Source organism: Tiliqua scincoides, chromosome 7, assembly GCF_035046505.1.
Source record: "Tiliqua scincoides isolate rTilSci1 chromosome 7, rTilSci1.hap2, whole genome shotgun sequence".
Lineage (NCBI taxonomy): Eukaryota > Metazoa > Chordata > Lepidosauria > Squamata > Scincidae > Tiliqua > Tiliqua scincoides.
Window position 1 is genome coordinate 27,199,209 of NC_089827.1, and position 455,834 is coordinate 27,655,042.

The window sequence follows — 455,834 nt, forward strand, 5'->3', positions numbered from 1 at the left end:
TGGATTTTTCCTCCAGAAACTTGTCCAATTCCCTTTTAAAGGCCTCTAGGCTAGACGCCATCACCACATCCTGTGGCAAGGAGTTCCACAGACCGACCACACGCTGAGTAAAGAAAAATTTTCTTTTGTCTGTCCTAACCCGCCCAACACTCAATTTTAGTGGATGTCCCCTGGTTCTGGTATTATGTGAGAGTGTAAAGAGCATCTCCCTATCCACTCTGTCCATCCCCTGCATAATTTTGTATGTCTCAATCATGTCCCCCCTCAGGCGTCTCTTTTCTAGGCTGAAGAGGCCCAAACGCCGTAGCCTTTTCTCATAAGGAAGGTGCCTAGCCCCGTAATCATCTTAGTCGCTCTCTTTCGCACCTTTTCCATTTCCACTATGTCTTTTTTGAGATGTGGCGAACAGAGCTGGACACAATACTCCAGGTGTGGCCTTACCATAGATTTGTACAACGGCATTATAATACTAGCCGTTTTGTTCTCAATACCCTTCCTAATGATCCCAAGCCTTCTTCACTGCCGCCGCACATTGGGTCGACACTTTCATCGACCTGTCCACCACCACCCCAAGATCTCTCTCCTGATCTGTCACAGACAGCTCAGAACCCATCAGCCTATATCTAAAGTTTTGATTTTTTGACCCAATGTGCATGACTTTACACTTACTGACATTGAAGCGCATCTGCCATTTTACTGCCCATTCTGCCAGTCTGGAGAGATCCTTCTGCAGCTCCTCACAATCACTTCTGGTCTTCACCACTCAGAAAAGTTTGGTGTCGTCTGCAAACTTAGCCACTTCACTGCTCAACCCTGTCTCCAGGTCATTTATGAAGAGGTTGAAAAGCACCGGTCCCAGGACAGATCCTTGGGGCACACCGCTTTTCACCTCTCTCCAGTGTGAAAATTGACACCCACTCTCTGCTTCCTGGCCTCCAACCAGTTCTCAATCCATGAGAGGACCTGTCCTTTAATTCCCTGACTGTGGAGTTTTTTCAGTAGCCTTTGGTGAGGGACTGTGTCAAACACCTTCTGAAAGTCCAGATATATAATGTCCATGGGTTCTCCCGCATCCACATGCCTGTTGACCTTTTCAAAGAATTCTATAAGGTTCATGAGGCAAGACTTACCCTTACAGAAGCCATGCTGACTCTCCCTCAGCAAGGCCTGTTCGTCTATGTGTTTTGAGATCCTATCTTTGATGAGGCATTCCACCATCTTACCCGGTATGGATGTTAGGCTGACCGGCCTATAGTTTCCCGGGTCCCCCCTCTTTCCCTTTTTAAAAATAGGCGTGACATTTGCTATCCTCCAATCTTCTGGCACCATGGCCGTTTTGAGGGACAAGTTGCATAACTTAGTCAAGAGGTCTGCAACTTCATTCTTCAATTCCTTAATAACTCTTGGGTGGATGCCATCAGGGCCTGGTGACTTATTGATCTTTAATTTATCAATGAGGTCTGAAACATCTTCTCTTTTAACCTCTATCTGACTTAACTCCTCGGTCAGGTGGGGCCGTTCGGGCAGCGGTATCTGCCCGAGGTCTTCTGCAGTGAAGACAGATGCAAAGAACTCATTTAATTTCTCTGCCATCTCTAAGTCTCCTTTTATTTCCCCTTTCCCTCCCTCACCATCCAGAGGGCCTACCGCTTCTCTGGCGGGTTTCCTGCTTCTAACATATTTGAAGAAGCTTTTATGATTCCCCTTAATGTTGCTGGCCATGCATTCCTCATAGTCTTGCTTGGCCTCCAGTATCACCTTCTTGCATTTCTTTTGCCACAGTTTATGTTTCTTTTTATTCTCCTCATTAGGGCAAGACTTCCATTTACGGAAGGAAGCTTCCTTGCCCTTCACAGCCTCTCTAACTTGGCTGGTTAGCCATGCGGGCACCCTCCTGGATTTAGTGGAACCCTTCTTTCTTTGCGGTATACACCTCTGCTGGGCCTCTATTACTGTTGTTTTAAGCAGCCTCCATGCACTCTGGAGAGATTGGACTCTTTTTACCCTCCCTTTCAACCTCCTTCTAACCAGCCTCCTCATTTGAGGGAAGTCCGCCCGTCGGAAGTAAAGGGTTTTTGTTAGAGATTTGCCTGGTATTCTTCCCCCAACGTGCATGTCAAAACGGATCGCAGCATGATCACTGTTCCCCAATGGCTCAGTAACGTTTACATCTCTAACCAGGTCCTGCGTACCGCACAATATTAAATCCAGAGTCATCTGTCCTCTGGTGGGCTCCGTGACTAGCTGATCTAAGCCACAGTCATTTAGCACGTCAAGAAATCCGGTTTCCTTATCGTGACCAGAACACAAATTGACCCAGTCAATATGAGGATAATTGAAGTCCCCCATGATTACAACCCTGTCCCTCCTTGTCACCTCCCTGATCTGTTTCCTCATTTCAAGGTCCCCATCCGATTTCTGGTCTGGAGGACAATAGCACGCCCCCAGTATTACATCGCTGCACAAGCCTGGTAATTTAACCCACAGAGATTCTACGGTGGAGTCGGACCCACCTTCAATCTCTACTTTGCTGGATTCTATCCCTTCCTTAACATAAACGGCCACCCCACCTCCAACACGCCCCTGCCTGTCCCTCCTGTAGAGTTTATAGCCCGGGAATGCGGTATCCCACTGATTCTCCGCATTCCACCAGGTTTCCGTTATGCCCACTATGTCAATGTTTTCCCTTGTCACCAGACATTCCAGTTCTCCCACCTTTGCTCGTAGACTTCGGGCATTCGCATAAAAGCATTTGTACACAGAATGCCCCAGGATGCGCTGCTTATTCGCTCCTTTGTCCCCGCATCCTCTCATTGTGCCAAACCGTCTATCACATCCCATCACACTACCTTTCCCAATTTCTTCTCCTACTCTGCCTTTGTCTTGTTGTTCTCTAACCTCCCCATCCTCATCCCATAGGGATGAGGAGTCCTGAACCGGATGCCCCTCGGCTCCTGTTGGCCTTCTCCCAGGGATCAGTTTAAAAGCTGCTCTGCCACCTTTTTAATGTTATGCGCCAGCAGTCTGGTTCCATTCTGGTTCAAGTGGAGCCCGTCCCTCTTGTACAGGCCCCGCTTGTCCCAAAAAGTTCCCCAGTGCCTAACGAATGTAAACCCCTCCTCCCTACACCACCGTCTCATCCACGCATTGAGACCCCTGATCTCCGCCTGCCTAGCTGGCCCTGCGCATGGAACAGGTAGCACTTCAGAGAACGCTAGTTCATTCTTAGCTGCCTTGAGTCCCCCTCAGTGTGGGAGAAAGGTGGGATATAATTCTGCAAATAAATAAACAAACCCTGCTCTGACACACTTGTGCAACATCTAAAAGACAAAGGAAGTATGCTCCTTGCTTCAGTGCTATTGCTTTTATTCATATGCAAAGGCAATCAAGCAATTAATAAACTGAAACTCATATGATTAATCAGCTAAGATTTCTGTAATCATGCAACAGCCCTGGTTAGGATTTATCTCCAGAGCAGGGGTGCCCAAACCCCGACCCGGGGGCCACTTGTGGCCTCGGGGGCTCCCAATCCAGCCCTAGGGGAGCCCTCAGTCTCCACTGAGCCTCTGGCCCTCTGAAGACTTGCTGGACCCCGTGCTGGCCCAATGCAACTGCTCTCAGCTTGAGGATGACTGTTCAACCTCTCACCTGAGCTGTGGGACTAGGGCTCCCTCCATTACTTGCTGTTTCATGTCTGTGATACAGCAGTGGCAGCAAAGGAAAGGCTAGCCTTGCTTTGTGCAAGGCCTTTTATAGGCCTTGAGCTACTACTGCAAGATCTTCATTCATTCATATGTTTCATCTCTAATAAATTAATTTATGTAAATTTATTCAAATTTTAAATGTAAATTAATTCTTTTTTCCTCCCCCCCCCCGACACTGTCAGAGAGATGATGTGGCCCTCCTGCCAAAATGTTTGGACACCTCTGCTCTAGAGGATCTGGCACAGTGTTTCAGCAATGGGTGGTATTCAAAGTTTGATTCCCATCATTTTATTTATATATTGTGCTTCTTACTATTCCAAATATCTACTGTATAGATAATTTTAACATTACATACCCTGAGTGGTATCCAGAGCATAGTTCTGGTGCAATGCCACCCTTTGCAAGTTACTTTCTTCACCTGTTTCTACTGAAGCCTGCTAAGCCCTGGGGGATCTTCAGCAATTGCTTGAGATGCGTGCAGGTCGCTGTAGGAGGAGGGCTTCTCCTCATGATTTCTGGATATTCCCCCAACTCTGTGCCAAATCCCATAGAGTTGCCAAAGGTCATCCTACAGAAATGCTTATTGGGGGTTCAGGGATCTTCAGTAGGAAGAAGATGAGGAAGGTGCCTTGCAGTTGTACACAGTGTGCCAATACCAGGCTTTCAATGATCCCCCAAGGTATAGAACATTAACATTGTATTTGTATATTTAGCATGGTAAGAAGCCCAAAATACAAATAAAACAATGGAAATAAAGCATTCATTGATGCTGTCATAAGTCACTATATTTTAAAAACTTTTTTTCTGGCAGTAATCCAGCATCTTTTAATGGCTGTTAAATGCTAGGAAAATTTTCATCTGCTACATTCCTGCCTGTCAAGGGTCTGGTTATAAGGAAAATAAAAAAAAAATTAAAAAGTCCAGCAACCTTAGTGCATTATGATGAATGTTATCAAATGTGTTGCTGCTGAAGAATTAAACATACTTTTTTTAACAGTTGTAGATAACCATAATATAGAAAATAAAATATCTGCCAATAGAAAAAGTACAATGCCACATTTCTTGCAATTCAGCATTGCCATTTATGACCACATGCCTCATGTAATTATTTTCACAAATGAAGCAGAGGGCAAATAAATACATCTTGACTGCATTCCCATAGATTATATTAGCAAACTGTTTGCATGACAAATTTTGATTAAAATTGCTTCATCTGAATACCAAATCAGGGTTTTCACTTTGATTAAACCATGAACTTCTCATGCATTTAGATAGCATTCTTGCATTTGCATTTCAAAAAAGCACATGTATATTCTTGTGGTAAATTTTAATACTGGATAACTCAGATTTCCAATCTGACAGAAAAATGAAATACAGTACAATGTTTGTATTAGAGTTGCCAAGTGACCAGAAAAAGCCTGCTTCTGTGCCTTTAATAACAGCATGATCTTCTAAAGTCAGTATATGAAGCTTTTCAGCGCACAGCAGTAGCCATTCTAACCTTCAATTATCTGCAGATCAAACCAGTTGTGAAAGGCATAGGAGCAGGGGTGAATAAAAAAAGTTGGCAGCTTGCAGAAGTATGAGGAGGGAGTGTAGCTCATTGCAAGAGCATCTACTCTGCATGTAGAAGGTTCAAAGTTAAATCCTTGGCATGTTCAGGGCAGGGTAGAGAAATTTTCTGTTAGAAACCATGGAGAACTGCTGTTGAGAATACTGAGTTAGATGGAGCAAGGGTCTGACCCAGCATAAGGTAGCTTCTTATGTAATAGATTATTTTAAAATTTCAATTACAGTTATTTTCTAAAATAGAGTTGAATATGTTCCAGATCAGATTTTTCAACCAGTGATACGCGTAGCACTGGAGGTATGTAAGGTGTTGTCCAGTGATATGCAAAGGGCAGCAGCAGTCCTTGGGGCCATGATATTACTTCCTGATTTGGTGAAGTAGTGACCACTTTGAGGAAAGCTGAGAAGCAGTTGCTATGCATTGTTCTGCAGCTCTCCAAGTTTTGCAGTCACTGTGCCCTATTCTTGCAAGTGCTCTCATAAGAACAGGGAGCAGCGACTGCTTCTCGGAGCAAAGAAGTGACAGCTCCAAGCTTTGCAAACCCGGAAGTGATGTCATGGCCCCAGATAGTTTAGGTATTGGTGGTCCTTAACATAATTACAATAGAAGTGTATATCAGAAGAATCATTGTTGGCAACCTTCAGTCTTGAAAGACTATGGTATCGCGCTCTGAATGGTGGTTCTGGAACAGCGTCTAGTGTGGCTGAAAAGGCCGATTCGGGAGTGACAATCCCTTCCACACTGGGAGCAAGTGCAGTCTGTCCCTGGTCTGTCTCCCTGGCTATGGGCCTTCCTTCTTTGCCTCTTTGCCTCAGACTGTTGGCCAAGTGTCTCTTCAAACTGGGAAAGGCCATGCTGCACAGCCTGCCTCCAAGCGGGCCGCTCAGAGGCCAGGGTTTCCCAAGAAACAGATTGAAAAATGCTGTTCCAGAACATAATGCTAACTAAAGATGAAGCAATATTATCCTCTGTAACAGTATGCTTACAATTGAATCCTAGGCAGGCTGTGCAGCATGGCCTCTCCCAGTTTGAAAAGACACTTGGCCAATAGACCTAGGCAAAGAAGGAAGGCCCATAGCCAGGGAGACAGACCAGGAACAGACTACACTTGCTCCCAGTGTGGAAGGGATTGTCACTCCTGAATCGGTCTTTTCAGTCACACTAGACACTGTTTCAGAACCACCATTCAGAATGCGATACCATAGTCTTCCGAGACTGAAGGTTGCCAACACAAATGTCTATTGAGAAGCAATCCCCATTGAGTTTAATGGGACTTACTAGGGAGTAAGTGTGCATAGGATTGCAGCCTTATTTAAGCACCTATTCTATCATGAAACAAAACGGATACACTAATGGCTACATTAATTCTGTAGTTTTCAATGGTAAAGAGGTATTTTTCCCAGTATCACATCTTTAAGATATTTTCCATTTCTGCATGGTCTGAACAAAATGCCTCAAGTATTTCCACCTTAAGGTATGCAAGGCTAGGTCTGGTCATGACTTGGATGGCATGGATACTGCTTTTAATGGAATCCTGCATAACAGCTCTCAAGTTCCTTATTAGAAAGTTGAAATACAAGTGAAATAACACAAGAACAAGAATTAAAGAACAAGAATTTATTTTATTTTATTTAAATAATAAAACCCATTATTCTACCTTTTTTGTATCTATTTTTAAAGTTTGATCATTTGTAATTGTACTTGATATAAAAATAGAATATTAATATCACTTGTTAAAAAAATCTAAATTATTCATGCTGCAATTATTGTTCATTTGTAGGTAGATGTGTATGGCTAAGAGAAGCAAAGAGAATTTTTCAGCGGAAATCAGGGGTGCATTCACTAGGCTGGATTCAAAGGTGCCCCTTGGCTGGATACCCAAAGATGCATGTGGAATGTGTCTTTCACTTATGAAAATGCTGTTTTACATAATACACTAAAATACCCATTATTATTAAATACCCATTATTATAAAATACCCATTATTATTAAATACCTGCAAGAAATAGACGACGCACGCAAAACAGCTGTCATCGACATGGAGCTGAGCAGACTGCAGATGGACATCGTCGCCCTTCAAGAGACTAGGCTGCCAGATTCCGGATCTGTCAAGGAGAGAAATTTCTCATTTTTCTGGCAGGGAAAACCACCAAACGAAACCAGGGAACATGGCGTTGGCTTTGCGGTCAGAAATACCCTGCTGAAATCCATCATCCCACCTACTGTGGGAAGTGAAAGAATTTTGTCCCTGCAGCTCCAGTCATCAGCAGGACCTATCACTCTCATCAGTGCTTATGCACTGACTCTGTCGTCTCCAGCAGAAGCCAAAGACAAATTCTATGATGACCTGGCCACCACTGTCAAGAAAATCCCTGTAAAAGAGCCATTGTTCATCCTCGGCGATTTCAATGCTAGAGTTGGTGCTGATAACAGTTCATGGCCCACTTGCTTAGGTCAGTTTGGCACTGGGAGGATGAACGAAAATGGCCAACGCCTGCTAGAGTTTTGCTGTCATCACGGTCTCTGTGTCAGCAACACATTCTTCAACACAAAGCCCCAACATAGAGTCTCTTGGAGACATCCAAGATCAAAGCACTGGCACCAGCTCGACCTGATCCTCACCAGACGCTCCAGCCTTCCCAGCATCAAGATCACACGCAGTTATCATGGTGCTGCCTGCGACACTGACCACTCCCTGGTGTGCAGCAGAGTGAAACTGCAAACAAAGCGACTGTATCACACGAAAAAGGAAGGAAGACCTCGCATTGATACCAGCAAGACCCGGGATCAGAGAAAAGTGGAGGAATTTGCACAAGCGCTTGAGGAATCTCTTCCAGGCCCGGCCGACGCAAACGCATCCAGCAGATGGGAACATTTCAAGAATACCGTTTACAACACCGCCTTGTCCATATTCGGCAAGAAGACCAACAAGGCGGCAGACTGGTTTGAAGCCCACTCTGAGGAGTTGACACCAGTCATTGAGGAAAAGAGGAGAGCTCAAGCAGCATACAAGGTCTGTCCCAGTGAGCGCAACCTGCAGGTCCTCCGAACTGCTCGCAGCAAAGTCCAACAGACTGCCAGGAGATGTGCTAACGACTACTGGCTCCAGCTCTGTTCCGAGATACAGATAGCAGCTGACACGGGCAACATCAAGGGGATGTATGATGGTATCAAGCAGGCCCTAGGTCCAACACAGAAGAAAATTGCCCCTCTGAAGTCTGCCACAGGCGAGGTCATCCAGGATCGGGCGCAGCAGATGGAACGCTGGGTGCAGCACTACTCTGAGCTATATTCCAGAGAAAATGTAGTCACCGAAGAAGCACTGAACAACATTGAGTGCCTGCCTGTGCTGGAAGAGCTTGACAGTGAACCAACCCTAGAAGAACTTCACGTGGCCCTGAACTCCCTTGCCTTTGGCAAGGCACCTGGAAAAGACAGCATCCCTGCTGAAGTCCTAAAATGCTGCAAAGAGATCATCATCACTGAGCTGCATGAAATCCTCTCTCTCTGCTGGAGAGAAGGTGGAGTACCTCAAGACATGAGGGATGCAAACATCATCACGCTGTACAAGAACAAAGGTGACAGGGGTGACTGCAACAACTACCGCGGCATCTCTCTCCTTAGCGTTGTAGGAAAGCTGTTTGCCCGAGTTGTACTAAAGAGGCTCCAGGTACTTGCAGAGAGCGTCTATCCAGAATCGCAGTGTGGATTCCGAGCCAACAGGTCCACCACTGATATGGTATTCTCCCTTAGACAACTGCAGGAGAAATGCAGGGAACAACGACAGCCACTCTTTATAGCCTTCATAGATCTCACAAAGGCTTTCGACCTGGTCAGCAGAGACGGCCTCTTCAAGATTCTCCCCAAGATTGGATGTCCACCCAGGCTCCTCAGCATCATCAGATCCTTCCACAAGGACATGAAGGGCACTGTTGTCTTCGATGGCTCCACATCAGACCCTTTTGACATCCGAAGCGGAGTGAAGCAGGGCTGTGTTCTTGCACCAACCTTGTTTGGGATTTTCTTCGCTGTCCTGCTGAAGCAGGCCTTTGGAACTGCAACAGAAGGCATCTATCTCCGGACCAGATCAGACGGAAAGCTCTTCAACCTCTCCAGACTGAGAGCAAAATCCAAAGTCCAGCTGAAATGTCTGCGTGACTTCCTCTTTGCCGACGATGCAGCTGTCACTACCCACTCTGCCAAAGATCTCCAGCAGCTCATGGATCGTTTTAGCAAGGCCTGCCAAGATTTTGGACTGACAATCAGCCTGAAGAAAACACAGGTCATGGTTCAGGATGTGGACTCACCTCCCTGCATTACAATCTCTGAGCATGAACTGGAGGTTGTCCATGACTTTGTGTACCTTGGCTCAACGATCTCCGACACTCATTCTCTCGATGCCGAGCTAAACAGGCGCATCGGTAAAGCAGCTACCACGTTTTCCAGACTCACAAAGAGAGTCTGGTCCAACAAGAAGCTGACGGAACATACCAAGATCCAGGTCTACAGAGCTTGCGTCCTGAGTACACTTCTGTACTGCAGCGAGTCATGGACTCTTCGCCCACAACAGGAGAGGAAACTGAGTGCTTTCCACATGCGCTGCCTCCGACGCATCCTCGGCATCACCTGGCAGGACAAAGTTCCAAACAACACAGTCCTGGAACGTGCTGGAATCCCTAGCATGTATTCACTGCTGAAACAGAGACGCCTGCGTTGGCTTGGTCATGTCGTGAGAATGGATGATGGCCGGATCCCAAAGGATCTCCTCTATGGAGAACTCGTGCAAGGAAAGCGCCCTACAGGTAGACCACAGCTGCGATACAAGGACATCTGCAAGAGGGATCTGAAGGCCTTAGGGATGGACCTCAACAAGTGGGAAACCCTGGCCTCTGAGCGGCCCGCTTGGAGGCAGGCTGTGCAGCATGGCCTTTCCCAGTTTGAAGAGACACTTTGCCAACAGTCTGAGGCTAAGAGGCAAAGAAGGAAGGCCCATAGCCAGGGAGACAGACCAGGGACAGACTGCACTTGCTCCCGGTGTGGAAGGGATTGTCACTCCCGGATTGGCCTTTTCAGCCACACTAGACGCTGTGCCAGAACCACCTTTCAGAGCGCGATACCATAGTCTTTCGAGACTGAAGGTTGCCAATACAAAAAATAAAACCTAAGTCAAAGGCAGACCACAGTGGCCCATATCTTGTTGATATTTCATCTTGCTTACTGTAACATGCTCTACATGGAGCTGCCCCTGAAGACTGTCCAGATATGGCAATTACTGCAAAATGAGGCATCTCATGTGGTTATTGGGACTAAGTAGTTCAATTCCACCTGCTATATTGGCTACCAGTTGTTTTCAGGTCCAATTCAAGGTGTTGATATTAACCTTTAAGGGCCCAATCCTGAATTCCCATGGCACTGAGCTCCAGCGTCAGTATTTTGTCGCATATGTGCTGTAAAGCACATCCACAGCACCCAGCAAGGAAGGGAAGCTGGGGCAGCACCAGTCATTTAATAGTTATTCCATAAATGCAAGCTACTTATGCTGAGCCTTAAACAAATATTGAACAATATGCATTGAACAGTGCAGTGGGCCATCGCTTAGGGTAGCAGTTCTCAAACTTTTAGCACTGGGACCCACTTTTTAGAATGATAATCTGCCAGGACCCACCAGAAGTGATGTCATGATCTGAAGTGACATCATCAAGCAGGAAAATTTTTCACAATCCTAAACTGCAATCCTACCCACACTTACCCAGGAATAAGTCCCCTTTACTAGCATTGTTAAAAGCAAATATACAATAGCCTGTTAAAAGTTTAGATGTGTAACATTTCCCCAAATGCAGTCACATCCCATGGTAGCATGAAGTCTACTGTATTAAAAATAAAATATTGAAATGAATGGGGACCCAACTGAAATTGGCTCACAACTCACCTAGTGGGCCCCAACCCACAATTTGAGAAACATTGGCTTAGGGTGTCTGCTGTATCACAGCATGCATGTTTACTTTGAAGGAAGTCCCACTGAATTAAAGACAAACTCCCCAGTAAGTTTGCATAGTTATTTAATTTCACCTTTCTCATTGAATATTATGCAGCAAACCTGCCCCCAGCAGGGTTGACTTAAGGTCATTAAAATAAACTCTGCATAGAGTCAGAATGTTAGTTCAGACAACTTTCATGGTTTCATTAGCACAGGATTTTAAAATATTAATTAGCATATTTAAAATTAGCACAGGATTTTAAAATATTAATTTAACAGTTAATTACCTGGTCCCTCTTCAACGAAGCATGGCATCATTTCCAGTGGCTGCTGCTGGTGTCTCTTCTGTGTGTGTGTGTGTGTGTGTGTGTGTGTGTGTGTGTGTGTGTGTATAAAGATCGTGAGCCTTTGGGTATTGGAGGAATCTCTTAAACTTAGTTTCCTCCGTTAGGGGGGGAGCAGAGTCGCTTCAGCAGCAGAACCCCCCCTTTGCTAGGAATCAACCCCAGGGAGCCTCCCACACCCAGCTGACTGCTAGTCAAGAAAAAACACAAACAACATTGGCTGGTTGAAGTTGCAAGAACAGATTCATTTACTCACGATTCAATGGTATTACGGTTACAGCATCTGATTTAGGAATCAGAGGTACACTGACTTAGATAACAAAGCCCTATAGCTGCCTCGTCCTGCATGCCATGTGGTCAAGATGGCAGCGCCAGCAGATCCCTGCTGCATGCCATCTTGTCTGCTCAGTTGTGGTGAGGAAGAGGTAAGAGGGGAGGAGGAGAGCGTGCTCAGGAGTTATATAGTTGTCTGGGTCACGCCCCTCCCACATAGGTCATTAGAAGTAGACAGGTAGATTGCAAAGAACACTGGGCTATGGCTTAACCCTTTTTAGGACAGTCTCCTGCCACCCCTTGAGAGCATACGGAGTTGCATCAATTCCAACACCCCTTCTCAACTCCGGATGCTCAAGTCCAGTGAATTCATACTTTCTCGTAGACTCTGGAACTTTTCTTTTGTCAGCAGCTTGGTCAGGATATCTGCTGTCATTTCTTGGGTTGGACAGTAGTCCATCCTGACAAGTCCTTTCTTTATCATGTCACGCACAAAGTGGTTTCTAATGTCAATGTGTTTAGTGCGTGCATTGTGGCTTTCTGAGTGTGCCAACCTGATACAACTCTGGTTGTCCTCAAACATCTGGATTGGCCTTGGTTCTTCTATACCCAAATCATCCAACAATTTGCAAAGCCACATTACCTCTCTGCATGTCTCTGATGCAGACACATACTCTGCTTCTGTAGAGGAAAGAGCAACAGAGGTTTGTTTTCTGCTTGCCCAACTGATTGCTCCACCTCCATACAGAGCCAAATGTCCACTGGTTGATTTCCGATCAGTTCTATCTTCTCCCCAATCTGAGTCACTGTAGACCACTAACCTGGGTCTCTCACTGGCTGGCAACTTCAATTTGAAGTTTTGGGTGCCTTTCAGGTACCTTGCAACCCTTTTTACTCCAAGCCAGTCCCATTTTGTGGGAGAATTGTTTTTCCATCACAGAATCCCAGTGGCAGTTGCAATGTCTGGCCTAGTTGTGTTTGCAAGATAAAGCAATTTGCCCACTGCTTCTCTGTACTGTGTGTTGTTAGGGAGAGGTTCACTTTCATCTGTTTGTTTTAGAAAGTTGGTCTCCATCGGTGTAGCTACTGGGTGTGCGTCTTTGAGTCCTAGTGACTCCAACAAGTCCAGAATTTTTGTTCTCTGGCTGAGGAGAAAATTTCCATCCTGTTCTCTCTCCACATGCATACCCAAATAATGAGTCACCTTTCCCAGTTCCTTGATTTCCACTTCTTTGTTTAAGTGGTTGACTAATTTTTTGTAGTCTTGTCCTCTCTCATAGAAACACAGCAAGTCATACACATAAACCAATACATAAGTCCATTTTCCATCTTTTTGTCTTGTGTACAGGCACTGATCTGCTGCACCTTGTGTGAAGTTTAGTTGTGTCAACATGTGGTGCAGATTTTCATTCCAGGCCTTGGCTGATTGTTTTAAGCCATACAGCCCCTTCTGAAGCTTGCATACCAAATGTGCCTTCTTGCTATCTATGAAACCAGGTGGCTGTTTCATGTACAGCTCCTCCTTAATTTCTCCATGAAGGAAAGCAGTCTTTACATCCAAATGTTGGACAGACAATTTTCTGGATGCAGCTATGCTCAGAAGCAGTCTTATGGTAGTGTGCTTCACCACAGGAGCAAAAACCTCGTCAAAGTCTTCTCCATATTTCTGGGAGAAGCCTTTGGCTACGAGCCTTGCTTTGTAGCGCTCTATCTGTCCTTGTGCATTTGTCTTGGCCTTGAAGACCCATTTGCACCCTATCGCCTTTTTGTTTGGCGGTAGCTTAGTAAGTGTCCATGTTTTGTTCTTGTGTAATGCACTTATTTCTTCTTGTGCAGCCTTTTCCCACTTACTTGAATCATGCGCGGGCATCGCTTCTACCTCTTCCCAGGACTCTGGTTCGCGTTGTGACAACGACCCTGCGAGGTAGGTCAGCCCAAATCGTGGAGGTGGAACGCCTTTGTTCTCTCGAGATGAACGTCTGGGTTCTGCTGGTACTTGGTCTGTGTCTGCAGCAACTTCTGGCTCCAGCAGTTCCTCTCCTTCATCAGCCTCCTCTTCTGCGTCGGTCTCCTCTTCTGCTGCACTCACCTCAGACTCTGGTGGTGAGGGTCCTGGTATGCTGCTGTGACAAACTGGCACATACGTGAGCTCCTCATTTGTCTGAGATTGATCATTAATAAATCTCTTGCTTCTATCAGCTTTCTCATTTTCTGCAAAGTACAGACCATGCCTGGTGGTCACCTTTCCGGTGTGCATGTCCATAACTTTGTAACCCTTCATTCCAGGAGCATATCCTATGAAGATACCTTCTTCCGCTCTTAGGTCTAGTTTGGACCTCTTCTCCTTTGGAACGAAAGCATATACCTTGCATCCAAACACGCGAAGATGACTCATGTCTGGTGCTCTGCCATGCCACAGCTCAAAAGGGGTTTTGTCGCTTACGACACCCTTTGTAGGTAGTCTGTTCTGCAGATAGTTGGCAGTGATTATCGCCTCACTCCAAAAATTTGTAGGCAGACCTGCATCTGTTAGCATGCATCTGGCCATCTCTAACAGACTCCGATTTTTGTGTTCTGCGACGGCATTTTGCTGTGGTGTGTATGGCACTGATAACCTGTGTTTAATTCCCTGGCTCTCTAGTATTGACTTTGTGTGTCGTGAGGTGTACTCACCACCGTTGTCAGTCTGCAGTGCGCCAGGATTTCTCTCAAACTTGTTCTTTACCATTGCCAGGTATTTGCTCAGCATGTCGGGAACTTCACCTTTCTCTTTCAGCAGATAAATCACTGTATATCTAGAGAAATCATCTACAAACGTTAGTATATATTTATAGTTCCCTAGTGAGGGACTTGGCATTGGACCTACCAGATCACTGTGTATGATTTCCAGAACCCTGGTGCTGCGTTGTCCAGTCCTCTTTGGAAAGGATGGACTGACTGCTTTGCCTTTGATACAGCACACAGACCTCTCTGGATGGTTCTCACAGTGCTTCACCTGTATCCCTCTTGCCAGGTCCTTGTTCTGCAAGTCCAGGACTGCTGCTGTGTCCCTGTGTCCTAGCCTGCGGTGCCAGTCTTTGTTGCAATTTTTCTTGGCACTCCTTAGTTGTGCTTCCTCGTTGCACAAATCTAAGACATAGACTCCATTCCTTTCAAAACCTTGAGCTATTAAAAGGTCTTCCGTCTTATGTCACAGCCCCCTTCTGTGAAAACAACTGTGCATCCTCCTTTGACCAACTTTGATACACTCAGCATGTTTCCACTTATCTCTGGGGAGTACTTAACATCTTTTATGGTAAAGTTGTTGATTGAATCATCTGCTACACATTTCAATTTCACTGTCCCCTTTCCTTGGATCTGGACCTTCTTACCGTCAGCTATGGTAATCTGACCATCTTCGTCTGTGTCCATTTCCTGAAAGAAACTTTGGATGGAACAGGTATGAAATGAGCATCCTGAATCAACAATCCACTCCTTATTTTCCACCTTTTCTCTGAGGCAGTGATTGAAATTGCTCTCATGGTTTGAGCCTTTTCTTGAAGGTTTGTGGGCGGGATTACCATTTTTCTTTTGCCTCTCTTTGCAACCCTTTCCTTTGTCTTGGGTGGAGCTCAGGTGATGCTCCCTCCTCCCTGGTTCTTTTGAGATGCAAAATTTTGCCATGTGACCTTCCTCCTGGCAGACAAAGCAGCAGATGGGTCTTTTGTGTGACTTATACTCTGCTTTGTAACCTGAGCCACCTGCAAGTTCCTCTTGCCTGAAGGGTTCACAATATGACCTCAGCTCTTGGAGTATTACCTTATACTCCCTTCTCTCTCTTCCAAACACAGATGATGCAAAGCTCCCAAAAATTGATTCATCAAGACATCCTACAAGGTATGCCACCTTCTGGTCTTCCGAAAAAACTAAATTTGTGAGTGCTAGGTCACTGAAAAGCTCAGTCAGTTTACTGCAATACTTATCACAGTCCTCTCTCCTCTCCAACTTGAGGCGACACAATTCAGTGATCAATCTGAACTGATCCTTCACACCCATCTTTGCATAGGTATCAGTCCGTATTGTCATCATCTCCTTTGCAGTCTTAGCCTCCCCACATAGGGCAACTGGAGATCAGTTAAGGATCTGAGAATGAGGCATTTTGCTTTGCCACCTTCTCTGTTCCATGCCGCAAATGCAGATTCTCCACTAGTTGGATGCTCTGTCTCTAGTGGATGCTCTGTCATGCATTTGAATTTCTGCCAAAATTCTGCAATGCCAATTATGGAAGCTCTTGGGGTTCAGCCTGGCCGTTGGTTGGCCAGCTAAGGCCCCTACTTCTGTTCCTTCTGCCATTGTTTTCCAAGCAAGTTCAGCCTTCTAGATTGGGTGGGGAGAGTTCCCAAAAATCAAAAATATCCTTTCAAGGTATCTGGGCTTCCCAATGCACAACCCACCTAGGTTTCCTGGTACCTGGTCTCTGGGTCCCTTAGTGCAAGGTCCCTGGGTTTCTCAGTGCACGGTCACTGGGCCCATAACCTGTTGGAGGAATCTCTTAAATCTAGTTTCCTCCGTTAGGGGGGGAGCAGAGTCACTTCAGCAGCAGAACCCCCCTTTGCTGGGAATCAACCCCAGGGAGCCTCCCACAGCCGGCTGACTGCTAGTCAAGAAAAAACACAAACAACATTGGCTGGTTGAAGTTGCAAGAACAGATTCATTTACTCATGATTCAATGGTAGTACGGTTACAGCATCTGATTTAGGAATCAGAGGTACACTGACTTAGATAACAAGGCCCTATAGCTGCCTCGTCCTGCATGCCATGTGGTCAAGATGGCAGCGCCAGCAGATCCCTGCTGCATGCCATCTTGTCTGCTCAGTTGTGGTGAGGAAGAGGTAAGAGGGGAGGAGGAGAGCATGCTCAGGAGTTATATAGTTGTCTGGGTCACGCCCCTCCCACATAGGTCATTAGAAGTGGACAGGTAGATTGCAAAGGACACTGGGCTATGGCTTAACCTTTTTTAGGACAGTCTCCTGCCACCCCTTGAGAGCATACGGAGTTGCACCAATTCCAACATTGGGGACAGGGACCAATTTATTGATTTAGGGCCAAATCCTATCCAATTTTCCAGTGCCGGTGCCGCCGTGCCAATGGGGAGGCATCCTTTGGTGGAGAGGCAATCATGAAGGCTTCCTCCAGATAAGAGAGTGTTTGTTTTCTTTCCTCAGGGTTGCATTGCAACTGCACTGGCAAGTTGGATAAGATTGGGCCCTTACTCTACGATGTAAACTGCTTTCTGAACTACTCTTGTTGAAAAGCAATACATAAATATTCTTAATAACTATAAAATATTTGCAGGTGTAGGTGGAAACTGACAAGAATGATTACTTTGGTCTTAGGACAAGCCTTATGACAAAAACTGTAATTCCTATCAATATCAATCATATCAATGGAACTTACTTCCAAGTAAGATTGCATACCTAAGGCTATCCCATACATACATCTAGGAGTAAGTCTTATTGAACACTGAATAAGTCCCATTGAAATAAATGAAAACTTATGAGTAACCATCGTTAAGCTCTGGCTATATATTTCAACCATATGCTATATACATAAAAATGAATTAACTTTAGAGCCAACTTGAGTTGCTTTTTTCTTTTGTTGAAAAACTGCCTTTTAGCAGTTGTGCAACAGGCATCAATTCAACTAGTGAAGCTCTCCCCATTTCTGACATGGAGGTATAAAAACCTTCACCTGTTGAATGGTTCATATTTCTTTTCAAGATGCAGGTAAGCTGCCAGACAATGAGATAGCAGTTCTAGGCCCAAGACAGCCTCTTTGAACCCCACAAGGACTGCCATTATTTTTTTCACAGTGAACCTTCCTGTCTGTTGAACTTCCACTTGTTCTGTAGCTATTAAGCAGTAGTTTATTGATAAGTGAAATGTCAAAAACAGAGAAACAGAGGAGCCCTAGTAGGAAAAAAGTGGCAGCCCAACAGCACAAGCCCCTGCTTCTGGGGCTTACTTGCAGGTAAGCATGCACAGGATGCAACCTTCAGGTTGCAATCATTTGCACGCTTTCCTGAAAGCAAGCCCTGCCTGTTGAGAAAAGAGGAATTTTATTCCAAGTGAACAAGCACATTATTGGATTGCTTATAAGATTCAATATTTTTATTCCATCTTTGTGGATTAACACCACAATCCGATGCATGTCTACTCAGAGGTAAGTCCCACTGTGTTCAATGGGTCTTACTCCCAGGTTAGTGTACAGGCTTGTATCCCAAGGGCCCAATCCTCTCCAATCTTCCAGCGCGGGTGCAGCCCCAAGAGAAGGGAAGGAAGGTTTCCACACGTCAGCAGGCCCCCTGCGACCGCTGCCCCAACACAAGATGCAGCGCATGCCCCCGGGCACCGGGAGATGGAGAAGGCTTGGGCCCTGACAGCTTGGCGAAGAGCGCTGGGGGAAAGGGGAGGAGAAGGCAGCCAATTGCAGCCACCCAGGCGGCGCCTGGCACTTGTTGCTTCCTGCCTGCCTGCCTGCCTGCCTGCCAGCGCGGGCGCTGCGCTCAGCTCCCTCCGCAGGAGGCGCGCTCAGTGGGCGGACCACTTCGCCTGCGCTTCCTAGGCCTGCCTCCGCCTTGAGCTGCTGAGTCTGCGGCCGCCCGCGCAGGTGCTGCGCCCCCTCCCCGCAAAGTAGGCAGGGAAGCGGGCGGGGGTGCTGGGAGGGACTCTGCAGGCACGGCCAGCTCTGCTGCTGCTGCTGCTGCGGCTCTTCCTCGGGCAAAGCGTCGCTCGGCTGGCCGTGGCTCGGGCTCTGGGCTTGGAGAGGCACCTGTGCGCCCCCAAGCAGACTGGGCGCTCTCCCGCGTCGGCTCAGCTGCACCCGAGCTCCGGCTTCTCCAAGTCTTTCAGGGAGAAGCGGAAACGCCGCTGCGGTTCTCTGGAGCAGCTGGGGCGTCTCACCTGGCTCCAAAGAGAGCCCTGAGGGAGGCAGGCAGCAGCCCTCGCAGGTGTATTCGAACGGGGGGGGGAGCCTCTGCTGAATCCAGAGCTGGCAGGCCTGCCAAAATGGGACTGTAAAATAATTCCATGAGACTTTGCATATCTCATGAGACTTTTACACACACACACACCCGGGACTTGCAGTGGGTGGGGAGGCAAGTGAGGCAGAGCTTCCCGCCTGGAGTCCTTTGTCAAGTGCCACCACCCTGAGGGGTGGGCAGCACATGGGTTATGTGTGCTTGCCCACCTCACAAGGTGGCAGCACTTTTCAAAGGGCTCCAGCAGGGAGGCTCTCTGGTGGTGCTTTTCGAAGGACTCCAGTGGGGAAGCTCTGCCTCACCACCCTCAGCAGTCCCTGCACCTACAGGGCTATAGTGGCTATAGTGGAGAACGAGGATTTTCCTCTGACCCTTTACTGTGAAGTCAAGGGTATCTTGTGGTTTAAAGAAGGCTTGAGCCTCTGTTCCTTGTAAACTACCCTGGAGTACATGGGTGAAACCCAGACTAACTCAGTGTGGCCAGTAGAGTGTGAGGGCCCAATCCTATCCAATTTTGCAGCACCACTACAGCTGCAATATAGTCCCAAGGCAAGGGAACAAACATTCCTTTATCTTGAAGAAGCCTCTGTGACTGCCTCCCCACTCCAGGATGCAGTGTTTGCTCCTTTGGCATGGCTGCATTGGTCCTGGAAAGTTGAGTAGGATTGGGCCCTGAGTTAGAGCTCCAGATTCAAATATCTCTGGTCATGAACTCACTATAGGTGACTCTACAATTTGGGGATACTGCCTACCTACTGTACAAGATTGTTGAAATAATTGTGAAACCTTTTTGAACACTTGAAAGTTAAAGTATAGTAAATATAGTGTTATGTTTTGGATGGATATATGTAAAATCAATACTAAGAGAAAAGGATACTGATAGTGCAGTCCTTTGCAGGCTTACCCAGAAGTAAGCACCACTGTGTTCAGTAGAGTTTATTCTCAGGTCAGTGTGCATAGGATAGCACTCTGTGTGTGTATAAATTGTTATACTATCTGAATAGCAGGTTTCTTTTCTTTTTCATGATGGAACCCCTTTGGATCTCTCTCTTGCATGTGAATTTTATCATGGGAAGCAAAAAAGAGACTACCTAGGGATTATGCTCAAGTTACAGCATAGGGAAATCTTAAAAATGGTATGCATTATGCAGAAGTCTATCATAAACATGGAAAAAACCTTGAGCTAGCACTAGCAGTGCTGTAATGATTAAAATGTTGTGTCCAGGATTAAGCATGCTTGGAAGTTGTTAGTGTAGCATCATTAGAGTACTTGATGTTTTATAAAGTAACTTTAGAAGAACTCAGGTTCTAGTTTTGAGAAATGCATCATCAATTTAAATAAAGGGGAGGAGAAAAGATGAGGGCAAAGGATGAATGAAAATGGAGCCTCGCAGACTTTGTTCTAGTTCTGCTTCCTGATTTTGAGTGTGTGAAAGCTAGTTCAATCACATGGTAGGCTGAAGGCCCCCCAAAAGGTTAAGAAACACTGGTTTAGAGGTTGGACAGGTGGCAAGGAGATTTTTTCTGTGCCCCAGTTGCAAAATTCCCTCCCCAAGCAAAATGTTTGTTTTTTAGATACCAGACAAAGTCTGTCCTGCTTGCTTAAGCTTTTAGCGCTAATTAATATAAATTGGCTGCAACTGTTCTTATCAGTATTAGTGGTTGCTCTTTGTTTACACTGTTACATGTTTTTAATCTGCTGTTAATTGTTGCTGTTTTACTTTGTTTTAAACTAAGCTGCCTTGAAAGTTTTGTAGTAGAAAAATGGATACAAATCTTATCAATAATCTGAAAAGGAGCTGAAGCTGACTGTCACGGATGTGCCAGAGATCAGGAGTGTGATGAGGAAAGGCTAAGGTTGGTCTTGGTGGCTTCTGGTTATCCTGTGGTGAAGGAAATGCAGTCTAGACATGTTTGAAAGCATGTGACTCTTTCTTACTACGTGAGGGAGTCTAGCCTGGCACTGATGATGGCTTTGGGGGTGTGTGAACTCAGTTTCAACCCTGGCTAGACTGGATATATTGAATGTAGGATTCCTCAGAGGTAGGTGTGTGTGTGTGTGTGTGTGTGATTGTTTTTAGGAGTCAATGGTTATATCAATGTTTCTCAAACTGTGGGTCAGTACCCACTAGGTGGGTTGAAAGCCAATTTCAGGTCCCCATTCATTTCAATATTTTATTTTTAATATATTAGACTTGATGCTACCATGGTATGTTACTGCATTTGGGAAAATTTCACACATCTGTACTTTGAACAAGCTGCTATGTATATGCTTTTAACAATGATAGTCAATGGGATTTACTCCTGCGTAAGTGTGGGTAGGATTGCAGCCTAGGATTGTGAAAAATTTTCTTGCTTAATGATGTCACATCTGACTGTGACATCACTTCCGGTGGGTTCTGACAGATTCTCATTCTAAAAAGTGGGTCCCAGTGCTAAATGTGTGAGAATCACTGGGTTATATACTTAGGTTTACACAGCAAGTTGTAAGGTTTTCTCAGTTTTGGATAATTAGCTTCTTACTTGATGGGTTGTGTATTTGAAAACTAAAATTGTATTCTAAAACATTTTGGGTGTAGCATTGGGGTTGGTGCTTGTCCCTTTGATTTCACTGTAACTTACAGTGCAATCCTATGCATGTCTACTCAGAAGTAAGTTCCATTGTGTTCAGTTGGGCTTACACCCAGGAAAGTGTGTATAGGATTGCAGCCTTAAGCATGTACTTCATTCTCTTTGGATTGTATTCCCTGAGAGTACTTGCATTTAGTTTTTAAGAGGAGCAATATTTGGAACAGATCAAGGACTTGAAGGGTCAGCTAGCTTTGCCAACGAATTCTTGTACTAGCCCAGCATTTCTCAAACTGTGGTGTCTGATCCACAAAGTAGGTTGCAAGCCAATTTCAGGTGGGTCACATATCGTCTAGTTCAGCTACCATTGAAAATACAGAACTGAAAATACAGGGGACAGGGCTGCTGGGCAGGGTGGGTTCTCAGTGGGAGAAAGGCATGGTCTTGCCCTGAATAGTTGGGCAGATGGGACGCTGGAAAGGGGGAAGACTGTGTGGTTGGAGAAGGATCCAAATCTGCATTCTACTTTGACTTCCAAGCTGGAAAGTTTGAATTCTGAGCTATGCAAAATAACAGCATGAGTACACTGTGTAATGGGACCTTTGGCTGATTGCAGTTTAGGTTTGAAGCCTAAACTGATGATATCCCATCCAGCCATTACATCACTTTCAGGTTAATGACATCACATTCTCATTCTAAAATGTGGGTCCAAGTGCTAAAAAGTTTGAGAACTACTGTGCAACTGAGCCAAAATATGGTTGAAGGACTTCTGAACTCAGTCTCCCTTGTAGGAAAGGTTTTTAACAGTGTCTTTTCTGTAGGCATGCTAGCTGTTTGGTACCGTTGGCTTTGTTACAGTAGTGACTTGGATTGCCTAAAGAGAGAACCAGAGGGGCCTCTGTTGTTGGAGAGATGGGATTAAGAGTCCTCCTGTGTCAACTTGTGTAAAGTTGCTGAGGTGCCTAATCATGGGAGTATAGGGAGCTCCTTGGGACAGGGGAGTATGATAATAGGAAGCTGCCCTAGACCATTTGTCTCCCAAGCTCAGAGTTGTATATGATTGACTGCAGCAATCCAGGTTTTCATTCATTTTTCTCTGCTGTACCTGGAGGTGTTATAAGTTAAATCTGGAACGCCTCTGCATGCAAAGCACATGCTCTAGTACTGAGCTACAGCAAGATTTCTAATGGGAGGTTTCTAGCCCCTGCACCTTTCCTCCAGGCACTACACTGTTTCTTCAGTCTTTATACACCGTAGCCAAAGTTCTTGTTCAGTTCCAAACACTTTATATGTTTATAATGTTACAGGTTGAGGTTTTCTTGTGTTGTTACATGCACATTATGTTTCCAAATCCTGCCATTTGGAGGAATGCAGTGTGTGTTGGGGAGGATTGAAAGCTTGAATTACTTAAACCGAAGCTTTCGTTAACTATTCAGTAGAGCTGGGTTAAGAGCACACTTGTGTGTGTTCCATTTAGATTCTGGTGTTACTGCTATTGAAAAATATTAAATATTATTCCTTTGAACAGGAATAGTTCTAAAAATGTATTTAAGTTTTCACATCTACTTTGGTGTTTTTAAAAGACACCTATGTTCAGGTTTTGGGTTTAATAAAATTCCATTAATCCATTAATTACCATTTTGGGTAAAATTAAATTCCAAAATAAAAATATACAGGTTTAATAAAATTCCATTAATCATCTTCCTTTGCACAGGTCAATCTGCTAAAAAATTATATGGTTGACCACCCTATTTTTAAGAATGTAATAGTGCATTGAATTTGTTAAATAATGGAAAAATTCTGTTTTTTTTTAAAAACAAACACTGCATTGAAGGAAAAATAAAGTTCTGAAATGCTTCATTTTTTGTAATCCCTTGAACTCTGCCTCATTTTTCTACAGTTACTTAAACTCCAGTTCCTGGAAATGTCTTTACACAAGAATAGTCTTAGCCAAAGGAACTGTCGCCTGGCCTGACCAGAATGTTAGATTGTATAGGGCAGGGGTGTCAAACGCATTTCATACAGAGGGCCAAATAACATTCATGATGCTTGCTGAGGGCCGAAAGTGATGTCATTAGGCAGGAAGTGATTTCATTAAACAGGTCATGACCAAAAATAATCACTTTTTCTTACTTGGGAACTCATCAGCTTCAAATGACAGATGAGAAAATATATGTATATATGTATATATGAAAATATATGTATGAAAATATATGGTCTCATATCTTGACCATATTCAAGATATGGGAGAGCTCAACTTTCAAGTGGGCTGCCCTTTCAGCAGTAACACCTCAGCATGGCTCAGCAGCTGAGAGCCTGAGGGCCAGATTAAAAGCTTCCGCGAGCCGCATCCGGCCCCCAGGCCTTATGTTTGACACCCTTGGTATAGGGCATGGATAATGCTTTCTTGTAATGCAGCCATGTAAGCTTGAAGCTTAGGAGACTTCAGATGCTATAGAATATAGATGCATGTATTACCCTTTTTCATTAAACATATGGCTGTTGCAAGCAATCATTGCTGCCTGACAGTATACCTTAGATTTAAATATGTATCCAAGTACGAGCTATACATTAACTAAGCCCTTAATAGTGATATAAAGACATTTTGTAATCTAGCAGTATGCACTGCAGTGTTCTTGTAAATATATGTAGAATTTTGCAATAACATGTCCAAAGTTTATTTTGGGTGGAGATTTATTCCTACAAAATGAGGGTCTCGGCAGCCCAATCCTATCCTTCCTGGAGCCCAGAGGAACAGTGGAGCCAAATAGCGACTGCTGTATCCTACAGACACTGGGAAGTCACTGGAGGTCTCTTTGGGGAAAGGGGACTTTCGTCCCTTCCCCCAAGGAAAGCCCTAGTCCCAAAATGGGGCTTTTCAAATCTGCACCAGCTATTTTGCCAGCACAAACTTGAGAACCTCTGTGTCAGGCTTTTCAGCCTGCAGTATAGGATAGGATCCCGTGGAGGCCTCCACCTCTTCCCCCCCCCCACCAGGCCAGTTTCTCCCCCTGCCCTCTTCCAGCCCTGGAATGCATCCCCCCCCCAAAAGCCCCAAATGCCACCAGCCAGTGCTTGTACCTTTCTCCAGGTGGCAACCCTCCATCAAGCGCTGGGCCCAGGTGCTCCCTACTCCAAGGATGCTGTAAACATGCTTTATGGAATGTTTATGAGATCTAGCTCTGGAGCTCAGCGCCAGCACTAGGGCCCAATAGGATTGGGCCCTCAATGTCACTCAGAGTGCAAGCCAATGCTTGTCTGCTCAGAAGTCTCATTGATTCAATGGAATTTATCCCTTAAAAAGTGTATTTAGGTTTACAACCTCACTCTCTAACACTTATCAGTTATGGGAATACAGGGGTGCCCCCATATCCGTGGGAGTTCCATTTTGGAACTCCCTGTCATTAGGTAAAACTGGGGATAAGGGCAAATGTCCCCCCCACCCTCCGGAGGTGAGGGAAGCTCTGCTCCCCTAGCCTGCAGAAGGTTGTCTGAGCCCAGCATAGGCTACATCCATCTGTCTGCAACCTCTGCTGGGCTCAGACTGAGCCTTAGAGGCAAAAGCACGTGACTTCTGGTTTTTTCTGAAAAACCAGAAGTGACATTTTTAATGCCTTACAAGGCATTGGGAGCCCAAGGAAGCGCTGTAGAGCTCCCCTCATCTCCGGAGGGGATGTGTGCAGGGGGAAGGCTGCAGATCTGATCTGCAGATAAGTAAGTCTGTGGATATGGGAGCTCACCGTACTATTTCCAGGAATATGTTGTTTTTCTCATGTGACAAGCTCTATTGTATTGTTATGTGTCTCTGTGTTTTTCAGAGTAATCTTTGTGTGAATTTATATGTTTTAGGTTTTTCTGTAGAAATTTTTCAATAAATATCTCCTGTCAGAACTGGTTAATAAGAAACTATAAATCTTCAATTCTGATGAACACTTCAGTGTAATCTTTTGTAGTGATGGAAACTGTTTTGAAATCCCTGAATGCATATGCTGTATGTGGAAAAATTATATCAGTTTTTTATATAGTTCTAGAAATTAAGTTATCAGTTTCTTAGATTCTTGTCAGGTAATTCTCACAGTGTTGCCTCTGGAACACTTGTGTGAGTAACTAAGATATTTTCCCATGTGCTTATACTCTCTTCAGACAGTGATCTCATTTGGTGCAAAAGTTTTTCAGTACTGATATGATTATATGCTTGAACATTAAAGATGTCTTTCTGGGGCAACAGTGAAATAACAATTTAATTCTTCATATAAGCATGATGGCAATTGAGTCAGATTGAATGCGTATGTCTCGTATCCTAGGAAATTCTGCTTCACAATCTCAAACTATGGTAGATGGACAGCACTGTAAACTTAGAGCATGATTCGCAACTGTAAAATGCAATCAGTTTGAAGTAATGTGGCTTCTACATGTGAACTCTGGAAGTGTTGGTTGTTTTTAGATCAAGGTGGATTTTACATAGGAGATTTTCTTCTAGCTTTATGAAAAATAAGCATCCAATAGGTGCTGCCAGTTTGAACAGTGGAAATGTGAAGGGTGTGGCTGCTGAACCCTTTGCCTGCCTGCCATTTGTCTCATCAAAATTTCCTCCCTTGAGTTTTTTTTCTCCATGGGGAAAAAAAGCTTATAGCAGTGGTTCCCAATCTGTGCGCCATGGCACCTAGAAGCACTGCAGCACACTCGCAGGAGTGCAGTGTGGCCTCTTCTTCCCGGCTCACTGGGCTGAGGTCTCATGCAGTTTTTGTGAGCCCAGTGGTGCCACTGCAACAGGGTGCCACAGACAAAGGGTGCTGTGGCAGCAGTAAGTTTAGGAACCACTTGTTTACAGGAACCCCATATCTGTCCACTGATGTCCATGGAAGTAACTGTGGAGGCTATTTTGCATAAACAAATAGCAGGAAAATTAGTGGTTAAGCAACCCTCCTCTTCCCTTTTCCTTTTGTGATTGCAGCCTCCTCTGGGTGCTTCTTATTTTAATAAAAAGTCAAGGGACTGCTGGCACATTTCTTCACCAGTGTAACATCAACTTTATAGTTGTTTTGCAATGCAGATGTGCCCATATTGCTCAGAAATAACCTAGTGATTCTCTTGGACCCAATGTTTTTAAGACATTTTCCTTTTCTTTCTTTTTTTTAGGTTTGGCTCTGGTCTCCCTCATCCATTTCCTGGTTTATTTTAGGTAAATTGTGTGAGATGCACTTTCAGATATTTTGTGAGCAACACAGAGAAGCAGTCCTAAAGATACCTACCAGTCTAATCATGAGGAATAGTCTTCTCTCCTTTAAATATTTATTCAGTTATTGCTCCAAATATATTGAGGGCAGCACATGAACCAGCTGAAAGTCCACTCACACAATTTGGCAGCCCAGTTGTTGAATATTGCATTATGATACTGGAACTGAGAGTGCTAAACATGAATCCTATTGCTTGTGCTTGATAGATTTTGCCAGTGGCTTGTGCAAATGAGCGCACTCACTAAATGTGAATGCAGGCATTATCAGTAGCAGTGAGATTTTGACCATAACCCAGCAGTGCTCTGGTTGCAAGGGTGGGGAGGAAATAGAGCAAGTGATATACAGTATGTGAACCAAAGCACAAAATCAGCTGTTATGAGAACCAGTAATCTAGATAGGAATTGCCTGGATAGGCTGGAGTGGGATGATTCTGTCTTAGTTGTTGAATGCAGCATATTGCATAACTTGTAGCAGCTGCAAGAGATTCTTAGCAGCATAGCAAAATAGGATCCAGCTGTCTGACTTCTTAAAGCACTTCAGTCACAGTCTTTAGACACACAATTATATACTTGCTTTATTTTCCACAAAACACTTGTGGAAAATAAGTGTTCCAAGGCATAAGTGTTCCAAGGCATCCAAGGCATACAAAGGTCATGCTTAGTGAGAAGTGGAAAGTGTTAAGAACTCTCAGTTACAGGTGTTGCTGCTAGTTTGGCCTGTAGCAAAGTGGAAAACATGTCTGGAAGCCTGCTCAGTGGACTCCATGAAATTTCACTGCCACGTGGTCCTTTATTTTATTCTCCTTTGGGAGTGATTCTTGTGGAATTTTCTGTCAAAGAAGGAGTTCTTTGAAAGTGGTGAATCGTTTCTAGCACAAAGATTTTCCCTTTTCCCTGTGGAGACTGTTAGCATCAAAGCTGAACTGTGACATTTTGACCTTGGTAGAAGTAGGTATAAACTGATCTGAGTGTGAGAGGTGGCTAGGTTTTTCTTAACGGCAGGCTTTTTAAAGCAAAACTTATGATTTAAGTGGTATTTCAAAATAACATAGTTAAAACTAATAGTGTGAATATCTGAGAGAACAGAGAAATGTCTAGGAGAACATGCTGTTGGGAAGCCTTAAAATATGTGCCTCTTTTCACTTCCTTGTCTGTGTTTTATCTGCTCTCATCCTTGGAATCTCAGGGTTTTCTGAAGTATTTACTATACTTTTTTATTTTTGAAATTTGTATCCTGCTTACATGACTCCGTTGTGCCCTCTGGTTGCTTGGTAATGATCACCCTAAACATGTGGATTGTGGATGACAGGCTGTCTGATTCAGAGTGCCTGTCAGTTGAAAAACAATTTATGTAAATGTAACATTTGTTTTCTGCAAAGGCTCTGGATCCGTCTCAATCAATATCCTTGTATATAAGTTCTCTATGCTATAATCTAACACTTATATCCTCCTGGGAATTTTGAACCTCATTCTGGCAGAACTAATTCTCTCTCTCTCTCTTCCCCCCCCCCCCCAATTTCCTTCTCCTAGAAGAATAGTCATTGGACATGTTGGTTCATTTAAGTAATTTGTTATGCCTTAATTCCCATTTTATTAATACCAATATATCCTAATGGAGCTCAATTCATTTGTTTAAGTTGAGTCCCTTAGATTATTTGCCTTATGCCCAAATTACATTTTGTATAATTTGTTCAAATGTAGTAACTTGTTTGCATTAGCAAGTTACTAGCTCAGCAAATGTTTCTCAGACTTTCAGAGCTCATCTCTTCTCTTTCTAAATTTATTCTACTTTCTGGTTCTCCCAACCAAGCACCAGTAAACCTGGTTTACAAATGTACATTCAGAAACTCTTGCACATGAATAACATTCAGCCTGCTTTTATTTGAGGATTTGTGCTTGGGGCAAATCCAGTTGGATCATTAGAGATAAATAGAACAGAACACTTCTGACCCCTCTTAAAAATGTATGCTGGAAAATTCATGTATGCCATTGTTACAAAGTAGCTTCCCAACAGAATGGGATGATGTGACATAAGAGGAGCCTTCAGTTCCACAAATCCAGTGTGGATGAATGAGAACTGTCTGCAAAGGGGTGTTCAACACAACTGAGGCTTGGCTGTTAATAAAAGGAATGTTCTACCTGCCTCAGGATTCTCTCTTTCCCTGGAATTTAACTCCCCATTCTTAAGAGCTTAAGAGCCCCACAGCTTGTGAATCACTGAGCTAAGCAATAGCAGGGTATTGCCAAATGTGATGCCCTCGCTCATGTATTTTTTAGTGAATTGATTTTCTAAAATATTCCTCTCAGCAACTTTTAGGGCGTGTCTTTTTCCATATGTTTCAAAAATGTGTTCCTCTTTTTTGTTGTTGCCGTTACGGTAAACACACATTTGACTGTTCTAACAGGAAGAACGTTGGCTATATTAAAAAAATACAATCGTGTTTATTATCAAGTGGGTTAAACTTCCTTCCTGGTTACTAGAACACTTCCTTCGCATCTGCTTATGAAGGCAAGCAGAAAAGCAGAACAGCTTACTTGACCAATTCAACTCCTCATGTTGTGAATGGTTGTCATTTTCTAATTAGTTCTAAAAACTAGACAAATGAGTCTTCTCCAGCAGCTCAGTTTCTTCTCTGCAATCAGGTAAAATTTTCTTAAATTTTGAATCCTTTTTAAAAAAATTGGTGTTGTGTCTCGGTTCTTTTTAGAAAACTAAAATTACTGCCTGATAACTTATGTCATTCCAGTGTGGTTTTACTGACTTCACTTCTTGTTTCTAGAGTTGTCTGGTAGTAGACAATGAAAAGAGATTGCCAATAAGTGGCTTTTTATATTAAAAGTTTGTTCTGGAAAAATTCTGGTGCTAAGCAACATAGAACATCCTAGTTAAGGGAAAACTAAACCAGAAATTATCTGTGTGTCTTAACTTTCATTTCATCTGACAGAATGCAATTGAAACTATGAAAAGGTGTTTAATGTTTTCTTAGCATCTCTGAGATAAGATGAAAGAATACTGTTGCCCTAGACAAATGAGGGAAAGCCCTTCATACCTTGCTTGTGAGTTTCTGGGGTCATCCGGCTAGCTGCTATAAGAAACGACACTTTTAATTTTTTTAAAAATAGATACTCTATGCAGTGCAGTGTTTGCAAAGATGTTTTACTGCTCCTCTTCATAACACTGATGTTACTTATCTGCTAACTCATAGGATGGTAAATAATCAATATGTTCCTTTCTTTAGCCATCTTACTAACATTTCGTGTAGGGCTGGAAAAGTATTTCCAGTTTCCAGGCTTTGACATCAGTGTTGTAGAAGTTAGAACCACATTTCTAGATGCCTAGGTAGCCAAGGCCTAGGATTTTTCTAAGTTTTTCTTAGAGTAACAGGTATGCTAACAAAGAAAATGCTTTTCATATGAATTGCTTTTGACATTTATTAATAAATTCTATAGTGTTTTTTGAGTGTCCCAAGTACTTTTATATAAGACCAAAATTGAGGCAGGGTGAAAAGCTGCTGAGTTTCAAATAAAATGATTTCAAGGTACCCGATGAGATCCTGTTCCTAAAGCTAAGCAGGTGGATACCTGGAAGAAAGACTGAATAAATGCACCATGCATACCAGTGCAATGCTGGAAGGTGTGTGTTATAAAGGTAAACTGTAAAATAGAAAGCTTTTGCTAAACTAAGTTGAAGCCTATCTTACCTGGAAGTATAGGTTCACAGATCTAGCAGTCTAGGCACAGTAGTCTGTATATATGGAAAAAGTTTAATGTTCTAGTGATGGCCTTTTCTGGACAATTGTCTGCATATAGAAGTATATTTTTCTCTGAATAAATACATATTCTTTTCAGGTAATTTGCTGATGGTGCAAAGTATTTTCAGTACAAATGCTTTCAAATTCCTTTGGCTTTAATGGAAGAAGTGCTTACCTTTGACTGGCACATGCCTCATATCATCAAAATTATGTTTATATAGATGGTTGCTTTTGAGGGAAATTTACCAGAAATATGATTATGGATAGATTAAAAATGGATCAAAATCTTTCCTGTATTTTAGTAGATTTTCTGTGGCATGGAGTTGGAAAGCAGTGATCAACCTGTTGTTATGAGAGACGACAACAAACGGAGGAGGAGGAGGATGAAGCCGCACTGTACATCAAGCAGTCTGTCTTCAACAGAACAAATATCCATTGAGTTTATTCTGCCTACAAGCAGCATGTTACTAGACATAGCCAGCAACTGTACCGTAGAACAAATGAAAGCACAAATTTGGATGCGAGCAATAGAGAGGAACCAGACCTCAGATTTCTATCACACATTCACCCCAGATCAATTTATTCTTCAGTACCAAAAGAAAGGACAGTGGTATGAAATATATGACAAGCATCAAATCATACAGACTCTTGACTGTATATTGTATTGGAAAGTCTTACAAAAGAAGGTGGGCAAAATTCATGTGGTCCAAAAGCAAAAACCCACCCAGGAAGTTGAGGAGTTTCAAAAGCAACTAAATTATTTGATTGGCTATGATGTCACTGATGTAAGTAATGTACATGATGATGAGCTGGAGTTTGCTCGTCGCAGGCTAGTCACTCCACGAACAATTGAAGTATCCTGCAGAGATCCAAAATTATATTCAATGCATCCTTGGACTACATCCAAGCCACTACCAGCATATTTGCTTAATAGAATTGTCAATAATAATATTTTTATCAATATCCATAGGGGTACAACAAGCCAAAAGATTAAAGTATCTATTGATGACACTCCAGAGCTAATTCTTCAGAGCTTTTTCACAAAAATGGCTAAGAAAAAGTCTTTGATGAATATTCCTGAAGATCACAATGAACTCGACTTTGTTCTTAGGATGAGTGGCAGAGATGAGTACATTGTAGGAGAGACACCTATCAAAAATTTCCACTGGATAAGACAGTGCCTTAAGAATGGTGATGAGATTCACCTGGTCCTAGACAAACCACCTGACCCAAACCAAGATGAAGTTCAGAAAGAGGAGTGGCCGTTGGTGGATGATTGCACTGGAGTTTCAGGATATCATGAACAGCTGACTATAGATGGCAAGGACCATGAGAGAGTGTTCACTATATCGCTGTGGGATTGCAACAGGAAATTCAGGGTCAAGATAATTGGCATAGATATCCCTGCACTACCAAGAAACACAGACCTGACTGTATTTGTTGAGGCTAATATTCAGCATGGTCAGCAGCTCCTTTCGCAAAAAAGAACGACTGCTAAACCATTTACTGAAGAAGTTTTATGGAATACTTGGCTTGAATTTGACATCAAGATTAAAGATTTGCCTAAAGGGGCATTACTGACTCTGCAGGTATATTGTGGCAAAGCACCAGCATCTGCAAAGGTCAGTGCCCAGTCACGTGATTCTCCCAATGCTGATTCTAAATGCAAAACCCAACTTCTTTATTATGTAAATATTTTGTTAATAGATCACCGATCTCTGCTACGAACTGGTGACTATGTGCTTCATATGTGGAAAATTCCAGGCAAGGGTGAAGAGCAGGGAAGCATAAATGCTGATAAGCTTACATCAGCCACAAATCCAGATAAAGAAAATTCAATGGCTGTTTCGATTGTACTGGACAAATACTGCCACCCAATAGCCTTGCCTAAACATAGGATATCCTCTGATCCACACGGGGACAGGGCTAGAGCAGAAATGCCCAACCAACTGCGCAAACAACTTGAAGAAATCATAGCTACTGACCTGCTTAATCAACTTACTCCTGAAGACAAAGAATTATTATGGCACTTTCGATATGAAAGTATAAAGCACCCAAAGGCATACCCTAAGCTGCTTAGCTCAGTGAAATGGGGACAACAAGAACTAGTAGCTGAAACTTACCAATTGTTAGCTAAAAGAGATGCATGGGACCATAGCACTTTGGATGTTGGGTTAACAATGCAACTTCTAGACTGTAACTTTTCAGATGAAAATGTGCGGGCAATTGCGGTACAAAAACTGGAAGGATTAGAAGATGATGATGTTCTTCATTATCTCTTGCAACTAGTTCAGGTAAGATGGATTTGCATTCCTGACCATTTGATGTTGGCATATTTATGAAATATGCTAAAGTGTTGTTTTTTTTGCTCTTTTGGAGCAGATCACAGGTGCCATGAAATTGATTTCAACTTGTAATGCCATTAGAATGATATCAACAATGCTATTCACGTGTTAAGAGCAACCATTTTCAACCACTGTGCCGTGGCACACTGGTGTGCCACAAATGGTCCCCAGATATGCCGCGGGAATTTGGGAGAGGATCATTTATTAATAGGGCCACTCGGGGATGTGAGCCCCCCATTGACAGCACAGTGTGCCTTGTCAGTTGTCAAAATTGTACGTTGACCATTTTAGTGCCTTGCCAGTGTGCTGTGAGATGTAAAAGGTAGAAAATCACTATGTTAGAGGTTGGGGTGCACATGCCTGCCTGATTCCCTACCACTTGAAGACTGGCAGCTGAATGTGTGAATCAAGTCTATCAAAAAGTATTGCATTGTGATGTATGGACCATTCATACATGTGAGCTGTCATGGTGTTGCAATCATTGGTTAATGAATATGCATGTGTGAATCAACCCTGTGTCCAAGGGTATTACCAAAGGACCTCCACCCATTACACCGGACAACACACAGTTTACCTCTGAAATCTGTTGATTGACTCTAGTTTAGGAGATATGCAATACATAGCATACATTGGTGGTGGGAAAGAAGTGGTCTGTGGAGCTGTCTGTTGTGGATCTCTCACAGAGCATAGGCAATTTTTCATTTTCATTGTCATATTCGTGTCCAGCACCTCAAAATTTATGAGAAATTACTAATTTAATTGTGGAGGCATGACCTATAAAAATTTGTTGTCCTGTGTTGGACATCCTGAGTGATAGGATGACATTCTCACTTGCCAGTGTGCTTTCTCATGGCCATATTTTACCATATTGTATTAATATTCCTGAGGTTGTCATTTAAAGAAATATTGCTACTAGCCTGTGTTTAAAGTAGCCTGAAATCAATGTAGAACTTATTCAAAGAACTTATGGTTGAACTCCCATGCCTTTCAGCAATAATGTGCTGGATTTCAGCATAACAGTTGCGGGTTTTTTTTTCAATTTTTGGGTGTATCAAACTTTCACCTGTTTAAATTTTTTGTTTTAATGTAGCCAGTAAATGTAGTCTGGCCCTGCCAGAAACAAAAATGGCAGCAATCATCTGTGCTCTGGAAGGCTTTGTAGAATAAATGGATTTTGAAGCGGGAAATAGGGTTTGTCATATCTAAAGTGATCTTGTAGAAGTGACCCAAAGTGGTAAGGTTACAACTACTGCATGGGAAAGCAGAGTGTTTTTCAGAATGCGGCAACTTGCTGTTGTGGTGAGTGCTCCTTTACCAAGGGCATTTTATGAACCTATAGACAGAAGTAATTTAAAAAGAACCTTTAAAAAAGTCATGCAAATTTGCTTGTAATTGGGTTTTCAGAGATGGCAAGCTAGGTTGAACAAGTAACTCTTTATTATAAGTTATAAACTGTGGAAGGAAGAGAATGACAATGCCATGAAAGAGAAGATGTATTTGCAGTTGCTTCAGAATAATGTGGTATAAAATGGATATTGTAACTTTGATATTCAAGTGAAATAGCTGACTTGAAAGGAAGTGATGCTAAAGTGTCTGAATTTGACAAGAACTGTGCTTCTTACAAAATTCCTTCCAACATTTTTCTCTGGCAGGCTAATCATTGCTACTCTTGGTGTAGTAGTTTTGAAAATAAGCCTATGAATACTACTCATCCACATCTCACTAGTATTCTTGCTTACCAGGACCTGTCTAACTAAAAAGGCAACATCAGCAGCTGCCTAGGGCATCAGAATTGATGGGGCACTTGGGTACTCCTCAACACGGTTGTCCCTGTACAAGCCAGCTTCCAGAATGGGAGATGGTTATCTCCCCAATTTTTCCCAGTTGCAGTTTTTCACTCTCTATTTTAGCGACCTGCAAATAAGAACACCCTTGAACAGAGAGCATGGTCTCTCCCCTTTGATGTTAAAGTTATTTTTAATTAAAGATAGAGAAGTTCAGAGATGGGAAGTCCAGCATTATGCATTTCCTGTTCTTTCTGTAAAATCATTACACTTAAAAACCATTCTGATAGGAGGAGGAAGCAGGATGATAAATGCATTAAATTCATGTGATGGTTAAAGTAGGGATCCATTCTCCGTTCTGGGTGCCTTACAGCCCAGCAGTGGTGGGCCTGGGGAGACAGGGGGGTCAGAAACCCAAGTGTCAGGCCCATTGGCCTAGCAGGGGCGGCACTACTATGCTTGCTGCACTGCCTCCGCCTGCCTTCCAGAGCTTTCTGGGGGCAGGTGAAGCCCCACACAGTGTTTGGGACTGCTCAGAAACCCTTCTGAGGCTTCCGATGTGGTCTTAAGTAGTACTTCTGGGAAACAGGAAGTACAGTTTAAGATCATGTTGGAAGCCTCAGAATGCTTTCTGAGTGGTCCCAAATACTGCGTGAGGCTCCATGTGGCTAGCTAAGTATCTAGGTAGGGGGCGGTGTAATGTGAGGGCAGTGTTGCGAACTGGTGCCACAGGGGCCAGGTCCGTAACTGCAGCCCAATTGTATGCACATCTGCTGAGAAGTCTCATTACAGTTAATGGGGCTTACTCCCAGATAAGTGTGGATATGATTGCAGCCTTAGGGCCCAATCCTATTCCATTTTCCAGTGCTGGTGCAGTTGTGCCAGTGAGGTGTGTGCTGCATCCTGTAATGGAGGGGAAGTCACTGAGGCCTTCTTAAGGTATGGGAACATGTGTACCCTTTCCATGGGGCTGCATTGTGGTTACACCAGAGCTGGAAAATTTGATAGAATTGGGCTCTTAATTATCTTGTCTAAAAAACAGAACAGTGGAGAAATCCAGAACATCCATACATGACTCAGCTGTACAGGCCTGTGAGGAATGTTCTGTAAATTGTACAAAATCAAGGAATATGTTCCCAGATAATTTCAACTCAAGTATTGCATGCTGTTTGGTTTAGTCAAGCCTAAAATCTGTTTTCCTTAGTATTTTCTGTTTCATAGACTGCACAGAAATTTCAGATTATGGAAAAGCTTAAGAAAAACCTCTTACTTTTGTTATCTGTTCTTCAGGCTGTGAAATTTGAGCCCTATCATGACAGTGCATTAGCCAGATTTCTTCTACGACGAGCTTTAAAGGTAAGGAAAGGTGTAAAGGTAATTTTTTTTGTAATTAGATGAAATTTGCAAATGTTGCCAAAATCAAGCCAGTCTATCAAGAAGATGTCCTAAGTATTTTATATCTATATATTTTTCCTCTACCTCTAGAACAAAAGAATTGGGCACTTCTTGTTTTGGTTTCTGAGAAGTGAGATTGCACAGTCCATGCATTATCAGCAAAGATTCGCTGTGATCCTAGAAGCTTATCTTAGAGGTTGTGGAAAGCTGATGCTGCAAGATTTTATGAAGCAGGTTCAAGTAACTGAACTATTGCATAAAGTGACAATGGATATAAAGTCAGTTTCTGGTGAAAGGTGTGATGTCACTCCTCAAGGTATGTGCCATTTTTATAAACATAGGGCTTGTTTGTATATACAGTGGTGCCTCGCAAGACGGAATTAATTCGTTCCGCGAGTCGTTTCGTATTGCGAAATTTTCGTCTTGCGAATCGCGATTTAAAACAAACCAAAAAAAAAGGCAAAAAATTCATCTTGCGAAGCACGGCCATAGAAAAATTCGTCTTGCGAGTCACCAAAAAAATCACAAAACGCTTTCGTCTTGCGAGTTTTTTGTTGTGTGAGGCATTCGTCTTGCGAGTCATCACCGTATCTTAGCTTCTGCAGTGTGCAAAAGGCATACTACTAAATGTATGGTAACTTTCAGCCATTGATAGGGCAGTTGCAGGATGAAAATGGTCAGTTGAAAATAGATTGAAGAAGCAGTACTATACAGGTTGAGTCTCGTTATTCACGAGGATTTTGTTCCCAGAAGACATGTGGATGGCAAAAATCACATTAACGCAAATCCATTTAAAAAACAATGTCCCTTTGCTAGGAGATTTAAAAACAGCCTTGCTGACCTTTGTAATGTAAGACAGAGTCATTAGGCAGACAGTCCATCAATCATACCTGTATTTGCATTCTTTAAAAAATTCCAGAAATATTAATTTTTCACACTTAACATGACGCAGAGATTATTGGTGCAAATGTGGAAGGATGCATCCATTCCCAAATGTAATTGATGGTTTGAGGAGATGTCTGTGCTTGCTATTTGCAGGAGAGTCATGTACAACCATAGAATAAAGCAATACTTCCTCACTAGGACAAAATAGGTCCTTATTTTGATCCAAAATGTATCTTATTTCTGGAGACCTAATATCGTATGTCACCTGCCAAGGAAATATATAAATAAAAATAAACACTGGACTATTGGCCAATTCCTTCAGGTTTACCACTTCTGTTAATTGCAGTGTGCATTTTCTAGGCTTCCCCTCCTTCACCCTTCCTTCTGTGGATTACAATTTGTTCATTGTTTTGTTAATGTTTTTACAATTCAGTGAAATATCAGTGCAATATCGGTAAAACATTTGACACCAGTATGAGATGTATGAGCATTCGTTTGGAAGCCAAAAATGGCTTCCAAGAGTTTGTATTCATTGAGAGAGAAGAACTGCTTCTCCCACTAGTGTGTTCTTGCATACGTATTTTGAGCTTCCATATGTTCTCTGCCTCTCTTCTGTAGTTGCAGTTTTAGTGGCTGTAGTGGTAAACATCTGCTACTGGAATGACTGAATTCTGACTGCTGCAGGATCTTCTACCCTGAAACTCCACTCACCAACCCCTGTATGCAAACATGTGTGCATACCTTGTACTGCCCCATAGTTTGAAAAGTTTCATGTACATGTGACTTGTGGGACCATCAGGACAGTTAGGATGCAGTTGGCAGAGGAGGTAAATCAAGCAAAGGTACTACTATGTGCCTAAGAAGCACAGCAGAAATGCTTGGTTAAAGCCGAGCATCTCATCATGGATGGCTTCAGAAAACAGAATATAATTTATGCATAAGTATTTGTGATTTTTGTGATTTCAGTTCTGCCAAATCCAATAAATATCATGAGCCACTTTTAATTTAAATCCTCCTGTTTTGAGATGTAGCTGAGAGTGCAGCTTAGTTTTTCAAACTGGATGGCATATTAATATTTTGGCTGCTTACTGTGGCAGCCTTCAGCCTAGATCAGGGGTTTCCAGACTTTTGGTGGGAGGGCCGCATCTTTTCTTTCACAGTGTGTTGGGGGCCAGGGAAAAAAGAATTAATTTACATTTCAAATTTGAATAGTTTTACATAAATGAATATATTAGAAATGGAACTTATATGAATGAATGAAGGCCTTGCAATAGCTCAAGGCCTATAAAAGTCCTTGCACAAAGCAAGGCTGGCCTTTCCTTCCCTGCCGTTGCTACATCACAGATGTGAAACAGCTCACGCAAGAGGTCAAACATTCGCACTCAGAGCAGTTGCGTTGGGCCAGCGCAGGTTCCAGCAAGTCTCAGAAGGGCCAAAGGCTCATTGGAGACCAGGGGCTCTCTGCGCGGCAGATTGGGAGTCCCCAAGGGCCACAAATGGCCCCTGGGCCAGGGTTTGGGCACCCCTGGCCTAGATCATGCTTTCATTAAAGGTGTTATTAATTATTGCTTAAAACTGGACTCTAGTTCTTAAGAAAGTGAAAAGAAGTTTGAGAAATGTGCTGCTTCCCTTTCTGCATATATGAATTTAAACTTTGACCAAAGGCAATAGTGGGACAAACAGGTTGACTTTTTCTGAAACAACAGAAAAACCTGCCAATCTTGTTTACTGGAGGAGAAAGTGGGCTGAGTACACTCACCAGGAGCTGAAACTCTACCTTCAGATCACTCCTGTTTGCCTCCTAATAGTTTCTTCTTTTGAATCTAATTTTTTTTTTACCAATTTTCAGTTATTGCACAGCTCAAGCAGAAACTTGAGAAACTACAGGACGGTAAGCTTCCTGAATGCTTTAGAGTGCCATATGATCCTGGACTGGAAGCAGGAGCACTTGTGGTAAGTATACTTGTTACTTTCTAGTTTCTTTTTCAAATATGTGTTACTGCAGTCTAGAGGATTTTTTAAATTTGCATTTTCCTCTGACCCTAAACTGAACCTCTTTGAGTTTAAAAAGTTTTGGGGGGATTCTGGTGGTGCAAGAGTGGCTTTAAAAGGAAGCTGTGGAAAAATAATACCTTAGTGATAGATTTTCTTCAAGTGTCTCCCACATCAAAGCCCAGATTGTCTCTTTAAAATGCAAGACAGCTAAGAAGACAGATAGATACACACACTCTCTCTCTCTCCCTCTCTCTCAGAGTGAGTCATGAATATCCTAGCTTCTTTTTCTTGAAAGAGTCAAGATGCAAGTTATGCTAAATATGTAACATGGCCTGGTGAAGGGTGTGTGTGTGTGTGTGTGTGTGTGTGTGTGTTTTAAGATAGTAGTTGGGGGGGGGAACTACTACATAGAGCAGAACCACAGTTGGGGGCTTTAGATATTTGCTGCTGCTGCGTTCCACTCTCAGCCCACCCATGATACAAGCTAAGACATTGTCATTGGATGACATTTTGGGGGAAGTTATGCCCACTGCCTTCTTCCAGTATGCCACCAACCAGTCTAGCCCCCTTACCTCACTTCCTCTACAGAGGCCATTTAAGCAGAGTGGGAAATGTGGAGCACACTGAGAACACTCCCAGCATGTCCCCTGCTTTGGTCAAAGGGTTCACATAGAGGTAGATGGCAGGGAAGGGGCTAGATTACAGCTTTCCAAGGATTGGTATACAGTGATCCTGCCCTTTTCCTTCCTGCACTTAAACAAAGCACAAAGTATGGAACACACTGGGAACAGTCTTAAGTGCACTCTGCATTCCCTGCTTTGTTTGAAGCCCTGTGGATTTGAAGAAAGCACAGCAACAGCAGCAGGGAGGGTGACACTTTAGGAGTGCCTTAGGCAGCCTGACAGCTTCAGCCAACTCAGGTATCTTCAATCCCCATCACATCCCTCTTGTCCCTATCTTGTCCCTCAAATTCCTCCCCTATTTTAAGGGGAGGGAAGCATTCATGAAATTTTCATGGCAGCTTTTTTCACTTCAAAGTGGCAGAAGAAGTCCTATAGCCCCTATCCCCTACCATCATTCTGTTTTACAACCCACCCTAGGCCACAATTTTAAAAGTCAGTACCATTCACTGAGTCACATTACATGTTTAGCTTAATATGAGATTTGTGCTAAGACTTTGAGAGAAATTTAGTAAGTCTTGATTTTTGATAGAAGGAAGACAGGTTGACAAGACAGGAAAATTGGATATAAAGCACCATAATGTGTAGTCTCCAGGCTTGCTGAAACCATGATGCTGTAAGTTCATTAGCTGCCCATCACTAGATGGTAGCTGTCATCCTAGCTATTGAAGGATGAACCAGCATGAAAACAGTAGAGTGCAACATAATGGTTGCACTCAAAGAGAAAATTCTTCAGTCTTTGGTGCAATATGCCCTAGTTGCTATTGCACCAAACAATTGTTGTGTCATTTTCCTCCCACCCTAATTTTGAGGTATTTCTCTAAGTTTTGCTTATTTTCTCTATATCAGTGGTACTCAAACTTTTCCGGCCCATGACTCCCTTGACCCCCGTGGCTGTTGGCCATGACTCCCCATCATGTTCCTGAGGGCTGGAAGTGACATCATTAAACAGGAAGTGGCCAGAAATATTAACTATATTAATATTAATCATATATTAATTAAATGCAGATCTTAAAAATATATTATTAATACACAGCAATATACATGCTTTATAAATGATCAGCTGCTGATCACTGTTGGAGACAGGATGCTGGAGTAGGTAGATTTTGTCTGGTCCAGGAGGACTCAATTTTTTAACTTTGTAAGCGTGCCAATAGAATTGTTTTATCAAATGAACTTTGTGAACAACCAGTCTGACCAACATTACACACACACACACCCCTGTGGACCCCAATTCAACCAGTCATTTCTCCCATTATCCTTGGATAGGATTGAACCCTTTATTAATTAAATTAAATTAAATTTTTCCAGCAGCTGGTGAGGAAAACAAAAATAGACCATGAAAATATATCAGAGCTGATAAGGGTTTGGTTAGGAGGCTGATTTGTCTCCTATACTAGGAGATGCACAGCTCAATCCTATGTATGTCTACTCAGAAGCAAGTCCCATGAGAGTCAATGGGGCTTACTCCCAGGAAAGTGTGGATAGGATTGGGCTGGCAATCACTTCATCAATGGCTGATAAGTATTCCCTTCAAATAGCAAGATTCATCACTTTAAAAATACAACCTTTCCTCTTCTGTCAAACAAGATTAACAAATCACTTTAAAAACTGTTCCCTTTTTCTGCTCTTGGCCAAGTAAAGTGTGTGCTTTTCTCTCCCCCCCCCCTTGCTAACTGCATGGAAACAACTTTAAGAGCCCTGGTCACTGGTAAAATAGGAAACGTTTTATTTGGGGAGGGGGAGGAAAGTGGGAAGGTTTGGAAATGGAAGGGGGGGAGTGGAAGAGGGAGGGGGTTGAAAAGAGAGATTTCACTTTGATGAGAAGCGAACCCAGGCTGAGAACTAGGAACCAACCGGACAAGGATCAAAGAGGGTTTCTTTCTGATGGTCAGCAAGGGCAAGGACTGCAAACTAAGCATACTCAGTATTTGCCAGCTGGAGGGTTGGAGTCGAAGAGCTTTGGAAACAACATGCAGCGAACACAGAAGGCGGCAGCCTCAGAGAGGAGAGACAAGAGGGCAGGCAGCAGCAGCCACTCTCGCAGTCCCTCTCAGAGGGAGCTGCTGAGCAACCCCCATTTCTTCTACTTTAAAAAAAAGCGCAGAAGACGGAGGGGCTCGTATTCCGCCCAGGAACGGTGGTGTGACTGTATCGCTGCAAGAGGACATCCTGCGCCTTCCCTGTGCGTTCCTGGTGCCTCCCTAGGGAGCTGTCTCTCACAGTTTGAATAACACTGCTCTATATGCATGTTTACTTAGAAATAAAACCCATTATGTTCAGTGTGGCTTACTTCCAGGTAAATTTGCATAGGATTGCACAGTGACAGCACAATCCTAAAATCAACTTGAGCCGGAACAGGCATCCCCTCAGCTCAGAGTGTCATAGACATGCTGAAATGCACGTTTGCAACAACTTGTGAGCCAGCAGCCCCAGCCCAATGGTCTGCAGCACCCTGCCAGTGCCACATCCTGTCCCTGTGCCAGCTGGTTACCTGGGTAGCATGGGGGGGGTAGAAGAGTGTGGCAGGAGGGTGTTTTAGAGGTGGGGAGGAGTATTTATGGGCAGGGAAGGGCGGCAGGGAAGGGCAGGGAAGGGGGAGGATTAGACTTGGGAGGAGATAGGATTGACGGAAGCCTCACCTGCCATATCCTAATCCTCTTCCCAGGCCTGGAAGCCCTATACAGGGCTTTTCAGATTTGCACCAGCTAAATAGCTGGTATGGATCCAAGAAGCCTCATAAGGGAGCTGGGTCTCAACATGGAGTAAGGGGAAATATTTCCCTCAAGGAGACTTCCAGCCGTCTTTTGGGCTGCGTTGAAAGCAGTGAAGACCATGCGGCCTGGCTGTGCCAGCACAGTTTAGGATTGGTCTGTGAGTTGCTGATGGGAATGAACTGCAACCTCCAAAGTTGGGCAAGTAAGACATAAATTCAAACAGTCTTCAGTTTTTATAAATAGCAGCTTAGGGATCAATATTCAGATTGAAACTGCAGCATCAAGGCAGGTGGAGTTAGAACCATTGTTGTGCTCCGATGATGAAAATCCCCCCCATAGCTGCTGTTTGTTTGTAGTGGGTGGAAAGGACAGGATTCCTTAAATATGTCTTTCACCAGAGACAATTTTAACTTGATTCACTTTGAGAGTAGATGCATGACCTTAAAAGATGTCAAAAGATGACCTTAAGACTGTTTTGGCTGTAAGAAATACATTCATTATCTCTTACAGATAGAGAAGTGTAAAGTAATGGCATCTAAGAAAAAACCACTTTGGCTAGAATTTAAATGTGCAGATCCTACATCCCTGACCAACGAAACCATTGGTATTATATTCAAACATGGAGATGACCTGCGGCAGGACATGCTTATTCTACAGGTATTGTCAGTCTGACAGGCTGTTGAAAACTAAGTTGATCCCTAGATTGTTTGCCTTTGTTTCAAAATGAAAAATATACATAAGTGTATGAGCTACTTAAGGTAAACACCACACAAAAGTGGTAGAACAGCATGGTATTTCTGACCAGGGTTAGTATCTTAATGATTATCTGTGTAAAAATTGCTGTTTGCTTAAGTGTTTGACTTAATTTTCTGGTAACTAGGGGCACAATACTAACCAGGTCTGCTCAGAAATAAGTTATATTGTGTTCAATTGGACTTACTCCCTGGAAAGTGAGGTTAGGATTGCAGCCTAAATTTCATACCAGTGTTTCCAAATTTTTTCACAGAGGTGGGTGGGTGTATATGTATGTTTAAACTGAAGGCAGACCTTCAGTGGCACTCAAAAAGCCAACTATATTTTTTCCAATATACTCCCAGAACAATTGGAATGAATTCTTTCTGGCTATCCTCATTAATTCCCAACATCCCATCATTCCCTAGGAGAACATGCTTTATGGGCACTGGTGATACTTCTGTGAAAATTTTCTGCAGCCTTCCTTGTTCATCTTTTTGGGCTTTATTATTACTTGTAAATAGTGTCTTTTTAGATCAGGGATGTCAAACATAAAGCCCACAGGCCAGATGCAGCCCACAGAAGCTCTATCTGGTTCACAGGCTCTCCCAGCACCACCATTAGCTGCTCTCAGCTGCTGAGCTATGTTGAGGTGTCACTGGGAAGGGAAGCCCACATGTTAATTGGGGTCTCCCATATCTTGAAAATATAATCAAGATTTGTGTAGTTTCTCTTTTCTCTTCTTTCATTTGCAGTGAATAAGTTCTTAACTGAAAGAAGTGCTTATTTCTAGTCATGACCTACTTAATGACATCACTTTTGGCCCACAGCAGGCACCATGAATGCTATTCAGCCCAGTGTATGAAACAAGTTTGACACCCCTGTCCTAGGTCTCTTTTTGAAAGCCTCATAAACCTAGGTGGGCCCTGATAGTGTTGTTTTTAAAAGTGGGTCCCAGTGCAAAAAAAGCTAGGGAACCACTGATTTACAGTATTGTCTTAATTTTTAAGGTATACTTTAGCCCTTCTTATGGCACGTTAGAGGCTGCATTTTAGATATAAGAATTGACAGAAGAGATATTTCCAGCACACTGCTAGCATGCTTTCAGCACAGTTATTTTAAAAATAGCAATATGGTGCCCCACCCTGAAATCAATTGTATAGAGCAGTAGTTCTCACACTTTGAGCACCGGGACACACTTTTTAGAATGAGAATCTGTCAGGAACCACCAGAATAACCACACGTGACCTATCAAGTGGAAAAATTTTTTAACAATCCTAGGCTGCAGTCCTACCCACACTTACCCAGGAGTAAGTCCCATTTACAATCATGGTTAAAAGCATATACATAGTAGCCTATTAAAAAATACAGTTCTGTAACATTTCCCCAAATGCAGTCACATATGGTAGTATCAAGTCTAATATATTAAAAATAAAATATTGAAATGAATGGGGACCCACCTTAAATTGGTTTGCGACCCACCTGGTGGGTCCCAACCCACCGATTGAGAAACACAGGAGAGGTCACCATACACTCTGGAGGCCATCGTGTTTTTGAGAGGTTCCTCAATTAGTTCTAATAAAAATAGGTGGAAGTGATGTAACATGGTAGCAGCCGTCTTCTCTAGCTCCAAGCTAGCTTGGAGAGATTCTAGACTGGCTAGCCCAATGGAGCCTAAAAAATGAACATGACCCAAGCATGCTAGTAGATTTAAAAAGAAAACTCTCTAGTGCTTGTAGCACTAGAAGATAAAGTACACAGCCATAGTGTCTATCGGCACACATTTTGGGAACCTTTGTCATACATAATGATGGTTTACAAGTGTGAAAGCTACAGTATGTATACATTTGCCATTTAGGTTGTTTTTTAAAATTCTGCTGCACATTTTATCAAGAAATGCAGTTATGGTTGCTTGTTCTTTCAGGTTTATTTGACAAAATGGATATAACATGTTTGATTACAAGTTGTTCTTTTTCTTTTAAAGACACCCAAGTAGTTATGATAAAGTACTTATGTGTTTTTGTTTTGTTTTCCTAGATACTTAGAATAATGGAGTCAATCTGGGAAGAAGAATCCTTAGATTTATGTCTGTTGCCATATGGCTGTATTTCTACAGGAAATAAAATAGGTATTGCATTTAAGACAACCAGTTTCAAAGCATTACCATGCTAGCAAGAACTTGTTCTGTTGTGTTTTGTTCTGTTTTGCACCAGTCTTACTAGATTGCCCCTTTCACCAGAAATGACATTCCAGGCAAAGAAATATGAATGAAGGAAATGACATAGGACAAAACTTTTCAATACTCTTATCAACTCATGTCAGTTTTTTTGTTACTGTGTATGTATGTATACATGAGACATTTTTATCTGTGAACTAGCACTACTTTAATCTGAGACAGATAGCTGCTTTGCACATCATCCTACACGGAAGAACTTCTGTAAAGAAAATGTAGTAAGTTGTACATGTAGTGCATCTCAGTAAATCCACTTTCCAATTAGTAAATTCTAATCAAACTTGAATTCCATATTTGAGAAACTATTTTAGTTGGACCATTTTTGGTGCTTCCTGATCACAGCAGGCATTTGAACCAATTTCAGTTACCATGAAGAAATGCAGTTCATTCCTCAGCAAGTGCCTATGTTCCTTTTGCTATTGAGATGTGTACATATTGTAGTTGTACAAATTACAGACACACACTGGCTATTGCTCGTGATATATGACCGCTATAACAGTGGCCTCCAAAGTGGAGACCTCTGCACACTGGCAAAGGCTTCCCCAGCGTGGACGGCACTTTCCATTCCACTGGAGACCTTCTGCAAAGCACTTCCATGCACCCTCATTCCTTGCCACGCCCATCCACTTCTGCCCAGAAATCCAGGCACAAAGTCTTCTGGGACTTCAGAAGCCAGCTGGATGCAGTAAGGAATGGGGACATATGGAGGCACTTTGCGGAGGCTCTTCGTGGAGGCTCCACCTTTCTTGCAGGGGAGGGCTTTGAACAGGCACCAGATCCGACCCTCGGGCTGGAGTCTAGAGAGCCCTGATCTATAACATACACCCCCAGGGCTAGCCAAGACCTAATTGGGTGGCATGCCGGATGCTACCCCTGTTGCCTGATGTGCCAGCCTCTGCTCCTCCCACTTCAGTGTTCTAATTCAGCACTCTCCTCCTATCTATCCCTCTTTTTTTTTCTAATCCAGAATAGGAGGAGGAATAACAGTGGAGGCAAGTAGGTGGACACAGATGGGTGCCTCAAGACCAGTCTGTAGCCTGGTACAACCACCAGTTGCTCTCATGGATGGGCCAACTCTGTATTCCCCTCACACAAAATTTGGCTTTGTCCTATTTTGGGAACTTGGGGTAGAGGTACATTTTCTCACAATTTTAGAGGTTAAGCTCACACAGCTATAACACACTAGGCGTTCACATGTAATTTTTAAAGATTGTAATAAAAACGTTTCACGAATATCAAGGGGAGCATAAGAAAGAAGCAGCAACGTCCCACTATTGTGTGGATTTTTCCTCTTTACATTTTAGCTGTATACCTCTTCAGTGCCGTAAGCATTGCATGTGTACTACATACTTACACTTGAATTAGGCTAACTCTGCTTTAACTCTGAGAAAAAATCCAGGAAGCTTGTTTAGGTTGTCTTGGGGAAGCATTTAGCTAAAACACATTCAGGACTGAATAAAAATGAAAGCTGGAAAAGTGGATTATATTATGTCCCTAGCACAAACCTAGAGACTGGAGGTTGATGTAGATGACCCAGGACTGGATATCTATGGGACCTATGTAGACAAGACATTAATCTCTAAAATGGAGGGTGATGGTGGCACAGAAGGTCTTTAAGGGAATACATTCCATGTTTCAAATGATAGTCCTTTTTAATTGCAATTTGTCATTTTTTAATCATGTTTTGAGGTATTAATACAGGTCAAATGGTACTCTATCAGAATATTACCATGTCATCTTTTTATAGGAATGATTGAAATTGTAAAAGATGCTACAACAATTGCCAAAATCCAGCAAAGTACAGTTGGCAACACGGGGGCATTTAAGGATGAAGTACTGAACCAGTGGCTAAGGGAGAGGTGTGTTATTGAAGAAAAGGTAAGCATTCTTTTTGTTTGTTGTTGTGCCATTGGGGCTATGACACTTTTCACAGAATAAGAGGATGTGTCCCTGCCCTGAAAGGTATTTTGCTGTAGGAAATTTATTTGTTAATGCTGTGTTCTGTGTCCGTCAACTGTTTGCCAAGGAAATAAACACTTTCTACTAATTAACTGCACATTAGATAACAATTTGCAAATTAATATGAGTTATTGCCTCTTTTAAAACATAGATCTTCTTGATTTCCAAATTAAATCATATATGGGCCAGTCAGGGTTTAGTGGATGTTGATCCAGGGCAGTAGTGTCTAGAGTTTAGCGTTCACTTCCTTCCCCTCTCTTCCTTGTTTGGACACACAAATTAAATGGGCTATGTCAGAATGCCAGATGCAGAGGAGGGCACCAGGACGCAGGTTGTGCCTGTTGTCTTGTGTGCTCCGTGGGGCATTTGGTGAGCTGCTGTGAGATACAGGAACCTGGACTAGATGGGCCTATGGTCTGATCCAGTGGGGCTGTTCTTATGTTCTTACCAGGGAAAGATCTTGTTAGTTTGACTCTGCTGCCATCAGCCCAGGCAATCAGGCTAGCCAGAGGAATTCCCTGGGGAGAACCCCCCTCCTAAAACCATACTGAACTTCAGGGGTCTCTATTAAAACCACTCTCACCAGTAGCACCTCCAAAGTGAGGAAACATGACAATCCACTGATTTTTTTCCCCCCTTGCCAGGAACTAGACGGAGTAAAAATATAAAAGATTTTATTAAAAGTTTAATAAAAGAAATGGGAGAAAACAAAATTAAATGAACAAGAACAAAAGTAAGAAGCATTGACTTTGGGCAAAAAAGGGGGGGTTGAGTCAACCTGTAAACCTGCAGACCAGTGAAAATAATACAAATGGCCAGAAGATGGCAGTAAGGTAGTGCAGAATCTCACACCTGTGCTTTAACTCAAGCTGCTGTCTGCAAAGCTTGAATGAATTTATGAGGCACAAACTAAAATCAACATAAAATCTTACAGGGTTTGGCTAATACTGCATCCTATATAACTGGATGCTGGCATCATCAGTCTCCCCTTGCATACCCCAAAGGTACACCTGGTGACGCCCCCTAGCAAGAGCATCTTGCCAGAGCCCTTGATGTCTGGAGGAGGAGGAGATAAGAAAGAGACTTCTATCTGCTTGGGAGTTAGCATTCAGCTGTAATGACCCTGCTGTCTGATTGGAGAAATACCTGTCACCTGACCACTTTAGTCATTCTTCTGAAATCAGTTGAGCTAGTTCTGCTGGTCTCAATTTGCATTTTAGCAGCTATTTAGCAGCTTTTACAGTTTGCATGCCAGCTCTGAAGGAAAGTGACTGGGACTACTGAGTTGTAAGCTAACTCTCACATGAAAAAATAGGTAAAATATACACAGAAATATACATAAAATATAGACATTTTATGACAGGTCCCTGCAATGGCTGCTATTTAGCTTTAAAAATCAATAGCACAGGGTCAAACCACACATTTCCTATAATGTAGTTGAGTCCTAAGAAGAAGGCATGGCCAATCCCAGCTCCTTGATGAGTTTCCCCACAGAGTACATGCATTTGCAAATACATACCTGTCTCATTCACACATTGCATATTTAAGATGTATTCTGAAACACTACATGTATGCAGTAAGAAAATATTTTATAAAGCTGTCTGTGCAGGTGGAGTGTTAGTTATTGTAGCTCAGCATTTTCTAATCTGGCTTGCGGTGGCTCTCTGGGATCTTACAATTCATGTTTGTCTGGTTAGGAACCAGAGCATGGACAAAAGTCAAAGATAGATGAATGTCAATCTTCTTCCACCCCACCTTTGTAAATAAAGGTTGTTGTTTAAGGATTGCTTGTGCAATTTAAAAAAATTGGTTAATTGCATTCAAGGTTACTTCTGGATATAGATGAACAGAATTGGAACTCGTGTCTCACTTTTCTTTTTTCCTCTGAATCCCACCTTTATAAGTGAGTTATTAAGACTGTGCTTTGGGAGCTTTTCAGAGGAGTGGGTTCTCAGGGCTCCTGCTGTTTCCTGATGCACAGAAGCAAGACCCTCCTCCTTCACATGCTGCAGATTGATTGACAGCAGAGACAGCTAGACCTTTAAGAAGTGCTTCCACACTCCAACCTTTTTCTTAGTCTCAGCTAACTGCTGGCCAGATGGCAGAGCCACCTGGCTAGATGTGTGCTGGGCTGCAAGAGTGATGCTGGGCTTGCTATCCAGCTTATAAATTGAAAGTAATACATTGAAATAGTCGAAAAAGCAAAGCAGTGAAAGTCAGGGTTCTCTTGTTGTCAAACTGTAGGTGCTAGAAATTGATCCTGGCGCCTTCTGCATCCACCATTGCGCTTTAGGTCTTCCAACTAAGCAGGAAAAAATGAAATAATTTAGAATATTTGAATACAATACTACCTTTCCTATGCTCAGAGTGGTTAATATATGAACATGTGAAACAATATACAATCATAATTGTTGCAAATGTTAACAAACTGTTATGTTGTAATGCACTCTGCTTCATTCATGTCAATACATTTAGAACTGGTTTGATTTTGACTAAATGTCTGACTTTTTTATTATTACATTACTGTATTTGAATTAGTTTCAGGCAGCTGTGGAAAGATTTGTATACTCTTGTGCGGGTTACTGTGTGGCAACATTTGTACTTGGCATAGGAGACAGGCATAATGACAACATTATGATCACAGAGTCAGGTGAGAGTATTGATTTTTATACCAGTATGAGAGAAATTTCAGTTTAAATGTGGGCTAAAGCATATATTGCAGGAGTGGCCAAACCACGGCTTGCAAGCCACATGATGCTTTTCGACATGTAATATACAGCTCATGGAAATATGTTGGCTGAGTTCCTTTTTTCATCACAATTTATGTAAAAGGTAAATTAAAAAATTTCAAATTTTGTAATTTTCTGGTTATAAACTGAGGGTCCCTGGATTAAAACATGTTTCTTGTTCATTGTGAGTAAATATATTTAAGAATTTGAATGCAGCTTAAATGTTGCAGCTCTCAAACATCTCTCGTGGTTCTCAAGCAACTGAAGCTTATCATATGCGGCTCTTACATCAAGCGAGTTTGGCCACTCCTCTATTCAGTTGCTGTTTAATATGAATGATTTTTAATTGTGTTCCTGGAATTCCTTTTTCAAATTCTGCTACTTAAATAGTATCATCACAGTAGAGAAGGGGGTGACTGAACTTGAAGTTGTTGGTGGAATATAATTCTTGGTAAAAAATTTTATATTCTATTCCATATTACATTGCCCTACAGTTTTGCAGAATACCTTATTTCATTCATTTCCATGATGCTGCTTTACCTTCTTGGGAAAAATTGTTGTTGTTGTTCTTGGTCAATAAAATTACAGGCTGCCAGAACAAAATCTTGGCAAGTGTTTTACTGTATGTTTGACCTGCCTAATGAAAGGAACAGTTTATGAACCTTATTGTTTTTAGATACTGTTCTCTCCAGAAAGTGTTGGAAGGTAGTTGGAAGGTAGAAGGTTTGTTGGGATAAAGTAATAATAAAATAACTTGTGCAAAGGAAAACATTAAGTGTATTTGTGTGCTACTCATAGCAGGGATGCTAGCTGATCACCATAAAATATTATATCCTCAGCCTAAACATCCTTTAGTTAAAGAGAGGAGAGAACAGCAAAGTACTACAATCAGAGTATTGGGGGGGGGATTGATAAAACTAGTGAGCTAGTTGCATGAAAATATTAGGTAAATGAGGAAGCAGAAGGCTTGAAGAGGACTGATTTGTTTTTGAAGAGTCATACTGGAAATGTTACAAATGATGCCTAGGTCAAAAAAGGTCATATAGAATCACACAAAATTGATGCAACTGCGGGTAATTCTTAATGATCCGTAAGCAATAATAATTGGTTTTTTTTCTCCCTAAGGTAATCTCTTTCATATTGACTTTGGCCATATTCTTGGAAATTACAAAAGCTTCCTTGGAATTAATAAGGAGAGAGTTCCTTTTGTATTGACACCAGACTTTCTTTTTGTCATGGGTACCTCTGGAAAGAAAACAAGTCAGCGCTTCCAACATTTTCAGGTACAGAAGCTTCAAGCGTAGTCTGAGAGTGAGGTGGAAATGCTCTTGCCTTTATACATAAACAGTTAACCATGCATGTTACTATAATATAATAAAACATATTTTAACATAATAAAAAAGCTGAAGAAAAGTCCTACTTGGAGATTTACAATCTGATAGACACAAGATACAAAGAAAGGGAGGAGGTTTTGTCACGAACACAGAATTTCAAGGTTCCCTGCTCCCTTTCTCCAGCACATCTCCCCTGACTTCTTAAAATATGACGAACAGACTATGCCCCTGCAGCAAGGCTACTCTTTATCCCAAGTGCTTGGTGGGGTTGAGATATTGCACAACTGACACTGAGACCTGACTAGCACTATTGTAGAGCTTCTTTATAAATCAAATTTTGACATAGACAAATACAAAGGTATGCAAGCAACACAGGCTTGTACTAGGGAGCTGGGCTGCCCTCTGCTTCTCTATTCATGGTATATGTGAAGGGGTTTCTAAGTACTAGGAATAAAGTTGAATAGGAATGTGTGTGCTGGTATCTGAAATAGTTTTACATTTCTGTATTCTTGGAGACTCTTGACTGCTTCTGAAACTTTAAGAGATTCTTCCCTCCCCTCATCAGTTGTAGCAATTAAACATTTAAACATTTAGTTGTATGTTCCTCTTGGATTCATTTTGGTGGTTAGGGCTTTATGGAAATTTATCAGGAGAAGAGAAATTTATCAATGAGAAGATCACAAATGGAGGTTTGTGAAGGCTAGTTGGGAAGGCTAGTTGCCTCATGCGGATACAGGTGAGTACTGGATGCACACATTCAGAAGCTTGGCCAGCAGTACTCTGCAGTATACTTCTTGAAGAAATCAAGAATCTTCTTTTATTTGCTGGACTTCCTTGTCAGAGAAAATTAACAGTAGAAGTTGTTCTATGATGTCAGGAAGACTGAAAACCACAGATCCAACTAGCCCATTGCATTATTATTTGCATCTTTGCACAAAATAATCATTTATGAATCTCTTGCAACAAAGTTCCACACAAGAACATTGTGCAACAGTACACATTTTGCATCCTCAGAGGTGCAACAGAGCTTTTTACGTCTGCTTTGGATTCTGTATCACTTAGGGTGCAATCCTACCCTGTGCTGGAACAGGCAAGCCAAGAGGCTTGCACTGTATCCAGCGCAGGATAGGGACCTAAGGCAGCTCAGCCAAAGGCAAGAGGAAATGTTTCCCCTTATGCCCTGGCCCCAATGCCAACGCAAGGCTCATGGAGTAAGCCGCCACAGAGACTGGATTCAGCCTCCATGTGTCAGTGCACCTCCTTGTGCCGATATGGCTTACTCCTGAGAAGGTGCAAACATGCTTTACGGAATGTTTGTGACCCTCCTGGGCTGGCGCAAGGGACTTGCGCAGGCCCAACTCATTCTCAGGATTGTGTCCTTATTTATTTAAAAGATTTCTATACCACTTTTCCAGTGCTCAAAGTGGTGTACAGCAATTAAAATACAATATAAAATACAATTAATAAAAACATTTAAATGAAACTAATAAAAACAAAACAATACTGGTGCAGTTAAAAGATGTAAAAACATCAATAACATAAAAGCAGCAAACAACGACCTATCTATAGACTCTTCTTTCCCCAGTACTTCATTGTTCAAGTTCTGTGCAGCTAGGTGAAGGATAGGTTTTTGGTAGTACATATATGTGATGCCTACAATGGTCATTAGTGTGGAGAAGCACTTCTTGCATCAGTGAATGTCACGTTTTACCATACACATTGTGACCAAAGCTGTAAAAAGACAATATAAAATCAACCTGAAATTGGATCTAAATGAATTTTTTGTCCTTCCACTTCATAGTCTTTAGTTAAATCACCTTTTTGTTCCATAGGATATATGTGTGAAGGCTTACCTTGCTCTTCGAAATCACACAAACCTTCTCATCATCCTGTTCTCCATGATGCTTATGACTGGAATGCCTCAGCTGACCAGCAAAGAGGATATTGAATACATCCGTGATGCCTTAACTGTTGGCAAACATGAAGATGATGCTAAAAGATATTTTCTGGATCAGATTGAAGTTTGTAGAGATAAAGGCTGGACTGTACAATTCAATTGGTTTCTACATCTTGTGCTAGGAATCAAACAAGGAGTAGAAAAGCATTCTGCCTAACGTGTACAGACAATTGGCAAGCAGCCTGCTTCCACTTGTAATGTCTTTGTCTTTGAATATTGAAAGTTTTAAAGACTTTCAATAGCTGTTCCTCTGCCAAAAATGCTACTTTTCTTAGAAAATGTTATTTTTGGAGTTACAGGTGCTTCAAAGCAGCAATTTTAAAATAGAAGTTTTGTTGAGGTTTGCCATAGATGTTATTAGTTAAACTAAGATGCAGTTAGAGCAAGTTACTGAAAATGAAAGGAAGTCAGACTCAGACCTTCAAAATAATTTTAAAAATAAAATGTTCTCTTTCTCATTCAAATTAATTAATTTCAAGGCTTTCAATAGTAGATTGTACCCACTTCTGAATGACACTCCTAACTATATTATTTCTTTGTTTTATAGTACAGTAAAAGCTTTAACCAGCATCTGTGGGAATTGGGGGTTGCAGGTTAACCAAATATGCCTGTTAAAGTTTCTATGGACACCAACCCATTGCATACTGGACAGGGGTCCCTCTATGTGCCACTCTACTCTCCTTCCTCATGAGAGCCCTCTAGGATTCTGGCCTTCCTAAGCAGAGCCCTCCTGAGGAAGGAAGTGGAAAATTTCAGTTCCTAGAGGGCCTTTGTGAGGAAGGAAAGAAGGCAGAGTGACATGGCTGAAGAAGCCCTGTCTGGTAAACAAAGGAGAAGACTGACAGGCAGGTGGGAGGGTGACTTATGAAGAGCTGTCTCTGTCAGGGGTGCAAGTTAACCAAAGCAACCAGGTTGCTGGTTAAGCAAACGTTTACTGTACTAACAACATGAATTTTTCTACTCTGATTATTTAAGGATAGGAAGTTGGTGGATGGCATTTTGTCATTCAAAGTCAAGGAAGTATTTATTACCAGAATTAGTATGACACAGAAGCTGAAAGTAGTTCATGAGTCAGCCTGGAAGCCAAAGTATCACAGTCCGTAGACCTCTCAATGGTCAACCGCTTATAGCATTTATTCAGGTAATCTCTTTGGGGAACGAAGATGGAGGAGTGGAGTGCAGGAACCAGTTTGAACCTGGAAAAGAAAACATTAACTGAGGTTAATATAAATGTAACTGGCTCATAAAATTTCAGGCTGGTCATTTACTGAACTTGTGCTAAGGAATAAGCAGCAGTTATTTCATGGGTTACTATGACCAAACCTCAGGCTACTTCATTTTTATTATCTTAGTACCCCAGAGAAATGAACTACTGTGCTTTCTTTCTCCTAAGTTTAATCCTTAGCAGTGTCTACTAGATTTAAGAGTTTCATGCTATTTCTCCTGAAACTGCTTCTAAGAATGAATATCATTTTTAATGGTCCAGAGACATTATTATACTAATTGATATAGTAATCCAGTGAAGTTTTACCAGGTCCTTAAAAGCTTTAAAATTGTGGTACTTGTTCTCTAGAAGACCATCTAAGAATTCTTCCTTTTGCCAAATGCTTGACAAACGAAATGGTTATGTCTGCAGTGCAGTTTTTAAGTCTTCAAATATAAACTGGTTTCGGTCTATAGAAATGTCTTGGGTTTGCCCAAAAACTTGCATGATCTCAGTATAACTTTGACTACACAGCAGGTCCTTCTTTGCCACATCAAACAGCATTTTCCTTTCTTGTGAGTTTCAGAACCAATTTGCTATGCAGTTTGGGGACTAATGTTTGTGAAATCAAAATCTGGGTATCCAGATCTAATCCCACTGAATCTGAGAATAAAGGGTACATTTGAATGATAGTTGGAGTTTGTGGCTATTGTTTTGGAATGGGACATTACTTAGTATTTACTTCACCATGATTAAATAGGAGCTGAAGAAATAATATATTCAAGGTAAATACTGGTGTATAAACCTTTTCTCTAGAAGGATACTGGGAATTTATAATGAATTGTATAAATATAAAATGACAGTAACTTTGTTGATAGTATCAATTTTGTCTGTGACTTGAATTGTTATAAATATATTTTTGCCAAAGCAAATACATCCTGAACATTTGTTTCCATGTGAAATGTAACACACCAGTTCATTAATATATCACACAGTGTGTACAGGAAATATATTAATATATTGCTTAGGTTTTTCTGTTTCCATGAGTGACTTAACATCCAGACTCAAATTGTAACAAAGCCACTTAGGTCTACTCTGTAACTCTTCCGCCTGAGAACAGTTAGTTATTTCTTTGTCTAAATTGTTGCCCTGTGTGTAGGAATTATAACGTATCAAATATACATTGGAAAGGCTAGAGTTATTAAAAGTTAGACCTAACAGGAAAATATTTTCTAACCCTGCTTCTTGCATACATATTAAAGTGCAGACTGTATTATAATTTTTTGTACTGTACCTATAACCTTAAGATTTTAAAATTAATCTTAATTTTCAAATGAATTATTAAATTGTATATAATGAAATAAATGCCTATATTTCTCAGTGGTTATAATTTTTTTCTAAAACTCTATGATTATGAAAAGATGCCATTACAGGATGACCAAACTGAAGATGGTAGATTTACTATATCCCCTTGCAAATCAAGTGTTCATGGAGAAGTGAAATTACATAATGATGATCTAGATCAGGGGTGCCCAAATCCCGGCCCTGGGGCCACATGCGGCCCTTGAGGCCTCTCAATGCAGCCCTCAGGGAGCCCCCAGTCTCCAATGAGCCTCTGGCCCTCCAGAAATTTGTTGGAGCCCACACTGGCCCAATGCAACTGCTCTCAGCGTGAGGGCAACTGTTTGATGTTTCGTGTGAGCTGTGGGATGAGAGCTTCCTCCACTACTTGCTGTTTCACATCTGTGATGCAGCAGCAAAGGAAAGGCCTTTTATAGGCCTTGAGCTATTGCAAAACCTTCATTCATTCATATAAGTTCATCTTTAATATATTTATTTTGTAAACTTATGTAAATTTATTCAAATTCTAAATGTAAATTAATTCTTTTCCCCCCGACCCCCAACTTGGTGTCAGAGAGCTGATGTGGCCCTCCTGCCAAAAAGTTTGAACACCCCTAATCTAGATCTATGCCGTCTCTTCTTCAAAGTCTAATAATTTTCCATGAGTGTTACCTGAGTATTGAGAACAAACATAACATGCATTTGGTATACAAAAAATGCATTATGTGTTACATAAATTGACTAGAACAGTGGTTCCCAAACTGGTGGGTCACAACCCACCAGGGGAACTGGAAGCAGGGCCCTGCTCCAATGGCAGTGACAGCGCTGCAGGGATCACAGTGCTGTCGCTTCCAAGGGGTTTTTTTATTTACCGGGGGGGGGGCAGCGCTGGCCTCCTGCAAGGTCCTGAAGGCTTGCAGCCCCCTCTGATCTCCTCTGCAACTGCAAACTGTAGGAGTTTGGGAACCACTGGGCTAGAATATTCAACTAACGTGTTCTGTATCAACCATACTAACATATATGGTGCAATAAGGACACAATCCTTATGTACCCTTGGGCTAGCGCAAGTCCCAGGATTGTCACAAGGCACATTTGTACTGACATGGGAGGGAGGCCTGTGCAAAGATGCACACTAGCCTACCTGTGCCAAGGTGGGCTCTAGGACTGGTAAGTTTGTGCCAGCCTTTTAAGGCCAGTGCAGGGGTCTAGGGGAGCATGGGGAGGAGGCTTTGGTCCCATGGGTGGGTGGGCAAGGAGCAATGAGGCAGGGCCAGGATCTGGCAATTTTGCTGGATCCTAGCCCCATTCCTGGGCAGCCCAGGGTCACTCCAACCTGCTCAGATTTGCACCACCTCTTTAGGGGTACAGATCTAAGTATGTCTGCTGCTACAGTGCAACATGGGGTAAGGGGAATGATTTCCCCTTGCCTCGAGCCAAGCCACAGCCAGCCCCAAACTTGTGCTTGATACAGTGCAGGCCCACCAGCCTGCCTGTTCCAGTGCAAGTTAGGATTGCACTGCCCATGGCACAAAACTGAAAGAATCAGTGTTTGAGAAATGCGGATTTAGTGCATTTTCATACAAAGTGTGCTTCTAGGAGCCCTGGGCCTCCCTGCAACCCCTTTAGGGACTCTGTGAGCACACAATAAGTGGCTGCTGCCATCTGCTTGGCAGTGGGCCACTCCGTGTGTGCTGGTGGAGCTCCCTAAGACTCAGTTTGGGAGTTTAAAGAGGTCAAGATATAAAAAAAGTTTGAGAGCCATTGCTCAAAATAATCCAAAGTGCTATAGAACTACAATAGTGTAAAGAGGTTCCTGAGTTTTTATTCCCCCTTCCTGAGGTTACTTGCATTGCTTAGTAAAAGTTGAACTTTGCCGGACTCAAATGTCCTTGATTTGCACAAACTACTGTTAATTTATTCATCTTCTTCTAGTCTGAATAAGAAACTATACAGCTCTACCCCCTGATCTGTGAGAAGTATTTCTATACTGCTTTACAGTATTTCTATACAGCCTTTCTCACTGACTCTCACAATGAGTGAGAGTCTTACAGACCCAAAGTGGTTCACGTAGGCAGGCTGTCACCAAACCCAATTTTTACAAATGCAGTTTTTACAATTAACATTCTATGAGAAACTCATAGAATTCTTGACTTCCAGATGTTTTCCTTCCTGTGTGTTCCCCCACTTCCTCTGACTCTGTGAATTCTGTCCAAGCACCATTAAAATCAGTAAGACAAGTTACAAAGCTAACTTAAGCACTACAGTAGTCCCCCTGTATCTGTGGAAGATATGTTCCTACTGCCACAGTGGATACTCAAAACCATGGATAACAGTAAATCCTATATTTACTGTGGCACTGCAAAGCATTCTAGGGGGCAATGCTAACAAGAAGTGGTACAAGAAGTGGTTCACAAATCCCTCCATTGTGCAAATAATTTTTGTGTCTGTCTGCAGCCCTCCTGTCACTGTCTCCTTTGTCCCTTAATCTCCTATGCTGTCTGCTTCCTATTAAAGCTGTGTTGTTTACAGTCCTCCAGTTCCCTTCCTCTTAACACTTCCTGCTAGCATTGTACAGAGTGAATACTCAGTGGGTCAGGGCTACAATCACTGTAGTGCTAACAGGAGGTGGACAGCACAGGAGACAGTAAGACACAGGAGGCAGTAACAGGAGAGCTGCAGAGACATCATTCGCATGATGGTGGGATTTGTGAACTACAGTTAAGTGAAACTGCAGATATGGGGAGCTGCTGTATTGAATGGAATTTAGGGTTAACTTTGGGCTGAACTCTTGGATTAAAAAAAACAAACCTTATTCTTAGGAAGTAAAATTAAATAGCAAGCACCACATGTGTAATTGCATGTGATTGGTCTCTCCTGCATGTTTTGCATCTTACATGCACTATCACGGGCACCACAAAGAATCCAGTTGCATGCAATTGTAGCTACTCAGGAAAGAGGCTTTGACTAGCATTAAAGTGAAAGCATCTAACATATCCAAATGATTGTTTGGAATGGTTTAAGACAGAGCATGTGGCAAAGTTGGGGGACAGCCAACAATGTGAGCAACTCTGTTGCAGAACTACAAAAATAAGCATTGACATGAGCAAGAGGAGGTAATTGGTGCAGTGGGTCCTTGGTATCCATGGGCTTAAATAAATTTTAAATATAAAATTTAAATAAATACATTAGAAAGTCTCAGAAAACCTAAGCCCTTCAGATGGCCCAAAAATATCACATCTGGCTTTTCAGGAAAACCAGGAAGTGATGTTTGTAGGCCTTTAGAAGGCATTCTGAGGGGAGGCACATGACCTCCCTGGCCCTCAGAACACCCTCCAGACTCAACTGGAGCACAGCTCTGGTCATATTCAGTTGAGTGGGTCAGAGGCTTGCAGGGAACCAGAGGCTTGTTGCAGACCGCATGGAGACTTGTTGCAGGCCTCATCTGGCCCCTGGGCTGGGGTTTGAAGACCCCTGGTGTAGACTTCCTCATGAGAAAGCTGCTTGAACCATTCACTAACGAGCCTCTGCTGTATCTGTGAAACTAGATGTGATAGGGCAAGACTCATGCCATTTTTGGATTCAGCACCCCAAATTACCCAAGAATAGGTCTAAAGTTTAACACAGTAAAATGTGAGTTGGCCTCTGTAAGTGCTAAGTATCACTATTTATTTCCTTATATGGCTACTCTGTAGCTGTCAAGTTGTTAGAGAATAATGAAGATGAAAGCAAAAATGGGCCATTTCTGTCCTTGCTTTTAAATGGCAAATCTAAGCACCCACTAAAACCAGCATTTTTAGTATATCCAACAGCAATAAAAAGATTTTCTACCATGGAAAAGGGTTCAGAGTGTGGTATTCAAACTTGGAAAATTGCTTCTTTGTGAAAGAAAAAAAAACAACCATCCTGACCTCAGGAAGGAAGACATGTTATTTTTAACAGTGTCTGACTGTTTAAAGTGTTTGTGGAACTGACACTATGTCTCTTGGAAAGCTAAGAAAACTGAGAGAAAGATCACCTGAGGAAAACAAAAGAAGAGACAGCCTGGAACTGGCATGTTTTTGATAACACAAAAGAACATCTCACTGCGGGACAATGTGGCATCTCTATAGTCATCGCAAAGCAGACACTGAGGTGATTTATATCCCAAACCACCAAAAAACAAATGTTGCCAGGGCAGTACTGAGGATAAATTTCCCAACTCATCTTTGCTCTTATGTTATACAATATATGAAGTGCTTTGGAAAATTTGTCTCTGCAGCTAATTGAGTGCAACTGGGAACTGTCAACTGTTATATGCTGGTCTAACCCAGGACCAGGTTGTTGAAGGCTATGGGCAAAGACTTGCACTGGAGCCTTCCAGTTTACTGGCAACAAACAATGGGGAGCAGAGGGGTGGCTTACTGCTTCTGCCTCTCCACTAAGAATGAAAGGGGATCTGCAGCAGTTGACCAGTTGTTGCGGGGAGGGAGTTCAGGGGATTGACCTGGCTGGCTAGGCACCCTGATGGCCATGGGCCCTTCTGTTGGCATATTGTGGAAGACTATTGTATCTCAAGGAGTTAGTGGTGTACCACATACCCCTTTTGATCCTTTTAGACCTTTTAGGGATTAAAATCCAGATGTAATAACCTGCTGGAGTATATTCTCATTAATCTGTAGAAATTGTTGAAGAGCACAGTTTATCTCTCAATAGGTGCATCTTCAAAGCTGTGTTTAGTGTTCCCAGGCAAGGACTGGGCAGCTGGAAGTGTCTGCTCCTGCTTATCTCATCTTGGAAAGCATCGGGCACCATTTCAACACCAGACACCTAGGGATGGGAAGCATGATGCTTCAAAAGCTAAATGAATATGCTTTTAAAATTATAAACATCATTAACTGTAGACACATAATTAACAGTAGGCATGTAACCTTAAGGCAGTGGTTTTCAAACTCTCATGGAGGGTTTGAGCCACTATAAGTGCTTGCAGGCGCAGGGGGGGGGATGTAGCGGGGGCGGGGGGAAGGCAGCGGCGCGATCCCCAGGGCTGCAGGGGCTTGGGTGCACTTACCCAAGCCTCCTGCAGCCTTCCTGGGGTGCGGGGAGCCTGGCGCAACCTTCAGCAGGGCTCCCCACAGCAGTGAAAGTAAAAGCAGAATGATGGCGCTCCACTTCCACTTTAGCAGAGGCAGGGCGCGATCACTCCGCTTTTACTTTCACTGCTGCTGGGAGCCCTGCTGAAGGTTGCGCCAGGCTCCCCGCACCCCAGGAAGGCTGCAGGAGGCTTGGGTAACTGCACCCAAGCCCCTGCAGCCCCTTGAGCGGCACAATCCTGGGGATCATGCTGCTGCCTCCTCCCTGCTTCCAGGCTGCCCCTGTCCCTCAAGGGGGCAGAGGCTAGAGCCCACAGGCTGGGGCATCACGACGCCCCAGTTTGAAAAGCCCTGCCTTAAGGTATTTAACCTACCATGATCTTTATCAGGTAGACAACTCAGTATAAGCCTAAACTGCAAGACAGGAGGTATATACCCTATCACTGGCATACAAATTGAGGGCTGAGGGGGCCAAGGACCTGGAATGCCAAGCTGCAGGAAGGGTGACAGAGGCCATCTCCCAATTTTTAAAATCTTGGCATTTTTGAATATTATCATCATGTTATCATTTGATGTGTCATTTCATGCAGAATGCAGTGAAACAAACCACAGTGAAATATCTCTATTCTATCGAAACATATAGCCAAAAAACCAGAAAAGGAAAACACAACTGCCTTATGTAACAAAAAGTGAATTACACTGGGAATCCTGTAACAAAAGTTACACTGTAACAAAAATAGATTACACTGTGATTACCACTGGGTATAAATAGCTTGTTGCAAGCATTTCAGAAAACCAAATATATTCTTCATAAATGAAGTATGTTTTGCCTTTCTTCTGTATTACAATAGAGCACAGGCCCACTGCTTATCTTGGTAGGCATTCCTTCCCTGTTTTGTTTTGCATTATAATCTTTAATGTTCCCTACATGTGTGAAACCTATTATATATAGGTTCAATAAAAGAAAATGTTCACTGTCTGCACTTCTTCTCTGGCCATTATTATTATTCCTATTCTTTCATATTATTCATATTATTTCATATCATGACTATTACTGAAAATAATTTTGTCATGGGGAGGGTACCAAAAATTTATGGGCCCTGGATGCCAAATGACCTTCATACACCACTGCACCCTATTGGCCATTAGAGTGCATCTGTTACTGGAGAGGAGTCAGGAAGTGTTCAGGGGGTGTCTCAGGGCAACAGAAGTGGTGTAGGCATTGCGCACCTTGTTTGTACTCTACTGATGGCTTGCTTTGATAACATTAAGTTACTTGTATCTTGCTTGAATGAATAGTCCTTCACCCAATGACATGTTCATTGCTTTTGTATCCAAAAAGAACCATTGCCCCTGTGGCAAAAAAGATACCTAAACAATGCCCAACCTGACTGCCCCAGCCTGCTCAGCAAAATGGTATTCTAATAGTAACTAACAGGGGAGTCTTTAAACCCATGTAAACATAAAGGCTGCCCTAGTGTTTTCATTTTTGCTATTGACTCTGCGCCTGGGCTGTTTCTCCAGGTTCGGCCCACTTGTGAACTCAGTGTGGTGGTCAGCTCCAGCAGCTGATCAGTGGGGAGGCCATTAACTTTTGCCTACTTACCATTACTGCTCCACCTCTTCTCATTTCAGATATTGGAAGAGTGAGACAGGAAGTGTGGAGTAGAGTCAGCAGTGAACCTCCCCAGCCCCGCGCTCAGCGCAAAGGTCCACAATGGCATCTCCCTGTGGACTATTGCTGCCCCTTCCTGCACAGAAATCCACCCCCCCCACTCACCTGAGGCTCTCAGAGCCTTGCAAAACCCAGGAACACATCAGATAAACCTCTGTGAGGTTCCCCAAAGCTATAAACTGTGCTTCTGGGAAACCGGAAGTACAGTTTCTGCCCCCATTGGGAGCCTCAGAGAGGCTTCTGCAGGGTCCTGGTGCCTCGCACCTGGGGCTTTTGCCCCATCGGACCTTATGGTAGGTCCACAACTGAGGAGAGTCTCCAGTGAACTAGCCCACCACTATCTTAGCCTCCTAGCTTTTCTTGCTGGTATGTTAATATATAGCAATACCTTGCATCTTCTTCTGGTTAAGGACCAGAGCATGGAGGAAAGTAAAAAATGGATGAATGTCAAAGCATGGCCTTATTTTGCCTGCAAATTTATTTTGGCCCACAAAAATGTAAATTACTATATAATGTGTGCCTGTGTATATATATGTGCATGTGTAGGTGTAACAAATGTGTGCAAAACCTAAATAAACAGAAATTAAAGAAAAATAAACATAAGGACATACGAACATTGATGAACATGTTGGAAGGATAGATGAAATTGTACGAAAGAGGAAAGTATGTGGACAAAAAATGTGGTTATAATTGAAAATGGTTGAAAAAGCAAAGTGATGGAAGTCAAGTGGATGAAATTCATGGTATTGCTGTACTGTATCTATATATAGCAATATACAGCAATAAATGCTTAAGCCCGACTCAATGACTCATCAATGGATCTCTATTTCCCATCAAGCTAGAAAGTTGGAATTTGGCACATTTCTTGCTTATGGATCACTACTACATTGTGAGACAAACTGTGTTTTATGTAGAAGGTGGTAAAAATGCGCAAATGGAGCTTACATTGCCCTGACTCACTGACTCATCAATCTATCTCCAGTTTCATGTTCACTAACCATGCCAAATTTCAGGTTGCTAGCTGATTCATAAGGATCACTAATAAAACTACATTGTGAAACAGATTGTCAGCCGCATCTTATTGAGGCTCTATGACAAGGGATCACAGTATCTGTGGTTGTAAGTCCCAGGCTGGCATCATAAAAGCCACTTCACTGTTGTGTGCTATGGGACCACCAGCAAAAATGGCTGGAGGTCTTGTGCGTGCTTCAACATTAAGCTGAAAACAACTGCAGAGTATGAGATGTTTTCTGGCTTTCAAGATTTCTGGTCTTCCTTTGGAAAGCTAAATTCTGGGGAAGACTGTAAGCTGTCACGGTGACAGTTATGTTTGTTTTCATAAATATTCCTCTGGGAAGCACAGAAGTGTATGCATTCTCGTGTTGAAATAAACTGGCTTTAATAATTTTATCTCTCCAAGGCAAAGACATAGAAACATACCTTAGAGCGCAATCCCTATGCGTGCCTACTCAGTAGTAAATCCCATTGTATTCAATGTGACTTACTGCCAGGTAATAGTGTACATGTTTTCAGCCTTACATCGCTTATAATCTTCAGAAGGAAGATTAGAGACTTCTCAAAAAATACTCCCATTACACTATTTGAATTAAGCCTGCGGTAGCAGGCTAGTGTGTCAGGCCAATGTACTGAAGGCTGTGATTTCTGGTGTCTCTGCTGCTGAAGGAGAGAGAGAGAGGCTGTAACTTTAAGGCTGTCACATGGAAGTGGGCAAGACTTTGTCTCTGTTGCACCAGATAGTAGAACTAGATCGAATGGGCATAAACTGCAGAAGGGGAGATTTCAACTGAAAATCAGGAATTTCTGAACAGTAAATTTGATTTGGTAATGGAGCCGATTACTAAGGGAATTTCACTAATTGGTGTCACCCAGTGCAGGGCAGGGGGAGGATGGTAAAAGAATGGGCAGGGCAAGGGAGGGCAGTGACAGACAGAAAAGTCTTTGGAGCTCAGTTCTACTGGGTTTCCCAATGTGGAGCCTAGGTCTACCTTCTAGGTAGACATGGCCTCCTGGTTGGAGTTGGCCTTTTTGTCAGCCAGTGACAGAGAAGGCTCCAGAGCTCAGGTCTACCAGGCTTCCCAATGCAGACCCCAGTAGACCTGGCACTCAAAGTCAGCCCTGCCAGGAAATTTCAAGCTCCCCTCCTTTGGTGTCATCATGCCCTGAGGATGTCACCCAGTGTGCACCTTTCCACCTCCTCCTAGTGATGCCACTGTTCTCCTTCACTGGACATCTTTAAGTACAGGTTCAACAGGCATCTTTTGGAGATGCTCTAAAGAGGACTTTCTTGCTTCAAGCAGGGGGTTGAACTAGATGGTGTTGAGCCCTTCTAACTCTATGATTCTATGATTCTATGTACATATCCCACAAACCGAACACACTTTACCTTTGACTCCTGTGTTTGGTTACTTGTTTGGGCTTCTTCTTGTGTTTTGTTTGTGTTTGTTTATACTGATAGTTATACTGCTTTTAAATAGTTTTAATAACTTAGCTACTCTGAATGCATCTTTCAGAGGGGAAAGACATAAATGTTTTAAATAAACAAATGAACACAATGCTGCTGCATCAGTTTTGATTGGTGCCCGGTGGTTTGACTATGTGATGCCACACTGCCATTATATCAGGTACACTGGCTCTCAGTCTGTTTCTAGGTACAGTTTGAAGTGCTAGTTGTTACATTCAAAGCCCTTACATGGTTTAAGACCAGGATTCCTGAAGGACCATTTCCCTATATATGCAGTGGACGATCCCCTGAGATTAAATGTGTAGTGCTTGTATTCTGTCATCTGTGGAAGTTTGGTGGGAGAGGGCCTTCTCTGTGATGGCACCCTGAATGAGGAACTCCCTCTCTTTAGAGATCAGGATGGCTCTCTGCACTCTCACAGCAGCTGAAAATCCATTTATGTATTCTTTCTTCTCTCTAGTGCTTAATTTCTTTGTAAGGCTTTCATGAGGTTGGTTTGATCGTGCTGACTGCTGCTCTTATTTTTACACTGCTTTTATGATCTTGTTACAATTTAAGTTGATCACTATTTTTGTTGTTATTTTACTTATCTTCAAACTACCCATTGGAAGGGGAAAGGCAGAGTAAAATATTTAAAATAAAGAAATACTATTCAAGCATATAGTTAGAATTTTAGACACTTGGAATATTCAGACAGAAAGAAAATAATTTTTTTTTTTTTTAAGAAACAAAATCAGACTCAGTTAACTCATTAGAAGATCAAGTGTGCCACTGGTCCACTAAATATCCCACAGTAAACATCTGTAACCATTGAAAAGAAGGCCCATCTCTGGAAACACTTGATGGACATGTACTAGGAAATCATTGGTGCAAGGAATGGCACCAATGGGAGCTTCTCTCCCAAAGCAAGTAGCAACCATAAGGTTCATTCCAGATCAGGAACACAGTAGGGGCAAAGGGTTAAAAACACTCCCACTGAGGATTTGATCAAGATTCAGGCTCCATAACTAGCAAGACAATTGCAGCACAATCCTATACATGTTTACTTAGAAGTACATCCCACTATATTCAATGGGACCTACTCCCAGGTCAAGGTGCAAAGGATTGCAGCCTCAATGTAACATGTAGTCTGGCATGCAGTGTGCATCCCTACGCATTTCCCCTTCAAACATTTCCTTGTTTTACCAGAGCACACACTGTGGTTCAGTGTCTACATCTGTTATCTAAGGTGTGACTTGGTCCTGCAATTCTACCACATGAAGAAAGGTCTTCTTTGACTCTTGGAGCTGGTCTAGGGAGAGGGAAAAAGAAACAAAAACAACTTTGCACCATCACAGCCATTTCCCCAGCATGTCAGCACCACAGTGTCAAGACTAAAAATAGCTCACATTGGCATGCCAGCTGGAGCTTCTTATATGAGAAAAGAAAGTAATGTGCCCTTCATGGAAGCGATGGGTGCTACATTCAGGCAACAAGCCAGAAAATATCCACAGCACAATATGTATTCCAGTAACAGTAAATGAGTTTGTAGTTGACGTTTGCTAGAGAATATAATTGCAAGACAGGCATTGATAAGATCATACACATTTTAGCCTGAACGAAGTGCCACCTGTTGGTTTGTCATGTTCTCTTTTTGGGGGGGAGGGGTTTGAAAAAGAAAAATAATCACAAGTCTTGTGGCACTTTGAAGACTGTTTTTCCTTCTGATTCTTGGTGTCTCCCTCCTTTCCACATCTTTGTTCTGCCTCTTTTCTCACCCCCTTTCTCTTACCTGCCTCTGCGAGTCCAATCCTGTGCGTACCTACTTAGAAGTAAGTCTCATTATAGTCAAAGGGACTAACTCCCAGGAGTGGATAGGATAGCAGTCTGTGTCTCATATGTCATAACTGCCTCTGGTCACCACAGCTACATACTCTAGGGATTTTCCATAGAAATATTAGAGGAATAATCCTTAGGTCCTGCAATTGAAGGAATGTTCAAAGCTCTAACAAATCTAGGAGCAGATCTGAGTCCAATCCTGGGCTCAGAGCACTGGCTCACTCCCGGCGTGCACTGTCGCAAATATGCCATAAGGCACATTTGTGAGGCTTACCGCTGGGCGAGCACCGGTGGTAGCCCAGCACCTCCTGGCGCTGGGCTAGTGCTGGGCGGGTGCCCAAGCACCACCACTTGGTGGTCGCATGGACCGCCGAGCCGTGGAAAGGTAAACGGAGGCGTGGGGTGAGGCAGGGAGGAGGCATGATGGGGAGGCGGGGGGCATGCTGGGGGGAAGGAGCGGGGAGGGAGGGAGGCGGGACTGGTGGAGCTCTGCTCCACAGATCCTGAGCATTCGTGTGGGGCTCACCACCCGACACAAAAGCTTTCACCTCACTGTCAATCTTTTGGTCAGCAGTGAATCATATAGCCCCATTGCAGGGCTACTTCCCTTCTCCCAAGGTGCCGCCTGTGGCTGCCTGAGGTATGCAGGATGTGGCAGCAGCCGTTTGGTGCCGCCAAAGCTACGTGCCCCGGGAGCTCAGGATTGGGCTGTAAGAATAGATGGAGTGCAAGCATCCATCAGATGAACCCCATATCCAGCTAGTTTCCATGTGACAGAAAGACTGAACTTTCATCACCTGGTGGTTGAAAAATGACATCAAAACAAAACTTGTTTGTATGCACAACTGTATCAATTTGTTCTCAGTAAAACATAGAAAAGTCATATTACTCTCTGCTACATCAGATTTCCTTTCATATAATAGGGACTGGATATCCTGGTCTTGGCAGTTTATCATTTGAATAGAATTAACTCAAGATGAGCAATGTTGGGAATAAGGGACAGGCATTAGAAAAGAAAGTTCTGATAAATTCACAGAATGGGTGGGCATTTCCCATAAAGCTGCATAAAAATAGATCATGCTGGAAACAACACTAAGATCATCTGGTCTTGATGTATTCAATATAGCTCGTCCTGTTTACATTCCACTACACAAAGGTTAAAGTTAGAATTTGAAGAAAGCAGTGTGATTTTTAAACTTGTGTATATAAAACCCCTTTTCTTTGAAAATGATGAAAGCAGCTTAATGACAATGACCACAATCTTATTCTCCATGCATGCATGGCAGGACGCAAAGGCTCTATACAAGGAGGCTGGGAAATACTGTGTTCTTGGGAACAGAACAAAGAGTGAAAATTAATAGGGAGGTGTGAAGAAAGAGGGATGTGGGCAAAATGGGGCAACACCTAGCAGTAGGCAGCAACCTCTTCACCTCTTGCTTTTTTTACTGGTTGGACTTGGGTTATTGGGAAATTGGGATGCTTCCTACTGCCACCACCAAAGCAAAGAAGCCTAGACAGAAGAAGGTCCAAATTCCTTGGGGAATTTCTCTCCCACACTAACAGAGAACTCCAAAACCTGGAAGCCTCCTCTTTAGAAAGTAAAAAGGGCAGAGTGTGAGGGTTTGAGAAGTGGCAACCGATCCCCTCCAGAATGGACATGGTCCAGGCAGGTTAATCAGTAAAAAATATAATGAGATCATTAACAGGCTAAGGAACAAAGTCATGGGCTTTTGTTTTTGTTTTGCAAAGGATAAAAAAGACACATATCAAAAAGAAAACAAAACTGACAAGGGAGGATTGTTGGCAAAAGTTGGTAAGGAGACTAAAATGCAAACGGCCAATTCAATAAATTTCCAACCCAATCCTATGTGCCTGTTATGCTGGCAAAACATATGCAGGATTGTTGTGGTAAAGCAGTCCGAAATAGCATAAGAAGACAATTGGGAGCAACTGCAGGATAAGAGTGAATACACTGTACAAAAGCCATTGCAACATTGCCCTATCTTTTATTTTCAGATCCTAAAATACTGAACCAATTGAAGAAAACCTCTTCGGATTATCCTCCGTGCTTTATGCAGTGTAGGCTTTCGGAGTGGGTGGGGGAGGAACCCAGGAGGGAGGTGGGACTGGTGGAGCTCTGCTCCATTGGATCCTATCCTCCCTGTTGGGCTAAAAAGCCCAACACAGAGGTTCTCTAGTCTGCATTGGCAAAATAGCTGGCACAAACATGAGAAGACCCACTGAAGGGCTTTGAGACCTCCAGCTGCTTCCTGGTTCCCATGGGATATAGTGGTCACTGTTTTGGCACGGCTGTACCTCCAGGCACCCAGAAACATAGGACTGGGCTGCCTGTTGGTTGGTACATTTTTCACGCCCCACATTCAACTCACTGTAGTTACTTTTTTGTTCAAGAAGTAGAGAGTTGAGAAGAGGCATGCAAATCCCTTTTAAATATGCTTTCATTCTCCATTAGCCATTTGAAGGAGAAAAACATTTTTCCTGGCTTTATCTGAACAGGGCTAGATCAAAATATCTCATCTGACCACAAGCAGCATGTCCTAGACAGAGGCTCTTGCAACATAGCTGCTATGTATACGAACTCCACCAGACACCTAAAATTAGCAGCTTGTTTCTTTCAAGTTCCAACTAGTGCTTCACTTCTGCTTAAACTTGCACCCCATTACATTACATCCATCACACCCCTTTCTCTCAGTATGACAGGATGAGGGCCTATTTGGCTTCTGGTTGTGTTATCAACCAACAAGACAAATACTGTCCTGTAGGCCCACCCAGCCGCTCTGCCTTTAACAGCAGCCTGATCAGGATGATCAGATGTTCTCTTTTTCTAGGACACATCTTCTTTCTTAGCCTAGTGTCCTGGAAAAGAACTTAAATGTTGTCCTTTCCCTGTAGGCAGGCAGTGCATAGCCTTCTTATAATTAATAAATTATATGTAATATAGTTTTACATTTAATAATTAGTAATATAGCATTTACATTAACTATATGAAATCCATATACATGTAATGGGAATGTGCAAGATCCATCAAGGAGATAGGGTGTGGTGTCAACAGTGGCCCCTTGCTTTGGCAGGCAAACATGGGGTTAACACCAGGACCTTAGATTACAGTAACTGTGCTGCACAGCTGTAGCCACTAGAGGCAACAAGGTCCTCAGGGTTAAAAGCAGCACCTGCACAAAGGAAAAGGATGTGGGTAGTAGTAGGAAAGCCTAGAGGAAGGAATGAATGGAACTGATGGATTAATGGACTGAGGAACGAATGGCTGATGGACTTACTGACTAAAGGACAGATGATTAAATAGACTTTGGAGACTGCTGGAGACACTGGAGATTGATGTGTGGCTGCCACGCCCAAGACCTGATGAGGACTGAGGTGTTGCTGTAGTGGTTGGAGAAACTGCTGAAAGGGAAGGGGAGGGGAGGAAGGAGGACCTCTGCAGGTTGGTGGGGTCCAGCAGTGCTGCAGGTCAGAATTAGAGCTATTGTTGAGGAACACATGGGAGCTAATTGGCTGAAAGTGGGCATTGGTTCTCTAGGCAGAGCTTGGCCTGGGAATTTGGCAAACAATACATGAGTGTTTTTAGCTTTTATTTTGTCATGTCCTACACTTCTCTTGGGTGTCCTACCTTTTGGGGTGCCTGGTCCTCTTTTGTGGTTATGACATCTGGTCACCCTGAGCCTGATTTGCCTACAGTTTAATAAAGTAATAATGTGCATTATTGACTTGACCTCCAAAGCCAGGTGGGAGCCCCGGTGTGCTCAGCCATAGATCTGGGACCCAAGGCCAGACAGGTGCCCAGGTCTACCCACCCAGCAAACCTTGGCCAAGGAGGCCATCAAGTTCAACCTGGAGCCCAGGTCTACCCGCCTGGTTGACCTGGGCTCTGGAGTTGGTAGGCCCTTCCCCCCCAAACACAAACACTGGATCTGCCACTGGTTGGCAAAGGGGCGCAGTGATCCAGTGGAGAAGGGAGTAGCTCTGCCTAGAGAGGGGGATGTGTGTGCACAAGAAGGTACTGCAAGAAGAGGTGCTGGGGCCGAAGGTCTCCCACCCAATGCTAGGCCTGTTTACTCAGAAGTCAGTCCCGTTAGAGTCAGTGGGGCTTCCTCCCAGGAAAGTGTGGCCAGGAGCGCAGCCTGGCAGGCCAGCCCTGTGCGTGCCTCCTCGGGAGTCCGTGGGGCTTCCTCCTGCCAGGCGCCTCCGGCGGCGGCGGTTGCCATGGCTCCTCCGTCACACGCGCGCGAGGCTTCCCCGCGCCGGGGGCGGGCGGGCGGGCGGGAGCGGGACGGGCTCGCGCTCTGCTTGCGCGGGGAGCGGCTGCGCCGCGCTCCTTTGTCTGCCCGCAGCGTCCCCGCGCGGGACCCGCGCCCCGGCATGAGCATCCCCGTCCCCGAGGGGCTGACGGAGCTTCTGCAGGGCTTCACCGTGGAGGTGCTGCGCAGCCAGCCGGGGGACCTGCTGGACTTCGCCCTCCAGTACTTCGGGCGCCTCAAGGCGGAGGCGGGAGCCGGCGCGGGGGCCCCGCTGCAGGAGGGGGGCGGCGGCCGCCCGCACCAGCGCTGCCCCAATGCCGCCGCGCCCGGCCCCGCCAGGGGGGGCCGCCTGCAGCTCGGCAGGGCCCCCTCCGAGAGCAGGGGGGTCAACTTCGCCGAGGAGCCCATGCAGACCGACTCCGAGAGCGGGGAGGGCGAGGAAGAGGACGAGTTCACGGGTAAGCCCCGCACCCCCCGCCCCTGGTGGAGAAGATGCCCTCCTTGGCCCCCTTTGCCAGGGCGAGGAGGGGCAGGGCTGGCCCTGGGCTGCCAGCACACGCCCTTCACCTCCTGGGGGGGCCGGAATCACCCTGGCACTGGGATGCCACTGCCCTCTTCAGCGGGGCACCTGCGATGCCTGCAGGGCAAGGGAGACCAGGAAAGGAGAGTCATCTGCCCATTTGGGGGGTTCATGTCTCCAAAGCCATGTGGCCCTGTCAAGACTAGCAATGTCCGTGGCATCATTTTCTTGGTCAGGTGCATGCCAGGAAAAGCTGCTGACTATTGACAGCTCTGTGGATGTCATAAAGACACAGGAGCCCTGTTTGGGGGGGGGGGAGTTGGTGATGGTATCAGGGAGGTCTTTGTACTCCTTAATTTCTAGAACTGCATGGTCACCATCATACATTTGGTATCATCCAGCAGTGAGGGCTTCACAATTATGGAGCGCAAGTAGGGCTGCCAGTTTTTGGACCTTGTCTGCACATAATCGTGATGAATGTGTGTAATTCCATGCCATGGCAAACTTCACCTTTCTGCCGTCAAGTGGCTCCTGTTCAACGCACAGGAGCAGGCTTGGGTAGTTTCCTTCTGGCCAGTTGGCAATCCCAGGAACCAGCACTCGGACATGCCTAGGACACTGCCTGCAAAATTCAGAAAGGGAAACATTATATATACGTCTCCACCATTCACATCTTTTGGAAACAAATTTATTTTTCTTATGAATGAAGCTGTCAGCAGATGTGTTGCCACACCAATGATAATTCTGAATACAAGTGCTAAGAGCCAGATAAAATTACTTAAGGGGCTGGTGGTTGTACCCTGCTATCTGATCATCCTTGGAATACTATAAGAAACCAGAAGGTACCAAGGAGTGGGAGAGCAGACCCTTTAATGCCCTCTTGAACAGGGCAATTCATGAGTAAATGTTCCTTGACAATGAAGAATCCACAATCCTCCTTTTTTCTCACGTTTGGAGTGGAGCTACATTTTAAGCTGTTCACATGCTGTGCAGTGTGCTGAAGGCTGACTCTAGAAGCTGGAAAGGCATAAAGTATTCCTCTGCGGTGGGCCCTCAACCTCTAGCATTGGCTCTTTGCTTGAAGGAAGGAGCTGTTGGATGGGCTTTTCCCTTCTGTTGTGGTGTGTTGCTAACCTTTCCTGCTACTCTCCCACCCAAACTGACAGGCCAATTAGTTGCATGATATAACAATGGAAGGAAAAAGATCCCAACCAGCCAAGATGGCTCAGTTTTTGAATGGAAAGGAACAGCTTTATATCAGTCCTCACTTTTAAGGTGGAGAAGGGTTTAACAGTACACCACAACTCAGCCATGGTCTGTCTGAAATAATAACTTTCTCTGTGTGTGGTCAAAAGTACCTTTCCCTCAATGACTTGCATTCTGCCAACGAATGTTGGATTTAGAACAAGACCGTCACAATATTTGGCATATCTTCTCATTTTTTGGAATTAAGATGCTGTGATCCATTACAGTTACAGGAATCATGGTTTTTAACACAGAGGTGGTTTCCACATGAGCAGGTTCAAGTTGGAGCCATGAACTCACGCAAGATTGCTGCTCTGTTTTCCATGAATTAGAAAAAGAGCACATAGTGACCCTGGTACCATTAAGCAAAAAGTCATGATCTTGCACACATTTGCAACTGTTGTCATTACTGGTTCAATTAAGTTAGAACACTTACAAACATGTGAGCATTTATTTGTGAAATGAGCTAGCAGTTGACTGTGGGAACCAATTCTTATGGATGTGTTATACATCACACCATGGCAAACCCAGAGTTGACCTCAAAAGTATTATGTAGCCAGGGCTTACCTACTGAGCATGAGTGTTCTGTGCCATAATCATGCTTTTGCATTTACAGTAGACTTTACATTTTTAAGTTAACACATAAAGCAACTTCCATTAGATGTGTCTGTTGTGGTTCCTGCAGCACAACTCTGATATCTTAAGGCATCTCAAAACCTTCATCCCACTCTGGGGAAGGGAGCACGGCCCATGGTGACGAGCCCAGTGGACCTTGATAGTTGCTTCAGGTGCCTCCATCACCATGGCCTCCCAGTATGAACTTGCTTTCTTGTAAGACGAACTCACTATGCGATATTTAGACAGAGGGAGGGAGGGAGGCACCAGTGATGATGGAAGGTTACCCCAGAGGGTGGAAGAAAATCTTGGAACTGAAAGGGTAGAGAAGGACAATGTCTGCCTTGCATGAGCTTAGGCAACTTGAGTTAGGAATATGGGATAACAAACAATGCTCCTTAAAAACATATACCGTATTGTATGAAGCTGTACTCTTTTGAAATAACGTAGCGCTTCTTAGAACCTTGCAAACTGATGGTTGAAGTAGGATGGGCTTGTTGGATTTCCTGTAACTTTCCTTGTGGTTTGTGCTCCTTAAAGCAAAAAGGCCTGGTTTACATAGTTAGCAAAATGAGGTGGTGGAATGGGCTGCATTACTTTAGACTGCACAGGAGGGAATCAACATTTTTGGTGGTTTTTCTGTGTCAGAAAAACAAAAACACAACTTCTTGCAAAAAGAAAACTAGTACAACGGAGAGATATGGGCTGAAAGAATGTTTGTACAAGTCAGAAAGGTAGCAGATCATGGAAGGGAGTTTTGTTTTTGTTTTTTACATGGAAAAGCATTCAAGATATTTTACAATGTCTGCCAAAGGTGGTGCTGTCCAGTCTACCAACTCAGGATGTGTAGTACAATCCTAAGCATATCTCCCTGGAAATAAACCTCATTGAGGTCAATAGGACATGTGTCCTGGCAAGTACATATAGGATTGCCACATTAGTCACCTTATTCTGCTCCTAAGGGCCAATCTGCACATTCTGCTCCTAAGGCACAATCTGCACAGTGAATGTGCAGCACTGGCATAACAGTGCCAATGGGATGTATGCTGCATCCTGCAGTTGGGTGGCACTCACGGAGGCCTCCTCAAAGTAAGGGAATGTTTGTTCCCTTACCTCGAAGCTGCATTGCCCTTATGTTGGCGCTGGAAAGTGGGTTAGGATTTCGCCCTTAAGGTGGTAAGATTCTGAACTGGACATACTGCAGGTGAGGGATTTTTAAAATACTTTCAACAGAAAAGCTTCCTGATTGCTGTAAACTACCACAGTTGTAAAATCTTTCTTTCTGATAGTTTACTTGGAGAGAGTTCTTTCAAGTGGCTTTGTATTACAAAACTGTGAACCCCCAGGTGCAGTCTGAAGTGGTACAGGCCAGAATTCTACTGCCTACTGTTTCCCTATAATGTGTAGTACAGATCTAAAAGAAAGAGATACTATAGCACAAAGGGAGTGCAGGTGCCCTGCTTTACTTGGAAAGTTTGCAGTGATAGCAAATTAGAAAGCATTGCATCTCCCAGTTCTTTGCAGCCTTTTTCCCAGCACCTTTGGTGGGGTTAGAGGGTATTGCATATCTGATATTTTGGCTGCAGCGGACATGGCAAATACCATCAATCCATCAGGCAGGGCTGTGCCAGAATGGCCCAGTCTCTCTCTACAACTTGGAGCCGGAGAAGAGATTGGAGGATCTTCCTTGTAGTTGAGTTGTACTCTCCAAGAATCTTTGCAACTGCAGGGATAGTCCCATTGCCAACTCCAAGCTGAAGAAAGTATGGCACTCCTCTTATTGCCCTTGCCAGAGGGTAACAGAATGCTTATCATGATAAGGGGAAAACTGGCATTTAGTATCTAAACAGTCCCCAGGAAAATGTCACTTTTTAAACCTCAGTACAAAAAATACTTGAGTGTAAGTGGCAAAATAAATACTGTATTTGACTGTGAATTGCATGTGTACATTTAAAAGCCAGATTTTCCTTCAGCAAGCACAGAAACTCTGCCCCTTCCTGATCAGTATTTCTGTATTTACTAAGGGAAGCATAAACCTGTACATGGGAGGAAGTTGGTTGTCTTGGGTATGGACAGTTAGAATTTTGGGTTGGGATCATGTCAGTGTTGCAAACAAGTCTTCTGTAGAAGGACTGGCCTTTAGGAGAAGGACAATGATGATTTATAACAATAGCTGTGATTCTTCAAGGGTAGGACAGTACATATCAAAAAGGAAGAACCTCTAAAATGTGCATTCATATTTTTCTAATCCTCTCCAGTGGTTCAGAACAGGTGAAAAACGGTGTTTTCCCAAACTCTTTGAAATGGGAGACTCCCTAAATTTGGTATTTTCTGGCTCCCATGTGCTTTTATCTGTTTTATCTATGGGTGAGTATGCATACATCCTTCCTTAAGCCTGAGTGATGGGCCAGGGAAGCATTTCATTGCAGTCCCCTTTTAAAAACTAGCATTGCAAGTAAACATTCAGAGCCTGTCCTTAGTGGTCTTTTTGTATCCTTCTACTCTTGATAGGGTTGGTGTGTGTTTGTTTGTATAGACATTATTAACTGTGTTTCTCCTGAAAGCTGACACTCAAAGTGGTATTCAAAAACACATCTATCCTGGAGAACTACCTTCTGGAGGTTGTGTACCTAACTGCCTTTGTTTCACATCTAGCTTTTAAAGTGCCAGTAGGTCTTTTAAGGCTAGAAAGGAGAATGTGGACTTGCCTTGGGCCACAGGCAACACAAATGGCTAATTGCAAATCTGAGTTAAATTGTGCCTTTAAAAATTTTGTCATAAGAATAAAATGACTTTCTGACAGCTACTGCCATCTGGTAAGGCAAGTGCTTTATCTCATTATTTTTTCAATTAGTATGTTGCAGCTGATGGTAACATGGGGTGTGCAATCAATGAAATGTGTAGGTCTTGATTGGATAGTGCAGATGTACACAGCAGCTTTGAACTTTCCTGAAGACTGTTATATCATCTGTAAGGAATTTGAGTGGGGGGGAACACCCCAAAAGTAGAGGTGTACTTGCAAGCTGAGAGTGAGAAAGATAATGGGAGTGTAATAAAATACCTACATTCTTTGATTCTGAACATTATGGCTGTCAGACTTGAGACTTACAGTAATGTTAAGAAGTCAGTTGATTTAACTGTTGGTAAGTGAAACCCTGTCACATTGTATTTGTGATGGTGGATTTTATTGCATTTATATGCTAATTTCTTATCGTAGGTGGTTAGGAGAGAGCTATCTAAGAATTGCAAGTGGGTAGCACTGAATTCATATTTTAAATGACCTAATTTTTTTAAGGGAACAGCTGTTATGCATTTCTTTGTGTTTCAACATTTTGTTTCTTAAGAACAAATTACTTTTGAGATAATTTTGTTTCTCTATGAATTTACAGTGTTGCATATAAATTTCCAATAAGGAACAAGTGAATTTGTTAAGAATCGCAGGAGTGTGCATGTCTGTGAATGTCTTTGGAACTCAGTCAAATTCCCCTTATTTGTTTTAAGGAGGGTATTATAGAAACTTTCCTGGGTTTGTGACTGATCTGAGCTTGTAGTTTGTGGACAGTGTATATCAAAATAGTGCTCTGATGTTTGTACGTACATATATTTATTTTATTGGACAATAATGGAAGAATACAAATAGTCATGAATGGAGCCTTGGCTATTTATTTATACACACACACATGCACACTTATTCAGTGATTTGCTAGGTGAAATATAGAAAATTTATTCTGACATCTATGCATTTAAAAGAACTGTCTAAAGAATGTAGGATTGTTTTGTATCTTTAAGATCTAACTTCTATTGTTGGATATTTGTGACCCCTTTCTAGCTTCTTAATGCACAATTGTATACATTATTTGTTTGCATGTAAGAAATATCTTGTTCTTTATATTGAGTTTCAGAAATAGCAGTATTGGATTCTCTTCCCTTACTTTTAAAATGGCTGGCTATGGATGAGAAAAGAGTATATGATATCTAGTTGTACAGTTTATGCATTCTTTTTATGCCTTTATAGAATGTGAAGTCAATAATTCAGTGAAAGACACTACTTGATTAGCATTATAGTGAGATAAAAAAATTAAAACTAGGACCTCTAATGTGAAAGATGTGTGAATTTTCTAGGAAACCACAGTTTTATATCAAAAAATGGTTCCAAAATTAAATTGTTGGTGGTTGTACATTAAACTGAATGTTTCTTTTGATTGGGTACATATACCCCCATCCAGCAAGGAAGCCCCATGAACATAAGTATCCTTTTACGTATGTAGCTGATGCTGATATGAGACTGGATGTACATCCCCAGCCACATCACAAAGTCTCATTAAAATGGCTGGGTGAATCTTGTGAAAGTAATGTACATCCTCATTCAGGGCTACCAGTTGTTACCTGTGATTAGTTGCCTACAACTAGAATTGGTCTGGGGCCATGGTTTTCTGTGATCTGCTTCTTCTGGAAAACTGCATTCTTGAAGCTTAAACATATTGGAGCAAGGGGCTTTCACAATTTATGCTTGACATTGCCTTTTGATTGCATTGCCTTGTTATTAACATCAGAATCTATTACATAAAAATACGACATGGATGTTCAGGGCTGGAAAAATCTCAGTGACATGATTCTTAGACACCTTTTAAAAATGTTGGAATTCAAGATGTTTCTTAGAGGTGGTTCAGTAAAATGCCAAACAATGGTTGGGTGCTGTGTGAATGAGTCTGGCTGGATTCTAGGGATAAGCATGATCAAACCCTGGTTTCCAATGCTAGCTGCAAGCTTAAACCATTGTTTGATACTTTGGAGATAATGGAGTTCACCTCAAATCCAGAAAGGAATGATGGAATCCTCATGCATGGGGAGAGGGAATACACAAACCCAAAAGTCTGGCCAAGGATAAATAATGCCAGGTCATGATTTCACATTATATCAACCACTCCTTTGGGATTTTCAGAATGCTGTTGTCACTTTCAGTTTGGTTAGAACTGAAACTTTTCTTCTGAAAGGGCTCCTATATGTTTTAAGAACTATGTTACTGATAGAAATGCAATAGTGTGGCTTTTTCTGTTGAGGCTTCCCGTGCTTGGAAAGATCTTGCCTCTTGAATTCATGTCCATTATTCATCTGTAAAGGTACAGAACCTCTTTTGGGAAAAAATGGCTGCCCTGCAGTTTGTACTGCTGTCTAAATAAGCCAGGTAGAGACCCTAAAAAGGCTTCTGAACCTGTAAGAACTGCACAGAAGGCAAAACTCTTAGCAGTGTTTCTCAAACTGTGGGTCAGGACCCACTAGGTGGGTCGTGAGACAATTTCATGTGGGTCCCCATTCATTTCAATATTTTATTTTTAGTGTATTAGACTTGATGCTACCGTGTTATGTGACTGCATCTGGGGAAATGTTACAGATCTGTACCTTTAACAGGTTATTATGCATATGCTTTTAACAACAATAGTCAGTAGGACTTACTCCTGGGTAAGTGTGCATAGAATTGCAGCCTAGGATTGTTAAAAATTTTCCTGCTTGTTGATGTCACTTCCGGTCATAATTTCTAGTGGGTCCTGATAGATTCTCATTCTAAAAAGTGGGTCCTGGTGCTAAATGTGTGAGAACCACCGCTTCACAGTGTTGCAGTCTGCATGGGAGGTGGGCAATGCATTCTGGGGCGACATTGAGTAAAGGGAGGAGTCTTGGTGTGACCAGGGAGAGGCTGCAGGCTGCTCGGAAGTCTTCCTGCAGCCCTAAAAACAGCAGTGCTGTGCTACAGTAGGCAGCACACCTACCTATTTTTGACTGTTTTATTTATTTTTCCCCATGTTTTTAAAGTGTGTCCCCGGTATTTACAGATTTGCGGTATCCATGGGGGGGTTCGCAATGGAACCCCTGCGGATACTGGGGTACTCCTGTACCACCTGGGCAGCCTAATCTTAACCTGTCCTGGAGCAGACAAGCTAGCAGGGCTGGGTTTCAGTGTAATTTGGAGAAAGGGGAATTCTTGGCGCTATTCAGATCTGTGTCACCTAAACTGGTGATGCCAGTCTACTCAAGAGGGGGTTAGGATCTGACCAAAGTGCCAGATCCTGGTCCTGCCCCCCTGCGGGGCCTGGTCCTCCCACTTGTCCACCCACAGCCTGCCCTCTCCCTGCTCCAGAACACCCCTGAAATGTCCTCCCCTGCCCTCCCCTGCCCTCCCCAAACTCCGACGCTAGTGGCCCGCAGCCAGCACAAAATCAGCTTGGGTCAAGATGTGGGGGCCAGATTTGACCTCTGGAGGCCAGCACACCTCCATGTGCCAGCCTGCCAACTCTCCCCATGGCGCAGAAGTGCCTTATGGCACTTTTGCAACACCTAGAGGCAGGCGCAAGAGACTTGTGCCAGTCTTCCTTACTTTTCGGATTGTGCTCTTAGTCTTTTCTTTGAAAAACTATTGAGGGAAACAGTGAAAATGCATCTTTTGTAAATATGATGGATAAGCTTAAGCAATTTTCTTCTGAGTGTTGCATCATATATTGTCATTCCTTAATTCCTTCAGTGTTTTACAGTAAGTGATGAGCAGAGTATAAGGCAGTGACGTTAACTGAACTTACTGTTAGAGGTGGGTATATATGAAATTGTGTTTTTCTTGCATCTTTCTGTGCATCTAGAAAGGATTTTGCAAGACCCAGACAAAAGGGTAATGGTGCAGCTCTTACTGTCTCTATTATTCAAGGCAAGGAACTTGTTACAAGATAAATGTCAGATTGTGTTTTGACCACAGTTTAGAATATGCCTTAACTGATTTGCCATTTTTATTATTTAATCTTTTAATTATTTACTCCATTTTGTGTGTTGTCACATTAAATAAATTCCTCATTTCGGAAGCGAAAGTTTTGAAAGATCTTTGGTACACACAATGCATAAAATGTGGAACGTTTTCAATTCATAATCTTGGGTTTTTGTGCATGTCACTGAAGCACTGGTCTGTTTGGATCTTTTTAGACCGATTTTTCTGTATATTAAATTTTCACCTGAACTGTATTGATCAGATTTAAATGCAAAGCTTTGGGTCTGTTCAAGGCACTTTTAGGTTATTGTTCATCTCTGCAGTACAAGTTTGGATGTGATTTGACCTCAGTGAAGTACTTCAGAGATCTGTTGATTTCAGTGGGAGAGTTAAACATCTCTCCTAAAATACGCATGATTGGAAAGTGCTTATTTGTAGATTGCTCCATTTTTCTAAGCAATACCGGAGGAGGGGTCCTTTGTTTGAACTCAGAAAATGCAAGGTTCATTTGTCAGGAATAATTTTCTCTGTGGTTAGGTACCAACAATAGCTTTTCAGAAACTTGGAGGAGGCATTTTGGAGATTTTTTTGCTCATGGTGTGCAAGCTCATTTTTCTGCTCAGGGTCTCAAGGCAGTTGTGTGGGTGTTCATACCACTTCAAGATGGATCCTGGAAAATGCAAAGCTAGCTTTTAGAAGCACAGTACTTGTTGTGGTAGATGTGTGTGTGCTTTTGATGTGTCTTGCAATGTCTGGCATTGTGGACTTGAACTGGGAGATGTGCAAGACAGGCATTGATTCCCTGCTAGTGGCATCACAAGGGTATATGTCACCTGATGTGGGAGGCCAGTGTGTCACCTCCATGGTGGGCCACCTCCCATGCAGTGGGTGGGGCAGCAACCTGAGTGGTGGGATTGGTGATGTACCGTCACTCTGTCCCTACTGGTTTTTTGCCTATACCTTTGGATGGAACACAGATATTTTAACAAGGTTTGTTTCATTGCATTCTGCTTGAAATTACACATTGATTGTTATATAGGATGATGGTATTATTCCTAAAAATTGGCCACTAGTGGTGTCACCCTCCAGAGATGTCACCTTAGTAACACTTTATTGGTTCCATGCAGTGTCAAAATAACATCTCATTGACTCTTTGAACAATCGGTCTGATTGATTTGTTTTAAATTAAGGAAGTGTACTTTTTAGGGCACAATCCTAACCCCTTATGTCAGTGCTTTCCAGCACTGGCATAGTGGTGCCAATCGGACATGTGCTGCATCCTGCAGTTGAGTGTCCCTCACGGAGGCTTCCTCAAAGTAAGGGAATGTTTGTTCCCTTTCCTTAGAGCTGCATTGCCCTTACGTCAGTGCTGGAATGCAACTGACATAAGGGGTTAGGATTGTGCCCTTAGTTACATAAGACGGTTGCATTTTTGTTTTCTGTTTTTTGTTGGCCATAATGTTTGATAGAATTAAGGTATTTCACTCAAGTTTTTTTTCATTGCATTCTGCTGTAAATTGCACATTGAATGATATGACATGATGGTATTATTCCTACAAACCGCAATTTTAGCAGTTTTGGTTACTGGTGGTGTCACTCCCCCTTTGTACATCACCTGGTATGGTCTGCACCCCCTGCACCCCCTAGCGATGCCACTGTTCCCTGCTTCTTGAACCCCCTAGGGCTGCAGTCACAGAAGAGAATACTGTTGCCACAGTACAGCATTCTTCTCGCCTACAAATCAGGTGACACCAAAAGCCAATGCTGTACACTCACTGCTATTAATCTTCCAGAATTGCTGCTTTCCCTCAGTCTGAACTACTGTTTGCTGATGGAGGCCTTTTACATTGGCCCCCTAGATTTACTGACTGTATGCTTACCTCATAAGCAGCAATTGCAGGTAACACACCTTTGCATCTTCTCTCAGATGCCTCAAGTTATTTCATGAAATAAATTTTTTATTTGCAGTTTTGGGCCCCCTCACATACACTGCAGTGAATATATCCTGATATTTGTGCCCATCTGTCCTGAAACAGTACTCTCAGTAATGACATTGACTTGAGACTTGAAGGTCAAGACTTGATACTTGGAGTTAGGGAATCAAGCCCATAACCCCAAGTCTCAAGTCAAATCTCAAGTCCTTGCTCAAATTCTCGAGTCTCAAGTCTCTGAGCCAAATTTAACATTAAAGAGGGAAGTGGTGGTGGGGTGTGTGTGGGGGAGTTGTAAACACTCCCCCCCATGGCAGGTTTTTCTGAGTGCCTGCTCCCTGCTGCCCAGCTGATTGGTGGTGGTCAAAGTACCACAAGCATCCTGGAGCCTCCAGCAGCAGCACAATCACACAGGCAAGGTAGGCAGGCATTTTTTGCCTTGCTTGGTTGATTGTGCTCTCTTCTGGATTGCCCAAGAGATATTGTGGCGCTACAAAGAGCAGAAAAAAAGGAAGAACACACGCACATAGTGATTCGGATATGAAAATGGCTTCAAGTCTTGAGTCAAATTGTGAGTCACTGAGTCTCAATTCCAAGTTGAGTTCAACTCAATGATTGACCAGACTTTAGTCTTTGGGAGCAAGTCACAGGACCTGAGTCTATATCACTGCAGTTGTATATAGCAGATCTGAATTGGGGCTAGTGCCATTGTAGTAGTATGAGTAAAACTATCTCCACTGTTCTGAAAAATACATTGCCTGTTTGGGACTGTGTATGGACTTAATTTTTCCCTGAACATATTTAATATCAATCATTGCATAAGGGAAGGAGCAAAGCTCATTAACAGAGTGTGTGGTTTCATTTAGAAATTCAGAGTTTGGCATCTTCTGTTTAAAAGGATCTTGAGAAACAGGGCTAGCAAGGTATTCTGTCAGGGACCTTGGGGAGCTACTGCCAATCGGCGTAAACAGTAGTGGGCTAGATGGAGCTGTGGTTTGTCTTGATATGTAAGGCAGTTTCATTTGTTCATACATTTTAGAAAAATAACTGTATCCTCATTTTGTAACCTGTTTTTGTTATTCTGTCATAAGATGTCAAGGAGAGATGCAGGAACTACCTAGAATTTGTAAATCCTAGTTGTTTAAATGAGTTTAATAAGCTCCTTTGTAGTTTAAAACTGAAGTCCTGCTTTGTAACAACTTTGCATATTTTATTTTACTAGAATTAGTTTCTCTTTGCCAGAATAAACGTAATACTCTGTCAGTGATCAAAGCAGTAGCCTAGTTATATTTGTGACTGATTTACTTTATGGAAGAAGTTTTAAACTATCACAGTGGTGTGTCAACTTTATGTTGTGTTAGGTGGCATTGCTCTGAAATTTTCTCCAATTCTAACATCATCTGTTGCAAGAAGAAAAATGCATCTGCATTAGTTAAACTATTTTACTCTATCTCAGGCTTGTATTTTAGACTATAACCTGATACATACTTACTTGGGAGTAAGTTCTATTGAACTCAGTGAGGTGGACTTCTGAGTAGACATACAAAGATGGGTTTCTCACAGTGCAATCCTATCATGAGTTGGAAAACCACTGATAATTACATTATTCATAATATCATTTACTTTAAATTTGTCTGAAAAGAGATGCTGAGCAATGACCGGTCACTATCATCTTATTAATAAATAAAATTTGCCATTTTTCAGCAAAAGTTCCTTATGGTAATTTATATAGCTAAAAAATGAAAAAATGACCCTTGTTCCAAAGAGCAGTGGCATTCCTGGGGGTCCCTGCACCCGGGGCAACCCCCCGAATTCCACTCCCCCACCCCGTTTCCCCCCTTCTCCGCCCCCGCGCACGTGACCCAGAAGTAATTGAGGTGACGTCATCATCACTGCAATTACTTCCGTGAAGCTGCCTCCTCCATTCCACCTTTGAAAACAAGGGAGCCAGAGGGGGCTCGTGCCACTCCGCCCCTGAGGGATGCCCTCAGAGGCGGAGCAGGGGCACCTAGGAGCGCTCCTGGGGGACAGCCAGATGCTCCTCCTTTATAGGAGAAGACAAGATGGGCACCCCAGAGCATAAGTGCCTCTCTAGGGCGCCTGTCTCCTATCCTCCTATAAAGGAGGAGGGGAGGGGAGGGGTGGCTCAGTCGGTGCCCAGGCGCTGATGGAGAGGCAGCAAGCTGCCTCTCCGCAGGGCTCCTGGGCGCTCCTCCTGGTGGGGGTGGGGGTGGGGGTGGGGGTGGGGTCAGGCTCTGAGGTGCCCCTGGAGGGTCGGCGCCCAGGGTATTTGCCCCGCTTGCCCCCCCAGGTACACTTGTGCCAAAGAGTCTCAATCCTTCTTAAAGGGGAAAAAAATATACAAGGAAAAGATCAGCAAAACAGGCCCTGGAAAGCATAGTTGGGGTGGATAGAAGGAATTGTTCTCTCCCTTCTCTGTATAAGAGAAGCACCTTTTTAAAAGGTGCCTCTTTGCCCAGTTAGCAGGGGTGACTCGATACACTTACAACCCAATCCCAACCAACTTTCCAGTACTAATGCAACCGTAATGCAACCACAATTGACTCTGAAGTCAATAGAGAGCGGTTGCTTTTCACCAGTGGCCAAACCCCTGATGAAACTTAACATTTTGTCCCCCTCCTGGATTGCCAGAACTGGTCAGCATTTTGGTTCTGGCTGCTACTAATTTGCCTTTTTGGTTTATCATCTATTTTTGTTATACCACTGCTACTATCAGTTCCATGAAATAATTTTTCAAAATAAAAAAATTAGATTCTTAGATTTTACGAAGAACCCAGGGATATGCAGACATGCCTGGAAGGCTCTGTACTGTCCACTCTGACTTGGACTGAATTATTTAAATTGTAAGTAACAAGGCAGAATACAATTCCTCAGCTGTCATTGGTAATGCAATATCTAAATTATTTCACAATTTTTTCACTGCTAAATAATCCTGAGGGTATTGCTTATCAGACAACTAATAAGAACAGCCCCACTGGATCAGGCCATAGGCCCATCTAGTTCAGCTTCCTGTATCTCACAGTGGCCCACCAGATGCCCCAGGGAGCACACCAGATAACAAGAGACCTGCATCCTGGTGCCCTCCCTTGCATCTGGCATTCTGACATAACCCATTTCTAAAATCAGGAGGTTGCACATACACATCATGTCTTGTAACCCATAGTGGGTTACGTAACCCATAATTACCCATAACCCGTAATGAGAGAATCAAATTATGTATTTTCCTTTTTAAACAAGGAAAAGGAAATAAATGAATAATGAAGGTTCCAGTCTAATTAGAGTCCATATTGAGTCCCTGTGGGAATGGCAAGCCACCACCATCTTACCCCTCCCCCACAGGTATGGCCACTGACCAATCACCTGGGAGCCAGATGTGTCCCCTCAGAGTCATGGCATGGGGGAGTTCATCCTGGCTGCCTTCTAGCCAGGCTGACTGAGTTGCCTCCCTGACAAAGCCTCTGGCCAGGAAACCTTCTCAGCTCCTGTCAGGAGCCAGCAAGCCTGCTCATCACAGGCCTGGGCTTCTATCTGCGTAGTTGGCCTCATCACGCTCCATAAACTGTTCCACTCCCCAAGCAAGGACCTTTCTCATTTTGGACTGTTGTACCTGTAGCCCAGCCTCATTTCCTGTGCTCAGGAGGTGTCATGCTTCCAAGAAGCGATGGAATGCAGCTGGCTGATTCACCAGGGGAGTTGGTTTTTGGTAAATCAGGGGCTGGACAGTCCCAAAGAACCCAGGAGAGCAAGTTAGTTGTGACCATCTTAATCCCCACTAAGTTCAAATGGATGTGAGCACAACTTCTGGGTGGGGACCTGATTATCCTGCCTGCCTGTTGCTTAGAGAAGGAATAAAGGGCGACCTGGCAAAGGTGGACCCCCACGAGGTATGTAGATGAACTCCAAGACTCTGGAAATCTGGAAAGACTCATTCTAATCCCAATTGGTATTAGTAGTAAGTTGAGAAATTCTGTTCAAACAAGAAATCCTATGAATTTGGGAGTCTTGTGATTCAGTGTGATGCAATGGATAAAGTGAAGTTCACTAGATGACCTTGAACCAAGTCACTATCTCTTTGTCTAACTTTTTTCTCATGATTCTCGGACTTGAGGGTAGTTTTTGTGATATACCACCAATCCAGTTACTCAATATGGTGCACTTTAAATGGATGCCAGAATGTAAGATGCAAAGAAGGGCATCAGGATGCAGGCTTCTTGTTATTTTGTGTGCTCCCTGGGGCATTTGGTGGGCCACTGTGAGATACAGGAAGCTGGACTAGATGGTCCTAGGGCCTGATCCAGTGGGGCTGTTCTTATGTTGGTCAGCAAGGGGCCACAGATTTTGTTGTTAAGAATATTTATACACTGCTTTTCAACAAAAAAATTCAAAAAGTCCTTGACTTACTAGCTAAGCATTGATCTATCCACAACTTCCTCTTCTTCGAACACACAGTCTTCAAAACTGCCTCCCAGCCCCCCCCCCCGAACATGCTTTACACACACACTCTCTCTCTCTCTTTTTAAAGATTGGCATGATGTGCTTTGGCCTAAAGATAGCAAAGTGGAATGGAAGTCTCAACTCTTCAGTCATGTTGATTTAATGAAAGCTTGTAATGGTGAGCAATAACCACTGTGAGCTATTAGTATAGTAGGCCCTCAGTATCTGTGGGGGATCTGTTCTTGGACCCTCCCCTCATGGATACTGATTTCCATGGATGCAGAAGGCCCTAAAAGATATGACCAGAAGTGTCTTCCTGTCATGTCCAGGCAGCGTTCTGAGATCCCCAAAGGCACTTCTGGTTTTTGCTGAAAATCAGAAGTGCTTTTTGGAGGTCTTCTGAGACCCAGGAAGGCTGTGCATGGCCTCCCTGCACCTTAGAATATCTCCTATATGCAATCGGAAGACCCTTGAAGCCCTTCTGTCACTGGGTCAGCACCCACTTTGTGTCAAATTTGTGGGCCCTGAACTCCAGAATGAAAAGGGTGGACTGTATTCTAATGGCTTGCAAATGGATGTCTTTGATATTAACAATTGTAAGTAAGGGTTTTTCTTGGAATTCGAAGTGTAAAAATGTCTGCCTCAGAAGCAAAGCTTTGGGGAAAAGCCATAGTGACTTATGGGCCAGTTCTGCACACAGGAAATTGCATTTTTATAAAAGGCTGTTGGAAGCTGTGAAGGTACCAGCTCTGGAAAATGCATTTAAAATGCCATATGGTAAGATGACAAATAACAAAGCACTGTCAGTCATTTATGAAACTTGGTGAAGACTCAGTGCATCATCCTTCAGTTTGGAGGATTATTGAGATTAAAGAACATTGGGGTGAACATGTGATTACCAATTGTCATTCAGTGAGGACTTAATGTTTTTGAGTTAATGAAAAGTTCCAAGTGTACCTCTTGCTATTCTGTGTAAAATATTTATCTCATTTCAGGATTCTGGGCATTAACCAAAACACAAATAGGCAGGTTAAATTTTAATTTATGTTAATAGTTGTACAAACTGAGTGGGAAAAGCAGAGTTTCCCTGAGGGAAAAGGGGATGCTTAGAGTTGTACTATTATTAACCTTTTATCAGGCAATAGTGACACATCTGATGTAAGTGAGGAAAAAAATGGAGATGAAAATATAATAATGAGGGTTTGTTTTTTTTTTAAAACTGCTTTGTTCATTAAGCAGATGCAACTCTAACTGCCGCTACTTGCCCCATTGTGTTCTGCCAGGACAGTCCTTCTTAGCAAGGTATCTTTTCCAGTGGCTGTTGCTGGTGTCTCATTGGTATTATTTCTTTTAAAGATTGTGAATCCTTTGGGGGCAGGGAACAATTCCTTGATTTTTTAAACTATGTAAATCACTTTGTGACCTACTCTTGTGAAAAGCGGTATATAATTCTTAATAATAAGTTATGCAACAGCATCAAGTCAATTTAGGAGGTTTATACACACACTCCCACAATGTTGAGTATGCATATGTTCTGTAGCTCCTTGGATTTCTGACTGAACAAGAGGAAAAGCTTCAGATATCCTTTCTCTCCAATTATTAAACTCTTCAAATGCACAAAGAAAATCTTGTTGTGGTTTTCTTATGTTTAAAAACCTATTTGCCCCCACCACCCAAAAAAACTGACTTGCCTTCAAGATATAGGAATGTTGATATGGAGACTTGGGCAGTTTCAGATATGTGTTATTAGCACTCTAGAGTTTACTTTGTGTATGCATCCTTTTTCTATAACGAGTTCATGTCCAAATTATGTGTTTCTGGTTATTTCTAATAGCACCTCTAAAGATAATAGACACTAAAACAAGAGGCTGCAAACCTATAAAGAATTGTGGACTTTGATGCAGTACAAGCACTTCTTAAGGAGGACTGAATTTTCAAAGATGCAGCTTAATAAATTAGCTATATGTTGATGTACACTGTGGCTTCCAGTTGTGTGCTCAGTCAAGCATTACCCTGTTGTCTTCAGTATGAGATGCTGAATGTACAAAATTTTGAAAAACTGACCCTTTTCATTTAAATGCTGCTTGGGTGCACAGACCTTAAGAAAAACATGACATATTCATAGGTACAGAATACTTTTGATGACGCAAGTCAGTCTCCCTAGCAACGAAACAATAGCTGAGCACATTCTCTCTGAAAGGGTGAGTGTACATGTGCCTGAAAAATACAGTTATGAATTCTGTTAAGTAGAAATTCTTGCACTACTCAATTCTCAATTGTCAACTACTCAGATCTCAATTGTATTCATGTTTCTCTTGCACTTGAGCATGTTCATAAGTAAGGTACAGAACCCAAGAAAAATCACAACACAGGTTCAGCTCTAATGTCTTGAAACTGTAGCCTGTACAGTTTGTGAGCTGTGAAGTTTCCACAATCCTCTCTTGGACAATCTCTCTGCTGTCACTGTTGTTATAACTCATTCATCTCTGAATGTTTAATGAATTCAGATTCTCCAGTGTGCATCCTGAACTCTCCATCCATATGGGCTTCCGTGTTTGCTTCAGTGGAGCAGGCCAGTGTGTAGCAATGGGGGAGGGGGGGTAGGTGGTCCACACTGGTTACCAGCCACAGTAGGCTGCTAAGTGGTGCCAGCTATGTTACTGGCCATGCTAGCCTGAGACATGCTGTGGCCTGGCCAAAGAGCAGTAGGCAGGAAAACCAGAGACAATACACACACTCACCTGGCACACCATGGCCAGCTTCTCTGCCCTCCAACAGTGAGGTGTCAAAGGATTGCTGCTGAACCTGGACGCAGATGATAGGGGTTGGGGGGAAGGGCAATTAAAGACGAACTGGAAATGGGCAGGATTGAACAAGTACACAAAATGGAGGAGGAAGTGTTTGGAAACGCGGTAGGCCTTTCTGATAAGTATAGGTACAGTACATTTAGGTACAGTACAGTACATTTGAACAGTACATTTAGGTACAGAAGTAATTTAGTACAGTTCAGTATGGAGGGTGATGGAGCTCCACAGGGGTGTGTGAATCTGGATCAGCAGATAACTGAAAGCCTGGATACCGGATCCATGAACATGGGGGTATGCCTGTACCTGACACGAAAAGCCCGCCTAGCATTGTAAATGGCTGGTTTCCAGCATCCATTAATGCAAACATCCTCCATACTCCCTTTTAGAACTCCGGAGGGGGGGGGGAAGCAGGCGGCTAGGAGGTGAGATGGACCCATGCAACAGTCAGAAATAAGACATGCAATTTGCTGGTCAATTTCCTTTCCAGCAGCAAAAGCTGGGCAACCTGAAACTGACATGATGATGTCATCTTGTACCACCACATTTCTGGTTGTCAGGCTTTCATCCTGGGTTGCTACCACTCCCAGCAACACTACTAGAGCAGCAAATCTGCATGTGTGAAGGAATGTATTTGCAAATTAGCTCTTTTCTAAAGCTGACGAAGCCCACTTGCACAGAAAGTTCACCTAGGCCTTGGTGGGCAGATTTGAGACTTTTGAGGGACAAGAAAAACATTCAGACCACTGTAGCAGAGTGGGCAGAAGGCTTGGAAGTGACTTTACGTCACTGTCAGAGCTACCAGTATCTTCAAAGTGACCTTCTTCCCTCTTTCACCTTAGAGCACACTTAGATTGGTATGACTGTGTTAGATTCATTTGGATGAACTTAGACCAGTGTTTCTCAAACTGTGGGTCGTGACCCACCTGGTGGTTTGCAAGACAATTTCAGGTGGGTCCCGAAGCACCTAGCTCAGCCACCATTGATAATACAGAGCTAAAAATACAGGATACAGAGCTGCTGGGCAGAGCAGGGCAGGTTCTCAGTGGGAGAGGGGCAATGTGCTTTGCCCTGAATGGGTGGGATGCTGGAAAGAGGGGAGGACTGTGTGGTTGGAGAAGGATCCAAGTCTCCATTCTGCTTTGAGTTCTGAGCTGGAACATTTGAATGCAACCTATGCAAAATAACAGCACAAGCATGCTGTGTAATGGGACCTTTGGGTGATTGCAGCTTAGGTTTGAAGACGAGCAGCCCAATCCTGAGCTGCCTGGGGCACCCAGGCTCGGAGGCACAGAGAAGGGCTGCCACTGGATCCTGCACCTCCTGAGCTACCGCAGGAGGTGCCTTGGGACTTTCGTCCCCTTTTCCTGGGTAAGGTAAGCAGCCCCGCAGTGGGGCTACTCACTTTACCTCTGACCAAAAGGTCGGCAGTAAGGTAAAGGCACTCGTGTAGGGTGCGTAGCCCTATGTGAGTGTCATGGATCCTGCGGTGCGGAGCTCTGTGAACCCACCTCCCATCCCTCCCCCAGGCACACCTCCAGCCTGCCCCCTCCCTGTGTCACACCTCCCCATGACGCCTCCTCCCCGCCCTCTCACTGCCCCCTGCTGGCCCCCCCTCCCCGGAACGCCTCCTCCCTGTCCCTGCCTACCGTTCCGCAGCTCGGCAGTCCAGGAGACCACCAAGCCGCGGAAGCTGGGCTACCGCCCCACACTAGCCCAGCACCAGCTGGCACTGGGCTAGCACTGGTGGGAGCCCGGCGGTAAGACTGGCAAACATGCCTTACAGAGCCGTGCTGCCAAGCACAGGATTGGGCCCTAAATTGATGATGTCACTTCCTGCCATGACATCACTTCTGGTGGGTCCTGACAGGTCATCATTCTAACAGGTGGATCCTGGTGCTAAAAAGTTTGAGAACCACTGCCCTAGACAACCAACATTTCAACTTCAGCTCTCTCCCCATTTTAGAAATGGGATCATAGTGATGTAACGCATTGGGTTTTTGTAAGAAGAACCTGAGAGATATTCTAAAACTCAATTTCTATTGTGGAGTCATCCAGTGCTGTAGCATGGTTGAAGGCAAGTAGGACTGAACCTAAGCCAGTCATAGTAGTGAGAGTCCCAAGTAAGCCATATTGAGAGTCCAATCCTATCCTTCCCCCCTCCCCACCAATGTAGCTGCACTGAAAACTAGTATGGTGTATCCAGTTAAGAATTTGGGAGGCTTTGGAGGGGAAAGAGGAATTATTCCCCTTACCCCTCTGTAAGCCTCCCACTCCACAATGCGTCTCCTCAGACTTGTGCCAGTTCTATAGCAGGCACAGGTCCAAGGAGACAAAAGGTGTGGGAAGGTTTATAAAATGGAATAGGATCCAGTGTGTGCCATCTCTGCTGGATCCACCCCCTTCTGCAGCCTTCCACACGCTGCCCCCACCACTGCCTTACCTTCCTTGGTGGGTGAGGCAGGTTCCTCTTGCAGGAGCACGCCAAAAATTGCCACCTTCAGAGCACTGTATGCTCTGCTGGTGGCCATCTTGCAACAGTGGAAGTGCCTGGATAGGACTGGGCTGTGTGTCTTCTAAAAGGAAGACTGTTATATTAGTAAACACTTCTAGGTAATATGTATAATGTATTAGAATGTTTGTGCATTATGTTTGTGAGTAGGAGGAAGGTGGAGTAGCTCAATTTCTTCGTACAGAAGGCAAACAAGACCTTTTAATCACCAGTAAAGTAACTTTGGACACAACCAACTTTCCAGCACTGGCATAGCCGTGCCATTGGGCATGTGCTACATCATGCAGTTGAGGGGCAGTCACGGAGGCCTCCTCAAGATAAGTGTGTGTTCCCTTACCTTGGATTCACATTGCCTGTACCTCAGTGCTGGAAAATTTGTCAGGACTGTGCCCTTCATAAAATAGATCTGTAATTTCTTTCCCCTGTGTTCGTATCTGTTAAATAGAGGCATGTGAAATTTCTTTGAAAGTTCGCATGTCTATGCAAAACACCAGCAGCAGGCAGTACAAAGGCCACTGACCATTGTGCAATGGACCAACTGCTACTAGTTGTTGGGATTCTTGCAAAGAAAACTGGACTAATTGTATCTAGTTAGATCCAGAGGCCAGATCTTATTCTTCAGCAAGAGTACTTACTTGGGAATCACTTTACACACTTAACTACAATGAGGTGTTGAATATAAAATCTTGTGTTAAAAATTTTAAATGCATTGGTGGGCCATGGTGACTCTAGTGAAAAACCACACAAGTGAAGTTAGTCCACCCCTTAAATACACCATCCTATGCTCTTACCTCATTCCCTCTCATCCTGCTATTCCCCTTGGCTGCTCCTCCTTTACAGCTTTCTGTGTCATTTTATCTATTAACCTCCAACCAGTTCTTTTTTCCTTCTGCCCTTCATGCATGCATTAAATCAGTGGTTCTCAAACTGGTGGGTCACCAATTCATGTAAAGACCCCTGGTCCCTTTAAGGGGTGGGGGAAGGGGTGAGGGCAGTGACACGATCCCCAGGATCATGCCAGTAAGGGGGGGGGGACAAGGGGGAGTGCTTTCACTTACTTTCAGTCACTACGGGCTGCTGCAGGCTTCAGGAGGTGTGGGGAGCCCTGCACAGCCCTCTCAAAACCAGAAGTACTTTGTGATTGCATTGTTTGAAGATTCTAAGCCTTGGGAAGCCCTGCAGAGGGCTGCACAGGGCTCCCTGCACCTCCTGGAGCCTGCAGCAGCCCACAGTGAGTAATAATAAGTGAAAGCACTCCCCCTCATCCCCCCTTAGCAACGCAATCCTGGAGATAGCGTCACTGCTCTTGCCTCTCTCCCGCAAAGACTTACTTAGGGAGTAAAGCTCCCTAAAAGTTTGAGAACCACTGCTTTAGACTGACACTACTAAGAAGTGTTTGCTTCACTACTTGGGAAAGGCACCATTACTGATAGTCTTCAAAAAAGGCTGATGGACTTCCTTGTGAGTAAACATGCTAGTGGGAAAGGCACCCAGTCTGCTAGAAGTGGCTCCACTTGGGAGCCAAGACAAGTCTCCTTTTTCTTGGATTATGCAAATATAGCTCTGTTGATTGTTCCCTATTATCAGGGAATGAGGTGAAACTAAATACAGTATACTCAAGAGCTGATGCCTTTTACTGAATTTTGAGGGAAACTTTTCTTGTGTATCCTTAATGAGAGAGAGAGGGCAGCTGGCTTACAATCCATCAATCCTCCTCTCTCCAGGCGACCCCTCCCTTCCCTCTGAGCACATGAAAGAAAGGTGATCACTTTGCATTGGTGAAGGGAGGGGCTGAGTGAAGCCCCTTTGTAAGGGCTTGAAGGAGGGCTGATAGATGGATTATCTTCTTAATAACTCTTATCTTACATCACAAAGGTCAGCAAGGCTGTTTTTAAATCATAGGAGGAAAGAGACTTTGTTTTTTTAATTGATTTGCTATAGTGCAAAGTATAGTTTTTCGCCATCCATGTGAGTGCTTGGAATGGAACCCACACGAATAATGTACACCTGTACAACCTTTCCTCCTGTGATTTAAAAACAGCCTTGCTGTCCTTTGTAATGTACACAGAGTCAGTTTCTCTCCAGGAGCTTTACTAGGAGGCAGCAATCAATGAGAGGGGAAAGAATGGAGGTGATAATCGCTGCCATTTGGCCTTCTTTCACTAAGGGGGAAGGGAGGAGTGAAGCCTGCACAGAGAATGATCAATAGATTGTCAGCCAGCAGCCCTCTCTGGCATTAAATGTCTTTCCTTTAATTTAAAGGGCCCTTCTCATCAGCTTTGAGATAGAAAAATCTGTGGATACTTAGGTTATACCTGTAATTACTTGTATGACTGTCTCTCTGCAACAGTAAAAAGCAGTTTTTTAAACTGTGATTTTAAAGGGGTGCATTTTTCCCCTTCTCCAGGGATCAGCACATTCCTTCTCATTTGCAGGGGCCATTTGTATTGAGTCAAATCCATGTAAAACAAGGCTGGACCTGTATAGCTGTATACTGTATATCAGTGGTTCTCATACATTTAGCACCAGGACCTACTTTTTAGAATGAGAATCTGTCAAGACCCACCAGAAGTGACATCATCAAGCAGGGAAATTTTTAAGATTCCTAGGTTGCAATCTTACCCACACTTACCCAGGAGTCCTATTTATTATCATTTTTATCATTGTATCATTGTTAAAAGAATATACATAGTAGCTTGTTAAAAGTACGGGTCTGTAACATTTCCCCAAATACAGTCACATACCATGGTAGCATCCAGTCTAATATATTAAAAATAAAAAATTGAAATGAATGGGGACCCACCTGAAATTGGCTCGCGACCCCCCTAGAGGGTCCCGACCCACAGTTTGAGAAACACTGCTGTATATGCTTATGAATTTGGAACTTGCTATTAAAGAGCAAAGAGGGAAAGATGAGTTCAGAATTGAACTAGTGTTGGAGCCCAATTCTACCGAGCTTTCCAGTGCTGACGCAGTCCCAAGGTAGGGGAACAAACAGTGCCTTATCTTGAGAAGGCCTCCATGATTGCCCCCCTCCATGATTGCCCCGCCACTGCGGGATGCAACAGACAACCTGTTGGCACAGTTCTTTCCTGCATTTTTGCTAATTTTCACCTTTTGAGGGGGAAGGAGAAACGTTTTGAGAAAATTACTCCCATCCTAACTCGCTATTTTTGCATCCCTTGGTGGTGTTTTGTTTGACTTGTGGTGGCTTTTTTGTTTTTCTCAAACCTTTTAATCCCCCTTGGAGCATTTGGGGAAAACCAAAATAAGCACCACAATTTTGACAACTTCATGTGCTTCTTATGTTCCCATCTCTCCAGTGAAATCACCCCAAGGAGAAAAAGCCACTTCATGTTTAGGCACCAAATAGATGAAAAATTTGGGTGATCAGGGTTGGATCAGCACTAAATTGAACTGCATTGTGGGTGAAGTATAGTGTCAAATGTTGAAAACTTAAAAACTGAAGCAAGACAGTTTGTGCTTTGTTAAAAATTAGGTGGTTAACATATGGATAGTGCAAACTAGTGAGTTAAATACAAAGTGCTTAATTCAGTAATGTAAATTGATATTCAGGCAAGCATCTTAATTATTTCATATGAAATTAGTCCTATGCATTGGACCAGGGCTGGCCAAACTGCAAAACAATCCAAGCAGTGCTTGGGGTAGTAACAGTTCAATCCTATTCCCTGCCACATTATAGCATGGAGCATGCAATGCATGCTATTGGGGGTTTGGTGGTGATTGGACAGCCTGCAGGAGGTAAGTAAAGTTTCTGCTGCCAGGCCCACCCCTTCCTGCCCTTGACATATCCCTAATTCCTGCCCCTCCCTGCCCTGATACTGTCTGGGGTGCTTGGTGGGGGGATCTGCTACTGCGGTTGCCTTGTGGCAGTGGCAGATGGTCCTAGGTGTCATTGCAGGGTTTTTTATGCCAGAAGGATACTCATCCTGCTGGCATAAAAGGCCAATGGGATTGGGCTATAAGATATTTAGGGACACCAATTTAGGCACAGCCTGTAGAAGTACTGTTCATATCCCTTCAAATGTCACAAAAGAGCTAGCAAAATACTTGCAGCCAGCACCAACCCCTGTACCATCCAGTAGTCTTACATGATTCTTAATGCTGTGTGAGGCTGAGCTTCCTTGTGCTCCCTTCCTTGCATGCTGCTTGTTAAGAATCCTTCCCCAGGAAGTAAATAATTTTCTCTCAAATTATAACGGAGGTGTCAGCAACTATAGGCACCAAGGTTGAATACATCCTCCGAAAGAGTTATCAGTTGGTGTGTCCAAAAGCTATCTAAAGGAGATAGAATGGATGGAGGGAGATGTGGATGCAGCAATATAATTTGCCAGTGTTCCACTTTAAGGGCCCTGATTCATCACCCTGATTCATCAAGAAGAAGATTCTGCTTCTTATAATATTCTCCTTGTGAAACTAGCTGTTAAGGAGAAGAATTAGGGGGAAAAAAACAATCTATTTGTTGACCGGGTTTCTCAAACAATCAGCAACTTTATATTTTCTTGCTTCTGAGATGTCAGATTTATTTCTCCTCTCCACTCCCATTTAAAGCTTGTCTGTCTATATGATTACTTTTTCTGGACTGTTTCTGATATTGTTCGACTAGTTGGAAGCTGCTGGTCTTCTGGATTAATATTGTGTTAGTGTTACAAAATTTTTATCTTTCATGATGTTGGGAATGACCTTGTTTAGAAACTCAAGCCCTGACTGCAAAGATGGTTTGATATTCATGCATATTCCCTTGTGGCCATCCCTGTCTTTGTCTTGTACTGCAAGGAGCCATCATGGTTTCTTACAGGCAGGGCAGAAAGCAGCTCCCTGTGGACCAAAATATTTCCCGTTTGTCACAGTGCATTCTGTTTTCAGACAGACTGTCAGCAAATGTATTGGCTGGAATCTGTTAAGCAGAGAAGATGAACACTCCAGTTGAAAGGAATTTTTTATTGTATATGTAACTTCTTAGAAATTTCAGAGTAGATTTGAAGATGATTAGGAAATAATGCGTATGGCAGTCATTTATACATACTAATTTTGCAACAGTTGTATAGTGTTGATTAATCTTATTCTTGCTTTAAAATCATATGGTAGTCATGCTATTGGCCTTGGTTATACTTTTTAATTTAACAATCTGCTTTTATGACAACTATAACTGAAAAACTGGGATGTATTTTGTGAATTGGGATTCAAAAAGGGCTCTGATAGTAAACATTTACTATTTGATAGTAAAATTTTATCAGTATAGGTAGTAAATATTATTTTATGATAGCAAAAATTTCTTATATAGTTTAAAATGTTCTTTTCTCATCCTTTTCCCAATATAGATTTGCAACTCTGTTAGGTATAAACAAGTGTTGTGAGAGTAATTAATTAGTAAAATTGTACTTAAAAAATTAACTGATCACCTGACTAAAGTGCAGAATACTGGATGTCCAGTTGCTTTCCTTTCATGCAGGGTATTGTCTGACAGCCAGGAAATTGGTGACAGAGGTGTGAACAGTTCAGGATGTTTATCTATAGGGGAAACTTCCTGAGGAGTAGGCTCTGCTGGCCTCAGGTATCCAAAAAGAGGAACTAAGGTTGAGGGCGTAAGAGGAATCATTCCCCTTTTCCTCTTTTGGTAGGTCAGGGAGAGAACAAAGAAAAAGCTGCAGGCTGGCAGTATTCTGAGTAAGTACAGAGAGAAAAAACCAAGGAAGGGGGAATGTGTTTACAAGCCAAGGCCAAAGGCAAGCAATACAAGAGACTTACTCAGCCAAGCACAAATACGCACAGGATCCAGCCAGTCCAAAGACTAAAAGACCCGGAAAGCAAGGAGTTGGGAATAAGCAGTGATGTGGCCAAGTGTGGATGACACTAGACTTTTCCAGGTAGTGAAATCTATAATGGATTGTGAAGAGATTAAGAAGGATCCCTCCATCCAAACTGAAAGATTGGGTGGCAAAATGGCAGGTGTGCTTCAATGTAAGTAAAAGTAAAGTGATGCTCATTGGGGCAAGAAATAATAATTTCATTCTGAGCTGTATGTGAAGAATTAGGAGAAAGATTTGGAGGTACTGGTGAACAGCACAATGAAGGTGTTGATGCAGTGTTCAGCAGTTATGAAGAAGTCAAATTCCATGTGCAGGATAATTAAGAAAAGAGATTGAGAATAAAATGGCTTCTACTATTATGCCATTGCTCAAATAAATGGTAAAGCCATATCTGGAATATTGTGTCCAGTTCTGGTGGCCACCTCTCAAAAAGGATATAGTGCAACTGGAAAAGGTGCAGAAGAGAGTGACCAAAAGGGTTAGTGCGCCGGGGCACGTCCCTTATATAGCATTTGCGGCTTGTCCATCTAAAAAGAAGGTGCCTGGAGGACACTTGATTGAGACATATATATTATGCAGGGAGTGGATAGAGTGAATAGAGGGAAGCTCTTTTCCCTCTTGTACAACACAAGAACCAGGGGACACCCATTAAAATTGAGTGGCAGAAGAGTTAGAGCAGACTGAAGAAACAATCTTTTTCCCAGCAAGTAATTAATCTGTGAAACACCTTGCCACAGGATGTGATGATGGAACCTGGCCTAGTTATCTATAAAGGGGACTAAACAGATTTATGGAGTAACACATGTCACTTGTGTTGTGTGCTCCCAGAGGCATCTGGTCGGCCATTAGATACAAGAAACAGAACTAGATAGGCTTTTGGCCTGATCCAGCAAGACTCATCTTACGTTCTTATGAGTAGTGTAAATATCATTATAAATAGGGGCAATTCCTTTCTGTAGTGAGCTGGCTATTTCCAAGTCCCTGTTGTCAAGAGGGCTTATTTTCTTAATGTAGTTTTATAACTTGCTGATGTAGTTATGTTTCCAGCACACATTTTTTTTGGACAAAGTCATCTTTTTAACACCTAGTGGTCAAATAACGCCATGGTGCCTTTGAACTATTGATTTCCTTGAAGGGCTAATTTACTCTGCTTTTTGAAATGATGGGATTGTAGGTGAATAAGGGGCTATATAAGACCTTTTGGTGTAGTCATTTGTGCTTTTATTTCTGGAAAGCTCTGTATGGTTAGTGTAATTTATAAGTGCCTAAATTTACTTAGTGGAGCTACCCTTATCAGAAGGTTCATCCTTTGATCTCCTGATTTAAGCAAGTCTCTGGGAACTGCAAAATCCCCTCTATGTTATTTTGAAGAGGCACAACTCTGAAGGCACTAGGGGGAACTTGGGACATATGTTAAAAGATAGACATTGAACAAGGGCTATGTTGCTCCAAGAACGTTGTAGGTGGTACAATTCAGCAGAAAGCAGGACTTTTTATTATACCATTGCCTTATAAAAATGGGACCTTGGAATCATAGTTTGCCTTTCTGGGACCTGCAAGGGGGCATGCTGTTGGGCTGACTGGTGATTACTGGCTGTCATGTTTGGGACTCTGATCCAGAATCTGGAATGTTTGTGATACTTTAATTAGCTAGTGTTTTTATTTGATTGCTAGAAGGAAAATGCTTACCCATATAAACTCTGTACTTACTATTCTGGCCATTGTTTGCCCCTTACTAGTTACATGAATTTTATTGCTTTTTAAATAAAATCTATTTTAATCTTGTTTGTTGCGTGTTTACTTGAATGGGGGGAAAGAGCTTTTTGCCTAAGCCAGTCCTTGAACTACTCAACCATATTATTCAATTGGAAGGCGCAAGGGGAGAGAGGTGGGGCCTGTATGCACTTTTCACATATCCTACTCCATTAACTCTGTGGGTTTGAAAGGGAACCCTTTGGAGGGAATCCTTGGGGGTTGTAAGGGAGAGGTGGATAGCACTACAGGTCCAGCCTTGTTATACATGGAATTTTTATACATGGATTTGACTCAACAGGAATGGCCACTGCAAATGAGAAGGAATGTGCTGATCCCTGGAGAAGGGGAAAATGCATCCCTTTAAAATCAGTTTAAAAAACTGAACAGTCCTTTAACAATAGCCTCCTTAATGAGAGAGAGAGAGAGAGAGAGAGAGAGAGGGCAACAGGCTAACAATCCATCAATCCTCCTCTCTCCAGGCGACCCCTCCCTTCCCCTGAGCACATGAAAGAAAGGCGATCTCTTTGCATTGGTGAAGGGAGGGACTGAGTGAAGCCCCTTTGTAAGTGCTTGGAGGAGGATTGATTGATGGATTGTCTGCTTAATGACTCTTATCTTACATCACAAAGGTCAGCAAAGCTGTTTTTAAATCAGAGTTTTAAATCAAATCAAAAATTAAAGCAAAGAAACTTTGTTTTTTAAATTGATTTGCTATAGTGTGTTTTTTTGCCATCCATGTGAGTGTTTGGAAGGGAACCCACACGAATAATGAGGTTCAACCTGTACTGATTTCTGGCCCTGTTAAAAATCTTTTTTCCCTTTGGTGGGCTAGTTGGCATCTTTTTCCAGTGTGCACTGGCTTGCCTGGTTTGGAGGGAGATAATGTGGTTTGGAGTTGTGGTTGATTGGAAGTGCACAGAAAGCTTTTGTTGTGTGTTTGCAGCTGAAGTGGATGTGGAGACAATCTCCCTGCGGGTAACTAGGAATGGCAACCCCACTCATCTTCCCTTTACACCTATTGATCCTAATGTTAGATTTTTCATATTAATTCATATTCAACAACTGCATGCTGGAGTTTGCTTTTAAAACTTTGATGTTGAATTATGACAATTTCTAGTCAGGTCCATCCCTTATAATTTTAAAGTTGGAGAACTGAAGCTCATAATATTTTGTGGCTTGAGACTTGATGACTTGGGTGGTGTTTAAAATAAGATTTTCCCATTCTAATCTTTTCCTGATTCGAATGGCCTTCCACTTGCTGTAGAAAGTGACTTAGGGCTCAGTCATAAACAACTTTCCAGCACTAATGCAGGCATATCAACAAATGTGTGATGGAAGAGTAGTCACTGAGGCCTCCTCCAGGTAAGAGAATGTTTGCTCCCTTACCTCGGGGCTGCATCAGCACTGGAATGTTTGTTAGGATTTGGCCCTCAATCTGATTGAGGGGGTGAAGGGAGTCCGAGTCCTAGGACAAGCCTTAGTATGCCAGGGAGGGAATCAGGAGCAGGGCCGGCAACCCTTCATAAGACACGAGCAGGCCAGGGATGGGGTTCAGTGGTTGTGAGGTTATGTAGACATGGATTTCAGCCATGTTTGGGTTGCCCAGAAGTGACTGGCTGTTTGAAGCTACCATTAGCATGAAGAGCAGGGTAAGACTTTCTCTTTTTTTTTTGTATTTGTCCTGATTCCTGTTAACTGCTCAGACTTGGTGTATTTTGCGAAATGATATGTAGATACCTTTACATTCAGTACAAGGGCATTTTCAGTTTTTGCTGATTAGTTTTTGCAAAGCAATTGCTCTCTCTGGTCATTTCTTCCAGTCCCTGGAAATGAAACATCTATGCACAAAGGGAATGCTGCAGTGTGGTTGCAGCTGTCTGTGCCCTTGCTTCAGCCCTCGAGGAGCTTAAAGAAGTAGCATGGCCAGCGTGATAATATGGGACTCTTCCTACCCTGAGGTCTTTGTGTTCTCTCAACCCTCAGCCTGTGTTGGCAGGCACATGGCTGATTGCACGCCCAAGCTAAAGTGTATGCAGTTCCAAGTATGAAAATAACATCATTCATGTGCTCGTTGCATAGACAAAGAACAAGCAAGGGAGCTTTGGAAGCTGGGAAATGGTTAAGGAGCCAAGAGAGAGGAGAGGACATAGTGGGGTTCTGTGAGAGTGATGCTGAATCTGACTTGAGTGCTGGCCATCAGGAATTTAAGCGGCTGCCGTCTCTTGTAAGAAGTGGTGTCTTGAGACATTTTGTTTGCTATGTATGATTCTAAAATTAGAGGGAAATTTGTGTAAGCAAAACTGGGTCCCTTTAGGGAGAAGGGCGGGATATAAATAAAGTTTATTATTATTATTATTCTCAGGATAACATTATGAACTTGGTTCACAGATTCAAAATGTTATATATTCTTTTATAAAGCTTTGAAAATGGTCTAATATCTTTTTTCCCCCGTTTTTCTTAGCTCCTGTGATCAACCGGTTCACTAGACGGGCATCAGGTCAGTTTTCTGGATTTGCATATTTTTATTGGCTGTGATTATTGAATATATATTTTTTTTACTTTAGTGTGTTAGTATTCAGATGGATCTAAAGGTATCCTTACTCCAGGGCAGGGGTGGGCAATCATTTTTGCAGGAGGGCCACATCATCTCTGACATTGTGTCAGGGGCTGGGGAAAAAATTAATTTACATTTCAAATTTGAATAAATTTACATAAATGAATACATTAGAGATGGAACTAATATGAACGAATTTTACTGAGCTTATTTATAATACACATGAGAACTATAATACAGGCATGTAAAATCACGTGAGAACTATGAACTGTTTGCCGCACACCTCTTGCACAGTGAAAACGTACAAACCAAGCCAGAATATGAAGGCACACCAAGAAACAAGGATGGACTTTAATCTTTCTGTTCATTCAAATCATGTTCTTAAATACATGCCAGAAACAGAAACTTTAAGGTGTCTCATATGACTAAAGACCGAATAGTAGATTTAAATCTCCTCCCCTGTGAATTTTGAGCCAGGCATTTTCTGCAACCCACCATAGTTACTTTCTCTCTAGCAATTCAAATAGTAAAGGATTCTGTTTTGATGTAACAGTTCAGATTTTGTGAGGCACATTGAAGGCCAAGAGCAACATGGCACAGTTCTTTGCAACAGAGTTAGTAAAATATCTTTCTTTGATCCAGCAAGCTGTGTTGATGGGTAGCTTTTACTGCCAACAGCACGACCCCTTTTTAAGCGGAATATAATGAATGTAGGGGGAGTAACATGGCAGTGGCAGACTCAGCCCCTAAGCATATTTATTATAATGCTTGAGAGAGTTTGGATGTTGTAATGAATGTGCATGAGGCGGAGACTGCCTCATACATACATTGGACCCAGTTTGAACATATATGGGAACTGAGGTGAAATTGACTAGAATAAAAGCAACACTGTCAGTTTTCCAAGGATGAAGGACTGAGAGCTACACTCTAAAATTCATGTATCTCCTAAAATTGGGCAGATGTCGATACAGTTGATTTGGTCCTATGCACAGAAACTTCATCATAGAGGTGGTAAAAAATCTTTACATTTAGAAAAGTATGATTTCAGATTCACCTCAGATTATCTGTTTCTGCCTTTAAAACGAGCTTTAAGGTTGCAGCAGATACAACATCAGTAATGTTTCTACTGTTTTGGGGTGTTCTTTTTTTTCCTTGTGTTAGAGGCATGTTTAAGAATGACTTGCTTTTTCTTGGCAGATCTACCAATTAAATAGCCAGAGGTTAATTGCAGAAGCACCTGCTGACAATAATGTGGGCTGTTAATTATTTAGCAGCTATTGCAGCCATCATGCTGTGACTATTAACATTTTTTTATTCCACATACCGGTAGTCATAATTGGCCATAGCAGCTGTGATGGCACATTTTCACTCAAATTCTGTCCACTGCAAATCTTCATCTTTCACCGTGGGTGCTCCCCTTTCACCAACTGTTGCCAACCCCACCTTTTCCCAAAGTGGGATCTAAATTCAGGGAATTAAGAAAGCTAGTTTGGGCTTCAGTGGGAGGAAATGCAGATAGGGAAGCATTAAAAATAAACACTGATACATTGTATTTCAGCCTTCTGATTCAGATTCAGGAACCTTTTATTGGCTTAAAAATCAACATAAAAACATAAAACAATACACTTAAACCTAACCTAAAACAGCCCCATAAATCAAGCCAATACATCGTCCTTACCTCCTCAAAATTAAATAAAGAAATTTCACCACCTGGTGTGTACATTCTCCATCTTTTCCTAATAGCAAATGATGTAGCACAAGGTCCTCTGTGATACACCTGCAAATGTCTAGCTCTTTCCAAAGGCTGGCTCAGAATTTTCATGTACAAATATCAATTTCAGAAATAAAACCTTGTAGAATAAATGATGTTTGCTGATTAGTTGTGGCTTGATGCCATGTTCAAAAAATGCCACAGACTGGTACAGACTTAATGTTTCCAGTCAATTATCATGGTTAAGAGATTGGGGCATGAAGAAGCGTTCTTCTTCCCTGCCCTACTGACAATTTTGTTGTGCTTTGGAGAAAACAGCATTCAGTTATCTAGGAAAAGGATCCTGAAATTGGAGGAAAAGAATCATCTACTGTCTGAAAATGGAATGAGGGTTGGGTGGTGGGCATTACATATATTTAACTACTTGTGTCTACTAATCTGACTTCTTTTGATTCTCTGCCTACTGCATCACCTCAAATTAACCTCCAACTTTACCAATATAAAACCTACCACTATTTCTCTCTCTCTCTCTGTCTACCTTGTTCTGTGCCTGATATAAGGATTTATGTAATTTACTTAGCTCTGAGAGAGAACTGACCAGAATAAATGGAGATCCTGTCTAGCACCTAGTGGGCTAATCAAAATGAGTCTACTTCATTTCTCTTATACCATCTTTAATTTAGAAACAGCAGATTTGGGAGCCTGTTTTACACCATGTTCAACCATTTCCCCATCCCATTTCTCTCCTATTTTTGCTTAACATCCAGGCTGATGAAAAGATTCTGTGCCTTTTTTGATTGGTTCTAATAAAAGCTACTACTAGGCTGTGGCTGTTTAAAATGAACATACTCTTTGAACATAGCCTTATTCAAAAAGCAACTTTTTATTTGTTTGGACATAGAGTTTTGAGCATACTATATGATGCTATTACCCTGCTAGGGCTTGGGTTCATTTCAGTGATAAAATTTTTGCTCCATGTACACACACACAAAAAAGCTGTTGGTCAGAGGTATGGACCTGTTTGTGACTAGGAGGGTGATTGGGTACCGTCCTCGTAACCACATTTGGTTCAGATGCGTGGTTTATTGGCTATATTTTAAATTCATAAGCCATGAAATTATAAATTATTCCTTTGTAATAGAGTGTCAGTTGGGGTGGAATTCTAAGCAATGAAGTTCTGTTCTGACTAAAGAATAAATATTTTTAAAGTTCAATTTTGCTAAAAAAAATTAAAAATAGCCCACATTTTCAGAATTCTAGATAGTTAAATTTATCTATAATTTTATGAGAAGAAACTGGATGTGATAGCAGCATTCTACACATATTATGTTGAAATGCTTGAAAAAGATTCTTTCTTTCTTTCTTTCGGAAAAAAAATGACCTCTCTGTATAAACGTAAACATATTGTTGCTGCTGGGATATTATTTCAGTACACTGTGTAATTACATTTCCATTTAATCTACTTTTCTTGCAACCAGCACTAGGAAAATGCATTCTGCCTTAGGAAAGAAATTAGGTATATCAAAGCTATAAAAACTAATCAAGAATATTGGGAAGAAAATTAAAAATAATTTCGCTCAGTATCACCTTCATCTCTGTGTATATGTCCTGTGTGGATTTAGTGGTTATAGTACTTGCTTACTATAATAGCAGTTTTTTCTTGGAAAGTTATTATCAAAATCTTTGATAAGAATAAAGAGGAAAAGAATAGTTCCAGGACCAAAAAGCATTTATACTCTTAAAAATAAGACTTGAGGGAGGCACCAATGATTGGCTACTGGAAGAGACACTGTGTTGTTGTGAACAGGGACAGTTAAATACTTTGTAAGAGAGCTGCCACATTTTACACCTTGATGCATTAATTTGAAAGGTCAGACTTAATAAATTTCTAGATAAATGATACTATGATCAAAACTTGGCACCTGCTTTTAATAAATATCCTATCCTAAAATTGCTCAGTCCACCCACTGTGGCATCTGAACCACAGGAAGGAATGCAGGAGACATATTTCGCCTTAATCTGGAATGTGAGTGTGGATTTGGGCTTCTCCACTCAGCATTTTCACCCACTTGTTCCCAACCTCCAGTTTCAATCCCACAGATTTCATCTCCTTTTCCATTGCAGCATCAAATCTGAAGAGCTATTGGCCTTCCTATGTACTTTTTTCTAGACTCAACACATTTTACAAATGTGCCACACAAGTCCAAAGTAGAAGAATACGCCTCTCTGGGGTGTTCTGTAGCAGAGGCAGGTAGACTTTAGGCTTCTGCGAGTTACTTTTTAAATTTCCCATAGCCTTCGGAGCTTCCAGTACAAAATAGCAGATTAATTTAGAGAGGTGGAACATATTGCAAAATGGTGGCTGATGAATTGGAGACAGTTGCAAAATGGCAGCTTATACACTAATTTTATATTTTGGGTACTTTTTACACAGACTCCATTGTGCAATCTGCTCAATATATGAAACTGGGCCAGGATTTGAACCTGAATGTCAGGGAGGACACAAGGGAAAAAAGTTACACCACCAAGGCCTGGGTGGGGAGGAGGGCAAGGGCAGGCAAGCAGAAAGTTAAAGATTGACTTTGGATCAGTGGTTCCCAACCTGGAGTATGTGTACCCCCAAGCGTACTTGCTAGGACCTTTAGGGGTACTTGAAAAAGAATTGAATAATGGTGGAAAACGGCATTAGAATGTTTTTCAGGGCTACTATAAGAGGTACAATTTATGGAGATAGGCTGCCAAGGTATACATAAGTGGAAAAAATGTTGGGAACCACTGGTTTAGATCATTATTGTCAGAGCTACTATTAGTACCTCCAGCATGATCTTCTACCTCAGGGGCAAACTCATTTTCTACAGCAGGCCAAATAGTATTCATTGCAACTGCTGAGGGAAGGGAGTGATGTCATTAAGCAGGTGATGACCAGAAATAAGCAGTTTTCTCATGTAGCAACTCATTAGCTGCAAATGACATAAGAGAAAATATGCAAACCTTGGTCATATTTTCAAGATGTGCTAGAACCTAATTATCATGTGGGCCACTGATTTAGCAGCAATAGTTTTGCCAAGGTGTCACTTCACACCTCCGCATCTAAGAGGTGCTCTGCAAAGTAATATGTTGATAGAAGCAGCACTGTTGAAAGAGTGGCCCTCATGTAAGTTGTTCTCTCCCAGTGTTCCCCTTTCAGCAGTCCTGCTTCTGCCAACACGTCACTTTGCAGATCAGCTGCTGAGAGTAGCTGATGGTGGTGTGGGGAGAGCCAAATTATCACACAGGCCAGCCAAAGAGCTTCTGCAAGCCACATCTAGCCTGTGGGCCTTATGTTTGACATCTCTGTTCTGTCTGCTCCTGCTTACAGTATGATTGGTCTTCGAATGTTTTTACCTTTAAGGTTCTCTAGGTTGTGTCACAGCATAAGTATAAACAGCAAAGGCTTTTATTTAATCAGATCAATTTGTATAAATTGATATTTTTAGTTCAAATGTGAAATTTGAGACTGAATTATTGCCTACTATTAATTCCTCATAAAAATGCTAGTTTAATCATTTGGTATCTCTGTCTTAGATACCTAATTGCCTTTCGAAGTAGCTGATGCAATTCAAATGAGTTACATGTGAGTCAAGTCAGTTCATGTGCCTTTGCAAAGGGAGAACTTGTCAAGATCAATTAGCAGGTTGGTTTGTTGAGTTCTGTGTCAACTGTGAAGCCTAGAAAGGTTTTTGGATGTACTTTGGTTTTTATCTGCCTTGTATTAAACCACGCAGGAAGGGAGAAATCCCTTTTGTTTTTCTCCACATTTTCTAATGGCGAAGAGTGAAATCTGTCCAGCAGGAGGCTTTTCTCTCTCACTTTTTTTTTTCTAGTGGAAAATTAGAAACCTAATTAAACAGGATGAGCACCAGCAGCTTTTGAGGAAAAGCTTCAAAATCAAAACAAACATGAAATGGAAGCCAACATTTCTAACATGACAAAAATGGTTACTATTTTTCCCTCATCAGTATTTGGTTTATAAGTGTATTTCAGCAATGTGTTGTTTGAATCCACTGTTCAGGTACTAGTAGTTATATAACTACATGCACTTTTGTGTGCCTTGGTATAATTGCATTTTCTGTTAACCTCGGACCAATAAGCTTCTTTGTAAAACTTCAAGACTGTGTGCTCCCATAACAATTGACACTGAACTTGTTAATTACTGGCCATCTTGAGCATCAGCTATTGACATAGGAATGTGTTTAACCACTAACCTGTGACATATGAGAGAATTTAGTTATTTTCCTCCAGACTACCTGTAAGTACATCTGTTGTAGTTAATGCTGGACTATACAGAAGTAGAACAGTTGCATTTTAAGTGGAAGGTTCCAGATTCAGTTCCTGTCATCTCATGTTAAAGGGATCTTGGATAACAGAACTGAAAAAGACCTCTGCTAAGGTTCTTGATGAACTGCTGGATAGTACAGGATAGATGGGGCCAGTGTCTGACTTGATATGTGACGGATATGTTGGCCCCTGTCCTAATTTAGTATCAAACTATTTCTGGAATTGTTTTTCCATTAGTAGAAATAAGAGGATTTGAAAAGAACATATCTTACAATATGAAGAATTTAAATCAAAGTGTTGCTGATATACTAGAGACATTAGTAAGGAGCAGTTGATGTTCAGCTTAAGGAAGGATGCTTTAAGATGACGTAAGCAGACCTTTAAATTATGCAAACAGCCTTTCATATGGAACTCATCCCTTAGGAACCTGAAGATGATACATGCTTTGGTGGCATGAACTAAAAGTGCTTGCTTCTCACAGCAAACTATTCTCCATCTTTGGAGAAGGCAGATTTTCTCCTGACATGAGGGCTTGGCAAAACAGCAGCAAATTTTCTCATTGTCAAACTGCTTCCATCGAAGTAAACGTAATTACAGTGCCAGATATTTATAACAAATAAGCATGTCAAACTGGGAATATCTCCAGTGGAAATGAATGGGAGCCTCAAAAAGCATATCAGCTGTGCCTTTGTACAACTCCCATTCTATTCAAAAAGCTTGTACAGGGAAGCAGAAATATGCAGTGTTGCTGCCTGCTCTTGATCAATGAGAGCTGGTGTAGTATAGGTGCTCAGTGATTGAGCTGCAAATCAGAACTGCCCTTACTTGAATCTCACCTCTGCCATGAACTCACCAGGTGACCTGAGGCATGCTACTCCCTCTCAGCATCAGCTACAATATAAGGATGTGATGAATGCCCTAGTTTCCCATATTTTTTTGCATTTTTTCCCTTATTTTTGGACCTTGCCCTTATTTTTGGATCTAGCAGCTTCTGTGCTAGTTCAGCAGCCTAAAAGCTGCAGTAGCCTTTGATTGAAAGTGCCATTCCCAAACAGCTATGTGTTAGATGTATACTGGGATCCTCCTTCATGGCTGAAGTAGCCAAGCCTCCTTTTGGGCCTACTGATTGGGGAGCCAAACCTGTCCTTCGATATCAGTGGTACTCCTTGTGATTATAACAGATTAACTGAAACCGTAGAAGCCGGATCCACAGATACCGGGGTATGCCTGTGTTATTTAATGGGGTTGTATTGGTAATGACTGAGGATGCATCTACTGACACTGTACCACCTATATCACCTATCTAGGACCTTTTAAAAACAATTTTGAATTTTGAATAAAAACACATAACACTGATTTCTGCACTTCTAACTTCTGAAAAACATCAAAATCTTCAAAAAAAATAAACCATGTTCTCCCACCTCTACTTATGAGTTAAGGGTTGTGAGACTAGGTAGTCATGTTTTTGGACAAGCAATATTTAAGTATTGCATAAATACTAAGCAATACTAAGTATACTTTAAGTACTAAGTATACTTTAAGTAAAATCTACTAAGTATATTTTAAAATATGTTTTATCAAACAGAAACCAAGACACTGATATGTATGTTATACACTACATGGAAAATTAGCAGATGCTTCACATTTAGAGTAAGAAACCTACTGAATCACTAACATGATACAGAATAAAGAACAATCATTAGAATACCTTCTAATTTCCCCATCTGTATTTAATATTGTACAAATGATGAAATGCTTATTGACTCGATTTCTGTTCTTGTATTTGTAGTCTAATGAAACTTCTGATTATGTGAGTGATCTCATGCAATATTTATTGAGCATTGAAATTATCTTAATTTTTCATTCCACTGAAAAGATGAGCTACAGTATGAATAACATTATCTTTTCTGTGACATTAAAGCCATTTATTTCCATCTTGATTAGCTTCTTAACTCTAATCTTATTTCCACTTGCTTCTGCAGTATAGGGCTTATTGTATTACACTGATTGATGTAGTTCCTTCTAAATTTCACCTTGCATGAAACATGACTGCTAAAGGCACTATGTATATATTTGCACTCAGTTGTGCCTCTCTTTGGTTGATAATATAAATTTTAATGTTTACATTTTCCTGTGTTTTTCATTTTTATAGCAGTTGGATGCAAACAGTATTTCCAAAGAGTAATGTATTTAAATATCTTTTTATGTGTATGGGGTGTGTCATTGGTTGTTTGCTTAGTGCTATTTACAAGACTGACCTCAAATAAGTAATATCCCCTGGGGACACTAAAATAGCCGAGAGCCAAAGCTGCAGCCTTTTAAAGTGGAATAACTGGTAGCTCTGCTTTAGCCCAAGTGCTGTGTGTCTCTCAGATAGTACTCCAAGGAGTCTGCAAGATGCTATTCTGGATCATGTTTTCTGTGACTTGTTAGACAAGAGTGTTTACTTTGGATTCATAGCTGAGCATGTACTTGCAAGTTTTGCTTTGGAAATGCCAGATCCTCCTCCTCAAATTTTGGGGTGAAATGGTCATGGCTACTTAACTTGTGGGGGCATTCTGAAGATTAATAAAATGAATAGTTGTGTATGTGCAGAGTGACCAGATATCCTCTTTTTCCCAGAGATGTCCTCCTTTTAAACCTCATGACTCGGTGTCTGGGAAAATGGCTTAAATGTCCTCCATTGTCTATGTGCACACAGTGAAACGGTCAGTCACTCAGGCAAGGCAGAAAGGAGGCAAGGCAGAAAGGAGTCCCAGTTTTCCAGGCTTGTTCCTATGTGTTGTTCTAGCCCTTCCCCTCTGGCTCATCTGCATGATGGTGGAGCTGGGGAGAGGCACAGATGTGCAGCAAAAGAGGCAGCCAGGCGGGGGAGGCAGCAAGGAGACTCAAACCTGTTGCACCTTTGTTTTCTTCCATGTGGCAGCAGGGCCGCCAACTGGGAATGAGACAAGGCCATGGAACCAAATGTTTATGCTGTGTTATGGGTGTTTGTAGCTAAATTAGTTTAAAACAAATTATTAGTTTATATGTTTAAGAAATAGGGAAAAGTGTTTATATGTTTAGCATGCTCACAAACACATTAGTTTAGCAGCTTAATGAGAAAATGATGCTTAAAACATATGAAACGCACTAAATTTGTCTGAAGAAGCCTGTCTGCAAATTGAAAGCTGGCTGTTAAATTAGTCTCAAGGAATGTTTCTGGGCAAACTGCCAAGGCATCAGATAAGGTTCAAAACAAATGAACACTTCATGAAAAAGGGAGTGCCAATGTTTGCATGCATTCTTCAATATTTTAATAGTTGTTGCTTAAGAGTGTAAATTAATGTTAGTAGCAATATATGGTAGTTTAAAGTGAATTTTAGCTGTTAGAATAGTTTGATCAAAGCATAAAATACACAGAAAGGTGAAAAAGCTATTTAAAAAGGCTTAAAGCCACAAGTCTGAAAATGTAACCTTGAAAGGCAGATGTCTGGCAAAAGTTAATTAAAAGAGTCTAACAGGGAGACACTGGAATGTGGTATAAAGTTACTCCTCACAGATAAGACTCTTATCTTAGGCAAAAGCATTCCTAACTCTGTATCTCCTCATTAGACTCAAGGTCCTGCCTGACACTTTTAATTGGAACTAGGGAGTGACAACTCAAAGAGAGATTTACGAGAGAACGAACAGGGAGTAGCCAGGTAGCAGGATGCACTTGTAACAATTAATTGGGAAGAGTTATATCTCTTGGCACCAAGAAGCGAGAAAACTAATGGTTATACACAGGTTAGAAACAAACATTTTAATGAGGAAAACTAGCAACATTAGATAGAAAGGCCTTGGCAAGGACAGTTTATCTGCTGCTAATTAAAATAGCATTTTCTGACAGAGATACAGACACCTGCAGAAACTAGCTAGACAGGAACAGATAAGCAGGAACATTCCTAAGGAAGTCCCCTAATTAAGCCAAAACATCATAAGAGCCTCTGTTTGAGCCTCTAAGCTGACAGAAGGAGCTGGATTTAGTTAAAATGAATGAGAAAGGTCTCTTAAAATCTTTTTTACAACAAGAGGTTAGTTTGTCTTGTATTAAATATATGTTTATGCCCAGTGCTTTTTTTTGTTAAAAAAAAGAAAGAAAGAAATGTGCAGGAACTCACAACTTGTTAATCTTTTATTTATTTATTTATTCATTCATTCATTCATTCATTTATTTTTAAGCTGAACTTTGAGGAGTTTTGCAGCCTCAACTGGCCCCCCTTTTGGCAACTGGCAACCAACCTTTATATTTTGCAGCCATGGAGCACCTCCCCTCCTAAAAAAAATAAAAAAAATTCTTCCTCATAGGGATTTGAACCCCTAGCCTCTGGCTCCACAGACCAGCACTTTAACAATTGAGCCATAGGAACTCTTAGACTCAAAGTGTTTGGAACTAATACTTGATGTGCTGATGGCCACCAGCTGGGCTCAAGACCTTATATATTAGTTCTGAGCACTTTGACTACAGGCTTTCATATAGCCCAATGGAGAGAGTGCTTTGCTGTGGAGCAGGAGGTCAGAGGTTCGAATCCTTCCCTAGCCTGCAGTTTAAAAAAAAAAGGTGGAGCACTGGTCAGAGCTGGGTGTGCCAAAAAAAAATAAATAAAAAGGTGGAGCATGAGGTTAGAGGTTCGAATCCCTCCCTCAGTGAAAGGGGGGAAAAAAAGGTGCCGGAACGCCGTTCAGGTTACAAAAAAAGCCCTGTTTATGCCACTATACATCACAGTAAAGGTCACATATAGAGAATCACACATGAAATAGAGGAAAGACCAAAAGGCTTAGTTTAAACAGAGGCTGGCAGAAAGCCCACAGTGTTTGATAGGACCAGACAGAAAGGAATGTTAGAGAGATAGCACTAGTAGCTCTACCAAGGTCAAACCAGTAAAGAGTAGCAAGAAATAAGAACAAAGACATAACAAAGGCCAATAAATGAGTAAACAGTGCCACCTAGTGGTTGTTGAAATCTTTAAATTCTGTATGTCTCAATGTATGTTTTCGCCTTTTTAGAACTTGTAATTTGAAACCAACCAATCAAATGCTTGTAAAGTTATTTGTGGCCAATCCTGAGAAAGCCCCCATCTATGATGTCACACACCAGCCAATGAGAAGTGTAAGACTCCTCAAACAAAGGGGCCAGAATCAAATATAAGTGGGAGGCTCACACTGGAAAATTACTTTCTCTGAGAGCTCTGAGAGTTCCCACATGGCTCTCTTCACTTTGGACAGGAGTCCCTGAGAAACCTGTTGCTGGCAACGAAATAAAGCTTGCAGACAATCACCACTCTTGCCTACTGAGTTTGCTTTTGAACTTTGCTTTTGACCTTGCAACAGGACCAGCACTTACTTCTCCATCCTGGGTGGGCAGGATGGAGGAGCTACTCAATTTCACCAGGAGAAGCACTGCACAGGAAGGGGAGTTGTTTTGCCAGATTCCTGGTCCAAGCTTCATGTAGAGAACTTATGCCCACTCTAAGCTAATTCGTTCCCCTGGCTCAAACCCCAGCATGCTGTAGCAGTGTATGAAACTACTATTGACCCCCCGGAGCTAACCAGTACGTGGCTTGCCTATGGGGCCCCAGGGTCCCTCCTTCTTGCTCTCCAGCAGCTCAACTCCACCAGAAGAAACACTGCACAGGAAGGGGAGTTGTACTGGATACAGCAGCACTCCCTCAGCTCCCCCACTATCCAGCAGTGTCTGGCCATCCCTGTTCCAGCAATCCTCAGCAGTCAGTCTGTCCACTCGCCCATCAGTCAGTCAACAGTTCTGTCTGTCTATCAGTTAACAGGTCTTCTTCCTCCAAGCGTCTTCCTGCTCCCTCAGTCTCTCCAAGGTTTCCTCCTTCTACTACCCACACCCTTTTCCTTTCTCCAGGTGCTGCTTTTATCCCTGAGGGCTTTGTTGCCTCTGCAGCTGTGCAGCACACTCATTGCAGTCTAAGGCCCTGGTGTTTAACGCCATGCTTCTCAGACCTGCCAGGGCAAGGGGCCATTGTTGACACCTCACCCTATCTCCTTGTGGGATCTTGCACATCTCCATTACAGGCGTGTGGGGAGTGAGGTGGGACAGAGGGTGGAGGCACAATCTTGAATTGTTTTTTTTTCTTTTTTCTTTTTGGAGGGTAGGGAGAATTATTGCTCAAAGAGAAAATTTCTGCCTTTGTCCTTAGCTTGGAGATCTGGGCTCATCAGTTGTCAGCTGAGAGAGGAAGGGTGGAGGGATGGGCAAACAAGGATCCAAGGAATGAAAAGGAAGCAGAGAAGGCTGCCTGGTTGCATGGAGTCAGCGTCAGTGTTATGGGCGAGGTGGTTGCGCATAGATTGTGCTGGTTTGGTTTGCAAAAAAGGAAGGGCAGAAGGAGAATTTGCCTTGGCTTTCTTGTCTCCAGGAAGGACTGGAGAAGGCAGGGAGGCCCTTTTTTGCAAGTATGTTTCCTAATCCTGAGGATGAATGCAAACATGGGAGGCGAATCCGCATTATCCAAATTGCAATCTTGTCACAAGTAGAGGTCTGGGGTACAGGAAGATCAGGTGGCAACAGGTTACTTAAGAGAGTGAGCCAAGTCTCATTTTTCAAGAGAAAACCACAACCAGATAGGATTAGCTACCTCACAGGGTTGTTGTGAAGACAACAAGACGTAGAGGGAGAAATGAACCATGCAAGCCTGATCCCCTTGGAGACAACTCCAAGGCAACTTTCCTTTTAGGAAGGAGCGGGACACAGTAGTCAGGAAAAGGTGGGGAGCTGCTGTGGAAAAGGTGGGGTGCAATCTGTGGGAGCTGCCGTGAATTGGGGGGACACCCCAGTTTAGAATCCTCTTTCTTGAGCTCACAGGCTGATGTGCTGAGCCAGTCACAGTGTCTCAGGCTGCTGATTCACAGGGCTGTTGTGAAGACAGGGGGAAAAGCCATACAAGTATAAAAATAAAAATTAATGTACATCCGTGTTCTTCATATGTAATGTAATATTGTTTTAAATTTAACAATAAGTAATATAGTGTTAAAATAACCACATGAAATAAATAAAATGTCCTACATTTTTCTTGGATGTCCTACATTTTGGGGTGCCTTTTCCTCTTTTGTGGTTATGATATCTTGTCACCCTGTGTATATGGGACCTGGGAAGGCACTAGATTAATTGTAGCCCTAGAAGTAATGAATGTGTAGATAAGAGGACAAATTGGGGTATTCTTCAAGGCATTCATTCTCCTGTCTTCCTTCCATATACCCTGCCTAAGAAGGGCTAAAGTTAGATAAATAAATGTATGAATTTCCACTTGTAAAATACATAGTCCAGCATATGCTCAAGGATTTTTATTACCAGAAATGTATCATTTTCTATAGCAAGTTACTTACTCTTGACTCAACAGTTATCCTAATTTAGTGGTTTGCAGCTACAAAATATTTATTTGTTGATGGGGAAACTGGCAGAACTTTTCTGTGATTATATATTTGTAGTCAGCTACCAGATGTGAGATATAAGCAAAGGATGACAGTTCTGACTGAGAACTTTAACCAAGTCAAAACAGAGTTCAGAGGAATGTGGTTTGGTGTAGCTTTCAAAATGGTGGTGTTGCCATTATTTGATAAGCTAATAATTGGTCAGAAGAAGCAATTATAATTTAAAGGGATGGGTGCAGCATCCACTTCACTGCTTAATCAGACCAATCAATTTCTCTTTTGATTGAAGAGGTTCCCTGAGTGATCAGGCAACAGATTTCTTTTAAAAAAACAAAACTGAGTCATTTAAAATAGAAACACCAAGTTTCTGAAGGAAAAGTCCATTATGGGTTACAAGCCATGATGTGTATGTGCAACCTCCTGATTTTAGAAATGGGCTATGTCAGAATGCCAGATGCAAGGGAGGACACCAGGATGAGGTCTCTTGTTATCTGGTGTGCTCCCTGGGGCATTTGGTGGGCTGCTGTGAGATACAGGAAGCTGGACTAAATGGGCCTATGACCTGATCCAGTGGGGCTGTTCTTACGTTCTTATCAAAACTGTGAATGATGGATGTAATGCTATAATATAAGGTGTTCTCTTGCTTGTAAAAGGAATGTCATTTTCAAAATCGTACCTGCTGCAACATGTGCGAGTTTTAACTAAAGATATGTGCTTTTTTTCTTCTCAATTATTTTCATGAAATTTGTGCAGATGTAGTTGATTGATTAATTAAAACAATTCTGTTAATTTCTTGAGAATTTCTGTTAATTTCTTCTTAAGTTAAAAAATGGTACTGTTTAGTGGTGAAGTACTTTGTAGACATTTTGTGAAGGAATCTCTTCCTTTTCATTTATTACTAGTAATAAAAAGGAGGAACCCTCTTTCTTCCCTCTCAAAATAACAAAATGATTCAACATAACTTGAGACTGGTTAATCATTACTTACTGGAGTTGAATTTCAGCTTAGAACAAGTCTCAGACATGTGCCCCTCACCTGAATGATGAGAAGGCAGTGGTGATAAAATGTTATGCCTAGTTGTTTTGTTATGACTAAGGAATATGAAGAAGGAAAAAGGAAATACTTGCTACAAAAGATCAATCTCAGGAAGCTTTTCAAAGATACATTCTGCAAGTTACTGGATAGTGTCACGATTCTTACATGGGCTTGTCCTTTTGTGCTCACACACAGAGAGAGGAACCAGCTGCGGAAAGTGGGACAGGAATGTTTATACTAGTGACATCCTAACTGCTAAAAAATTGCAGTATTCTTGTTGATGAGAGGCGCACACTCCCGTTGGAAATTAGAGGTTTTCTTGGAAAACCATCGTCTTCCTTAATTAAACCTAACTTTATAAATGTCAGTTCTTCAGGGTAAACTGGTAGAACTAGTTTAACATGTCTGAAAACTTGACTTGGTACATACGCAAAGTGTTTTGGAGATGAAAGCAAGAATGCATTTTCAGCGTCACACACCAGTAGTGGCCAGTACTGTGAGTGCAAGGACAGGAGGCCAAATAGAGCTTGCTAAACACAGCAAGCCAAGTGTATAGGACAGCCCTGTTTTGCTGTCCTATAGACTTCCCCACCAAGTGAAAGTTCTCTATTTAGCTGCCTCCACTAAAGCAATTCTGTACCGTGGATAACCTTTGCATATGAGTAATGGCCCAATCTTATAGAGTCAGCTGCGACATTGTAACGCTAGTTACAACATCGCAGAGGTCCTATGGCACTGCAAAGAGTGAACCACTGGTAGCCATCCAGAATGGCAACAGCAGCGGTGGCCTGCACCTGGCTCTTCAGGGAAGCACAGGAAAGCTGGTGGGGTGGGCGGAATGGGATGGGTGAGTGGGTAGAATGATGCCTGTGGGGGCAGAAGGGAGATTGTCCTGGCATGTGCACCCTTTGCCAGAATGCTGTTCCCTTCCTTGCCTCCCAACACACCCTCTTTTTCTCCTCAGACTTGCACCCCACACCATAGCACAGCCATGGCTGCTTGCTATGGCAGGGAAATTGATAGAATTGGGCTGTCAGTCACTGACCAAACAGACTGAGATTTGGGTAAGAAAATGAGAAATGCCCAGCTTAATCCTGACTAGACCAGTTTTTCATTTGAGCCAGACTTCAAGCAAAAGTAGCATTTATACTTGATTCAGCTTTCCAGTTCAGCATCTTCCTTTTTCTTTTCCCTGCCACAGTTCTCTCTGGCTCTTTCCTTTCAAACTTAACAAGCTTCTTCCTGTTCTGGCTTCACCCAACAGATATAAGAAACCACTGATTCTTCTTGTTGGATTTTTCTCAATCAAATGGCCAATTTTAAGTTTCATTTCTCTAAAGTGGTACATTAAGCTTATCTTTCCCCCAAAGACTTTCCTTAACCTTTCTGCCCAGAATATGCAGTAAACTCTTGATTTAATGATTAATGTGAGAAGGAGTGCCTGATGCTGCCCAAACAAACTTCAATTAAATCCAAATGCATTTATAATGATGCACACACATGTTCATAAAACATATGACTTGTTTTTAATGAAGCAGGCAACATCTATTATTTCTAAAGGCAGTTAAATGGAGGCCTGTTAAATCCACCCACTGTATATATTGACAGTAATATAGGTAATATAGGTATGTGTCACTTTAACAACATGGATACGTTTTGAGGCATTTGTCATTTGGTGGTTTCATCCTTGTGCAAACATTCTTAGTGCACAGCACCATCTAATGTTGTTATGTGACATATATCTGTATATACAGGGTTCACTGTATACATTTTTTCAGGCAACAATTTGGAAACACAGCACATAACATAAGCCAAATAAAAATAGAGGAAGTAAACCATCCCTTTGACTCTAAGTAAACTTTTTTAAAAGGGTGTGAGTGACTATGTGGTTGTTCAGCCATGCTTCCCACACATGCCCCATTTTCTGCCACATTATGACTGTGCAGTTCTGCTCAAGAATCAAGGAAGTGTCTTTTTCAATCAAACCGTCTATCTAGTTTTGTACAGTGACCCACAAATGCTGCTAGAGAGACCCATGAGAGGGTGTGATGGTAATAGGCATCACCATCTCCAGGATACAACTCATTAGAAATGTACTGGCTCAGAACCTGAAGGTTCTATTTGGCATAATTGCCATTGATATACTCTTTCAGCCTAGAATTTTGTTTAATCTTTTTTTTTAATTCATCATTGAGACCAGAGGGAAAATTTCATTCACAATGAATTTCTTCTGATTTTTTGATCTAAAAATAACATTGGGGTGAAGGTGGGAGCTGTGTACCTAGCGTTTTATTTAGACTGAAGTATCCTTGCCTCTCTAGCCACAGCAAAGGAGAAAACTTGCATTGTCAGAGAATCACCAGCATAGAACATATCTGAGTTTTGCAAGAATCCTAGTAATTGGTAGGAGTTGCAGAAATTGGCCCAAGTTTCACTGGTGGCCTGCAATCTATCCTTCATCCACCTTGGGCATGGAGTAATAGCAATTTTTCATTTTGAATTGTTGACCCAGGAAAAGTAAAAACAACCTCAGCATTGTTTACATAGATTTTCTGAAACTTAGCATCCAGACAGAGGAATCTCAGGGGGCTGTAGAATGCTGCAGTGCTAAAAGTCTTTCAGATCGTTTGATGTTTCATTTCAAGAATGCTTTTTTGCATTGTTCTCTTTATGGCATGTTTACTGCATCCTATTCTTTCTACTAGAAGTCAATGTAGGGTTTCTGTGAAAAATATTTAGATGTTTCAATGTGGTGCTGAAACTAGCAGACAGTGGTAGAGCTAGGTCATTTGACACCTGGGGCCCATAAAGTTTAGTCACCCCTCCATATTACAAAATTAATTTGACAGGGGTTTGAGCACCCACCAGGATGGGGAGCAAAGTCAGACACCAGTCAGAATGGGAACCCAGGTCTACCCGGCAGATAGATCTGGACTCAAGTCCAGACAAGAGCCCAGGTCTACATGGCAGGTAGATCTGGGCTCCAAATCCAGATGGGAGCTAGGTCTACCTGCCTAGAAGAGGGTTCCAGAGGGTGATCGGAATGGGAGCCCAAGTCTTCCCAGCAGGTGGATCTGGGCTCCAAGTCTGGGTGGGAGCCCAGGTCTACCCACCTGGAAGACGTGGTTCCAGAGGCAGTTGGGACAGGAGCCCAGGTCTACTCAGCTGGTAGATCTGGGCTCCAAGTCTAGACAGGAGGTCTACCTCTCTGGAGAGATGGCTCCAGAGGGCAGTCGGAATGAGAGCCCAGGTCTACCTTGCAGGTAGCTCTGGGCTTCAAGTCCAGACAGGCAACAAACCTTGGCCACAGATGCCAAAGTTCAACCAGGAGCCCAGTCTACCTCCCTGGTTGACTTGGACTCTGGAGTTAAAGTGCTCATTCCCCCCCCCAACACAAACACTGGATCCACCCTTGGTGTGTGTCCCCCCCGGGTGTCACCTTGTTAACACCTTATTAGTTCCATGTTGTGTCATAATAACATTGCATTGGCTCTTTGAATGATCAGTCTCATTGGTCCATTCTGAGTTAAGGAAATTGTTCTTTTTGTTACATAAGACATTGCATTTTTGTTTTCTGGTTTTTTGGTCATACCTTTTGATAGAAAAGAGATATTTCACTCTGGTTTGTTTCATTGCACTCTGCTGGAATTTACACATCGAATAGTGTATAACATGATGGTGTTATTCCTAACAACCACGATTTTGGTCACTAGTGGTGTCACCCGCCCATAGGGTGGCACCCAGGGTGAACCGCCCCCCCTCTAGCTACGCCATTGCTAGTAGGGAAAAGGGCATCACATATTAGGCCATATTAACAGAAATTCCATGTATGGAATTTAGGAAGTTGTAGAATAACTTTGCTTCGTAGTGTTTGAAGTATTTGCATAACATTTGCAAATAATAAGTGAATAAAATCATTTAGGCTGAACACACTCTTTTGTGGGACTAAGCCCCATTAAATACAGTTGGAATTACTTCTGAGTAAACTTGCATAGGATTATGCTGTTAGACTGAGTACAGGTGTGTCCCTGTATCCCTGGGGATTGCGTTCTGGAACCCTTTGCTTAAGTGAAACTGTGGATATAAGCAAATGCCTCCCCCCCCCCACGGTCTCCTCCGGATGGTCTTCTGAGCCAATGTCACTGGCAAACAGTGCTTCTCTCTTCACTGTTGGCCCACTGCCAAGGTACTTCCATGGGAGACCTGATTTGTTTGAGTCAAACGAGATATGTAGAATCTAGAAGTCACACCATGTTTAGAAAGAGTCAAGTTGCTGAGCAAGTCCAAATGGGGAAATTTTAAAAAAAGGGAAACCTGTACTTGATAAAGCCTTTTCTCTTTTTACAGATGATATGGAGATTAATTAATTTTTTTCAAATATTTGTACAGGTTGAGACTAATTATTCGCTTGGGTTCTGTTCCAAGCACTCACGTGGATAAAAAAAACGCACTATAGCAAATCAATTTAAAAAACAGTTTATTTGCTCCAGTGATTGAAAAACAGCCTTGCTGACCTTTTGACTCTAAGATGAGAGTCATTAAGAAGACGATCCATCAGCACTTCACTCAGCCCCTCCCTTTACCAATGCAAAATGATCCCTGTGCTGGGGGAAGGGAGGGTGCTGGGAGAGAGTAGGAGAGAGAAGGACTGAAGGATTGAAGCCTGCTGCCCTCTCTCTCTCTCATTAAGGAGGCTGTTGTTAAAGGACTGCTCAGTTTTTAAAACTGATTTTAGAGGGATGCATTTTTTCCCTTCTCTAGGGATCAGCACATTCTTTCTCATTTGCAGGGGCCATTTGTGTTGAGTCATATCCGTGTATAAAAAATCCGTGTATAAATAGGCTGGACCTGTATCCTGTTTTTAGAACAGTTCAGATCATCAATTGTATCCTAAATTTGTATCATGCCTGAGGTAGCTAGTCATGACTAGATCCCAATGAAATGAATGGGACTTAGTATTGACTAAGGCTATTATCTTGTACATATTTACCTGATATTAAGTTCCACTGAAATCAGTGAAACTTAGCTCTGAGCAACTATGCATAGGACTACTGTGTACACTATAAGGCTGCAATCCTACACACTTTCCTGGGAGTAAGCCCCACTGATATAATGGGACTTCTGAGTAGACATGCATAGGATTGCACTGTAAGTCTGGGATGCAATCTATTATAAAACAGTCTTGACTTTTACCATTTGCCTGGTTGGCACTGGTGACCAGACCACTGATTCATGTGTGGGCAAGTGGGTTGTGGCAGAGTGAATCCCAGTGAATTTTTTCCATGCACCTCTTTTGGGAGGCAAACTTTATCAGGGCTTCAAGTGGTAGACTCCTGCCTATCCTGCCTACCATTTTTTCTCCTACATCAAAAGGTGCCAGGAAGGTGATTCACACCACAAAGTCATGTCTTTGCACAGTGCTAAAGGGGAAAAAAATGGTGACCAGCAGAAGCCAAACTTGGAGAATGCTATCAGCATTTTAAGCTCAAGGCATAGCAGAAGTGCAGTGTGTTGGGGAGGGCAAAGCTTTTCTGCCACCATCCCCAAGAGCAAGAATCCCCCAGCAGGCAAGCAAGAACTTTTGTGAGCGGGTAGATGCGGAGGACTTAATGACAAGGGCTATTATAATAGACAGTAAAGTAAGACTATCCTAAAGAAACATAATTCCAAATTAATCTAGAATAAGAATACTCACAGTAAATTGCCATTTGAAAACCAATTCCTATTTTCATTGTTTTTAGTGTGTGCAGAAGCTTATAATCCTGATGAAGAAGAGGATGACACTGAAACAAGGGTATGTTGACAGTAGATGAAATATATATTTTGTACTAAAATGTGTTTGATAATAAAAATGTTAATTATAAGGATATTTTTAATGGGTGGAGTCCACAACGACACTCATGGGCGACGTTTTAGTGGCAGGGTGCTCAGCAGCATTGCCCAACATCTAGTGGAATTTTACAGCTTGTGCAAGGACTGGTGCTATGAATCTGTGAAGAGGTAATAATCATGTGGCATACCTTCTGCTATGGTAACCAAGACCTACTTGGTTACTTCTGTTCTATTCTCCACAATGTCCTTATTTTCTCACAAGAGTATTTCTCATAACAGAAGACATCTCTGGAAGCCACTCTATATGTTTTATAACATATAAATAAAAGCACTTTAAAAAAATAAAATAACTTTTATTGTAACTTCACTTTAATAGCAATGGAAAATTTATTTTAAGTGTTTTCTTCCCTCATGATCTGTGCTAGATCTCTGTAATGTGAGATTTAAAATGCTGAAGTTCTCAGTTATTATATAGCCTCTTAAGAAAACTTTGAGAAGTTTCAGAGTTGGAGAAAAATGGATAATTAGTATAATGTTCAAATTGATGATAAATGATAGATAGAAGCACAGTTTCAAAATATGATGGGAAGCTTAAAATTTTTGGTTGTTGGAAAGATATGGAAAATCAGACATGGGGAGGCCCTCACATTGTCAAAGAATGTGACTCTGGTTACATTTATAGATGGATTGGTTAACTGGAACAGTCAGTGGACCAAGCAAGAATAATTGAGCTTTTTAGACTTAAATCAAAATATCAAACATTTGATGGGATACAGCTTCATTAAACTATATGATAATGGGTTGAAATATGAAGAGTTTTGGGGGGAGAAATGAACTTAACTTTCCATATTTTATCTTGACTGCCGTATTTTATCTGATCTCTGTCTTTTCTGACATGCTGAGAAAGCCTAAACATCTCAGCTTGTTGTGCAGCGAAAGATATGTTATAGATGGGTACTCCTTTTAAAATGTAACTTTCATAATAGTACCTTTGTACACCATGTTCATAAGACAGCTGAAGGAACATTGGTTGTTAGTGAGTTAAATATTGGACTCCTTCCATAACTAGAGTAACTGAAAAGTGTTAATTTGACCGAAATTGATAACTCATCTTGTGTAGATTGTAAAACTATATAGGTTGTAGTTTTTATAAAAGAATGGCCTGCAACTAGGTGTGCCATTGTGTCCTTACTAACCTCCCCCATAGCTTTTTTAGCATCAGTATATGTATAACTAACTGAGACTGAAAGATCTAAGATGTTTACTGCCTTGTTTGAGTTAAGGTCTGTAAGGAACACACAGATTGTTTCTGGCAGCTGCTTTTTCCAACCAAAGGGGACTACGACCCACCCTGAACAAACCAATTTGATTTATAATAAAGCCTGTATTTTCTAGCGGAGGTGTCTTCAAAGATGTGGTGCACATATGCTCAGATAGGTGCTCAGATATGCTCAGATAAGACTATTGATGGAGCACTGAATGTGCAAGAGAGGAAGTCATGTGCTGCTTTTTCTTTTCACAAGGCACATGAAAACAATACAGTAGTACTGATATGAAATACCCATGGAATCTTATTACTTCTGTTTCTTGCAAGTGAAATGGATCAATTTTTTTCCAGACATTGATTAAAATGGAGACATTTAGGATCAAATAAAATTGCTTCAGAAGCTAGAACAAGTACATAGCCACTGTTAACCTAACGCTAAAGCATTTCTTTTATCCAGTAGCATAGCTAGAGGGGGCAAAATGGTAAGTACTGCAAGCCCCACAATGCACCATATAAGTGGCCCCCTCCCACTGGCTTTCGAAGCCATTCCAGGCAGTGATGGCAATGCACAGGGGCTCACCAAACCAAATGGTATCTCCTGCACCTTGCCTTTGTTGCCCGCAATGACTCTGACAGCTAATGGGAGGGGCTGTTTACACGGCGCACTGTGGCACCTGCAGTATTTACCATTCCCCCCAGCTACGTTACTACTTTTATTTACTATGGACAGGCAGCAGTGGAGAGCCAACTGGTAGTTGTTGGTGGATTTGACTTACAGCTATCAGCAAACATTTCACCACCAATATTGTGTGTAACACTTTATTATTATTCCTCTCTGGACTCAACTTTGCTGCACTTATTTTCCCTAAAGAACAAACACAAAGATTTGAACCAGTTCAGAATGAGAAGTGGGTTGTTGGGTGTCATCTGCAGATATTTATTATATAATTTAAAAATGAGTATACAATGCTTTTACAGTTCAGGATACTATACTTTCAAAATTCTGCCCTCCCAAATTTTTCTCCTGGGATTGGTGGTTCAGAATTATATGGCCATATTTGTGGAGTGAACCTGATGCAAGCTACTGTTTTTCTTCTTTTGATTTCTAGACTTTGTTCAGACAGTGTACATGCACAGTTGTAAAAACTGGCTGCAGTTTTTAGTTTGTCTCTTTTTTCCTTATAGGTTACTGATTCACAAGAGTGGATGTACACTCTTATTTGTATGATGCAAGCATGATATGATTGCATCAAGATTCTTTTTGCATAGTGTTTTAATTAATGCACATAAACACTTCTGCATATGGATAACTTGTGGGCCCGAGACATGACGACAGCACAAACTGAAATCTGTGGTGAAATGCAAATGTGTCAATTCCAAATTTCTAAATTTTAAATTTAAACTGAAAATTAGTTGGAGTGGAACATGGGATAAAGCCACCCCAAGGAACAATGACAATCACAAGGTTATCCCTATTTACAATATTCAGGTGCAGAATACTGTGAGAGACTTGTAATAACCATTTCTGATAGGATAATGACAAAGTAACACAGTTGGTTCATCTTGCTGTAATGTAAGCTAGGATGGCACCAAACAGATCAAGATGATTTTTTGTGACAGGCTGGTGCCAAGTCAACCAATTGGATAATGTGTAAAACTTCTCAGCTGTGTTAAATTAGATGGCCCTTTTGAATATGGCCTTTCTTCAAAAACTTTGTACAAAAACTTTCCTAAGAAAAGGGAAACGATAACAGTACAATTATAAATGGCAATGATTTCTTCCAGGTTATTCATCCCAAAACAGATGATCAAAGAAATAGACTACAAGAAGCTTGCAAAGACATTCTTCTATTTAAGAACCTAGATCCGGTAAGAGGTGTTTTTTTACAACCTGGAGTAGCTAGCAGTGATAACAAATGAATGAGTTATCTTCTACAGCAGGGATGTCCAAACCTTTTGGTAGGAGGGCCACATCATTTCTCTGACACTGTGATGGAGGCCAGGAAAAGAAAGGAATGAATTTACAGTTAAAATTTGAATAAATTTACATAAATGAATATATTATATTATATTCCTTGCCCCTGCTAATTGGGTAAGAGGCACTTTTTCAAGTGGGTGCTCCTTTTTTTTAGCAGGGGGAGAATAACTGGCCCATCTCACCCCAGCAGTGTCTGTTCTAGTGGCTGTCTGCTGGTATTCTTTTGCATTTTTTTAGATTGTGAGCCCTTTTGGGACAGGGAGCCATTTAGTTATTTGATTTTTCTCTGTAAACTGCTTTGTGAACTTTTAGTTGAAAAGCGGTATATAAATACTGTTAATAATAATAATAATAATAATAATAGAGATGGAACTTATGTGAGTGAATGAAGGTCCTGAAATAGCTCAGGGTCTATAAAAGGCCTTGCATAAAGTAAGACCAGCATTTCCTTCGCTGCTGCCGCTGCCTCACAGGCGTGAAGCAGCAGGTAGTGGAGGTAGCCCTTGTCCCACAGTTCATGCGAGAGAACGAACAGTCGCCTTCATGCTGAGAGCAGTTGCGTCAGGCCAGTGAGGGCTCTAGCAAGTCTCTGGAGGGCCAGAGCCTTATTGGAGACTGGGGGCTCTCTGAGGGCTGGATTGGGAGTCCCCAAAGGCCTCAATTGGCATCCCTGTTCTAGAGCAGTAGTTCTCAAATGTTTAGCACTGGGACCACTTTTTAGAATGAGAATCTGTCGGAACCCACCAGAAGTGATGTCATGACCAGAAGTGACATCATTAAGCAGGGAAATTTTTAACAATCCTAGGCTGCAATCCTACACTTATGTAGGAGTAAGTCCTACTTGCTATCCTTGTTAAAAGCCTATACATGGTAGCCTGTTAAAAGTACAGAACTGTGTCACATTTCCCCAGATGCAGTCACATACCATGAGAGCATCAAGTCTAATAGATTAAAAGGGAAATGCACATTGGAATGAATGGGCACCCACCTAAAATGGACTCACAGCCCACCTGTGTTGAGGCATCAGGTGAATGCTGAGCTCACTCCCACTGCCTAAGGTCGGTCTGCCTGGAACAGTTCCCAGGGAGTGTGTGTGTGTAGCAGTTGCAGCTGCAAAGCCTGAGCCATCAAGGAGGAGCAGACAGCAGTGTCCTTTTAAACTTATATTTACAAGTAGATAGCATTCAAAAGAAAAAGAACAGCATGGGTTCCAACGCAGGGAACCAGAGTTAGCCTACCCTCGCAAAGTGTGGAGCATATTGACAGAGTACTCTGCCTCCAACAATCCCCCCCCCCCATTGGGCCAGTGGTGGCTGCTTGTTTTTATTCCACTGCTGGCCAATGGGTGCCTGTGTGAGGATAGGCTTGGGCTGATTAGCCACACCCAATTCCAGCTGGATGTGTAGTCATTCAGCACACCTGCTGAGTGGCTTTAGCTGCCTCTGCTGGGGCCTGTCTTTGATAGGCCTTCTGTGGCAAAACCAAACCAGGATTCTCCTGCAAGAACTCCCTTCAAGGAGATAGGGCACATCCCTTGACAACCTGGTGGGTCCTGACCCACAGTTTGAGAAACACTTTGTCTAGAAACAATTTCCAGAGAAATTCTGCTGTTAAGGATCATTACTGGGGGACTTGTTTCTTTAACATACCCATGCATACGATGCACAAGTCCTAGTGAAAGTCTGTATCAGTATCAAAATAACAGATAGTGTTGTGTGCATCAAACAGTGTCAGCATTGTTCAAATCAAAAATATTCAGCTTGATATATTTGTTTTCAAAAGCTTACATTTGAAAGCTTAAGTGAGGTATGTAGGGTTCATGTGTTATATAGATTTTATTGAATGTAAAACATTTTAGCAGAATGTTGATTTGTGAGTTTGTAGCTCTGTTCTTAGAGTTCATGTCATTTCTGAATCTGTTCTTAATTTGCATTTATTAACTCACTGAGCATATGTGCCATAATCCAACTAGGAGTCAAATGTGTGTGGAAGGAGACTTCTGTAGGTGTATCCTTAGCTGGATAAGAACTGTATGTGCAGATAGATACAAGGTAGAGTCCTTGCTCTCCCAGGGAGAAACATCTCCCATAATTAAATGCCTTTTAGCAGGAACTGAGGGAATCAGACCATGCTTTCAAGACCACCAGATCTTGGCTGTGTATCACCACTGCTCCAAACACATTGAGGGTCCAATCCTATCCAACTTGCCAGCTCTGATGCAGCCATGCCAACAGGGCATGTACTGCATCCTGTGGCAGGGGGACAGTCATGGAAGTCTTCTTAAAGTAGGGGAACACCTGATCCCTTACCCGCAGGGCTGCATTGTGGCTACATCAGTGCTGGACAGTTGGATAGGATTAGCTCTCAGTGACATTGTATAGCAGTATATTTAACTTAAAGCTCTGTTATTCTACAATAACATCTTGCTTGGAGAGCTATGCACAAATTGGGGCTTCAAATTAGTGTGTGTGTGATTGTTTGCTGCTGTTTTTATATAGTGCTGTGCAGCAATTTGAAGCATATGTGGAGATGAATTCTTGATGATTACTTCATTACAACATTCTGAAGGTAAATTACCTTCTTTCATCAACTCCAGAAAGAAGCAAACAATGCTGATTTGTTTTCTTGGAAAGCAAGCAAATGGTGACTTCCGGATTACCCAGAAGAACCACTTTGCTTCAGCATGCAGTCTTATTTGCATAATATGGAAACAAAAGCATCATCTATTCTGAAATGAGCTAAAGGCTTTTGTGGCAGCAGCACTGATGATGAAGCCTTTGGCACTTATAGGTTGTAGTGTTGCAATGTGTACAAAATATCTGAGTGTTGGGAGAATAAAACTGTTAACATATAATGTTTGCAGATGGTCTGCAAAAACCAGAGAAGAAACTGAAAGATAGTTTGGCTGTAGTAAACTCTCACACTGACTAAGAAACCGAAGGAGTCATGAGGGTGAGCTCTGAATGCCAAATGGGAAGAGACATCCCCTCCCCAAGAGTTAAGCAGCAACAGGGTGGTTGGAAGCAACCCAACTCAAGTCAGCTGAGGATTAACTGGAGGAAAGCATAGGTGTAACAGAGAGTTTTGAAAGAAGGGCAATAAGGGGCATGTTCACATAAGGCCTAAAAGACAAACTGCATAGTGTTTGGAAGGAAAGAGGGCTGTGAAAGGGAAAGAGGAGAATTAAAAGTTGCTAAGCAGTGAAGTGTGCTGGGTAGAAGTGAGGGTGGTGGGACAAAGCAAGACTTTCAGTCATAGAATAAAAAGGAAGAACTTGAGTAAACAATGGACGATAGATAACATGGAGTTGAAGAAAGGGGACAAAATGTTAACACTTGGAACAAATGTATTATGGGCAAGAACAGGAAGGACTGTGAGCCATTGGCAGGAGTGGAGTGGAGGGGCCAAAAAGTCAAAGGGGTGAAGAAGTCCAGGTCCATCACTTGAGAGGGCTCCTGCGCTTTTAAGGGTACCTAGAATGGACAAATCTGCTTAACACAGCATTTCCTATTGCCTGTAGCACTATGATGTAAACAGCTATACCTTGTGACATTTTCCCTTTTATGCAACTTTGGAGAGTGCCAGGGTATTCTCAGAGTCTGCACTTAGGAGCCGTTTAATTTTCAGGGTCAAAGTTACTCAGAGTTCAGGGTCGAAGTTGGGATGGATGCCATACCTGGAACAACACAACATAGCATTCCAATTTCATGAATACATGAGAACAGAAAAACTTGTTCATGCTGAAAAATGGATACCTATAGCTATTGATTGGACTTTGTTCTGTTCGTGAAATTCCCTGACTAGACTTCCAGAATGTGGAGCTAGATGGACCAATTATTTGATCTAACATTGCTGTTCTTCCTACTTAATTCCAAATTCTGAACCATTCCAGTGAATAATTAAATATGAATTTATTACAGGAAAGAGATTATTAAATATTTTATCATATGTGCCTTATTACAAGGGCACTACTTCGTATGTTACAGGGCCACCAAGTTCCTTCCATCGGTAGTGGAAATGAGACACATGCTCCTCAACACTCTCTCTTGTAATGTGTGTCAAAAGTTGTGTGTGGTGTGCACTGTGCATATGATCAATTTTCAGCCATGTTCTCATTAAAGGGGGGGTGCTAATAGGAGCAATGTATATATGTTTGATATGTACATAAAATTGCGCATCAGCTGTTATGTCATGTATTATAGGAAGGATGCAATGCTGCTACTTTGGCAGTGGGAATGAAGCTCTGACTCTGTGTGTGTGCACGCCACATTCACCTCTGCTTATGACTTTGTTTCCCAGCCATTGTTTAGCGTATCTTAACCACTTCCCTCCTAATCCGCTGAAGTGATTTGTATGTAGTGGTTCTAGTAGTGGCAGTATTATAGATGCGTTCTATTTCTGACAGCCCAATCCTGTTGAAATTTTCCTGCATCAATGCAGTGGGGCCAGTACAGCTTGCATTGTTTCTCATGGGGGAATTTTGTAGTTTGGAGGTCTTCTCTGTTTGTCCCCTTACCACAGAGAAAGTCCCATCTATGACAATGGGTCTACTCAGACCTACACCTATTAAATTGTTGGCGCAAGTCTGAGTGATTCTGTTTCAGCCCAGATCCATGGCCCGGGAAGGGGGATCAGATATGGTGCATGCCAGCACTGCTGATCCTGGACCCAATCCTCCCCGCTCCATCAGAAAAAAAGCTATAGTAAACCAGTTACACAATAACTTTTGCCTTTTGTCAAAAAGCTTTTGTGATGGTGTTAGTCTTCAAACTGAGTGAGGGGAATGGACATACTTTTCAGTTGGCATAAATAAATAATGCAAATTAGGTTTGATGGTTTAATAGATTTAATGAACACTGAAAGCTTTGAAAAGCATTACTATTGGAGCATCAGAAAGCCCAACCATCAATACCACTTCTCAGAATGTGTTGTAATTTGAACTGTATTGAAATAAAATAGGGATAACTAGTGGAATGAACCATGATAGACATTTTTCATTTTTTCAGGTTTTAAATTGTTGAAATAATCTTTCAGTCATTTATTGTCATTGGTGATTCTTTTCAGGGAATATAACTTGAGTACCGTATGTCAGAAAGAGTGGGCCTAGAAATGTTTAAAAAATATAGACCCAGCCTAGTTCCCCTTCCCCAATTGGCACTTGCACAATACTTTGTGGAAGAGAATATTTCAAGTGCATTTTCATAATGCAAATGAAAGATTAAGATATACAACACTCATGGTTAAAATCTCTGGGTATACCGGCCATCAAATTCCAAAACAACTAATGTTGTTTGATGTATTAAAAATATTTTGTCTTACAATTGCTGTAGACATCATCAAGCATCCAAAGGTAAAACTCCACCATTCCAAGGCGTGTCAACTTCCTGTTCTCTATTTCACAGCAAAGGTTTTACCAGAGCCAATTGAATTAATTAGAGGCATCCAATACAAATGGAACCATTCTAATGTAAGAGGCACTTAAACTTCCTTTAAGTTAATTCCTACTTTCAAAATTACTAAAAACTTCCTTTTATACATCCAGTCATGGTGAAAGATAGTATGATAATCAGTTTCTTTGAGGACATGAGACTTTATCTTCTGGATAGCAGACCTAATCCAGAGCACTCCAAAATTGGTATCCAAATTCAGAGATAAGATTTCCTCCTTTTTATTCATATTATCCCTCTGCTTAAATATCTCAATTGCTTCCATTGGCATTCTTTGGAAATAATGTGACACATTTCTCAATAATGGAGTCCAACTTCACATTATGTCCTGTTTTTTCCGCATGCTCTCCAATGGCTGACTTATCTATCTGCTTTAACCTTACATTTCTCTGATGTTCTTTGATCTGGGTAGCTACTGAACTTTTTGTAGACATATAAGATTTGTAGATAGATAAAATATGTAGTTAAATAAGGTTACCCAGAAGATAAAGTCTCATGTAATCAAAGAAATTTGTTATCGTACTATCTTTCAACATGACTGGATATGTAAAAGGAAATTTTTAGTAATTTTGAAACTAATCATTAACTTAAAGGAAGTTGTCACTTTAAGTGCCTCTTGCAAGTACATTAGGATGAAGTCCCATGTGTGATGCCTTCAATTGGGTTTGGTAAGATCTTTGCTGTGAAACAGAGAACAGGAAGTTGACAAGCTTTGGAATGGGGGAGTTTTGCCTTTGGATGCCTGATGATGTCTACAGTGGTTATAAGATGAAATGTTGTTTTTAGTTCATCAAACAAAATTAGTGGTTTTGGAATTTTATGGCCGGTATACCCAGAGATTTTAAGCATGAGTGCTGTTTCCTCCAGCTATGATAATTTTAGGACCTATGTATACAACACTGTTAACCATGGTTTAATAGATAGGAACAGACTACATGCTCCTTTTCTAGAATGAACATCCTTCCCCCCCAGTATTAACCACTGATGTACCACATTAAAACTACAAGTTTGCAAACCAATATGAACATTAGCTATGGTTTGTGCCACCTCAGATGTCATGCTACTTCGTGTAGTAGTTATTTATTTTGAATATTTGTACGCTGCTTTTCATAACTTCATTTCATGTATTTTGCCAATGCTGACAAGAAGAATGGAGGGGGGATTTTTACCTAGGAGGGAAATGAATCTTGTTAAATATGCATACAGTGAACCTAAGAGTCCTTTGTTTCTATTTTGTATGCCCAGGCTGCATTTGCACATGGCTGGTTTTATGTGCAGGTTGAAAGCTTAAAAAGGAGTAAAGTCTCAAAATTATTGAAAGACAGACTATGCCCAGTGCGTATTGCCTTCTTCAGGGCAAGAAGATCTTTCTTCACTTGCTGGAGTAGTTGTCTTTTTCTTTTTTGCTTTCCAGTCTACTTTGAAGTTGCTCTCCCCTTTTCTGTTCAGAATAGGACAGCCACCAAAGGTCAACCTGATTTCCAAAAAGCCCAAACAACAGCCATGTGAATCAGTCCTAAGTCATTTTCACTTAACAGTAACATTACAGAGTTAGATCCTCTTTGTTTATATTCTTGATGCAACAGGAGCAGATGTCTCAGGTATTAGATGCCATGTTTGAAAAGCTGGTGGAAGGAGGAGAGCATGTCATTGATCAAGGTGATGATGGTGACAACTTCTATGTAATTGATCGGTAAGTTATTTTATTATGTTTGTGCTGTTAAATAAAGACCCATTTGTTTTGAAAGGTTGTATCTAGTTTAATGGGTTGACCCACTCCTGTAACTCCAGATATTATTCAGAGAGCCTGAGTTTTCTATTGAACATCTTCCAGACAGGCAGTATTGATAGATGTTGGAAAGCGTAAGATGGTGTCTGGTGCAAGCTCTCCCTCTTGTAAACTGGAGGAAAGAGGGGATAATTGAGAGGGCTTGCATCAGAAGCATAATCTGCTCAGATCAGAGCTGGATTCTGTAGGGATTTGGGGCATATGTGAGGAATTTGGAATCTCTTCTTCCTGTTTAGGATTTCACTAGTTGTTCTGACATACATGTACCATATGAGCACACTTGTCAGAGGGCCAGGATTAGCTGCAATACTGTGTTGAATCTGCGCTTGGTAGCAAACTTGTTACCATTTGTTGAGGGGCGGTGTGGTTTTGTGTTTGGTCTTTGGGTCTGATTGTGTGGAATGCATTTTTGATGAAAGTGACGTACAAATTTGTTTCATTTTAACCTTTTAAAAGATTACCGTTCTAGAGATTACCATTTCTGAATGGTGGCTTGTACAATCTATGATCACTTTGTGTATTTTACAGAGGAACGTATGATATATATGTGAAGTGTGATGGTGTTGGAAGGTGTGTTGGCACCTATGACAACCGTGGGAGCTTTGGTGAATTGGCTTTAATGTACAATACGCCCAGGGCAGCTACAATCATTGCTACCTCGCCTGGTGCTGTTTGGGGCTTGGTGAGTAAAATAGAAAGTATCATTTTATGAGTGCCCAGATGAACTACAATCAACCAGGGTACTCAAGTTCCATTAAACCCAGCGGGGGTCTTGCTGTATCCATTAGGAAAAATTTTATCCAGTGACTGTGGCCAGAGAACATTGAATGGATCTGTAGGTTGTTTTATATGGCTTACTTCAGATTTAAAATACATCCTTAAGATAAAATTGGTTAGTATGTACTGTTGTTTTACAACCAGCATTCCTGATTAATAATTTGAAAGTACACCAATTTTCCATCTAGGAAAGTGTTGTATAAATTATCATTTTAACTCTCCATAAATTTTATACACTCTGCTTTTTTAATAACTTCATTTTTTATTTTACAGGACAGAGTAACATTTCGAAGGATCATTGTAAAAAACAATGCCAAAAAGAGAAGAATGTATGAGAATTTTATTGAGTCATTGCCCTTCCTTAAATCTTTAGAAGTAAGCGTGATTATTTTATTACTTAATTTTAATTGTGGTTTTTCTTCTCTTTAATTGAAACTTTATTCCCTAAACTCATTCTTGTGCAGTATTCTAAAAATCTGCCAGTTTATCCCCTGCAGCTGGTAAAGTTTGCTTGAAACTGTTAAATATAGTACTGTATTATAAGCAAGTGTTGATCAGAGGACAGTTGTCCAGTACTTCATGAATTAGATCATTTTTAGTTTTTCACTTTCACGGTCTTCAGGATGCTTTGCTAAGTTGAATGAGTTGTTGTTTAATTGTAAAATAGATTTTTTTGGGTATAGTCCCATTGGTGTATTCAAAATTGAATAAATTTCTCATATACACAAGGAGTATATACGTCCTTTGCAGATTTCAGTTCAAATGTACAAAAGAATAGCTCATAACACCAAAATAATTTTGTTTCCTTTATTTATTTTGCCTGCTGCATACAAATTCTGATTTATCAAATATTAAGAACATAAGAAAAGCCCTGCCAGTTCAGACCAAAGTCCAGCATTTTGTTTCCCACAGTGGCCCATCAGTTGGTCCTGGGAAGTACACAAACAGGATAAAAAGGCATATTTCCTTCCCATTGTTGTTCCCCTCACTTGATATTCAAAGGTATATTACTCTGAAAATGAATCCAGATCAAGCAGGATCTTGCAGTTACTATAACAATTGTTTCTGCATCTACACCAGTCACTGTAGTGCAGATCATTATGTTTGCGGCTGTGTGAATATGTGCTGCAACCAGTTCTGCAGCTTGCAATTCTAATAGGACTCTGGAGCAAAGCCATTCATATGGTATTTTGGAACCAATTAATTATCTGCCAGCTGTACTCATTGCTGCAGATGGAAGGGGAAAGCAATGGTTTCACTGAACTTTTCCAAATGAGTGCCATGTAACAGGCTATTGCAGGATGCAGTTGCTTTGTCCCTGAAATTGGAACGCAAAAGTTGATATCTTTTCTTCCCAAATATAGTAGAAAGCATCCAACTCATCTCTTTCAATGATAAGGCAGGTGCAGCATCTCTTTTATATAAGAGAAATTTAGTTTTCTACAGCAGGTAAGATATTGGTCCTCTAAAAAGGAACTGAAGGCCAAATCCTATCCAGCTTTCCAGTGCTGATGCAGCTGCAGTGCAGCCTTGAGATAAGGGGGAACAAATGTTCCCTTACCTTGTGGAGGCCTCCGTGACTGTCCCCTGCCACTGCAGGATGCAACATATGCCCTGTTGGCATGGCTGCATCAGCACTGGAAAGTTGGATAGGATTGGGCCCTGAGTGCATGAAGAATAGGATGTTACATTGTATAGCAGGGGTGTCCAAACATTTTGGCAGGAGGGCCACATCATCTCTCTGACACTGTGGTGGGGGCCGGGGGGAAAAAGGATTCATTTCAAATTTGAATAAATTTACATAAATGAATATATTAGAGATAGAACTTATATGAATGAATGAAGGTCTTGCAGTAGCTCAAGGCCTATAAAAGACCTTGCACAAAGCAAGGCCAGTCTTTCCTTCGCTGCCAGTGCTGCATCACAGACATGAAACAGCAAGTAGTGGAGGTTGCCCTCATCCCACAGCTCAGGTGAGAGGTCGAACAGTCGTCCTCACGCTGAGAGCAGTTGCATCTGGCTAGCACAGGCTCCAGCATGTCTCCGGAGGGCCAGAGGCTCATTGGAGACTGGGGGCTCCCTGAGGGCTGGATTGGGAGTCCTTGAGGGCCGCAAGTGGCCCCAGGGCTGGGGTTGGGGCACCTATAGTATAACAACTATAATATTACATAGGATAACACAGTTTTCATCTGTGAAGTATGTTTGTGTAATCTGTCTTTTCATTACAGCTTTCTGAACGGTTGAAAGTTGTAGATGTGATAGGCACCAAAATATACAAAGATGGAGAACAAATCATTGCTCAGGTATGCCACTCATATTTGGTTTGGTTATTCTGTTAGTGAAATTGCTTTAACTGCTATCAATTTGTTCTTAAAATCATCCCAGATAGACCATTTAGTAGAGAAACATCTGCGTATATAAGAAAGGGGATAGTCAAGTCAAGTTAACCTTTATTAGGCATAAACATTAGGTAGGTGAAGACTCTGTAAGAAAGGGGATAGATGTATAATATAAAAGGTGGTTTGCATTGAAAACAGAAATTCCCAAAGAGATATACATAAGATTATTTGAATGCCAAGAAGTAAATAAGTTATTGGTGGTGGGTGGGTTGCACTTTACTGTGCACAACTCTGTGATGAATGACCTGCAATTTTTCTATTATGTATTTTTTTGAAACCAGAAGATGAAGTCTCCATCTCTTTGTGTGTCCCCAGATGGAGAACATATACAAGCCAACAGTGCTAATATGTTAGGCAATGACTTATGCAGAGTTCCTACAAGCCTCTCTATATTGCTCCAAGCCACCCATATCATACCACATGAATTAGGTCCCTCCTATGGACAACTTTTTAGCAGGCTCTTTCACTTTTTAGTAGGGCTCTGCTTAGTAGCATGATTTTCTTTTTCTTGTCTTTTCTCATATCTTGTTAACAGCTTAATTCTGAGGGCTTTGAGTGCTGGCAGAACGCATGTGTCACCAGTGCTGGCTGCTGAAAAGCAGTCGTAAAGTGCCATTCAGCAGTGCACTGAGTAGTACACTGCTGGGGGCAACAGTGGGAAGGCCAGAGACTTCTCTTGCACATCACCAGAGCGCTAGCTGCCCACTGAGGTAGGTAAGATGGCAGCAGGGGTACAGGGAGGCTGGAGCAGAGTGCAGGGGCAGGAGGGGGTAAAAGTGGGTGGGGAGGGTAAGGAAAATGGGGGGATTCTGCAGGATGGAGTAGAAACATGCTGGATCCGTCCCCCTCTGACAGGAGCCTCCGTGCTCTTTCTCCCCTCAGACGTGCACTAGTGAAATTTCTAGTGCAGATCTAAGGAGACCCTTTGTGGGGCAGAAGGCTTATGGTGGGGAAATGGGATTTAATCCCCTTTCCCTTCCAAAGCCTCTTAATCTGCCCCCCCCCAGCTAGATACAGCACACCAATTTTTGGTGTGGGCGGTGGGTGGAAAGATTGGGGTGTAATTTTTATGGCTATTGTAAGAGTTACTTTCTGTAGCTGCAACAGCTGCTCTGTGTCATCACTGTTGCCCTTGGAAAAGCAGTCTTTGTTCTCAACAGGATGAGTAAAGTAAACTATCTTTTTCTTGGCATAGTCCTTGAGAATGGTTAGCAAACAAATGTGTAGAGATGGTCCCGTTGGTTTTCATTATGTGCCTGTTTAATTTTGTATAGCACCTGAGAAAATCGTAGATGGTTTATTTCCACCATTTTTCAGAGAGAACATTGTGAAGAGGAACCTTCCGGAATAGTTTTCAGATAGCTGAGGTTCTGGCAACCTGCTTTGTTTCTTCCTTCCTCCCCTTGCCCCCCCCCCCCACTCTAGCTGCTTCTACTTCCAAGTTGATGTTTAAAGACTGACAATGAAATAACAACTGAATTCCATAGTATGCGTTCAGAATGATGTACGGGAACAGACCCAGCAAGCAAGTTGTGAATTATTCTTGCTTTGATTATGCTGGATGTGGGAGCTGCTCAGTTATTCATCCAAAAGAAAAGGATAGTTTCAAACTGTTGAAGTGATCAATCTTTTGGTTTTAAATGGCTTATATGCTATTTTGTTAACAATAGAAACAATATATTCATGTTTTGCTATGTTTCTTGCTATTAACAGGGAGATATGGCTGACTGTTTCTTTATTGTTGAATCTGGAGAAGTGAAAATTACAATGAAAAGAAAGGTACAAAATCTGTTAAACACTGCAAGATCTTGAAGGTTTTCAGATATTTTGCATGGGAAAGAGGATGTATGCAACATTTTCTTACTGCAGCATGCTGAAAAGTAGTCTGGTTGTAAACTACTGACAGTAAATGTCTGAATTTGTTCTTTCTTACCTTCCTGACATTTTAGGATAAACAGGATCTTGAAGAAAATGAAGCGGTTGAAATAGCCCGGTACACTAGAGGGCAGTATTTTGGTGAACTTGCTCTTGTAACGAACAAACCTCGAGCTGCCTCTGCATATGCACTTGGCACAGTCAAGTGTCTAGGTAGTGTTTAATTATATTTTGACATTATCTTTGGTTAATAAAGAGAATGGTCCAATTTCTTTCAGTAGGCACATACACTATTGTATGTTCCCATGTACCGTACAGTTAAACTACATGCCATTAGTAGGATTCTATTCAAACATGCTAGAACTTACTGTGCCTACTATTGTGATACTTGATGATATCAGAAGTATTACTTTATTGACAGTGTGATGAACCCGGAGCAATTACATCTTCTCTCAATTGGTCAAAAGTGGTTTTGTTATCAAGTATGGACTATATGATTACAGTGTCCAGATCACATTATTTCAGCCATTTTCAAATTTTTCCCTCCATGACCCACTTTGTTGGTGGCACTGCGCCCCAGAATGCATTCTGGCTTCCAGGTCATGCCAACCCCCAACCCAGAAACTACAAGGCATTCTGGGGAGTGTGGCCAATGAAATTACTCCCCTCTTGCACCGGTACTGGTTCCGTTGGACCAATCCTGCTCCTGGGGCAGCACTTGACTAAGGCAGCAGTAGAAGCATAGGGAGGAGAGGTATTTGGTCAGTGCTGATGTTAATGCCTATGGGTTGTAATGTAATGTAATGTAATGCCTATGTAATGCCTATGCCGATGGGTTCCATGGCAGTTCAGTGCAGCGAGCCCCCCCCCAGCAGCAGCAGCATGAGGGGCACCAACAGCAGCTGCATGGCAGAGCATGCCTTGGGCTCCCCAGCACTGGCGGTGCTTCCTTGGGTAGGACTGTGGACAGCAGTGGACAGCACTGTGAACTACAAATCCGCTGCCCTTGTGTCACTTCTGTCCAGCAGCAATATTTGAAAGGGAGCAGCCCACCAACCCCTAAGCCACACTTCCACCCTGACTTGTTACTGCCGTTTACCTCCATTTCTGTCAAGAGCAAACCTTTCTCTCCCCACTTACTTCTAATTAGCTAGGAATGTAATCATGTTAAAAGGCTACAGTTTTAAAAGCACTTTCCTAGGAGCCATGTTGCACCTCAGTTTACCTTGCAGCTTCCAGTTAGCACCCCATAATGCCTTGCGGCGCCATCCAGTGGCCACCGACCCACCAAAAATTGCAGCCCACTTGTGGTTCACGACCCACATTTTGTTTGTTTGAAAACCTTGCTTATAAACCTTCACTTCAACACTTCCAATGAATCCAAATATAGATTTATCATATGGTAGAGCTGCAGCTAAAATTATCTGAGATTTTCAAAGTATATGTTTTTATTTAATCATTCATTTTGTTGAACACATCTTATGTTGAATACATAATGACAAAATATTCAAACTAAAGTGACAGAAATGTAAAAGAATCAGTTTAGCAGTAAGACTTTCTCCCTATTTAAAAAAATGCTATACAGTTAACACCTATATTTTTCGTAGCATCTATGCTTCTTTTTAATCCTGAAAGCTTTGGGAATTATGGTTGGGATCCAAAGTTCTTTGTGTTAAAATGCTTTTAAACATGCATCGAGATCTTGGGTTTTCATTCTGGTGTGGTGCTCCAGAGGTTTAGAGGAGAAGGCTGGAAAATCCTGGCTGGTGCAAGGAAGATCCACCTGCGGCTGATCAGATTCTCTCTGTTCTTGTGTTGATTAAATAAAATATGAGTCTTGTTGATGATACTATTTGGCACAATAAATGTTGGATTTTTTTCTTCCTACTTGAATAGCTTTAATATGCACTGTTACTCTTTTATTTTTCTTTTAGTTATGGATGTACAGGCATTTGAAAGGCTTTTGGGCCCATGTATGGAAATTATGAAAAGGAACATTGCAAACTATGAAGAACAGCTGGTTGCTCTGTTCGGAACCAACATGGACATTTCTGATCCCAGTGCATGAAGTAAAGTACAAACCACAAGATCTGTTACGAGAAATAGCACAGTAGTGGTTAGTCCACTGAAAATGTGTCTATCTTCCTGTAGATGCTAAGCATTTTTCTGTGATTTTTACAGGAGACTTGAGTTTCTTTTAATCTTTGTTTTTCCCAATTTTGGTTTGCCTTCTGTACACATTAGTTCAGATGTTCCAATAAATAGAGTCGGGACATTGTATCATTGGCCCTGCCTTGTAGAAGCATTGAGCCACCACCAAAATCACCTCAAATTTTCGGCAACAGTCCTAAAAATCACTCCCATAAGTCTTATTTGAATTCATTGAGAACTGTAGAACCTTTGGCACCATTCAAAGTTAGGTCTTTTATCATACAGGTCTTTTTTTAAGTTCCATTTTAAACAAGTTGTAATTTCCAATCTAAGCAGTGTGCGCACATGCATGTGTCCTTTTAAAAAGTTTTCTTCTCTTGACCACAGGTCTTTGTACTGCACAAAAGGAACTGTACTTATGTGTACATAAGTAAAGTTCTTTTGTACTTTGGGAGTAGCCTCTTTCATAGCATGTGGCAGGGCTTGCTTTCAGAAAGAGACTCTGCTTTACCCGAATCTCCTGCTATACAACCCTTTGGATTGCCTGCAAGTTGATTAAAACGCATTCCTGCTTGATAAATAGTGAGTGGTTTCTGTAATATATCAGAGGATGTAAAGAGGAATCGGTTGATGTCCGTGGGATATTTGCCTTGACATTAATAAAGTCAGGGCTTAGTCTGTATTGTCAAATAAATGTAGTATATCAAAAATGTTGTGCACCTATGTTCACAAATATCTAGTAAAGAATGCTACACAGCACATACTTGGTTTGGGGACTGTTTAAACTGGCACTATTTAAGGTGGCATTCATAGAAGTAGCAGTCTAAAAAGCCCTCCCAATAATAAAACAAGGCCTTGTGTTCTTGGTAAACTTTATGGACTATCTAAGCTTAACAGTCTTGATTTTGTTTTTAAAGTCAACTTTATTTTATATGATGCATCAAATTCTATTTAAATCTCAATGAAAAGTATTATTTATCAATTTACAAAATGTGGAAGGTGTATACATTATGTAGTAAGATACAGGGATTTTTTTGTTAGGAGTTTTTTGTCTTATTTTATATGTATTATGGTTTCTTAGGCTTATGCCAGGTTTGCTGGTTTGAGGAGAATAAAGGGGAAAAATTAACTTTGATTTAAAGAAATGTAACTTTGAAAAGGCTATTACCACATTCTACTTATGTATAATTTGCATAGGTGTGGTCTCCAGAGCTGCCTTTGTGCTAATATGGTCTTCGATAGCAGCTTCTTAGATTGATCCACCAACCAGAAGTCAAAATTGTTTAGATTTGGGATGTCCACCATAACATGATTTTTCTATTCAGTGTTTTTTAAATGCTTGGTTTATCTTCTGTTTTTAATAGTTTTTCCCTAGTTCAATCAACTTGGACATCCTAATCCTGAAACTGGCTTTAGCTGTAGTGGCACAAGTGATTATCTGTGCCTCTTTAGTTAAAGCTAGATCTGCCATGCAGCCCTGCACTTGCATGTCTTGCCATTGGTAACTAGTGTTAACTAGATGCACTGTCTTCCAGTGGACCAGAAGGAACTTAGGAACTCTACAGTAGAGCCATTGAGAGTGTATGGAAAGGGTTAAGGGGCAGAGGTTGAAGACCCATAAATCTGCATAGAGGTCACTACATCTGATATTCGTTTTTGAATGTACTACCAAAAATTTCCTAGTGTCTAAAAATAATGTAGAAAGCAAGCACTGCTTTTAACAGACAGTGTAGTCTTCCTTAGGAAAAATTCTGTTAATACAGGTGTCAGTATTGGTTTTGGTCTTTTAAAGACTACAGACTCTTGCGTCAAAATAAAATGTTACCATTTCAGCAGAGTGACGTTGTTGCTTCTGCCATCTTAGGGCCCAATCCTATCCAGTTTTCTAATGCTGGTGCAATCGTGCCAGTTGGGTGTGCACTGCATCCTGTTGTGGTGGGGCAGTGCTGGAAAGTTGGATAGGATTGGACCGTTAGAATGTAGAGAGAGCATTAAATTAACAATGTATATGTACATTAGTACAATGATATATCAAGCAATGATTGGTACTAGTAAATTTATAAAATTACATTAGAAAGTTATTATACGGCAAGTATAATATTATTAGTGTTATATAATTTATATCATGCACTATGATATAAAGGATCATGTGTCAACATTTTTATGTAATCTTCCTGATAAGTTCCTTTTGTTCCTTGATTGAAAAAGTGATTGTCCTGGATTTGAGAGAAATGTCAAGTAGCAGGCTCCATGGCTTGGGTCCAAAGAACTATGCAACTAACTTCATATGCTAAAGGAAGCTTTGGATTTGTGTTTCTTGAACAGCAGCCATCCCTATCATGCAGTAAACCTCCTTAGGGAATAAAGGAGCTCTAAAAAATAGTTTTAAACAGTGCTTGGGGTGGGAGAGGGAGTTCTGCCCTTCAATGAAAAGTCAGAAATCCCACTGGGAATGCCCCAGTTATTAGATAACCCTGAAGTAGTTCTTTGGATCCCAATCCACAACTTTTGTGATGTTCACTAATTACAGTTAAATATTATGTATTAGTACGGTGTTGTTTAGAAAAGATGTTATCACATTTGACAGAGACTTCCAATCCAAGTCAACACAAACTTCACTCTCAGTGTTTTGTATTTAAAACATCCTTACGCGCGTGCACACACAGTACTATTTGATGCTTTACATTTTCACCTTTATGAACCAATACAAGTAGATTATGCACTGTTAACCTTTCTGTATAATTGCTCCACTGATTGTAATAAATGTTAGGGCTGCAAAGTTCATATACACACTGCCAATAAGCATAAGCTTATTGACTTTAAAATTGCTTCTGCTGATGAGAGATTTGGAGAACCAAACTGCCAGGCTCTTACTTGGGTCTTTCCATAACCTGACTTTATCACTTAGCACAAATGAGAGCAATCTGCAAGTGAGAGATGTTTCTGTGAAAAGAAACCAAGAAACCTCTTGGTAGTATACCAAGAGGGAAAAAGTTCACTACACCTAGCACCTATGAATTAATATTTTTGTGCAATGTGTGTAATGTCTAATAGATTATCAACAGAGTGAGTTTTGATAGAATTGCTAGGTGTAACCCAGAGAGGCAGGCAGTGGACTCAAGGTGGCACCAGACTCCAAGTGTCTCTTTCCTACAACTTGCTTAACAGGTGATCTATGCTGTCATAGCTGAGGGAATGCCACAGTTGCAATTTGGATGGGCAGCCATCCTTTCGACTGCTAATTACCCGTATTAGATTTAAAATGTGAATAGTTGCTTGAGTTGGGAATCCAGAGTAGTTTAGCTTACTGAAGATGCCTGTATGTTGAGATGTAGATAGCCAAAGTGTGGCACAGTGCAGTGAAGCTCTGTGGCAATCCTGGATCGGAGCAGGATAGTCTGTGGGCCTTATTCAGATATAAGAATCAAACCTGCACTTGTTTGCCAATTTGCATGTTTCACACCTTTTCATTCTTTCCTGTAGCAGACAGTATTAGACTTCAACCAGGGAAGTCTAGGTTCAATTCCTAGCTCTGCCCTGAAGCTATGCTGCTTCATGAGAGCACTTTTGATAAATAAAATACATATAAGAAAATGAGTAGGGAGAAGCATCTTGTCTTGAGGGACATCCTGGTTTTGTATGGAGAAATATTGCATCTAGTTTTATTTTCCATTTTCTATTTCCTGCAGGCTTTCGCATGTGAAAAAGAACACTTTCTTGTTTTTCAATCAGATTCCTTTCCCCATATACCTAAAGGCATATGTGATCTCTGTGTTTGGGCAATAGGATTGCACATCTTCCCTGATTGTGCTGCCAACACTCCTTTTGTCAGTTTGCATCCGCGCATTGCATATAGTGTTGTGGAATCTACACCAATAGAACCAATCTGCTTCACTTTATCCCACAGACTCTGTGGGCATAGATCACAGATGTGTGCATTTGCCTTATCTTGTGACCCCCCACAAGAAAGCATGTGTTTAAAATCCATTGAAATGTGTGGGTGTGTAATAGTGTGTGTGAACTGAACACACTTCCAGGTACATGTGACTGGAGTGCAGAATTTAAATAATCCAAATGATGGATATAGATTTGAGTGAATGGACCATAGCTCAGCAGTGCTGTGCATGCTTTGCAGGCATAAAGTTCAGTCCTTGGAATCTCAGGTAGAAGAGCTGTGAACTTGGACTTGGACTCCTGCTGGAATAGGCAGTATGAGTTCAGTGGTCTAGCTTGGTAGGCAGCTAGATGTGTGACTGCTCTAGAACTGTGCCATTTCTCTTCAGATAAATTTAACTAAAGCCCAAATAAATACATCTTCCAACAGCATTGCACCATCTTCCCATTTGAGTTTGCTTTAGTGCAGGGGTGTCCAAAGTTTTTGGCAGGAGGGCCACATCATCTCTCTGACACTGTGTCAGGGGCCAGGGGGAAAAAAAAGAATTAATTTACATTTAAAATTTGAATAAGTTTTGATTTAAAGTTTGAATAAGTTTACATAAATGAATATATTAAAGATGAACTTAGGTCTTAGATGAATGAAGGTCTTGCAATAGCTCAAGGCCTATAAAAGGCCTTTCACAAAGCAAAGCTGGCCTTTCCTTTGCTGCCACTACTGCATCACAGACATGAAACAACAAGCAGTGGAGGGAGCCCTCACCCACAGCTCACGCAAGATGCCCTCATACGGAGAGCAGTTGTGTCAGGCCAGTGTGGGCTCCAACAAATCTCCAGAGGGCCAGAGGCTCATTGGAGACTGGGGGCTCCCTGTGGGCCACATTGAGAGGCAAATGGTCCCAGGGCCAGGGTTTGGGCACCCCTGCTTTAGTGGCTTGAATTAAATTAGTATTGGGGGAAGAGGGAGTGCAAGCAAGTGCTGTATTTTAAATTTCAGGGGCTTTAGTTTTTTCAATACTTTTTTTTTAACTTTTCCATGTTTTGTTCTAAAAGTATTGTAGCCTGCCCTGAACCTTTTAGATAGAGCGGAATTTTAAAAATAAACATTCCTTGTTTTGTTTCTCCTGAAGATGTGTGTGCCACTCCCCTTTCTGAATGTTAATGTTCTGTCTTTTTACTGATGCCTCTTTTTTATGGTACCTATAAATTGTGAAAATTTGCAATGTACAAAATTAATAAATAATTTTGAATATAGAATATTGGCCTTGACTCTGGATTGTGTTGTCTCAGTTCAGACATTTCATAGGTTTACCAACAGCACTTGTGAAACTTGAAGCAGAATAAGATATTGTTTCCTGTGAAATGTGTTTTTATAAACACATGATTTTAATTTCTAGATGAGTAAGTCTCTAGCTCTCCCTCTGCTGGACATGATTGCATACAGTACAAACCTTAGAATCTGTATCTTCTCATCTGAATGGAGGAGGAAGGGTTTTGGAGAATGTAAGGGCCACTGACGGCTTCTCTGGCCCTCATAATGCCTTTTAAAGGCATAAAAACATCACTTCCAGTTTTGCCAAAAAATTGGAAGTGATTTTTTTTCTTCTAGCACTCATTCTTAGTCCCTCAGAGGCTGCAGGCAGACGCACGTGGCCTCTACAAGGCTCAGAAGAGCCTCTGGAGGAGGTGCGGGGCCCGCATCTGTGACTCTTTAGCTCTCCTATGGAGGTTTCAGAGTTGGTGGGGCCATCCTGTATATCCATGGTTTCCGGTATCTGCAAGGGAGGGGTTCCAGAACGGAATGCCCTCAGATACCAGTGGCAGCCCTGTTTTCTGAAAAGTCAAAGTTGGAGCACTTATGAGCAGTTTAATATGTGAAATGCTTGATCATAGTGGGCCACCAGAAGCTTCACTTCCTGCTCACTTGAAGCAGGATGGACTTAGGGCCCAATCCTATCCAACTTTCCAAAACTGATGCAGCCATGACAACAGGGCATCTGCTGCGTCCAGTGCTTGGGGGGGGGGCAACTGTGGAGGTCTCCTCAAGGTAAGGGAATGTTTGTGGGGCTACATTGGTGCTGGACAGTTGGATAGGATTGGGTCCCAAGATCCTTACCACTCAAAAAAGTTCTGCTTGCCAGCATTGTGCAGTTGCAGTGATGGTGTGGTAAGATACCTTGACTGCCATCATCGTTGCAGAGTAAGCCTTAAAATGTGTTGTAGCCTATGCGTGGTCAGATTTGTTATGAGTCTCATTTCATTTATGTTCAAGCTGTTGACCAATTACTTGGAATACCAAGGTTCTTTCGGTCCAGGATGCTTTGAAAATTATCGTGTTGCTAGGCCAAATCATATTCCCATTCCCCAGGAAGATAAGGTTTTTGGCTAAACCAGACACACCGACAAAAACTTCCCTCAGAGCTATTGGGGAAACCAGATCCATTCATCTTCAGTGGTGGACCATTTCAATAGGCCTCTCACCCTTGCGGAGATCCTGAGCAACTGTTGTTCCAAAACTTGCCAGATAACGATCCATGACAAAAGAGTAAAGACTAGCTTCCCCTACCAACAGACTAGCATCTTCCCATCCAGTACAAAACACCAGATCAAATGTATGTCCTGATGAATATGTTGAGCCTGATGTGATTCAAGACAGGCCCATGGTTGTCATGGAGGCCTTGAAATCCTGGACTGTACCTATCAAGGTAATCTCAGCATGAATGTTAGATGATTTGATCCCAAATCTTGGGTCTTGGGATCTCCAAGACCATGTTAGGGACACTTTCACCAGCTCAGGCAGGGAGACAGTTGAAGACAGCAGGTGGATAGTAAGAACCTCTATCCTTTCCTAACATCCCGCTGGTTGGATGTGAGACCAGGAAGATGAGAGTTGCTCTTGATAAATATTTTCATTGCCTATTGTTACTTTCCTTGCCTTGATTTCTACCTTATTACTATTTAGAGGTGTTTTTTTATGTGGCTAAATTAGACTGAAATTTGAAGATGAAAGAAGACAGAAGGATTATTACTGAAGAGAGAGCCCTATTAGTTGTAAGCATGGTGTCTTTTGCCACATGAACTGATGGAAGAATTCCCAATTAGCAGAAAGGGCAGCAGCAAATCTAGCCCGGGGTACAATTTACTTCTGATTCAGAAGAAGGCAAGGATAATACTTTTGAATTAATTGTGAATGGACAGAAAACGGCTATGACAGAGCTATCATCTTGGGAGAGTGATTCAGTGCTTTCCAGGGATGGGTGGTGGGTGGCGAGGCAAGTGAGGCAGAGTCTCCCCCCTGTAGTCACTTGAAAAGCACCACTGCTGTGTGAGGTGCCCAAGTGTTGTGAGTTGCTGTGTGTGTGTTGGGATGTGCAGTGGGTGGGCAGGTGAGGAACCCAAGCACCCACAACCCACTACAGTGCGTGTTGGTTGTGGGTGCCTCACATGGCGGCTGCGCTTTTCAAAGGACTCTGGTGGGAAGGCTCTGCCTCCCCACTCACTGCATGTCACTGGGGCCATCTGCCAGAGGGAGCCCTCCTTGCCCTCCCACAACACTCTTACTACAGCCATCCTCCTTAAAGAGCCTGCGGATGGCGCACATACACGTGTCCCTAACGCTGTTGTTTACCATCGACAGAGGGTCTTATGGGAACTGTGGTCCACCAGAGCCCTCTTTCGTTAGTTTACAGAAACAAGAGAAACAACAACTCCCACAACCCTCTGCGGCGCGGGAGGCGGGCCAACTCGCACCTAAAGCCCCGCCTTCACCTTGATAGGCAGACCTTCTCGCCCAATCAACTGCACGAAGAACATCAAAACAAGTTTGCTTTCTACGGCGGAGGCGTGAGGGGCATCAAAGCTGCCCAATGAAAAGGAAGAGTCGCGTGACGGGCGTTGGCGTCAGCCACTCAAAGGCCGAGTTCGATGGGACGTGGGTGGTGCTTCCAAGAAAGAGGGAAATGAGGGCGGAGGGGGAAAAACACTGAAGGGAGTCTTGTAATGGCGACGGGTTTGGTAAGCAGCTCAGAAGTTTTCGAGCGGAGCCTGGGAGTTGGCGGAGTGTTGGGAATGACTGGTTGGGCCCCCGCGCAGGGACCGTTGGGAGCGCAGGGAGGGGCCCTGCTTCTCTGGCTTCACCTCAGGGAACTGCGAAGAGGGGGCTTGCGGCTCCACCGGTCGCCCTGCTCAGGTGTGGTGCGGGGAGGGCTGCTTGGCGGTGGGGGAGGGGGAAGAGCGGACCAAGCCTCGCGCCCTGACCGTTGTTCCCCCTCCCCCCGCCTCAGCAGCGGGGCAACAGCCCCTCCCCCACCTCCTTCCCCGCTTGTTACGCACTTCTGAATGAATGGGCCCTTGGGCGCATGCGCCGTGGCCCGAGAGCAGAAGTTTATAAACAAGGGCCTTCACCAGGCGCGGGCCCACGTGACCGAGAAGGAGCAGGGAGGGGGAGTGGGTCGGTTTGGCAGCACCGCCAGGAGTCTTCGCTCCCTCCTCCCTCTCTCCTCCTGCACGAGAGGAACCAATCAGCGTGCTGTTTCGCGCCACGTGACTTATCCAACCGCCTTCCTCCCTCGCGAGGCGCGTGACAGGCAGTTGGCAGCCTGCGCGTGGGGGGGGGAGGATTGTGCGCGAGGCCTGAGGGGAGGGGGGAGCTGCTGCTGCTCCTCCAGAGGGAGGGGCAGGAGAGGCCTGGCTGGTGGCTGAGCTTCCTTCCAAGTGGGAAGTGTCAGTGAAGGTGCAGCAGCACTGTGGTGTTTCAGGGTGTTGTGTCACTGCCTATAAGCAGGTTATTTCTGTGACTACACCCTGGCTTCTTGACATACTTATGAGGGAGGTGCGGTGGGTGGGGAGGCAGGTGAGGCAGAGCCTCCCCACTGGAGCCCTTCAAGTGGCAGCACTTGTCGAAGGGCTCCAATGGGGAGGCTCTGCCTCACCTGCCTCCCCACCCACCGCACCTCCCTCATACATATGCCCATCTTCTGCAATGGGGGCCATGTTTTCCAAGTAGGCACTTGTGCCCCTCCCCTTTTATGATTCTGTGGTACTGTACATACCTTTTACATCTGGTTCACACACCCTCCAAAGCCTATCTAAAGGACTCCAATTTAAGACCCGAACCCTTTTCTATAGGATTGTAGCCTAAGTGTCTTTTTTTTTTTAAGTTAAATAGTTAACAAGTAATTCATTCTTCTGCTGAAGGTTTTCAAGATGAGTAGAAATGCCACCTGCCTACTTTTAAAACACTGGTTCCCAGCCTGTTGGTTTGTGGACCGCAACAGATCAGTGAGACCCTGAGAAATGGTCAGCAAGGTCTCAGAAAATTTTTTTTGCTTTTGATCACTTATGTAGTCTCGCATGGACCACCAAAGAGGGCAGAGAACAGACCCCCCACAGCCACAGAGCACAATCCTAACCAACTTTCCAGCACTGGCATGGTTGTGCCAGTGGGGCATGCGCTGCATCCTGCAGTTGGGGGGCAGTCATGGAGGTCTCCTCAAGGTAAGGGAATGTTTGTTCCCTTACCTTGGAGTTGCATTGCCCTTATGTCAGTGCTTGAAAGTTGGTTAGGATCGTGGCCACAGTCACCTCACATCAGCTGTGACTGTGGGCAGACCATTCTCCGTTTTCTCCAACAGTCTGTGAAGGAGCACTTGGGAGATGGACCACCAGAGAAGGTGGAGACCACTCTCCCCTGACACAGCCACATGTGGTCCACAAAAAGTGATTCCAATTTTTGCCTCAGTGGTCTGTGGGCTCATAGGGAACCACTGTTTTAAAAGGACTTGCATGGGAACTTAAGGAGTATGAAAAGAGTACTAGGACAGTAATATATGTAAGAGAAAAGACTCTTGAGATTCCTACAAGCATGTCTTGTATGTAGAGGTGGGAGAAAATGGTGATAACGAAATAAAAACTCATAACACTGCTTTTTGTACTTCTCACTCTTGTAAAACAAAAAACCCAAAATCTGCAAAAAAAAATGTTTTTATTTATTATTTAGTGGGGAGTGCATGGATAATGACTGTGGCTGCATCTGCTGTCACTATACCAGCTATATCACCTACCAAGTAAATTTTTAAAGCTAATATAATTTTTAATTGTAAATTTAATTATAAGGTAAATAAGGTTGAAAAGCAGTATATAAATACTGTTATTATTTATTAAATTTTGAAAAAACACACAATGCCACTTTCTATACTTCTAATTCTTGGAAAGCACTGAAATCTGTGAAAAAAATAAAACTGTTTTCTCCCACCTATACTTATATGCATCTTTTTAAAACAGACCAGCAGGTATATACTGACATACCTAAAGGCAGGAGCTGGCATGTTTTTTTCTTGTGGTGTGAGTGCCACTTCCTCCCACCTTGACTTTGTAATCTGGCCTCCACTTTGAACTGTTGGTTTTGCCACCCTGCATGCATCAGGTTTGTCTTAAAAAAAATTGTAAACACCAATTGCATTCTCATGTGCTTTGAAGGCCAAATGACACCTTTATTTTTAAAAGACCCAATCAACTTTTAAGTTGCAAAACTGTTTTGGGTAGAAGTGGGGTTGTGATCAACAGTGTCATCAGTCAATCAGTACCAGGTACCATCAGCAGCTTACATAAACCGTTTTCTTTGAGTTTGGCCTCAGGTATGTCTGACAGTAGCATGTTGTGTGTGCTTCTAGAATGCAGTAAGTTTTCTTTGTTTATTTTAAAGCAAATCTGGATATTGCTTTTCTAATACTGTGACTTATCACAATCAGTAGAAAGAAAGTGCCATAGGTGAAACAAGAAGAAAGAAGGTAGAACTCCTTGCCATACGATGTTTTGATAGCATTTGGCCTAATGTCTTTATGGAGGAAAAGTCCATCACAGGTTAGAAGCAATGATTATTATATGCAACCTTGGGGTTTTATAGGTAGCCTATCTCAGACTGCCAGATGCAAGCAAGTGGCAACTTGATATAGTTATCTTGTTGTCTTGAGTACTCCTTGAGGCATCATCTGGTGGGATACAGATGCTGCTATGAGCTACAGGAAGCCGAGCTAGATGGGCCTTTGGCCTGTTCCAGCAGGGCTTATGTTTATAACTACTGAATTGCTTGGGCAATCCCTGTATAATGTGGCCATTCACAGTCTGCCTCCAGGACAGACATGCAAGAAGGGTATGACATCTCAGAGCCCAACTTTGTTTTGTGTTTTCCTCTTCATCTGTGGATTCTGGACCCATGGATTTCACTCACAGCAGGTTCCGAACCTGCAGCTGAGGACCCTCTGAGAACTTACCAGACGCAACCAAAACCAAATTCCTGTTATGCCTGGGATGCTTTCTGAGACCCATAGAGGCCATGCACAGCTTCTACGGGCCTCAGAATGGTTCCAGACGTGAGTGGAACGAGGTTCTGGTCATGTTCAGAGGCCCTGTTGGTCCACAACCTGTAGATTTAATTACCTGTCAGTTTTGGTGTCTGCAGGTGATCCGGGAATGGATCCCCCACAGAGGCAGAGGTTAGACGTGTATATGTTGTTTTTAAAAAGCATTGTTGTTTTTGTTCTTCGCACTTGAAATGGAAGTCTATGCTAGGAAGTACTTGGAGTCTTTTAAAACATCCTAAGCTTTCTTATTCAGCATTTGAATTTGTTTGGTTTTTAAGAACTGGTTGTCTGATTGGGTGTTTTTTTAATATAGTATAGCCTCTTTAGTGAATAGTTCAAGCAGCTTCTTCATGAGGAAGCCATGGTGTAGGCTTCCTCATGAGGAAGCTGCTTGAACTAGTCACTAAAGAGGCTATGCTGTGTCTCCAAAACTAGACATGATAGGGCAAAATGGGTGCCATTTTTGGAATCAGCACCCCAAATATACCCAGGAATTGGTGTTTAAGGAAGCAAAATGTGTGTTGGCCTATGTAATTGGAAACCATTAATGGACTTACTGTTCACCGAGGGCTAAATAACCTATGGATTTGATGAGTAGATAGGGGAGTTAATTTTATGTTTCTCATTTTTTTCTTGTGTGAATTTTTAGTTTGGACTGTTTAAGATCTGATAATTAATTTTTTTGGTATGATTTTGTTGTAGAATACAGAAATGTAGTTCGATATAAAGGAATAAATAATCTATGGATTTGAGGAGTAGATAGGGGGTTTAACTTTTATGTTTTTCTTTTTTTGTGTTGAAAATGTATTTTTTAATAAGTGTAGATTGTTTAAGTAACAATTTTTTTCTTAACAACTGTAATTTTTTTGTATGATTTTATAGTAGAACAAAGAAATGTAGTTTGAGATTTCCGCATTTGCCACACAACCTGTAATGTCTTTATTTTTAAATTTTTTTCTGTTTGTATTTATTTTTAATATAATCAAATAAAAACACAGATTTGTAAAAAACAAGATATTAAGGAGCTATAGCCCTTGTGACTGCAGAGAAAAACCTTTAAATGAAAAAGCAAAACAAAAGATGAAATGTAGTATTTTGAGGAAAGTAATTATATTATAAATGCTTTTCAAACTAGACATTGTTTTATCAAATAAACATTTGTCCATGTCAGTTTTCCCAACACTTTTGATATTGAGCATACCTGCCAAAAATAATATACCTGTTTTCTGAGGAATTTACAGATTAGAAGATGGTTGGTAAATTTATGTGTTGTCAAAGGGCCATCAAAGGTACCACCTTGGTGGGAAGGTAATGGCGGCTCTGTGCGCTTAGGCATTTAGGGCCCAATCCTATCTATTTTTCCAGGGCCAGTGCAGCTATACCAATGGAGCGTGTGCTGCATCCTGCGGTGGGGGGACAGTCACAGAGGCCCCCTCAAGGTATGGGAACATTTGTTCCCTTACCTCTGGGCTGCATTGCGGTTGCACCAGAGCTGGAAAGTTGGATAGGATTGGGCTCTTAGTCATGCTGGCCACATGACTACAGAAATTGTCTATGGACAACACCGGCTCTTCAGCTTAGAAACGGAGATGAGCTAGAGTCAGAAACGACTAGGCTTAACGCCAGGGTAAACCCTTACCTCTGTATAACTGCATATGTTAGACCAGTGGTTCCCAAAGTCCTACTCGGACTTTGGGACCACCGTAAGTCTTTGCAGGGATGGGGGGAATGGCAGCAACGCAATCCCCAGGATTGCACTACTACTGGGACAGAAGTGTTTTTTTAACTAACCTAAGTAAGCGCTGGCCTCTGAGGGGTGGAAGGAGCCTTGCGGATGCCTCCACAGGGTTCCCCAAGCCTCTAAAAAACTAAAAATTGTGATAGGAAGCTATTTCCGGTTTTGCGATTGCAAACTGGAAGTGGTTTCTGATCACAATTTTTAGCTTTTACAGTCTTAGGGAGACCTGTGGAGGTGTCTGTGGGGCTCCCCGCACCCCACCCTGTAGGCCGGCACTTGTTTGTTAAGTAAAAGAATTCCTTCTGTCCCTGACAGTGGTGCGAATTTGGTGATCGCGTCACTGTCATCCTGCTGCTCCTTAAGGGGCCAGGAATGTGAGGTTTTCTGGGTGGGTAGGTCATGACCAAATGCAAATGTGTTATACCAAATGCAAAAGAGAAATATAACATAAAAATTGCTTTTTACAAAATGGATTTTTTAATAAAAAGAGGTGAGCTTGTGGGCAAATTTTTACCATACCTTTTAAAAAATTGGATACTGTCGTTAAAGCCAGATAAAATGTTGTGGGGATTGGATTTGTGCTGCGGGCTCTCTGGTTGGCCCTCCCTTGTCTTAAAAGACAACTTGTTGAAGAATGTTGAGATAAGAATTTAAGGTATTAATCTGTTCTGTAACAAACTGTTCATCAAATGTCGACATTTCCATATGGTTCATTCCGCAACCATGTTGCGAATTCAGGATACATGGTTTTGTACATTGGAGAATGGGGATTGTCTTCTGTCTTGTTATTAATGTGTGCTATGTCACAGACCAGATGCTTAGCTTTAAACATACAGTACTTATTGAGAGCAACAAGGTAGTCACTTTAGTTCACTGTTAAATGGAAGGCTAGCAAATGGAATTATATCAGTAAAGATGTTTCTTAGGCTGTAAGATGCAGCAACTTTTCAAAATAACAATTTTAGGGAATACAGGTTTGACTACAAAAGTGTTCTTCTGCATGTGGAAGGTGTTTTCTGTTCATATTACTTTTAACCTGGTGCAAGTATTCAATAAGAAAAGTGAAACTAAAACAGAGGTGCAGAAGAATCATGAAAACTGCAACTGAGCCTGCCCAATTCTGTGTTCTTTGCAGGCTGTTGTGCAAGCATTTGTGTAACAGCTTTAGTGGCCCTGTTTCTTCTGCTCACATTTTTTTTTGCTCTAATGAGAATATCCATTTTACTGTAAACAAACAAATCAGGTATATGGGGTGTTACGGTCAATAAGCAGATATACACAAACAGAGGTATAGATATACAATGTGTGTGCGTTATCAAAACACATGTGCTTATTGAGGATAATCATGCATCTGATTCAGGGCCCAATCCTATGCTTCCCGGCACCCAGGGCTGCAGCGGCACCAAAAGGGCTACCACTGCATCCAATAGGGCTGGGAATCAGCACGGGTCTACTTGGGGTAAACTCCAGGCAGTCCTGTAGAAACCCCAGGCAGCCCTGATGGGTCTCCTCGGATCTGCACCCGCTCTTGAGCAGGTGAAGATTTGAGGAGACCCATGTTGAGACTGGGAGGGGGTCAAGATATGGTGGTAGGCCTGCTGCTGTCTCCTCCACCGTCTCTGCCCCCCTCCTGCCCCACTCCCTTCCCTTCCCTTCTCCTTGCCCTCCCTCACCCCAGAATATCTCCCTCCATACCCCATCTTACCTCTCTGCCACTTGGTGCTTCACACAGAGTACTAGGTGGCGAACTGCTGGCCTCCGACCGGTGCCTGCCCAGTGTGGGCTCATGCCGGGCTAGCTCTGACGCTGGGCCAGCACTAAGTCCTGCGTGTCTTATGGCATCTTTGTAACAGTGTGTGCCAGTGGTGAGCTGTGCACACTGTTCTGAATTGGGCTGTGAGTGGTCTTTAATTCTCCAAAGATTTTGCTGCTGTTTGTCTTTAAAGTTTTTTAAAGCTGTTTGTCTTTAAGGTACCACAACTTTTTGTTGTTTTTGTTGCAATAAACCAACAAAACTACCTCCCTGGAAATAAATATCTTTTACTTTAAAAAAAGAAGTACTTGGGATAACTGATTTTCAGCATGGTTGTATAAAGAACCATATTGAATCTGCTTCTTTTGATGAATGCATCCTAAGCAATATACTTATACTAGATGTTGAATGCACGTTTTGAAGATATTTTAAATTGGTACATTTGGGTGAGGAGTTGGTAGTGGTAAATATTGGTAACTAGGGTCACATAGTTGTTTCTGAAGCTAAGTGTATTAGTTGATATAATCTTTTTTTCCCTTCAAGTCAGATAATTTGAAGCACCCTACAATGGTCTGGGAGGTGAAGACTAATCAGATGCCTCATGCAGTACAGAAACTCCTGTTAGTGGTGGATAAGAGACCTTCAGGGATGAATGAATCATTGGAATTACTAAAGTGTAATGAAAACCTCCCAGCCTCTCCTGGATATGCATCTTGTGATGAGCACATGGAGCTTGGTATGTCATTTATTTGTACCATTCGAGGAAATTCTTATAGAAGTCAGTGGGTACTACATGAATGATTTGGTATCTACGTAAGGAGTTAGGACAGTGCTTCCCATTCCTTGGCGCCCTGCAATGCCCTAGGGTGTGCTCCAAATGAAGCATGTGGCTCCCAGAATTGACTGGCGAGAGCGTCATCATCAGTTATTTCTGGGTTCAGATACTATGTGGAATGCTACAAACGGGTAAGAGGGTCTGAGCGGGCAGGCAGGCCTTTCCCAGCCAGTGAAAACAGTGTGTAGGTGCTCAGGTTCTCAGCTCACTGGGCGGAGCCTCCTACCTTTGTTTGTAGTATCCCATGCAGTCTCACTGCCAGTCGGCTGGTGGCCTGTGACATCCTAGGGCAGTGGTTCTCACACGGGACCCACTTTTTAGAATGAGAATCTGTCAAGACCCACTGGAAGTGACATCATCAATCAGGAAAATTTTTAACAATCCTAGGCTGCAATCCTACCCACACTTACCCTGGAGTAAATCCCATTGACTATCATTGTTAAAAGAATATACACAGTAGCTTGTTAAAAGTATAGGTCTGTAACATTCCTCCAAATATAGTCACATACCATGGGAGCATCAAGTCGGATATATTAAAAATAAAATATTGAAATGAAGAACCCACCTGAAATGGGCTTGCGATCAACCTAGTGAGTCCCAACCCATACTTTGAGAAACACTGCCCTAGGGTGTTGTGATACACAGTTTGGGAAACCCTGAATTAGGGACTCAGGGCCCAATCCTATGGAATGCATGCCAGCTCATTGCCGATGCGCACTGTCACAAATGTGCTATAAGGCACGTTTGCGGGCATTACGGACCCATTGTGGGCCCAGCAGAAGCCCATGCTGGGACAGTGGCTGACAATCCACTGATAGGCGCGCTTGTGCAAGGCACCAGGTGGCGGAGAGGTAAGTCAGGTGTGGGGGGAGAAGGTGTTCCTGGGTGGGCGGGGGAGGGAATGGGGCTGAAGGGGGCAGGTATGGCAGAGCTGAGCTCTGCTGAATCCAGAGACCTGTGTTGGGCCTCGCAGGACCTTCTTGATTTTGCGCTGGCTGAAGAGTTGCCGCAGACTCAAGTAGCCCCATTGTGGGGCTACTTACTTCCCTTACTCAGTGTCCCCTTCTCCCAAGGAGCTGCATAGTGACAAATGTCCCCTTCTCCCAAGGAGCTGCATAGTGTGCACAGGATACTGTGGCAGCCATTTTTGGTGCTGCAGCAACCCCGCACATCAGGCAGCTCAGGATTGGGCTGTCAATCTGTCCAAAGACCAAGCAAGGATTCAGAGACATTCTTAGCAGGACTGGCCCCATCCTATTGATTTTGTATTGATTTTTTTTTTTTGTTCTATGCTGGTCTGTGACCATAATAAAGATTTGATTGTATTGATTGATTGAGAACTGGCCCCATTCATGATGCAAATGATGTGGCTTCCATCAAGTGGAGGGGGCCAGCAAACTTGGGGTGCCCTTCATTCCAAGCCTGCTGTTGCCTCCCTCCAGCATCCATCCACTTTTGTGCTATTTTGTTGCTCAGTCCCTTTAAACTTAACAAGGAGGAAAAGAGCAAGGGGAAGGGAAGCATCCACTTACCTCATTCCTACCTTCTAGCCCCTTTAAATAAAACAGCATGTGTAGGACATGCTGAGAGGTTCCAGCATGACCCACACCTCCATTTTGTTGAAAATTATCAGGCAGGAAAGAGCAAGGGAAGTGAATGTGTCTTCCTCTTCTTTTTGGGGGGTGGGGGGTGGGGGGGTGAAGGCACTGGTACTGGTATCGGTATCGGTATCCGCAGTGGCAGCATCAGGTGGTGGATGCAGTTGTGCCATCTCTCACATTAGGTTCATTCAAAGGAGCTTATGGAAAATTTTGAGTTTATTTTTTTGAATATCTTACCCCCATATTGCAAACATTTTTGGAAAAGCCCCTTCAGTTTCCCATTGGATAAACCTCCTTTGGCATCATTTAACTAGTCTTGTTTTTCTTTGGGTTATAGTTCTCCTTTCAATAATAGTGACCTGTGCAGACAACTGTATAACAGTATATAGTATATAATTTCCATGTTTTTGAGGGAAATGTTTCGGAAGCATCTGTTGCAGTTAAGTGAAGATGGATTGCTCTGTGAGGAGGAAGTAGTGCACAAATTTTGTTTTGTGCCTCTGATATTGCGGGCCAATAAAAGATTTACCTAAACAATTTCAGGTAATTATCATGAACTTACCCAGATGGTGACAAAGAGATGATCCTTGTCCTGTAAGGGTATAAGGCCAAAATTGACAAGGAATGTTAACATCTTGGGAAAATTACATACTGAAAAGATTGCATCATTTTGATGTAATCAAATATGGAATAATAATCAAATATGGAACATTTAAGCAACTATTTTGCTTATTGGGTTCCTTCAGACATATTCCAAATTGTTTGCTGTAGAATCTGCATTCTGTGAGACAGACATGGCATGGGCTCATATGCCAATTCCCTCCTCTGTTTCTACTGATGTGGCTTCTAACACTGTGGACCCACATGGGAGGAGCCTATGGTGAGGTTCCTAACTATGTCAGCCTTTGCCTTCCTGTAAATGGAGCTGATGCCCATGTAGCCATGAAGCCAATAGCCATGGGCTCTTCCCACCCATTTCAGGGCTTCTCGTGTTTCTCAGTAGTGTGGGAAGTAGTAGTACTACAGTTACTCCCATCCTGCTAATGTAATGTAAGAAGGGGCCTTTGATGTCCCTGCAAAGAGGTAGGAAAGGACCATAAAGAGTCGATATTTGAATTTTTTTCAAGGAGGTGCAAATAGTCAAGGATAGAGAACTTAAAGTAGGTTATATGCTTTGTGTTGTGCAAAAATGTATCTGACTTCTTGTATACTTTTCACAGATGATCTTCCTGAGCTGCAGGCTGTTCACACTGATTCTACTCCACCTGCACTTTTCCAGCTGAGTGCAGATGTCTCACATCAGGAATACTCAAGGCCTTCGTGGAACCAGCATACCTCAAGCAACAGTTCAGAAAGTGCTTATACTTGTGAGAATGGAGTGAATTGGTTGACAGAACTGGCGAACATTGCTACTAGTCCACAGAGTCCTCTTATGCAGTGCTCTTTTTATAACAGGTAGGCTATCATTCTGCAGTTGTTTCCATTCTAGAACTTGCAGCATTGTTCTGAAGAGCTCTGTTTTGCATTGAAGACTGAGAAATGATCTGCTTTTTCTTTTGATGATGATCCCTTTCCTGCATAACTGTTGGGTGCATGGGTGGTTGTCTAAAGCTGGTGCACATGCAGCTGTTCTAAACTGTACCAGGGATAATGTGAACAAGTTATTCTCTAATCACAAACAGCTTAGGTAATGTTTTATTTATGGTGCTGGAATGAGAGTTAGAAAAGGAACAACGGTATTGAATACCGTTTGCCGTGCAGATTGGTTTGAGAGACCCTTTTAAAAACAAACAATTGATTTATGGTTATTTAGATTATTTTCTATTTTCAGTGAAGAAATTGGCATAAATGTACAAGTGCTTGTTTAGAAACCTAGACATATGAATAATTTTTTCCTAATGTTTTTAAATAATTTTATTTAAAACATTCTTATTTATAAATTCCTTGGAGGTCCGTACTTGATATGGCTAGCCTCCTTTTCTTAAATTTTTATTTTCTGAGCCTAGTTATTTCAGAGTTACTGTTTTTAAAGTTTTCTCTTGATGAGTATCATTGAACTTATCACTCATCAGTTTCTTCAGTTTATTGTTTTAATTAAATTTGTTTTGCTATTTTTTCTTGTACATTGCTTTCAGTGTTTTTTACAAGATTTGTGTAAATGATTTATACCCTGCTTTTCCCTCCAAATAAATGAAGCACTCAAGATGGTGTACAAAATAGAGATTGTAAAAACCATCAAAAATAGTGCAGTTAAAAATTTAAACAATGTACAACTGCAAAACCCCAAAACAAGTAATTGAGATGGGAAGGCCAGGTGGACAAAGAAAGTCTTCAGACCTCGCCAGAATGCTAACAGGAAGGCGTACTTCTTAATCCCACTGTTCCATAATATAGATGCTACCACAAAGAAGACCCTGCTTTTCAATGTTGTCAGTGTGGCCTCATTGCCCAATCCTGAGCTGCCAGGAGCACGGGGCTGCTGCGGCACTGAAAATGGCTGCCATGGCATCCTGAGTGCAACCGGGCAGCTGCTGGTGGCTCCACAGGGGAAAGGGACTTTACTCTGGAGCTGCCGCAGAATCAAAGAGTTCCATGTTGGGCCCCACAGGACAACATGGAGCTCAGGATCTGGTGGAGTTAAGCTTCACTGGTCCCACCCTCCTCCTGCCCCATTCCCTCCCACAGCACACCTCCTCCCTGCACTCTCCCTGTCCTCCCCCACCTCCCCCTGCCCTGGAATGCCTCCTCCCTGCCTCTCCCCATGCCCCCACCTATCTCTCTGCCACCCAGCAGCTCAGTCGACCGCCAAGCTGCGGAGCAATGACTTTCCACTGGCGCCAGCTCTGGCACTGGGCCAGCGTTAAGCCCTGAAGACATGTCTTACAGCATGTTTTCAACAGTGCGTGCCGGCGGTAAGCCAGCGCACAAAGCTTAGGATTAGGATCTCGGATATCCTTGCCTTGAGCCATACAGGGCTTTTAAAGGTCAAAAACAGCATCTTAAAGATAGAAAAAGAAACTCAAAATGCATTATTTTAGGAATACTAGAGTACCAACTGTTCCAGTAGAAGAGTTTCTAGGGCAAAAATAATTTTATAACATTAGTTTAATTATTTGCTGAGTTCACTTCTTTTCTAGCAATACTTTTTGTAAAAGAGAGGAGAGGCAATGTAGCTATGGCAGAGATCTGTTAAGGACAGAAGGAGTGAAAAATTGAGTAAAGCATTTGCTAATAAATGCAAATCACTGTACAGAAGCATTAGCAGCACCAATTTTCTATTATCAAAATTTGCTGCCTTAAACTAAGGGAGAAGAAAACCCAGAATGTTTTAAGATCTGTGAATCTGTTAATAATAATAAACATTTATATAACACTGAGTGTGCAAAGTGGTTCACATGTAATGATCTTGATTTAATCCTTAAAATAACTATAAGGCAGGGCTTTTCAAAAGTGGGGCGTCGTGATGCCCCAGCCTGCGGACCCTGGCCCCTGCCCCCTTAAGGGGCGGGGGCAGCCTGGAGGCAGGGAGGAGGCTGCAGGGGCTTGGGCAAGTGTACCCAAGCCCCTGCAGCCCCCCTGAGCAGTGCGATCCTGGGGATTGTGCCGCTGCCTTCCCCCACCCCTGCTGCTTCCCCCCTCCCGCCCACGCAAGAACTTAGTGGCTCTCACTGCCATAAGGTAAATAAGTATTATTATCTTCATATAGCAGCTGGGAGCTGAGGATGAGGGAGTGATTTGGTCAAGGCTGCATAGTTTCCATTCAAAAGATAGTATGCACGACTATTTTAATTAACTTAGGGCGCAATCCAGACTTGCCTGTAAAGCACATTTGCGCCTCCTCAGGAGCAAGCTGCACCAACGCACAGAAGCTGCATCTAGCTTCTGTGGCGGCTTGTGGGGTGAGCCTTGTGTCAGCCGAGCTCAGCCTACACAAGGCTCTGGGGAGGCAGGGAGGAGGCTGGAGGAAGGAGTTCTGGGGCAGGGGAAGGGGAGGCAGAGGGCAGTCCTGGGGGTGGGTGGGCGGGGAATGGGAGGCGGGGCTGGAATCCGGCTCTTATGCTGGATACTAGTCCCCATACACAAGCAGTGCAGAGCAGCTTTAAGCTGCTCTGCTCTCCTTGGACTTGTGCCACTCCTGAGGCAGTGGCTGCAGTGGCTTGCCCAGTTTCCCCTTACCTTCAGCTGAGCCACTTTGGAGTTGTATCTTATGCTTGCTTGCCTGTTCCAGTGCAGGATTGGACTTCACTGTTAGAGTTACCAGCGAACTCAGTACACCTTTGAGGTCTCCTTTCCCTTTGACTTTGTACTGGTATCTTCCCCTTCTTTTTTCCTCTGACCAAAACGTACTTATATACTTCTTAAAACAATCTTTCTTAGATCATCTCCTGTTCACCTAATAGCTACAAGCAAAAGTTTACATTCCTATGCACGCCCTCCTCCAGGATTGTCTCAGAGTGATTCTGGTTTTTCCAAGCATCACATTGAAACACCAGTCAGACACGAAAGGGTAAGTTATATTTATTGGACTAAATGAAGACCAGAGAAAAATGCTTTAGAAGCAGAAATAAGCTTTTCTTCTTAAGCTGCTCATTTAGTTACTTGTACAGCAATGATAGCAATCTATGCAGAGTTGTATATACTGTGTCTGTACAAACCCGTATGTACAGAGTTTAGGTTCAAAGAGAGGTTTGGAATGAACTAGAAAAGTCCAAGCTTTGCAAATTCTTTTATGCTTGGTTTAAAAGCAGGTAGATTATAGAAAAGAGAAGCTGTGGAGGACTGCCAGCTAATAGAAGATTTGCACTCTCAATCCAAGGCAAATAAAAACACACACTGTGAGGATTTGGATAAGAGCTTGAACTTTTCCTGGGATCTCTCCCTGCCCCCTTGTGTTATTAATACTTGTAGAACTGTTGCCTGTCATTTTTTCCATTTGCCTTGGTTGTGTTCCTGGTGTCAGTGGGACAGAATTTAGTCCTGAAGGTTTGGATTGTGAGTGAAGGAAGCAGCACAGGAATACTTCCTTAGAACTGGTGACTATGAAGTGTCAACCAAAAGATGGCAAAGCTAAGAATACTAAATGCTTCAAAACAATACTTAATGGAGAAGAACTTGGGAGTAGTTAGGTCAAGACAGGGAACTCTAGGAAATCTCCTGTAAGCATTTGTATGATGATCTGTAGAAATATTCCTGTTTAAAAACCTTCATATGGTTTGTTTTCTCAATAGACAAATAGTGAATCAGAGTCTGGCATTTTCTGTATGTCATCACTGTCGGATGATGATGATCTAGGATGGTGCCATTCTTGGCCTCCAACTGTTTGGCACTGTTTCCTTAAAGGTAAAATACCGTATGTTATGTGGCAAGGTTTAATAATTAAGTTTGTCTTTTTTAATGACATTACTTTTTTTTTTTTAATTAGGCACACGTTTATGCTTTCACAAAGGACGTAATAAAGAATGGGAAGATGTTGAAGATTTTGCAAGGTCCACAGGCTCTGAAAATGAAGTGGATTCATTGGGTACTCACAAAGTAAGCTTTGTGCTTTTGAAACTCATTTGCATTGTAGATTAGTGTTTCTCAACCAGCAGTACTTAAGGTGGTGTCTGGTACACAGTACCCCCAGAGCCTTGCTGGATGGCAGTGAGACTAGCAGTGCAACACTACAAGCAGCAGAAGGAGACTTGACTCAGCAGGTAGAGCTCCAGAGTGCTTTTAGTGCACTTAGAAAAGCCTGACCTGAGCCTCTTACCAGTGTGTAATGCATTGCATCTGGCCTCCCAACCTGGAAGTAACTGGCAATGACATTATTGCCAGTTACTACTTGTGGTACTTCCAATAGATGGACCGTGTGAAATGATACAGTGGGGGACAAACGTTGAAAAATGCTAACATAGACCATGGGTGGCCAACTTTTCAGCTTTAGGGCTCCTGGACCTTTAGCAAATGTGTAGAGGATGGAATTACAGCAGGTGCAGCTTGTCATCTGTGAGAAGACAAGCTGCACCTGCTGAAATTCCCCCTTCTTAAAGGTCCAGGAGCCCTAAAGATGAAATGTTGGCCACCCCTGCCATAGACTGTAACCGTGATACTTGTTGGTTGTTGCTCAATTAATTTGTGAAGGTCAAATTCTTGAATAGGTATGGCATTTTCTCAAATTCCTGTTAAACAGAGATTGATAAAATGTAGTCCATGAATGTGGTCTGTTTTTGATACAGTTGAAAGGGAGGGGTTAATTTTGGTGGAGGATCTGGATTCCCACATTCATTTTGACCTGGGAAGTCACATAGATTACTGTGGTTCTCAATTCTCATGCCTTAAGCATCGGAGGGAGAGACAGTAGGGGGAAGCACTTGCACACAATGACGATAGTATTTTCCCTGTTGAAAAAAGGCAATGAGACCAAGGATGGTGTTGTGGTAGCACAAGTAGTGGAGAGAGTAAGGGGTAGGCTGGTGAGCCTTGCTACTTGATTGCTAACCCAGGGACAGTGGCTACTTGTGCAAGACAAGTGGCAACTTTGCACAACTACATTTCCAAAGAGAAAATTCCATCTTCTGAAGCATTGCTTCATATATAGTAAGTTTAGGTTGCAGCACATCCTGCTTCTTATGAGTAAAGCTAACAACTGAAAGTGGACAGACTTTCCACTGGATGGCTGAGCCATGAGGTTTTTGCTGGGAATAGAAAGTGGCTGCCCCCCCCCCCATTAATTACCCTCTCCTCCTTGTACTTAGGTGAGGGTGTCTCCAGTCTCCATAGGTTCACTTGTTTCTTCTAAACTAAATTAAAACTCACCTATTTGACAGGGATATGGTTCTGATGGTTTGAAGCTGATATCACATGAAGAAAGTATTTCATTTGGCGAGTCAGTACTAAAATTGACTTTTGATCCTGGCACAGTAGCAGATGGTTTGCTTACTGTGGAATGCAGATTAGATCACCCTTTCTATGTTAAAAATAAAGGTAAGAAACATTTTTATCATCAATGTAATGATGAGTATAATAATAATGCATGATGAGAAATTGAAGCATCACCATACAGTATATGCTAGTGATTTATAAGCAATAGCCTCTTATTGACATAAACCTCCATAATTTTTATAGCCCCCTTATCTCTGTATGTTCATTTGTGTGTATATGTGTGTTTTTGTGTTTCAAAGCTTTATCACAAAGTGATTTGCAGTTGGAGACAGCATCCTTCTAAATTATTGCTGCTATTATTATTTTAATAGTATTTCTTAAGATCCTCATAGACCTGGTACAACTGCATGAAATAAATTCTGATATGATTACATTACTGGTGTTTATAGTGTATGGAGACATAAACTTTATCTAATCCACTGGTTCCCAACCTGTCGTACAGAGACCACAGGTGGTCTGCAAGACCCTGAGAAGTGGTCTGCGAAGTCTCAGGAAAAAAAATTGCTTTTGATCACTTCCATCATTTCACTGAGTGAGCAGTCCCCCATGGACCACCAGAGAGGGAAGAGATCAGATCGCCTGCAGGTGCAGCTGGCAGCAAAAGCAGCAAACCACAAATCTTCTCTATAAATAAATCTCTAATACATCTTTTCAAATTATAAATCTTTTCTAATCCCCGAACCCGTGGTGTGGGTGAACCTGGAGCCCCCGGAGGTGAAGGAAGCTGTGCTCCCCTTGCCTCTGGAGGCTCTTCTGAAGCCCACAGAGGCCATAAGCATCCGCCCATAGCCTCTGCGGACTTTGGAATGAAGCCCAGAATTGTCTGAAGGTGACTTAACCGGAAGTCGCCTTTAAATGAGTCTGGGCTTCATTCGGAAATGAATGTAACCATATAATCTGTGGGAGGTCCTCCCCCCCCCCCACTGTCCATAGTCCTGATTTGGTTAAAATTAATAGTGCTTAATCCCATTGAAATTAGTGGAGTTTGTCACTATAGACTTGTTCCATTGATTTCAGTGAAACTTTAGCTCAGCTAACTTTACCTGGATTGGGGCAATGTTGTTTCGAAGTGAGGTACAGACAAAGCCTTCAATTCTTAACTGTGCAATATTTTTCTCACAACAGTCCTGCTGGTGGAGCGCCCATTCCTTTGATATTAGAGCAGGGGTCTCCAAACTTTTTGGCCAGAGGGCCGCATCAAATATCTAGCACGGTGTAGAGGGCCAGAAAAAAAATTTAAATATAAAATTTAAATAAATAAATTAGAGATGGAACTTAGATGAGTGAATAAATGAATGAATGGGCTCATTCATTCAACCTTTCTGGCCCTTAGAACACCCTCCAGATGCAACCAGAGCACAGCTCCAATCATGTTCGGCCAAGTGGGCCAGAGGCTTTCAGGGGACAAGAGGCTCGCCGTGGGCCACATCTGGCCCCCAGGCTGGGGTTTGGAGACCCCTGTATTAGAGTATGGGTTTTCTAAAGAGCTTAAAAATGAGAGAGAAACATTTGCTCATGTCACTGTTTTTATCTCTTATTTTGCGAGGGGAAAAAAACATTGAGCTTAACTTTTCACTTCCTTCTCCTTCCCTATAGGCAAGGTCCCTTGGGTTTTTTCCCATTTCATTTTCATTTCTAGTGGTAAAGCAAAGTATTATTAAAAATGCTAATCTTGATTTAGGTAAAATCTGTTTCAGATTCATTTTTGGGAAACTTTTTGTCTGATGTCATGGATTTAAGAATTGTCTGTTTTGTTACAGACCATCTGAACAGCTGGACTATCAAATGTAATTCTGTTTTAATAATGCAGGTTGGTCATCTTTTTATCCAAGCCTGACTGTGGTTCAGCATGGCATTCCATGTTGTGAAATGCATATTGATGATGTTTGTCTACCTCCTGGACACCCTGATGCCATTAATTTTGATGATTCAGGTGTTTTTGATACTTTCAAAAGGTAACTTTCTTTTTTCTTGACCAGCGTATTGTGTATAAAAAGCCTAGGAGTTGAAGAAATGGTTATGGAATATTGAAAACAATGTATGAGAAAATCTTGGACTATAATTTGAATTATGTGGTACAATTAAAGGATCAATGCACAGCCTAAATAATTGCAAAACTCCAAAAGTGAATGGCAAATTTCAAGTGGCCTTTTGCTCATTCCTTCTTGCTTTTCTTAAATATTTCTATTCATCGCTGGTTCCTTTTTAAATTGGGAGTGTTCAAGTTCATTTTAAAAAGGGGGTGCAGTCAGGATTTTTGTGGGTTTCTGTTTCTAATAATGTCTGAGTGTTGAGCAAGCAGCAGAGGCATTTGATAGCAATCCCAAACAACTGAAATGAATGATTTATATGTGCTTTAAAAAATCATTTAAGAATAAGGATATGTTGGATGAGTTTTTAAAGCATTTTTGTTAACTTCTTGCTAACATTAGATTAGTCTCTTCAAGTGTTCAGGCTACCTGCCTGCATGTACTGCTATAAGTTTGCATGTTTATAGCATTCAGTATAAGAAGAAGCTTCTTCTCTCTGCACCAGTGGTAAGAACCGAAATGAAGTTAATAGCCATGGGGTGGGTGTGTGTGTGTGAGTATAAAACTGCAAATAACTGGATCAGTGGATTTGGGGGACATATGTAGTTTAGCCATTTAGCCATTCATTGTTGACTAAATATAACTTTATCTGAAGTATCAATAGAAAAGTATAGAAGTAGTAAACTACTTCTACTAAGAGATGGAAGACTACCAGCTTCAAGTTGAGTAAATTAAACCTTAACATTAAATGTCATTTGACTGAAAAGTCCTTCTTTTGTCTCTGTAACAGCAAGACCTTGTTCTTTTTGTACAAGCTTAAAAGCAGCCAAGGCTAACTATAAAGGCAACATTAAAAAAAATGTTCTGCTATCTATATTATATAAATGCGACATTGAAACATTATTAGACTTTCCAATGAAAGGAGAGTCAGGCCTGGTACCTCTTACTTACTTTTCTTGGTTTCCTATTTGGTAGTAAGAATATTTCCAAACATAATTTGCCCATAGCTCAAAAATGAAATGTTACTTCAGAGACAGAACATAATTATTCTTTTCTGACTTCTTGAAATTGTGCATCGTTATGCTCTAACCACATAAGCCTTGGGTTCATAAAATGAATCCTTTGTGATAATTATCCTGTTGTTATCAGGGAAGTCTTGTTTTTTTACCCAGCAGGCAAATACTACTGATTTCCTCATTCTGTCATGAGTGCAGATTTCAGCAATGAGTTCTGAGGGAGCGAGAAGCTATCCATAAAACTGACAGATTCTTTATCTACTCATATTACTGCTATCTGGAAGAAGGGAAAAAAACCAGATGAGAGATCAAGAATAGTCAGTAGTACACATGAGGTCTTGTGACCACATAATGATGACAGCTTGGTCAATTATTAGCAGACAGTCTCAATACTAAACAGATTTGAATGTAGTATGAGAGGGATATCATTTTAATTCTGTCATACTGAAAGTTATAAATGGAGGTCCTGGATTTTATCTGAGAATAAACCTAGACTTGAAAAGCAAGTTCTTTAGTTTTCTCAACTGACTTTTTCATTTCAGTTATGATTTTACACCAATGGATTCCTCTGCAGTCTACGTGCTAAGTAGTATGGCTCGTCAACGCCGTGCTTCTTTATCCTGTGGAAGATCAGGAAGCCAAGACTTTGAAAGATCAGAATGCAGTACAAACTGTGGACCTGCTTCGTCATCACAGATTTCATCCAATTCTTTGTATAATAAAGCTGGCAAAAGCCACAGCTCAGGGACTGCAAGTACTGTGAGTGCCATTTCTCCCAACAAATGCAAAAGACCAATGAATGCCTTCATGCTTTTTGCCAAAAAGTACCGAGTAGAATATACTCAGATGTATCCAGGAAAAGATAACAGGTAACAATATTTATACTTCTAATTTGATTTTATATTTGAAATGAAATTCTATTCTTAAGATTGTGTGCCCTTATGTTTACAAAAACAGAAAAAGAAACAAACAAGAAGTCCCGATGGGTTAACTATAAACTGTCTTTGGAAATGATTCAGGAGGGCAAACCGATTAACTCCTATGTTCTCAAACTGGGGTGTTGCCATGCCCCAGCCAGGAAGGCCTTGTCTCTGCCCCTTTATAAAGCGTGGGGTGATGGCAATGATGCGATTGCCACGATTGTGCTGCTGCTGGGGATAAAAGAGGTTTTTTAAAAGTCCCCATTAGCAGTGTTGATCCTATGGGGTGGGGGTGGGGGGTTTACGGGGAGCCTGCGGATCCCTCTGCTGGGCTCACCGTGCCTCAGAACAACTAAAAATAACTATCGCAACCCACTTCCAGTTTGTTATCACAAAACCAGAAGTGGGTTATGATAGCTATTTTTAGTAGTTCTGAGGCATGGTGAGCCGAGCAGGAGTCTGCAGCCCCTGGCAGGTCAGCACTGCTAATGGTGAGTTTCTGTTTTTAAAAAAACACCTCTTTTATCCTTGGCAACAGTGTGATCATGGCAATAATGTCACTGCCTTTGTCCTCCCCCACAAGCATGCAGCCCAGCTCCCAAACTCCTGAAGAGTTTGGGAAATGCAGGATTAAGTGATTGTACTTTAACGTTAACTGCATTTTCTGTAGATGGAATTGGATGCTGGAAAGAGCAAAGTACATGTCACCGTTATGTGTCTTCTGGTTTGTTAATTTCTAGTTATGTTATGCCTAGTTATGTTATGCCTAGTCAGTTACACATTTTATTGTTATAAAAGCCTTTTAAAGATGTGTTGTGCACTTCTAGTTTAGGAGGACACGTTTTAAATGTAGGCAAAGGGAGCTGCACATGAAAAATTGTGTTTTCAATTAGAAGTAATGTGCTAATAAAGAGACTTTTTCAAGCACATCACCAAATACTTTCAGAGTAACTTCCAAGTATAGCCTCAGTTGTTTTCTTACCTGCATACATCGCGAAGCATCAGCTATCCAGTGGGAGGCTCTATGGTACAAACTCTACTAATGTGAATGGGAATTGCACAGTAGTGCTATATACTTGATGCTGGAGTACTTTCTGGTGGATTATGCTCAAATACTGTATATGTATATGCATAAGGCTTCTATTACACCTGTTGAGTCTATTACGCCTTGAGTTCCTTTGGGGAGAAAGGCGGGGTAAAAATAAAGTTATTATTATTATTTTTATTATTACACTTGGTTCCTTTATTAGTGAACTCTTTTGTCTATTCTGTAATCTATCCATCAGAATGAGACAACTGCTTGTAGATATAGAGTATGTCTGCTAATATCAATATTGCTGGGGTGAGTCATACACTATATATATGAAAATCAAGAAAATTTGAATATACTTCAGTAAAAGCTTGCTTAACTGGTAGTTAACTGGCATGCTCAGTTAACTCCTGTCTTGAGATAGTGAGCAGAGATGCCAATTAACAAAGCTGCCTCTCCTTGTGGGAGTACCCTTTCTTGTTTACCAGACAGGGCTTACCTCTGTAATTCTGCTCTACCCTCATTTCTTCCTCACAAGGGCCGTCTCGGAATAGGGACTTTCCATTTCCTTTCTCAAAAGGACCTGCTTGGAAAGTAGAGAGCTCATTCCTACAGGGCCCTCATGAGAAAGAAATGAGGGCAGAGCAGAACTGTAGAGTTGAGTTTTGTCTGGTAATTAAGGGAGAGCTTTATTAACTGTCATGTCTGGTTAATTGGTAACTGCCACTTCTCCCATGGAGCCAGTTGAACAAAACTTTTACGGTATGTAAATACTTTCATTGTTTTTCATGATTAAAACTTTATCTGTTAGATTGTAATAAATACATCTGCTACTCTGTTTAAGATTCTTTTGAGACAAGGAGATTAGTGACTGAGATTTTGGTGGGTTGTTTAATTTTGGAGAAATAGTGATAATGCTGCTGTTATAGCATTTTTGTCTTTGACTATAAGAGGGGTGAAATAGCATGTGTGTTATTATTGCTAATTACTTTGGGTTGCATTCAACAGGAACCCTTTGCCTAGAGTAGCGATCTCCAAACCATGGCCCATGGCACGCTGGGATTACCATTCTGGGCATGATACGGCGGTGGCGAGGCCTTACCTTCTGCCCCGCAGCCGCCGGGGAGCCACTGCCATGCCTGGAACAGTAATCCAACATGCCATATCCAACCCACAGGCTGGAGTTTGGAGGACAATGATGGCCTGTCACACAAGTTCATCCAGCCCATGCAGAGCTCAGCTCCTAACAATTTGCCACATGTTAAACAGAGGCCCATAATCTAGACCAGCAGTTTCTGTTCAGAGTTCAGAAAAAGGTACCCCCATGTTGTGCAGCGCTTTCTGTTTCGCACAGGGCAGCCGCTTACACCGTCCGACGCCACAGCAAGTTCTGTGCCCTGATTTCTGGGCAGATGTGGTTGCTGTTGTGAGTTTCTGAACAGATCAGCTAGAAAGATAAAATGCTGTAGCCTTATAAGGTGTTAAAAATGTTACTTATGGTTTTTCATAAAATTAGAAATTGTGCTTTTTTTGTCCTAAGAGTCAGTCTGAGCCCAGCAGAGGCCGCAGGCAAATAGGCTCAGAAGACCCTCCAGAGGTGAGGGGAGCTGGTTAGTTCCCCTTACCTCTGGGGGATGACCCGATCTATGGATCAGCAGATATGGGGACCTCCCTGTATTACCAAACCATCAAGCGTGGAACAAATTCCATGCTGCAGGTATCCCAGTATCATTAATGGGGGCTCTGTGCCTGTACGTATTATGAAAGCTTAACTGTTCACACTTGAACAGAAGCCTACATTTGTGGTGTCCTTCTCCAGTATTTCCTTGTGGTATATTATCAAAAGTATCTACAAGTCTATGTCTTGAACATGGCATTATATACATGTGGCTAAGCACACACTACACTCTGAATTTCTAAAATCTATAACTTCCAATATGGCCAAAGTTGCATCTTATAGGGCTGTTGTCAGGATAAATACATATAAAGCATTCTGTAGTGTGAAAAGTGTTACAGATAAGGTGAACAAGTGAACAATGATAAGGTTCTGAACTTTCGTAGGTGCTGAGCTGAAACTTATTCTCTAATTCCATTTGGTGCTAGGGATGTAAATCCTTATGGATTTCATGTGTATATCATAGGTATTAATTTAACCAGGCATTGGAAGTTAAATAAATTAAGGTACAGTGATGAGAAGTTGAATGTTTGGTTGTAGCCATCATCCATAGAATTTATTAATTTAGAATAGTAAGTTTATGATTAAGGCAATTTCCTCTAGTTGTGAAGCTACATCTGTTTGACAAACCCTGCTATAGTTTCTTTCAAAAATGTTGGGGTGGGAAAGCACTGTTCCTCTTTTTTTAATGTGATAAAATATCTGGAGCTGTGCAGTTTTAAATACACAAATCTGCAGTATTTTACAGTTATTGGTCTAGCCAGAATGCCATAGAACACTAAATGACACCTAGCTTGGAAGGAGCAATATCAATGGCCACATGAATGCTTTCTCAAATCTAATTTTTGTCATGTTGTGTCATCATGAGCAAATGTTCCACAAATCCTATTGGATTCGCGCACTGAATGCTGTTTCTGAATATTTCCTCTACAGAGCCATCAGTGTGATACTTGGTGACAGGTGGAAGAAAATGAAAAATGAAGAAAGACGGATGTACACATTAGAAGCCAAGGCCTTGGCTGAAGAACAAAAACGTTTAAATCCAGACTGCTGGAAACGGAAACGGACAAATTCAGTATGTTTTCCTCTTTATACACATCTTCACAGTTGGAACTCATGCAGAATGCTTAATGAAATAAATTATTAAAGCTAGGCAAGGACATAAGCTCCATTTGTTTGCCTTGAAATCTAAACTATGGACTTGGGTTTAAGAAAAGCATCCTCACTTTTCATAACCTTTAGGATAACATGTATCCTAATTCAGTCTCATGTGAACAGAAGGCATTTTTATTGGTGCAAAGGGGGCAGTTTTGTCCATTCTGCAGCTTCCTTGAGCCCATCAGCTAGGCTGTTTGGAACCTCCTTGACATTCTGGAGTGGATTTTTCAGAAGGTCGTGGTGCTGTTTATTGTCAGTTGTTTGATATGGGCTGGTAAAGAAGGACTGTCCAGATTTCCTAAACTACCTTTGACACTATTGGGTATCAGTCTGATGACCATGCATTTTGCTGAATCCCCACTGCATCCATCCTGTTATCAATGGATGCGATCATTGCATTTTTTTTTCTTAAGAGGCTGGAGCTGACATCAGAAAAAAATTATCAGCAGTAGGTGGAGCTATGCACCAGTTGAAGTCAAGAGAATTTTGGCTTGACTTAAGATTACTGCTGTAAGTTCACAGAAATCAGTGAACAGGGTTGTATCTTCTACATGCTGGGCAGTTTTGAAACCACTTTAAAACAAGAAAAGTAAGTGCTTCCCTCTTACTGTGCGAGAATAGTTCTCATCGTATGAACCAGCTGCTTTAGAGTGTCAATTGCAGGGAGCTCAGCAGGCACATTCTCTGCACACAAGTCATTCAGAGCAATATATTGCCACTTTGGCAGCAATCATGTAATAACTATTTGTTGTAGTTGTGGGGAAGCAGATCCTTATGTGGTAATTTAGTTGCACATACAGGTTGAGCCATCTCTCACTTTCAGTCTCTGAGTTTCTATCTGTCTCTTATTTACAGGGTTCACAGTGAAATTAAATCGTAATTCTTCTACAAGAACATGGTGGAAGAAAACTTGATCCAAGGTTTCATCATTAATTGTGAAGGTGTGACCATAACATACCAGCAGCATTGAGTCATTAGGAACGAGGATTTGCTTATTACATTAAAGCAGTGCTTCCTAAAGTCCTGCTCAGACTTTGGGACTGCAGTAAGTCTTTGAGGGGGCAGGGGGGATGACAGTGATGTGACCCCCAGGATCACATTGGGGTCAGAGGGGATTGTTTTTACTCACAATAACAAGCGCTGTCAATCCAGATGTGCGGGAAGCCCTGTGGATGCCTCCACAGAGCCCTCCAAGCCTGTAAACAGTGAAAAAGTGCAATTGAAAACCACTTCCAGGTTGCAATCACAAAACCAGAAGTGGGCACCCTAGGATGTCAGTGCTTGCTAATGTAAAAACAACCCCCCTCTGGCTCCAGCAGCATGCGATCCTGGGGATTGTGTCACTGCCCATCCTGCCCCGCCCCTTAAGGGGCAAGAGAGGAGTGCTTCCCTGGCTGGTTGCGACTCACCAGTTTGGGAACCAAGGCATTAGCTCATTAAGCGAGCTAAAAGCTATCAACATTTTAAACCAAATGGCCTTATTTTTCTTCCAAACTACATATATGTCTATCAGGTGTAATAGGCTTGAAAATGGATAACCTGTGGTGCTAAAAAAATAGTAGGAAGAAGAGGAGCTTTGTATAAATGTTTATTTTTTAAAAAATGCACAAAAAGGGGAATTTTAAAATATGTAACATCTGTTTATACATTGATTCTTATTGCTGATTAATATGTATTGCACAAACTATGTAATTAACTACAAATCTGGGAGCTGGGATTTTCTGACGTAATATATGAATTTCTAGCTTGCCCAGTGCCAACAAGTTAACAGAATGTGTGGCTAAGTGGATAGCATAGTGCATACGATATGTAGCAAGGCTGTTGTCTGTTTGGGAAGGCGTCACATATACTATTTGGTGTAATCTCTTCCCAGTGGAAATAAACTTGCAGAACTGCCAGGGCTGCAGATAATGGCCTAGGATTAAATTCATTAGTAGCATTGCATTATCCCAAAAGAATGGTGCTGCTGTGGTGTCACCATTTGATTCTTAAGTTTGTTTTTTGTCTCCTAAGCTGCATATTATTAAGATTTTATTTTGCCATAAGACATTTTATGGTGGGGACAAACTTTGCACTTACTGTAGGTGCAACATTTGCACTTTACTTTTTTCCCTCCAACTATCAAAAAGTAGAGCAGATATGTTAGATTTATAGTTACTTTTGCTGTGAACATTTACAACATAGCTTTTAATGCTACTAAATAGTGTGTTTCTGTTTCAGAATCACAATAAATTTCAGCACCTGACATGTCTATGTCTACATGATGTTGCTCCTATGATTTTGCACACTATATTCATGTATTATTTCAAATAAATTTGTAAAACATATTGTGGCATATTTTATGAACATAAAATTATTGGACAAATTGAGTCTTATGTATGTTCCTTTCACCAGAAGGGACACTTGGAAGGAAGAATCAAGTAAAGGTATAGATATTTTTTATTAAATAGATATCTAATTAAAATTTAATGAGTTCAGGAACAGAACATTGTATGTAACTTCTTATTTACATGTACACTGAAATCGCATGAAAGAATATAAATCACTTTAAAGCTTTTAGGATTGATGGTGAAATGCAAGTGTGCATTATTGCAAGCACAAAACTATTTTTCATTGTGGTTAACAGATGTATTTACCTGTAAATTCAAAGTTTGCTTTCAAATTCAAAACTGACTTTAGAAACTTTCTTAGACTTTAAGAAAATGGTTTTTAAAGATCTCTTTTACTTGTACTAAGACAAAACATATCATGACATTTTTTCATTATATAGAGAAAGCTGAAAAATACACAGAACATTTGATTTAAGAGTGAAAATCTTGTAACTAGAGGTAGATTTTTCTGGCAAAAAATGAAAAAGATACTACTTACGTTAATTTAAAAATATTACCCTACCCAGTGCTACTGCATGTGTCATAAGATTCCCAATGTTATATCTTCCAAAAGACATTTCACTGAAGAGTAGACATGGCTTTCTGCAGTAGTTGCACCATTATGGGGTAGACAGCAGCAAATTCCTTTCCTTCTCTGCTTCTTACAGCTTGAACATAAGCTTCTACTGCACCTCTGATTCAAGAAAAAAAATGAGATTCAAAAACTTTTTATTGTGAAATGAGCTTGTAATATACAGAAGTAACCATCTCCTTAATGGTTGACCTCACTTACCTGATCAAAGGCATCCACCAATATTATTATGAAGTGTTTTATACCTGGTTTTGCTTCAGTTAATCACTCTGCTGTACTTCAGCAAGTTTTAAACTTAAATGTATTAAAGCTAATGCTGAACTGAAACAGATATCACCACTTTTCATAGACCCATCTTTCCCTCTGCACAAAGAAGCCCCCTCCCCTTTGCTAAGTTTTTCATACCTCTTTCCAAAAGAGGGGTGAGGGAAATGCATTCCCATTGGTGAGACAACTAGTCTGATGCTTTGTCAGCTACATCCAGTTGTGCATAGCTGGAGCACAATCACAATGCATATCTAAGAAACATTCTGCTGCAACTTGTTACATAAGCTTTGGATGACTAGAGCTGAATCAAAGCAAAAGTCCTGTTGCATAGTGCTAGTGAGGAATGAAGAACCCAGCACAAGGTAGAGAGCAGTGTGAGGGCTTTGTTTAGCCTCAGTGATGCCAAACCTCACTGACAGTGTGGTATTGCTATGCCATCACATAATTATATTATCTTTAATTGGGAGGAAACAAAGTACCAAATGTCACCAAAGCAACAGTACGCCAGACCTGCAAATACAGGTCCAGCCTTTATACACTGATTTTTTTTTATACACGGATTTGACTCAACACGAATGGCCACTGCAAATGAGAAGGAATATGATGATCCCTGGAGAAGGGGAAAAATGCATCCCTTTAAAATCAGTTTAAAAAACTGAACAGTCCTTTAACAATGGCCTCCTTAATGAGAGAGAAAGAGGGCAGCAGGCTTCAATCCATCAATCCTTATCTCTCCAGCGGACTCCTCCCTTCCCCCTGAGCAGTGGAAGAAAGGTGATCACTTTGCATTGGTGAAGGGAGGGGCTGAGTAAAGTCCCTTTCAAAGCACTTGGAGGAGGACTGATTGATGGATGGTCTTCTTACATCACAAAGGTCAGCAAGGCTGTTTTTAAATAGCCAAAGAAACTGGTCTTTAAATTGATTTGCTATAGTGTGTTTTTTGCCATCCACATGAGTTCTGGGAACGGAACCCACATGAATAATGAGGCTCAACCTGTACCACCAAATAAAATACTGGAAATACCTCTAAAATAATGGGTGCATGTGGATGTGCATACGTGTGTTTTAACAGACTTTTCAGACTCCATAAGCTTACTTTTTGCATTGAAAAGTCAGTGGTGCTGAATTAATTCTTTCACAAGCATACCACAGCCTCCAGTTCATACCAGTGTGATCAAAGCAAAATTGCCCCATATTATCTGCCTCTTAAACTTTAAGTAGTTTCAGCTATTAGTCTTTAGAATAGCTAACCACTTCATTCGTAAGTGCCTGTACAGGATCATGCAGAACAACTTACCAGAAACACAACTTCAAGAGCCTATAATAAAATTCAACATAGCATTTCAGCAGAGACCTATTTTAGCCCAGTACACCTATTTTAGTGTCATAAAAGCACTCACATGAGAGAGCTTCTGTATGGATTTTACAGATAATTTTCTTTCTACTTTTTTTTCTTATGGAAATGGATACACACATAGCAGTCAGTGGCATTCTCTATTCTTTTGCATGAACATTCTTTAGCAATGCACAGTTCCTGTAATGTCTGACACAGCAGCCTCACTGAGCTCATTTAACTGAGTACAGTGGCACCGGTTCCCAACCAGTGGTCTGTTGGACCACAGGTGGTCCACAAGAACCTGAAAAGTAGTCTGAGGTCTCACCAAACAAAAAGATCAGCCTTCAGTAATTTTAGTAAGTACTTCTGATCAGAGGCGGTGTGACACCCCATGTCGCCATCAACCCCATAGCATGTCCCTGGCCCTTCAGGGCTGTACTTGTGTGCCAATCACTTCTGGGGCTGTCATATGAGCTCCAGCGCAATGGGTCGCTGGTGCAGCACAGAAGAACCAGCTGGCAGCTGCAGGAGCGCAAGTCCTGCTGCATACTCCTTTGCCAGCTTGCTGAGAGAGGCAAGAGACATGTGCTTCTGCAGCTGCTGACCATCTCTTCACCAGGCAGTGCAGTGCAGTCGCAATGCCCCAGTCTGAAAAACCTCTGGTGTATAGAATTGCAGACACTGTGTCAGAAACATAAAAGTTGAATACAAACAGTTCAATATCCTTTCCCTTATCTTATCATGCAGTCTTTACCTGCTGACACTGAACATCCTGCTTAAATAAATTACTTTCTTAAGTAACTTTTACTTCCTTTAAGCACCTATAGGGTTTTCCTCCCCCCCAACATTACTTAAGCATGACAGCGACATTTAAAAAGTCACCCTTAGCTTAGGTATTACCTTTGTACTCTGATTGCCAGCAGCTGTACAAGGATTCAAAGAAGAACTCTTTCCCCAAACTTTGCTACCCAAGATCCTTTAACTAGAGGTGCCAATGATTGAACTGGGACTACCTACATGCAAACACTGCTCTCTCAACTAAGCTACAGCCCCTGTCCCAAAACTTATCTGTGTATGTGTCAGGCAAAGAGGCACTGGTTGTGGTATTCTCTTATATCTAGCAGGGGAAGAGAAACTGTCCCTCTTCACCCCAGTGTGGCGTCTTTTCCAGTAGCTGTTGCTGGTATCTCTTCTCTACTTTTTTAAAACTGAAAGCCTTTGGGGACAGGGAACCATTTATTGATTTTACTGTGTAAACTACTTGGTGAACTACTCTTGTTGAAAAGCGGTATATAGGTATTCATCATCATCATCACCACCACCACAGCACCATTAACATGTATTACAGTCTAACAATGCATTAATGAAATATTAGAGTGTCAGGCAATGACTGGCTCTTACTCAGATTCATTTACAAATCTAATCCAATCTGGGATATTAACTTCTCTCATTTGCAAACACCAGGCCACCAGCCCTACGAAGGAATATTTAAGTAAGGGCCCGCTAAAGCAGCCAGAAGGCCATTAGAATCTGCATCTGCAGCCAATACACTACTTCAAGAGGCAGTAAAGGCAGGACTGTAATTCCCTACAGCAATATTAAGAAAAATATTGGACAGTACAGAAAAAAGGCACAGTTCTCTTAAAAATATTTCACCAATGGTAACTTTTCAGCAAGCACTACATGTCAACAATGATTTGCTTGTCTCTGCTTCTAACATTAAACGGCTTACCATGGAATCTTTTCTAGCTCTCCTATTTAGCAGAGCACAGCTAGCCTTAGGCACAGAGAGCTCAAGGAAACAAGTAAAAAAGCAATGTCCTACTTGGATACATTGGGCTATAAGCAAAGTTTGTTTCAGTGTAACAAAGTGTGTCAGCCAAACAATCTGCTAATGTGATATCTGTTGGGTGTCTAATCAAAAATAGGGTGGGAACAGAGTTACCAGTGAAGGTTGGTCTCACTAGGGACAGTCCAAGGCTTTCGGATGTATGAGGCAGCATATCAAATACTGCCCCCCTCACCCAATGAGGTGAGGGAGGGAAAGGGGAGATAAAAGGAGACTTAGAGATGGCAGAGAAATTAAATGAGTTCTTTGCATCTGTCTTCACGGCAGAAGACCTCGGGCAGATACCGCTGCCCGAACGGCCCCTCCTAACCGAGGAGTTAAGTCAGATAGAGGTTAAAAGAGAAGATGTTTCAGACCTCATTGATAAATTAAAGATCAATAAGTCACCGGGCCCTGATGGCATCCACCCAAGGGTTATTAAGGAATTGAAGAATGAAGTTGCAGATCTCTTGACTAAGGTATGCAACTTGTCCCTCAAAACGGCCACGGTGCCAGAAGATTGGAGGATAGCAAATGTCACGCCTATTTTTAAAAAGGGAAAGAGGGGGGACCCGGGAAACTATAGGCCGGTCAGCCTAACATCCATACCGGGTAAGATGGTGGAATGCCTCATCAAAGATAGGATCTCAAAACACATAGACGAACAGGCCTTGCTGAGGGAGAGTCAGCATGGCTTCTGTAAGGGTAAGTCTTGCCTCACGAACCTTCTAGAATTCTTTGAAAAGGTCAACAGGCATGTGGATGCGGGAGAACCCGTGGACATTATATATCTGGACTTTCAGAAGGCGTTTGACACGGTCCCTCACCAAAGGCTACTGAAAAAACTCCACAGTCAGGGAATTAGAGGACAGGTCCTCTCGTGGACTGAGAACTGGTTGGAGGCCAGGAAGCAGAGAGTGGGTGTCAATGGGCAATTTTCACAATGGAGAGAGGTGAAAAGCGGTGTGCCCCAAGGATCTGTCCTGGGACCGGTGCTTTTCAACCTCTTCATAAATGACCTGGAGACAGGGTTGAGCAGTGAAGTGGCTAAGTCTGCAGACGACACCAAACTTTTCCGAGTGGTGAAGACCAGAAGTGATTGTGAGGAGCTCCAGAAGGATCTCTCCAGACTGGCAGAATGGGCAGCAAAATGGCAGATGCGCTTCAATGTCAGTAAGTGTAAATTCATGCACATTGGGGCAAAAAATCAAAACTTTAGATATAGGCTGATGGGTTCTGAGCTGTCTGTGACAGATCAGGAGAGAGATCTTGGGGTGGTGGTGGACAGGTCGATGAAAGTGTCGACCCAATGTGCAGCGGCAGTGAAGAAGGCCAATTCTATGCTTGGGATCATTAGGAAGGGTATTGAGAACAAAATGGCTAGTATTATAATGCCGTTGTACAAATCAATGGTAAGGCCACACCTGGAGTATTGTGTCCAGTTCTGGTCGCCGCATCTCAAAAAAGACATAGTGGAAATGGAAAAGGTGCAAAAGAGAGCGACTAAGATGATTACGGGGCTGGGGCACCTTCCTTATGAGGAAAGGCTACGGCGTTTGGGCCTCTTCAGCCTAGAAAAGAGACGCTTGAGGGGGGACATGATTGAGACATACAAAATTATGCAGGGAATGGACAGAGTGGATAGGAAGATGCTCTTTACACTCTCACATAATACCAGAACCAGGGGACATCCACTAAAATTGAGTGTTGGGCGGGTTAGGACAGACAAAAGAAAATATTTCTTTACTCAGCGTGTGGTCGGTCTGTGGAACTCCTTGCCACAGGATGTGGTGCTGGCGTCTAGCCTAGACGCCTTTAAAAGGGGATTGGACGAGTTTCTGGAGGAAAAATCCATTATGGGGTACAAGCCATGATGTGTATGCGCAACCTCCTGATTTTAGAAATGGGTTAAGTCAGAATGCCAGATGTAGGGGAGGGCACCAGGATGAGGTCTCTTGTTATCTGGTGTGCTCCCTGGGGCATTTGGTGGGCCGCTGTGAGATACAGGAAGCTGGACTAGATGGGCCTATGGCCTGATCCAGTGGGGCTGTTCTTATGTTCTTATGTTAATGATGTGCCAGCCTCTATTCCTGCCGGTCTCCAATGTTCTAGCTTAATATTTAGAACTCCAATGTTCTAGCTTAGTTGCCCACCAAATGCCCCAGGAAGCACACCAGATAACAAGAGACCTGCATCCTGGTGCCCTCCCTTGCATCTGACATAGTGCATTTCTAAAATCAGGAGGTTGCACATACACATCATGTCTTGTAACTCGTAATGGACTTTTCTTCCAGAAATTTATCCAATCCCTTTTTAAAGACATCAAGGTCAGTTGCCATCACCACATCCTGTGGCAAGGAGTTCCACAGGCCAATCACATGCTGAGTAAAGAAATATTTTCCTTTGTCTGTCCTAACTCTCCCAACACTCAATTTTAGTGGATGTCCCCTGCTTCTGGTGATATGTGAGAGTGTAGAGAGATGGATGACAGAACCAGAACAAATAGGCAGAGATGGGTGCCCCCCACCAATCTTCTGCTTAAGGTAACTGCTTCATTTGACCTTATGGATGGCCTGGCCTTGCTCTCACTCTCATATGCCCCTAATTTGTTCCTTTGTCACAGGCCTGGATCATAATACTAACATTTACTATTTAAATTACTCCTTTTACTATATTTTCACAAATCATGAAACTAACTAACTAACTAACTAACTAACTAACTAACTAACTAACTAACTAACTAACTAACTAAGGGCCCGATCTGATCCAATTTTCTAGCCCTGGTGCAACTACAATGCAGCCCGATGCTAAGGGAACAAATGTTCCCATACCTTAAGGGGGCCTCTGTGACTGCTGGCCTCTGTGACAAGATGCACTGCATGCCCCATTAGCACAGTTGCACCAGCACTGGAAACTTGGATAGAATTGGGCCCTTAACTAACTAACTAACTAACTAACTAGCTAGCTAGCTAGCTAGCTAATCAGCCAGCCAGCCAGCTAGCTGACCATCTCTTCACCAGGCAGTGCTAGCTAACTAACTAACTGCGCAATCCTAACCAATTTTCCAGCTCTGACATAGCTGTGCCAATGTGGCGTGCACTGCATCTTGCAGTGGGGAAGCAGTCAAAGGGGCCTCCTCAAGGTAAGGGCATGCTTGTTACCTTACCTTGGGGCTGCATTGCGGCTAGGCCAGTGTTGAAAAGTTGGTTAGGATTTCACCCCATATAAATAAGCAAGCAAGCAAGCAAATAAATAAATAAAGGTTCAGGAATTATTAATGAACTGATTCTTAATCTTAGCAAAATATACACTTGTATGAACTCTCTGTAGCTTCACAACAATTCCAGTTTGGGCATCACTCAATGTTTTTTCTGCCTTAGAAGCACCCATCTACACCTTATTACAGAGCACAATCTGCACATCATGGAACTGATCATCCACTTGCCCCATTGCCACAGCCTGTTTTTCTTAACAGGGAAGCTTAACAGTCTTCCCTTCAGCTTCTTAAGGGAAGCTTAACAGTCTTCCCTTTAACATGTTTACAAAAGCTACCAGTTTGCAAGATTTGATTAAGATACTGCAACATCTTTGTGTTGTTTTTTTCGTCAAATGTTTTTTACCTTATTAAAATGAGCCTGTCTTTCTCAGATGGATGGTCATCAAGCCACCGGGAATAACGGGCAATGGTCCATTCTGCTCTCTTTCATGGACAAAAACAAGGAATTATTTTCTAGCAGTGGTGTGTATATTCAAAACACACTCCTGCCACTTCCACATAGCAAACAAAATTAATGCCAGAAGACAAGTGATAAAGATGAAGAAGGGAGAGTACAATAATAAAAGCCCATTTCAAGACTTACGTACAATATGCTGTCAGCAACATCCCACAGTATAGTTTCAACAACAGAATAGTTTTCCCAAAGCCATTTGACTGGCTCTAAGCCACTGCTCCAGAAAAATGTGGAATGCATCTCAAGCAGGTTTTACTCAGAAGGATTAAACTCTTGGTTAATTTGCCTTGTGGATATTGCACTATATGACCTGAAAGCAAATGCCCCCTTTAAGTCAAGAATTACATGGCAATTAATCTTCTTTCCTGGTTGCATTTTATTTATTTAAAATATTTAGTTGCTGCCTTTATATACCATTAAAGGGATAATGAAGGTGCCAATTTTGGCTTAGGAACTATTAGTTTGGAACTAAAAAGGAAGGAAGTCCATATGCTGGACTCAGGAGAAAAGAAATCATGGATTGTGTCACAGCTTGAAAAAACCAAATATAAAGCTGTCAGGGAAAAGGGAAGAGAGTAAATCCCAGGAGAAGGATGGTTGATCAAGGGAATAATTCCTAGTGGTTAGCATGCCTGTACCCCTTCCTGCTCCTTGCTTTCTCTTTACTGGACCAGCAGCTGAATTGGAATCTTGGTAATTTGCATCCACTGCCACTATCCCAGGTTAGAGAGACCATACAGAGAAGAGCCATCTGGGAAAAACTACCACATGTTTCCAAACAACAAAAATGCTGCAGGATTATTTTCCAGCAACTCCAAGACCACTGAACCTGTAAAGGAGCTTCTGGAGAGTTACAGCTCCTCAGAAGAATAGGCAAAGCATAGGGAGAGAAAAACAAGGCATTCATCACAAAAAAAAAAGCTTGTTACTTTCTCCTGCTATGATCTCTCCTGCCATGATCTCACGCACACACAAAACCACCAGCTCTAACTTCAAATCAGGGATAAGTAGTATTTGTTATAGCAACAACAGAGAAACCACTTATGGAATATTCTTTTCTTTTACCACTTACAGAATATTTAGCAAGAAAAGATCACATTCCTTAATTACCTGGAATGGAGATTTTAATTCAGGTGGTGCTCTTGTAAATAAGAATTGAATAATAGTACTGAATGGAATGATATCTCCCACAGCTGGGCTATTGGCAATATGCTCACTAGTCTGGAACAACATTGGTCTGAGGGGAGAAAAAAGCATGAATTATGTGATACACCTAAAAGGAAGTTATCTTATGTCTTCAGCAAAAACTATTGCTAGCAATCTGCTGGTGGCATGCATCATCTGTGTTGTGCCTCTTCTGGTGTCTCATTCAGTAGACCCTGGGCCGTGTTGCGTCAAGGGAAGGGGCTACATTTGGTTGCACAACTGTGGGCGCAAATGCACTGTTTTACTTGTTCCCTTTAGGATTAAACAACACACATTCATTGATAAGAAAGTAAAAGGGTGCATTTACAAACATTGGAATAGGGGCTAAACCTGTCTTTTAGCACGTGGTGACCCCAGTTTCTTGGTGGGAGCAGGTTTTGCCCCTCCTCTAACAATGGGTTGTATCCAAAGATTTTCTTGCTCTGTTCCTTCCTGCAGAGGAAGGGAACATTTGGCTACAACACAATGTTGCCTATTTAGGTATTTGATTTGTATCCTATTTTACTCCCAAAAGGCACTAAAAGATTATCACAGCTTGTCTATTTTCCCCCCATAGAACTTAATAAAAACCACTGGAAATTAAGTCCAAGTTATTAATTTATTAAAAATTTATATCCCACTTTTGCTAAAAAGTTCTGCACAGCCTACCCTGGGTTGCATTTCTTGGTCACACTACTGAGTAACAAAGAGCCAAAACCCAGGAACTGGCTTTTATTTCCTTTATACTGTGTTAATAGCAAACTCAGCATCTGAAAAACAAAATTTCCAATTCACCATGCAATTGTTTGCTGCTTTGCTTAATAATCTTCAAGCTTCCCTATTATTGAATTTGGTAGGCGATCATTTGTAGTAACAGCTTATTATTTTAATTAAGCAGTCCCCCAACACTGCAACCTAAATTCTCTGTCTTGGGAGGGGGGGGGGGGGAACCTGAGTGTGACTACACAACTCATTATCATAAGAAATGAGATCAAAAACAAATGCAAAAAGGTACAATTTAGCTGACATTTGCATGACAAAATTCTCCAAGTTATACTTACACTCTGAATAAAATGTTAAAGGAAAAAACACTAATTTGTTGGTAATTTACATGTGGTGCTGCCAGAAGGTTTTAATTAAAATCCCCAACAAAGGAGAAGTCAGCAGCTTTATTTAAATGAACAAATTTAAATCATGTCACCAGCTGTTAGAAATACTCTAAAAGCAACTTACCTGAATGATCTCAAGAGCCTGTAAGACTTTCCCAGATCAGATACCCGCCTACAGAGGGGAGCCACTGCTAACTCCATCTGCAAAGGAAAAAAAAATTGTGCCTTCAATCAGTCATTGCTACACCAAACTGTTGGAGGCCCTGGGGCAAGACCCTTTAGTGGCCCCCCACATGCTTACTGGCAAAAGGGATGACAGTGAACAGAAGTTCTTCTCACATTCCCCAATGGCAAATGGAGAGAGAGGAGCTACTGTACAGCTGTTCTACTACTGAGGGGTCCATGGAATCAGAAGGGATTCATGAGACAGGTCCTCTCATGGGTGTGGCTTCTTGGCAGGGTCTGACCTGGCCTCACTCTAATACCATTCTTGCACACAGTTATTTAAATTCTTGGACCATACCAGATTTGGGGGGGGGGGGGGAGCAGATCCTTAGCAAATGAATTTCACAAACTACAACCGGTGTTTAGACTCTTATAATAGTCTGATGTGGAACTCTAGAAGTGACACTGCTGATAATGAGAGCAGTTGGCAAGTAGCATGCATTTTTAGCCTGGAAGTGACCAGGGATGGGAACTCACCTGCATCAGTGACTCAGACATTGACTCGAGTCTGAAGCCACTAACTCTGCACTCGGTCATTACACATGCAGACTCAAATCTCTTCTCTCTTGCCACTTCTGTCCCCACTCCCTCACAGTCCGTCCCACCACCTCCTGCCTTGCCTACAGATGGGATGGGGACAGCAGGGGAGTGTTTAAAGAGAACTCCAACACAAATAAACGCCCCAGCAGCAGCTCCGTTTTTTTCCAAGGCTGGCTTTTTAAATGGCTCAAGAGTCAAGTCTTTTTGAGTCATGAAAAGACAACCTGGTGACTTGGAAAGTGCCCCCATTATGACTCATTATCGAGTTAAGTTGCAGGGGGTGGAGACTTGTGACTTGGGTCAAGTGGCGCCTGACTTGGCCATCCCCGGAGATGACTATATGTTTGTTTATACTACTTTAAACCTGCCTTTCTCCCACTAATGTGGATGTCCGAGGCAGTTAACATAAAATACACATAAGACGATAATAACACAGCACAGCAAAATAGTCAATTGGCATAAATCAGGAGCAACAGACAATATTAAAGCAATGTATAGATATAAAAACAAAGAACATGGCACTAATAAAAACAGCAGAAATAAATAACAATCATAAAACAATACTCAGCATTAACGTAAGTAAAAAATTAAAAGTAATGAGTGTTAAAATAATAAAATGGCAGCAGAAACATTAAAGCAAAGTAAAAACAGCAATTTTCCCCTTTGTTTCTTTCCATAACTGATTATTTCAGAACAAAACGGAGTTCAGATTGTGAATTTCCTGATATGATGGTATATTACATATCTGAAGCATTGCTAATCCATCCTTTATTTTAACAGCATCTCTATTCATGGTTGGGAAATAAATTTGCCCTAATAACAAACTGAAGAGATCATAATTTTCTCTAGGGTAGCATTCCATGTCCCCAAAGTCAACAGGGCACCTACTGATGGTTGGTTGCCTAAGAGTTACAAAATTCTGATGCTAGCCCAAATTTATTTCAGTACTAGGGTTTCTACTAAGGGCGCAATTCTAACCAACTTTCCAGCACTGACATAGCTGTGCCAGTGTGATGTGCACTGCATCCTGCAGTGGGGAGGCAGTCAAGGGGGCCTCCTCAAGATAAGGACATGTTTGTTACCTTACCCTCGGGCTGCACTGCGGCTAAGCCAGTGCTGGAAAGTTGGTTAGGATTGTGCCCTAAGTGCTACAATACACAACAGAAGCGGGGATGGTCATATTTTCCCCCAATGATACAGTCATTGTTTATCTCAGCAGACTGTACAGCTGAGGATGCCCGAGTCTTTGTTCTCTATAGTCTGAACCAAGGCTATAGGCAAGGTGTGAGCCACTTGGGGGAGCACGAAACACTTCACCCACTTGCATTAGGGGAAGCTTGCCTCTTCCACTGAGCAGTTCCTCCTAACCAGCAGTACAAGTGCTTGGATGGATGCCCCGTAGGCAGCTGTGCAGCCCAGTCTTTTTGAGCACTTACTGTGATGGCTAAGGGAGTCCACTTAAGAAGGATGCCTGGGTCTAATTTTTAGGCCTCCTCCTTAAACAGTAAAAAACAGACCAAGGAGTCCTAGACTCCCACACACTCCCACAAAAGACAGAAACATTTTGAGCATATGGAATGGACTTCCGAAAGTCCAATCCTCAATTAGCATGCAACTTTTGATTGGATTTTGCCATGAAGTTGGTGAGGGAAGCTAAGGTTGAACACACATCTTTTGTTGTGGCACTAACAACTTTGTTTATCCTCGTACCAGAAGCTCAGTGAATATGGCTTTTTCTGCAGGTTCAGATCTGCTGACCACAGACTGTGTGACTGAAATTTACCACAAAGAGAATGAAGGGCAAGATGTCTCCTAAGCTGCCCAGCTAGAGCAGGGGTCTCCAAACTATGGCCCAGGATCATATCCTGCCACAAAATTTTATCCGGCCCTCAGCTTCTTAAAATATTTTTTCCCAACCAGTTGGACAGCTGAACAGTCAACACTTGGATTTCTTTCCACCACACTCTCTTCCATATTGCCAGAGTGGTGTCAGCCTGGCTAACCCTCATTTTCAGTCATCTGGGCCATAGACTTTAAGACCCAAAAACCATTATTGTTCAATGTTAGCCTTACTGCTGCTACTAAAACAAATCGGGTTTCCGCATGCTGATTTTTCAAAAAAGCCATAAAATGTTTAGTGAGGAGATGGCATCATTTTTGCACATGCACAGAATAAATCGTAACAAACTGGGTTTTGCAATGGATTGGTGAGAGACAGTGTGCTGTGTGTTGCTCTTCTCTGCCCTATGTAAAACCAATTTTTTTGGCCTATGAAAATGTGTAATATACAGCCATGCACCACTTAACAACTGTTCGCTTAATGATGGACTGATATATGACAGAGGTCAAAGCACAATAAAGACGCTCTTAATGAGACAATTGCATCTCCCATAGCCTACAGCAGAGTGTCTGTTTACACAACAGAGAGGCTCTTAATGCGAAGAAGAGGCAGTCTATCTCCAGAAGCCTGTGCAGCCAGCTAGTGTCTGGCAGGGATGTCTGTTGACACAACAAAGGCAATATAGATTTGGGCTGAATGTTCACTTAGTGCCCTAATCGCATATCAATAAGGATTGGAGAACGTATCCCCATCGTTAAATGGTGCACATCTGTATACAGTGTGGCCCCTGAGCTAGAGGTATGTGGTTCCTCTGAAGAAATAAAGTTTGACCTTTTCCCTAAGGCCTGTAGGATCCAAGGCTTTCTTGCCATCAGCACAATTCAAAATGCCATGAGATTGACTTGGGTCATGCTCACCTAATATGCATCCAGCACCACATAACGTGTAAAAAAACAACATAACATGCATAAGAACATAAGAACAGCCCCACTGGATCAGGCCATAGGCCCATCTAGTCCAGCTTCCTGTATCTCACAGCGGCCCACCAAATGCCCCAGGGAGCACACCAGATAACAAGAGACCTCATTCTGGTGCCCTCCCTTGCATCTGGCATTCTGACATAGCCCATTTCTAAACTCAGGAGGTTATACATGCACACCATGGCTTGCAACCCGTAATGGATTTTTCCTCCAGAAACTCGTCCAATCCCCTTTTAAAGGTGTCCAAGCCAGATGCCATCACCACATCCTGTGGCAAGCAGTTCCACAGACCAACCACACGCTGAGCAAAGAAAAATTTTCTTTTGTCTGTTCTAACTCTCCCAACACTCAATTTTAGCGGATGTCCTCTGGTTCGGGTGTTATGTGAGAGTGTAAAGAGCATCTCTCTATCCACTCTGTCCATCCCCTGCATAATTTTGTATATCTCAATCATGTCCCCCCTCAGGCGCCTCTTTTCTAGGCTGAAGAGGCACAAACGCTGAAGCCTTTCCTCATAAGGAAGGTGCACCGGCCCAGTAATCATCTTAGTCGCTCTCTTTAGCACTTTTTCCATTTCCACTATGTCTTTTTTGAGATGCAGCGACCGGAACTGTACACAATACTCCAGGTGTGGCCTTACCATTGATTTGTACAATGGCATTATAATATTAGCCGTTTTGTTCTCAATACCCTTCCTAATGATCCCAAGCATAGAATTGGCCTTCTTTACTGCCGCCGCACATTGAGTCAACACTTTCATTGACCTGTCCACCACCACCCCAAGATCTCTCTCCTGATCTGTCACAGACAGCTCAGAACCCATCAGCCTATATGTGAAGTTTTGATTTTTTGCCCCAATGTGCATGACCTTACACTTACTGACATTGAAGTGCATCTGCCATTTTGCTGCCCATTCTGCCAGTCGGGAGAGATCCTTCTGGAGCTCCTCACAATCACTTCTGGTCTTCACCACTCGGAAAAGTTTGGTGTCGTCTGTAAACTTTGCCACCTCACTGCTCAACCCTGTCTCCAGGTCATTTATGAAGAGGTTGAAAAGCACCGGTCCCAGGACAGATCCTTGGGGCACACCGCTTTTCACTTCTCTCCATTGTGAAAATTGCCCATTGACACCCACTCTCTGCAACAATCTCTGCAACTCTCTGCAACTCTCTGCAACAATAGGATCATTCACTGTAGCACAGGTTGTGTTGTTTTTTTAAGTGTCCATTAAAACAATTTTTTTATATCGTGAAGTTTTTTTTAAGTGCTCAGTATATTGGATTTGTGTAGTGCAGTGGTTATAAGCACTGAGATATGTGCTGGAAGTCCTGATCTTCCTCACTATTATTCTATGGATTACAAGTTAGCCACTTACACTAAAACAAGGGTGTCAAACTTGTTTCATACAGTGGGTCAAATAGCATTCATGAAGCCTGTTTAGAAGTGATGTCATTAAGCAGGAAGTGATATCATTAAGTACAACCAGAAATAAGCTTCTTTTTTCTCACTGAGGAACTCAGCTGCAAATGACAGAAAAATTTCAAAACTTGAATCATATTTTCAAGATATGGGAGAGCCCATTAACAGGGAAGCCAGATAAAGAGCCTCCATGGACTGTATCCAGCCTGTGGGCTTTATGTTTTGACATTCTTCACTAAAAGATACAGAGATACATGGGTTGGGTCCAGGTGACATGCTAGCCAATGGCACATGGAAGCCATTGACATTAGTTCTGGCAAGTATGGCTAGGTCAAAGGCCAATTATACAAAACTCGAATAAGAATCAAGAATTTAAAAGTATGCCAAAGTTCAAGTAAACAAGGCCAGGTCTCAGGAAAAGAGACAAGTGACTGTTGCAATCAAGTGAATGGAGCAAGAAGTGTCCAAGAATCAGGCAGCATACACATGAGTTGAGAGATAAGAGAAGGGTGAGAAAAAGGTTGCATCAGATATGATGAGAAGAGAAGGTACAAAATGCAGTGATGCTGGTAATTTTTTTAAGAACACTATTTCAGAGTAATGGAACTATTTTCTGACAAAACTACTCCCACCACCACTGCCAACCAGATCTCATCAATGAACACCAATTTGGTTTTGAGTGTTAAATCCTGGAGGTCATGTAGACAGTCAGGACAGTTGTCCTAGACTCTGAGTCTTATGTCCTTATTTGCATATTTCCTTTGCAAACTCACTGAAACTGTTCTGATTTCACCATCCTAGAGAAATCCAGCTTCCTCATGCATTTTAAATGCCCTTTCTTTACACATGACAACAGCAGCTTGGGAGCAACTTTCCTATGGCTTCACTTCACAGAACAGCTGTAACTTAAAAAGGCCAGTACAGGAGCAAGAGTGGATCCTTCCTACCCAGTGTGATAGGCTGATAATCCTGTGGGAATCACAAAGGACCATGGATTGCCAGAGTGCACAGCAAAAGCACTTGTCCAACAGCCTGCCTCCAGAGTATCAGGGCTTTTAAATATTACAGCAGTAGTGCAGAATGAAGTTACAGAAAGGTGGTTTCTGCACTACTGCTGTAACGTAATAAAGGAAATTACCATTTGGATCACCACAATAGTAAGGCGACTTTTACTACCCAATTTGACATCTATCAAGAGAAAATCCTGTGCTGTTTGTTAGACAGGAAGAAACAAAGACACAGACTACCCTAGAACATCAGCATCCCCATCCACACCAGAGTGCATTCACTGATCCTGAGGAAGGTCTGTCCACCACCAAGTTCTTTGCTTCCACCTGCACTTTATTCTAACCAAAATGAAAATACAAATGCCTCCCCTTGTACAAGCATTTGTGCTCCAAAGAACGAAGACTCGGTATCCTTTGGTCTTTTATTCCAACCAATATCAATACGATTATTATTTTTGTTAGTTAATATATACATACTTATTTTCTTTGCATAGATCAAAAACAGATCTCTTTGCAGAGATCTATTCTTTTTATACCAGGTCCTGAAAATTCATTGCTTTTTATCAGGTGCTGACTCCATCATGTTCCCATTTCAATCTCTTAATCATATAGAGCAGTGTAGCATTTAAAGGGCAGAATACGACTCCCAACAATGTGTCTTTGAATGCAACCTAAAATATTCCAAATTACAGTAACCTCTATGCTCTTGGCTTTTTTATCCAGCAACAAAGCTCTTCATAATGAAGAGGTCAGAAGGTACATCAATTCCCAGATGATGCCTCATGGTGTATATAAATGCCAGTAAAATGTCATTCAAGAGTACATCCCTGACCCCAGCAAAGACTTTTCAGGCTTACCCAGAATAGTGAACAGCAAACCAAGTGCTGAGCACCAGCAATCTTTTTCACATCAAAAAGGACAATACCTTCAAGAGATGCACTGGTTTAAAAACAGGTTTTTATTAACAGAGCTCACTGCCTGGCACTCCCATACAGACGAACTATGCTGATTTTTCAATTAAGCATGACTTATTTATGTCACTTAGGGCCCAATTCTAAACAACTTTCCAGTCCTGATAAGCTGTGCCAGCTGCAGTGGGGGGAGGCACTCATGGAGGCCTCTTCAAAGTAAGGGAATGTTTATTCCATTACCTTGGAATTGCATTGAGGTTTCATCAACACTGGAAAGTTGGATAGGATTGGGCCCTTATTTATCTAGTTATGTACCTTGCCTGAGATGTGTGTGTGACCGCCCAGCATACTACTGGTACTAAGCAGGGTTGGGAATGTGAGTCAGTGACTCGGACTCAAGTTGTGGGTGACTTGGTGACTCGTGAGTCGCGTGCGTCAATGACTCTGAAAAAGACTTGAGTCAGGGCCCACCTGACTCGACACTTGTCCCCAGAAATGTTGACTCAAGTTTTCTTGTGCTTGCTTACTGTTTTCGCGGTGTGAAAAACCTTGTGGCGCCAGCATTTCGATGTGGCGAGCACCAGGAAAATTCCAGCCAGGAGGCAGGAAAGGGTTCATGTTGCAATGAATGGGGGAAGGCGGGACTAGGCACTCTGTTCCCCTCTCTAACAGGAAGGAAGGAAGGGATGATCATGGACAAAGAATAAACATTCTGACATTTTCAGTGGCTGATGGTGAGAAGGAGGAGGGGTCAAGGGTGAGTTTTTGCCTTATGATTAGCTTGAGAAGCCCAGGGAGGGAGAGGGATGGGGGAGGGAGTTCATAGCATGGAAAAGGAGGAGGAATTCTTATTGATTGACTGGCTGCAGTAACCCTACTTCTGAGTAGGGCTGCAAAGGATTGGGTCGTCCTGGTAAGCCTTGCAGCTGCTGCGCATGATCCTCCTCTCTCTTGCCACTTCTGTCCCTGCTCTCAATCAGTTCCTCCCACCCCTCCTGCCCTGTTTACAGATGGGTGGGGACAGCAGGGGAGCAAGTAAAAAGAACTCTATCACACAGAGCATACCCTAACACACACAACATACCCCTTGACAGCAGTGCTGTTTTTCCGAGGTGGGCTTTTTGAAGGGGGGGTCGTGACATGAGTCCATTACAGTCATTAAAAGGTGACTTGGAAAGTGCCCGTTAGAACTCGGCAACTCTACTCAAGTCAAGCCACGGGTTTTCCCATCCCTGGTACTAAGTACATCTTAAACAATTAGTAGGAGAAGTAATGGCCGCTGCTTTTGCCACCCAGGACTGAGAATATTAAAGGGCATTTTAAGTATGTTATCTTATGATGCAACAAGCAGTGTTATGCTTTGTGGAAAGTAATGCCAGGGCTGTCAGTTCAAAGTGGCACTGTCCAGCTTCTTTGGCCTTTTAACTTTGGCTAAAAACATGTTACGAATGGATTCGTAGGAAACAATAGGGCTGTACCTATGTATGTATATACACACCAGTAAAGGAGGTTCCATTTTGCAACCTTGCAATCTGATACATGCTCCTCACTGCTGTTAGAAGTCCCCCCCCCCAAATCAGAGTACAACCGGAGATGCAATAGAACTTTCTCTGTCCAAAGTTCTGACTTTGCATTCTTTATCTAGCTCTGGGCCCTGAGAGGCTAGACTTTATTTCCTTCCAAGGTGCTCAGGGTAGATATATGGTCCCCACTCCATCTCACTTCACAACAACCCTTTGAAGGAGGTTTGAAAAAGTCACTTAGGACCCAATCCTATTCATATTTCCAGTACTGATACAGTCATGCCAACAGAATGTGCACTGCATCCTGTGGTGGTCGTGGGCAATCATGGAGCTCCTAAAGGTAAGGGAACGTTTATTTCCTTACCTCAAGCTGTATTGCGGCTGCATTGGTGCTGGAAAGTTGTATAGGATTGGGTCCTTAGTGAGATTCATGGCTGAGGGAGACTTTTAAAGTCCAACTCTCTTTCCACTGCTTCTCACCTTGGGCTATCTGTATATCAAGTTTCACCTTTCTTGGTAACTCAGTAGTACCCTAAACATTTGGTGACACTTATCCTGTACACTGTTCCTAAGGTGAGTCTTACAAATGCTTTCCTTTTAGATTTTTCTAGCAATGAATGTGTCTTTTGTTACATGTGTGGCAAATTTAAATTAACTTTCAATATTTCCTGTGAGTAAAGTCAGGCAATAAAACTGACTCAAATTCAGTCATTTTGAGTTAATCAGCGAAATCTATCAGACATCTTTATTTATATGTATTTATGCATTGAATAACCACTAGTAAAGAAAGCCTAAGTTCTGGAAGCACTGATGTATGTTCCTGCCTGCTCTTTCCCCCGCTTCCTTCCACTACCCAATATGCAATTCAATGTACTTGCTTTGCACCAATATGTGAGTCTCTATGAGATAAAATCATAGCCTATGTTTTGCTGTACAAAACTGTCTCATTTTCAAAAGTGACTAGAGATTGGGATGCTGTGGGGCATACATGTACCACACATTTCAAGTTTTTAGGTGACCTGAAAAATGCCTTAAATCAGGGGTGACAAACATAAGGCCTGCAGGCTGGATGCAGTACTCAGAAATAATTTCTCCAGCCCCCATGACAATTGGGCTGTCTTGTATCTTGAGAGAACAAAGTGCTTATTTCTGACCATCACCTGCTTAATGATATCACTTTCTGTTTAATGATGTCACTTCTGGCCCTCAGCAGGCACCATGAATGTTATTCAGCCCACTATATGAAACAGGTTTGACACCCCTGACTTCACTATTTGGGGGCTCACTTTGTTGTTCCCCCCCATTTCCTTTCTATGGAGATATCAAATGTCTGTTGTTCAGACTTTTCTAGTAATTCACATCTCAGCTTTCTGAGTAGCGTGGAAACTCAGTATTGTGAGTGGGCCTGAAAGTTTCTTTACTATTTTAGGGAACACTTGTCCTGTTTGAAAGAAAGGGGTAAACAATTCCCGTTTTCAAATAAATAGTCACTGTACTGTTTTGAACTATGTACGAGTATGTTCCAGATTTCAGGGCTCAAGGCTCACTGCAAAGAAAAATGAGTGATGGTGTCAAGGTGGGGTCAGCAGCTCAAAGGCAAGCAACATATGTGAACTGTGACAATTCTTCAGGATGCTAGTGCTCTACCTCAAGCAAGAAAAGGAGAACCATTGAGAAACAGAAGAACCAGGAGAGATAAGCACAAAGAAAAAGAAATGACCAGAAGAACTCAAATTAGACATTTGGGGATTTAGATAACACTTCCCAACAGCACAGAGATTAGAGACCTGATTCTCATTCTAGTGAGCATTCAATAGCTGCAGTACACACAGCAGGAAAGAACATACAAATCCCTTCTCACAGAGAAAATCCATTTTTAGATAACAAACAACATGAATAATAAGAAAGATGTTTAGAAAGATAACGGAAAGACTGGCTTCATGGTTACAACAGGCATTCAGAGTGTTCTCTTGTTACACATGAAAGCTCCTTTTTGAAACAGCTGGCTAAGACCATATCCACAGCTTATGATGTACATAGCTGTCAGAAATGGTGCTGTGTCATGATTAGCAGCCAAGAATCTGGCGATGCCTACCTGTTCTATAATGGTTACAAATGTCCTAATACAGAGGTTCTCAAACTGTGGGTCATGACCCGATTTTGGGTGGGTCGCGTAAAGGTGGGCAACGCCATCTTGGATTCTGGCTAAATGAGTTGGGTGGCGCCATCTTGGATTCTGGCAGAGGGCGCTGCCATTTTCCAAGCCTGCATCAGTTGTGTATGGGAGAAGCTTCTCTCCCTCAGGGTCTAAAAGAGCAGCATGCGCAGGCGCAAAAGTGCAAGACAACACCTGTTTCATTTCTGCAGTGAGCATGGCTACGTTGGCAGAGCAGAGCACAGCAGAGCAGAGCCTGCTCTTGAATTTCAGGTGAGAGTCTGAAGCTCCCCCCCTTGCCTCGGATGGGCTCCTTTGAAAAGCTTCTTGCACAAAGTTTGGGAGGGAGGATTCGGGGCTCAGAAAAGGATCTTCCTCCTATGAAGGATTCACTTGGGGAAAGTTTTGATGTGCAGCATATACAGAAACTAAAGCACTGAGACACCCAGGAGAGGGAGGGGTGGGGGAACTGGGAGCTAGGAAAGATGGGGTGGGGGGAACTGGGGTGAGTGGACTGAGCATGTGGATGATCTGGGGGGCTAGGAGAGATGGGATGGGGTGAATGGACTGAGCATGTGGCTGATCTGGGGGGCTAGGAGAGACGTGGGGGGGAACTGGGGCGAGTAGACTGAGCATGTGGCTGATATGTAGGGCTAGGTGAGATGGAAGACTCCCGTCTTATAGGTGTGCAGAGAAGTCTGGTTTTGCGAGATCTGTAGGAGGTTTCTGGTTGGTTAGTTTGCAAGTGCCATGAACACTGATGGCCATATTCAAAATATATCAATGCCATGCTCAACACCAGCCAGAAGCAAGCACACCCTTCACACGTACCTCATTTCAAGAAGTATATTGAATTTTACTGGTGGAATGCTTGGTAGCAATGGTAGCATGGGGCAGAGAATTGGGAAAAGGTTCTGTGTTGGAATTTTTTCTCTTGTCATTTGAAGTTTATGAGTTCCTAGATGAGAACCTGGAAGTAATGTCACTTCCTGCTTAATGACATCACTCCCGGCATTGGCATCACAGTGATGTCACTTCCTGCCTGATGATGTCACTTCCAGGTTAATGGCATCACTTCCGGTGGGTCACGGATGGATTGTCATCATGATAAGTGGGTTCTGGTCTAAAATGCCTGAGAACCACTGTCCTAATGTATAATAGTAATTAAGTCTGCTTCTGTTTTTACATATATAGAGTACATTTTTAAGGAGTGGGGAGTCAAGGAGAGGAAGAGAATATGGGACTTTGTGTGTGTATTGGTGCAAACATTTCTAATCCAGTGCACATGAGCAAATACATTAAAAGCCAGTCCTCTTTCATCTACCTGTGCAAAGTCAGCAGCAAGCCGCATTTTCCCGCCTTCACCCAGGGGCCTCAGTAGGCTGGCATTGCGAATAAAAAGCTCAATTGCTCTCTGAGCAATGGCTTCTGTGCTTTCATAGACAAAGTCATAACATTCAAAGTGTCTGAAGTAGTCATTCATTACTCTTGCTATGAAGCCTTGCAATTCTTTCATGTATAGAGAACAAGGCACATCGGGTTTTCCAGAAGATGGTAGTGACCTACCAGGAGATACATAAAGGAAAGCATGTTAGTTTCGCGAACAAACCATCACACTACTGTTTGTAACTTTGCTATTTCCCCCTTTTTCTGTGAAACATGACTGCAGTGGTAGTATGAATTTCAACAAGTATTTCAGATTAGAAATACTAGGAGCTCCTTTTGAAAGCTGTGTCTGAAATATCTTTTCCTCACATTTTCCTGCTCTTCTGAGATAATAAATCAAGCATTCACCATTCCCTTGAAGTACCTTCCTGACAGGTTGATTTTCATCAGCAAGAAAGCTCTGAATCCAACCTCTGACCTGGATGGGTTCAGCTGTTAGAAAATTATATTCTAATAAATTGCATCACATCAGGTGACATGATACAATGTTAACAGTTTAGTCTGGTTCCAAACTCTCACTCTGCTCCTGAGTTAAACTCTTAAATCTTAAATTTAGTTAGGGTGCAATCCTAACCCCTTACGTCTGTGCTTTCCAGCACTGGTATATGTCCAATGGGACATGTGCTGCATCCTATAGTTGGGTGTCACTCACGGAGGCCTCCTCAAAGTAAGGGAATGTTTGTTCCCTTACCTTGGAGCTGTATTTGCCCTGATGTCAGTGCTGGAAAGCACTGACATAAGAGGATAGGATTGTACCCTTACACAGATAACCAAAGAGCAGCCAGAATTGATACTGCTTTCTTCACAAATAGACTGGTTGATTGATAGCTGAGACAAGCACTTGTGAGGGCACTGGCATAATGCAATCTCTACTTTTAATATGGTACATTTATCATATACAGGTCCAGCCTATTTATACACTGATTTTTTATACATGAATTTGACTCAATACGAATGGCCCCTGCAAATGAGAAGGAATGTGCTGATCCCTGGAGAAGGGGAAAAATGCACCCCTTTAAAATCAGTTTTAAAAACTGAAGAGTCCTTTAACAGTAGCCTCCTTAATAGAGAGAGAGAGCAGCTGGCTGACAATCCATCAATCCTTCTCTCTCCAGCGGACCCCTCCCTTCCCCCTGAGCAGTGAAAGAAAGATACTTTGCATTGGTGAAGGGAGTGGTCTGAGTGAAGCCTTTCTAAGCACTTTGAGAGACTGATTGTTGGATTGTCCTCTTAATGACTCTATCTTAACATCACAAAGGTCAGCAAGGCTGTTTTTAAATCACCTAAGCAAAAAACATTGTTTTTTTAAATTGATTTGCTATAGTGTGTTTTCTTGCCATCCATGTGAGTGCTTGGAATGGAACCATGGAATAATGAGGCCCAACCTCTACATATCTAGGATAACATTGAAGAAGTTGTCCATTACCCAGAAAAGTCTTCCTGATGCATAGTGATTATAATAGCTTCAATAGAGTCTCCAACTGAGTTCATTAAGGGTTGCACAGCATTTCCCATCAAATCATGGATTGTCTACAAGAAAAGTATAATCATGGTTGAAAAACAAACAGGCAAAAATACATGAAACAACAATATTTTATACACCAGAAGTTCTGAAATACAATTAAATTATAAGATGTTTAACTAAATTTTGAACAATACTGTTTTATGGCATGACATATTCTAAAAGAAAATTAAACGCATTGTATTACTTGGCTGGAAATCATCCTGCTTGCCTTATGTGCAGCAATGGGTTGAACAAGAGCCAATGAGAGTCACTTATGACAGAAAAAATAGTTCAGAGTAGTTTAATATACTTTAACTACCTTTTCTAATGAGCCTTATATAAATGGAAATATATCTGACTATTTTATTGGGTCATTATCCATTAGCAGGTTTACAGCCCAGTCCTAAAGTGCCCAGAGGGCCAGGAATGCAGCAGCACCAAAATCTGCAGTATCCTAGGCACATCAGACAGATGTCAGCGCCTCCTAGGGAGAAGGGAACATTTGTGCTCTTCCACCGGGTAAGGAAAGTAGCCCTACCCCAGACCTGGAACGCCTCCTCCCAGTCTTCCCCCGTACCTCCACACACCTCTCCGCTGCCCGGTGGTCCGCACAACCACTGAGCCATGGAGCACCGGTGATCCACCAGCGCTGAGCTAGCACTGGCACTGGACTGGTGATGAGGACCACAAACATGGTTTATGGCATGTTTGCAACACTCACCGCCAGCGGCGTGAGCTCATGATTGGGCTCTCAGAGTGCAATCTAGGAGCCCTCTTGGGATGGCACAAGAGACTTCGGCTGGCGCAGGAGACTTATGCCGACCTGGAGGTGTTGCAAAAGTGCTATAAGGCACTTTTGCACCACTGCAGGAGTCAGGAGGTCGGTGCACACATGTGTGCTGGTCTCCGGAGGCTGAATCCAACTTTGCTGGGGTAGCAGAAGAGTCAGTTTGTGTTGGCCAAGTCAGGCCGGCATGTTAGTCTGGGAAGGGTGAAACGGGCATTCGGGGGCAGGGGGGACAGGGTCCTGTAGGAGGGGCAGGACCAGGATCCGGCACTTACTCCCCTCCTGGGCGGCCCAGCCTTACATTGAGCTGCTCATGAGAGGATGCGGGGACAAAGGAGCGAATAAGCAGCGCATCCTGGGGCATTCCGTGTACAAATGCTTTTATGCGAATGCCCGAAGTCTACGAGCAAAGGTGGGAGAACTGGAATGTCTGGTGACAAGGGAAAATATTGACATAGTGGGCATAACGGAAACCTGGTGGAATGCGGAGAATCAGTGGGATACCGCAATCCCGGGCTATAAACTCTACAGGAGGGACAGGCAGGGGCGTGTTGGAGGTGGGGTGGCCGTTTATGTTAAGGAAGGGATAGAATCCAGCAAAGTAGAGATTGAAGGTGGGTCCGACTCCACCGTAGAATCTCTGTGGGTTAAATTACCAGGCTTGTGCAGCGATGTAATACTGGGGGCGTGCTATCGTCCTCCAGACCAGAAATCTGATGGGGACCTTGAAATGAGGAAACAGATCAGGGAGGTGACAAGGAGGGACAGGGTTGTAATCATGGGGGACTTCAATTATCCTCATATTGACTGGGTCAATTTGTGTTCTGGTCACGATAAGGAAACCGGATTTCTTGACGTTCTAAAAGACTGTGGCTTAGAGCAGCTAGTCACGGAGCCCACCAGAGGACAGGTGACTCTGGATTTAATATTGTGCAGTATGCAGGACCTGGTTATAGATGTAAACGTTACTGAGCCATTGGGGAACAGTGATCATGCTGCGATCCGTTTTGACGTGCACGTTGGGGGAAGAATACCAGGCAAATCTCTAACAAAAACCCTTGACTTCCGACGGGCGGACTTCCCTCAAATGAGGAGGCTGGTTAGAAGGAGGTTGAAAGGGAGGGTAAAAAGAGTCCAGTCTCTCCAGAGTGCATGGAGGCTGCTTAAAACAACAGTAATAGAGGCTCAGCAGAGGTGTATACCGCAAAGAAAGAAGGGTTCCACTAAATCCAGGAGGGTGCCCGCATGGCTAACCAGCCAAGTTAGAGAGGCTGTGAAGGGCAAGGAAGCTTCCTTCCGTAAATGGAAGTCTTGCCCTAATGAGGAGAATAAAAAGGAACATAAACTGTGGCAAAAGAAATGTAAGAAGGTGATACTGGAGGCCAAGCGAGACTATGAGGAACGCATGACCAGCAACATTAAGGGGAATAATAAAAGCTTCTTCAAATACGTTAGAAGCAGGAAACCCGCCAGAGAAGCGGTTGGCCCTCTGGATGGTGAGGGAGGGAAAGGGGAGATAAAAGGAGACTTAGAGATGGCAGAGAAATTAAATGAGTTCTTTGCATCTGTCTTCACGGCAGAAGACCTCGGGCAGATACCGCTGCCCGAACGGCCCCTCCTGACCGAGGAGTTAAGTCAGATAGAGGTAACTCAGATAGAGAAGAGAAGATGTTTCAGACCTCATTGATAAATTAAAGATCAATAAGTCACCGGGCCTTGATGGCATCCACCCAAGAGTTATTAAGGAATTCAAGAATGAAGTTGTAGACCTCTTGACTAAGGTATGCAACTTGTCCCTCAAAACGGCCATGGTGCCAGAAGATTGGAGGATAGCAAATGTCATGCCTATTTTTAAAAAGGGAAAGAGGGGGGACCCGGGAAACTATAGGCCGGTCAGCCTAACATCCATACCGGGTAAGATGGTGGAATGCCTCATCAAAGATAGGATCTCAAAACACATAGACGAACAGGCCTTGCTGAGGGAGAGTCAGCATGGCTTCTGTAAGGGTAAGTCTTGCCTCATGAACCTTATAGAATTCTTTGAAAAGGTCAACAGGCATGTGGATGCGGGAGAACCCGTGGACATTATATATCTGGACTTTCAGAAGGCGTTTGACACGGTCCCTCACCAAAGGTTACTGAAAAAACTCCACAGTCAGGGAATTAGAGGACAGGTCCTCTCGTGGATTGAGAACTGGTTGGAGGCCAGGAAGCAGAGAGTGGGTGTCAATGGGCAATTTTCACAATGGAGAGAGGTGAAAAGCGGTGTGCCCCAAGGATCTGTCCTGGGACCGGTGCTTTTCAACCTCTTCATAAATGACCTGGAGACAGGGTTGAGCAGTGAAGTGGCTAAGTCTGCAGATGACACCAAACTTTTCCGAGTGGTGAAGACCAGAAGTGATTGTGAGGAGCTCCAGAAGGATCTCTCCAGACTAGCAGAATGGGCAGCAAAATGGCAGATGCGCTTCAGTGTCAGTAAGTGTAAATTCATGCACATTGGGGCAAAAAATCAAAAATTCACTTATAGGCTGATGGGTTCTGAGCTGTCTGTGACAGATCAGGAGAGAGATCTTGGGGTGGTGGTGGACAGGTCAATGAAAGTGTCGACCCAATGTGCGGCGGCAGTAAAGAAGGCCAATTCTATGCTTGGGATCATTAGGAAGGGTATTGAGAACAAAATGGCTAGTATTATAATGCCGTTGTACAAATCTATGGTAAGGCCACACCTGGAGTATTGTGTCCAGTTCTGGTCGCCGCATCTCAAAAAAGACATAGTGGAAATGGAAAAGGTGCAAAAGAGAGCGACTAAGCTGATTACGGGGCTGGGGCACCTTCCTTATGAGGAAAGGCTACGGCGTTTGGGCCTCTTCAGCCTAGAAAAGAGACGCCTGAGGGGGGACATGATTGAGACATAAAAAATTATGCAGGGGATGGACAGAGTGGATAGGGAGATGCTCTTTACACTCTCACATAATACCAGAACCAGGGGACATCCACTAAAATTGAGTGTTGGGCGGGTTAGGACAGACAAAAGAAAATATTTCTTTACTCAGCGTGTGGTCGGCCTGTGGAACTGCTTGCCACAGGATGTGGTGATGGCGTCTAGCCTGGACGCCTTTAAAAGGGGATTGGACAAGTTTCTGGAGGAAAAATCCATTACGGGTTACAAGCCATGATGTGTATGCGCAACCTCCTGATTTTAGAAATGGGTTATGTCAGAATGCCAGATGCAAGGGAGGGCACCAGGATGAGGTCTCTTGTTATCTGGTGTACTCCCTGGGGCATCTGGTGGGCCGCTGTGAGATACAGGAAGCTGGACTAGATGGGCCTATGGCCTGATCCAGTGGGGCTGTTCTTATGTTCTTATGCTCAGGTCTGCACCACCTCTTTAGGTGGCTCCCCTTAGGCCAGCCGGTCTGCCTGCTCCAGGACAGGTTAGGATTGGGCTGTCATACATGTGTTTTTTTCCCCTTCTACCCCCCCCCCCTCCACTGATAAAGGAATGGGTAGACCACTGAAGATAGAGAATCAAGAATTAACTCCAGAGACAATAGTAACAAACAAAAGTACTAGATAAACCAGGAAAGAGGGATCGGAGAGTTGCTGTTTCTTAGTCTGAGGTGGGATGAGGATAGAAAGGCCTTAGGAAATGGCCCAAGAACCACTTCTGAAAGTTAAGACCTTACCTTTTTCAACACAGTTTTAAACAAACGCATATTACAAGCTATGAGCTTGGGCTAGTTTTAAGTGTGGAAAAACAACAGATTCTGTCTCTTTGACTTGCTAATAGCTAATGTTCACCTACCTTCAAGGCTGTGCTAATCGTTTGCTCAGAAGCTTCTGGAAATGCACTCTGACTGGAGACCACCTAAAAAAATATAGAACATTTTATCATATATGGAGGCCTTGGGGAACCTAATGCTCATTTATTGCTACAACTTTTACAAGGTATCAACAGTGACTCCTTCGTGTTCATGTTATAGATCAGTGAATTTCAATCTTTTTCATCTCATGGCGCATTGACAAGGCTCAAAAATGTTCAAGGCACACCATCAGTTTTTTTACAATTGACAAGGCACACTGCGCTGCCAGTGGGGGGCTTACATTGCCCAACGGCCCTACTAATAAATGATCCTCTCCCAATTTCCTATGGCACACCTGTGGACCATTTGCAGCACACCAATGTGCTGTACACTGGTTGAAAATGGTTGCTCTAGAGCAGGGTTCCAAACTTTTTGGCAGGAGGGCCACATCATCTCTCTGACACTGTGGCAGGGGCCTGAGAAAAAGGAATTAATTTACATTTAAAATTTGAATAAATTTGCATAAATGAATATATTAGAGATGGAACTTATATGAATAAATGAAGGTTTTGAAATAGCTAAAGGCCTATAAAAGGCCTTGCACAAAGCAAGGTCGGCCTTTCCTTCACTGCCACTGCTGCATCACACATGTGAAACAGCAAGCAGTGGAGGGAGCCCTCGTCCCACAGCTCATGCGAGAGGTTGAACTGCCACCCTCATGCTGAGAGTAGTTGCGTCTGGCCAGTACGGGCTCCAGCAAGTCTTTGGAGGGCCAGAGGCTCATTGGAAACTGGGGGCTCCCTGAGGGCCGGATTGGGAGTCCTCAAGGGCTGCAAGTGGCCCCCAGGCCAGGGTTTGGGCACCCCTGCTCTAGATATTTTTAAAAGTTTGCCTCTGTATCGCCCCCTTCCTAATCTCACTCTAGATCAGATTTTGCAGGGGACCAAGTTTGAGAGATGGTGAAATAGTGCTTTTTGTCTGTTAAGACTACAGCTCCTCAAAGTACAATCCAGGAGGCAGAAACCTCCCTCAAAATGGACCTTGGAATTCCTATTTTCTCTGCCTGTAACATTTCTAAAGGTACTTTCATAGGAGTAATTCTAAGTGCATGATTTAAAAAAAACATACACTGCATCTACGCTTGTACCAAACACCACAAACCCCAATTAACAACTTGAATCCCTACAGACCATTATCATTTTTAAATGCAGAACCCGAAAATCCATCTCCTGGCTTGGATTGTAATAGTTGCCTGGCCAAGCCCAGTAGATTCTACGACTTCTTTTTGAACAACAGATTCCCATGTCTTAGCATAAACTGTTTTTCACACTTTGAGGATAGTCTGAAAAGCAGTTTGTGATTTGACACAGAAATCTGTCATGCAAAAGGAAGAAGTAAAACATTCTACTGGGGATGACCAAGCAGCCAGGCTCCTCACTGCAACTCATCTTCCCCTACAAACTGAAGCAAACAATAAACTAACTTATATTCTGCAATGTATATCAGCAGCCAATCTAATCTATAGTCCCTAATGGCACAAAAATTGTGAGATTAAAATATCTGCATGTCTTCCACTTTTACAATATTGTTTCCAATCTCAATATCATAGATTGAATCGAAGGAGAAAAGCAATGCATTCTGGACTCTCACTGGAGATTTGGAGCTTGTGCTTCTCAAAAACCTGCCCCTCTGCTACAGAGCAAAGCATGTTAAAAATGGAGAGATGTTTTCCCATGTTTTCAAATGCAGTTTGTGATGAATTTGTGTTTCAAATGCATTGCATGTGGGTCTGCTGCTTAGGGGCTGATGGAAATAAACACTGGATGGACCATATTGAAGTCTTTGATAACACCTAAAGTAGCTCTTTAGATTCTAGCTCATGTGACTATTCAATTGAAGACCTAAGTGGCTTTTTGTAATTATTACAGTAACCAAAAACAGTCTATAATTTAGGCAAGCGAATTGAAGAATCTATATCCTCTCCAGTTTAATTCAGGATTTCTGTATAAGCATTCAACCCAGATTTCACAACAACTACTTCAGATTCTATGGCACTTACTTTGAGTACAGACTGGTGTAGCCTGTATAGTGAATTCACTACAGTTACATTTCTCCTTTGTCCTTCAGTTAAGGGTCCAATCACCTGGCTGGCATCTCCTTGAGTGGATAGCTACAGTATGGATAACAGTAATGCAAATTATTTATATTTAAGTATATTTAATCCAAATATATAAAATTCTTCTTCTTAAGAGTCTGAAAGGAAATGTAACACTACATTACATTACATTTAATTTTAATATCTAGCAAAGGTATCCTGGAATTGTATTTTTTTCCTCCTATGAAAAATGGCACCTTGTGTTTTAACCATTACAGTTTCCTCATCTCACTTTTTCTTAACTTTTAATAATTCCTAAGAACTACTCTTATTTTCTATATACGAGAAACATTACATTCAGAAAGCCATTGCTGGAATAATTTATACAGGTTGTCTACCTGCAGGAAAGGGCAAGACCAGCACAGCTTGACTTGAGTCATGTTACCAGTCTCCACCCCCCACAACTCGATTAGAAAATGAGTCCTAACAGGTGAACTTTCCAAGTCGCCCACAATGTTTTTGCAAATTGAAAAGACTCAAGTCATGAGTCTTGCCCTTTAAAGAGCCAGCCATGGCTCCATGGAAACTAATGGAGCGGTGGTTGCTGGTGTGTGTGCATGTGTGTGAATTCTCTTTAAACACTCCCCTGCTGTCCCCATCCCATCTGTAATCAAGGGGGAGGGGGGAATGGACTGTGTGAGAGCAGGGACAGAAGCAACAAGAGGGAGGAGGGTCATATGCAACAGCTGGGAGGTTGACCAGTATGACCCAATCCTTTGCAGCTCTACTCTGAAGTAGTCCTACTGTCATTCAATGAGGCTTCCTACTCCCAAATAAAATGGAGCCCACAGGAGCCACAAGGCTGGAAAGTGTGATTGCTATGAACTGCCTTTCCTCCACTTCTCCACCTCCTTTTCCCCCTCTAGCCAATCCTGACACAAGAACCCCCTTGGTCTCCTCCTTCTGCCATACTTCATCCCAAAAAATCAGACCTCCCATCCATTGTCCAATGATCACTGGTTCATTCAGAGATGGACAAGAGAGCCTGCTGCTCGATGCAAAAGCAAAACATTAACCCTTCTCTGCCTCTTGACTGGAACTTCCCTGCTGCTAGCCCAGTCTGAATGATGGAGGTCTTTCACACCATAAAAAAGTAAGCAAGCACACCCACACACTTGAGTCTGTACGCGTGACAGACTTGAGTCTGTATGCGTGGCGACTGAGTGCTGAGTCACTGGCCTCAGACTTGAGTCAGTGTGGAGTCATTGACGCAGGTGACTTGAGTGTACATGAGTTAGCAAAAAAAGATTTTTTTGCTACTCAGACTTGAGTCACCTGTCTCGAGTTCCCATCCCTGTCTACCAAACTGAAAAACTGCAACACTTGGAAAGCTACTCATGGACATGCTAAAAAGGCAGGTGAGCCCATGACTGCCTGACCCCTGAGAGGGGGTCAAATGCCAGCTCCCCTTACCCAGTAACATGCCAAACAGTGCTTCTGCTGCTCCTCTCCCACTCCCTATATTAAAAAAAGGAAGAGAGTGACAGAGCAGAAGAGGAAGTGTGGAGGAAAGTAGTGGGCTATTATTCTCATTTCCCTCTTCTTTTTCAAATTCAGAAAGCAAACAGAGATAGACAACCCCATTTCCTGACCATCTCAGTTGCCCTCTTGAATCACCAGCTCTAGTACCAGAAAATCCCATAAGGCCCTCAGGAAGCCATCTGGATCCATTAGCCTCAGGAGACGGACCATACCATTAGACCAGGGGTCTCCAAACCCGGGCCCAGTGGCCAGATGCGGCCCACAGCAAGCCTCTTTCCAGCCCACAGCCAACCTCTTGTCCCCTGAAAGCCTCCAGCCCACTCAACTGAACATGACCAGCACTGTGCTCTGATTGTGTCTGGAGGATGTTCTGAGGGCCAGAGAGGTTGGATGAATGAGCCCATTCATTCATTTATTCACTCATCTAAGTTCCATCTCTAATTTATTTATTTAAATTGTTTTTCCAGGCCTCCACACAATGCCAGATATTTGATGCAGCCCTCTGGCCAAAAAGTTTGGAGACCCCTGCATTAGACCATCCTGTGCAGAGAAAGGGCATCACCATCAGTCTACATCCTACCAGATCTGTCCATTACAAAGGAGTAATCTTGATCTCTTCTACCACCAGATCACCCTACCTCAGCCCAGCAGTGAAAATAAAGTCCAAGATGTGCCTAACCACATATGTTGGGGCCGCAATTTGCTGAGACCGGTTCATGATTGTCACAGTGGCCATGAAATCCTGAGCTAGTTCTACCTTGGAGGCCTCAGCATGGATAAGGAGGAAATTCCCCAACACAATTAATGGGGGGGGGGCATTCCAACACTACTGCCAAGATCATCTCAGCTAGCTCAGATAGGGAGTGTGCCATGCAGCAAAGTGGTCAGTACAATAAACAGAATCCCTGTCCTGTCTCACTCATTCAGCACTACACTTTTTCAAGCATTTTAAATTGTTGAGCTTTACAGAGAACGCATTAAACAGAAAACTATTCCTCAGGCAGTCACTCTAATTTCAGTACCCTTGAATCCATTAAAATATCTTCCACCACTGTGGTGATCAGGGGAGGAGAAGCCCTGATACCAGTGCCCCCCTTTTCTTCCCTGATTTATTCATGCTTCACTTTCCATTCTTGAAAGCAATGTAACTTTAAAGTACATATGTCTGGCTGGATCATGTTCACAGATTTTAAAATGAATAATTGCAAGAGTCTAACAGTCAATCGTTGTAGAAATAACTGCATGATTTCATGTAGGTTCAAGATAACACGGAAATAGAAGCCATACAATTAAAACTTGTGTATAAACCAAAATTTACAGTTCGCCAGCAATAGTTCTATATAGGTATATTAAAAGGTTTGATATATCTAATGCAAAAGAAAGCACCATCATAATAGTTAGAGACTACTGTATCTTAGTAATTGTGCTCAGTTTGATTAAGAAGTGGCAGGGTTCTGGATATGGAGGATACTACTGAATTTATGCTATTGGCAACTGGGATAAACAAAATTGGATTATAGAAGAGGTGGTGGTGGTGGGTTATGTAGCAAATCTACCTGCCCCAAGTGGAACACTTTAATCTATCCTTAGTCTTTAAATACGTTAGCTGTCTCTAGAACAGTGGTTCTTACTCCTTTAGCACTGGGACCCAATTTTTAGAATGAGAATCTGTCACAACCCATCAGAAGTGATGTCATGATCAGATGTGACATCATAAAGCAGGAAAGTTTTTAACAATCCTAGGCTGAAATCCTACCCACACTTACCCAGGAGTAAGCTCCATTTACTATCATTGTTAAAAACATCTGTATTGGAATCGTAGAAGATATGGCGAGGAGATAGGATGTGGTCCCTGCAGTGGCCCTTTGCTCTGGTGAACCTGGGGAACATAGGGTTAAGGCCTCGGCTTTCAGCAGAGGGTGTGCTGCACAGCCTCAGCCACTAGAGGCAATGAGGTCTTCAGGGATATAAGGAACACCTGATGCAGGGAGGGTTTGTGGGTTGCAGTGAGAGTGGAGAAGGGAGAGGAGGCTTGCTGGTTAAATGGACTGACTTTCTGGTTACTGGCTTGTTGACGCATGGCTCTACTTATTGGACTGATTCTCTGGTTAACTGACTTTCTGGTACACTAATTCATGGACTGGCAAACAAACAATGAACTGGTACCCTGACTGGAGGATGCACCATGAACTGGTGCACTAACTAATGGACTAATCCAACAGAGACTGCCGAGTGTTGGAGAGCTGAGGTGGAGCTGCTGTGCCTGAAAGGACTGCTACTTGAAGGAGGGACCCTGCAGACTTACAGGCAAGCCAGCCACCTACTAGTCTCCTTCCTGGTGGTACTGAGGTACAGTGGTAGTTTTTGCAGTCTGCTAGACCTAGCTGTGGTTAAGTTGGGGGAACTAATTAGTATAAAGTGGGCTTACGTTCTTTAGGCAAAAGCTCAGAACAGGAATTTTGCAGAACAGCATCTTCATAGTAGCCTGTTAAAAGTACAAATCTGTGGTTTCCCCAAAGGCATTCACATACCATCACATCACACCAAGTCTAATATATTAAAAATAAAATATTGAAATGATTGGTGATGCACCTGAAATTGGCTCATGACCCACAGAGTGGGTCCTGACCCACAGTTTGAGAAACATTGCTCTAGAACAGTGATATATTAGACATGATGCTACCATGGTATGTGACTGCATTTGGGAAAATGTTACAGACCTGTACTTTTAACAAGCTACTATATATATTCTTTTAACAATAATAGTAAATGGGACTTAATCCTGGGTAGGACTGCAGCCTAGGATTGTTAAAAATTTTCCTGCCTGATGATATCACTTCTGGTCATGACATCACTTCTGGTGGGTCCTGACAGATTCTCATTCTAAAAAGTGGGTCCTGGTGCTAAATGTGTGAGAACCACTGCTCTAGAACATCTTTGGAACATCTAGAATCTCCTCAGCCTGGACCCTCCATCTAAGCTACTGGCATCATTAGCTAAATGTTCAGTCTCTCCTACGATGTGCTCAGCTCAAAGGGGATAGTATTAAACTGACAATGAAAATGTTTCAGAAGTTCTACTACCGTAATGTAACGAGGTTTAGCACCTCAAACTCTAGTTGCAAACTAAGAGCAACAGTCTTTTCACCTGTTTTTCCACTTTTCCCATTAAAAAAAAAAATTATTCTGTTCTTTTGGATCCATGTTCACAGTAATTTGTAGAAAAACAGCACATAAACAGATACACTCTAAAACAGGGGTGCCCAAACCCTGGCCCCCGGAGACCCTTGATCCAGTCCTTGGAGACCCATGGCAGACTTAAGCCCAACCTTGCCAGTGCTGCAGCTTTAGTTGGCTGCTTCAGTTTGAAATCACACGTGAAGAAGATTAAAAGATTAGGTGTTCTCTGGGGGCCTTAGTTTTGTGAACTCTTTTTTTGCCATTTCAGTAGCATCCTGCTTGGCTTATCTCTGAAAGGAGAATGGAGCTTTTCAGTTATTCTGCGTGGGTCCCTTTTTTAAGGGAATTTATTTTTCTGCAGAAAGCACACAAACCCCCCTAGGGGTTGCTAAATATTTGTAATCTGGTTACAAATCAGATATTTGTAATCTGGTTTGGCATGTAAAGCACAAAATTAATTCCCTAAACATATCTACTAGAAATACAATCCTTGTTGCTAGCTACTTGTTATCCCAGAAATCCTGGTCCCTGAGGTTACCAGAAAGTGAGTCTTCTGCAAACTAGCAGTAGATTCTGGTGGCAGATCTGGCAAAATACATGCAAGCATTCCTGTGCTTGTATTTCAGAAACCTACCATAGGTTTGATGATCAGAGTTACCCGACTGTAAAATTACCTAGAAAGGGAAATTTGGCTGCCCACTAGAGGGCATATGCAGGGCTAGGCCATCTATGAGGCCAACTGAAATAGTTGCCTTAGGTAGCAGATTGGAGGGGGTGGGACCATCTCTGTTTGCCTACTTGCTTTTCCTCCTCTAACTTTTCCTCCTTCTTCCACTACCTTGACAGGAAAAGGAAGAGGGAAATAAGAGGAAAAAGAATGTGGAGGGGAGGAGAGGAAGAGGAGCAGAGGCTGTCACACCATTGAGTAACAGGGGCAGTGTTTGGCATGTCATATAGAGGTGACACAATGGTCTGTGTTACCTGGTACACTTGCGTTACCCCTATGATGGACCTCCTCCCATAACAGACCATACAGAATACATTACAATATCATACACACAACCTAAATGAAGTGGCATCACTAGGATTGGTGTAATCCCCATTAACTTTATTTTAATATACAACATTATAGGTCACCCAACAAATCTGTAACCAACAAAAAACAAGTGGCCAACTTGATGAGGTGGTTATGCATATACGCACAAGACAGTGGTGTTTTTCTTTTCTGGTTATTTGGCTATAACTTTGGATAGCATACAGATATTTCAATGTGATTTTCAATGCAGAATTGCATTCTGTATTAAATTATATATCATTCAATTCAATAAACTGAATGATATATAACATGATGGTATTACTTGAAAATACCAAGATTTTCACAATTTGGGCACTGCTGGTCGGTCTCTCTCTCTCTCTCACACACACACACACCCCAAGTGCATCACCTGGAGTGGTCTGCACACACACATCCCCGCACTTTCCTAGTGACACCACTGATGCCATCCACATCAAGTTTCAGGAGAACTTGGGCTGACCCTGAATATGTGCCAATCTCATTAGAAAGCTTGCCTTGCCCATATATAGCGAAGGACCAAATAGACAACCAAGCACCTTGCTGTTTCGGAACTGTGTTTTCAAACAAAGGACAAAGACTAATGCAGGCACATATCCCAGCAGCTTTCAGGCTGCTGAAGCAACACAGAGGGGGATTAGAAGTGTCCAAAAAGAGGGGGGGAACAAAGTATTTATGACAGTCAGGTTGTCCTGAAACTACTGAAAAAACTGTCCCCCCCAAAGAACTGTTTCCCCTTTACATACATAAAAACTTTACATAGTACATAAAAACAGAGAGCACAGATAGAGCATTCTGAATTAATAGTAAAGTGTGAAAAGAACTTAACACAGTGCTTATAATAGTATTATTCTCAAGTTCTCAAGGTGCTTCCACACACACACACACACACACATCTCAGTAACCACACAACAACCCTGTGTAATAGCCTATTACTAATAGGTCACTGTTGTTAACCATAACCAATGGCAGTTAAGACAGACACAGTAGCTTACCTAAGGCCAACCAGGGGAGAAAGTGGCTGAGACAAGATAGAAATCAGTTCAGGGGCATTTCATTTCAAAGGTCATTCTCTTCATTTCTACTGTAGTTCAATGCTTGTCAATTTATATCAAATAAACAGTTAAATATCAATTTAACTGTATGGTTCTAGGATGGTAATTAGACTTGAAGAAATGTGTTAGTAGTATTATAGATGTTCTGGAATCTTCACAGTTTCAGAACATCTGTTATAAGACACCAGTATATAATAAACAACCCACAGATCATTTTGAAGTTTTCTAGCCTCCAAACAGGAGGTTTCTTTCTATGGACTGAGAATGATGCAAGGGTCAAATTAGCAGCTGAGTTTCTGTTTAAGTTTGTTCTATGAGAGACCGAGCAACATGTTATGATGTTTGTGGGATGAAACTATATAATGGAGTTTGTAGGAGTATGTTCTGACAGAGACATAAATAGACTACATGGGGAGGGGGAGGGGAGTTTCCACCTTCATGGTGGGACCACCCACAGTATGTGTGTCTGCTTGTATATGTACATCTCTCTGTCCTACATTCCTTGCTTTTGTACTTGCAGCACAAGCTGCAATTAAAAGCAGCCCTGAATAAGACTAGACTTTAAATATGTTATACATTTTAACTTAAGTTTTTTAATTGGTCAGTTACTCCTTCTATGATCCCCATAAGAAGATTCTTTCTCCTGAACCTCCTGGAGTAAAAAATTGTCCAGAAAGAGAATTTCCTTCCTGCCAAAATTCTCCAGAAGGAATTCCTTCCTTCCTTCCTTCCAAAACATTCCTACCTTTCCAAAATATTAGTTATTTTGGGTATCCTCAAATTCATCTTTCACTGACAATATTCTACCATTTTTCAAGCCCATAATCTCTTTTGAAATCAGAACGCCTTCATATGGCATTTAAATAGCACCAAGGCTTCACTTTCATATACTGAACTTTACAAGAGTGCAAGTTTAGTATATGAAAGTGATGCCTTGGTGCTATTTAAATGCCATATGAAGGTTTTCTAGTTAAAATGGCATATTTCCCTTCTTAATCAAGTCAGGTCTTCTAATTAAAACACAGTATATTTGTGTTGTATGGAAACCATAGTATTGTATGGATACTTAAAAAATTCATCCCCCAGACAAAAGGAGAAGAAACTAATGGCTTGGTGGCATTGACTTCTGGAGCAGTCACTGTCCTGCTGTTTAACTGAAATGTCTCTAAAAATGTCACTTTTAGGATCATAATGTAACTGTTTGCAAGCTCATTAAATTTTATTTTTCTAGCAATTCATGATTCTGGGCAGACAAGAAGACTAGGTAGCTTTTCCTGGAGGTGCCAGACAAATCTCAGCGCTGAAAAACAATTTCAGTCATGATTCATCCCTGAACATAATATATAGCTTCAATTTTCTTTTTTGGAAGTGCCAAATAATAAAGGCAACCTATCAATAATTTATTATATGGCATTCTTCTGAATACCATTATCACGGTCTATATATCCACTAAAAATGTAGTCTCTAGTTTACTCATAAAAAGCTGAAGCTTGGCAGATAAAAGCAGTTCTTTCCTCCACCATAGACATTCACTTCAATAATGAGTGAAAAAACATTCTGAGTTGTATCCAAGCAAAGTGAATCCTGACAAAGCTCAATTCAAGTTAAGGGGACAAGTTCACTAGGACTAGCTCATCCTTACTGATTTCAGTTATGCTTAGTCAGGATTCATTTTCTTGGGTACAATCCCCTGAACAGAACAACAACAACAATTTTTTTTTAAAAAAAATCCAAGCTGCAGCATTTGGGGCAAATACTCCCCAAACCAAGCAGATGTTGGATTATGGGGAATCTGAATGCCTGAAACCAAGAGAACTGCTTAAAAAAAAAAAGCTGTAATAACATCCAGCTGGCAACACTGTCACTCAAGCATTAACAAGAATAAATGACTGCACACATAGTTATGAAACTACAGAGTGCTAGAACCAGCCAAAGGGGAAAAAAATAATTGAACTGTACTTCTCACACAAACTAAATAGCTTTCCTAATGCACAAACCAAGGGCAGCTCCATACCTTAGAATCGCTGGCTGAGGAAAACACTGGTGTTTCCCGCAGCAAACAAAAACACATGGATGCAATACACAATGTGTGCAAATATTTTTAAACTTACGTGCATGTTTTTCATGTGCTGAAAAACATAAGGATAGGTTTCCTAGATGCACATACACTGGGAATAAAATATAAGTATACAGTACACTGGGGAGTATAAGTATACAGTATAAGTATACTTATATATTTATAAGTATTACAGTACACTGTTCCTGGACCCCCTGCAGATAACAAAACCCACAAATAAATCCATGGATTGTGGTCCAAATAGGATCATCAGACACAGCTGGAATCTCATTCAGAGATTGAGGTCTGGAGCCCTTCTGAGGCCCCTGGAAGCAACAGAAAGGAAAACCAGAAGTACCCTTCCAACACTTCCAGGGGCCTTTCTCTCCTGCAGGCTTCCCAGACACAACTGGAATGAGCTTCTGGTTACGTCTGGGAGGTCCTCTATGGGTCCTCCTGCAGCAGGTTTGAAATCTGCAGTGGATCAAATCCGCAGGTAACGAACCTGCATATAAAGAAGACCCTGTAATGATTTTTTTTAAAAGATTCATGCAAACATGTAGGTGATGTCCACATGTTCATACTAAGGCAAACACCGAAGTAACTCTAGCATTTCTCACAGCAATCATAATGTGTAATGCTTTCCTGACTTCAACAAAGGGTGGAATTAATTCCCATTCTTACACTGCTGAACAGTGCGGCTGTTGTAAAAGGAATGCTATTTACTTAATTCTCAAATAGACCCTGCAAAAACAGTCTGAAGAATGTAGTAGAAAAAATGAGAAACAAATTTGGCATGATTAACATAAGCTGTACATGCAGTTGAAAATAGCAGAGAAACCACTGCTTAAAATAGCATATCCTGGAAGAACCTCCTTCTTCTAAGGTACATCCCATACTGCTAAGTGACAATATGTAGACTTGTTCTAAAGCTTTCTCTTCTCTCACACTCTTAGGGGCTCCTAAACCATGAAGCCAAGGAGCCAATTCACTTCCCTAAAGCAATAGAATAGTATCCAAGATGGGAAAGCAAGCCACTAAGTTTACTTCATATTCTTTGAGGCATTTGGATATGGTGATATTTATGGCTCTTATCCATAATTATTCCAGACAAGCAGAGATCATGTTTAAACTGTGGAATGTGGTGTAAATAAAATGTGAGGGACCTATCTGCACTCTTTTAGTTCCTTAGCTATTCCTATCTTCCTTCCTTAACTATTCTCTAAAAATATGAAATTAATCTTTCATATAGCAGCAAGATCCTGTCTTCATCCAACAGCCACTTTGATCTGGAATACAATTTGGAAATGAAAAATCAACATAATCTGTCACAGAGATAAAATAGTTGATTTGATAAGGAAAAAGTTATCTGCTCTCTTATAAATCAACAAGGAACATCAAGAGCATGCATTAAAATGAAGAAGCTGCAGTTACGATGTTACATAGACTTAGGTCTTCCAGGTTCTCCCCAGATTTGGGACATGCCATTCAGTGCCAATTTGTGGTTTTAACTGTCCCAGCTTTCAAAAACAAACAAACAAACAAACAAAAACGCCTCCAGCGCTTATAGAACCAAAGATATGAGGAAAGTGCATACAGTATTCTACACAGCTTTTTAGTGAGAAATGCCACCACTTTCCATACTTATAGCCAGTGAGGGAAATCATTTAGGAAATCATCTGCATCAATATGCAAAGAAGCATTAAAGTTGACAATCAAAATTCTATTATTTGAAGATAGGATTTCCTTTGAAGCTTTTGCGGGGAGGGGGAGTCTTTGCAGCATGAGTATTGAAAGAATGAAAAAATGATAAAATTCAGTCTTTTACATAACTTTGGTTGGACAGCGATGTTCCACACCCAGGTCACAGTAAAGGCAGTAGTTAATTTACTTTCACACTTAGGACTTATTCCATATAAAAAAAATTGAGTGTTTAGCTTTTAAAAATTGTTGTCAATCCCAATGGCAACAGTCCATTATCCTGATGTTGCAGGTTGCAGGGCTGTGGCTAACAACAGTCAATATTGAAGGTTAGAGGTGGAACAGAGACTGGTTTGGATTTCTAGCCAAAAATCCTTCTCTCCAGAACACTGCTCAAATTACAGCAAGGTCAGTTTGCTTAATGGTTCGCCCAGGCTCCCTTCCAGCCCATATCCAGCACTTAATTGCATATAAAAATCTTGTGTCCCATTTGCATACAGAAAAGAAGTTGTACTTTTAAATGTTTAAAACAAAATAAAAATACATTTTAACGCAAAAATAAGAGGAAACATTTTGTAATTAGCAAATAATTTTCATAAATTTGGCAGCCTAGGCATGTGGAACTGGAATGTGGTAACCCTACATACTGTAGGCCAGCAACACAATGCAGAAGTAACCATATGCTTGTTTAGCAATGTAGATTGTAAAATCCAAAGCTGCCTTCCTTCAGTCTTTGCTATGTTTGCCTTATAGAAAATGGAAACAACAGTAATCTCTGTCTGAGAGAAGTTTTTTATGCAAATAAACCTATAACTAGAATAACAGATATTTTAAGGACAGTTCCACAATGAAAGCTAAACATCAGTAGGCTTTAGAGAAGAGCAATAATTTAATTACCAGAAGAGAGCAACCTTCTAACACAGATTGTACAGCAATCACTTGCTATAATTCCCTGGAAAATGTTCACATATGCTAACAGAAAATGAGAGTTGATATACTTCAATATAAGCTCTTCAAAACATTCATTTTTTGTTCACTTGTCAGATGATTACAGCAGATATTTATCTGGCACATAGGTGTTACGGAAGGACTGAAAGCAGCCTTTTAGGAAAGTTTTTTTCCTAAAAGAAATTAGGAAATGATAGTAATGAGATTCTCCTGAAAACGTAGTGTGAAAAGATTTTTTTTTAAAGAGAAAATTAGCATGAGGTTCTTAGATGCTAAAGGAACGTATTCCTCATTTCTAGACAACTGAATTTTTATGTTCACAGTTCAACACATTTTATCTAGGCGCAGCAGGTGGGCATGTTAGTGTATTTCAATCCACCCACATGCGAAGCTTAACAGAAATAGCATCAAAGTAAAAGAACATACAGTACTTATATTACCACTCACACACTGTGAGCTAACTGCAGACATAACTCAAAATGAAAGTAGAATTTTTAAAAAGTATAATCATTTGGGGAACAGTCCTTCATTGACAAAGAAAAATTAGATTATTTAGTCCATTATAATATCAGAAAAAATACTTTGTAAACTTGCATTTTTTTTGTCATAGTGTGTTTTCTGAACATCGCATCCTGTGACTGAGGCCTCAATTTTAAGATGACAAACTACGTAAGAAAATAAGCCCTGCTGGATCAGGCCAAAGGCCCATCTAACCCAGCTTCCTATATCTCACAGTGCCCCACCAGGTACCTCAGGGAGCACACAAGACAATATGATACCTGCATCTTGTTGCCACTCTATTGCACCTGGCATTCCGAGATAGCCTGTTTCTAAAACTAGGAGGTTGCACATACCCATCACAGCTTGATACCAGTGATGGGCTTCTTTTCTAGTAATCTGTCACCCTTTTAAAGGCATCTAGGCCAGACACCACCACCACATTCTGTGGCAAGGAGTTCCACAGACTAATTACATGCCAGGTAAAGAAATATGTTCTTTTGTCCATTCTAACTCTCCCAACTGTCAATTTTTTTGAATGTCCCCTCATTCTGGTGTTGTGTGAGAGGGAAAAGAACATCTCTCTATTCACTCTATCCATCCCCTGTATAATTTTGTAAGTGTTAAACATGTCACTCCTCAGGTGCCTTTTTTCTAAGCTGAAGAGTCCCAAACACTGTAGCCTTTCCTCATAAGCAAACTGCTGCAGCCCAGTAATCATTTTGGTTGTTCTTTTCTGCACCTGTTCTAGTTCCACTATGTCCTTTTTGAGATACGAAGACCAGAACTGAACACCATAATACAGGTGTGGCTTTACCATCGATTTGTACCATGGCATTACAATATTGGCCATTTTATTCTCAATCCCCTTTATGATCATCCAAAGTGTGGAACTGGCCTTCTTCACTGCCATCGCACAATGGGTCAACACTTTCATTGAGCAGTTCATCAGCATCCCAAGATCTCTCTAGTGAGCTGGTACAGAGAGCTCAGAACCCATTACCATATATGTGAAGTTTTGATCTTTTTGTCCCAATATGCATTACTTAATTACATTGAAATGTATCTGTGATTTTGCTGCCCATTGTCCATTTGGAGAAATCCTTCTAGAGCTCTTCACAATCCCTTTTGGTCTTTACCACCTGAAAAAATTTAGTGTCATTTGCAAACTTGGCCGCCTCACTGCTTATCCCTGTCTGCAGGTCATTTATGAACAAGCTGAAAAGCATTGATCCCAGGACAAATCCTGGCAGCACATCACTTTTCACCTCTCTCCATTGTGAAAATTATCCATTGACATCTACTCTCTGTTTTCTGGTCCTCAGCTAGTATATTACTAGCTAGTTCTAAGATCACGAGCCATGAATCATGAATATTTTTCACCAGCAAGAACATTTTGTCATGGTGGTCTTTTCAAGTACATGACTTTCCATCCATTTGGAGGTCACGAGAAATGTGCTGTGGATACCCCTACAACACTGAGTTGGGACAGCAATCACACTTCATTTTAATCAATTAGTTCATAGATCTCATATTGTAAGAGTGGTTAGGAACATAATATTTCTATAACTTTGTCCATGTATAAGAGAAATGTATAATAAAACAAACATTTATTTATTATCATATTGTTATTCCGCCCTTCCTCCACAGATCTCAGGGTAGTATAGCCACTCTCCTTCCTCACTTATTAACACAAAAACCCTGGGAAGTATACCATGTAACGGACAGAAAGCGACTGGTTTAAGATCACACAGCAAGCTTCATGGTCAAACAGAAACTGAAACCCAGGTTTTCCTGATCAAAGTTCCCCTATCCATGACACAACATTTGTGCTCAAGCTCAGAAAAATGAAGCTTGGATATTAAAGGGACGTTAAAAAATACAATTGAACATAGGTCACATTTACAACTGGACTTATCCATTGACCAATGGGAATGAATGTAAAGTCATGCTAGTAGCCATTTTTCTTGGGAAACAATTCACTGATTTGCAATTATTAAGATATAAAATCTATCTGGAAAAGGCATGGCAATGGGGTGATGATGTGCAGGCCCTCTGCAACCTGAAGTGGAAGGTACGCTACAGGAGGCCTATTATCAATGTTACAAGAGATGAATGGTACACTTCGCCTCCCAAATATTACGGAGAGAAGACGGGGAAGAACTTAACCTAGCTCTGCAAAAATAATACACATCGTCCAAAAATATCTGCACTATTAGACATGCTAGGCAGGATGAATTACCAAAGCCACAAGTAAGAGATGATGATTCACCATTCCAAAAAGCCTTCATGTCTGTCCATTCATGGAATCAAATTTAACACCTTCCCTTGGAGAACATCAATTTAAAACACTCAAGATGAGGACATTTCTAACCACAACACTTTACAGATAAAACAGACATTGGGTGGTGTCCCTTGAAGAGCAAGCTTGAACAGAGAGCATGCACAGATATTTTGTAAAGTCTACTCCCTAGCTATGAACTCCCTGCCTTCAGAGATCCAACAAAGCCCACATCCACAAGGCTTGCAAGTCTTGACTTGGAGTTAGCTGCTTTTTTCTTTAAAAGTTCCATCCACACTGAGTATGCAGCCGCTCCACTTCCTGTCCTGTTGAATCCTTTAGCCAAGAGCAAAACTACAGTCCTACTTGCTATAGCACAGTGTTTCTCAAACTGTGGGTCGGGACCCACTAGGTGGGTCGCAAACCAATTTCAGGTGGGTACCCGTTCATTTCAATATTTCATTTTTAATTTATTAGACTTGATGCTACCATGGTGTGTGACTGCATTTGGGGAAATGTTACAGACCTGTACTTTTAACAAACAACTATATATATTCTTTTAACAAAGATAGTAAATGGGACTTACTCCTGGGTAAGTGTGGGTAGGATTGCAGCCTAGGATTGTTAAGAATTTTCCTGCTCGATGATGTCACTTCCAGTCATGACATCATTTCCAGTGGGTCCTGACAGATTCTCATTCTAAAAAGTGGGTCCCGGTGCTAAATGCATGAGAACTACTGCATAGCAGGTAGGTGGGGTAGGTGATGCAGTAGTTCAATTTTTCCGCTTTTAAAGAAACAAGTGCTTTCTGAATGAAAACCTGCCAATCCTATTTATTAATATTCAGGATTTTTTTATTTGGCAAATGATTCAAAGGGCGCAATCCTAACCCCTTACATCAGTGCTTTCCAGTCCCTTATGGCTTTCCAGCACTGACATAAGGGCAATGCAGCTCTGAGGTAAGGGAACAAACATTCCCTTACTTTGAGGAGGCCTCTGTGAGTGACACCCAACTGCAGGATGCAGCACATGCCCCACTGGCACCGCTATGCCAGTGCTGAAAAGTACTGACATTTGGTTAGGGGTTAGGGGTTAGGACTGCGCCCAAAGACTCTTTCCATGATAAAATAACTATATACTCTAAAACAGCGGTCTCTAAACTGGAGACCGCTGTGTGGCGGGAAAGGTGTCCCCAGCATGATCGGTGCTTACCGTTCTATGGAGAGCCTTCCATCCCCACTGCCAATATCCTCCAAACTGTGCCCCAGACGTTTGTGTCTGCCTGGAAATCTGGGTATTGTGGCTGCTGGGATGACAGAACCCAGATGCAGAGGACTGGAGCATAGTTTGGGGGAGATCAGTGGCGAGAAAGGAATGCTCCCTTGCTGAATGGTAAGCTCTGACAGATAAGGCAGGCCTGCTCTAAAGTTTTATTGCAAACTGTTTAAAATTAAAATTTTGATTACCCACTCTGAGCGTGATGGGGAGAGAAGGTTTAAAAATCAGAATAAGGAGGTTTAAAAACCAAAATAAGCATAGTGGAATGCATCTACCGTAGTTCATCCCTTAAATTGCTCCAAAGAGCAAACGGCACATGAAAAAGCAGAGGACCAAATGGACAGAGTTCAAAAAAGTGCCCATGCTTCTATTTTAAGGCTTATTTAATGCTTAGTTAATTAATGCTTCTATTGGCAATATCTTCCAACACAGCTACCTGACAGCAACCAGTTAACACATTGGGAGCATCAAGTCACCTGGGAGGTAGCACTTTTAATCATCTAATTTTTGTCATGGAAACCACTACCTACTACACATACCGCTCACCAAGTCTCATAAGAGACAACTGAAGAAGCTAGCTAGTCACAGAGAACTAGCAGTTATTCATGGTACTACTTTCAACATAGCAAAAAAATCCACAGTAAGATGGCCTCCAAGTTATGGAGCAAAGGAGGGACTGCTTCTGTGGGCTGACATCCTGCCAGTCCCTAAGTCAGTGGTATTCAAACTGGGGCATCACGACGCCCCAGCCTGTGGGTCCTGGCCTCTGCCCCCCTAAGGGGTGGGGGCAGCCAGGAGACAGGGGGAAGGCAACAGCGCGATCTGCAGGATCGTGCCACTCAGGTGGGGCTGCAGGGGCTTGGGTGCACTTGCCCAAGCCTCCTGCAGCCTTCCGGGGGTGCAGGGAGCCCTGCGCAACCTTCGGCAAGGTCAGGAAAAGTGAAAGCAGAGCGATCGCACCCCGTTCCGCAAAACCGGAAGTGGAGCACGATCGCTCCGCTTTCCCTTCTGATGGGGCTGCAGGGACTGGAGTGCACCCTCCAGTCCCTGCAGCAGCTGACCCTGTGTGTGGGGAGCCCTGCGTGAGCGCCTGCAGGGCCCCCCAGGTCATGGAAAGGGAGAGTGGGGCGATCACACTCTGCTTCCACTTTTGCGGAGGAAGAGCAGATTGCTCCACTCTCCCTTTCCCTGACCTGGGGTGCCCTGCAAGCGCAGGGGACGGCTGCTGCAGGGACTGGAGGGTGCACCCCAGTCCCTGCAGCCCCCCGAGCAACGCGATCCTGGTGATCACGTTGCTGCCTTCCCCCTGCCGCCTCCCCCCGCCAAGACTTACTGCGGGTTTCAAATTCACGGAGAGTTTGAAAACCGCAGCCCTAAGGCAGCTACTTCTGCCACTGGATGGAAGAACCTCCAACACTTGGCGATATCACCAACACCCAGACACCAGAAGACTATGCAGAGCAATGGACATTGTCTATGTCTGTGGGATGGCAACTTCATTCAGTCAGGTTCCTTCTGCAGCTGCTAGGGCCCCCAAACGAAGCTCTCATACATAACTCTGCTTAGTAGTAGTATACATTTTTATCAGTAGTGGCTTAAATTAAAGTGGGGCAGATCTGTTGGTCCTGGTGGAATGCACCCCCCCAATGGAAGAAAACCTTGTGCAAGCCCCAACATCATTATTGCTGCCATTTTCTTCTTGCCTTCCATTTCCTTCTCCACCCATCCTGCTTAGAAAGGCAGCCAAGTAGGCAAGGAGAGGTAAGGCAAGGTGAGGTGATCCAGAACTTTCTCCTCTTACCTTCGGATCCAGTGCAGCCTCCATCCAGTCCTGTTTGAAATAAACAGGATAAGCAGAACATGCTGACTCCCAGCATGTTCAACTCCTCCTGTTTAGCTCAACTTGACCACAAGGAGGACAGAGCCAGAGCTGGAGCTGATGATCAGGTAAAGGGGCATGCTCTAGATCAGGGGTGCCCAAACCCCGGCCCGGCGGCCATTTGCAGCCCTCGGGGACTCCCAATCCAGCCCGTGGGGAGCCCCCAGTCTCCAATGAGCCTCCGGCCCTCCAGAGAATTGCTACAGCCCATGCTGGCTCAGCATGAGGGCAAGTGTTTGACTTCTTGTGTGAGCTGTGGGATGAGGGCTCCCTCCACTACTTGCTGTTTCACGTCTGTGATGCAGTAACTGCAGTGAAGGAAAGGCCGGACTTGCTTTCTGCAAGGCCTTTTATAGGCCTTGAGCTATTGCAAGACCTTCATTCATTCATATAAGTTCCATCTCCAATATATTCATTTATGTAAATTTATTCAAATTTGAAATGTAAATTATTTTGTTTTTTCCCCAGCCCCTGACACAGTGTCAGAGAGATGGTGTGGCCCTCCTGCCAAAAAGTTTAGACACCCCTGCTCTAGATTATTCGGCTCTGCCACATCCATCTGGTTGCTTTCCTAAGCTGTTGGCTGGGTGGAGGAGGGGTGAGAAGGCCAGTGGAGGCAGGGGTTGCTGCTGTTGTCCCAATCCTCTTCCTGCTTGTTCTCAGTGAGAAGGAAGAAGGTTGGACAGCCAATTGGAGAGACCAATTGGGCAGTGGACCAGAGGTGGTAGTGGGCAAACATGGGGTGCAGGGCACCCCATATCAGTTCCCTACCCCTCCCCCCCAACTTTCTGCTCAAAGTGAATGCTTCAATCAGTTTCATCATTAGGCTAGCCTTGATTTTTCTTATTATTTAAAATGGTAAGCCCCTGTGGAAACCTGTCTGGAATAAAAAGCAGGGTACAGGAACACCTCCAATAGCATGGGAAATATAATATACCTGTTGGCATCCTTTAGTCTCGGAAGACTATGGTATCACGCTCTGAATGGTTGCTCTGGAACAGTGTCCTCTCCAGTATGCGAAGCCTGGGTAAAGTAGGTATGGAGGATAGGCTGTTACCCATGCAGCAAATCCCCCTCTCCACGTCACTGAAATGGTCCAATGGAAAGGCAGAAGCCAATACGGTTGGTTCCAGCAGCGTCGCAGGAGTTGCCAGAACGTGACTGTGTTCAGCCATGAACTGCCTCAGGGACTCCGGCTCCGGATTTTGCCTCGAGGTTGACTCCTGAAGCCTTTTCCTTAACTGGATGTAGCCACAAGGCAGTGGAGGTTTGGGATCAGAGTTTTCCTTCTCTCAGATGAGCTGCCTTCCCAGGCTGACGAGCCCCATCTACCCGGTGGCTGTTTAGTCGCCTCTTACGACAAGTACAGCCAAACTGAGGGCCTATTCTTATCCCCAGCCCCCAGGGGAGAAATATAAAAAAATCAGCAGTGGAGTAAAGCCAAATCTATGAGGCAGGAAAGTGGTACTGATTGGCCATGTGCTACCCAGAGTAGCTGTCAATCACAGTCAGAATGGAGTTCTGTAGCAAAACAGTGCTAAAGGAAGCGGCTTTATGGGAGGTATTAAATAACAAACAATGGTCAGGGCAGGCAAATTTTAAATAATTTTCTACTGTATAATTTGATTTATACAGAGAAAATCTGCAGTTGGCTGAAGTCTGCAGAACTCAGCACTATTTAAATTACGGCTGCCTACAACAATATTGAGGAATACCAGACATGTTACACAGCTCAGTGAACAGGCAGCGCAGCGCTGATAGGATTAATTTCTGACAAACATATAATAGCAAAGGCAGTCACAAACAATATTGTGTTCTTAATTAAGTGTGCACACACAGAATGTAAGCAAAAGGCTTAATTAAAACCAGATCAGTGAGCAACTGTGCTCAGAGAAAATAATATATCTGGATGCACAAAGGATGGGTAGACTAAGCATTAATAAGTGAACTCAAAGACTTGAATGCTAGCTGCTGTGTCACAGGCACACACTGTACACACACAAGCAACAAATAGCCCAGATGAAGTAAGTTTGTCACATTCTGTTTCCATAAAGGGGTGCCAAAGAAATTAATGTAACACAGTTCAAAATTGCACAGATATTTAATCTGTCTACTTTTGTATAATTAACCCATGACCTTTATTGCCAGCTAACTAATTGTGCCTTACAACTTCCTATGATTTTGAAACAAAAATGAAAATTTTTACTTAAAAGAAGCACACGCATAAGCATTTTTTAAAGATTCAATAAAACCATGGATAAGAGTAGTAATTAGTTATGATAGCTAAATGGAACCATTTATGAAGGTGATAGACCTCTGATTTGCAGATGTTGAAGAACATGAGGTCTGTTGTTGAAAAGAGAAATCTGGGCAAACGGAACTGAGGTTTGATCTCTAAGTTCTCAACCATAATACATCATATAGTAGAATATCAATGTGACAAAATATAAAATATCAAGCCTGATTGTTTGCCATATGTTAACATTAGTCTATGGTATTTATAACATGCAAAACTTCCTCCAGTTTAATATCAATTATCTTGCATTTGCTGTTGATGTAATTAGCAGAGGATAATCAGGATAATCTTGAAAAACAAGTTAACCAGATTAGACACCTGCTTGATCGATGATGGCATTTTAGTACAAAACTTATTAAGCATTTCTTTTGCTTATGTAGCATTCCTTTTGCTACAATTGACTCCTTACAAAGTGCCATAAAGAAGCATTTCCCTATTACCTGTACCTCTGGCAAAGGACAAAATGTATTATACAGTTCTAATCAGAACACCTAATAAATGCTGGACACCAGGTACATGCGGTGGATGGAGAGACAGGTGAGCCAGAGCCTGCCTACCCAAGTCCTTCAAAAATGTGAGGTGCTCAAGCACTCACAACCCACATGCAGAGCACACGGGCTGTGGGTGCTTGGGCACCTCACACAGCGATGTCACTTTTCAAAGGACTCCAGTGGGGAGGCTCTGCCTCACTTGTCTCCTCACCCACGAGCACATCCCTGCTGGACACTGAAACTCATCTGCTACCTTTTGAAGATGAACTCTTGTTAAGTGGGCAAAGAGGCACCTTTTAAAATGGCGTCCTCTTATATTTAGCAGGGGGAGAGCAACTGTCTCTCTTCACCATAGCATGGCGTATTTTCCAGTGGCTGCTGCTGCTGCTACCTCTTTTACACCTCTTTTTAGACTGTGAGCCTTCATGGACAGGGAACCATTTACTGGTTTATTTTGCTATGTGGCCCAAACTGTGGAAATCTTTTGGAAAATTTCTATATATGAATAATACCACAAAATTATACATCATTAGAAAGGTAGTTTAATGCAGAATGTAATGGAACAAACAGTTGAATTATCTGTGTTCTACCAAAAATTATAGCCAAAAAACCAGAAAAAGGAAACACAACTGCCTTATGTAACAAAAAGTAGATTTTCTTAACTCAAAACTGACCAATGGGACTGATTGTTCCAAGAACCAATGAGATTATAAATGAGATGTCATAATGACACAGCATGGAACCAATAAGGTGTTCGTATGAGTCAGTTCTCATTTCCATGCATCATAGCTAATACTAGAACTCCTATTCAGTTGTGTGAGTGCCATCAAGTTGGTCACTGGTTATTTCTTGGCTACAGATTTGTTGAGTGTTGGGTAAATAATAAAAATTATTTATTATTATTATTTATTACTACATTATGTATTATTACATTTATGCAGAGGTCCATGGGGATGACACCATGAGTTACTGCCCCAGGTGACACCAACCCTAGCGATGCCACTGGTGTGGAAATTTGAACTGGATTTCTTTTGTCTAAGTCCAGCACTCTAACCACTATGTCACATTTGTTGATATTGTTGGCACTATTCACAATAGGACTATAACCTTTGGCAGTCATGCAAAACCAGGCACACTTCTAAAACCGTAGCACTGATTACACTTTCAGAAGTGGTTTTCAGGTTTCAGCAGATAACTCCTGAGCACTTTGAAAATTCTGGTGGTGTTGATATACAGTCAGTTCTCTTCACATATGAATTGGCTATCTGCAAATTTGCTTATCTGTGAGGGGCAGAACTGCCACCTGACTCTCATTATCTGCTACTCTGTTCTTGTTATCTAAGAATACTGTGCCAGTGCACTCACGGCGGGGGGAGGCTCAGTGCAGCTACAGGCAGGTGGGAGTGAGAGAGGTTACGGGAGGAGGAGGAGAGACAGTGGCCTCCTCATGAGCAGAAGGCAGCTACAGCGCTGTGAAGGGGGGAGAGGAAGAGATGCCTATATAGTGTAGGACAAATGGGAGAGGGGGTTGCAGGCATCATGCCCAGTCAATTATACTTTTTTTAAAATAAAGTTGTCTGGATTGGGTCAATTTTCTGCATCCAATGAGCATTAGTATTGGCCTGTGGAGAATCTGACACATGTGTGTCTGCTTCTATACTTGCTCCACCTTCTTAGGCACCATCTCTGGGACTCCAGCCGAACCTTCACAAACCCTGGGGATGATGAGAGGTCTCTGGAAGAGGTTGTGTGGCTGGGGCGAGCCCAGGGAAGGAGCTAAGAGACAAGTGGAGGAGGGGAAGCATCAGATGTTGGAGGTGTTGATGAGCCCTCACTATCACTCAGCCCCGTAGACTTCAAGTTAAGATTCAAATTCATAAAGTTCATAGAGCACATGTTGAACAAGGTCCCCTGGAACTTGACTTTTCCCACTGGCACAAGGATTCAGTAGCTACTAATTTAGTATCCACTAGGTTTTCTAGGAACCTAACCCGAGCAGATAATGAGAACTGACTGTACTTGTTAGTCTTTTTTTAACTAGGTTTTTTGTTTGCTTAATTTGATCTCTTGAGATTTTTCATGCTGTCACAAATGTTTTCACATTTTCACATGTCACAAATAGTCACATGACTATTCCACACTTCCTTGATAAGGTCTCATCCTCAGTCATAAAGATGTTGCTGTCACATACTTCAAAAAGATCACTAGTATGAAGCAGAATATTATATTAGACAACCACACAAATTTCCAGTTGGTATCTGCCAGAGGACCTCCAGGTTTAGAGAGCATTCATTGTAAAAGGAGAATGTGGATTCCTCTAGTGGCATATAGTGCATAGTGGATTCAAGATTTTTTTCCTCTTCAGCAAACTCTTCAGGTTCCTCTTTCAACGATGGAGGTTTGGAAGCAAAGAGTTCTCTCTCAGTTAGTCCTTCAGAACACAATGTGTCTTTCAAACAACTGAAGCAATGCCAAAAATTATAAAATCACATTCCTGTCACTCTTTCTACAATTCATTTTTATTCTGAAACCACTTGCCACTTTGAAATCACATTTCTTTCTGAATTGACCTCTTCACCATTCTGAAGACTGAATGACACACACAGCATGAGACTCAAAAGGCCCCCAGGCCTTAGCAATTGTGACTGCCATGCCTGGTTTTACAATTCACTGACAAGTTTATTCTGACTTGTATTAAAACAATTTCTGCATTATACTACCCAAGAACCACTTATATAACTGTACAAAACTAAGCCTACCTTAGCAATTTTCAACCTTTTTCATCTCACAGCATACTGACAAGGTGCTAAAATTGTCAATACACACCATCCGTTTTTGACAATTGACAAGGCACAGTGCACTGCTGGTGGGGGCCCCACTTCAATCAAAGACACTACTAATAAATTACACCCCCCCAAACTCCTGTGGCACACCTGCAGATCATTTGTGGCACACTAATGTGCCGCAGTACACTAGTTTAATATAGCTACTATACATAATTGCCTGGGAGTAAGACCCAGTGAGACTTACTTTTGAGTAGACATGCATAAAATTGCACTGTAAGTCCAGGTATTTAGATTAATTTTTTTTGTTGTAAAAGGTAAATAATTCTGTTAGAAATAATTATGTATGCTGATGGAGGTATGGTTTCATTATCCATAGTCTAAGGGCCCAATCCTATCCCCCTCAGTGCTGGCAGTGTGCTTGCACAGCTGGTGCTGGGTGCCATAAAATGCTGTAAGGCACTTTTTCACTGGCAATGGACAGAGAGTGCCAGTGGAGAGGCTAGCACCAGATGGTGCTGGGCCTTAGCACCAGCAAGATGCCATGGAAAACTGCTGGGCAGTGAGTATCCCTGCTGGGCCATCTCTGTCCCCCTCCTGATCCTCCCTCTGGTCTGCCCTCCCTCCCCCAAGTTCCACCCTTTCCTGCCTTCCTTCCACTGCCCTCCCTCCTCCCAAAAAGCCTCCCTGCTGGGAGTCAGAGTCAACAATCGAATCCTGTGCCCCCTCCTGAGCCATGAAGCTCTGTAAGGGCCTCCTTAGTTCTGTGCAAGTTCAAGAGCTGGTGCAGCTCCAAGGTGATCCATTGGGGCCACTGTGGCTCAAAACACGGTGGAGCTTAGGATTGGGCTGTTATAAAACTAGGAGACCTGTTGCAGGTCCAGATCATGCCACTCAATGCTTTTTAACAAAATCCTTCATGTCATTTCCTTGTACTGCTTTGCAAGTTGTTTTGCCAAATTCCCATTCCAAACTTTGTATAGAGAACTTATGCCCACTCTCAGCTAATTAGTTCCCCCTTCTTTCCCCAATGACACCAGTTCTGCGCTGTGGCACTGCTGGACCCCACCACCAGGGCAGCTAGCCTGTTCAACCTGCAGAAGTCCTCCTTCCTCCCCCTCTTGCTAGCAGCTTCTCCAGCCACTGCAGCAACACCTTGGTTCTCGGCAGGTCTTGAGCGTGGCAGCCACACACCAGTCTCCAGTGTCTCCAGCAGTCTCTGTTCCAGCAGTTTCCAACAGTCCCCATTCCAGCAATCCTCAGTAGTCCATTTGCATGTCCGTACGTCCACCAGTCAGTCTGTTGATCAGTCAGCAGGTTCTGTAGTCCATCAGCCAGTCCATTTACTTCCTCAGTCCATTAATTAGTCCACCAGTCAGCTGTCCATCAGTCAGTCCTCTCTCCTCCAAGTGCCTTTCTTCTGGTCTCTCAGTCTCTACAATCTCCTTCCTTCTACACCCACACCCTTTTCCTTCTCCAGGTTCTGCTTTTATCCCTGTGGGCCTTTTTGCCTCCAAGTGGCTGCGGCTGTGCAGCACACTTATTGCAATATATGACCTCGTGCTAACCCCATGCTTGCCTGCCAACAAAGGGCCACTGTTGACACCACACCCTATCTCCTCGAGGGATCTTGCACATCTCCATTACACAAGCCTAACAACCTTAGTGAGGAAGAGAACAACTAATCTAGATAGTTGAAAATTTATTTACTTATATGTTCAATTTATATTCTGCTTCGTTCCTGGGCTCAGAACAGCTTACAGTGGTTTCCTCCATGTTAGTAACCCCTTCCCCAAGGGACTCACAATCTAAAAATAATAATGCTTTGTGTGAATAAAAAAGTACAAATGAACTCAAACTGACACTGAAAACACAATATTTATTTTTAAAAAGGAAAAAAATGAAAGCAAATGATCAGACCTAAGTATAGTGATAATACTATATCACTCAAAATCTCTGAATACGCTGAAGGGGGTGCTAAGTTCCCAAGGCCGCAGTGTGAAAATAGCTGATACGGCACTTGGAAAAAGGCACCCATTGTTCTTAGCCCCTGTATGCGATTCCTGTGTGGCACTATCTAGGAACGGAATGTAACTTGAATTAATGTTGCAAAAGTACAATAAAACAGCAGTCAGAGCCTTGTAAAAACTGTCTCTCTCTCTCTCTCTCTCTTTGCACTCTCAACCCTCAATATGCCTGCTGTCTCGTCTTTGCCTGTCTGACTTTTCACTACTTCTGCTCTTGTGCCTATACCCAGCAACCTGACCCCCTGGGTTTTGGTTGCTCCCCCAAAAGTCACTGCTACAAAACTGCCTATGGCAAAGAGGTTGCAGAGCAGCATGTGCCAGGAGGGCCCTAGGTATAATGGAATCCCTGAGGTCCTGCCTCAACTACAATAGGATCCCTGTCATCCTCCTTAGCTTCAAAGAATAGTCACACTCATCTGATGACAGAGGTGGCAATCTCATTCATAGTTGTGCTCACAAATCTTTTGAAAAATATTTAAGGGAAGTTGCAATGATTTCTCTGCTACAGCCAGGTGATGTCAAAAGGCATTGGTGCTGAGAGAGAGCTGGAAGGGACCTCCTCATGACTGACTGTAGCAATAGCCCAAAAGGAGAGGTTTTACCATTAACTGGATGGTTCTAACCACATGCAGGCCTGTTAATAGGCTCCTGCATCAACCGCCTCTGTACATAAGAACATAAGAACAGCCCCACTGGATCAGGCCATAGGCCCATCTAGTCCAGCTTCCTGTATCTCACAGCGGCCCACCAAATGCCCCAGGGAGCACACCAGATAACAAGAGACCTCATCCTGGTGCTCTCCCCTACATCTGGCATTCTGACTTAACCCATTCCTAAAATCAGGAGGTTGCGCATACACATCATCGCTTGTACCCCATAATGGATTTTTCCTCCAGAAACTCGTCCAATCCCCTTTTAAAGGCATCTAGGCTAGACGCCAGCACCACATCCTGTGGCAAGGAGTTCCACAGACCGACCACGCGCTGAGTAAAGAAATATTTTCTTTTGTCTGTCCTAACCCGCCCAACACTCAATTTTAGTGGATGTCCCCTGGTTCTGGTATTATGTGAGAGTGTAAAGAGCATCTCCCTATCCACTCTGTCCATCCCCTGCATAATTTTGTATGTCTCAATCATGTCCCCCCTCAAGCGTCTCTTTTCTAGGCTGAAGAGGCCCAAACGCCGTAGCCTTTCCTCATAAGGAAGGTGCCCCAGCCCCGTAATCATCTTAGTCGCTCTCTTTTGCACCTTTTCCATTTCCACTATGTCTTTTTTGAGATGCGGCGACCAGAACTGGACACAATACTCCAGGTGTGGCCTTACCATCGATTTGTACAACGGCATTATAATATTAGCTGTTTTGTTCTCAATACCCTTCCTAATGATCCCAAGCATAGAATTGGCCTTCTTAACTGCCGCCGCACATTGGGTCGACACTTTCATCGACCTGTCCACCACCACCCCAAGATCTCTCTCCTGATCTGTCACAGACAGCTCAGAACCCATCAGCCTATATCGAAAGTTTTGATTTTTTGCTCTGTAGTGGCTTTGACATTCTAAAATGTTGTACCAATTTGTTTTACTTTCTTTTGATGTTTTTTTTAGTTTCAGGACATTTAGTGCTCAGTACAGCCCTTTTCTTTCTTCTTCACAAAATTTCTGGTTTAAGACATAGCAGAACCGATGATATTACTAAGGATGTTTGAAAACGGAATTATTTATTTTACTCAGAAATAAACCCATTGTGTTCAGTAAGACTTGGGGCGCAATCCTACCTTGCGCTGGAAAAGGCAAGCCTGTGTATCTAGCACAGGATAGGGGCCAAAAGTGGCTCAGCCAGAGGCAAGGGGAAACTTTCCCCCTTACCTCTGGGAAAGGTGCCCTTTCCCTTATGGGTCTCTGAGGAGAGCGCAGTGGCTTGAAACAGCTCCATTCTCCCTGGGAATGGGGGTTAGGATCCAGCATAACTGCCGGATCCCAGCCCCACCTCCCGCTCCCCGCCCGACCCCGGGGCCACCCACCACCCGCCCTCCCCCTGCCTGGAACACCTCTCTCCTGCCTCCTCACTGCTCCCTCCCCGCCTACCTCAGAGCCTTGTGTCAACCCAGCCAGGCCAACACACTATAAGCGCAGAGGCTTGTTCCATCCTCCACAGGCCAACGTGCCTAGCTGACTCCTGAGGAGGTGCAAACTTTGCGACTTTCCTGGGCTGGCGCAAGGGATTTGCGCTGGCTCACGTCAAGGACTGGATTGTGCCCTTAGGCTGTAATCCTATTTTACTCACTGTAAACAAACACCTCCAGGCATTATAAGAAGTTCCCTGAAAGCCTTACTGTGTAATAGAACAATCATTTGCAGGAGCTGTGAGCACAGAATATTTCACTAGTAGCAAAAACACTTGTTATTGTTAACCAAATCATTTTAATATGTATGATAGGAAACTTTATTTAATGTTTTTAGCTATCCAAACTGCACTACTATTGTAAAGAAAACTTTATGACCCAAAGAAATACATTTTTAGACTCTGAAAGAAAAAAAGTTTGAGGGTTACTTACAAGCTGTTCAGACTTCACCCCATACAGCTGTATGGTCTTCGCCACATTTTTTGACACTGCCAAGCTAAGGTTTGCGTCCACAGCAGCCACATTAAGCTCACTAGAAACAAGGATAGATGAACATTTTTAATAGTGCTACTGTACTTCAACAGTAATTTCTGCCATTTTAGTCCACAAAATACAAAAAGATTACCTTTCCTTCAATACACTTTCATGACAAAAGTCACGTTAGTGCTGAATTTTAGGAGCTCTAATTTGTTGGAGGTTAAAGGCCATTCAATCAAGTACTTCTTTTTATTACACAAAAGTAGGCATGCACTGGGTACACGGTTATATTGCTCCAGACTTCAGTTGCTTGTGTAAAGATTCGTACTGGAACCCTTGCATAGTGCTCTCCACCCACTCCATGATGGCACATTGGATACTACTGCTACCATCGGTACAGAGGGTTCTGGGTTTGATTTGATCAGGTGGGCCCTTGGCCTGTATCTAAATAGCAGATCCCTGATGTCACCCTTGTAATGTAGCTACTGCACCTATTCAGGTCTTTATCAATAGACTTCAGGACCAGGAATCAGCATGGATATGCTTCTGGTAAAAAAAATACTATGAAAGCAAGCAGCTATTTTCTTTCAAAATATCAGAATAAATGCAGCTTTATCCTGTACAAAATTAAGCACAGTCATTTCTGTAGTGACCAAAACCAGGCAAAGAAGACTTGTGCCACAGAGAAGAATGGGTTGAGCAACCCCTGCTTGCTTCATAGTCTTGTCATCCAAACAATGTCTTTCAAAGTGGTGTCAGAAATTCAGAAATGCACATCACTCGGGGCTGTTCCACTGATGATGAGATTGATGCTGCTTGTATCAGGTGCAAGAAGCAGTGAAGAGACTCAGTGTGCCTTCCTTGCTGAGTTTCCCACCACTTCCTCCAGCCTATTGTGAACACAGCAGCTCCATTCTTCTTTCTGCTTGCTAAAAGTGAGCAGGAAGCAGATTTGAAGGCAGCAATCCAGCCCCCTACCATCTTGCTTTCCTCCTTCATCTGTCCCTTTAAAACAAACCAGGAAATGCAGGACCAACTAGGAGCTTTCTGCAATGATCTAGGGTAGCAGTTCCCAAACTTTGGAATCTTGAGATGTCCCTGCATACTGAAAACAAAGCAAGCAGCTCCTGGAAATGACTGGCGATTATGTCATCAGCAGCTGCTTCCAGTGTGGGACACTGCCACAGTATTTTGGAAGATTATGGTAGGCCTTCTGAACTGCAGGGAAGCCACATTCAACCCCCCCCCCCCCGAGCTTCAGAAGGCCAGCTGCAGCCTTCTCAAAAACTTTCAGCTGGCTGGTGGACTGCGGCTATCTGGGGAGTGCCTTTCAATGCCCCAAAGCCATTGTGATGTACAGTATGGGAACCGTGGATCTAGGGCAAGGCTGTAAGCCTCCAAGCATGCAACTGGGACCCTCTTGCCCAGAAAGACTGATGTGTGCTTAAGTATTTTCCCATTTTCACTGCTTTTTAAAACAGGACAAGGACCAATAGTAGAAATTATCTTTACAAGGAAGGAGTGTACGACTCTGGGGAAGCCGACTGAACTTGCAGAATCAGGTCCAACAAAAATAAGCATTTATTTTCCCAATTTTGCACAACAAAATTCATAAGTGCCATTTTAATTTCCTCTTTAATATGGAATCAATCAATCATTTAGCACTAAAGAACTTTCATTTCCAAAATGATAATTCAAGGAGAGAGAGAGATAAAATCATATACATAATACACTGAAATTTTTTACAAGCACACACCTTGCAATGGTTTTGATTATGCCTTCAAGCTCTTCAGTTGAAGGAGGATTGCGACCCCCAGGGGGAAAGACGAGGTTGATAGGGTCAAAAAGTCGTGACAATGACTTCGACAAGTACGCAGCTTCATAAGGTTGCAGAGAGTCTTTCAGGGCTGTTTCTGGACTGAGTTGTGAAAGAATGGATGAAAAGAAAAGTTTAGCTTTATTTTTGTACCAAAAATAATAATTACAAAAACTATAGCAACAATAAATTTGTAGATACACTGTTCACATTCTTTCAGCTCTTGCAGAATTCAAGAGTGCTATTAAGGCTTTGTCACCACAATCTTTTCAAGACATGGGGATTCTTTATAAAAGATTTTCAGTACACAGTACACAGAGGGCCCAATGAAGCCTGTGGAATTAGCTGGAGTATTGATAAAGGCCTAACCTCAGGCCCAATGAAGCCTGTGGAATTAGCTGGAGTATTGATAAAGGCCTTAATCCTAGTGAAATATGTGTAGCACTAAGTACTATTTTCTCATTCTAAATAAACTACTCACTTGCCCATCTAGAACAATTCAATACACTTCAGTTTACGAACTTTTTAAGCCAAGGTATTGTTGAGATATGCAATGTTAAAAACAACAAGATACCTCTTAACTTAAAACAAGGATGCTATAGCTACAAATGCCGAATAACTTGTAATTTCAATATAGGGTAACCATACATTGGTTTAAGCTTCTGATCCAGAAGTAAAAGCTGCTTGGAACCATTATCCTCTACCTCAGCATTTCTCAAACTTTGAATCACAACCCGATTTTTGGTGGGTTGCGGGCCCTGCAACCAGGAGGGTGCAACCTAAAATGGTTTATGTCCCAGAAGTCGCTTCTGGGTTGTATGGGCACATGACCCACCTCATTGGCCATGGCACACTGCTTCCTGGTCCAAAAATCAGGTCATGACCCCTTGGTGGGTTGCCGTATACAGTTTGAGAACTGCAACATGCCACGGCCACTGAAGCATGTTGGGTGTTATTTTAGGCTGCAGATTCCTAGCCTCAGCAGGACCTGGATCCACCGCGGACAAAGCAGTGGGTTACCAAGTAAGTAGTTTGAGAATCCCTGATCTATCTCTATTACTGACCTACCTACATAAGGATTCTGTAACCTTTCCTTTTAGGAAGCACTGTTACAGAGTAATGTCCAAGGTGGGCTTCTTTGAAAGTTGCGATACAACTGCTAAAGAGGTCTGCGCACTCCCCCAACGAATGTCTTTGGGTCAGGAAATAGAATGTAATGCAGCAGACTATGTGCACCATGTGCACTATTATAAGTACAGGAGGTCTCCGCTCTAGCATGGTGTTCTATCTAGGCTTGTTCCTTGGCAAAGTTCTGAAAAAGTTACAGAACGAAACACAGGACCTTTTAAACAACACTAATTTTAATCCTTTGACACAACCATGGTCTTTTCACCCGAACATGTTAAATTGTTGGATTATTGCTGGCCATGAAAACCTATGGACATACATAATGAAATAATGTTTTGTAATTCCCTGGGGCCTCCAAGAGATGCTGACCCATGCAGCTTTATGTTCCCTATTTTCCTCTAAAATGTTTGCCCCTGGTCTAAGATCAAGTTCCTTGGTCAAGTGAACTCTTTGCTTCCACAAATATACCACAGATATAACAGAACAGGTGGTATACAGGCTCCATGACTTATGGCTATGAAGAGATTTGCTAGGACACAGCTTGAGAATTCTGATAAATGCCAGTGGTAGCCCACTGATTCAAAGCACAAGCTAATTTCAATGTGAATGCACTTCATAGTTTAAATTCTTCAGCTCCTACTGGTGAAGAAAATCCCTAAACCGCTATCCCAGAAACTGGGCAAGTAGAAATTTTATGCTGCAGTAAGTGACATGATTTGAAGGGCTAAATAGCTTGGACTCTTTATTAAAATGTCAAAACAAAACATTTATTTTATTTATTTACTGTATTTCTCATCCTGCTTTTCTCCCCTGGAGGAGACCCTAGTGGCTATTGTTGCAGGTGGAAGAAAATACAGGAGTCTGGAATTCACTATTCTCTAATTATACACATAGAACACATACTCATAGTCTTGTTTCTTTTGCATGAATATATCCTGTGTATCATCTATCTGCTGAAGTTCAGCAAAGTGTTCTGTGCTTCCATTTGTGTTAAAATTTCTTTGAATGTTTTCACTGTACTGTTGAATGCGCTTCCACAAATCATTATAGAGTCTCAGTAATTTAGGATATTCCCCTTCAAAAGCTTGCTTCAAAAACATAGAAGCTGCAAGACAAAAATCATAAATATTACTTGTACTCAGTTTGTGTAATACTGGTCCTTCTATATTTAAAACACACAGAATATGGAAATACAACATTAAACCCTGGAAGCGGCCAGTATGGAGCTTGCCTTGGGAAGAAAGCCTCCTGCCCAAGCCCCTGTAATCAGCACAAGGCCTCCACAAGCCTGGATGGGTGGCTCTGCCATTCCCCGCCCAGCATGCAACAAATTGGCAGGAGACTTTGCCTCCCAAGCAGCACTTTGTGTAGCACTTCTGGGTACTACAATGTTAAAGAATGTCCAGCCCTTTAAAGAATGTCCCCGTGCCACTTGCAGCCCCTTTAAAGAACATCTGGCCCCTTTACTTAAAAAAAGGCTGCGGCATTCATCCACTTTTTATTTTTGTCATAGTGCTGGTCCCTAACCTGATAAAACAGCAAGGTATGCCAGTATATCTTTCTTGCTTGGAATGCACCCACCTATTTTGCTAACCCACCACAGAATTCTTTGCAAGGTTCTTCTCCACCTTTTGTTTTCAAACTTTGCACATCTCACAGTAAAGTCAACAGTGTCTATGAAAGGGAGTCATCTATTTTTCAGTCCATATTCAGATCTGGTATGATATTAACAAATACTTTTAAAATAACAGAAAAGATCCCCAATACTTCAAAGGAGGAAACTCATATGTGCCATAAACAAGTTATTATACAGAAAGTTTCAGAAAAGACTAACAAGAAAAAACATATAAAGAAACAAAACATGTGAGAGATATATGATGTTGCAGACAAGTGTCCCATTGTGAAAGCATTTGAAGAGAAGACTGAAGAACTGCAAATCTAGAACACAGGAGACATAGGGAGCCCTGTGAGATTCCATCACAATCAAAGCAAGGGATGTTCTGGTCTTTTTCAGTTCTACATTCTTAGTAACTGTGCAGTAATGCATGTAGCAGTATAAGGAAGTCACTCAAACTCACTTTGAGCTTACCTGGTTCCTTAGCAACCACATAACTACTCAAACACAAATATCTGCAGAGTTTTTAAGAAGAGTGACAAAAGAGCTGAAACCGTAAAGATGCTACCTATCTATCTGTACATGCAACACATGAGTAGATTCAGAGAAGATAAATGGGTTCACCAAAATCACCACTGTCTAGAGAAAATCAGCTACAAACCTTATACTTTCTCTAGTACTTTAAAAAAAAAGAATTATATTGTAGATAATCACAAAAATCATCCAAAATGTTGAAGATTGAATTGAATACTTACAGTCTGTTGCTGTTTGAAAGTGGGAAGCAAGAGTTCGAGTCACTGCTGTCCAAAATGTGGACAAAATGTCTGACTGGCCATCCTAGAAAAGAAAAAGGACAAAAGAAACATTCAAAGTATGGCCAAAACTTTAGAACTGGGAGTATTCAATTTTTGTGCCTCCCATTATTCTTTATGAAACGAATTTGAATGTTGCAGTCAAACAATATTTTATTGTGTATCCTCTGACAGTACCACTACTGAACATTTGTGTAGCACGTTTTGAGTTTGCAAAGTACTTCATGGGCATTATCTTAATGTAATCATTACAACAACCCTGTAAGGAAGATGTATTATTATCCTTATGTTGCAGCTGGGGAGCTGGGGCTGTGTGGCTTGCTCACTCTAAAATTTGTTGGCAGAGTCCAGATTCAAACCAGAAAATTCTCAGTTCACAACTCAGTAATTTTGGACTGAGAATTGGAGAGGAATTCCATTACTTAGAGCCTTGTTGCTACATTCTGAAGGTCTCTGCTGGCATTCTGAAAGCAGCAGAGACCATTAAATGGTGCCTGCTAGTAGCATCACAATGGCCTTGAGTGCCAGGAAGAGACCTGAATACTGTGGACAGCCGAGAACAGGCTGCAAATCACGAGAGACAGGTGGCAATTCTGCTCCCTGAGGATAAGTGAATCCCCAAGTAACAAATTCGTGAATAGAGAGAACTGACTGTAAATATCTTTTTAAATAGAAACACTATGGGAGAGGAAAAAGAGAAGTGCAAATAGTCCTAAATCTAATAACAGAGAAAGGCAGTATATAAATACCTATGTATGCATGTACATGCGTACGTACATGTATGTCTATACATGGAAGACCAGGAAGAACTATTTATAGTTCTTCCTGGTCTTCAGAATCAATCCAGCAACCTAAACCGATAGTGCCAAACCTCATTTAGTAACCCTCAGAGAACACAGTGAGCTGCAGAAGAGAGAGAACTATAATCCCCCTGAAAACCAGCCACTGTCAACCAACCTAGTGGTGCAAATCTCTACGCACCTATTATGAACTGTGCGCCTGAAGGAGAATGAGATGAATGATAAAGTAATATGCTCCCCCGGTCAAAGTCAAGAGGTGCCTTTATATCCTCAGTAAAAGGACTACTCATGAGCAAGGTTCAGAATGTAAAGTTAAAAATTCCCCCATCTGTGAATTAAGATAATGTTTGTGTGTGGTTCAATAATGCTATCTATAGACTAAAAACACCAATCTCCACTATGACACACTGATTCCAAACCTCCCACATCACAGCCTCCACCCCCAAATGATTTTGCTTTTCTAAGTTTTAATAATTTCATTAAAATACTCCCCCCCAAAAAACTGCTGTGAAGTCCCTTTGAATTGGAAAGCTATATAGAGAATATTACTATGCAGTCATTTGCTGCAGGTTTCCAAAACAAATCTCTGAATACTAATGCAGACAATATTCCTTTCTAATCAAAAAGCCCCAAAGACAGATTTGAGAAAAGCATTCTGAAAGCAGAAGGCTTTGAAGTACAACCCTGAAATTTTAAACAACATAGGATTGTACAATATTTAATAATTTTGTGCTGTAGGACCTCATGGGACTGAATTGGAGAAGATCCATGCACACTATTTCTATAGCAACATAATTGCCAAATGTAAGACTCTGAACAAAAGCAAATGTTTTCAGTAACAAAAGTTCTCAATACAGAAACCATTTCCCAACCCCCTTGGATATTTGCTAACTTAAAAAAAAAAAATTAACCTTTACATTTCTGACATTGTCTATATTATACACAATCATATAATATACAGTATGGTGTTGCACACCAATAAACGCCACCAAAATTTTTAAAAAGATCCTGATTTTTGTTTTACTGTAGGGCACAAAATTTCATTCTATAAATCTTGATCAAATTATACTAACAGGGTAATGGTCTTTCCCTTTCTCCATAATTTTGCTATCTGGAAAGATGCTGAAAATAATTTGGAAATCAACTGCTTCTTATCTCAAGGAACCATGTAATATTGCAAGCTTTTGAACATATTCTTAACAACAGTGTTTATTAATCATGATTGCAACCGACCATAGGTAAAAGGCCATTGGCACTCTTGCTATTCATTCATGGAGTGTATAGATACTGATGCTTGGACATTGTGTTTTCAGGTCTCATATAGTCAAGACCAGAGCTTTTTTTGTAATGGAACGCACCGGCACCTTTTTTCCCCCCTCCTCTCTGCCCCCACCTTTTTTTCTCCCCTGCTGCACCACCCCACCCCCTTTTTTTCCCTCCTCCTTGCCCCCAACTTTTTTCCCCTGCCTGCACCACCCCGCTCTGCACTGCTGGCTAGGGAGGGATTCGAACCTCCAACCTTGTGCTCCACAGCCCAGCACTCTCTCCATTGGGCTATAGGAAAGCCTATTGTCAAAGTGTTCAGAACTAATATATAAGGTCTTCAGCCCAGCTGGTGGCTATCAGTGCCTCAAGTATTAGTTCCAAACACTTTGAGCCTAAGAGCTCTGGTGGCTCAGTGGTTAAACTGTAGGTCTGTGGGGCCAAAGGCTAGGGGTTCAAATCCCACTGAGGAATAATTTTTTTTTTTAAGGTGGAAAGGTGCTCCATGGCTGCAAAATATAAAAGTTGGTTGCCAGTTGCCAAAAGGGGGGCCAGTTGAGGCTGCAAAACTCCTCAAAGTTCAGTCCCAGGCAGGCTCTTTTTTGAACTTTTTTTTTTTTTTTTTTAGTTCCAGTTAGGACTTAACCCACAGTTAAGCTCCTGGAGTGAGCCCCCTGCTGGAGGCTGTGGGTTAAGTCCTACCTGGGACTTAAAAAAAAAAAATTCAAAAAAGAGCCTGCCTGGGACTGAACTTTGAGGAGTTTTGCAGCCTCAGCTGGCCCCCCTTTTGGCAACTAGCAACCAACCTTTATATTTTGCAGCCATGGAGCACCTTCCCACCTAAAAAAAAAAAAATTATTCCTCAGTGGGATTTGAACCCCAAGCCTCTGGTTCCACAGACCTACAGTTTAACCACTGAGCCACTAGAACTCTTAGGCTCAAAGTGTTTGGAACTAACACTTGAGGCACTGATGGCCACCAGCTGGGCTCAAGACCTTATATATTTGTTCTGAACACTTTAACTACTGTATAGGCTTTCCTATAGCCCAATGGAGAGAGTTTCCTATAGCCCAATGGAGCACCTCCCCACCTAAAAAAAATGGGGTGTTTCACTCCAGCTGCGGCAGGAGTGCTTTTGCTATTAGGGAGCTCACACGGGATGGACGTGTGTGTGCGCGCACGCGCGTGTGCACCACATGTATAAAAAATGGTTTAAAAATAAATAAAATAAAATAATAAATAAATAAATAAATAAATAAATAAATAAATAAATAAATAAAAAGTTGTGAGTTCCTGCACCTATTTTTTTTTACAAAAAAAGCACTGGTTATGACCATTTACCTAACTTGATCCATACCCTTATCTTCAACAGCAAGTGCATCCAGGACTCGAGCCACACAACTGGTTCTGTGTGCCCAATGAAGCTTTGAAAAAGTACTTCTAAAACTGCAACTTTCCATGCCTTGCAGTCAATTTTTAGAACTGATACAATGGTGTCACCATTGTAGCAAAGCAGTTAGTTGTAATGAAGTGGTAAAAAATTGATTCCATGTTTATTATTAAATGTCTGAGAATAAGGATGCGATCTAGAGGCACCCTTGAGCCGACGAAAGCACCTTGCGCTGGCCCAGGAGGGTCACAAACATGCTGTAAGGCACACTTGCACATCCTCGGGAGGAAGCCGGGCTGGCGCTCAAAGAAGCAATGGCCTGCGGAGGCCGACACAAGACTCCGTGCTGGAATCCTCCTTACAAGTTGCATCGGCCCATGTGGACCAACGCAATGAAGAAAGGTAAGCGGGGAGGAGGCATTCCTGGGTGGGGAGGGCAGGCGTTGGGCGGCCCTGGGGGCAGGTGGGTGGGCAGTGGGAGGCGGGGCCGACTCCTATTCCCAGGGAGAATGGCTTCAAGGTGCTCCGCTCTCCTCAGACTTGTGCCACCTCAGGAGGCGGCGCAAGCCCAAGGAGACTCATAGGGACCAGCAGCCCTTACCAGCAGCGGAAATGTTTTCCCTTGCCTCTGGCTGAGCTGCTTATGACCACCATCCTGTGCTGGATACAGCGTAAGCCTCTTGGCTTGCCTGTTCCAGCACAGGATAAGATAGGATTGCACCCTAAGTGTATGCGAATTTCTCTGCTTGTCTTATAGTCTTTTGCAGAAGTACGAAGTGCAGACAAAACAAAGATTCTCCTGGTCAGATAATCCATGATGCAAGTACTGAGTCATAACTTTAGACTTGGTATAATTAATCCATAATTAAATCATAATTAAGTTATGATTGATGGTTCAGGCAAAAACAAAACAAAACAAAAAAAACAACTCTTATTCTACCCAGGCTGCTTGCAAACCAAGGCACAAAAACTCAGATCCAAAAGTTAAGACCAAAGGCAGTTTACTTACAATCTGATGCAGACTTATACAAACATTTTCTCACATCAAGGTTCTTAAAACTGGAAGCCCAGGAGCCCTAAAAAGCTGCCCCAATAGTTAAAAACAGAGATTAAAATACTCTTCTGTTCTGCCAAGGTCAGCAAACAAGAAGCTATATACAGTGGTGCCTCACAAGACGAAATTAATTCATTCCGCAAGTCATTTCGTATTGCGAAAATTTCGTCTTGCAAAGCGCGGTTTCCCATAGGAATGCACTGAAATTTAATTAATGAGTTCCTATGGGCAAAAAAAGTCAGAACAAAGTCAAATTTGGTTTACAAAGTGTTTATTAAGTGCTCTTTAAAGGCATACATACTGTACAGAGGATTTCAAAAATTTCAAGCACAAAAGTTCAACTTTTTAATTTTAAAAATTCGTCTTGCGAAGCACGGCCATAGAAAAAATTTGTCTTGCGAAGCACGGCATAGAAAAATTCATCTTGCGAGTCACCAGAAAAAAACGCAAAAACGCTTTCATCTTGGGAGTTTTTCGATGTGCGAGGCATTCGTCTTGCGAGGCACCACTGTATACATAAGGAGGAATCAGCAAGGGGACACACCCTTTAAAAAGACCATTAAAGGGACCACATAGAATTTCAATTTTAAAGAACCAGATACTCAACTGATAACCACTACTCAGATCTTTGTTATTCCCCAACATTGATCTTTGCAAAGAGTTGGAAGTCTTACAGCTGGATCTGTAAGGGTAATAAGATTGAGCAAGTCCACCAGTTTAAATACTTGGGTATTACATTTCACTATAGGCACTCATGGGCTTCCCATCGCAGCTCAGTGCTTAACTTGGCTAAGCTTTCATCGTCAGCAATTGCACAATTTTATCATATCCAGGGCAACAGATATGTTCCGGCAGCCCTGGAGGTTTTCAAAGCCAAGATGTTACTCAAGTTCGTGTTCCGGTCTGGTTCAAGGCACTAAATCTAGCTACGGAGCGTATTCAATCTATTTTCCTTAGGAAAATTTTAGGCATGCCAAGATGTGTCCCTTACTTCGTTTTATGCCTTGAGACAGGTCTTACCAGGTTGAACACAATGGCGTGGCTAAGATTTGCAAAGTTTTGGCTTGGTATTCTTTTCAGTGTGGTCAATGACAGTCTGATGTTCCAGCTGGTATCAGACTCGGTCCTGCCTTGTGGGATCACCATTTTATACACCAAGTTAAAATCAATTGGTCTCGATATTGAGTGTCTGGGTATGTTGTGTCAAACAGCAGCATATAGAGTTGTCAGGGAGAGAATCATGGACACTGAATGTCAAGAGCTAATGGTTTGGCCAAGACCTCCTGCTCCCCATTGGACTTTCATATACCTGTCCAGTTAGGCAGGATGCCATTTTATTTATCCCAGCTGTATAATCCGCAGTTAAGAAGAGCCTTCATGCTGGCAAGATGTAATGCCCTTCCTTCAGCCCTTCTATGGGACTGGTTTAAAGGGATACCTCTTTCCACAAGGCTCTGTCCTTGTGATCTGAACCATGTGGAGTCAGCTGAACATATCCTTTTGCTTTGTCCCTTGCATAAGACCCAGAACATCTTATGCCCATCCTAGCGAGCTTCTGGGGATGGGCAGAGACAGATGTGCTGTAAGCACTTTTGTCAGTAGAGAAGGGAGAAACTCTTATCAACATCTCTTGTTTTATTGCCACAGTCATAAGTACGTGGGAAATGAGACTGGAAGCTTAGTCCTGTATGAGATCAGCTAATGGGGGCACTATTGACTACTGGATTTTCCCTGTGTGTGACATGCATTTATGGATTATGGAGCCATCTTCTGATCTTATATAAATTTGAATTTTATTCGTATATTGTTTTGATGTGTGTATATGCCAATTAAGGTTACAACAACAACAACAACAACAAGTACTGAGTCATCCACTGATTCTAAATGGGCTTGCATTCCCCTTGTAGGAATGGAAGCACAGTTTGAGAATGCTCCTAGACTCTCAGCTCAACCTGGAAAGTCAGGTGGCAGCTGTAGCCAGAGGTGCATTTGCCCAGTTTCAGCTGGTGTACCAGCTATAGTTATACTTGAGTTGATTGGAACTGACCATGGTGGTCTATGCCTTAATGGCATCACAACTGGATTACTGTAACATACTCTACATGGCACCGCCCTTGAAGACAGTCTGAAAGTTGCAACTAGTACAGAATGGAGTGGCCCATGTTTCTAGGGGAGCTAGATGGTTCGACTGTATTGGACTGCTGCTCTGGCAGTTACACTGACTGTCCATTTGACTCCAAGCTCAATTCAAAGTATTGACCTTTAGAGCTCTTCATTGTTTGGGACCATGTTATCTGAGGAACTGCCTTCTCCTGTACACTCCAGCCTGCGCTCTTAGTCATCTGAGGTGCCTCTCCTGCAAGTGCCGCATCATACTCAGGTTAGGGAGATGGCAGTGTGAAGGTGAACTTTCTCTGCAGTGGCACCCCCAGGAAATCTAAGAACTATCCCTTCCCTTACATCTTTTGGGTGAGGGCTCAAAACATTTTCATTTGCTCAAGCATTGGAGTGCTGGTTTTGGTGGCTGACCTAATGTGCCTGTATATGGTGTACTATTGCCGCATTTTTGCCTTTCCATAGATGCTGTTTTTATTCCTAGTTTTATTGTTTGTTGGACTGAACTGCTGACCCCAACTGTTTTTATTGTTCTTTTTTGTTTGTTTTATGTTTCCTTTCATGAAAAAAACTTTGTGAGCCACCTTGGGCATTTGCCTTGGCAAGGGAAAAATGGGGTATAAATTTTTAAAATGAATTACAACCCTATCCTATCCTTTTCCCTAAAACTGCGTAAAACTGTTTTCTGCTAAAACTGTTTCCCTAAAACTGTTTCCTGCTAAAACAGGCTGCACTGCATGCTATGGTGGGATGCTATGGTGGGAGGGCCAATTGGGAGACATGAGAGACGTAAGATAAAATATTTTCCCTTATTCCTACACAAGCTTCTCAATCGCCAATGGGTCTCCTCAAACCTGAGCCAACTCTACAGCTGACACAAGTACAAGGAGTCAAATGGGGAATTGTTGGGAGGTGCCAGAGGGGATAGCATATGGTTTAAGTTGCTTATGCCAAGATACCCCCTCCAACATGCTCCCATACTTTCCCCTAGTCCTCCCACCTCATTCTGCCCACCTATCAATTTACTGACATTGGTGAGACTTCTCCTTGTTACTGCTGCACAGATACTTGGCATCTGTGGTCTGAAAATACATGGCTACATACACTTCCATAATGGTGTCTGTGACACCATAAATCATGGTCCATCACCAGAATACTAGTTCCTGCAGCAGACACAAAGAATAGGATTGGGCTTTAAAAAAATAAAGCTGGCTTAGTATTGCTGGTATTGCTGTTCAAAGGTGACTTATTACCCAGAGAAGAGATAGGATTCCCCTGTCCCCCTCTCCTCTTTACAGCATGCTGGACTGGATCAGCTCTCCCCTCAGGGCAGGCTCAATTGGCCCTGGATCTTTTTTGGATCAAACACAACCACTTTTGAAACTGAGAAGACTTTCATAAGCAGACTGTGATAAGACATGGAAGCTGTTCAAAGAAAAAAGTCCAGATGCCCACTGGACACAGCCAGGCTTTTGGGCATGTCTAAAGTGGTTCTTTGGATTCTAGTCTATATTTATTTCTTTTGCAAAAGCACTGTGAACTTTATTTAGTATTAATATGATACTATGATGCTTCCAGATCCTAGGCAACAGAAATGAACAGCTTTATTGATACATGTGATCACCTGGCAGGAAAGGATGCAAAGAATGAGATGGCTGAACAGAATAACGGAAAGCGTGATTTGTAGCCTTGTAGGAAAAGGAAATTAATGTAGCAGTGCAAAGGAGTCAAACACAACAAAGAAGTGAAACTGCAGGAAATAACTTTAGTTTAAAGATCAAATACAGTACTCCCTTATTCTTAAAGTTTCATGCTCTCCATGGCTGGGTCATATAGCATACCTAAAAGGGAGCTGGGAGCACTGTAAGTATGTGCAGAGGAAGGACTATGGCAGCAACATGATTCCCAGGATCATGCTACTGCCAGGGATGGGAGGAGGGGTTTTCACTTACCAGCCTCTAGCGATACTGGGGATTGCGTTGCTGCCATCTCCCTTCTCTGCCCCTTAAAAAGGCAGGGTCAAGTTCTTCCCTAGCTGGTGGGTCATGATGTGGTCTATAATGTTTTTAACGGTCGATTTCATTACAGAATTGCCAAGGAGACAGATGGACATCTAAAGTGGCACTGCAGCTGTTGCAGAAGATAAATGCAGTGATAACACTGACCTCACTAATGGTAATTAGCAAACAATGCAAAATGCAGGGTTCATGTTCCCATCTTCTGTGAGAGTGGACATACTGCCATTTTTAACTGGGCAATTTTCAATATGTTTTGCTATTTGTTAAGCTTACTAATGTGGAAAAACCAGCAAACCAGCCTCTTCTCCTCTCCCAGACCCTCCCATACAGATGGGAATATGATGGTATCGCATGTGAAGTTGTTTTGGCTTTTCAGTTAGTATTAGAATTGCAATAATTTTGTAACAAGGCTATCAACTTATTTATAACTAATGGCAGGAGATGCCACCATTCTTATATTTCCATATGGCTGTCCCTACTGCTCTGTATTGCACAAGCATACACACATTCCTACATTTTAGTTGTTTGTTAGGCAGTTCCGAAAGTCCTACCAGCAGCTTGTAATGATATGATAGAGACCTTCTAAAAAACCCAACAACCTTATTTAAGTAAAAATATGAGGCAGCTTGTTCTGCACATATCTATATCTTTATAGAAAACTCACTAGTTTGCAGGTCGGTAAAATGTAAAGCACTTGGAGACTTAGCTTGAGTCCAAATGAACCTGCCATCTGATAGCAGGGTAGCAAAAGTACTGCAGCAAAACTTGTTCACAAAAAACCAGAAATGCCACCCCCCCCAAATGGAAATTACGACCAAGTTCTGGTTTCAGTTTGTGGAAAACAGGCTGTGCAAATCCCGAGAGTACCCACTTGCACACTCATTTTCACTATATGCCCTCCTCCAGTTTCTGATTTTAAGCCTATGAAAAATCTTTGCAATCTTCTAATTCCCTCCTTGCATTGAGAGCAGCACTATAGCTGATGCTGGCTTAGCAGGACTCTAGAAACACAAGATCCTAGAAAGGAGTGGACATGCCAGATTCCAGTAGCTTAAAATAGGGGTGATGTTCTGCCAGTCACTTGGGAGCTAGGGAACCACTGATCCCATTTAAGCTACCTAATTCCTGTCCAGCTACCTTGGGAGAACTCCAAAGGGGGCTGTTCCAGTTGCAGTCTTGAAAACTGAAAAGCACTGAAAACTGATTGCTTGGAATGGAAGCAATCAGAGATGGAAGCCCCCCTCCAAGCCATTAGAAGAGGCTAAGGGTGCAGTCCTAACCTGCGCTGTAACAGGCAAGCCAGGAGGCTTGCACTGTATCCAGTACAGGATAGGGACCAAGAGCGGCTCAGCCAGAGGCAAGGAGAAACATTTCCCCTTACCCCTGGGAAAGGTGCCCTTTCCCCTATGGGTCCCCTAGGACTTGGGCCACCTCTTGAGTGGCTTGAAGCTGCTCCGTTCTCCTCAGGAACAGGGGTTAGGATCTGGCATAACTGCCAGATCCCAGCCCCGACTCCTGCTCCCCATCCATTTAGTTTAGTTTTAATTCCTTTCTTAATAATCCCCAGCAAAGAATTTGCTTTTTTCACTGTTGCTACACTCACAGAGGCATTTTTACCAAGCTATCTACCACAAGCCCAAGAGCTCTTTCGTGATTAGTCACCAACAATCCAGATCCTCTCAGTATATACAGAAAGGTAGGATTTTTTTTAATCCAATGTGCATCACTTATTTACACCAGGGATGCCTAAACCCCAGCCCGGAGCCATTTGCAGCCCTCGGGGACCCCCAATTCAGCCCACAGGGAGTCCCCAGTCTTCAATGAACCTCTAGACCTCCAGAGACTTGCTGGAGACCACACTGGCCCGATGAGACTACTTTCAGCACAAGGTCTGACTGTCTGACCTCTTGTGTGAGCTGCAGCCTGAAGGTTCCCTCCACTACTTGCTGTTTCACATCTGTGAAGCTGCAGCAGCAGCAAAGGAAAGGCCAGTCTTGCTTTGCACAAGGTCTTTTATAGGCCTTGAGCTATTGCGAGACCTTCATTAATTCATTCAAGTTCCATCTCTAATATATTCATTTATGTAAATTTATGTACATTTATTCAAATTTTAAATGTACATTAATTATTTTTTCCTGGATCCCAAACACAGTGTCAGAGAGATGATGTTGCCAAAAAGTTTGAACACCCCTGATTTACCCTGAACCTCATTTGACATTTGTTATATTAACTGGCCTGTAATTTCCTGATTCCCCTGGTAGAATAATTAGCATGTAATTAGCCACTCAGCCCTTGGGAAGGGGTGGGTCATGTCCAAAGAAACATCCAAAGATATTCATTCAGAAGAGAGCTCCCCATACTAAGAACACCCATTTAAAAAAATTTTTTAATTGAATCGCAGAGGACGTAGTCAAGAGAAACAAGCTCAGTGTCGTGTAGTCACTGATTCATTCTAGCATTGCAAAAGGATTTGCAAACATGGTTTCTCCTCTCTTTTAAAAAATGTAAATACTGTATGAGGGAATTTTAATAATCCAGCCACACGGAATTGGAAAAGTTTCCTTTTCCCCTGGCATAAAATTAGAGCTTGAGGGGAAGATGGGGTTCTCCCTCACACAGACAGATGACAGATAAATGATTTTGCTAGGATTAATCCCTTGGGAAAACCATTAATCAAAGTCTTCTAAACAAGAATGTAAACCTATACAAACGAATGCGCAAGAAAAGGTATTCATTTCAGAGCAACTGCAGACAAAAACAGCCATGATTGTTTTTCAGAAAGAAAATTGTAAAAAAGGAAAGCAGCAGATGGCTGGATCATGCTACACACTATACAAAAAAAAATTATCTTACTAATGTACAATATTACTTAGTCAATCCACACAGTCTTACAGGGAAATTAACAGTAATAGAGGCATCTCTTTGGTACTTCCTAGTAATACAAAAAAGACATCATCACAATGCCATGACACCTGTGGTTCCCAAAGTTTTAGCAAAAGGATTCACTTTTTAAAATGATACCCTATTGGGGCCCATCTAGCTGTATGAGACTAAAAAATAGTTTCATCTTGCTAGCTCAAACCTGTTTTAATTCTTTTCACTATGGTGGGAGGCCACCTTCTGGAGTGTTTGTTGAGCTCCACGTTCATTGGATTGGGACCATTTTGGTGGTCTCGCATTCCCTTTCACCTGGCCTTCAATCTGAGCCAAAGCATGTTTGCTTACTACTAGCAAGTAAACACGCACATGTAGCTCAGTTTCTCTTTCCACAGGAATCAATACATATATCAGCCTGGGGGGGGGCTTCCTTCTTGTTTTTTAGGGGGCCTATGTTCATCAGATCAGAACCATTCTGGTGGTGGTGCATTCCTCTCAGCCTGCTCTTCAAAATTGATTGAGGTACATGAGCCCACCCACAAGTAAAAGTTCAGTGCAGCTCAGTTTCACCTTCCATAGGACTCAAAGCATTTTCCTTGTCAGCTATCAGCTTAAGTTTCATGACCCATCAACAATCAGATCACGACCCACAGTTTGGGAAACACTGCCCTAGCCTATCTTGTATGAGCACAAAATGAACATGGACGGTGGGGCTGCAGAAGGTCTCCCATCTTCAGAAATGGTTTGTGGGGGCACATGGGGCAACCAATGAAAGGAAAGAGGAAAAGTCCTGTGGCACAAATAGTTCTGCTACTATGTATCCATGTCCATCAGGAAAATTGGATATGTTCTCATGAATTCACCCATGTAGCTCTACATGTGCCAGGCATCTTATTTACATATCCACCTCAGCCACACATGCATACACTAGGGGTCTGTACCCTGGGCAAATGCAGCCCTGTGCACACTATTCATCATCATCGTCATCATCATGTTTATTATGCATCTAAAAAATCAATGTGCTGTACAAATACAAAACAACAGTGACAAGACACTGTGAGCAAGCTTACAATCTTAGCAGAAAGGCACATAAGAAAAACAGCACAACAGCTAAGTGAGTAGCTTAAAGAAGGCATATGCATGACTCAGCTCTTCCTGCCCATTGAAGCATGTTTAAGTTGGGTCTAGGCTTGTGCCCAACACACATTGTTTGTGTACCCCCCCCCCCCCCAATGAACACTCGAGATAACAGACCTGGGAGAAAGGGCCACTTTATTAGTAGTTATAGTACAGAAGGAGAGGCTGAGACCTGCAGTTGCTGTGGCAGTGAAGCACCTGTGGTGCGGAGGCTGGACTACTGGAAGGCACCAGAATCACATCTGTCCCCCATGCTGGGCGTGCACCCAACTCCAAGCCTTGCTCCTGTCTCAGGCAGCACAGCTCATCCAAGTCTATCCCGTAAGGGGGAGGCAGGTGGACTGCAGGCCATGCCACCTCGAGCCGCTCAACCTCTGAGGCCGGCTTAAGAACCCTCTGAGACCACCCAGCTCTAGCCCTCCTCCAATCCACCCACAGGGGGGGAGACTCTCGTATTCCAGGCTTAACCAAACAAACCCCGATCTTGCTGCTTACATTGTATATGCTGCATAATCCTGAGCATCAAGAACCATCCAGCAATACACTCAATTATGTTAGTTTCCCTGTCACCACTCTTTCATCAGACAATGGAATATGACTCTTGAATTTTAAGCAAAACACTCCCTCCTTTCTTACACAATAAAAGCTACCAGTTGTTTTTGTAAGAACATATTTAGCTAGGGAAAAAGAATTACCTTTGCTAATTCATCAATGAAACACACATGGGTAACAGGATCTCTCTTCTTGGATAATACTGTCTGCAGGTGTTGCACCTGAAAAAGAGAGATATCATTTCAAGTTATTAATATATTTTCCAGTTCTGTCAAAACTATGCCAAGCAAGAAGATGTTTCAGTTATCAAATACCTGCACACAAGCTGCACAGATCTGATCCATCAATTTTTCCATATTGGTCCACAGAGCTGCTCTGAAGGCTGCAGTGTTTCCTGGTGTTGGCATGGCTGCTCGTCCAGGGCCACCTAAAAGTATTTTAAGAACAAAACCTCAAAATGTTTTAAAGAGACCCTGCATTCAATAGCAACATTTTTAATTACTACAGTTAACTTTGGTGCATCGGATTTCTACCATTCAGATAACAGTGAACTGGAAAACTACAATAGGTAGGGAGCTGGAACTGAACCAGAGTTCTTGGCTCAAGATGGTGAGGTGGTTATAGCTTTGGACTTCTATCAGGGAATCCTGGATTCAGGTGTTCAGGTAACTGTGAAGCTCACGGGATGGTTTTGGGTTTTTAGATTTTCTACCTAATCCATTTCCGACGGATGTGAAGATAAATGGGTTAACTTCTGTCTACCCACCCTAAGGGAGGAAGGGACACAGGAGAACCAGGGTGATGTAGTGCTTTGGGAGGTGGACTCAGACCTGGAAGATCCAAGTTCAAATCCTCCCTCAGCCACGAAGTTTCCTGGGTGACCTTGGGCCAGTCACTTTATCTCAGCCTCACCTACCTCATAGGGTTGTTGTGAGGACAAGAAGGAGGGGAGCAGCTGTATACACCGCCCTGAGCTCTTTGGTGGAAGGGTGGTATTAAAAGGGGAAAAATAAAAATAAAATATATATGTAGTAAAAATAAATAATGAATCTCTCTTCAGACATTGTGGTCTTTGATAAACAGCTTTATTTCAAGCACGGAGTCAAGGGCATATGCACCTCAGTGGTGTTGCTGGGGGAATTACTGGGGCGGGGTAGGGGGGAGACAGGCACAGCACCTGAGCCCCTGCCAAGAAGGACTATCTGCCCTTGCATCTAATTGGCTGCAAATTGTGGCTTTCCAGAAGCAACTGGCAGTGGTGCTATGATGCACCAACATCATCATCACAGCCCACCAGGCACCAGTGGCCTGAAGTCTGTCGAGACTTATACAATGCAACATGCCCTGTTAGCCAAAATGAGAGGCACAACTCAAAATACTAACAGTTTTAACTCAGAGTGATTTTGCCGACTCTTAAAATCTGTTTCTAAACAGCAGTATTACTACTTAGCATTTATATGCCTCATTTCAAGAACTCAAAGAATTTCTGCAAACTTTCTCATTAATCCTTAAGAAGGTAGGCTAGTGTTATTACTGCCATATTGTGCAGCTTGCCTAATTGACCTACAGTGTTATAGTCTACTCAGAAGTAAGCCCTATTGTGTTCAATGGGACTTATTCCATGGTAAGCATACAAAGGATTGAAACCTTAGTGAGTTAATGGCAGACTGTGCTGAACTACTGGAGTGGGGTATCACCAATATGCTGATTACACCCAGCTCTATCCTTACCATCTCATTCCAGGGAGGCGGTGGGAGTCCTAGAGCAGTATCTGTAGGCAGTTGGGATCTGGGTGAGGGGCAATAGGTTGAGATTGAATCCAGAAAAGACAAAGGTCCTTCTGGTCAGGAAATCCTCAATGCAGGTTCTGAGTCACCTGCCTGTTTTGAATGGGGTTGCATTCTCCCTGCAGGAGCAGGTGCACAGTTTGGGGGTGTTCCTGGACTCATAGTTTTCCCTGGAGAGCCAGGTTACAGCAGTGACCAGGGGTGCATTTGTCCAGCTTTGGCTGGTGCACCAGCTATGGCCATACTTGAGTTGATTGGACCTGACCACAGGACTTCTAGAGTGGATTTTTAACGTGCTCTACGTGAGGTTGCCCTTGAAGATACAGTAGAACCTCCAAAGTTGATCACCTCTCTATAATGACTACCTCCTTAAGCTGACCTAATTTTCACAGTACGGACAGACACTGCATATACACTATGGGAGACCAACCTCTATATTGACCACCTCTGTAAGTTGTATCTTGACTACTTCGACCATTGCACAGAGTATTAATTTACCCTCTGTAAGTTGCCCACTGAACGCAATACTGTGGGCCTGTGTTTTGTCTGGTTTGTCCCATCTGGGAAAAGCAAGAAGCCACGCGACAATCCCTCCCCTTGTAGTCTGGAAGCTGCAATTAGTGAAGAATGCAGCAGCCAGGGTGGTTACTAGAGCTATGCAATTTGATTCTGTCAGACTGCTGCTTCAGCACTGCACTGGCTGAACATTTGCTTTTTGGCCCAACTCAAGGTATTGGTTTTGACCTTTAAAGCACTTCATGGTTTGGGAGCAGGTTATCTGAGGGACCGTCTTCTCCCATATTTTCCGGTCCGCCCTCTTAGGTCATTTGAGGGGACTTTCCTGCGAGTGCCGCCATTCTCCCTAGTTAGTGGGATAGAGGCACGGGGCAAGCCTTCTTAGTGGTGGTGCCACAATTATGGAACTCCCTACCGAGGGAATTAAGATCTACCTCGTGGTGTTTTAGTGAGGGCTCAAAACCTTTTTGTTTCATTTGGCATTTGGGTTGTCTGCCTCCTGTGCCTCTATAGCAGTTCCTTGAATGTTAATAGTTTTGCCCTCCAAGTTGGTTTTTATTTTAATTATTTATTTTTGTATTTATTCATTTTTTAAATAAATTGTATTTATTTAATGTTTTTCTTTTCGGTAAATTGTAAGTCACCTTGGGCATCTGTTCTGGCAGAGGAAAGGTGGAATAAAAATCTTATAAACAAACAAATAAACAAAGGGACTTGCCCATTTATTACTATTTATTACTAAATAAGTACTATTTATTACTCCACTACACCAGCTGTTTGTATGATTTGAAACCTGGATGCCCCAGTACTAAATACAACACATTTGAGATAAGAATGGTTTGGGAACAGGCCAACTCATTTACCTCAATGTGACTTTTCCACTTTATGGTTTGCAGTGTCAGCCCATAAAAAACAGCTTAACAAACAGCAAAGTGTGATGAAGATTGATACAAACATAAATATAATATTCCATTGATTTGATATATTACGTCAAATTATCAGACACTGCTATAGAAGAGTGTTATAAAAAAAAAAAACCATAGTACCTCTAACCACTGTTTGAGAAGGCTGAGTCAAAATTTTAATATCCAAGGCACTGTTGATGTTTTCTTCCAAAGATGTGCAGTATCCATCCACAACACAAGTAATTGTGACTTTTAAAGTTCCAAGATTGTAGAAAACTTGTAGAGCAGTTCCTACTTGAGTAGGATTCTAGGGGTGAGGAAGAAGACAGAATGGGGTAAGCGTCAGTAAGATCAACCACACAAGAACAATTTTAATGCTTGAATTCCTGTTCTAACTTCTTCTGCTTTGTTTCATTTACACCAAATATACTAGGACTATCCACAGTTTAATAAAGAATTTCCTATTGATTGATCACCTTAACTGATTGATCACCTACCTTTTAACCAATTAATAGGTTAACTAGTCAAATTTAAACACATTTGCACCTGAAAAAGATAACAAAGCTCAACATAAAAAGACCAAAGCTCAACATAAATGCCTTTTTAAAATACTGAAAGACATCTGAGATTACTTACAATGCAGCTTCCAATGTAACAACACCTATAGTACCTTTAAAAGGAGATCATTTATTTTTATATAGAAGAACATCTTTCAAGTTTTTCATATTTGAGATTCAATGGTTAAAGTGAGCCCTGATCAATTAAGGGCGCAATCCTAACCCCTTATGTCAGTGCTTTCCAATGGGACATGTGCTGCATCCTGCAGTTGGGTGTCACTCACAGAGGCCTTCTCAAAGTAAGGGAATGTTTGTTCCCTTACCTCAGAGCTGCACTGCCCTTATTTCAGTGCTGGAAAGCACTGACATAAGGGGTTAGGATCACACCCTTAGTAACCAAAGTTTTAGTTTAATAAATCGATGTACTGTATGGAGGAATTCTACACATTTACTCAGAAACTCAGTCCATTACATTCAATGGTGCTTATATCACAATTTCAAACATTCTCTAATCCAGGGGTCTCCAAACTTTTTGGCCAGAGGGCTGCATCAAATATCTGGTGTGGTGTGGAGGGCTGGAAAAACTATTTAAATATAAAATTTAAATAAATAAGAGATAGAACTTAGATGAGTGAATAAATGAATCAATGGGCTCATTCATTCAACCTCTCTGGCCCTAAGAACACCCTCCAGACACAATCAGAGCACAGTTCTGGTCATGTTCAGTTGAGTGGGCCAGAGGCTTTCAAGGGACAAGAGGTTGGCCGCGGGCCGGAAAGAGACTTGCTGCGGGCCACATCTGGCCCCTGGGCCGGGGTTTGGAGACCCCTGCTCTAATCAATTAAAACTTTAGGTGATTCACCTCCTAATTAAACTGATTTGAGCTTGCAGACCTACTGTAGTTACTAATTTCCCAGAAAGCAAAGGGGTGGAGCAAAGAATTTGAATAGGGCGGGTAGGAGGTAGACCTTATTTATTTCACCTCTTATATACAGCAGATACTTGCCTATGTCAATCTCACAGATAAGTCGTGCACAGTTCTGAGTCAAAAATCATGGAATTTTCCATGACCCTCAGATAAGTTGGGGATTAAATTTAGGGGGGTGTCTGACTATAGCTTTGTCTGATTTTACCCCAGGTGAGATCCTGAAAAATAACCTACCAGTAATTGTTACCTAAGAACTGTACAGTCTCTAATTTATTAAAAATATAGTAAGAGATCCTAAGGTATATTTTTATGCATTAACTTTTTAAAGGGCTTATATTATTAATTACAAACATTTAGCTAATATGAGTGGTAGAATTTATGGAAATTGGCTGCCAAGAGGTATGCAAGTGAAAAAAGGTTGGGAACCACTGCAGGAGAAACATTAATCAAATCCTTCTTTAAGGTGCTGATGTGTTAAGCCAGAGGTTCTACATATAACATACAACTTATAACACATAACTGGGAGTGTATATTTCAGAAAGATTTTTTTTAAGTCTTGGACAAAAATGCATGAATTTCGGATGTCTAGATAAGGGGCAATCTACCTGTACAGGTGCAGCCTATTTATTCACAGATTTTTTATCTGCAGATTTGTCTCAATGGGGTGGGGGAACCAAAAGTCACACACACCTTTGTCTCCTTTGCCCTGCGCTGGCTTCTCGCTCCATTTCCAGGCAACCCAAAACACTGCAAAAAGGCTCTGCCTCACCCAGGCAAAGGAACAGTAACACTCCTGAAGCCCCTGAGCCAGCAAAGAGGCTGAAGAGGGGAAGGAGGGGCAAAAATCTCTGTAGCAGAACACGTGCAGCATGATGGAGCTGGCTCTCTCTCACACTCACATTCACACAGAGGCAGGTGTGGTAGCAACAGAGGGGATTGCTTTAAAAAACCCAGGGAGTGTTTGCCAAATCCCCCTTCCCATTGAGATGGTGCAGGCAATCACGGACACAAGCAAGCCTTCCCATCAAGCAAAGCATGAGATATAGCCTACAATCCTCTCCAAACTTTCCTGGGAGTAAGCCCCATTCACTGGAATGGGGCTCACTTCTGAGTAGAAATGCATAAGGCTGGACTCTTAAAAGATCAGCATCCCAACTGTGAAAGAAGCCGGGCAGCTGGCAATGGGGAGGGCTGAGTACGAAGGGGGAGGAGAAGGGATTGCTTTAAAAAACCCAGGGAGTGTTTGCCAAATCCCCCCCCCATTGGGATGGTGCAGGCAATCACCGACATAAGCAACCCCCCTCCCCATGTGCAGGCAATCACCAACACAAGCAAGCCTTCCCATCAAGCAAAGCATGAGATTTAGCCTACAATCCTTTCCACACTTTCCTGGGAGTAAGCCCCATTGACTACAATGGGGTTTACTTCTGAGTAGAAATGCACAGGGCTGGACTCTTAAAAGATCAGCATCCCATGTGAAAGAAGCTGGGCAGCTGGCAACGGGGAGGGCTGAGTGTGGAGGGGAGGGAACTGATAACAGCTGCCTTACCTTCCATCGGAAGTGTCAGGCTGTAGTGTATTTGTGTAACTCTATGGAATTTAGCACAATGCGTTTTTTTGTTAATCGCGCCCGAGTCATGGAACGGAACTAAAGCAGATAAATAGGCTCCACCTGTATTGTTTTTGCTGCAACAGACTAACAAGGGCAGCTTCCACTCTGCCAGCATAGTGTGTCACAAAGAAGTTGTGAGGTACATTTGCAGTTACTCAGGATTCAATTGCACCAGCAGGACAGTCAACACAACATCCCATCCCAGGCCTGCCTGTGGAGGTGAGCTTTGTACCAAGCAGCACAGTAGATAGGAGAGGGTGGCAGGAGGGGGTGTTTCGGGGCAGGGGAGGATGGAACAGGGGGTGGGACAGGCCCTGAAGGTGGGATCAGAGGAGGCCTCCTCTGCCACATCCTAACCCCAGGCCATCCAGCATTATACTGGGTCACTCAGACTTCTACCAGCTCTGAATAGCCCCACAGAGCAGGCTGGGGCATTATTCAGGGTATCCCCTTACCTTGAGGGGACCTCCAGTCACCTCCTAATCTGAGCTGAATAAAGCACAGACATGCAGCCCAGCTCTGCCAGCACAGGTTAGGATTGGACTGCCCATTGGGCTTTGAACTTTTCAAATCAACTTCCTGCCATCCCTAGGAGACACTCCAGATCCTAAATATGACAAGGTTTCCATTACGACTCTGTAATCTTTCATTGAGTTTCCCATCTTTATCCAGCACCCCACCTGGGTTTGGAAACTAATCATAACCCTTCAAAACACTTCCTTCAAAAGAATATTGCAGAGTACTAGTGAGACATTTGCCTTTTGTCTCAGTAAAATTCTGTTAGTAGTCAACTAGTATACCATCTACTATATCAGTAGTCAACTAATATACCATTCTGTCCACCCAATGCCAATGTTTATAAAACAAGAATAATGCCTGAAATAAACATGAATAAACCCACTGGAGTTCTTCCTACACCCCACCTCTGATTTCTGAGACTTCACCAGATGTTACATGGATACTTAGAAAAACTGTTCACTTAGAATTACATAATTATAGAATTTTTCATTTTGGGGAACATTCTGCAGATTCTAGAAGCTCAATTAACAGGGCTGTTTGTTGGTGGGTAGAATTCTAAAACTTTCACTCTCTTAATTTACAAAATTATATCCTATGGCATACTAGAGAGTATCTTAGCAAGTGGAAACTCCTTATTTGTTAAATGACTCCACTTCAGTTCCAATACAATAGGCAATTAATCATGAGAGCACTGTTAGAGGAAATGATTGAACTATGGCATGTGATAGGAGCAACCCAAGGAAGTCACTACTACTACAATTATTATCCATTAATGCAGCAGCAGAACAAGACTCTCCATATAGGATGAAAAAATATATCTGTTCTAAAATCTGCATTGCCCTAAACAGGTTGGAATAAATAGTGTGATTATGAAAAACAAGTTGGTAACATACAATTCAGTTAAAAGACCTGAATCTAGAGTTCCCATTTTGTAAAATATATATATACACACACACAATATATATATATAATTATGTTCATAAATAATGTTTTTGAGAAATTATTGCATGGAGTATATTTGAGTCCAAGAAAGATCATCCATTAATCTCAAAGAGACATGGATTGTATTATTTCACATAGGCTGCAATCCTAACCACACTTTCCTGAGAGTAAGCCCCATTGAACAAAATAGGTAAGAACTGAGGTAATTGCCCTTGAACTTTCTCTACGTTAGCATTTGCTGTCTGAGGATTAATGTTACTAGCCAAAAGGTGAGGAAGTTATTACAATCTGAGATCTGCCTAAATTATAGAATACGTATGATGAGCGAATCAGACCCCCTGGAAGCTATCAAAATCTATGAGGCACTAACTGCCTATCTCTCACTTTCCTTAATTCCTAATCCTGAAAGTGAGACCAATAGAAAGAGTCCAAAGCCATCTTCTTGGTTTGATAGAGACTGTGTGAAGCTTAAAAACCAGGTACGGAAGGTTTATCATCAGTACCGACTTTCTGGGGAAGTTATGATCCCAGATTATTTTGCCATTAAAAATCAACTAATACAGCTGATTCAAGAAAATAAACAGAGATATGCTCTTGCACAATGGGAAAAGTTAATAGCAGCAGTTAACCATAAAAACTCCAAACAGTTCTGGTCCATAGTGACAGGGTTCCTCCGGAAACCCAATCCCGCTTCAATTGTAATTTCCCCTCAAACCTGGTGTTTTTATTCCACTTCTTTATTTCAGCAGGTAGAGATTGGTAATGTCACTTCTCCCGACTCAACCTTACAAGAAATGCCATTTTGGCCGCTGGTCACTTCTGAGGAAGTGAAGGATCTTATTCTCCACTCAAGGTCCGGAAAGTCACCAGGCCTAGATCTGATACTTCCTGAAGCTTGGAAAATTGAACCTGATTGGTGCACCCCCATGCTGGCATCCTTCTTCACAATGATAGATCAAACCGGCATGATGCCAGAAGCTTGGACCAATGCGATGGTGGTTCCCATTTATAAAAGAGGAGATCACCAAGATCCATCCAATTATCGGGTCCTGGGGGAGATATATGCAAGACATCTGCTCGTAAAATTATCAGCTTGGATGTCTGCCCAAGGGTTACCGGGCCCTGAACAGGTCAGTTTTCGCAAGGGATTCTCAACCCTTTATTATTGTGTAGTTTTAACCCATCTTATTGAAAAGTATACTAAGAGCAATCAGCAAAAACTGTATATGGCATTTTTAGATCTAAAAGGAGCATTTGACTCCGTACACCGTGCCCTGCTATGGGAGAAACTAGCTAATCTTAAACTAGATCCCAGGCTCCTAGCCCTTATTAAAAAATCTCCACATGGGGACGACTTGTCAGGTTAAATGTACATCATCCGGAAAGCTGACACCCAGAATCTTGGTGGAAAAGGGGTGCATTCTGGCACCTTTCCTCTTTACTCTTTTTTAAAGTGATATGGTCTCCTTCCTTCTTCAAGCTCATGGGCACTGTCCCAGGCTAGGTTCAACCTATATTCCCATTTTATTATATGCGGACGATGCTGTGTTGATTTCTCAAACACGAATTGGCCTCAAAAGACTATTAAAAAGAAGCTCTGCCTACCTTTCAAAAAATAAATTGGAGTTAAATACCCAGAAGACTAAGATATTAGTGTTCTCTAAATTCTGGAACCCGCTTACCTGGGATATAAATGGTGAGAAAATCGAACAGGTCAAGAGTTTTAAATATCTAGGGGTACACTTCCAATATAATTTATCTTGGTGCACTCATCGTAAACTGGCAGTTAACTTAGTTCATGCTACCTCCCAAGCTATCCTTAGGTTTTTCCATAGAAAAGGTAATTGTTTCATTCCTGCGACATTTAAGATCTTTAATGCCCAGTCAGTTGCACAATTACTATATGGCATTCCAATTTGGATTAGGGCAGCAAACCATGAGCTGGAATGAGTCCAGGCAAAATTTCTTAGGGCAATCCTGGGTTTGCCTGGGTGTGCCCCATATGGCGCTAAATGCTTGGAAACAGGGCAAAAGCTCTTGTTAACCAGACCCTGGCTTTTATCCATCCGATATTGGTTGCATATTCATTACAATTCGCCACCAGGTAGTCTGCTATATTTGATGCTCGGCAAGCTCGACCTTTCTTCATGGTTCACCTATATAAGGAAGAAAATTGAGACAACAGGGATCTCACTAGACCATCTGAACATGTGTTCATATGTTGAGGCCTATCGGAGCATCACAGTCAGACTGTTGGATACTGAATTTCAAAATCTTAATGAACAGGCAACAAAGGTTTGCTCGCCCTTATATTATTCCATCCCATACCAGTTAGGGAAAATGGCAATCTATCTCTCCTCACTGACAGACCCCACAGAATGTGCCATAACCCTGGCAAGGTTCAACGTTACTCCCTCAAGGGTGACAGCTGGGAGGTATCATAGGATTCCCTATCAAGATAGTCTCTGCCCTTGTAACATGGGGTCAGTTGAATCTCTCCCGCATATACTTTTTTTTTTGTCCTCGGCATAATAGCGTCCACTCTACCTATCTAATCCTGGTTAATGGTGGGTCTTCCAGATATGGAAAAAATTAAATTATTATTAAATGACTGCTCACCCTCGGAATTGAAAAAGGTTTCAAAATTCATGATGGTGGTGATAAGCCATAACAGCTGAATGATGTGTTCAGTCCTATCACCAAGAGGGTGGCAGTCTATCTGCAGTTGATGGTGGCAAGTAGACCCAAGAGAGGCTATCCAGTATATTTTATATGTTAGGCCACTATGTTTTATATGGGACAAATATACCTGACTTATTCACTTGTTATGTATTATATATCATAGGCTTGTACTCACTACTATTCTCTCTGTTGTGTTGTTGTGTTTGTTATGTATGCCAATAAAGGTCTTATCTTATCTATCTGAACAAAATAGGACTTACGTCTGAGTAGATCTGGTTAGGATTGTGCCCTCATATTAATATTGCATAGCCAACATAATAGAAAAGCAATGGTAATTACATAGAAACATTAGAAGTCTAATTGAGAAGTCCATCACAACAGTGCTTCCCAAAGCAGACAATGCCCTTACTTAGTGCTTGGAACCCAGAAATAAATGGTGATGACAGTCTGCATCATGTGATGATGTCATCACCACTTCCTGGTTTAGAGACCTGCAGCTACACTACAAATTGTGGTAAGAGGCTCTGGGCAGATGGGCTTTTCTAAGAGGCAAAAACCATGTGTGGGAGCTCTGCCTGCTGCACTGAGCCTCCTGCTGACATTTGCAGGGTTGCAGTCTCCCTTACTAGGAGGTGAGCAACCCATGACGATCCAGGGAATGCCTCACGACACCACAGGGCATCATGACAGACAGTTTGGGAACCTCTTCATTATGAGGTTTTTAACTTTTCATACAGATTAAGCACATATGTCCTTTTCCCTTTTTTTTGTTCACTTTTTATTATTTATTTCCAAACATAAATGACAATTTACATTCCTGTTGATTTACAAAAGTTTATTTGTCATATTTATTTTCTCCCATCTCCCTGTATATGCTGCCATTTACCAAATTGGTTACACATAATAATAGCCACTTCAGGTTATCAACACTTTCATTATAATATGATTGGATCCAGTTAGCACATGCACAGGCAGCAGTACATTACAAGGAAAACCACAAGAATGTATTAAAAGGAGGGAATTTCAGAGGCTAGAAGCTGCCAAGGTGGTGTTTAAGAATTACTGGTTTTGATGCATTCCAGAAGGGAGAAAGATTATTTTCAATTGATTATCACTACTATATCATACAGTAAATTGTTTTAGTATCAGATAGCTAGGCTCTGTATAGAAGAACCACTAAAATGAAGTCTTGTTCAGAGGCCATTCAATCAGTTTAAGAAGCTGGAGAAAAATACTGCAGGAAGTGGTGAACAAGATTTTTATATCAGTTCAGATCATTTCAGCTCCACAGAACATAACACCTTTATCATATTCACTCCTAACCCACGGTTTTCAGCTTGCCTGCAAGATTCCAGGCTCATTGGTTCCTACTGAGAAACCAAATATGCTGGAAACCCCATAGCCATTCCATTTTTCACAACTTAACAAAATTTCTAAACATGGAAACTCTTTTCCCACTAACAAGCACTGGATTGGATCCAGAAGTTCCTTTCCTCAAAAAGGAAAGACTCTGTCGAAGAAGGGCTATGTTGAAAGAAGGGACATTTGGATTCAACAAATTATCTCTCGCATTAACATGCAGATCATATACACATTCAATAAGGACAGGTTCCCATGATCCTTAGGCTTGTAGTGGGTACAGTACTTTAAAACTGAAATACACAATCACCTCCTCTCTACAGTTAGATGAGTTACACTGCCCATATTCTGAATAGCAAACCCTCATTTTTTCAATGAAACTTTAGTTAATGAAAACATCCTTCGGAATGAAGCTTCACAGACTTTCACAAGTCAAAACAATAATGCTACAAGCATTATATTCATGACAGTACAGCTCAGGTGTTCTTGTCACTTTAACAGCCTAATCCTAACCCCCACCATGCTGTAGCATGTAGCTGCACCGACAGAGCACATGCTGCATGTTACAGTGGTTACGATAGTGGTGGTGGGGGAACTAACAAGAGTTAATTAAAAAACATTTTTAGTTATCCCTTGGTTGGCTGTCTATGGGTCTCTTCTGACCCATACCAGCTATGCACACCAGCTATGTAGCTGGTGTAAGTCCAAGGAGAGAAAGGGGCATGACAGGCTGGAAAATGGGGAACAGATCCTGCATGCACTTTTGCCACCAAGATCCACCTCTCTAGGCTGGTCCCCAACCTGTCCTTCCTGCCCCAAATCACCTGTGGTCCGCCAATGCCACCACCTTACCTGTCTGGAATGCATTCGGCACTACTGGCCATTTCACTAGTGGATCAATCACATGTGAGAGCGAAGTTGTTGTACTGCCGCAATGAGGTCTTTGGCAACATGAGATTCACTGCCATAGGCCCTTGACAGGACTGGGCCATTAACGCATGAAGTGCTCAGATTAAAGTACCTAATATTTTTATTTACAGTTCAGTTATTCCAACTGTAATAGGTCCATTTTCATTTGAAAAAAAAAGTCTTTGGAACTTCATAGGCCCCACATTTGGTATCTCTTGAGGACAAGAAAACACCTTTGACTTATCACCCATCTCATGCTGGCTCAGAGTGTCACAAATGGGCTGTAAGGCACGTTCGCAGCTACTCAGGAGCTAGCTGGGCTGGTATGAAGGCCTGTGTTGGCCTGCCGACATCATATCCCATCCCTGTACCAGTCACCACAGTTAAGATTGTACCAGGTGGCACAGGGGCTGGGAAAGGGTGGCAGGAAGGTGTTTTTGGAGGCAAGGAGAAGCATTTCTGGGTGGGGGAGGGTCCAGGATAAGGTGAGATCAGTGGCAGTGGTGCACACTGCATCTTAACCCCCTTCCCCGGCCAGGCAGCAATACATGGGAGTTCCAAGATTTGTGTCAGTTATATAGCTAAAGCGGATCCAAATAGCCCTATGGCGTGACTGGGACTTTACTCAGGGTAAGGGGAAATACAGCATGGAATCCATATCTGTGGATTCCATATCCTTGGTTTCACTTAAGCACAGATCTGATCTGTGGGGCTTCCCCATGCACCCCCTTCCGGAGGGACATTTTTATGCCTTTTAAGGTATTCTGAGGCCCAAGGAAGTCTCCAGAGGGTGGGGGGCTTCCCTGGTATCTGCAGTTTCAATTAACTGAGGAGGGTTTTGGAATGGAACCTCTGCAGATACCAGGGCTTACCCTGAGAAGAACTGCAGTTACCTCCTGAGCTGCACTGTTAGGTCCAAAAGCTGTGAATCCACTTTATGTAATATATCTTTTAACAACTCTGCCAAACAGTTAAGGAAGACTCCACCCATTCAACACAAGCTTAAGGGAAAAGATGAAGCTGAGGTGCTAATTTGCATGTGTGAAATGAGTAAAGAATTGCTTCCATAATCAATATGAAGTACAAAGATGTAATCTTATGTAGCATAAATTTCAGGCAAGTATACTGCTGCCTCAGTATATAATTATTCAGAATTTAATGAGCAGCCCAGAGAGAAAACAAGATGGAGAATGTTTAGTGCTAAAGGGGATTAAGCAGTAGAAGATATAAGTGAAATCAGATTATCAACCTAAAGAGAATAAGGAAGAAGAATTATATTAGGTTTTCTTGACAGGCCCACAAGGGTCATCCGGCAGGATTTTGAAGAAGTCTGTTAATGCTGTATATGTATTCATAGCTCACCTAACATGATTATTTCAGAACCTGTTAACAATCAACAGTCAACAGCACAACACACAAATACAGTTACAAACACTAGGAAAAAGAATTTAACATAAATATATCTTAACAGGAAAGGATCTGCTTGAACAATTTCTTTTGTTCAAACAAAAACAGTTTTGTTTTTGAAATGAGCCCCAGAAATACAAAGTGTGGCAAATTAAACTGTTTGTGTAAACTATAAAGGGATATGAATTAAAATGCAGGGTCACAGCCCAATCCTGAGCTGCCTGGAGCTCCGGGACCCAGCAGCTCCACGGAGGGCTCCCGCCAGATCCTTCGACTCCCGCGCTACTGCGGGAGGCTCCTTGGGAGAAGGGGATGATCGCCCCCTTCCTCCAAGTAAGGGAAGCAGCCCCACAATGGGGCTACTTACTTAGCTGCGACGCCGCTAAAGTAAAGGCACTCGTGTAGGTTAAGCAGCCCTACCCAAGTGCCTTGGATCCTGTGGAGCTTGGCTCTGCGGACCCGCCTCTCCCCCTCCCCTGACACGCTTCCCCCACGCCCCTGGCCACGCCTGCCCCCTCCCCAGAACATGCTGCTTTTTAGAGCAAACCAAGGGTATCTAGCTCAGTGGGGTGGTGCTACCATACTAGAAATAGCAACCACTGCCAAACACTCAATGAATCCAACTGTCATCCAAAGCTGTTATATAAAAACTACTAGAGATGGAACATGAACACATCTTAACAGCTTTGCAGCTATGATAATCAAAGGATCAGCTATGCCTGCATGAGCCTAAGTACACTTGGCACCAAGTCCTTGCTATATCTATATCACTGGCTGGGTAGATAAGGAAGAGTATAAATGAAATTAATTGGTTAAGATTGTAAATCAACATGAAGCTGCGCAGACAGTCCTGCCTCTTGTGCCTCCCATGGGATGCCAAGAGCATTACTAATTATGTTTCTCTTTAGAATTGGGTTGGGGGCAGGGGGAAGTAAAAGTCTCATTTCAATGAACATGCAGCTGCATATTTAAATTTGTATTTCATTTAATGCTAAAATGATTACACAAACTTGCCTTAATGAACAAGCTGAAAAAATATGTTTGTCAATCTATCCATAAATAGACATGACTTGTGTCAGGAGAGGCTTACAACATCAGGCTTTCTGCTTACAACTTTTAGATCTAAAAAAGATCTACTTTTAATACTCTCTAAAGCAATATCTAGCTCTAAGCCAGTCTGTAAGCCAATATTTCTTAGGGATGCTCTAGTTCTTAATATCTTCTGGGCAGCATGCCATGACAATGTAGATTAACCCCTAAAAAAAACCCAGCAAGACTAGAATGTGGAATTAACAGATATTTAAATATTACTCAAAAGGTTCCCCAACAATACTTATCACTATTTTTTTTTACATAATGATTCATACACAGAGTAAAAACAAACATTTCTGATGTAAATGGCTTTTATCTGATATTTTTATCACAAAAAGACATGAATGTTGTCATGATGAGACTACAGAAACCTACTCATATATTTTGCAGGTGGAGGGGAGGAGTGAAGGCTGTCATAAAAATAGAAGGAAAGGATTTTTTTAAGCCACAGTGACAATAAATCCTTGGAGATTAACACTGGCATGTAAAAGAGCTATTAGGGAAGCAGCAGGAAAAACCACAGATCAGTATTTGCAAATGTCCCATTATCCACTCACTAAATCTTTAGTTCTAATTTTGTGTTTATGAGTCATAGACACCTACTAATTCAGACACACAAACCATGTCTCTTTCTTTTCAGTAAAAAGTGACATGAAGACTTGGGTGTAATAGAATGGGGAATCTCACTAACCCAAAATAAGTGAACTGCCAACAGATGCAGTGCTTGTCATTTATATTTGGATGTCTGTGTAACCAACATACATAAAACACAAAGTGACCTAGATAGCATGCACATTTTCAAAAAGAAATGATTTTACAGCCCAGCTAAAGGTAGATGTTAAACTGCAATATATTATTTGCTGTTTTCAAATATGTGTGCAACTCTTAGCATAAGTTATGACCAGGATTCTTGTAACATACAGTAATATTTATTTCTACTTTATTGGTATAGAATGAAAATATAGCTTAGAACACTCAGCTTGACTGCCAACATTTTGACACTCAGTCAAAAGACAAAGCTACTTAAGGATATCTTTTTCCATACAAACCTATCCAAGCACTGAAGTCAACTTCAGAAGTCACTGCCTGCTGTGCCTTTCCACCATCAGAAATATGGTAGTTAAGCATGAGGGCCTTCTCTGTTGTGGCACCAAGTCTATAGAACACTCTCTCAAAAAAAGTCCACCAGACTATATCTCTGCTCACAACTCAAGAGGCAGTTACAGTGGCGTAGCAAATGGAGGGTGAGCTATAGTGCTAGTGCTCAAGAATATCCAGAGTTATATTATCCTTCCTAAAAAGGTGTACAATCAGGGGAATGATGCCCATGAGGAGCTGTATAATAAGTCAGACCTTAAAAGGCGATCCGGAATGGTGGGCCCAGTTACTTGCCCACGTCTTTACAGTGATTGACAGTTCTGGCCTATTGCCTAATGTCTGGCTTACAGCGACAGTTATTCCTATCCATAAAAAGGGTGACCCTACCACACCAGGAAATTTTCGGCCCGTTAATTTGCTTTCTGTAATAGGTAAGATTTATGCTAAATATCTATGCAATAAACTTACTCTCTGGGTTACTTTGCAAGGCATCTTAGGCCCCGAGCAATCTGGCTTCTGTCGGGGCAAATCAACTTTGGACAATTGCTTGATCCTATCTCATTTGGCCCATAAGCAGGTTAGGATATGCAAGGCTCGCCTTTATGTAGCCTTCCTTGATCTGAAAGGTGCCTTCGATTCTGTGGATAGGGAGCTTCTTTGGTCCAAATTGGAAAACATGGGGATTGATAAAAGATTGTTGCTGCTGATTAGATCCCTCCATCTAAATACTTCATGCAGGGTTAGACGCTCCTGGAGTGGGAATCTAACTCATTCCATCGCTACCAACAAAGGGGTCAAACAGGGCTGTGTCTTGGACCCCATGCTTTTCAATCTGTTTCTAAACGACCTTGCCCTATCCCTGAAGGAAGTAGATAGCCATTGCCCGAAGCTTGGCGCAAGCCAAGTGCCGCTACTTCTGTATGCGGATGATGCAGTACTGATATCCCGTACTAGAATTGGCCTAAAACGTCTGCTGAATCGCACCGAAGAGTATCTTCTGTCCAACAAATTGCAAATCAATTATGCTAAATCTAAGATAATGATATTTGCCAATAGATGGAAGGCTTTTAAGTGGTCTTGTAATGGCAATAAAATGGAGCAGGTTAAGCATTTCAAGTACCTGGGAATCAACTTCCATTACATGCTCACTTGGGCTTTTCATCGTAAGGCAGTGCAGAACGCATCCAAACTGGTGTCCTCAGCTATTTCCCGTTTCTTTTTTGCCTGCGGCAATGGTTATGTCCCAGCCGCTCTGGAGGCGTTTAAGGGAAAGATTCTTTCCCTGGTCCTTTATGGCTCTCCCGTCTGGTATAAGGCTATTAACCAACCATTAGAAAGCATTCAAGCCTCCTTTCTTTGGAAGATTTTGGGTTTACCCAGGTGCGTTCCCTACTCAGTTCTGTGTCTCGAGGTGGGGTTAATTCGGCTAAAGACGACTGCTTGGCTTAGATTACTGAAATTTTGGTTTAGGACTTTATTTAACCCTACCTCCTCTGGTCTAATGCTCCAATTATTGTCGGATTCAGTCCTGCCATTAGAGATCACTGATCTTCTAACCAAGCTCAAGTCAATAGGGCTGGACACTGCAGAGCTAGGCATGATTGGTTGTGATGCTGCTTACAGAATCGTCAAAGAAAGAATTCTTGACATTGAACAACAAGAGCTGTTTAGTGCCGCCAGAACCACATGCTCTCCACTCTATCTCCATGTTCCAATCAGTTTCGGGAAACTGGCCTCCTTCTTTTATCACCTGGAGTGCCCACAGGCTCGGAGAGCATTCACACTTGCAAGATGTAATGCTCTTCCATCAGCCGTGTTATCGGGCAGGTTCAGTGGTATTCCCTACTCGGAGAGGAAATGCAAGTGTGGTAGGGATTGAATTGAGACCATAACACATACCCTTTTCTACTGCCCACTTCATGACGTCTCACGCAAGAAATATCTAGGCCCTTTGCTAACTAGGATGCAGGGCTGGGAGGACTCAATCATGCTTCAGTCTTTCCTTTCCACATCTGACTCTGAGACCCTTGATAGGGTCGCTGCCTTTTTATCTGGGGTAATTGCCAGGCAGAGCTCTGGAACTCTGGGCAGTATGTGAGGAAAAGACTGATGTCTATGTTGTGGTGTCTTTGTATATTTTTGTTTTGTTTTGTTCTTTCTCTGTATTTTATGCCAATAAAGGTCTTACTGAACTGAATAAGTCAGACCATTGCTTCATCAAGCCCAATGTTACTGACAACTGGCAGCAGCTTTTCAGAGTCTCTGGCAGAGCTCTTTCCCAGCCCTTCTATCTGATATTCTGTAACTGTAGATGCTAAGAATGGATTCTGAGACCTACTGTATGAAAAGCATGCACTTTACTCCTGAGCTATGATATTATAACTTGGGATAGTGACAAACCTTAACAATCTGAGGAACATGTGAAATAAAATTCCAGTAAAATACACTGGAAAGATCGCACACACATTCAAGATTATGTCAGCTACTGAATGCTTGGTTATCACCATTGACTTTGACCTCCAAGACACCAATCATGGCACTGATGCCTGCTTTTATAAAAAACAGAGGGAATTCTTTTTGAAGAATTCTAATTCATGTCCAATTCATGGGCAAGTTAACATATGTTAACACAGAATTCTAATTCATGTGCTTAAGTCAGTTGAAAAGGAAAGAAAGGTAACATACCCACTCATAACTTCCTATTCCTTTCCTCTTTCTCTACCTCTGCTGTCAGAGTTGATGCTGGAAATCTGGCAAACAGAATTACTTTTTAAACAGCTCATGAATCTCTTGTGTTTGAAATGCTGTTGTCGTGACAGGTTTCTGTGGTACTTACTGGTAACAGTCGGCGCTTTCGCCTTCTCCATTTCTATTTTAAAAACGTAGCAACAACAACAGAAAAACCTAATTAAATTGTGTGGCAGACTGCCCTAGCAGCACTGTGAGATCAGAAGGAAAATGGAGGAACACTCTTTCAAAAATGCCTCAGCAAACTGTTCACATGTAGTCCATTCCTCTTCCATTGTAACAGATAATATAGTGAAGTAAACCCAGCATGTTTTCTCCATTTTTTAAAAGAGTCTAGTAACATATCCCAAATCTAGCAAAACGCTTGCTGAACCCAGTGCTGATGGAGAAGTACAGCAGTTTTCTCTCACAAAGTGAATATCAGGTACATTTTATGGGGATGTGTGGAATGGTTCATATGGTGTGGAATGGTGAAGAGAGCAAAAATTGGATACTATAAAATTTACACAGAAGCTGGTTGCTGATTCATGACACACATGCTGGTTAAACTAAATTTATATAACAGTCCTACCCAAAGGACACAACACTGCCAATGTTGAAACCATCTTTTGATGGTTTGAATGGTTTTTGAATGGTTGAATGCAGCTGAAGAAATACAAGCACTAAAACTAAGGCATAAAGACATACAATGTAACTGCACATAGATTTATTTGCCCAATGACATAATAATGTGTTAATTCTTGAAGGCAAACTGCTGTGACAAGAATTTACATTTAAAATTGCATGATTTTTAAAAAAAATTAATGGTTTTCCAGAAATAAAAAAGGACACAATCCTGAACATGTTTGGCTAAGATTCAGAAATGAATTAAAAACTTGTTATCTGTGTAAAGGACTGTCACTTCTGACCGCTCCCTTTCTTTTCTTTTCAAAGTTCAGTCAGATTTGTAAAGGATAAATAGAATGTCTTTAAACCTTCTACTTACATTTCAAATGCTGGCATAGAACTTAGACCTGGATCTTCCACGATTTGGACCTAGAACTTCCAAGTATAGGTACAACACCAGAATCAGAAGTTCCCAAACAGTGCTTTGTGACTGTTCACCAGCTTCCCCAGCCCTCATAATGCCTTTTAAAAGCATAAAAATGTCTCTGCTTTGCCGAGAAACTGGAAGTCATACTTTTTTTCCTTCTAACAGTCATTCTGAGCCCTGCACAGGCCGTGGGAGGATGTGTGTGGCCTCTGCAGGGCTCAAAAGAGCCTCCAAAGGGTCCAGGTCAGCTGCCCTTGTTCAAGGACCTGCAGGTAATGAAGGCTGACCTGCAGAAGGCTGTTGGAAGCCTTCTGAAGCACTGGGAAGACACATGCAACCTCCCCTTGCTTCAGAAGGCTAGGAAGTGACTGGCAATGCAATATCGCCAGTCACTTCCAGGAGCCATGAGCTGCCTAAGCAGCACTAAACAGAGCTGCAGTTCCCAAAAATTTGGGAACCAGTGCCCTACAGCGATTACCCATACAATGATATTCTTCACAGTGAAATGTACAGCAATATGGTATACAAGGATGGAGGGATGAGTGGTTGCTCAAACAACACATTTATATAATAACCTAGGGCAGTGTTTGTGGGACCCACTAGGTGGGTCGCAAGCCAATTTCATGTGGGTCCACATTCATTTCAATATTTTCTTTTTAATATATTAGACTTGATGTTACCATGGTGTGTGACTGCATTTGGGGAAATGTTACAGACCTATACTTTTAACAAGTTACTATGTATATTCTTTTAACAATGATAGTAAATTAAACTTACTCCTGGGTAAGTATGGGTAGGATATATGGGCAGTATGGGCAGCCTAGGATTGTTAAAAATTTTCCTGCTTGATGATGTCACTTCCAGTCATGACATCACTTCTGGTAGGTTCTGACAGATTCTCATTCTAAAAAGTGGGTCCCAGTGCTAAATATGTGAGAACCACTGTCCTAGAGTATCTCTAGCAGGTGCCTGCTGAACCTTTGCTTGAAGTAACCCAGTAAGGGAGAATTCACCCCCTCCCTTGGGTAGGATTGGAGCCTACAATTTTTAAAAATTTTCCTACTTGATAATGTCACTTCCAGTTGTGACATCACTTGCAGTGGATCCTGACAGATTCGCATTGTAAAAAGTGAGTCCCGGTGCCAAAAGTTTGAGAACCACTGACCTAGGGAAATATATAAACTGTAAAGTAAGCATAGGCTCAGTTCAGACAATCCACCAAACCATGTTCTGGAGAACCAGACCTGATCGAGGACTGGAAATTTCAGAATGCTTTTGCAATATCTGCACCATGACAGGTCCAGAGGCTCCTTTGTGGTCCGGGTCCTTTGCCCAATGCAGTTCCTTCCTTTTTGCCAGTTTGGGAGTAGAACAAGGGGACGGGGTCAGACTGTGCCCTTTGTGCCTGTGCCTTACAGTCTCTATTCCTTTCCAAGAGAAGAGGAGGCTCAGCTTCCACCCATTTCCTCCTCATCTCAATCAGCAGCTTTTCTGGGTTGTCTACAGCCTCCTTACTCCATGGGAGTATTCCGACAGCACTCACAGCCCTCTGCCTTCCTTCCTCTCATCACAGACATCTAAAATGGGATTTTAAAATCAAGAAACAATGCATCTGAAATAGGAACTGAGGCTTTTGAGGCCAGAACTATCATCAAATGAAAGGTTCCTTCTACAGGTTTCAAGGCCACATTCATCAAGTCTAGCTTTTCCTGACGTTTCACCCTTAGCTATGTAGTGCATTGTCAAAGGACTAAAAATAACACCTAAAAATGCTGAAAACCACTAGGAGGCAAAATGTTGAGTAGCCACTAGGTGCAGACAGAAAGACTAAGGACCCAATCCTATCCAATTTTCCGGTGCCAGGGCAGCAGTGCCAATGGGGCATGCACTGCATCTTGTGGTGGGGAGGCAGTCACCAAGGCCTCCTCCAGGTAAGGGAACATTTGGTCCCTTACCTCGGGGCTGCATTGTGGCTGCACTGATGCTGGAAATTTGCATAGGATTGGGCCCTAAAACAAATATTCCAGTCAAAAGTCCACTAGGACCCTAGACCTGAACAATTCAGTTGCAATCTAGCTTCTGCAAAAACCCACTCCCATCTGAGTGTAGAGACAGAAGAAGGATATTTATAGTCAGAGGCTTTCCTGGCCCAAGGGACCCCTGCTAATCAGTTCCCTGATTGCTGTTGTCCTGCCCCTAATCATAAATCAACTGTCTGCATGTGAAAGAAAAGAAGGAAGGCAAGTGGGCGGGCAGGCAGAATCTCCAGCCAAGGAATTGGTTGCAACAAATTATAGATGGTTAAGTGCAACAGGCTGAGAGATGTTTCCTTCCTGGAAGGGAAAACAAAAGACACTGCCTCATTTTCACTAGTGAGGCTCTTTGGTGTGGATTTTCCAAGGAAAAGAATGGGCAAAACATGTTGTTCCTCCTCCTCTCAACTCTCATCAGGTCTACAGCAACTGGAAAACAAAAACAAAGAACCCAAACTAGCCTCCATTCTGCACATGGGTACTATTCAGAGATAGAGAACAACTACAGGTCCAGCCTATTTATACATGGATTTTTTATACATGGATTTGACTCATTTGAACAGCCCCTGCAAATGAGAAGGAATGTGCTGATCCCTGGAGAAGGGGAAAAATGCACCCCTTTAAAATCATTTTAAAAAACTGAACAGTCCTTTAACAGTAGCCTCCAGAGGGGGGGGGGGCAGCTGGCTGACAATCCATCAATCCTTCCCCTCCCTTCCCCCCTGAAAGAAAGATACTTTGCATTAGTGAAGGGAGGGGTCTGAGTGAAGCCTTTCTCAGCACTTTGAGAGAGACTGATTGTATGATTGTCATTTTAATGACTCTATCTTAACATCCCAAAGGTCAGCAAGACTGTTTTTAAATCACTGAAGCAAGGGAACTTTGTTTTTTAAATTGATTTGCTATTGTGTGTTTTTTTGCCATCATTTTTGCCATGAGTGCTTGGAGCCCATGCAAAAAATTAGTCTCAACCTGTACACCTAAGCCTCACTCCTAAGAGGCCCAGTTTCTCCCATCACACTTTTTAAAACTGTCAGGAAAGTTCTGGAAGCATCTATCTGACTTGGAGACAGACTTGAAATATAGAGTGATGAGGGATTTGAACCAGTAATACATTTTTCATGTTTGGGGTATATGAGGTCAGACAGACAACATGCCCGTGCCAAAACTTGTTCTGACAGATGACTTCAGTGCAAACTCAGAGCAGATTTCGTGGAGTTGGGAACAAGCAATAGGTAAGAACACTTCAACTCCAGGATATTCTTGATCTATTGCAATAGAAAGCTCCTTCACTGAAATAGTTATTTCTTTTCCTTAACTTGAGAAAATAAAAATCTGTACCTGTTCAGTGTAAATTACCTTGCAATGTAAAGGGGACAGGAAGAAGAGGGAAAGACCTTGTAGTTGATACCATTCCTACCAAGAGTACTGCAATCAGGATGTGAAAAAATAAAGTCTCTTCAATCCTTTCCAAGGCTTTCAGGACTGGCATCACTGCTTGATTATGTAAATCAAGAAAAAGATGAAACTGTAATATGACTACAAGAAGCATAATTTCCTCATTTGACAGCTTAGAGAGTTCTTCATCTGACAGCTTAGATTAGGCATCAGACACTGGAGACACAGATTTTCTTGAGGCTACATCTGAGGATATAAATTGTTCTCCCACTAGTCGCCAACACGGGCAAGAGATCTGCATTAAAGAAGCAGTAGCTTTGGATATGCTCACAGCCCAGTTTGCGACCCTTGAGCATCTGGTCCACAACCATCCATCCTCCTCCTAGGTCTCTCCCCCATAAAATTGATCATAGACATCTGAAACATAGAGATTAGCCTCCTCAAATGGATTTCTCTCAAAGGTATTATTCAGATAAAGCTTTGTACTTAACTGCTCATATGGAATTTTCAAAAGCTTTCTTCTATAAACTAAAAGTAAAGTTGGATACCCACCTTTTAACATAAGAATCTCAGAATCAAACTCATACATTTCAATTTTAAAACAAAGAACAAATTTTGTGTAGGAAAAATCATGCAAACTCCAAAGCTTTAAGCGCCGCCCCATGAATACATGGGCCAGGTAACCCATACATGAGGTAGGCGTTACATTCTTAAGAAGAACTTCATATCTTAGAGCAGGGGTGTCCAAAGTTTTTGGCTAGAGGGCCACATCATCTCTCTGACACTGTGTTGGGGGCCGGGGAAAAAAATTAATTTACATTTAAAATTTGAATAAATTTACATAAGTTTACATAAATTAATATACTAGAGGTAGAACTTATATGAATGAATGAAGGTCTTGCAATAGCTCAAGGCCTATAAAAGGCCTTGCACAAAGCAAGGCTGGCCTTCCTTTGCTGCCGCTACTGCATCACAGATGTGAAACAGCAAGTAATGGAGGAAGCCCTCATCCCACAGCTCACGCGAGAGGTCATACAGTTGCCCTCATGCTGAGAGCAGCTGTGTCAGGCCATTGCGGGCTCCAACAAATCTCCAGAGGGCCAGAGGCTCATTGGAGACTGGGGGCTCCCTGAGGGCTGCGTTGAGAGGCCTCGAGGGCCGCATGTGGCCCCAGGGCTGGGGTTTGGGCACCCCTGCCTTAGAGTATATACCCTTTCCTAGAGACTGACCTTGAGAACAGTGAGCTGCAAAATACAAAGCAGCTCTTCAACAAAGCTTCATCACAAGCAATATATTCAAACCACAGCAGTTCAAAAGGTTGCACACCATTAAACTGTTAAGAGTGTTGCTTCCTCTATCTGAATGGAAAAAACAAACACACTCTGATCTCACATAAGCAAATTATAGAAGAAACATTGGTGTGAATGGAAAAAAAACATGGATGTGATTATATTACTCTTTTTTAAGAGGTCACAGACAGTATTTGAGCAGCACCACTGGGCGATCTCAAAGTAGAGGCCAGGTCTACCTCCAGCAGTCAAGAGCGAGGTCATGGGAGTAGTGCGCCCTGCATACCAGTGGCACTATGTATGCCACTGTCCATTTATTATGTCCTATATTTAGGAAACTATTGAGTTGCAGAAGCCTGACACCAAAGAGTTACACCTGACACACCTGATAGCTTCAATAATGAAACTGAAGTCAGCCTAGTATCTTCAAAGGTTATCCACCTAAAGAATTTTCTCTGAAGAAATCTGAGAAATTTTTCTCTGAAGAATTTTCTCCAGCTGAAACTGAAGATCTGCATTGCCTCCGGCATAGAAGCTTAGTCAACAGGATAGCCTGAGGCAGTCTGATTTATCACTCATCAGGAATTTTGCTGATAAGCTGTAGAGACCTTACTCTTGAACTAAGGTTGCTTTAAACTAGATTTTAACTAGGTTGGATAGGAGTATTCACACTGCTGGGTAGGTAGCAGTGTGAGCACATGAGTGTGTATGTGTGTGTGCGAGAAACAGCAAGAGTGAGCAAATGCACATGAGCACTTCTGGCAATTTGAAGGGACTTTTTAGCTGTTTTCTTCAAAGGCAGGATACTGTCACACAGAGAATGCCCTGGACACACATTCTGGCATCTGTGTACCATTACACAAATTTTAGGCAGCTCACACTTTTCTAGTGTGATATCATTAAACAGGAAAAATTTTTAACAATTCTAGGCTTCAATCCTACCCACACAGGAGTAAGTTCCATTTACTATCATTGTTAAAAGAATATACATTATATATATACAGTATATTCTGTTAAAAGTACAGATGTGTAACATTTCCCCAAATGCAGTCACAAACCAGGGTAGCATCAAGCCTAATATATTAAAAATAAAATGATGAAATGAATGGGGACCCACCTGAAATTTGCTTGTGACCCACCTAGTGGGTCCCAACCCACAGTTTGAGAAACACTGCCTTAGGGTACAACTGCATAGCAAGGAGCAGCCCAATTCTAAATCTCTCCCTGTGCAGTCACTAGAGGCCAGTTTTGGCCACTAGAGGCCTCCTCAGGCTAATGCGACCCCTGGAAGCAATTTATCTACACACACCCTGTTATAATTGAGCTCTCCCAGCATGATCATTGTATTCTCTCATATCTTGAAACTATGACTGAAATTTGCATATTTTCGGTCATTTGCAGCTAATGAGTTTCTATGTGACAACAAAGTACTTATTTATCACCATCATCTGCTAAATGGTCTCACTTCAGGACCTCAGTAGGCACCATGAATGCTATTCAGCCCACTGTTTGATACCTTGGAGACCTTCCCTTCACTTTGAGTTCTGGAGACAGAGAAAGGGACAAAGTTGACTTGCATGCTGAAGCAGGAATTGCAAGAGATCAGACTGAATTTTGGATTTCTTCCCCTGGTAGGACAGAAGTCCAGAAGGGCCCCTTTCTCAAATGTGCTCCTGCAGGCTTTAGGGGAAACATTCTTCAGGACCCTCGGAGGACAGAGCGCAGCTTGGGAAAAGGCTGATCCCCAGGAAGCACTGCCTGATCCCCATTCTTTCAGGACACATGCATTACACACTTCCTTTTAGACTGTATCTAATTTTGTGCTGTGTTTCTACAATTATTGTGAATATGGGTCCAAAAGAACAGAAGAAGATTTTTTAAAAAAATGGTAAAAGTAGAAGAACAGGTGAAATGTAAGAGTTGCTGCTTGTGGTGCCAAACCCCATTATTTGATGCAGAAACATTTTTATCATTGGTAAACGGGCAATCAGATTGCATTTTATATGTGGCTTGGCTTGCATCATGCTGTAGTGCTGGCCTATATTAGCAAGTAACGATTCTATCCTAAATGTTACCAGTAAGATGTAAAGAATATATCATTTTCAGATTTCTCTAGTAATCAGGGTGCCTTGGACAATACATACTGTATAATTTCTCCCCCTCAGTATAAATATTAACAGTATCAAATATCAATTTCCACCATCCCACCCCCCTTTGCTGGTGCAGAAATATCTCAATTGTTTTGGGACTGATGTTGTATCTCTTTCCCTACCCCATCTGAGAAAGTAATGTATAATTGTCCTGTTTTAGAGGGTGCCTAGGACTGGGAATGCATAACACTTCAGATTTCTGAGTAGTACATAATTTGTCTTTTACTTATAATTGTATTTATTTTATAAATTTGTATACCTCCCTTCATCAAATATTTCCAGAGCAGTTCACGAGATAAACTTTAAATACTTCCCTGAATTAGTCAGAAAAGCAGAGGCCCAAGGATCTTTATAATATACAGTAGCAAAAAGATTCTAAAAATATTGGTAGCTATTTTTACCTTTGGCTTCTACTATACTCTATGGCATTTCTTTTACAATGTATTCTCCAAGAAATATAGACACAGAGATTGGTGATAAACACTCTCCCTACTCATCCCATTTCTCATTTAATAACTACCCGAGGCAATTTACTTTTCCCCCTAAGTTTAACCAATTCTAAAGTAAGTAAAGATTTTCCAAGATCACAAAGGTTAATATTTGTCAAGGTTGACATCTTCCAAAAAAGGTATGGTTATTAATGCTTGTGGGTAGCTTATTCCTTTTCCTCTCAAAAGGTCCTGTCACCATTTTCTTCTAGGGAATATATAATTCAGATATTTAACAAGGTTTTTTAACTGGTTCATTGTAATGTAATTGTTACTAACAGGGATCATCTTTTATTTTAACCAGACAATGTTTCAAGCCAGATTAACGTTATTATGTGGAGGTGGACATTAATGATCGCTACTGTGACTCATGGGACCCAACACATTTTGTCTTTTAATCACTGAAAATATTTGGTTGTTAAATAGAACAGTTTGATGCCATGTAGTACATAAGGCTACAGTTAAATGTAAGATGCAATTTGTCTACCAACCAACAGCAGCAAAAAGCATTAGCACTATAAAGAAAGGAACATGTGATATTTCTAAGTTCAATAAAGTCTATTTTTAAAAAATAAACATATAAGATAAACAACTGATTGGGTTTAAATAATGTGGTCCATACTGACACTGCTCTAAATCATTCTCAGGACAGTGACTTGTCTTCTGTCTCCAGATAAGCAACCATGCACAAAGATGGAACAATAATAACAACAACAATTATTGCAGAGTTAGACTTCTCTCTAAGGCTACCAAACTCTATGAAAAACATAATATCTGAAGAATGGAAAAACATATAAACACGGTGAGAAACACTGTTCTTTCATATGTAAGCCACTAAAAACAAGTGTCTACCGGGACTCTGATCCCACTTCTGTCAACACTCATCTGGGAGTGCTGGAGGACCTTGGGGGAAGGGAACTTTCCTCCCCTTCCCCCTCTTTAGGAAAGTAGCCCTGCAATGGGTCTACCAGATTCTGTGCCCGCTATTGAGCAGGTGCAGAGTAACAGAGTTCTGTGTCGATCTGAGTGGCTCAACGTGGTGCTCGGGATCCGGTGGAGCCAAACTCCATTAGTCCCACCCCTCCCTCCCCGCTCCCTTTCTACCATGCCTCCTCTCCACCCTCTGCCCGCCCTCTGCCCCCCCCCACGACTTCTCTGCCGCCACCTGGCCATTCCACCAGCAATGGCCCAGCATGGGCTCACACTGGGTTAGCTCCAGCGCTGAGCTGATGCTAAGCCCCGCAAATGTGCCTTATGGCACATTTGTGAGAGTGCACACTAGTGATAAGCTGGCACGCAGAGCTCAGGACTGGGCTCTTAGTGACAGGAACGGACAGAGTGTACACAGGTGAGTCCTGTTATGCTCTGGGAAAGTTGGGCTGTGATCAGACAGAATAGATGGGCAAGGGATATCCTGGACCCAATAACCAACCTGCCCTTCTTTGCAACCTGATCCAGGCCTTCCCAAGACTTCAATACAAATCCTGGGAAACTCCCTCCAATCAGAGAGATCCCCATCAGGATTTGCTCCTTTCCATCATTCCCCGTCAGACTACTCATCGAACAGGATATCACTCAGTTGGTGCCAGGCCCAAATTCTCTCTGCAGTACAAGCAGCAAGAAAAATCTGTATGGCCTGGGATAGCAAGTGTTCAGTAAGGGATTCAGACTAGTCAGATCTTACTAGCATTTGAACCAAGCATACTGCCAGCAGAAAGGCTACATATGTTCACTGCATATGTTTCACCTAGAGGCTAGATCAGAGCTCTCCAAACCCTGTCCTGTGGGTTGGATCCTGTGCCGTGCCTTTCTCTCCCCCACATGAACAGCACTTACTGTTGCACTGGGGAGCCATCCTTCCCTGCCACCAATCTCCCCCAAACTCAGTCCCATCCCACTGCTTCCACGTTCTGCCGCCCCAGCAGCCACTGACGCCAGATTTCTAGGCAGGCACAGTTGGCTGGAGCTCAGTTTGGGGTAGATCGGTGGCGGGGACGGGCAGCTCCCCCATGAAACAGTAAGTGCCGGTTGCATCGGGGATGCCTAAGAACTTAAGAAGAGCCCCACTGGATCAGGCCATAGGCCCACCTAGTTCAGCTTCCTGTATCTCACAGTGGCCCACCAAATGCTTCAGGGAGCACACAACAAGAGACCTGTATCCTGCTGCCCTCCCTTGAATCTGGCATTCTGAGGTAGCCTACTTATAAAATCAGGAGGTTGCACATAACCATCTCGGCTTGTAACATGTGATGGACTTTTCCTTCAGAAATTTCTCTTATCTCCTTTTAAAAGCCAGATGCCATCACCACATCCTGTGGCAATGAGTTTCACAGACTACTTACACACTGGGTAAAGAAATATTTTCTTTTGTCTATCCTAACTCTCCTAACACTCAATCTGAGTGAATGAATCCTGGTTCTGGTATTGTGTGAGAGGGAGAACATCCCCCTATTCACTTTATTCACCCCCTGCATAATTTCCTCCCTCAGGCACCTCTTTTCTAGCCTTTCCTCATTATAGTCTTTTCTCATAAGTGTGCCCCAACCCAGTAATCATTTTGGTCGCTCTCTTCTGCACCTTTTCCATTTCCATTATATCCTTTTTTGAGATGTGGCGACCAGAACTGGATGCATTACCAGGTATGGCCTTACCATCGATTTGTAGAATGGCATTATAGTATTACCCATTTTATTCTCAATACCTTTTCTAATTATCCCAAGCATGGAATCAGCCTTCTTTACCACTGCTGCTGCATATTGGGTTGACACTTTCATTGAGCTGTCCACCAGCACCCCAAGATCTCTCTCCTGATGTGTCACAGACAGCTCTGAATCCATTAGCCTATATTTCTGCCTCATTGTGCATTACTTTATACTTACTGACATTGAAACGCATCTGCCATTTTACTGCCCATTCTCCCAGTTTGGAGAGATCCTTCTGGAGCTCTTCACAATCCCTTCTGGTCTTTACCACAGACCTGGCTACCTCACAATTTAACACTATCTTAACTCTCACATCTTAATCCTGAAGGCATTTCAGGGTGGGGGGTGTTCCCAAGAGTGGGTGGGCAGGGAGCAGGAGGCGGGGCCAGGATCTGGCAGATATGCTGGAGCCAGAGGCTGCTCCATTCTACTTGGATCTGCACCACCTCCCATTGGGGTCAGTGCAGTACAATACAGGGCAAGGGGAAAGTTTTCACTTTGCCTCGAGTTGCACCGCTTCTTGCCCCAAACTTGCACTGGATGCAGCGCAGACCCACTGTCCTGCCTGCTTCAGCACAAGTTAGAATTGCGTTCTTAGGCAGGACAGGCTGTTTGGGCAGCAGTATCTGCCCAAGGTCTCCTGCCATGAAGACAGATGCAAAAAACTCATTTAATTTCCCTGCCATCTCCAAGTCTCCTTTTGCCTCCCCTTTCCCTCCCTCACTATCCAAAGGGCCAATCACTTCTCTGGCAGGTATCCTGCTTCTGACATATTTGAAGACGCTTTTATTATTCCATTTAATGTTGCTGGTCATATATTCCTCTTTCTTGGCCTCCCGTATCATCATCTTAACATTTCTTTTGCCACAGTTTATGTTCCTTTTTATTCTCCTCATTAGGGAAAGATTTCCATTTACGGAAGGAAACTTCCTTGCCCTTTACAGCCTCTCTAACTTTACTCATTAGCCATGTTGGCATCCTCCTGGACTTAGTTGAGCGCTTCTTCCTTTGCAGTATGCATTCCGCTGGACCTCCATTACTGTTATATCCATTATATCAATGTATTCCCTAGCCACCAAACATTCCAGTTCCTCCATCTTTCGGTATTTGCATAAAATCACTTGTATACAAAGTCACCCAAGATGGTCACTTATTTGCTCCTTTATCCCTGCAGCCTCTTATTCTGCTGGACAAGCTATCACATCCCATCATGCTTTCACACCCAATTCCCACTCTGCCACTACCTTGTTGTTCTCTAACCTCCCCATCCTCGCCCCATAAGTATGATGAGTCCCGAACTGGATGCTCCTCAGTTTCTGTTGGCTTTCCCCCAAGGTTCAGTTTAAAAGCTGCTCTGCCACCTTTTAAATGTTATGCACCAGCAGTCTGGTTCCGCTTTGGTTCAATTGAAGCCCATCCCTCTTCTACCTGCCCAGCTTGTCCCAAAACATTCCCCAGTGCCTATTGAATCTAAACCCCTCCTCTTGACACCACCATCTCATCCACACATTAAGACCCTTGAGCTCCGCCTGCCTAGCTACCCCTGTGCATGGAACAGGTAGCACTTCCAAGAACGCCACCTTTGGGGTCCTGGCTTTGAGCTTCTTACCTAGCAGCCTAAATTTGGCCTCCAGGACCTCCCAGCTACATTTCCCCACATCACTGGTGCCGACATGCACCACAACAACTACCTCCTTTCCAGCACTCTCTACCAGACTATCTAGATGAGATATGATGTTGGGGTGTGGGGCTCTGCAACCTTCGCACCAGGTAGGCAAGTCACCATGTGGTCCTCATGCCCATCACAGACCTCCCTCTCTATATTCTTGACAATCGAACCACCCACTACAAGAAGCCCCTGAACACCCTCACGCCAAGGAGTATCCTTAGTGTAACATGTATGACTATATGCCTGGATACGGGCCTGTCCCCTGAAGAAGCGATCCAGCCCAGGGGATCATTTCCGTCTTCTCCAGAATGACGACCTTCAGCCCTGAGACCTCCTACCCCGGCAGCTGTAGAGCTTACTGCCTAAGGATGGGACGCCACCTGCACATCCCCGGAAGTCCCACGGTGGTCCCTCTCTGCCTGCCTCTGCTTCTCCAGATCGGCAACCAAGGCTTCAAGGGAGCAGACCTGTTTCCTGAGTCCCTAGAGCTCCTTGTACCAAGGACACACCAATTACTTATGCCCCAGAGGCATATAGTCATACATGTGCCGCTCAGTGCAAAACTCTGGATAGCCTCCACTCTGCTGCTGGATGTCTGACTGCATAGTTTTGTGTTTTCAGTTAGAGATTTAAGAAAGGTTACAATGGGTTGCTACCCCTCTTCTCAAGAGAAATGAAGGGTAGTGTTTAGGACCCTGGTTTCCTTGCTGTGCTGCTAAACTTGCACACATGCTTAACTCTCTCTGTCTTACCTGGCACTTTGTCCCAAGGAGGCACTTCATTCCAAGGACAAAGGCCATGCACGGCTTTGTGCAGAGGCTCATGCGGTAGCACACTCTAGGTTTATACAGTTACCTAGTTTGTCTCTCCCCCCTTCTGGCTGACTGAAAAAGGCTGATCTTCACAGGTGAGATCTCCTCCTCCTCCTCCTCCTCCTCCTCTTCTTCTTCCCTCTCCTCACACAGATGCTTAACTCTGTCTTACCTGGCAGTTTGTCCCAAGGAGGTACTTTGTCCCAAGGAGGCCATGCACTGCTTCGTGCCCTTCCCATTGCACAGCGGTCTCCAGTTTGGAGATCACTGGCCTAGATCAAAGCATATGCAGATTGTTTCTCCTATCAGCTCCCCTTTGCTCAGGTGAGCATGAAGGTTCCATATACACTAGGGATTGAACTGTACCTACCACTTGGTGTTCGACAACACTGTAGAAAGCTAGATTTCAGATTCAGATTTCAATTTCAGATTAAGAGCAGGACATTGGGCAAAACCTGCAAAAATCTCAATTTGTGCCAATATTAAGAAGTCAATACAAAATGATGGCTTGCCAACACATCATGCCAACCAGGCCCTATCTTGAAGTCAAAACTATTAGCACTCTCTGCTAGAAGCAATACCAGTACGCATGTTCTCTCAAAAGGGATTGGATGTCAAAAGCAGAAATGTGAGGAGAAAGGTGAAGATATACAAAGGCAAAAAGCTGGAGCATTTAGCAGAAAGGTAGTCTTGGAAAGATTAAGCTTAAGGAAATTGGAAGCAACACAGTGGAAAATAGACAGCTGACAAGCAGGAATAATAAAACGAGAAAGAACAGCAACAGAGAAATAGAGCTGGAGATCTTACACATAAAAGTGATAGCTAACAAGAAAGAATGAATAACAAGACTATGGAAAAAATTTGTTTCATACTATTTACTCTTGTTTTTTTATTATTGGGGTACAAAATCTTTATAAAACTTAGGAGTAATCTTGGATGGAGGCAGATATGGAGACTTCTGTGCAGAAATAAAAGAAAAAATCATGTTGACGCTGCTTCGTTCTAGCCTCCCACACCCCTTTTCTTCCCAACAACGCTGGATTAAAAGGTACAGGACTCCAGCCTACTTCACAATCGGTCTCTGACTTAAAAGCCCTTCCTTCGTTGAGTAGCTGTTTAGTTGTAATTGAGGATGAAAAAGTAAAAGAAGTCCCACATATAACAGCACACGTGTTAGCAGGTCCCATTGCCACAACCATCACAAAACAACCTTGCCTCTGGTAACTGTGCAGTTGCCTGTATTTCTTAGTTAGATTTGATGTAGTTGGCCTCAACAGTTTCGGATACATGTTTCTCTTGCCTTTCTTCATCAGACTTTACTTCACACATCTCCCCAGTGCTGGTTCACCCTTCTCAGAAGTACAGGAAAAAGTGATTTTATATGCAGAGAAAGGTATCACCAGACTGCTTCTCTCCTACTAACTTCCACTGTCATTCTCTTCTTCCTCCTCCAACAATTTCTCTTTCCATGGTTTAATCTCTACATCCCCTTGCACATTACAGCACCAATTCTCCCCCTCCCTCCAATAAGCTCCCACCTTATATGTATGTAGGTAATTTGCTTAATACTCATCAGTAATTCTGTTAATTTCATTCCTCAACATTTGGGATATTATATCATATACTGTTTGGCATCATATATACAAGGCCACACACACACACACACACAATTGATTGTGAATTATTTCAGGGGGAAAACAGAGGGGGAAAATCTGATGGCTTGTGTTAGATGTCAAACTGTAACATTTACATTTGATGCTTTGCTTTGTAATCTGTATATAATAAAAGCAACAAAGATGTTTGAATAAATAGAGGAAATATTCACACCCAATGGGGAAAACCACTGATCGACAGCCCAATCCTATGCATGTCTACTCAGAAGTAAGTCCCATTAGATTCAATGGGGCTTACTCCCAGGAAAGTGTGGATAGAATTGGGCTGCCAGTTGGTTTTAAAAAATGTATTAGATGTATGGCCCAATTTTATCCGCACTTTCTCTCCTCAAACTTGTGCCAGCTATACAGCCGGCGTAGATCCCAGGAGAGCCATAGGCCATCAAGGGGCTACACAGAGGTAAGGAAAAAATATTTTTCCTTACTTCTTGCAGGACTCCTGATTGCTCCCCCACCAACAGCATGCAGCACACATCTCCATGGAGCTGCAGTAGCACTAATACTGAGGGAAAGGATTGGGCTGAAAGTAAAAGTAAGGTAGAATGGAGCAATCGCAGTAATTAGACAGAACAGCTAAATGAAACTTCTGAAGTCAGAGGCAGTATAGCTTTAAAACTACCAAACAGAGGGGGCAAACAGGGAAGGACTATTGCTTTGATACTCTGTTTGTGAGCTTCCCAGAGGCATGTGGTTGGTTTACTGTAGAAGAAGAAAAGAGACATGATCAACCTTTGGTCTGATACAGCACAGTATCCTCTCATTATGTTGTTTTATTCTTTATGGCACTTAAATCTTTTATGGTACTTTTATCCTACCTTTCTTCCAATAAGGTTAAGGTGGTATACTTGAGCTCCTAGAATGTCACCTATCTAGGCACTGACCACACCCAAACCTAATTAGGTACAGCAAGGTTACTGTATATGCATCTTCAGATCATGACAAGGTCAGTGTGGCATTTTCTTCTCCCCTCAAAACCAATTGGAAATAATATAAAATAGCATATCTCCGATTTTAGTTGAGAATTTTGACAAGAGTTACAGTAAATGAGAGAAGTGAGAAACAAATGAAAAAGGGATAAAGAATCGTTTCCTATCTCCATAATCCATTTAGTTCGCCATAAAAGCCATACATAACTCCAGTTAAATTAATTCCTCTAACAAAGTATCAATGAACTATATGCTCCATTATTTTTTCAAATGTAGTGTGATGTGACAAAATCTACACCAAACTACAAATTGTTCTCATTTAGAAATAGTTTTTAAAATATTAACATGGTGTGCATTAATTGTAGAGTATCTATGTCGGTTGGTATAGACTCTATACCAGCCTTCACACATACTCTACAATTAATGCAAGCTATGTTAATATTTTAAAAAGCTATTTCTAAATGAGAACAATTTGTAGTTTTTGAAACCCTGTTATCCAGGGAACACTTCTCTCTGATACGCAGAGAGCAGAAAAACAAATATTTCTGAAATAGGTATATAAACATACACAAAAACTGAAAATGTAACTAATTACAACAGTGCATGTGCATGTGCATGTGTTTTGCCATTCAAAACTGATCAGTTGATGAAGTTGATCAGTGAGACCCCCCTTCCCAAAATTTCTTTTACCTACTTCAATACTCAAACATTATATCATCTGTTCCTATGGAAACAGAAAAGATATTCTAGGTTATATCTATCAGCTGATTATACTGCAGAAAAATCTGTAGCTTATTTTAAACTCTAGTTTTGAAAGAAATTTATTTCAGTACTATGTCTGATTTTTAATGCCCATCTCACTTTCATCAGGATGAAAGATCAAGATAAAGCAGTTAACATTTCAGATTGTAACAATCAAATCTTTTAATGTATAATTATGAACAAACTGAAGTTCTTTGTAGACCAGTAGAGCTGGAATTCTGAACATACTCGCTAGTGGTGAAATAAATGGAATTTACTTTCAAATAAATACTTAGGATTAGGCTATAAGTGAGTTTTGGAAAACAACTTTAGTTGGGTGGGAGGCAGTGCAATGCATTTCAGTGTATGGGTGTGGTTCATACATGCACCTAAAGAAGCCTCTTCGCACATAAGTAAGAACAAACTCTTGTGTGCTCCAGAGATATAACATGCAATGGACCCATATGAGCTCACAGGATCTTTCCTGTAAAAACGGAAAGAGGAAAAATGCTCATATCATCCACAAATACAGCTATACAACATGTCATGCTATAAATGAAGTATTCAAGTAGTCATACTTCATACATCAACCTTATGAAGTGGTCACATTAGGTGAGAGTATAAACCTGACCACAGTGAAGAGTCTTCATAATATGAGAGAGAGAGAGAGAGAGAGAGAGAGAGAGAGAGAGAGAGAGAGAGAATGTAAATTGTAAAAGCTGTGCAGCAGCAAGTGACATTAGACTCCATTCTCATTTTGGTGCATATATGAATATTCTTATTTCAAAACAGCAGACTTCTTTGGAAATGAAAGCAGCAGAGAAACATGAGGCAAGAAACAATATAGATTGTGATTAGCCCTTCAAAACATACAAAAACTGGAGTGGAATTAAAACACTTTGTCATATCATTCTCTAAAAGGAACACAACCTTGGACTCAAGGTCCTGAGTCAAATCAAGCTATGCACCCATATATTAAATGAAACTATTTATTTACCAGATTTCATGAATTTGAATGGTGGAACTATTGCCAGGACACACTATGGATACAGAAAGGTTGCACCTGTGGTCCTCAGCATCGGGCCACAGGATCACAGTCACTCCCATGGAAGATGCAGGTCTACCCAAGAAACTGCATAGATTCTTCTTTGATCACTATACAGCTATTCTTTGTGCATGTGCATGTGGCTGCTGCTGGACAAAAAAGGGGAAGTATTTGCTGCTCTCATCTCACAAGAATTAAGGTACTCATTTGACAGAAAAACAATGAATAGACAACCTTCATGTATGGTCCTCTTTTCCAGATAAAGGCAGACAGTGGAATAGGGCTGCAGCACTGTAACATTAGGAATTTTGCCATACCCTTGACACAGGGAGGTTCCCTACAACAGAAACTTCTTTATGCAAATAATAAGAATCATTTTATTTAAAACACACACATACACACACACACACACACACACAGTTTTAGATATTATGTACTACAATGTACCTTAGCTTGTTTCCAGTGATGCAGAAGAAAGAAACCAATTCTAACTTGGAAGAGCAAGGTTCAAATCCCTTTTCAAATCCCTGGAGCTCACTGTTTTACCTTGATGTACATCACAGGAACAAAATGGGAGAACCCTTATACTTTCTTTGGGGAAAAAAAGTCCGGATATGTGTGTGATCTAAAAAATAAAAATAAAATTCTTTTCCTTTAAGCTTGGCTGCAGTTAAGAGACTAAACTGAAGTTCGCTGTTTCAGAATCTAATTAATCAATCCAAATGCAGTAGATTCCTAACTCTTTCATTTCTTTCTCAGTCTCACCTCTCTTCTACTTCAGATACAAGAAATGGGTAAAATAAACAGCATATACCACAATGTTAGTACAGGTCCAGCCTTGTTATACATGGATTTTTTATACATGGATTTGACTCAACACGAATGGCCACTGCAAATGAGAAGGATTGTGCTGATCCCTGGAGAAGGGGAAAAATGCACCCCTTTAAAATCAGTTTTAAAAACTGAACAGTCTTTTAACAATAGCCTCCTTAATGAGAGAGAGAGAGAGAGGACAGCTGGCTGACAATCCATCAATCCTTCTCTCTCCAGCGGACCCCTCCCTGAGCGCCTGAAAGAAAGGTGATCACTTTGCATTGGTGAAGGGAGGGACTGAGTGAAGCGCCTTTGTAAGTACTTGGAGGAGGACTGATTGATGATTGTCTTCTTAATGATCCTTATCTTATATCACAAAGGTGAGCAAGGCTGTTTTTAAATCACCTGAGCAAAGAAGCTTTGTTTTTTAAATTGATTTGTTATAGTGCGTTTTTTGCCATCCAAGTGAGTGCTTGGAACAGAACCCACGCGAATAATGAGGCTCAACCTGTATATACATGCTTGGCTATTTAGCCACAATTGCACATGCTGGTTTTCTAATACAGGTGAACTTACAACAAAACATTTGACATGCTTTTTTTTTTGACATAAATGCTTTTCTGTAGAAAAATGCTGTGCAGAAGTAGACCAGGGTGAATAAGAATAAATTGTTACAAGCATACCTTCCAGCAGGTTCAAACAAGCAGCTTCAGAAATACTTTCCAGGCAGACTTCTATATACCATGCCTAAATCTTTTGCCATGCTACTGATACTAAATTGAGACAGCTATTTGATTAAAAGTATCTCCTTGAGAACTATGCCGAATAATGGTAAGTTGCAACTGCTGCTGCTCTGCTTAAATGAGCAAGCCATTGCCAACATTTCTGATAGTGTCAAGGAGTTAAGTGGCACTTAACCAAGTGTTTAAAAAGGCATAATGCTCTGAACTCTTCCTTTTTAAAACAGTGTGTGCAGTAATGTCCGATGTTGGTGGGTACCATTTTTGAGTCTCTATTCAGCCGAACAATTTATTTTAATCCAAGCCTTTTCAGAATTTATGAAGTGTCCTATTCTCTCCAGGAGGACAATATATTGCCTAGCACTGGGCTCAAATTAAGAGATTTCTATTGTATGACAAAGAGAAAGTAGTATAATAGCTGCAGTGTTCCAAGGACAGAAAAGTGGATTATTGACAAAAGGCCAAGTGCTATTCCAGTGCACGTCGGCCCTTATATTGTGGAATTGGGCATGAGTCCAATAATATTGATTGCTAATGATGTGAAGGCAAGTTAAGCACACATTTTGTGGTTCAGCCTTTGACCAAGGCTGCAGATTAATGAGTGAGATATGGAACATACTGCATTACAGAAGTCTGAAGATGGAAATATTTAGGGTCTGTGAAGTTAATAAAGGGTAACAAAAAAGTATGGTATCAACTTCATCAGCCACAGCCTAAGCCTTAAATGAAAATGTTATTTGCAGGTGGAGCCTCCTGTTCCAGCCACAGCCTCCGTTCCTGGAAACCATGCGAATACCAAATTTCGCATGAAACCAAGTCACGCAAAATTCGGGCTCCACCAAGCTCCAAACACAACCAGAGCTGTTCTGTCTTCAGTCTGGAGCCAAACTTGGGGCTCAAAATGGCCTCGGGCAAAAACTGGAAGTGCCCTTCTAGGACCTCTGGAGGCCTTTCTGAGGCTTGTGAAGGCTGTGCGTGGCCTCCACAGGCCTCTGAAAGTGACTGGAGCACAACTCCAGTCGCCTCCGGAGGGCTCAGATGGGGCTAAGTCTGGCTCCATGCAGGTCTTGGGGACCCACGTTGAGTCAGATCCACAAATAAAAATTTCGTGAATAAAGAGGCTCCCCTTGTATTTTACGAGGATCACCCAGAAAGTAATGCACCACATTTTTTTTCTCAGCCTACAGTAATGGTACAAATGCAAAACTTTAGATATACATTATTTGAATTCTCAGGAGTGTGCACACAAATTTTTGGTTTCTTCAGACAGATAGCGTAGCTGCAGCAGTGTTTCAAAATGGCGTCTGTAAGTGATGTACGTTACAAGCAGCGTGTCATTGAATTTCTCACTGCGGAGAAAGAAACGGTTGGGAACATTCACAAACATTTGTGTACAGTTTATGGAGAATCTGCAGTCGACAGAAGTACGGTTAGTCGCTGGGCACAGAGGGCGAGGCCATTAGAAGGAGGTTCGGCAGAGCTCCAAGATTTGCAGCGTTCGGGGCGGCCATCCACGGCTGTCACACCTGACAAGACGCAGCTTGCTGATGTGCTCATTCACGAGGACCGACGCATAATGACTAGGCAGTTGGCGCTGAAGCTGTCAATCAGCAAAGGAAGTGTGGATGCAATCATCCATGCTCTTGATTACTCAAAAGTGTGTGCACGATGGGTTCCGCGCTGTCTTACGGTGGACCACAAATCTCTCAGAAAAAACATTTCTTCTGAGTTGTTGAAACGTTTTGAAGATGAGGGGGAAGCGTTCTTGTCCAGGATTGTGACAGGTGATGAAACCTGGGTTCACCATTTTGAGCCCGAAACAAAACGACAGTCGATGGAATGGCGTCATCCTCAAACTCCACAGAAGAAAAAATTCAAAGCAACTGCTTCCGCCGGTAAGGTCATGATCACTGTGTTTTGGGACTGTGAGGGCGTCATACTCATTGATGTGATGCCAAGAGGCAGCACCATTAATTCTGAAGCTTATGTGAAGACATTAACCAAACTCAAGAAGCGCTTCCAGCAACTTTGGCGCCATAACAACCCAGGTGAATGTTTGATTCAACATGATAACGCTCGGCCTCACACAAGTTTGAGGACTTCGGAACACATCACTAAACAGGGTTGGACTGTGTTACCCTATCCACCCTACAGCCCTGACCTAGCTCCCTCAGACTTCCACTTGTTTGGGCCATTAAAGGATGCCATTCGCGGAAGACATTTTGAGGATGACGAAGAGGTGATTTGCACAGTGCAGAAATGGCTTTGTGACCAGAACAAGGAGTGGTACCGATAGGGCATACATGCCCTTGTGTCTCGCTGGAGGAAGGCCACAGAACTGGACGGAGATTACGTGGAAAAATAGGGAGTGTAGAAGAAACATCATTCTTTCTTGTGTGTAAGTTTCATTGTGTTCAATAAATAATTGTTGAAGAAAGAAAATGTGGTGCATTACTTTCTGGGCGACCCTCGTATATGCAGGTGTTCAGGACCCCTGCCTCCACCCCCACCCCCACTCCCGATACTGGAAACTGCAGGTACTGGGGTCCCACTCCAAACATGTTCAGAAAGTTTTTTTTTAATGTATCGTGACGTATTCTGGGGTGAAGCTGGATGGAGACAAGGGCCTGCCTCTCTGCACAACCCAGAACAGGCTGAAGAGACTGTCAGGAGCCCTGCAAATGCAGGGAAAGCACTGTGCGATGATCAGACAAGTTACTGGGGACTTAAAAAACTTTCTGAACATGTTTGGAGTGAGTCCCCAGTATCCCTGGCATCAACAGATAACTGAAACAGCTGATACAGGGCATGCCAGCATTTCCCACTTGTGTACAGCATTTCCCACTTGTGTACAGCATTTCCCACTTGTGTACATATGTATACAAGCTGCATCACTTGCAGGTCAAAAAACAACCCTGCCAAATGCCATAAATGTCAAATGTTGATAACAAGTTTTGGAGAAGTTCTATATTATTGTTTTTAACAGCAAATGTTCTACCTGAGAGAAGATTCAGTTTACACACCACAGAAAGTATTCCTGATGTAAGATCCCTAAATAAGATGGATGAGGGGAAGTTAGAGAAAGTGTTCACACATATTATGGCCCACCACATACAACATGCACTCTCTCCCCCTCTGTTTTCTCATATTGTTCTCAACCTTAACATAAAGTTGGTTCTAGGTTCCTGAGCAAGAGATGTGGAGTGGGCTCCTGCTGCCCTCCCCACAAGGAAACAGAAGGTCTGATCTGACAGTTACTGTGCTCCCTCTAACAAACCACTGGAGTTTGCGATGCTGAGCTGGACTCTTCCCTATCCCCTCTCCCTCCCTCCCTCCCTCCCTCCCTCTCACACACACACACAGACAGAGCGCGAAAGAGCTGTGCAGGAGATCACAACTGGAGCTTTTGAGCTGAGTGAGCAGCAGCTGGTTGCTTGTTTTTAAAAGGTCACCTACTCCCATTGAACTCCATAAACTCTCTCTCTCCCCAGGTCTCAGATTGCCTTAGAAGGGCAAAAAAAGTCATTTCTGGTTTTCCAAGGAAACCGGAAGTCACTTTTTTTTGCCCAAATGGCCATTCTGAAGCCCACAGAGGCCATGGGCAGATGCACTCTGTGGACCTCAGAAAAACCTCTGGACCTGTGTGGAGCACAGCTCCAGTTGGGTTTGGAGGGCTTGGGAGGCGTCCCCATGTATCTGTGGTTTCAGTTAACCATGGGGGGAACCCCTGCAGATACCAGGGTAGTCCTGTACACAAGTTTCTACCTTTCTGTTCTTTTCTAGAAACAAGAAAGGCCTCTCAGTTACTTTTATTGTCATGAACCAGTGTCAAAGAACTTGCTCATTACACTGTTCCAAACACCACTCAACTGACAACTGAAAACTCTGCCCTTAAATCCCAACTGCTCTCTGTGATGGAGAAACTTCACTTTGGCTATATTTTTGATACTCTGCTACCTATAAATTAAAAGTGGCTCCAGGTTGCCATGGGAGCACACTGGCTTAATTCCTTTCATCCCATTCCAGGAAACCACAGTACCTGAGGGAGCTGTTTCACACACCTATCTTCTGAAGTCTACTATATTTTCTCATAAAACAAACCAATAAAGAGTCCAGTTGACTGTCACTAGTTAAGAAATATCTCCTGATAGGAAGTAATGTCTTTTCCTATCCATGTACTCTTAGAAAATCAGCATAGCATGTACAAAGGCCAGCTGCACCCTAGCCTGGCTGGTTTCTTAATCTGCAAGTGACACTAAGCCTAGCCGTTCGCCTTGATTGCTAGAGACCCAAAAAGAAATTCTACTCTCAAGAAAGTTTTTAAAAGAGACTTTTCTGGGAGGTGGGGAGGAAGGAATGGGAATGGAATCAAAAACCCACCAAAAACCATTGTCCATCATGGATGGCACTGACTCATTTGTGAGTATATGGATAAAAATTGTTTGCCTTCTAACTTTCTAAAGTATTTAGGGTAAGTTCTGTCTTATAATCAACACTGGCCCCATAATCAACTATAATCAACACGGAACCAGTGAGGAATGTTTTTACCTTTTCAGTTCTGCTGGTTTTGTTGCCTTTATCTCACTGTATATTTTGCCAATAAAACTACTGTTTTACGTAAAAGCCATAGATCACTGGTTCTCAAACTCTCCGGGAGTTTCACGATCAGGATAAGTCTTTGTGGGGGTGGGGTGGAAAGCAGTGACACGATCCCCAGGATCACACCACTCCAGGGGAAGAGGGGGCTTTTTAAATGTAACATACCTGCTGCCGGGGTCCAGTGGATGCAGTGAGTCCCCTAGAGCCCTCTATGGGACTCCTCGCAGCTTGTAGAAAGTAAAAAAAGTGGTCGTGACCCATTTTCGGTTTCATGATCGCAACCTGGAAGTGGGTTGCAATCATTTTTTTTTCTTTCTATAAGCCGTGGGGAGCCCCGCAGAGGGCTCTGCAGAGCTCCCCAAACCCCGTGGACCCAGCATCCTGTACCTTACATTTTTAAAAGCCCCCCTCTTCCCTCGAAGTGGCGTGATCCTGAGGATTGCATGATCCTGCCTTCCCCCTGCCTCTGCCTCTTAAAGAAAACAATATTATATACCTGGACTTTCAGAAGGCTATTGATACGGTCCCTCACCAAATGCTAATGAGGAAACTTTACAATTAGAAGGCAGGTTCTATCATGATTAAAAAACTGGTTGAGGATCAGAGAGTGGGTGTCAATGGACAATTTTCACAATGGAGAGAGGTGAAAAGTCGTGTGACCCAAGGATATGTCCTGGGACTGGTGCTTTTCAACTTGTTCATAAATGACCTGCAGACAGGGTTGAGCAGTGAGATGGCCAAGTTTGTGGACGACACTGAACTTTTCTGAGTAGTAAAGACTGGAAGGGATTGTGAAAAGCTCCAGAAGAATCTCTCTAAACTGGAAGCATGGGCAGCAAAATGATAGATGCATTTCAATGTAAGTTCTGAGCTGGCTAATGGGTTCTGAGCTGTCTATGACACATCAAGAGAGAGATCCTGGGGTACTGGTGGACAGCTCAATGAAAGTGTCAGCCCAATTTGCAGGTGAAGAAGGATAAATTCTATGCTTGGGATCACTAGAAAAGGTATTGAGAATAAGACGGCTAATATTATAATGCTGTTCTACAAATCAATAGTAAGGCCACACCTGGAATATTGTGTCCAGTTCTGGTCACCACATCTCAAAAAAGATATAATGGAAATGGAAAAGGTGCAGAAGAGAGCGACCAAAATGATTACTGGGCTGGGACACCTCCCTGACAAAGAAAAGCTATAGCATTTGGGGCTCTTCGGTCTAGAAAAAAATACCTGAAGGGCTGTCAAATGGAAGAAGGGACAAGTTTGTTCTCAACTGCCTCTGAAAGTAGAACTAGATCCAATGGGTAAAAACTGCAAGAGAGGAGATTCTGGCTGGATAAAAGGAAAAATTTTTTTTGATGTTAAGGGTGGTTAAAGCTGTGGAAAAGATTGCTGAGGGAGGTGGTGGATTCTCCCTCACTGGAAATCTGTAAGCAGAGGCTCCTGCTGGAGATGCTCTAGGAGGATTTCCTGCTACAGGCAGGAGGCTGGTCTAGATGACCTTGTGCATCCCTTCTGACTCTATGAAATATTCACCTAGTCACTTCAAAATGGTATTGGAGAAGACTTTTGAGAGTCCCCTGGACTACAAGGAGATCAACTCAGTCAATCCTACTGAACAGGAAATAAACCCTGACTGTTCATTGGAAGGACAGATTCTGATGTTGAAGTGTAAATACTTTGGCCATCTCATGAGAAGGGAGGATTGTTTAGAAAAGACCCTGATGCTGGGAAAAACTGAAGCAAAAGGTGAAGGGGATGGCAGAAGATGAGATGGTTAGATAGTGTCATGGAGGAAATGACATGGATTTGGACAAACTCTGGAAGTTACTGATAGACGGGGACCTGGTGTGCCTGGTGTGCTGTGGTTCTTGGAGTCAGGAAGAGTCAGACATGACTTAAAAACTAACAAGAACAAAATAACTAGCAAGAACAAAATACATGCAACATTCTGGTGTCTGCATACAGACACCATAATGCATACAGACAAAAAGACTCTTAACGTCTACATCCAGCCGTTATATAAATATGCAGACGCATATGATAAGAAAAAGATTCAATATTGGTCATATCTTGTTCTTATGCCCACAACCCAGCCCCAGATAGTCTCTAAGGATAAGGAGCAAATCAGTTACTAAATTAGGAGTAATTGTGTTCATCAGTGATTCAGGGAAGCAAGCCCAGCAACATCTCATCATGACACTTTCATCTTCCTTTCACTCCACATACAATTAAATTCTAATAAAGTTATTTCAAGTAATCCTTAGGCTGATTGGAAACAAGTCACTGGCCATGCACAGCAAGCATGTACAATATGCTCGTATACTAATATTTTCTTGATTATTCTGATACACAGTCTAATATGACTGTCAATTGTTCAAATGAAGCAAGATTAATTTTCCAAGACTTGACTTGTCAGTGGCACTCTAGCATTTAATAGAACAAGAAAAACTGTTTGACAAGGTCAATCATAGTACACAAAAGGACACAAACAAGAGTCAATACATCAGATAGCTACATGTTCTACAGTCAAATATTTTTACACTTGTACTTTTGGATTTTTAGGGCACCAGAACAACTAGAAATTGTGAGCCAAATTCTGGAAAAAGTAAAATGCAGGTATCTACATATTTTGCATAATTTAATGTGACTGGAGTAGCTGGTGGCAAAGTGGGGAAAATGTGAGAGAGAAAGACATGAAGATTTGCTATTGGTGGGTTGAAGCATGAGGGAAACAAGGATTCCTAGAGTGCTCAGACAAACTTTACTCATCACTCAACTCCCTGACCAAATGTTTTCTTCCTAATGTTCCTTCCTAATGTTTTCTTTCTGAGTAACATGTTTTCATAAACATATTTGCAGATTTTATCTACAACCACACTAACTCAAGACCTGCTCTATAGAGTTGGAAAAATAAAACAAATGGAACTGGAGATAAGGATGACAAATTCAGAGCTTACATGGTGACTGCCATGTGTTCAAAGAGCACACACAGCCTGAGGTTTTTGTTCTAGTAAGGAAGACTTGCCAATTACTATTCACAATATTTGATATAGGTTTACATACGCTGCAGTAGGAGAAGTTTCATGACTGCACATGAGTTCATGAATATATCTATTTTAATTAAGATAGTAATCTTAGGCCCAATCATAACCAACTTTCCAGCACAGGCATAGCTGTGCCAATGGGACGTGTGCTGCATCCTGCAGTTGGGTGGCAGTCATGGAGACCTCTTCAAAGTAAGGGAATGTTTGTTCCCTTATCTCGAAGCTGCACTGCCCATATGTTGGTGCTGGAAAGTGGGTTAGGATTGTGCCCTTAGTTGATAATACTGGAGCAAGAGGTACTTTTCAAGCAGTGCTCCTCTTAAATTTAGCAGGAGGAAAGTAACTGTCCCTTTTCATCCCAGCACAGTGTCTTTTCTAGTGGTTGTTTGCTGGTGTTTCTTCTGCAACTTTTTAGATTATGAGCCCTTTAGGGACAAGGCCAGCTCAATCCTGAGTTGTCTGTTGCACCAGAAATGCCATGGCGCCGAAATGGCTGCTGCAGCATCCTGTGCACAACAAGGCAGCCGCCGGCAACTCCTTGGGAGAAGGTAAATAGCCCTGCAATGGGGCTACTCAATACTGCAGCCACTCTTGGGCTGCCGTAGAATCAAGAGCCTCCATGTTGGGTGTCTCTGGATGTGGAGAAGTGGAGCTCCTCCGGTCCCACCTCCCTTGCGCACCACTCCCTGCCCCCCGGCATACTCCTCCCCACCCTCCCAGCCTTCCCACCGCCTCCCCCCACCCCGGAATGCCTTCCGCCATCTCCCCCCACGCCCCCACCTTCCTCTCCGCTGCCCAGCGATTTGGGCAGCTACAGAGCGGTGGAGCAGCAACAGTGCACCAGTGCTAACCCAGTACTGGCCAGCACTGAGCTAGCACCGGCACTGGACCAGCGCTGAGGGCTGTAGGCATGCCTTACGGCACATTTGAGACACTCAGTACCAGCAGAGGACCAGTGGTAAGAGCTCACGATTGGGCTCTGAGTCATTTAATTATTTGATTTTGTCTGTAAACCACTTTGTGAACTTTTTGTTGAAAAGTGGTATATAAATACTGCTTATTATTATTAATACTAAGCAAGCCTACACAATGTGCAATAGGTCTAGAGTAATCCATGATGCATACTTGAAGTAAACCAGCATATTCTTAATGGCAACACAACCTTACCATTTGTAAAAGAAAAAAAAAATTAAATGCTGGACACATGAAAAATGACATTCTTCCAACACCATAATGTGAGGCTCTTGGGGCAGGGCCTTTGCTCAGCCAGTTGGGAAGGGAAGCCCAGCCAGTTGGGCTTCTGACTCAGGGCGAAAGGGTTACAGCACCCGGGTTCACTTTCCTGGCTGGGCTGTCTCTGCCCAGGTTCTAGGCAGGGGCAGGGGCTGTTATCTGCACAGCCACCCACCTCCCAGCTTCTGGCCATCCCCATCATCACTGGCCTCCTGGCTTTTGTAGGGCCAACTACACTCCCCACAGCCCCTCCCCTTCACCTCAGGGGAGGTATAAAGGGTGGTTCCCTGGGAGCTGCCATCCCCTCTTCCCTTTAAGGAAGGCTTAAAGGCCTTCCTTCTTCCCCTGCGCTGCCTTCACCTTGTTCCTCCCCCTGTCCTGTTGGCTTCTCCCACCTCCTGCTGCCTGGCTCCCTGGCCCTGAAGCCTCCTCCTGAGGTAAGGTGGGGGCCGGGTGCAGGGGGGGGGGATCCCAACACATAGATATTACATTATAATAACTTAATTCTGTCTTATGTAAGAGATGGCCAGTTTAGGTAGAAGAGTCAAATCTTTGTTAAATGTGGAAAATGATTACTGTTCCCTCTAAGTCTACCATTAACATACATTAAATAACAGAGTGAGAAATTAAAAAAACATAGATTAAATAAATTCAATAGAACAAACAATAAAATGCAAAATTCATTGTTTGATGCCATTTAAAATAGTATGTACGTATGACTACATTCAATATGTACTTTAAACTTTAAGAGCAATTTTACTATAAGACATCTAAATTTTACATTTTCTGTAACAGCACACTTAAAGAACAGCAAACTATGAATGTTAGAAAAAATTTTCTATTTTACATTCTTGTAAATTTGCAAATAGAGATGTGTCTTGTTTCAGCAGCAACAATTTTTATGTGAATCTGATGCAAAAAAGTGTCCAGGAGATTGTCATGACATCCACTTGGGGGATGGGGGAGAACCTTTTCAAACAGTTACCCTCTCAAAGAGCAGATCAGAGCTAAGGCAAGCTTCTGCTCACCAACCAAAGCCATTTCATTAGAAGCAGAAGCGCGACATACCCCTGCAGCTACACTCCAAGTTATCCAGTTTATCGTTACAACAACAGGTTTTCATGTCGGAATCCAGCAAAATAATATTTATATTTACATAAGTAATAATATTTATAGATACATAGTAGCAATGGTAGGTGCAATATTCAAGTTTGCAAAGGGTTGAGACATCCAATTTAGCACAGTTGAAGAGTAAACTTTTATTTATTTGTTTCCAAGAGAATAAGCAAATATATTTTACCTGAGTTTCTATTCCCTGCTCAAGCAGCCGTTTAGCCTGGTTTTCTACCTCAAGTCGAGCTCTTGCAATAAAAAGCAGATCATTTTCAATTACTTCTATTCCAGAGAGATCTATTCCTTGAGAAAGATAATCTATAAAACAAAAGAATGTTGATATATCATAAACATGATAACATTACACCTTCTAGGTATTATTTCACATGTCACTTTTTCTTTCCAAGCAGTTGACATCAGCATGCACTTATAAAAGGCAGTATAATTCCAATTAAAGTACAAGAATAATGGGTCACTCTGCCACATGTGGAAAGTGTCCTCTGTTCACAGAAGGGATGTCTCACACTTCACACTATAGTACTGAATGAGAAAAGTGAAACTAAATTCAGAGACATTATTCCACTTGCATGCACAAAATTCTGAGAATGCTATGGAAACTACTGTATCTGTGCACACCTTTCTGTCAGTGCTTATGTGAACATTTGGGGAACCATGGTAATGACCATTTTCCTGTTGCTCATGATTTTTGTGATCTGGTCCAATTAACCTGAAACTGCAACCTGATTAGGTTTGCCAGTCCTGACAATATTACTTGCCTAATATTGTGAAGGTCTCAAGTATGTTGACTCAGTGACACCCAAAGATATGGGACAGGAATATACATGACTCAGTGACAGTCAAAGATGTGGGACAGGACACATGACATGAAGTGACGTGACATGACATGACATGACGTCATAACACATGGTAAGTGGGAGTTCAGATCCGGCCTAGGCCGCCGCGTCCAGTCCCACTCCCCTCCTAGTCCCGCTCCCGAGTTGCCCTCCCTCTGCTCAAAAATGCCCCTCCCTGCTCTGTTCCTCCCTCCTTCTGCCCTCTCCTATTCCCTGACCAGCCTATCTAGGCTGGCACAAACTCGCCCCATTTGGGTGTGGTCTGGCTCTGCTAAGCCAGCGTATGTCTGTGTGGTGACCCTGCCTGTTCCCATGTAGCCACAAATGTGCTTTACAGCATGTTTGCAACACTTGGGAGCCAGTACAAGGTACTTGTGTCAGTTCAGGAGGGGGGAGTTGGATTGTACTGCCAAGTATGTACAAGTTCCATTGAAACTTACACATGTTTAACTGTCACAGGTCTACAGTTGAACTACAAAAAGAAATCAAACATAATCCTTTGAAATAGCAAGGTGTTTCTTACACTCAGTTAGGTTTCTTCCTTTGTACCATTGTTAAAAGCTTCATTCAAAAAACAATTCCACATTTAATTTTTTTTAACAGTGTCATTAAAGCAACTCCAAACCTGACCTGTAAAAGGACAGCTCTACCAAGAGCCTTCATTCATCTTCCTCTACTTGGGTTTCTTTTTGTCCATAAAATAAGTGGCCATAAATGTAAAAAATTCAAGTGGTATCTTGAAATATTCCAATCCCTATTCTCCTCTTTCCATTCCAGTTGGAAATATTATGACCCAGCATTTGGAGCATAGAAATAATTTCCTCTTGCTCAACAGCACATCAAATATTACCTGTTGCTCTGAAGGCACTGAAGTGCATCACAGAAGATAAATAGCCTTTACTACAGAGTAGTAACTCTCTCTAGAACCATGTCACAACTGCAGTCCATAGATAATATGCTTCATACCATAAGATGCCATTATTTTTCAAATAAATTAGTCATTCCATCTGTGATTCCCAGAATATTAATACTGTGTACTTCACCAGACTGTGAAAATGGGCTGTTTGCTTTAAAAATTTGTGTCATCTTCTGCAAATAGATATTCTGCCTCCACAACCACAACCTGCCTCCAAATCAAAGTCTGTATCACCTTTCGGCACTTATAAAGGCATACAAAACAGAGCAGATCTCAGATTCTTTGTCTATTCGGAACCCTGAACCCCACTTTTCCCCCCTTACACAGTCTGAAATACTGAACACTGGGGTGCTTTAAACATTAAGCAGTTGTAAATCCAATCCAATCCAAAACCCTCATTGGCATAATAGATAGTACAGAAAACCAACAATAACTAACAAATAACATAGCAAAACAAAAAACATAACAAAACATGACAAGGCATAGCAAAAACATGACAAAAACCATTAACACAACAAAGGCTCAGAAATCGGTTCCAGCCACTTGCGACATCTGTGCATAATAAGTTGAATATAATAAACTACACTCTTGGTCAACTCCTTATTAGTTCCTCTCAGTTTATACTGAATTTTATCCTTAACGGCCCAGTCAAGATAGCAAGGAGAGAAAAAAGAATTTAAATAATGCAAATGAATATCCTAATACCAGGCACAATATTTTAAAAAAAAAAAAAAATTCAACAGTCCCTTGACCACATGCACAAACTCTCAGCTCTGGGGCTAATCTGCTAAATCTGCCAGTCAAAATATTAGAAGGTATGACATTGCATCTAGCCCTGGTAAAAGCCAATTGATGGAAAGGATGGTTCAAAAAATGCAAGCTGGCATCCTGCCATAGCAGAGAGGTAACTAAAAGTGTAATGGAGAGCATGTCTTTAGAGAGTTTCATAAAGAGCTTGCCTCTCCATGTCTAGAAACCTAGTTGAGTATACCCAGCACACAGGACGGGGTCACTGAGCCCAACAAACCCAAAAATAGCCCCATCATTCTTATTTTCCTAGTAAACAGGGCTAAACCCGAGGGCTAAACCCGAGGGCAGAACTGAGTCCGAAAGAAATGTCTGGAGAAGGGTGTCCTGAGTCTACAAGAAACAGATCTGCACCCAGAATGTAAAGAATGTAATCCAAGCCAAGGCCTTCAATCTATGCTGACCAGCTTCAAGGCATAAAGATGCACAGGAGACACAGCGGGGTACTCCAAAAGTTTTATAAAAAAAGTCACCAGGACCCTTTTCACAGAGTTGTCAAATGATGACATCCCATATAGGAATACCATACAAGAGCTGTGCAGTAGATTAAGCATTAAAGATTGGCAGCACAGCAGAAATATAAGGAGTTTCCCCATGTGTGGTAAAAACACAAGATAGCCTGTTTAGCTACTTTGACCACTGGGTGCAATGACCAAGAATGTCTGCAATGAAAGAGAACACCCAGATATTTAAATCCACTAATTGGTTGGGTAGTATTGCCGTCAAAAGTCCAAGTGCATTTCAGTAGATTGCCAAAAGATAGAATTTTGGATTTATCAAAATTCAGTTGTAACCTATTGGATGTCAAATAGTCATCATAGCATCAAATCAAACGTTTCAAGTCAATCCTTAAGCGGGACAGAAGAACCATGTCATCTGCATATAAGACAGGGAACGGACTAGAGCCCAACCTGCTCTATGAGCATCTATGCTACGTAAAACCAGGCAAGATGGTTAACAAATAAGTTTAACAGAGTAGGGGCCAAAACGCAACCCTGTTTGACACCTCTGTTGGAGAAAATCTGTCCTGAGAGCTCAACTCGACTAGAGATTTCACTTTGACAACTAGAGCCCAGATGAAGTCTTTGGATCAGAAAAAAGGAGCCTTCCATCAATTCTCGCTTGAACAAGCTTCTGCCATAGGATATCCCGATCAAAAGAGTTGAAGGCTCCCTTAAAATCCAAGAGTCGCAAAAAGATAAGAATTACTCTGTGTTACTCTGTGGTGATTAAATGCAAGAGGATCGGACAATGATGCAGTGTAGACTTTCCTTTTCTGAACCCTGCATGATCCACTTCTAAATCTTGAAGCCAGTCCTGAAGCCTAAGAAGAAGATGGCTGGCATAAAACTTCCCAATAATAGAAAGGAGGCTTATTGACCAATAACTAACAGGTGAGTGCCTGTCACCCTTTTTATAATTGGGATTACTATGGCCTGAGTCCATGCTTTTGGCATGATGCCGGACCTATCAACAATTGTGAACAGATCAGCAAGGATAGGCACCCACCAGTCAAGATAAGCTTTCAGCAGCTCCAGCAGAAGTATATCAAGACTGAGTGCCTTCCTGGCTTTAAGCTGGCCTATAAGAACTTTTATAATCCAGATGTGCTACTAACTATACAACTGAGAGATAGCTAGAGCCAATTCCAACTTCTTGACAAGTATACCTCTATGATATACATACTGACAAACACATTTGCAACATCCACACTTTACAAGAAACCCTTAAAATATTTTATATATAAACATAATGTATGAAGTGGCCTACAAATTTTTGTGGGGGCTCCAGGATACTGTATTTCAACAACAAAAACTGTTTTCAGCAGATATCTGCAGACAATTCAACCCAGAACATAAATGTCCCTGCCAATTTCTATATCCTGTTACCACATTACATTATACACAATATCTACGGGACTTCTCAAGTATCCAGAAACAAGCTTTCAAAACTGTGTAAATCCCCAGTCATGAATACTCTACACAATGATTTCAGTATTAGAAAGAACCATATCAGCTAATGGACATCATGTTCTGATTTAACTTCCTGGAAACAGTCTCACTTTTACAAAGCATTTCCATTGCATTGATAATAAGAATTTAAGCCACCAATTTTAATATCTTGTCACCTGTGTTTTATTTCATCTAGCTTTGTTACTCCTATTTGAGGTATGTAATTATGATTCATATACACAAATTCTATACAAATAAAGTTAAAATTAAATTGTGCTGTGGCATAGTTCGCACGTTCCATTAAGGTTATTCTAGGGTTTCATCCAGACATGCAAATTGATGCCACAGGCTGTCAACATTATGGCAAAATCACAATCACAATTGCAATTGCTAGATGCACTTGTTGTGTGTTTGAAAGTATGTATATGCATGGAATGCATGACACTCTGGTCCCAATACCATTTTGGAGAGAAAAACATCTGTCAAAGTATAAGCCTTAATGGTAAAAAGTTACTCAGACTGAGAAAGAGCTATTGCTTCTTTAGGTTATTTAGGGCAAAAGTTTTCTGGAATTCAAGTTGTTGCAGCCGGCAAAAACAAAAACAAATAAAAAGTATCGCTTACTAATTTCTACACTGAACATCTCACTGTACAGTTGGACCTTGTTATTCGCAGGGGATCCATTCCCCTGCCCCCACAGATACCAATTTCCACAGATAATCAAATCTGCACAGGGGGAGGGACCGACTGGGAAACTGAAAGTGCCTGCCAAAGGCCTTCTGAGGTATAAAGAGGTTGTGTGCATAATTCTCCATACATTTTGAAATCCTAAATCAAGAATGAGTGCAAAATGGTCCATGACTTGGACTGAAATCTACCAATACTATTTTTGTCTAGCATCAGAACCAGAACTTCACTTAGACTCTCCTCATTGGAGATCTTGGGTACAAAATGAACTACGGGAGGAAGATGCAGAAAAAAAATCTTGATTTGAGAAACTTTTTCCTTAGGGTAGCCTGAGCACCCTGCCTGTATTATGATGCATTCACATCTTTAGCATGTACCAAGCACCTCAAATGCACATTCATTTAAACTGTCCCATCTGGGGGCCAAACCACATATTAAAAACACATCACTGGGACTCCAGTCTTCTTAAATCAAAGCAAACCAGCAATGAAATCAAGAGCAGCAGGGTAGCAGAAAGAAAACTGAAAAAGAAACTGCAAGAAATTCAGGAGGGGAGAGTAGGAGCAGTAGGAAGGTGGTTCTTGGACACTCATCAGCCACCATGTTAACAGAACATTTTCTAAAAATGTCTTAACTTTGGCGCATGCAGCTGAAAACATCAATATTTTAACACAACATGCTGAATCTGGTCACATAAAATTATTATAGGCTAAAACAAGATGCAGTAAACCTAGGAATTAGTAACATTTATAATCTACATCAGCCTGAGAAAGGGGTAGGACTTTAGAACTGTTAAAAGGAAGATAGTTTTGTCATTAAAACTGCAAGTTTCTTGATTTACTGAAGCTAAACAGTTTTTTAAACCAACCAGCAGAGCTGCTCCTTATTTATCTATGCATTTTAAGCCAAGTTCAAAAGTAGTTACATAACAAATTTAGCTGAAGGAGATTAACATATATACAGTAGGTTGCATAGTCAAACAGTTTGAGTTGTTGGTTTTCCCCCAAACTTGCACCTTATACTTACCACACTCATGGTTTTAAGTCCTAGAGACCAGCTGATAAAACAAAAGCCTACAATGTAACTAATTTACAAATTATAACAGGGATATTCTTATTTTTGCCCTTGCAAAATTGCAGGTTGCTACATCATTACAGGTGAACTGAGCAGATTTTTTAAAAGGACCACTACACATTTTTTCTAAACAAAAAGTGAAAATTTTGAGTTGTTTGTTAATGCCATTCCTCTTTCCCCCACCCCAAGCCTGATTAGTGCTTTTGTTACATAATAGATGCAAGGTGCCAAGGGCACGGATTAGCTAATGCCTGTAATTTCATTAAAAATAATAACTAAGTTTCTTTCTTTAAAAAAAGATGTATACTGCACTGTGCATTTTCTTCCTTCAGTGCTGAAACACAAACTCTCACCAGATCCCCACTAAATTTTCCCTGCAACTATAAAGTGCAAATGAACCAGTGGTTGCCTCTGTGTTGCTTTACCACAGTGATTATTATTGGAAATCAACACAAACGTTAGAAAAAAACATGGTTTTTTATAAGAATGCACCATGGCAAGCCTGGGTTCTTTCTTCCTTCACATGCTAGGGGAAGGTATGATACTTTGATTTGTTCCTTAACTGCAGCTTGTACAAATCATAATTTCCCATATATAGATTAGACAAGAAGCTAGAGTTAGTTGCAAATTGCAAATGAAAGTTTCTCATTTTTTCCCCTTATAACAAATAATAATGGTTGGTCCATATACTTGAACACAGCTATTGCGTAATTGCCATTGAATCAAGGTTAATGTCAGTATAGTGCTAGCAAATAAACTCACGATTGTGGTCAGAAGCATCACACACCAATAGCCATACCAGTAAACCATTAGTAACATCACAATCTGAAAGTATTCTGTGTGGTTGGCAGCATAACAAAGGGATTATTTTGTATATTAAAATGATGACTGATTTCAGTAATCTAGAATATGCAGGGTGAAAAGAAATGGCTATTAAACTAAACCACTGTAAGGTTCATAATAATATGCAAGTGGTCTTCTAATTTTTGAACTTATTCAAATCTAGAAGTCACAATGAATAACAGTGACATTTTCCATAAATAACAGGATTACTGAAAGTGTGATAGCATCACATTTTACAGTTTGCTTTATTTAGCACAATCCTAGCTCGCTGGATGGGGAAAGAGCTATCCTTTACACATCCCTGATTACTTCCTTCTGGATGTCAAGTAACACAGAAGTAATCCTATGCACATTTAGCTAGGAGAGAACCCCACTGAACGCAATGGTACTTAGAATTGCACTGTACATGTTCTATGGAAATCTACAGTGGTAGGATGGGTTACATGTTTTTCATACAGAATTTCATACATTCACAATATTTCTGAACCACCAACGTTTTACTGCATAAGTAAAACTCTACGTAGCTCAGTGGTAGAGAACTTTGCATACATGAGGTGCCGAGTACATTCCCTGGAATCTCCTGCTAAAGGACTCCTTGGTAGAAGGGCTGGGAAATCCTCTTCTAAGACTTTTAGAAAGCCATTGTTGGTGAAAGTCTAAAGCGGGGTAAACTCATTCTATACAGTGGGCCAAAATAAGCATTCATGGTGCCTGCTAGGGACAGGAAGTGATGTCATTAAGCAGATGATGGCCAGGAATAAGAACTTTGTTCTCGCACAGAAACTCATTAGCTGCAAATGACAGAAGACAAAATATGCAAATCTTGTTCATATTTACAAGATGAGAGAGCTCAATTATCATGCTGGGAAAACCCAATTATAATGGGGGCTGGATAAATTGCTTCTGGGGGCCACACTCAGCCTGCAGGCCTTAAACATAAGGCCATGGTCTAAAGTGCTGGCCTAAATGAAGCAATGATCTGACTTAGTATTAGACAGCTTCATATGTCCCTGTGTGTCTGCATCACCATTCTTCACTACCTTTTTGCAGCTACTCGTTATCAATTCTAGATCTCTCTTACCACTTCTGCTTGCAACTGGAAATTCACTGGAAGAGGACATCATCACAATGATACATGGTATAGTGGTGGCAAAAATTAAATTCTAGGAATAAAGGACAAAGAAGAGCAAAACGAAGATGAGAGGTCATGGTTGAAAAAATAAGCTTAAGGAATGCAAGCCATAGAAATAAGAGAAGGAAGATGAGGACTAGGCAATGGAGAAAGGGAGGGGGAACTGTAGAATGAGATATTCAAGTAACACAAATCTAAAATCAGTACATGCAGCCTGAACTTCTCAGCAAGAGTCACACATAACTTCATTTTCCACTTCAACAGTTCCCTCCCCCAGAAAATCTAGCAAACTCTATTACTTGCCAATATCCCATGCCTACTACGTATGTTCCTTCTCTAAAGATCAAACCTCTAAAGATTGATAAACAAAGCATCAATGAAGTTTTTAAATAAAACTGCAGGTTACAAGTAGAAATTACTCAAATTTAATAAAGGTCCTTGTAGAGTGCAAATATATGTTCAGCTCCACAACAGAGGTATCCTTCCTAAAACCATACATGTAAATATGAGGGTCGCCTAGAAAGTAATGCACCACATTTTTTTTCTCAGCCTACAGTAATGGTACAAATGCAAAACTTTAGATATACATTATTTGAATTCTCAGGAGTGCGCACACAAATTTTTGGTTTCTTCAGACAGATAGCGTAGCTGCAGCAGTGTTTCAAAATGGCGTCTGTAAGTGATGTACGTTACAAGCAGCGTGTCATCATTGAATTTCTCACTGCGGAGAAAGAAAAGGTTGGGAACATTCACAAACGTTTGTGTACAGTTTATGGAGAATCTGCAGTCGACAGAAGTACGGTTAGTCGCTGGGCACAGAGGGCGAGGCCATTAGAAGGAGGTTCGGCAGAGATCCAAGATTTGCAGCGTTCGGGGTGGCCATCCACGGCTGTCACACCTGACAAGACGCAGCTTGCTGATGTGCTCATTCGCGAGGACCGACGCATAACGACTAGGCAGTTGGCGCTGAAACTATCAATCAGCAAAGGAAGTGTGGGTGCAATCATCCGTGCTCTTGATTACTCAAAAGTGTGTGCACGATGGGTTCTGCGCTGTCTTACGGTGGACCACAAATCTCTCAGAAAAAACATTTCTTCTGAGTTGTTGAAACGTTTTGAAGATGAGGGGGAAGCGTTCTTGTCCAGGATTGTGACAGGTGATGAAACCTGGGTTCACCATTTTGAGCCCGAAACAAAACGACAGTCGATGGAATGGCGTCATCCTCAATCTCCACAGAAGAAAAAATTCAAAGCAACTGCTTCCGCCGGTAAGGTCATGATCACTGTGTTTTGGGACTGTGAGGGCATCATACTCATTGATGTGATGCCAAGAGGCAGCACCATTAATTCTGAAGCTTATGTGAAGACGTTAACCAAACTCAAGAAGCGCTTCCAGCGACTTCGACGCCATAACAACCCAGGTGAATGTTTGATTCAACATGATAACGCTCAGCCTCACACAAGTTTGAGGACTTCGGAACACATCACTAAACAGGGTTGGACTGTGTTACCCCATCCACCCTACAGCCCTGTTGGGGTGTAATAATTTATTATTATTAAATACTGTTAATAATAATAATAATAATAATAATAATAATAATAATACAGCCCTGACCTAGCTCCCTCAGACTTCCACTTGTTTGGGCCATTAAAGGATGCCATTCGCAGAAGACATTTTGAGGATGACGAAGAGGTGATTCGCACAGTGCAGAAATGGCTTCGTGACCAGAACAAGGAGTGGTACCGACAGGGCATACATGCCCTTGTGTCTCGCTGGAGGAAGGCCATAGAACTGGACGGAGATTACGTGGAAAAATAGGGAGTGTAGAAGAAACATCATTCTTTCTTGTGTGTAAGTTTCATTGTGTTCAATAAATAATTGTTGAAGAAAAAAAATGTGGTGCATTACTTTCTGGGCAACCCTCATATTAAAACAGAAGGAGGAGGTTTATCACACCTATAAGAGACAGCAGTATAGAGGTATAACCTAATTATCCATGTATTTTTCACCATTTTTCATGGAGGTTTTATCTCAATGCAATGAAAGAGGACCTTTAAATTAAAGGAAAAATGTCCCTTTACTCAGCCTCAGTTACAATTGTAATGCAGGAGAGCAGCAGGCAATCAATCAAACTCTCTCCAGGGGCTTAAAACAGTTTCAGTTTACTCCTCAGGCAAGCAACTCCTCAGTTCCCTCCAAGGCAAGCAACTCCTCAGAATGTAGGTAAAAGAATGTAAAGTGGAAGTGATTATCACCTCCACTTTGCAATCTCTTTGCATTCTTTCAGGTGCTACAGGGGGAAGGGAGGGGTCACTTGTCTTGGAGTGAACTGAAACTAAGCTGTTGACTAATTGAGGGCGTAATCCGAACCCGCGCTGGAGCAGGCAAGCCAGGAGGCTTGCGCTGCATCCAACATGGGATTGCAGTGAGCAGCGGCTCCAGAGGTGGCGTAAGTCCGAGGAGAGCAGATCGGCTTGAAGCTGCTCCGCTCACCCTGGGGACGGGGGTTGGGATCCGGCATAACTGCTGGGTCCCAGCCCTGCCCCCGCGCACCCTTCCACCCTGGCTCCCTGCGCACCCTTCCCCGCCCAGTAAGACGCCCTCCCACCCACTCCCCACGCCTACCGTTGCTGCTTATGTCAGCACACTCGCGCTGACACAAGCGGCGGCGCGGGAGCCGTGGCTGAGGCTTCTGCATCTGTGCATTGGCGCATCTGGAGGTGCAAATGCGCTTTACGGCACGTTTGCGACCCTCCAGGGCCGCCTAGGATTAGGATTAGGTTAGGATTGCTCCCTGACTGACTAACTGACTGACTGAAGTCCTTCCATTTCATTACAAAAGGAACATTGTCTTTTAATTGATTTCATTTCACACGATATTAAGTATCTGTGGGGTTCTGGAAATGGAACTCCCCAGGATGCCAAAATACAACCTGTATCATCTTTCCATAAACCTAAAAACAGCAAAATGTGATATTTTTCTAATCTGATGCTGCACTTGGCTTAATGTTAATATACTTTTGCAAGAACTTGACAAAGATTGGAAATGGGAATATGCATACAACAGACATATAAACTGAGTCAGGTGCTCTTTTCATTGGAATTTAAAAGAATATGCAACCTTGTATGAAAGACATATATACTATATACAGGTGGAGCCTATTTATCTGTGTTGGTTCCGTTCCGTGACTCGGTGCAATTAACAAAAAACACGTTGTGCTAAATTCCATAGAGTTACACAAATACACCGCAGCCTGACACTTCTGGATGGAAGGAAACTAAGGCAGCTGTTATCAATCCCCTCCCCTCCACTCCACTCCGTACTCAGCCCTCCCCGTTGCCAGCTGCCCGGCTTCTTTCACATGGGATGCTGATCTTTTAAGAGTCCAGTCCTATGCATTTCTATTCAGAAGTAAGCCCCATTGTAATCAATGGGGCTTACTCCCAGGAAAGTGTGGAGAGGATTGTAGGCTAAATCTCATGCTTTGCTTGGTGGGAAGACTTGCTGGTGTTGGTGATTGCTTGCACCATGGGGGGGGGGTTTGCTAGTGTCGGTGATTGCTTGCACCATCTCAATGGAGGGACGGAATTTGGCAAACACTCCCTGGGTTTTTTAAAGCAATCCCCTCTGTTGCTACCACACCTGCCCCTGTGTGTGTGTGTGTGAGAGAGAGAGAGAGAGAGAGAGAGAGAGCGAGCGCAAGCGAGTGCTCCACCTTGTTACACCACCTCGCTTGCTCTGTTCTGGCTACAGAGATTTTCGGCCCCCCTTCCCCTCTTCACCCTCTTTGCTGGCTCAGGGGCTCCAGGAGTGTTACTATTCCTTTGCAAGGTGAACCTCTTCCAGGGCTCCAGGGCTATTTCCCTGCCTGGGCAAGGCAGAGCCTTTTTGCAGTGTTTTGGGCTACCTGGAAATGGAGCGAGACGCCAGTGCAGAGCAAAGGAGGCAAAGGTGTGTGTGACTTTTGGTTCCCCCACCCCACTGAGACAAATCTGCAGATAAAAAATCCATGGATAAATAGGCAAATAGGCTGCACCTGTAATTGGATTTATGTCAGATGGGCTGGTCTTTATACAAAACAACCTCTGAGATACTGATTGTTATTTGTACTGTCCAAGATAAGTCAGGAAAATACCAGTTAAGATTTCTTGGGGTACAACAAACAAAAAGAGAATTGATTAAAAATTAATGAATCAATGTCTTGCAATTTAATTTTTATTAAACATTTTATACTGCTTTTCCCAATCTCTGAGTAGCTTATGTAAAACATTTTTGACATCAACCCACAAAATATGCAATAGATTTTTTACAGTATTTGCTGCTTTAGACCTTCAACTGTTTTTCTGCCCTCTGTAAACATTTGATTAACTAACAGCACAATTCTAGAATGCCCTTGGGTCAACACAAGTCCCTTGCACAGGCCCAAGACAGTTGCAAAAGTGCCAATTCACAAAAATGCAAAAGCATTTTTGTGCCAATTTAAGAGGAGTTTTGTGCCTCTGGAGGCCAACGCAAGCCCTGATCCTCCAGCGCAACGGTAAACTCACACCAGCCAAGTTCAGCTGGCACAGGGGTCTGGGAGGGACATGGGGAGGAAGGCAGGTGGCAGGCAGGCTCATGGGCAGGTGGGAAGTGAGAGGTGGCATCAAGATCTGGCACTTATGCTGGATTCTCACCCCAGCCCTTGGCCAAGTTGACCCACTGGGGCTGCTGTGGCACGACATAGGGTAAGGGGAAGCAATTCCCCTTGCCCCAGGTTGTGCAGCTTTCAACCCCAATCTTGTCTTGGATGCAGTGCAGTCCCACTCCACGGCAAGATAGGATTGGGCTGTAACATTGACTAGCATGTTGATGTATTGTTAGTAGGTACAAAATAGTCATTCACTGCCTGAAAATATATAGAACTAAGCCAAACTGCAGAGAAAGCAATTCAAAAATTGTAAGCATAAACTCTCTGTGGGTGAGAGAGAGAGAGAGAGAGAGAGAGAGAGAGAGAAATGCCCCTGTACAAATGTGCAGCCATACTTGGAAAGTTGCATATGGTCCACCACACATTTATACAGAAGTATTACAGTACTGATACTGTACTGATACTTTTATTTTCAGCCTGTTTCCCAATAGTCGTCAGCATGAATTTCCCCCTTTTCAAAGCAACTGAACACTATAGAGCAGGGGTGCTCAACACGTCGATCGCGAGGCAAAATGAGTCGATCGCAGAGCCCTTAGTCTACTCTAGTCTATAGACTAAGGGCTCCGCGATCGACTCATTTTGCCTTTAGCTGCTAAAGGGTTGGGCTTGACTTTGCAGGACAGCCCTCACTAATCGATTGCAGAGCTCTAACTAGACCTTTCCCAACCGGGCCACGTGGGAGCGGGGAGGTTGCTTCGGGGGCAGCAGGCAGGCTGCGTATTTCTGCCCTTTGCATCACCAGCTCGGGCTCTTGCGATGGCTCAGCTTCAGGCGCGCTTCTTCACCGATGACACAAGGTACGTGTGGGAAGGAGCTGGCTGGGGCTGCAGTGCTAGCCACTTACACGGGAGTAAGCCCTGTTGGCTCTAATGGGGCTTTCTTCTGAGTAGACATGCCTAGGAAGGGGCTCTGAGGCTGCAAGCTTGTCCACACTTTCCTGGGAGGAAGCCCCACTGGCTCTAACGGGGCTTACTTCTGAGTAGACATGCATAGGATGGGGCTCTGGCTTCGTGGAACTAAAACTGAGCCACATATTCAATTCAGTCCCAATGGAACTGCGAGGTTGTTTTGTACCATCACTTCACACTTCCCTGGAGGTGAAACCTTTGAACACAGATTTACTTCTGAGTAAACATGCAGAAAACTGTACTGTTAATCGCTTTTTCCCCCTATAACTTTTTCTTTGTATCCCCCTGTGCATCTGTTTGCTAAATGCAGACACTTTATGCATCTGATAAAATGGGCTTTGGAGCCCAATCCCATGCATGTCTACTCAGAAGTACATCTCATTATAATCAATGGGACTTGCTCCCAGGAAAGTATGGATAGGATTGCAGCCCTACAACACAGTCCTATGCTTGTTCTACCCTGAATTAAATTCCATTATAGGCAATGGTGCTTACTCCCAGGTAAATGTGCATAGGATCAATCCTATGCCTGTCTACTCAGAAGTAAGTCCCATTATAGTCAATGGTTCTTACACCCAGGTAACTGTAGTGGAGCTAAACAAGGGTTGGGCTTGACTTTGCAGGGAAGGCTTTGCAGGGAAGAGCAGAACTTCGGTTGTGCCTTGGAGAACCTGAGGAGTGTCTCCAGAAGGGCTCGAGCAGCCTGGGACTGTCTGGAGGAGTTGCTTGGGGTCACTCAGAAGTGCCACTGATGCAAGGTGGTGGCAGCCTCCGGCTGGGGAAGTTCAGCAGCAATTGAGAGATGCAGGTGCCCAAGGCTGCGGTCCTCTCCTCACTTACCCGGGAGTAAGCCCCATTGACTAGCATGGGACTTACTTCTGAGGAGACAGGCTTAGGCTTGGGCACACAAGCTGCAATCCTCTCCACACTTACCCGGGAGTAAGCCCCATTGACTAGCATGGAGCTTGCTTCTGAGGGGACATGCAAAAGATTGGGCTCTAAAGCAGGGGTGCTCAAACTTTCAACTTTAGGGATGCTGGACCTTTAATAAGTGTATAGAAGAGAGAATTTCAGCAGGTGCAACTTGTCATCCCACAGATGACAAGATGCACCTGCTGAAATTCTCTCCTACACAATTTTAAAGGTCCAGGATCCCTAAAGTTGAAAGTTTGAGCACCCCTGCTATAGAGGAAGGAAGAGGAGACAGGGAGGATGAGAGATCACACTCTTTAAGGAAAGAGGGAAAACCAGGCACTAGATGCTAAGAAACAAGAGTACATCACCATGACTGAGGGTGTGTGGATGGTTCGTGAGTGTAATGAGTTTAAAAGCCTAGAGAAGCCTAGGTTGAAACTGCCTTGCTATTAACTGGTGGTGTGCAAGCTTGCTCTTTTCTACAAGGAGTCAAGTGATATCAATCACCTTTGGATGGGGGATCAATTGCTTTTCACTCATGTGTAGACAAAGGCTAAACTACTAAGCTACTGTTCTCAGAGAACTTGCTGGATTAGGTAAAGGGCTCCTGTTCTACAGAGCCTGGAGGCCGTTTCTCTGGGCTCTCACCTATATTGGCTGAGAAACAGAAATTAAAGAGAAAAGCCACCCTACCAATAGATAGGGCAGGAGAGGCTGCTGGTCAAGATGACCCATCCCAATATGTTTAGACAAATTGGTATATGGAGCGCTGTGTTGCTATTTTTGATAGAAGATCAGCAATCTCATATTTGAGTTCTTCCAGTACTCTTGATTAAATATCATCCAAACCTGCAGATTTGCTCATTTTAATATGTGGTTAAGAATATTATTTCTTGTCACTATTTTAATGTTCAGGTTTAAAAAGTTCAGGTATCTGTCCTCCATCTTTCATAGTGAAGACAGATGCAAAGAATTCATTCAGTTTCTCAGCAATATCCTTAAGTGCTGAGGAAACCACTTCCTAGATCCAAAGAAAGCACATTACTAGATCAAATTTGAAAGACCCCTCTTTGCGATATTTTGCTCTGTGATTATTTTGTAGCAGTTTTCTTTTCACATACCTGATCAGCCCCCATTCTCCCTCCCTCCCTCCCTCTCTCCCACACATACACACACAGTGTAAATTTTGTTTTTAATCCTAATGCCAGAGGAATATGCTTAGAGGAATCTGGGTCCACATGTTCTTTCCTGCAACAGTAGATAGCCTGTTTACATCTTGCTCCTCCAGGAAACATATTGTAACCACTGGAAAGGAGTGAATTAGGGAGAAAAAGCAACCAGTTGAAGCTGAGTTATGGATAAGAACTAAATAGAGTCAAGTAAATAGTACTTATCTACTATCCAGCCGATCTGAAGATGTTTTCAAGATAAGATTAAACCAACTATTTTTACTGGTTACAATGTTTGTTTAGTAGTGCAATCATTGGCCATTCAGTCATCAGTCTGCCAACATCCCATTGTAGCTCTCTTTTACACCTAATCCAGGATCCACAATCTCAAGTTTTTTTTCTTTGCTATGCATAAAATAAGTGCATGTTTAGGGAATGTTTACCAACAGATTCTGATCATCGCCCATTTTATGCCCCTTTTCATTTAACAAAAACATGTTAAGACTAAAGAGAAATTGAGCCTGATGTGGAAGATAAACTAAAATTTAACTACCTAGTAGCTAGCTAGCTAGTTAGCCAGCTAGATATAAATGGAATCTGGGAATCTAAAGGGAACTATGCAAGAACCTCTCAATAACTTGTAGAGCACTATAGGATGCCCTCTTCCAATGGCATCACTAGGGGAGTGTGGGGGGTGCAGACCGCATCAGCTGATGCACGGGGGGGGGGGGAGAGAACAGCACAACTGGCCAAAATTGTGAAAATATTGTTATTTTCAAATAATACCATCATGTATCACTCTATGGGTTATTTAATGCAGAATGCAATGAAACAAACAATGCTGAAATTCTATTCTACCTGAAATTGTATTCTATCAAAGGTTTCGGCAAAGTAACCAGTAAAGAAAAACACAACTGCCATGTTAACAAAAAGTGCATATCCTTAACTCAAAACTGACCAATGAGATTGATTGATCTGAGAGCCAATGAGGTGTCATTATCACACAGCAGGGAACCAATAAGATGTTAGTATGAGTCAGCTCTCATTTCTATGTATTAGCTAATACTAGATTCATTTGTGTGACTGTCATCAAATTGGTTATTGGTTTTCTTAGTGGTTGGTTACTGATTTGTTGGGTTACCTGTACTGTTATATATTTAAATGAATAAAGTTAATGGGGCTTATACCAGTCCTAATGATGCCACTGCATTTAGGTTGTGTGTATGATATTGTAATTTATTTTGTATGGTCTGTATGGGAGGAGATCCATAATGGGGGTGGTGCAATGAGCTCTCACACCAGGTGACTCAACCCATAGTGATGCCTCTGTCCTCTCCAACCTTCCTCCTCTCAACCTGGTGACGTTCTGGCACAAAACTATCACAAGTTACAAAAGTATCAGTATAGCTGTATTTCTGCATCTGTAAATCTGAGAATATTTTCAGATCTCCACATATTCTTCTATTGATACTAGTTCCTGGTATGAAAACAGGGCCCAAACCTATGCCGTGCGCGCCAGCTCACTGCTGGCGCACACTGCCGCAAATGTGCCATAAGACACATTTGTGGGGGTTAGTGCTGGCCTAGCAGTGGAGCTGGCCCAGCGCAAGCCCACATTGGGACAGCCCTGAATGGAGGCCAGCAATCTGCTGCCAGGCACTCCATGCAAAGAGCCTGGCGGTGGAGTGGTAAGTTGGGGTGTGGGGGAGGCATGGAGGAGGCGTTCCTGGGCAGGCGGAAGATGTGGAGGAGGCATGGAGGGGGAGGAAGTGGGACAGAACCAGCAGAGCTCAGTTCCATCAGATCTGGAGCTCCATGTCAGGCCACGTGGCCCGACACGAGGCCCAACACGAGGCTTCTTGACTCTTCACCGGCTAAAGAGCCGCCCCAGAGTTGAGTAGCCCCATTTTGGGCTACTTCTTTTACTGTCTCCTTCTCCCAAAGAGTTGCCAGTGGCTGCCTAGTTGTATTCAGGATGCCGCAGCGTCCTGTGCCAGGCAGCTTAGGATTGGGTGGTCAGACAAAAAGTCTAGAGCTGAAGAGAACTGCTTGCTTTTTATAATAAGAAGCCTCATACAGTGCTAACTGGATTATTACTTTACTTTCCCTCTTGTTGTTTTAATCAAAGACAATGTTGTCAATTAAAAAGGCACAAGATGCTGAAGGATTTGGGAAGACAAAATGCAGATGGTATTGATAAGTAAGACAACGTAGGACTGACTGAAGCATACAGAGTACAGGTTTTCAGTGCCGCTTCTATGGACTAGAACTGAAGTATTCACACTGTAGCTGTTTGGAGAATATGATACAGGTCCAGTCTTGTTATACACGGATTTGACTCAACAAGAATGGCCCCTGCAAATGAGAAGGAATGTGCTGATCCCTGGAGAAGGGGGAAAATGCACCCCGTTAAAATCACAGTTTAAAAAACTGCTTTTTACTGTTGCAGAGAGACAGTCATGCAAGTGATTTCAGGTATAACCAAAGTATCCACAGATTTTTCTATCTCAAATATGATGAGAAGGGCCCTTTAAATTAAAGGAAAACAATTGTTTAATAATGCCAGAGAGGGCAGCCAGTTGACAATCCATCAATCATTCTCTCTGCAGGCTTCACTCCTCCCTTCCCCCTGAGCATGTGAAAGAAGGCTAAATGGCAGCAATTGTCACCTTCTCCATTCTTTCCCCCTTGCTGGGGCTCCTCGTGAAGGGAGGGATTGCTTCCTCCTAGTGACGCCTATTTGCCTGCAGAGAGACTGATTGTTTCTGTGTGCATTACAAAGGTCATCAATGCTGTTTTTAAATCAAGAGAGCAAAGAAACTTTTTAAAATTGATTTGCTATAGTTCATTTTTTGCCATCCATGTGAGTTCTTGGAACAGAACCCTCGGGAATAATGAGTCTCAACCTGTATTTACTTTTTGCAGATATATATCCCACATGCTGATCAAACGATCCTCAGTATACATTAGATAAAAAACTGTATCAACCTAAGCTGTTGTTCAGAGAAGAGAAAGATCTAAAAGGCTGAAAACCTCCCTAATGGAATCTATAGGTGGGCCCTGTATACCTGGGTGGGCTTCAGAGGATCCGATATCCAATATTTGAATTATATGCAGAAACGAAGGATAGCAGGGGCTTCCTTTAAAAAGGTAGGGAAAGTAAAGGAAAATCTCAATAGCTGTGATTTGCACAGCAAAACCACTGCATTTTCAGGGCTGCAGGCCACCTTCAAGGCTCCTTGAAGCCTCTTCCTAGTCATGTTGAGGCTCCTCCCTTCCCCCCAATGTCACCCCAGAATGCATCACAAACAGGAAGAGAATGCCTCATGATGCATTCTGGGGCAACACTGAGGGAAGGGGGGAGTCTTGGTGTGACCGAAGAGGCTGCAGGCAGTTCAGAAGGCTGCCAGCAGCCCTGAAAATACCTCCGGTATCCAGTTCCCGGTATCCTCAGATTTGCAGTCTCCATGGGGGGGGGGGGCAGCAGAACAGAACCCCCACGGATACCAGGGCATGCCTGTATATCAAAGTGAATTTATTTAGAAAGCAAGGAATAGTGGCTCCGCTCAAACACATAGCCAAATAATGGTTTGGCACTGGAACTTCAGTCTCACATGCTCCTTTATCTCAGGCACTTCAAGTTCTTCCCTTGCTTCCTAATGTGTAGCGAACCATAATTTCCAAACCATAATTACATCCAAACAAGAGAGCAATGATTGTGTGTCCTGGAAAGCAGGATTATAAATAATGGTTTGATACCTCTACTATCTTAGGAATTCCTAAGTTTGCCTGTCATTAGATCAATGATTTTCCAAATGTGTTCTGGGGAGAATCCTAGAATTTTTAGCAGTTTCTCAAGATTTCCTCAATGAATTAGCAATGGTAAACAAGACATGTGCAGTCACAGGAGAATTCTAAATACACAGGTTCACAGTTTTGGCCTGATCTTTGTAATCAAGCCAAAATGGTGGTCACCTGGCAAACAAACCCCTCTACACACCTCCTGTTCCTATCAAAGAGCAGGAAAATGCTGCATTTGGCTTTGGTTATTTGGTTTGCTTATTTGACTCTGGGTAACTTGGTAACATAGCTACAAAACAATCCCAGCCTTCTTCTCAATTTTGGAGCTGGGGAAGGGAGCTGGGATCATCACACAACTGGAGAGAAGAAAGCAGTGTTTGCTTGTTTTCCTCACCAGGGGCAACATCCTGCTCAGTAAGGGAAAGAGGGACAAATGAAAATGTGGAACCTTGGTTGGGTGTGATCTTGAACAGTATTGCTACTCTCACAGGACATCAGTGAGATTCAACAGAACTTGTGACCATCACTTTCCATGAATTGTGTGTCCCTAGAACATGCCTCAGATAAGTATTGTGAATAATGAGGCAATGCATGTGCACAATGTTTCCTACCAGAGTTCCAATTATATTTGAGGACTCTGAACAAATAACAATAACAAAAATTAGCAATGGGATGTAAGAGCAATTCACAAGCAATTCTAAATCCTTAAGTTTAAATTTAGTCTGAAATGCCTCAATAATGCAGTTCTGCTAGTTTGATAAATTACAGTGGCGGGGGGAAGAAAGAAAAAGTGTGTGTGAGAGAGAAATGAGCTTATTCACTGAATGAGTGCTTGGGAAAAGCAGGTGGCAAAGCAGAGTATTTAGGGTCAAATCAAAATTTCTGCTTGGAATAGCAGAAACTTGTATAAACGTGTGTATCCCACGATAAGAGATAAACTAAAGTGATGATACAGAGGTAGAGGAGTCTAGCAGATCTTAGTACAGGGAGAACATCCTGATTGAATTAGCATTTGCAATGGATACATGGGGGAAAGCTATGGGCAGTCCAATGCTAACCTGCACTAGCACAGCCAAGCTGAATGGCCTACGCCAGGCATGTCCAACAGGTAGATCGCAATCTACCTGTAGATCGTGGAGGGGTCATAGGTAGATCGCCAGCCCCACTTGGCTCCATCTCTCCAGCAGCTCACCCCATCGCTAGGAGAGAGCTCGTGCCAGCAGGTCGTCTGCCGAGGGCTTGCCGCTGCTGCTGATCCTTTGCCTGTCTTTTTTCCCCTGCCTGCGGGAATTTTGCCAGTGCATGTATTGGGGGCACTTGTTGTTTTCGTGCCAATAGTTTGTGGGTACCCCAGGGGGCCGCCACCAGTGCCCCGCGACGAGACGCCACAGGCCCGGCGTCATACCTGGTCTCCTGCCTCTCAGAATCACTCATTCCTGCCCCCATCCCAACACCCCTTAGGAGTGTGTTATATACCGGGCGATATCCATTCGCCTGGGCTTTAACTGAATACACTTACCGTATTCATTGTGTCGTGTGCTGGTCACTGGTCGCTTTATAGTTTGCTTTCATTAAACATTTTCAGGCAGACACAACGAAGTGTCAAGAATTTGGTGATTTTGGCGGGCTTTTCCAATTTTGCTATAACTTGCCTATGCCTTGCCTTCGAACTGGTTCAAACCACTGTGACTTTTGCTTGCCTCTGCAATTTTATTTTGCCTAGCCTTTGCGTTGATTCGACACTGCAATTTTATTTCACCTTGCCTTTGCATTGATTCTACACTGTGTGCAGAATTTATTAAATCACGTGTGGTGGTATTTGAACTTGTTTGGCGGTATTTGATTTTATCTGGTTTGCTGGACAGGTGTTTGAGTTTTTTGATGATTGTTTGGTGGTATTTGATTATTGGTGCCAGTATGATGAATTCTTATTTTTACTTTTAGAACTGCATGTGTGGTTTTGGCATCTCCAGTTCTTGTATTGCACATTATCCAGAGGTCTTCAGTTCCTGTTGATCTTTAATACTTTGGGACAGTGACAGTTTTGGACCAGATTCAGCCAGTGTTTTTACTAACTTAGCAGATTTGGCCTTCTTACATCCAGCCAGCTGTTCTGCCAAATTCTCGACTCCTGCCGACCACGGCAATTTGTCCCGTCCAAATATCCCAACTCCCTTTTAATGCCCGCTTTTGGCTAATTAACACCTTCCTTTTCCAGGAACAACAGCTGCAGTGTGCAATGGAATGAACACAGAACTCCTTATCTATAGCAAATAACAAGAATTTATTGCTACAAACACAGCCACTCCCTGCAAGTCCCCTTGTCCAGAGGCTTTCCCTCCCCAAAACTCCACTTAACTCCGGGGGTAACGTCTGAAGCCTCCAAGTCCAATCCGTCTCCAAAACACAGTCCAGTCTTCTGCAGTAGAGTTCCTCCTCTCCAGCAGTGTGTCTCCTCCAGCAGGGTCCTGGCAGTCCTCTCTTCCTGAAGGTCTGGGTCAGGTAGCCCTCTTGGTCAGCGTACGGCTTCCGGCTGGGTCAGCGTCCTGCTTGGCCAGCCCTCGGCTCCTTCTGAAGCTGCCTTTTATCCTGCAGCCCCTTGTTAAGTCCAAATTCAGCTCAGCTGTGAGCTACCTTGTTAAGTCCAAGTTAGGCTCAGCTGAGCTATCTCTTCAGTCCATGAGTCCATGCAAAGTCCCATCAAGGTCCAATGAAGCTCAGGTGTCCATCCAGGTCTCCATTGGCCTTGATTGATTACAGCTGTGGAGCCAGCCCTGCCCTTCCCAGAGCTGTCAACCAGCTGTCAAAACAGGGAATCGCTGTCAACACCACATCATCCACCTGATGATCTTCTGATCTTCCATTACACCAGCCCAGTATAACGAAGATGAGTGTTCCAAGAGCAAAACCTACCACTTTCATGATGAATGGGAAATGGACTACTTCTTCATCATGGTGAAAGACAAGTGTTGTTGTTTAATTTGTAACACCCCAGTATCCTTGCCCAAAAAGGGTAATCTGGAACATCATTAAAAGGCTCTGCATAGCAAGAAGTTTGATGCTGATTTTCCACCCAAAAGTGAAATTCGTAAACTGAAGCTCAAAGAACTTAAATCGAAATTGGCTACTCAGAAACAGTTGATGGCGAAGCCAAGGTCACATTTGGTCAATGCAACCATAGCATCCTTCAAGGTCAGCAACCTGATCGCAAAGAAATGCAAACCTTTCACCGAATGGAAAAGATTGTTTTCTTGAAGCAGGTGACAATCTTTTTGAAGGATTTAAAAATAAGAAAGAGATCATAGCTGCTATTCAAGATGTACAATTGTCAAGAAACACCATCGTGCGGCGAATAGAAAAGATGTGTGGAGACACAACTGAACAATTGTTGGAGGATGTTTCAAATTGTGTTGCTTTCTCACTCCAACTGGATGAATCTACAGACATAAGAGACATAGCCCAGTTACTAGTCTTTATCCAGCTGGTTTTTGAAGACTTCAGTGTTAAAGAAGAACTACTTGGAATGATTTCTTTAAAAGGGAGAACTACCAGTCAGGAAATATTCAGTTCTTTCCATTCTTTTGTGACAAAGTGTAATCTTCCATTGCATAGACTTGTTTCCATCACTACTGATGGAGTAAGAGCAATGACAGGTGAGGTTAACGGTTTCATAGCCCTCTGTAAACAGCATGACGACTTCCCAGATTTCCTTTTTTACCACTGCATCATTCACCAGCAAGTTTTGGCAAGCAAGAGACTCAATACAAAGACTGTCATGGACATCACTTTCAAAATTGTAAACTCAGTTCGTGGAAGATCACTTCAAAGACGGCTTTACAATCTTACTCTTGATGAAGGGGCAGCGGAAATCATTTTGCACACAGATGTTAGGTGGCTAAGTAGGCACAAATTTCTGCAAAGATTTTGTGATTTGCTGAATGAAATAAGAAGTTTTTTGAAGGAGAGGGGAGATGACCAAGCAGAGTTGGAAGATGAGGAGTGGTTATGTGATCTGGCATTTCTTGCTGACTTAAGAGGTGAACTAAGTGATATGAACCTTGAACTACAAGGTAAAAAACAAATGCACTGGCGAGATAATGAGTACAGTTTCATCCTACAAGAGCAAATTTGAGCTAATGATGAATCGTTTTGGAAGCTAGTGCCTAGAGACAACTTGAGAAGATGCAGTGAAGCTGTACACTCCTATTTCAGTTCAGTTTATTTGTGTGAATCTGCGTTTTCCCATCTGAAAATGCAAAGAGTACACAACGTTCCAACATGACAGATGAACATCTCCAGGATTCCCTGAGACTGGTCCTCACACAATATTCACCCAACTTCAAAAAGCTGGTGGATGAAATGCAGGCTCAGACGTCTCACTAATGAGCAAGAGCGAAATATTAAAGATTGTGCAAGATCAGCCTGAATCAATACTCGACCTAAATTTAACACAAATTACTCAATAAAAGTTAAAGAAAGTTATTAAGACAGTTAAAGAAAGTTATTAATAAAACTTTAAGAAAAAATGTACTTTCCATTTCCCCTCGCAGTTCTTACTGGATCTTCGTCTCTCTGTTTTGTTTTTGCTTAATTTGCTTAACAGCTGATCACATCCAAGTAAATGACAGAAAGTTCATTTAAAATGGGGGGGGGGAGAATCCGCCAACTTTATTGGGTTAAAATTTAATTTGAAACTTAATTTTCATGGTGGTAGATCACCGGCACTTTTGGCCAGAAAAAGTAGATCACAACCTGTTCGAAGTTGGACATGCCTGGCCTACGCTATACCCAGTTCAGTTTAGGAAGCAGTTGCAGTGTCCTCAGAGAATAAGGGAATATTTTCCCCCTTACCATGTGTTAAGCCCCTGTCTGCCCTCTTGAGCTTCTCGATCCATGCCAACTCATAGCTGGCACAAATCTAGGAAGCCTGGTGTAACTCCAGGGCGTGGGTTAGGATACAGCGGAGGAGGCCTCCACCAAATCCATATCCCTCCTGGACTTGATCCACCCCATTCCACCCTCTCCCACCCAGAAACACCCTCTCTCCACCTCCCAGCTCAACCTTACCTGAGCCATTTGTCCAAATAATTGGATGTAGTATTATGGGGCAGCGCAGGTCTCCCTGCTAGTGCAGCCTTCTCTCTGGGTGCCGCAAACATGCTTTATAGCTTGTTCATGACACCTTCAGCTGGTGCAGCATTCAGTGTGCCAAACTGAGAATGCAGTTAGGATTGCACTCTGAATTATACACAAAAGAGAGAAAGTACAGACTAACAGCCCAATCCTATCCACTCCCACTCCCACATTGATACAGCAGAAACAAATTGGCCAGCACTGCATTCTATGTTGGGGGGGGGGCAGTTGTGGAGGTCTCCTCTGTGTAAGGGAACATTTGTTCTGGCTTTTGTTTGTTCAGATTTTCTGAAACATTTGTTCTGGGTAAAGGACATTTGTTCCCTTACTCGGAAGTATTCTCCATGCTGTGTGTGCGTGCAGGAGTGGGGCTACTTCGATCTGCATCAGCCAAACAGCTGGTGCAAGTCTGCAAGGATCCACACTGCAGAATGGGTCCAGGAACAGGGACAGGATATTGGTGGCGGTGGCGCTGAGTCTGACTGCCCATCCCCTGCCCCATTTCACCCCTGCCCCCTTCCACCTTCCCACCGACTTACTGTTGACGATCGGTGGGAGATGCAATGACTTGGGTGGGAATTCACAAATCATCCTGGCAGCACACTAGGTAGCATGCTGAGAGAGTACATTTTATGACTAGCATTGACTGCTTTACAGTAGTGAGGGCCTGTGGAAGAAAAGGGCCACAGACCCTCTTTTCTTCTAAAAATAAGTTTGGGCTGTCAGTTACAAGAGGGAATATTAAGACTTGCATATTTATTCATATATTTTTGTCAGAGGACATGTAAATATTTTCAAGTTAAATTGTACTGCCACCTTCATTAGAAAAGGGTGGTAGCCCCAGGTCATATTGGAAGAGCCCACATCAAGGATCTTTCTTACAGTGACATTCCTCAGTCTGCTCGGAAATGCTAATGAGGGAAGGAACCACATTTGCTGGGAGGGGGAAGAGGAAATAAGGCTGAGATAACAGTAGTATTCCAAAAGCAGTCTCATGAGCTTGTGACCAAAGTAAATTTTAAGCTGGTAACTTCCATGCTCTCCAATTCACACCCTTAGCTCCTACAAGACATGACAAAACTTATTTTGCTTAGCATTAAAGGGATAGTTCTTATGTCATCTGCTACTTTCTCTTCTTCATTCTATTGCTTGAACTGTTTTTATCTCAAACACGCTGTAAATACTGAATACAGCACACCAAAGGTTTTGGAGAATCTTACAATCAGTAAAACTATAAGCAGATCATTAACCTAAAAAAACTTAAGCCAGTGGGTCTTCCCAAAGTGCACACATGCCATAGACCTCTCAACTCTACAGCATCAACAGCAAGTGAGGTAGCAGCTAATCATGTAGGAGCTACATGAGCCAAAGATTTAAAAGGATGATAGATTTCCAATCTGGCTATAAACAATGACTGGTGGAGTGCTGAATGGTACTTGTTAGATTTGTATTTGCTCATGGGCTTGAAGTTCCTATAAATTAGCTTATATCAATGCAGTAGATTTATCCAGCAACATACCAGTCACTGGTCCATTTGCCAAAAGGTGGAAATAGATATTGAAATTGTTCCTATGTACAGTCAATCAAACTAACAATCCTAAGCAAAGTGAAACCATTGCCACTTTTTCCTCCAAGTAGAAACAGAGTTTGCTCATGGGTCAAGAAAACTAGCATTGGCAGATGAGCATTGGGGTGGGTGAAAAGGCCCAATTGGGGGGGGGGGGGGGACAGTCTTGCAAAATACACACACTCAGCTGGTTATATAAAAGAGACTCACAGCTCCTTAAAGACTAGATCACTGAAGCATAAGCTCTCATGTACTACAGACAACTTTACCAACTGCTTGAAGTATAACCTACAGAGCTACGACTGTATCTGTTATGTCATAAGTGTCATTTGTGCACCTATGTAGGTATGTATGTTTGTACAGGGAAAAACAAAAACGTGTAAACCAAAGGATTCAATGACCTTAAAATATAAAAGGTGCAGTCGATGAAGCTTATCCATTTAACAGAAGCTCAATTCATAGCTGCAATAATCAGTTATAACAAAATCTTCCTGGTGATAAGTTAATTAAAACCTGTAGCATCACAGGAAATGGTTGTACTAATGCAAGCATGAACGAATAAGAATCAAATCTCTTGATAAATTTTAATTTAGCAGTTTCATGCTGCTATCTCCTTTGTTTTAAATGGTGACTTTCAGGTCAGCACAGTTATAGAACATCCTAGGAGACTGAAATGTTCTCCCACTAATTTCTGAATGTTGCCATGTTTTATGTAAGATTTGACAAGATTTACTGCCAAAAATTTTTTTACATAGGGATGGACTTGTTTGTGCTACCTAGAACACAGAGGGACAATGATAGCATGTAGACTATATTCCTTAAGTGGTCTGTGCTGCTGCGCAAACTCCTTCTGTGGCTGTGTGGCAGCTCTGCAGCATTTCCAGACACTTAGCAATGACATCATACATCATTGCTGGACTTCCAGGAATGCTGAGCTCCAAGTTGCATGAAACTTTTGAACTGTGCGGCCACAGAACTTTCCAACAAGAGCGCACATACATACTCATAAACCAACATACTCATGGGTACTCATGCTCCACAAATATTTACTTTACATTTTAGATAGCATTTATGGAAATAATTTTTAAAATTAAATGTTGTAATGTATTAAATAAATACAGATAAAAATAGTCGACTCTTAATTTATGATGCATTCACTTTACAATGGACTCTTAAGTAAAACAAGGCTCACTATACAATCATTTTACAATGGGCTCACGGTTACCGTCAACAGGACTTTGATGAGAGTGCCAGTCCAATCCTGAGCTGCAGGTGAGTGGGGCTCTCTCAGCGCCAAAATTGCTACCGTGGGATCCTGAGCACAACTGGGCAGCTGCTGCTGAGTCCTCAGGGAAATGGGACTTTAGGGACTTTAGTTCCCTTCTCCTGGGTAAGGGAAGTAGCCCCGAAATGGGGTTACTTGATTCTGCGGCAGCTCTTTAGCCGGCACAGAATCAAGTAGTCTTGTGTTGGGACACATGGCCTGACAGGGAGCTTTGGATCTGGTGAAGCTGGTCCTGCCCTCCTTCCTCCCCACCACACTTTTCCCCCACCCTGGAACACCTCCTGCTCACCTTCCCCCTGCCCTGTCTTACCTCTCTGTGGGTCAGCGCTTCACACGGAGTACCAGGTGACAGACTACAGGCCCAGTGCCGGAGTTGGCCCAGTGCAGACTCACACTGGGCTAGCTCTGGTGCTGAGCCCGTGGTAAGATTTGCAAAAGTGCCTTACAGCATGTTTGCGATAGTGCATGCTAGCGGTGAGCCAGCACACCGACTTCAGGATCAGGTCCTAAGTCATTACCAATGCATATACAAGTTTTTGATAGTATCTCAGCCAACAGCAGTGTTTTCACCATTGTGGCTGTGACTATGGAGGGAAGGATATAGCCAATGCAAACACTGATGGAAACACAAATCTTCCAGACAGTGTCTCAGCTGGTAGCAGTGTTTTTAACATCATAGCTATGAGTATTGAGGGAAGGAACTACATGAGTATAAATATATATGCATGGGTATCTTTTCCCCACAGGGATACAAGAGGCTACAACACAAGGAAAAGGAATGCTGAAATTGAGTTATTACCCACAAGAATGGTTACACTACATTTGAAGAGGAGGCTTGTTCTTTCCCACTTTTTAGAAGAGATTCTTTGATTGATGCAGTCAGGAAACTAGAAATTAGTATTTCCATGGCAACCATAAAGATTGTCTCCTTGTTTTCATATGTTACAAAAGAAGTCTGTGATCAAGTGCCTTTTCCAGATTTCTTTTTAAGGTGACCACTTCAAAGCAGCACATCTCTCATTTCCTTTCCTTCCTGTTTGTTTTACCATGCTGTTCACTTTAAAGTAGAGTGAGTCTGGCCTACATTTGAATTTCTTGGTAAATTGTGGCAGGTTCCAGCATAGTGCAATTGTCTACTCTCTAAACTGATTCATCAAGCATATTATTGTAGCCCAGTCCAGACATTTCTGGATGGTGCAGTAGATCTCATCTGCTTGTGCCCAGACTGAATTGCAGAATCTATTCCAGATGCTGCAATCCACCCTGGAGTTGGGCATTCTTTATCTTGCTCTACCAGCATTTTTTGAAATAGGACCAAGTAGTTCCACTCATCTGTACCATTTAGACACATGTCTAGGCCTCCTAGACAAGCAAACCCTAGAATTTTATCAATCTCTCTTTCCTTCTAATGGACTAATATATACAAATGTTTCTGGAGTCTGAACAGCACAAATATAACCTACAATATCACAGCAGTATTGAATGTCCTTTTGCAATGCATTGTAGATCCTTATGAACGCTCTATATGACATTGCAGACACTATAACGTACTATAAAAAGACAGGAGAGAGAGAAAAAATAAAGTCCTGGATTCATACTGAAGAAGCAAACAACGTTATCATGTGTTGCAAGATTTCTTTCAAAGTTCTGCCAACACAAATTCAGTCTGAGCCACAGCACAGCTGCGATTCCTGTCAATGCTTTGTTTTATCCCTGCTGATAGAGGCTGATCATTTTCCTTTGTTTTTATGTCTTTCTAAAATTTACACTCTTTATTCATTTTCAATGTAATCAATGTGCAGTATCCTGTTATAGTAATCTAAAGGAGCTTAGAGAAAATTTAAAATGCCAAAAATAAAAAATGGAAAACAATGAGATGGCATTTACTATCTAACTGTATTTTAACAGTACTTAAAATAAATGTCCTGCAGCCCAATCCTATGCAAGTCTACTCAGAAGTAAGTCCCATTACAGTCAATGGAGCTTACTCCCAGGAAAGTGTGGATAGGATTGGGCTGCTACTCTTTAACAGTTACTTCTCCTCTGACTTCCACACAATAGGTTTGTAATAAAAGAATAGAACAGTGTTTCCAAAACTGTGGGTCGCAAACCAACAGTGGGTTGCAAGCTGATTTTGGGTGGGTTGCAAATCATTTTTGAAATGTGATTTTTGTATGCGCCAACATGCACAAAAAAAAAGGAAAAAACGGGAGAAAAACCAACAAAAAACGCAGCTAAAATAAAAAAAGGCATGCTTCATCATAGTAAAGCTCTGACAGCGCCAAACATTGAGCACCTGTAGTGATATGCCTTCCAAGTTTTATCCCACTCACTTGGACAATGTCTGCTTTGGGACGTTTGCAGCATTTCCAACTGGAACCACGTGCTGGTAGCATTCACACTGTTATTTTTATTTACGATATATATTGAATAATAAATAAGCTAGTTTAGATTTGTTTTTCTCCCATCTTTTTTTCTTCAAAATTGTGGATCATGATAGATTGTCATTTAAAAATTGGGTCACAATGGTGAAAAGTTTGGGAAGCTCTGGAATAGAATCTTGCTCAGGGGTGAAACCCATCAGCACTAACTATCCACCTGTATCACACATTTTTCTAAAAGACAAATCACTGACTTATCCTTTAGCTACATTTGTGTGAAATTGGGGGGGGGGGGAGACAGGAGGATTTTGTTTTGTTTTCACATATGTTATTTAAAGAAACTGGAATGTTATGGGGATTTTGCAGATAACACTTATTGTTATAGAAATATAACTTTGCTTTCAGTTGTGGAATGCTATTCATATTTTGTTCTATTAAATATATAGCAAAATTTGAGAAAAATTCATTACCATGGGCCTCTTTATATGACTCCCATTGTCTTTCTTAATTTTGTCCCATCCCACTGTGATGCCAGTGGCATACCTCACCTCCCTGCATTACAATCTCTGAACATGAACTGGAGGTTGTTCATGACTTTGTGTACCTTGGCTCAACGATCTCCGACACACATTCTCTCGATACCGAGCTAAACAAGCGCATCGGTAAAGCAGCTACCACGTTTTCCAGACTCACAAAGAGAGTCTGGTCCAACAAGAAGCTGACGGAACATACCAAGATCCAGGTCTACAGAGCTTGCGTCCTGAGTACACTTCTGTACTGCAGCGAGTCATGGACTCTTCGCTCACAACAGGAGAGGAAACTGAGCGCTTTCCACATGCGCTGCCTCCGACGCATCCTCGGCATCACCTGGCAGGACAAAGTTCCAAACAACACAGTCCTGGAACGTGCTGGAATCCCTAGCATGTATTCACTGCTGAAACAGAGACGCCTGCGTTGGCTTGGTCATGTCGTGAGAATGGATGATGGCCGGATCCCAAAGGATCTCCTCTATGGAGAACTCGTGCAAGGAAAGCGCCCTACAGGTAGACCACAGCTGCGATACAAGGACATCTGCAAGAGGGATCTGAAGGCCTTAGGGATGGACCTCAACAAGTGGGAAACCCTGGCCTCTGAGCGGCCCGCTTGGAGGCAGGCTGTGCAGCATGGCCTTTCCCAGTTTGAAGAGACACTTTGCCAACAGTCTGAGGCTAAGAGGCAAAGAAGGAAGGCCCATAGCCAGGGAGACAGACCAGGGACAGACTGCACTTGCTCCCGGTGTGGAAGGGATTGTCACTCCCGGATTGGCCTTTTCAGCCACACTAGACGCTGTGCCAGAACCACCTTTCAGAGCGCGATACCATAGTCTTTCGAGACTGAAGGTTGCCAATACAGTAATACCCAGAGGGGTGCAAGAGGAGCAAATGCCCCAAGCGCTGTGCTTGGCAGAATTGTCTCCTGCAGCCACTCTTGGCACAGTTCCCAGCCACATCTGAGGCCACCCCACCTCTTTCCCTTTAAAGAAAGGGGAAGGGGCAGCCCTCAGAGCGGTGGGAAGTGGTGCATGCCTCCTCTTATTTTGGAGGAGATGTGTGCCGCTTCTCTGACTCCAGTGTGGCCTTTTATGCTGCTTAGAGACGGCGTGAAAGGCTCCATCAGAGTGCTTTGGGGCCGCTGGAAGCGGTGGCCAGGAGGCATACACCACCTGCCTCCTGGATATGACACTCACCTCTGTCCTGGGCACTGCTTCCAGCAGCCCCAAAGTGCTTCGATGGAGCCTCTGCAGTGCTTAAAAGAACAACAAAAGGCTCCATGGACACCAGCATGGGCTACCTCCTTCCTTCCCCCTTTTTTTCCTAAGAGGGAATGGAGGAGGTAGCCACGCAGAAGTAATTGTGGTGGCAATGACATCACCACAATGACTTCCGGGGCAGGGGCGTCAAAGGTAGAGGCAGCCACAGGCAGGGGGAAACCCAGGGGAAACCACTTCTGATTGATGTTCCACTCAGCTATGTCCTCAGTGGATCACAAGAGAGATTTTCAAAGCCAAGCTCAATTTCAAAAGAAACAACTCGGAACATTATTTAATTCTTGCTCTGTTCTCAATGAGATCCAATTCATGTGTTTGGACACCAACATGGTTGCTAAAATAATTCCCTTCATTTGGCCAGGGCTCTATTTGCAAATCTTTGACTCATTATCCATGTGTCCCCTGGATAATGTGAAATGTACTTTGTATTCAATCTAGGGAATCAGAATCAAATTATTCTATAATTGTGTGAATCCTCAATTATGATGAAGGAAGGAAGGCAGTAATCACGTGACTCTCAGGCTATCTGAATTGGTCTTGAGAAAACGAAGGGAAAGCAAGGTGCAAGCAAAATATTTAAAGGAACAAAACATACTCTCTACTCCTGGACTATTTCTTCACATAGGTGTTACCAGCGAATGGTCTGCTCCACCTCTTTAATTATTTCTCTCATTGCTGTAACAAATCCTTTCTAGAAAGCAGAACAGAGCACTAGCCTGTTTCTTGAAAATGATTTCACTATGATTGCCTTAAAGGAGAAAAGGATGTACACATGTAAATTAAAAATGCGTAAACTGCACAGACACAAGACACATCTTCACAATCACTACAGATTACTACACTGCTTGCCTTTATACACATGAATCAAGACAGCCAGATCCATCGAGAGGAAAAAGTCTAGCAAGAAGCTAAAAGGTCAGTGAAGTTCTCATGTATGTTATCACTATTCTATAGTTAGCTTTTACAAGCAGACAAAGAAAGCAGAAGATTTATTTATTTATTTATTTATTTATTTATTTATTAATTATCATATGGCATATAATTCATGGACTTATATATCAATGAGACGAGGTCAAATTTCAAAGTCCAGTTCACCCAGCCATTCAAGCACAGAGTTGCCTTCATTGAAAAAGTCAGACAATGGCCAGTATACGCTCTCAGTTTGCAGTCAGACATAAGGTGGTATATAGCTTGGCGGGAGAACCTGCAATCACACTGTGGGGTAGATACTAGTCACCATTTAAACACTGAGTCGTGACTAACACCATGTAGGGTATGGATCCTGTTCAGAGTTTTCTAGTGCTGGTGAGGTAAGCCGAAACCTGGCACCTTAAGTGTAGGATTGCCTATATATCTACCCATTTCTGGGCATTTGACTGCCCATTGAGCTTTCCATTGGGCATTGATGTTAAAATTGTTGTGCAGGTGTTGTGTGAGTGTCAGAGAAGGCTTCCTGGATTTAAGCCTACTGATTGATAGATGAGGAAGATCAGTATGTACTGGTAAAAGTGGGTTGCTGGTGATTTTTCTATATTCTTTCACTAAAGCCTCTTGTCTCCATAGGGCTGGTGGTGCTATGTGGCTCAAGATGGGGAGCCAACAGACAGGAGTGGGTCTTATACAGCCGCTTATGATCCTCGTGGTTTCATTTAATCTGGCATCAATCTTGCAAGTATGACACAGCTGTTAAACCATACTAGAGCACAGTATTCTGCTGCAGAGTAGCTCAATCCTAATGCTGATGTTCTGAGAGTAGTGGCTGAAGCTCCCCATCTTGTTCCTATTAATTTCTGGAATATGTTGTTCCTGGTATTGATTTTTGCGGCCGTGTTCTTGAGGTGTGGCTTATAAGAGAGTCCGATCCAAAGTTACTCCAAGATATTTAGGATGGAGATTGTAAGGGAGTAGTTTGTTATTTAGATAGACCTTCAGGGCTGCATTAGCTAATTTATTGTTAAGGTGGAAGCATGTAGTCACCGTTTTGCTGATACTGGGTATTAACCCAAAGCCGGCAAAATATTTTCCAGGATGTTAAGGTCTTCTGAAAGGAGGCCATCCAACACCTCCATTTTTCCCTGCATTGCTAGAGCCAGGTCATCGGCATATCCAAATTTACATCCCCTTGTTACTGGCAAGTCTGAGATGTACAGGTTAAATAGTGTGGGTGCCATTACAGAGCCTTGTGGGAAGCCACTGTTTAGCCTTCTTACCTTACTTGCATTGTCCCGCATTATGATCTGGAAAGATCTGTCACTTAGCATATTGTTGACTAATCAATACAGTTTTTTTACAGGGGATGATGTGACAATTTATACAGCAGACCCTCCCTCCACACAGTGTCATATGCCGCAGTTAGATCAATAAATACAACTGTAGTTTTTAAACCTCATTGAAAGCCAGCTTCGATATAACTTGTCAAGCTCAACACCTGGTCAACACAGTTACAATTTTGTCGAAAGCCCACTTGTTCTACAGGCAGATGTTCAACTATTATAGGGCCAATTCTGTTTATGATTAGTTTCTCCAAAAGTTTGTAACATGAGTTCAGAAGGGCAATTGGTGATAACTGTCTATTCTGTCTTGTGGTTTACCAGGTTTCAGAACTGATATTACTTTAGCTTTTTAAAATTCTGGTGGAAGATGTCCACTAGAAAGTATGTCTGAGAAGAATTTGCAGAGCCACTACCTTGTGTGTCTCCCAGAATGTATGAAAAACTCAGGATGGATGCTGTCAAAGCCAGGGGCTATGCCACACTTCAGACTGCTGATTACTGTGTTGATTTTGTCCATTGAAAATGGGTGGGGAAATTTGGGATGCGTTTGGGACAACCGCCAAAAAGCTGTAAGGGCTCTCTTGATGGTAGCAGAGTGCTCTTTCCCCCTTGGGGCTTTGGAAAGAGATACAACTCGAGAGGCTATTTAATCATGGGTTACACTGGGTATTTGCCATGTGGAGTTTCCTTAAAAGGCTCCAAGCTTTCCTGCTTCATTTGCTGAAATTTAATGATGAAGTAAGTTGTTCTCATTTCTTGTGTCGGGCTGCGTCCAGACTATGGAGAAGGTCATCAGCAATCTCTGGGTCACCGCTATGTAGGAAGGTCTGATAAAGTTCTTCAGTCTCTTCATTCCATCCTGGGATGCGTTCTTATCTAAATCCTTGGGGGATGTTTCTTTCTGCTGCAGCAATTATTGCCCTCACAAATCTTTGATAACGTTGGCTTGTAGGTGGAATTCATTGTACGGTCCTATCAAGATTTTTGGCAAATTTAGGCCAAATGGCTTTATGGAAGTTCCATCTGGGTCTGGGAGTAGAGCAAATTAAAGAAATCTGAATTCAAATTTCAAGCAAAACAGGGCAATGCTGGCTATGTGAGCATTTGTCCAGTAGTTCCTAGCTATAGGGACTGGCTGCAAATTTAGGTCTTCTGAGGCGAAACATAGATCTGGGTTAGTTTTGTATTTCCAAGCTGCAGATTGAAACATGCCCTTGTCTTTGGCATCAAAAATCCATTGAACTGCTTGCAGCAGCCCAGTTGAGTAACAATTCCCCATTATTGTTTGAAGAGCAATATTTCCAGTTGATGTGATGACTGATAAAATCACGTGCATAAATTGCATGGTGTGGTTTGACACTCAGAACGTGCTGTGGCCAGGGTATCTGAGGTGGCTTATAGATGTTCACTATTGTGAGATCGCCTAGTTTAGAAATGACTTCATGTATATTATTGTTTGTGGAGGTTGACAGTAGAGAGGCATTTTCTATGTTTCTTCTGATATATGTGGCTGCGCCAGAACTGCAATGGTACGTGGCTCCTAGTAGGTCATAACTTTGGATCTTGCCTCTGCTGGATTGTTGTTCTTTGTTTTCTATGTATGTATCTTGACGGATTGCCATATCTAATAATATAAATTTATTAATAGAAATTTATCTTATTAACAGAAATTTAGGGATGTATTGGCTCTTAGATCTACTGAGCCCTTCGATATTGATTTGGCAGATTCTAATGATGTTCCCGATCTGTCTCGTCATTTGGGCCTAAAAAGGCCCATTTTGCTTTTCCATTGCCATGTTTTGACTGCCAGCTGATTGCTAGTTCATTTGGCTCACACTTTCATGCTATCCAGGAGGTGAACTAGCATCACACCCCAAGTGTGAAAGAAGTGGAAGAAGAGAACACTTACTCAACAAATCTGGAAAAAAGTTCAAATCCCATAGATCAGTGGTTCCCAATGTTTTTTCACTTGTGTAACACTTAGCAGCCCATTTTCATAAACTGTACCCCTCATATTAGCAAAATGTTTGTCATTAATATAGTTGCTGTTATTTCAAATTCATATGTTTTTGACTATTGATCCATATCTCATATAATACACAAATTGATTACCAGAAAGTAGCAGTTGCTGGGGCTTTCACAGCCAGCTAGCTGCCTTCCTTCCCACCTTGCTAGCCCCACAAGACATTCTAATACAGACCTGCCTTATTCTGCCATTATTCAATTCTTTTTCAAGTACCCCTAAAAGTCCTGGAAAGTACCCCTGGGGGTTCCCCAGGTAGGGAACCACTGCCATAGACCAGTAGTCCTCAAACCTTTTAGAGGCCCTAGAGGCTGCTGCCTGATTTATAAATGCCAAGGAGTGTTGCTGTAATGGTGAATGGGCAGCAGTGCTCCCCTGCCCTTCAAGTAGCAGCCTGTTTAACACTTGATGCACATAGCCTCAGTTGTTCTGTCAGTTTTGCAAACCTCCAAAAATTAGGTCAACTGGTGGGTCTCAGACTCACAATTTGAAAACCACCACCATAGAATATAGAATGTACAACCTAAAATCATTTCTTGTTGGCATGCCTTATATCACACACTCTCTAAATCATCCCCACAGCTCCCCTTTATAGGCCCACTTCAGACCTATGACTGAAATGCAGTTTCGGGAATCAAGAGCACTATCATACATTCATTCATTCATTCATTCATTCCATTTGTGCCCCGCCTTTCTCTCCAGGAAGCACCCAAGGCAGCTTCACAAGTGCAAGCACAATCACACATGCACTCACATCTCACGTATAAGTTTTTTTCTGCATGCCTGGTAGATTTAATTTTAACCCATTTTGGCAACAGTCACATGCAACACCAAAATGGATTGAGATGGCAAGTGTGTGAAAGAAAAGGAGGAGGGGAGAAACTGCACCACTGTCCCACGAGTCCTATGCCCTTGTTCACCGCACACTGGAACCAGGCTACAATCTACCCTCAATTTCATCTGAATTTTGGTCATGGAATACAGATAAACCTGTATATGTTAAGTCTGGATCTGGACAAACAGAGAATCAAGACAAACATATTTCACTGCAATATACAAGCTTCTTGTTTCCAAATGGACTAAACAACAAATTATAATTAACCACAACTTTTACAGAGGCAACAAATCCTCTGATCTCTCTCTTTTTGACTAAAGCACCCAGCAGTGATAGTGTCATCCATTTTCCTTGAGCACATTAGGAGCATTGATTATATTTATTGCACAGTGTGTGAACTGAAGACTTTGTTTTAACACTAGGCAGTAGACACACGGTACAAATGTACGGTTACTGTGATTCCAGGAACACAGCGCAAGAATGCTGCTAATAAATATGGATGAACGAGCTCATAGATTTGAATTGAGCACAAGTTCTGATGGATAGTTTTAATTACTTTTACTTGTCAGTTAGCGCAAGAAAATCACCACCGATACATTTTATTTGGTTGACTAAAGTAAAACCAGGCATACATTTGTCATTGAGAGATGTGAACAAATACATTGAGAGATGTGAACATTCCTCATTATCATGGTTTAAACCAGGGTTCTCCAAACTTTTTGGCCAGAGGGCCGCATCAAATATCTGGCGTGGTGTTGGGGGCCGGAAAAAAATTTAAATATAAAATTTAAATAAATAGAGATAGTACCTAGATGAGAGGATATATGAATGAATGGGCTCATTCATGCAACCTTTCTGGCCCTCAGAACACTCTCCAGACACAATCAGAGCACAGTTCTGGTTGTGTTCTGTTGAGTGGGCCAGAGGCTTTCAGGGGACAAGAGGTTGGCCGCGGGCTGGATAGAGGCTTGCTGCGGGTCGCATATGGCCCCCGGGCCAGGGTTTGGAGACCCCTGGTTTAAACGCTGAATGTCAGTTCTTGTTGGTGCTACATGTTTCTCTCATGCATTCCTCATATGTTCCAATAGAAACTAGAAAATTAGCAACAGTTTGTACAAGGCTTGGATTTAGCATATCTGCTACAACAAGCCGAAGTTACTGGGTTTCTTTGGCACAATGTTGGCATACCAGACACACATAACAAACTTATATCCTCTGTACAACCATGAGATGCATCTTGTGTCAGAAAATATTGTTGCTCAAAATGCTCATGGTTACCTGAATGTCCAGGGCAGAACACCCTCTACTCACTCTATGGGTGGATTGGGCCTGGAAGCAGGGTGGGATCGGCAGCACCAGCAAGTGCCGTATTCTATCCCCGTTCCCAGGTCTGATCTGCCGACACGGATCAACTCTGAATGTTACCAGTGATATTTCTGGTGCAGGTCCAAGTTGACCCATTGCAGCTGCTGGAGCTTATCCCAGGGCAAGGGAACAGGTGTCCCCTTACCCTGAAGAGCCCTCCAGCAGCTGAAGTTCCCCTGCAGGATGCATTGGAGCTCACGTCAGTGCCACTCCATTGGCATGGAAGAATTTAGTTAGGAGCGGGCTGTTAACTGTTAGAAGAAACCAAATAATGTACAAGTACATTCATCGGAAATCTAGGGTTACTTAAATGTTTAGCGCTTTTAAGGAGCTGAAGACTTCTGTAACTAATTGATAAGAATGTAAGATATGTTTCCTTCATCATATAAAGATATGCTTGAGATTTTACTAAATTGTGTTTTGCACACTTTACATACATTTTGCAGCAAGATCAATAAAACAGCAAGGATGGAATCAAACTAAATTTTGTAATCCCTAAGTCTTATTGAAAGAAATCACAACTAAAATTAGTTGAATTTGGGGCCAAAATCCTGCATGTTTAACACATCATACTTCTATATTGCAGTTTACGTTCCCACATTCCTCACTGTATAATTTATCTTAAAACTACAGCCACCAGATTACCCAACATTTAAGGAGAAAAAACCTGCTAACAAACACAAGTGCACACACATGCACTGCGAGTAAACACAATAAATGACTATAGTTGTGTTTTTATTTTTATCTAGATTTCTAACAGTTAAAGCACCTATCCACAATTCCAAATGCTTTCATTACTATTAAAAACTCACCCTAATTAGATTATAGTTGTTGAGGGAGTCTGTAGAGCACTTAACACAAGGTCAAAAGCGCTCTGTGACAGAGAAAACTGTCAAATAAAATATTATTGGAAAGCCCATGCACTATGTTGTACGGGGGCTTCCATAACAGGAATGTTCAATAAATCACTTACAGTAACAGAACAACATTCAATATAAAGGTTTTATATGGCACACCGAGTTCCCCATAAAATCTGGCAGCAGAGATTGAAAAAAAATCTTGTCCTCAAAGAATAGTATTTTACAAATATATGTATATGAAACACAGGCAGCCCTACTGCATGTATCTACAATGCTCCTGTTTTGCATGTGAGAGGAAAGGTCACAACTTCACCTGTGGTGGAGTATACTTTCCAAACCACTACTCACCAACTGTTCACATCATCTTTATCATCGATTCAAGCAATATCTGAGAAAACAGGGATCATTATAACACATGTCATAGTGCAGGTTAAACTGTGACAAAGGAGATAGGAACTCATTGAAATACAATTCTCATGTTTGCTTGACCAGCTCAATCATTTAGCACATCTTTTTAACAGTTGAACACAAACATGAAATTGTTCTGTTTCCTTTTCACACTTCAAGGGAACCAAGTTTCATGATGCATAGAATTAAGCAGTTCAGCTCTTGCTGGGCTGGATCGCCTCAGTCAGTGGGCACAGAAAATTGCACATTGAAATGCTTCCCCATATTAAAAAAAAATTCTTAGCTACAGCAACTAGCATGTTTGAGTACAGGGTTTTGACATGACCTCCTTTGCAAGTTAATTTTCTATGTGCGGGGAGGGGAGGTTGTATGGGAAAAACTTCTAACAAGCAACCCTCCCGCTGCAGTCTAAAAGAGTGCAATGCAAGCAAGCATGACATCACTTAATTCTATTGATCACGCAACTTGGTTCTTATTCCCTGCTTGTCCTTTATTTCCTCTCTCCTTTGTCCCCACAGTCTATCTTCTCGAAAACATAAAAATATTTTTATTCCTGAGTTTTAGTGTGCTATTCAAGTTTGGAAGATAGAAAAGATATGCAAATCAATTCATTACGCATTACAAACATAAAGATTCATAACAAAGATTCAATGAGATGTGACATCTTTAAGGTGGTGGGTGATGGGGAATGAGAATCTATGAAGAGACAACGTGGGAACAAATAGTGTTATTTCAAAAGTGGGTCTAGTGAGCAAATGACTAGCTTGGTAGATCAGAGGGATGTTGTGGACATAAAACACTGTATTTCAGTAAGATGGTAAGGTTCCCCATGACATCCTGGTGAAGAAGCTAGTGGAATGTGGACTAGATCAGTGCTACTCAAACTGTGGCTGACGGACCAGTAGCCAGTCTATGAGCCATCACCTGCTGGTCTGTAGCATCTCTCACTGGGCTTCCATCTTCCTGCTTCTCAGAGTCTCCCAAGGCTTGCTGTGCAACTTGGATGAAAGCCAAGCCTTGCAAGAGGCTCTGAGAACCCAGATGAAGATCAGATAGGCAACAGATTGGATTTAGGGGAAGATTTAGGGGTTCAGATTGGATTTAGGGGAGGAAGGAAGGAAGGAAGGAAGGAAGGAAGGAAGGAAGGAAGGAAGGCAGGATCTGCAGCACATGGGGGGTGACTGCCAATCTGCAATAGTAAACCCCTTGAGAAGCACTGGATTAGATTATGCTAATGGTTGGTGGATCTGTGGATCGCTGACAGACTATAACCAGAGAGTGCTTGTCAAAAATCAAAAGCGTCTCGTTGACCTGGAGAGAGTGATGAATGGGGTGCCTCAGGGCTCTGCCATGAGTCCAGTATTGTTCAAGACCACTAACAATGACCAAGATGAGGGAGTAATAGGGAGATGTTCATCAAATTTGCAGACACCAAATTGGTAAGGGTAGGTAGGGCAGGAGGTCTGGTCTAGAGGGTAGAGCCTCCATTAGCCCGAAGTTAACGTCTGAAGGTCGCCAGTTCGAGGCCACTGGCAGCTCTGTGAATGGTGAGACCTTGAAGCAGCTGACAAGCTGAGTTATTCCACCTGCTCTTTGGTGTGAGCGAAGAAGTGTCTTGGCTGCCCTTCAAGTGAGAGATGAAGGAGCTACTTGTCAACTAGCGTGGGAGGCAACTGGGGGCCAGAAGTTATACCAGACCGTGAAAGATCCATCTGAAATGTTGTGCGGTTCTTGAAAGATAGAACCTTTCTGTTATTGTAAAAATCCCCTCGGAGGTTTAGAGATAGCCTGCCTATGTGAACCGCCTTGAATAAAGTTAGAGGAATAATCCAATGACCAGAAAGGCGGTATATAAATACCATTATTATTATTATTATTATTATTATTATTATTATTATTATTATTATTATTATTATTATTATTATTATTATTTATAATAAATAATATTATTTATAATATTATTATTATTAATAATAATAATAATAATAATAATAATAATAATAATAATAATAATAATAATAAGACCTGAGAAGACAGGAACAGGATCTATGATGATTTTGGCAGGATGGAGAAGTGGGCAACCATGAACAATATGAACTTCAATAGGGATAAATGTAAAGTTCTGAGTTTGGGTAGGAAAAGTCACAAGTACAAGTATTTATTTATAGGATTTATTTCTTGACTTTCTCTCTAAAACAGCGGTTCCCAAACTGTGGGTTGCAATCTAATTTTGAGTGGGTTGTGAAACTGATAGCTGACAAGGAAAATGTACTGAGCCTTATTGAAACCAAAAGGAGCAACATGTGCATATTTCCTCAAAGTAGGCAAACATGCCTCCACTCTTATTGAAGACCAGGTGAAGGGAAACACAAGGTCACCAGTGGTCCTGATCTGATGACTGCAGAGCTCAAGAAATCTTCCAGAAGTCAGACCCACCACCATAGTAAAAAGGATAAAAACTGAGTCCTAAGTGACTCAGTAAAGTGAAACCCTTTTTAACTAACTCAGGAAAGTGAAAACTTTTTCTTTTTTTAAAAGTCTCATAATGTTAAGTGAGTCCCGACAGAGTATCATTTTAAAAAGTGGGTCCCAGTGCAAAAAACTTTGGGAACCACTGCTGCCCCAAAATATATGGCACTCAAGGTGGCTCAGATTTAAAAAAAGAATAAAAAGAATAAAATATAAGATTTTATATAAGAATAAAAACAATAAATAAGATTTTTATATACTTGCCTTGACAATACTATGTGTGAAAAAGTTCCAGGCATTCTAGCAGACAAGCTAAATATGAAGTGGCAGTGTGAAGTGGCAGCTAAGAAGGTGAATGCAATTTTAGGCTACATCAACAAAGGCATAATATCCAGATTGCAAGTAATAAGGCTACTACTGTTTATTAAGATGCTTAAACTGAAGATGCTAGGAATTAAACCTGGAAACTTCTTTATGCAAAGCATGTACTCTACCACTGAGCTGTGAGCCAACTTTATAAAGCTTTTCTTATTTGCTGGGTGAAAAGGAAAAAATATTTCATTTTCTGAACTTTTCTTTCTATATTGACAAAGAGAAGCCTTTGTATATGGCTTCTGTAGCTGTATACAGAATACAGGCTATCTGTAAATGAACTATACTTTTTGCACTGGCATTCTGAAGATCTATCACAGGTCAGTAAATACTCTCATTCAAATAAAAGCTAGGAGAATTCAAGGCAGAATACTTATTCTAACTTTGAGGAACCTACACACAAAATTCACAAAATTATTCACAAAATTATTCACAAAATTACTAATTATTCACAAAATTACTAATTCAGATAGAACCATAGACTTAGTAAAGCTCCTACTTTCTAAGAAAGATGATTCCAGGAACATACTGCTTAAGCCATTTCTGCCCAACACTGCATATATGCAACAAGGACCAAATGTGTACACCTGTGGGCCGGGCAGAAATGGGTTCAGAAATGGGCAGAAATGAAGTTCAGTTGAGCTTTGTGCAAACAGGTCTAAATGTTTTCTGCCACACATTATACATTCAGATTTTAAATATAAATTTGCTATCCATGACTTTGCGATGATGCCATTAGATAGCTGGCAAATAAAATTTCAGCAGCATGTGGGAATGTACCCATATGATACAAAACCTTAACAAAATAAGATGCTTCTTAGCTGTAAAGTTTTGAGGATGCTCAATGAATATCTAGCCATGTTTAGGGAGGAGAGAATGCATCATAGCTATATCAAAGGAGAAGGAAAATCTCAAAAGAGAAACATTCTACCCTTGCCTTTCTTTTTCATTTATATTTAGACATCTTTCCTCACTTTGGGTAGGACTTTTGTGTAACACTATGGACTCTGAGGAATGCTTGTTTTTAGAAAATTTTGGGGAGTAATATAACATTGATACAGCTTTCCTTGGTGTAAAAAAAGGGTTGTTGGGACTCCATAACCAATATCATGGAAATCGTTAGGTCAATGTTGAAGTCAACAGTGCTCTGTCTTGGGTCTGATTCTTTTTATCATCATCAATGACTTGGATGAAAGAATATTGGGGGGGGGGGGGCTCATCAAATTTGTAGATGACACCGAGCTGGGAGGAGTAGCAAACATAATAGAAGACAGCAGAAGCCTTCAGGAAGTCCTAGACAAAATGGAATATTGGGCTGAAATGAATGAGATGGAGTTCAAAAGAGACAAATGCAAAGTTCTGCACTTGGGCAAAAATAACCAAAGATGCAGGTACTGAATGGGAAACCCCTGGCTTGGTAGCAAAACATGTGAAAGGGATCTTGGAGCTGTAGTGGATCACAAGACGAACATGAGTCAGCAGTGTGATGAGGCTGCAAAGAAGGTAAATGCAGTTTTAGCCTGCATTAGAGCAGTAGCTTCCAAGTCATGAGAAGTTGTGGTTCTGCTTTAGTACCTCAAAAATATCCCTTCAGAACTAGAAGGGATATATATGGCTGGCAACCCTGAATTTTCTTATAAACAATGAACATACTAGCAGTATTTGAGAGGCCTCATTTAGGTACCACCTCCCGCTTCCCATCATCATCATGAAAACAGGTCAGTGGTCAAGCTGAAGTTTTTATGTGAAATGGTATCTTGAATGTGTAGAACCAATGTCAGGTTCAATTTCTTAATATTCGACACTGCAGGGTTCAAACAGAGATTTGAATTTCAAATATAGAACTGTAAGCTAAACATGTAGGTGAATGAAATGTTATTCCACAAATTTGGCATGTCAAAGATTCAAGATTACACAAATAAAAACTTTGAATATCAGACAAGTTACTTTAAAAAGGTTCACTTTGTTTGGTCATTAAAGGCATGTTCAGTTTTTATCTCCTATTACCTCACATAGTGCAAGATTTTATACTATAAAGGAGGGCCCCTGTATCCGCAGAGCGGAGGACCCTCGAAGGACCCTATTCAGAGCTCGTCTCCAGAGGCTGGGGCTGCATTCCCTGGTATCCGCAGTTTCAGTTAACCGCAAGGGATTCCAGAATGGAATTCTTGCCAATACCGGCCTGCACTACTATTTCTAAACAGATAAAATAAGTTTTTGACTGCACACATAAAAAGAACCTGGAGAGGCTTATGGTTAGAATTGGACACTTTAGACATTACGTAAACCCATGGTTTGGGACTATGTGAATTTTGTGCTTGCATGCCCCCTCTTTGCTTTCACCACCCCGTTCACACCCCAGTTTCCACACTCCTGATACAAGCTGGGGTAGAGTTCACCCATAAATCAGAATTACAAACACAGTTGAAACATAGTTTGGTATTAATGTTTGAACTGACCCAGTGATTACGAAGATGTGGATAAGGTGCTTATAGCATTCCCTTGTAAAATGCAGAAACTCAAGTCTAAATTTCCAGTAAAAGAATGTCCTGGAAAATTCCATGCAATTGCATGCTAGTAATGATAATAAATCCTTTAAATATATTAGAAAGTTTGTACAAAAGCTAGGGCCCCATCTTGAACTATCAGGAAAAGGGAGAGGGTATGTTCATAAGAGCTCAGGTGTAGTTTATATGAAAAGAGAAAGCAGTCACTTGTTCCAACATTATAACAACAGTAGATGATAAAAATGGATGAATAATCAGAACACCTTCAGATAAAGAATTGAGACAAACCTAACATGTGAAGCAAGGGCACACACATGCATGTGAGGGACTTATGAAACACAACTGGAGTAATTCCAAAGACCACGTGTAAGAGTTTGATATTCGATAGCAAGCAAAAGAATTACAGACAAACTAGAATGGTGAGAGGGGAAAAGGTTTTTCCAGTAGGCTCACAATCCTACTAGATTTTGAGGTAAAAGAAAAATAATTTTATTCTAAAATAAGATCAGAATGGTGTTGGTTTGGAAGAAAGTAAGCTTAGGGAAAGTTATACTAACCATGTCAGTTATGATTTTGAAGCCTATATTGAATTCTTTTTATAAGAACACTGCTTTCCTCATCTCCACAAGATCCCAAATGCATTACTACATAACATACTGAGCGTATACCTAGGCGACCTTGGGCCTGTTACTGTCTTTCAGCCTCACCTACCACACAGGGTTGTTGTGAGGACAAAAGGAGGGGAAGAACTATATACACCACCCTGGACTCCTTGGAAGAAGGGTGGTATAAAGATGTAGATAAAATAAATAAAATTAAATTTATGGCACAATTCAATACATGTCTGCTCAGAAGTAAATTTCATTGTGTTCAAAGTGGCTCACTTCTAGGAAAGTGTATAGCACTGTAGACTTACAAACTCATGCAGCACAAATTCAATCACTCAAATCACATAGTCACATGTTTCAGTAGGATTAAAAGAGAAAGTCAGTAAAGCAAAACACAAGGCCAAAGCCACCCCAGTCCATATGGTACCTTTGGGTAAAACACAGAAAGGTGCCTTTGTGCACAGTAGAAAAAGGCACCAATTCCTCCCAGGCAGAGTGCTGCTCCACTGGCATTCATCCTCCTTCCCATGTAAATGGCACTCCCTTAGATGTGGTGCCCGTGTGCAGTGTGCAACCATGGGAAAACCCTGCATAAGGCCCCAAATACTGGGCTAGGGTACAGAAGATACCACCAGTAAAATATAGACAGACATTTTTACAGGTCCATCAATACTCTCCTCAGTGGTGAGCATATCTTCTAAACCTGGTGAGACCATTGGTTGCAAACAAGAACTGAGGGGGGGGGATTGCACTCTTGCAATCATGCTGGGCTTTGAGGGCACTTCAAACCAGCAAGATTTCTTACCATTTCCAGGTGCTTCCCAGTCCAGCAAGATCCTTTCATTCCACCTGAGCAGTGGTGGGGGCAGAGTCAGCGTGACTAGAAACACAACTGACTACCATTGTCAGTTTTCCATTTCCTTGAAAACTGATTTTTTGAAAAAGCTTGCAACACCTTAAGAAACTTAATGCGTCAAAATCAATCACCTAAAATGAACACATTTGTATAAATTCCTACCTCCCATAACTGCATTATTTACACATGCACACACAAAACATCTTTACAGTATGTTTATTTAACAAAACATGAGCAATTGCTCTCTTATAGCATAATCTTATACAAGTTTACTCAGAAGTTTCATTGTTTCAATGAAACTTAGGTTGCAATCGCATGCCTATTTACTTGGGTGTAAGCCTCATTGACTATAATGGGACGTACTTCTGAGCAAGCATTCCTAGGATTGGACTGCTACTTCCAGGAAAGTGTGAATAGAATTAAAGTCTTATAGATTGTCGAAACTTATTTAGCATTTTTCAAAATTTCCCCAACAATTAGGGTTGCAATTCAGAAAGGGCACTTACACATACATAAAAATATTATGTACACAATCAGGGCTATTTTTGCAGTTTTCATTGCTGCAGTTTCCAAATGAGGAATCAAGTCACTTGTTAAAATTGGTCAGCACTTGCTTGCATTGTAAATGCTGCAGCTGTACTGCATTCTATGTCATACGTACCTATTAACAGAATAATTTTAGATTAATTGATTTTTAAACCCAACAAAAGGCAGATGCCACATATTTATTATTCACAATCTAGACCCCACGGAATATCATGGCTCTGTAGTATAATGCATCATCATATGGCTACTACCAATTATGTCTTTACCAAAATAAGCAAAAATTAAGAATGCACTGGTCAGTTCAATGAACATAAGATGTATAGAAAGAAAAAGGTACAAAGACAATAGATTGTAAGTCCACAAACATGCATGAGAAAATATAATGCTCAAAAAAGAGAAAATATTAATCATTACATTTCTCATTGCAAATGAACAAACAGCATTAAACCAGAATTTGTGGAAATCATTGTTGGTAGGACAAGGAAATAAAAAATGGAATTGAACTTCCAATGACATAAATACTCCAAGAGCACTCCAAGCCTTACAGAACAGACACCAAAAGCTGACCTGCATGTAAAAGACAAACTAAGATTATCAACTGCAAAGATACAGTGGATTTGCATCAGAAGCAGCTATACAATCAAAGACATTCCTCTAAACATATACAACATATACAAGTAGAGGTACACATTTCACCTGTTTTTTCCCTACTAATGTAATATCATGTAGCACTTGCAGTGCAACCCTGGGGAAAAAATACTGCGTGAAATGGTTAAAAACTAAAGCCAGTATTCTGAATATATTCAAGGAATGATATATAAATCAAAGATTCAGCCCTTTAAAAAGAATCCTCCTCTAAAAAGAGAAAAAGAAAATTCACTCCCATATGCATGAAGCACAGTTTAAGCCCAACATCACTGACCAATCAAAATTAGTGAATGCACTGCATCTCTCTGCAGTGAAGAGAAGCAACAAGGTAGGCTGTCATTCTGCACAGGCTGCCCAGAACAAGCTTTTCTAAGGAGTAAAGCAGCTTCTCTACAGAACGAGTGAACCTCAATGTTGTCTCTGGAGACAAGAAGCCTTCAGTATGTTAAATTACTTTCATTATGCATTTTCAGATGTTTATTGATTCTACGGTAGGAAGTGGGAGACTGCAGCAGGCTCTAAAAGCAGCATTATATGCTGTATGCATGAACAAAACGCTGAAACAATGGCACAGCACAAACACAAATTTTCATTAAGGGCATATTTTGGAGAGATACTTTTTACCCTCTTTCCCCTGTACTCTGCTAACAAGTGAAAAAAAACAAACCAAAAACAATGAATCCCTCCAAACTGGAACTGCTCCACCAGCTTCGGGAATTTATCCAATCCTCAGTGGAGGTAAGATACATTCCTTATTACGGTACAGAGCCTAAGTAACATCTAAGAAAATATGTTTGTGAAGGGAAAGAAATTACAGGCTCAACTTAAAATTCTTACTTTGACTTTCTGTTCTTGTGTTTGATGACACACACAATGTTAGTATTCAAAAATGTTTGCTTCCATTTGGAAAGGATGTCATCCTTAATAAGTGTTTGTCTGTTAAATGCATAAATGTGGAAGATTAGTGTGTCTGTGCCAAAGAGAAATGGTGCAGCTCTTAAATTCCTGCTGCTTAAAAAATTCTTAATGCACTTAACAGGGTTTTAGTCAAGGCCATTTAAAAAAATATATAGGCAGCCACATATGTTGAAATAAATTAAAATACTCCATGACAGATCAGAGATGCTGCTTCTTTGTGGAGGATGGATTGTATGACTAATCCCCGATCTGCTCATGAGAAAATAATGCTCATTTTTTGTGTGTGTGTGTGTGTGTGTGTGTGTGTGTGTGTGTGTGTGTTACTGTGTTAAATGCTTTGCTACTGAAGGTATGTTTGAAAAAAATGTAATGCAAAAAAGCTTTCACAAAGTAAGGGGATCAAAAAACATGTGCATATTAGGCTAGCAGTAATTCCCATGAAGCAACAGAGGCTCTTATATAGTCACATGAAGTCAAGGAAGTAATGTGTAAGCTCGTTGCTTGTTAAAAAAGACAATATAAAAATGCATTTACAAAAATATGCAGCAGTGTTTTCTACCATTAAGGCTATCATCTCCTTTTGTTTTTTAAAAACATCCAGTAAAATGGATTCAGCTTAAAAGAGGGGGACTACTTTGGAAATACTTTGGAAGTATATATGGAAATACTTAAACAATATTATGTTATATACTTTCTACAAAGAAAAAAAATTTACATTGTCTGACAGAAGCCATGTTACACACAGTTCAGGCAGATGATCCTAGATGAAAAGTTACCATTAATTTTATTGAAATAAAAAGGGAGACTATAAGTTAATTTAACATTTTTTTTCTTTTCCTTTTCAAAGGTGTCTATCATTTAGACCACTCCTGTTACTGTCAACATGAAGAATACAGTTCTGGGGATCTTGATAAGTGTCTCTCCTACAAGCATCAGGATGTACTTACAATACATATCTTTTAGACAATAATGAAATTGGAACAAAATTATGGAAGAGGTCTATACCACCCCTTAAACATATGTCAGTATACACAGAGGAATACAGGTGCCTGCTCAAATATTTGAGAGAAAGAAGATTAATTCCATGGTTTATTGTTAAAGAAAATTATAACTCCCACAACAGCTCTCACAAGTGGATTTATAATGTAAAATCAGAATTGTGAATATGGATAATGAATGGAAAAAAATCAGTGGAGTATGGCTTCTTTGAAGAAACATCTGTATATCACCAGCAAGCTAAAATTAGGCACTTATAAATACCTCTACAAAATATTACTCAGTACCCTAATTACAGTGCCTAAAGTTTAAGGAAACTATCTATATCATGGCTTCAAGAAAAAATCACAGAAATGGGATGAATACAACATACATCAAGAATTTGTGTGACAAACCTATGATTCCAGATTAATGAACAAGAATAGCATAGAAACCAGTGTACAGCTAACAAGAGGATGTATAAATACATTTTTGATATCAGCTATTCGGAGCCAATTTTTATTTTGCAGTGCCAGGGAAAATAATAAAAAAAAATGCTGCCAAACTACACAGAGCGGGTAAGAAATGGTGAACCACTCGTGAAAGTTTTGCTTTCCACTGATGGCTTGAAAAAGAAAGATAACTCATGTACATCAAGCACTGGTGTACAGAAACAAATGAGGCAACGAACTCCTTTTGTTTAAATTTAAGGGGAAAAACTGCTGAGGTGCTGGAACAGAAAAGAAAACTAAAATATTCCATCAGGCAGGAAATAGATCGCAACCATCTATCTGTTGCCAGGTGAAAACGCATGTCAAGATCTGTCAGTGACACCATGTATGAATTTATGACAAGCTGCTACAGCAAGCTGAAAGGCCCTTGAGGCAACAGAAAACAGGTAGGTCAGAAGCTGCATGCACCCAACCTCTGTTTAACATTTACAAGAGAACAGAGCACTGCTCTGGAGATGCATTTCATTTTAATTACAGTCTCATCTTGACATTTCTGCTTTTATCTAACTGAACATCTAACCAACTGATTCAACAAAAACCTGATGTTTAGCCTGTCTGTCTAATAGTTGGCACATAGAAAATTTTCCATTTTTGTAAGATCTGTTTGAATGTTCTGCAAATGTTACCCTTGCAGGTAACATTTGTTACTTGCTTCAGCTTACCTCTTTTGTTAACTAGTGCAAAGGAATCGTTTATAATACATTTGAAATCAGTTTTAAACTATGCTTGTGAGTGAAAAAATTGCTACCTGGAAGCTGGTTAGGAACGTCCATATTTGACAGTGATAAATACTTTTCTTTAAAGCAAACTCTTTTCTGCTTTATTTAATATCCAAAGCTATTATAATGTAAAAAAATTTTATTTAGGTCAGTAACTTATTAAAGAACTCCTAAACTTCTTATAATTTCCAACTGAAAGGATTCACTCAAATTAATATTTTCTTTTGAAAAAATGCACTCTGCATTTTGTCTCTGCCATTTCTTTTTGTTCATATTTTAACTTTTAAAATGTTTATTTTATAAAGTGTTGAATAGCAATGACAGAAAAACACCCAAAGCAAATGTTTCTATGTCAAAATCTCTCTCAGAACACTTACTGTAATACAAAGGGTTTCTCTTGTAGAAACAGTATACCTGTATTATCTCACATCAATATTTCATATTGGTATTATAAACTGCCAAGGGTGTGGTCACAACATAAGTCATACTGCTGCAATTAATGCTAATTCTCTAAATCTGTATCTCTGTAAATGAAGAAAAGCCTGTTACAATATTTCAAGAAAGATCACCCACACACACATCCCACTTAGATCCATCAACGTAGTCCTGCCATGATAAACATGCAGTCTTTCTTTCTAGGTGACAAAAATATGCTGTGATTAAATACTCTTGCTTTATAGATGTCAGTAGTATGACAATATGAAACCATTCTCTGCTAGCCACTAGAATAGAAATAAATATGAAGTGCTAGAAAACTCAGCATATTTAAAATATAGAGCAATAGTTTATGATCAAGTATAAGAGGGTGCTTGCATACATTTGTATATCTTTGTGTAAACATACATCCAATTATACATGATTGTATAATCACACACGCGCACACAGATTTAGAATAATTAAAGGAAGCTTTTCATTTATAATTCACAGGCAAAAGGTAGCATGTCTATTTCATTCAAACACAACCCTTTTTTCTAAACAAAAGTTTTACATACAATAGTCTGACTCACAGTGCAATCCTGTATGTGTTAACTTGGAAATAAGTCCCTGTACATTCAGAAGGGCTTACTCCCAAGAAGGTGGGCACAGGATTGGAGCCTTAGTTTTTCAACAAGCATGGATGCCAAAGATATGCATGCTTGCAGTTTGCATTGCAAATGCACTGCCTCAGATGGCTTCTTTAAAAAATTAGTATTTCTTGTTTACAGTATACTCACAAATTTCCGCAAGTCTAATATAATTCCAAATTTATTGTGTTAGTCAAACTGTAATGAATATTAAACATATGTTTCTTGTGATGTAATGCAATTCATTAAGAGCCTCCAAAGTCAAACAGTTATCTTCTCTCTCATCTTTCAGGGCAAAACAAACTTCCAACAAAAGAATGTGTTTCTCTTCCATTCCAGAAGTCAACATGCAGTCTGAATCAAACATTACAGTTCGAGATGCCATTGATGACATCAACACCAATATGTACCAGCCACTGTCTTATCCATTAAGCTTTCAAGTTTCTCTCACTGGATTTTTGATGTTAGAAATTGTGCTGGGACTTGGCAGCAACCTCACCGTATTGGTACTTTACTGCATGAAATCCAACTTAATCAATTCAGTCAGTAACATTATTACAATGAACCTTCACGTTCTTGATGTAATAATTTGTGTAGGATGTATTCCTCTAACTATAGTTATTCTTCTCCTTTCACTGGAGACTAACTCTGCAACGATCTGCTGCTTCCATGAGGCTTGTGTATCCTTCGCAAGCGTTTCCACTGCAATCAATGTCTTTGCTATCACTTTGGACCGATACGATATCTCTGTGAAACCTGCAAATCGGATTTTGACAATGGGAAGGGCTGTGGTACTCATGACATCAATATGGATTGTCTCTTTTTTCTCATTCTTGATTCCATTCATAGAAGTAAATTTTTTCAGTCTTCAGAGTGCAAATACTTGGGAAAATAAGACACTCTTGTGTGTCAGTGCAAATGAATACCACACAGAACTGGGGATGTACTACCATCTTTTAGTGCAAATTCCAATCTTCTTCTTCACTGTTATAGTAATGCTAATTACCTATAGCAAAATACTCCAGGCACTTAATATCCGAATAGGCACAAGATTTTCTAGTGGGCAGAAGAAAAAAGCAAGAAAGAAAAAGACAATTTCTTTGTCTACACAACATGAGACTACTGATGTATCACAAAGCAGTGGAGGGAGAAATGTTGTCTTTGGTGTAAGGACTTCAGTTTCTGTTATAATTGCCCTACGACGAGCTGTAAAGCGACACCGTGAACGGCGGGAAAGGCAGAAGAGAGTCTTCAGAATGTCACTGCTGATAATTTCAACTTTTCTTCTCTGCTGGACACCAATTACAGTTTTAAATACAACAATTTTATGTTTAGGCCCAAGTGACCTTTTGGTAAAGTTGCGATTGTGTTTTCTAGTCATGGCATATGGAACCACCATATTTCACCCCCTATTATATGCATTTACTAGGCAGAAATTTCAAAAGGTTCTGAAAAGTAAAATGAAAAAGCGAGTTGTTTCAATAGTAGAAGCTGAGCCAATCCCAAATAATGCTGTAATACATAACTCATGGATAGAGCCTAAGAGGAACAAGACCATCACTTTTGAAGACAATGAAGTAAGACAGAAGTGTTTAGTACCACAGGTTGTCACAGACTAGATGTCAGTATTCATGGAAATATTAAGAAGAAACAATAACAAGCTGAAGTAAATACAGCCAAATAAGGGTCTTTTTCTAAGTAAGGAAGCAAGAAATGGCTAGACTGTAAGGTGTTCATGTGCTAATAGAGTAGGCCCATATATTCTATTTCTTTATTAGTCAAGATATGTGTTGCATGGCAATTTGTTAGAGTAATAACATGGGTATATTTTGTCAATATTCTGTCCTCTGATATACATCTAAGTAAATATTTTCTAAAAAAAATAGCCTTAAAGCAATGTACACTTAAAAAATTATATATATATTTGAGTTGCTGTAAATATATAAAGCTTTGTTTTTAAGCTTTTTGTAACAGAAATGGTTTATTGACTTTCTATGTAGAAGTTGCATGACATCAAGGTTTTAAAAACTGGCTCTATTTCTTGACAGAAAGTTGGACAGTATGAATTCCAGACTCTCTCCACCATAGTCAGGGGTCTGAAATTATACTTTTGTGTCCCAAGAAACACAAAGAAGTCTGCTTTTAACAAGATTAAAAGGGGGGGGCAGGTACAACACACAAACAAAACACACAAACACACAAAACACAAACAAAATGTCAACTTTCTAAATTTAATCTAATCTGTGGGCTATGTTAAATTAAAAAAACAACCTCACCATCACTTTCAAACTGGAAGAACACTGCACAAGAGCAGTCTGAAAGAAGCGTGAAATGGGCAAGCGATTAAGTTCTGAATTCCTTTGAGAATTCTGCTGAAATCCAGTGTAGATTTATTGACTCGAGTTTTGTAAGCTCCTTCCCAGGTGTATCAGTGTTACAATCTGGAAGCAGTAGGCATTTTAATTCACTGCTAAATCCTTACAACATGTTCTAAATTAGCGGAGGCAACTGATCAGTAATACTCAGATCACTGCAACAAGGAATTTCAAGGTTCTTCAACCACCTTGGTTCTCAAAGTTCTCAAGGTTCTCAAGACTATGAACCTTTGAGGCTAATGATTCAAAAGGAGAACTCTCCATTTCACAGCACTTCTGGAATTCAGAACATCAATATTCATAGCCACGTTTTGATGGGTGAAAAGCCATGGTTCAGGAACTGAACATGTTACATAGCCATCATTTGAATTTAATTTAGGAGCTGGTATCTCAGGTTAATTGATCACATAAAGAAGTTGCAAATTATATTATTCTGATTCTGTAATAACTCTTTCCTCTCAGCCCTTTCTATTAACTGTAGTATGTGACCTAAAAGGTCAAATCTCAGACAAATCTCTGTACACAAAACACTGAATCACAGGGCAATTCCTTAAGTGTTAATAGGAGCAGATCCAGGCAATCCAGGTTTTATTGCTCATAGAATCCAGACCTCTTCCCTCAAGGAAGTGCTCATTTTTAAGAAATATTGCATTCTTTTATCATTCAAACTGGCAAAGGCATAGAATTTTGCCAGTAAGTAGCAAAGAAATTGCTGTTTTTAATGCTTTCTGGAATGCAGTTGGATACTGTCCAATATTGCACCGTCCAATTCACTCCCTTGTCATGCCCACTATTTGTTATTAACCAACACTGCAGCTCAACTTGCAAAGAGAGGACTTGCAAAAGAACCCCACAGAGCAGAAGTTCTCAAATTTGAGTGTTGTGATGCCCAAGCCTGAGAAGCCCTGCCACTGGCCCCTTAAGGGCAGGAGGAAGGGGCGAGGCAACAGTGTAGTCCCAAGGATCGTGCTACTGCTGGGGACAGGAGGGTTTTTTTTATTTACTTGTAGCCAATGCTGCAGTCTGGGGTATCCAGGGAGCCCTTCAAAGGGCTCCCAGTGCTTGCAAAAGTCTAAAAAAAAGAACAAAAGGGCACTTCCAGTTTCGTCATGAAAACCGGTAGTGCTCTTTTTCTTCTTCTTTTAGATGTTTGCAGGCACAGGGAGACCTACAGAGATCTCTCCAGATCCCCAGCCCGGACTGCAGCACTGACTGCAAGAAAGTAAAAAAAAACCCTCCCATCCTCAGCAGCAGTGCAATCCTGGGGATCATGCAGCTGCCTTCCCCCCTTCCCCAGAACAACTTACCTAGAGTCTCAAACACCCAATAAGTTTGAGAACCGAGACCATAGACCTTAATCATTTGTTCATGCTACTGTCAGATAATTCCTATTATTTAATAAGCAGAGTAGACAATTATTTTAAATGGTAATCTTGTATAGTACTGACATAAATCCGTTACCATCTTAAAGCAGATGCAACATTATGACATTGTAGCTACTTTTTTCCCTGATACTCATATCCAATTCAACTTACCACGTGTAGCAGTATTAAGACCTGAGAATTCAAAATGCTCATTTGAACCAACTGCAATCTACAGATCTTAACAATGTCAATGAGGAGCTGTCAAAATTAAATCTGTAATTGACTCCTGGCACTTCAAAAGACTAACTTCAGTGCCTTTTCAGTGAAAGTAATCTTTAAAAGGAGGTTACCTAGCCTCTTTCTCAACAGGCTATTATGCATGGATGACCAAGCCAGTACTGTCTTCACCTTCCCTTTTGGAGCAAGGATATGACTGAACAAATGCTGATGGAGCAGCTATAGGCATACCTTGATGAGACATCCTTCTCCTTTACCCATTTAAATTTTATTTTTAAAGTCAGGTACAGGGTACAGATAGGACTAACAGCCATCTGGTGGCTAGTCTTCATCTGGAAGCTGGCAGGAGCAATTCCTCCATGCTACACTCTTGCAATACAGGTTGAGTCTCATTATTCCTGAGGGTTCTGTTCCAAGAACTCAGGTGGATGGCAAAAATCGCACTAAAGCAAATCCCTTTAAAATGCAATGTCCTTTGCTCAGGGATTTAAAAACAGCCTTGCTGACCTTTGTAAAGCACACAGAGCCAACCAGTCTCACTCCAGGTGCTAATGGAGGAGGTGATAATGACTTGGTTTCTTGAATTAACGAGGCTATCGTTACAATTTTCCTTTAAATTAAAGAGCGCTTCTCATTGCTTTGAGATAGAAAAATCCATGGATTTTTCCATAGGTGAAAAATAAGAATAGATAAGATATTAAATATTCTTATGTATTCTAAGAAAAGGAGTTTTTCAAACTGTGATTTTAAAGGGATGCATTTTTTCCCCTTCTCCAGGAATCAGCACATTCCTTCTCATTTGCAGTGGCCATTTGTGTTGAGTCAAATCCGTATATAAAAAAAATCTGTCTATAACAAGGCTGGATCTGTTATTACCTTATCTATTCTAATGTTATGATGGATCTCTGTTACTATAAGTGTTTCTTGCAAGAGAAACTTATGTGATAGTCAAGACCTAAGATGGCCTAATGCATCCTGGCCCACCTGGCTACTACTGATTCAACTGCTACACTGAGAGACAGGTAGCCCAAACCTAACCTGCCCTGGAGCAGGCAGGCTGGCAGCCCTATTCCATATCCAACGCAGGGTTGAGGCCAAAAGTGAAGCAGCCTGGGGTAAGGGGAATCACTTCCCTTTAGCCCGTCATGCTGCAGCAGCCCCAATTGGGCTACTAGGATCTGCTCCTCCTAAAGGGGGGCACAGATCTGAGCAGCCCGGTGCTGTCCCAGGCTGCCCGGAAACAAGGTTAGGATCTAGCATATGGGACTTGCATCAGCGCAAGGGGCACTCTGGATTGCACCCTTAAAAGCCTAGGAAATATTGGGAAAATAATCTATTCACCAACATAAAAAAAGCCACAGTCTATGGGACCATTAGTGGAGAAAAAAAAACACATGCAAAAAACACATGTACACAAAAATATGTTTTGAGGAAGCAAACAAATGACAGCAAACAGTGTGATACGTCTGATTCAAATCATAATTTAAAACTGCTATAGTTTTAGGCCTTTTAGGCATTTTAAATTGGATTTTTCTTAATGTTGGTCAGATTATACCCTTTCACAAAGATTACACATCTTCCATTCCTAACTTCATACTGACCAAACAAAATCAAGACAGTCAGAACTAAATAGAATAGAATGTCCAGACTTTATATAAAACAACCCCCCCCATCTTATGTATACTAGAAGTGTGACACTTTACAGGTGCCAGTCAATGAGTCTCAAAGCCTCCCTTAAGAACAAGATAGTTAATTCTTGTATCTTATTAAAAGGCAGGATGACAAGCTTTGCCCTTCAGTTTGAACTCATAATGCTGTCATAGATGATATCATAGTATGGGAGACATGCAATATCAAGATTATTCAGATGTACACTGCAAACACCTACAGTCAGTCATTTTCAATTGCCTGCAGCATACAATGGGTGAATTCAAATTCACTGCACACTAGCTATATAAAGGCTTACTTGCTAGGTGTCGGTAATGTCATGGAGCCTCTCACTATGTGGTTAAACCCAGCATTACACCTGGTCTGCTTTCCTGGATTTGTGACCAGCTGTACAAAAATGACAATTCTTATCTTTACAAATGAAAATTACAGACAAACATATCATCATGTAGCTACAGATTTCACAGATGTAAGTTATGAGGCAGGCACCTGAGTCTAGTCAATGTTTCAGTATGAAAAGCAGAGTTAGAGAATACGTGTGTTAACTGAGATGTGTACAGTGGGTGGCGGTTGTTTGTTTGTCATGTAAATAGCAACAGCACTGTGTTCACAATCTAGACGGAGACCAGAGTAAAACAGCTTTAATCATTTGCCCCCACTATGGTTCTGATCAAGATCAGTCCCCACAACCACATGCCTGTTATCTGACCAAGGAGGAATATCCCAGTGATTCCAATAGAAGCTTTCTTCTTGAAATGAACAGAAGCTGCCAGGACCAAGAAGGATAATCTGGACTGGAACAATGGTAGAAGTATTCAAGCCTCACCTCCACAGTCATCCCAATCCAGATCAGGCCCACACACAGCTGGTATGTATGTGTAAAAATCATAACAAGGATGGGATGTGACCTTGTATTCTGACCACATAACTGAAATTTGCTTAATTCATAAAATGTTGTCATTATATACTGTAGTTACAGATCCTCAGAAAAGATATTAGGTAAATGTATTAAATGGATTATATCAGACAGACAAACACAGCCTGCAACCCACCATGCAGCCCACTAACCATATACTGTGACTAAAAAAAAGATTTTCTATCAATCTTGTTGTCATAGACTGCTTTACATGGCTAGCAGGCTGTGTTTGGCTTGGTCAGGCACAAGTTGGGCAGCCCTGTTTTAGAGCAGTGTTCTTCAAACTGTGGGTCATGACCCCAATGGTGTTGCAAAGCTTCATTTAGGGGGTTGTGGTACCCTTTCAAAGCCTGTGCAAGAGAGGGCTTGGATCCAATCCAATAATGGAATCGCCTTATCAAGTTCTTGATATAACTCTGCACAGCCTCTGCCTGCTGTGTTGCCATGCAGCTCCTAAGGCCAGCCCTGCTCAGGTTGCTACCTCACAGGGTTGTGAAGACACAACGGGTAGGGGGAAATGGGTGCCAGGAGGGGGCAGGATTGGCAGTGTGTCCCCAGTATCATATTTATTTGTTGGGGTTGTGGCACAAATTGTTGAAGAGCTTTAGAGTATTGCATAAAGATGACTTTTCTAGCAAATGACAAATCTAAAAAGACAAGACAATCACCAGGCAATACCTGCAGAAAATATTGCTAAGAAAATAGTTTGGCAGACAAATTTCTATGCTGTTATTAAATAAGAAATAAAGCTGAGAATTGAAATCATGGAATTGGAAGTAACCCACAAGGGAATCTAGTCCAACCCCATCTGTACTAGGAAATCCTCCTAGAGCAGGGCAGTCCAACTTTGGATAGCTGGGGAGGGGGTACATGACGCTTGCATGACCCTGGCCGAGCCAATGCAGGCAGATGCACATGATGACGTCACCACCACATTTTGAGCCTGCCAAAGTCATTCAGCAGGCTCAAACCAGAGGCATGTGTGGTGGGAATTTTTGATCTCCCTGCCAAACTGTTCCAAAAGGAAAGGCTGGAATGCAGCAGCAGGGAGACTGTGAAGCTAACAGCATGCCTCACCACAGTCCAGCTGATGAGCACGAGGCTGGCTGGCCTCATAAGAGGAGACTGGCCTCCTCTTTCCCAGTATGGCCCCACTCCGTTGAAGCTGACAAGCAAAAGTGCTCCACAGTGCTTTCCAAGCAGGGTGGCAGTACAACACTGGAAGGGGTGGGAAATGGGGGCTGGATGCCACCTGAGGGCTGCCAGAACCGGACTTGCAGGCCGTGTACAGCCTGCAGTCCTTGTGTTGGACCACAATATCCTAGAGCATCTCTAGTAGGTGTCCGCTGAGCCTCTGCCTGAAGTATCCCAGTGAGGGAGAATTCACCTCCTCCCTTGGCAATCCATTTCACTGCCAAACCACCCTTACCATCAAGAATTTCTGTCCATTTGGAAATCTCCTCCCTTACAGTTTGCACCCATTTTATCTAGTTCTACTCTCAGAGGCTGCCTTGAACAAATTTGTTCCTTCTTCCATATGACAGCCCTTTGGGTATTTGAAGAGAACTATCATATTCCCTCTCAGCCTTCTCTTCTCCAAGCTAAAATTATGAAATTTCCTCAGCCTTTCCTAATATGGCTCCTCTGACCAATCTGAGTTGCTCTCTTATGAACTCGCTCCAGTTTGGCTGCATCTTTCCTAAAGTGTGGTGCCCAGAATTGGACAAAGTACTCCAGGTGAAGTCTGATCAATGCAAATTAAAGTGGAAATACTATTTCTCGCAACTTGGAAGCTATAGTTCACTAATGCAGGCTAAAATTGTTTTAGGCTTCTTTGCAGCTGCATCACACTACTGACTCAAGTTCACACTATTGACTCAAGATCCACTGCAACTCCAAGATCCCTCTCACATGTTGTGCTGCCAAACCAGATATCTCCCATTCTATACCTGCGTCTAGTTATTTTTGCCTAAACGTAGAACCTTGCATTTGTCTCTGTTGAACTTAATCTTATTCTTTTTATCCCAACATTCCATTCTATCTAGATTTTCCTGAAGGTTTCTATTATCTTCTAGTGTGTTTGAAACTTCTCCCAGTTAGGTGTCATCCACAAATTTGATGAGGCCTCCTTGTATTCCATCATTCAAGTCACTGATGACGATGCTAAAGAGAACTGGACCCAAGACACAGCCCTGGGGTACTCCATTCAAAACCATCCTCCAGGTTGATGTGAAGCCATTGATCAGCACTTTTTTTGTATGGCTATCCAATCTGTTATGAATCCACCTAATGATTGTATCATTCAACCTATATTTTATCAACTTGCTGATTAGGATTTTTTGGGGAACTTTGTCAAATGCATTACTGAAGTCGAAATAAAATTACATTCATGCATTGCCACTGTCCGGTAAGCTAGTAACCCCATCAAAAAGGAGATGAGATTTGTCTGGCAAGATTTATTTTTGACAAATCCATGTTGGCTTCTATTAATCACCAAGTTGTTATCCAGATGTGGCCAGACTGTATGTTTTAAAATTAGGTCTAATATTTTCCCCAATCTTGAAGTCAGATGTTGGGTCTATAATATCCCAGGGTCTTTCTTTTTCTCCTTTTTAAAGATAGGGACTATATTAGCCTGCTTCCAGTCAAGCAGCACCTTCCCCATCTTATAGGATTTCTCAAAGATAATTTACAGAGGCTCTGCAAGTTCCTTTAGTACTCTCTAGGATGCAGTTTATCTGGTCAAAAGGACTTGAATTCATTTAGGCCAGTTGTGTGGTTCTTAACCAGTTCCCTGATAATCTTAATCTTCAGACCTGTGGTGTTCATATTTTCATTAGCTCAGTGGAAATGTATTTCCCCCCATCAGCCAATGATCCAGCATCCATATTTGCACAATCCACCTTCTGAGAGAAGAAGCATGTAAAGTAGGAGTTGAGCAGTTCTGCCTTCTCTTTGTCACCAGACGCCAACTGGCCATTTTTATTGAGCAGCAATTTGACCCTCTCATTTCTCTTCCTTTGGGCTACCTAAAAAAGCCCTTTTTGTTGCTCTTAACATCCCTCCACAGTCTCAGCTCATATTGAGCTTTAGTATTCCTAGCCCTTACTCTACAAGTCTGGGCTACCTGTTTGTCTGTACTTCTCCCTGGTGACCAGTCCTGTTTTTCATTTCTTATACTGTATAAGCTTCAACTATCCACTAAGATTTTTGGCAGCCTGTGCAAAATACTGGCTTTTTTAGGTGTCTTTTCTTTCTCATAGGAATTGTTTTTGCATGCACCTGCTTCTTTAGGATTTCTCATCCATCTTGGGCCTCTTTTAACGTCCATCTAAGAGGCAATGTATCATTATTCCACTTCCATGCATAAAATTCCCCTGATTAAAAGCAAGGAATACCAAGCCAATTTAGTATCTGCAAAATTAAGATAGATAACAACAACAACAACAACAACTATTTATATACCGCTTTTTAACAAAAAGTTCCCAAAGCGGTTTACAGAAAAAAAAATCAAATAACTAATGGCTCCCTGTCCCAAAAGGGCTCACAATCTAAAAATATGCTAAAGGACACCAGCAGACAGCCACTAGAAAAGACACTGCTGGGGGGAGGTGGGCCAGTTACTCTCCCCCTGCTGAATAAAATCTATGTCCTTTGGTCCAATATACTGTTCTATATGAACAAGTATAGGTTTGTTCTATATAAAGACAAATCACTGTATTTCTACAATCAAAAGGAGTCCAAAGTGTTTAAATTAAAAAAAAAATCTACTAATGCCACAAAAAGATTATTCAGAACTAGGCTTCACATGGCAAGCAAAGCAGATAAAGCAAGAACTTAAAGGTCAGCTTTTGTAAGCATAAGTCTAAACCAGCTTTAGCATAACTGTGAACATATCAGATAGAATGAAGATATGAGGATTTCTGAAAGTAAGTACCTCTTGTCTATTAAAAAAACAAGACTTAAGGAAAACAATTTAATTCTGCTCAGAAATTAAATACCATGGCCACACTACTTTGCCATGCAATCTCCATCTGAATTAAGGTAATTGTTATGTCCCAGGACAAGCTTCTTTACTCCCTCCAGGAAGAAGGAGCTCAGTCAGCTGGTAACCCAATTTGCAGGTCACTGTGTGTATATGTGCATTGTCATGCAAAAGATGTTGCATGCCCAATGTTGTCTTTCCTCTTCTTTTGTTCTCAATAGTTCTCCTGCCTCCCAGGTGATTGTGTCCATTAAGGTCGTCCTTTTAAGGTCCCAGAACACAGTGGCCATTCCCTTCTTCTTGGAAAAAGTTTGTTTGAACTGCAGTTTTCTTAAGGAAATCCTCTGTCTCTGCTGGAGAGAAGGTGGAGTACCCCAGGACATGAGGGATGCAAACATCGTTGTCATGCTGTACAAAAACAAAGGCGACGGGGCGACTGCAATAACTACCGCATCTCTCTCCTTCGCATCTCTCTCCTTCGTGTTGTAGGAAAGCTGTTTGCCAGAGTTGCACTAAAGAGGCTCCGGGTACTCGCAGAGAGCGTCTACCCAGAATCGCAGTGCGGATTCTGAGCCAACAGGTCCACCACTGATATGGTATTCTCCCTTAGACAGCTGCAGGAGAAATGCAGGGAATGACAGCCACTTTTTATAGCCTTCATAGATCTCATGAAGGTTTTCAACCTGGTCAGCAGGGACGGCCTCTTCAAGATTCTCCCCAAGATTGGATGTCCACCCAGGCTCCTCAGCATCATCAGGTCTTTCCACGAGGACATGAAGGGCACTGTAGTCTTTGATGGCTCCACATCAGACCCCTTTGAAATCCAGAGTGAAGCAGGGTTATGTTCTTGCGCCGACCTTGTTTGGGATTTTCTTCGCTGTCCTGCTGAAGCATGCCTTTGGAACTGCAACATAAGGCATCTATCTCTGGACCGGATCAGATGGAAAGCTCTTCAACCTCTCCAGACTGACAGCAAAGTCCAAAGTCTGGCTGAAATGTCTGCGTGACTTCCTCTTTGCCTACGATGCAGCTGTCACCGTCCACTCTGCCAAAGATCTTCAGGAGCTCATGAATCGTTTAAGCAAGAAAGACCTGCCAAGACTTTGGACTGACAATCAGCCTGAAGAAAACACAGGTCATGGTTCAGGATGTGGACTCACCTCCCTGCATTACAATCTCTGCGCATGAACTGGAGGTTGTTCAAGACTTTGTGTAACTTGGCTCAACAATCTCCGACACTTTCTCTTGAAACCGAGCTAAACAAACGCATCGGTAAAGCAGCTACCACATTTTCCAGACTCACAAAGAGAGTATGGTCCAACAAGAAGCTGACAGAACATACCAAGATCCAGATCTACAGAGCTTGCGTCTTGAGTACACTTCTGTACTGCAGCGAGTCATGGACTCTTCACTCACAACAGGAGAAGAAACTGAACGCTCTGAACATACTCGTGCAAGGAAAGCGCCCTACAGGTAGCCCACAGCCGCAATACAAGGATATCTACAAGAGGGATCTGAAGTCCTTAGGAATGGACCTCAACAGGTGGGAAACCCTGGCCTCTGAGCGTCCCACTTGGAGGCAGGCTGTGCAGCATGGCCTCTCCCAGTTTGAAGAGACACTTCAACACAGGGGTTGAAGCAACAGGGGTTGAAGCAACCCTAAGCAACACAGGCTGTGTTGCTTCTTCTGTATGACCATGCACGAACACATGTTTTTTTTAACTGCCAAGCAGTATTTACTTTCAGAATAGCCCTCATAGCATTAATTCTGATATGTATAGAAAACAAGGCTATATATCAATGCAAAATGTTTTTTGATTCCTTCAAGTATCCCTCTCTTTCCCATTACTATGATTGATGTGTGTACAACCCTTGCAGTCTGAATTTGTATAACTTTTCAAAGAGATATAAAAATCTTAGGCCAGTGTCTCTCAAACTGTGGACTGGGACCCACTAGGTGGGTCGTGAGCCAATTTCAAGTGGGTCCCCATTCATCTCAATGTTTTATTTTTAATATATTAGCTTGATGCTGCCATCATATGTGACTGCATTTGGGGAAATGTTACAGACCTGTACTTTTAACAAGCTACTAATTATATTCTTTTAACAATGACAGTAAATGGGACTGACTCCTGGGTAAGTGTGGGTAAGATTGCAGCCTAGGATTGTAAAACTTTTTCCTGCTTGATGATCCGGTCACTTCCAGTGGGATCTGATAGATTCTCATTAGCTAAATGTGGGTCCCGGTGCTAAATGTGTGAGAACCACTGTCTTAGGCTCTTTTCTCTATATTACAAGCACAAACACAGGTGTTAATTCAAATAATGGTGTTTACATTAAAGGAATAATCAAAATACTATAACTTTAATATAAATTTAGCAAGGTATTAAATAGCGTCAACTGAAATCGGATTTGAAATGTGAATGTGTAGAATAAAGTCATTTACATGACTTCTAATGCATATCTACTTAGAAGTATGTCTCAATGTGTTCAATGATATGTACACCTAGGAAAGTGTGTATACGATGTGTATCTATAAGTATATAAGTGTGTATATGTGTGTATCAGAAATGTTCAGCTGAAGACCTAGAAGAGCTGTTAGAAACTTTACAAAATGTTATCCAAAATCAACCGCACTTCCGTATCCTAAGACATAGGCAAGGAAGTTAATGATTTCAGTGGTGCTCAGCCTTGACCAATTTCCTCAGTCAAAACTAACTGAAGTTAGGAATCAAACTATAAATTTTAAATTGCCAAAATCCAAACAGTCTCCCATTCATGCACCCAAACAATTCCGTTTATTCCTGGAACATCCCTGATTTTTTGTAACCATCACAACTTGTTGTGATGGATACAAGCAGCTCCTGAACATTTCCCAAATTAGACACTACCTTGTTGGGTAGCATGAACACACTGGGACTTACTTCTGAGTAGACATGCCTAGGACTACCTAGTTAGTGGTGCAATTCTATAGCATTTCTAATTTCTAATCTGTTTATAAGAGTCCTAAAAAGATATTTAGTATTGTTAAAAACAAAATCAGTTTTTAACAATTCTAAATATCTTCTTAGGACTCTTTAGACACTATCTTTAGACAGATAGTGATGGGTCCTGGAGTTACATGGTACAGTACTAAAATACTTGATTTCAGGCTGACAGCCTCTTTAAACATTTGATAAATGTACTATGTTCATAATAGAATTCGTTTATTCCTACACTGCCTTTGCTTCAGCAACACTGCAGTCATCTGCACAGAAACAGAACAAAGACTATTATAAGATAGCATGCCTTTGTTTCTCTTATCAGTCAGATTAAGGAAACACCTGATTGCTCTTTACTTACCATTATCTTTAATTTACATTTCCTGCCCTTCTTAGATGGACAGATTTAACTTGATGGGGTGGAAGACACATTAACATTTTACCACATTCTTTCTAAGATCTTCTAAGGCTGCTTTGAGATGCTCTGAATAGTCACTTTTAAGAGTAATTTTGCACTGTGTCAGTGTCTTTGAATGCTGACTACCTAAATGCTGTATGTATCCAAGACTGCATCTGCTCTTATGCAATGGATTCCTTCAGAACTAAAGCCACAGTATAGTTTGATGTTACAAGAATGAATCCTGAGCTCAGATGCACTTTTCTTCCTTCTCAATTCTATTCCACTAGGAGTTCCATTTCTGTTACTAGCAAAACCTATGGAGAGAGAGAGACATTTCTGAACACTTGAGATGAGTTTGTTAAGAGTGGAATTGATCAGTACACAGTTCATAAAAGGTTCTTTTACCCTAGGCCAACACCTTTCAGTTTAAGCATCTTAAAACAGCAAAGTACCTTAAAGTTGCTGTGGATATATCTCCCAGACTTCAATATAAAGAGTAGCTTACACAAGTGGCACATATCAGTTTTAAAAGATGTGACTATCTAGGATCAGTATGTCTTGCCAACACACTAAAAACCATCATGCACAGAGGCCTGTTAAAGACAACCAAATCATTCTGACTCAATGCCATCTTTAACATTCCCCACAGAGCTATTCAGCCACACTATGGTTAAACACAAGCATGCGCACCTCAGGGAATATTTATAATAACGTTCCTTTGAAATCCTTCAACACTCTTCAGTGTGAAAATGGACTTTCCAGCAGTCAAACACAGAAGTACTATCAGATCAGACATTGTTTTCAGAATGGATGGAGGATAAAACTTAACCAAGAACCAATCTTGTATGTCATTTGCAATACTATAATTCTCCCAGTGACTCTGAAGAATTGAATAATAGTGACAGAGAAACAGAGGTTTCATTTCATGTTTGTCAATCCAGGATACGCTCCCCCAAGAGAGAATGAGGAGTTTCAAAGAACAGTATTCTTACACTTATCTTAGAAAATTACCTCATCTGTGGAATGTTTCATATAACATGCCTTAGCACTTACTATATTTGAGAGTATACACACACTTGGATAATACAGCTCATTGAGAATCAATGCAATTTTAATATATTAAATATTGTGAAGCTGAAAAGCAAGGGTGTTGGTTTACACAAGGCAATATAAACACTTCAGCTGAAGCACTCCAATGCAGCCTATTATTATTATGAATGTCTGAATAATCGTCTCTGACTACATTTTAAAATTTGAGACCAACTCTTAATCTTTGGGAATAAACCCTATACAGTTCAAGGTTGGAGAGTAATCCACACTGGGGTAAAAAAATCAAAACTTCACATATAGGCTAATGGGTTCTGAGCTGTCTAAGACGAAACAGGAGAGAGATCTTGGGGTGGTGGTGGACAGCTTGATGAAAGTGTCAACCCAATGTGCGGCAGTGGTTAAGAAGGCCAATTCTATGCTAGGGATCATTAGAAAATGTATTAGAATAAAATTTCTAATATTATAATGCCTTTGTACAAATTGATGGTAAGGCTATACCTGGAGTATTGTGTCTAGTTCTGGTCGCCACATCTCAAAAAGGACATAGTGAAAATGGAAAAGGTGCAAAACAGAGCGACTAAAATGATTACTGGGCTGGGGCACCTTTCTTATGAGGAAAGGCTACAGAGTTTGGGTCTCTTCAGTCTGGAAAAAAGGCGCCTGAGGGGGGATATGATTAAGACATACAAAATCATGCATGGGAAGGATAAAGTGGATAGAGAGATGCTCTTTTCCCTGTCACACAACACCAGAGCTAGGGGACATCCACTAAAATTGAGTGTTGGGAGAGTTAGGACAGACAAAAGAAAACATTTCTTTACTCAGTATGTAGTTAGTCTGTGGAACTCCTTGCCACAGGATGTGGGATGGCATCTGGCCTAGATGCCTTTAAAAGGGGACTGGACACATTTCTGGAGGAAAAGTCTATCACGGGTTACATGCCATGATGTGTATGTGCAACCTCCTGATTTTAGAAATGGGCTATGTCAGAATGCCAGATGCAAGGAGGGGCACCAGGACACAGGTCTCTCGCTGTCTTGTGTGCTTCTTAGAGCATTTGGTGGGCTACTGTGAGATACAGGAAGCTGAACTAGATGGGCCTATGGTTTAATCCAGTGGGGCCGTTCTTATGTAGAAAAACATTCAAAATCTTTAGGCAACCATGAACCCTAAAAGACAAATCCTGTCAAAAACAGATCTCCACCTCTGACAACACATTGTTCAACACAGAACAATGTTGAAAAACTCATTGTTTAGCAAAAATGAAACTATTACATTCTAATTTTGTATGTAAAATTACATACTAATTGCATCCATACTTAAAATCACACTAGGAGATTTTTCCCTTAAACCATATTAACAACTATACTTTTTACTGTAAATTATTATATGTATTTGTAATGTTATGGCTTCAGCCTGCTTACTTTGGCTTTTAAAATATAGAATGCATTTTCTTCTTGATTAGCATATTTTAAATGGGACCAGTAATAATGGCGAATTTCACTCCTTCTGATGCAGAGATAGTATACAGGCATTTCGATCCAACAACTACAGCTTTCAATAATCAATAACACAATGGAAACCAAATGCCTGCCAAACAAGGTGTGTGCTCATCTCATTAGGCTATGTTATTTAGCCTTTCATGATGTGTTAATGTGGCCATTTCTATCCAGAAATGCTTGCACTTTGCTTCCTAGTTTTCAAGCATCACAGTAATTAGGAGGGATTGGCTGCAGGAGACTTCTGCACTGGTTGCACAAGTCTTCTGGTTGCATAAGACTTTCAGGGCTCTGTTAACCATCTACATTGCATATGGATTTGTACTCCTTAAAATACGGTAAAATTCTTGGGAGTTGACTTACTTCTGAATAAACATGCATCCAACTGCACTGTAAGAGAAAAAGCTATGAATTAGGAAGTCCCTGGGTCTGCCATGAACTCATTAGGTACTCTTAACCAAGCCACTTCATCTTAGAGCCCAATCCTAACCTGAGCTGGTGCAGTGGGGCCATATAGCCTAAACTGGCAACCAGTGCCAATTAGGGGAGGTTGGAAATTTACTTAGGGCAGTGGTTCTCAAACTGGGGCGTCGTAATGCCCCAGCCAGAGAGCCCAGGCCTCTTCCCTCTTAAGGAAGGGGGGGAAGCAGCAACATAATCGCCAGGATCGCGTCGCTTTGGAGGGATGCAGGGGCCTGGCTAAACTCACCAAAGCCTGGAGAAGCCTCCCGGGGGTGCAGGGAGTCCTGCACCAGCCTCCACAAGGCTCCCCAACATGCGGAGAATGCGCAAATAACTATCGCGACCCACTTCTGGAAGTGCATTTTTTTGCATGTTGGAGAGCCCTGCAGAGGCTAGCTGCTGCAGGATGTGGTGAGTGCAGCGAAGCCCCTGCGCTCCTCCAAAGCGATATGATACTGGTGATCATGTCACTGCCTCCCCCCTCCCCTGCAAGAACTTACAGCGGGGCTCAAAGTCCCTGCGAGTGGGGCCACTATGAGATACAGGAAGCTGGACTAGATGGGCCTATGGCCTGATCCAGTGGGGCTGTTCTTATGTTCTTAACTGCTGACGGGGTAAGGGGATGTTTTCCCCATATCCCATGTAATACCCCAGCCTGCCAATGATGCTACTAAATCACTGGCGCTGTTACGTGAAAATCCCCTTTTTGCCTTTTAGTTGTGATTTTCTCTCTATCTGGTTATGTACTATGGACTAAAATATCATGCAGGTTAAACTCACACAGGCCACAATCAAGTCAAGTCAGGCTCATGGTTACACAACCTCCACCTCCCTGTGGTCCCACATTATGGGAGGAAGACTGGCATCTTAAATCATTGTTTAAGTGTCTCCTACATTACTGTATTCATTGTATTGTTTAACCCAACCACTGCTTAAACACTGTATGCAAACTGGAACTGCTTTTTTTGTGTTGCTGATTCATGGTATTGTTTAAGCCAGCCACAGACCCCATTGAATTTTGCTGATAATCCTTTCAATGTTTTACACACTCCCAAGCACCCTGCTGGTAGTAAGCAAGTTACAATCCAGCTCAGCACTGTTTGCAAACCCCTTTTAAGTGAGGGCTTTCTCTCACACGCGCTCTCTCTCTAGCTGGCTCTCTCTCCAAGGACCAACACATCTATGTTGTGTCAGAGGGTCCTCCTCCCAGGACTCCCCCCCCCCCATCCAACTGCTCTACAGACAGGTAACTATCTTGCGTCTGGAACTCTTTCCCTCCTTCCCCCCTTTTTTTCTCCCCTTCTATCCCCATCTTTAGTTAGCAGCTGGGATTGGCAGATCAGGGACCCCTAAAATCCTTCCCTACAACCTTCCCTTTTTCTGATTTCCTCGGATGCACCAAATACTCTTTACATGCAACCACCATGAAAGCTATGTACACTAGATTCAAGTACTAGGACCAAGAAACCTACACTTATCATTTCTCCATGTGCATTATGTTTACCTTTGTGCTTTTGTAATAAAACTATAATCTTTTATTAAAAGTTATCTTTCTCTCAGTCTCCTCTTTAAGCAAAAGGAAATTTCTCTGCATTACACCGTCTTGTTATCCAGCCTGCGATCCTAAGGTTCCAATAAGGGCAATATAAAACAAAACAGCCTTTTTGGTAACAGCGCAAATCTGAGCAGCTCCATGTAAAGCTGCCAGACCTGTAAGGGAGGACAGGACATGGCAAAAGGCTTCTGCACTGATATTCTCTCCCTCCCGGGCCCATCATCCTTCCCCACCCTGTTACACCTCCTCCCTGCCTCTGTTTTGCCCTCCGACTGCCCCTGCACTGCTTGGTGGAGTACTCACCTACACTGGCAGTCGAAGACTGGTATGCAGCACCAGTGGGCTGGTGCAGGTCTTTCCACTGGTGCTGCTTGCACTAGCATAGTTGCAAATGTGCTTTACAGCACATTTGCAACACTCTAGGCCAGCACAGCGGCTGTGCCAGCAGCAGATAAGTATAGGATTGTGCTGTCAGGCTCCCATCTGCAATATGAAGTTAATAATGGCAGTAAAGCTTCCTAAATCTGGACTTGGATACAAGCTTTGAGGGCGCATAACCTCAGAGAAGAGGTAAACACTCACAATCCATAGATTCTTCTTCAAGCAGATAAAAATTCAAGACAGAGAAGAACTCCCAGTTAATCCCCCTCTTATCTACTCACCTATTAAGGTCCTCTGAACAAGAACTCACCAAAACATTTTTGAAACTTCTAACTGCAACTCACATACATTCAGTGTGAGAACCAAGCAAAGCTTAACAGTGTCCAGGAAAGCCTGGCATTACCCCTTGTCGCCACTCCGCCAAGATGCCTGTCTGCGGCATTCTCCAGCCTGTGACCCCTCCTGGGGACTCGGCCGAATTGCTGCGCGAGAGTGACAAGTTGAGTCGATTGCCAGTTCAGTCGTCATGAAGTCTGCTAGGGTGCAACTTCACATGTGTAGCCAGCAATGCCAGCCACAGCAGCAGCTCCCACCCTGTTCAGAATAGGAAGGGCCATGGAGGGACCCACTTCACCCACTTCCATTCTATCCATCCAGCTGAGGCTACGGAGCATAGCGGACATCCCCCTGGGTTTAGGGCAGATGGGGGCCAATGGCAGACAACAGGAGATCAGGTCAGGAGGCCAAATCAAGGAACCATTTGGGTTGAAGGATGGGGAGGAAGGGGCAGAACAAGGGAGAGGACTGCCTATATTTAAATATTATATGCACCCCAAGGAGGAAGGTCAGTGAGTAGGTGCTGTTCTGAGTTGGGCAGTTGCCTGTGACCCTCTGAAAGAGCTAAGGCCCAAGAGGAAGACCAAGGGTGTGTTTAACACACTTCCCTGGCTGTGTCTGAGGTCCCCCTTGCAACACCCTCAAAAGGGACTTCAGACTCCAAACTGGAGTTTGACCCCACACCCACTCCCTCTCAAGTGGGCAGTGAGTTGGAAGTCTGCTCCTGGGAGGGAGGCAGAGACCGGAAGTGGACAAAAAGCATCTCCAAATTAGTTTTTTCTGAGTTGGTAATGGTCACACATGAAAGGGAGGCAGAGGTCAATTCTGCTACCCACTCCTGATTCCCAAGATAATTTTTTCAGCAGCACATACCCTAGGACATGTATTTGAATATTAGTCATGTAAGAAGATAAAGCACTGCCTCACACAGATGAACTTCAGCTTGAAGGTCTTTCAAGAATTTCTTTATCTAAGATTTCTACACAGTGATAAAGAGACACTTATAAATCTTATCAACAATCTTTTCTAATCACAGCAACCCAATATTCTAGAATGTCATTTGGCATTGTTCCAGAACTGCACTTCTGCATCCCATTGTATATATTGGATAAAGGAACAACCAACAAAATTGTCTTCCTGTTGCTTCTGCCAAGATGAAAAGAACTTTCATTTGCACAAGAAGAGCAATACGGGGAGGGGGCCGTATCTTTGGATCCTACATCTGCAGACTGGGTCCATAGCCTCCCCAGGAGGCCCCCAGAATTGCATTTCTGCATCTCCACTCCCTTCACCTCCAGAGGGTCCTCTGAGTTCGGCAGAGGCTGCAGACATCCATCTAAGGCCTCTGCCAGTTCAGACTGAGCTTGGCAGATCAAAATACGTGACTTCTGGTTTCTCTGTGAAACCAGAAGTCACGTATTTTGAGCTGCCAAAAGCAATCTGAGCCTGAAAGAGGCCGTGGACAGATGTCCGAAGCCACTGCTGAGCTCAGAAGCCCCTCCAGAGGTGAGGGGAGCCAGGCTACCCTTGCCTCCAGAAGATCCAGATAGCAGGGCTGGGCATTGCCCATATCCACAGTTCTGCTATTTGCAGGGGATTCCAGAACAGAACCCCCACGGTTAAGGGGGCACACCTGTATTTGCTAATCTCCTTTTATCACTCCTCTATTGCCCATTCAACCTTGTTATGGAGGTTTCCTAATTCTCAGTAGCAGATTTACAGGGCAAGGGGCTGCTGTGCTGAGAAGGGAATGGGGACGTTCCCCATGCAGGCTTCCTTCCACTCATGCACCTTACTTGTACACACAAACTGCCTCTCTCCCCCAATTCAAACAAACAATGCAGCACAAAATTTCCTCAGCAAATTACAGACGCAGAGTTTGGTGCAACTAAAACAGGATTTAGAAAAAAAGTTATATACCAACATCATCAGCTTTTACTTCTTGATGTGCTCTCACAAGAAAGTTAGACAGCAGAATTGCAAAACTAAAGATGCATACACTGCATACACTGTTCAAGTGATATTAATGGTTAGATATGGGTTGTCCATTAAATGCCCTGCAATTCTATGCATTTTTCTTAGGAAGCAAGTTCCACTGTGTTTAATAGGACCTACTTCCAGGCAAGTATGTACAGGATTGTGACAGAAATCATTATCAAGGTTTTATTAATATGTCCATAAATATCAAATTTCAAGAATTTTGAAATCATTGTTCTAAATACATACATAAATAAAGAGGGCACAGATTTGGTTCATTTGCTGCTTTTTGCTTTTTTCTTCAACATTATCTCTTGTTAAACATCCCTCTATCCTCCTCCCCTCTGCCCTCCCCCATGGCTAGGCTGCACTGAATACACATTCCACCAAATTCATTAATCAACAATAAATCCTTTTGGGTCATTATACCAATCATATCCAGAATTCAGCAACACAAACAATACACTAGCTAAGCCAGCAAATATTCATATGATAATCACTGCACATTACAGACTTCAATATAACTGCAGTTCAATAAATGAATAAGGCTGTAATCCTATCCACACTTACCTGGGAATAAGCCCTATTGACTATAATGGGGCTTATTTCTGAGTAGACATGCATAGGCTTGGGCTCTAAGCCTAATTTTTACCCAGTACTATGTTTATTACATGTAATGCTCGCTGCTAATTTATAGGACAGTGGTTCCCAAACTAGGACACAGCAACTCCCCAGCCTAACAGCCCTGACCTCTGCCCCCTCAAGGGGCGGACAGGAGGGAATGGAGCGGAGCAATCACCTGGATTGCACCGCTTTCAAGGGACACGGGCATTCTTGCACTCACCAGAGGCTGTAGCAGGCTCTTGGAGGTGCAGGGAGCTCTGCACAAGTCTTCGCAGGGCCCCCCAAAGCACATAGATACTCAAAATAACAATCGCAACCCACCTCCGGTTTTCGTTCGCGAAACTGGAAGCGGGTTGTAATCGTTATTTTGACAGTTTGCACTCTTCAGGGAGCCCTGCAGAGGCTTTCATGGGACTCCCCACATCCCAAGGAGCCTGAGCCTCCAGTGAGCGCAGGAAAGCCCCTGCGCCCCTCATAAGCAGAGCAATTCCGGTGACCGCTACGCTTCACTCCTCCCCCCACAAGAACTTAAAGCAGGGCTCAAACCCCTGAGGAGTTTGAGATCCGCTGTTCTAGGACCTAACAAAACTGTAATGAACATTTTATTCTACAGATAGAGGACTACCTGTCTTGTTTGTCAACAATTGGTCCTCCTGGGTTCTATGAATGCAATACATTGAATGGAGGAGAAAAAAGCATGATATTTGAGCGCAAGGCAAACAAAGAATTTCATGGGGTTCTATGCTGATACATAGAAAAACATCCTCATTGGGAAGCATAATCCTAACCTACGCTGGTACAGCTGGGTCAAGTTAGGAGCACAGGTTAGGAGCAGGCTGGAGGTCTCCTCGGAGTTAGAAGATATTTTTTCCCTTACTCTGTGTAATGTTGTAGCCTGCCCAATGGGGCTACTTGTATCTGTGCGGCTAAATCACTGGTGCAAGAACTATTACAGCACACTGAGTCAATGAGTTTCAAAAATAACTCAACCAGAGGTACACAGAGGATATATCATAGACTACTGGTCAATTTCTGTTCGTGCCAATGTAACTTAAAGCAGGATGCTATGCTAGACAGATAGGGAGGAATCCTCTGATTCTACCCTGCTTCCTAGTTCTATCTTTTTGTTTGTTTGTTTTAAAGAAAGCAACAAGCTGAGATTTAAACAGACATACAGTGACTTCAGAATGCATGTTCACCAGGATTCTTTGAGGTCCTGCTCCACAAAGCAGGCCCCCACAGGCTCTGAAAGTCGCTCATGAGAGATGGCGGACCTTCCAGTGAAGCAACCAATATAATGCAAGAGGCTACAACCAGAAGCAAATCCCAGCAAAATCCCATGAGCACGTGGCAGTGTTTTAGGTGCATGCACACGGAAGTCTTAGGATTCCAACCACATCGCAGCACACTGATGTGGTTACATTGTCATATAAACACAGTGGTACTAAGTTAGGAAATTCAACTCTTTATCAGAGCATAAACAAAATTCAAAGATATCTGAAACTGATCTTTGCTAATTAAATTCATTTACAAACACTGAAAGTCAAAATCAATACTACCACATGTATTTCCATTAGTCATGAATGCAGCCAACATAAGAAGAATCAAGTTTTCAATGGGGTGCACTGCCCCTACAATGAATAGGACATTAGATTTCAAATACTAAATTTTTTTAAAGAAAAAATTTCCTATTAGCAAATAGAAAATCACGAAAGTGACCAAGTAGACTCACCAAGCTCACTGAGACTCTGAGCAGCTTTTGTTATCTCTCGGCTTCCTCCCTGTAGCTGCCCTTGAAGCCTCTTGCTGAGATACAAGATGCGTATTATTCTCCGCAGCAAGTCACAGGCAGCCTTGAGAGAAAACATGGCTTAAGTATATATTCAATACGCTACATTACTGCACAGTTTGAAGTACCAGTGGAGGAAACGCGACACACATTTCTGAGCTCACAATGCAAGCTTGATTACATTACGCTTCAACACATAGTTTGGTATCATCTGGCATATAACAGAGACTGTACTAAGAAAACATGCCAGATTTAACTACAAGCTACCCTGTAGGGATATAAGGGCACTTAGTCATAAATACACAATGAAAGAATACTACAGACAAGGCTGACATTCTAATAAAACCATTGCAGGTTTTGCTATGGACTTCAAAACTCAGCATGTACCATTTCTCTAGCAATGACCAGAGTTGTTCATATTCTGCCTCAAAGCTCCAAAAAACTTTGGCAAGAAAAAATGAATTCGGCACACAGAATTTCATACATCACTGCAGTATACAGATGGGTCATGCCATTCCAAAGTGAATGAAACAAATGGATGCTTTTTTTTAAAAGACCAGAGTTTGTTTTTCTAAATCTAAATTATATTTTTTAAAGATTCAGTTAAATGAAGTACAGGGGGGCCTCATACCCGCAGATCTCGTATCCACGGATTCAGTTATCCATGGATCAGGTCTGCCCTCTCAGCGCCCCCCCACACGTTGCCTCCAGAGGGGCTTCTGAGCTCAGCAGAGGCTATCTGTCCCCAGACCCTGCTGCGCTCAGACTGTGCTCAGCTACAGAAATAACATGACTTCCAGTTTCACTGAGAAACTGGAAGTGACTTTTTAATGCCTTATAAGGCATTAAAACCGTGGAGGGCTTCTCTGGGCCTCCCAATGCCTTATAAGGCATTATAAGCAGTCACAGGCTCCAACAGGGCCAGAGGCTCACTGGAGACTGGGGGCTCCCTGCAGGCTGGATTGGGAGTCCAGGGGCCGCAGGTGGCCCCTGGGCTGGAATTTGCCCACCCCTGATTTAAATTATTAAGAATAAGAGAATAAGAGCCTTACAGAAATCCACAATGGACAATTTATTTCTGTTTATGTTTACTTTTCCTTTTTACTAGGATTTCTGAAGTGCAGTACAGTACACATATTTAGTGGCTTCAATTATTCATTCTGGGAGTGTCATTTGAGATTTTCCCCCTCCAACCAGTAACCATAGCAACACTCCACACTCAGCTAGACAAAAAGATTACAAACATTTTTCCTGGCCCACCAAACATTAATTCTTGTTCATTTATCAGCTCATGAGTTGAAGTTACAGAGCAATACTGTTCAACATGCTTCCCAAGAAACAAATTTGCTGTATTCACAAATAACATCTCCATTTCGAAGAAGAAATTCTTCCTTCTTACAATATCAGCAGATGCAAAGCTCTTTGAAATACAATAGTAAACAGACTGCATTCTTTTTTAGCAATCAAGAGAAATACATTTCTGGAGAATAAGGAAGAAAGAAAAAAATGCAACTTACCTGGAGTCTTGCTAACTGAGCAGTGCGAGACACTATTTTGTTGTATGGATCAATAATTTTGGCCCTGATTCTAATGAAAAAGGAAATATGTTTAAGAAATGATGATGGCACAGAAGAATTTAAAGCTTCCAATTACATTATGTAAATCACATACCTGTCAACAGTACTTTGAAGGGCACCAATTCTGGTCTGCATCATTTGAAGAACACCTGCACAAGAAATTATTAAACAGAGCAAACTCAGTATTTCAGAAGCACAGAACTGATATTTAGGCGCAATCCTATCCAACTTTCCAGCACTGATACAGCCATGACAACAGGGTATGTACTGCATCCTTTGGGTGGGGGGAGTCACAGACACCTACTTAAAGTAAGGGGTCATTTTTTCCCTTATCATGGGGCTGCATAGGTGCTGGAAAGTTGGATAGGATTGGGCCCCAAGACTTTTTTTTTTTCCAATGAAACTACTGCACTGTACCAAAAAGTGAAGAATTCAGAAATGGTGATAGTAACTTCTAAATATTTCAATAGTTTCTACAACATTTTTTTCAAGAACAACTGTATTGTTCTTATGTTTACAGGGGCTGTCAAGTGCAGGTCCCACAGATTTCAATGGAACTTACTATCTTCTAAGGATGTTTAGGACTAACCTTAATTACACAATCGACACTGTGAGAAGGGTCAGGCAGAGAAGATGCAGATGCTACCCACTGTGTTTCATGGGTGAAGTCAACAGCGGACCTCCCCAGCCCTGCACCCGGGGCAAAGGTCCACGATGGCGCCCCCCCTGCTCAAAAAGCCCCCCCACTCACCTGAGGCTCATGGAAACTCACGCAACCTCCAACTAAGTCGGGAAAACATCTGTGAGGTTCCCTGACACTTTAAACTGTTCTTCCAGAAAACTGGAAACACAGTTCCTGCCCCCATCGGGAGCCTCAGAGAGGCTTCCTAGCAGCCGGCACCTGGGGCTTTTGCCCCATCTCGTCTCTGACAGGTCTGCTGCTGGGTGAAGTGGAAAGTCAAATCAAGGTCTCTCATATCTAAACCCAAAACTGTTCTTACAATGCACATCTATGCCTTCTGCCAGAAGCCTTAGGCAGAAGCTGAAGATGCTTTTGTTACAGCTGTTACATTTCTTGGTCTCTGCTAAATTGCTGTTTCTAAAATCTCTCTCCATGCTTTTCTTTTGATCTGTTATTTTTTTAAAGACAATAATGCAGTTATGACTTTAAATCAACTTATTGATAATGATGATGAGTTTTGCACATTTGTACACTTATGACAGAAATATGGACTACCAGATTCGGCCAAATAGCGATATTTACAACTGCGTTATTTCTTAGCTTCTAAATATGGCCCTGCAGCAGTGTTTGCCTCATAAACTCCACCTCTTTTGGAGATACTTTTAGAATCACATACAAAGAAAAAGCCAGTTATATTTATCTATAAATATTTGATGTCATTAAATAAATATGATACACAGGTGCTTAGAGATAAGTGGAATGAAGAATTAGATTGCCCTATTCAGTATGAACAATTGAGGATGGTGGTAGGAAATATTACAGCCCTATCTATGGATATTAGACTACGTCTAATTCAACAAAAAATCATTTTCAAGTCTAAATAATAATAATAATAATAATAATAATAATAATAAATAATTTAGCCCATGGTGTTTGATGCATGTAAGTTTAGGGTTGTAGCTTAACAATCCAGTTCAGTTTTCAAGTTTACTCAAAGATGTCTTTACTGAATACAGTAGGGCCTTCATAACCTGCACAGGACTTCAAGTGTTATTGATTAGTCATACCAAACCAGCCATAGTCAATGTGACCACAGCAGTCCAGGTACATACCATTTTGCAACATCTATTTCCTCCCCAAAGTGCCCTTTTGCATTGGTAGTAGCCAAGGTTCTAGTAAAAAAGAGTTGCTCCTAGAAGCCTGTTGTCAGCCCACTACTTCTCAGGCAATTTATAGAAATTAAAGAGGACTTAGTACTAGAATCAAAGGCCATAGAAACTTGAGCTCCTTCTCTAGCTGTAAAGAAGGTAGATGCTAAACAACTGTGGCCCAAAACCTAACCCTCTTTCCAGCCCTGGCATAGCTATGCCAATGGGACATGTACTGCATTCTGGAATTTGGAGGCACTCACAGAGGCCTCCTCAAAGTAAGGGAATGTTTGTTTCCTTACCTAGGAATTTCCCTTATTTTGGAGCTGGAAAGTGGGTTAGGATTGCGCCCTTATTCTTTGATACTTGTGTCACTGACTTCAATAGGATTCATATGAACATGTGCAGAGAAGTCTGGGTGCTTAGGATGTGTATTTTATTACACTTGTACATCACACTGACTTTATTAATCTTGTGGATAACAGCTTCAGGAATACTCCTCAAAATTGTCTCATAAGGAGTTCATGCTACAAGATTATCTTTATAACAATTAGCCTCAAACTTTCACAGCTAGGAGAAAGTTGCCTAAGAACAAACAGATTTTTTAAAAAAACTCTAATTGGTGGAGGGTGGGGGAGATGGACATTCAAGCGTAACTGAGGCACAAAAACGTATGTGTGGTGAAATGTTCTCAAAAACAGCATCTGTGAGAAACAGAATGCCGGGCCAGATGGCACTTTGACCTGATCCAGCAGGGCTTTTCTTATGTTCTTATACAGGTCCAAGCATAACACAAGCGACGTCTCCACATATTTCATACAGTGTTTTATTGTAAAAATGCAGACCACAATGCAGATTTTTTTTTACATGTCCATTAAAATTCATAAGCCTGTAAGTGTCCAGTTCTATATATATGTAACGTAGCAGCCTCAGCATACCAGTACTGAGAATTTGTCAACCCACACATTTCTCAAGGTTTAGTCATCTATACATCAAAAAGTGGAGATTCAAATAAAATAAGATCAATTTTCATTTAATAAGAAGGCAATGCCATGGAATTAGGCCTGTTTCCTGAACATAAATTTTAGGAAATGCTTGTATATCAAGAGTATTTCCATGTATGCTGTATAGTAATACATATGATCTGAGCAGCCCGTGTAAGGCTAACATGGCCAGGGACAGGGGTTAGGATTTGGCCTGCGCTACCATGGCCAGCCCACCCCTCCTGGGCCCAATTTGCCTCGAAGACCACCCTCCCCCACCCAAAAACACTCCCTCTGCATCTCTGTCCTGCCCTCCTGCCACCATTTCCCACCCCCTGCACTGGCCTGCCTCAGCCAGCATGAACCTACCCCATCCTGGCACGGATCTGGCATCCATGAGACTAGGAGGTCTGTACAGGCTCAGCCTACTCTAGAGGAGGCGTGAATGTGCTTTATAGCACATCTGCAACACTCCTAGGCCTACAGATGTTAACCTATGCCTCTAGTGGTATTTCTCAGCTTGCTTCCGGCTGGGCCTACTGTTTATTAAAAAATGTTTCAAAACCTGCACCCAAGTGTTCCTGCTGCAGTAATCTTGGAACTCTACTACTCCCCAACTATTTCCCATCCTATACATACAGGCTTGCTTACAGATTACCACAGACACCCACTCGCCTATTAGTCGATCTGACAGATAAGTTGAGGAAAGATTTTGAGCCATAAATCATGGAATTTTCTATGACCCTCGGATAAGGAGGGGGGTGCCTGACTACAATTTTGTCTGAACCATTAATCAAATCCTTCTCTAAGGTGCCTGGTGTGTCAAGCCCAAGGCTCTACATATAATATACACCATGTAACCCATAACTGGGAGTGTGCAATTCAATTCATAACAGAGAGACATGCAACAAAGAATGTCTGTGAGCAGGAGCAGCTGCACATAGTTGCAACCCTATTTACTCAGAGGTATGCTTTCCATGGGTGCTATTCTTAAGTAATGGTGCACTGAACTGTAGCCTGGGACTTTGTTTCAGATGCAAATGAGGATTCCATCCTGGTGTTTTAAAAACCAGACTCCTAAACCTGTGGGTGAGTGAAATTCTTTGAAAATGACTTGCCAGGAATTGTTCTGAGACAGCAACAAAAGAAAAAAGGGGGCATTTTACCTTCTTCTCCAAGCTGAAAAGGAGTTGAAGGTACTTATGGGAGTTGTAGGCTTTGTGGGGAGTACAGTGCTGCATTTCCATAGCAGCAAACCTCATACAGACAACAATTCCCATAAGTGCCTTCATTTCTCTTCCTGTTTGGAGAAGAAGCTAAAACGGCTGCCTCTGAATAACGTCATTACTAGTAAAAATTCTCCTTTTTCCTCCACCCATGTCCCGCTTCTCAACCCAGTTCCACCCCCACACACACTTCACCAAACAGCTGCTAAGCTTTCCATAATTTCCCCAGAAGCCTCTGCCTTATTTATTGTATTGATCTGTGTATAAGTCAACCCAGGTTTTCAGGCTCAGAGACAAATTTTTTTACTTATAGGTGAGAATATACAGTATGTAACAGAAAAAGGAATTTAAATCACTGCTTTCCATCTTAAAAACACAGTATGCATTTGTGAAAATGATTTCTTTAATAGGATAATGAGGGGCAATATTGTATTATTGTATTGGCAACCTTCAGTCTCGAAAGACTATGGTATCGCGCTCTGAAAGGTGGTTCTGGCACAGCGTCTAGTGTGGCTGAAAAGGCCAATCCGGGAGTGACAATCCCTTCCACACCGGGAGCAAGTGCAGTCTGTCTCCCTGGCTATGGGCCTTCCTTCTTTGCCTCTTAGCCTCAGACTGTTGGCAAAGTGTCTCTTCAAACTGGGAAAGGCCATGCTGTACAGCCTGCCTCCAAGCGGGCCGCTCAGAGGCCAGGGTTTCCCACTTGTTGAGGTCCATCCCTAAGGCCTTCAGATCCCTCTTGCAGATGTCCTTGTATCGCAGCTGTGGTCTACCTGTAGGGCGCTTTCCTTGCACGAGTTCTCCATAGAGAAGATCCTTTGGGATCCGGCCATCATCCATTCTCACGACATGACCAAGCCAACGCAGGCATCTCTGTTTCAGCAGTGAATACATGCTAGGGATTCCAGCACGTTCCAGGACTGTGTTGTTTGGAACTTTGTCCTGCCAGGTGATGCCGAGGATGCGTCGGAGGCAGCGCATGTGGAAAGCGCTCAGTTTCCTCTCCTGTTGTGAGCGAAGAGTCCATGACTCGCTGCAGTACAGAAGTGTACTCAGGACACAAGCTCTGTAGACCTGGATCTTGGTATGTTCCGTCAGCTTCTTGTTTGACCAGACTCTCTTTGTGAGTCTGGAAAACGTGGTAGCTGCTTTACCGATGCGCTTGTTTAGCTCGGTATCGAGAGAAAGAGTGTCGGAGATCGTTGAGCCAAGGTACACAAAGTCATGGACAACCTCCAGTTCATGCTCAGAGATTGTAATGCAGGGAGGTGAGTCCACATCCTGAACCATGACCTGTGTTTTCTTCAGGCTGATTGTCAGTCCAAAATCTTGGCAGGCCTTGCTAAAATGATCCATGAGCTGCTGGAGATCTTTGGCAGAGCGGGTAGTGACAGCTGCATCGTCGGCAAAGAGGAAGTCACGCAGACATTTCAGCTGGACTTTGGATTTTGCTCTCAGTCTGGAGAGGTTGAAGAGCTTTCCGTCTGATCCGGTCCAGATCATGGATCTGGTCCGGATCTGATCATGGTGCTGCCTGTGACACTGACCACTCCCTGGTGTGCAGCAGAGTGAGGGGCAATAATGATCATTAGGTTTTAGTGACCTGTTTTCCAACTCCCTAGTTAATAATTAAAATCATATTATTGGATACTGATGTCAGTAAACTTGGCTATAATCAGCCCTTGTTGTTGCATTGATTTTGTCCCACTAGACCAGGGGTGGGCAAACCCCAGGCCATGGGCCATCTGCGGTCCTCAGGGACCCCCAATCTGGCCTGCAGGGAGCCCCTTGTCTCCAATGAGGCTTGGCCTGTGGGACACTGTTGGAGTCCATGCTGGCCCATGACTGCTTATGTCTCCATGTGTTTCTGGCTTGGTCTGGCTGGGTTTGTATGTTTTAATGTGCAAGAGGTGTGTGACAAACAGTTCTGTGGTTCTACATGCCTGTATTATAGTTCTCAAGTGTATTACAAATAAGCTCAGTACAATTCATTCATGTAAACTTATTCAAATTTGAAATGCAAATTGATTCTTCCCCCCTGGCCCCCAACACAGTGTCAGAGAATTGATGTGGTCCTCCTAACAAAATGTTTGCCCACCCCAACACTAGACTGACAAATGGCTTGGTCATTCACAACTTGCCAGGTTAAAATTCAGCAACTCTTAATTGAAGTATATCAATAGAACATATTGATATATATTGTAAGGGGCAGGAGGTCTGGTCTAGAGGGCAGAGCCTCCGTTTGCCTGAAGATAACATCTGCAGGTTGCCAGTTTGAGGCCACCGGCACCGTGAATGGTGAGACCTTGAAGCAGCTGACAAGCTGAGCCGAGTTATTCCACCTGCTCTTTGGTGTGAGCGAAGAAGCGTCTTGGCTGCCCTCCATGTGAGAGATGAAGGAGTTGCTTGTCAGCTTGCGTGGGAGGAAACTGGAGGCCAGAATGTGATACCAGATCAGAAAGATCCATCTGAAATGTTGTGGTTCTTGAAAGACAGAATCTTTCTTCAATTGTAAAAATTCCTACGGGGATTTAGAACAGCCTGCCTTTGTAAATCGCCTTGAATAAAGTCCAAGGAGAAATCTGACGTCCAAGTAAGGCGGTATATAAATACCTGTATTATTATTATTATTATTATTATTATTATATCAGGACTATTGCAAGTCTATAAATCCAGCATTGGTTGAGCTCTTCATACAATAGCAGCACAGACTCTTGCATGGGAAATCTTGCATAGGAGGGGACACTTTCCCTTTGCAAGGCTGGATTTGTTCTCTTCCTTCAGAGGGGTACAATTTGGGGCGGGGAGAGGGCAGGGACAAGGTATGGCAAGGGAGGGAGCGGGGTGGGGAGCACTGGATCCTGAGCCCCATATCGGGCCATGCAGGTGATTCTGCACCAGCTCCAGAGCTTCCACAGAATCAAGGAACCCCATTGCGGGACTACTTTCCTTACCTGGGGAAGGGGGTGAAAGTTCCCTTCTCCCGGGAAGCCGCCGTGGGCTGCCTGATTGCACGTTGGATGCCGCAGTAGCCATTTTGGCACTACAGCAGCCTCTTGCACCCAGAAACTCAGGATTGGGTTGTAAGTTTTTTAAGAATAACCACAGGCACAGGACTTGAGTAACTCTGCCAAACACCTCTCTGCCCCTTCTCAGGTGCAGTATCTAGACCTGTTCTAAAGATCAAATGAAATGGGGTTCCTGGGGCATTCTCTTAGCATGCTTACAGAAATCACAAAGAAAGGCCCTTAAACCCCGGTCCTGGGGCCACTTGTGGCCCCCTGGCCTGCTAGGAGCCCCCAGTCTCCAGTGAGTTCTGGCCCTCCAGAGACTTGCTGGAGCCCATGCTGGCCCAACACAACTGCTCTCAGCGTGACGGCCAACTGTTCAACCTCTTGTGTGAGCTATGGGACGAGGGCACTGCTAGTTGTTTCACGTCTATGATGCAGTAGTGGCAGCAAAGGAAAGGCTGGCCTTGCTTTGTGCAAAGCCTTTTATAGGCCATGAGCAATTGCAAGACCTTCATTCATTCATACAAGTTCCATCTCTAACGTATTCATTTATATAAATTTATTCAAATTTGAAATTTAAATTAACTTTTTTTTTCCTCCAGTCCCCAACACAGTGTCAGAGAGATGGACACCCCTGCTATATAGTCACACCACTGGCACTGAGCTACAGTGCCGGTGCTGAGTGTCACAAACGTGCTGTAAGGCATGTCTGCGGCACCTGGAGGGGCCGCCAGAATTGAGCCTCAGCACTGCTTGGTGGGCCGGCCAGAGTTCCAGCAGTGCTGGCTGGTGGTAAGTAGTATCACGGTGGGGGCGACATGGGGAGTAGGCAGAAACAGGGCAGAGGGAGGGCGGAGCAGGGGAGGAACAGGGCACAAGGGGGTGTGCCTGGCTGAGCTCAGGAAGGCCCAACACAGAACCTCTCAAGTCTTGAGAAGTCTCTCAGGTCTTGAGAATAGGACTTGAGAAACCCCATTGCAGGGCTTGGGGCTTTCCCAAGGAGAAGAGGTCAAAAGTCCCCTTCCCCAAAGAGACCTCTGGCAGTCTCAGTGGTGCCGCTGGATGCAACAGTAGCCGTTTTGGCACCGCTGCACCCACTGGAGCAGCCAGTTTTAGTATTGGGCTGCCTGACACTGCTGGGAGTAAGGATGGGTATGCTCTGCCTCCTATATAGTTCCTGCATGCTTTCCTTCAGTGGAAGCTGTAAGCTCCTCCACTGAAACATCCCCATGGAATAACGCACACTGGAGGATCAAATCCCACAGCAGCCCCAAACTGACACATCCAACTAGCAGTCACAAGAAGGCCACTGACAGGATCATCACAAAGGGACTGTGATGTTCTCTTAGCATGCTTACAGAAATCACAAGGAAAGACCCTTAAAGGGTAGAAGTTTAGCAGGTTTTTAAGCTATCAAAAACTGTTACAATACAGTACAATTTTACACTCACATTATTATGACACAGCAATAGCAATATGGAGAGATTATGGGAACCAATATTTTGAAAGCAGCAGAATGTCAATTGGGAAATTGTAATGAACTGCAATGGATAGAGTAGGGGTGTCAAACTCATTTCATTACGAGGGCCACATAGCATTTATGATGCATGCTGAGGGCCAGAAGTGATGTCATTAGGCAAGAAGTGATATCATTAAACAGGTCATAAGCAAAAAATAAACATCTTTTTCTCACTTAGGAACTCATTAGTTGCAAATAACAAAAGAGAAACTATATGAATCTTGATCATACAGGTGCAGCCTATTTATCCACGGATTTTTTATATGTTGATTTGTCTCAATCAACATATAAAAAATGTTGGTGGGTAAAAAAATAGAGTGGGGGTACTGAAAGTCACACACACCTTTGCCTCCATTGCCCTGCGCTGGCATCTCACTCCTTTCCAGGCAGCCCAAAACACTGCAAAAAGGTTCCACCTCGCCCAGGCAGGGAAATAGCCCTGGAAGAGGTTCCCCTCGCAAGGAACAGTAACATTCCTGGAGCTCCTGAGCCTGCAAAGAGGCTGAGGAGGGGAAGGGGGGAGCAGAAAACCTCTGTAGCCAAAACATATGCAGCAAGGTGGAGCTTGCGCGCTTGCTCACTCGCTCGCTCTCGCTCTTACACACAGGGACAGGTGTGGTAGCAACAGAGGGGATTGCTTTAAAAAACCCAGGGAGCTGTCAGATCCTGGGGAGGGGGTTGAGGGTCCTCTGGCCAAAAAGGGGTTCAGACTCACCCTGTGGTAGGTCCCTGGGGTGAGGCTGAGTGGCCTCAGGTCTAAAAGGGGGGGTTAGATCCACGCGGGTCCCCCTCTTTGGCTTCTAAGGTAGCCTGGGTCTCATGGGCATGCAGCCTTCCTCCTGGCTGTTAGCCTTACCCGGCTTCCTCATTACTGGCCTCTCTGGCCTTTATGGAGTTCCCACCTCCAACCCTCTCACCCAGTCAGCCCAGGCACCTGGTCCTGGAGCCAACCCCACCCTGCTGTCTGAGTCTGCAGGAGGTTTGCTCACCAGTTGAGCAGCTCTGCGCCCTGGCCTGCCTCTTGCTCCTCCTCCCAGCCTGTCTCCCCGCCGCCCTGCTCCTGGCTGAGCCCCCCGTGGGGCGAGAAGACCTGGCGGTATCCATGGGGGGAGGTGCCCTCCCTGGGCGCACTGCTTGCGGGCCAGCGTGCTTCCCCGCTCGTCCTCCCCCACCGGACCCAGCCACAGGGCTCCCTTCCCCGCCTCCCGAGCGGCCAGCCACAGGTGAGGCGAGGTGCGGCCATCACCGGAGCCGCGCCACCCACGTCTCTGTGGGTGGGGGGCTGGGCGCCTCCCAGGGGGTTGCTCTTCCCCCTGCCCCTGGCTCCCCGCAGTGCCTGTCTGCAGGGATTGCCAGGGGTTTGCGCCCACTGCCACTCGGGGCTCTCCCCCTTCCGTCCCCCGGAACCCCTGCACTTCGGGGAGGAGTGCCTCTCTGGGGGCTGCTCCTCCTCCCACCCACGGCTCCCCGCCAGCCCACAGGGGCGACTAGTGGGATCTGCCCTCAGCCTCCCGTGGCTCTCCCCCGCTTGTCCTCCAACCCCCCTGCACCTCCAGGTAAGGCAAGGGCTGGCCAGGCAGCGAGCCCCTGACAGGAGTGTTTGTCGAATTCCCCCCCCATGGTGCAGGCAATCACCGACGCAAGCAAGCCTTCCCACCAAGCTAAGCATGAGATTTAACCTACAATTCGCTCCACACTTTCCTTGGATTAAGCCCCATTGACTACAATGGGGCTTACTTCTGAGTAGAAATGCATAGGGCTGGATCAGCATCCCATGTGAAAGAAGCCGGGCAGCTGGCAACGGGGAAGGCTGAGTGAAGAGCAGAGGGGAGGGAACTGATAACAGCTGCCTTAGTTTCCTTCCATCCCGAAGTGTCAGACTGCAGTATTTGCATAACTCTATGAAATTTAGCACAACGCTTTTTTGTTAAACACGTCGAGTCACGGAATGGAACTAACGTGAATAAATAAGCTCCACCTGTATTTCACAATATGGGAGAGCCCAATTCTCACGTGGGCTGCCCTTTCAGCAATAACACCTCAGCACTACTCAGCAGCTAAAAGCCTGAGGGCCGTATAAAAAGCTTCCACGGGCCGCATCCGGCCCCCGGGTCTTATGTATGACACTCTTGGGATAGAGGATAAAAGCTTTATCTCGCACATGTAGTTATCAACATGCAACCAGATTTAACACTAGAGATCAAATTCTCAAAGAATAGAAGAGGAACTTTATTATTGTTTATTATTAAGCATTAAATCTTGGGGGACAACAAGAATTGTGGTGCCAAGGGTCATTGCAGGGATAGGCAGACACAAGGAAGCTACACACTCAGAGAAGTTTAGAAGCTAAAAAACTGGACCATGCATGTAACTCTAGCCTGTGTTGACCTGATTCCAGGCAGAGTGCCGCATAGGGAATGCAATGCGGTAAGCCGAGAATTTTGTAAAGAAATTTGGATTGGACCCTTTCAATTGTGTTATTTAATGCTGGCATCCATACTGGGATGCCATATAAAATTTGTGGTATAACTTTAGCATTAAAGGCTTGTAAAGCAGCTGGTACAAACCGGTTGCTCCAGGAGAAGAAAAAGCAAGTTATGGCTTGAACCACTGGTTTAGATGAATTAATTGCAATTGATCGATGAGAGGACCAGGAATGCTTGTAATGAAATCGAAGACCAAGGTACTGGAATTCCTTGACCTGCTGTATTAATTTTCCACTGAAAAGCCAAGATTGTGGTTTCCAAGAGTTCCCAAATACCACAATTTTAGACTTCTCATAATTTAACTGCAAAGAGTTTGTTGTAAAATATTCAATGCAGGCTTTGACCAGTCTCCATAAGCCTATTTTTGTACGTGAGATCAGAGCCATGTCGTCAGCATATAAAAGTAAAGGGACATCCACTGATCCCAGTTTGGGGCAATGCGAGTCAAGCTTTGTTAAGAAGGGGGCCAAATCATTGATGAAAAGGATGAACGAAGTGGGTGCCAGCACACAACCCTGCTTGACCCCCTTGTTGATCAGGATTGGAGCTGAAAGGTCACCCTGTGGGGATAATTTCACTTGACAGGAAGTGTTTAGATGGAGGACACGAATTAATTCCAATAGTCTTTTGTCAAGTCCCATCTTCTCAAGTTTTTCCCAGAGTCTGTCCCTATCAATAGAGTCAAAGGCAGACTTTAAATCCAGGAATGCCACATAGAGTCGAGATTTCTTTTGAGTCACCTGTTTGAAAATGAAGTGGGACCTCCACTTGCATTTATCCAGCTCTTGCACTTATCCAGAAAAGGATCTCTAGAAAATATGCTATACTCCAACGGACAGCTCCACCTGCTGACAATTTTAGAAACTACAACAGGACAGTAATAGAAAATGTGAAGTTTATTAATAATCAGCAGCCAGCTTAATTTGCATATTAAAACCATGCACTTAACAAACAACAGTTTCAGACACCTTCTCTGAATCTAGCAACAATGGTTGCAATATTTATTTTATTTTTACTTTAAGAAATTTTATCCCCCCCTTTCCCATGCCAAAACAAATGCCTGAGGGGGCTTACAAAGTTTTATAGTCAAGTACAGAGCATCACAACAAGTAATAACATCAAACAAGGCAGAAGAAAATTAATTTTAACATTACATGGTGAAAAACTAATACCAAAAACGAACAAAGTTTAAGGAAAAAAGAAAAAAATAAACTCATTGAGCCAGTGGGTAACAGAAAGGCCAGGGAGGCCATCAAGGCACAACAGTATCTTGAATTGGAACTGGAAGCAGACGGCAGCCAGTGTAACTCTTAGAGGAGTAGTCCAGCTGAGTCATAACATCTGGCCCCCATAACTACTTGGGCCACCACATTCTGCACTAATTGCAACTTCCGAACTGTTTTAGCAGGTACCCCACATAGAGCAAATTGCAGTTGACCAGTCTTGAAGTTGCTAAAGCATGGATCACCGTAGCCAGGTCAAAACGGCTCAAGTATTGTTTCTGGCACAGCATCAAACAGACATCCTATGTGCTAATGAGCTTTACTAATGGTATTATACCCCATTTCATTTTGAAAGCATGTATGGCACTATTAATTTTAATTAACAGAATTGTAATCAATCAGAAACAATTTAAGGATTTCACAGATGTGCAAAAATATTTTTGAAGGTCTTTATTTTAAATATAAGAGATACGACCACCTGTGAACTTTCACATGATCCAGGCATACTTCTCTCAGGATATATTATTAAGAACATGGTTAGAAAAGGCAGCAAAAATTAACTAGAAATGTGTTAACAACTGCTTAGATTTCAATTGTAATCTATGAATGAAGGTATACGCACTACCTTCGTTGGAAGAGTGGTAAAGAACCTTGTCGTATCATTTTAATGCATAAATTTATTGTCTACTAGAGAGACTTTGGGAAGGTATGAAAATGAACCAGTTATGATTTTTGAAACACTGACATGCTTCTACTATACAGTGGAAAAAGTCAAACATAATTTGATATTATGAAAATGTAAACAAATCATATAGATTATTATTTAAACTATGATGTATGAGGATTCTTTTTTATTGTTCATTGTTTGTCTGACTTTTTTCCTCCTTTGTAATTTTAAAATATTTAATTTAAAAAAATCCCCAATATGCATATAATATATAATATTATATAATAATATGCATCCCAATCACATTGCTGCCCCTAAAATAGCTCTTCAATCTTGACCTAAGGCTGTATCCCAGGAGTTCTCAAACTCTCAGAGAGTTTTTCTACTAAAGTACTTGCGGGGGAGGAGAGGGGACCACAACGTAATCGCCATATTTGCACTATCAATGGGTTTTTTTTTGTAACTTACCTGGGAGTCGCAATGGCTCTCCGGAGGATTTGAGGAGTCCATGACCCCCTCTGCAGGCCTCCACGTGCCTCCAAACTGTAGGAAAATGCTTAAAAGGGGGCACTTCCAGTTTTGGTTGTGAAACCAGAAGTGCCCTTTTTAGCATTTTATAACCATTTGGAGGTTCAGGGAGGCCTGTAGAGGGAGTCGTGAGCTCCCTGGACCTTCCAGAGAGCCATAGGGACCCAAAGGTAAACTTAAAAAAAAATACTTCCCTCCCCAACAGTGGCATGATCACAGCAAAAACATTGCAGTTATCACTGTCACCTCACCCCTTAAGGAAGCAGTGACAGAACTTACGTGGCTGGGGAACCATTCTAGTTTGGGAACCTCTGCTGTATCCTAAAGAGAACACTTGGAAATAAGGTGGCATTTTGTGCTGTTCCAAAGCACATGCATAAGGCATTAAACAACAACAAGCTGTTGACAATTTTGTGTGTGATTTCTTCTATGTGACGTACTGTGCATGTGGAAAGCCAAGTTCAGATTTAGTGCACAAGGATCTTGTGCTATCTTCCATGTACACAAGCCTGTTCCTGTATGTTTACTAGGACTACAATATTTAAATTGATTCTTAAAGTTTGTTAAGACTAAAAAGTATCCCAATTAAAAACATTCAGTAACTATCAAGAGAGCAGATGTGCAGCATCTTTTAAAAAAGGCATTGTCTCTTTTCTCCTGAACAGGAACATTTTATAAGCTGATGCATACTATAACCCATGCAAGCAACATTCAAAAATTAGAAGACATGTTCCAGTATCCGCAGGAGTTCAGTTCTGGAACCCCTGCAGTTACCTGAAATCGCGGATTCTGAGAACACCCTACCCTGCTCTCATAATGCCTTTTGAAAACATAAAAACAGCACTTGGTTTTGCCAAAAAACCTGAAGTGCTGTTTTTTCACTCTAACAGCCATTCTGAGGCCCACAGAGGCCACAGGTGGACAGGCACAGCCCCTGCAGGCTTCCAGAGGGTGTGGGGGAGCGCGCAGGGGGCCCATCCTGCATCTGCGGATAAGTTAATCCATGGATATGGGATCTGTGGGTATGGGGCCCCCGCATGATTTTTTGCTATTATTTCTAGTCATTGAGACTAACTAAAACAGAAACAAGTGACTAAGATTTCTTTAATTGAACAACAGCCATAATACAGTATTTAATACTAAGAGCTTTTTCACTAACTGCAAGAGTATAACTCTTTTACCTTCCAGAGATTCTATGCCAGTTGCTTGTGCCAGCAAGTCCTCATGCCTTGCAACTACCTATAAAAGAAGATAATGTCATCTGAAGGGAAATTCAAAACTAAAAAGCAATTTCCCATGTAAAACAGGAGAGTGCTGTTTGAAGAAATGCAAATTCACAACCTTCCTGGGACTTCAGAGTTAGTTATGTGGTTCACTATGTGCTTGTATTAGCAGGATAGCTAGACAATATTTTAGGGCAGCTGGACATAATCATAATACATAATCACTAGTCGGAACTTGCAACGACATACATAGGCACATTACTTTGTGTCAATAGAGATGGTTGAAGACAGATATTACATTGCACAGCACTGCTGATTAGGCTTTTTGCACTTCATCAGAAGCACTCAAGTCTGACTTGGAAGAGACCTCTGGGGCCTCCTAATGACAACACCAACTTTACTAACACAAAGGTAAGGATTTTGCAAAGGTAAGGACGAAAAAACTTAACAGGGTCCGGAGAACATGTCCCCATTATTAAGCAACACATACCTGTATTCTGAAGACTTCATTTAAAGAAGAGGGTCTCCTTCCTCAGGAATTCTCTCAACCAACAAGATAACACTAGTTACCAAGATTCTGATAGATCCCTTAAATTGTAAAACCTTAAACCACTTGAACCCTTAAACCACTTGAAAAGCAGTATACAAATATAGTAAAATGAACAAGCAGAATTCTCTTGCCTCCAGACCTGACACAACATCCTTATTCTTTGTGCTCAAATGGGGACACAAAAATATTCAGCAAATTCAAGCATGATTTGGTTTGTTGGAAGGCTATGGATATTCAATATAGCAACCCAGCTCTGAAAATCAGCATTTACTGAATGAATTGCCTGAGTTATTCCTACTTTTACAAGTGAAACAAATCAATTTGCCACTGTACTGTAAAATCTCCAATAATACTGCTTCCTTTAGCTCTGAATAATGAATCACTCTTTGTCCTGGCATGATTGACAACTATTATAGCCAACAGACAGAGTGCATTCTGGGACATATGGAGCCAATCAGCAACAGTTTCCTGCCTCATTTTCTTTTATTTATCTAAAAGATTGTTATTCCGCCCTTCCTCTACTGAAGCAGATGCTCAAGGTGCCTTACAATTTATAAATATATACAATATATAAAAACAATAAGTAAAATTAGAAAGAATAAATAAAACCAATTGGAGGAGGGCAAAATTATTTACACTTAAGGATCTGCTATAGAGGTACAGGAAGCAGACAGACAATTCATCACCCAAACACCTGACAAAACAAAAAAGGTTTCACAATGTTGAATTCCTATATAGCATTGTTTTACACAGCACTTAGCTTTCCAAAAAAAGATTCCCCAGGCTTTGGGAAGTATACTGTATTAATGTATATGCTATATGGACAGGCAATGTATCTTTTGTTCTCATTAACTTTCTATTTTCTGTGGTGCTTCTTTTTTATTCTATTCTTTCAGGTACGTACAGGTATTACCGGTATATGCATTCCTATTCATTTACTTAATTTGCAGACCTAGTTCTAAGGACTTACAAACTGAAATTTGAATAATCATGTTAATACCAGCCCAATTACATATTCTTATTCAGAAACTTTCTGCAAGAGAACACTTAAAAGAGTTCCCCACCAGAAAATGTGGTGAAAATATACCCAGCTAGTAAACATGAAATTACTCATTCATCAAAAATGAATAATTAGAAGTAAACAACACAATGTAATTCCAATTACATCTTTATAATCTTTATGCAGCACAATTCATGTTGTACTTACTTGCAAGTGGAGTTCTTTATCCAGCTGACTGATCCCTTGAGCAAGCTTTGCTAACTGTTCAGCTATAACAGCTTGATGAATAGATTGAGAGGTGTACACCTTTATATCAAAGTCTTCCCTCAAAAAGTCAGAATAACATTCTGAAAGAGATAAAGTTATTAGAAATATTTACATACCACTTCTAAAGAAAAAATGGTTTATTGCAAAAAAAATAAATGGCCCCTAAAAGTAGTAATTTGACTTTCATTTCTTCTCTTTACAAGGCTCACTCCAGATTCTGCTTTGAATGGACAGGAGCCTTACAGCATCAAGGCTGACGACAGTTCCCCAAGCCTGTCAGTCAAAAGATGTACTCTGTTTTTCAAAGTTGTCAGGAACTCAGGAGTCCAAACACTTTAAGCAACGATTGTCATCCTTCAACAGCTGAGGAAGTATAAATATCCCTTGTAAATGGCAGGGGCAAGTGACAGGGACATCTCTGTCAAAAGGAACATGTAATATGCAGAAATAAAAGAAATGAAATGATGCAAAAGTTGCTTTGATGCAGCCACGAATGGTGTTGACAACTTGGGAACAGCGACAACCTGAAAGCGTATGTTGCATCCCTGACAAAACTGCGTGGCAACCAAGTGGGTTAGGCTAAAGTCCTATTCACACTTCAGAGATGGGTGGTGGGTGGGGAGGCAGGTGAGGCAGAGCCTCTCCACCAGAGTCCTTTGAAAAGCACCACCGCTGTGTGAGATGCCCAAGCACCCACAACCCACGCGCACAGCCTCACCTCACAGGCTGGTGGCGCTTTTCAAAAGACTTCAGTGGGGAGGCTCTGCCTCATCTCACATGGGGGTGATGCTTTTTGAAGGACTCTGGTGTGGAGGCTCTGCCTCAGCTCACAGGCTGGGGGTGCTTGTCAAAGGACTCCGGTGGGGAGGCTCTGCCTCACCTGCCTCCCCACCCACCGCCCGTCCCTGCTCGGGAGTAAGCCCCGAGGACAGGGCAGCTCCTTGGGAGCGAACGCCGGTGCAGAGAGCAAAACTTCCTCTGAGTGCACAGGGCTGGGACTGCACCGACGGCTCCTGCCCCTCCCTCACCGTCTGCCAGCAGCTCCCTCAGCGAGGCCGGTTCCTGCGGGGCTGCCGGAGTCGCTCCAGTACTGGCGGCGCCCGTCTCTCCCTCCATGCTGGCACAGGAGCCGCAGCAGCTCCACAGTGACGCGCTCAGCCGGCGCCGAGGCCGACAAGGCTCTGGGGACAACCATAGACATAGGAACAACAAGAGTCACCACAGAGTATGAGGTATTTTCTCAAGGTTTAGGAGGAAATTGGCTTTCCACTCTAAGCTCTCACACAAACTATAGACGATTTAGGCCCCAGAGATGCCAAGAGACAGCGCAACACTACTGCGAGCACATCAGACAGGTGATAGCAGCTTTTCAGTGTGACCGGAATGTGTCACTCTAAATGCCTTCTATCTTTATAGACCTATAACGCTGACCTGGGGTCTGTCGAAGGGGGTGTGGCATAAGAGCGGCCATTTTAGGCGCGAACAAACCGGCCGTGCACCATAGACGTAGGAGAAGCGCCACTGTGTTTATCTCTAGGTAAAAGGAAGTGTGACGTCCCGCCCTGGTGCATGCTGGGAATTGAAGTTTTCTGTCCTCGTTGGGTCGTCGTCATGGATACGCAGAGAGGGGGCGGTCTGGGGAGCCTGAGGGAGCCCATGCGGTGCGAGAAGGAGCCGCCGGGGCGGAGGGAGCTCCGCCTGCGCTGCTGTGGTTTGGGCATCCTGGTGTCCAAGCTCACAGCAGGCAGGCACAGGGGAAGGACAGCAACTGAGAGCCCAAGCCTAGTCTACCCAGAAGTAAGCCCCATTGTAGTCAATGGGGCTTACTCCTAGGAAAGTGTGGCAGGGACTACCAGTGGCTGGGGAGGCAGGTGAGGCAGAGCCTCCCCAATGGAGTCCTCTGAGAAGCACCATGACCTGTCAGGCATGTGGTGGGTGGGGAGGCAGGTGAGGCAGAGCCTCCCCACCGGAGTCCTTCGAAAAGCGCCACCGCTGGCAGCTGCAGCTGGCAGCGGCGGCTGGTGGGTAGGCTCTGCCTCACCTGCTTCCCCACCCACCACCCATCTCTGAAGTGTGAATAGGACTTTAGCCTAACCCACTTGGTTGCCACGCAGTTTTGTCAGGGATGCAACATACGCTTTCAGGTTGTCGCTGTTCCCAAGTTGTCAACACCATTCGTGGCTGCATCAAAGCAACTTTTGCATCATTTCATTTCTTTTATTTCTGCATATTACATGTTCCTTTTGACACACAAACCACACTGAGAAGAACTTTTTTTTGTTGCTGAAAAGCAGTATATAATATTCTCAGTATGTGATGATAGTAGCAGTAGTAGTGATAGTAGTAGTAAAATTGTAAATAGTAAAAAAATGTAGGAAAAATAGCGTAGGCAGATGACAAAGTCAGAGACAATGGCCTCAGGGAACCCTGCGAAGGGCTGCGTGAGGCTCCCCACAGCTCCTGCTGCTTGCCCAGGCACTTTGTAAGTACAAGCACTTCCCTTGCCCTCCTTAGCAAGGTAATCTTGAGAATTGCATCACTGCCTTCCCCCTTCCCTTGCCCCTTAAAGAGATGGGGGAAGCTTTACACAAGCCTGTGGGTTGTGTCCCACCAGTTTGAGAACCACTGCTTTAAACAACTGCAGCTTACTGAAATAATGCCATCAGATCTACAAAAAACAGCATTTTTAGGATCATTGTATTACTGGTTTGGGAGGTGGACTTAGACCTGGAAGATCCAAGTTCGAATCCCCCCTCAGCCATGAAGCTTCCTGGGTGAACTTGGGCCAGTCACTTTCTCTCAGCCTCACCTTCCTCACAGGGTTGTTGTGAGGACAAAAGGAGGGGAGCAGCTGTGTATACCACCCTGAGCTCTGTGGAGGAAGGGAGGTGTAAAAATGTGAAAAAATAAATACTCAGTCTCAGGCTGAGGCTTGTATCAATTGCTCAGCACCATTAACAACAGCATTTCATGTCATTTGGAATCATCATCAAAAAAAATGTGGTTGACAACCTACAGTCTCGAAAGACTATGGTATAAGCCTACAGCATCTGGTATTCCCAGGCGGTCTCCCATCCAAGTACTAACCAGACCTGACCCTGCTTAGCTTCCAAGATCAGACAAGATCGGGCATCATCATTTGCAATAAAGGCCAGAATTGAAAAATCATCAAATGATGCAAAATGCAGATTGTACAAAGAAGCCGAAGAAACAATTGATCATATACTTAGTTCCTGCAAGAAGATCACACAGACGGATTGTAAATTTAGACGTGATACAGTGGCTCAAATGTTCCACTGGAATTTATGTGGAAATTACAGCATCGAAATAGTTAATAATTGGTAGGAGCAGAAACCAGAAAAAGTGACAGAAAATGAGGACGTCAAGATCTTGTGGGATTTCTGAATACAAACTGATACAATTTTGACATATAAAACACCAGATATTACAGTAACAGAAAAAAATTAAGTGACCATTATTGACATAGCAATATCTGGCAATAGTAGGATTGATGAAAAAGAACATTAAAAAATCAGTAAATATCAGGATCTAGAAATTGAAATTCAAAGATATGCTGCAAATCAGCAGTGGTCATCCCGGTTGTGATTGGTACACTGAGTGCAATTCCAAAAATGCTTCAACAGCATTTAAAACAGCTGAACATTGACAAAATCACTATTGGTCAAATTAAAAAATCTGCCCTGTTTGGTTCAGCACACTTTATTCATAAATACAATATGACATCCTAGGCCCCTGGGTGGGGCCTGACTAGTAATTAATGCCAAGACCAGCTAAAGAACATGCAGCTGTGATATACAAGAAAATAATAGTATGCCAGGCAGCAGTTGCAGCTTTCTGCGCAATTGCACTGTCACTCTTCCCCCTCCTCACCTGTGTTTTCAAACCCACATCATTGTGCACCAGGAGCACCTATTGGAAGAGCATTCAGTTGAACGCCAAGCAGTATAAACCTTCAGAATACGTAAATATTTCTGGCATTCAGCTGAATGTTTACCCTCCCATTAGAAATGTGAAATGGTGCCCCTAGTTGAGAAAGTCATTGCTTGATTTAATCAATACAGTACTAAGAATTGTGGCATGAATTGGGAAACAGCCAAAAAAGACCAGTGAAGTTTGTGTAACCTGCAAAGCAAACATAACAATTTGCTCTCCAGAAACACAGTACTGTACATTGATATAAGTGGTTGGCCCTCTGGATGGTGAGGGAGGGAAAGGGGTGATAAAAAGAGACTTAGAGATGGCAGAGAAATTAAATGAGTTCTCTGCATCTGTCTTCATGGCAGAAGACATTGGGCAGATACCATTGCCTGAACGGCCCCTCCTGACTAAGGAATTAAGGGCGCAATCCTAACCCCTTATGTCAGTGCTTTCCAGCACTGGCATAGCAGTGCCAATGGGACATGTGCTGCATCCTGCAGTTGGGTGGCACTCACAGAGGCCTCCTCAAAGTAAGGGAATGTTTGTTCCCTTACCTCAGAGCTGCATTGCCCTTGTGTCAGTGCTGGAAAGTCATAAGGGGTTGGAAAGCACTGGCATAAGGGGTTAGGATTGCTCCCTAAATCAGATAGAGGTTAAAAAGAGAAGATATTTCAGACCTAATTGACAAATTAAAGATCAATAAGTCACCGGGCCCTGATGGCATCCACCCAAGAGTCATTAAGGAACTGAAGAATGAAGTTGCTGATCTCTTGACTAAAATATGCAACTTCTCCATTAAAACCACCGCAGTGCCAAAAGATTGGAGGATAGTAAATGTCACACTGATCTTTAAAAAGGGAAGGAGAGGGGACCCGGGAAACTATAGACCGGACAGCCTAATGTCTATTCCGGGTAAGATGGTGGAATGCCTCATCAAAGATAAAATATCAAAACACATAAACCAGCCATTTTTAACCACTGTGCCATGGCACACTGGTGTGCCGCAAGAGGTCCACATGGTCCCTCACCAAAAGCAACTGAAAAAACTCCACAGTCAGGGAATTAGAGGACAGATCTTCTCATGGATTGGGAACTGGTTGAAGACCAGGAAACAGAGAGTGGGTGACAATGGACAATTTTCACAATGGAGAGAGCTGAAAAGCGGTGTGCCCCAAGGATCTGTCCTGGGACTGGTGCTCTTCAACCAGTTCATAAATGACCTGGAGACAGGGTTGAGCAGCAAGGTGGCTGAATTTGCAGATGACACCAAGCTTTTCAGAGTGGTGAAGACGAGAAGAGATTGTGAGGAGCTCCAGAAGGATCTCTCCAAACTGACAGAATGGGCAGCAAAATGGCAGATGCGTTTCAATGTAAGTGTAAAGTAATGCACATTGGGGCGGAAAATCAAAACTTCACATATAGGCTAATGGGTTCTAAGCTGTCTGTGACAGATCAGGAGAGATCTTGGGGTGGTGGAGGACAAGTCGATGAAAGTGTCGACCCAATGTGCAGCGGCAGTGAAGAAGACCAATTCTATGCTTGGGATCATTAGAAAAGGTATTGAGAATAAAAGGGCTAATATTATAATGCTGTTGCACAAATCGTTGGTAAGGCCACACCTGGAGTATTGCGTTCAGTTCTGGTCACATCTCAAAAAGGATGCAGTGGAAATGGAAAAGGTGCAAAAGAGAGCAACTAAAATGATTACTGGGCTGGGGCACCTTCCTTATGAGGAAAGGCTACAGCATTTGGGCCTTTTCAGCCTAGAAAAGAGGCGCCTGAGATTGACACATACAAAATTATGCACTGGAAGGATAGAGTGGATAGAGAGATGCTCTTTTCCCTCTCACACAACACCAGAACCGGGGACATACACTAAAGTTGAGTGTTGGGAGAGTTAGGACAGACAAAAGAAAATACTTCTTTACTCAACGTGTAGTTAATCTGTGGAACTCTTTGCCACAGGATGTGGTGATGGCATCGGGCCTAGATGCATTTAAAAGGGGATTGGACAAATTTCTGGAGGAAAAATCCATTACAGTTACAAGCCATTATGTGTATGTGCAACCTCCTGATTTTAAAAATGGGTTATGTCAGAATGCCAGATGCAAGGGAGGCACCAGGATGCAGGTCTCTTGTTATGTAGTGTGCTCCCTGAGGCATTTGGTGGGCCACTGAGATACAGGAAGCTGGACTAGATAGGCCTATGATCTGATCCAGCAGGGCTGTTCTTATGTTCTTATGATAAAATATACTTCTACCTTGTTCATTTTTAAATCCTGTTTGCTGCCTTGAGCATGTTTTGAGATGGAAAAGTGTGGTATAAATTCTTATATATTTTGTACCAGAATCATATGTTTTGACAAAATGTCACAAATAGCTATCTCCAAGGGTCAGAAAAAATGAGACTATGTAGAAAATGTAAGAATATATTTATTTCCCTGTAGTTTTTGTTTGTTTGTTTTCAAAACGTCCTTCAAACACAGTCATTGTTGATCAAAATTTTAAGTTAAAAAGCTAACATAAATAATGTAGATGAATTCAATATTAATATTTACAAAATTCATAGCAAAAGTACAGTTTCTTTTTTATGGCAAAAGCTAATCATATTATTTCATGACAAAGTTTTCTAAGATTCTTTGCATTGCTATAAGACAAGTAACTGATTAATACCGTCCTTCATATAATACATACAAAAAGTACTTTATATTACTTCATTTCTAAGCAAGGAAGTTTTTTTTTCTACATGGTTCCAAACAATATAGTTGTAGAATTGTTTTAAATGATGAGCTGAATTTTACTACAGAAAATGAAAAAAAAGTGTTTGTATACATGACTGTAGATCTGAGTGAAAATATGGTTCATGATATGATTTAGCACTGTACTGTTATCTAGGATGTGATTTTTCTGTGATAACAAAATTAAAATGTGTAACACCGCTTTCTGCACTTCTCATTTTTGTAAAAGCAAAAAACCCCTGAAATCTGTGAAAAAAGAAAATCATTTTCTAACACCTCTGCATATTGGTCACAGTAGGCTGGTTGAGCTGGGCAGGGGGTTACATGGCTGTGGCTGCATCTACTACCACATGACTGTGGCAAAATGACTGTGGCTGCATCTACTGACACTATGCCACCTATATCACCTACCTACTATTCTTTTAAAGCGATTATAATTTATAATTTTAATTTTTAAAATGTGCCTTTGAAATAAAAACACATAACAGCATTCTCTGCACTTCTCATTTTTGTAAAAAAAAAAAATCTGCGAAAAAATAAAACCAAAAAAATCACACCTCAGGGCACAATCCTAACGCCTTGTGTCAGTGCTTTCCAGCACTGGCATAGCAGTGCCAATGGGACATGTGCTGCATCCTGCAGTTGGGTGGCACTCACAGAGGCCTCCTCAAAGTAAGGGAATGTTTGTTCCTGGAAAGCACTGACATAAGGGATTAGGATTGCGGCCTCAGTCTATAACTTTTATTTGCTGGTGTATGCCATATTTTAACAGTGTATTTTGCATTGTATTTTTTTCCCTTTTTATTGCCCAAGCCATAACAATTAAAATTAGATCTAAACCCAAATATTATATCTGAAATCATTAGTATATACTAAATCATTGAGACTTAGAGTGATTGCCTAGGTGCTTAGTGAGGGCATTGGATACATACAACAGATGTATCAGGTGCATGGAAAAAAGATGCAGTTCCAGGGATTTGCCTTTGCATGTGTAAGTTAATATTGAATGCTGCTATATGCAGAGAAATGGAATGACAAGGGCAGGTGAAAAAATTGATTGCTTGGGATGAATGTACATGTCCATGGTCACATTTATGCAATTTTCACATTTTTATACCACCCTTCCTCCAAGGAACTAAAGGGTGGTCTACATAGTTCCTTACATGGTTTTTGTCTTCACAACTCTGCGAGGTAGGTGAGGCTGAGAGACAGTGACTGGCCCAAGGTCACCCAGGAAACTTCATGGCTGAGCAGAGATCTTCTAGGTCTAACAGCCCAGTCTTTCTCTTGCTACCTGATGGTGGCGAGGATTCTACAACACTGCTGACTGCCATAAAGTAGGCAGCACCTGTCACAAAAGGTGCTTCAACAGCACATGAGTTAGCATGCTGTCAGGATCACTGGTGGGAAGGCCTGCGCCTCCCACCCATGCCATTGCTGAGGTCCCTGCTCACTAGAGCAGATCTGACATTGGCAGAGGTGGGAGGGGACGTAGGGGTGGGGAGACCATGGGAGGGGGAGGATCCATCCTGAACAGCTTACGCTGATCTTATTCCCTCCGACAGACCTCTCAAACTTGCTGGTGTAGGTCCGAGGAGACTCATTGTGGGGGCTTATGTGGACGTAAAGGAATTTAAAATCCCCTTTCCCCACTGAAGCCTCCCCCACCCATGGAATACAGCATTTGCCAGTTTGGTGTGGCTGCAATGTGGGGGGAGAATAAGATTGAGCTCTAAGTCCTGTTTCAGAATCACGACACCATCCCTGCCAGTACATGTAACAGATATGTATTCACCTTCCATTCCAAATATACTTATGATGAGAAGCATGATGTGCTTAGTGTTTCCATGTTTAGGGGTGTGGGTGTATGACCATTACTAGCACCTTGTAGAGATTATTGTATTGGGATGCAGCACAGGGGAGAAGGGCTTTAACCCTTTCCCACATCTTGGTCTTGAACAGGGTGTCCACCACACAAAATCCTCTACTATTTTCCCCAGAAAGTAAGTTGCCATTTGGCACCTGTACACCTCTGTGGAAAAAAATAATCCATATGAGGAGAGTTCCATGTTATTGTCATGTTTTGTTTCATAGAAAATAAAGAGAAGCTCAAAAATATAATGTATATTGCAATGTGTTAGTATTTCTTTAATACAGAGGGATGCAATATAGAACCAGAAGTGATAGCTGTTGAGGAAAATGTACTAAGCGCTTTTTCAATTTGTTCTCTTTGGATTCATTTATTCATTTAATGGGGTTCACCAGCAAACCCATTAATCTGGAAGAGACTTTCTTTAATAAGGCACTAGTTAGTGTAAGACTGACAATGTTAATCAGTTACACAAGCATTGATAATTAGTTGTTCTGTTTTTAACTAGTAATTATTTCTGAGGTGAATTGTACCTACCAAATAAAATCCAAATCCTAAACTTGAATTAATATACCTGAGTTCAGCACTAATATAACATCATGGTTATGATGATGATCAGTACAAAGGCTTCACCTTACAGCAGTGGTTCCCAAACCTTTTCCACTGGCAGCTTCTACTGACTGCGGCTGTGGCTCCCCATTGGCTGCGGCTCCCCATTAAGGCTACAATCCTATACATTTTCTAGGGCAACAAGTTTTTCACAAGGATTCCACAGCTCCCCAGCTGGTTTTTGTGGCTCCCCAAGGTACCACAGCTCACAGTTTGGAAACTACTGCCTTACAGCACAATCCCACACATGTCTACTCATAAGTAAGTTCACTGGGACTCACTCTCAAGTAAGTGTGCACAGGATTGCAATGTTAATCACTTATTTGCTAATACAGCAGATTTAGGATTCCATTTCAGAGCTTGGAAGTAGTTGTTCCATCCAGACATAGCAGCAGCAATTTTCAAAACAGCACAACGAGCAAATATTTTTTGTTTGTCTGAATATCTGCTTTTTGTACTTATTAATGGTTGTAAGAGACAATGAGCCCAATCCTATGCATGTCTACTCAGAAGTAAGTTCCATAATAATCAATCGGGCTTACTCCCATGAAAGTGAGGATAGGATTGCAGCCACTGTTAATGAACACAATACAAGCCATGGGTGACCTAGCCAAGCTGCACCCTGGATTCTACAAGTGCCACAAACATCTGTGACCTAAACCTGGGCAAGAGAAGGAAGGCCTTGAGCCTGCTGATGGCAAAGGCTTACACTCTTGTCCACCTCTCTGACCTCTACAACAAGAGAAAAAACCATCCCAGTAGATCGGGGGGGGGGGGGTTATGCATATATACTGAAGTGCACATTACAGTGGCACTTCCTCATATTTGGATTTATGGCACCCATAGATTGGTCACCACTGATTTAAAACTTGCAGGAAAATCAGGTATTTGAACATCATTTGATGCTACCATCATTTGAGGAACATTATTCCTACTCTGAAATAATTCTTATAGATTTCAATTAATTAGCACTGGAGTAAGTGATTTGTGAACTGTATCCCATGCATGATGCTGGCAACTTTGAAGTCTTAAATCTTCAAAGCACAATTTTGCACATCAGAACCCAGATTCATACTGTTCACTGCTGTGTTATTTATTAGTCATAAATAGTGTAGCTTTGTGGCATAGCACCTAGAATGCCCCTGGAGGAGAGGCAGATTGCTTTCTGCTTGGGATATAATCATCTTCCCAATTTATACCAACAAAAGATGCCTGGCTTTTTTGGACTTTCATAGATTGAAAGTGTGTATGCTTTTGCAAGTGTCCATACCCAGACACAAATACCTATAGTTATGATGGCCTGCCATTCATTTCCCCATTAATCTGATTTTGAGCAATTCTACTAATTAATATTAATCAAGGATAGTCTCAAAGAAATAAAATAGGTGAGCCTGAGACACACAAAGTACAAAAATGTTTCGTCCTCTGCAGAGGAAATTGTCCCAGTAATAAAACATCTTGAAATATTGCTGCATGTTTGCTATAGAGTTCATGAATCCAATAGTCATCCTTCATGAAGCAAGTCTCCGCATAGCCTGGTAAGAAAAGTTTTAAAAGATAACAAGAAAAATAAATTATTTCTGAAGTAATAACCTGTTTTTTCAAAACCCTTACAATTATATAGTTCCTTACAGTCCAAGCCTACATATGTCTACTCAGAAGTAAGTCCCATTGTATTCAGTGAGATTTTCTCTCAAGAAAGTGTGGAAAGGATTATAGCCTCAGGCCAGGAGACTGACATATGATTGTAATAATGTATATACCCTTAATCAAGATAAATCATATATCGGTTTTAATGGTATATTTCCTCCAAATAATTATGGGAAGTGCAGTTTGGTGACAGTGTTGCAAATTCTCTGCTAAATATATCTGTCAGAATTGCAGTTCCCTATTAAACCAATTTAAGAGCCCAATCCTATTCTTCCCCCAATGCAATGGTGCCAAAACAATGACCGCTGTATCTTGGGGTGGGCAGTTCAAGAGTTACCCTCTGGGTAGGGGAACGATTGTTTCCTTACCTGGGGTAGGCCTCTGCAGCATGGGAGGGAGCATGTGTTCTACATAGGCAAACAGCTGGTGCAGTTCCAAATGAACCCATACCGGGGATCAAGTCCAGGAACAGGGTTAGGATTTCGTGGCTGACGCTGACACCAAACTTGCCCCCTTCCTGGATCGAATCCACCCATACCCCCTTTTCTACCCTCTCCTGTCACTGCATTATTTCACCCTCCCCCACACCATTCTGTCCTATCCCCACCCCATGCCTCCCCACCACCTTACCTTCACTAGCTGACAGCTCTGGATCACCTGGCGCCAAGAGGAAGGCTCCAGCCTTTCTGCCAGGTCCCGGCAATGCACTACTGAGCACACTGCCAGAGGGCTTTTATGACTGGTGCTGACTGCTTTACAGCAGTCAGCACCAGAGGAAGAGGCACATCACCATCATCTGGTCAAGGTAGGATTCAGGGATGTGCAGTGTGGAGATGGTAGGTGAGGTGGAACTGTCCTACCGTAGTCCACAGAAAATATCTTTTATCTTTTTTTCTTTTATTATAATAAATAAAGACACACAAAAGAAAAAATATAATAAACCTCCAATATAAAATAACTGAAATCTAGTCTGTAAAAGGGTCTGAGGTCAATTAATCTGTTTGCTAAAGACCTCCTGTGCATTATGTCAGTATTTTATGTAAAAAAGATAAAAATGCAGGTGCCCTGTACTAAATAAAACCATACCTCTTCCTGAACATCAAGCTCTTCATTCTGGTTTGTTTCTGTGAATTCTATTGGCTCTTTCGACTCCTGCATCAGTGAAATCTGGAGTAAAATGTTGAGAGATGTTATAACTGTGTATATAGGAAATATACCATAATGTAGTGTACTGTGCTTTCACAAACTAAATATAATGCCCAGATACACATTCAGATTTTATTTGTATTTTTTTTAATTTAAAAGACAGCTTACTGTTTTTAATGTGTAAGGTAGTTTACTGCTTTTACTGTTAAAGGTACTCATTTCTAAACCCTCCCCCCAATAATTGCTGCTTGGAGAATATAATGGTATTTTTCTTCAAGGTAGTGTTTTCTTCAAAGTTAGAAGGTAAGCCACTCTGGGTCCTCTTCTCTCCAAGGAGAACTAGCAAGAAGTGAATGAGGGTCCAATCCTAACCAATTTCTCAGCACTGATGCAGCAGCAATGGAGCCCCAAGGTAAGGGAACAAATATTCCTTTACCTTGAGGAGGCCTTTGTGATTGCCCTCTCCACTGCAGGATGCAGACACACCTTGCTGCTATGGTTGTATCAGTGCTGGAAAATTGAATAGGATTGGGCCCTGAGGCAGAAGCAGGGTGCCATGACTAGGCGAGCAGTAGGACAGCATGGTGCAATCCCTTCCAGTTCACTGCATTCCCTTTCTACTGGTTGGAGCAGCACTTCACCAGGCCTCATGGATAGGCTGGTCTTCATTGTCTAGCACCAAAGGAACAACTGGTCGTAGCCAACCCACTTGCTGAAAATGGCATGTCCCAGTTCATCGGGCACTCAAGCCCATCTACCAGGTTGGAGGTCAGATAGGGATGCTCAGGTGGTCTTGATCCCTGTAACTAAGGTTACTTAAGGCATAGCACCAAGCTGCTCTGGGCTGTGTGTTCTGATGCTCACAGGGTCAGCCTGAAAGTCCTGTTCTTTCTTCAACACTGACACCTTTTTTTTTCCTATCTCTAGGATCTGAATTTTGTCTAATTCTAAGACCTGTTAGTATTCAATTGCAGGTTAACTGTGTTTGTTCATGTTTCACCATTTTGTTCATACCTCACTGTGTTTGTTCATTTTCACCATTTTCCTTTTGTTTGTACCTTTTGTTTTTAATAAACTCTTGCTATTTGTACCAGTTACCCGACCAGTCTTTATTCCAAGAGCAAAGCATTATTTCTCCTCATCCCTGCCATCCATTTGGGGCTGGCACTAGATGTTAGCCTGGTCAGAGGTTTCCCAGATCCCTCCTCCAGCATCTGACTTCCATGCTGAGGGTACTTCAGTCTTTGGAGCTTGCTATAGGCAGAAGGTGGGTTGAAAAAGGGAACCCCAGTTTCCCCCAGATTTGTGTTTGCAAATTCTCCTTTCTATGATGGCTTTGAGGTGTGTGTGGCTATGCTGGATCAGGGCTCAGGAGGTTGCCAATACTTTATTTCCCCAGTTGTCTTACTTCTTCCCAATAGACCTCCATCAGAGGGGCCCACAGGGGCCTTGGAAACAACATGGGAAGGGGGTTGTAATCATCTGAATCCTTCTCCACAGTCTAGCAGGGGTTGCAGCTCCACAGGAGGAGGAAAGGGTCTCCCCACCAGAGAAAGCTCTCCCCCTCCAGCCCAACTCTTGTCTCACCTCCCTGGGGTGTCTCCTTGGCCACTTGTCAGCCACCATTGTCCCTGGCCTGCTGGAGACTGTCACGTGTCCTTGAGGCCTCTTCTAGGCCTGCTGGAGGCTGCTGGAGCAACATCTCACTGCAGCTCAACCTCACTAGAGGAATCTAGGCTTGCCACTGAAGGCCCAGCCAAAAGCATGAATGCTTGCTGCACAGGACCTGGATGGGCTCTGCAGCCTTCAGGGGAACCACAAAGGGAACCGGACAGGTTGTAAGGGTTATTTCCCTGCCATGAGGTTGCATTGCCACAAACAAATAAAAATATATTTGTTAGACAGTAAATCTAGCTCCTTGTGGGGTTTGGTCTTTCCTATAAAGAGAAGTTTACAGGTGTGCGCCACTTAACAACAGGGATATGGTCTCCTATCCCTGTTGTTATGTGATTAGGTCATTAAGTGAACATTCAATCTATTGCCTTTGTTGTGTAAACAGACACTCCCTGCCAGACACTAGCTGGCTGCACAGGCTACTTGAAAAAGGTTGGCTCTTCTTTGCATTAAGAGCCTCTTTGTTGTGTAAACAGACACTCCGCTGCAGGCTATGAGACACGCAATTATTAAAAGTATCTTTATTGTGCTTTGACCACTATCATATACGGTCTGTTGCAAAGCGAATGGTTAAGTGGCACACACTTGTATTTACATTAGTGAAATAAAAACTGTGCTGTAATGGCATTCTATCTACTGCATTTATGTAATAGTGTGTTGATTTTATTTTTTTATAAAAGCAGCACATATTTCAGTAAATAAATGTTTGGTCTTTACCTTTTCAAATATGGGATCCTGGATATCTCTGTGCATGATTTGGCTCTGTATGTGGAGTACGGCATCATGGACAGTCAGGAAAAACATCTCTTTTTTTATATCATCGTCAAAGAAGGCACAGTGTTCCAGCACCTTTATAATGTGATCTGAAGAGAAAAAATTATTGTAATTCAAGAAAGACAGATTCAAAAATGTCAAATTAAGGGCACAATCCTAACCCCTTATGTCAGTGCTTCCCAGCACTGGCATAGCAGTGCCAATGGACGTGTGCTGCATCTTGCAGCTGGGTATCACTCACGGAGGCCTCCTCAAAGTAAGGGAATGTTTGTTTCCTTACCTCAGAATTGCATTGCCCTTATGCCAGTGCTGGAAAGCATTGACACAAGGGGTTAGGATTGCGCCCTAAGTTTTCTAAAGTATCAATGTGTATACAAAAATATTAAACATTAATTACTTTTCCTTTTATTACTTTTATTACTTTTATGCTCACTTTGCCAAAAAGAAAAAAAGACTAACGATTAATAACTTTCAGCTCCCCCCTCCCATCACAGGATGCAGTATAATTATGCATGCCTTTATGCATCAGCACTATAATGGGGCTTACTTCTGAGTAGACATACATAGGATTGGGCTCTTAATACCATTGGTGCCCTGCACTGCTGGACAGCACACTCTATGATGGTGCAAATATGGCAGATAGGATTGAGCTGCTAGAGTTCTTTTTTAACTGGAGATACCAAGGAGTGCTATGCCAGAAACTCTGCATGCAAAGCATGGACTCTGTCTCTGAGCTATGACCTCTCCCTGTATACATAGCTCTCCGCAAGGCATGCTGTCCATTAGCAATGACGGGTAGGTTATGTTTTTACCTAGATGTGATGCGATGTATACTCTAACATCAATCCTCTCAAACTCTTTAATAACCTGAAAACAGAAGGATTGAGTTAAGCTTGCATTTATGCTCAAGGACATTTAGACAACCTGAATTTTGAACTAAATTATTTTAATTATTTATTCAAGTAACTACTTGCACACTGCTGTATCTAAATCCAGCCTACAGGAGAATTCTGTTAAAATTTTCACATTTAATCATGAAAAGAAACATATTGATTTTACTTGCTGTTTGGTTTAATATCTCTATTTTGGTTTAATAACTCTAATTTCTCTATAATAGAAACTCTGCTGTCCTTAATTGAATTTATTTATACATGTTAGCATGTTGGATAAGTACATACTGAAGAATTCATACAAGCCTCATCACACTGCAGGCCAGAATTAATCTATTAAATTGTTTGCCCTTTACTTCTCTGTCAGTAATGCAAATTGTGCAACATTTTGCACTTCAGAGTATATATAGAAAGAAATGTCAAGGCTCATTATACATAACAATCACAGCTCATATATGCCTTTCACCTTCACATGCATGAATTACGGAATGATTTGGCAATTCCACAAATGTTAATGCAGACATTTCTTTTTAGTTAGAGGTAAAAAAAGAAAAGAAAAACCAACTCTCACCATTCTCATTGCTTTTACTGCTACTACATCCATGAAGGATACAGCTCCAAAGTCAAAAATGAGACTATGGAGAGGTACTTTGGGGACATTGACTTTGACAGGGAGTTCTGAATTCCAGTCCACCTGGATTTCTACTTCTTTAGTGGGAAGATCAAAATCTGCAGAATCTTCCAGATCTTCATCAGGTTCAAAACCTTCATTAGTAGTTCCAGATTCACTGATGATTCCATTCTGAGCAGAACATATACATATATTGAGCAAAGTACATATTAACAAAGGCATTGTACTGTGAATTTTCCCCATAATATAGTATTTCTATAAATTAATGGAGAAACTAAATTTCATCTTTTCTGTATATAAGAAATGACCATGCATTCACAGACATTGTTGGGAATAAGAGTGTGGCCACCGTTATTGTATTACTAATTGTGTGTATGAGACTAATAGGCCCATCTAGCTCACTCTTTCTCCCCTAGCTGACTGTACTTCATACCATTAAGGAAAACAAAAAAGAGATAGTTATTTGCATTCCATGTACAAATGCAAATGCCTGAAATCTCCAAGCAAAGATGGGAGAACTGGAATGTCTGGTGACAAGGGAAAACATTGACATAGTGGGCATAACGGAAACCTGATGGAATGCAGAAAATCAGTGGGATACCGCATTCCTGCGCTATAAACTCTACAGGAGGAACAGGGAGGGGCAAGTTGGAGGCGGGATGGCCATTTATATTAAGGAAGGGATAGAATCCAGCAAAGTAGAGATTGAAGGTGGGTTCGACTCCATAGAATCTCTATGGGTTAAATTACCAGGCCTGAGGAGTTATGTAATACTGGGGGTATACTATCATCCTCCAGACTAAAAACCGGAAGGGGACCTTTAAATGAGGAAACAGATCAGGGAGGTGACAAGGAGGGACAGGGTTGTAATCAATTATCGTCATATAGACTGGGTCAATTTGTGTTCTGGTCACGAAAAGGAGACCAGATTTCTTGACATGCTAAATGACTGTGCCTTAGAGCAGCTAGTCAAGGAGCCCACCAGAGGACAGGTGACTCTGGATTTAATATTGTGTGGTACTCAGGACCTGGTTAGAGATGTCAGTGTTACTGAGCCATTGGGAAACAGTGATTATGCTGCAATCCATTTCGACATGCACATTGAGGGAAGAATATCGGGCAAATCTCTCACAAAAACTCTTGACTTCCGATGAGTGGACTTTCCTCAATGAGGAGGCTGGTTAGAAGGAGGTTGAAAGGGAAGGTAAAAAAAAGTCCAGTCTCTCCAGAGTGCATGGAAGTTGTGTTACGTGAAAATCCCCTTTTTCCTTTTAGTTGTGACTTTCTCTCTCTATCTAGTAATGTTACTATGGACTAAAATATCTTGCAGGCTAAACTCACACAGGCCACATTTCCAAAACTCTGGTAAAGTCACAAGGCTCATGGTTACACAACCTCCACCTCCCCGTGGTCACACATTATGGGAGGAAGTCTGGCATCTTAGATCATTGTTTAAGTGTCTCCTACATTACTGTATTCATTGTATTGTTTTAACCCAATCACTGTTTAAGAACTGTATACAAAAGTGTCTCCTAATCCAATCACTGTTTAAATCCTGTATGCAAACTTGAACTGCCTTCTTGTGTTGGTATTGTTTAAGTTCCCTCAGCTAGGAAGCCAGCCATTAGACCCCATTGAATTTTGCTGATAAGGGAAATCCTGACCATTTCAATGTTTTACACACTCCAAACACTCTGCTGGGTGGTAGTAAGCAAGCTACAGTCCAGCTCAGCTCTGTCTGAAAACTCCTTTTTAAGAGAGGGCTTTCTCTCACATGCTCTCTCTGGCTCTCTGTCCAAGGACCAACACATCTGTGTTGTGTCAGAGGGTCCTCTTCGCAGGACTCCCCCCATATCCAACTGCTCTACAGGACAGGTAAGTATCTTGTGACTAGAACGCTTTTCCTTCTTCCTCCCCCTTTTTCTTCCTCCCCTTTTTCCCCCTTCTTCCTCCCCGCTTTTCCTTCTTCCTCCCCTTGGCTAACGAGTCAAGTTAGAGAGGCAGTAAAGGGCAAGGAAGCTTCCTTCCATAAATGGAAGTCTTGTCCTGATGAGGAGAATAAAAAGGAACATAAACTGTGGCAAAAGAAATGTAAGAAGGTGATATGGGAGGCCAAGCGAGACTATGAGGAACGCATGACCAGCAGCATTAAGGGGAATAATAAAAGCTTCTTCAAATATGTTAGATACAGGAAACCCACCAGAGAAGCGGTTGGCCCTCTGGATGGTGAGGGCGGGAAAGGGGAAATAAAAGGAGACTTAGAGATGGCAGAGAAATTAAATGAGTTCTTTGCATCTGTCTTCATGGCAGAAGACCTCGGGCAGATACCACTGCCCGAACGGCCCCTCCTGACCAAGGAATTAAGTCAGATAGAGGTTAAAAGAGAAGATGTTTCAGACCTCATTGATAAATTAAAGAACAATAAGTCACCGGGCCCTGATGGCATCCACCCAAGTGTTATTAAGGAATTGAAGAATGAAGTTGCTGATCTCTTGACTAATATATGCAACTTGTCCCTAAAAACGGCCACAGTGCCAGAAGATTGGAGGATAGCAAATGTCACGCCGATCTTTAAAAAAGGAAAGAAGGGGGACCCGGGAAACTATAGGCCGGTCAGCCTAACATCTATACCGGGTAAGAAGGTGGAATGCCTCATCAAAGATAGACTCTCAAAGCACATAGAGGAACAAGCCTTGCTGAGGAAGAGTCAGCATGGCTTCTGTAAGGGTAAGTCTTGCCTCACGAACCTTTTAGAATTCTTTGAAAAGGTCAACAGGCTTGTGGATGTGGGAGAACCCGTGGACATTATATATCTGGACTTTCAGAAGGCGTTCAACACGGTCCCTCACCAAAGGCTACTGAAAAAACTCCACAGTCAGGGAATTAGAGGGCAGGTCCTCTCCTGGATTGAGACCTGGTTGAAGACCAGGAAACAGAGAGTGCGTGTCAATGAGCAATTTTCACAATGGAGAGAAGTGAAAAGCGGTGTGCCCCAAGGATCTGTCCTGGGACCGGTGCTCTTCAACCTCTTCATAAATGACCTGGTGACAGGATTGAGCAGTGAGCTGGCTGAGTTTGCAGAAACCAAACTTTTCCGAGTGGTGAAGACCAGAAGTGATTGTGAGGAGCTCCAGAAGGATCTCTCCAGACTGGCAGAATGGGCAGCAAAATGGCAGATGCGTTTCAAAGTAAGTAAGTGTAAAGTCATGCACATTGGAGCAAAAAATCAAAACTTCACCTATAGGCTGATGGGTTCTGAGCTGTCTGTGACAGATCAGGAGAGAGATCTTGGGGTGGTGGTGGACAAGTGGATGAAAGTGTCGACCCAATGTGCGGCAGCAGTAAAGAAGGTCAATTCTTGGGATCATTAGAAAAGGTATTGAGAACAAAACGGCTAATATTATCTACGTACAAATCGATGGTAAGGCCACACCTGGAGTATTGTGTCCAGTTCTGGTCGCCGCATCTCAAAAAAGACATAGTGGAAATGGAAAAGGTGCAAAAGAGAGCGACTAAGATGATTACGAGGCTGGGGCACCTTCCTTATGCGGAAAGGCTACGGCGTTTGGGCCTCTTCAGCCTAGAAAAGAGGCGCCTGAGGGGGGACATGATTGAGACATACAAAATTATGCAGGGGATGGACAGAGTGGATAGAGAGATGCTCTTTACACTCTCACATAACACCAGAACCAGGGGACATCCACGAAAATTGAGTGTTGGGAGAGTTAGAACAGACAAAAGAAAATATTTCTTTACTCAGCATGTGGTTGGTCTGTGGAACTCCTTGCCACAGGATGTGGTGACAGCATCTGGCCTGGATGCCTTTAAAAGGGGATTGGACAGGTTTCTGGAGGAAAAATCCATTATGGGTTACAAGCCATGATGTGTATGTGCAACCTCCTGATTTTAGAAATGCGCTATGTCAGATGCAAGGGAGGGCACCAGGATGCAGGTCTCTTGTTATCAGGTGTGCTCCCTGGGGCATTTGGTGGGGCCGCTGTGAGATACAGGAAGCTAGACTAGATAGGCCTATGATCTGATCCAGTGGGGCTGTTCTTATGCAGAAAAGGGGAAATCTATGTGTCCTGTAGAGATTTTGGAGGTGTATATAAACTAAAACAAATGTTGAGATTCTCAGGAAGGCAAGTTCATTCTATACTATATTTTAGTTTCTACTATATATGAGGCACAGGTAGATGAGTACATAAGAACATAAGAACATAAGAACAGCCCCACTGGATCAGGCCATAGGCCCATCTAGTCCAGCTTCCTGTATCTCACAGCGGCCCCACCAAATGCCTCAGGGAGCACACCAGATAACAAGAGACCTCATCCTGGTGCCCTCCCCTACATCTGGCATTCTGACTTAACCCATTCCTAAAATCAGGAGGTTGCGCATACACATCATGGCTTGTACGCCATAATGGATTTTTCCTCCAGAAACTCGTCCAATCCCCTTGTAAAGGCGTCTAGGCTAGACGCCAGCACCACATCCTGTGGCAAGGAGTTCCACAGACCGACAATGCGCTGAGTAAAGAAATATTTTCTTTTGTCTGTCCTAACCCGCCCAACACTCAATTTTAGTGGATGTCCCCTGGTTCTGGTATTATGTGAGAGTGTAAAGAGCATCTCCCTATCCACTCTGTCCATCCCCTGCATAATTTTGTATGTCTCAATCATGTCCCCCCTCAAGCGTCTCTTTTCTAGGCTGAAGAGGCACAAACGCCGTAGCCTTTCCTCATAAGGAAGGTGCCCCAGCCCCGTAATCATCTTAGTCGCTCTCTTTTGCACCTTTTCCATTTCCACTATGTCTTTTTTGAGATGCGGCGACCAGAACTGGACACAATACTCCAGGTGTGGCCTTACCATCGATTTGTACAATGGCATTATAATACTAGCCGTTTTGTTCTCAATACCCTTCCTAATGATCCCAAGCATAGAATTGGCCTTCTTCACTGCCGCCGCACATTGGGTCGACACTTTCATCGACCTGTCCACCACCACCCCAAAGTCTCTCTCCTGATCTGTCACAGACAGCTCAGAACCCATCAGCCTATATCTAAAGTTTTGATTTTTTGCCCCAATGTGCATGACTTTACACTTACTGACATTGAAGCGCATCTGCCATTTTGCTGCCCATTCTGCCAGTCTGGAGAGATCCTTCTGGAGCTCCTCACAATCACTTCTGGTCTTTACCACTCGGAAAAGTTTGGTGTCGTCTGCAAACTTAGCCACTTCACTGCTCAACCCTGTCTCCAGGTCATTTATGAAGAGGTTGAAAAGCACCGGTCCCAGGACAGATCCTTGGGGCACACCGCTTTTCACCTCTCTCCATTGTACAGTCTCCAATCGCTAAGTTGTCCAAATTCTCTGGAGCCAGGAACTTGAACGGTATTATTAGTTAAGATATTAGTATATCACTTTTCAACTCAAAAATATTCAAAGTGGAATACACAGCAAAAGAACAAGAAGTTCAAAGTGGCTAACAGCTCGATATCATGAGCACCCTGCACTGATGGAACTCGCATTCCAGCAGCAGAGCACACTCTGTGGTGGTGCAAAACCCACACCACTGTCGCATGCTGTGGGGCTGCTGCAGCAAATAGAGAACTGTGCAACTCATGCAGCACTGGCTCTAGGAGGCTCCACCACTTGTGGTAAATTGACTATGGAAGTGTGCCACTGGCAGGCGGGGGGGGGCAGGGAAGTTTCAGGACAGATCAGAGGAGAGAAGAGGGTTGATTGGGGGAGGCAGGAGTAGATTCCAACAACACCCACATGCACCAGAATCCTATCCCCTTCCCTTCATCCAGTTCCCCCCCCCCCATTTCTTCCTTGGACTTACACCAGCTCTATAAAGTTGGTGTAGGTCTAGGTCATGCAGACCCATGGGCAGTATGTAGGCTTACACGTAGGTAAATAAAAAAGTTTTTTTTTTACTTCACAAACCACCTTTTCTTCTAAGACTACTGTGCAGACAAAAACATGCAAAAACCCACATGGAAATTAGTATTTGCCATGGCATAACAGCATGTTTGGATGCAAAACCCTGGTGACTTTCCTCATCTTTCCCCACCGCTTCCCCAGCGTTCCTGCCAATCCAAGATTTTAACTGATTCACAGAGCAAGAGGGGGCAGGGCATTTTTTTTCTCCAGAGGAAGGTCTGGGCCTAACAGCAGCATTCACAGATGTGTGAGATGCACAGTTAATCAGAAAGTTTTGCTTAACATATTGCATGTCCTTCCTCAAAGAATTTAAAATTTAAAATAAAATAGAAATGTACATTTCATTAATGTATATTGTAACAAAGCCAGCACTTATAGGTCTGTTATGATTAGGACTCCTTTAAACTACTAGGTAAAAAGGAAGGTTGATACTTTACTTTAGTTGCCTTCAATTTTCCCTTCTTGATGAGCTTTTGTATCTTTCTCAGAGCTTTAAGTCTCTTGTTATATACTCGAACGGCATCAAAACCCACCTGCAGAAAGCAGAATTTAACAAAATAATTTCATTGCTTACAGGTATGCTAGGGTAATAAAGACACTGGTCACAATCCATTGAAAACAATAAGTTTTGTGCTTTTAGGGTGTAACCTTATTTTTTGAAATGCCAGTCTGAGCAGTATAGGATATGGCAGATGCTATTGAATGCCAGCATAATGACAGTCCCACCATCGTAGCTGAAGTTCCACCAACAAATGTGCCACAGACACTGGTGCAATATCACTCAGAAATACTGTGGATCCTGGTGCAACTATAGCTGGTGTAAACTCCCAAATAGGGTGGACACAGGAAAACATGGGCAGGAGGAGGAGATGTATGCCATATCCTGAAGCCCCTTCAGATGGCAGGCACACCCCAGCAAAATCACACAGAACTGGTGACAGAACTGGCATAGGAATTAAAAATGCCATATTAAACAATGGGGATGAGCAAAACACCAGGAAGCCTAATTTTCTGCCACCCCCTCCTTCCTGTCCATTTTCCTACAATGGAGAATAGGATGCAGACTACATTTGGCAGCCAACCACAGCATGCTAGAGCTAAAGCTCCTATCTTGTTTTCCCCTCCTCCTTTGTGCTGGAGTCTTCCCACCCCAGCATTAAGATACACTAGATGTTGCGACAATGTTACTGTGACATTGGAGCAACTTTTGCATAGGATAGCACTTTTAATGTTGTATTTTGTTATATTTATATTTTACCTTTTTGTACAGTCATTAAGGCAGCATATGTAGAATTTCCACACAGTCACCAATCCAGGCACCAAGCAGACCCAGACTCCAAACCTGCTTACTAACTTAACTTCAGCAAGCTTACTACATCATGTCCACTCAAATCATTTGCTGTGGGAGTGTGTCTTGTCTGACTGTGGCCAATATAAATAAAAAACATCTAATAAGAGACTCACAGACTACTCACAGTGGATTTGACGCTGCTTCTCAAGCCATCAATGTTAGCATAAAAAATAGGACTTGAAAATTTGATAATCTTCACTCCTTCTGGTTCCATAACCTGATTTGAAAATAATTTTGAACTTGAAATAAATATGCAGAGTATATAGGATAAGTTGCTAAACCAATTCCTTTCCTCACATCCTGTTTAACTGCGCCATCTTACTTGCAAATCTTTCTCACATGAATCACTCCTTTGGCAGCTCACTTTTCTTCTCTGTCCCTGTGAACTCCTGTAATACTACAGTTACCTTGAAGCACATTGTCAATTTTTTTTTTTAAACTGACCAGGATCTGAAGTGGGGGAAGGTCAGCTATACATTCAAGGGCAGTGACAGTTACTCCATCACTATACATATACAGGAGTGTACATATACAAAAAGAGGTGCTTGTACCAATTATTTGATCTTTTTTAAAAAGAAATGAGGGAACCATTTAACTCTTTAAAAGCAGGGAATGCCTGTACATACACTCTCCCCCCCCCCCCCCAGTTGCATCTTTTTTGTAGGGTATTCAAAACAGAATTTGGGGTAAAAAGAAAAGGAATCCACCTTCCCTTCTACAACAGTGACTACCATTTAATTATTTTTCTAAATCAAAAGGCTACATTTAAAAAATCTATAGGTTATGAACTCCCCCTCCCCACAATAAAGCATACATCTCCCACTTATTTAGAGAGATTTGTGTTTGCTGTTTGAAAACAGATTCTGTCATCACCCCATAACAAAGTTACCCTTTCTTCAGTAAGGCATCTCTCTGTTCTATTATATGCCAAAATACATATGATGTTAAATGTGCCATTGGTACTTAAGTAGCAGCCATTATTGGATCAGAACCATGGCTCAAAGGTAGGAGGATTTAACTGTCTATCACTGTGCTGATTCCCCTTGAAAATTTTCCCCCAAGCAACTATTTAACCCCAAACAAGCCATCTGCTACAATGGCACTTTGAAAGTTAATCAGCTGCTTTGAGGTAAGGGTAATTTTTGAATACTTGCCACCTTGTCTCTGCAAGATCAAAGTAAGACTAGTGTAAGGGTAATTTGCTCAGAGTTCATTTATTTATTTAATAAATGTACATAGAAATTAATTCATTCTAGCGAATTCACAGCAGAGTCTGGTTTCAGAAGCTACACATCACAACATGAATTGTGACCTGACATGCTTCATGCTGCAATGAACTCCTGGCCAGTGCATGTTGCTTGTCCGGTTGTGAGTCGCTGATGAATAGAAGTCCATAGATCATTTTGTTTTGTAGCTCTTCAACCAACCTTGAAAAAGACCTTAAAGCAACACTAAAATCTTTTTGTGAAATATTAACTTGTTGAAAAGTCTTACATTTTTGTATTCTTTGATGTTCTTATACAGGTCTGTGCCAGGAATATTGCCAAGGCTACCCCAGGAAGGACTAAAAAAAGAATACATTAATAAAAGTACACAACCAAATATTCAAATAATACTGAATAGTTGTTTTTTTTTTTGCAAGCAAATGAACTGCTATTAATCACTCAGACCAGCATTTTTTAAACTGTGGGATGAGACCCACTAGGTGGGTCACAAGCCAATTTCAGGTGGATTCCCATTCATTTCAGGGCGTATTTTATTTTAATATATTAGATTTGGCACTACCGTGATATGTGACTGCATTTGGGTAAATATTACAGATTTGTACTTTTAACAGGCTACTATACATTTAAGAATTTAAGAATTAGCAGGCTACTATATGTAGCCTGATGTATTCTTACATTTAAGAATTAACAGGCTACTATACATTTAAGAATGATACTCAACAAAGGGGCTTACTCCTGGGTCACTGTGGCTAGGACTGCAGCCATTGGGATGTTTGGGGAATTTTTTTTAAACAGATCAGCAACTTCTTGGGAGGGTTAGGAGGGTTCTTTATTTGAAATAAATGTTTAAACTTATAATTATTGTAAACTTTTGACTTACTTACTTAATTTGATTTTATAATATGGGGATGTCAGAAGTTTTTCTGCTTGATAATGTCACTTCCGGCCATGCCATCACTTCCAGGTTAATGACATCACTTCAGGTGGATCCCAACAGATTATCATTTTAAAAAGTGGGTCCCAGTATTAAAGTGCTTGAAAATCATTATGAAGGACCTCTATCCTAGTTTGAATGTTCTATGTGGCCTACCACATTGTCTAACCTTATGGAGCAGCCTTGAGGGAGGATGCTTGAAAGCCTTCAAAATTAAACTCTGCTGTTAACATGTATCTTCTGTGACCATAAACCAAACAAACTATACACATGAAAGGAGTAGAAGAACCTGTGTATTTTTTGAGGCACATTAGATCCTGTTTATACATGTAGCAGAATCAAATAGTAAAACTTTAAACAGACTGTTCCACTTCAGGTATTCAGTATTTAAAACTATACAGGCATGGGGGGGGGGCATGTATACAGAAACCATGCATACAGGTATGGGGGAAACCTAACTTCATGGCCCCCTCCCCCAGTTGGTACAGCTGAATCAGCACTGGAAAGTTGGATAGGATCGGGCCCTTAGCCACGTTAGGGCCAAATCCTAACCAACTTTCCAGCCCTGGTGTAGCTGTGCCCATGGGATGTGTGCTGCATCCTGTGAAGGGAGGGTAGTCATGGAGGCCTCCACAAGGTAAGGGAATGTTTGTTTCCTTGACTTGGGGCTGCATTGCAGCTGCACCAGTGGTGGAAAGTTGGATAGGATTGGGCCCTTAATGGACACATTTGTATTTTTAACTACCCTAGGTCCTATGCTTCAACAGTAACCATGGCTGTGCTTGTACTGTAGCATGTAATCCAATTATAGCTTATTGTGTTTTTGACTTTAAACCACCACAGATACTTGCCTATAAGTCGACCCCACAGATAAGTCAAGGGCAGATTTTGAGCCACCAATCATGGAATTTTCTATGATCCTCGGATAAGTCGGGGGTTAAACTTGGGGGGGGGGGTGTCTGACTATAGTTTTGTCTGATTTTACCCGAGGCCAGATCCTGAAAAATAACCTACCAGTAATTGTTACCTAAGAACTGTACAGTCTCTAATTTATTAAAAACATAGTAAAAGATCATAAGATACATTTTTATTCTTTTTAAATTCTGGTCTTCACCACCTTTTTGTAAACACTATCAGAGCAAGTGCACTGTAAACTACATACTAGAAAACAGTGGTTCCCAACCTGGTATTCACGTACTCCCAGGGACACTCAACACGACCTTTAGGGATACTTGAAAAAGAATGAAATAATGGCAGAAAAAGGCAGGTCATGATCCAGAATGCCTTGCAAGGCAGGAATGCCTTGCAAGGACCAGCAAGGCAGGAAGGGAGGAAGCTAGTTGGCTGTGAAAGCCCTACCAAAAGCTAGTTTTTGGTCATCAATTCATGTTATGAACCAGTTATTGAAAACCAGCACAGCAAAAAAGCTGAAACATAATATGGAAAGTGATCAATCACCCAGAATTACTCAGCACACTTCTGGTGCAAAACAGTGCAAAGACAGAGTCTTCTGTTCCTCAAACAGATAAAAAGAGAAAACACTGTGATAAATACATGAAGTCTGGGTTTTCATATGGAGGAGATGAGGGCTTGTATTAATTACAAACATGAAGGGTACAATTTATGGAAATGGGCTGCCAAGGGATATGCAAGTGAAAAAGGTTGGGAACCACTGCAGGAGAACCATGAAACAAATCCACCTTTAAGATGTCTGGTGTGTTAAACCAGCAGCTCTACATACAACATACAACCCATAACACATAACTGAGAGTGTGCAACTCAATTCACAGCAGAGAGATGCAGCTGCATATATTTGCAACCCTTTTTATTCAGAAGTAGACCTACTGCTTTCCATGAAAGTTATTCTTAAGTAATGGTGCATTGAATTGTAGCCTGGGACATTGCTTCAAACGGAAAGGGGATCCCATCCTCGGGTTGGAAAAAAAAGACCTCTGCAAATGCAAAGCCTTTGCAAAAGGGAACCAGGTTGCAGCAGCAAAAGGGGGGGGGAATAAAAGGTTATGGTTGGCTAGAATTTCTCAGGAAAGTTACTACAGAAACAAATGAACCTGCTTGAGCAAGCAGGCTTTTTAATGAGCCTGCTTTAGCAAGAACAGAAACTTTTCAGAGTCCTTCAGACACTGGTGCCTGTCGGAGCTTACTGTTCAGAGCTGAAAGGCTCTACCCTCTGACTGACCCAGAGATAAGGCGAAGTGAGAATTGGAGCTTGATGACTTGGCAAAAATTTCATGTACTATACGTGAGTATCTACAGTAATTAAAGTGCGTTGGCAGTTTTGTCTGTTCCATCTCATGTTTTCATATCTAAATGTACATTTTCTACACCTTCTATTCAGTTACAGTGCATTATGGAGAAGTAACTTCAGGAGTATATAATGGAATATGATTGCCTTCAGGGCCTAGGAGAGAGGGGTAGGAGGTAATTTATACCAGACCCAGGGTCAAAAAGGGGGCCCAGGAGCCAAAGGAGGGGTCCCAGAAATTTCCTGGGAACTTCATTTTCCTATCAACTCAGACTTGTTGCTGGCACGGGATGCTGGGGATACTAGCACGAGTGTGCAGCTGCAGCAACTGGCAAACCATATATGCAGGGCCGAGGAATGCATACTTATTTATTTATCACATTTTCATACCGCCCTTCCTCCAAAGAGCTCAGGGCGGTGTACATGGCTGCTCCCCTCCTTTTTTCCTCACAACAACCCTGTGAGGTAGGTGAGGCTGAGATAAAGTGACTAGCCCAAGGTCACCCAGAAGCTTCATAGCTTAAGGGGAGATTTGAACCTGGATCTTCCAGGTTTGAGTCCAGCTCCCAAACCACTACACCACCCTGGCTCTCATGATACTCTCATGACCCAATGCCACATGGGTGGGTAGACCTGGGCTCTAAAGACTTTTCCAGCTGTCTCCATCCTCCCCCACCCTGTTTCACCCCTCCCTGCTTCCATTCTCCTGAGCTGTCACTACCCTCCCCTGCTCTGTTTCACCCCTCCCTCTTTGCAAAGGGGCCCAAAAGAAACTTTGTACCCCCTGATAAAATTCCTCTCAGAGGTCATGATTGCCTTTCACCCTCCTACAACTTTAAAAAAAAATCTAGTGCAATTGTCTAGTGCAGTGGCTCTCACACATTTAGCACCAGGACCCACTTTTGAGAATGAGAATCTGTCAGGACCCTCCGGAAGTGATGTCATGGCCAGAAGTGACATCAACAGGAACATTTTTAACAATCCTAGGCTGCAATCCTACCCACACTTATTCAGGAGTAAGCCCCATTTACTATCATTGTTAAAAGAATACACATAGTAGCTTGTTAAAAGTACAGGTCTGTAACATTTCTCCAAATGCAGTCACATACCATGGTAGCATCAAGTCTAATATATTAAAAATAAAATATTGAAATGAATGGGGACCCACCCGAAATTGGATCGCAACCCACCTAATGCGTCCCGACCCATAGTTTGAGAATCACTGGTCTAGTGCAAAATATTGCATGCTTGCATAATAATATTCTGTTACTTTTATTTCTTTTTTATTAATAAGTAATTTTACTTGTCATAAAAATGCTTTGTCTATAATATGATACTTACAACTGTACTCTCAGTACAACAGTCAGAAGAGCAAACACCAAACCAGCAAGCAATCCCAAATCAAGTCCCAAAATTATGGATGCGATACATGTGAAGACCCAGATCATCTGAAAAAGAAATAAAGGAAAAGACTAGATTCCTTAATATGCATTACAGCATATAGCCAAGCACTTGCAAAAGTGGATGAACCTATGTCTAGCATGAACCATTTCCAACTGCAGGTTTGCACATGATGGAAACTGCTTCCATATGAGCAAAAATTAAAAATAAAATCCCTCCACATAGAAAGCTAGTCTTTCAGAGAAAAGAGTTCCAGTCTAGCATTTTCCCTGAAATATGACTTTTCAATGTGGAAGGAAAGTATTTTGTGCAGAAGAGAATTCAGTGTTGGGAGCGTCTGCTGGCACTCTGAAGTGGAAGCACACACACATGTTTATCACTTCACTAAGAATATCTGTATCAAAGAGTATTCAATAAGAATATCAGAAGCTTATTTCTAGAAATGGCTAGAATATTGGACTACTTTAAATAATGTGTGGCACAACAAGCCCACAAGGAATTCTGACCATTGGCACATAATAACCAAGGAGTCTCACTGTACACTGCTGAGTTTGTTCTGTGCAGTACATCATTTTTGTCAATGACCTGAGTCTCAAATATGTATTTATTAAATGAATGTCTTGTCATTGCTGCTGTTGAGAAAATACCTGAAAATATGCATATACTATGTCCAGTCCAGAAAGACAGATGGAAGCATATAGACATCCACATCTGTATATAGACATCCCCCACAAGGGGGAAGGCAGGGAGGAGGTGTTCTGGGAAGGGGGGAGGCGGGCGGATGATGGGGAGAGAGGGCGGGAAGGAGACGTGCTGTGGGAGGAAATGGGGAGGGAGGGAGGCGGGACTGGTGGAGCAAAGCTCCACTGGGTCCAGAGCTTCCTTGTTGGGCTCACTGCCCAACACAGAGGCTCTTGATTCTCCACCAATCTTTTGGTTGGCGGTGAACTGAGTAGCCCCATTGCAGGGCTATTCTCCTTACCCAGGGAAAGGAGACAAAAGTCCCCTTCTCCCTAGGAGCCACCAGTGGCTGCCCGGAGTGCTCAGGATGTTGCAGCAGCCATTTTTGGCACCGCTGCATCCCCATGCCCTGGGCAGCTCAGGATTGGGCAGTATATTTTTTATTATATTATTTTGTGCTTTTTTTATTGTTTTTATTGACTTTGACCACTTTGACCACTTTGAATGCTCACTTGGGAGATAAAGAGAGATATAAATTTGTAAATAAATAAAATAAAAATAAAAGTCTTTTCACTAGTTACTGGGCTTAGGTAAGTTTTGAATTTAAGAACACTATGAGGCTCAAAAGTCATGGACAAGCTTGCCGAAAACGTCCCTTTGCAATAATGTTCTGTACCAGTGGTTCTCACACATTTAGCACCCTCCTACAACTTAAAAAAAAATATAGTGCAATTGTCTAGTGCAGTGGTTCTCACACATTTAGCACCAGGGCCCATTTTTTAGAATGAGAATCTGTCAGGACCCACCGGAAGTGATGTCATGACCGGAAGTGACATCATCAAGCAGGAACATTTTTTGCAATCCTAGGCTGCAATCCTACCCACACTTACCCAGGAGTAAGTCCCATTTACTATAATTGTTAAAAGAATATACAGAGTAGCTAGTTAAAAGTACAGGTTTGTAACATTTCCTCAAGTGCAGTCACATTTCCATTGTAGCATCAAGTCTGATATATTAAAAATAAAAATTATACATTAATATAAAAAAATAAAAAAGTTCATTAAAAATGAATGGGGACCCACCTGAAATTGGTTCATGACCCACCTAGTGGGTCCCAACCCACAGTTTGAGAAACACTGTCCTATACTATAGCCTTTAAAATCTGCTACGTGTTTATGATACAAATTGCACAAAACACAGAGAATTACATAGGACAAACTGTAAATGAAAATGCGATTGGCAAGTCACACAAGTACGGGATTGGAACATTCAAGAACTTACAGCATCTGCTTTGCTTTGCCTCCACAAACGGGGAACATCACACACTTGCATGAACATCCCTTTCAAGTTGGCAATGACAACAGCTGCTAAGACAGACTGCAAAGTCAGAAAAAACAATTAACTATTATTCACAAGAGAAAAGGAAAGACCTTTCTGTTTATCAGGGTCAGGATGGAAATTTTGCTTGAGGGTCCAATCCTAAGCAGTGCGCACCGGTTCACTGACAGCCTGCACTGCTGCAGATGTGCCATAAGGCATGTATGCAGGCCCTAGCACCAGTGGAGCACTGGTGCTGGGCTATCACCAGTGGAGCACCAGACCTCCGCTGCTTGGCGGTCGCCTGGATCACCAGGCAGCAGAGAGGTGGGTGTGGGGGAGGAAGCATTCCAGGGGAGGCGGAGGGAGGGCAGGGAGGTGTGCTGGGGGAGGGAGCAGGGTGGAGGGGAGGTGGGAAGGAGGTGGGAGCAAAGCTCCACTGGTTCCTGAGCCTCTGTGTCGGGCTGGCCACCTGACACAGAGGCTCTTGATTCTAAACCAACCTTTGGGTTGTCATATTGAGTAGCTCCATTGTGGGGCTATTCCATTGTGGGGCTATTCGCATTGTGGGGCTATTCGCTTTAGGGGATAAAAGTCCCCTTCTCCTGAGGAGACGGCAGTGGCTGCCTGGGGTACACTGGATGCAGCGGCAGCCATTTTCGGTGCTGCTGCAACCCTGCACAGCTGGTAGCTCAGGATTGGACTGTGAATCTGTAGAGGTGTAGATGAAGCTGTTTTGTGTTGAGTGTGTCAGTAAAAAGTACAATAATAAATACCTTTTGCAGCGGTTCAAGCAGTTTCCCCAGAGCAACAATTGCAATCAACACAATTCCAGCTGAGATTATGCCAGCAATCTGAAAAAAAGGAGATGGTTTAGGACCCAATCCTATCCAATTTTCCAGTGCCAGTGCAGCCATGCCAGTGGGGTGTACACTACATCCTTTGGTGGGGAGGCAGTCGAAGAGGCCTCCTCAAGATAAGGGAACATTTGTTCCCTTACCTCGGAGCTGCATTGCACCTGCACTGGTACTGGAATGTTGAATAGGATTGGGCCCACAGGCTTTAGAAAGAAATGGACTTTCTGCCAGATATCTTTGAGTATAATAGATACTTTAAGGTTAAAATCCTAACCAATTTTCCAGCACTGGCATAGCTGTGCCAATAGGGCAGGTACTGTATCCAGCAGTTGGGTGGCACTTACAGAGGGCTCCTCAAGGTAAGGGAATGTTTGTTCCCTTACCTCGAAGCTGCATTGCCCTTATCTCAGTGCTGGAAAGTTGGTTAGGATTGCACTCTAACTGCCTCTAGTAGTCTGTTTTTGTTTTTTGTTTTCAGTATCATGGTTTTTTAAAATACAGAGACGTTACAACCTGATTTATCTAAATAGGATATTGTATCAAAAAATGTAGAAATTTTTTTTTACATTTTTACTCTTCTTTTTTTACATTTTTACTCTTCTTAAGCCTATATCAATTATATAACGCATGAATTTTTATGAATTTCCTAGCCATTATGACTTTGTCATTTTGACAAAGTATTGGGATGATGATGTTGTCTGAGCACTCCTCCAAATAGCCCATGTGGTGTTGTATGTATGCAGGGTGACCAGACATCCTCTTTTTTCAGGACCTGACCTCTTTTTTTAGCCTCATGTCCTGGAAAATAAATGTCCTTTTTCCTGGGAGAAGGTCCCTGCAGGCAGTGCATAACCTTCTTGTAATTAATAAATTATATGTAATAAATTATAAGTAATATAGTTTTAATTTAATAATAAGTAATATAGTGTTTCAATTAACCACATGAAATCAATATACGAGTGATGTTAGCTTTTATTTTGTCATGTCCTACATTTTCTTGGGTGTCCTACATTGTGAGATACCTCATCCTCTTTTGCTGTTATGACATCTGGTCACCCTGTATGTATGTTTTGTTGTCTCTGTAAATTATGATTTGAAAGGCTGTAACAGGCATACTCAGTTGGTACCTACGTCTTGCTGAGCACTCTGTTTACTGCCTCATAGTCCAATCCTATCCCCCAACATAGATGGCAATATAGCTGTACTGATGGAGGCCCATAGTATTGGACCACTAATGTCTTCTAATTCAATCTGTACTCAGGAAGTCAATATAAACACAAAATGACCCCCACAAGTGGATATGTGGCGCTACATACTATTAATTCAAATACCAATGCATATCTGGCAATAAATATGCCTGCTCTCTCAGAGGCAGCCCTGCCATGGGGCAAGATGAGCAGCCTCTTCAGGGGACAGATCTGACCCTGTCTCACAATCCACTACTCAGTTTTCTTCTGTAAGCTTCCTTGAAATGAACAGGAATAAACAGATCACATTTATGAAAATGTGACTTGCTCAAGTTAATTTCCCATTGATTATGCCCCTGACTGATTATATTATTATAATTGATTATATTATTATTAACTTATTATGTTAATCAGTGAGAAAGGGCAGGGTGCTATTTAGTTTTCCACCTTAGGGTCCAGTATCTTTTGGGCAGGTTGTGTAGGTTGCATTTTCTCTTCACCTATGGCAGCTAACTGCTTGTGACAAATGGCTGCCTGATTAATTTGCCAACAAGCAAGCAGAATACTTTGTGCATTCCCACAAGCCCTTTCAAGGAGCGTTAAATGATGGTGATCCAAACAGCAGTTTCTGCCAGTTTTGAATGTTTTAGGCAATCTGTTTTCCTTAGGCAAAGGCTGCCACAGCCGAAAGAAATAAGAACAGCAAATCAAAGTGTGGCTGTCATGCACACTGGCCCAAGACCTCCTAGAGCCTGAGGAAGGGTGCCAAATGGCACTCCCCTAGCTCAGTAACTTACTGTGCCAAACATCACCCACTTTATTCAATAGCATGAAAGTTGCCACCTCCACCACTCCTCCTCTCCTTCTGGATCCTGGTTTCAAAAAACAAAGAGGGAACTGGCGCAAAAGAGGATTATGAGTTGGGGAGAATAGTCTAGTAGGGCATTTCAAGAGTTCCTCTCCACTCCATTCCTCTCTGTTTTCAGATCCAGGCAAGAGGACAGGGGCAGGAAAGAGTAGCAGAAGAGGCAAATGGGGACATGTGGCAGGCATTCCTGCCAACAGGCCACTTGAGGCTCCTGGGTCAGCCAGTTGCTGTCCATCAGAGTGTTGGAGGTATGAGACATAACTCTGTGACTACCAACTGCAGCTATAAGTAGATTAAGTTGCGGTGCTGGAGGAAGGAGACCAAAGAGGGATAAAAGCATTCAAGGAAGAGTTTGCCTCATTCTTTCCTAATGAAAGGGTCAAATAATTGTGTTTCTGTTGAGTGCAGCATGAATGATACTACGAGGATAGCTTCTCTTAAACAAACGAAATTATCTCATTCATTTTATACCAGAGAAGTAAGAAACTGAGATCAAGGTCATTAATGAGCTTTGAGCTTCTGTTCAAGGAAGCAGGGAAATTGCAGAGAGGATTAGACTTGAAGCCAGTGGCTCCCAAGGGAACTGTGGAAACCAACAAGGGGAGCCATGGAATACTCACAAAAATCCAGCTGCCATATACAGTGTATAGGATTGTAACCCTAATGGGGAGCCATGGCCAAGGGCAAAGTTAGGTCAAAGAAGCCACCAGTCAAAAAAGTTTGGGAACCACTGCATTAAGCAAAACAGGAATTACAATGATTTTTTAATGCTAAGTTAATTACCTGGGTTTTTCCACCAGTGCTTTCCTGGACTGCTGTACGTGATAGAGCAGTAGTAGCAACGAAACATGAGAAAGCTGCCGAAAACATATTGCTGATCCCAAAGGCAATAAACTCCTGAAAGGTTAGATACTTATCTGAACAAATTTTCTTTTGTTTTAAAAAAAAAAAAGAACCTTTAAAATATTGGCAAACATTATTTCCTTATAATGAGACGTGCTGTAGGCAACTGCAAAAGCTGAATCAGAGAAAGACATATTTGAACAATATCCATGTAGTACATTTGAACTTAAGTAAAGATTTCCTGAATGGGGTGGCATTATGAAATCCTTTTGAAGATTAGGTCTGGACAGTTACTTGTACAAGCCCTTACACAATGTACTGCTGAAGGGAGAGAGAGAGAGAGAGAGAGAGAGAGAGAGAGAGAGAGAGAGAGATGCTGCATATAGACTGACATCCAGGGTTGGGCTGTCCTGTATAGCATGTTGTAACAGTGGAAGGCATGACTGCTGTTACAAAATGGCCACCGTCAGCATGTGCAGTGCTCCATCTTGCTGCAAGCTGCAGCAGTGTTGCAATGCTACTGCCAGTTCCCCCACACCCACTGGACCACATAAGGCTACAGTGGGGATGGGCAAGAAGGAGGCAAAACTGGGTAAGGAGGGAGAGAAACAAAGGATGGGAGAGCCAGTGGCAATGGTGCATGCCAAATCCAACCCTCCTATCCCTACTTATACAAACCTCCCTACCCTTTCTTCTCCTCAGACCTGCGCCAGCTGAAGAGCTGGTGAAGGTCCTAGATGACACATTGTGGAGTGAACATAAGAACAGCCTGCTGGATCAGGCCAAAGGCCCATCTAGTCGAGCTTCCTGTATCTCACAGTGACCTACCAAATGCTTCAGGGAGTACACAAGACAACAACCTGCGTCCTGGTGCCCTCCCCTGCATCTGGTATTGTGAGGTAGCCCATTTCTAAAATCAGGAGCTTGCACACATTTTTCATATGTGGGAGGGTTATGGAGCGGTAAGGGAAATTAATTCTCCAAATCCTCTTGATCCATCCCCCCCCCCTCCAATATAGTGTATGCCAAGGAGGAACATTTAAGAGAAAAAATTAGTTTGCAAATAGCATTGTTATGTCTGTACCATGTTTGTCCTAGTTCTAAATGTTGCTTATAAAACATTCAACAGAAACAGCCTCCATGTTATACAAATTCCCATGCACATCAACAGCAGAGATTATGCTCCAAAAGCAATCTAGATTTAGCAGGGGGGAAAAAATCCCAATCCTATAAGATTGGACTGCTGGGTGGAGTACTTCATAACAGTGGAAGTGACTTCTGCGGCAGTTTGCGCCATCAACAGCCATTTTTAGCACACTGCTGAGAGAGGCAGCAGCACTGCACATCCGTTGCCAGACCCCACTGCACCCACAGGGCTGGTAGGCCAGCAGTGGGTGGAAGGGGAGTGTAGCCGGGCAGAGAAGGGGGAGGAACTCTGAGCAAGGAGAAGGGAGGGAGGGTTGGATCTGGCAGTGATGGCATATGCTAGATCCTATCCCTTCCCATCCTTTCCCCCTCTTCAGACCTACGCCACTAAAGGAGGAGGCATATGTCCAAAGAGACCCAAAGGGTCTCTTGCTAAGTATAAATGTGTTGTACATACCTCCCATTTGCCCTTGGGCCCCCCCACATACTGCTGGAAGCAGCGTGTGCTTCTTTGGCACAGCTGCATCAGCAGGGGGAAGAGGATAGGACTGGGCCCTAACTCTTTCCTAGCAACTATTAAACAGCAGAAAGTCACAGTATCGGTGTGCACCCTACAATCCATCCATTGTTGCACAATGAATGAATTGTGCACATTGTTGCACAATGTAAAAACATTGTAATTATGATGATGCAGTGACATAACCAAATGCCAGGAGAGTTTACTCAGGCAGAAAAGCTATACTGAATAATCTTACAAAGCCAGCATTTGTCATTGCTTCCAGATATATTTTGTATATTTACAAAATGTAAAGGAGCTTCATGGGAACAAAATACTTGTATGTTCTGCCTCAGATCTAATCCATATAAAATTCTGTCTCCAAAACCAACAAGAGGCATTGCTGTTCTGAGCATTTAGAACCTGAAAGTTGTGGGGTTGTTTTTTTTTTAATTTTTGGCATACTGCTCTGATTTGTTAGTTTATGAGATTGTTGGTATTTTTCTTGGTTGTTGTTATTTTATCTTCTTTCTTGATTGTTTTACTGTTATATTACAGCTGTATTATTGCATTTTATGATCCTTGAATGACATTAACTGCAATCCTATCCTCATTTTCCTGAGAGTAATTCCCATTGAATACAGTAGGACTTATTTCTGAGTAGACCTGCTTCGAATTCGGCCCATTGTTAGCTGCCTTGTGTCCCTCATGAACTGGCAGGAAAAAGATGGGGTATAAATACAGTCCCAAGGTAAGGCAACAAATGTTCCCATTCCTTAAGGAAGCCACTGCGATTGATTCCCCACCAAAGAATGCAGTGCATGCCCCATTGGCACAGTTGTACCGGCACTGGAAAATTGGATAGGATTGGGCCCTCAGTCTACTACAATAGCAGAAGCAACAATTTTCTTCCTTTACCAATCATTCAGCTTTAGTGGAGGTGGGGCGCCATTGCTCCGCTTTTACTTTCACAGCTGCGGGGAGCCTGGCAGAAGGTCGTGCCAGGCTCCCTGCACCCCGGGGGGGGGCTGCAGGAGGCTTGGGCAAATGCAAATGCAAAGGCTTGGGCTTGAGCTGTGCCTTCCCCCCACCCCTGCTGCCTCCCCCCACCCCTGCAAGCACTTGCAGTGGCTCAAACTCTCCACAAGAGTTTGAAAACCACTGAGCTAATATATGTTCACGTAGAAAACTTCCATAGCCTAACAAAATTCATTTATTAATATTAGTATTATATATCACTTTTCAACAAAAAACCTCTCAAAACAGTTAACAAAGGAATGAGAAAATTGTTTTCTGTCCCACAGTCTCCATTTTGCCCAATTAGCAGGGATGGGATGCAGCACCATATCACATTTCCTAATATGGTGCGTTCTAATTTTAGCATGTTGCCAACTATATAGATGGACCAAAGTAGTTGAACATCTTTGGCTGGATTATGTTCATAGTTTCTCTTTTGATTTACATCTGAGGTTGGAACTAGACATAACAACAAACAAAGAGTAGTCTCAGTGGATCTGCCACTGAGGCTGCAGAGATTCATCACTCTTGCATTCACCCCTCCTTATTAAAAAATTTAACCCTGCCACCACTATTTTGCATTGCTACTGTGGCTTCCTTCTGAACTGCCCAGCTGCTTGGTAACCAGGCAGGCAAGGATAGAGGAAAAGAGAGGAACTCAGCAAGCAACCTTACGTTTTGGGCAGCCCATCTACCTGCTATCATGTCATCCCCCTCACTGTCTGCCAGTCAAACAGGATGGGTGGAGCATGCTGACTCTCAGCATTCTCCCTCCATCCAGTTTGTTTCAATAGGGTTGGCATAAAGCAAGAGGGTAACCTGAAAAGTAAAATGAAGGAACAGTAAGGGGGCTCCATTTCCTTCCTCTTGCTCACCTGGCCTACTGCTGGGAAGGCAAGAAGAAGGCAGAGCCAAGCAATCCTATTCTGATTGCTCACTGACTTGGTGCTGGAAAAAGAGGTGGGCCCTGATCTTCTTTTCACTGAGTGGCAGGTGGCATTACCAGAGGGGAGAGGCAGGCAAACACAGGTCACCGCTTGTCAGTTCACCCCCTCCTCACCTCCCAAGACAATCTCTAGGGTAGCACTAAAAAGGACCATGTTTCCCTCTGAGAAACCTGGTGTTTTTCCCTACCTTGAGATCACATCAAAACCACATCAAATCAGGTTATTGCCACCAAAAGCATGGGATCAGGGTCATACCATTTCTCTACCCAGCTGGGATGTGTCTGCCAACTAACAGCACTCACACTGATTTACCTGAGGAGGAGGAAGGATAGAGAGTGTCTTGAATGACCTCCTTGCTTCACTTTTCTTCCTCTCTCATCCAAACATCCTCACATAGTAATATACACACTCAAGCCTTCTGGGTAGCACACAAAGCTGAGCAGGGCATCAGAGATGGGAGCCAGCGTTGCTCAGTGTGTTAAAGCACTAGGCAGGTTGATTTTAAACAATCAAAGGAAACAATGTTTTGGGGAATAAAACTGAATGAAAGAAAGGCAAATAGGTAATCAAATTCAATATTTGAGTTCAAGAGACCAAGTTCAAAATAAAGTAAAAACAAATACTAAGACTTCCCTGATTTAATGAATCCACTTACAATTCAGCATCTTCCTGGTCCCAGAGAAGGATCTTAGGCATGTATTCTTTTCTAGCAGAACAGCATCACCGCTTTCATTTTGGCTAAGTTGGTATCTTGTAAGGCACACCTTAGATCATGCTCTCTCAACCCATCACGGCAGGACTTTTTTATCCCATCTTAGGGGGCCTAACCCACCCATCCCCCAAGCTTGATAGGTTTGAAATTTCCTACTCCCAAGTCAGGTGAGTGAACTGGACCAATGATGACGTGTGAGTTAAATTCAGTGGGGAACCAGGAAGGTTTACAGTCAAGGTTATTGCTCTTTGGGGAGTCAAAGCAGTCATGGGATTCCAATTTACATTTGAAAGAGGAAGGCTATGAGTAATACACAACCTAAAGTTAGATGGGGTTTTTTGGGGGTAATAACAAAATAAAAACGCATAACACCGCTTCCTTCAGTTCTCATTTTTGTAAAAACAAAACAGAAACAAACCCTAATATCTTCAAAAAACATTCTCTAACACAGTGGTTCTCACACATTTAGCACCAGGACCCACTTGAGAATGAGAATCTGTCAGGACCCACCAGAAGTGATGTCATGGCCAGAAGTGACATTATCAAGCAGGAACATTTTTAACAATCCTAGGCTGCAATCCTACCCACACTTACTCAGGAGTAAGTCCCATTTACTATCATTGTTAAAAGAATATACATAGTAGCTTGTTAAAAGTACAGGTCTGTAACATTTCCCCAGATGCAGTCACATGCTATGGTAGCATCAAGTCTAATATATTAAAAATAAAATATTGAAATGAATGGGAACCCACCTGAAGTTGGCTTGTGACCCACCTAGTGGGTCCCAACCTATAGTTTGAGAAACACTGTAACATATTCTCTAACACCTTTATGTGCATGTGGCTGCATCTGCTGACACTACATCACCTATATCACTTACCTAGTACAATTTAAAGCAATTATAATTTATAATTTATAATTATAATTTATAAAAATGTGCCCTTGGAATAAAAACACAGAACTCTGCTTTCTGCACTTCTCATTTTTGTCAAAAAATGAAATCTGTGAAAAAATAAAACAGAAAAAGCACACCCCTACCTAGAGCTTTTGTAAGAATGGAGAATGTGACAGACTGCTCCCCGTGTTGGCCTCCGCATACACAGAGTGTTTTCCTTTAGGGCAGTGGTATTCAGACTGGGGCATCACGATGCCGCAGCCTGAGGGCCCTGGCCTCTGCCCCCTTAAGGGGTGGGGCAGGGGAGAAGGCAGCGATGCGATACCCAGGATCGCTTTTGCGGAGATGGAGCATGATCGCTCTACTTTCACTTCAAAGCGGCTGGGGAGCCCTGCAGGTGCTCGCGCAGGGCTCCCCGCACCTCCAACAGGCTGCTGCAGGGACTGGTGAGTACATCCCAGTCCCTGCAGCCCCCCTGAGCTGGGGATCACATTGCTGCCTTCCCCCGCCCCCACTGCCTCCCTCCTTCCCCCGCAAAGTCTTAGTGGCTCTCAAATTCTCCCAGAGAGTTTGAGAACCACTGCTTTAGAGGAAAAAATGGAATTTTCTCAGGAGAGGGTGCTAACTCATGACACTCCTGCATCCACCAGTTGAAGTTGCAACTTTAATCAGCCTGATGGCTGGGGTGGCCATGCAACAAACAAGTGGTTGCTTCTTTGAACAGCAATCCTGTTCCCCTTCATAGCCCTGTAGCATATAGTTATGGAAATATGGGCAGTTAATTGTGTAGAGGTGCGAAACTCATTACTTGATGGTACTATGTCCCACAGTTCCATAACTATGGGATGAAGCATGGTGGAAACTTGACAAAGGGTAGCCATTTTCAACCCCAGCACCATGTTCTAGTTCTGCCCTGAGTTGCTGAGAAATATTTACATTAGTATAATCCTGTGCATGTCTGTTCAGAATTAAACCTCGTTGAATTCAATGGGTATTACTTCCAGTTACATGTGTATAAGATTGCAGCCTTACTCTATTAAAATGACTGCATGAACTTCTTTCCCCTCAATATTTCAGGTATGTAACTTCAGATATAAGAAGCCTTATGTAGCTGAAAAGTAATGTAATGTATGTTTTTCCATAGAGAAGTAAATAACATTTACCTTGTAGTTCATTATTTTTAAGAAAGCTCTTTGGTTTCACATACCTGGTTTCCATCTATAGCGTAGTCATATTTGGTTGCATATACTTTGCCTACAGACACAGCTATTGCATAAGCAACAATAGCAATGGAAAAGGCAGATGCTATCATGTCTCCAAACATGTGGACAGCTGGAGGTTCAGGAGGCAAAAATCTAAATATATTTAAGAATAATATATATGTCATCTATAAATACTGTAACTATAGACAACACAAGTACATTTCTTTAAATCAAGGCATTCTTCAATATGTCACCCAGTTGCTGACAGATGTGGGTGAAGGCATTCTGATTCCCACCCTGGATGAGGAGTGTGTTTCACACGTGTCTCTATCCCTGGCATTCTGAAGCTGCATGAGCTCGTGTCCTAGCTCACCCACCCATTAGGATAATCTGAGATTAGCTTGTCACCATTTGAGGCTGGGTAGGAATTTTTTTGCTTCACATGTGCCCAGCTGTTTCCATGAAGCATTTTCACATGTCCCAGGCTCTCCTTAAGTTTTAGCCAGAGCAGCTACAACTGGCAAGTATAGCATGGGCTGGGTTTGGGATGCAGGATGGTGGCCCCTCAGACTTGAATTGCAAGGCTACAATTCACCAAAGGCTGTCAGGTTTGGGGTAGGTGGAGCAATTCAGCTTCCTTTATCCCCTCTTCAGAGGTTGTAATTGAAAAGCTGGGGTAGCGGAGAGGTTGATGTCAGGGAGGTGTCACCCAAGGGGGATTTGACAGAGTAGTTCTCCGCTAGATTAAGTGCCCATGCACAAGGTGGGAGTAGATAGGATTTGCTGAATTGATTGATGGTTATAATCAATAAACATGGCCCATTTTTATTCCAGTCATTTGCCTTGTGTGATTTGTGGTGGAGTACCTGGGCAAAGGCATTTTCTTATTTCATCATAAAAACAATGTGTGATATCCTAAATTCAGCTAATCATGACTGCAGTCCTATACACACACCCTGCCCAATTCTATCCCCTACCAGCCCATAGCACACAGAACTGCTGGCAGAGTGCTGCATGCTGGTTCTAGGGCAGTGATTTTCAACCTTTTCATCTCATGGCACACTGGCAAGGCAGTAAAATGGTCAAGGCACACCATTGGTTTTTTGGCAATTGACAAGGCACACTGTGTGGTCAGTGGGGGACTCACATCCCCCAATGGTCCTATTGATAAATGACCCTCTCTCAAATTCCCATGGCACACCTGGGGACCATTCGCATCACACCAGTTGCCAAGACACAGTGGTTGAAAATGGCTGTTCTAGGGCATCTGGATGACTGTGTTGTGATCAAATGTGCCCTGGTCAATGGTGTCCCTGGACATTCACATCTGGGTTTGTCTTTTTGCATCCCAGTCATTTGTATTCTGCTATAACTGGGCAACAAAGCCTATGTTAAATATCCTAAGCCTCTTAACCCAGCCCTAACCCTATCCCTACCCTTGCATTTTAAAAATTAAAGAGTACCTGTACATCTGATATAAATATAGATATATTGAGACACAAATGTCCAGGATGCAAAAAGAATGAATGCAAATGTCCAGTACTGGGATGCATTTGACTGGGACACAGTTGACCAGGACACAATGGTCCTGTCACTCTGCATGTTAAAGGGGGGGGGGGGGGAAACCAGGCAGCCACCAGGAAGTAAGTAAAAATCTCAAAAAAGTAAAATCTTTTTTACCTCCCTGTCAGCCACCTGGCCTCCACAGGGCCTCCTTGGACCTACACCAGCTACGTAGCTGGCATAACTCTGAAGAGAGCTGGGAAAAGGGTGTGCTGTTGGTGTGTGCTGCTGCCACTCTCCCCCTCTTGCCCCTAAACCACTCTGGTTCAGCTTGTTCTGTGCCCCAAACTGCCCACAATTCTCTTGTTCCATCCCCACTGCTGACTTACCAGCAGCAGCGCAGGATGGAGGGGGATGGAAGAGGTTCTGCAGATGCAGTCACCAACACATGGCATCCAACCATTGCCCTAGCAGAACAACAGTGCAACAGTGCAACACAACCCACAGAACAACGGTGCAACTTTTGCACCTTCGTTGTAGGACTTACGTTAGTGAGATCCATCACTATAAGATCAAGATAGGGTTGTGGATTGTGCTGCCAACTGAATTCAATTGGGCTTACTTCTGAGTAGACATGCATAGGCTTGCATTTCCATGGAACTTAGTCATGAATAACTTATTTAGTCATAATTAATGGCCAAGTTCTATTCCCTGCCAGCCCAGAGCATGCAGCGCCACTGATGGAGCATGCCCTGCATGCCATGGTAGGGGGGCAACCAGACAGTCTTGGAGAAAAATCTTTTTTACTTACCTCCTCATAGGCCGCTTGGCTTCCAGTGGGTCTCCTTAGACCTGTGCCAGCTATTTAGCTGGTGTAAGTCCAAGGAGCCTCAGAGGGTGAATCAGGCCGGGAAATGGAAATAGGATCTTGCCATATTCTGTTGCCAGAGAGATCCTCTTCCTCCTGTCTCCTCCAGTCTCTGGTTCAGCCTGCTCCCTGCCCTGATCCTGCCCCAAACAACCCCTGAATTGTCCCCACTGCCAGGTGGGGCATCTGGGAGCTACTGGCATGCACCCAGGGCCTCTGACTATTTGTGCCAGTAGCTCTGAAGTGCATGACAGCAGTGCAGTTGATACACTGCTGGAATGCGGCTTACTCTGTTTGAAAGATCTGTCGGCATAAGCCCAGCACTGAATTAGGCTGTATGCAAATTTAGGGCCCAATCCTATCCAACTTTCCAGCATTGATGTAGTCGTGCCAATGGGGAGTGTGCTGCAACCTGAAGTCATGAAGGCTTCCTTAAGGTAAGGGAATGTCTGTTTCCTTACTTTGGGGCTGCATTGCGACTACATTGGTGATGGAAAGATGGATAGGATTGGGCCCTTAGTATACAACCCAACATAGGGGGGAAAATGTACCATGTCAACCCTCTTTGGTCAGTACCAAAATCTCTATAAAATTTTTGTTACAAAAAATTTTTTTTTATACTTGTTCATTTAAAGTTCATGAAAGACAATGACCACTTGTAATAGGAAAATCCTTTGGGTTATGAATACACTTCACAAGCTGTTTCCAAAAAATATGAGATGGGGCAGTAGAATTGCAGCTGTTTGCCCCACGCCCAGGCATTCCTACCCTGCCCTCATGTGCTTTCTTATGAGCATACATAGAGTCCTAAATGCATACACCCAACACATGATCCTTTTTGTCTAAAAATACAACAGAAATGCTTTGGATGAGTCCTAGAAAAAAAATCTTTATAAGTTCTATGCCTAGCTGTATATCTTTCCCTCTCACTCTTTCCCTCCCCAATTTCCACTTGAAGCTCCTTTTAGGATATTATTTTATCATCAAGTGAGTATACATGTGTAGGATAAAACATATTCACCTGCCTTACCACTAACACGAAAATGGCTATGATTCTGTTTTTTAGAGTGTGCACTCATTGTGTAATTCTGCCAAATGGAGTTTTCAAGCACATATAAGCACAAAGAAGTAGACACCGCTTGATCATCACACATTAGTGTTTATATTATTGAATGTGTTTATTTCCCTACACCACCTACTCCCATGCAGATAAGATATGTGAGGGCCCAATCCTATCCAATTTTCCAGCACCAGTGCAGTTGCAATGCAGCCCCGAAGTAAAGGAACAAATGTTCCCATACCTTAAGAAGGCCTCTGGGACTGCCTGCCCACCACAGGATGCAGTACATGCCCCATTGGCATGGCTGCACTGGCACTGGAAAATTGGATAGGCTTGGGTCCTAAATTATCTTACTATTGCCATTAATAACTAAAGTATTACTCAAAATGTAGATGAAATCATTCTTTTTTCTTCCATTTTTTCTTATTAAGATTTTTATTGGTTTTAATAAAAATATCTGCACTCACCCACTAGGAATACTTTTAACAATGCCTGCATTGTATTTTTCCTCCAGGTTAACAGCATATGAAATACCAGTGGCAACTATGGTCTGGAATTAAAAGAAGTCATAGTCTGAATACAGGAAACTGATCATGTCTTCCCACACAGGCCCACCTTTCAGGCTTCTTAAAGCTATTGACTTACCACAATCACTTCTATAGGAATAGGAATAGGTATCTTGTGTCTGAACCGATCATTTATTTCTTTGACTGCCATACAAATGATAATGGTCAGCAGGCCAGCAATAAGATCAGCAATGTTGGTGGTTCTAATATTTTCAAATATTTCCACAAGGGTCTAAAAAACATAATGCAAACATACTTCTATTCAGAATGAGAATAGGTTGTGAATATGGCCAATACAAAGACAGAGATATCATGAAACCAATGTGGTCTAGTGGTTAATGTGTTAGACTAGTAAAGTATGAGTTCAGATTCCCATCCAACTGCTTAAGATTACTGATGGCCCAATCCTATAGGACCCTATCACCACCAGAATGAGTGTTCAGGCACTAGTGAGTTCTTTATGACATTGCAAAATGCATTCTGAAAGCATCACTGCAGACAGCGGGGAGAACCCTGTATGTGGCTGCAGTGAGGAGAAGGTCCTCTGACTTTGGTAGATTGGTGGAGTGGTGGAACAGAATGGGGGTGGGAGCCGGGGTAAATAGGGTAATTTGTACCTGGACCCAGGGTCAGAAAGGGGGCCCAGGAGCCAAAGGAGGGGACCCTGAAATTTCCTGGGATCTTACATTTTCCAATCTCACCCAGACTCATTGCCCACACGGAAGGCACGTGGCACATGGCAGCAGCTACTGCCAGAAGTCACATGCACCAGGCCCAGAAATGCATACATTCCTTAACAGTGTCACATCTAGGAGGAAGCTAGCCAGCTCCAGGAGCTCTTTGGCTTATGGATCTGCTTACAATTAGTGGATGGGACACAGCTGTGGGGCTACAGCTGCTGCAGAAGTGGTGCCCACCCCCACTGCCTCCCCACTCTGTTTCACCCCCTCCCTCTTTGGGAAGGGGCCCTAAAGAAACTTTGTACCCCCTGATTGAATTCCTCTTGGAGGCTCTGGGTGGGAGGATCAAGGCTGGGGCATGTCAGAAGCAGTGGCACCAGCACAGGTGACTTGTGCTGGATGCTATCCCCTTGGGAGCAAGCCAACATGCCACCTTTGTCTCCTCGGACTTGCACCAGCACAGAACTGGCAGAGGTGTGAGTAGACCCATTGATGGTCTAGGACAGGGGTCTCCAAACATTTTGGCCAGAGGGCCGCATCAAATATCTGGCACGGTGCTGAGGGCTGGGAAAAAAATGTAAATATAAAATTTATATAAATAAATTAGAGATGGAACTTAGATGAGTGAATAAATAAATGAATGGGCTCGTTCATTCAAACTCTCTGGCCCTTAGAACACCCTCCAGATGCAACCAGAGCACAGTTCCAGACATGTTCAGCCAAGTGGGCCAGAGGCTTTCAGGGGGCAAGAGGCTGGCCACGGGCCAGATAAAGGCTTGCTGCAGGCTGCATCTGGCCCCCGGGCCAGAGTTTGGAGACCCATGGTCTAGGAGCTTATGGAGGGATAAAGGAAAACATTTTCCTTTTCCCCTCCTGATCAGCCCACCCCCACCACAGCATGCAGCACAGCCTGTTTTGGCACTGCTATGACAAGGAAAAGCATAGGATTGGGTTGGGGGTGCCCTTGACCAATCTCTATCTTTCAGCCTAACCTAGTTCACAAGGTTTGTGAATATATAAGCAGGTAGAGGAGCCATGTATATAACTTGATCTCTTTGGAGGAAGGATGGTGAATAAATGTATAACAGAAGCAAATGACAAGCTCTGAAATTAATCTGTTCATAGAACTTGAAAGAAAGTTCAATTGAACGCAGTGGGGATTATGTCCTAGTAAATGAGCATGGAAAGGTTCAGATTCTAAAAAGAATAACAAAAGCCTTTCAATATTGTCCGTGTGCTCTTGAGAATCTATGCAAGCCAAACATACCACTTGATTCATGCGCCTACTACAATGGTTGATTGTTTTTTGGTTCTGCTTGTGCCGTTCCTGTTCTGTGATCTGTTTTTGATGCAGGTTTTTTGTTTAAGTAATTACTGTTTAACTGAGTTATTTGCCTTAGTCTGGTATTAAATTGTTAGCTTCCTTGAATGTGCACAGAAAGGTGGGATATAAAATTTTATTTAAATATATATATATTTAAATGTTGACGCTCCTGATTGCAGAATGGTCACCAAGGATTTTTATAGTCTCTAGTGTTTAAAAAGAACAGGTACAACTATGAATACCATCACTTTGGATGGAGCAGTGATCCTTTACACCACTTGCTCCAAGGAGGAGGTAGGTTTGTTCCACTCTGGCTTAGATGTCTTTCATTACAGAACGTCTTGGGATTACAATACCACAACACTATGTACGTTTTTGTGTGCTTGTATTAAATAACTAAATTTCTCTCATTCACTCACTCACAAGTAATTGATTGATGTAATAACTAATATAAGATCCTTTACAGCTGTTGCAATATGCGACATGCCGTTTTGTACAGCTGAGCTGCTGCAGCAAGAAGTGAGCAGCCACAGCAGCCCCCAGCATGGGGGTGAGGGTGGGGTAGAGGTAAGGATGGGCAGAACAGAGCAGGGTGGGAGAGGAGTGGGGAGGAAACTGCATTGGGGAGGGCCAGGAAAGGAATGGTATTGGCTGCCAATACTATTGGCATTGCCAGTATTTTATCCTTCCCAGCCCTGATCCATCTTCCTGAGCCCACTAGGTCTTGCACCAGCTAAATTGCTGGTGTAGGTCTGAGTAGACCCATGCTGTATCAGTGGGGGGGGGGGAATTAAGCTTTAGGATTAGACTGTGAGTCAACTTTCTGTCTTTCTTCTGTCTTTCCAGACCAATTTGCAGACTTGAAGGAAGTTGCAAATTGTTCATTTTGTCTGATTTTGGTAGCATCCACAGTTTCCCTTTCACCAGTGCAAGGACTCCATTTTTCCAAAGGAAACAAAACTATGAATGCTACCCTTTAACTGACATTATTTAAATACACAGAAATCTGATCTGGTATTTTTTTCCCCTGGTCCCAACAAAGTTGCTACAGTAGGGCATGAAATCTTTACACATTGACCCCTAAACGAGTCAGCACAGTCAGCTCTTGGTACCAGTTCCTCCAATAGAAGACCAGCACAATCAAATCACCGAACCGCTTGGAGGATGCATGTCCTCCCACTTCTGTGCACTATAATCCGTAATTGTAGCCAATTTTTATTTGATTAGTTTGCCCACAACATTTGTGAAATATAGCAGTTCACATTCAGTCTTTCTACAGATAATTGGGTCTTATGCCTTTTGACAAAATTAGCCATAGAGACAAAGAGGGAATCCAATTAAACTCATCCTTCCCCAAACTATATTACCTAGATTGTTCCTATATAAAATTGTTGCGGAACATGATAAAATGGTGCCTTAAAGAATAATGGGCTATGCCACAAACTTACATAGATTATGGAGAGGACCCCATTATAGTTTTTGGTTGAGACATTTAAGACTATCTTCAGTTGTGAAACGAACACTTGAAAAGCTGCTGCAGTTGTAAAACCCCCAACTAATGGATCAGCAAGGTACCTCACAATGAAGCCAATTTGAAGAGCTCCAAGCACTAACTGGGGAAAAAAAAACCAGAATCAAATCATTTTTTGAACAAGTGAGACACATTATGAATTAAAGATTTATAAAAATTCAGGATTTAGACAGCCCTCGTACACACACCCCAAATAGGATTCTCCCCCCGCCCTGACCTGCCTTTTATTTCATAGGGCCAAATTAAATTTCAGCAAAATGAAGTACACCTGACTGTACTTCAGGCTGCAGGTGTGTGTATGTACATGCATGTTTAAATGCATCCACATTAAATGAAACTTTACATCAGTACAGAAGAGGGATGAGAAGACTGAAGGCTTTCAGGAGCTACTTTTTTTAAGAGCTTTGGGAGCAACCAAAGCAAAATGGTTGTTTTAGAAGCAAGCCAGTTGAAGAATAGTGACTTCTACAATGATGTACATTTGTTGTTGTTGTTTTTATACAAAAAAAAAATCTGTTATAACTTTGGCTCAATACAAGACCGGGCTGACATTTGAGCCTAGATTCTTAGGAAAGACACAAGAATAACATTCAAACCACTATCAAGTCAGGGGTGAGGGTTTGTGTAGAAGGTTCAGGAGTGACTTTAAATCACCCACTTCTGAAAATCACTTTTTCCATGTTGTGGACAGATTTGCCAACACTGGAAATTATCACATTAAAACACAAGATGACATGTAGTGCGATCCTGCGCATGTATACGCAGAAGCAAACCCAGCTGAGTTCAATGGGTCTGACTCCCCAATACATGCATATAGGATTTCAACCTTGAAAGCCTTGAAATTAAACTCTTTTGCAGATGACAAGCCTTATCCTGAGATGTAACATTTTCATCCTCCAACGTAAAAGTACAGAAAAAGTATCATAAAATTCTACAGAACAGGAAACATGAAGTAAGCAAATTTGCATTCTGATTTTATATTTAAAATGCATTTTAGCTCTGGTCAGGGAGAATCACACAATAATTTCAGTGGAGCTGTTTGCCCATCTTATCTCAATCATAAAGTATAAATGGAGCTACATTTTAGTTTTGTCCTATCATATTACCTGGATAATGCCAACCAAAAAGGTGACGGTACTGGCAATCAGCACTCTCTGGGCATCTCTAGATTCAGTGTCTATCATTGTTTTGTTCAGCCCTGTCATGTTGCCAGCCTCATTGCCAGCCACGAGGAATTTTTCATCAGGTGCCATGCTAAGGACTACTGAGCCCACCATCAAACTGACTACAGGAAAAGGTCCTGTTGAGAGTATATATAGGAGTCATATACTGCTTTTTAATAATGTGCATGAAGCAGTTAGCAATAAAACAATAACATAACATTATACAAACACTCAAAATAAACAACCTTAAACTCCAGCAAGAATAAGCACAGCAATTGGGTACTTAAAAATACAGCTACCAAAGCAGATATTAATCACATTCCAGCTCACCATACTTATCATAAACTATGGGCACAATCCTAAGTGCACCGTGGGCCAGCACAAGTCCTTTGCCGACCCAGGAGGGTTGCAAATGTGGCATAAAACACGTTTGTGCCTCCTTGTGTGTGAGCTGGGCCGGCGCAGGGATGTGTGCTGGTGGGAGAAGTTAGTGAGAAGTACCCTGCTATGAAGTCTGAGCTTATATTAACATATTATATTATAATATAGCTTATATTATATTAATATATTAAGGGCAGTCTGATCCAGTGGCATAGCTAAGGGGGTGCAGGGGGTAGCAGTTGCAGCGGGCATCAAGCTTTGGGGGGCAACAAGCTGAGCTTGACACTTGTGACCAAAATTGTGAAAATCGTGGTATTTATGAATAATACCATCATATTATATATCATTGGAGAGGTAATTTAATGCAGAATGCAATGAAACAAACTGCACTGGAATATCTGTTTTCTATCAAAGGTTATGGCCAATTAACCAGAAAATGGAAACACACCTGCCTTGTGGAACAAAAAGTGGATTTGCTTAAGTCCAAACTGACCTATGAGACTGTTCTGAGTGCCAATGAGATGTTATTATGATACAGCATAGAACCAATAACTTTTTATTTATTTATTTAATTAAATTTGATTTTTGTCATGCGGGGGGGGGGCTACAAAATCTTCTTTGACCCCACGTAGTAGATATATAGATGCCTTAGCTATGCACTGACTGGGGGGAGGCAGCAGAGCAAGTGAGTGGTGAACTGCTGGGGGGAGGAGGTGGGTTCTTCCCAATTTTCACTTTTTAAAAAGCCTGGGTGTGATGTCACTTCTGGTTGTGACATCACTTTTGGGGCAACATTTTTAACTTGGCACCGGGCTACACGATCCTTAGCTACTCCACTGGTCTGATCCTACCTAAGTTTCTGCATGTTGATGTAGTGGCAGCAGCGCAGCTTGTATTGCATCTCGTGGAGGAATTTAGCAAATGGAAAATCTTCTCAGGGTAAGAGGACATTTGTCCCCTTGGCCACTGGAAAGCCCCAGCTGCCATTATGGGTAGTCTCTGACCCCACCAGCAATATCACTGATGCAAGTCTGTATTGATCCTCTTTGGCAGATCAGGCCTGGCAAGGCAGATAGGATATGGTGCATGCCAATGCCACCAATACTGCCCACCTCCTATGCCCAATCCACCTACCCCTTGCCTCCTCCATTGTCCTCCCCTGCCCCTAACCCTAACCCTGCCCTGCACCATGCGGGAGTTACCTGCTCTGACAGGCATCCTCCGTTGTGCCAGCACACATGGGAAGGCTTTGGCCTTCCTGCCAGTGGGCCTGTATGGTGAGTGTCAGAATGTGCTTTACAGCATGCTTGCAACAACCTATGCCGTTGGAGTGCATGCTCCACCAGTACATGGAGTAATTGAGGATTGTATCATCAATTAGCAGAGGACAAGATGTCATGAAACTACTTTCTGCCACCAATTACTGAGTTTTAGTATCAGTGAAGGGAAATGTTCAAGTTAGTTCCAACAGTTATCCATGGGGAAAAAATGGATAAATATGAAGCTGGACAGAACGGAATTCAAACCCAGTTTGAAAATGCCAACATGGAGGCCAACTGTAGCAAATTGATTCACCAAAATGACTGCTTCACATAAAATATAATACCACAGAATGAAAATTAGCACTCTGAAAGTGTTGGCTGATATTAAAATAAGGACTCTACAATTACCAACTGAGATGTGTCTTGATGTTCCCAAGAAGAAGTATGTCAGGATGGGAAAAAATGCGGAGTAGAGGCCATATCCAATAGGAACTGCAGCCAGTAGTGCATATGCCAAGCCTGAAATAGGTAAAATGCATTATTTTCTCATATCATAATGATTCTTCTATATCTACGTCCAGCTGCAATACGCTACTAAAAGTCCAGTTTCCTTTTCTACACTGGGACAATCTGTATTTGTGCTTCATATCTGATATTGTGGCATGTACAATATCTGAGGTGGTCCTCCAGTTTTGCAAGTTCTGTTGCAGACAATCTGTGAATGCTTTTAGCCTGATCCAAATTACGCTTACTCAGACCTACGTCCCAACTTTAAGTATGTTTATGATTGCAGACGATCTGAAAAACATGAAGTCAAATTAATCCTGGCAACATTCGATGCCCAGAGAAATGTCTAGGCCAACCTAAATTTCAAACAAGTTCACCTTTCTGAAGTGTGTCCATTGACAATTATGCTTTAATGGCATAATGCATGAAGGCAGCGATCCACGACTACAAGGCATTTCATCAGCCTCATGTGCACATTTATTTCTTAATAATCGCTCTAGTGGAGAATGCCTGGCTCTCTCTTACCTTGCAAAGCAGCCACAAGCCCAGTACTGATGCCAGAAATAATGTCGCTGATGAGCCATTCCTTAACCCTGTATTTTGGGAGCCACTCCAGAATAGGGAAGAAGATCTTGGCTATCCGAACGGCTTTTCTTCTTGAACAGCTGCCAAGAACAACATGTCACATTGCAAGAGCAACACTGTGAAATGCTCTGCCGCCACCAGCCACCCCCTCAGGCCACTCTCCTCTGTCCCACAGGAAGGGCACTGCATGCCAGTCAGTCACCTGCAAGCTTTCTGGGCTCGCTCCCGAAGAGTCTTGGACAGCAGCAGTTTCCTCTCATTCTCCTCTTGAAAGGCTGGCTCGTTGTAAATGGAGCGGGCCACCACATAGCGACTGTGATCCGGGAGGACGCCATCAGGCTCGCCACCAGCTGCCATGCCCCTGCCTACAGGTGCAAACAATGAAGAAGGGCAGCATTCCCAAGGGACCTGATCTCCCAGGGCAGTCAGCTATCAAGAACAGTGTGCCCTCTGAGCTCCAGGTGAGGATCCAGGTGGATTCAGCCTATGGCAACACAAACAAGTGCCAGCTTCTGCCCACTGCACAGGCCTGCCATCAGCCTCTCCCTCCCAAGTCATCCACAGAAAGCCAACGCCCTCTGCCCGGCAGCTGCCACTCTTTTGGAATAACACCTCCTTTAGCAATGCAACCCTAGGTGTACTTTACTTCTGAGTAAACCTGCACAGGATTGCACGGTAACAGCACAGCCCTATGTATGTTTACTCAGAAGGAAGTCCTATTGTGTTCAGTGAAGCTTACTCCCAGGAAAGTGTGCCGAGGGCTGCAGCCAGAAGGAAGATTCTGTGCCTGTCCCGACTTCACCAGAAGTGGAAAATCCTCAGAGAAAAACTTCCGCCGCCCTCCCCCCCCCCCCATGTGCAACAAAGAGACCACCTGTGGATTCTATGCGCAGTGGCCACAAGTGAGGGACACCTTGCACTCCAAAGAAGTGCACAGGGCTCTGCTGTGGAGAGAAGGCACCTGTGGCAGCCCCTCTCCATTCAGCTCCTCAGAGCTCCGTTGACTCCAGAGATGTGAGATGGGTGGGGAGGCAGGTGAGGCAGAGCCTCCCCACGGGAGTCCTTCCAAAAGCACCACCGCTGTGGGAGGCGCCCACAGAGCATGGAGAGCGCAGGGCGCATGGGTTGGGGGTGCTTGGGAGCACTCCAGAGGGGAGGCTCTGCCTCCCCTGCCTCCCCACCCACCGCATGTCCCGGATCGAGTCCACCCGGACCCACCTTGCCGCGGGCCGCCAGAACGGGCTCCTTCAGCGCCCCTCGGAGCGGCGCCAGAGCAGCGCTGTCCGGGTCCTGAAGCGCGCGGCTGTGCAGGGCAGACCCCTCGCTCCTTCGGCACCTCCGCGCAAGGCGCCGCTGCCGCTCCAGCCCCGACCGTCCGTGCCGGAGCCTCGCCTGGGGCAGGGCGGGCGCCCCGCAGCAGCCTTTATAGGGCCGCCCCGGCCAGCCGCGTGCGCCTTGTTTACGGGCAAACACCAGCGCCGCCCGCCCGCCCCTCGCAGGGGAGCGGAGCTGGACTGGCCCGGCCCGGCCAGGAGCGGAGCGGAGCGGAGCGGAGCGCCTGGACTCCCCGCCGAGCGGGCAGCGCTGAGGAACTCGGGGGCTCCTGGGAGAGGCGAGGGCAGAGAAGCTCCCCGGAGAGCCTCAGCGCCCCCGCCCCCCGTCTCCTGCCAGGCACCGCTGAGCGCTTCCAGGTGCGCTCTTGGGCAGGGAGCTGCGGTGGGCGGGAGGCAGAGACTCCTTTGAGAAGTACCCTCGCAGTGCGAGGCACTTGGCGGCTCAAAGGACTCTGGTGAGGAGGCTCTGCCTCACCTGCCACTCCATCTACCGCAGGTCTCTGCGCATAGGCTGTGGTTGCTTCAGTGCCTCGCATGACGGAAGCGCTTTTCGAAGGACTCCAGTGGGAAGGCTCTGCCTCACTTGCCTCCCCCACCAATGCTCCCCTCCCCACTTCCTCCCCTCCCCCCTGCTGGGGGGGTCAAACTGCGGTGGAGGAGGAGGCGAACTGTTCGCCCTGGGACCTCAGAGTGGTGAATGGAAGAAGTGAGGGGTGTGGTGGCAAGAAACGGCCTTTTCATGTGTGGCACCACTTTTATGGAACTCATCTAAAATCTGCCCCTTCAATAGAAAGTTTTCAGGGAGACCTAAAAACATTTTTATATACATTGGCTTTTCCTGGTTGTCTTTTATGTAACCTGTTTTTTGTGCATTCATGCGTTTTTAGTTAGTTGTTGGTACTTTGTTTTTTACCTGTCACCATTGATGGGTTTTTAGAATTATTACTGCTGTGCTGGTTTAAACTATCTAGATTTTAATGGTTTTTAAAAATCATTCAATCTTATTTTTTATGTATTAAGTTTTGTAAACCGCCCTGAGCTGTTGGAAGGGTGGGGTATCAATGTTTTAAATAAATAAAATAAATGGAAATGATGGCATCACATAAAAGCCACCCTGGTGAATCAGTGTACGAATCCGGTCTTCCCAAAGAAAGTGTGTGCGGGCCATTTTTCCCATTCCTCTATGCTTTTTCTGCTAGTCTTTCCCACCTCTCTCTCCCTGCCCTGTGATTGTCCAAAGCCAAAATTTAACAATTTATTCCACTTGCTAGAATGAGGGCCCAAACCTATCCAATGATGTAGATGCAGCTGCAAGGCAGCCCAGAAGTAAGGGAGGGAGCATTAGTTCCCTTCCCTTGAGGAGGACTGCCCCCTCCACTGCAGGATGCAGCCATACTACCCCATTGGCATGGCTGTACCAGCCCTAGAAAGCTGGACAGGACCCCAGTCGCCTTCAATAGCATAGAAAGCTGAACTCAGGAACATGAATTTCATACTTCCAGGCTTAACTCCATAGTCAAATACTATGCCTGTCTACTCAGAAGAAAGCCCCATTGTGTTTAGCACTTCTGTTTCAATTTAATTTCAAATCATTCACTTCCATGTAGCCCATCACTGGTGACTCCAGACAGCAGCTCAGGACTTCTGGAGTTTCCCCAGTACCAGACAGTATAAAGATGTAGAGGTGGGTGCCATATACATACTGGTGGCACCCAACCCCACACCTCCTGCTGACTTTCTCCAGCACTTTCATGTAGGTGTAGAATAGCGAGGGGGACAGAATTATACCCAGCAGGACATTTCAAAGCAGTCCCCCAATACCTTCTGATCTCCAAGCAGGGCCAAAATAACTGAAAAATGATACTGCTGAACTCTCTATCCCAGTCCAGAGGAATACCATGGTTAATGGTATCAAAAGCTGCTGCAAGGACTTGCAGAATCAACAGGGGCACACTGAACTGGTCTGTAACTCACAAAACATCATCGCACAGAACCAGCGGCCGTCAACCTCTCCATGCCATCCCCATTCAAATAGGTATTGCTTTTGTGCAGCTCTTACTACAAGAACAATATATTCCCTCAGATTATGCCCATCATGCAAAAGCCAAGTGATTTATTACAACACTGGAAGGGCAAGCACTTCCCTACTATTATTCAATGGATTTAGGAATTTTAAACTTTATCAATATAGGGTGCAATCCTAACCCCTTGGTTGGCAACCTTCAGTCTCAAAAGACTATGGTATAAGCCTACAGCACCCAGTATTCCCAGGCAGTCTCCCATCCAAGTACTAACCAGGCCTGACCCTGCTTAGCTTCGGAGAGATCAGGCGAGATCGGGCATGTGCAGGGTAACAGTTACGTCAGTGCTTTCCAGCACTGGCATAGAGGTGCTACTGGGATGTGTGCTGCTTCCTGCAGTTGGGTGTCACTCACAGAGGCCTCCTCAAAGGGAATGTTTGTTCCCTTACCTCAGAGCTGCATTGCCCTTATGTCAGTGCTGGAAAGCACTGACATAAGAGGTTAGGATTGCACCCATAGATATATATTTTTGGACATTTGGAAGCCCTTTTTAGGTATGTGTGTATAGATTACTTATTAATATTCTTTGTAATCTTTATATATTTGCTTGTACTATGCATTCAGCTCGTTTTCTTCTCTTTTTTTACTACTAATGAAGGAGAAAGCAAAAAACAAAAATTCAAAAGCAAACTTGAAAAAGGCAAACTTGTAAAAGGCAAAATGTGCTGATAAACTAAGGGTAGTGCCAGCCAATCACTGATTTTTGCTTACACACAAATGCAGAATTCCAACATTCTTTCCACAATGTCTGTTTTGGGGACACAGCACATTGACCCTCCTCCTTTTTCCCTTTGTGGTATCTGGGCATGTGCCCCTCAAAAAGCAAGGCCAGAACATCTACTGTTAGGTGTGCTAACAACAGCCCACACCTGTGACGATTGTACTACTGAAACATTTTCCCCAACAAATGCAACAATTTAAGCATTAGGAAAATATTTAATAAAATACAGGTGGACCACAGATAGATGACTATATTTTGGGCATCACACAATGGAGTGAACAGTTTGTGACAACCCCAAATTAAAAGCCCTGAATGGAAGTGCCCTAGTACAATGGTTCTCAAACTTTTAGCACTGGGACCCACTTTTTCAAATGAGATTCTGAACCACCAGAAATGATGTCATGACTGGAAGTGACACCATCAAGCAGGAAATTTTTTAAAAATCCTAGGCTTCAATCCTACCCACACTTTTCCAGGAGTAAGTCCCATTTACTATCATTATTAAAAGCATATACAGAGTAGCCTGTTAATAAAAGTACAGATCTGTAACATTTCCCCAGTGCAGTCACATGCCAGGTAGCATCAAGTCTTATATATTAAAAATAAAATATTGGAATGTGGACTCACCTGAAATTGGCTCGCAACCCACCTAGTGGATCCTGACACACAGTTTGATAACACTGCCCTAGTATCTAGGTATATGACCATACTTCTTATCTCATCTTAACAGATTTACCTTGGACTCTACTCAATATTGTAAACACTTGCTGAGTGGAACTTTTTTTCTCAGGTTCCATTCATGCAGTTTTCACACATATCACACAGGGACTTGCTATCCAGCACTCCAATTTATTTTGGGGTGCCTTTGACATATCTCTGGTCAAGGGTCAATGCTGGAAATATATGAAGTCCAATAGATTTTTGTCTTTTGTTAAAGGTTGATGCAGCAAACCAAGCTAGATGTAAAACATCTTCCCTCCCCTTTGCCTTGTTGTCCCCTCCCCGCCCTTGCTTGGAGAAGCTTTATGGAAATTTCCTGCAGTGACTGCACTTTCCTAATTACATTATCAAGACTTGCAGAGCATTGCACAAACACTGGAACATCCTGCCACTAGAGAAAAGCAGGGCCGTGTAGGCCAACAAAGGAACAATGAACTCAAACCTCTGGGGTCTTCCATCAAACCTTATGCTAATTCAATTTCCTTGCTTATTTGCTATCAAAAATGATGCAGCAGCCAAGTTGCTTTTGAGAAGTTGGGCACATCTGCTTTTCCCCCACCTTCAATTCAGTAGAGTTCTCTGACTTGAAATAGCCATGTAATCCTATGCATGCTTTCCTGAGAGTAAGCCCCATTGAAGACCATAGGACTTACTTCTGTGTAGACAAGCATAGGATTGTGCTCTAAAATGTTAGTCAAAATGCAAATCTCTTTAGCTAAAAACAGCTACTTTGAACCCCCCCCCCCAAAAAAAAAAATCTCACCAGAGCTCTCCCAAAGTGTTCATTCTCCTTCCATTTCATCTTTGATGTGTTTGACAGTCACTGTGCTGAATCATACATTACCATCCCATCAGTTTCACAAAAATCTCTGGGCTAACGAAAGCACCTAGGATGGTATCTTATTCCATTATTTCACTTGTTTGCTCTATTGCCTAAGAGGACCTGAGACACTGGTTAAGACTGAGGAGCAAGCTGTATCACCAAGCAAGAGTTTGGACTTGCTACCAAACTCATTGCAGAGCCTAAGCCAAATCACAGTTGCATCTCCCCATTTTCGCTCAAGTTTGTTTTCTCCATGACTAGTCATAGAATTTCCTTTCTCACACTCACCCTAGTACTTTTCTTTCCCCAAAGTTCCATTTGCCTCTTGTGCACTCTAAGCTCCACAGACTGTTAATTTTTTTCCCCAATATTTGTCTCTACTAAACTCCCTTCCCAAAAGCTAAAGCAACATTACCTCTCGCTTCCCTAAGAACTGGCACTTGCAGTGCCATTTTATAGGCAACTTTCCTGTGAATGCAACTGCTTGAATTTATCTGCTTGCACTCTCATTTCATTATTCCCTCTGACTGTAATCTTATCACCACAATAAATTACACTGTCTCTGCACTTTCATCTGACTTTCTCATCTTTGGGTAAATGCCAAACTTATGGATGCACCTTGAGACAGCAGCCCATAAAATAAATACATCCTGGTACACTTGGGCACATATACATGTCAGTGCACAAACATAGTAATACTTGCTCCATATTTGGTCCAAAACACAGGGTTAGTCAGGATAGTGGCAACACTCCAAATGAAACTGCCCACTGGTGATTGCCTCTTTAGTTCCAGTGGTACGCTGTGCAAGTAGTGATTCAAGATGCAGCCCGACTATAATAATGAGGAAAGTTAATTTAGTTGGTGGTGAAAACCAGAAGTGATTGTGAGGAGCTCCAGAAGGATCTCTCCAGACTGGCAGAATGGGCAGCAAAATGGCAGATGCCCTTCAATGTCAGTAAGTGTAAAGTCATGCACATTGGGGCAAAATATCAAAACTTCACATATAGGCTGATGGATTCTGAGCTGTCTGTGACAGATCAGATCTTGGGATGGTGGCGGACAGGTCGATGAAAGTGTCGTCCCAATGTGCAGCAGCAGTGAAGAAGGCCAATGTTATGCTTGGGATCATTAGAAAAGGTATTGAGAACAAAACGGCTAATATTATAATGCTGTTGTACAAATCGATGGTAAGGTCACACCTGAAGTATTCGTGTCCAATTCCGGTCGCCGCATCTCAAAAAAGACATAGTGGAAATGGAAAAGGTGCAAAAGAGAGCGACTAAGATGATTACTGGGCTGGGGCAGCTTCCTTATGAGGAAAGGCTATGGCGTTTGGGCCTCTTCAGTCTAGAAAAGAGGCGCCTGAGGGGGGGACATGATTGAGACATACAAAATTATGCATGGGAAGGATAAAGTGGATATCGAGATGCTCTTTACACTCTCACATAACACCAGAACCAGGGAATATCCACGAAAATTGAGTGTTGGGAGAGTTAGAACAGACAAAAGAAAATATTTATTTACTCAGCGTGTGGTTGGTCTGTGGAACTCCTTGCCACAGGATGTGGTGATGGCATCTAGCCTGGACACCTTTAAAAGGGGATTGGACAAGTTTCTGGAAGAAAAATCCATTTCAGGTTACAAGCCATGATGTGTATGTGCAACCTTCTGATTTTAGAAATGGGCTATGTCAGAATGCCAGATGCAAGGGAGGGCACCAGGATGAGGTCTCTTGTTATCTGGTGTGCTCCCTGGGGCAGTTGGTGGGCCGCTGTGAGATACAGGAAGCTGGACTAGATGGGCCTATGGCCTGATCGAGTGGGGCTGTTCTTATGAGACTAGCACATAATCTGTCAAAGGAATACAGCTGGGATCCATCTCCTTATAAAGACTGATAATTAGCAGCAGATCAGATATTCTATTTTACTAAGTGAATAGAGATCTATCCTTATGGCATGCTCTTGCTGTAACTGAGGACTGGCTTCCCTTCCCATTCATCTTTTCAAGGCATATCCATACATCATTCAGTAGTGGTTGCATTATACAGGAAAATTCTGTTGACTGCTGATAACCTCAGGGTGCTACCAGCCTGAAACAAGAGGTGGTTGAGACCTACAAAGATGGTTTCATTATTATAGCATATTGTATACAGAACAAACTTGTTTATTTTTCCTTTGCAACAAATCACCGTAGATACTGGCCTATAAGTCAATCTCACAGGTAAGACAATGGCAGGTTTTGAGCCCAAAATCATGGAATTTGCTATGACCCTTGGATAAGACGGGGTTTAACTTAGGGAGGTGTCTGACTATAATTTTGTCTGATTTTACCCAAGGCCAGATCCTGAAAAATAACCTCCCAGTAATTGTTACCTAAGAACTGTACAGTCACTGATTTATTAAAAACACAGTATATATACATAGTATGTATACATCTATACATACATGTATACATATATACATTAGTTTTAATACTGTTTTTGCTATACTATACATAGTATACATAGTATAGCAAAAACAGTATTAAAAATATCTCTAATTTATTGAAAACTATGATCTCATAGATCATAAGATACATTTTTATTCACTAATTTTTTTAATTGTTCTCTCAACAACCATTTGTAACCACTATCAGAGTAAGGCCACAATCCCATCCACACTTTCCTGGGAGTAAGCCTCATTGACTAATGGGACTTACTTCTGAGTAGACAAGCCTAGGATTGGGCTCTAAGTACACTGGAAACAGCATACCAGTAGACCATTAATGAAATCCTCCTTTAAAGTGCCTGATGCCTTAAGCCAAAAGCTCTATGTAGAACACACAACACACAACTGGGAGTGTGCAATTCAGTTCACAGTAGAAAGATAAGCAACAAGCAGTGACTGAGTAAGTGCAGCTGCACATAGTTGCACCTGATTTACTTGGAAGTAGGCCTTCTATGGAGGAAGGGCAGCAGCGCTTGTGTGGAGGTCCTGGCAGGGGGACTCTGCAGAAGCAAGCATGCTCTCCTAAAAGCTTACTACATAAGCAGCTGTTGCAAGTGCTTCCTAGCTCCTGCCAGCATGCAGCTAAGATCTCTGGCTAAAATACCTGTTGCTGCAGAATAATTCTACTTTAAATTCTGCTCTCTGCTTTTCCTGTGTTTTACATCTTTGCAAGGTCTCCAGGACTCTTCCAGTGAAAAGGACACACACACAGGGAGATTGCTTCTCTCTCTCTCACACACAGATGCTCCCCCCCCCCAACATACACAAATGCAGGGACTTTTCCCCTCCAGTCCAACTTCATTGGTGAGGATAGGGGGAAATGAGGTTAGCAACTAGGTTTGCAAAAAGTTTTGCAAAGGAGAGACTGAAGTGTGACTGGATACAGTAAGGGGAGAGGTGGAGAGGAAAGCTAGGGAATAGACTGGGAGCCCAATCCTAGGCATGCCTACTCAGAAGCAAGTCCCTCAATAGTCAGTGGGGTTTACTCCCATGAAAGTGAGGCTAGGATTGTAGCCTTAACTGTTTTAAGTGCTCTCTCTCTCTCTCTCATACACACACAGACTTTTCCTTTTATAAAAGTTAACTCTTCCTCTCCCCCCAGTACAATTTCATCAGTGGTGAAAGATTATGGGGAGAGGGGCTAGCAAGCCTCAGCTTCGCAACAGGGAGCTTAAAGTTTGGATTCAATAAGGGGAAGGGGGCAAAAACAAGAGGAGATGGACTTAACCCTTTCAATGGCTTGAGAAACAAAGGTACAGCCTTCTGCAGGCTGCCTCTCTCTCTTTAAAAAGATCACTCTCCCCCCTTCCCCACCCTGTCCAACTTCATCTGTGGGGAAGATGAAGGGGGTTAGCAAGTTGGGCTTTCCAATGGAGTGCTTGAAGTTTAAATACAGTAGGAAGTGGGAACAAGAGGGAAAGAGATGGACTCAGCTGTTTCAAATGACTGCTTCTCCCTCGCTCAGACGCCCCCTCCCACACACAGCTCATTGTCTCCTGCTCTGTCTCTGGTGCCGCTCCAGAGATGCCTCCGTGGGTGCTGGTGCTGAGCGAGGGGGGCTGCTGATGGCTGCAGTGGCAATTGCCCTGCCCTGCGCTTGGAGCTTCTGCAGCTGGGCAACAGCCTGAAGGAGCACGTGGAGCACACCTGCAGGCAGCTGCAAACGCTCAGCAGCACCCCAGCCTGCACAGCTTCCTCTCAGCAGAAGATCACTTGCTCCCTCTCTCCCTCCCTCCCACAATAGTGATTGGCTGACTCACTTGCCTCCCCCCCCACCCTCGATGCTTGCCTGCCCCGGAGATAAGGTGGGGCAATGATTCAGGCTGCTTTTCTGGGAAGAAATTTTTCGCCTTACAGGTGAGTATCTACGGTAGTTGAATATTTCACTTTCCTTTCACTTTCCCAAAACCCTTTCTGAAGGAATTAATATTGTCCTTAGGTTTGAAAGGAGTTGTGACTGACACCATTCAGCATGAATAAAGGGATAGAAATTTCAAGAGGTGCTCCTATATAATGAATCTAAGGAAA

General features: G+C 42.5%; 6 protein-coding genes across 7 annotated transcripts; 4 read left to right on the forward strand and 2 right to left on the reverse strand.

Moving 5' to 3' along the window:
* Nucleotides 1-18,428: 18,428 nt before the first annotated feature.
* Nucleotides 18,429-55,754, forward strand: PIK3CG (phosphatidylinositol-4,5-bisphosphate 3-kinase catalytic subunit gamma). 2 transcript variants are annotated; one of them, XM_066634431.1, is made up of 11 exons: nucleotides 18,429-18,516; nucleotides 30,748-32,736; nucleotides 35,862-35,927; nucleotides 36,057-36,282; nucleotides 38,701-38,804; nucleotides 42,754-42,900; nucleotides 45,013-45,103; nucleotides 46,956-47,086; nucleotides 49,706-49,817; nucleotides 51,022-51,179; nucleotides 53,063-55,754. In XM_066634431.1, exons 2-11 carry the CDS (start codon nucleotides 30,760-30,762, stop codon nucleotides 53,342-53,344), a joined length of 3,294 nt encoding a protein of 1,097 aa, XP_066490528.1. In that variant the 5' UTR covers nucleotides 18,429-18,516; nucleotides 30,748-30,759; the 3' UTR covers nucleotides 53,345-55,754. The 2 variants fall into 2 exon arrangements, with proteins under 2 accessions (XP_066490528.1, XP_066490527.1); XM_066634430.1 differs by having other exon boundaries at nucleotides 18,453-18,539; nucleotides 30,745-32,736.
* A 15,337-nt stretch (nucleotides 55,755-71,091) lies between these two features.
* Nucleotides 71,092-142,048, forward strand: PRKAR2B (protein kinase cAMP-dependent type II regulatory subunit beta). The gene is made up of 11 exons (XM_066633387.1): nucleotides 71,092-71,508; nucleotides 101,928-101,963; nucleotides 122,244-122,296; nucleotides 125,387-125,470; nucleotides 132,613-132,719; nucleotides 133,344-133,497; nucleotides 133,866-133,967; nucleotides 135,821-135,895; nucleotides 137,705-137,770; nucleotides 137,941-138,079; nucleotides 139,801-142,048. The coding sequence occupies exons 1-11, from the start codon at nucleotides 71,172-71,174 to the stop codon at nucleotides 139,932-139,934; spliced, it is 1,287 nt and encodes a 428-aa protein (XP_066489484.1). The 5' UTR covers nucleotides 71,092-71,171; the 3' UTR covers nucleotides 139,935-142,048.
* Nucleotides 142,049-147,863: 5,815 nt separating this feature from the next.
* On the forward strand, nucleotides 147,864-174,279 carry HBP1 (HMG-box transcription factor 1). The gene is made up of 11 exons (XM_066633438.1): nucleotides 147,864-147,925; nucleotides 155,307-155,499; nucleotides 158,420-158,654; nucleotides 161,577-161,706; nucleotides 162,428-162,539; nucleotides 162,622-162,731; nucleotides 164,009-164,165; nucleotides 165,934-166,078; nucleotides 167,712-168,038; nucleotides 171,728-171,869; nucleotides 172,808-174,279. Exons 1-11 carry the CDS (start codon nucleotides 147,911-147,913, stop codon nucleotides 172,817-172,819), a joined length of 1,578 nt encoding a protein of 525 aa, XP_066489535.1. The 5' UTR covers nucleotides 147,864-147,910; the 3' UTR covers nucleotides 172,820-174,279.
* Nucleotides 174,280-174,411: 132 nt separating this feature from the next.
* Nucleotides 174,412-394,123, reverse strand: COG5 (component of oligomeric golgi complex 5). Its single transcript, XM_066633437.1, has 22 exons — nucleotides 394,029-394,123; nucleotides 392,941-393,080; nucleotides 391,142-391,199; nucleotides 376,582-376,636; nucleotides 376,428-376,497; nucleotides 374,854-374,974; nucleotides 299,619-299,749; nucleotides 254,216-254,381; nucleotides 251,181-251,293; nucleotides 251,010-251,087; nucleotides 237,604-237,685; nucleotides 236,137-236,338; nucleotides 234,046-234,207; nucleotides 232,245-232,344; nucleotides 204,569-204,679; nucleotides 202,512-202,574; nucleotides 197,842-197,945; nucleotides 196,294-196,531; nucleotides 184,494-184,570; nucleotides 183,186-183,312; nucleotides 181,965-182,044; nucleotides 174,412-175,015 (listed from the first exon to the last, which is right to left on the reverse strand). Exons 1-22 carry the CDS (start codon nucleotides 394,114-394,116, stop codon nucleotides 174,901-174,903), a joined length of 2,481 nt encoding a protein of 826 aa, XP_066489534.1. The 5' UTR covers nucleotides 394,117-394,123; the 3' UTR covers nucleotides 174,412-174,900.
* On the forward strand, nucleotides 351,629-352,930 carry GPR22 (G protein-coupled receptor 22). Its single transcript, XM_066634419.1, has one exon. The coding sequence runs from the start codon at nucleotides 351,629-351,631 to the stop codon at nucleotides 352,928-352,930; it is 1,302 nt and encodes a 433-aa protein (XP_066490516.1).
* A 9,544-nt stretch (nucleotides 394,124-403,667) lies between the features above and the next one.
* On the reverse strand, nucleotides 403,668-445,997 carry SLC26A4 (solute carrier family 26 member 4). The gene is made up of 20 exons (XM_066633373.1): nucleotides 445,843-445,997; nucleotides 445,581-445,720; nucleotides 444,957-445,067; nucleotides 442,849-443,042; nucleotides 441,660-441,824; nucleotides 438,287-438,439; nucleotides 438,109-438,191; nucleotides 434,216-434,363; nucleotides 427,736-427,849; nucleotides 424,817-424,894; nucleotides 424,005-424,100; nucleotides 421,983-422,089; nucleotides 417,713-417,782; nucleotides 416,343-416,435; nucleotides 415,305-415,400; nucleotides 408,862-409,092; nucleotides 408,213-408,267; nucleotides 407,344-407,489; nucleotides 404,893-404,973; nucleotides 403,668-403,691 (listed from the first exon to the last, which is right to left on the reverse strand). Exons 1-20 carry the CDS (start codon nucleotides 445,995-445,997, stop codon nucleotides 403,668-403,670), a joined length of 2,340 nt encoding a protein of 779 aa, XP_066489470.1.
* Nucleotides 445,998-455,834: the final 9,837 nt, after the last annotated feature.

Coding starts and splice junctions, on each gene's coding strand:
- PIK3CG (XM_066634431.1), top strand. CDS start 30,760: ATGGAGTTGGAAAGCAGTGATCAACCTGTTGTTATGAGAGACGACAAC. Junction 42,901..45,012: donor AGGACATGCTTATTCTACAG/GTATTGTCAGTC, acceptor TTGTTTTCCTAG/ATACTTAGAATAATGGAGTC. Junction 51,180..53,062: donor AGCGCTTCCAACATTTTCAG/GTACAGAAGCTT, acceptor TTTGTTCCATAG/GATATATGTGTGAAGGCTTA.
- PRKAR2B (XM_066633387.1), top strand. CDS start 71,172: ATGAGCATCCCCGTCCCCGAGGGGCTGACGGAGCTTCTGCAGGGCTTC. Junction 125,471..132,612: donor TATTTAAGAACCTAGATCCG/GTAAGAGGTGTT, acceptor TTGATGCAACAG/GAGCAGATGTCTCAGGTATT. Junction 137,771..137,940: donor AAATTACAATGAAAAGAAAG/GTACAAAATCTG, acceptor CTGACATTTTAG/GATAAACAGGATCTTGAAGA.
- HBP1 (XM_066633438.1), top strand. Junction 155,500..158,419: donor TGATGAGCACATGGAGCTTG/GTATGTCATTTA, acceptor TACTTTTCACAG/ATGATCTTCCTGAGCTGCAG. Junction 158,655..161,576: donor CAGTGCTCTTTTTATAACAG/GTAGGCTATCAT, acceptor AATCTTTCTTAG/ATCATCTCCTGTTCACCTAA.
- GPR22 (XM_066634419.1), top strand. CDS start 351,629: ATGTGTTTCTCTTCCATTCCAGAAGTCAACATGCAGTCTGAATCAAAC.
- COG5 (XM_066633437.1), bottom strand. CDS start 394,116: ATGGAGGGAGAGACGGGCGCCGCCAGTACTGGAGCGACTCCGGCAGCC. Junction 393,081..394,028: donor GAGGGAGCTGCTGGCAGACG/GTGAGGGAGGGG, acceptor TATCTCTTTCAG/AATGTTATTCTGACTTTTTG. Junction 175,016..181,964: donor GACAGGCTCATTTTAATAAG/GTAAAAAACATT, acceptor TTCTTGAATCAG/AGGTGCAGTAGAAGCTTATG.
- SLC26A4 (XM_066633373.1), bottom strand. CDS start 445,997: ATGGCAGCTGGTGGCGAGCCTGATGGCGTCCTCCCGGATCACAGTCGC. Junction 427,850..434,215: donor ACGCTATAGATGGAAACCAG/GTATGTGAAACC, acceptor CTAACCTTTCAG/GAGTTTATTGCCTTTGGGAT. Junction 422,090..424,004: donor GGCAAAGCAAAGCAGATGCT/GTAAGTTCTTGA, acceptor TTTCTTTTTCAG/ATGATCTGGGTCTTCACATG.